A 517,947-nucleotide genomic window follows, 5' to 3' on the forward strand; every position below is an offset into this window, starting at 1 on the left:
TCGCTGTTGTTGTTGTTGTTGTTGTTGTTGTTAAAACATAATGATCCAGATTTTTTTTTCAATTTACCATTTTTTTGAGAAAAAAAATTCTAAAGGTTCTTTTCCTTAATTCTTCCCATTTCTTCATCTGTTGTCCATTATAGTTGAATGAAAATTTCCATATTTGTCATCAATGAATTGATGGATAAAAAATAATATCAACAACGATCTACGAAAATTTCCATATTTGTCATCAATGAATTGATGGATAAAAAATAATATCAACGATCTACGAAGAAGAAGAAGAAAGAAAAAAACCAGGCCATTATGGATTAGTTCTATATATCCTAAAAAAGAATTTTGACAAATTCAAACAATGTTCATTTTCAATGTTTTCTTTTCTTTTCATTGAGATCATCATGACCATTAAGATGATAATTTATTCGAATGTGATCTGAATGATCTAATTATTTTTTTTATATATATCTATAACAACAACAACAACAGGTAGGTTGTGTTATTATTGTACCTACCTGTTGTTGTTGTTCTTGTTACCAATTGTTGATTATAACTGTATTTTCTGTATTTCATTTCATTTTATTTATTTATTTTTGTGATTTCTATTTAGAAAATAGAAATAAATTTTGACCCCAAATGATGATGATGATGATGATGATTGCAAATGAAATAAATGTATATATACAAACGATGACCGAAAAGATTTATTTCATCTACATATCTAATAAGTGTGTGTGTGTGTGTGGTGTGTGCATTTGTGTTCTTATCCATACTATACAGTATACACTTTCACAGTGATAAATTTTTTTTTTGCGTTTATAAATATATATCGATCGATTTCAATTTGAAAACTAGATAACTTTGGTTTTTCACAATTGTGGAATGTGTGTGTGTGTATATTCCTTACATCAAATGAAATGAACTAAAGTAGATTATCGGTGGTCGTAATTTTTTTTTTTTTTTTGCTTTCAAGTCGAAAATATCATTCCACATTTTCTATGGTAGTTTGACCTCAATTTTTTTTTCTATATTACTGTATTTAATACCCTCTAGGCAAATAAAATAAAAAAAAAGCTTTAACAAGTTTGTCGTTGATTTTTGTTTTTTTGTTTTTGTTTTTCTGTTTCTCTGATGGTCAGTCACATATTAGATTCACATTTAACATCATCATGATTTCGTTAACCGGTGGGAATTTTTTTTTTTCATTTTATTTTACTATTTCTCATTCACTCCTTTTTTTTTCTCTCTCTCTCTCTCTCTTTTAAATTTTGTTTTATTTTCATTTCAATATTTTTGGTGTTTGTGTCAAGTGAAAGCTTTTGGGACTTTCACATTTTTTTTTATTACTAGTGATGGTGAGGGAAAAATTGGATACCCGTTATGTATTAAAATAGCATCATTATCAGCATATCGATATTTATATGATATGCTGAATGGCATCATTGAAAGAGGGAAAAAAAATTAAATTTTTTATTTTGGGTGAAAAAAAAATGAAGAAAAAAAAAATTTCTACCTTGTAATTGATGATCTGATCCATATGATGATGATGATGAACTTCAAGATTTTTTTTTTGGTTCGAAATACAGGACAATTTTGTGTATTTAAATGGCCACCAGAAAAAATGTGTTATGATTTTAGAGAAATTAATCTTTTTCATTTGGAAAGCAAGAAAAAAAATCGACAATTTATCATTTGTAACAGAAAAAAAAATCAAGAGCCATCATGCGAAAATCAGATCGACAATATTCGACAAAGAAACAAAAAAAAAGAGAAAAAAAATTGGTTATGCTAAATCACAAATCAAATATTAGGTATTCATTCGTTATGATGATAATAATGGTAGTGGTGGTGGTGGTGATAAAAATCCAATCGATTCAATAAAATGATCCTTTCGGGCAATTTGGCTATGAAAAAATTTTTTGTTTTTTTTTTGTTCAAATCGATTTAATTCGATTGAGAAAGTGAGCATTTGAATCCAAATCATTCAAACAGCTCAAATAAACAGAAAAGCGTGTATAGAAGAGAAACCCAAATGATTATTATTATCAACCAGAAATACAAAACATTTCATATTACAAATAAACAGTGATGTATAATAGAAATCTGTTTGTCATGTCACATTCAACATGATGATGATCATGATTCAGTGTCAAAGCATCAACTTGTACCGGTTGCACCTGTGTCCTGTGTCCATTTTAGGATATAATTCTCGTACCATCCTAATTATAATCTTCTATGTATTTGTCTTGCTATTTTTTCTCTTCACAAATCATCTCACCAAAAAAAAAAAATCTTAATTTTTTTTCATTTCAAAATTTCATGTCTATAAATGTCATTTGGGTGTTGGTTTTTTGATTGAATTTTATTTTTTTTTTCTTATTTTTATTTTTATTCACATTTGACAAATATATTGACCTCGGTCAATGTCTGGTGTTTATGTGTGTGTGTATGTGTGTGGACGTCATTAACTGATGATGATGATGATCATAACTTGCACTCTCGTACTCTTTTTTTCTGCTATCCTTTTATGGCGATTGAGGTTTTTTTTCAAAAAAAAAAAAAAAAACACTGTCACGAAGAAATAAATTGGAGACAAAGTTGTGGAAAAACAACTTGGTTCCAAGCATAGCCGGCTTTTTTCATGATGATGATGATGACCCATTATGAAAAGCAAAAAAAAAAAACACACACACACAGTGAGAGAAAAAAATGAAATTTTATGTTACCAAATATTAGCTATTGTCATGACAATTTTCTTTTAATTTTTTTTTTGTTCATTTAATTCAATAATTTTCAACCGAATATGTGTGAAAGAATTTGATAAATTACTGTACAAAAATGTGATGAAAGACAATAAAAATTGTATGAATCTGAATTGATTGGATTGTGGATAAAATAATCAATCTTGATCATCAAATCCGATCAATCAATTTATCATCTGATTGTTTTTTTACAACACACACACAACAATGAATAAATGGAATCAATAAATAATAATCAGTTGAAATTATCTATTGATTTCTTTTCTGGTTATTATCATTATTCTTATTTGTTATGTCGATTTTTTATCATAAACAATAAAAAAATTATCAATTATAATATAAAACGGTAAAAGATTTTCATCTAATCTTTATCATTGTTTTGTTACAACAACAAAATATGCGAAATTTTTTTTTTCTTTTCTATATATTCTTCGTTTTGTTCTTTTTTTTCTGGTTTTTTTTCATCATTTTGTTCAAATGGTTAAAAGCTATATATGCAGGTCGTTGTTATTTTTTTTTAAGAAACGTCTCTTCTCTGGGTTTTTTTTATAACGAAAAATACATATATATGTACGGATGGATGAGATGAGAGCTTCGAGGTATGATCTCATTCCTTCGTCTGTGTTGTTTTTCATTCGTTCGTTTGTTCATTTGTTCTCTTTTTCTCAATTTACCTCATGTAAACATCTAACATGGCCATTCCGGTCATAGATTTCTTAGACCGACACACACACACACACACATTCACACAGACTGTTTGTTTGTTCATTTCTTATAACAAAATTACTGGCTGACGAGCTTGTTGGCTCATTCATTCACTTTCAATGTTTATTTGATTTGATTCGATATTCATCATTTTTTTTTTACTTTGGTCAAAGATATTTAAGTGTACATTTTTTACTAATTTTCTTTTAGTCTTCATTTGTTGATCTTGTTGTGTATGACACACACACACCACACCACTCAAACGCATTCACTGATATGAAATTGATTTTTTCGTCATCTAATATTTCCATTGATAATTCGACATTGTTTCCACAATAATCATCATCATAATCATCAAATAGCAATAATCATCGGTTTTTTTATGTGTTTTTCAATTTATTTATTCAAAACATTATGAAATGAAATTTTTTTTTCTCCACAATTCTTTGAATATTAACATCGGTCAATTCATCAATGCCATCTATTTTCGCGCACATACACACACACACACACACACACAATAATGATGAATGTGAATATGGTGACTTTAAATTGACAAATTTGTTCCTTGAAAATTAAAGGAATTATATTACAAACATCATCATAAACAACAACAACAACAACAACAATCATTCAGAATCATTTTTATCAACAAAATTCTTCATTTTCATTCAAATAGAAAAAAAGTACAAATCAGCAACATTGACAATATATTTGTTTATTCTGAATTTTTTTTTTGCGTCTGTGCGTGTGTGTGTGTATGTCTGTGCGTTTATTTGTTTAGCGGAGGCGGTAGTAGTACGAAGGAAAAGAAACCCAACCGCTATCATATTTTCGAATTAAAAAAGAAAAAAAATAATTTCAAAAATCATGAAAATAACGACGGTAGGTTTTATTATTTATCCAAAAAATCCATCTTTTTTATTTCTTTTTTGTCGTTGTTGTTGTTGTTGTAAATGTTGAAATAAATTTCATTTTGTCATGTATGTGTAATGAATAAAAAACCACTATATGTTTGTGGTTTGCAAATTATGATGATCATTCATTCTTTGTTTGCTTGTTTGTTTTCTTTTTTGTCATTTATGATCATCCTGATTGAAGATGAACAATCTTTTTTGTAATGAAAATAATAATGGATAGATAGATAAATCAATCCGAAAAAAAAATCTGAACAGGAAAAAAAATGGCAATGGAATGAAATGTGATCCTCCGTTTTTGTTTTGTTTTGTTTTGGTTATCTACTAGTTTCGTTCGGCCACGGGTTGCATGTTATTCTTAAAAAACTCTATTTTGTCGTCATTTTTTGAAACACAATAATAATAATCAAAAATTACATATGATGAATACCTAGATAAATCCTTTAATGTTGGTCAGTCATAATCGAATCATGTCACATCAATATTTTTTTTTTGTTGTTGTTGATGATGCGATGATGATGATGACAATCTAAAATGCTTTGATCCATATATTTATTCAGGAATATATATGAAAAAAAAACGAAATTGTAAAGATAAAAACAAAATAGTATCCATTGTTTTCAAGTTTTGTTTTTGTTGTTTTGTTGTATTTTTTTTTCTTCTTCTTCTTCTTCGATCGTCCATTTATAGCATTAAAATTATGATTTCGATGATGATGATGATGATGATCGATGGACACATAATGGACGATCATGACGATTATGATGATTATGATGATGATGATGATGATAAAATTATTCTTCATCATCATCATCATAACTTTATGTAACATCGAAAAATGCATTTTTTGTTTCTGTTTCATTTTGTTCTTTTTTTTTTTTTTTGCTTAACCGATCAACCGACAAGAATGGTTTATATATTTGTGGTATATATATACAAAATCGAATCATTTTTCTTTTTTTTTCTTTTTTTTTTTTTTTGGTCAGTGCGATAATTTAGTCCTGTCATCATTATATTACATTAGTTTACTCTAACATATGTACAGCGTAATCAGTGAACAAACAACAACAACAACAACAACAACAACGAAAAGAAAATATCAAAAATCATCAAAAAAAAAAAAAAAAATAAATAATAGGTCAAAAATATAGATCCATTTTTCTGGTCCTTCTCATTTTTTTTTCGTTCTCGTTGCTGACCACACACACAAAAAAAAAATGTTTATTTCATTTTGTATCCATATATTCCAATCAAATCATCATCATCATCATCATCATTTATTTCAACAAAGAGTTATGATGATTTAAAATTATGGTTCTCTGTTGTTGTTTGAAGTTGTAGACAATATAACTTTTTATTATTGGCTTGGTTATTGTCTGGTTTTACACACACACACAATGATAACATGATCGAATCTTTGAAATATATTGATTTCATTAAGAAAAAAATTCTTTTTTTATATTTTTTCTCATCAAATCATAATGTTTGAAATCATTTTTTTTCTTTCCCCTGTGACAGAAAAAAAACGATAACGATGACGATGACCACCGTTGATAGATTTTGATGATGATGATGATGATGATGAGAAAGATGAAGAAAGGTGTGTGAAAAAAAAAGTTCACGGCAAATAATTTTTTTTCCATTTCAAGTACATTTTAACACAAGTGGAAAAAAAAGTGGAAAAATTCTTTTTTTTTCTCGATTTTCTGGCTACTGAATTTTATTTTCTCTTTTTATTAATTGATTTCAGCCATGTATGTGTGTGTGTGAGTGTGTGACAGCCATCATCATCATCATCATTTTTATTATGATGATAATTTTGACCATACATTTATTGTGGTCTCATTGCTTTTCAAACTTGTCAACATGATAGTAACGGATAATGTTGTACCTGTTATATAATCAGCATCAGTTATCATCACCATTTAAAAATTTATAAATATAGAAAAAAAAACACTAAAAACATTCGACAAACAATCAAATATTACATTCTTTTAAATAGCTGTTTTTTTTGCCAGACAAGAAAAAAATAATAATTTTAACACCTGTTAACCGATTCTATTTTTTTTCTCAATCATTTCATCTTACTCTCATCATCATCATCATTTCTATAGATAGATGTATTTGTTTGGATGTATTTTTTAAACTTTTTTTTCCTACAATCTACAAGTACCTTTTTATTTATTTATTTTTTATATTTTTTTTTGTTTGATTCTCATCATTCATTCACACGGCCACATTGAACACACACACACACACATACATACACCTGTATAGACAGTAAACGGGGCCATAATAAAATGTTTCGACAATGATCACACACACACACATACATACATACCAGACACATATTCAGCAGCATAGTTTTGGTTTCACACATTTTTTTTCTTCATCTTGTTTATTGTCCAAATTCTAGGAATCCTATTTAGTCAAGAAATACCAAAATTATTACCAATATATTTAGCGATTTTTCATTTTTTTCAAAGAAATTTTTTCCTCTCTTTTTTTTGGAAAAAAATGTGATCTATTCACATCACGATTGATTGATCGATCGATCGATCGATCGATGATGATATATACAATTGAATGACGATGATGAATGAATGAAACTTATATAACCAATTAGAGAAATAAGTAACCGAGAGTCTTGTGTGTGTGAGCGATTGTAATCCTTTTTTTTTGGTTGCTGCTGCTGTTGTTTTCCATTTCCATTTTCATTTTGATAAACATTTCAATTTTGTTTGTCTGTCTGTCGATGTTTTGGTTTCGCCTTGATGAACAGGTGAGATATACCTGTTGTTGTTTGTATGCAGGTTAAAAACAATTGTCTGTTTTTTTTTCACTTCTCTCTCTCCTTCTACAATGAATTCATTCGTTCACAATATTTTTTTTTTTTTTTTTTTTGATTCTCGATTATTATCATTATTTTTGTTCACATTCACACTTTTATAAAGCCGAACAAACAAACAAACAAACACACACCAATAATTCACTTCAATGAAGATTTTTTTTTCACATTTATATCTAATGAAAATGTTCCAAAAAAAAAGTGTTGCGCTTTTATTCACACACTATTCAGACGTGTTTCTCTTTGTTACACTTGATGATGTTTTTTTTTCATACAGGTAAACACACACACACACACACACACACGCAAAATACCGGCTGATGTTTGATGCTGCGAAAGATATCTTAATCTTGATTTTCTTTTTTCTTTCCACTTGATAATTTCTTTATATTGTTTTGTTTTTGTTGTTTGATGATGGACATGGAAAATTCTTTATTTACACCTACTAAAATTTTCAATAATTTTCTTTTCCTTTTTTTTCATCAAATAATAAAGAAAACAAAACAAAACCGAACAAAACATCATAATTTATTCCATGTGTTTCGTGGCCACTATCTATTTTTTTTTGTTTTGTTTTGTTGTCGTTCATTGTTGTTGTTGTTGTTGTTGTTGTTTTTTTATTGTTTCTGATAACAATAATAATGAAGAGAAAGTCTAGATGCAACAAAAACGAATAATAAACGAATTATTAAATGGCACTAAATCTTGAATAAAAAGATTCAGTGTTTATGATAACAGTACATCAGATATGAAGATATGATGGTCATGTTTGATGCCGAAAAACAAAACAAAAAAAAAAGAAAAAAAAATTCAAAATTGGTCAGTTTATTATCATCATACCGATAATAAAGATGGAACAAAAAAACATTGATTGATTGTGAAACAATAGATTGGATGAAGATATATGTTAATTTGTATGGCACGATTTTGTTGTTGTTTTTATCATTATCATTGTTGATAGATACAATTATGGATTATATATGATTATACTATTATTATTACCCTAATATACACTCTTTCATTACATTGATTGGTTCAATAATTTTTATTTTTTTTCTGTTCATTGTCTATTTTATATCGATCGTTTTCATTCTTTTCTTTTCATCATCGTGAATTTTGGTCACGCTGATCAATCGATCGATTATTATTATTCGGTTCAGGTATCTAGCAATTTGTAAATTTTTTTTTTTTTTTTTTTTGATAATTGTTTCAAATTTTTTTCTTTTTCATTTCTTCAATTGTGAAATCAATTTTAACCACCGGATCGTATCATCACTATAGGAAGTATAAGTTCATCATCATCATCATCATGATAAAGTTTGGTAATAAATGAGTGAAATTGAACAAAAAAAAATTTTTTTTTGATTTCCATCACTTTCTCACCGGTGATGTTTTCATCACAATATATTCAGGTTGATTTTAACTTTCCCTCATTGATGCGTTAATATTATCATCATTAAAAAAAAAAAATTTCTCATATAAAAAAAACAAGCCAAATTAGGAAGAGAGAAAAAAAAAATACTGAACCAGAAAGTAACGAAAAACATTTCAGCTTCTGGTCGTAATAATAATAATGGTGGTGGTTGTGTTTTTTTTCATTTTCATTTTCACCATATTCTACCACCATCTCAATCTCCTGTTGCCATTTGGATGTAAAGAGCTAGCTAGTGAACGATTTTTTTTTCATTCGTTTCTTTTAAATTTAGTCATATATGACCTAAATTTGTATTTTTTTCTGGTTGTGGGATAAATGTGAATGAAAAACAAAAAGACAACAACAACAACAACAACAGCAACACAATAATAATCATAATAATGAAAAAAGAAAAAAAAAATTTTTATTTTGTTTTCAATGAAATAATAAATAATCACTATACACAATGGTGAAGATGAGTGAATGGAATCTGTGTATGTTTGTATGAGAAATAAAGAGTGAGAGCGAAAATAATGGTAATGGTGTGGTCAGTCAAAACATTTTAACAGCTTCCCATTATTATAATAATAATAATAATAAAAAGTAAGAGTTTTATGTAGTAAACTTAAACACAAAACATTTTGTAATTTGAAAATCTGTTTTTTTTTTGCAGTTACTTAATAGAACTGATGATTCATTCTGATGGAACAATCATCGTTCCGGTGTTTTTTTTTCATTTATTTTATTGTCATTTTTTTTTTGTTAGTAGAAATGGGAGAGAAAAAAGTGGTAAGAATTTTTTCATCTGCACTATACATTTGTACATTTGCAATAAGGTGATGATAGATAATCAATTGTAAAATTTTAAAAAAAAATGACAAAATTTTTTTCATCAACCATTAAGCTGTTTGGTTGGTTGGCTGGCTGGCTGTATTCTTAGATAATATATACAGACATAGACCATTTATTTTTGTTTTCTCTTTGATCAAGTTTCATTATATCCATAAGTGTTTTACGTTTTGATTTTCGTTTCACTTGTTGATGATAATGATGATGATGATGTGGAATGAAATATATACATGAGCTAGCAAAACAACAACAACAACAACAAAAAAATTTCCTCAATCTATCCAATGTTCGTCTATTACGATGTTTGGCACATTCATTCATTCATTCATTCATTCATTCATTCATTGATCAGAATGGAAACAAACAAACAAAAAAAATTGCTAAAATTAGTCTTTGTTCCTTGTGTGTGTGTGTGTGTATGTTTTATATGTACGAGGTGAATAAACAATCTGTCTATTGGTTAACTATCCTACGGCGGATATAAACACGAAAAACTATCAGACTACGATCAGATCATCATCATCATCATCATCAACTTGCATTAATGGATATTATATATATACGATATATACGGTATATATAACGGGTATAGTTAGATATAACAATATCAACAAGTAAAAAAGAAGAAGAAAAAGGGAAAAAAATTGCCAATCTATTACCAGTTCAGAGAGTAAAAAAAAAAATAGCAATTGCATTTAATTGCCCGATTCATTTTTGTCTAATTTTAGAGTGAAAAAAAAACATTTGAAAAAAAATAATCAATTTTCTACTCTCTCTCTCTCTCACTCTCTTCCTTTCATTCTCTATTGGTCAGCGACCGGACTTATTCATTCATTCATTCATTCGTTAGACGAAAATTAATTTGCATCTGATTATCAACAACAAATAATTATAAAATTTATTTCATTTCATTTTTTTTTCTTTGCTGTTCAAATTTAAATCCATATATACAAATGGATATGAATGTAAAATGTGAATGGTAAAAATTTTCCAATGCATTAATGCTAATGATGGTGCAAATGTATGTACATTAATTTAAATGATGATGATGATGATGATAGACTACAAGATGATTGTAAGACAGGAAAGCAATAATAATAATAATAAAAAAAATGGTAGAAAAAAAAGTAAAATTTTATCATTATCATCAATGTGGATCTTTTGCTCGGCATTTTTTGTTCATGGATGTTTAAACTTGTTGTTGTTGTTGGTGTTGCAATAATAAAAATGAAATAAAACTATTTCATTTTTTGTGAAAAATGAAAAAAAAGTGATGCTTGAAAACAATGGCAATAACCCTTTTTTTTCCTTTTTTTTCGAGATTGTTTTTGATTGATGATGATTGATCAAAAAAAAAAAAAAAAAAAAAAACAAAATATCAAGTAGTGAGGACAATAACACGAGAGATTTTATTACATGGATCTTTTTTTCATGTTTTCTCATAATAACCGAATGATATATATTTGAATCAAATCAGTATGGCCACTCACTCACACACACACACATCATTACAATTACAACAACATCACTTCATCACAAAATACAATCTTTCACCTTTGGTGCTTTTGTTGTATTTTTCATTTTTCATTTTTTTTTGCTGTTGTGAATTAGTATGACATAATTTTGTGTTAAATGTTTTAGCCAGACGTATTGATTCAATTTTTTTTTTGCCAGATATGTCGTAGTTGTTGTTGTTGCCGTTGTTGATGATGATGATCATCATGTATGGAACTGTTTGGCTTTCGTTCCTGTGGTGTATAACAATTTCATTTAATTTAAATTCGAGACGCATAACGAATTCATTCATTTTCAAATTTCCCATCTAAACCTCTCTCTTTTTTTCGTTTTTTTTTCATTTTGATTTTACTTGACTTCATTCAAAATTCATTTCATGAAAAAATAATCAAAAAAAAAAAATCTTTTCATATAATTACAATTGTCAATTGTGTGTGTGTGTGTGTTTGTGTATGTTTAACAATCTTGGTGGTCAAATATATGTTTGCCTCTGATACAATGATTGCGAGAGAGAGAGAGAGGGAAAAAAATGAGATATTAAACCAGAAACGAAAATGAAAATGTGTCCACGACGATGATGATGATGATGATGATGGTGATGGACATCGATCGTTCGATTGATTGATTGGTGTTGCCTGTGAGCAATTTTTTTTTGTTTCTTTTTAGAAACATCATCATTATTATTATAATTCAAGTCTATATATGAGGCACACAATAAGATTATTATTATTATATTGAACACCATACCTATTGATGATGAACATGTGTTCTAAAATCGATGGATCAATCAAATGAGATCATATATCGGTTTCTAATATATCAAAAGTGAAAACTATTGCCTTGTAATAATAAATGAAAAAATAATTTGAGAAAAATTTTTTTTTTTTTTTTTTGACAGCAAAAGTAGTCATTATTATTATTATTATTATTTCATCATTTTTCTTGTCCGGTAAATTTTCTTTTACATTTCTTTGGTTGGTTGATTCAATCCCAAATAATATTTGTGGTCAATATTTTTTTTTTTTTTTTTTTTTTTTTTTTGACAACAACAGATAGTAATTATTGATGAAGTGTACAATCAATATCATTAGATCATATGTCTTGAAAATGTCTAGCCAATATAACTGAGATGATAATGATTATCGTGGTCAATCTCTCTGTGTGTGTGTGTGTGTATGTGGGAGAAAAAAAAAAGAAAGAAAAATTAAAACTCAATAGTACATCAAAATGTTTTTCTTACCTATACCAGATTTTTTGGATATCCATTTTCAGTATTCACTATAGTACAATTCAAATTCATCATTCGAAATCAATAATAATCAAATGAAATGACTAGATGAAATGAATAGTTGCCAGATTTTGTTGTTTTTGTTTTTGTTTTTGTTTTTTGCAGTCGATATTCATTTTCAATTTTTCTTGTGTGGATTTAATAATAACTACCTGACAAAAAGAATATTTGTTTTATATATCTTCAAACCTTAAAGATGAAATGAATGCGAAAAAAAAATCGTTATGATAATCATATCTTTTGGATGTTAATGAAGTTTATTACAATAAATGATTTTTCTTGGTTTGTCTATTTGTTTTTTGTTTTTGGTTTCGGTTGTCCAAATATTCACCGATAATGCATAACAATATTCGATAGATACATCGAAATAGACATTGATCAATTTCATTCATGTCATGTTGATGATGATGATGATGATGATGTTGGTATTCAACATGTAAAAAAATGAACAAATCATCATTTTTAATATATATACATGTTTTACGAAACAAAACTAAAAACATTCAGGTAGCTGACATATAACTTGTCGGATTTGATGTTTTCACCACATGTTTTTTTTATATACATGTAAATATTGTTGGCAATATAGCGAAAGTTAATTTATTATTATTATTATTATTATATACTTTCTTCAATCTGTTTTGTTGTTGGAATTGTTTTGGTCATCATCGTCATCATCGTCATCATCGTCATCATCATCATCATCATCATCAACATCATCATAGTTAATTATTATTCGTTTGTTGTTCAAGTGAAGAGTGAAAAAAAAATCCATTCAAAAAATTCGTGACGACAATTTGGCAATGTTGTTGTTGTTGTTGTTGTCATAGTTGTCATCGTACCTTGTACCGTAAATGATGGTCGTGTCTTCATCAAAACAAAAAAATGATGTTTTTTTCGGGTTTGGTATTTTTTTTTTTTTTTTTGAAAATTTTACAACTGATTATATTTAAACTGGCTCCATTTATTTAACATTTAGAATAATATAAAGGTGGTGGTCCACATTCTGTTCTACAATATATACTTGTCATATTCAGGAATTTCAATTCAACAAAACAAGACAATGCAATACAAGACAGTTTGATGTTTCTTTTTTTTTGTATTGACACCAATAAAATCAAGCCATAATAATAATACAAAATAATCATGAATACTTGGTAATAACAACAACGCAGGAAAAAAACCAGATTCATTTTTTGATACAATTTTTTTTTCTAATGGACTCATTTTCTTATGTTGTGTGTTTGATAGAATAATATACTAATATATATCGGTTTTGGTAAAGAAAAACGAAAAAAATGATCTTAAATTGTGTGTGTGCGTTTGTGTATGCCATCATATTATCTGCGATAAAATATATTGATTGATGGTCGTCGTTGTCTTCTTTTCTTTTACTTTTATCTTTTGTCTATTATTTGATTATTGTATGTTTTCTTTCAATAATTTTTTTTTTCATTTTTCTTTTTTTTTTCTTGAAAACTATAGAAAAGCATCATATTGTTGTTGCTTTATGCAACATTAATGGCCATAACAATACCTATAGTATATTCGAATGAAATGATTGAAGATAATAATGAAGAAAATGGTTCAATACTACAAAAATCAGCATCACAACAATATCCATCGTTTGAATCTTCATCATCTAATTTTGATCAAAGAAATGAAGAATTTGGATTAAGAAAATCTAATCCATTTGAATCACATCAAATGAATATGGATAATAATGATGGTGATTATTCAACACAACAATCTCAACATCAATATGATACATCAATGAATGATGGCCAAAATAATAATAATAATAATAATGGTGATTCATCAATGCAAAGTCCATATCGAGAGTTTGGACCTAGTATTTATAATATGCATACAATGAATGGTGGCGATACTCAATCATATGGACAAAATGATGGTTCAGAATCCAATCAAGAGTCCGGATCATTTACACCTGTTTCATTATCTGTTGATGAAGCATTTAGAAAATATTTTCCAAATGAAAAAGATGCACAAGATGGACCATATTCACAACAATCACAAGGACAATCCATGGATGGCTATTCAAATCAACAGGTATGATTTGAAAAAACAAAAAAAAAATTGAATATGCATTTCTAACACATAACACACTGGACTTGCCCTTTTAAATCAAAATCCCAACACCGTAATGAAAAAACATCACAAGTTAATATTTTTTTTTCCAGGGCTATAAAACTCATACTAAAAATTCACCTATTTATAGCTTATCCAATTGAAAATCTTATCGATTCAGATTAATCGACATTAAAAATGAGCATAACAAGATTATGAGGATGCTTTTAATATAGCAGTAAATCGAAAAAAAATCACATTGAAAGTGATCATATAGAATTATCCTATGTGATTTTTTTTTCATCTTTGCTAAAAATATTTAAAGATTATGAACAACAACAACAAAAAAAAGTTCAGTTTGAATCCGTTCATCATTTTCAATCCAATTTCTAATTATATCGATTGAATCGATGATGATAATGATTGAGTTTCGATTAATAGAAAAAAAAATCCAATAGAAATAGCATTTTTTTCAGATTCATTCATGATTTAATGTGAAAACAAGTGTTGATCATCGATTTCTAACTGGTTAAAAACTATTAAAACGATTATACTACAATATATATATGATTATATATAATATAAAAGTTATAATCAATGAACCATTTTCTTCAAAAAAAAGCATCATCATCACTAATACCAATTTGAATGTGTTTGCTCAAATGTTTTTGGTTTTCTTTCTTTGCTTACCATGAAATTATTCAAATGATGTACTTGGATTAGATTAGCCTTTATCGTTACAATTGTAATACATTATGATGCAGAAATATAACAACTCGAGAACAAGAGAGAGAAAGAGAGATTACCAGAAAACCTATCATTAATTTTTTTTTTTGCATTTGTGTTGTCAACACTATTATTGGATATTCATTTTCATTATCGACTGATTATTCTCTGATCATCATCTATTCTAAATCGATTGATCCATCTATTGGATGATTGGATGCATTGAGAAAATTCAAATTTTTTTTTACCATATGACTTTGAATATGATTTTTAGGTAGTTCGAAATATACGAAATGTTGATGAGATGATAATGATGATGATGATGATGATGATCGTCTTCATCATCTTGTTGTATACCTCGCCCAATGATCAATCATAGATTTAGTCTTGTTTTACTTTTGAATCATTTATGTTTTTTTTTGTCTTAACTTTTGGATAGATACAAACATTCATTCGGCTGGTTTATATATATTAGCAATTAATGTGAAACATTCACCTTTAGTATAGAAAGAAAATGGCTATCTAATCTGTATCGAATAATGGCGATTCAACGTGAAGTATTTTTTAAACATCTTGTCAAATTTAGATCTGGCCATGCCGATGTAATAAGCGTGTTTGTGTATATGTGTCTAGTTAACGATCCCATTGATCCGGTTAGCCATTGATCAGTATGTCGGTCAGCAGTAGTAATGCCAGCCAAATAGTGGTGGTGGTGGTGGTGGTGAAAGTTTATTTTCGTCATCGTTAAAGTTTTTTTTGGAATCAATTTCAATTCGATTTTATTTTATTTTCTTTTTCCACTTTGACCAATTCAGATTGAAAGTTTTTTTTTCAAGATTATTTAAGCTATTTTTCTGTTCCACTGTTTTCGGTTAATTAGTATGCTACACATTTATTTATGGCTACGGTGAATTAGAAATATAATTTAAATCTTTTTTTCGTTTTTCTTTTTGGTCGATGAAAATTAATTTTCTTATTTTTTTTTCTTTTTGCTTATTTTTTTCAGGCGAATGGCGATAAAGGAGTCGTGAATATTGATAGTATAAGGGAAATTGTTGAAAAGCAACCATTAGCACGGCCAGATCCATTTGATCCACCATCACCGCCATTATCGGCATTTTTACCGCCACCACCAAATTCTCAGCTTGTTGAATCATCCGGATCACAACAGCCGGATCAACATCAATATCAACAAGCGATGGCATCACAAACAACATTACCTGAACAGATTGCAGCCAATATGCCACAATCAGATTCTGGTTCATCTCAAGCCTATATGAATCAAGCACATCCACAGATTCCAATACAACCAATTAATACATTCAAAGCACAGGAACCAGATATGCCACAATCAAGTTTCATAAATCCACCTCCAATGATGTCACAACCACCGCCATCAAAGTTTTCATTCTCAAAAGATTCAATCATATCTATTGATAATGGAAATAATGACAATGACAATAATAACGATTCTGGTTTAAGTGATGAAAATGAAGATGAAGGCTATGCATATAATACGGAAAATATTGATGAAAATGGTAAAAAAGTATTAGTCTATCAACGTCCAGTTGATTTACCTGAATTGAATACAGGAAATAAATTCGATATCTATGGACAAAGTGGACATACTGGACAAAGTTCAAATCAAGAAATCAGTTCAATTTATCATAAACAAAATGATCAAAGTTTGTCATCCATGGATCAAGGAATGAATATTCAGGATTCATTAATGAATAATGATAATTATAAATATCAGAATGAAATCACTATTCAACGTGATAAACAATCGATGGATAATGATATGTTTCAAATGAATCCAATTGATATGCGACCACCACCACCACCGCCATCATTTTTTACGGATTTCACTGATTATGAACCATCAGGACATTCATTTCAAAATCAACCTCAACCATCACATCAATCGGAACAACGACATCAACAACAACAACAACATCAACAATCATGGACTCCACAAAATCATAATAATATGCCTTCAATGGATTTTGGTGGCGGTAAAATGACCGAAGGTTTACAACAAATTGAATACGGTGGATTTGTTCCAATCAAAAAGCCACACATATCTAATTCGGATATGAATAATCAACAGCCTTTAAATGGTGGAGATTATATGGTTCAAAATGGTCCACAATCTAAAGCTCCATATGAATACAATGCTAACAATAATGTGGAATATGTTCAACAACCATTGCCTTCGCCACAACCGCAAATGGGAAATATGATCCAAATAACGCCTTCTTCACCACAACAAGGTTCACAATCAATGCCACCGTCACAGCAATCGAAACAAACATTCCGTCAAAATTTAAATTTTGAATCTGAATATCATGGACCTGGATCATTCAATGAACCACCATCAATTTTCGATACACCAAACATTCATCATAACTATTTACCATTATCAGCTCCATCATCACATCAACAACAAATGTCCACACAAAATGGTGGCGGTTATCCACAAGAACATGAACATTTTCATGTGAATAAAATCCATGATATTCATGTGAAACCATTGTATGGAAAAGATGCAACGAAAAAATTACGCGAATTAGGTATCAATGAAGATGAATTCTATGGTACAGTGAATAAAATATTACAAAAATCTCGTCCAATGGGCAAACCAAACAAGCACTTTGAAACATCATCATCTCGTATGCCTTTGTTGCCACCATATCTACCAAAAGTTAATCTTTATAGAGCTCCACCGAAAAATCGACCACGACCTTTTGGCAATAATGGCCGTAAAAAGAATCGATTCTATCACAACAATCTGATTGCTGAAGATATTGAATTGAGTAAGTAAATCAATTTCATTCGGATAGCATGTTTTTAGGCCAGAGATTAATTGATAATTTTCAAACAATTATTAATTAATTAATTGGCATTTTTTGTTATTTATAGAATTTTTAAAAGATGAACTTCCGCCAGGTGCATCATACAATCCTCGTGACGTTGGCCTTGATGAATCAGTATTGGCTCAGCTTCATTTATTGGATAGTGGTATTGGCGGATATCGTTTTCCTGGACCAATGTCTAATGGCCAACATTCTCATCATCGACCATTGTTTCGTAAACCATCAGTGCCATATAAAAAATCTAATGCAGCAGCATCATCATCAGGTAGTAGTGGTGGTAGTGGACCACATGCAATGAACAGTATGATCATGCCATTCATTTATCAATCACCAAATGCTCAACATAACACTAATCGTTCACCACATTCAACATCATCAATAACACGTAACAAAGGATTCTATCCAGCTTATGGTTATCGTGCTGCAGCATCCGAATTGAAACCACAATTTATATTGCCAAAAGGAAAACATTTTAAATTTCTTCATCAAAAACAACAGCAAAAAATCACGCCCACTGATTCAAGTAATCTAAATCTTTTCTTGTCACCATCATCATCGACATCATCATCATCGGCTACAACGATTGATGGTGGCCAACGGCCATTAGCAAATATATTCGGTATACGATCGATCAAAGGAATTCGATCACTAGTCTCCTATCTGACAGGCGGAGTATCTGGTTGATTCGTTTCTCTCAATTTGATCTTGTAATCATTGGAAAAAAATGTTTGTTTTTTTGGCAACTTTCGACAAAAAACAACAACAACAACAACAACAATGCCCAAATAAACACAGAAAAACAACAACAATCATCATCATCCGAGTCAAATATTTTATACATTTTTTTTTCTCCTCATAATTTCATCATCATCATCATTATTATTTAACATTTATTATGAATTTATGGCGAATTTTTTTTCAAATTTTTTTTTTCACGGCAAATGATTCATCAATATATGATAATTGTTTTTTCCAACAAATTTTTTCTCACCAATTATTTATTCAATTGTATGAAACTGATCCAAAAAATTTTTTTTTTTCTATAAAACAAACCAGAATCCGAAATCAATCAGATCGTCACTCACACACACACAAACACAGACAAACATACACACAGAAAAAGACTGAATCAATCAAGTGATAATAATTTTTTTCTTGAAAAAAAATTCCATTTTTCTATCTCTCTCTCTCTCTCACTCATTATGTCTCTCTTTTCAATCATTTTGCATTTTTTTTCTACTTTCTATCCTCATCATTTTTTTCGTTTTTTTTTCTTGTAAATATAATTTTTTTTTCTCATTTATTCATTCAATAACCATATATATATAAAAAAAAAGAATTTAATAATGTGAAAAATCGAAATTTTTTCTGTTTTAAACATTTTTTTTTTGATTTTGATTTTGATTTTCTCCACCAAAAAGCAATGACGAGAAACGATGAAAGAAAACTCAAATTTTCCCTTCATATATAATTCTTGTGTAAATTTTGAGTTTTTTTTTCTTTTCTCTTTTTTTTTTGTCTACGATTTTTTTTTCATCTATTTGAATAAATCTCAACAAAGTTTTTTCTTTATGAAATTATATTCCGAGTTTTTTTTCCTCCACCAAACAAACAAACAAACAAAAAAACCGTGACTTCACGAACAGAAATTATATTGGTTTCGATGGAAAAGTGTTTTGATTTTCATCATCATTAAATTTATTTCTTTCTAGCTATATTTATTTATATATATGGATTTGAAACAAATTATTACAAATTTAATTTCAATTTCCAATTTTGTTTTCTGATTACAACTATTGCATTATTGATTTTGTTGGTTTTTGTTTGTTTTTCCGGTCCATAATTTTTTTTTATATTGATAAACATCCGATTTGGTAGAAAGAAAATATTTACTACAATTACCGATAACGAGAATTGTTTCATTGTTCTTTTGTTTTTTTTTTCATTCATTCATTCATTTCAATCATTTGTATTCGAAGATAATTAAAAAAAAAAAATAAACGTTAAATGAACTAGATAAATAAAAAGAGAAAAAATTTCAAATAGTAAAATAAAGTGATCAATCTTCTATTCTTTAATGTTAACATTGAAAAATAGAAACAATTTGAAACCTGGATCCAGTTGATTGATATTTATTGAATCAAGTTGAATTTGAAATGGTCGTTTAGAATTTCCTATTGTTCTATCTATCTGTCTATGTGTATGTGCAAAAGAAATTTTTTTTTTCAGTACCTTAAAATCGCGACTACGAAACGCGTCTTATACAAAAAAAAATGTTGATAAATAGTCCTAGTTTTTAATAGCTAGTTCACGGTGAAAAATATCTACGTTTCGGTAGTTGTTGTAGTCGCGATTTTCGGGTAAATTCTATTTTGTCAATGGTAATCATTATTATTATCAATTATGTATCCATTTTGATGTATGTGGTAACCATTACGCGATATGCTTCAATTCATTTCAATGCATTCAATTCAATGCCATTCATTACATGTTTCTAAACCTAATAAACAGACAAAATGGAAACAAAATGCCAGTTTGCATGTCTTTTATCTTTTATATATTTTATTTAGTTTGGTTGGTTATTCAAGAAAACTAACTACATTTTTTTCACAGTAAACATTATGACATAATTGTTTAGACTAAATTTATTAATATGAATAAACAGAACCATTTTAAATGGATTTAATTACAATTTGTATAATAGAATTTTCATTGATATTCGATGATGTAAATTATTATTAACCTTTGACCACTTTTTTGCCTACACCACCTTTTTTGAATGCAGCCTTTGCACCGGCTGCAGCTCCTTTTTTGAAACCAGCTTTGCCACCCGCAAAGAATTTTTTACCACCTTTAGCGCCACCAGCTGCAGCAAAACCTTTTTTGAATTTTTTGCCACCTTTTTTGCCTGATTTTTTTTTATAAAATAGAATTAGGAAAATGATGGCAAAATAAAAATTAAAAAACAAACATACCAGCAGCCACACCTCCGGCAGCAAATTTTTTGCCTTTTTTACCAAAAGCACCAGCCATTCCACCGGCAGCAAATGCACCACCAACTTTACCAAATTTAAATCTATACATATCGATTACATGAGAGAATCAGGAATTGAATCAAAAATAATTTATCATTCTATTCATTACCCTTGTGCCATCCCAAAGGTTTTGATAGTACCGAATTTTTTGTTGAAACCAGCGCCAGCAACTTTTTTGAATACACCTTTTTTACCAAATTTGGCGAATTTTCCACCCACTGCACCGGCAGCACCTGCTTTTCCACCTATATACCGTGAATCAAATTTAACTCGATAAATTTCCTGGTTATTTGAGAATTTTACCTTTCTTAAAACCAGCCGCTCCTCCGGCAGCACCAGCAGCGAATGCACCTATTTTAATGTATTTAAAAAATAGATCATCAATATACACAATGAATTCCCATCATTAGATTACCTTTTTTTCCCCCTTTAACACCACCAATGGCAAATCCAGCTTTACCAGCTTTTATTCCAGCAGCACCACCTTTTTTAAAGCCTGCTTTGGCTCCAGCAACACCAGCTTTACCTACACCTGCTGCGGCCGTTTCGGCCACCATCATTGGATCGGATTCTGATTCGCTTTGTTCAATTTGTGCCGATACCACACAAAATAAAACACAGCCAAGAATAATCTGAAGGAAAAATTTTTTAATAATCATCATTCATATTACCATTATTGAAGAAGTGAACTTACTATTTTCATAAACATTTTGTATATGTCTTGGTTTAATACAACAATTAACTATCACAGATTAATGATGATTTTCTTTTCATGTAGAAATTATTGTCGTATAGCTGGTCACTTTATTTTATTTTTCACTTATCAATAAACACTTTGTGTGTGTGTGTGCATATAATTCAAAATGAATGAATGAATATTGTCAACCAGAAAAAAATATTTTGCTTTTATATTTGAATCGCCAAAGATAAATTTGTTGGCCATTTCTTTCTGGAACAATATGATATATTACATTATGGTCGTAGTGGCAAATGAAAAAAAAATAGCGACCGAATGACAATGAGAAAAAATCATAATTCATACAACAACAACAAAAAACAACAAAAAAATAAAGAAAAAAAAAGTTCAGCAACATTGGTAAATCGATTTGTTTGTTTTTCTTTATATTTTTGCATTGATTACGACATTCAAATCGAAGGAAGGTTAAACCGTTGAAGACAAAACAAAAAATGAAAAAAAAATCCATTGGACAATCAACTAAACAAACAAACGGAAATAATACTTTTGTTAATTACACATGCACACACACACAAGACCGGAATAGAATTATTATGAAAAGAAAACAAAAAAAAAAAGATTTGGATTTTGATACTTGAATAAAAATGCTACTTTTTTTCTCTGCAAATTTCCATTATTTTTTTCCGGAATTAACATCTTTGGAAGAAACAACAAAAAAAATTTAAACAATGAAAAAGCTGGACGGAAAATCCAAATTTTGTTGAAATTGGGGAAAACATTGATATTGAAATTTTTTTCTTAAATTGACACAAAATGGAAAGAAATTCCAGTGTTTTTTTTTAATTTTTTTCTGTTGCAACCGTTTATTGAGAAAAAAAATCCATGATGGGCGTATACACCGAAAAAGACACACGCACAAAAAAAAATGAAATATTTTATTTTTTACCATGATCCGAGTGTTTAACTCAACCTACAATGAAGCCTTAAAAAAAAGAGTTGAATTTTAATGGAATCTCCCACCTTTCAAGTAACCAAAGAATGTACAAGGTAATAATCTATCTGATTAAAATTTGTAATAAGAATCATGAGAAAAATTGGGGGCGAAAATAAATATTCCAACCGGAAATTTTATGATTGTCATCAGAAATAATAATGAAGACAAGCAATAAAAAAAATAATAAATCATAAATTCTGCAATCGTAACCAAAAAAAAAAAATGTACTCCATATATACAAATTGACGATTTTAATGGAAATTGGATAAAATGAGGGGAAAGAAAAAAAAATTCCGGTATTGAATTTCGAATACATGGTGGTTTCATCGTCATGTATATGTCATATAATTCTAAATAACATCCGATAATATGTTTTCATGAAAATCATTGACAGAATCTTCAAATTTGTGTGTAGAGTGTGTTATTTATATATATATGCTGGATTGCATAAATAAATGTTTCAAATTGTTAATAATAAATAAATAAATCAAATCAATGAATGTGAATGTGAAAGTGAATAAATGAATAGGTAGACAAAAATTACAAATGATTGATAATCATTGACCATCAATGAATTCACGTTATAATAAAATAATGAATATCAATGTGAAACAGTGGATTCTCTCTTTTCTTTTTTCCATATTTTTATCGCATGTTTTTCCATATCAAATACCGTATATCAAACATAATCATATTGTCACTTGTGAAATACATTTTTCTTCAGAATCATATCATGATCTAATTTGGCTGTAGTTGTTGTAAAAATGTTTTATGATTCAATGATCATGATGATGATAATTACATTTCAGCAATTCTCATCTATAATTCTTAGCCAAAAACAACAACAACAACAAAAACAACAAAAAATTGTGCATATTTATTACAACCAAATTCAGAAAATACACAAGGGAATACATAAAAACATTACATTGCCTTTATATTATTAGTGGCCAATGCGGAATTTATGTCTTTCATTCCTTTTGACTTATCATCAATCATTTTTGTGAATAAGATTTTTGTGACAAAAATATTCTACAAGAATTTTTTATTTTCATTTTTATTCAGATTTTTTTTATTTTAATTAAAAAAAAATTTGTCCGTTGTTGATATCTTTGTTCAACCTGATGACTATTTCATTCATTCATTCATTCATTCATTCATTTGAAATAAAAACATTGATTGATTTTAAAAATGATCATCAATCGTGAAAAATTATGTAAATGAATTTTAGTTTGTATTTGAATGAGAAAAGAAAATGAAATGAAATGTCTATATATGTGATGGATAGGTTTTTTTTTGAATCAATATGATGATGTTGAGATCGATGAAGACTGCATGATGAAGAATGATGATGATGATCATAAAAAATTTTGGAAATCAGCCACGTTTTCTGAAGCGAATTCGATCATTAATTAATTGACAATTGTGATGAAGTAGTATATAATTTGCCATTTTACCAGTTTCAGCATTATTTTTTGACATACGGTGACGATTTTCAATCAAAGCTATCGATTAAAATAAATAATCATTATTATGACAATTATTCCATATAATCAAACAATATTCAATAACAACTTACAACGACCTAAACGATTTGTGACCATATTTTTCATTACCAAACATTTTAATGGTGTTTTAACAACTGGTATTTTACCAATGGTAGACATGGTTGTTATTGTTGGATTTATATTTGAAAGCAATAAAAATATCAAACAAAAATAATTGATTAACAACATTTTCGATCTGATTGTATTCGTTGTTGTTGCCATTAAGTTGAGAGAAATTTTTTGACTTGTTGAATGGTCCATTTTAATGTCAAATGTTTGTATGATTATTGTGGTGTGTATTACACATTAAGAATGTTGGATGTTCAATCAGTGATTAACAATAATAACGCTGATGATGATGATGATGATGATTTGTAATGACAATCATTCTATGTTCATGATACTCAAAAACATTAAAACATAACTGGCCCGAATTTACTGTTATAGTAGACTTTTTATATTGACTTTTCTTTTGCATTTACCAAACCAAAAAAAAAAAAACAAGATGTTGACAAGTTGTTTATGTTGATTCACTATGTTGTACTATTTATTTTTTTTTTGTATACATCAACAAAACCGTCATCGTCCACTATCTTTTTATTTTTTTCTGGTTCATTTTTTTTTCTTCTTTCTTTTTCTTTCATCTATTCTTGATCATACTTTGAAAATATCCTAGAATATCGAGAATGGATATGAACAACGCCTCCACATAGAAATTCGTCTACATAATCATGTATACGAAGGATAAACAAAAAACGAATCGAATGACATTCTATGATTCAAATGAATATTTTATAACCATAGCTTTACGTTATTTACTTGATTTATATCTTTTTATTTATTTTTTTTTTTGATTTTGGTCCAACAACGGATTTGCTATGATCAACATTCGATATCTAATTATTGTTCTGTCCACATCTATCTATCTATATATATAATCTATACGATTTAGAATCAAAAATTTAAATTAATTTCAACTAGATATCAAGAATTTATGAAAAAAAAACATTGTAAGCTTGAGCAAAAAATAAACGTACAATAGACAAATATTACGTTATATTTCCGTATTCAATATTATGATAAATTCTTGTAGGAAATTTTAAAATTCTAAAATCGATTATCATCCATTGTTGAAGATTATTGTTGACCAAAAAAAAAAAGTTATCGTATTGGAGATAGACAATAAATTATTGAGCCATTTTATTGATCACATCAGTGGTCGTCAACCTTCAAATGATAATACACAAAAATTTCATGTACATCGAGTGTGGGCTAAAAATTCTTCTTGCTAACCGGGTTACTAAAGTTGGAGATGACTGCAAATATACGAGAATGAGAATTACGCAATTCGAAAACTTTTATGGACAACAAAAACAAAAAATTTGTCAATTACAAAATTTTTTTCCGTTTTTTTAATCATTATTATTGCATATCGATGATGGTAATGGAAACTAATTGAAGACTAATGAAAACTTTATAATGTTGATGATTAGTTGGTTTGTTTTTTCAAATCATTACAGATCCAATTCAATTCTGATATGATTATTTTACATACGACGATTATTATTATTATTATTCTCAAAATGACTGTGAAATTGATTATTTTTGCCCATCTTATTACGTTTACGACGACCAAACGATGAGCAAACCATTGAACGAAAATTCGATGACATAAAACCATAAACAAATGGATTCAATGCTGAATGTATGAATGATAATAGATTGCACATAACGCGAGTATTATAAATCCATGATGAAAAAGTACTTAGTCCAGATTTAACCAATACATTCATAATGAGTCTTGGTCCCCAACATAATAGAAATAAAATTATGATCAAAACCAACATTTTGATTACCTTGAATGAATAAAAAGAAAAGAATTAGATGGAAGAACAAAAAAATAATAATAATAATAATAATGATAATTAAACCAGTTCATTAGTCAATAAATATTGGGACGGGAAAAGCATAGCTTAATTGTTTCCATAACAAAATGTGGCCAAAATTCAAGCTAATAATGATGTTTGATCATTATTATGACGATGGTTGATTTAATTGAATTCATACATTTTACATACGATTTATCCTAATTATAATTTTTTTGAACAGTCGAAAATTTCACAGCATTTCATGTGAATGAAGACAATTCTTTTTTTTTATCATCTAAAAATAATTAATTTCGTTTCATTCAAAATTATGACCAAAAGCCAAACAACACAATGATGATGAAGAAAATTAATTAGACAAAAATCATTGGAATTGAAGCAGAAATATGAATAAAAAATATTCACAGTGCGTGAATTTTTTGCTTAAAGCGATGAGAGAATTGTAGATTTTTTTTAACATTTTGAAAAAAAATTTGAAATTGGATCATGAATTTTTTTTTTCGTTTTCGAATTCATCCAATTCAGATGGGCACGAATTTTTTTTTTGTTGCAAAGCGACAATGCCATCTTGTGGCATTCATCGATACTTACTTGAATTCGACTTTTTGTAATTTCCATTACATTACTGGATAAAGTTCTTGAACAGGATTTATAACATAACGATGATGATGATGTTCGATGATTCGTTTGAATCGAATTATTATTTTTATTATTTGACCGCATTGAATTATCATTTATTTGATCATGTGAATTGTTTTTTATTGATTGTAATGTATCCGAATGATCATCGTTATGATTTTTATCATCATCAATTGATTGTTGTTTTTGATCATCGTTATCCATATCATCATTATTTTTTAATAAACCAGATTCTACATGATTATGATGTTTTTGTTTTAACATATTTTCATTGTTGCCTGGGTTACCCATAGATGATTCGGAAATTTTTGGCAAACAATCAATAAAACTTGTCATTGAATAGTTTTCATTATCATCATCATTGTGTATGTCGTGTTTTTCAATATTTTTGCCAACTTCACCATTATCAATATTTATTATTGAATTTTGTTGCCATTGACTTGTAGCCAATGTTTTGATATTATTCTGTTTATAAATATTCGCCGTTACTATTATTTTTCTGTTCATCATTTATTCGATTTGGTTGTTGAGACGAAATTCTTGATAAATTTGACTCATTCATTTCATTTATATTTTGATGACAAGATTGTTTTTGTTGATAATTTGATAAAATTTGAGTGAAATCTGTAGAAAAACTTTTTTCATTATCATAAAATTGTGAATTATTATTGTTGTTATTATTACGATTTGTTGATTTATTTTGATAGAATAATGTAGAAGAAGCATCATTTTTTCTTGACACAATCACTTGCCGTGCTTTATTCTCTGCTTGTGTCATCATATTAACTGAACGTGTACTTGACCATAATTGTCTTATGACAACATAATAACAAACAACCATAAACAATGCAGGCAATATAAACATGACTAATAATTGATAAATGGCAACAATAAATGTTAAATCATTTTCAACATCAAAACAATAATATAATGTCAATGATGTAGTCATATTATAATATGTTATTTGACTTGTATGCTAAGAAATGGATAAAATGAGAAAAAAAAATAAAAATGAAAGATTTGTTATTATTCAAACATCTTTGATTATCATTATCATCATCATATCTGTTTATTATAATAATGATGATTACCCTGGTTAATAAAACTGGTGTCGATAATACAAATGCAAAGCTCCATATGATGATTAAACCTTTACGTGTTGAACTCATTGTACACCAGGAACGAGCCCGCATTTATTATTCTATTATTAATTTGACCGCATTGAATTATCATTTATTTGATCATGTGAATTGTTTTTTATTGATTGTAATGTATCCAAAAATAAATGATCATGATTTTTCTCATCATCAAAAAATTTTTTTTGTGATTTAATTTTTGTAACATTCACAATTTATAAACTTTATTTCTGGAATTGAATTATTGAATAATAAATTATAATTACAATGATTAAAAATAGATTACGTACCATATGTTGGTATCGTTTGTAAATTCAAAAAAAAATCAAAAAAATCAATCAATATAATTTAATATCATAAAGAGATGACAAACACTCAAAACTCTCTGACAAAAGTTCGATACATGTGTTTTTTATATTTTATCTTCATTCATATATGACGTTCCGCTACAATTCTCCCGCCGAGAATGCGTTATCCAAATCAAACGATTCGTTGGTCTCCACAATTCTGTTCCATTAATTCGTATTTTTACAGTACGACATATGCCATCAGATCCACTCTTGACTTCCATTACTTGTCCAATAGGCCAATTAGAACGTTTAGTCAGAAATTCAGGCAACATTAACCAATCACCAATTTGCACATCTGTCGATTTGTTAGTTGACATTCGAGCCAATTTCTTCAGGTATTGGGACATCCACAATTTGGCAACTTCTTTAACAAATTTTGATCTCTCAATTTTCATTTCCCATACGTCGTCTATATTATTTTCTTGTTTTAAATTCATGGTACGACCCATCCATAGTTCAAAAGCAGAGAAAAAACGACCATCATTTTGTATTATCGGTCGTTGGTTAATCACATATTCCACGTAATTAAAATTTCTTTGTAAAGAAAAAAGAGAACGAGCCCTTTTTGGCAACATTTTCAAGCATTCCTTTACCAATCTAATCATTCGTTCGGCTGCACCATTCATCCATGGGGCCAATGGTGTTGACGTTTTCCAATTAATAGCATTTGTTTGACCAGAACGGGCCAATTTATTCAATTTTTCACGAACAGCCATAAAATTGGTTCCGTTATCCGACCACACTTCCGTCGGGTATCCAATCTGATTCCACACGGTTCTCAAAGTATCATATAACGAATTTTCGGACAAATTTTCGAGAACACTAACTTTTACCGCTTTTGTTGTTCGACACATAATAACAATTCCATAGCATTTTTTACCATTAGCAATAGTTAGTGGACCAAACGCATCCATCATTATGCATTCAAACGGCTTCATAAATCGTTTTTGGACTTCATGTAGAGGACCAAGCGGCTGTTTGATTGCCTTGCCTCTTATCATTCGGCATAAAGTACATTCATTAATTATCTTTTTCATGTGCCGATTGGCATTTGCAACTCGAACTTCGTCCATGACCATAGCTAATGACATACCACATCCTCGATGCAAGGATTTTCGATGGGCAATTTTTAGCATCTCGTTGGCTAATACAGAGTTCTTCGGAATCCAAATAGGTTGATTTTCTAAGTCTCTTGACCAAAAATGCAATAATCCATTCTTATCGATCAAATTATCAGAGCGTTTCAATTCGCTACGTTGGTAAATCATATATAAGATATGTATAGCGCTAAAATGTGGTTTTCGATTGGTAGCAATTTCCATCCAATTCATACATCGTTGTATCCATTTTGTCATTTTTAAAATCACACCACATTTGTCCATCCAGTTCCGCAATGTTTGATCAGGAATCAATGTTTCTCGAATGGCACAAATCAATTTCGTTACAATAGGTTCACTGCTATCATTGATCAATTTATCAATATCGATTTCATAAGGTTTGGCGGCAATATAACGTTCAGCATTACAACCTCTTGAAAATAGGTCAGCTGGATTATGTTTACCACTTATATGCCGAAAACTTGCACGAATTTCAAATCCGATCATTAGAATCGATAACAATCGGCGCGCAATAGCAATTGGATATTCATTCGGTGACGATTTCAACCGATCAATGTTTATTTGCGAATCGGTAAAAATTTCAATTTTTCCATTATATTTCAAATAATTCACAATACGCGACGTGGCTTTGACACCTTCATATAATGCCAATAATTCCAAATCGACAATAGTTCGACCACGAGGAGATATCTTCGATTTTCCAAAAATTAAATCTTTTTCCAAATAAATGGCGTATCCATAACCACCAATACTTGCGTCCACGAAGCACGACAATTGATTTTGATCTTCAACATAACGAACAAATTTGATTTTATTCAATTCGTTTAATCCAATTGTGAGATCATTGATTTTGGATACAATATCTTCATTTAGATCATCATCCCAATCCTTATCCTGGATCATAGCAAATTCTTTTCGAAACAATAATTTTACAGGTTCACAGAATCCTAAAGGATCAAATAATTGACCAATAAATCGTAATAATTTTCGTTTAGTATCAATTTTATCAGGAATCTTCCAATTAATATTCAAATAATCATTGATACAATTCCATACCAGACCAAGCAATTTACAGCTTGACGATTCGATTCCAAAACAATCACGAATAAATGTAGAATTCGATACCATTTTATGTAAAACAAAACCAGACGATTCAAACGATGATTTTGCTTCATTCATTACGTTCATCAACAAAGATTCTGAATGGGATACGGCGAGCAAATCGTCCATATACATAGAATTTTCCAAAACATTTCGTGAATTCGACGACATGTTGTTAATAATGATTGACACAACTTGTGTTAATATTGCTGGAGCACTAATAACACCAAATGGCAATACGATCATTTGCATTATCATCAGTTGATCATTGCGATCTTTCCATAAAAATCGTAGATATTGGCGATCAGATTCATCAATAACGATTTGTAGAAACGCTTTCTGTAAATCACCAATGCATAGAAACGGTGCCATTCTAATTCTCACAAGATGAGGCAATGTATTCAAATTCAATGATTCACCTTTCCAAAGCAAATCGTTCAATGAATTCCAACCAAATGACGCGTTCAATACAATTCGGAACTTGGTAGTCGCGGCATCAGGTCGTTCAACTTCATGATGTGGAATAAAATATCCATCTGTTTCATTAATAATTTCGGCATGGTTATTTTCAACGTATTTCATTAATTCTGATTCATATTGTTCCAAAAGACCTTTTTTGTTCAAACGAGATTGCAAACGATCAAGATGTTCTATTGCTTTGTTGAAATTATTCGGTGGTCTTTTGCTTGAGAAAAACGGTAGGCTGACTTTGAATCTACCATTATCCAATTTCTCCATTCGTAAATTCATTTTGCCATCATCAACTTCTTCAGGACAATCATTTTCATTCCAATGTACAATACGTTTTTCACTTCGTTGTTCAATGACGTTAATCACTTTCATTGATGCAAGGTCTATATCACCGAATACAGTATGCCATACACGGTGACCTTCACGAAATAATTTAACCATATGATCACGACCAACAATAATGTTATTGGATGGTACACGATCAGATACATATGCTTCCAAGTTAGATTCACCATTTGGATGCGATAATACAATATCGGCAATTTGATCCACAATACGGGACATGGATTTTTCGAATCCACATAGCATAATCGGTGTAACTTTACGACGACATTTCAATGGTGCTAAATCACTACTGACAACAGATACGTCTGCACCAGAATCAATCAACACATCACATTCCATTCGGCCAATACGTCCACGGAATTTGCCAATGTTAGTTCCAGTTGCTTCACGAACAACCTTCATATCCGCGGTAGCCACTGTTTTTACTTCCGTCTCGTCAAAATTTATACCATGTAATGATGATGGATGGTTGTCATTGCATGATGTACACTTTATAACATCCTTTCGACGGCAATCCGATGATTTGTGTCCAGGCCATAGACATATACGACACAAACCTTTATCAAATACAATCTTCTTTTTATCGAGGCTGGACAATTCACTTTTACATGCAGTTGCCATGTGTCCAGGTTTATCACACAAAAAACATTTTTTCATTGGTTTTGTCACTACAGTTCGAATCGACGATGTTTTGGATCTCGGATCAACATTTTTCACAGATTTAATCGACAATTTATGCTCAGCACTGCGTTGTGCCCACGTTATGGCATGACGATGAGCTTTTTTGACTCGTTCCACAAGATCGTCCAACGATCGACATTCAGCAGAAATTATTTCCGATTCTTTCTTCCAAAACTTATCAGCAATTTTCCAAACCATTTGGGACGTATTATCGATATAACGAGGACCCAAGTTTGACACGGCATTTCGAAATTCTTCAATTTGAGATTTAATTCTCTCGAGGCCATCAACATCATATTTGTCTTTCACATTTGACATTTTCAATATCATTGATTGAATATGCAGATTAATGTGATCAGGATTTTCAAATTCATTCGACAATGCTTTCCAGCTCTTTTTTAGATTCATTCGTTTCGTCTCGCAATGGTCCCAAATTGACGAAGCTTTTCCTTTGACAATTCCGGATATGAATGCTCGTTTTGAACACTCCGATTCGTTTTTACGATCAATTATCAGCGATTCAACACGACGTTTGAATGCTGGCCATTCAGCAACGTTATCCTTAAATGGCTTGATTGAATTAATGATTCTGTAAATTGGTGTACCATTATTCACATCTGATTTCGAGCGACTTTTACGTTTATTCTTCTTTTTCAAAGACAAGTCTTTTAATTTACGACGCAATTTTTCCATTTCATTCTCAATTTCTGCATCGGATTCACTAGACGAATCGTGGCTATCATCATCATCATCATCGAGTTGACTACTATGAACACTATCATCATCGTCATCAGCATCAGATTCATTTCGATCCATATCGTCATCGCCATTATTATCATCAAACAATTCATTCACATTAATATCATTGATCATGGCTTTCAATGCGTCATCATATTTTTTCCATAATTTCATTTCATTTTCATCAAGACCATCCGTACGATTTTCGAATTCCATATCCAATTCGGACACCAGTTTTCGATCAAACTTTTTTGATTTGAACGTTTTCATGATCTTTGTTTTAAAAACTCGATCGGTCAATTTATCCATGATTCAGGTTCAATAAATCCAAAATTCAAATGATCAATTCAATAATTTCGATTTAAATCAATTCAGCAATCAATAAATCGATTCATATAAATCCAGGCCAATTCGTATGAAATAAAAGAAATTGTAACATTCACAATTTATAAACTTTATTTCTGGAATTGAATTATTGAATAATAAATTATAATTACAATGATTAAAAATAGATTACGTACCATATGTTGGTATCGTTTGTAAATTCAAAAAAAAATCAAAAAAATCAATCAATATAATTTAATATCATAAAGAGATGACAAACACTCAAAACTCTCTGACAAAAGTTCGATACATGTGTTTTTTATATTTTATCTTCATTCATATATGACGTTCCGCTACAAATTTTTGTTTTCGTTTTCTGTATTTTTGTTTTCTGTCTTTTTTTTTTGTTCCAACATCATTAAAAAAAATTACCTTTCAATACTGACGGCAAGTAAATTCATTACAGTAGACATTGCTGAAATCGCTTCAACATAGGCAATCATTTTACAAATGGAACTTAATCCTGTCCATGTTATCATAAAATATTCCAACGTTTCTAATGGTACAAATACCAATAATAATAATAGATCAGCTATTGCTAAACTGACTAAAAATACGGCCGTTGGTGAACGAAATTTTCCATGCATTGACCATGTTGCAATGACCACACCATTACCAATAACGCCAATCAAAAATGTCAATGTATGAGTGATGATAATCGGCATAAAAGCTATAAATAGAAGTAAATTATTAATTTACATTTTTCATCATCATCATAATCATTATGAAACACACACATACACATACACATATTTAATAGTAAATTGAATGAAATTAAAATATAATGTACGTACATGGATTCATGGATGGATGCAACATATCATGTGGATATTCAATGTAAAATTGATCCGATCTGGCTTGATTAATACTGAATGATGATGATGATGATGATGTTGATGGTAAAATTGAAGACGTATCATTCATGGATTCATCCAAAATTTGATGATCACTTGCATTGATTAAATAATCCAATTGTTTTATGATTGAACCAATATCAGACATAAGTTTTGGATCACACGGTCCAATATTTCCATTGTTTCCAATAATATGGCTGATTTCGACACCACCACCACCACTGCCAACATTATTATTACTATTATTACTAATGATTGTGCCATTGTTTAGATCATCATCAAAATCAATTCTACCATCGTAAACAGCTGCATTTGTTGTATTAACAATATGTTGTTTATTCAGATCAAATAATGAACAATTATTCAATATTGATTTATGCTGTTGATATGCTTTCCAGAGAAGATTCTGTTCAACTATTGAAGACATAATCAAATATATTCGTTTCGCATAGAATCGATTCTTGATTTTCAATATATAATAACGATGATGATTGTTTGAATTGAAGAAAATTATTTTTTTTATATGATGGAAATAAATGAAAAATTGATTTAGAATAGCAAAATGAAATGAGATTTTTTCTTTTGTATTAACCCGTTTCAACCCATGTTCCCCATTTGGAGAGCTGGGTCTGATTTTTTTTTTGTTTTGGAAAAAACTATCAATCTTTTCTACTTTCACAAGATGCCTTTGGTGACAGGAAATCAATAGTTATTTTTCATGTACTTTGTACTGAACACACACGAGATGATGATTTTCAAAAAAAATAGATTACTCAGGTTAAATGATAAAAATGATGATGAAAAAAAATCATCATAAACAAAAAAAAATTGGATAGAAACGGGTTAATACAGTTAATCGATGTCAAAAGATCTTTCAACAACAACATAAATTCTCTATTCAAATATCAATATGATCCACTTTTCAATTAGAACTATTGTGACAAGATGATAAATGATAATTTTCACGCAAACACACAAACATCATATTATTTGAACAAACTTGTATCAATTGTATAACCAATAATAATAGATTCGAATATTTGATAAAATGGGACCAAATTAATTTCACTGAATTATTTGTCGATTTGAACCATTTTGGATGGCAAAGTATAAGGAAAAACACAACAGCAACAAAAAAAAATCCTGACAAACGATTCATTTGATCTGTAATGAAAAAAAATAGAGAAAAAAAAGTTTATTTGTTCATTGTCGGCAAAAAAAAAAAGTTTTAATGAATTTCCGAATTTTTTTTTAAATTACCACTAGGGTAGTAAGGGAATATCTATAGGGCTATTTTTTTTGTTTTCTGTCATACATGTTACATCATTGTCATTGTCGTTATTATTATCATCATCAACAACAACAACAACAACAATAACTAATGACAACGGAAATAAAAAAAAATAACGAGTTCGAAGAAATCTATCACGCGTAAAAAGCATTTATATATTTTTTTTTCAATGTTAATCGCACACTTGATGTGGAATTCAAAGTCTACTGATTGAAAAACAACGACAACATGATGAAGAATTTTTCTGGACAATAATAATTCTTGGAATACTATAGATGGATAATATTTAATAGAATAGAAATTCCTTTTTCAACAAATAACATAACATATTATTTTTTTTCTTTCGTCACTTTTCTGTTACACACATAATTTTGATTATTCAATTTAATGAACAATAAATATTGTACACATTGTATTCCATGTATGTATGATGTGCATAATTTAATTCTTTACTGCCACAATGATTTTTTTTCCTATTTCAAATTTGCATTTTAGCATTTAGTGATGGCATTATTTTTCATTACATTTCGGACTAGATAAAGAAAGCGGAAATAATCATGATGATGATGATGATGATGATGATGATGATGCCATAGGATATAATTCAATCGAAAATTCATTCATTGATTATTTATGATCCATTTTTGTTTCCCTCTCCATTGTTGCATGAAATTGTTTATAAAAAAAAACAATGAATTCAGGAAACACAGTGCTGAAGAATCAATTATTTCACGCCTATTTAATGAGAAAAAAGCATATCATCATCATCAGCATTTTACCAGAGCAAAAAAAAATGGAAAAATTTCTCTCAAATAAATCAATTCAATATCCGTTGAATAAATATGCTTCTTATTATTGTCAAAATGATTGATGAAAATTAAGTTTGGAAAAAATTTGTCAAAATGTTGAAATGGGATTTTTTCCATTCATAATATAATATATAATATATAGCAACAAGCAACATCAAATTATGCGAAAAAAATGAAAAAAAAATAAAATAAAAAGTGCAACAAAAGCTAAATTATTCAATCAAAAAAAAAAAAAACGAAAACAAAAAATTCTAAAAGAATCTTCATATGATTCTTAACTCTATCCATATACATATCCATTTAATTCTGAATAAATTTTCTTTTTTTTTTTAGTTATTATATGAATTTATTTTTCAATCTTGCATTTTGATTGTTCAAATTCAACAAACTGTGATGAATCTTTTGTTTGGAATGTTGGAAACAAAAAAAAAAGAAAAAAATAAGAAAGACGACATTGTCTCATACATGGATTACTTTATTGATTATAATACAAAACAGTGGAACCGGATAGACACAAAAAAAATGGAAATAAAGAATGAATAAATACAAAAGAATTTTGATATAGGGATTTTCAACAAGGACCTACAACATGTTTGCATGTGTAAATTTTTTTTTTTTTTGCGAAAAGTTCTGTTTTTTCCGTTGTTGTTGTTGTTGTTGTTGTTGTTGTTTCTTTTTTCAATTCTTTGCCATTCAAGCTCGATAGTAGTATCATTAGACAAGAATGTTGAGAATTTAGCCTATTATTATAATCATCATCATCTGTAATGATGAGCTGACAATGACAAAATAAAAGAATAAAAGTAAGATGAAAAGAGGTTTAACTTCTTATCAATCTATTATTTTATATTCTAGATTGAATTTGACTGTTGTATTCATTCAATCTTTTAGCATTGTATTATATAAATTATATTGAAAATCTAATTTGAATCAATGTGGTGATATCTATGTTGATTCAGAATTCTATTATTAATGTGTTTTTAAAAATAAGAATCAAATCAGATTTCATAATGACTTTTATTCTGCTTTTTTTCCCCTCCTACGCCATATTTCCTGCGATCATAAGATTAAAAGTATTTAGACAAAACTAAATAAAAATTTAATTAAATCCATCCAAAATGATTATATTATCATTATCATGATTATTGAAATTGAAATCGATACGTCATGTTGTTGTTGCGTCACGATTAAATGATGATGAAATTATATTAGCTTTTTTTTTGATCATACGATAAATTTTTTGTTTACTTGTTTAATCCTGTAAAATCATCATCATCATCGTCTGTTTGATTCACATTTATCGATTTCCTTTCAATATCAATTACATCAATGTGTTTCATTGATTTCCTGTTGGCCATATATCAATGTCTAGTGATTGATTCAATTTGGACATTTTTGTACATTCACTTGGGACTTGATATTTACTTATTGATCGACCACATGAATAGCATGCTGAGTGAACATTGAATCGCACACATTTCAATTGAATCATTGTTACTATTTTTATTTTTTTCTGTTCCATTCAGACCTTTTATAAAAAGATTTGACCAAATAAAAAATTTCCAATGAAAAAAAAGCAAAAAAAATAAACAAGATTCCTGGTCATTATTTTTGCTTTGTTGTATTCGTGGATAGACATTTTTAAAATAAAATCAGAATTGATAGTTAATTTACTCACAAGGCATAAAATCAAAAATTGCCATTATCGATCATAGAATTTAATGAATTTTTTTTCTCATTGCTGCATCAATGTTTGCATTCTGGAATACACAATCCTTTTTTTTATCTGCTTTGCTTTTGGCCATAAATTAGCTGTACGAATAACGAATAACGAATGTGTGTAAATTTTTCCACGTTCCAAAAACGAAAAACAATTCGAATTTGCCATTTAGACCAAAAAAAAAACACATCAGCTGCAGTTTAATAGTGTTGAAATTGAGTTCATCATCATATAGACAATTATACATTCAACAGCCGATAAAGTAATCAGAAAAATTTGTTGGATTTTTTTAGAAAATTAAAATTAATGTCCATCAACTTAACCAAATGTTATTATTACTATAAATAAATTTCAAACGAGTAAAAATCAAAAACAAACGCATATGTTGATGAACATATTGTTTTGATTCCACAAGAATTTACTAAATCTTGTTTCTAATATATTTCACAGGAAAAAAATATTCCAATAAATGAATCTCATACATAATAAAAGTGATCAAGCAATATGTAGAATATAAAGACTGATAGAGAAAAGATTACTATAGATTCAATCTAATTCCCAAATGGAACAGAAATTCCAAAAATAAGAAGTTGAATTCATTTTTTTTCCTCTTCTTTTGAATGATTATTTTCATCATTTTCTTGTTTCATTTCAAAAAAAAAAAAATTTTTTTGTTCGGAATTTTCTTGTCAACACACAGAATATATATGGGAACATCATCATCATCATGTGTGCTATGGTTTTAATCAGAAAAAAATCAGTTTTGACAATGTAATGATGATGATGATGATGATGATGATATAGTATATGCTGAATAAGATATAGAATTTCATGTAATAATTTAATTAGTGGAAAAAATTGATTGAATTTCTAATTTTAAAGTTCAAAATTCTACCTCAACAACAACGATAAAAACATAATGATGATGATGATGATGATGATTTCATTTTGTTTGCACGATTTATGATTATTTCAAAGAAAAAAAAAGAAAAACATGATGCGAGAGATTCATTGAATAGCTTCTTAGTGTGTGTGTGTGTGTGTTTGTATAAAATTTCCATTAAAATCAATTCAATCTTGTTTTTTGTCAAAAATTCGATTACGTATCATCGTGACAACAACATCAACAACAACAACAACAACTCATTTCAATATTCAATTAAATTGAATTTTCTTTTTTTTTCTTCACATAAACAATCTTTCAATCTCCAAATATTTTCATTTCATTCGTGTGACGCGTTACCTGTATTTTTTTTATTTATTTTTTTTTGCGTTACGTAACATAAATGAATCCGTCAAAAACATTTGTCAGAGAATTGAAAACTTTTCTTTTTTCTCTATTCTGTGGAAATGAAAAATTATTCAACAAAAAAACAAAACAGAAAAAAATAAACAAATACGATTGGGAATACTTGTGTGTTATTATTTTTGTTGAAAGACGATTTACCATTGCAAACATTTATTCATTCATTCATTCATCATTCATTTTCTTGAATATCGTATTTTTTTTTATCTCTCTCAAAACACATCACACACGTATGCAAACATAAACATGGACATGGAATCAATAATAAATATGTGTGTGTGATGTAAAAAAAAATCGAAAACTGTACACGTAAAAGAATCTAAATAAATTTAATGGCCTAAAGCAAATCAAACCGCTTATAGAGATAAAGGTAGCTTATTTTTAATAAGGCAAGCAATTTTTTTTCTCACTGAAATTGTCACTACTATCGCATCATAACATATTGGATAATATTTTGACGGAAATAGAATGAAAAAAAAAATTCTGGCTGTTTTTTTTCACCATGAACAATATGAACATATATATTATTAACAATTATTATACAAAATGAATATTCTGAAAAATTTTGATAAAAATGAATTTATTAGGCAAATAAGAAAAAAAAATCAATAATTATCAAAATGAATTTGAAAGAAAAAATTCTTACCCAAATAGAATGATGAATTCAATGATGATGATGGCGAAGATTTTTTTTTTTTTTTTTAGCCGCAAACAGAATTTTGTTCAAGTTTTTTTTTCGATTGAATGCAATCACAGATTTAGATTTTTGTTTGTGTGATTAAAAAAAAAGAAGAAGAATATTGAACAAAATGTTAATAGGATTTTGTAAAGCGAGAAAAAAAAATTCAAATCCATGAATTGAAAATTTTAATTCAAATTTCAAATATGCTGGCAATCAGAACAAGAAACACAAACACTGGTTTGATTTTGGATCATCATTGAAATTACGATGAAAAAAAAACGAATTTCGTAACATCTCTATATTAGAATTTTTATTTTCACCACACTCATTGGATGTCGATTCTGTAAATGTGGGAATTATTTTGATGTTTGTACATCGTCATATAGGCAAAAACATTTGTAACGCAATTGCGCATCGTCGTCATATCAAAAAAAAAAAAAAAAAAACGAACCCTCTCAGTTTATCTATGTTTGCAATGATTCTGTGTCTGTATAGTTTATACACAATCCAAACATAACTAAGCCATTATCATCATATCAGAGCGCGCGTTTCACATTTCTTTTTTTCTGTTTGTAAAGTAAACGGAAAAGGAATGGAAAAAAAAAATTTCAGCATACAATTCACGATTCATATGGTGTTGATGATAATGTGAGAAGAAGAAAGAGAAGAAATTTGTATTGTCATCGAAAATATTGAAAGTTAATATTTCTGCATATATGTAGATGTAGTAGATGAAAAAAACAAGAATAAGAATCAAATGATTCTGTAGATGTGTACACACACACACACACACACATGTGATACAATCAATAAAATTCCAATCCAAATGGATTGATGATGATGATGAAGATGGTTGGTTGGTTTGCTTTGGCCAACCAACGATTTTTTTTCTGTAATTTATATCCACACATTCTGTACGAAAATATTTTTACCTGAACTTTAAAACTAAAAAAAAAAATTCCAATGCTCAAAATTTAGTTTGACCAAAGAGAATTTATTTTTCCTTTCCACAAAAAAATCAATCAATCATCATCAAGATATTATTATTTTAAGAATTTTTATTTTCTGTTTGTTTCTATAGGTGAGTGTGCAGTGTGTGGTTGTACAGTCTGTATTCTGGGATTGGCGATTGCCAACAAATATTTGTAGCCATTCTATAACGTAAATGTGTAGAAATTATAACTTTACATCGGAATTTCAGAAGTTGTTTATGTTGACCAAACAAGCATATAGACACATTGATAATGGAAACAGGGAAAAAGAATTTTGTTGTTGTTGTTGTTGTTGTTGTTGATATTTTTTGCACCAAATAAGCAAAAATAAAATTGAATTGAAAATGTTGAATCCAAAAAAAATATTCGAATGAAAATTATCAACAACAATAACAAAATGATGTACAAGTGGTTTGACAGAAATGTTTTAGAATAGTTTGTGCATAAGGCAAATAGGATAAAGCATACCAAATGAATGATAAGAATTGTATTGAACTGAATATAATTGCCAATACGGCTTTTTTCCACTTCAATGCTGATAATAATGTTAAAAGTATGGATAATATTAAAATCATTGAGGCGATTATTCTTGTCATGATGAACATTGATTGTAATTGTTCCATTGGTCCAACTAGAAACATGATGCTATATATATATTGGATTTAAGATACAAATAGGGATGCGATTGGATAGAATGATGAAGAACGAAAAAAAAAATAGAGAGAAAAATTAAGATTATCATTATAAATCATATCAAAATGTGTAAATTTGTGACATGAATTTCTCATTATTCTAAAATAAATAAATGAATAAATAAAGTTCAAAACTAAAGTTGTTTACATCATTTTATATGATGATGATGATGATGATTTGAAATATTTTTTTTTTTACCTAAATAAACATAATACAGTGGCGAATGTATAAATTGTTGCAAATGATTTTAGTGAAATTAAAATCATTGTCCATGCTAAGAATGTCAACAATAGGCTTAGTAATAAGCATCCAAGAAATAATTTTATTCGTGTGTAAAATGATATCTCCGGGAATAGTGATTTATGCTATTTTATCGTTGTCATAATACACATAGTCGGCCAATTGACAAACATTTAAACGTACCAAAGAACCGTCCCCAGCCACATACACCATCAATCCACACCATCGTTCATAGTGGAAATAAAGATAACCGATGACAACCAAACCATATTATGATAAGGCAAAAAAAAGAAAGAGAAAGAAAGAAAGAAAAAAAATGGTAGTAAAAATGTGAATAAAAATAGCATTAGAATAATTCTTGTATTTTGAAGTATTATATAAGGGGAATACGATGAAAAAAAAATGGTCAGATAAAAACAACAACAAGAATATAACGATAAACATCATTTGGAATAGTATAAGCGAATAATAATAAAAAGAAAATGGAAAAAATATCCAAAAGAATTGGCCGTTTTTGGAATCGTAGATGATGATGATGATGATGATGTTTATATACAACTTGAATGTCATAAATGGTTCATATATAAGCAGATTCGTTCAATGGCCGAATTCTCTTTCTATTTTTTTTCTGTCTAATTCCATGATAATTACGCAATCCTTTTGGCGAAAACATTGAAATGTATGATGAAAAACAAAAAAGAGTTAATCATCATGGTCATTGCCGTATCATCAAAACATTTTGTTCAGGCCATTGTCTCTTTTTTTTGTTCTTATTCTTTTTTTTACGAATAAAACGATAAATAATAATGTGACTAATTCGACTAAAGTATACTATTTCAAATTCGATTTTTTACTTAAAGTCTTACGTTTTTTCCGGCTATGTTTTTATTTAAAAAAAAAACAAAAACTTTTTTTCACTTTCTTCATCTGCAGATCATACGAAACACAAACAAAACGAAAAAGAAAAAGATTCTCTTTTTAAACATTTTCTCACATGACAAATTGATCAATTTTTATGGTGTACGACAAAAATTTCTTTTTTTTTTGTAGAGAAAAAAAACAAATATGAACATTTTCTATTTTTTTTTTTTTTGTTGAAAAATAATTGGGATGATGATTGAAACCATGATGATGATGATGATGACGGTGAAAAAAAAGATGCTGAAAAGCAGTTTTTTTTAGTTCATTATTTTTAGTGGTCAAGAGAGAGAACGAGACAGTGGATAGAAAGATTCGTTTCTTTAAAAAAAAACGCACACACACACACACAGACCAAAATATGGACACATGATAAATTTAATTAAAATAGTATCATGGTGACGTTAGAAAAATGGAATCCATTTTTTTGTTTTGTTTTGTTTTGTTTCAGATTCTTTTCAAATATACAGACAGGTATGATAGGGCAAAAAATGAAAATTAAAAATTACAAAAACATATATAGAAATTAATTACGGGTATTTCGATGTTGTCCAAAGTTGTGGAATCCATTTTTTTTTTAGTTCGTTAGTATTAACCAAAGAAAACGGAAATAAAACCAAAAAAATAGAAGAAGAAAATAACGATATTTCGAAAATTTGATCAAATGACAAAAACAATTTTCGAAAAAAAACTCCCCAACAAAAAAATATTAATCAATTTCATCATGATCCGTCATCATTATTGATTAAACGATAAAAGAATGAAAGAAGGATAGATAATGATAGTATGAATTGATCATTATGTGTGTCCATTGTTAAATTCTAATCAATCAATGTTTGATTGATAATATTTTATGTGTTCACATTATATAGCCGAATCCATCGTTATTGTGTACTGTAAATGGCTTCAAAATCCAAGATCTGCTGCCATCTATTGATAGGATCCTAATTTCGAATGGATACCAAAAACAATATACGCAACAAAAACAACAACAACAACAACAACAAAAAGAATCTCATCATGCGTTTTTCAATCGTCTGTGTATCCAATAAAAATCAGGCCATTGATGATATTCCTCGTGTTTGTGTTCAATTTCACCTGAATTCATTTTCAACCAGAATTTTACAGCATGGATTCTTTTGTATGATATATTCCACCATATGGATTTTTAATTATTTGATTTGTTTTGATTTGATTTTGATTTTATCAAACAAATTTTGGATTGTTTATTTCGATGTTTGTTTGTTTGTGTTTACACAATGATCATGACGATTATTATTATCATTAATATAATCAAAAAAATAAATTGTGTATATGCAAACCAGAATAATAATGACCTCCAAGATAAATATTGGTTCAAATAATAAAACTGATGATGATAATGATAACAACAACAATATAAATCAACAACAATATGACGATAGCATTGATGGCGATTTTAAAGGAAAACTATTACATCTTTCATGTCTTTGGAATAATCCTGAATTGCTTAGCGATTTACTTTTGGGTGATGAGGTTTGTTTCGTTGTAATCAATGTTAACAACAATAGATTTATCCGTCTAATAATTTTTTCCGCATTAATTTATTAGGCAGAAAATATTAATTCACAAGATTCAAAAGGTCGTACAGCTTTACATGAAGCTGTCATATCGGATAGCATGGAATGTGCAAGACTTTTGTTGATGAATGGAGCTGATCCTAACGTTCGATCTTATTTCCAATCTGAATCGACAACTTCATCATCATCAAAGAGTTGTTTACATCTAGCAGTACAAAGAGGAAATCTAGATATGGTACGTTTATTGATTGAATTCAATGCTGATATATTTCTACGTGATAATGATGGCAGGACTGCAATCGATTTGGCACAAAATGAAAACCATGAAAATATTGTAGATGAATTAAAAGCAGCGATTATCGAACATGAAACCAATCTTTATAAATCGTTAGCCATTGCTGTGCACAAAGGCGATGTTAAATTGATGTCGGAGCTCATTTCCGATAAAAGTTTAAAAATTGATGCCAATAATCAATTTGATCGGGAACGAATTCGTTCTATAATGAATTACTCATTAAATGGCTCAAATACGTTATTGTTCAAGGCATGTCAAGAAGGTCATTTAGAGATTGTTAAAAAATTGATACAAGCTGGTGCTGATGGCCGCACACATCCAACAACAAAATATTCTCCACTTTATATTGCATCCTATCACGGAAGACTTCATATATGTCAGATATTATTGGAACATTTTCCGGAATTATCCGCCATTTATACTGTTGAACATTGGCTTCCGATACATGCAGCCGCAATTAACAATCATCAGGAAATTGTACAACTTTTACTTGGTTATCCTTATCCAATCAAAGTTATGAAGCCATTTCTTACCAATCCAGCTCCAACAATTTCATCAAGACAAACGACTTATTCTTCGAATGAATTATCCCAAACAATTGGAACAAATGTTTCTAAATCTTCAAAGAATTCTTCAAATGAAGATAATTGTGATAGCCAATATGTATATTGTATGCCTTTCGATTTAAATGCTCAAGATGTAGCTGGCCAATCCGTTCTATATATGGCTACATTAGCTGGTAATCATTCATTAGTGGATTATTTGCTCAATTTACGATTAAAAGCTGTCATTTATGATGAAATGATAATGATAAATTCAAATGATTCTTCATTCGATGAAGATGATTTTTATGAAGATTGTGTTAGTCGTAATAGTACCAGTGGTAGTAGCAGTCCGGATATAACTGTGATCAGTTCTCTTGATTCAAATAAATCTAGTCAACGAAAAGATACTCAACTCAGCAATGAAATTAAGAAGATTTCCGATGATCAATTGGATAAAGACAAAAATTCATTTCGAAAACTAATGGGACATTTGATTGATAATTCCAGTTTAGATAAAAATAAAACTATAAAAGATTTTGGTCTAAAAATTTATCTAATAAATCCAATAAAGATAGATATGTATTGCAATCATAATAGAGAAACATCTTTACATTGTGCAGTACAAAAAAGACATTATTCAATTGCATCATTATTGTTGGAAAACGGTGCTTATCCAAACAATCCAATAAATGGATTGACAGCCAACACATCATCCATTATAACTCGTGTTTCGCATTTTAATCACAACCTATTCAATCCAAGATCATCCATTTCGGAATCTGTGAAAGATTTAAAAATTATAAGCAATCAATTGATTGGTAAAGATTCGAATAAATGTGCTGAAAATCTGGCCCATAATAAAGAGAGAAAATTTGAACCAAATGAATGTCGAAATCGTTCAACGGCACTTCGTGAAGCTATAAGAAATCGTGATAGAGCTATGGTTGACTTATTGCTTCGTTTTGGAGCTTGTGATCATATTGATTCTGGTAGAGATTGTGAACAAGAAGAATGTGATTCTTTGTCAGCATTAGAGATTGCATTTTCTAATCATGACTATCATTTTGTTTCAAAATTATTATCGCTAAAAGCATATCCAGATTCTGAATTTAAAGTGAACAAAAAATCATTCGATATAATCGGATCTAATTGTATGAATGCATTGAATCGTTTTCATATGATCAACAATTTTACTGTTAGTTCAATGTTTCCGACCAATCCGGTAATGGTCGATTGGCATTGTTTGAAAATTAATTCATTAGATGACTCATTTCATCACAATCTAACACAATGGTTGATTGATTCGGCATTAGTTTATAATGTTAAACTTAAATTGAGCCATATCCAAGATTCCGGTTCCTGGAACACTGCTTTGGCTGCCATTACAAGAATTGATCTATCGGAAAATGGTCTCATATCAGTGCCATTGATTTTATTTACCGATCTGCCATCATTAAAGATATTAAATCTGTCTAAAAATAAACTACAGACTTTACCGGAAATAAAAACCCATTCAAAAGAAAAAGCAATCGATGATGAAAGTGTTTCAAACATTTTTCGCAATAATGATGAATCAATTTCTCCTAGTCAATCATCGCCGAAAACTTCAAAAACATTCCTATCAAGGATGCGTAAATCGCAAAGCGTTACCAGTGCACTGTCAACTACATCAAGCAACAGTATGAAACAACATAATAAATATGCTAACAAATATAACAAAACCCGTTCAATCGATGGTTCAGAATGTTTATGGAATATGCCATGTCTTGAAGAGTTATATTTACAAGACAATCAGCTTGAATGTTTACCTTCATCATTGTTTCAGCAACCTGAATTGAAAATACTCGATCTTTCGAATAATAAATTACGTACTCTGCCACCATTGTTTTGGTTTAGTCCAAAATTGAGTGAATTAAATCTCTCATTGAATCTTTTGTGTGATTTACCATCGCCTGTGAATTGCTTGAATCAAATAACATTCGATCCACCATCAAGAAATTCTATTGTTGGTACAATGTCAAAAAGTATTTCAACATCAAGTATTTCAAGTAATTTGTCCATTTCTGATCTTAAATTGGATGTTGATAGCTCTGGTTGCTCATCGCCTATGATAACAACAGCAGCAGCTAAAATTTCTCAAACAAATCTCATACCTTTTGAATTGAACATTTTTAAACCATGGTCCGGCTCTGTTACCGTTTTGAGCGATTCATTCCATGATCAATTTGATGTAGTTCAGAATGCAACAAACAATAAAGAGTCATTACTTTCAATAGATGAAAATAAACATCATCCATATCATTTTCCATCATCAAGGCAAGAATCCTTAAACAGCAGTAATTTGATAAAACAACATTCTAGTTGTTCATTAATTCAACTTAATTTATCACATAATGGTTTTGATCGGATACCATTTTTTCTTTCTTGTTTGGCCACAAGACTTACCCATCTAAATATAAGCTATAATCGTTTGAAAACTGTTTTCGATCCAAACTATATTCTCGGTCATCTGCCACTCAGCTTGAGACATTTGGATTTGTCCCATAATCAAATTGATAATTGGTATAATATTGATGATGATATTGACCTGGATTCCGAATCTTCAGATGATTTATCCAATGGTGAAACGCGAACACTTTGTTTTCATAATTTTTTACGACAACAAAAATCATGTTTTTCACCAACGCTTCCATCTACATCGGTCGATAAGTTTATTGGTTGCCCATATAAACTGCATACAAAACTAGATAATCTTAAAACATTGATTTTATCGAATAATCATTTAAAAGAAATAATTGTCACACGTGAAGAATTGATCGAATGGATTGATTTTGAATTTGTTATCCAACAACAAGTGCAACAAAAATCCAAGAATATATTCACTTTCAATTTATCATCAAGTTTCGGTGATTCCAATCGCCAATCATCCAATTTATCATCATCAAATTTTGCGGCTCGATTGTTCTCCAATTTCGGTAGCCAAGATGATCTTCATAAATCGGCTAGTATGGAAGATATCAATTTGAATTATAAGGCTTCAAGATATGCAAAATTATTCTTTCCAAATCTTTCAATGTTAGACATAGCTAATAATCATGTATCACGTGTACCAAAAACCATATCTTACTACTCACAATTATCGGTTTTAAATCTCAGCGGAAACACTGAATTATCTTCATTGCCACCAGAAATGGGATTACTGGCTAAATTATGGAATCTTAATACTCGTGGTTGTATCAATCTTGAAGAACCTATTCGTTCAATGATCAATAGTAAATCGTATAAAACCTGTGATGTAATTAGCTACCTTAATTCAATCTTAGAAAATTCTAAACCTTACACAAGACTGAAATTAATGTTGGTCGGTTATCAAAACATTGGCAAAACATCATTACTAGAACAACTTCGTCATGAAGGCACTGCCAGAAGAAGTCGTGCCCCACCTGATCATTGGGGCAAACGTATTGGAAACAAATCGATGCATATGAAAACGACAAGAGGTTCAACTTTATCCACTGTTGGTGTTGATCTTTGTGAATGGACTTATGAACGAAAACCATTGAAAGGTTCAAATGTGCGTGATCGAAGTTTATCGCGTTCACGAATTGTTCAAGTTAACAATATCAGTAATAAAAATTCATTATTGAGTAATAATAATATTGGACCAATCACATTTCGAACTTGGGATTTTGGTGGTCAACGCGAATATTATGCTACACATCAATATTTTCTATCAAAACGTGCCATTTACTTGGTTGTTTGGAAAATAACCGATGGAGAGAAAGGAGTCATTGGAATGCATAATTGGTTGGTGAATATCCAAAGTCGTGCACCAAATTCCCCAGTAATAATTGTTGGAACTCATTATGATTTGGTTAAAGAATTCTATCCACCTTTTTATGCCAATGAACTTCAAAATATGATTCGTGATCGTTACATGTCCGATGCAGTTGATGCCGATAAACGTGGACTACCAAAGGTTGTTGCATCAGTCGAAGTGAGCATCAAAACCAGACATAATATTCGATTATTGGCTAATATTATCTATGAAACTGCAAGTGAAATGCGTTCTCCTGGTGGAAAAGATCGAATTCTTGAACAAAAAGTTCCGGCTACTTATTTGGCATTGGAAGAAATTGTAAGCATCTTAGCATTGGAAAGGAAATCGGAAAATTTAGAACCAGTTTTACATGCCGAACAATATCGACAAGAAGTTGCCCGTATGATGAAAGAAAGATATGATTTAGCTTTTAGAGATTATTCAGAGTTACAGCAAGCTACTCGCTTTTTACATGAAAATGGTGTTCTTTTACATTATGAAGATGCACATCTTAAAGATCTCTATTTTTTGGATCCTCAATGGTTATGTGATATATTAGCACATGTTGTTACTATAAGAGAAATTAATCCATTCGTTAAAAACGGTATGTAAAATCAATGAGCTATATAGTAATATGATAGATAATGAATTGATCGATAATTTTCTTACCATCCAATTTCAGGTATAATGAAAACGGAACATTTGTTACAACTTTTCAAAAATACCCACAATGCACCAATGGATGTACAGAGTTATCTACTTAGCCTTCTTAATAAATTCGAATTGGCCATCACTTGGGATAATAGAACATTGTTAATACCATCACTTCTTCCCACTGAGGAACAATTACGAGCCGGATATCTTGGATGGGACATTTCCGTATGTTTAATTAGCTTATATTTCAAAGTTTAATTGAATTCTTTTTACGATGCACACTATTTAGATTCCATTACGATCACGACTGAAAATTCGAAATCATCTAGCCAATGATTCTGGAAAAAATTCCACAAAGTTTCATTTTAAAAATCAATTATTTTTTCAAGAATTTACTGATTCACTAGATAATCAATTCAAATCTAATGATGATAAATTGAAAACAATTCCTTTATGTACAGTCACCGCAACAGCCCGTCATAATCAATCAATTCATCGTATTCTTATTCTTTCTTACGTACCTTGCGGATTCTGGTCACGTTTGATCGCTAGAGTTTTAGCTGATGAATCTGTAATCGATATTGTTCGTTCCTTTTATTCACTACCACCATACGCACACAACGATCCATTACTTATTGACTTTTTGAATAATGTCAAAACTTTCTGGCATTGTTGGCAGACTGGTTTTGGCTTACGCTATTTAGATACATTTTTATTACGAGTAAAAGAATTCTCATTAATTAATAATACGAATATAGAATCAAAGTTTGCTTTGAGTTCGACTTGGAAAAATTATTGCTATCCATATGACTATAATCGTATCAAGTTTTATCTTAGACAAAAAAAAGAATCGATCATCAATGACGATAAACAAACTTCAAAATCATCGGAATGGGGTGAAATTGACATATCTTCACAAAGTTCATCATTGATTGAAATTTATCTGCCAAATCAAGCATTACAAGTTGAAACTTGTTATTATCAAGAGATGAAAATTGAAAATGAAAATCGTTTAATTAAAAACAGCTATACATTGGAACCGAACATGGAGATGCTGACAAAATTATTGGTCATTATTGTCGAACATATCGATACTTTGCTGGAAGATTGGTATCCTTCTTTAGGCACTCGATTTATTCATACTTCTGATGGTCGATTTTTAATCACTCGTGTTGTTCCTTGCATTTCGTGTTTGCAAGCATTTTTAAACAATAAAAACGAAACAAACAATTCTGATGAAGCTAAAGACTCGAACAAAAATAAAGAAATTTTATCACCAGACACCAGTGAAATTGATTCGAATTTGGTCGATTTTTACAAGCTTGAAGTTAAAAAAGCAGCTTTACAAGCCACAAATGTATCAGATCAGCAAAATTCTTCTATTTTTTCTACAATCAAAGCCAATACTGACAGTTCATCACACAATGCTTCATCCGAACTGAAATCAGAAAACAAAATTCGTTATCATCGTGTGAATGCATTCATGGTTGAAGAATGCATACTATCAGTTTATGAAGATACACGCCTTGAATGTTTTAATCATGGACGAATTCGTATGGATAAGATTGCGCCAGATTTTGTATTTCGAGATTTGAAAGACAATTACCGAATTGAGAGTGATCAATTGAAATTTGGAAAACTCCTTGGAAGAGGATCGTTTGGTTTCGTGTTTCGTGCTCACTATCAACCGATTCAAAAGATTGTTCAAACAAAAAAAGAAAACATGATTCCTTCTACGGTTTCCAATTCAACATTTTATTTACAAAAAAATGATCAAAATTCTTACAATAAAAACTATGAAGTAGCATTGAAATTATTACAGCCAATCAAAATTGAACTATGTTCAAAAGGAATTCGAAAAGCAGATGTGGAAGCATATACGGCAATGAAATCTAAATGGGAACGTGATCCTCTTCAATATTCTTGCAAAGCTTATTGCACTGCACGAACTGAATTGAATATATTACTCAATCTAAAACATTCGAATATTGCATCTATAATTGGTATTTGTCCTAAACCTCTTGCTTTGGTCCTAACATTAGCTCCACATGGTTCATTAGACATTCATACAAAAGCTTATCGTCGTTCGGGAGCTCGTATTTCGGCCATTATTCTACAGAAAGCATTTCTTCAAATTTCAAAAGCTTTAGAATATCTACACCAACAACATATTATATACAGGGATCTGAAATCTGAGAATGTACTAGTATGGTCATTTCCTCATCCCTATGCAAATCATCCACATTCTTCTTCATATCGAATCGTTAATCAATCTAATCATTTTGGAAATGATGAAGTTCTCCTTAAATTGGCCGATTATGGTATTTCACGATCGGCATTACCAACTGGAACCAAAGGGTTTGGAGGCACTGAAGGTTTTATGGTATGTGACAAAACTTTTAATATCATAAAATATTCATGACGATTTTTATTTCTCCTTTATCATCATTAGGCACCTGAAATAATGCTATTCAATGGTGAAGAAGAATATACAGAAAAAGTTGATTGTTTTTCTTTCGCAATGTTTATGTATGAATTGTCTACATTACGATTTCCATTTGAAGGACAAGAATTTGCAATACGTGAAAGTATTTTAGATGGAATACGCCCTGCGATCACTCAAAAAGATCTTGAACATCTTCCTGAATCATTTATTGATTTGATGACCCGTGCCTGGGCTCATGAACCAAGTGAAAGGCCTAACATGTCACAAATTGTTTCGATAATTTCAGCTCCTGAATTTTGTTCACTTCGTGATGTTGCCACGTTGTCAGATAATAGTGCATTGATTTGTGCTACTGGATTTCAAAAAAGTGATTCATTTGAAAATAATAACAGGAAAAAATTCGGCCTTTTCCTGAGCAAAATTGGCAAGCAAATTGATTTTCTTGAAGTTGATGGAAGCAAATGGAATCCAAATGGACAGCGACTTGTTTGCGAAAATTTAAACAAGCGTACAATAACTAGTTCTTGTATTGTAAATAGTAATCAACTTTGGCTTGGCGATTCTACCGCTTGTATCAATATATATTGTTTCAATGATGATTCTAATTATCATCAAGATAATGCATTTCAATTGCTTTGTATGGTAAAACTTGAATTTGAAAATCCTGCTTCGGTCATTGCAATTAAATCAATTTGTTGGATAGAAAAAGTTGAACTAGTCATCATCTGCTCAAATAATGGCGAAGTATGGTTACTGAATTTCAAAAACATAATGAACAAATTAGAAACTACTATTGATTTAGATGTCACTTTAACATCAAGTTCATTGGGAATCAAAAAGATTGATAATAATAACCTTCCTACTTTTTGCGTTGCTAACGTAGCTATTGATTCATCAAACAAAACTGTAAATAATAATAATAATGATACCCAAACTGGAATATATTTCGATATCTGGTGCGGTCAAATTGAAGGCCAGATTGTAATATTAACATTTAAACGTTCGACATTGGAAATTGTGAGACAAACTACAATTGATCATTATATTGATCGACATTTTAATCAATTCAATGTTCCTATTGCTGAACGAAATGATGTATTCCTATTGGTCGGTACGAATAATCAACCATTTGTCTTTTCTGTTTTATATTCAGGTTTGAAACGAATTATCTCATTTTCAATATTTTCATTTGAATCTAATTATTACTCTTATATACAGGCTATATAATTTATCAATGGGATGCTCAAAAGAAAATTATTACTCACAAGTTGGATTGCTCAAAACTTGCTCCTTGTTCGGAAAGTCTTATGTCGATTAGTATTGAAGATCATCTCAAACGTATGTGCATTTAAATTTTTTTTTAAATTATTGATTTATTCCATAATTTTTTTTTCTTATTTTCGCAATCATATAAATAGCTGGAAATTGTCGAATCAGTGAAATAGCTATCAATGAAGATAATGATGAGATCTATGTTGGTACTAATTTTGGTTGCATTATTGTTGCCGAACTAAAATCACTTAAACCAATCACTGTATTTCGGCCATATCAACGTGAAGTAAAATTTATAATTACATTGAATAATTACGGCAATAAAATTCACCATACAATGATAAATTCAACCAATGACGATGAATCTCATCATGAACAACGTTTGGATAATAACGAAACGAATGATAACAACAAAGAAATTCGAAATAAAGATTTCTCATTATCATCTATTAGAAATATTTGGCCATTTAATAAATCAACGAATAATAACGTTACGAGTCCAACAGTTGATAGTAAAAAGACATCAATGAAGCCACCGTTAAATAATGATAACAAATTGAAAAATATTCTACCGAAAAAGAAAAACATTAAACCATTCGTTACAATTGGAAGAGGTTATCGAAATTTACTGGACAGATTTACTTGTTCTTCAAATCATCATGAATCATCGCCAAGGAATAACGACATTTACAGTGATTCCAATAAAAATATCAAACTAAAATATGCCAGTCAATTTCATGCCATTATCTGGGATTCTGGTTTTTGGAATTTTTCATAATTTTTCAACATTTTTTTCTATTGTTCAACAAAACAAAAAAAAAACTTTTCCAATACAAACAAATATTTTTCTCTCATACAAACATACCTATCCACCGATTCACATTACTTTGTTATTTACTTCATTGTTTTTATTGTTTTTAGTTTTTATGAAAAATTTAATTTTCTCTAAATTAAATATAAAAAAAATCACTATTATATTTACAAAAGAAAAAAAAAATGAAAACATTATAACAGTTTTTTTCAGAAAAATTACCACCATAATGGACTGGTCAATTATTTCGAAGAATATTCATATTTATGAGAAGTTTGATTACAAAAATTGCATTTTTTTCGAACAAATAATAAAAACAAAATATACAAGTTTTGATCATTGTCAATTATCATTCAAAGAACAAATCATTAGTCGCACTATATATATATAGTTTTAATGCGATTTGATTAGACAGACTGAGAAGAAAAATTAACATTTTTTTTCATTTTTCTTTCAGGATTCTTTCGGAAAATAAATAAAATGAGAAAAAAAATAAATAAAAATAAAAATTTCATATATATGACTTATAAAATCAAAAGAAATAGAAAATTATTACTTTTCTAAATCATTTTATGAATGACTGGAAGTCTATAGTTGAATTTTGTAGTGGCGATAATTTCATTTCACATTGGTTTCATTATTGAAAGTTACTATTATCAGTTTTGTTTTGGTTTGCAGGAACGGTTCCAGACCACCTACTATCCCAATGAAGATTATAATCAAAATAATGATATGAAGATGTATTCATTTCATTTCGATTCAATATTATATCTGGATCCTGTTGTATTCTGTGTGTCGTTCTATTTGGTTTTAAACTACCAATCCGATATGATTGAAGCCGTTGTCTAGTAGATGGATATTCTTCCAAATATCTATTATAAGACATTGGTATGAATCGATTTAGATTATGATGATTGTTTTGCTGTTGATGATTGAATAATGATGGTGGTAAAATATTTCTATTCATACGTTCTTCGTGGCCATTCGTTGGACCTATTCTCGATTGGCGATTATTTTTAAAATTTCTTCTCGGTTCAACCATTTCAGTATCATTACTTTTACTTCTTGTGACAAACATTTTCGATGCATCTGTCGATTGTTCCAAACTATCGCTTAAATAGCCATCATTAACATGATGATTTTCGATTATTCTTTGTGGCTGTTTTTTCACTATCATATCGACATGATGATCAATTTTTGATTCAGCAGCTTTCCAACTACTTTCACTACATTCTTCAGCACTTGTACCAAGTCCAAGATCTTTTTCAGCTACTACACTACTGTCAGATACCGAAAGACTTTTTGATCCTTCCACACTAACTTCGTCCACAATTCGTGGTCGTCGATTTTGTTTGATATTATCAACAACAGTATGATTTTCACTGTTGCATGCAAGATTTATGTAAGAAGGTCGTGGAATGTATATCGGGCCACCATTTTTATGAACAATAGTTTTTCCATCGAAAAATTTTTCTGCCGTAAAAAACGGTAACTCTTTCTGCATTGTTTGTAAATTTGTTGTTTTAAAATGATAAGGCTGTGGAAGTTTGCTTGATAAATGTAATGATTTGTTGTCTGATGATTGACCTTCTGACAATAATTTCGGTGGTTGGCGACAAATGTCGGTTAATGAAAGTAGGACTGGTAGTAAAAGGATACCATGTGTTGCACCGAATAACATCACAAGAAAAACAGTTTTGAAAAAAGTCACAAATACATAAGACGGTGCAAATGCTAATGCTATTATACCAAGAACTGTTGAAACACTGCCTTGAAAAATTGGTAATCCTAATGAATAAAGAGCCGATTTTACTCGTTCACCGGGAGTACGTTCATTACAAGAAATATATGCATAGGAAATGTGTGCAGAAAAATCTACAGAAAAACCTATACACATGATCAAATTGATCATCGATATTGAATCCAAATTTACATTCCATAATGTCATATAACCGATGACGCCAATTTCAATCGATATGATTGAAAATGCTACCCAAATAGCACATGATGGTGATGGAATGAATATTAACGAAATGGCCATCATTACGATTGCAGCAACAGTTATGGTCTGAATCGATATGCTACGAACCAGAACAAATTGATCAAAAAATATGAAATAATGATGATAAATAGTAACATGGAATGGAAAACTATCAGCAATTCCACGCAATGAAATCAGCATTTCTTTTTCCATATTTGCATCAAGAATGTTTTTTGCTTGAATTATATATCTAGATGCAATGACTTCGGAACCATCTTCATTGAAAACGACATCAAAACGAAATTGTTCAGTTAATGGAAAATGGAGAAAAATATCACGTAATCCACGATAAAAATCCAATGGATCGGATACATTTAAAGCCTATAATAGTTTTTAAAAAAGTTTTAGAATTATTCTCAAAACTGCTATATAATGATAGTACCTGGAGGAAAAGAAAACTATCGTCTTGGCCGAGAAATGTCAAATATGATCGAAGCCATGATTCAGTCATTGATTTATCAGCCACATAAGGACTTTCTTCGAATTTTCGTAACATATCTTCAATTTGTTGTTGAATTTTCGGATCTGCATAGTTCATCGTTTCATTGACGACCACTTGTATCCGATAAGGATATTCACGAAAATATTTATCCTCAAAATCATAGAATTGTATCGAATATGAATCATCTCGTGATAATTTTCTTCTATCCAATCCTTCTTTTATTACACTGCAGCCATAAATACCGATGAATAAATAGATGAGAAATACACTTATGACCAATAGCTTGACCAATGGCCGATTCAATGATTCTGCCAATACATCACGAAAAAATATCATCATCATATGTTCTTTGTTATCTTTTGGATTATCCGGATCATTTGGATTACGTCCTCCAGTACAAAGTAAACGGAAGAAAAAGCCCTTATCCTCTGAAAATTGAAAAAAGTTGATTATAAGTTTTATTTATGAAATTGATAGATAATTATAATCATATAATATAGATAGATAACCATTTAAATACTAAAATTTCCTATCAATTAGTAGATGATCAATCTATTGATGAATGATCAAAAAACGAAATTAAGTAGAGAAAAAATAAATAAATAAATAAATGAAAAAAAATATGTCATACCCGCAAGCGATTTAGGCAACACCGGTATACAAATTAGACCATGAAGATTACGTCGTTCAACTTCACCAAAATAAGCCATAAGACCGCCAAAAAATGTTATATGATAAGCATAAGTGAATAGTACAGCAACCGATGTATAGATGCAAAAGATTCGAACCTGTAACAATACAAAAAAAAGGGTCAACCATTATTATAATCGATGAATAGTGTTAGTGAATATATATTATCTATTTGAAATGATTGAAAGACTGTCAAATTTAAATGGATTATCGCTTTCACTATAATATATCTCAAAGAATGACGAAAATAATATTCAAACTATCGGATTTTCTTTGCTTTTCATATTGTTTCTCTATTTGTGTTTTTTTTTCTTGCAAACAAAAGTAGCATGAAAAATTGAAAATGAATGAACTTTAACAAACTAGTATATAAAACAAAAAAAAACTTGTATGAATCAAATCGATGAACTAATAGGTGATTAACATGGATACTATTACATATATAACAAGTGTATTTAGATGTAATAGAAATGATTGGATAAATTGGATGAATAGAATGATTTGGAGAAAAACAAAAAAAAAAAAAAAAACAGTGAAGTCAAAATCCAAATGGAAAAATCAAATAAAATCAATGTATATATGAAAGGGGATATAATATTACCGATGGAAAAGGCGTGATGATGCCGATCATAAATGAAATAAAATTGGTCAATGATGTAATTGTAATGGAGACAGCTGCTTCCGCATATGTATGACTTAATCGTTTTGGTACACTCATTGTTGGATTGGTTCGTCGCCATGCAGCCAACAATACGAATGCATCATCCATACCGACACCTGTTGTAATGAAAATCATTAAATTATCATCATGAAATCATTATGAAATTGAATATTTTAGTGGTAAACAAATAAGTAAAAATTTACATTAATCATTATTTTTAGAAGAAAAAAGAATGAATTAAATGTCAAATATGATGACCAGTCACAGATTTCTGGGTCATTTATTTTATCATATTTTTTTTGGGGAGAAAATTTCCACTTGTTTATACATTTGTCTGTGTGTTAATATTTAACCCAAATAACTTTTTTTCAAATTCATTTTAGATTTTATGGAGAATGTGTGTATTGCGGTTAAACAAACAAGGTCAAAAACGGTGTTTAGTTTTTTTTGCTATATCTCAAACAGACAATGTTTGTATGTTGTTTGACTTTGAGTATTTATTTTATCTTCAATTAATAGCCAAACAAAATGAATGTTATTTCTACAAAAATAGCCTATGCATCTATCCATCCATCCATCCATCCATCAATGATGGAATCATTTTCCGTGAAAATGGCAGAAATAAAGATTATTCAATTGGAAAAAAAATTTGGAATAAAAATAGAAATTTCAATGATCAGATTATGGTCATCATGGAATCAAACCATTTACGATGACCATCATCAACTGTAGATGTTGAATTTATATACTCTCTCTCTTTCTCTCTCTCTCTCTTACGCACACATACACACACATCTATCTAAATTGAAATCGAAAAGTTTTTACCATTCAATTTCAAAATCTGGAAAACCTATCAATTATTTAAATGAGAAACAAAAACAAAAATAAAAATTATCAATGTTGTTGTCGATTAATGTGGCTTAAGTCTTCATTCATTCATTTGACTTTGACTTTCGATTCAACATACATTTTTTTATCTGATTATCTATTTATCTGTTTAAATATACTCTTATTATTACAAATAAATAATCACAAGATCGATGGACCGAATTGAATTTATATTCATTCATCGTTTTAGTTTACATTTTAGTCTAAAATGATTTTTAGATTTTCAAATTGTATATACAGGTTAGCAGTAAAAATTTTTTCTTCTTCTTTAACTCTTAAATTTAGCATTCATATGGCCATATATCATTTTCTCAACAAAAAAAAAACAACATCCGACAATTAGTGAAAGGGAATTATTTATTTTTTTATTGAAAAATTTTTTCAAACAAAAAATTTTCTATTCAAAAACAAAACCAGCTATGTGAATGGTGGAAATAAAAAGTCAGCAACAAGTTTCTCCAACTTTTCATACAAAAGTATTTAAAAACTTCACGATCACTTATTTGACACACAATGATGATGATGATGATATCGGTCAATGATAGTTATCATTCATGACATATTGATATACATTTTGGCGAAAAAAAAGTCATATAGATTGATAAATAGATAGCAATTTCATCATCATCAACATCACAACATTGACAACGGAAAAAAAAGCAAAACATTCGGGTCATTTAACATTGCATACAATTGGCCGTTTTTCATTTATTGTCTAAATTTATTATTATTATTATTGATTTATTTACAAACACTTTGAATCAAATAATGGACATTGAATTTTGAAAAAAAAATTTTGAGTGATATCATTCACATTCAAATGTGATGATGACCAAAATTGTTTTGTATATACGTGTTTGGTTGTTGAATTTTTTTTCTGTTTTTTTTTTGAATGACCATCTTCATTAACCTTGACCTTATGTCCGAATGCGTGTTTCATATACTTTTATTATGTACCGAATATTTTCGATTATTTAGGATGTTTAAAATAATACACAAATGAAAGAAAAAAACAAAATTTTCACATGTTTTTTTTGTAATTTTACTTGATTCAATGACACAATTGAATTTATTGAATATTTTTACTTTTTTGAATCTTGTTGTACTATTGTGATTAACCTAAATTGTAAAAATTATTTTTGAACACGAATTTTTCAATCGTTAAAACTGGTTATGATGATGTCAGATGTTGAATGTTTTGAATTGTTCATTGAATAAACAAATGAACCATGAAATTTTTTCTGGTTCAAATTGTGTTACCTATTATGCAGCATGTGTGATAAAATCTGATGAACATAATTATTATTGTATATGAATAGAAGACAAAAAAAATCATATAATCAAGCTAATTCATATCATTCACGCCACCACTATTTACGAATATGACTAATTAGATTTTTGTCATTGTCATTTGTGTGAAACATGTTTGTAAGGTAGTGAAAATCAAAAAAAAAAAAAATGGAATATATTAGGCGGTACATATGGATTAGCCAATTTACATTTGATAATTGAATTTCTCTATCATTTGAAATATGTCGCAAACAAACACAATTAAATCTATGTATAACTAAAATAACCAAAATACTGGTAATGGAGGAGAAAAAAGGGATATTTCTCATTTCATTTTTTTCTCCTTTTTTTTCAATCAAGTTTTATGTTCAAAAAAGAAATTTTATATAACAATAAAAATTTTCATCTACTGGACTGTAATTTTTCAATTGTTAACCGGATTTTCAACTGTTCCTGTTCAAAAAAAAATTTGGAAAACGGATGTGAATGATGACAGAAAAAAAAGAATGAGAGAAAAAAACATTCATTTTGCTAGATGTTGAATATTGAAATTGTTTGGTCATATGGACAATTGTATATATCGCCTTGTATGTGTGATAAATGTATTGCAGCATTTCATGGTTAACTGATAAATTGTCGTCATTGTTTTTTTTTTGTCGCAGTTGAAATGATCTAAAACAAACTGGCCAACAACAACAACAACAACAACAATGAATAAAATTTTTGTTTCCATCATCAACATTTGTTTTTGTTTTGTTTTTTGTTTTTTTGGAACATGATTACAATTTCCCTGAGGAAAGTAACACATACATTCAATCAGATACATATATAGAAGAGGCATTGATCCTAGGTCTTAAGCGAAAACATATGCAGACATTTAATTATACCAGTCTTGTGTTTATATGACAGATACAGGTACAGGTAGCAATGTGACAATTTATTTCATTTCATTTTTTTTTTTACTAATAAACAGAAAAACAATTTATATGACACACATATTACATTGAATGTTTTTTCATGCATAAAAATGGATCTATTTTTTTTCTCCATAGAAATAGGTAGAAAAAAAGATCATTGATATATATTGAATAAAGTAATCACAAACACACACACACACCATTATCATCTCTAATAATCAATGATAATAATAATCACTTTACTTTCAGAAGCAAAAAAACAAAAAAAAATGGATATCCGAAATTGGATTCAGTAACATACAAATAAAAAATCAATCAGACAAATAACGGAAATGATAATACAAAAGGTGAAATAAAAGTAATAATTATATATTTGTCAAATGTAAACACTTACCTAACATTAAGAATGGAGCTGCTAGATTGATGCCAATCATTTCGATACCACAATAAACACAAAGACCGAATGCACCAATAACGGCAATACCGGCCGATAAACAACCCATTAGACCTAGCCATGGTTTGGATCTAACCCAATCAAACATCATACAGGTGCCAATACTAAACACAAGCATAATGGCTATTGTAATACTGAAGAATGGCACCAAACTATGTGTATTACTATCAAGCTCTTTTTGTAATGTAGTCGATATAAAACGTGAAACAATAATGTTCTCATATTGAACTGATGCAGCAAAATCAAGAAATCGTTGTTCCCATAATTGGCCACGAATATCACCATTTTTGATTGTTGTATCAGCGAAATACATTAAATTTACACCTTTAGCCGATTCGATGATGTTATTAGCATCACGTTGAACACCACCAAGATAAGCGGGAAAAAAATATGCTTTATATGTTTCATGATTAACCCAAATAGGATATTTAAGAAAATATCTATTCGCTTCAATATCATCGATTTTGTTATCAAAATCAAGTATATCATTGTTGAAACATTTAAATTCATGTTTGGCGCACATATCTTGATATCGATAAATTTTATCATCCCATTCAATTGTTAGATTTTTGATGGCACTATCTAGTTGCATTAATTCATTCCAAACGGATCTTCTTAATACAGAACCACCATCACGAGCCGTTATAATTAATCGTCCAAAACGGCCTTTATGAGTGATTCGGCCAAGATTAAAATTCTGTGTATAATTGATGGGAAAATATTCATCAATAATGGCACGTTCAAGCTTAGAACGGCCATCGGTTGGTGAGAACAGATATTCAGGATCATCCTCATAACGTAACCGTTGTAGACCGGTAGCTAGTATACATGCAATGAAAAAAGGCACAAGCACAAAATAACCAGGATATTTGCCTACGATGTATCCCAACTTTTGGAAAACAATCGATAGGGCCGTATCGATGCACATACAAGTCATGATTATTATTAATTGATGCCTGTTGATTTAATTGGTAATTGGATGAGCTGATGAGTTTATTGTTGGTTATTTTCAAGGACCAGATTTGGTCCTTTATGATGAAAAAACAAACTAACTGTTGATGAAATGATGATGATGTTAATGATGAAATGTAAAATGATTTACAAATAATAAAAAAAAAGAAAAGAAAAAACCGATTGACCGACAAAGACAAAACAAAAAAAATACCAAAAACAATCACGATCTATGTCTTCTTTCAATGATCCAGAAGCTTATAATTGCACACTTTTCAATCGATTTCTTCTTCTTTCACTATCTTCTTTTTTTCGAATATTTCTCTCTTCGGTTCGTTCTTTCTTTTTCGTTTGATTTTGACTGACTTCTCGTTTTCTGTTACTGCCATTCATATATATTAACAAGAAAATAAAAAAAAACGTTATCGTTGGTCTAATGTGTTGATGATAACTCGAATCATGCCCATGCCATCATTGTCGTTGTCGTCGTCGTCGTCGTCGTTGTTGTTGTTGTTGAAGTGTATAGAAAATAAAGACAGTGATGACCGTTATAGTGGAATGCGAACAAACCGTTATCCCGTTTGAAATAAATGATTCAAATGTTTGAGAAAAGAAAATCTTCTTTTACGAATAAGTATAAAAGAGATCGGTGACCAATGCATCAAGATATGGCTACTGTCGATATCGATGTCGAATGATGTTGTCTCTGTCAATGTATGATGATGTTCATTACTACCACCATCATCATCATCACCACGAATTATATATTAAAATACGAACACGACCAAACTGAGATCCAAAGTAGCCAACAACAAACAGACACACACACACACACAAGATTTTTAATGATGGATTAAATCGAGCAAATTGAGTTAAGTTGAATGAATTGCCTATTTTTTTTTGTCTAATTCCCCGGACAATTCGAAATCGATCCGAAATTTTCGACGTTTAGCCTAGAAACATATCTACATTCACTGAAAACATTAACAACTACAAACACAGTGCACACAAATTGAAAATCGATCAGATTTATTTAGTTGAATAATAATAATGGTCATAGAACGGAAATTAAAATTTCAACTAAAAACCATAATATAAATGAATGAATGAATGAATGTAAACTTTTCCGATGCCATTGATGATATGATGGTCAGTGTCGAGTAAAAAAAAAGAAAATGAAAAAAACAACCGGTTTTTCTTCACTAAATATCCGGTGATAATCACAAAATCACAGATTTAGATTGGTAAAAATTTTCACTTTTTAACATTTTCAAATTTCAAATTTTTTTCATATAATCACAGAATTGAATAAAGTTCACAATCACAATTTGTAAAAAAATGCATAGATGAAATAAAATGGTTGTTTTGACATTCGAACAACACACACACACACACACACACACACACAAACCAACCATATAGACAATGAATGTCGAATGAATTTGAATGAAATGATTTGGTTTAGTTTTTTTTACCCATTTTTTTGTTATTAACGCAATGAAATTCACTTTATTTCTGCTACAAAATTGTGTGTTGTTGGAACGACATGTTTCTATTGCTGTTCTTAAGATTGAAATTTATGTATCACAAAGAAAAAGAAAAGGAACTGCACACACACACACACACACATTGTTGCAAACATCGACAATTTGAAATTGAATGAAAATTTAAACGACATTGTAAAAGGAAATCATGCATTCATGCATGATATATTTTGAATCACAGAAAAAAAATATTGAAAAAAAATTATAAATCAAACACAAATATGAAAGTGGAATCAAATTTTTTCCCCGTTGTTGTTTTATCTATAATTCAATGATTATTTTGATGTGTTGGACATTAAAAATGAACAATTAGAATCGGTGAAACACGTGCACGTGTTTCAAAATAAAAAAAAACGAATTTTACCACAATTTGGCACAACGATAAATTTATTGTTTGAATGTAAAAATCTCTGTTAATTCTAATGGAAAAGAAAAAAAACATCAACCACGATGAGCAATGATATTTGTGATCATTCATGTCAACGTGGAATATTTTACAATCACAGGAACGAAAAAAATTTTTTTTTTCATTTTCTCATTCAATTATACGAAAACTTTTTTTGCATTGTTTGTGTGTGTGTGTGTGTATGGTGATGATTTTCGTTTGCATCCGCTATTTTATTTTTTTTCCATTCATTCATTCTTTTTTCTTTTTGATGATGATCATATTGTATTGTTTGATTCGATAAATCTATCGATGATAATAATCATTGTCGAATTACGGATATGCGGATATATATCGAAGAAACAAATACATACGGACACATACACATACACACACACACACAACATAATGAAGATGATGACAAAATAAAGATGATGATGAATAATCTTGACATTTCAATTCATTCTCAATATGAAACGTCATTATCGATTTTGACTGCTTTCCATCATCATCATCATCATCATCATTATGGCATCAAATTTTCATTTCTTTTTTTTTCGCTGTTTTGTTTTGGAACAAATATGTAATTGTCCTTGCCTGTATCCTGTCAATTACCATTATTATTTACTATATAGTGAATGATGGATTAAGAAGGGGATAAGGGGGGAGACAAACGAATGGGCCGTTATCGAACAAATCATCCCGACAAAATTACCGATGTAATAAATTATATGAATGGATAAAATTATCATTATTTTATCGATTTGATAAATAACGTTGTTGCCTGAAACCTTTTTTTTTACTGTTTTCCTCATCAAAATCAATAATGTTTTCTAACCAATGATGAAAGAATCAATTCGATTCTTAAATTTTATTTTTCAAATAAATCATATTGAATAATGAAAAAATTTTAAATTTAGTAAAAACATTAAATTGATTTGTTGCTGTGTAGTTGTTGTTAAAATTCGAATAATAATGTTATTATCACGAACAAACGAAAAAAAAATCGATTGATTGATTGATTGATTTTTTTTAACCTTTTTCGTTCTCTGGAACAAACAAAGGTGGCAGAAACAGAAAAAACTATAAAGTTTTTGATGTCCATATATATATATTGTGATTCTCCCTTTCTCTCTTCTATCGTTTTCCCAGTTTTATCTATCACCTTACCTTATGACAACACGGAAGTGTGCGATAAATGTAGTGAAATACAAAAAAAAAATTTAATTTTCTGTTAGATGATAATGTTTGCTTAATAATGATATTGATGCTTTTCTTTTGTTTATAACTAATATTTTTTTTTTTTTTTTTTTTTGGTTTGGTTTGGTTCCAAAGCAAACAAAAAAAATTCAAAATTGAACTTTTATTGAATTCAAAAAAAAAACAAAAATACAACTCAAGATAAAAACGCCATCTTTTGTCGATCAATAAACATTATTTATTTGAAAAAAAACATTTATAAATTCCGCATTTAAAAATCATTGCATTTGATAATTTTGGATTATTGTTGAGACAGTTGTTGTTGTTGTTGTTGTTTATGACTAGAATGATCGATTAATATCCATTCACCATCTAAACGTTGTGGAACTGTATCTTTTTTTCTCATCAATTCAATCATTTGTTTAGCAAATGATGAACGAGTTTTTTGTAGATTCATTTTCTCTGTTGTCAGATGAATATAATGGGCTGATGAATCTTCAATCAGATGTGGATTGTTTCGTTTCTCCTCCAATTCTTTTATTCTATTCATCCAAAATTCACATTCAGATTTCATTCGATATAATTTTAATGCTGATTTGCGATGATTTTCAAATACAATCATTGATTGACTATTCTGAACGTTTGGTGGCGGTGGTACAAAATGTGGCGGTAGAAACAAATGAGCATTAAAATATTGGAATAATTCTTGAATTTTTTCTTCTGAAATTTCTTGATTTTCATTCACATTTTCCTGAGCTAATATGATTTGAGCATCACTTGAATTGGATCGTTTATGACCGACATTTGGTTTCGGTATTCTTGGCATTAGACAATCGTCAGAAAATATGGTATTATTGGTGGAATTCTAATAATAAACAAAATGGTCACATTTAACAACAATAATAATTAATAGAAATTTAAACATAACTTACAGTGCCAGTATTAACATTGGAAATGTTGGCTATTCTGATATATTCAAAATTTTCTTGTTTTATCGGATTGATCTCATCGTTTGCTTCATTAGGACATAAGCTCAAGATTTTTTCCATAATTATAACAACTTTTTCCATTGAAGGACGTTTGGAATGATCATAATCCCAACAATCGGTTATTAATCGTCGCAAAATTTCTGGACAATCACGCATCATTGGCGGTCTTGTACCATTTTGTATAGCCCATAATGTGGCATAATTATTATCAAAATTCTGAAAAGGAGCTTTTCGTGACAATACTTCCCAAAGGATTATTCCCCAGCTAAATACGTCACATTTTTCGGTATATTTTTTCGAACGAAATACTTCTGGTGCCATCCAACGAGGTGTTCCCAGATTTATTGACATTGTTGTTTGTTTTTCTCGAGCCGTACCAAAATCACAAATTTTTAATGTACGACATTTGTTTGTCAAAAGTAAACTATATATATATTTAGGACAACAAAATAATGCATTAGAACACCTGTCTGTGTAGGACACATGCACATACTTTAATGGTTTAAGATCACGATGAAGAATATTTAATGAATGTAGATAATGGACAGCACGAGCACATTGTAGGCACCAGGAAATGGAATGAGCCAATGTATATTTCACTGTACGCATATTTGTTGCATGTAAAACTAAATATAATGACAAAATCATATAGATAGATTATAATATTATTATAGATTATGAAACATTCATAATTACAATTAAAAAGATTGCCACCATCAGCGAATTCTAGAATAAGGCCAAAATCATTTTTTTCAACATTCAATGTAGTTCCATAAACACCAATAATATTTTCATGTTTGACACGTGACAATTGTTCGGCTTCTTTGAAAAAATCTTTTTTATTATAAATATATTTGATGGCAACTTTTTGTCCTTTCCATGATGCTTCTTTTACATAGCCAAAAGTACCATAACCGAGCATCTAAATGAGAATTTAAAAAAAAATAGTAAAAACAATTCATAACAGGTTGAATAAATAAATAAAATATACATTAGCAGCGATAAATTCTCCTGGATCAATATATGGAAGATTTATATGATTTAATGATAAATCTTCAAATTGATTATCAACCGAATCATTCATAATTGGGCAGCAATTTATATATAATGTAAATGTAAAATATAATGAAAATGGAATGATTAAAAATTTTTGATTTAGATTCAGGTAAGTATGATCAGGTTAAATTCATATAGACCATCATCATCATCATCAATATAAACCACCACCTCATCATCATCATCATCAGCATGATCGAGCTATCAAAAAAAAAAAAAAAAAAAATATCCAAGAGACAAAAATAAAATGAATGAAAACAAACAAAAAAACAAAGAAAAAGATGCGGACAAAAACATAGATTAATGCGACATCTATCGAATAAAAGAATTAATTGAATTGACACTTGTTGAAATTTTTTTTTTGTTTGTTTGGAATGTTTATTGCTGAAAATTAATACTTTATTCGATTTGATTTTTTTTTTAAATCTGGTCCAGTTTTTTTTAGAATTTCATCTAGCCACATGACAATGAAATTGACATATTTTAAGGAAAAGAACACAAAATTATTTTGATTGAATTTTGATAACGGAAAAGGTTAATTGGAAATCATCGGTATTAATCATACTACAAAAAAAAATGCCTCACATGTTATTTTTCTTGAATATGGTAAATGCAATCATGGAATGGATTTTGTTTAAAACTAATCAAGTGTTTCATTTTTTTTTTAGAAAAAAATAGCAATCAATTAGAAAAATGTATTTTGAATGAATGTAGAAAAAAAATTGTCATTACTGTTATTCGGAATATAGTTTGGAAATGTGATTTTTGCCATTTCGGAAATGTTTTGGATTTTTTTTTGTTTTTTTTTTCACCAAGCTATCTTCTTCTGTCAATTTTAAAAGCATTTACGGTGAACAATTGATGGTCCTGATTCATCGTATTCTTGTTTCGAAATCCACATCTGTTGGAAGGTTGATAATGAAGCCAAAATTGAACCACCAATCCAGACGGAATATTTTCGCTCTGGTGGAGCAATGATTTTGATTTTCATTGTTGATGGTGCCAATGCAGTGATCTCTCTTTGCATACGATCAGCAATACCTGGATACATGGTTGTACCACCAGATAAAACTGTATTGGCATACAAATCTTTACGAATGTCGACATCGCATTTCATGATCGAATTGTAGGTAGTCTCGTGGATGCCATTGGCTTCCATTCCGAGGAATGATGGTTGAAACAGAGCCTCTGGGCAACGGAATCGCTCGTTACCGATTGTGATGACTTGACCGTCAGGCAATTCGTAGGATTTTTCCAATGATGAAGAGCTAGCAGCAGTAGCCATTTCCTGTTCAAACTCCAAAGCTACATAGCAAAGCTTTTCTTTGATGTCACGAACAATTTCTCTTTCAGCTGTGGTGGTGAATGAATAACCACGTTCGGTCAAAATCTTCATAAGGTAATCGGTGAGATCACGACCGGCAAGGTCAAGACGAAGAATAGCATGTGGGAGAGCGTAACCTTCGTAGATTGGAACAGTGTGCGATACACCATCACCTGAATCAAGAACGATTCCGGTGGTACGACCAGAAGCGTACAACGATAGCACAGCTTGAATGGCAACATACATGGCCGGTGTGTTGAATGTTTCAAACATGATTTGGGTCATCTTTTCACGGTTAGCTTTCGGGTTCAATGGGGCTTCGGTCAAGAGAACAGGGTGTTCTTCTGGAGCAACACGAAGTTCATTGTAGAATGTATGATGCCAGATTTTTTCCATGTCATCCCAGTTAGTGACAATACCGTGTTCAATGGGGTATTTCAAGGTCAAAATACCACGTTTTGATTGAGCTTCATCACCTACATACGAATCTTTTTGGCCCATACCAACCATGACGCCCTAGAAAATTTAATGAATCATTTATTAGATAAAAAAGTAAAAATAATGGAAAAGACGACCAAAATTTACATACCTGATGACGTGGTCGTCCAACAATGGACGGAAATACTGCTCGTGGAGCATCATCACCGGCAAATCCGGCTTTACACATACCGGATCCATTATCAATAACTAAAGCGGCAACATCATCGTCACACATTTTCAATGATTTTTATCGGTGAATTTAATAATGAAGAAAAATAAATATATTCGATAATTAACACTTTCTCAAGAAAAAAAATTGAAAGATTATATGATTCAATAGTTTTGCTTTTGGCCGTTTGATGATCACACACAGACAAAAAAAAAGACAAATTAAGTCCAATAACGATAAAAAAAACAAAGTGAATGAAACAAGAGAGAAAAGCTGACGTCAAATAAATAGCAATTGTTTAAAACTGCCATGAAGTAGCAGCCATGAAATATGAGTATCTTTGTGTGTGTGTGTGTGTGTGTCTATGTCTGTGTTTGAGATTCTTGATGTGTAAGAAAAATGACCGCCGCTGAGTGTCACTACTGACCCGGTCGTCCCACCCAATTTATATATTAAAATTATAGCCGCAGACGCTGTTTGCTTTTTACAATTGAAATTGTGGGTGCATGTTCAAATGTTTGCAAAATAAATATAAAAAAAAAATAAAATCTTTATAAGATACGGATGCCGCAATATTTGCTGTTTGGTTGTTGTTGGCCGATAAATGTCATGATAATACGCATGACAACATTGCCAATATATTGGCTAAAAAGAGGTTCCCTATTGTAATAGCGATAATGATAATGTTGGTAATAAACAATAGCGCCACCGTTGTAGATTTTTTTTTTTGGAAAATATAAAATCCTTTTCAATTTGAAATTACCGCCATAATTATCCAAAAAAAATTATAATCGGATAATACTGTATATATTAGTTCTATAGTGACTACATTACTTACATACACTTTTATATAACAATGTAAAGGGGATAGACCAAAAAAAATTAATAGAATCAAATTTTTCATCATCATCATCATCAAACAAATCCATAATCGTTGTTATATTGATTGAATCACGTTAAAATTCAATTGAATTTTTTTTTTAGAACAAATTTTTTTCAATTTTAACAAGAAAATCCCGGAAAATAATAATGATGTGTAATTATTTTGTGCCATCAAAATTTATTTAAATTTTTTTTTATATATTTAAAATGACAAAAAATTTTTTTTTTAAATAGAAAATCCATCAATGTGTTATTGTGTGTGTGTTGTGTGTGTATCAATGTATTAAAATGACATGCAAAGAAATTAAGCAAACATTTTTTTTTACTGGAATATATTTCTCAATATAAACACACAAACGCAGAGAAAAAGAGATACAGATGACATGAAAACTTTCTGTTAATAATAAAATAAGAAACTTTTAACAATCTTAAATATGGATGTTGTTCAAGATGGTGTTTGTAAATGTGTGTGTGTGTCTGTATGGTTTGTATTTGTGTGAGGGATGTAGGTTGTGTGTGTGGCTTCTGGCAGACAATTTGTTAGTTGATTTAGAAACATTTACGATGAACAATTGATGGTCCTGATTCATCATATTCTTGTTTAGAAATCCACATCTGTTGGAAGGTTGACAATGATGCCAAAATTGAACCACCAATCCATACGGAATATTTTCGTTCTGGTGGAGCGATGATTTTGATTTTCATGGTCGATGGTGCCAATGCAGTGATTTCCTTTTGCATACGATCGGCAATACCTGGATACATGGTTGTACCACCAGACAAAACAGTGTTCGAATACAAATCTTTACGAATGTCGACATCGCATTTCATGATCGAATTATAAGTAGTTTCGTGGATGCCATTAGCTTCCATGCCAAGGAATGATGGTTGGAACAATGCTTCTGGGCAACGGAATCGTTCGTTACCGATGGTGATAACTTGACCGTCAGGCAATTCGTAGGATTTTTCCAATGATGACGAACTAGCAGCAGTTCCCATTTCTTGCTCGAAATCCAAAGCTACATAGCAGAGTTTTTCTTTGATGTCACGAACAATTTCTCTTTCAGCCGTGGTGGTGAATGAATAACCACGTTCGGTCAAAATCTTCATAAGGTAATCGGTGAGATCACGACCGGCAAGGTCAAGACGAAGAATGGCATGTGGAAGAGCGTAACCTTCGTAGATCGGAACAGTGTGTGATACACCATCACCTGAATCAAGAACGATGCCGGTGGTACGACCGGAAGCGTACAATGATAGCACGGCTTGAATGGCAACATACATGGCCGGTGTATTGAATGTTTCAAACATGATTTGCGTCATCTTTTCACGGTTAGCTTTCGGGTTCAATGGGGCTTCGGTCAAGAGAACAGGGTGTTCTTCTGGAGCAACACGAAGTTCATTGTAGAATGTGTGATGCCAGATTTTTTCCATGTCATCCCAATTAGTGACAATACCGTGTTCAATGGGGTATTTCAAGGTCAAAATACCACGTTTTGATTGAGCTTCATCACCTACGTACGAATCTTTTTGGCCCATACCAACCATCACACCCTAATTTTATCATAAGCATCATCAATCAATAATTTAAGGTATTATATTATGGGTACATACCTGATGACGTGGTCGTCCAACGATGGAAGGGAAGACAGCTCGGGGAGCATCGTCTCCAGCAAATCCGGCTTTGCACATACCAGATCCATTATCAATAACAAGAGCGGCAACATCATCGTCACACATTTTGGCAGATCTATATAAAGAAAAATGTAACCAAATAAGTTTTTTGAATGCAAGACAAAAAGATGACAAATTTCGAATTTGAAAAATCAACAGGATCCAATAAAAAAAAATCAAACTTTACTAATCAAAAGGAAACGCCCTTCTTTTGCTTATATTCCCTCCACAACAAAGAAAAAACATTAGAACTTACCAAAAATTTAGAATTTGGTTTTTCTTTACAACAAAAAAAATGATTCAAAAATAAATTGGTCGGTAAATTAATTTCAATTGATGAAAATCGTAAAGGAATGTGTTTGTTTTTTTTTTAAAATAATTTTGTCGGAATGCTGATAAAACACACAGAAATGAGCACAAAAAACACACCGTTGAAATTTTTTTCGAAAAAAAAAGTAAACGAACGAAACAAAAGCCAATAATGAAATGATGAGGAATACGATCAGCTTTAAAAAAAATCAAATGATCAATGGCTGTATATGAATTAGGGGCGAACCGGCTTGCTTATAATAAGTATCGTTGCAGTTTTTTTTTTTTTTTAGTTAAGGTGGTGATGTCGTAGTGGTATTGAATAATGGAATGTAGTATAGATATGATTAATACATACAAGGTGGTTGTGTTGTTTTATGTATCAAACAAATCCGACAGTGGTTGTGTTTGTAATAAAAAAAAAACAGGACATTTTTACGGGCAACAAACGAAAAAAATTTTTTGCCCATCACTCACTCTCTTTCACATACACACAAACACATACTCATAGACCAAACAGGCGTGGCCATTTGATTCAAAAACTCAAAAACATGACCATATTTGGAAATTTCTCGATCACAAATATCGATCCAAGGCGGAGTTTTTTTTTACAATCACTCACACACACACACACTCAGTGTATCAATGAGAGTATACCTCTACAAAAACCACCATTATGATGATGATGATGGCCGAACAGTGGTAAAACAATGAAATCTCATCCGCCATGACTCATGTATTCATGTTTTTTTTTCAACGAAAAAAAAAATAAAAAAAAATACAACTCCACCGCATTGCGCCGGCTGGTTTTTTTTTCAGCAAATTCTTTTTTTTCTGTTTGTTTGTCTGTTTGATAATTTTCATTTCATTTTTTTTTTTTTTTTAGATTTCGAATCTGATATTATGATGATGATGATGATAATGACCATGATGATGATTGTCGAGAAAAAAGAAAACAAGATTCTTTCTCTTCATCATTTATTTCGTTTTTCTTTTGATGATGATGATGATGATTCTTACCCTTCACCCCCAACCATGGTATCATCATCATCATCATCATCGTCACTATCAATGTATTTCTATTTGTTGATCATAGCTATAGAAAGAGAGAGAGAGAGAGAGAGAGAGAGTAGTAGTAGTAGATGTGTGTATATCTTATTCGTCCACATCATAAACATGGACAATCAAAAACTCTAAAATGTTTTGAATGTTTCTGGATGTTTTTGTTTTCGCTTTTAGTTTTTTTTTTTTGGTTATACATAAATATGAATCTTGATGATATTGATGATACCAGAAATTAAACATTATGTATGAATCAAAAAAAATAAAAAAATTCATTGCCAATGATCAGTGCAATGTTGTTATTCAATGTCAATGTTTAATATACACACACACCCAAACCAGAAAAAAATTGATGATGATGATGCATACGGATCCCAATCGATCTTAATCATCATCATCATCATACCTCAATCCTTGTTATATTGATCTAATTTATAATCGAAATATACAATCAAATCCTATGCAATAATCTTATCAAGTGACCAAGGAAGTTTTATTTCAATTTTTTTTTGTTATTTTGAAATTTCAATTTCAATTGGGAGTTTTATCCATCATCCAAAAAAAAAAAAAAAAAATAAACGGAATCAATTTCATCATTTCTATACAATCAATGTAACTATTTGACTTAAATCAATTATTAATTATTTTTGTCACCTAGACATTTTAAACATAGTCAACACATAAAATGATGTTGTTGGATTATTACCACACACACACACACACACACATATCACACATCATTGATGTTATGATTTTACTATTATATGGGCATAATTCGGTAATAACAACAAAATCTTTTTTCATTGCCTACACACATAGTGGCCAGCAAAAGCCTACACACACACACACACTGAAGTTTATATGATTAGAAATGAAAATGGAGAAAGTGAAAACAAATAAAAAAACCGTTTTTTATTCAATTTTGATTGAAATTAGGATACAATTTGGAATTGGAACAATTATTTATCAGTTGTTGTTGTTGTTGATGCTGTTGCTGTTATCATCCCTTGACACCGAAAGTAAAGTTTGAATAAAATAAAATAAAAAACAACCGCGCCAATCTTTTTGTGCGTGTGTGTGTGTGTGTATTCTCGTTGTAATGAATTATAAATGAAAAATCATGCCGAATTTTGTTGTCGCCCACCTAAATTTTCTGTTTCTCTCACTCTCTCTCTTTTCCTTTTTTTTTTACTAATTCGGTTGTTGATCATGAACCTTGAACTGGAAAAAAAAGATTTAAATAATGGAAAATAATGGAATGATGATGAAAAATAATAAAAAAATCATACCGAATGATTCGAATGGAATTAATAATAAAAAAAAAATGCTGTTATTCGTGGAAAAAAAACTCTTTTACAGATGTGAACAAAAAAAAATTCTCAGAATCATCAGAACCATATAATAAATCTAAACATAGTGACATGCACATTTATTCAAATCGAAAAACGAGACAAATAAAAAAATGTTTTTCGTGTCTACAATCATAAACAGCAAATTTGTCCCATTCATCATATCATCATCGGAAAACTGATCAAATGTGAATGCTTGAATTCAAACAGACATAACGATCAAATGTTGAATGAAATAAATCGACACCATGTGTCATGTGTATCGTTCTTTTCGTTGTAGTTAAATGTTTGTATGTTGTTATCTTATGATGATTGTCGCGTGTCTGGTATGTGGTCAGATTATTTTAATCACAGAATAGCTGCTGATTGATATGAATAACTGGCCAGATGTATACCCTGTTTGTGTTTGTGTTTGTATGTGTGTGTTTATGTCTGTGTGGCCATACTAAATACACCATGTGTTGACCATATTATTATTCTCTCGACAATATGTTTGAAAATCTTTCAATCAGTATACAATTGAATAACAAATAAAAATGAATGAATGAATAAATCTATAACCGTAAATCTATCATGTTAAATGCTAAAAATAGATTCAATTTAAACGTTCATCATCACATTCTTTTTGTTCATTCATAAATTTTAAATAAAATAATTTTGAATTGACAAATGAGGAATTTAGACAAGCTCAAACAAAATAAAGTTCAAGAAAAAAAAACGTGAACAAACAAAAAAAAAATATGCAGTTGATTAATTTTTATTTTTATTTTTCTTCTTCATATATATTGAATTTAATTTGATTCGAACGATCAGTATCATCATCATGATTTTAATGATGATGATCATCATAATTATTGCCTCTTTATATACAATATAATAGATTAAACGTGAACGATGAACATATCGATTGTTTTGTATTGGATTATATTATAAACCATCGGGACTAATCAAAATCATTGATTTGTTCATTTATATTTTAATTACCTCGAATATAAATGCTTTTTTCGGTACAATACAATATGTACAAGATTGAAATGATTGATCTGTTTCAAAAATAAATAATCAAACATCTGAACAACAACAACAACAATATTTACATACATCATTCATATATATATTTTGTTGTGTTTCGATGAATTAGTTTGAAATAACGGAAAATGAAATTTCTTTTGATAAAATTGAAGAAAAATATTTCGATCCAAAGGATAAATTTTCATTTCATCATTCCATATGATCACAGTGTAAAAAGTTTAAGCATTTCAAACCAAAAAAAAAACGGTTATTCGACCCATTTTTGGCATCAAAAAAAAATTTTTTTTCATTTAAAGATAAACACATTCATTGATACGGTAAAAATTGCATAAATTATAATTATTATTTCCTATCTTCAGATAATAACAATCGTGTCTTATGTATTAACGCAAGAAGCTATATTACTGACAACACTGTATTTTACTGAATGAAAAAAGTCAAAAAAAAAAAAAATAAAAATCACCATTTCATAATGATTTCGGTGATTGTTGATTATTATCTGCAAATGAGAAATAATTAGAAAGAAAAAAATCTCATCAAAAAAAAATAGTGAGATTCATTTGGCCACTTGCAATATGATCAACTTGGTGTTGTGTGTGTCTGTCCGTTTTTATTTATTTATTTTTTGATGATGATTTCCTTTCATTTTCATTTCATTTTTATCTCTCGTTTTTTATTCGCTGCTATTTTTACCCGTTCATCATCATCATCATCATAATATGTGGTCAATTATCAATAACAAATATGTAAAGAAAAAAAAAATCTTAGCCTTTTGTATGATGAAAGCTAACTAGCTAGCTATAGCTAGCTATGGCAACAAAAAAAAAAAAGAAGATGGATTGATCCGGACATATTGGATTGTATCCATTGCTTTGCGATTTAGATACTTTCATTGGAAACGATGATTGCATACATCTCAACAAGAAGGTGGATAAATTGTATTTGCATACGCTCGACATACACTCACATACCTTTATCAATCAATTCTATTTGACATAATATGATGGTTATTATTATTATTACTTACACCCAATGAATGAGAGATGAAAAATGGCCACATTTTTTTTATTTTACCTGTGACATATAAAAATCATATATCTTTTGGCTCAAGTAACAAATATTTTTTTTTATTGTTTGTTTTTTGCTTTCAAGTGTTTTTGTCTTGTGTGTGTGGGTGTGTGTTTTTTGATCATAGAATTTTCGAGGTTATTGAATAAGAAAATCCAAAAAAAAAAACAAATTGCAAATAAATTCATTCAATACTAACACGTCACCAAAACCAAATTATTACGGTATATTCAACAATGACAAAAAAAAATCCTGACAACATTGCCTTTTCTTATTTTCTAACTTGTTGTTGTTGCACTGTTTGTTATACCTGTTGATTCGATATATATATATCATTATGCACATAACATACACATTTTTTCTTTTCTTTTTTTACGACATTTATCTATAGTTTCAATCGGAAAAAAAATCATCAAAAAAAAGTTAATTAATTTGATCCAGATAAAAATGATGATGATGATGACAATGAGGACATCAAATAATGATGATAAAAAAAATGATAATCTTGTTAATGATGAAAAAAAAGAAATTTTTTTCTTAAGAAGACTATAATCGTGTAATAGACACCCAAACAACATTTGTAATTGAAATTATGTTTCTGAAATTTTATGATGATGATGATGACGATGATGATCACTTATCATCATCATTATTTGACAATGATTATAGAGATATATATAGTCGATGAACAAATGATGAAATACGGGGTGTCATATATAATGAAATGAAATCGCCCCCCCCAAAAAAAAATGAAAAAGTGAAAAATTCAGGTATATTTCAGGTTCTTTTGCTTCATTGGATCCAAGATTATCATCATCATTATTGCCATCATAAATGTCTTTTTTTTTGTATTGTTTTTGTTTTCAAATAATCATCAGTTTAGATTTATGTTCGATGATGAACAAACAAATAGAAAAATGGTTGATGATCAATTATATTGATTGGATGGATTTCACTATCTAAGCTAGATCTTGATTATCGAGGGAAATTTTTTTTTTTCTTCATTATTCACAAAATCGCTGTGTGTGAGTGTGAATGTTCGCTTCAATCGATCAATTGTTTTCGACTTTGACATTCAATATCCAATTTGATAATCCATGATACATTTGGGATGAATATCGATTATCAGGATAAAATGAAATTTTCTGAATGAAGAAAACAAAATTATTTCGACTATAAATAGTGTAATAATGATACAATCAATGAGGATCATTAATCATTGAATTGGAAAAATTCAAACGAATTTTTTTTCTGATAAACAAAGAAAATTTATTCGATTTGAAATAAAAGAGAATCCATAAACAAAATGTCAACAAACTATCCATTTATTTTAATCATGTATAATTTGATTGATTCTTATGAAAAATAAAACCACCGCCACCACAAACATTTCATTTCATATTCATATTCATTTTTTTTTTGTTGCTGCACCGGAAAACTAAATGGAAAACAGGATGGAATTTTGCTTTTTTTGTTTGTTTGTTTGTCAATTTGAAATTTATCATTCTCAATAGCCAAATGACAAAAAATTTACACCGAATTTTTTTTCCGCTTTGATAACAGATTTACAGATTCTTCAGAATGGCTTCGCCCATTTATTAACTCTTTTTTTTTGTCAACAGGATTCAGTTGAAAATTTTTTTTTGTTTTGTTTGAATTTCAAACGAAACAGAAAAAAAATCATTTAACCGTTTAAAATTGTCGAGTATTTTTAATTTTGATTCCCCTCTGGTTCTTTCTGGTTAATTGTAGACAAATTTTTTCAAGTCCCCATTTATCTTGTGGTGATGAATGAAATCGAAAATAAAAATATTCAAAATTTGTTGCATTATGATTGCCATCAGCTAATAATAATAATTGTCTGGTGTCTATTTTTTTAAAAAGAAAACAAAAATTAGCCTCATTAATAGTAGAAGAAAAAAAAAGTATTATTAGTACCGGTTGCCGATATACGATATCTTCATTCAATCCATTGAAGATTTCTTATCATTCTTTCTATATAGATTTGGTGTTCCAAATATGTAAAAAAAGCATTTACACAGATGAAAAAAAACTAGACAAAAGCGTCAATCATCATTATCATCATCAACGAAAAAAAAGTCATCTTGATATATTATAATAACAACATTTAAGATAGAAATCTATGAAGGAGAGAGAAAAAAAGAATTAAACAGACAAAAACATTGTTGGATAGAAATGGTCATCATCATTATCATCAAAAATGTGTGAATGTTTACCGTTTTAGTCATATATCATCATCATTTGTTTCCATTTTTTTGTTCTTTCACCGGTTGATTTAAATCATTTGTAATTTAAGCCTACCAATGAAAAAAAAAATGAAAATCTTCAAGTTACAGTTAAATATCATATGTAGCAATCAACGAGAAAATAAATCTAATAGTATCAGTATTCACAACTGGTGCATAATTGCTCCAATTTAAGCCTACCAATGAAAAAAAAAATGAAAATCTTCAAGTTAAATATACCTTTGTTGGGATTAGGATTTGTAGTCTTTATTTTCTCATAATTATCATTAATATCGTTTGCATTTTTTTCACATTTGATTTTGTCATCGTCGTCGTTGTTGTTTTTGATAATGATGATGATGATGATCGCCATTGAAATTCATGTGAAAAACAAAAACCAACGATAATGTCAATTTTGCAGTCAGCTAATAAATGGATCGAATGTGTTTGGATAATCGAAAAAAAAAATTTCAGCGACATGTACGACATCTTTCGGATGGAGTTTGAAACAAAAATCGATACAAATGATTTTATTTTTCACAGTTGTCACGAATTTTATTATTATTTTCATATTTGAAAACAAATGTCATCATATCAAAGTTTATCTCAATCTTATCGATTGATGCTGCAACCATAGATTTGTTTTTATATGACAAATGAAAATGATGTAAACAAATGTTATTGATTATTTTTTCACTTTTGGATACATCATGGAAATAATTAATGATGAATATCCCAAATGAATTCATGTTTGATTGATAAAGATAGTGTTTTTTTTTCTTTATTCTCAGATAAATTACTAATTGAAATCACATAATGTCTAGGTCAGCATGTATACATTTGTGAAATTATTTGATCAAAATAAAAAATCAATTAATATTAGCATACGCCATAAATGTTAATATGAATTCTGTTCGGTCTAATGGTCATCACTGTCATCATCATCATCATCATCATCAAGGTTAGTGTTTGAAATAGAATTTAATAAAAAAAAACTACTGCATTTCTTATATTCCAACAGATATATCTCGATGATGATAATGAGATTGATATGTACACTCATCATAACAATTCCCTTGATGTTTTCTTCTTTTTTTTCGGCTATCGATAAAAGTGATTGTCAAACATCGTCATCATTATGATACTATTCATATATATCAAACTAAATTTTAGATTGATTTTCAATTTCCGACAAAAAAAACCAGACTAAACACGCATGTACGGATAAAGATTTATGAATCACATATATAAAAATGGATTCGATTCTGAAAATGAAAATATTTTTTTTTATACATTCTGATGATACTGATTTGGTGACCGATATAATTTAAATTTGGGTAATCATCAATTGATTCAAAAAAAAAAAAAAATAGAAAAAAATGCTTTCTACACACACATTGATTCTATGTTTGGTAATAATCCTACCATTTCTAGATGGTACAATTCAAGTGATGACCAAAAATCAATTGGTACAAGATTGTAATTCGACACCAAGTCTTGAAAATGGTAAGTAACGTAGAAATGGTGTGCTTTTCAATTGACGAATTATATGAAATTTATTAATTAACATATTAAATTGATAGCAAAAAAAAACTTGCATGTCATGATGAATGTCAAATCAAAAACAATTAACCAACTAATCAAACCTTCCCATTCTAATTAACAATGTATATGCTTTACAACAACAACAACAACAACGAAAACCCGCCTTTAACTAACATATTGCCAAATATGGAACTTGGATTAATTCAAAGTGAATGCTCAATTTTTAGTGAATGAAGTACGAAAATTCGTTGATAATTGTATCAAAACTAAAGATGGTATTCGATTCCGTAAACGATATCCACATCTGAACAAAATGATGAATTCAAATGAGATGAGTCCGGTATTATGGCTAAAAGATCCATTCCTTTTATCCACACCATCGACAACATCATTGCCATGCGATCCTTCTCATACATCATCATGTATGATTCAACCAACGCAACAACAACAACAATCACAATCACCATTCGAAGGAATGGATGAAAAATTGATCAAAAAAATTATTCTATTAGAATTTTTGAATCAATTTCAACCACCAAAAGATACAAGCATTTTCTGATGCATAATCTTTTTCATGTTTTGCTTCATTAATTTTGATTCCATATCATTTTCAATCAAATTATGAAATCATACAAATTTTTTTTTATCATTCAACCATAATGTAGATGTCATGATATTGACAAATTGAATCATATCAAGTCAAAAAAAATGAACAGATTAAATAATCTTAAAAATGGAAATTTTTTTATGATTAAGAACCTCAACGTTATTTCAACACTAATTGTTACAATGATCAATCCAAGTTGTTAAAATTATTATATGATGATAAAATTAAATAAAATAAGAAATGACAAACATTGGAGTAAATCATATCATTGTGGTTGTTTGTAGAGTACATTTCGTACATGATTTTTTGTTGTTTATGTTGTTGTGAAAAGATGAATTCGTTTTTGTACCAAGTAATAACATTATTGTTGGTTATTATAGAGACTATCAATGGTGATCGAGTAGAAATACTTGTTCCAAAAGGATCGATTGCTGGTGAAAAGTATTCGTTGAATGATGGCCATTCTGTGACTAGATTTCTTGGCATCCCATATGCAAAACCACCGTTGGGAAAACTTCGTTATCGACGACCAGTTCTTATTGAAAAATGGAATCAAACTATTGAAGCATTACACTGGCCAAATAGTTGTTATCAGAAGCCAGAGTTTCTACATCGATATAATAATAAAAATTTTGTTGAAGATTGTTTATATCTGAATATTTGGTCACCGGATGTCAATGTCAATGAACAAAATCTGAAGCCAGTTTTGATATGGATACATGGTGGTGCTTTTACTAAAGGTGGAACAAGTGATAGTTTATTTGATTTAGAAAGATTAGCAGTAATGGCCGATGCGATTATGGTCAGCATTAATTATCGTCTATCTGGTCTTGGATTTTTCTATTCCGATCAAGTTGATGAAATCAAAGGCAATCAAGGTCTTTGGGATCAAGTTATGGCATTAAAATGGGTGAATGAGAATATACGTTATTTTGGTGGCAATGCAAATGCCATTACATTGATGGGCAATAGTGCTGGATCTTGGGCTGTCAGTTTACATATTCTTTCACCTGTTTCTAGAGATTTGTTCAATAACGCCATGATGTTGTCTGGAGCAGCAAATTATTATGCTGTGAGAAAAGCTGAAGATATAGTTCCAAAAACTTTAAATGTAATCCGTTCGATTGGTTGCGCCACCGAAGACGATACTGTTATCAATGAATCGATTGTAGAATGTATGGAACAAGCAGATGTTGAAAAAGTTGAAAACCTATCAAGTAAGAAATTGATTTAATATTGAATTGAATAAAAAATTAGTCTTCTTACTTTTTTTTCCAAAGGTATAAGATCATTAGTTGTGATAGATAATGAATTTCTTCCAGACAATCCAATCAGTATGATTAAATCGGGAAATCATAAAAAAAATTTCAATCTTTTAGTCAGTACGGTCGAAGATGAAGGTTCATTCATATTTGCACGAACAAACGACAGTTTTGGAAAAGAAGAATTGTCATTGAATGATGCAAAATCAATTTTGATCAAAAATATTGAATTCGTCAATCAAGATGATAAATCATACGATACGGACGCAATGTTGAAAACCTATTTTGGACGATTCAATGAATTTTATGATGATACAGATTTATTTAAAAAACAAGTCGGTATTGCTTTTGGTGATCTGATTATCGCATGTCCAACATTGAATTTTGCTAAACAATTGTACAAATCGGATCCATCCACAATAAATGTTTATCAATGGTTTTATAAAGCTAAATTAGGTCGGGTAAAAGATTTATGTTCCAAATGGGGTGGTACATGTCATACTGATGAATTATATCCGATGTTCGGAAAACCATTTGAACAACGACAATATTTTCATAATCGAGAACGTGAAATTTCTGCAGAAATTATAGATTTTATCAAATCTTTCATAAGAACAGGGTAAGAAATTTTAATTGATAGTGAAAATTAATTATCCATGAATGTATGAATACAGGAAACCGGGGCAATCGCATATGGAATGGCAAAAATATTTTATGACAAATACAGGCATCAATGATGATAACAAAATGGTCATTACACCATATTATGAAATTGCCAACAATTATCGGACATATGAAAGTTTTAAATTTAATCTTAAACAGACCGAATGTGAAATTGTATGGAATGCATTGTACCAATGATGATCAAATGATGTGCATGAATAAATTTTTTTTTTTTTTTTGAAATATTCTATTATATCAGATCATTATATGGAATTTATATTCATACAAGTGAAGTCTGTATGAATATAATCATATATTGAAAAATGAATATGCAAATATGTCCAAGTGATCCAAGACACATTGGTAAAATTTCATAGAAATAATAAGACTTAAAATGACGACGATAGACGGCAAGTTCATGTATTTTAAAAGCGTTTGATAATGAGATAGCTTTTGAATGTTTTTGATATTTTGAATAATAATTATGTGATGTTTCGATCGATTTATCCAATAATTCATAATAAATGTCATCGAATCGATTAATAACATTCTGTGAGGTCCATGATAGAATACAAATAAATATTGATCGTAAAATATTCATGAAGAAATGAAAAAAAAATATTTCATTGCCATGAAATTTTGTTTGGCCAAAGAAAAAGACAATATTATTCAGGTAAGAAAAAACGGTGTCGATTACGCTGCAGAACAATGTCATTGAACACATCCGATTGAATTCATATAGTGTTTTACCTAAGGCTTTTATATCGTTGATCAATTCGAATGAATCATCTTTAGTTAGATTATTATCTAATTGATTGAAATAACATTAACAATAGTTAGTATCATCAGAATAGCTTACCATCAATTTCACTGAGCTTTCGTATCAATATGTCAAATGTTCTCTTGGATAGAGAAAACATTAAAAAATGAAGATCATAAAAGAATGCCATATAGGTATAGCCGAAATACATATGTGAAACAACTAATAGATGTAAAAAATTAATTTGATGAAATTGTTTGTAAATAAACCATACAATGAACGCAAACATTGACATATAGCCTAATAGACGAATTGATATTGATTTCGATATTTTTATATGATGATCATATTTAAATAAAATTGGACTATTGAAACATTTCAAGATTTTTGTTCCATTGAAAATAAATAAAATAATCAATACGAAATTGAATAGATTCTTAATCCGCCAAGACCAAACGAATGAAAATTTCAATAATGGCTGTGTTTTGATTGATTTGATGAATTGTGAATAGAATTCGATAAACATTTGTCCATGTGAATACAAGACAAATGATGTGGTTATAATGAAATATGTACGCCATATTGCCGTTAAAATGAAAGAAAATGACAGAATCCAAGACTTTTTCGATTGTTCGTATCCATATAAGGAAATACCTAATAGACTTTGATCGATTTTTTAAACAAATAATTAATTTTTTATTATATTTTTTATATTTATAATACCTGTAAAAACGGAAAAATAAATCAATGTTTTCATTTTCATTTTCATTTAACATAACGTTGTCTTTTGATGGATCACAATTCTTATTGCGCCTCATTTTGACACAAGGTGGCATTATTGTCGTCATGTTTTCCTATTTCCGAGTTTGAGCTTTGTCCAATTCGATTTTTTTTTGTTCTCAACGCAATTGTATTTCATCATCATCAATAGCTTATTGTGAATTGTGAATTGTTTTTTTTTTTTGATCAAACCAGAAAAAATGTCGTTTGAAATGCAAGGATATTTAAAAATTATCCAAGATGAAGCAGAAAAACTTAGTAAATGATTAATTTTGTAGCAATTTGATAAATTAATTAATATGTTGTTAAATTAGGAGAAGTAAAAGGGGTTCCACGTGGCAGATCAAATGGTGATCGAAATCGCAACACCAAAAGTAAGTTAAAGTCAACAAAATGATTATTTTTTCTATTGTTATTGTTATATTTTTCTAGACTATTCGAATCGTAATGGGGATGATCGCTTTAAACGAAATGATTCAAGTAAGCATTGTTTTTAGCTTTTCAATATATTGAACTTATTTTGTATATTTAATGTCATTCAGAATATTCATATCGTGATGATGATTTTGCAAATAAATGGACTTCTAATTCAAGTGAGTTTTAATATGTTTGATTATAATCTCCATTTCAAACATTAAATTCTGTTTTCAAAGGTGGTCAAGGCCGAAATGATTACTATAATCATTGTGATCGTAATAATGAAGATTCTGATTACAAATCAAGTAAATTCCTATAATAAAGTATTAATCGATAATAAATGAAAATTATATTTCAGACAATCGTTATCGAGGCAATGATGATGATGATAACGACCGCCGAGGAAAGGCTAACCGTATGTTTACTTGTTCAGTTTAAAATGAATCCATTTATATATTGATGTCCATCTAGCTTATGCCCTTCCACCATCTGATAGCCGTGACAATGACAAAATAGATTCTGATCGTTACAGTGGCCGGGAAAACAGTGAGTTTTTTTTTAATTTTTTCAATGTAACTTGCAAATTTTGTATATCAACAGAATACTCGAGTCGTCAAAATGAAGACTCGAATTGCAAATGGACTGGCAGATCAAGTAAGTTCGCCCATTAAAGGATTATTCATTAATCATGAATCATTTTAATTCAGACGAACGTAATCAAGATTATACTGATGATTCTTACGGCCGTAGCGATCGAAGGGAAAAGTTCAATCGTAAGTTTCTTTATTCACTTTTTCATAAATTCATGTCAATTTATTTCCATCTAGCTTATGCCCTTCCACCATCTGATAGCCGTGACAATGACAAAAGAGATTCTGATCGTTACAGTGGCCGAGAAAACAGTGAGTTTTTTTTAATTTTTTCAATGTAACTTGCAAATTTTGTATATCAACAGAATACTCGAGTCGTCAAAATGAAGACTCGAATTGCAAATGGACTGGCAGATCAAGTAAGTTCGCCCATTAAAGGATTATTCATTGATCATTAATCATGAATCATTTTAATTCAGACGTACGTAATCAAGATTATAATGATGATTCTTACGGCCGTAGCGACCGCAAGGAAAAGTTCAATCGTAAGTTTCTTGATTCACTTTTTCATAAATTCATTTCAATTTATTTCCATCTAGCTTATGCCCTTCCACCATCCGATGAAAGAGATAATGAGGATAAAGACACTCGAAATGACAACAGTAAATGATACGAATATATTGTGATGTGCTCTAATGTTTGGTTTTTTGAATATAGAATATTCGGGTCGTTTCAATGATGAGTCAAGTCTTGGCAAATCAAGTAAGTTATCATTAAACTCACAGATAAATCATTTAACAATGGAAATTTAGAGTACTCAAGCCCTTCTACTGGTTGTTATGAAAATCGGGATGATGACAGTCGTTATAATAGTCGCCGAGATAATGGTTAGTTTGTTATATCACGAATTTTTAATCTGTCTAAACTTATTCTGATTTAAAGATGAATTTAAAAAAGACCAGAGAGAAGTAGGTCGTCAATCTATAGAATCTTCCAGAAATTCTTATGGTCGTGACAATGATGAACCAGCCCGTAACACTTGGAAAAGTTCACAAGTATCCTTAACAAAAGATTCTTTTCGTGATTTCGATCGTTTGCTTGTTGAATTCAAACCCCCAAGGAACTTGCGGTTGCAACACATAATCTTGGAAATCGAGAGCCGACAAATTTATGAGAAAATGGAAACTATTCTTAAAAGTTCATCGTCTAAGAAAATTGTTGTGATCATTCAACGTACTCACGAATTTTCTGATTTAACTGGTAAAGTTTTGAGTGGTAAAGGATGTTCTGTTAAAAGTTTAAATGAACAAAATATGGATAATATCGAACACAATGAAGTTCAAGCATTTTCCACAACGTTCGAATTTTTGGCTGATCATCCCAATGTTCAATTAGAATTGCCTGATGTTGTCATCAATTGTGACTTGGCTTTCAAACGGGTCAAGTTTTTAGAACGTTTTCTTGTTTCTAAAAGCACTGATAAAAAAGAGGTGGAAATTTATCACCTTGGCTTATCAAACTCCCCATTTGTTCACACATTGCGAGAAATTTTTGAATAGCTGAAACATTTAAAAATTAAACTAAACTTTCATTGTAACAATTTCGAATCGAAATAAAATATTTAGTATACACTGTTCATTAATTATCCGTTTGAATTGAATGAATATCTGATAACCACGGTTTGCGCCTATTGGGTTCTCAATTTTTTTTTTCGTAGATCATACAACTGTCTCTTGTGCATGCGTGATTATCTAACTCCCGAACGAACCACTACTTTATTCACGTTTCTGGAACAGAACCAGAACCGAAAAATCATTGCGAGCAGAAGCGTTGACAATGTTTTTTTTTGTCGTCGTTGTCAATTTTTACAATTTATCGGTGAAATTCTGTTTTTTAACGAACAGAACAAAAAAAATCAATTACTTATCCAAATGTAGTTATTATTTTTGTCTTGGTGGCATTTTCACTCAATTGATATTCATATTAATTAATCTGAATCAATAATCGATAAAACATATTTTGTCAATATTTTTTTTTTTTGACATACGTCCAAAAAAACCCGGTTTAATCAACACAATGAGTTTTTTATACAAAGCTCGTCTTCAAGTGAACGATATGTTTTCCCAATTTAATCGTTTCATAGCACCAATGTATTATCATGATCGATGCGAAAGGTAAATTATAACCACTATAGTGTAGTCATTTAATTTGCAGACTTTCTAATTCTATACATATACAAATTATTAATTTACAGAACGTTACAAATGTACGTCTATGTGATGCATAAACGTGAAGTATTGTTATCATTATCCGCCCTATTATCGGCTTATATTCTTCTTCTTTTCATTGGATTGGCCGGTCCAAATGTCGATAAAATAAACTCGGTTATGGCCAAAGAAATGATAAGCGAATCAAATATTCAAGAAAATTATACAGCCCAATTGTTATCATACGGTCCATTTGTGGTGATCACACCAGCCTTATCAACTTATTCACAGCAATTATCGCTCCATCTAACGTTTTCATTGAAAAATGAAGAATCATCTGAAGCATTTCATAAAGAATTTGATATTCTGATCGATTTGGATGGCATCAGTTCCAATAACAATAAAACACTACTTTGTAAGATGATTTTTCTTTGAGCAAACGATTTTATTTTGACACTAATTTGTTTTTTTTAGCACGTGGTCGTTTAAAATCATCATTGTATTGTGGTGGTCGAAAATGTGAACCGATTAGAGTGATTCGATTGATCGAGATACAATTCCAACATTATAGAATAAACCTGACATTTAATCGGCTACAATCAGTCAACGAAAAATACACTATTGATGATATTCTATTTGAATTTCGTTCGGTGAATATTTCTTTCACAAAATTGTCGATCTGGTTTCGATTCTTCTTCCTGATGGTAACATTCATGGTTATGTGCTTCTATATGCATCATTTATATCGTTTTTCAATCATCGATTGGTCGCTTGAACAAAAATGGACCGCTGCTCAGTTATTGTTATTGATTCTGTCCAACAATCCATTTTATCCGATACAATTCTTGTTGGGTTCTGAATTTCCTTATTTATTAGAAGTTTGGCTACATACTTCACTACAAACACTGATCATGTTTTTCTGGCTCTGTTTCTTCCATGGTATTCGACAAAATAATCGATCCTTATCTCGATTCTATGGCGGCAAATTGGTTATTATCGGCACCATATGGTTCACTGTCATCTATACAATGTCCTGGTCATTACGTAATCAAATATCGAACCCAATATTAGATGAACTTTACGTTTTTAATCATTCAATATTTTTACAAGTAAGTTCATTTGAATAAATATATTCCAAATTAAACTAATTCCTAATGAATGATTTTGTACACAGCTGTTAAGCGTCTTTTTTCATATTGCATTCGTTCTATATTTTTTGTATCTAATCATACTGGTAATGGCTGCATTCTCCGAATTACGATTGATGCCATATTTTGATGTACGACTAAAATTGCAAACATTTTTAATGCTTTTTGTAATCACTATTTCAATGTTAACAATATTAATATCGACTACATCGAATCCATCAACAACAAATATGATTAGTTCTATACCGTTTCTTCGACTATTACCATTTACACATTTTTCATCATCATCAGCTACATTTTTATCAATATTCTCATTGGTCAACATTTATATTTGTTCTTGTGCATATTATTATAGGCCTTCATTGAATCAATCAAATGGTAAGAAATTGTTTATTGAATGAATGATGTATGCGCTAATATTTTTTTTTTTTGTATTGTTTGAAACAGAATGTCACATTGTCCGTGATAATCCAACATTGTCAATGATAAACGATTCAGATGAAGAAGTACTTTATGGCAGTGATACTGAAGAATTATTAAGCATTCAAGCTAATAATCATCAACAGAATGATCATTCAAATTGTAACAATTTAAATAATATCGTTCCCAATCTGATAGATACTAGAACGGATGAAGAAAGTGATTGAACAAATAAATCAGTTCAAAACAAACGACAAATCGTATACCGGTGATCATGAATTCTACTTCTGATACATTGATGATCTTTTTTTTTTATTTATTTGAATAGATCAGTGATTCCCAACCGGTGGTTCGCGAACCCCTGGGGGTTCGTGGGATATGCAAAAGGGTAACTTTGTATGTACTCGAATTTTTGAAAGGGGTTCGCGAAGAAAAAATGGTTGGGAATCACTGGAATAGATGATTTGTACATGTTTTTTTGTTAAACACATTGGTACAAATCATTTGATTGATCTTGAATCAATATTTCGAATTTTTTTTTTTTTAAATAAAATTCAAAAATTATTGTTACAACAATCAAGACACCAATTCTTATTATCGATTATTGTCATTTTCTTTCTTTGTTTTTTTTTTTTTTTAATTAGTAAAGCAAGTAATTTCACATATATAGATTATATAATTTATATATAAAAAAAGAGGAAATTTTTTTTTTAATCTTATAAAATCGGTGGTTCAATATTTTGATGGTTTGTTTGGGAAAAATTTTTATGTATGTATGTGTGGGTGTGTGTGTGGGAGATTTATTTAGCTAGCCGATTTCTTTTATTTGGATTTTATTGTCGTCGTCGTGTGATGATGATGAATGTCATAAATATTTTTTTCTCACTGTATTTTGTATAATTATTTTGAAAATTGTATTTCATGTAAATTTTAACACATTCAATTCATTTATGGTCTTCTATTCGAATAGGAAAACAAACTTGAAGAAAAAAAATGTTGTCGGTGTATGTATGGTATGTATGTATGAATAAAATCAAAGAGCAACAACAACAACAACAACAACAAAAAAATGATTGAATCATTTAGATCCATTAAATTGTATATATGGATTTTTTTCTTTTCCATTTTGAAATGATGGTTGAAAATTTACTTTGTGATTGATGATGATGAATGGACCGCAATTTTTTTCTCTATTTTTTTTTGTTTCACATCAAAAGAATATAATTACAAAAAAAAAATCTTTTGACATTGTCTGGGCGGACAATCTGGTAATTGGGTATGTTGGTGTTATATGGGTGGCGATGTTGGTGGTGATGATGATGATGATGATGATGGTGGTGAAAAAAGTATTCAGACGACAAAAATACATAGCCAACCAACGAAAAAAAAAATGATGATGATTATGTTGATGATAATCAAACATGACATTTTATCGAGAGAGAGAGAAAAAAAAATCAGAATTTCTGTTGTTTACAACAATTTGTTTGTCAATTGGTTTTTCTCTTTCTAACAACAATATGTAGTGGTTACAATTTCTAATTTTTTGTTTTCACAAATAAAAATTCTTTTTCATCCACACACACACTAAACCATTTTATCAACAACATTTTAGATAATAATAATAATGATGAATTCTATGACCAAAAAGAAAACAAACAAACAAACAATAATAACAATAAACAAACTTGGTTGATAACTTATTCTTCTTTTCATTGATGATATATGATGGTGTATGTAACATATTTTTGGCATAAAATTTATAGCAACCTATTCAACAGATCAATAAATTTAAGAATTTTTTTTTCTTTTTTTTTTGTTCGTATGATAACTATGTTGATTTGTTGTTTTTGTCATTGCACTGTGTATTTGCATGCAGGTGTGTGTGTGTGTGTGTTATGTGTGTGTTTTGGGTCACTTTCCTGTCAATGTGTTGTATATATTTGATTGAGATTAATAAACAACTTTTGTATATATAAAAAAAAATTACATACAAAAAAAAAAGAAAAAGAAAATCAAAAAATCAAATTAGTTTGTGTCTGCATGTGTATGTTTGGTGTATATATACCGACGGCGAAGAAATATATTATGATTTGTTCACATCATTGTAATTGGTAAGATGTGTTGCAAATCAATGATAATAATAATGATGATGATGGTCCATGAGTTTAATTTGTTCATAAAGTTTGATTGCTATATCAGAGAATAATATATATAAATAGCGATTGATTTGATAAGAATTTCTTTTCCTCATTTTTTTCTTAAAGTAGAATCAAATAGAATCGAATCGAGAACAAAAAAAAAAGACTATCCAAAGATTCCGATTTTTTCAAAATGTAAATAAATGTGAATGGGGCTTGTAAATGTGTTTGATATTCATCATGGTAATGTATGTATGGCGAAAAAAAATATCTCATTTCTTATTGACTATTCTGGACGTTAGATATTCGTTTTTATTCCACTACCACTCAATCCAATTCAAATGAATGAATACGAAAAAGAAAAAAAATATAACGAAAACTTTGCTGTTATCCTTGTGTTCCAAAGAATTTTTCATTTCCTCGTACGTGTGTGTGTGTTCGTATTTTTTTCCGAATTTCATTTAGTTTCAAATTTTTTTTTTATTTGTTCCTCAAAATCTAATTGATTTCGATCGGTTGAATTGGAAAAAAATCCTAATTTGTGTCTGTGTGTGTGTGTGTGTGGGCGATAAAACAAGAACAACATCATTAACAATAACTTAAATAAGAAACGGAAATGAATAAAAGTAAAATTAACAACAACAGAAGATGAAAAAAAATGATGAGAAACATAAATGTATCACATTACGTTACTATTTTTTTTTGTATAATAGAAAAAGCAGAATTAGACTAGATACTGTTGTTGGTTTTGATTGGCTTTTTGGAACGGTTGACCAAATAAAAAGAATAATTTGTTTTCGTTGTTGTTTTTTGTTTTTTTTTTTTTTTGGTGGGCAGATTTTTTTTCCTATATTACAAGTGATCTATAATGGAGTGTGTGTGTGTGTGTAGTATTGGAATATTCGTGCTTATTGTAATACTGTATTTTATATATTGTAAAGAATCATGATAATAATGATTAATTTGCAGGTATTAAATCTTCAATCATTTGGCTTGAGATGTGTAAATAAATGACCCAATACATTAAATTGAAACAGACAAAACAAACAGGAAACACTACTCTTGAGTATTTATCAATATCACTTGGGCTAACACCAAATAATTTATTTGGATTTTTTGGCCCAAAATGTTGTCCACCGGTTTGTTGTTGACCACTCATACTTGCATTATCACCTTCTGGACCCATTGTTGATTCATTTGTATGTTGATGTCGTTTATGTAAGTTAATTGGCGATGATGAGCTTGTTTGGCTACAATGTGGACCTAATAATCCAGTTGAGGCGGCAGGAATTGGAGGCGGTGGTGGCACCATTGCTGTACATGGTGCCGATATTGTTAAACTTGGCGTTCCATTGATTGGACTATCGGGAGGAAGATGAGCAGAATATGATGATTTGGCTGAAAAACTTTTTCTTGCGGCACATTCTGGTCCAGATAAAATGGGTGTCGCTCGATTTAAACGAATATCTTGGCGTCCATATGCCTTTAAAATAAATTATATTAGCATTTTTAAAAAAAGAATTTATAACAAAATGAACAACATACTTGTGGACATGACGGTGGACAATTCATGGATGGATGATGTACAATACGAGGCGTACCAATCGTTGCATAACGATCTAATCTATCTAATGTTTGATGTATCTGTAACAAAAAAAAATGGTGAATAAAATCATCAGTTAATAAAGATATCGATTCATATTATAAATCTACATTGTTGAATATTGCATTTTGTGTTGCTATAAATAATGGAAAAACTAACAAACAAACAAAAAAAGAAATTCAAAATAGAGAAATGAAATAAAATTTCTCTATTTTCCCAAAATCATCAACATTTGTAACAAGTAAAAAAATATGAATGATCACCATTTTTTTTTTAGTTTGCATTTTGTCGTTTGTCTTTCACTCTAATTCTCTGTTTTGTTTTTTTGTTTTTTTTTTTGATTATTCTACATTTCACTAGTACACTGTACTGAATATCATCGTAAATTGAATTTGCATTCATTTAATTTAAAAGAAAATAAAAAGGATAAAGAAAAATATATAACAAAACTGAAAGATAGTTGATTTGTTTACTACTTATAGTCATATATATTACATAATACAACACACATTTTATTCATTCATTCAACATTTGAATGTAACAAACAAACACGCCACACACACACATCAGATTCTAAAGTAACAAAATGTATCGTTGTCATAATGCTTTTAAAGTTTTTGTTTTTGTTTTTGTTTTTTTTTTTTTTGTTTTTTATATGTATTTTTTTCAACATTTAATCGAACGAATCTCTTGTTTTGTTTTCCAACATTAAAAGTATGGTCTATTTGGGTGTGGATTGAGACATATACCCAAAGAACCATAGAATGTATTTGGTGTTGTCGTTGTTGTTGTTGTTGTTGTTGACTAATGTAATATCACAGCAATACTTTTGAATAATTGTATTTCCATTTTCGTTTTTATTTTTCTTCATATTAAGAGGCTATATATATGTTATTATTACCCCATCGAAAGAGATGTGAATATACATTATTATCAAATACAAAACTTGCTTGGAAGCTCTGTATGTGAAAGGTTTATGACGATAGTATGGTATTCTGAAAAGTAGAAAAAGAAGTAAAAAAAAATTCAAAACCCCAACACGATTTGTTGTTGTTGTTTGAAAAAAAAGAATAAAATTAAAATTTCCTAATTTTCATAAGATGGTGGGCACAAAAAAACTGAAAAAAAATCCACAGAGAATATTCTGTGTGTGTATGTGTGCTTGTAATAGTGGTTATTTCTAATTAATGCTGCTGTTTTTTTTTTCGTTTTGTTTATCTTATTTAATGCTTGAATAATAATAATAATAATAACGATGATGATAATGATGAAAAAAAGTGTAAATGTATGGATTATGCCTAAATTCTGATTGTCAATGATTATGGTGATGATGATGATGATGATGGTAGCCAACCACATATGTGAATTTTCGATTTTTTTTTTAACCAACAACAACAAATTATTATTATAATCAAATATATACATGAATCACCAAAAACAAAACAACAACGAAAACAAAAATTCAAAACAGATTCATGCACGAATGCTTTACGTAATTAATCTTCAAATAATAATAATAATAATAAACTACATACGATTAGCTTGAAGCAAATAATTTTTTTTTGTTCTTTGTCTCACTATTCGTTTTTTTTCATTGAATTTTTCTTTTTTTTTATCAATATCAATGGATAGCTGTGTGGCCGAATAGATTAGTCTCGATTGGTTTTGTTTAGTTTAGTTTTGTTGTTGTTGTGTTTGATCATCATCTTTCGTAATATAACAATTAATTATTCAAATTAGCTTCGTAAAGTTATGGAATGATTTTTATTATTATTATTTATTCTTTATTGTTCCATTTTGTAGACACACACACAAACACATTTAGCCATCATCATAGCATATGGCACATTTTATTTATACAGCGATGAATTCATTTATTTGTATATATACAAACAAACAATAAATGCTATATGAAAATAAAGAAAAAGATTTTTCTTTTCACCATTTTCATTTCGGTTGGTTTGACATATCTAAATTCAAACACACAAAAAAGAATTTGATACCTGGAATTTCTTTCTGTTTTGTTTAGCACTCAACCTCATCAATTTTGTCTACACACGCACACACACACACATACACATTTTATCGATATATATTCAATTTCCAATATCGAAAAATGGTGTTATTTTTATCCCTTTTAAAATTTTGTTTTGTTTTTTTTCTCGGTTCTTTTGAAATTGTCAAAGTATATAACGATCAACGAGAATCTTTTTTTCAGAGAATGGAATTTTTTTTTTGTTCATTCATTCCTTTTGTTTCGAATGAAATGAAAGAAATGGGGAAAAAAACAAAATTCTTCTTTTTTTCTGTGTCATCATCCGGTACTATTGTATGTTGATGTGTATGTTGTCGAGAGACAAACAAAAAAAACTAGGTACTTGTGTGTGTGAGTTGAATTCTTGAAATTGAGTAGGAAACAAAAACAACAACAACAACAAAAGAGAAAACGAATCAGATTCATTTTGATCCATTTTTTTTTATTTTGCAACCATAAGTGGCATTGTTGTTGTTGTTTGTTCGATGGTATATTGTCATAAATTGACATTTCGATCGCGATTCTTTCATTTCTGTTTTTTTTTCTATTTTGTTCATTTTTCTCAAATGTATGTATCTGTAATGGAAATTCTTATGCATAATATAAATTCACTGAAACTACTTATTTTTTTCTATTTGTTTGTTTGTTTGTTTATAAAAAACAGAATATTTATAAAATAGTAATCAAAAATAAAATGTACCTATACCGAAAATGGCAATGAAGATAGGAACAAAAAAAATAGATAGCAAGCGATCATTTTGGTAAAATGTATAATGTACATTTGGGTTTTGTGTATAGAATCGAATTATTCGATACTCATGATGATGATGATGGTTGCAACTTGCCAAATAAAAGTCAACTTTTAAGAATTAAATGAAAAAAAAATTCAAATAAACTTTTAATCGATTCCCTTTCTGCTATTTATTATCATTGTGTGTGTGTGTATGTGTATGTGCGAGTTAGCGAATATGTCAACACATCTAATTCCATTTACATAAAAAAAGTTTATTTGATTTTTTTTTTTTTTGAATCATTAATTCAAACAACATTCGTAAAAAGCTGTTTGTTTACACATGATATGAAAAGAAATCACATACTATGAATGTATATATATGTCCATTATGGAATAGAAAGGTTGAAAGATTATTCTTTATTTTTTTTTTTTTTTTTTTGAAATAAAAAATAAGATTGGTTAACTTTAATAAACCAATGATCACTCTATATTATATATATGATTTAATACGGTCCTTTTTTTATGAAATTCTTTTTCACCACTCCAAAATCGTCCATAATATTGTTTCAAAAAAAAATGTATACGCGTAAAAAGTAAGCGGAAAAAAATATATAATATATGTATGAGACAAGGAATAGAATGTGAGAGAGAGAGAGAGAAAAAAAAGATGTAAAACCGATGATAAACCGATGATAAATGAACCAAACAATGGTAGTATACAAGTTTCACTCCCTCACTCTCTTTTTCTCTCAACATCATCTTACAGAAATACAAATGAATTCTAGTTGTAATACCAGTACATAATATTCTACTATTATTACCATTGTCTATTCTATTTTATTATTCTTTTTTATTCTCATTCAAACGAGAAGAGAATAAAATAGAATAAAAAAAGTATGTATGTGATATATATATAGTGGAATGAATCAAATCTTGCAAGTAATCTTTTTGATTGTTGATGTTGTCGGTAGTGTGATAGTCATGTTGATGATGATGATGATGCCATTTTTCTCTAGTGATCATGGAATTGTGAGTAAAACTAAAACTGGAACATAATTCGCGTGTATTTGAATTTTTTTTTTCTTTTTTTTTTTTTTTACTGGAAAAGAATTTTTAGGCACATTATATATTGAAAATATTTTTCCATGTAAGTCTGTATATGTAAATTTTTGTGAAAATTTTCCGTGTTTTGTATTTGAATGGATTCAAAAAAAAACAAACATACACACACATATACAGTATATTGGCATTTTGAAATTTAGAAAATTGTTTAGCATTTCACAATGATATTTTTTGGTTCAAAATAGACAAGCAATTTAGGTCTCCAATGGTTTAATGATAATCATTAATGTTTGTGATTCAATCAAATTGATGTGCATGATTAAATTTTGGAAATTTAAAAAATAAAAATGGAAACCACTATGTATAAAATCAGCATAAATTGAAATTAGTGCTAATGAAAATTGATATTTAAATAATAAGAAAACCATTTGATGAGTGGGGGAGGGGGAAGGGGTAGGAGGCAAAAACTAGAAACCAGAAACCGAAACTGAATTGCGAAATAGAGCCACCATTGATTCTATAATACTAACTGGTAGATTTTTATTAATATACAATTTTTTTTTTTTTTTGAATGTGACAGGTCGAGTGCATCAGCGATTCTATTCAAAATATAAATAGAATAGAATCGTATATATCCGAAACAAAATATCGAAAAGCTAAAAAGATTACTAAAGTGAAAATAGAAAAAGAATAGTAATGATGAAGAAAAGGAAAGGAAAATTTTTTTTTTTTTACTAGGCCGAGGTCGTTGTGCCTAAAAATAGCATCCAAATGGTGATAAACGAACAAAAGTATTTCTATTTTCTATTCAAAAAAGCAAAAAAAAAAAATTCTTCGACATTCAACTAACCAACCAATATCGACGATGATAATAATAACAACAGCAACCTTATTCCACGGTCAAATTCTGCTTCTGTCTTTACATATAAACAGACACACACACACACACACAGACAACCGAATATAAACGATTCTATCATTCGACAATACCGCTAGAATAGGGTATTATTGCAATGAAAGAAAAAAATTGGTCCAAATGGAACGGCATATAAAAATGTATAAAATCAGTATGATGACGTTTGTATAACACACATAGTTCTGTAATATGTGCATTTATATACTGTAGTTTATGGACATTATATAGATCATCATCATCATCGTCATCATCATCATCATTGAACAAAAAATTCCCTGAACACGCTGCTGCTAATTTACTTATTGAAAATGAGAAAAAAAAACATATAAAGAGGTAGTAGTCGGATATAGTCGGTTATTATCATCATCATTTATTATTATTGGTCATACGATAACAATAATGAAACCATTTTTTTTCTCTATCCTTTCTATTCAGTCTCATTTTACTTTCTTTTTGTATTTTCATATTATTTTGACTAACTAATTTCCAAAAAAAAAGAATAGTTTTTTTTCATTTCTACTTCTATAAATAGATATCATCAATCAATAATTAGCAATAATATTGATGATGATAAATTAACAGCAAAAAAAACGACGGCGACAAAGATTATCCATCATCATTTTCATTCAATTCATAATTCAATCAATTCCATGAGAATTTCTTCTTTTTTTTCGTTCTCATTTTAATCACTTTGGAACAGTGTAATCAGTATATAGTATGAATAGAAAGAGAGACAAAAAAACCATTGAAGAACAATTAAAACTGTCTTTTTTGATTTTTCTTTGATTATTATTATTATTATGAAAAAGAAACCGGTAAATGTAAATTTTTTTTTGTTCTGACAAGCAAAAAAAAAATATGATCCGATTCTTGATGTTATTCATGCTCGTTTTTATTTTTTTTCTTGTGTGATACACAACATTAAGATATAATAACGATGCCAATACACATAAATCGCATTGCTGAGCATGAGTTTCTTGTTTTTTATATTCATATCATCATCATCATCATTTGTTTTAGTTGTTGTATGAAAAATTTTTCATTTTTTTCCCCAGTTATTTAAAGCTTTCTTATCTTTCTTTCTTATGCAGATTATATCGAAAAGTTTGACATTAGAGAATAAAAAAGAAAAGAAATTTGAGATGATAATTCTTTTTATGGTCATTTACATACAGAATACATTGAAAACGACCAACAACAACAACAACAATAAGATATGAGAAATATTTTATTCTCTCTTTCTCTCTCTAGATTGTAGTTTTTTTTACATCATAATCATCATAAGGTGTTATAAGAATAAATCAAATATAATTCACATGCATGACTGTTTTCCATATATTTTATGATAAATTGTGATTTATATTTCATGGAAAAATTGAACAAAAAAAAAATTCATATGAAACAAGACAAGACAACATAAGCGCTTCAACAGATAATAATTGCATTAATGTCTCGATTAGATAATATGCGTATGTGTGCCATAGATTCATAAGTGAAAAAAGTAAAATGTAAATGTAGATTGAATACATATATTTAGATAAATTCATCTGGGAACAACAACAACAACAACAACAACAACAACGGCAAAAAACAAAAAAACACGTGAACCTGATTCGTAGAAAAAAAAAATTCGAAAGGCTATAATTTTCTCGTTGATCTCATCATTATTACCATACTATTATATCATTATATACAGTACAGAAATCGAATAACACACACACACACACATACAAACGAGTGAACGAAACAGTATAATTATCACATGGAAAATAGAAATATGCATAGGATTCGCAAACAAGACAAGAAAAAAAAGAGCTAAATCAAAACCAGTAACAGACCTAACAGTAAAAAAAACAGACAAAATTGATCAAAGTCAAAGCAAGAAAAAAACAAAAAAAAATAAAATGAAATCATTGCCAAAAAAAAAAGATTGTAATCAAATGATGAAAGATTGTATGGCTATAATTATTAATAATTGTAAATATATCAAAAAAAATGATGATAATGATATCAAATAAACCAAAAAAATGATTCAATATAAATGATAAATGCCAAAACAAACAATAGGAAAAAAATATATTCTGATCATCATCATCATGGATTTATTTATCATTACAATGACATTATGATGAAATAATAATGTCCATGTCACCACAAACAGATTGGTCATCATTGATCATCGATTCTATATATCATTCACATTCATTAATATTATCATTTGATTTTAGTTTGATCGGTCATTTTTTTTCTGTTTGTTTTGTTTCATTGTAATACAATTTATACAATTTTCATTATCACCATCTCATCTTATCATCTTGATAGAATTTGTTCACCATTCACGTCCGTTATTTCTAATACAATATTCATTTTTCTTCAGAATAGATTATTTCTTATTTTTTATGGCAAATTTAGCTGAAAAAAAATGATTTTTTAAAATAAGATTGGTGTCACACATTGTCTTTCAAATGCTTGATATTAACTTTTTTTTCGTAAAAGTTTTTTCCGTTCACTACTTTTGGTAACATACCCTAGCATACATTTGAAAGTTTAAGGGAAAAAAAATTTAAAATTGATTGTTTCATTTTCAATATCATATTCTTGAAACTCATGGAACAAATTAGAACTAAAATTGAAACAGTTAGCTATAAAGAGGAAAAAATTGAATTTACTTTTTTTTTGACAACTAGACTAACTCAATAGATACAATTTATGATGGATGAAAACAAATTAATCAACTATTGATCATGTTTGGTCGAGTCAAAACTGAATTATGTAATGATTAAAATCATAATGGACTTGTTTTGTTTCATTAGAATATTTCCACTTACCGGTATTGGCTTCACTGATCGATGTAATGTTGAATTTAGATCAGGTTGACATAACATTCCGTGTCCTGTTTGCATAGGCATTGGTGGTGGTATGGTTAGTTCGTTTGGTTCATTGCCATCATCATCTATGTGGCTTTGGCCGGATACATTCATTTGATTAGACATGACACTGGCACCAGGACCAGACATATTGAGATTTATGCTACCGCTTCGTGTATTAGTACCAGTAGCAGCTGCCGCAGCAGCAGCTGCTGCTGCTGCACATCTATTACGGTGTTCTTGAGCAAGTTTAGCTAATTGTTGTGAACGAGTTTTACGCATTGCAATACGTTTACCAAGGTAACCAACAGTGGCGTATTCTAGTAATGAGGCAAAAACCATTACGAAACAAGTACCAAGGAAGACATCGATCGACTTAATATAGGAGATTTTAGGCAGTGCTGCATTTGTCGAGGACATCAGAGTTGTCATAGTGAGCACAGTGGTAACACCCAATGCTACTCTTGCTGGTGTTGCATTACGATGTAACCAAAATGAAACCCAAGATATAATTACAATCAACGAGGCCGGAATGTATATTTGAATGAGGTAGTAACCCATTGATCGTTCGAATTGAATTTCACAAACTAAACGAGAATAGTTTCCTGTTGATTGAGTGAAAAAAAATAATATTGTAAAATTCGAAAATTAACAAAAAAAATCAATTCATACCTGTGCTCAATGTTTCAATTTTCATTGATTGTCTATAGCCGACTACTTTGAATTGAGGTAATTCTAATCCTTTCGACATACCGATCGATTCTTTTCCTTTTGACCATATATAAACAATATCAGCCATCGAATAGCCATCTGTATAAAAAAAATAACAAAAATAAATAAATACAGATTTTATACATACATAATATATATAAATGTGGATAATTTATTTTCCATTTCAAAAATGATGATCATGATCATCATCATCATCTTCATAAATGAGATAACATTTTTTTTTATATGTTTAATAGTACTTAGACATTTTTCTTGATCATCATCATCATCATCATAATCGAATAGATTGGAATCTCGAAAAAAAATGCCGTAAAATTTTCATTGAAATATCAATAATTTATCAGCATTGCTTGTGTGTGTCTGTGTATGATGGCCAGGAGAAAAAATATTTGTACCGAAACATTATACCAAATGCTTGCTTGTGTATGTGTATAGATGTGATTTATAGTGAAAAAATTCTTTTTTTCCAGATATAAACAAATCATCATTGATCGTGCCGGGACATGACAGGCAAATGGAAAATGATTTTTTTTTTTTTTTTTTTTGCTTTTTTGATTTCAGCGTTTAAGGGTCCGTTTCACTATAGTCAATTCGATCCAAAATGATGATGATGATGAAAAACATTGTGAGAAGTTGCTATTCATATATAGATATAATGACGATAATAATAATGAAAATAGAATCATATGTATGATGATGATGATGATGAAATATTTAAAATCAACAAAAAAAAAGTAGAAGAAGAAAAAAAAAACATTATGTATCGTCGAAACAAAACAAAAAAAAATCAAAAACCATTAGACAATGAAAAAAAAATCACGATAAGATAATATTATTATTTTGACTTTATTAAATTTTAATTTTTGATCTTCTTATTGACAACATTATGAAAACCTTGAATGAATAAAATGAATGAATCAAAAATGCGAAATCTTCACTACACAAAAAAAATAATAAGGAAATTTATAAGATTTTTTTTTTTTTTTTTTTTGGTTTATATCAAGTGTATCAACTGGGTGTGTTCAACTTTTTGCAACGATTTGTTTTTTACTTGTTTGTTTGTCGAACGGAATTTATTCATTCAATTATGGTTATTATTATATTGCCAGTGTGTGTGTGTGTGTTCTAGAAGAAAAAAAAGTAATTTTCCAATGTATGGATAATTTGATCGTAGAATTCCTAAGATAATAAATGGAATTTTTAATGCTTTCTTGTCTGTGTTTGTATGTGTGTGTGATTTGAGTTCAATGTGCACACACACACACACACACACACACAGACAAAGTTTATTTGCAAGAAAAAAAAATTATGAAGCCAATATATCTCTAGTATCTCTCTCTCTCCAACACTATACACTTGTTGTTTTGTTGGACGAAATAAGAATTATACAAAACAAACACATAATGTTTAGTTTGAGTCAATAAAAGTTTTTCGGAAAAAAAACCATATATAGAATATATCAGTAAAAAAAAAAAATATTGAGCATTATAAAAAAAACGGAAGAATCATATGACGAGGATATGCAGTTTTTTTTCGATTCAAATTTAATTTTCAATGAAAAAAAAATGCAGACGATAATCCATAACAATTTCTTCTAACAACTGAAACTTAATCGAAAATAAATTCTAAATAAATGTACAAGAAAGAAAGAAAGAAAGAAGGGAAAATTTATAGAGAATAGAATAATCCACTCAGTATTAAATAAAAGGCCATCAATTCTTTTTTTTCTTTACACTCTTTTCAAACAAATTACCAAATCAATATGCAATGAATAGCAGCTGGTTATTTTTTTTCAATATATATTGCGCAATGAAAAAATTTATGGCGTATCGTTTTGTTTCTTTATCATGGGTGTCAGACGAACGTGTGGTGGTAGTTGTTTTATAAAGAGAAAAAAGTATGAATTAGTTAAAAAAAAGCAAAATCGGAATAACTGTAACATGAATCTTGCAACAACAACAAAAAATAGGAAAAAATGATGATAAAGTTAACCATTTAAGAATCGTAGTATCCAATGAATTGAGAATAAAAAGGAAAAATTCATCATCAAACAAGTTTGCCATTTGTTCAAGTGTGCAGGGGTGGTGGTGGCGGTGATTTTTCCACACCCGTTTCCTCCGTTTTTATTCATACTCAAATTTTGAATATTAACAAAAAAAAAATTCAAATCGATTCTTCATTTCTTAATTTAATATTAATGTTATGAATAATTTTTCTTGTGAAAAAAAACAAATTCAACAGAAATTGAGATGAATATATGCAAAAAAAAAATATTTTATAAAAAAATGGCAACTATTGTCATGATGAATATTATTAAGGAAATAGAAGAAAAAAAAACGAAACATCACCGTCATCATCACCAAATAAATTCGGAAGGGTTATTTTTAAATGGAATTTGTCATATATACAACAACAAATTGTCAGGAAAAATTCTTTTTTTTCCCAGTGAAAACTAAAAAAGAAAATGTCAAAATTGGCATGTTTATTTAGAGTACATTTTCGAAACTACCAAATTTTTTTTTCTTTTACAGATTTCATCATTGTTTCATATGATCTATACATTATTTTTTTCCAGTATTCAATTGCTCAATAGTTCAATTATTGTATTGATCAACTCTTGAAAAGAAAAAAAACAACAAGCTCTCATAAGATCATCAGATCAAATTAAATCAAGTGTTTTATCATCAAGTAATGGTGTCAAGATATTGTTGTTTTTTTTTTTTTTTTTTTTTTTGTTGGCTAAAGAATTAACGCACACTTGAACATATATTATGTTTTTAGGCGTAATTTTGAAAATAATTTTACAATGTCAATAGGAATGAGATATAATGTTTATATTTATCTGATGACCAACTTAGTTTGTCAACAGTAACAACAACCACAACGACAACGACAACGACAACGAAACATGAAAATAAAAATGGATGAAAAAGTTTGTTTTTTTTGTGATTTAATTTTTCTGTTTATAAAGTTTTTATTAAATGTCAATTTTTTGCTTTTTCAAAAAAAATTGCAAGTGGGTGTTGGTGTTGGCCAATGGTCAGATAACAGAAATTATAATTTCATTTTGAAAAGTTCAAGTCCCTTGGAGGGGCTGCCAGTGAGAGAGAGAGAGAAATGACAATCCATTTGATTCGATTATTTTTCCTTTTATTTATTTTTCATTTTCACACATACAAGCACGTATACATCATGATTTTTTTTTTCTTCAACTATGGTCTACTACTTTTATTCTTTTCACAAACACACACACACAGACAAACCCATTCAAAAATAAAAATAGCGATCGTTTCAGTTTTCACATTTCATTTCTGCGAAAAGCGAAACAAAAAAAAATTGACCAAACAAAAAATTTCACAGAGGGCATAAATAATGAAAAAAAAATTGAATGGCCAATTTTGAGAATAAAAAAAAACAGAGAGAATAAAAAAGCAAAAAAAAAAGAAAAATTTTAACATTTTCATCTGTGATATATGTGAAAAAAATGGCAAAGAATTTTCAATGAGCAAAATAATGTTGTTATCATCATGTGATCATACTGAGAATCGTGATTGAAAAAATAAAAATGAATGTAATTGAAACTTGATCACACACACACACACACACACACACACACACAATTCTTTGTTATATTTGTGTGTGTGTGTGTGTCTGTATGAAGTCATTGTATTGTATATTTGAAAAATGAAAAATTTTTCAAAATAACGCTTGTTTTTTCCTTCTTATTTTTACAAAAAGAATCATATATATTCTTATGACCTTTTAGAATTCAATTATATATTAGTTTTATATTCGAAAAAAAAGTGAAAAGCAAAAAGAATCAAAAAAAAAAATTCATTAAAAAAATAAAGCACAGAATTGATGCAAACAAAAAAAATTTAGTTTGAATTTTTTTTTTTTTTTTGTTCTTTTATCATCATTTGTTCAGTGCCATTAATTTCTACTATTCAGAATTCATCTGATTAGATTGGTAAGAAAAAAAAATTAGATAAATTGATTGAACCACCAGTTTTTTTTTGTCCATCATTAAAACGTATATACTTACAGCTTTCAATTTCAATTGTACATAGTTGACTATCCATTGGAAAATATTGTAGATTCATTGGACAGCTAGCCGTCACAGTTAATCTATATAATCAGAATTAAAAACAAAACAAAAAAGAGAGAAAAACAAAATCAAATCAGATTTTATTAGAAATCAATAAAGTGATACATAATTTTTGTTTTTTTTTTTTGTTGTTGATTCAATTAGTTTGATATTTGTGTGTGTTTGTGTGTGTGTATTATTGCACTTTCAATATTTTTTCCGTTCACACATCATTCGTTGCAATGACATTTCACATTCATTTCGTTCATTCATTAATAGGATGTGAATACAAACAAAATATATTTATATTGATTGGAATCAATATCAAAGACGTTCTCATTTGTCGTTATTATTTCGATTACGAATTGAGTGGAACTTACACATACAAACAGAGAGAAAGAATCGGTATAGAATTCAATTATAATGGTCTTGATAGGACACATAAGAATGGGGAATATTATTTTTTTTTCATATATTTATTTATTTGACTTAACGTTTCATTTACATTCACTATATATTTATTGTCAGCATAACATCACACACACAGGCACATATGATCCGTATTTGATATATCCTATTACGAACAAATACCAATTCATTTCGTTTGTTCTTGTTGTTGTTGTTGTTGTTGTTGTTTGTCGCCTTCCGTTTCAATTTCATTGAACACACACACACATACACACAGGGGCAGAACGATATTTCACAGATTCGTTAGTGTAAAAAAAATTGTGTTTGAGTGAACAAAAAAAAAAATGAGAAATGAAGTGATATTATTATTGTTGCTGGTTGAAATTGGCACTATTGAAGGGGGTATCCCACATATATATAAGCAATGTGGCTACAACTATTAATTTCTCGCTCTATGTGTATGTGTGTGTGTGTGTTTTTGTTCCATTAAACCTTCATTTTCAATGATCAATCTTGTCGTCATAGTTGTTGTTGTTGTTGTTATTTTTGCTGTTGTTGGTGGAATTGTTTTTTTTTGGGGGGGTGTTTGCTCATTTTCTCTCTCTCTCTCTCTTTCTGGATTGTGTGTTTTGTTTTTTTTCTCTCTTCGTTATATGAAATACCCTAGAATAAATTCTATTCACATTCATTATCATTATACATTCATTCATACTAGTTATAATCAATGTTTGCATTGATCTTATAATGTTAATCCTGATGTATTATTATACAAACAAACAAACAAACAAACATACATTTGTTTGTAATTCTAATGATCCAAATATTTTATATATGATGATATAGAAAATCAAGTGAGAATCAAAAAAAAAAAATTCTCTATGCAATACAATTGTATATTGGATCACAAGAAAGAAACATACAGAACGGCAAAAGATGACAATAATAATAATAACGGTCAAACGGTCATAGAATATTTTTTCATTGTGTATGTATGTAGAATATTTCGAATCGATCGATATAATGACGACGATAATGATGATGATGATGATGGCGACGATGATGGTGGAGAATATAACAAATAATAATAATAATAATAACAGAATAAACTTGATTCTAAACCAGATTCAAATTGGCATCATTTTTATTTGGAATTTATTCAGCCTTTTTCTTTCTTTTTTTTATCGTTATACTTTTTACTTTATTGGTCAGATCTATATCTAGATTGTCGATATTTGTCCAACGACCATGATAATGAATGTATATGAAAATGAATGAATGAATGAATGAATGAATGGATGGATAGATCACAAAACATATAAAATGACATAGATGGATAGATAGTGTTTGTTGTTGTTGTTGTTGCATTTTTTATCTCGTTACTTGATTTTTTTTTTTTGTTCTGTATGTGTCAAACGGTCATCTCATCTAATCAAGACAAACATAGGAACAATTTGTAGATGGGTAGAGAGAAAAAAAAGATTCAAGCGCCCTTGTTTAAGATTGTATTGTGTGTGCTGTTATAAGAATCGGCCTTTTTTTGCATCTATTTTTTTCTGGTAAAATCAAATTCATGTGTACAAGTGAATGAATGAATGAATGAATGATTGAAAAGATGAGATAAGAAAGAATTCATGATTATCATCAACATCAACATCAAATGGAATGAAAAATTCGTTTTTTTTTTCGTTTCGGATTAGATTAGATTTTTTTTTCCATTTCATTCCATCATTGAAATTCCGTTGTATCATTCACTTTATTTTTTGTTTTCTTTCGTCAACATCATCTTTTTTTTGTCGAGCTGGAAATGAACTTTTTTTATTTTATTATTATTTTGCCTAGATATTTTTTTTTATTTTATTCGAGCCAATTACCGTCGTCGTCGTCGTCGATGTCGTTGTCACACTATCATAGTGAAACGACCACAACGGCCGGCATTCAAAAGTACCAAATTTTCACCCAAAGAAAGAATATCCAAAAATAAAAAGAGAAAAAGTAATTTTTTTTTTCACTCTTCATCACGGGACGGAAAAAAAACTCGGCTCTCATTCTTCTTTTTTTTTTTTGCACTTATAACACAACTCACACATTCACTTTTTTTTATACTTTTATTCTTCATTTCGTTTGTCTCATTTGTTCATTTTTCATTGTCACGTTATATATAATACACACACAATACTTTGTTGAACTGTGACTTTTATATAATGTTGTTGTTGATGATGATGATGATGGTCACAAACAAAACAACAGAAAAAAAATTTTTCTCTTCACATCATTACAATTGCAATTGAATAAAATAATTTCAATTACGACAAATATCACGTAAGACAAAAAAAAGGGTGGTTAAATGTCATTCTAGAATCTAGATTCTGGAGAAGGAAATCTGTTTTTTTTCAACTCAACTCAACTCAACTCATCATCATCAAATATTACGTGTGAAATTGAAATGAAATTGAAATTCCAACTCTTTATTTTGTTTAATTGCTCCACTATGATAATTAATTTTTTTTTTGTTCTTGTCGTTGACATTATTCATTATACGTAGTTTTTTCCATTCTTCTCTCTGATGATGATGATGATGATGATGACTTAGTTGGAAATTCTATCATCATTTGATTTTTGGTAGTTGTCGTTTGTATGGTACCTACTTTTTTTTCTTGGGAATGAAACTTGATTTTTATTTTATTTTTTCTTTGAAAATTTTACATCCACATTATTAATGTAACATCTGTTTTTTTTTCAATGAAATAAAAGTTTTTTTTTTGTCAGTTCCATTTATTTCAATGTGTGTGTGTGTGTGCGTGTGTATGCGTGATGTGGTACTGTTCAACGATACGATAAAGACATTTTAAATATGTCTAAAAACCGCTTTTGATTTGCCTGTAGGCCAATTTCAACTATTATCTAATTCCATAGAGATAGGAAAAACGGCAAATAAAAAAAATTGTCAACTTGAAAGACTTTTTTTTTGTTGAAATTGTGACAGGAGATGAAAATTTCATATATCAATCATATTTCATTCAGTTTGTTCCACACAAATACACACAGTGACAGCCATTTATATTTGTGATGATGATTGCCATGTAAAAAAAATGAAAGCAACAACAACAACAACAACCATGAAAAAAAATGAAATTGAAACGATAAAAGGATTATGATCCCGATTTGAATTGATCATCAATTTCTTTCTTTTTTTTTTCTTTTGAAAAAAACCATTTTCAGTGGACAGTTTTGTCATGCTAGTTCCAGATTTTTATTTTCGTCAACTACACACACACACACAAAAACACTACAATAGAACTATCATTCTTTGGAATTTTAAAATGGTTTTATTCTTGGATTATTTATGGTGATTTTTTTTTTTTATTTCCTTCGGGTTGTCCAACAACATCGAAAACAAGCTTTACTTATTTGTCGTTATTATCATTTTAAATTTTTAAAGTTTAAAGCTTAAAATTGACAAATGTTCATGCTCGATTTATTCATTCAATTTAATGATGAGGCATAGCATGGTCAAGGGGTGTGATTTTTCTTTTTCACCACAATAGTATCCTCGGTAATGAGGTAAATTTTTTAAGAATTGAAAATCAAAGTTGACTCCATTTCGATCTTTATGTCGTTTTTCATTTTTTTCATAGTTTTGAATAGAATTTTTTTTTTGTTGAATGAAAAGATTTTATCAAATGTGTGTGTGTGTGTGGTTTTTTTTTTGATTGAAATTATTATCATCATGATCATCAAGAATCTGAATCAAATTTCGAATTTGATGAATATCGAAAATACAATCGATACTTTTTTCGAATGCAAAGTGTGATTTTTTTTTTTTTTGTTATAAAAGTGAACAGGAAAAATGATATTCAGCATATTACTCTAAATGGAATTTCGTTGTTTCAATATAGAATTTTCTTGTCTTTTTTTATACTTGATATTTTTTTTGAATTTCATTTCTCTTTGTGTGTGTGTGTGTGTGTGTGTGTGTGTGTGTGTGTGTGTGTGTGTGTGTGTGTGTATGCGCCTTATGAATTACTTTGAGCACCACATTCATCCATCCGTCCGGTATGAAGAAACAAAAAAAAAGAAACAAAAGACAACAGAAAAAAACATATCCAATGAATCTTGTCTTTTGTTCTTATGTTCATTTCATATCTGGTAACTTTCATTTTTTGTCTTTCTCTCTCTGAGATAATATTGTTGTTGTAGTATTCACATTGAAGCTCCCTACATTGATGATGATGTTGATGTTGATCTTGTATAATGAATCCTTTAAGACTTTTTTCCGCTCAACAATTTGGCCATTTCCCTTTGTACAATTTCTACGTTCACTTATTCATTCATTTATTTCTTTTATATTATATTATTTCTTCTACTATTTTTTTTGTTGGAATTTAGGAGCCATGATTTGAAATGACATGAAATTAAAGAGAGAAAGAGAGATTGAAAAAATGATAGTAATAATAATAATGATGTTGATGATGATGATGATGATAAAAAAAATGGTCAATATTTTCCAACAGTATCAACAAACACAAACATTAAATAAAATTACGGAAAAAAAGTGTGTCGATTATTATTATTATTTTTTTTTCTTAGAAAATGTCATTCCAATGGTCTAGTCATTGGACAATTCAGTAAAAGCAGTTAGACCGTTATTGTTACCATTATTATTATCATTATCATCATCATCATCGTTATCATCGACAAGTTGAAAGCGAAAAAAAGTAGAAGAAAGAAAAAAAAACATCATGAATACACCCTCAACATTATATAGTGTACATATATATAGTCACGATTGATTGATATGGTTGTCTTTTTCTTTTCTTTATTTTTTTTTTTTAATTCTTGATTATCATAAACAACAGCAGCAACAACAATAATAACAAGCTCGATTGTTCTACATTTATCACTTTTTTTTTGTTCTTTTATTTTTTACGGAAATATTCGTTAGGATTCTTTCATTCTCTGTGTGTGTGTGTATGTGTTGGATATGTAGAAATGATGATGATGTTTTTTTTTTGCCTTCACATATATTTATACAGAGGAAATAAACAAACATTAACGGTCTTTGTGTGTGTGTGTGTGTGTACAGACATAGCTGTAGCCGATGATTTATCACATTACTTTGTGTCGACTAGACTAGATTTTTTATTTTTTATTTTCTCATATATATCTTGTCTATTTTTTTATTATTATTTTTCTAGTCACTGCCTACTGCGTTGTTGTTGCTGTTTTCGTTGTCGTTGTTGTTGTCGTTGTTGTTCCAAGACAATATTAGCAACAACAAGGAATGAGAAAAAAACACAGGTATTTCTTGTAATTTAGGTTGTCCAGCGAACGAATAACGATTATGTTTTTTGTTCGCGTACAAACAAACAAAAAAAAACATAATGGCTAACTATATATATATATATTGAAAAAATTTTCGTAACCATCATCATCTATACATTCATACATTATACGCCCATTGCAAACAAAATAACACCTGCAACATACACATATACATTATGGTATGGTTGAAAATTAATCAATGTTTTTTGTTGTTGTTGTTGTTGACCAAAAAAAAAAGTAGTAAAGAGAAGAAAAAACGGGAAATTAGAACTTGAAAAACAATAAAATTCATCATCATTGGGATCATCATCATCATAAAAACAGTTTCTATTATACAGAAGCAAATACAGAACCAAAAAAAAAAAGTTTGTATCAAAGAAATTCTAGTGAATCACTGTGCACTAATTAACAATAACATTGTTTCAAATCATCATCATTATCATCATCATCATCATCATCGTGATCAAATAATAAAGTTGGAATCGAACGAATATGTTTTCATACATTCATTCATTCATCATACACACGAAAAAAAAACAAGTAAAAAATTCTATACCATAATGATGAAAAACAAAATTAGACAAAAAAATAAAAGTAAATGATGATATAATCGTCTTGGAGAAGATTATTCAATGACTATTAACAACATATAGCATAGTGTAGTTTTTGGGTCATTTTTGGATCAACAGTACAAAAAGTTTTTTTTTCTCCTCATTGATATTCTTTCCTATTTGCTGATTTTTGTTGTTGTTGTTGTTTCGATTATTTTTTTGGTTCCAATGAATTAAAGACTCAACTTGTCCAAAATAAAAAGATTATTACTACTTACTATAGTGGATAATAAACATTTTTTGGTTTTTTCCATTTACAAGCTTCTGGAAAAAAGATCAAAAGTCAATAGTCAAGTTATTTTTTTTCCGGATAAAATAATCGGCAGAACAAAAATCAATGATTAAAACAAAAGTCATGTTTATCATGTATTAGAGACAAAATTAGAGATTAGATTTAATCGATTTTTTTCTTTTCGTTGTCTATTTTCAAAAACACAATAATCAATGTGAATATGCGAGAATTTTTTTTTTTTCATCTGAACATATTGTCCATCAATGATGATGAACACTAGTAACGGTAACACTAATTGATCTATATTATACACATTAGGGTGGAAACTATAACTGAAATTAACATATAAATTAATGCAATGATGCATACCGAATAAACTGGTCATCATCATCATCATCATATATAAATAGGCTAATTTTGATTTATTCACAAATGATGGAGACAAATTATTTGAATTTTTTTTTCTTTTTTTACTAATCAGCCAGCAACAAAAAAAAACGATTGTAAATGTTAATAATAGACAATGGACAGATAAAAAAAAAATGAATATCTCATAATAACACCTACACTTATGCTCACGCATAAAAATGAATGCTCAACGGTCATCATCATAATGATAATATTACATATATATACTATTTTCATTCATTGATCCAGATTAGCTTAATTATTCTCATGAAATCGGTATTTTGTATGATGATAATTATAATTTTCAATTCATATGTTTTGATTCATTTTTTTTTTCGCGATTATCGCTATATCATGAAACGTGTATGGAAGTGTTTTTTGTATGAAAATGATCAATAATAAAAGTAGTGATCATAAGGATGAGATTTTTTGGTTGTTGTTGTTGTTGTTGTTTTTCATGGAAAAAAAGAAAGAATTTTGACATCTTAAGTGCCAGGAAATTTCAGAAATCTGTTTCAAATGAAAAAATGGCCAATTTTTTTTCTTTTTTTTTTGCTAGACATGTAATGACATTTTATTGCGAGTTTTTTTTTGTTGTTTTTTTTCTTCAATGGTTCTCCTATTCATTCTATTCATCACATCATTCAAGTTGGATTTGTTCATCATTTTCTTGAATGTTGATAGTAAAATGATCGATTGAATTCGGCGTTCTTTTGAGCAACAAACACACACATATGAAACATGGATGTTATGTGAAATAAAAATTTGTATAGCCAATCTATTCTCAAACTAATTGATCACAAGTTGAAGAAAAAAGTTTCGTTTGTCTAAAGTGTGTGCGTGTTGTTTCAAAATGAAAGAAAGATTGAAAATAATAAGAATTTCAAAATCGAAATGAAAAGACTATGAAAGACCAGCAAAAAAAAAATAAAATAAAATAAAAGACCAAGTAAAGCCACAAATTGTTAATTCTTATTCTGTGTATGTATTTCTGAACATGTGATTTTTCTTTCTTTCTTTTTTTTCTGTTTGGTTACAAATAAAACATGAAAAGAAAAAGACTTAAGAGAATTTGATTGATGACAAAAAATTCTCTCTCTCTCTCATTTCATTCTCTCTTTTACTCTCATCTTTATGCCTATTATGATAGAATCGATGTAATTGACTAATGTCTGCATTCTACATTTTCTACTATCACTTCCTACTCCTCGTTCGTTCATTCATTCATTCATTTACTATCAGCCGAATCTGTAGGCCAAATTCCAGAAACTCAAAAAAAAAATGGTGATGAACCAAAAAAAAAAAAAAAAAAAAAAAAGAAAAACGAATGAACAACGCAAATGTCTATGATGTGCAAAAAACAACAACAACAACAATAAAGAACGACATAAAACGATATAATAATGATGATGCATAAATATTTAGGCAAGAAAAAAAAATTGATTCATTGTGTGGATAAAATGATCCAATGATAATATTTTTTACAGGCAAAAATACACACACACACACACACTTGATGTGTAACCATGAATCCATTTAAAATAATCAAAGATAATGATGATGATGATGATAATAATAATAAAAAAGTTTTCCCTACTCTTAAATGATACAATCACAAACAGACATTTATTCCTTTCCCTTCGCCAAAAAAAAAAAAATAATTAGATTAGCATCAGCCGGGTTTCGATGAAAGACATACATACACAAAAACACAGTTTAAAAAAAAATTCCAAAATGGTCGTCATTCATTTTGTATTTCAGGCATAGTGAGAATCTTCTTTTTTTTTGTAATATCCATTATGGAAAATATTTTGGCAAAAAAAAAGAAAGAAAGAAAGAAAAAGAAAAATGATTGCATTTTAAATGAATCAAATTGATTATCATGAAACGACGCATAAAATAAATGATAAAAAAATTTTCTGTTTCCGAACAACAACAACAACAACAAATAATTCAATCCGAAAACAATCAATATCTATCTATCGATACGAATAGTTATTTTTTTCTGTTGTCTAATGGAAAATAATGATTTAATGATGATGTGGTTTTGTATCAATATGTGTCACGTGAACTTTTAGTCGTTTTCAATTTGCCTATATATGTGATTGCTATTGTATAATAATGGATAAAGTTCTCTGAATGAATGTATTTATTTAGAGTTAAAAAAAAATTTCTGTTTTGAAACAAAACCAAGCGGTATATTATCGCGGTTTTCTGGTCTTTTTCTCATTTCTCTTGTCGATTCTGATACATGAACAGACACACACTGTAAAAAACAACAACAACAACAATAGAAACAAACACAACATGGACAAAGAAGACATTATCATTGATGATTATATAGTGTCAATGACTTGGTGGTTGTTGATGAATTTCCGATGGAGTAAATGAAAATATTTGAAAGAAAAAGAATCGTTTTGTTCTGTTATTATTATTATTATTTTTAGTCTCTGAATTCTATCAGCCAAAACAAACGATGTAAACGGTTTTTTTCCTTTGCTAATAATAGTTTCATGGAATATTCTCGCTTTTTGGTTTATCGTCGTTAGTATATGGTACTATTTTTTTTTACCACATAATCGATTGACTTTTTTCTCTCTTTGCCAAAGATCTAGAATGTCAATATAAAGAATATCTTTGGATAGCGCGATTTATTCTTTCCCACTCTTTCTTTCTGGCTGATATTAATACACTCCACATTTTTTTTTTTTTTTTTTTTTTTGGATTCTATAACATATACAGAAATGAATAGACAAAATGAATGTTTATATGTGTATTGTGAAACAAAGGCCTTGTATGTTTTAGAATAACGAAAACAACAACAACAACAACAATGTTGACGACGATTAGGATGAAATGGAAGAAAAAAAATCATCATCGTATTTTGTAAACTTTTTTATTCGGATTCTTGTTGTTGTTGTTGTTTTTCAACCAACATACAGTCATCGGTATAGCTGACTCATTTATCTTAATGAAGCACATAGAAAAAGAATGGTGAACGATTCCGATACATTATTGGTTTCAAAGAGTCTTTTGCTTTGGATAGATTCTTTTTTTTAAACTGAAGAAACCCAAAAAGATATACAACAACATATACAAGAGAAAATTACACATTATATAGTCAAAATACCATAGTGACTCTATCTTTATAATGAGTGATGTTATTTTTGTTTTGTTGTTTGCTAGGCCGCATCAAAAAAAAAATCATTTTTTTCGGTTGGCATCCAAAATGTGCACCATTTTTCCATTGTTTGATGCTTGTACACAATATCTATGGATATATTAGTGTACCATGGACACAAAGATAACACACAGACACACACACACACAAAACGATTCGGCTAGTTACCGAATACAACGAACAGTGAACAAAAAAAAACACCAGAAAACTTGATGTCAATGATGAATTTTAATTTTTTTTTCCATTTTTTTTCTGGAAAAAAAAAATTATCGCTTAAAGTTTTTTTTCATTCTTTTTCAACGGGTATATATTTATAGTTCCACTCATGATGATCCAAGTTGATCATATATAAATATATATGTGATTGTAAAAAAAACCACAAACAGGAAAAAAAATTGAATGAAAAAAAAACGCTTGAATAGAATTGAATGCCTGAAAAGCATGCATATCAATTATACAAGAATGAGTATATGGAAAAGGAAAGAAAAAAAATTTTGTTTTGTATGTATGACACACAAACTAAATGGGCGATTCTAATATTTATTCTCATTTAAAATTCGTGTCATCTGTAAATGAAAAAAAAAATTTGGGAAAAAAATGTAAGGGAGGAAAGCCAACTTTACCAACAACAAGACTTCTATGATGATGAGGAATTATAATAATAGTTTTTTTTGTTGTTGTTCTTGTTCATCATTTTATTACGTGTGTTATTGTGTATGTGCTTGTAGTAGCTTTTAAATAAAAAAAAATTACATATCAAATATGAAAGAATAATGAAGTGACCATAAAGTAATTAAGCTTAAAAATTATGATGATGATGGTCATCGTCATAATATTGACCATGTGTACCGTGTGTGTGTGTATTGTAAATGGACATGTAATATTTGTTGTCGTTATTTGTACAATGTATTCAGTTTGTTTTTTTTTTTTTTTTTTTTTTTGGAAAAAAGTATTTGATTGAAAAATATTTAACGTCATCAGTTTGAATTTATTCGATATATGATGATCAAAATTGATCATCATATACAAACAATGATGAGTGAATGGCATGAATGATGAAGTAAAAGTGAAAAAAAAACTTTGTTGTTTGCTAGATCAAAACAAACAAACACAATGAACACAGAGTAAATAAATGTTGATCAGTGAATTCATTCATTCATTTTTATATATTGAGTGACAAAACTGTCATATTGTTTGACATGCGGTTGTGTTTTGTTTGTTGATTGGTCGATTGGTCACTCGTTTATTGGTTGATTGGTCACTTGAAACTTGTGCAACAACAAATAACAATGTTGGTGGTTCGGGTTTTTTTTTCATTTGTTATTGAGAATGATATGTTTCAATAAAAAAAAATCATCATCATCATCATCATCATCATCAACTATAACCAACAAATGATCGCGTCATCATTTTCGTATTAATGACATGATTATGGTGTGTTGTGAAATGGAAAAAAAAGAAATTTGTTCAAATGATAATAATGATAATGATGATGATTCAAATTTGATGGGAATTTCTTTTTTTTCCACAAAACATTTACACACACACACACATACACAATCAGATAATAATAATACTATGTGTGTATAATGATTAAATAATTTGAGCTCAATTTTTGTAGTCTGTGCGTGTGTGTATTTGTGATTGTGTGAATGTGTGAAAATGTAACAAATAAAAGAAAAAATGTAAAGAAAAAAGTTGAACAGCTACTACTTACCGAATACTTCTATAGACTTCACCACTGGACGATATACGTAAGAATGTATTAGGCGTTGTAGCACTATGGAATGAGGCCACTTTTTCATTGGCAAAAAATGTATCAGGTACCCATATTTTTTGGGCAACTTCAGCACCGACAACCAATTTATCGATTTCGCCAACAGGCGTAAATGCTAATCGATTATCTTTCCACAATTGACGAAAATAGAAATCAGATGTAAAATCCTACAATGATATAATGAAACATGAAAGTATAATATATATAGATTTACAATCATTGTATACTTACCATCTGTACTTCAGAAACTGAACTAATGCCAATAATGTGCATCGATACACCAACTTGTACGGGTGGACCTAAATACAAACAAATAGACAAAATAAAGATACAGGATATATACATTAATTATAAAAATAAAACAAAAACAACGTAAATTCAAGTAAAATACAACCCGTACAAAAATAACAAGAAAAAAAAGTATAAAAATGACCGGAATTTTTTTTTGTTTTCTTTCCATACTCAATGATTCGGACACGCAAAGCAACAACAACAACTTTATATATAAAACAGAATAACAGAGTAACATTTGCAAACATTGAACAAACATGCATCATAATTTAATTGAAACAAAAAAAAAATAGAAATAGAAATAGATAAATATCTCGCCAAAAACATGGATTTTCAATTCGATTCGTTCTTATTTTTTTTTCTCATTAATTTCCAATATCTTAGTGTTTGTCAATTTGTTTTCTCATTGAATGAATATTTTCTCTTTTTTTTTTGTTCCGGATCTTGTGATCACATTCATGCAAACATACACACACTTAACACACAAACAAGAATTCAACCGAACACGAACATGGAAAAAAGAAATGAACATGAAACAAAAAAAAAAGAAGAAGAAGAATAGTCATGTTAATTTATCCGATGCATCTAATTCAATTTGTCCATTGTATATTTCTTTTTCTTTCTTCCGTTCATTTCAGGTATTCGATTGTGTGTGTGTGTGTGCGTGTTGAGTGGGTGTTTGTTCAAGTATGTTTGCCAAAGCAGTAGCTTTGTTTGTTCATTAATTTTTTTTTTGTTTTGTTTCGAATAAACTAACAAACAAACAAACAAACAGATAGACCGTAAACAATAGTGAAAATGATTTCTATTTTTCTCACACAGGTAAATGAATAAAGAATTTGAAACATATAGAATGTTGTGCAATTCGTATGTGAATGGAAATTTTGAATTCATAAATCGGTCAGACAATTAAAGAAAGAAAGAATACAATTGTTATTCGAATGGAAATACAGAATAGGGCAACACATTTACTAGAATTGGAAATGAATGCGAAACTTCCATGCGAAAAGATTCAAAGGAAAAAAACTTTTTTTTAAAAAAAAGAAAGAATAAAATGAAACAAATAATAAGGAAATATATGACGATTGAATGGGAAAAAAAATGAAAGCGAAAATCTTCGAAAAAAAAACCCATCCAATTCATCATACACACACTAGAATTACTACTATGTCAAGAAAGACGAATTTAATTTAAATGCAAATCGTCTCAAACAGAATCTTTGTGATGTCATGAGGCCATATCTCACTCACAATTTTTCTTTTCTTTTTTTGTTGTTGTTGTTGTTGCTCTTGTTTTAGATAGAGTTTTCATTCGCAGAAACTTCTTATTCTTCGTTTGTTCATAACTGTGTATATTACATACACACACACACACACACACATAATAACATTCACATTGTGTCTGTGTATCCATCCATTTTTTTTCTTGCTTTTGTTCATCACCATCATCATCATCATCATAACGTATACGTATGTGTCACACAGAACGCTTTTAACGTTCATTAATTATAAAAAAAAACTATGGGTATTATGAACTATATATGTATGTGTGAAACGAAACAAAACAAAATGCTTGCAATGATTACACATTTTAATACAATTGTGTGTGTGTATGTTTCTTCATCTTTATTTTTATTCTTGCCCATTTTTTTATTCTTTGCATCATCATCAGAATTGTTTCCAAGATATAATTCTGTTTTTGTTTTTCATTATCACGAAATTCTACTATTGAACAGGGAAGAAAAATGAATGATCAAAAATCTAACCAATTTTTAAAACTAAACTAAAAAAAAAATTAAATTATCATATACATTTGTCATTTTAATATTAGATTAGATTAGTTATTTTCATCAAAAAAAAAATGAGAAAAAAAATGAATGAAAATCCTACAAATTCAAAAACTCAAAAATTGAATTTTTTTTTCATATCCAATCTTCATGAATGAATTACGAATTTTTTTTTACTTTATTTTATCATCATAAAAGTATATATATGCCATTAGTTTGATTACAATTCAATCGAATATATATTGAATATATTGATGAATGAATATTCTTTATATTTTTTTTTTAATGTTTATTTAAACAATAAAAGCTCTCTCACTACCATTTGTGCACTTGCGCTACATTATTATCAGATGAATATTGAAATATTGAAATCACAATGATGATGATGATTGAATATGAGTTCATATATGAATATAATGATGATGCTATATATAACCATGATGATGTCACCTGTCATATATCATATATCATATATTATGTATATATGTAAAAATTATAATGAATTCTCGATTGAATTATTTCATTTTTTTTTTGTTTTGTTTGTTTTGTTTTGTTTGCTGGTTCAAGTTTTTATTTTTCATTCTTCGTCATTCTATATGTCAGGTTGTTATTGTTCTATTTTTATTGATGATGGAGGCGTTTTAATGTTTGTTTGTTTGTTTGTTACGCATCGTATCAACGAATGAGAATATGTGTATGGAAAAAAAAGACTCTTAAAGAATCTTCTTTTTCTTTCCATTCATGAATGATGCAATAATAATATTATTGATGATGATAGAGAAATATTGAGTGAGTACATATAAAAAATATTCTCCATGATGTGGAACGATATTATTTTTTGGTCAACATACAAGAAAAATCAATTGTCATGAATGATCATATAAAAAAAACATGAAACTTGGTGATAATTTTATGTGTTTGTGAGTGTGTGCGTGGGTTTTTTTCCTGTTCCAAGTAAATAAGCTTATCTATGGGTATGCAAAAAAAAATTCAATGTCACTAAACAATTCTGCAACAAATAAAACAAAATGAGAAACAAAAAATTACGAGTTCTTTTATCATATCAACAAACCATCAATAACATTTCATTCCATTTCATTATTGACAGATGGTGATAACAAAATGGTCCATAGACACCAATTATCTGCTTTTTCTTTAAAAAACTAAGATTGAAATCCTGTCCATAATTCCTGAAAATTTCATCAAACTCTGAGCTACGGTTCTTAAGATATCACGACGACCATGCTTTTTGAAAATTACCCAGCTTAAATAAGATATTGATAGCTTAAAAAGGAATCCTAAATAATTTAATAGATAAATTTCAAAAATTTCGGAAGTTTCATTAAAGAGCAATCAACAACAACAACAACCGATTAACGCAAAAAGTAGTGGATAATTCGAATGTTTTTTCCTTTTGGTTATGAATGTCTATATGGATAAATCTGATGGATGAAAGAATTTTTCATGAGTTTATATGTTGCGTTTAACGAGTAGAGAAAAAAATCGAAGCAATTAGATGTCTAAACATTATTTTTTTGGTGGTGGTCATCTATTTTCACCATTTAATAGCCATCAAATGAGGTTATATATATTTTTTTTTTTTTGCTTCAACGGGGATATACGATTTTTGTGTATGTATTAGAGGAATGAAAATTATTTTTACTATATTTCTGATAATGTCATTGTCATCATTAACAGTAAGTCAAAAAAAAAAAATGTTCAATGATCATATTGATGATGATGATGATGGTTATTTGGCTATTGGTAAATGAAAGAAAATCAAACTGCAATCAATTCTTAAACTACAAAAAAATATATATCCTAGTATCATTAGACGATTCCATTTACCAGTTTGTTCTTCTTCTTCTTCCTGTATAATAAAATTTTTATACAAAAATAGACAGAACGAGAGAGAATAAACCTATTTTTGTTTTTGTTGTTTTTTTTCAAAATTCTTAGCACGATTTTTCGCGGCTCTTTTTCACATGTTATGTCTACACACAGTATATAATAACAACAACTACAACTACAACTACAACAACAACGACAACAAGGTTTTTTTCCTGGCCATTTTTATTCAATCGGAAAGCAAAAATTCAAAAAAGCTTCATTCTTTTCATTTTACAGTGACCAAAAATCAAAAAAAAAAAAAAAATTACCCTGATATATAATGAATACGGAAAACAAGCTTTCATTCAGTGTTTGAACATTTTAATGTTTTGTTTTCAGGTTCCATCATCATTTGTGTAATCCAAAAAAAAAAAATGAAAATATATACGCAAGCGCTTTATATTATCATTTTAATCAATCTTTAGTGGTGTTAATTATGACGAGTGAATCATATCATATCATCATAACTCAAGTTTCAATATATTAATATTCAATGGCTATTTCCAAATACTTCCGGTTAAAGTTGTTAATTTATTAATATCAACCAAACATAATACGATAATATCCTGGGGTTATTCACCAAACACAAACATTTGGGACAAAGAAAACCTTTTGCTATTTACATTCATTCTCATTGAATTAGAACACATCACAATGTATTTTTGATATTCAGAATTTTTTCCACAGAATCATCATGTTGTGTTTGTTTGTTTGTTTTTTTTTTCTTGTTCATTTATTGTATGTGTAGTGTATTGAATCATCAAATTTAACAAGAAACGAAAAAAAAAATATTATCATCATCATCATAATGAGTAATAAAGTGATAGTAAAAAGTAATTACCATTGTTAATCATTTTGGATGTGAAATAATAATGAAGAAATTACTTGCAAAGAAAAACTTAAAAAAATTACGACCACTTTTATCCAACAAACAGAATGGATGAAAAATTTACATACAGTGATGATATCCACTGTGTGTGTGTGTGAGTATATTATGGAACCAAAGAAATTTTTCTTTCATATCATTTCCAGACAATTTCTTTTCCATATCAAGATTATTTTCACATCTTTTATATGATACATTAACTATACACACACACACACACAAAATATCTTTGTTTGATTGTAAGTTTCTTTATCTTTTTTTGTAGTATCTGATAAAAAGGGATCACTTTTCTTATCAGCTGTAGCCAATTTAAATGTCAATTTTTGTGTTTCTGTGTGTGTGTGTGTGTGTGTGTGGGTGTCGCAAATAATTTTCATACCAATACAACAAGAGCTTGGAACAATTTATATGTATAAGTCTACAATTAAAATTATTTCCGTTTGAAATGATCATTCTCTTCTTTCTCTCTCTCTCTCTCTCTCTCTCTCTCTCTCTTTGTGTGTGCGTGTATGTCTGACGTTTTTGCACATGAAAATGATAATCATATCATTTGTTCTTGGATGCATTAACTTTTTATTATTTTTATTCACTAAAATCACAAGGGACCACCTGATACCTGATATAGTGGAATAAACATAAATATATTTGCTACTACTATTCCATTATTGGCGTCAATGATTATTTTGCAAACTTCAATCTATCTATCTTTATTATTCAGTACTAGATTTGTTTATTTATTTGTTCAAGAATCGAGCATTAATCATATACAGATTCAAGCTGTTGTTGCTATTGTTGTTGTTGTTGTCGTTATTGTTATTATTGTTATGGCTGTATTGTGTTTTGTCAAATGGAAAAAAATCACGTCCATATATATGGGGAAAACACTTGAAATACAATGGACAAAAAAAAGGAACATCAAGTTTCATAGAATATTCTACTATAGAATTGTATTGCTATATCAGGTTGTTATTCTCATCTTTTCAATTATTGATCAAAAGTTTTAAGTTTTAAATCATCGTCCAATGCATTATAGTTATTGCGTGATTCTAATCATTTTTTTACACAGACACCACACACACACACAAACACACATGTACACATTTTATCCATAACAAAAGTTCATGGAACGATGGTCTATCACGATAAACCGTGTTGGCCAATTCAATCATTCATTCATTCATTCATATTTATTCTAATCGATGAACGAAAAACTTTTTTTTTTTTTTTTTTTTTTTTTTTTGTTCATTTTTCTCAACAAATAACAAAAATAAAATTAAGCATCATATATACATATAAAAGACCGTTACACGCACACATGATTTCCGTTCACTGATATAGAATGTAATAATATTTCTATTATTATAAATATACTATGAGATTGTATACATCTTTTTCGTCTGTGTGCGTGTTTGTCTAATCTAATCCAATGATAAAAATGTTATTTGGGGTTTTGTTTATGTCAACATTGAACAACAACAACGACGACGACAACAGAAAATAAAACTTTGTTAATGTCAATCAATGGAGTCTCGAATATATATATATATTGTATAACGAACAAAAACAATTTCAAATTGATTCATATTCCAAAATCATTCAGCAACCAAAATTGACAGCTTGAAACAGCTTGTAATACCGAAACAAAAAAAAATGAAAATCTCAAGTTTTTTCTCTGTATTTTGTTGTCAAATGTTCAATGTATACAACAACAACTATTCATGAACAAAAACAAATCGCAAAATATTTGTCTGTCGGTGTGAATTTTTCGAAATCACAATATATAAATCATCAATATCAATTTTATTATTTTATTATTGAAAATTTGAGAATTGAGAAAAATAAATTTTCAATATATAATCACAATAACTTGGCCTGAATTATTGTGGTAGAATTTCCAAAAAAAAAAAAAAAAATAAAAGAATTACAAATTCAAATCATTCATGTTCACCATCAATTATGTAATGAGATTCATAAACGACATTAATTACTATTGTCATCAGTGTCGATATGATGAAATTGTATAATTTCAATTTTAATAGTTTAATTATACCAAATCAAAATCAATTAGGCTTGATTTATCTTTGTGTGTGATGAAGCTTGAATAAGATTTGTCGTTAAATTAAAACGCTAGTTTGAAATAATTGTCATTTTTTGGTGATGTTAACATTGAAACAAAGCGATTTCTTTGAATTTTCAATTGAAAATAGACAATCCATACATTGATTGTCTACAGATCAATGATAAATAAATGCAGATTGCATTCTGTACTCTCTATTGCTATCTCTGATTATGGCTGATGACTTTCATTTGGCTGATGACATTATATGATGTCGATGGTGACTACTAATACAATTTCCTGTCGCGTGACAATGTATGATAATTCATTGATTATTGAAATAACAATGATTTTTTTTCTCTTCTCTTTGTTATTCTTGTGAAAATGTGGTTTGTGATAATACAGGTGGATGTATTAATTTTTTTTCGAATTCGTCGACACCATCATCACACATATATACAAAAAACACACACACACAGACACAAAACACACAGATTCATCAATTATTATTCGCTGTTTTTTTTCTAGAATATATGAAACTCAAACACAAACATGAACAAAGGTAAGCTATAGAATTTTTTTTTAATTTACTCAAACTAATTAGATTTTTTTACCATCATCATTTTCACTATACATATTTGCACGGAAAAAATAGATCAATCTAATCAAAAATGAAATGAAATTGGAAAAAAATAATAATAATAATAAAAAAAGAAAAAAAAACTTACCTCCATATTCGGGCCGTACACGTTTATCATAGCCACTATCGAAAAAGGCATTCAAAATTTTTGTAATATTACTACCGGCGTCACTATAGGCGTCAGATCTATAAATTGAAATTGATTTGAATTTGAATGTTTTTTTTCATTCATTCATTCATTCATTTTTGGAAAAGGAAAGGAAAAATAGAAATAAAGAAAAAAAAATGAAAATGAAAATAGAATTTATTTTTGAATCACATTCTCATTTTTTTATAACACCAACACCAACATCGACGTTTTTTTTTGGATCTTGATGGTGATGAAAATAATGTTTAGAAATGTTTGACTATATTTTCAAATTTGTTTTTCTTTCCTTCCTTTATTTTCTTTTTCTTTTTTTTCATTCTTATTCGTATTTTTAGTCTTGTGTTCATCTATTTTCCTGTGATTGAATTCAATAATAATGTTAACAATTGGTTTTTTCTGCTTCGATGATTGCTATTTGTTCAATGTATGTGTGTGTGTATTCAAACAACATTCATTGAGAATAATGTTTTTTACATTGAAAAATAATTCCCATATATATATATATATAAACCATCAAGAATTCATTAAAGAGAGAAAGAGAAAAGAATGAAAGAGTGAAAAAAAGAAGATAATAATTTTTGTCCCTTTTTTTTCTTCCATGATAAACATATTTGTCGTTTTTTTTTCGATTATGCAAATCGCTATGTCGAATGTATTCGTTGTAAGTTTGTTGGGTTTAAATCCATGTTCACAATTGATTTCGTATGAAAAGAATAGAATAAAAAAAAAACCAAACTTACTTATTCTCAGGCTCATGTTCGCTAATTTCTTTATCATTTTTAGCTTGAGCACCAAAATTCATAAATAAAATCAATATAATGATGATCTGAAGCAATAATGATGTATGATGATTTTTATTTAAAAGTAAATTCTTCAATGAAGATAATAATAATAATAATAATAAGGTCACTGACGATATTGGAACTATAGCTCTTGTCATCTTGGCCCTTGACTTGAGCAATAGACTCGATGAAGAGCCTTGATGATGATGATGATGATGATGGTGAAGAAGGGCACCAGACGTAGATGTATAATATGATAATGATGATGCTGATGATGATGATGATAACGATGATTTGGTTGAACAACAATGATGAGATTCGTTACTATCAATGGTTGAATAAACCGGATCAATGATGATGGTTCTCAACAATTTATGATTATTATTATTATTATTACTATCATTCTCATGATGATCATCATCATTCTCATCACCATCATCATCATGGCCATTGTTTTTGTCATGTTGATAATGATGTTTGTTTCTATTTTTGTTGTTGATGTTTATATTTTGAAATTGTTTGAATTCGCCATCGCTTTCGTTGAAAATATGGATACCACATTTTCCACTATTGCCACCTTCTTCTTTTTCTTCATTTTCTTCTTCTTCTAATAGATCACAATCATTATAATCGTCATTGTCGCTAACAACTATGATATTATTATTATCATTTTCTCGAATAAAAGAATCATAATTCAAATCATGGTCGATTGATAGTGCTGATGATGATGATGATGATGATCCAAGAAACGTTTTCGTTCGATGACGTTGTCGTATTTGTAGCCGTCGTCGTTTTAGTTGTTCTTGATGTTGTTGTTGTTGTTGTTGTTTTCGATGATGGCGTTCCAATTTAATGAAGCGCATTATAGATGATGAGAATGATTGCAATGATTTGGATTCTGTTGATGATGTGGATGAGTAGTGAAATTGTTGTTGTTGTTGTAATGAGCAACTAGAGAAAGAAAAAAATGTCGATGATTGTGATGATGATGATGATGATGATGACCAGAATGAAGCTGAAATTGATTGGTCTTTTTCAATAGCTGCCGTCATTTTTATTGCTATTTATTGATTAATAGCCATCTATGTCCATTTTGTTGTTGTTGTTGTTGTTGTTGTTTGTAGGCCGTTTTGGATTTTTCTTGCATTTGGCTTGTAGTATTGATGTTTATTCTTTCACTATTGTGATTTTCATTCCATTTTGATTTCAATATTTTCATTGTTGTTGTTGTTGTTGTTACTGTCGTTCCATTTATCCATGATGATGATGATGATGGTAATGATGGTGATAATCGTTTTATCGTACACGACATTCTGTTTAGAGCAAAGAATGAGTAGATATAATTCTGTTTATTAAATATGATGAAAAGAAAGAAAAATGAAAAAACAAAAAAACAATTTAGAAAAAACATTTCTTTACGAATGGAAGAATTCATAAAAATTATTGTAATTCAATAAGGTCAATGTAATATCGATGTTGACCTTGTGATTCAATTTTTTTTTCAAAAATCATTTTCAAGAATTTCATCAATCTAAATACGTCATCATGATCAAGAATCAGATGAACAAAATATTTCTGAGCCAATATATTCAAGGAATAGTGTCTATTCATATAGAATGTAAAGAAAAACTATACAGGGTTGAATTGAATGAAATTTTTTTTTTTTTGGTATTTGTAGCCTTTGGTTGGTTACTTTCATTATTTACTCTACCCATTCCCGCATTGTGGTACAGAATTAATTTTTTTTCATATTTTTTTTTTGTAAAATTATGTTTGTTTTTTTTTGTTATTTTTCATTTATTTTTAACATTTCACTTTTTATCCTGAAGGCGTGTAAATAGTGGCATTCTGTTCATCATCATATGTGTACAATATATTGTCCGATTCTAAATGAGAAAAGACAAAAAAAGTGGAAAAATTTCATTTTTTTTTATCCAATGTTGAAATCGAGAAAAGCCAATTTCTCGGTGATACTACTACCATGGTGATCCTACAATCCAATTTGGAATTTCATCCAATAATTTCCACCAGATGAAATGGTATGTTTCATATATAACCAATTTAGCAGTATTTTTCTTTTCTTTTCTTTTTTATTTTTTCTGGTATATTTATTTATATAATCATCATTATTTTTTTCTTATTATACTTTGTTTTGTTTTGTTTTTTTTTTAATTTCTTCTGGTAACTATGAATGATGATCATAGTAGTGAGCTAGTAGTGAGTATTATCATCCACCTAAATTCGAATGTGTGGATTGATGGTAACAACAACAACAACAAAAAAATTGACCGGCAATTTTCCGAACAAAAAAAAAGGTTACAAAATTAATGAAAACTTGTAGAGAAATTTTTCATTTCTGTGAAAATATCTCATTGGGCAAAATAAAAAAAAATACTAAAACTAGGAGGAGTGTATGGGCAAAAAAAAATCAATTTTCATTTGATTATCTTGCTTGTTTGGCTGATTCGTTTCGAATCTCTTTCTTCTTTTTTTTTCATTTGTGTGCCTAGTTTACTTTTATGTTGAAACTGCCAATTGGTTATTATTTTTAGTTGCCAAAAGTTTGATGACCAAAAAAAAAAAGTTTTTTTTTGCTGGAAATTATTATTATCATTATTATTTGTCGATTGGTCCTAAGTGTATCATCATCATCATCATCATCATGGATCAAATTTGGAACCTATTAACACAAACGATTTATACTTTTTTTTCATGTTATACATGTGTAATATATATAGATGATTTCGATATAAAAATAAATTTGTATGTTCAACAGAATTAAATGTTATATATATATTGATTGCTGTTGAAATTTTGTGTTTTTTTTTCTCTCCTAAATTTTCTCTTTCACATTTCATGAATTTCTAGTTTTGAGTCGACATTTATTTTCACAAATAATGAGATGAAAACTTACAATGACGACAAATAAAATGATGATGATGATGATGGTGTTGATGTTTTGGAGAGAGAAATTGAATGATTCAGAATCGATAATCAAGTTTTTTTTTACACGATTCTTCTTCATTCAGTCAATATTTTTTTTTGTTCACCGTAAAATATTAAAACAAGCAAATAAGATGCAAAAAAAACTACAACAACAACAACAATTTCTATTCAATAATCAGAAATCAATAATGCACATTCACACACTCTCACTCACACACACGCAAACATTATTTTTGTGTGTGTAGGAAAGTAAAATATTTGTATATTGTTTGTATGTGAGAAAAACAAAAAAAGAAATGTTATGGTAATTGTTCTAACTTCCTCACTTTATTTCATTCTCAATATGTGATTCCTGAATATATCTGCAGGATACGATACATAAAAAATATGCCGATGTTGATGATGATGATTGGGGTTTCTTATTTTTTTTTTTTTCATTCGCCCACTCACCCACATACCCACACACACACACACACTCAACTTCTTTACAACACAACGGGATCCTTGTTTCTGGTCTGTTTGTGTGTGTATATTCTTGGTTTATGGTTCTTTCAATTCATTCATTTTTTTTTTTTTTTTTTTTGAAATGGAAAAATTTTCCGCTGACCTAAGCACACTATACACCATGAGATGTTGATATAGCACAGTATAAAGAATTTCGTTGTCGTCGTCGTCGTTGTTTTTCTGTCTCTTCTCTTTGTGTGTGTGTGTGAACTATACATTTTTTTAGATGTAATCTAATATTACTTATAAGACATCTCTCAACATCTATTTCTTGGCCATCCATTCGTTTTATTTGAAAGAGAAAAAAAAATCTTTGACAGGCTATGACCGAATTGGTTATATATATATAATATATAATGCTAACCAAACCAAAAAAAAAAAGAAAAGATTTTTCTGTTTTGTTTTGTTTTCTTCTTATTTATGATTCAGGTTTTTTTTTCTTTTTCCCATTCTTTGTTCGTTCGTTTGTTCAATCGTAACAAATCGATGAAACATCCACCAAAATGAATCAACCGTAACAAAACAAAAAACGAAAAAGATGAACATTGTAGCATGTTGTGTGTGTGTGGTGTATCATATACCCAAACATCAATATACAAAACGATAATATATATATATATATTGAAACAAAAAAAATGGTGATCAAAAAACGTGTTTATCATCATCATTTTGATATAAAAATAATTGTTTGAGACAAGTAGTGGTCTAAAAATGGATAAAAATCTGGTCCATTTTAACAACAACAACAAATAAGATTTTATAAATTTGTACCAATCATCAACTCTGTGTAAAAAAAAAATTACCATTAAATTGACATTTCATCGAGATAATCAACAACAAACATCCATCTGGTGTTTTTTGATTTATTTTAGTGTATTTTTTTTTTGCTAATTTCTGTAAAGACAAAAAATTTAATTGAAACATGAAAATGATTGACTGAAAACAAAATAGATAATAAAATCAAAAAAAAAAACACGAACAGAATATTATTATATCATTTATAATGTAACTATTTATATGAATGAACAAGGTAATTTACCACACCAACACCAAAAAAAAAATTCCATGTCCATGTTCCTGGATCATAAAACAGGAGCCAAACAAAACAAAACAAAAAAAAACGAGTAGCCACATAATGAATAGCAATCAAACTCGGTTATTATTGTTCAATTTTATTGTTTTGGTTGTTATTATTATTGAACTTTTGTTATGTTCTTTTTTTTCGCATAACTAAATATATATATATTCAGATTTTTTTTTCTGGTTCATATTTTATTTCATAACAATTTTTTTTCTGCTTCAAATTCTATTTGACATGATCAACCACTGACCAAAATGAACTGACCGATTATTTTAAAATATGTATGAAGCCTTTAGAAAAAAAAAATCAAACGCCATATCCAAGCCGAACATCATCATTTTTCATCCCTGGACAACAATAACGAAGATGATGATGATGATGATGATGATGACGGTATCAGCGACAGCATTACAACAAACATTTGAACCATAGAGCAGAAAATTTAACCAAAAAGATAGAAAAAAAAAACATAGAATAACAAAAAAGAGAGAAAAAACAAACAAATTTTGAATTCCGGACGACAAACTTTTACCCGCACACACACGCACACACAAACACACAAACACAAATGCTCATGAACATGGACAAGTCACAATAAGTTAATTCTCTTTCTCTTTTTCTCTATATTCTCTACATTCTCTATTCACATGAAAATAATAATACCATTCATTCCAAAATGTATGTGGAACAATCAACAAAAAAAAAACAGTTTAGCTGAATAATTTCTTTTTTTTTCGTTCATCTTGTGTTCACTAATACTCTGCCATTTTTTTTTTGTTTCGGTTTTGTTGTTGTTGTTGTTGTTGTTGTTTTTTCTGGTTCATTTTCTGGTTGCAAGTTATCAAAACTAATACAAAACAAACATGAGAATGAAGATAGAGAGGGAGAGAGAGAGAGCGAGAGAAAGAAAGAGAAAAAAAAACAACAACAACAACAAATTTCTATCATCTTTTGTCTTTTTTTTTCACCCTAAACGCCATTGGGCACTATTTTTATTATTATTATTATTATTATTCCCGACATTCAAAGAAGCACAAAATGAATGAGAAATAAAATAAAAAAAAGCCGAAACATTTTGAATTTGAAATTTTCTATTTTCACCAGTTGTCATCGTCATTGTACGTTTTTTTTTTTACTTTACTGAAATTCTGGTCATATCTTGAATTCAAAATCATCATTGTACTACTACTACTAGTAGTGAGAGATCCAAGGCTCATTTTATGTCCACTCTTCATTCATTGTCTGAATTCATACCATATTAGTGTAAATGTATGTGTGTGTGCGTTTTTTTATCTATCAATTTCATTTCAAATCATTCAGGCAAACCTCTGCAGAAAAAAAGGGAACCGGAAAAAAATGTTTGGATGAATAATTTAATGATCGGTGACAAGTTTGTCTTTTTTTTCCTTTTTCTTTTTCGTCCTTTTTTTTGGGTTTTCGTTGTCCATTTTTTTTCAATTGTATTCATAAAATGGCAAACATACACAAACACAGCATACAGGGAGAGTTTGCATTTGTCCATTCATTCATTTATATTTATTCATCATGTCAATAAGTTTGTATTCATTTTCTATGATATATGAGGGATTTTGGATTTTGTTTTTTTTTTCATATTTTTTTTCACTCGTGAAACAAATGTAAAATTTCACATACATGTCAGAATATTATTATGTTTGTGTATGTGCGTAAATTGATTAATCCAATATGATGACGATAATGATGCAAATTCTAACGCCTACATTCTAATTTAAACCTGATTACACACATACACACACCATACATGCACAAAAACGTATAGTACAAAAACAAACTTATGATTTAAATGCGATTATAGATTATAGACTAACTTTTTTTTCATTATTATTATTCAAATTATAATGAGATCATGATGAATGAATTGTTGATTTTTTTCTTTTTGGATTCTCTGATGAAGAACGATCAATATCAATAATCGGTAGTAATAACAACGACAACAGTAACAACAGATTGATGACGATGGGTAATGATCAATAATAATAATAATGATGATGATGACTATGATTGAGCAATTTAATTTGATGAGATGATATTCAAGATAATGATTTAATGATTATAATGATGATTGATTTTAGTTTTTTATTTTGTTTTTTTTTGGGCTGTTTTGGTTGTTAATATAGAAATTATATAATAAAATGAAATTCAAATGGACAAAATCAGATGAAATGTTTTAGAATAGAATAGCAATTAAACCATATGAATCGAATTGAAATTGAAATCACAGAATATTTCTGATGGACATTTATTATTATTTTTCTTTTGATTGAATGAAATTGTTTGATTGTTGAATAGAAAAAGATTCAAGCACTTGCACATACACATATGCACAAATTTATAGAATAATTTTAAAACACTAAAAGCAAAAAAAATTCTTTATTCATTTTTTTTACAATTCTTTTCTCCCACTTTTTTACTTTCATTTTCGTTTTTTTTTCTCTCTCTTTCTCTTTCTCTAACGCACACACACACACATAAATCAAACGTTCCAGAAATCCTTTTTTTTCCTTGAATATTTTAAAAAATGAAAAGTTTTTTTCTCTCTTTTTTTTGTTTTTGGCTTAATTCAAATATATGAACAAAGTAATCAAGAAGATTTTCTAGCCTATAAAAAATTCAAAATGATGATTATATGAAGGAGAAAAATTGAAATCTAAAGTTTGCATGTTTGCATGGATCACAAAAATATATTTAACAGACATGCAAACATACGGATTTTATTTTTTTTTTTTTTTTTTTGCAAATTTTTTTTTTCACCAGAATTCACAATTCACATTTATTTTTTATAGGATAATATATCCAGGAAAACGAGATGAGTGTGTGTGTGTGTGAAAAACAAACAATCGAAAGTGGTAAAAATTTTTTTCTGTTGTTTTTGTAACGAATCAAATTTGTCGAAATCGTGACTGTGTGTGTGTGTGTGTGTGTGTGTGTGTGTGTGTAGATTGGTGAATGATGATGATGATGATTATGATGAATTTCACGAATAAAGAAAAAAGAAGAAGAAATGAAATGTATGGAAAAAAATGATGTATTGATAGTAGAATTTAAGAAAAGAAAAGTACACAACAACAACAACAAACTAGCCGTCTTGGAACACGTTGAAATATAATATTCAAGTCATTTCACAGTCACAGAAAACACATACGCACACAAAAAAAATGAAATAGAATAGAATTTATTTCATTCATTTTGATGATGACCAAGTCAGGCAAAAAAAATGAATAAATGAATGAAAACATTTAAATTGAACAATAAAAAAAATGAAAACTTTAAAACAAAGCACGCCCCTCATTTCACTCATACAGACAACTTTTCCAGATTTTCTGGTTCTGGTTTTTTATTCTATCACTTTTTTTTCTAGTTGGTTCACAAATACACAGAGTGATCCAAAAAAACAATGTGAAAACTACTGATATTCTTTCGTAATGAAAAAATATATCACTATTCAAGCATATACAGTCGATTTATGTACACTGTGCAATGAGCTGGTTCATTCTTGGATGTTCTTGTATTATTGATGCTGCTGCTTGATGATGATGATGATGAGGGTACCCGTTATTTTTTCCAATTCTAGGTCTTTGGTCCTAGAGTTTGTTCGGATGATGTTCACTGTTTATCGTGTGTGTGTGTGTGTGTGTGTGTGTGTGTATGTGTGTATTGTTGGTGGTGGTGGTGGTTGAATTAGATATCTTTACTTCTTGAGGTTTTTTCCTGATTCTGGTAGCCCTCATCATGTATTACCGGAATGATTTAACAGAAACGAAATATTGAGAAAAAAAAACAACAACAATAACTGAAACCAATTCAAGAATTTATCCTATGGACAGACGCAAACAGAAATATTTGGTTGTACGTCAAATGTATACACATGCTTCTCCTATTTTTGAAAGAGGAGGATGGAAATGGGGTTCTGATTTTTGCTGCTGTTCATGTAATTCGGTTTCTTCATCCGTTTGTCCATTCTTATTATTTATCCATTCATACATACATCCATCCATCCCTTTGTTCGTGGCATGTGTGGGAATTTTATTTTTCTCTTTTGGATCACTGAAGAATATTCTTCTTTTTTTTGGAAAAGCACAGAATTATAAAGAATAAATGAAGGAAAAACTGAATAATAGATAGAGGTATGCATTTGTGTTTGTGTGTGTGTGTGTGTGTGTTGGAACAATGTTTTGCTCTTATATATAGAACATTCCGTTGACATTTGTATTGGAATTTTATTTTTTTCCGCTAGACCATGAATTGAATGAGGAGGAATTTTTTTTTCTCTGGCTTCTTCCTCATCCTCCTCGAAAGTTATTATACTTTTTTGTGGAGCATTTTTTTTGTTGAGTATATGATGTCCACATGTTCCATCGTTTTATAATTCCTGTATATAAGTACACTGTCTGTTTATATAAGTGAAAGCGATTAATTCAAAGTTCACTCACAGCCCCTTTCAAAAAAAAACTGAATTCTTTGGGATCAGTCGAAAAAAAATATAGTTTCCATATATAATTATATCAGCACTACAACCACTATCATCATCATCATCATCAATATATATTCTGTGTGTGAGGCATACAAATAAACTAAATAGACCGACTAAAACATCCAAGGATTCTGGATAGAACGAAGCCGACAGAAAATTATCATCATTATTGAGAATGCGTCATTACATCCATCCAAAATGTCCCTTTTTCATTGAATATCATCGAATGCTCGTCATCATCATCATCATCATCCTCATCGTCGTCGTCGTCATCTTTGTTGTCGTCGGCTGAAAAAGAATATCTAGAATAACTTGCAAAACATTGAAATATCCACATTATATGAGTTAACCATCCAGTTCAGGGTATTACAGACAGACACACATACACAAACACATAAATTTGTACTGCTATTGACGTTGGTTTTGCCCGAATTTTTCTTTTCTATCAATTCTCTCTCTCTCTCTCTCTTTCTCTCTCTTGCTCGAATGAAATTGGAAGACAAGAAACACAAGAAATCTGTTCTGAGAAGAATGAAAAAAAAGAGAGAGGGAGAGAGAAAAAAAAGAGAAAAGAGGTTTAGTTAGTCTGATAGTTTTAACAATAAATAACCAATACTACAAATAATATTATGCAACTTTCTATTAGTTTGGTTGATTTTCTATTAATACAAACAAACTTTCTTCTATTACAGAATTTTTGTATTAACGAAGAATTTAAAAAACTATTTCCTATTAGTTGTTTTCTTTTTTTTTATTTTTTTGGATTGTTTTGTTGCTAAATTCAGTTTTTTTTTATTTTATCTCAATTTGTTTGTCTGTGCGTGTGTGTGTATTTCATTAGCTTACTTTGTATATAAAAACCAAAGATCAATCGAGATGGACTTTTTTTTTGGTTTTGAATGCTTCAAGAGAATCTCCATTTTTTTTTGTTTGACAATATTTTTTTTGTCCGAAGAACAAAATCGGATTGTCAAATGATTAGAAATAGAATAAAAAAAAACAAATGAAATAAAAGAATAGAATCCAAGAATGAGAAATAGAGAGACAGAGTAAAAATAAACAGAATCTTCAAGTTAAATTGAGAATTCAATTTAATAGTAGTAATTTTCTTTTTATGTATGACAGTTTTTATTTCTTTCTTTTTTTGTTTTGTTTTGTTTTGATTTGACATTACTAAATTGATGAATCAGTCAGATTTATTTTTTTTTTTTTTGCCCTAAAATGGAGATTTGAAATTCCGATTCCTAGCTGATGAATAATAAAATAATAAAATGGACATTGAATTACTTATAATAGATTGGTTTTGGAATCAATTTTTTTCCATTTTTGGTTTTTAAGGATGCAAAATTTGGTATATAAAACCAAAAAAAAAAAGAAATATGAAAGACCACACACAATATCGATATATCGACGAAATCAAAAGAAATTCTGAAACGATAATCTTGTTGGATAAACATACATAAAGTATGAATTCTATGGAAAAACTGGAACAAAAAAGAGCATGTAAAAGAATTGAGATAAAATCACGTTCCAAGAATCTATGTATTTGTCCATTGTAATGAAAGAGTTGAAAGCGGTCTGTAACGGCAAACAAACAATGAGCCAAATAGTGTAGAAAAAAAATGTTTATTCGTGTGTATATGAATGGGGAGGAGTGAAGAAAAACTTTCTAATATGACCGATAGATATACTTTTTTATGTGTGACTTCGATCGTATGGTTTTATTGTGAATAGATGACCAAAACATGAAACAATTCATTTTGATGCCAAAGAAAATATAAAACAAACAAACAAACAAAAAAAAATAACGAGAGGCCAGTGAAAAAAACCAAAAAAAAAAAATTATTATTGTCGATTTTGAAACTATAATGACTTATGTACGGCTCAACACTATGACCAAAATGTTGATGATAATGATGGCGGAAACAGCGACAGCATCAGCATCAGCAACAGCAGGGATGCCATTTTCACTTTTTTTTTTTTTGCTCATTGCACATTTTTAAGCTTACTTGATCTTAAAAATTATTATGTTTTTTTTTTCTTCTTTCATTTGCTTTCAAGATTCTTTTTGGGGCCAACATTTTGCTTATTTGTGTCTGCGTGTGGTTCTTGTTCAATTTTTGTTGTTGTTGTTGTCGTTGTTGTTATTCTTTATACTCATTTTCTTTTCATAATATTTTTATGGTATTTTTTTTTTGGGTGAAAAATAAAGAAAAAAAATGACCGTTGAGTATATCACACACACACACACACACACATGATAAATTAACATTCATTGGAACATAAGAAATCATTACATTGACAACAGTGTCCAATAATAAAATTTCGATACACACACACACACACACACACAAACGCAATGTGTACATCAACCCGAAAATAAAGAATTTCTAATCAGCAATTCATAATTATGATGATTATGAAAAACAAACAAACAAACCGAAAAAAACATGCAAACTCAAGCATGAAGATTATAAAGAAAAAAAATTTCCTTCGAATATTTTCGTTATCAATGACAATAAAAAAAAATCCCATGATTATCATAATCACAATAATAATAATAATGAAAAATTCATAAAATAAACAAACAAAAACTAACAGGTAAACAGTACATGTTCACATACATGGAATTGAATTTTGTTTTTGTTTTTCAAATGACGACGAAAAAAAAATCATGATGATGGTTTTCCAATTCATACGTGATTATTGTACATAAAAGTGGGCTTAACTACATTGCTTTTTTTTGAAAAAAAATTCTTTAGCCTGCTATGGTTATATGATAATCAATCAATAAATGAAAATCAGTATAAATAAATAAATTTTGTAATTAAATCTAGAATATGCAAATATTTTCATATGAATGAATCGTATTTATTCATTACATTATTTAATACATATCATTTTTCATATCCTATCGATTTATGATGTGTGTGTGTGTGTATGTCTATCGCAGGTGTGTTTACATTATATCATTAATTCTACTGGCAATGAATCTTTTTTTTTCTTTTTCTTTTTTTTCTGATTGAAAAAAAGAAAAAATGCCATTCCGAAGAAATTATAATTATGATGTATATATATAAACTTTGCCATATCGAATTTCGGAAATTGGATCCTTTATGTGGATATATAGAAACAGAAGAAAAAAAATCAACAGAATTTTGTCATATCCACCATCTAGTGGTAATGGATCGAATAATTGAAAAAAAATTTTCATGTTGAAAAATTTTTTACATAGATAGCAGCATAAGACTTGATATTGAAATAATTTAAAAAAAAATTTTTGAGAATCCAGGACATACAAAAAAAAATAAAAAATAAAATAACGCTAACACGCCCTGTGATATCATGATAAGACAGGCAGACAATCAATCAATCAATCAATTGTTTTTTTTCTTTTATTCGATCGTACATACACTTGAATCGATCGATAATTAATCATTTTTTTGTGGTAAAACATTTTTTTTCGATTATAGTTCAATGATGATGATGATGACGACAATTCATGATTTGAATTTGATGACAAATTTTTTTGTTTTGTTTTATAATGTTCTTTATTCTTTTACAAGAGCTAGAGAGAGAGAGAGAGAAAGTACAAGAAAACATTAAAATACATTTTTTATATTTTATTATTCACTCCACTCCCAAACAGTTATTGCTTAGTGTTGCCAATCGTTCTGTGTACACTCACACATATAAAGACTGTGGTTTCGAAAGTCATTTGAACCAATTTTGCCTATCGATAATAATAATCGATTAAATTCTCGTCATTATTATTCAAGAATATTTTCATTATAATATTCATGTATATATATGGATGATTCTTATATAATATTCATTGTTGTTGTTGTTGTTGTTGTTGATTCGTTGTTAAAGTAAAGAAGAAGCAAAATGCAAAAAAAGACGGTGAACAAGAATATATACATGAAATAAAAGTAAAAAAAAGAATGCAGCTGAAAATTAGACTTGATTTTTTCTAATTCTTTATTCGCCGAAATAATCGTTTGTTGTTGTTGTTGTTGTTCATGGAACAATCTTCTTCTCTTCTCTTCTCTTTTTTTTCCTATTCCAAATTGCTGTACTCGATTATGAGGTATATAATAATAGATTTTATGTTTTCATACCACACATCATCATCATCATCATAATCAAGCCGTTTTTTTTCTTGATTCTTATCTTCTATGATTCTTTTTTTTATCATTCATTGTTACTGGTGAATATGAGATTGAAAAAACCAAAATAACAGGATAGTGAATGAATATTTTTTTTTGTGTGTATGTTTTCTCTGTTCGATTCTGTTCATTTAGGATATCTATTATGGTGGGTATCCACCATTTGTAGGTATACGAGAGAAAGAAAAAACCTCATAGAATATAATGGTAAAAAAAAGTAGGAAAAAAAATAACATAAACGTTGAAATCATCACCAGGAATGGACATACCGTATAATGTATTATACATGTGTTTTTGTCTGTGTATGAGTGTGTGTGTATTATCGAATGTAACAACTAATTAGAATTACTATAAATTATAATTAACAGTAATTAGAGCACAGACTTTCTATCTAGTTTCTTTTTTTTCTCTCTCTCCATCCCTCTCTTGTACGGTCAAAAAAAAAACATTAGCTCAACTTTAATAATAGCAACTTGAGAAGAAAAACGTAGTGATCAAAATGGATCAAGCGATCAAGAGTAAAAAAAAAGTCATTGAGTCATCATCATTATGATTATCATCTTTGTTTGTATATTTATATATAAATGTGACCAGGGTACGGGGGTGGAGGTTGTTCGATGGCAAACAATCACATTTTTTTATACAATTCAGCCATCATCATCATCATTGTTGTTGTTGTTTGCCGTTGTCAATGACAATTTCTAACTATCGTCATATTTCTTTTTTTTTCGAGATTTACAACTTGTCTTCTTCCTCCGCCTTCATTTTGTTTTGTGTTTTTCATAATAAATTAGGCTGATGAAGAAAAAAATCTGTGTGTTCACATTTTTAACAAGGGAATAGTAATTCTGTGATCACCACCATTATCATGATTGTTGAATTTGATGATGAAATCATAAATAAATATTTATTATTATTATTATTACATTTAGAATATTATATCATTAAATCGAGTAAATCTTATTGATGATTGAATGAAATATATCATATATGATCAATATCATCAGATGAATGTATATTCCAATTTGAGAATAAAACAAAAAAAAAATGTTCCAATCAAATAAAATGTGTCGAAATTGCTTTCATTTTTATTCAGAAAACTTTTTTTTTCATTTTTTTATTTTCATTGCATTTTGTATTCATTGAATAAACCGGACAAACCTAATTATTTATCATGCTATTAAATGACAATGTTCATTTGATCATCATCATTATTATTCGTTATTCGTTATTCCAATGGATTCCAATTTTCATTTTATTGTTAGTTTTGTTAATTACCAACTTTATTCAATTTTTTTTTTTCTCTTCTTCTTCCATATGTGGCTATAATTTTTTTCTTCTGCATAGAAATGAGATTTCTATTTTCTGGTTTCCGGATACAATTTTCATTTATTCATTTTCTTTGCATTGTTTTCATTTTATTATTACATAATTTTTTCATTTTGCTTCCCTTTTTTCAGATGCTAACGGCATGTTTTATTTTTATTTACTGTCTGGATTCGTTTATCATTCTATAGTTAGCTTGTTGTTGTTGCTGTTGTTCAGTATGATCTTTTGCTGTTGAATTTTGGATTCAAATCAAATCATTATATTTTATATTCATCAGTCTAATATTGAATATCTGTAGACATAGACAGTAAAATACCATTAGATTATCCTTTGCGACTGATCAATCGATTTTTTTTTATACACATAGAATATGAGAATTTCAACACACGACAATGATAGAATAGCAGAATAATAAGAATATATAAGAATAAGAAATATTGATTTTTATTTCATTAGAATGACGCTAGAGAAAAAGAAAATTTCCATACACTTAGGAATATTGTACATTGATTTTTGCACTCACTCTCATTCTCACTTTTGTTTCATTAAGATCATCATATATTCACTTCATTTTTTTGTGTGTGTGTGTGTATGTGTAGACTTGAAATTTGAAATTAAGAAACACAAAAAGATTCGTGTCATAATGATGAACAACTGATAATTGAATCATTCATCCTATGAATTTAAAAACAATCGGCACATTTTTTTTTCTCTCTCTCAACTGCAACTCAGTTGATTCAGTGGATCGAAATTTTTTTTTTCAACGATTGACATACATACTAACTTTATGATTCTTGGAAGAATTCGATTTGTCATATTTTTTTCAAAAAACAAGAAAAAATTTTTTCATAATTTGAAATTTCAATTTTTTTTTACATTTCATTATTCAATGAATCTAAAATGTCAGTAACACAGACAATATAATGTGGTAGAAATATGGAGCTAGCGCAAGCGTGGGTGGATCCGAATAGTGTTGAAGGAAGCTATTCGAAAAAAAAAATTTTTTTTTCATTTTCTGCTTCACCGGAAATCCAAATAACTAGAGGAAAAAAAGAACAACTTTTCATTTGTTTATTCGTTCTTCATCTTGTGTGATTTACTCATTCTCAGTGTATGCGATTTAAGCCAATTTTTTTTCCAACAACTAATTTCATATCTCTGTCTGCGGAAGAAAAAAAAACGTTTTCCATAGAAATGAAAATTTATAAAAATTCAGCCAAGTGTATGGTAATCAAGTTTTCTGTTTATTTATCCGATGTTGTTGTTGTTGTTGTTGTTGCTGGTATTGAAATCTGGTACTTTACCATAAGGAATATGACATTCTTGCCGTTGGATTCATAATTCTTCCCTTATTGCCGTTACTGCTGCTGTTGTTGTTATTTATTTGATGGCACAGATATTCTTTGGTTGGCTGTCCAAATCCATCTATTCTAACGACTAGTAGTAGTCATCAAAAATAAAAATATTGATGGTGATGATGATGATGATGTTGTTGACGGCAAAGTGTATAAGTTATATTTTTTTTTTTTTTTTTTTTGATGAATAATTTATCATTTCGTCTATAGAAATGTCGATTGTGTCGAATATTAAATTCAGCTTCAGGGGTGATGATGATCGTCGTCATAGTCGTTATGATAGTTATAATCACAACAGTAATAGTAGTAGTAGTAGTTGTTGTTGTAGTACTTTACTAGTCATCAAAATGGTAACAGAATTTCTATCATGGAACATTAGTAAACAAATTCCAGCAAACAGAAAAAAAAATTGGAATATATCAGCAACATCAACATTTTTATTCTAATGCTTCGAACATACACACACACACATTAACCAATAGTGTTGAGTATATTAAAGTAACCATTTTCTTTTCTATAGATACCGTTATTTTTATTATCATTTTTATATTTGACCATTGAGAGAGAGAGAAAAACTAGGTTAAATTTTTATTGAATATTTAGCTTTTGAAATTCATTTTCCATATTGTATTTTTTTTCTCATTTTTGATGATGATCATGGATCTTTTAACAAAAAAAATGGATTATAATTCTTCATTAATCAACATCATTGATGATGGTTTTGTCATTGTTGAGAATTTACATTATAAAATCATCATCATTCAATATATTGAGCATCTTGTTTTCATATGAAAAACGTATATATAGATTGATGTATAAAAAGAGGAAGAACAGAATTGAATCATCATCATCATCATCGATATATTTTCAATATGACGACAAAATATATGTCTTGATCAAATATGAATGTAAATAATGAATAATAGAACAGCATATTGATTATTATTATAATCATGATGATGATGATTATGTGATATGGGTCAAATATTGATACATTTTTGATGATGATGATCATATGGTAATTTTCTAATGCTTTTAGATTTTTTTTTTCATTTGAGAATATTTGTCAAATTATTCGATTCTTTTTGAGAAAAAAAAACAAGAAAAAGATGAAAAAAAGATGTATATTGTTCCTATAGAACCTATCTATATCTATAGCAGAACTGTTTTTTTTTCTTTATTTTTATTCTATTTTTCATAATTACACACTTTATTTATTCAAAATTCTTCTTCTCAGTAGCAGTATTGTTGGTCCATTTGTTCAATTTACTTTTTCGTTTTTTGTTTGTCATTCCAAATAGAATGAATATATTTTTTCCATACACACACACACATACACACATACACATATTCTTAACCAATTTTGCTGGGATTATTTTGATGGCAACAAAATTGTCTGTTTTGTTTGCACAGAATTATATATGAATTGCGGCAACGAATTATTGTTGGATAAGCATGGTTTTGTTGTCACGGACAAACAAAATATTATCGACATACATATACATTAAAAACTAGGGCTTCATTATTATCAAATCTACCATAATATTTTGCTATTTTGTCCTAGATTGATTTTGGCGTCGTCGTTGTCGAGTCGGCACAATCCAATATATTGGAAGCAAAGCAAACAACACACACACACACATGTGAAAATAAAAACACTCTGACATATAGACCATATAAATGAATAAAATGGTACAGTATTTGCCGGTGAAGCTTTAGTTTATGCTTTGAATCACATATAATCGTACACACACATAAAAACCAATGAAACGTCCAAAAAAACCTAGCCAAAAATCAAACACAGACCCGCTATAGAAGCTATCCTCTTTTACACAATCATTCAAGATTGTAATCAGATTTTGTTAGTTGAAGCATTCAGTATTTTGTTTTTATAAATAAGTATTCTGTTTTGTTGTGCTATGCATCTTATATGGTGGTCCCAAAAAAAAACAACAATAACAACAACTTATTTTCAGTACTTTTACTATAACATAAAATTCAACAGCCATTGTCAATGGACAGCGACGACGTCAACAGCCAAAAAAAAATTTTTTTTTCTCCCAGTCATTCTTTCACTTCTGTTTCATTTTATGTTTTGGCGCTTATTTTTCTACTTGATTCATTGTGTTTTTCGATCCTTTTTTTTCTCTTTCTTGAAAATTCCATGCATTTTTCCATTCTAATCACTTGATCATGATTTTGTGCATTTATTTTCTAAGCTTAGTGAGTTTTTTTTTGTTGTTGTTTAGTTTTATGTGTGAATAATATTCATGTGAATATTATATGAATGTGTGTGTGTATATTTTCACTAACCAAGAATATATTGCACCTATTTTATTCAACAGAAAAAAAACTTCAATATATCATTGGTCGATTTTTTGTTGTTGTTGTTGTTGTTGGTTGGTGGTTACAATTTTTTCATTCCTTTGAATAAATATCTGTGAATTTTTGTTCTATTTCATGAAAATTCTATTATTAAATTTTTTTTCCATATTAAAACTGTGTTTGTGTCCATGAATGCGTGTTATTTTTTTCGGTCTTTTTTTTTGTTCAAATATTTGAATTCATCATCAGTATTTCAATTTCATCAATTCTATTTTCAATTTGTGTTTGTGTAAGTGTAATTCTTGTGATTGTGCTCCATGTCATTGTTATCTGTCATGTGTGTGTGTGTGTGTGTGTGTGTATATTCAATGGTGAATGAGAAAAAATAGAATCATTCAAAATCTACAAAAAAAAAATATTTTTGACCTTTTCCACTTTAATATTGTGTTATGATTGTGTTTGTGGTCAAATTGTTCATTAGAAAAAACTCATCACATATAATTGATCATCATCATCACGAAAAAAAAATTGTGGCAGAAATTCGAGCATCATTACCACACCATTGCACAGGTAATTTTATTTTTATTCATTTCAATGATGAATAAATCTTTCATCCATTAATTCCTGGGAATTTTTTTTTTCTTGAAAATTTTTGACTCTCTAATTTTGAATGACAAACATCAGGTACAGCCATAAAATTATCATCATCATCATCATCATCATCAAAGAAGATGATTATAAAATGATAGCAAGAGAGAGAGAGAGAGAGAAAGGTAGTAAAATAGAAACATCATCAAACCATTAACGGAACAATGATTTTATTTTTTTCATTTTTATGGAATTTTTTTTCGCCTGATATATTGATGTCAACAATGATGATGAATGAAACTTGGAATGGAATTTTTAGTCAAAGCACTCGTGCATACATGCATGTGTGTGTGTGTGTGTCTGGTACAAATATTCCATCATTTAATCATTGCATTTTCCAATGGTATATTTTGTGAAGTGAAAATAAAAATGCTTCAAAAAAAAAATCATTTCCATTGTATTCTTTTTTTTCTGTATGTTTGTTTATCTAAATATATTTGCCTATTTTTTTTTAATGTTGTCTGTTGTGAAATATCATTGATTTCCATTATTGTGAATGATTCTGAGATTTTGATTCCGGTGAATAGAAACAAAAAAAAAGAGATGAAGATATGAAACAAACATGAAAATCTCAGCCTTCAAAGGTATCTCTCACTACAGTAGAATGATAATGTTTGTTTGTGTAATATGTGTGTGTGTGTGAAAATATTTGTAAAAAGGAATGGAATAATTATCCTTCATTCATTTTTTTTTCTAATTGGAATTAAATTATTGCATCACATGTCAACAGAATAATATGGTGGGCGTATTTTTCACTTCTATTTATATAAAAATATTCCGTTCAAATAAATAAAAAGCTCAATCACCAAGAATATATATATTGACGTATTATTCTGTTCATGGTTTGGTCGTCTTCTATACTTCCGTATATTTTTTGTACATTACAATTCAATTAATGTCATGAACTTTTTTTTTTTCTCTCTCTCTCTCTCTTACATATGATGATCATATCTGAAATTCATATAAAATGAATGAATGAAAGTGTAAAAAAGTTTGTTTGTTTTCCCTCTTTTCACTATTCTATGGGTTTCAATTTCGTATGTCAATTTTTTGATCTTAGAATCTGATGATTCACTTTATACACATTGTGTGTTTGTGTGAAAAAAAAACTAAGAAATGGAAACTTTTCCGTTTGTACATTAAATTCATTATATTTGTTTGTTCAATGGTTGTATATGTGATGATTGTAAGTTTTTTTTTCACTGGTTGAAATCGATCTGTTTATAGCGGGAACATTTTCATTTTTTTTTCTTGACAATTCTCTTTCAAATCCATTATATCTTCATTTGTCATGGAAATCAACTTTAACGCTTTCATTATATGTTGTTATTAACGCCCATCTTGTCATTTTTTTTATGCGATTGATTGTTTGATAGATCGTGAAAAGTTATTATTTTCAGAATCTTTTGTTCAAAAAAAAAAAAAAAAAAAAGAAATGAGAATCAGATTCATCTTCATCATGATTGGTAATCATGACAATGTTTTTTTTATTTGTTTTTTATTTTTTATCATTAGATTGATTGAATACCCCATCATACAAAACAATTGGGTGTAAAGTTCGTTTTTTGTTCATCTCTTATTTTAATCAAATCAATTCAAATATTCTGGATGCTACTTGTCGTTGTTTGTTTGTTTTTTTTTGTCTGTTGCTAACCGTTGCAATTTTTTATATCTCTCTTTGTCTGGAATTGCAGAAAATTGTAGAAAAATTTTCATGCTGTCATCATTGATTAGAGCCATGTTGGAAAATGATTCAAATAGACAAAATGTCTCTGCAAATTTTTCTTTTTTTGGGCCCCTATTTTTTTGGGTATTTTATTTCTTTCCATCTCTCTCTCTCTCTATTGCGTGTATTCGTCTAATCGTTCATTGTGGGGTTGTTCTTGTCATTCACCACCATTATATAATGCTCTTTTTCTATGACCCCTGAAGACAAGTATCAGAAAATAACAAAAAAGATTAGCGACCAATAACTTTAAACGCTGAAATGAAAATTCTGTGGCTGATGATCAACATTTTCGTAATCAATTTCCGTCCACACAATCAATTTATAGTCAATTGAAATTTTGTCATGCAATTTTTTTTTCTTTTTTTTCATTCGTTTAGTAATAATGATTAATTTTGTCTGATCGAAATGGAAAAATTCTTGATTATTGACAAATTATTTACATCCTTTTCTATCCCCTTAGTTTTGTTGTTGTTGTTCATGATGACAATATTTAGTGTGAAGAAACAAAAAAATTTTTTTTTTGTTTTCTCCCTCATTGATTTCTTCGATCCGAATCGGGATTATCATCTCTATAGTTTCATTTACTTAATGTACAAACACAAACAAATGTCATGGTGACAGTTTTTTTCTATTTCGGTTGCCATTATCACATAGAAACACACACACATCGAAAAGGTCCACAGGGTCTAAACTTTTTTCCTCTTTCTATTTTTTTTTTTACACCCACTGTGATGACAACATGGACATCTAACTATGTGTATGTAGTTTTTTTTTTGCTTTTGATCACTTTAACTCTAATACATTGGTTCACACATTTCTAGTCGTATGAAGATTAATTTACCAGAAAATTTGTTCTATCACGAATTGGCATTTTTTTTTGCTTTTGCTTTTACCCTAGATCATCATCATAGTCATTTTCATTGATGATGATGATGATGATGATGATGTTTTTTTTTTGTTGGCCATCTGAATCTATTTTATTCTATGGCCAGAATTATTTTTTTTCCATAATATTAAATCGACTGAATAGTTTTTACAATTCTAATTCACTGATGATTTTATTGTGGAGAAGAATGAAAATTTTTTTGACTATCGAATGATGTGAAAAAAATGAAATTTTTTTCTTGCCACCATTGTCGATTGTTGTTGATTGTTGTCACTACTCAAATTATATATGATTATATCTGATAATGATAATAATATGGATCATCAATAATGAAAAAAAATGAACAATTTAAATGTAAAAAAAACAAATTTCTTCCATGTCAAAATCAATGTAGCATGACCAAGAAAAAAAAAGTGGACAGAAAAAAAAATGGGTTCACCATCGACCATCACATTCGGCCATTCACAATTTTATTTGAAATAATAAATAATAATGTACTTATGATGTTGAAAATGATGGTGATGACAGACAAACAATTTCAATTCAATCTTGTAATCATCATCATCATCATCACTATTTTATAATGGCAATAATAATAATTCACACAGATCACATCAAATCCAACAACAAATCTAGAATCTGAGATTACATCAACGGGCTTTTTGCATTTTTTTGTCTACTACTTCATTCTGCACTGATGATGAGAAATAATGATCCAAGATTTTTTTTTTTTGTTCATTTTAAGCTGTTAAGCACCAACTAGAAAATCTGTGTAAGCCTTTCATTCTCTCTGATTTTTTTTCTTGTTGTTGTTGTTGTTCAGAATTGTAAGAAAAGGAAAAAAAACTGAAAATTATTTCAAGATGGAAAAAAGTTTTCTGCTTTCATAGATAAATAAACATCATTTTTCATTATTTGTTCACCACTGTTTTAGTATTCCATATAAAGCCGCCATTTTTTAATTCTCTATTCTTTTTTTTTGTAGTTGAAAAGAATTTTCAGCTTTGTAAATGTTTTCATTCATTCATCCATTCACATTCTCATTATTTCTTTTTTCCAAGTGTTGGTGGGTGTATTGTAAACAACAACATTTTGACATATTGTTCCAGAAAATTCTTTCTTAACTTGAAAAATTTTCTGTTGTCTAGCCAAATTCTTTGAATCAATGTGCACATACAAAAAAAAGATGAATTTTCCAAAAAAAAAATCGGAATAACAAAGAACTTTTTTCTTCTGTAGATCATTCTTGATCAATTCCATGGTAATAAAATTTCATTTATACCACATTTAAAAAAATTTTGATTCAAATTTTATACATAAAACTGAAACAAAAAAAAAATCATTTCAACGCCATTTGGTTTTTTTCCTATCAATGAATAAACATTCTGTGGCAATCCTTTGGAATGTATCAAGATTTTTTTTTTTTTTTTGACTATCTATCCATCTATTACATTCGCTGGATTCAATTTTTGACGTTTATTTTTCATGTTTATTGTGGCAGTTATTTTTCAATGATTTTTTTTTTGTTTGTCTTGCATTCAATGTTGTAAATGTTGTTGTTGTTATCGTTGTTGTTGTTGTTGTTGTTGTTGTTGTTGTTGTTGTTGTTGTTGTTTTAGTTTTCAATATCAAAGGAAAAAAAATCCACCCATCACATAATATGGTTTGTACATTTTTTTTCCTCTAGTTGTTTGACTGATGCTATCATGAACATACATTTCATCTCATCTCATTTTCTGTTAGAATTCTGTTTGGTAAATGATACTTTGTTCTAAACATTCACGCCACTCAGATCAATTTACCATCATCACTATTTCACTATTCTCTTTCTATCTGTCTATCTATCTATCTATCTATCTCTCTCTCTCTTTTTCCACATTGAATAAACGACAACAACAACAACAATCAAGTTATGTTACATAACAAACATGCAACACTCCCCTTTATGAGTGTGTGTGTGTGTTTCTGTAGTACCAGATAATTAACTTTTGTGTAATTTGGATTTGTACAATCATTCTGCCCGTGTTTTTTTGTTTTGTTTTTTATCCTGTTCTTTTGATGTAGGCTTCCTCTCTTTATTTTTGGTCTTTACTAAAAAAAAAATCTATCCTGTATCTATATGTAGACATTTTATACTCTCTTTTTTTCCATTTTATTTTACATTCTAGTTCATTTGTTCGAAGAATTTATTTTCATTGCTAACAAAATGAATTATTTTCTCTTTTTTTCGTAATTCTATAATGCTGTTGTCTAACAAGTTTATCTATCTATCTATCTATTCAGTCTATCCATTCATTTATCCAAGTTTCTTGTTATCTTATTATTCGTAATCACTTAGCTATTGGATGTAGCACACACATTATACACTTAGTATTCAATTTGAAATATATGAATTCAGAATGAAAAAAAAATCACAATGATAATCACAATGAATTCATTGTGTGATAGATTTTTTTTTCACTTATAATCTTCCAATATCACATCACACTTTGTTATCAATGTTCAATTTATTTTATTTTCAATTTCAATACCATGTGTTTATTAATTTGTTTCACATTTAACCTACGGTTATATGTGGAAAATATCTTTATACTTACCAAATGGACCGATTCAATTTGAAACACATCAACCATCGTCAATACTTTGGAAATCATTTAAAAATGAGAATTTGTAAGAGAAAGAATGGGAAAAAAAATTGTGTTTGTGATCATCATTGCGTGAATGACAGTTTCTTACATCATTCTCATTAAAATGAGAGAGAGAGAGAAAAATACAATAACAAGGAATGAGAAAAAAAAATCAAGCAACGATAGCAGCATATTCCAATGAATAGATAAAAGAAAATTCTCATTGATGATCTTGAGACAAAAAAAAAGCCTTCAAACATTGAATGATGATTATTCTGTTTGATTGATTCGATACAACATTCGATGTTTATTGTGTGTGTGTGTGTGTGTGTGCGCTGCTGTTTTTTTTTCATCGATGCTGATATTTCTTGGAAAATACTTGAGAATCCTTCGAAAGATGCTTGGTAACATTTTATTTGAATTGAATTTTGTCGTAACGATTTTTAGAATTATACACAAACACAAACTTCTTGATCCAATGGATATTGGGAGATGAGGAAAAAAAACAAGAACGTGTCTTAACCACTCAATTTATGCTCGACTTATTTGCATCTTATTATTTTTTCTCCTCCTTAGTACTTGTTAACTGTGTGTGTGTGAGTTTGTAAGTTTGTTTCAAATTCTTTACGAAAAAGTTTGTGTGTGTGTATGATGTAGCAAAGCGATAGATTATGTTCGTTTATTTTTTATTTATCAAAAAAAAAGAAAGAAAAAATTCAATTCTTATCAAATTACGATATTTCACACGTCTTATCAATTTTCGCAAACAAATTTCGATTCTTTGTTTTTTTTTGTTCAAGAAAAAACTAAAAAAAATAAATACGACAAATCCATTTATGTTTTTTGTTCTACTCTCTCTCTCATTCTAACCTAAATTACACATACATTTCCATTTCGTTTGTTTAACCTTAACGTGCCAAACATTTGGTTCCATTATCGTCATCATCATCATCATTGTCAATTTATTTCTTTTTTTTCGCGTTGATTTTCATGAAAAAACAAATTTTTAAGTTTGTTTTATCCATATACAAACAAACAAACATTTATTCATTGTCTTATTGATGTGAGAATGGAAGAAAAAAAAAGCAACAAAATAATAGTGTCATTATGGATCTCCACCTACTTTCTACTATCGTTAAATGATGATTACAATGTTGATGTTGATGATGATGATGATGATGGTCGTGTGGTCGTGGTTTATTGGCTGTTTTCTTGAAAGTGGTTTTTTTTTCTCTACCGAAGATATAAATGATATAATAAACACATATTAAATGATTTGATAACCATTTGTAGTTGTTATTATTTGAAAATTGAAATCCTAGAATTTTGTCGTCGTTTTTTTTTTTGCTACAATTTTGATTGATAAATTCTTTTTTTTTGTGAATTGTCTATTTCCATCGTAATGATAGTGTTGCAATCGGTTTTTTTCTTTTTTAGTTGAATAGTGAATGCATTTTTTTCTTCATTTCAACCACAGTCATTTTTTATTTATTTTTCTTCACCATTTTCAATGATTAATGATTCTTTAAAGTTTGTTTGTTTGAATGTAGTGGTCGATTTTTTTTCTTCTTCCTCGTTATTGGTTGTATAATGTTCAGTTTTTGTTTGTGGTTTGTTTTTTAACCATCGCCATAGTAGTTTATTCATTTGGGGCTATTTTATTGATCGAATTTTCCATTGCATTCATTCATTCATTTGAATGTTGGCTTCACCTCCATTATTACCTGTTTTTTTTCATATACAGGCTATCAATTCTTTTGTTCTGGGTTGTTTTTTTTTGAAAATGGTGAATGCGTAATAATCATAAAAATTTTGACCAATAAAAAAAATAAAAATTTCTTTTTTTCCAAGAAAAAAAAACAAAACTAACCATGCACTTTTTGGTAATTTTACTTCTTATACACACACTGGGATACAGCTAGTGAATGAGAACGATCATTTGTCTTGATTTTCGTATGCCTATCACAAACTTTTGGTTTTATGATTTAGTTTTTTTTCCGTTTCGGTAAACATGTTTTTTTTCAAGGGGGAAAAAAATTTTAAATTTCAAATATGAAAATTGTTGCTGCTGAATCAAATTTCAAACAAACAAACAAAGAAATTTTCTCCAATGATTTTTTTTCTGTTAGCATTCTTTCCAGGTAATTTGAAATGGTAATATTTTTTTACAGTCATTTTATTCTGGATAGGAATAATTTTCGTTGAAATTCATTTAAGAATTCTTTGTTTTGTTCGTTTATTTGTCATATTATATTATATTTGTTTATGAAGCTAATATTTCAGTAAAGTCCACCGAATTTTGATTATAATGAGGTTAATTTTTTTTTAATCACTCATCACATACAATTGTTATTTGATTTCCACGAATTTGAAAATATTTTTGTGTGTGTTTTGAATTGTCGTCCAAATTGAATAACAAAAACAAGACGAATACAATTCCAGAAACCAAAAAAAAAAAAAAAAAAAAAAAAAAAAACACTACACATATAGTGATCGACAGACATTATCCTTAATGTCAATTTTATATTGTAAGTTATTGTTTTTTATAGCTTTGTTTTTGTTTTTTGTCTTTTTTTTCTATAAAATTCTGTTCAACATGATCATCATCATTGTGGATTCACACACACACACACACACACACACACACACACAGAATCGGTATCACATTGATATGTTTTTGTTGTTGTTGTTGTATACTTTACATTTTTTTTTCTTCATCGATCAATTTTATGTACTGCCATAAATACTAATGATGATGATGATGATGATGATATCGGTTTTTTTTGTTTTGGTTCAAATTTTCATTTTTGCATTATATCAAAATAACATATTATATACCTTTTATTTTGTTTCGATTTTATGTTGTCAATTGAATATTGTTTGTGTTCCCCATTCCCTCACCCCCACAAAAAAACCTTGAGTTCTAAACATCAATATTTTTATTTCCATTCCACTCATTTCATGTTATATAAATGTAATGTCAAAATGATTCATTCGGCAACAATACCGTATTGGCAGATATTGATTTTTTTTTTTGGTTCTCTTCAATTTTTCCATGAGTATTCTTACATTTGTTTGAACTATATTTTCATTACACATTTTTTTCCAATTTCATTTATTGTACTTTTTTTTGTTTGTTTTTCTTTTATTCTTCTGAATAGAATTTTATGTGAATGACATGTTTTTTGTTTTGTTTTGTTTGACTCGTTTTATTTCATCGATGACGTTGAAGATCTTGTTATTCTTCTCATTATTATTGTTATTAGTGTAGCTTCATAAGTTTTTTGCGCTCAGAATCTGACAACAGAATTTTGATTTCATTTCAAATTTATGAACCCTTTTTTTGTAATAATCTATAGACTGGAATTTTTTTTTCACATAACGAAAAAAAGGTGATAGAAAACAAAACAAAAAAAAGCTTGGAAATTCTGAAAAGACCTATTTATTTTGTCAATATTCTTGTTCACATAAGATTGAAAGATGTCTTGTTTCTTTTCTACCATTCTGTTGCCATATCATCATCATCATCATCATCATTCAGATTCCCATCATTGATTGAAACATTTTTTTTCCATTCTCAAATTCATATTTTGCTTATTTGTTACAATTCTTTACGGTTGTTTGGATTCTTTTTTTTCATTTTGTTTCAAGATTTTCTTTCAAATTCTTGGCATTTTGTTTTTTTTTCTCATTGATTCAATAGCAGTCAGTTTATAGTTTCATCATCATCACTTGAAACTCTTTTCATGCTTTTGATTTCGATATTTTTTTTCAATTTATTATTATTATTTTCATGTGATTTCAATTATTTTTGTCAGTGTTTTTTTTTCCAATTTTTCTGGATGAAAATTTATAAGCTTCATCTTATATGCTGTTGTTGTTGTTGATGATGATGTTTGTGTATACTTCAAATTCAATCTTTACATTGCATTTGTGAATGAATCAGTTTTTTCTCTTTTTTTTCTAAACATTGTTTTGTTCACAAGTTTGTTTTCGTTTAAATCCTTGTCTATTTTGTTTTTGTTTTGTTTTTGTTTTTGTTTTTTTTTTGTCATTGAAACAAAATTCAATTTCCATTATTCAGTATTGAATTTTTGTTTTCTCTTGGTTACGTTATCCCGAAGGAATCGATAAAAATAATAGACCAAACCTTGATGATGAACAATGATTGGACATGAATTAATTCATTTCAATATACAATCGAATAACAATCATGATTCTCAGGAATATACAAAACTAATATTTTATCAAGAAAATAGAAATTGAAAAAAACAACAACAACAAAATTGGCAAAAAAACATGTAAATGAACTTGAAAATAGAACTTTTTTTGAGGGAACAAAATTCTGTGAAACAAATTTCCCAGCAGCACACACACACATATATAAAGAGAATTTCGTTTTTATTTTTTTTTCAATTCGAAAATGCCCGAAAATGTGGTCGTTCCCATTTGAACTTCGAATTTCGAATAAAAAAAATATTTTTCGATTTCAAACTTTAGCGTTTTTTCCACAGAAAAGAAAAAAGTTTTCATTTGCCTTGTCGAATCTTTTGGCTGCTGCTACTGCTGTTGTTGTTGTTATTGTTATTATTGAAACAATTCTAGGAATCACAGTCCAGTGTTGATTCAAGATTTTTTTTCATGTTTTTTTTCCTGAATCCATATTATTGCCATTTTTTCCATTGATAAATAACGATCACATTGGTCTATTCAAATCAATTTTTAGCTCTCTTTTATTCAAAAGAATTTCTATTCATTTCTATTCATAGAGTCTATGATGATAGAAAAGCACATAGACAAAAAAAAATACGATGCATCTGTATTTGACTTGACATTATTATCTACGTTTGCTATTTTTCTTTTTGTTCTGATTTCTAAGGAATTAATAGAATTATTATATTATCAGAATTATGAATAGTTTGTCTGAAAAGTCATTTTTTTGTTGTTTTTTTAAAAAAAAAACTTTATGCTTTTGAATCGTATTTCAATTATGATAAACGTGGTTTCTTACCTATACACGAAAAATATTTGAAAACTTTACACCATCCAACATGCATTGCAGAAATGGCGATAGAATAAAATGGATGCCTTGCAGTTATTTTTTTAAATCGTGAAAAAAGTAGCAAAAAAAAAATTTGTACAAATGTGACCAACATTCCATATGTCTGGTTATTTTTATCGATAGAATAATCTGTGTGGGTGTGTGTTTTTTATCATTAAATTCTAATCTAACAAATAAATCAGAATTGATGAAAAAAATACATTTTTTTCCCAAGAATCATCATAATGATTATCAAATAAAACTCAATTGATATTCCACATTCTGTAATGAAAAAAATTACATCCAAATTACTCTAAAAATAGATCATGGAAAAAAACGAAAGAATTTCATGGGAAAAAATCAAAATCAAAATGATCAAATAATTAAATTCCTCATGTTTTTTCCAATGATGATGATTGGTAATATAAAATTTATTCCATTTAGTCGTACAAACAAACGATGAAGGTAATGCCAAAAAAAAAAACCTTCAGCTACCGTTAATTCCTCATTTCATAGTTGTCATCACAATTGGATAATGTAATTAGATGGCAACAAACGTTGAGGTGAACAAAAGAAAATAAAATTAACACAAAACGTCTTGGAGATATACAAAACGAGAAAAAATTCAACATTTTAACCTGCCACTTGCATTTTCTTGTGTGTGTGTGTGTTTGTGTTTGTTTTCAATATTCTTTTTTTTATTTAAGTAAAAAATAATTTCTTTTTCTAGTTTTACGTATTCTTTTCAATACTTTTTTTTCACCAGAATTGTCTTTGCCATTATTTTAATTTTATATATTGAGTTAATGTATCTAACCTACAACCCATTTCTTTTTCATCAACACACACACACACACAAAGAATGTCGAGATGATTTATGATAGTGTTAGATCCGTTATACCTTTGTTAAATCTACCTTTTCCTAGAGTTTTAGACTATTATTCCTATGTGCGTGTCTATCTTTTTTTACCATTTTTTTCCTGGTACAACGTTGATCATTGATATCATGATCGTGATGTTTGAAATGAGCAGCAAGAAAACAAAAATATTCATGCACACCAACTGGAACGACCAAAAAAAAAAAAAAACAAAGCCAAAAAAAGTTGAATCAAACTTTTTTTCTTTTTGCTTTAGTCAAAGTAAATTCAACTTGTCGAGATCTTTTTGTTGTTGTTGTTGTTTATTTATTATTTACTTTTTTTCAGGTATTCTTTGTTTTTTTTTGTTCGTTCCGTGAATGGAAAAAAATCTATCCGGTGCATATACTGAACTGATGATAATCATATGCTGATATTGTAGCCATATCATTTGATCTAGGCTTGGCTTTATGCTTTTCTACTATACTCTGGACACATATTGAACACATTGATTACAAGATTGTCAATTATTATTGTCATTATGGTTGTTATTGTTTTGTTGTTCTATTATCTATCTCGTTTTTTTTTTGGCTTGTCAAATATTGTCGCTTATATAATAAATGTGTACATGATCGAAAGATCTAAAACCCAATCAATTATCGTTATTAATATTGATTTCTTTTTTTGTGATTTTTTTTTACTTCTCTTCTTGTTCATTCTTTTTTTTCTGTTCCAAATTATTTTCCATTGCTTGATATATTGAATTAAACCTAATGAATAAAATGCAGATTTATGAATATCGATTGAGATGAAAATTTTTTATTTTTTTTTTTTTTTTTTTGATAAAAACAAATAACTTTATTTTAACTACATCAAAAGTGGATCCATTTCTTGAATTTAAAATCCATAGGCAAAGATCAATTTTTATGTCCATGTAAAATTCGTGTGTGTCTTGTTTTGCTGTTGCATTATCTGGAAATTAATGAATGAATTGGATTTTTTCATTAATCATTTCTTCATTTTTTTTTTTTGGATTTGGAGCTATAAAGAAATTCTCTAGATTCCAATACATTCTTCTTAACATTTATTCGTCTTTGATGAACGATGGTATTTCTTTTTTTTTACATCAGCTATAGAATCATAAGATTTCGCTGTTCACTCTGTTCCTCAAACTAATAAAGATTCCATAACTATTTTTCTCGATTTGGGTTTCGAGTTTGATGTTGTTGTTGTCGTTGCTGTTTGCCTATACCTTTATTGTACCATATTTATGTTCGTGTGTATGTGGGTGTAAAGATCAGATTAAATTTATTATACCTGATCAAAGAGAATCATAATAATATTTTTTACGCACACACACACACACACAAACACATAAATATTCTGTATATACAGGCGTAACAAGAATCAAAGTCGTTACATTGTCGTCGTTGTAACCAAAAAAAAAAAAAGAAAAAAAATATCAATGTACAACATACAATGTCATGTACATCGATATCATCATATATATATATATATCTCGTTATATTAGATTCATTCAGTCATTGATTTTCATTAAGTTAACTTGAAAGAATTTGTAAAGAATTTTTCTTTTTTTGTTCAATAAGAATTTCAATAGCTTATATATTATTATTATATAATAGAGAACCATTGTCTATGGTTGTTTATGTTTGATTTTGATTGTATCATCATTATCATTTTTTGTATAAAAAAAAATTTTTCATTGTTGTCATATGACACATAACGTTACATTCTTCAACAACAAAAACAACAACAACAACAAAAATACATCATTATCAACTTTGTTTATGTGAATTTGATGTGTTTGGTTGTATTAGTGAATGAATGAAAAAAAATGAAAAAAAATTGGATGATTTATGAATAACGGAAATTATACGGGAGTTTTCATCTTTTTCGCTATTTTGATGTACAATATATTTTTATATTGAAATATAACATATGTGTTTTTTTTATCTATTTTGAATAAAGAATTTATCCATCCCCAATAGACCATCATCATCATCATCATCATCATTATTTTCCTTTGGACATTGTCCATCCACAGAATGATGCATGCATGATTTTGTTGTTCAGAAGAAAAAAAATCATAATTGATTTGTACCGTGAGCCTGGATGGATGAATATAGAAACCAAGTGGACATTTTGATTTATTTTCGCATTTTCAATTTATTAAATATTGTCAGAAATTTTTTTTTTCACCAATGATGTATGACTATGGAACTTTTCATGTTCCGGAATTTATACGTTTTTTTTTCTCATAACGAACTTTGTTACCGGTGTGCATATAATAATAATAGTTTGAATGAAATGATTGATTTTACCTTTGTATGATTTGTTATAACAGTCACGATGTCGCTCACCTTTTTTTTGTTGTCATTGAAAATACTCTGTTCCTGTGAACTGAAATCCATTTCGAATGTCAAATGAACCAGATTTTTTAGGTTCTTCATTAGCATCATTTAGCATCATTGCAGATCATAAATTATTTGAATAAATTGTTGTTATGAGAACGATGTTCTGGGAAATTTTAGAATTTGCATGAATATTTTGTTGATGAGTTGAAAAAAAAAGTTTTGACTGAATATGAAATTTTTTTTTTTTTTTGGTATACCGGAAATCCATATTGTCAGAAAACTTTTTCTCATTCTAAATAATTTATTCTAATCTTTTTTTTCGCTTCTGTTTTGTTGTTGTTGTTGTTCAATTGTACCTGTAAAACTTTGGATTTGATGAATTTTTTTTTATATTCGTTTTTATACCACATTCTATTTTCAAAAAGTTTTCTTTGCTTTTCTTGGATGAAAATTAATTCATATCCCAAGATATCTTTTTTCATCATCATCATCATCAGAATATATGACGATTGTTTTCACCATTTGTTGACATAAATGTGTGTTTGTGCAAGTTTAATTTGTTTGTTTGTGAAGAAGAATAAAAAAAATAATTTAAAGATGGAAAAATAATTACATCGATGCAATCCTGTAATCATGACGATGGCGATGACGATAATGACGATGAGATTTGAATGAATAAATGAAATTCACAGCCAAATTGAGCCAGGCAAATAGTAGTAGTAGAATTGAAAAAAAAGACTAATTAAAACTGGATTAAACACACTGTTTGTTGATATATTTTAGAAGATAAAGAAAAAAAAATAGATTGCTCAAATATTATCTATTCTGTAATAATGCAATACACACACACGCACACACACACACACACAGATACTAAATTTAGTTTTATAAACATTTATTATTATTATTATTATTATTTGTAATTGCATTCGAGCATCAACGTTATCGGTTAGTATCAAATCATCATCAGTGCAAACAAAAAAAAAGATGAGCATATTATCACCATACAAACACTGTTGAACTCAAATTAGAACCATCAGATATATTGGCTGGTTGGTTGCTTGGTTGATTTTCAATCTAATTCATCAAGGCCACATGATGATGATGATGATGATGATGGAAAAGCTCGTGAGGCTAAATCTTTTGACGCGTGCCATCATAGTTATTATTAACAAACTTTTTTGTTGTTGTTTTTTTTTCTCGATTCAATTTCTTTTGTTTTGTTTTTTTCCATCATCATTTCATCAGTCTAGGGAGAAAAAATGTTAATTCCAAATCAACGAATCATACACATACACCATCTTGGTTATAATCATCTTCATGAGTAGAAATCCTTCATAAGTATAAGTTCAACTTTTGCCTTTTTTTTCTCACTCGTTTTAGCTTCATTATGCTTAACGAAGCGAGATAATTTAAATTATCACCATTCTTTTTTTTTATTTTCGTTTTTATTTCTATGTTGTTTCACTACAGTTGGTCTATACTACACGCATCATATACAGGTTTTATTGATGCTCAAAATTTCTTTCCACTAACCAACCATCATCATCATCATCTTTAAATGAAAAAAATTAAGCATGTGAAAAAAAATAAATATTTATCCATAAAGAGAAAAAAATAAAATCAGAACCAAAAATATAAAGAATCGACCTTTGTCATTTTCATTTTCATTCATTACGTTAACATTTATGAAATATTACTCATCTACATCTAATTACTTGGCTTGTCTATTCGTTTTTTTTCTGAAACTTTGTCTGACTTTTTTTTGGATTCATAATAAACCGGTTGTGTATATGCATTTTTTCTTCTTGTCATTAATGATGATTATAATGAGGATGAAGGCAATTTTTTTTTTGGTTGAAAAGATGAATATCAGACACTGTTTATCATTTTTTATCATCATCATCATCTTACATTCATAATATTCAAGACAGAATTCATTGAAAAACAATAAAAAAAAGTATGATAACATCTTTTTTTTCCGAAGCTGATATATTCCAATTCATTTCAATTAACGTTTGTGATTTCAGTAATCAATTGAAATTAATTTTAAATTTCATTGATTGATTTTTTCCCAATATTTTACTATTTTATTTGAAATTTTAATTCAATTTTCATCAAGAGCATTTTATCCACTGTTCAAGTTTTGTTTTTATTCCATAAAAATAATAAAAAGATTGTGATAACGATAACAATGACAATGACAATATAAATTCTGTTTAAATTCATTACGATAATTATTTTCATAGAGAATTTCATTTTCAAAACACATCATAAACACATAATAATGATCAACATTCAACAACAACAACAACAACAATAACAATCGACAACGATGAAAAGTTTCAAGTATTCTATTCTAATTTAAAGCATTATCATCATCATCACGATGATGATTATGATGATGATGATGATGATCATTATCATCATTTCACATATTTTCATTTGCATTACACTATATATATTTTACTACTAAGCTTTCATTTCAACTATATTCATTCATTTTTCAGCTTTTTATCTAGACTATATGAAAAGCTTATCTCTATGCAAATTTGTTTTCAACCAAAGCAAAAACAAAAAAAAAAAAACAAAAACAAAAAAAAATCCCTAAACAATGCTCATACTCATTGATATACAAGTTTCAAAATTCTAGAATTATCATTTTCATTTGCTTTTGTAATTTTTCCCATTCTTTCTTCTGTTATTGTTTTTTTTTGTTGTTGTCGTTGTTATCGTCATTATCATCATCATCATCATTGTTTTAAGTCACTTGCTCCTCTGCATTTATACATCCACTAATGTGATGGCAACTCTTTTTTTTTCTTTATTTTCACAAGTTTTTTTTTCTTTATTTTCACAAGTTTTTTTTTCTCATTTCCATCTTTTTTTTTCTTTTGATGTGAATGAATATTCTTGTCTCGTCTTTTTTTTTTTTGGTTCTTATTTTTTTTGTCATCATTCTCATTCATATATTTGCAACTAATTTCTTTTTTTTTTGTTTATTTATTCATTCATTCATTCATTCATTCATTTATTCATTTTTTTCATCATATTTTGTTCACCTTAGATTGTCTATTAATATTGAAAATCCTAAATCATCTTATCCATTCATTCATCCATGATTAGAATAAACTATGCAGGATTTTTTTTCTTTATTCAGAATCCTGATAAACAAATACGATTCTGGAAAAAAAAGAAAGAAAAAATATTCTTATTTTCTCCATGAATAAACTTTGAATCCCACGTGAAAAAAAACAAGATTTTGGCAGATCAGTACAGATGATGATGATTGAAACCATAATCACATGTTAATCCTTTTATTCTATTTTCTCTTTTCTCTTTACTGTAGTTATTTGTTTGTTTTTTTTGGTCGTATTTCCGTATTTCCGTATAGCCAAAATCATAGCCATCACATTTTGTTCCTTATGGCAAATTACTTGATAGACAACACACATTGCAAACATTGTGAAAGTTTTTTTTCTACACTTCAGATGATTACAATAGAAAAATGGTCAAGCTTCATGAACAATTATTTGATTCTAGTGGAACAAACAAAAAAGTTTATCAAGTATCCTAAAGTTTTGAACTGGATTTTTCTTCAAATTTTTTGTTTTGAATTTTTTTTTGTTTTTTTTAGTGAAAGTTTATCATCATTATCATATGATTATTTACTGAACATAAAAGTTTTGTCGTAAAATTAAATTTTCTTTGATTTTTTTCCCACTTGCTACTTGAAGCATAAGTTGTGAAATTTGATTTTAAATCCACATGTCATATACCGATTGTTACAATTCAATTATTATTATTGATGGTGAAGAAAACGAAAATTGTCCGTTTTTGAATTTAAATTTTGAAATCGGTCAGTGACCATAGGTCGATGAAAATGGCAAATATATTTTTTCTGGCACTAAAAAAAAAAAATCAGGCTTCAAATCTCAAGCGATTTGATTGTTGATTTCTTTCAGATTTTTTTTTTGTTTGTGCAATTTTCGACCTACATAAAACACATGTAGGAAGAGACGGGAAAAAATGAATGAATGGATTCTATTTTGTTTTTCTATCGGCGCAGAATTTTTTGTTTTGTTTTGTTTTGTTTCGTTTCGTTCCTAATTCAATGCTAAGAGCCAAGTGTAATCGATTTTGTTTTCTCAATCATTTGTGATTTGGATTTTTTTTCTCTTTATTGTTTGTTTTGTCGGCAACTGAAATATCTAACCCTTAATGAAAGAAAAGTCAATTTTTGTTGTTGTTGTCAGAAAATTTCATTTATTTTTTTTTTTTTTGCTCGAGCCCAAAATACAATGAAAATTGAAATCTCATTTTTTCCGTGTGTGGTAGTGTTTTTCATGTCTGTCCGTATTTCTTATCGGATATATTGATAGACTATTGTCGCTTTTTTGGAATGGATTGGATTGGATTTTAGAACGATCACACATCAAAATGGATTGCCAACAATCAACCATGGTATTTTTTTTTTACCAAGATTTGGTGTTTCAGTTTCAATATAAATTGTGATATTTTGATTCTCATACAAGATTCTTGTAGATTATTTTCGTATGTTCCATATAATAATAATAATAATAATCTGATACAATCAAGCCATCAACCAAATAAATAAATAAAAAAAAACTTCAATTTATCATCATCATCTTGAAATTCATTCTTTCAATTTTTTTTTATTTCAAGTCTTTTGAATATATTATATGAGTAAATTTAGAAAATGAGAATGCTGTATATGAACCCATCTCGCCACATGCATTGAAATTGAATTGGACCAATTTTTTTTCCTATTTTTTCTTGGATTCTGGTGTCAGTTTCATTCACTTTATGTTTATATATATATGGTACTGGAATTGAATGAGTATGAAACAGAATTCTATATTTGATGTATGTTTTTTTTTTTTTAAACTTTATTTGATGTATGTGTGTGTGTGTATGAGGATATCAAGTTGACTGAATTTAAAATTGTAGTGAATTTTAAATTTTTTTTTTCATTGTATACAATGAAAACTACTTTTTTCGAAGCGAATTCGTTCAGCCGTCACCCAAAATTATTGTTATTTCTTCGAACATTCACAATATTTTTTTTCTGTATTCTAGAATTGTTTCTGTGTTTCAATATTCTCTCCATTTTTTTTGCTATTGTTGGTCTTTAATATTTAATATATCTCGAATCACTATTTTTCTTGCTAGTTTCATTTTGATAATTAGGAAGTGAAACTTTGTTTTGTACAAAATTATTTTCATATCCACCATGAAATATTTTCTTTCCTTGATATTGGAATTCACATCATCATCATCATCATCATGGATGCTTCATCCATCAAAAAAAAGAAAACACTAGAAATCATTACTTATAATAACGTCTGTGTGTGTATGTTTGATCCTAATTCTGTTTTCAGCCTTTCTCCCAGAATATTCTTTAATTGACATTTAATATGTTCAATTATAACACTTTTTTTCTCCTGTTTTCTGGTACAACAAGCTATTTTTATTTTAGATGTGATGGTAACATTCAAGCATTTGTGATTGTGAATGATTATGACAAAAAAAAGTTGGGAAAAAAAGTATAAATGAAAACGAGATCAAGAGTTTTAGTTGGTTCTCCTACTCATCCTTTACTGTCCCCTTCCCCTTTCCCCCCCCCCCCGAAAAAAAACTGACCGAACGAAAATGTCAAAATCATTGCTAGATCCACAATAATGTGAATATATGTGTGTGGATCACAGAAAAATACAGGCCAATAATAAGCATCAGAAAAATAAAAACAAAAACAAAAAACATCTGTCGCCTTTTCTGTCATCTATACTAATTCGTCGTTCATGAGTATTTGTCACTATTTGTTTCCTATCTCACTAGCTAATTTTCTATTGCTAAAGCTTTTTCTAGAAATCTGAATCAAAAAAAAAAAAAAAAAAAGTTTCATCCATCGAATCCCAACAAAAAAAAAGGCAGCCAGAAAATTTTTTTTCCTTTCTCTCGGTCATTTCTATACTCACATCTGCTCGATTGTCTTTTAATTGATTGTAACGCATTGGAAAATAAAGGTCAAATCAGTAGCCCAAAATAGTCAATATAGAAATCGATTCGGGTATATATCATGTGTATGTTACTTGAAAACCTTAACGTTCATTATTATGAGGATTGATTCCATAATTTTCTTGATTTGATTTTAATTAATTGATTTTCATACAAATCTTATTCGATCAATTTGCGTTGTATTTCGTGTACAGTAGTCAATTTTATAGTAGCCTTTTTTGAATTATATTCATTCATATTTGAATGTTTGTGCAAGTCTTTTTTTTCAATTTTGCATGAATTTATCTAACAAAGAAACGTCTAAGAAGTAAAAAATTGTTTGTTCATGTTGTGTTGTTGTTGATTATGGCCGACCATGATATCCGATATATCATGAAATTTTATAAGATAAATTTTATTCACACAAACACACACACACAAGATAATGATGATTCATCGTTAACTTTTCAAAATTTGTTGAAATTTTTTTTTTGTTCAAAATCTCGGCAAAGAAAGAAAATTTTCCGCCCTTTTTCACATTTTGTTAAAACCATACACACCGGCATCATTGGTTATGGTGGTGCAGAAAAAAAAACTTTGGTACAATTTTTCAGTTTTTAAATTTTATTCGTGAATAAAATTCTAATCTTTTTTCTTTTTGCTTGTTATTTTATTTAAAATCGCTTTTGCTTTTCCCGATGATCGAGCTCTTTCTATGATTCGGAAATGATGCAAATTTGAACAAAAAAAAAGTTTTCATCATTTTTTATGTGTTATAATCTTATGCAGAAAAAAAATTTCATGTAGAAAAAAAACTATTGCTGTATTTAAATTAGAATTCAAATTTTTTTTTTTTGGCAAATAAAAATAAAATTATAAATATGTGGCGTTCAATTCACTTTGATTCTGTTCAGACGCATTTAATCATCATTGAATAGTGGAAAAAATTTGTAATTTTTTGATGAGAATATGAGAAAAATTTCCAGAAAGTTTCATTTTCGTCAATGTCCATCCATTTCGGTGATATCATCAATGAAATATCACCACTTTTTTTTGGATAAACCAAAGAATGTTCTTCAGTTATTGATATTTTATAATGTTTTTTTTTCTCGAGAAAATAAAACAACATCATATTTATCTAATAGCCATTACAAACATTGTCCGAATTTGATAAAAACTTTTTATCAAATTAATTTAGATGAATAGAATCATATGAAATGCAAGTTTCTTTAGAATCTATTTATTTTCCTGTATGTTATTCAAGATAAACACAACCTAATTATGAGTATATCATTTGTGTTCAATTATGATCCATAAACATGTACATATTCGAATGAAATTACCGTACCGTTGGATAATTATAATGATGATAATGATGATGATGATGATGTAGATTTACATCAACTTACTACCTAATAGAATAGAATATTTTTATTAGGTCATCCAAGGTTACCAAATGGATTTTAGTTTTTTTGTTTTTGTTTTCCACTTCAATGTTTGCTGTCTGTATTTATTCTTATATACTTGTTTCATTGTATTAAAAAAAACCTATGTTTATTAGAATTCTCTGGCGTCGCATTAAAATTCCTAGCAAGCTAAAAAAAGATAGATAAAACGAATATTACTCATAACAGCGTATGATTTAAGTATATCATGTGTTTTTTTTTCTATTCGCCTGAAACCATAACAACTTTTAGTTTCTATATATGGTTAAAGTTTTTTTTTCTGAAAATGATTTTTTCTTTTTTTGTTTAGTTTTCGATTGCAGAATCAAAACAAAACAAAACAAAATTCTAGCATCTATGGATGGATAAATCAAATTATAATTTTTTTTTCTCATTTCATTTCGCTTTAAATTGAAATTTATTAGCCATGTACTCTATGAATCTTTGAAGCTCTAATTTTTTTGATTTTTTTTTTTTGCTTTTGTTTTTGCTTTTAATACAAATAAATTTCATGTGCATGGCGAAAATAATGTCCCTAATGGACATCATATGCTACATACACACACACCCAAATGTGTTACCTATATATATTCTTCATACACTTTTAATTCAGTGTTTAAAATACATTTGATTATGGGTAGTATATGTGTTTTTTTTCATTTTTTTTTCATTCTAATTTAATTTGATTTTTTTTCACTTCATCATCACCACCACTATCATTATATTCACTTTCCGTATAATGAAACAAGAAATGAACATTTACATTAAACACACACACGCACACACACACTGTTTCTGTTTTTTGGATTAGCTAAAATACAAAAAACAAGAAGTCAAGAAAATCCAAACTAACTAAACAGAATCAAATAACTGCAATTTATAGATGATGAACAAAGAGAAAAAGAAAACAAAAATGTACACAAACATAGAAGCAGCAACAGAATTCCATTCAATTGAATACCAAAAATTTGATAGAAAATGTGTGCGTGTGTGTGTGTGGGTGTTGGAGAGAGAGAGAGATAGAAAAATCGGTAATTACCATTGCATTCCATTCAGTGTTGTCTTTAGTCGATACAGTTCATTGTCTAATCGACATATTAGGTCCCTTGTCACTATTTAACATTGACAACCACCATAGTTTGTAGGATTCCTTTTCCTTTCTTTCATTTGGACATTTTATTTTATTTTATTTCATTGCATCCGAGCAACAAACAAATAGCAAAAAAAAAAACCAACAACCATTATGAAGAATTATGTGTGTATAACTATAAGCTGTTCAAAACAGAATGAAGCATGTTTTCGGGTATATCCGATATACGAATGAATGAACCAAAACGTTTCTAGCTTCATTTGGTCAGTTTTTTTTCCTTTTTTTTTTATTCTTTCACGAGAAGATAGAAAATAAAAACCATAGAGAAATAGAATGGACAACGCCATACACATGTGTATTGAAAGTTTATCTAGTAATAGTTCAAGTTGTTTATGGTTATCCTGGCCCCATTGACATTCATCATTTGAAATAAATAATAATCGGCTTAACAATTAGTTTGATCTACCGATTGATAGATTTCTTTTTCTTCTCCCATATCGATGTTTTTTTTTGTTTTTCTTTTTCATGTACATTTGTCGGTACAGCATTTAATTTAGAATATATCATGTACAGAATAGATATATCACGGTGAAGAGAAAAAAATTTTTTTTGCAATTACAACGATGATATTAATAATAATAATAATAAATATTGCAATCAAACAGAAAAATAGACACGAAATAGAGAAAAAAAAACCTGAAAGTTTTCCTAATAATAATATCATGGACAGCAATTAGTTGAAGGAAAAAAAATCTATCGAACAATGTAATAATGGTGGAATGAAAAGGATATGATGAAATTTTCGTTGTTGTTGTTGTTGTTATTATTATTATTGCTGTAGATATAAAGATGAAAATAACAACAACAACAACAACAAGAACCATGATGAGTATAAATGAAGATGACAAAACTCTTAGGATTAATTGGTTCTTATTTATCTTCAATTTTTTTTCTCTCTTGTTCACCATTCATCTATTCGATTTTTTCTGGATCTAATTGTTGTTGTTTTTTCCAGAAGATGGGATGAGCCATGTAAAGTTTGTGTGTGTGTGTGTGTTCATGAGAAAAGAATCTTAACATTTTCTGATGGAATGACAACATCTTACAAGACAGAAAAAAATAGTGCAACTTTTTCTTACAAGATTCATCACAGAATGTCATTGAACAATTGAATGTATGGAATGGCAAAAAAAAGGAAATGAATGATGAAAATCAATTGAATATTTATTGATTTGAGGTATTCTTCTCCAATATATGTCCATAATTGAATAGATTTTTATGTTGGGCAATTTTTTTTTGTCGACCAGAATCTTGATTCCACCAGATTCATTTTTATTGGTTATTCAATAATTTTTTTTTGTTCTCTCTAAATTCTTTAATCAAATAAAAATAATGAGAATTATTCTATAGTAATATTTAGAAACTCATCACGATGATGATGGTGATGATTATTATTATAAAATGAATGATGAGTGTATGAACAAACAATAAATACAACACATCCATAATAATAGCTTTCAAAGAATGAAAAGAAATTTTTCTTTTTATTCTGGAAATTCCAAAAAAAAAAAATTCTGTCTATTATATTATATATGTACATGACAGATGAATTATGATTGATTCGAATAAAATTGATGATGATGATGACGTAATCATTATTGTTCCAAAGAAATTACAACAATTTATAAGAAGAAAAATAATTGGCTTCATTCATTCATCGGAAAAACCTAAATTCTCTATTGAAAATTATTGTTTGAATGAAGAATTCTGAAGATTTAGATTCCGAAGATTTATTTATTCAACAACAAAAGTTTTTCTTTTCTCTCGAGATAATTATTGGATTTAGATAATAGAGAAAACTAAAATTAAAAGAATTCTGAACAATTGAACAATTGTTTCCATTTTCAAAAATGAATCTTTATGATGATGATTGGTACAATAATCGATATATCGAAATACAAACACATTTTTGTACATAGAATTTATTTATAATTTATATATTTGAATCAATGAGATTCTTTTTTTCTTTATCATCATTATTGTCTTGTCTTGTTTTGTCTTGTTTTTTTTTGCTTTGTTTTATTTTTATTCCATCATTCACAAACAAAAAAAAACAAATACACATTTAATGGTAAAACATTGCTCGTATATATTATTATCAATGTTTCCGTTGTTGTCATTATTGACTTGTCACCGTCAATGTTTAATTCGTTCCATATATAAATGTATGTTGACAAAGATGATTTTTTTTTGCTGGTTATTCTAGAAATAACAACGATGATGATGACAATCTTGTATTTTTCTCTGTTCTATCTATGTGATTGTTGTTGTTGTTGTTGCTGCTGCTATATTTTATCAAGAAGAAAAAGTTTTCTTTTCTGTATTCGAATTTATTTTGCATTTTCAATTCTTTAGCTAGGATTTTTGTTCCAGAAACAAAAGAGATTGCATGTTGCATTGCACGTTCATTATTGTGGCCAATCTACTGTGGATTTTTCATTGTTTATCTTTAGCTTGAACTTTTTGATTCAGATTCGATGAAAAAAAAATTACGGAGCTAAAATAAAATAAAACCTAAATATGTGAATGACAACAAATTAGTTATTAGTCAAAATAGAAACCAATGAAAATAATAGGAAAAAATAACGAAAAAATAACGAAAAACAAAAAAAAGGACAAATATCCGTTGAAAAAGGAAATGGAAAACACCAATGAATGGTAACCACCATCACTACTAAAAATAAAATGAGAAGAGAAAAAAAACAACAGTAAAAAACAACATCAACAACCAAAAAAGCTTTTATTCCAATTCTATACGTGCCTAGAGGAACTCATTGGCCATCATCATCATCGTATAAAAAGGATGCCGAATGTCAATCGGGATCATTAGATGTTTGTCTTGAGATCCAGAATCTCACTTTTTTCTTTCTCTCTCTCTTTATTTTTTTCTCAGCATTTATTCTTTTAGTTTGAAGATTCTTTTATTCTTGATTCACTATCCCAGATGATTGTACAATTTGATTCCTTTTTTTTATTCTACTGGGTCTTTGTTTTCTTCTTGTTTCTATCTATTAATATCTTTTTCAGTTTTTTGGTTCACCGTTTCATTTGGAGTCGGATTCTTAATAATAATTTTGGTTTTTTTCTTTTACGAGAGCCATGAAGTGATGATGATGATGATGACAGAATCATAAGAAAATTCACTTTTCCCCTAATTTATTGTTCACACTCAGTCACAAAATCACGTTTCATTTCGATTTTTTTTACCGGTTCACAAACAAACACACACAGACACTCACAATTTTGTTATTGATTGGATTCATTTCATTTCCATATCTATTCATATATCCATGTTTATTATTATTGCTTGTATGTGTTCCTTTTTCCTGTTTCCTTTTCATTTCTTTTTATTGAAAAATTTTTCATTTTTATCCCAGAAAATTTGATTATTTTTCTTCGAGAGATTGACTGATGTATGTGATCATGAATTGTTATTTCTATTAGATTCTTAGCTATTTTTTGTCCTTGGTCTATGATCTGAAGCCAATAATGCGTAATAGTGAATAATAAAACAGAGTTTAATTAGTTTCCTTAATGATTTTTTTTTCATCATCATCATTATTATTATAAGTGTGTTGGCCACAAATCAATTACTTGCATACCGACATCTACACACACACACACATGCATTGGAACCCAATTGGGTTCGTTTTCATTATGAACAAATTCAAATGGTTGACTGGCCTTGATTAGTTTGACTAACTGAATGTGAATTGATTCTAAATAGAATTCTTTCAGGAATTTTATTCTAACTCTTTTGTTCTACTAGAAATTTTTTTTCCTTCATCAAAAAAAACTAGTGAATCGAACACACACACACACACACACACGAAACGAGTATAAATATACGATTCATTAATGTTTGTTATAGTGGAAACCCTTTTTGGTTCTTTTTTTTCCATTCAATGATCGACCCATAAACGATGGCGACAATGATGATGATGATGATGATGATCATGAGAAACGAAAATGTTCATCGCCTCATTTCATACCATGTATGTTATTTATATTGATGTTTTCGAGTGGGTGTGTGTGTGTATGTGTGTCTTTGTTTACTTCCAACATTTTTAATACGTTTCATCAATTTGATGTTGTTGATTCTGTGTTGTTGGATTTTTTGCTTATATTGTTGTTGTTTTTTTTTGTTGTTTTGTTGTTGAAATTGTGTTTGTTCTTCAATCTTGAACACTTCTCTTTTTTTACTATAGTGAATACTTATGTTAATTATTTTAATTTAACCCAGTGTTGTGTATATTGAAACATTCCATCCAAAGCTAGTGTTTAGCTATTCTCTCTCTCTCTTTCTTTCTTTAAAAGAGATCTTTAGATCAATTTTCAATATCAACACACTACTATGTGGATTTTTTTGCAGTCAATTCTTTGTGAATAACATGACAAAGAATTCAACATTCAACATTATATTGTAGCAAAACATGCTCAAAAGAAAAACAAACGATCGCTGATCAACAAAATGAAAACTTTATTTCATATAATTTATTAATACGATGTCTTTACCGATATAAATCATAAACATAATAAATAAGAAAAATCAATACAGCATAAAAATAAACGACGAAGAAGAAACTCTATTCATCTTCATCACGGTCAATACTCAATTTCTTGTTAGTTAATTATCGCCACCTATCGACCGATATTTTTTCAACATTCCTCCCCCGTTTTTTGGCGATTTCCAAGATAGCCAATTATCAATATTCACAGACACGGGCTTGGTTCTCCATTGACGACATCTGTCATTCATTGACTTAATTCGAAACATTATTTTTGTCATTAACATTGGAATTCGATTGCTCATCTCCTCATTGATACTTCGCTTCCACGGATCTGGGGGCACATCAATTTGTTGAAGCCATTCGTTATAACATTTTCTTTCCAGGTCGATATCGGTTACTTTCGATTTGATAGTATACAGACGTACAGCCACAGGACACTGAAATTGGTTGATATTGCGTTCAGAACGTTTTACATTGTTCGTCACATTGGAATACAATATAAGATGTTTAGGTCGAATCATTCCTTCAATCGATTTGGCTCTAATAGCTCCATATGATAATGCGATTAATTCACCAATAACAATTTTTCGTTGGATTAAGTTTGATTTTTCATAAATTAGCGACATTATTTCGTCATCCGATACGTTTACGGCAATTCCAATCGTAACAAACGGGCTAGACGATATTCTAAATGGCCGACGGATAAAACGATAGCACATCGAATTGTCTTCTAGATTCAACCACAAAAACTGTACGTAATCCCGATGTTCCTTGTTGATTTCGATATTATGAAAAACAGATTGTATACCATTGATTATACCGATTGGTTTCATGCAAAACTTCAATAATGGTCGAACGATATCCCACAATATGATTTCTTTAAAAATCGCTTTATTCCATGGTTGTTTTTCATCATCTCGACTAATCACAAAATGCGGTATACGATAGCTGATGTTCGGTGCTATTTTCGTCGGTTCGATTACTTCTTTTGTTTCCATATCATTCATCATTGAGCGATACTGTTTTCGCCGGTCAACGTTCATTTGCATCAACATATGATTCATCACTTCTTTAATTTCATTGACATTTGGATCGATTTTTTCGTTGATAATAAACGGTACTTTGATTGAATATTGTTTGCTCGAATCGTCGTATTTAACATCTTCAGTTTTACAATAGTTTGTCATAACTTTATTCATAATCAGTTTGGATTCTTTATCGACATTGTGTTCTGGACCAATTTCGTTACCGATGTTCTTGCATGATGACAATACTCCGTTCAAATTTCTTGACAATCCAAACACTGTCCAACCTAATGTTGTTCGTTTGGCCACGAGATCGATCGATAATCGTTTTTCATCTTCCAACTGTATCTTGTTGATGTTGTCCAGACCAATCAAAATATCTACCATCTTTGGTTCATCATAAAACGGAATATTTTGTTGTCGTATCAATAATTGTTGTTCATGATTTACACAATCGAATCGTAATGTATTTATTTTATCGTTGATGCGGAATTTCAAATGTTCGTTGCTTCCATCACAGATTGGGATCGATAATGAAACTACTTTACTTCCGGTAATAGTAGGCGTTGATTGACTTAGCGTTTCCATACAAATCGGTTCAACTTCATCGGTTCGCAATTTCCATAATTCGGCTAATCGTCGTGAAATGAATGATGATCCTGATCCATCGTCGAACAACACTCTTACGTTACGTCCGTTAATCGTAGCCATCGTTGTCTTGTATAGACTCGTGCTGTTTTGTGTCAACAAATTGTTTGTTACGGATTGTTTCGATGATTGATTCACATTTGACGCCGATGATTCAGCAATTTGTTTCGGTACTGTTTGATCATTACTAGCATTATTCGTTGATTCAATTTCGTTTGTCGTGGTTGGTGGAAATGATTTGGGTTTCAAATCGTTGCACAAATACGTTATATGATTCTTGTTACAGATGTCACATTTGAATCGTCGATCACAATCTTTACTGTTATGTCGGAAACCACCACACCTGAAACACATTCGTTTATCGATAGCAATTTGTCGTCGTTCTTGTATCGTCAATGGACAATTCTCTGTTTTATGATTACCGTCGGCGAACATGCACGTGTTTGTCGATGTAGTCATCATTACATTATTCGTCGTTCGATTTGCAACCATGCTTGGTCGATTAGTCGATTTTACATTCAGATCACTGGACGCGATCTGCGATATAGCCGTTCGTTCTCGATCGAGGCCTGTTTTAAAGTACTGTAAGATTTGCTCCAGTGTGATAGCACGTTTATCGCCGATATGCATGAAATGTGCTCGATCGATTTTCTGTAGTAGCACGCCCACTAACGATCTCTCTTCTGAAGCGAGATTTGCGCTTGATAATGTATTTCTTATCAGTATGGTAACTTCCACTAATGCCTCCCAGTCTCGTTCTGATGGTCGCAATGATAAGAACGGCGCCTTCCGAAGTCGGTCCACTAGCGCGGGAATTATCCGATTGGGACTGGCATAATGTTCGTCGAGTTCAGCCATTATTGAAACCATTGTGCATGTATTTGGATTAAAGCACTCGATGATGTAGCGATCTTTGTGCGGCAGCAAATCAATGATTTCCATGATTCTATTAGCATTTCCTCTGATTTGTGGATTGTCGACGACGTAATGTTGAATCGTTTTCCGAAAAGTATGATATGCTAAAGGATCACCGTTGAATTTTTCAAGCTTCTTCGCGGCCACTTTGGCTCCGCCCGACCAGTTCATCTGATATTGATTATAATCCCACCAATAAGCTTGATCGTTGTAATAATAATATTGACCGTTATAATAATATGGAACGTTTGGATGTCGATAACTGTTATACGATGATGACGATGGTTGAGGATTATTTACGTACGGTGCATTCGGCTGCTGTTGTTTTTGATTATCGTTCGATGTTGATTGTTGCTGTTGTTCACTTTCGCTATTCGATGTCGATTGCTTTTGATGATGATAAATCGTATACAACGGTTGATTGTTTTCGTTACTTGACGTCGATGGTTGTGGCATTAATATTGGTGTTGCATCAGGTGGCGTGACATCGATAGTATCGTATGATTGATTGTTTTGGGTAGCGCCCTCTCGTGATGGATTCGTTTCGATTGTTTTCGTTCGATTTTTCGTTACATTCAACTCGTGGAATCGATTGACGACTTTGATTACATGATCCGCGATACATGGATATTGTTCAGCGATTCGGCTGATTTCGTTACATTTATCTTCGGTTAATTGTCGTTCAAATTTCGTTAAATCATTCCTTTCGGAATTTCGTTCGATAACATCCATACTTTGTGCGTATTTAAACGCTAAATCCACCATCGATTTCATTTCATCAAACGGTTTCTCTTCTTCGGATGTGAACTTTCCATCCTCGATAATCAACTTACTATATTTGTAGTATTCATCGTATAATACTTTTCCCGTTTTGATTGCAGCCTTTACTCCTTGGTGAAATATCGATATATTGTTTATACGTATCCGTTTAACCAGATCCTTTACTTCGTTCCTCAGCATTTCCGGATTTATATCGTCACCGTATTCGGTACCCGCCCTCGTAAGAACCATCTTCGTTCTCGTTTCGTCGTTGCGGTTTTCGATTATTCGAACTTTTAATTTCGTAGCTCGTTGATTATCGTTATTCGTTCTCGTGCTGAATCGTTCGTCGTTGTTTACGTTCGTCGTGGTCGTCGTTCATTCGTCGTCGTCGTTATCGTTCGTCGTCGTTAATTTCGTTCGCTATCGTTAATTTCGTTTGATCGTTATCGTTCGCCGTCATTCGTCGTTGATCGTTCGTCGTCATAGATCGTCGTCGTTACCGTCGTTTGTTATTCTCGTCGTTCGTTACTTTCGTTCGTTCATTCGTTCGTACGTTTGTCGTTCGTTTGTCGTTCGTTCGTTCGTTCGTTCGTCGTTCGTTCGTTCGTTCGTTCGTTCGTTTGTCGTTCGTTCGTTCGTCGAAAACCAATATGTTGCTTAGCGAGGCAATCATATGGTGCTGATAACGTAAATGTAGCAAAACATGCTCAAAAGAAAAACAAACGATCGCTGATCAACAAAATGAAAACTTTATTTCATATAATTTATTAATACGATGTCTTTACCGATATAAATCATAAACATAATAAATAAGAAAAATCAATACAGCATAAAAATAAACGACGAAGAAGAAACTCTATTCATCTTCATCACGGTCAATACTCAATTTCTTGTTAGTTAATTATCGCCACCTATCGACCGATATTTTTTCAACAATATATATCACAAGCGCATTAAATTCTAACAATTATCTGATCCGTTATACGTTCAATTTATTAAGGTCATTAAAATGATGATGCCGCTTTTTTTGTTGTAATAACAATAATATAATACCACTGTTTAAAGATGCCGAAATAAATTCTTTTTTCACTTTTTTTTGCCATTTATGTGTGTATGTGTGTGTGTGTTAAGTTATTTTAATACGCCGCACACATAATACAAACATTCATTTATTCAGTTTCTCATCTCATCTCATTTTTCTCTCATAGATCTCTCGTCTTTGCAATGATCGTTTATGCAAATCTTTTCGCTTCTTCTTCTTTTTTTTTGCTCTTTTAATTCTCATGAAATTGCGCCCAGTTTTTTTTTTGCTGTCTTTTGATACGATGAGGACGATCGTTTATGGAAAGCACAAATACAGGAATGGATATTTGTTATGCAATAGTACATGTATGTGTGTGTGTGTGTGCGGATTCCGATTTTCTATTTTTTTCCTCATTAATGTACATACACACACACACGCATATATAAGCACACTTGAACCAAATCTCAATTGCTTGATCGACTTTTTATTTCTTATTAATTCGAAATTCATTGATTCCATTTTTTTTCTTTATTTATTCCTATGATTATGATGATGAGTATATATGGTTATTTTGAATGTTTGTTATGTAATATTTAAACGTATGACATGAGATCATGGAGAGAAGAAAAAAAGAAAGTAAGAAAAATTAATGAAAAACCGGGCTAAGTATTTTTTTCTGAAAAATGTGAATGACGTGCATATACCCTAAAGATTTTGCTGTTTTTTTTTGCTGTTTCTGATCAAGAACAACATGAACAACAACAAAGACACAGAAGCAACTTTTTTTTCAATCCATTTTAGAACAATGAAAAAAAAATTGTACCAAAATTTCATGTTTTAGTAGTAGTGAAAAAAAAATATTCTTACCCACCCATCCACTCATCCATCCATTCACACTCGTCTAGGCGCTAAATTTCTCGGCAACGAAAAAAAAAATTGCCTAGGCAAAAAAAAGTATTATTATTTATGAATTTCATTGGAATATTCTGATAGTGATTCTGAATCTGTCGTTCGTTCATTCACTAACTTTTTTTTTCTATTCTATCACGGGAATAATTGAAAATAGCGGCTTAAATCGCTTCGTTGAACTTTATTTTGTCATGTGCAAGTGTGTTTGTGTGTGTGTGTGTGTGTGTGTATTCGATATAGATAGATGGATTATTGCAACCTTTTATCTTTCTATCTCATTCACTTTTTGCAAACTGTTTTCATTATTCAAATTTTTTCATTTTTTATTTTTCTTTCAAATCATTGAATTATATATTAATGATTGAATTTTTTTTTCTCGTCCATCATTATAAATTTTTCATTCATTCATTCATTCATTTTGCAAACACAAATGTTTTGACAAGATTTTTTTTCAATTTCAACACTATCATTAAAAATTTTCCATTGGTTGCAATTATTTTAAAAAATGATGCATCCTTTTGATATGATCATCATCATCATGATGATGATGATGATGATAAATGAATCAAATGAAATTTTCCATCCATTCATTCATTTTATTGGCCAAAGTTATCACGTGTGTCAATGTGCAAATGATGAATGCGAATTGAGAATGTTTTACACTTAATTGGATGAATGAATTTTTTTCCCAACATATCTTATTGATCAGATCAAACGATTGACGATTAATTATCATTTTTTTTCAATTTTTTATTCATTACTATAGCATTATTATATCTGTTACATATAAAAAAAATTGCATTACGTATATGGCCGTACAACACTTTGGATTTTTTTCATGTAAGTACTGAAGCAGTTTTTTTTCTTGAATGATAATTTACATTTAAAAATATTTACTCGCCATATATGATGATGAAAATATTATCATTATTATTGAAAAGAATCACTTTTATTAATTTAAAAACAAAATTATGAACGTAATACGATATGTTTTTAACTGTAAATAATATGATAATGATAAGATTATATATATATGTAACCTAAGAATTTGTCATCAAGTGGTTGATGGGCCAATTGGACCTAAAGTAAAATATATATAAACGATCCATTTTTCTTTTCATTATTTTATTCTTTCATCGTCATATATATTTTTTTCAATATTTTTTTTTCTATTTGTTTGTCGGAATTTATCGTTTGTCATCATGTCGGCCTGAATTATTTTTTTTTCACTGTTCCCACCATTTTAAGGATGCTCAAAAAATTCCGATAGTATCTGTTTCATTTATTTCATTGCATTATATATTCGTAGTTCTTAGAATTTTCGGCAATATTTACATACGAAAAAAAAGTATCGTTATCCTGATGATTTATTATTCTGCTTGTTTTTGAAATAACACACACATACAAACCATCATGACCAATCATTGAATTCACTAATGTAAACCAACAATTTTGGAAACCATTACCAGTGATCACTATCATCATCATCATCATCGTTGATTTTTTTCTGTTTTTTCGTCCATATGTAAATTCTTTGGTCCCATCAGTAAACGATACAAAAGAATTTTTTTTGGAACCGAATAAATTCTTTGATCCACTAATACTACTACTACTACTACTACAGCTCGTTCTACTATTCTGGCCAATTCTTAAATTCCAGGTTTCAAAATTGAAATATACAACAATCTCTTTTATTAGGATGATATCAAAATTTGGATAATTAATTATTTTGACAATTTTCTATCAACTTTTTTTTTGTCTTGTTCATTATCTAACAAATTCTGACGCGTGTCGTATGGTTGAATTGATTTCCATTTTCCATTATGTTATTAATCAATTCTTCTCTCAGGCACACACACACATATGAGTGTGAAAGAGAAAAATTTTACCAATCAAAATATATGCATCGAAAAAATATGATGTCCCCGAATTAAATATGTAAATTTGACCAAAAGGCAAAGAAAAAGATGAATAATCATTATATTGAACCACATTGCTATATATGAATGTGTGTATGTTTTTGTACTGGTAATCTCCACCTAGTATAAAGTAATCTAATTAACAATTCGTTTTGAAACAAAACAAAAAAAATTTCTCTCCACATTTTTTTATTTTGGTCTGCTAGAAAAAAAAATAATGTTGATAATAATTTAATGATTAAAGTTATATTCATTTTTTTGTTGTCTGTTTAATTTGTCCATGTTGTGTACATTTTTTTCCCCATTCGTTTTTTTATTTGGTCCGGTCTGTATTTATGATATGATGACCAAATATAATCTCATATAATCATTCAATATGGCTATACACACACACACATACACACTGGTATTCGTAACTGTGCTTGGCCATGGCAGTTTTTTTTTGTTGTCACCATCATCAACAAACAGCAACAACAATAACAAAAAAAAAGTGGAAAAGAAATGAACATTGTATGAATGTTTATAACTAACGGTAGTTGTATGGAAAAAAAGAAGAAGATATATTCTTTATACAGAAAAATGAGTGAAAATTATTATTATTATTATTATCATTCTGAACATGATCCAAAATATTGTGTCATTTGTTTTACTTCATTCGTTGTGTGTGTGTGTTTATTTTCAATATAATGACCAATAGATAGTTGCGTGTTTCGATTACTTGATGGTTCTAATATCACTATAAACACACCGACAAACTATCTATATCCAAAATATACCATCATCCATATTTCTATTTATTTTTTTTTTAACCATGACGTTTTAAAATAAGCTCTCGATTAATGAAACAAACACAAAATACACCCACCACCGATATAATACACACACACACCATTTTGATTAATAATGCAAGTAGCCATGTAGTGTGTCTTGTGTATTGAATTGGTTTTTATTTTGTTATCATTGGTGATGAGTGATGTTACGATAGATATATGATAGCTGTATGGTATACGATGATGAATGATATGTTTGGTCAAGCTATTTCTCTTGATCAAATCATTTAATCCATGTTTCATTATAATTTTGTTGACTTGAAAAAAAATCATTTCATGTCATTTTAAATTGAAATTTCAATTGCATTTTGGTTTGGCACTCAATTTTCATGAGGTGAAAAAAAAACATTTTTTAATCATAAAAATCAGAGTCTTTTTCAGTACATTCTTTCTGATTGTCTTTTTTCTTCTTGAATTTTTTTCCCAATCCATATGAATAAAATCGATAGCAACTGAAAGAAAATGTGGAATTTCATCTATTTTGTTTGAATTATAAATGCAAAATTGAATACCATTTTAATTAATAGACAAAATTCTTTGGAACAAAAAAAAATTTCACTAACTGAGCGAATTATCATAACTTTGATAATAATAACCATCAACGATGATGGTGGTTTTTTTCCCCTCGTCATTATAAAGAATTTAAATTAGTCATATATCCATGGAAACGTCGAATTCTCGTTTTTGGTTTTTAATTTTCAAACAAAATGGAACAAATTTTTTTTTGCTGGTAGAATATGATTAAATTTTTTTTCAATTATAAATTCTTTATGTTTAGAAATCGCGACTAAATGATCAAAATTAAATCGTTGTATTCAGTGAATTTCATCATCATCAAACATAACGACATTTAAACACCCAGACTTCCATTGACACACCCCATTTGCTTCTCATGACAAACGATAACATTAGATTTATTATTTACATTTCCAATATAATGCTGTTAATGGTTAGTGTAGTAAGCGAGAAAAAAAATTTTGAATTCATCGATCATTGACAATATATGATATAATATTATTAATATCAATTATTGTTTCATTTTAGGTCATACAATATATCCAAATAATTTTGTTTGTTTCTAACAAAAAAACCATTAAGACTATCCATCCATCCATCCATCCATCCATTCACACATCCATCCATTTATTCATCTGATTCGTATGTATGTTTGTTTGGCCAAAAAAAAAAAAAAAATGATTCAACCCAAACTATATAAATGTAACCAATTCTTCTGGTTCATTCATTCTATATTCCTGATACTTTTGTTGCTTGAATGTTTTATTTTTGGTGTATGATTATGATTAATTTAATTACCAAAAACAACAAGTTTGTTAATTGTTGTTGTTGTTTTGCAGTAATGCTATCTTTCTTTCTCTGTTTCTCTTTGATTATTTTATTTTTTTGTTTCTCTCTCTCTCTCTCTTCTGGTCACACTCCCTCGATTCTGATTCTATATTTGTATTTACAATAAAAATATTTTTCAAACACGAATACACTATAGCAACAAAAAAAAAGAAAAAAAGAATGATGAAATTAGTCTTAATGACCCACAAACACCAACAACAACAACAACAACAACAGCAACTACAAAACTTTTATTCCAAATAGTAAAAACGACAGAACTAAAAACAAAGAAAAAAAATTATGAAATGAACACAATGGGACCGTTTTTTCATCTGCTTGATTTATTGTTTGATGTCTTCTCTCTCTGTATTTGTAAATGGGTAATGTTAAGATTCTTTTTTTTTTGCTTGTATGGAATCTTGTATAGTTGCTACATCATCATTTATATCGTCATCGTTGTCGTCGTCGTCCGTGTTCTGTGTGGACAATGATGACGACATTGTTGTTGTTGTTGTTGTTGATGATGATGATGATGATCATGATGATAATGGGTCTGATTTATCTTCAAGGGATACAGAAAATACAAGATTTTTTTTCATATTTCTTCTGGATTTTTTATTATTCTTGTATGATTCTCATTGATGCTGCTGCTATGACTGTTGTTGTTGTTGTTGTTGTTTATTATTCTATACAAGTTGTTGTTGTTGTTATGGTACTTTCATTGTAATATTGTCCGGTTAACATATCTTAAGGATGTTTTTTTTATTCACATTTTTTTCCAGCATCACTCACATACACCACACACTCACTTGAGATATAACAAGCAAAAATCAAGAAACTTTTGTGTGTTTATATGGTGGTATGTTTTTCTTGGTGAACCTCTAAACTTTTCATTGTTCAATGAACAAAATGAACGAAAAAAAAGAGGAATGAATTCCGCTACTTTTTTCAGCATTTTTTTTTCTATATCCGTTAGAAGAAACAAGAATTTCTTCGATTTTTCTCAAAAACAGACAATTTTGTTGTAGTGTAAGCGAAGTAAAGTAAATGTTTAATAACCGTATACGAATTTTCTTTTTTTTTTTTGGTTGTCAATGACATTATCAAAAACATACGAAGCCTGTGGCTGGCTATTCCATTTATAGAGAAAAAAAAAGAAACAATATCCATGTGACACAATATGTGTGTGTGTGAATCAGTAAGTAAGTGTTTGAGTTTCATCTCTGCATGGTCTCTATACCATTACATCATCATCATCATCATCATCATCTTAATAATGATCAAAGCAACGAATGGTAGTATTATAGTCACAAAATGGGATTCTGGTTCCATGTTGGAATCTAGGACCTTGGAAAAGAATTATGAAAAAATAGAGAAAAGAAGAAAAAAAAATGTTGCATGAAATATATAAATAATGAAAAATGTCTTTCACGCTCAATATCATTCTCTTTTTTTTCCTCATCATCATCATCATCATCATCAACATTGTCGTTGTCGTTGTTGGTTGGTAGTTGTTTTTTAACGTTTTACCACCGCCAACATCGTACCATATTGTCATCGCTGAATTTTTGATCTTTTTTTTCGGTTCCATTTTTTTTTTTTTTTTTTTGGTCTCTCTCATTGTTCGATTTTTGTTTCCATTGCTCATTACTTTTTGAGGCAAGTTTTTTTCTTTAAGATATTGTCATCCGGATCATTATTCTTCTTCTTCTTATTTTGGGTTTTCACGCATTCTTTTTCTTTTCATTACATTATTGTTTCCATATAGATTTTATATTATCATTTCAATATGTTTATATATATAATATTCATCGATATATCATTGTTCTGGTTCAGTTGCCATTGGTCAAAAGATTTAATTACCTTAAAGGTGTGTTGTCATTTTGAAAAATGATTACAAAAAAAAAAAAAATTTCAACTACATTCCACATACACAGAATTTAAGATTTTTTTATGGGATATACAAGAAAAAAGAGAATATATGATGATGATGATGATGATGATACTGTTGTGCAAGAATGAATGACACAAGAATCCCATCATCATCATTTGTTTTTTCTTTGGATTCTTCTTCAATCTTTTTTTTTCATTATTAAAATTTAGACATTCCATACACACACACACACACACACACACACGCACAATAGATGTCCACCCATGTGGATAATGATAAATTTTCTCTTGCTTTTACATTCATCATGCTTGGTTATTCTTTTTTTTTTTTTTTTTTTTATTTTGACTCGGTCGTCGGTAGTGATTCATACATTCATTCATCTCACATACTCATACCGAGATCCATATTATATCGTGTATATTTATATCATCATGGATCTAATTCCCATTTCTCAAGTTTAATAGTGTTTATCTCCTCATAATAAAAAAAAAACACTAATAATAACGTATAGACATACACACACACAATTGTCTTTTTGTCCTTGGCCATAGAAATACACAGTTCCATAAATTCATTCAGTTTTGGTTTACTTTGTTGTGATATTATTATTGTCGCTGTTATTATTGTTGTCTAATAGTTTTGTTGATATATTCCATAAGCATACACGCACACACACACACACACACATGAACAAACAAATCAGACCAAAATATAACAAAAAAATAAAAAAATTCAAGACAAAATAAAAGTTTTCCCTTTTTCTAAAATCCGTTTCGATTCGTCATTCTGGGTGGATGAATGGATGATGGGAAATATATCCAAGATAGAATTCAGTGCATCGGTGAAAAGTAATTGTTTTTGATGATAAATTTTTTGTTTTTGTCTTTTTTTTTTGGCCAGAATTTAGATCATGATCATTGAAATGTCAGCTTTTTGAAACGGCTTTGAAACAATGGATGATGTGGCATAAAGCCATTTATTTTTGTTTTCTGTCTTATATTATTCGATTTGATCATTTTAAAGATTTTTATATATATGTTTTTATGCTCATCCAACTATATTAAAGTTTGAGTTTATTTTCATTTTTTTTGATTTATTGAAAATTTGAATTGTGGATTTTTTTTGTGTTCCATCGTTTTATTTATATACAGTAATACCCCGCTTAACGCGGGGGTTACGTTCCAAAAATTCTGAGCGTTAAGCGAAACAGCGCTAAGCGGGGCTATCTTTACATAATGCATTTTTACCCTTCATATACAATGTAACAATGTAATGCAATGTAGGGTAATTATACAGCGTTATATCGAATCAGCGCTAAGCGGGGCAGCGTTAAGCGGGGTATGAGTGTATTTGTTTTATTTGCCATTATAAACAGTTGCATCATTCGATGATATGATCAGTGGACATTAATGATGTTTTATATTGTTGATTTCATTTTTTTTTTCTTCAATGGATTTATACAGACTTTATTGGCTACGCTATAAAAACATAAAGATTTCCTTTCTATCTATAAAAAATACTGGAAAATCGTTACCATTAGTTGAACCACAACCAACAAAAAAAACTGTAATTCAATTTTTTATTTTTTTTCTCATGAACGGAAAACTTTATGATGATTATCACGATTTAGTTTACTCTTTAAATTCAATTGCATTATGGTTTATATACAGTGGAATTGAGGATTCAATTTAAAAAAAAACAAAATTAAATGACACAATAACAGCCAGAAAAAAATGTTCATTTTTTCTCGTTAAACAATCAATTTCAAACAGTTGAGCCACTCATATTGTGTTTATTTTGCTTTTTAATTATTCGCAATTCTTCAAAACTTCTAATATTTTTTTTCTCTACTTTTCCTTTTCATTTAGAATCAATCATTGATATGGCCAAAAAAAACGAGTCAAAAACGAATGAATTCAAATCAATGGCCAATGCACAAAAATAATCACAAATGAATCGATCAGATAAAATCATAAGCAAACAATAAAACAACGACGACAACAACAAAGATTGAACAAGATGTTGTTACTATCGTCAAATCGTGTTCATTCATTAAGATCACATCAACAACAACAATTTCGACAATGTATGATGCCCAATACGATTGTATTATTACAAAGATGGACTAGATTGTTGGATTGTGTTAATCGTTTGAAAATCTATTACAATGAAATGATGTCTTATAAAAGTAGTTTGACAATACGACCATGTGATTTTTATTCTTTTTGTTATTGGTGTTGGTGTTTTATATTATTTCTGCCATTAAAATTCTTTATTATGACCATAGTGATTCCATTTCTTATATTATTGTTGTTGTCAAACAAATCAAGGACAAATCGTTATACATTTATAAATTGTTCATTGTTAATCATTTTCATATTGCTCAGCATCTTCTTTAACAGTGTTAAAGTGAATAATTTTCAAATAACAAGATCTTCGTCCAAACATTTGAATTATTTATTATCAAATAATAAACATCGTTACAATGAAGAATATAAATCCTTTCGATCATCATCATCACCATTGCTTGCGGCACATATTGGACAGCCATTTTCATCAACATCATCAAGCATTGAACTGATAGACAAAAATAATCATCATAATTACAATAATCATCAACATAAACATAAAAACAATCATCACTATATGATTACCTCGAATATACATGTGAATCGACCTTATGAACTTGCCCAAACCAAATGTATAGCTCGTTGTAATTGTAAATGGCGTTCGGGTAAGATGTGGGTCGAATGTCCCGAAGCAAATCTACATCACGTACCGAAAGGAATTGATTCCGGTACACAAGTGCTATATTTATCGGGAAATCCGCTCAGTAAACTTGAGGCACGTGCATTTGAGCGAGTCGAACTTCGAAATATACAACGTCTTTATTTAGAGAATTGTCGATTGAATGATATACACATTGATGCATTTCAACAACTAACCAATCTAATCGAGCTTGACTTGGCTCACAATGAGCTTGTAAATCTGCCTACAAATTCATTGGTCCATTGTCCAATATTGAGGAAATTGAGTTTAGCTCACAATCATATACGAATCGTGCCCAATGCCGCCTTCAATAATCTAATACATTTACAATCAATCGATTTCAGCGCAAACGGAATTGAAATAATCGAAGAAAATGCATTCTATGGATTGAAGAATTTAAAACAGCTGTACCTCCATGAAAACAAATTGAGGTAAGTTCACTCTCATTTTCTTTTTCTCTACTTTCATTCCATTTCCTTTGCACACACACACCCACATAAAATTCAATATAAAAAAACAATATCTAACTGAAAGGAATCGAATAAGAAAGTAACATCCGTGATGCAATTTTCACTTTATTTGAATTTAAAATTACACACACACGCTAAATCCATTCCATGATGATGATCATGGATTTCATTTTGTTCTCGTAAGAATTGATATTGTATGAACAAAAAGAAAGCAAAAAATAATAATAAAAAACTCACACACGCATTCGAAACATATGACACTGACTAAAAGACGAAAAAAAAACAATCCTGGCTTGTCCAGAAGTTGGAATTTTTCATCTTATATTCTTCATTGTTTTTGCTTGCTTGCGTAAGAATTTTGCCGATTACCCAGCAAAAAAAAAGTGGCAAGGAAACGAAAAACTTTTAATGGAATTTTAACTACTTTGATTCTTTTTTTTGTGTGTGTGGGTGAAGTTTTTTTTCGTTATTACGCCAACTTGGTCCTCGGCGAGTGTGTGTGTGTAATATATAAAACTAATGTTACAATAAACATTGAGAGTAAAATTTCATTCTTTTTCTTTTTTTTTTTTGATCGTTTTGAATTGCTTAATTGCCATCCGATCAATCAATGATAAAACAAACATTAAATGAAAACAAAAAATCCAGCATTCATCATTATCACTATATAATGGTGATGATGATGATCATATCTGAAAACAAACAAACATACAAAGAATTTAATGAAATCCAAAATAATTTTTCTTGAAATAGTGAACAAAAGAAAAAAAAAGTTGTTTGCGTGAGCAAAATGCATCACCATCATCATTATTATTGTCATCATAAGCAATTGGTGATAGTGGAAAAAAAACAATCATTATTCCGGTGACCGGATATAACAGAGACAAAAAAAAACAAAATAAAAAAATCTTTGAATCTAAATGATTGCCAATTTGTCATTTCCGACGGCATATTTTCATTGTTTTTGTTTTGTTTCAAGTTATCCTATTCTATTCTATTCTGTTTATCTGTTTGCATGTTTGATTTTGTTTTTGTTTTTGTTTTTTATCAACATGACAGCATAATGGTGATGATGATGATGATCATTGAATCGTTTTTTTTAATCGTTTGAAAGGATTTAAATCCATTCTATGGTGGATACGAATATTTGTTTGGATTTAGATGATAATAATAATTTTTTTTTTCGTCAAACAAACACCCTAGAAAAAAAATGGCTTTTATTTTTCTTTTTCTGTTTAGTTTAAATGTTGAATTTAAATTGTTCACAGTATGAATGGATGAATGGATTTTTTTTTTATTCTCTCATAAAATGTGTGGAATTTTTTTTTCTTTTGCTTCGTTTGGTTTCGTTGAAGTAGTCGAATAATTGATTGCCTAAAGGCATCCATCAATCCATTCTTTTTTTTTCTCTCTCTCTCCCTTTCACTCTTTACTATGTTTCCACAACCACACACACACACATTTGTTTATGTGTGTGTGTGTGTGTGTTTATAGAAAAAATATTTGAAAATTCATTCACTGAAAAGCAAAAAAAAAATTGTCTAAAAATTTGGGTTCACTAAAAAATGAGTGAATTTTTTTTTATTTTGCTTTTTGGTATGTATGCGTGGATATAAAATGAATGAATGCAAGTGAAAAACGGAGAAAAAAAAAGAAAAATCGTTTCAGAACCAACTATGTAATACCGAATAACAATCAACAACAACAACGACAACTACGACGACGACGAAAATAGCGATACGGAAAAAAAAGAATCTGCAATCCTAATGATCATAGCTTTAGTCATTGCATTCATTTGTGTTTGTATACGCGTGCAACTAGCTCATAAGTCAAAAAAAAAAAATGGGAATGAATGGAAAAAATGCACTTAAAGTGACTTGGAATATTCTTTATTCTATTCTATTTTTTATTTATATAAATATCCATTCAAACTATTGAATTTGTTAGCAAATTCATGATGATGATTATATGCGGTCGTATTCTGTTCATTAGTTGTCCATATTGTGTACATAAATGTGTGTTTGTGTGTATTGTAACTAATCTACCAATTTTCCATTTGAAAATTTCAAATTGAAATTTTTATAATTTGTCGATAAACGGTGGTTTTTGCAGTTTTTTAGTGTAAAATTTTGAAAATTTATTTAAATCGAATCGAATATTTATTTATAAATTTCATTTTTTTTTTTTTTTGAAAAACATTTCCCATATCTCCAATATTTTGTTGTCGTTATTGTTGTTGGATATACACAATTTGTAGTTGTAATTTTTTTCTACTTTTGTATTCTCTCTCTCAATTTGATCTCAAATTCCAATTCGATTTCATTTTTGGCTACTTTTCTTTAAGCTACTATATAGCCAAAATGATTGCGATCAAACATACCGGTTGAATGATTTGCTTGTTTTATATTATGATACAACTAGACTAGAATCCAATTTCATAAATGGCAAAAGTTTCTTGAAGCGAAATTTAATCTTCATCTTCATTTGGTATCGACAATTTTTAGTCGTTGCTGTTATTATTGCTGCTGTCATCATCGTTGTCATCATTTTGTCAGGAAATTATATTGGATCGATTATATATTATATTGATTATGAAATTTCACTTTTTTTCCCATTGATCTAATGATTTGTTGTGATGATTTTATCATCTCTGCCTATGGTCAAATGTTTATGAAGTTTGTTTGTGTGTGTGGATGTGTCTTGATTATTTGTTTTGATAAATTAAATTTCATTTCATATGAAATTTATTTATAGACACAATTTTTTTTGTATTTGTCTACTTTAGCTTATCTGAAAAAATTTTCTAATTTTGATTTTTCACATTTCTCACCATTGAATGAATGTGAAATTGCAAGTTTCATATCAGATGCACACAATTAATTAAATTTAATAACATTTTTTTTCCTAGATAATTATCGATTATTTGATTCAAGTTTTAATACTCGATTGTTTTGTTTAGTGAACAAAAAAATTTATCCAATACTAAGATGATTAGATGTTCTTATTTTCTCTAGAAAAAAGGATTCTGGATTTTTATTACTCGATCACAATTTCATTCGTTTTCTGGTGCATGATTTCCAAAAAAATCGTCGTTTATAAACAGACCGATCGACCAACCAGAAAGAAAAAATTTCCAAAAACAACCCACACACACACACATTCATTTATCGAACTTTTTTTTGTTCCAGACAACTTACGATGTTTTCGTTTTCATCACTTTCATCCACTTTCACTTTATAGCAACATAACTACCATACCATGTCACATCGACACACCTAGCCTTTTTTATAATTTTTTCTTTTAAATTTTTAAAAAATGCCTTGAGGTGACTTGTGTATTCCGGAAAGAAAAGCTTTTTTTATGAATCAAATAATAAATGAACGAAATAAAAAAAAAATTCCGTCATCATACCCATGTTATATTTACTTTATTTTATCATTCATGTTTGAAAACATAGCACCGAAAGAAAGAAGAAGAAAATTTTTTCATTCCAAATAGTCCGGGCATCGGCGTTGATACGGTAAATTTAGCTAATTTGATGGCCGTTGCTGTTTAACTTGACGGTGGCTGCAATATCAAGAGTGACGAAACAAAGTACGAATGAAATAACGGTTTCCAACCATTTCATGCTATGATGATTCGGTTTTTAGATTTATTGTTTTTGTTTTCTTCTACCATTGTTTTTGGCCAAGAAACCGTTTCTAGTACACTTTTCAGATGCCTTTTTAATGTATGCTACAGTTTCTAGTTGATAGTGGTTTGCCAATCAATGTAAAAAGCTTTTTTTTGTATTTTGTCCCACCATTTCATGGAATGAAATTAAATAAAATTTAATTTTAGCCATTTTGTATTACATAGTGATTAGAGACTTGAAATGGCTAAGATAAAATCAAAAAAAATGCGAAAGAATAAAAAAAGCAATGACAGGATTGAAGAGGATGACCGAATGATTTTCAAGATAATTGAATCGAAACATTTGTATTTATGTGCAATACATGTCAATGAATTTTTTTTCCCAATTTATATTCATTGATGACATATACTTATCGAATTTTTTTTTTGTTATTGTATGAATGAAATGAAAGAATTATGATGCTACAATCATACAACATTCTAGAACAGTAATATGATTGAACAGGAACAAAAAATATTTACAAGAAGCAATCCTGAAACAAATCAACACACGCAACATTCATTGAAAATTTATGACAATATACATTTACGATAATAAGAATACTAATACTTATAATAATAATAATATCCGTAACAACCGAAAAACTAAACCAAACCCTAAATTAAGTGGTTTAGATGTGATTCTTTGTGTGTGTGTGTGTGTGTGTGGGTTTCTGTGTACATTATCAATATACCAAAACACACACACACACACATCATTTAGAAATGGAGATGAGAATTGTCGATTCCGGCAATTGTTGTCATTGTTTGTTTGTTTGTTTTTTCTATTTTTATTTTTTTTCAACATTACAGATTTGATGACAATTTTTGTTTCGTTTGATCGTTATTCTTTAGATGACATCCTATGATGTCATCTGTCTTTATGAAATTATGATGAACGAAAAAAAAATCTCGTACATACAGCGATAGGGTTAATCAAATTTTTTTTTTTTTTTGGTCTGCCGCCATCATCATCATCGAGTGTCACCTAAAATATTGTGTATGATGATGGGTTTTTTTTTGTTTTTTTTTCGGGCCTGATATTTCAAATGTCTCCCTGTTCGTGTGCGTGTATGTTCGTGTTTGTTTGGATTCTAAATTTTTTTTCTCTTCCAAAATCATTTCACAATGTTGATGATGATGATGATAATGTCGTTGGTATGCATTAATTAGATTTCTATTTTGTTCCATCCATATCTCTTCACTGGTCCCAAAAAAAAAATTTTTTTTTATTACCATTTCCAAGGAACAAGATATGAAAATTGAAGCAAAAAAAAAACGAAATTCACAGAAAAAATAAATAAAAATTCTTCACACATATGGTTCATACATAAATTTCACTTTTATTTATGACATAATATAGATCCTGCAAGTGAGTAAAAAATAAAAAAATGAAAAGATTTCAGCAAAACATTATTATGAAAATAGAATTGAACATCATCATCATCATCGTTGTCCTCGTTGGTTTATTGAACTGATGCTAGCACATTCTGTCATTTTACCTTAAAATCACGACTATGAGTCGCAACTACCGAAACGCAGATATTTTTTTCCATAAAGTAACCATTATTTATCAACATTTTTTTTATGTACAAGACGCATCTTATAGCCGAGATTTTAGGGTATATTTTAATATATTGATGTTTTTTTTTGTTGATTTATTGATTGATGATGACAAACGGTACCCACGCACAAAAACAAATACAGAAAAAAATTGTCAACAATCTAGAGAGGTAAAGCATATTGAAATTCTTATCCATTCTTATTCGTTTGGAATATTACTTTCATTTTCTATATCAATAATAACAATAATGATCATCATATATGAGTAAGTAATATGAATGACCAATGAATGATCTTGTTTAAATAAATGATGAATTTTTTTTTTTTTTTGGTCATCTGATTTATGTTTGGAAACTTTCCAGAATTTATTTTTTCCCATATTTTTTTATTCCTTCTATTCTGTTCCAACGGTGGTGAATATTCTTTTTGTTGTGGTTTCACAGTTTGTTTGTTTACACTTAGCAATCGTTATGATTGTGATATGATGGTGATTGGATAATGAAAATGATCATGATCCATCCAATTTGATCACATCATAATGATCATACTACATTTACTCAATAATTTATTGACGTTTGATATAATTATTGATTCAAAATGTCATAACATCAATGACCACACAGACAAATGGGTGGAATACACACACACACGCACAAACTTACATTGAAAATGAGGCTAGAAGAAAAAAAAATGTCAAATCAACATCATTGACACATTTTTATTGGAATATTCTTTCATACTTACCATACATACTGTCACATTATTGCGTGTGATATATGAAATTCAAATTCATTTAGTTAATAGGATTCTATCTATTTACTCATTGTTGATGTTGATGATGGGTTGACCAAAGTATTACAAAAAAAAATGGATATCAACATCTTATCATCAACGTCATTTTTATATTCGAAAAAAAATTAATGATCATCATATTGCTGTTGAAAAGTTAATTAGAAGAAGAAAAAATAAAAAAAATGTTGAATATGGCCACTATACGAAATAAATGAAGCGATATATAGGATAAAATGAAATGAATTCAATTGAAATGAAATGAATGGCGTTAATGGACAACCATATAAGAATCATTATTGGGCAATTATTTTATTTTCTTTTTTATTATTAGTTTTTTCACATTCTGGATGTGCAAACATTCTAGTATCCAAAATAATAATAATAATCATGACATTCATATAGTATAGAATATGTCATCATTATAACTTTTATGACAAAAAAAAGAGTAATATCATTGAATTGGTTTCATGTTTCACTATGAGATTTTTTTTTCTTCTTTCTGTAATTCAATGAATGAATCTGGAATTTTTTTTCTTTCTTTCTCGTTTGATTTCATTTTTATTTTCTCTTTGTATACTGTATATTTGTTGACCAAAAAAAAAAATTCTTGTATTCATTTGATGATGAACTAATTCTCATTTTGTAAGCGAGAGAAAGAGAGGTGAATGAATTTGAATCTCGTAACCACCAAGTTATGTCTAGTGTTATGGTGTAACATTGCTTCTTCTTTGATTTGGAACAAAAATTATTTTCATTTTTATCCTTATAATTGTCCATCTGGGAAAGCAAATGAATGAATGGATAACCTAGATTTTCTCATGTGTGGATAATTTTTTTTTATTCTGGAGTTATAATGATCGTAGAAATAAGATCACCAATAACAACAACAACAACGATGATAATAATAAAAAATTATTTGATTTAATATCGTATATAACGAAGCAATAATGAAAAAAAAGAAAGAAAGAAAAATTTCTTCTCTCTGATCAATGTAAGATTTCATAATGACCAATGTTTCAATGAGCTAGAATTCGTTCACAACAAAAAAAAACCATTGATGTAGTAGTAGTAGTAGTGGTGGTTGTTGTCTGGTGCAAATGGATTTTCGTGATGTGATCAAGAATTTTTCAATACCAAACATTTTGATACAGAATATTCTTTCTCTTCAACTAGATATTTACGATAATGATGAAATTGAAAGAAAAATCATCATAAATGTTGTTATGAACACACTTACACACACACACGCTATTCTTAATCAAGATTCATGTGTGCTTTTCACATAATTCAGTTATGAAAATGTTTTACGATACGATGAATATTATCCCGTTGAGTATTATCATCATCATCATCTTTGTCATCATGTTTTGTATCATTCTTGATTTTTTTTTTCTTTCGGAAATTTTGTTTCTTGTGCCCAAAAATGCTGATCAACGATCGTTATTGGTTATGTTGATGTATCCTATATTTCAATATGATGCCCCAGGTGAGAGGTTTGCAATTGATGATGATAATAATGATGTGTACTGTTTTACTTTCATTTCATTCATATTTGGATGTCACTATCACATATATATTAACTTTGATTCTAATTTATCACATTGATTTTTTTTCTTCTAGTTTTCTATTTTCTTTTTATTTTCCTCTGTCATTTGGTGACAAGAATTCTTGATGTTACATTATTAAAATTAGAATCAAATGCATATGTTGTTGTTGTTGTTGAACATCCATTTATGTATGTACAGTGCTATCTCGATTATCGATAATTGATTATGGAATTTTTCATTCATGAATCGAAGCATCACTGTGTGTGTGTGTGTGTGTGTTACAAATCGATTTTTATGCAATTTTTTTTTCTTTTCACCATATTTGCTTGCAGCATTTTACGATTATTATATCAATGAATCATAGTATCGTACATTGTCAATAATTTTCATCATCATCAAAAATAACTAGCAATCAATGCTGTATTTATACTTTTAAATTGCTATTTTTTTCTTGTTGTTTTAGTTTTGTTTACCAATATCGATAGTATCGATGTATCGTTCCATATCATGTGTCTATAATTGTTTTTATTATTAGTTTCAATTTAAAGAATTTCATTTTTTTTATATAATAATATGAATGTATCAGAATTCACACGTTGAATGAATTTTCAACTCAAACTTCAAACAATTTACCAACAATTTTGATGATGATTTATTCGTTTTGTTTTTTTTTATCTGTTCCTGTTATTTGTTCTATTTTAATGGAATTCATTTCGTTTCATGTTAGATGTTTGGATGCTGGTATTTATTGATAATAACAACAAAATAACGATAATAATAAAAGACAATGACAATGAATCAACAACAATAACAAATGACAATGAATTTGATATTGATTTATAATCACGTGATATTTTTTGTTGTTGTTGTTGTTGTTGTGAAGAAGAAGTATCCAATTGATATGAATCTTCATTTTGTGTGTTTGTTACCATTCATTGTAAATACTGTCGATTTGTCTACTTTTTTTTCACGTATTTTACTTGAAACTGTTGTTGTTGAATTTATTTTTCATTTTTTTTCCTACTGTTTTGGAGAATTGAAATGCCTGATGCCACAGTTATTCCATTTTTGTTCAATCAATTCGTTATTGTTTTTGTTGTTGTTTAGAATGTTTGAAAATTGTAGATGGTGGTAGAGAGGGTGTTTGCAGAAAAAAAAGAAAAAGAAAAAATAAATAAAATGAAAAAATAGAAAAACAAAACAAAACAAACGAACCAAACTATGGTGAACAAAAAAAAAAAAAAAAAAAATTTCTCAACCAAACCAAAAAGAGTGGTATAAAAAACGACGAGAATGAAGAGAATGTATTTTTGCTCTTCTTTCTTTTCTATTCTTTCCAAGAATTATTTTTTTTTTGATGCTTTATCTTAATTTGATCCTGGAATTTATACGACGAACGAACAACATCGATGAGCAATGAAAAACGGTCTATCTTCGATTTTACTTTCATTGGCTTTTTTTTTATTTCACTGTTTTGGGCTGTTTGTCTTAGTATTTTTTTCTCATTCTCTTATACACAAGTTGCCCATTTATCAATTCTTTGAAATTTCCAATGAAAATCGAGTGTCGAAAGCGAATTTTATTTTTATTTTGGCTTTTTTTCATCTTTTTTTTGTCTCTTATTATTTGGCCGTTTGTTCGTTCATTGATTGGTTGTGTTCTATTTTCCAATGTGAAAAATATTCTCTAAGACTGTTATTTCGTTTTTCAAAGTTATCATTGGGTAAAAAAAAATTGGCGAGAAATTTTAGCTTTTTTTTCGTTTGTTTGTTATTATGTAATGAGGGATATCTTTTCTCGATTCGTAATAATTTGATTTAAGATCAACACACAAATGAATACAAAACATTTTAAACCATTTAGAATTTCATTCATTTATTTGTTTGTTTTAAAAATCGAGAATCAAATCTCAGTAACAAAACTTTGATGAATAAACATTCCTTCCAATTCATGTTGGAATGAAATGAAAAGAAAAAAGAAAAATCAAAATTGACAACAGGAGAAATTCAAGTTGAAAAATATATTTCAATACTTCTGGCTGTCTGGGCTACTGTGTAAAAAAAAATATAAACTTTTAAATCGATTTTTTTTACTTGGCTCAACGTTTCCTGCCACACACAAATCGAGAAAGACCAATAATAACAACAACAACAACAATGAAGAAATGACAACAAAACGAAAGAATCCAACTTTGTTAAAAGATTGCAGTGTGCGTGTTTTTTTTCTGTATTCTCTGTCGTTTTTTTTTCATAAAAAACGAAAAATTCCAATTTGATTCTTCGATATTTTATCCATTCATCCATTCCCTTTCGTTTCGTTTCATTTTAGTTTTGTGTATTATTTGAACAAAAAAAAAGTTTCTCGAATATTCCATATTAGAACGTGAATCCGTTTTTTTTTTACTCTCAATCTCTCTCTCTGTGCTTTTTTTTCTCATTATTTTTTCTTCTTCGTTTCTAATTCAATCCAATCTTTTCAATGGACAATTTTTGATTTACTTTCTTTTGTAGTTGGAATTTTTCCATCTATATATATGTTTGTATGTATTATTCTGGTCATCATATGAATAAAATTGAATCGAAATGAATGTATATTTGAATTATTTTGGATCGATATCATCTTACATTGACAACAGTGCATAGATGATGTCATTTTTTTACACACACACACACAAAACTAGCTCATGCAGAATGTCCATTCATGATCTGTTTATTTGCTAAATTTCATTTTCATTTCATAGAATAACAAACGAATTTCTATAGAGAGAACAGAACAGAATTCAAATGTAAACTTGAAGTATTTTCTCTATATTTGCATAATAGTGTAAACGTTATGGAAATATATATAATTAACACATTTAATTGAAAATTATTCTTCTTGCCACATTATTTGGATTAATTCTTTTTCATTTGTTCGTCTACAACCAGTCGATTCGAAATAATCTCATAGTAATTTTAATAATGTTTTTTTTTAGCTGGCAACATTGACATTTTCGATCCATGAGATTATCGGTTGAATACCGGGCTTGTGAATACACGCACACACTAATTTACAAAGTTAAAGATAAAAAAAAATAAAAAGGGATGGACATTTTTTCCAACAAAAAAAAATTCAAGATATCAACTGACCTTGACAACTTAAACACACATACACACACACACACATCAACCTAGTAACAAACAAACAAAACAAAAAAACTGGCAGCTGCCCATCATCATTATCATTATCTTTATTATTATATCAACAACAAATGATATAGTTGATGATAATTTCATTCCTTCTCATTAGAGATTCTCTTGGTTGAGAAAAAAAATTCCACTCAACTAGTCAATTTGATATTCATATGACCACACTCTAATACTAATATATACTACGTTCAATAACAACAAAAGAAATACCGGGAACGGGTACCGTGTGTGTGTGTCTGTGTATATTGGATTCAAGATGAACTAAGTCAGTTTTGTTTTCCATTTTCAATATAAACACACACACACACACAAGTGCATTGCCATACATTTTATATTTTAATCAATAGTTATTGAAAAGTTTGTTTTTTATATTTCATTTTTTTTCTCTTCTTTGAATCATAGAATAATATAAACCAGATTTGGTAAAAATAAAAGAAAAAAAAGAACATAACTTTGTATATGACAATATGGTGTTTGTATATGAGAAAAAAAAATTCACCAAAAACTCTGGGCTTGCCCATTTATTTTTTTATTTTTTTTTTTGCCACAATTGTGATTCAGAACCACCAACACCACTTTTTTTTATTTCAAGTACAAAAATTCTGTATAATGATATCATGAAATCAGAAAAAAATTCCAGTTACTATTCGTCCATGATCATGAAATCTTGATTCACCTTGAAATATAGGATAGATAAATGAGTAATAGCCGGAGATTCTACACACACACACACACACACATATCCGGAATAATTCAATTGAATTGAATTGTGTGTGTGTGTGTGTGTGCGTCCGACCCAATCAAAATAAAAAAAGAACGATAAAGAATTCTCAATCACAATAAGACATTATTTTTATTCTATGATTCAATGTTTTAATTTAAATAACGATGGCAGGAAAAAAAGTTTTTTTCTCTTTCTCTCTCTCTCTCTTTCTTTTTTTTCGTATGTGATGAGAGATCCTAACTACTACTACTTCTACTATTATCATGCCGAGTAATGAAAGTTCAAAGAAAATGAAATCGAAACCGATCGCCGATATACAATGTGTACTCTTATTCATGAATTCATTTTGTTGATGATGATGATGATGATAGAGACGATAACTATGCGAAATTCGGAATCTTTCTTTCTTCATTACTATGTCACATACACACACACACACACATTGTAAACACTTATATACATTTTTATTGCTTTTGTACACACACACACGACATATTTGTGAACAAAAATTCTATGTTTAAGAAATAGAAATAGAAATGAAAATGAAAATGAAAACGAAAACGAAAAAAAAGAGTTTTAGGCACCGATTCCAGATGTTACGTGTTTGGAATTTATGAAATTGATTGAAATGTATAGTCTAGGCTATGATAACAATAACAACAACAACGGTCATATGATGATGGCTGAATTTTTTTCTTTTTTCGGTTTTATCTCTGTACGATGAATAAGAAAAGAAGAGAAAAATTTTCCAGAATTGCCGTTATTCACAACAGTGAATCTTTGATTCGTATTTTTTTTAATAATATTATTATTTGGTCAAAGTGTAGTATTTATTTTCATAATTTTATTTCATTTTTTTTTCACTGATTTTTATTTTATAAAATTTTCACCGGTTTAATAAACATTCAAAAACCTAACCTAACCTTTTTGAATTCATGATGATTTATCTGACTCATATTCTTTTTTTTTTTTTGTTTGCATTTTTCGTTGTAGATACATTGATGGACAGATAATGAAAAGTTTACCCGCTGTTTATGAGCTAACATTACATCATAATCCATGGCATTGTGATTGTGGCCTACGAACATTTCGTAAATGGATGATTGAACATCGTATACCATTATCATATTCACCTAATTGTACATTACCGGAACGTTTATTCGGTAAAAGTTGGAATCAATTGGAATTGGATGAATTTGCCTGTCCACCTATTGTTGTTTCAATCGATACCGAAGTTGTTGTTTATGAAGGTAGGTCAAAAAAAATTTTTTTTTTCTTTCAAAAAATGACAACTAAAAGTTGATGAACGGGAAATTCTGTAGCAAGAAATTTGCCAAAAAAAAATTAATTTCTTTATTCATCCCATTGATGTTGTTATTATTATTGTTATATTCATGCTAGAATAATGTAATAATGATGATGATGATTAATTCTTTCATCAAAATTGATGAAAATCTAATTTCTAATCATAATAAGGTATTTATAACTTTTTATTTGTGTTCTTTTCTTTTTTTTTTTGTTGGATGAAAAGTTTTCTTTCTTTCCCCTTTTTGCCATCATTCTAAGAATATTTCATATATATATAGAAAAGATTTATGTTGCTCGTTATCGTTTTTTCCTTTCGTTATTGCTTTTTTTTCTATGCTGTTTAATGAATGAATGTTGGTTGTAGTTGAAACTTAAATAAGTTATTAAGTTTTTTTTTCAATTTTCTTAATTTTCCTTTCTCACTATCTGAATTCTGTGTTGATGTTTATAGTGGATGGGCCAAATTTTTCGTTATTTTTTTTTGGCTCGTCTCACTAAAAGCAACCATACCAATCATCAACGATAACAGTATCAATAATCTAATGATGACAAGTAATCTATATTGGACAAGAATTTTATTGATTCATTTTTTCAATTAATCGTCTAAATATAATGAAATAAAATGGGAATCGATGTGTGTATGTGTGTGTGTGCTAAAATTCTCATTGACATTTTGAAAAATTCTCTTCACAAACATCCGATGAAAAGAAAAGAAAAAATTAAGTTTGAATCAAATGATTGATTATTATTTTTCTTTTTTTCCCTTCATATACACACACATAGACACAGAGAGGAAATTTATTTTTCGTGTGATAAAATAAATTGGATATAAAAAAAAAAAATTTTATCCAAAATTGAATACATGGATGAATGATTTTATTCAACAGAATCGCAAATTCATTGTTGTTATTTGTAATTACATCATTAATAAATATATATATTATGACTGATACTTATTGGATTGATTGATGAATGAATGAATGAAAGAAAAAAATGAATCAAGAATCAATGAATGAATTTTGTGCTCATTTTATTTCCAGTTATTAAATCCTTCACCATATAATAATAATGATGATGATGATGATAAGTATTATATGGGATATTTGCAACACAACGAAAAAAAAACCGAGTTTGCATCACTGCCTAACCTAATTAATTGATTTGAATTTATTTTTATTATTGTTTTATTTCTGGGAAAAAAATCTACTAAATCTTAATAAGTGTGTGTGTGTGGTTATGATTCTTCACATCATCATCATCATCATCACCATAATCGTCATAATGTTAATGGCTGATGATAATAATGATGATGATGAAATTATCAATCTTTTTTTTTGTTTCTCGTTTTTTTTTTTGGTTTTTTTCTGCCTGAATATATGAAAATAAATTAATGAATGTGGAAAAAAAATGAACAATGAAAACAATTTTCATTTTTTATGCATAAAATTTTTTTTTCATTCATTTTATTTACCAGGAAGAACGAGAGAGAGGGAAAAAAGTCAAATAATTTACAGTTGATATATATTGTGGTACAACTGCAGAAAAAAAAAGAATCTGCCACTGGAAATTTGAAAATTATTGTCATTATCAACCACGCAATCATTATCATCATCATCATCATCATCATCATTATTTTTGATGATTATTAATAATCATCAAAAAAAAAAAAAAACATAAATAAATTACCTTAACTAAAGTGTAGCTACTGGTTTGGTTTATATAATGATGATGCTCAACAAAATCGACAAAAATTTTTCCATTTCTCATTTCAATTTTATTTATTCATTTGCACCAAACAAAATAAAACAAAAAAAAAATGAATTCAATGATTCATTAATATGGACTTCTATATAATGGCGAAAAAAAAAAGTTTCATGAATGCTGAATCGAAAACGCGAATGAATGAAAACTTTTCTTAGCAACTACTACTACTACTATCTGAACTGAAGATAGAAAAAAAAGTTTCAAACATTCAAACCGGACTGTGATTTTTTTTTGACTTTCTTCCATTGTGTATGGGTTTTTTCTTATTTTTGATTTATCACAACCAAAAAAAAAAGATGATCTACGACAACAACAACAACAAAAGAATTGAATTGAATTTTGAATCAAAAAAAAAAAAAAAAAGAAAGACAAGCAAAGACAGACCAAACCGACAACAAACTCATATATATGTCGTCTCTGATGATAATGATAATTCAATTTGAGAATGATGAAATTTTTTTTCCTTTTTTTTTATTTCCTTTTGTGTATTTTCAATTCGTTGCAACAATCATTTTTTTTTTGTTCGTTTATTATTGTTTAGCTTTGATTTCAATACTAGATGTTGATGGTGGTGATTTGCTTTTGATGTTCTCTTTGTTATTATTATTATTGCCGATGTTGTTGTTGTTGTTGTTGTCGTTGTTGTTGTTTGCGGTTGTTGTAATCATTATCATTGTGTGACCATTCTTTTACGATCAAGAATAAGAATCGAGAATAAATATCAAGAACAACAACAACAACAGCGAAAAAAAAATCCGATTGTCATTTTATAACACAGCCAAGTCGACATTATATTCAGTCAATCATTCTGAATAAGAAACATAGTTGCAACCAATTGTTCCCAAACATACACACACAAAGACACATTTGGAATGTTTCAAATTGAATGGAACCCTAACATTCGTTATTTCTTTGTTTCCATGTTTTTTTTATATATATTAACGCTTGAGTTGTTTCTTTTCTACTTTTTTTTTGCTCGATTTGTATATGGAGAGGTACATTTTTTTTTTTTGAATTCAATTGGACATCATCATCATTTCATTCACTCATTCGTTCATTCATCCACCCACAAGTTCCTAAGTTACATAACATCATCACACATTGACCAACATAATCATCATCAACAACAACAACAAACTTCCAAACGACAATCATCATCATCAGAATTTTGTTTTTCTGTTTATGTGTAGCATCAAGCTAGGAATGACTATCCTTCATTGACTTTTGATTGTTTGGGTTGTATAATGTGTGTAATATAACTTTTTTTGTTGTTGTTGTTGTTGTTGTTGTTATTGTTGGCTCATTTTCATCATCAATTAGTTGAATTATATATGTTGTTATTGTTATTATTATGTTGTGGTATACCAAAGTTTCATCGAGTTTTTTTTCTCTTTTCATAAAGATGATAATTTGTGTCTGTGGAACACTTGTTTAAATGTCGTCATTGTCATCATCATTGGTCGTGTTTCACCAAGCCCTTTTTTTTCTTGCTTATTTTGTTGTCGTTGTCACTGTTGTTCCAAATCGGAACAATCCAACAAACAGTCAAAATAATAAAAATTACACAAACCTAGTACCTGGATATACATGTATTGGATGTATGGAACCTATCAATTTACCTTAATTAGCTCTCAAAGGTCGTTACAACATTGTTGTTTTCACTAGAATCGTTGTTGCTTCTTTTGATAATGACATAGGGTTCCATTATATATGATTACAATTTTGTTTGCTCATCCATTTTTTCTTGGCTCTTTTTTTCCATGTTTCGATCAAACTTTTTGTTTTCATTTCAACATTTGTCATTCTGTGTGTTTCTTGTGTGATTGATTTGTGCATTGTTGTTGTTGTTGTCCCATAAGACAACAGAAAAAAACATTTAATTCCAAATAAGTTCCAAATTATTATGAATCTGTGCAATCATGATTTTTTTTTGATTTACAGAGAAATAATGATCCAACAAACAAACAAGAGAAACTCTATTTCATTTTTTTTCATCATCGTTTTGCATGAGATAGTTTACCGGTAAATCCATGAAATAACTACAATGATCATTTTGTTGTTGTTGTTTTTGCTGCTGTTGACTTCATTTGCAAGGAATCGCCTAAAAATATATTCAAAAAAATGAAGAAAAATTCGAATATGAATGCAATTCAATCTGAATCCCGAATATAAATAACCATAGAACCAAAAAAAAAAAAAGATTTAAAATCGATTTTCCATCTGAATATTCCGTGTTGTTATTTTTTTTTTTTTTTGTTTTTTTTGTATTCAGGCTGTATCGATGTCATCGATATACAGAGTATATTCGACTATCATCAATCTAAATTTTCTTGGCAGCAGCAACAATATCCACAACATACGCACAGCTTGCAATCGTATGCTATGTGTTTTCTATTCATGAATTTTGTTGTTGTTGTCGTTGCTTGTTTTTTTTTTTTTTTTTTTTTGATTCTCATCTCCTATTTACTGAAAACATCACCAATATATCTGCTTTCATTTTTGCTTTGGTACACACATATTCATCTACATTTATTACAAAAATGATTGGATTTGACCATCATGATCAATGCATCACTTTTTTTTCCTGTTATTATTAAAGTTGTTGACTACCTTTATTTTATATACCAACCACCAAAATACTCACTAAACAACATCATATTGGAGGAAAAAAGTTTGTTCGGGAAGAAAATCATGTTGTATGATGTTTGTTATGCCATGATGTTGTCGTTGTTGTTGTTCAGTTATTTTTTTTTCATTCTTAGTTTACAATTTTATTTTATTTAGATTAATCGATAAGGGAAAGCTGACCGAACCTAGCTGCTGCTACTGTTTTTTTTTTTTTTTTTTTTTGTTTGGTTCGTGTTTTTTCTTGTTTCATCAATTGGTTTCATCATATCTATTCTCTATTTTCCTCTGGTCTTTGATGATTGTCTTGATTTTTTTTATGTTATCTGGATCATATATATGCACCAAAATTCTAATAAATTTTTTTTCTATTATTATTCATTCAGAATCTATTATCATATGAACAACGATGATGATTTTTTTCTACTGCTTGCTTGAATAGTTTTTTTTTCATTTGGATCACTTGGAATTTAAGCCAATTATATATCATATACACATATGCTTCTTTCTTGGAAGTGTGTGCTTGTGGTGAAGGAATTAGTGAATATCTATATCGACATTAACCACAATCACACACACACATACACACTATTCAACATTAAAAAAGATACATAGAGAATAAGAGAGAATTTATATTCTTAGTTATTTGTGTTAATAGTAACTTGGTGATGATGATAGAGTTACTATAAGTCCGGATTTAGTACAAACATGTTCGGACTATCAGTAGTAATCATCTAGTATTGATTGTCTATGATGACCATATGGTTAAGAAACACTGATCAATGAATTGTATGGACTTTTGTTTGGAAAAATATATGGATGATGATGATGATAATGATGCTAAATGCTCAATAGCTGATCATAAAAGTGGTAATATAAGTAGTAAAGATAAATGATTGGCAATGGCCAGTTGGCTATCTCTTTTTCTTTCTAATTATAGTCATATAATAAAGATGAGTTTTTTTTTCATTACTTCATATATTATGTTGAAGAAAATAGTTATTAAACCTTTATACGTTTTTTCTTTTTCTTATTATTATCATTATAATCTTCAGCCATTTTTTTTCACTATTAGTCTGACCGACAAAACAATAACAATAACCGAAAAACCGATCAACTAACCGATGAAAAGAATCTGATGAGTAGAAAGAAAAATAATGTTTTCAAATCTTTCATATGATCACAATCACTATAGTGACTATTATGTACAATGTTCCATTCTATTTTTTTTGCCATTCAAATTCTGGATTTTTTTTTAAACAATATGCAATTTGTTTTGCTTATCACATATAATTAGTATCAACATTATGTATTCTGAAGAATTTGATTCAAAAATGAAAACAATTGATTCGTGACATAAATGATCCAACAAATCCATCATCAAATTCTATCATTCTATTCATTCAATTGTATTGATCAATCACGTTATTCTCTTCGTTTTTTTTTTTTTTTTTGGTTTTCCATTCATATCTACCATCAAGAAGGTTCATTAATGGCGATCATCATTGATCATGATTTGGATTGTTCATTTTTGAATGTTAAAAAAGAAAAAGATTCTTTGATTAAATTTATTACTTTTTTTTTTGTTTCAAGTAATCAAAAAAATCACCTGATTGAATTGAAATTTTTTTCGTTTCCATTCTGTTTTCACAAACACACGCACACACACACACAGAACGGTAGTCCAATTTCCTATTATTATTGTTTCGCATATACTCAAATTTAAATTTGTATCTCATTGTTTTTTTTTATTATCATGTACTTTTATGATATACGACCGAATTTTTTTTTTTTTTTTTTTTTGAGAAACTACTTTGCCATACCAATGATTGAAAATTATATTTTTTTTTTGTTTCCCATTGTTCTTCATTCTTTATTATTACCATATATCACATTGTACAAGATATTTTCATGCGATTTTTTTTCTGATCCACTCAGATTGGTCAAACTGTCTGTAAATTTTCCAGGATTTTTTTTTTATTTCCTACCATTATGCAGCAAAAAAAAAAATATGTATCACAATCAATTTAACGATAGTGGCCAGGCAAATAACAACAACAACAGCAACAAAAAGTGGAAAAAAATTAAATAATAAATTCAGAATAATCACATTCGAATAACCATAAGGCTAACGATATGATGATGCTCTGGTTTTTTTTTCGCTAGTTTATTCGTTTTGTGCTTATACGACCATGGACCAGACAACAACAGAAAAAAAATGAAAATAAATAAAACTTTGCTGAATCTTGCTCATGTATACACACACACACACACACAATGTAAACTAATGTTAATAATAAAAAAAAATGAAAAAGATATGAGTTTTTCTATGTCCTCCTCCTATTTCTTCTTCTTCTCCTTGTCCTGGATCAATGTTTCTTCAACAATATTCGATGCTGTATCGTTGATGGTCGGCATCGAAATCAGTCGATCCTGAAGTTTTTTTTGCATTGTTTTGTATTGTTTTCATTATTATTATTGCTATATCGTTATATTATATTTGGTGGATGCGGCTGCTTATCGTTATATCGATATTATTACCCATGGCCTTTCGCATATTTATATATACGCACGCACACACAGAAGTAAATAATCACAATTATTGATTATTAATCGTCACTAAATGCTGAGATGGCAAGAATTTTTTTCGTTCTTCTCTTTCTCTTTTTTTTTGACGATCCATGTAATATTTCGAACATACAATAGAAAGTATGTGTTGTCATGATATCAATGAAAAACATTTCGGTCAAGAGAGGGCAGAATCGAAAAGAGGAACAAAAAAAAATTTCAAACAAAACCAAAACCAACAAATACGCGTTCCATTTTTTTTTTTTTTTTTTGGTTTTCATCGAAATGCACATACAAACAGAATAGACAGAATAATATGGCCATCATCATCATCATTATCACAATGTGTCCATGTAATGTTTGGATTCTATTTGAAATCAACACGCACATTTATAAGTTTTTCAAGAAAATAATGTTCGTTTGTTGAATCAGATATTTATGGATGATGATGATGATGATGAGCCATAGCAAAAGCAAAGACCAAACGTAAAGATTCATTGAATCATTGAATTTATTGTTGTGATGAAGGCCAAGAAATGAAAATGAAAAATTTATACTGGTTTTTATCGTTTGTTTTGTGCTAAATATATTGGTAATCGATAATTTACCCATTCGACGATTATCAATTTATTTATACACAAAAAAAGTGTTATAATATTACATACATTTGACAATATATATAGAATGTGTGTGTGTGTGCTTATGAATGGTTGAAAATTTATTTATTTTTGGATTCTATTCGCATGGAAAAAGTTTTTTTTTCATTTTGTTTGTTTGTTTATTTTTTGCTTTGCTTTTTTTTCTCTATTTTTCCTGATTCGATCGGTTTTTTTTCATAATGTGCATGAATATTCTGGTATATACGAGAAAATATTTTTAACTAAAATCAACATAAACACACACACACACACACACAAACGCACACAGAATTGACGTTTGTTTATTTCCAAAAGTTTTCCGTTTTTGATTCTATTTCATAAACATTAACACCTACGTACACAAAATTTGTCAAAAAAAAATATGAAGAAATTTTTCAAACACTCCATTTTTTTGAGAATTTAATGGGTAAACCGATAACGTAAAAAAAAGGTTGAATAATGGTTAATGGATGACGCAAACCATATAAACCAAACAACAACAACAACAACAACAACACATCACATTGACAACAATAGTTGATGATTGGTTAATGTTGACAACAACAACAACAACAACCGAAAAAAAAAACACAAAAGAATAATATCTAGACCTCAATGATGATGATGATGAAATGGTTTCAACATCTAGCAAAAAAAAAAAAAAAAAAAAAAATGAATGAGAAAAAAATCGAATGTGATGAAAAAAACTTTGTTTTTTTTTCACCACCACCATTCACGACCATTATCATCAACAACATCATCATCAACAACAAAACTACCGTTAGTTGAATTATTTATCATGAATTTTTTTTTTATTTCCATAAAATTCATTGAACGTCGTCATCGTTTTCCATTCTATTCAATTTGTGTGTATGCGTGTGTGCAGTAGTAGTATATAAATGGTATATATTCGTGAATGTAACCGACAATAGAAAATTGTATTGAATGAATAAATGAAAAAAAAATGAAGAAACTCATCATACCGTATGTTCTAGCCCCCCTTTCTTCCTTTTAAATGTGAATAGAATCGAATAAGAATAAAATAGATTTTTTATTTCACGAAAAAGAAGAAAAAGAAATTGAAAGAAAATATTGTATATATGTGTGCATGTTTTTATTTTATTTATGATTGAATGAATAAAAAGCAACAGTGAAAGAAAAAGAAAAGAAATTTTTTTTTTTAAAGAAATTGTAATTATGTCCTCCCCATTCATAATATACTTGAAGAGAATGAATGGATGGATGAATGAATCAAAAAAAGAAAGAAAGAATGCAATGTATGTAATAATTGCATTCACCAATTCAAAATTCATTTTCAGTTTTAGATTGCATAACTATTCATTCTTTCTTTTTTTTGTTGTTCTTATTCTTCAATCACGAATGCGATACTATGATAATAATGATGATGATGATGATGATGATGAGTGGAAATGAAATGAAATTTTTCTGTTTTTGTCGCTTGTCTATTCATTGAGAAAAAAGAATTTTGTTTATATTTTAAATAATAATAATCACCATTATCATATTGATAATCAATAAAATTTAGAATGAAATTCTGTTTCAAATTTTCAAAATTCAAATTCACAATATTCAACTGTCTGATCTATTATCATCTGTAATAATAAAAATAAGTGGTAAAAATTTTCTTAGATCCAATTCATGATGGAATAATTTCATCTGTCATATACAATTTGATGTGTAGTAATCGATAGGTACAATGTAATGATACCAAATGACATTTATTTTGGCCATCATTTTTTTTTCTTCTCACTGTATTCGATTATTTATAATTATTATCATCATCATAATCATTATTACTTCAGCTGTAATGGTGGTGATGATGATGATGATTCAATCATCACTATTTCATTTCATATTTAATTTTATTTTATTTTTTTTGCTTTTTGATATAATTAAATTATTTTTTTTTCTTGCTTTGATGTTGATGAAAAGAATCTTTTTTCGTGTTCATTTATTCTGATGCAATTTTATTCTTTCTGTGCTCATGAATTTATTCATTTCCAATATTTGCTTTTTTTGACAGTTTCAAATTTTTTTTTCTTCTACTTAAATGAATCCGTATGAATGTCACGATTGATGATGATGATGGTGATGATGATGATGATAATGACAATGATTACAGTGGAAAGACTAATCATTATTATCATCATTAATTTTGATTCTTTGCCATTTTTTTTTTCGTAGCAATTCTTTCAGAATCAAATGGAATGATGACCAATCGAAATGGATAAAGTTTAATTAAATTCAATTGATAGCGATTTTAATCTATTTAATTTTTTTTTCATTTAATTAATTTATTTCATTATATTTCATTGAAATGATCTACTATCGTCGTAAAAAAAATAGTAAAGAGACTAATGCATCATTAAAGATGATGATGATGATGTCAAATTTTGAATGGTCAATCATGAATTTAGTTTCTTGTTGTCGGATGATGACTTTGTCCATCTGCAGACACTGATATATATTACAATTTGTTTCCTTGTCTTTGTGATGATGATGATGATGATGATTGTCTCAATTGAACCGAAACGAAATAGATTCATTGATGTCCGGCTTTCATTCATGACCATAATAATAATGATAATGATGATGACATTGGTTCAACAGAGAAAAAAAATAGCTAATATAGCTGACGAGACGAATTGAGTTTGAAAGGAAAAAAAAACTTTTTTATTTTATTTTTTGAATTTCTCAGGAATTCGTTAGTAAAAAACTTGATATATTTCAGTATATTTGAGGACATCAACAAGAACATCATAAATATTATGCCAACTTTTTTTTCCAACAGTAAATAATGTCCTTTTTTTTCTTGCTGCTCTGGTCAGCGACAAAATGAGTTCTTTATTTTGTCATCAATTCCATTTGGCTCATACGATTGATGTTGTTGTGTGTGTGTGTGTGATCATTTATGATGATGTTGATGATCATGATGGTTGAACAAAATGGTAAAGAAGATAAAAAGATGGAAAAGATTCAAAGAAAAAGGGAGAGATTCTTTGAATTGTAAATGCAGCTGGTGTATACAAGTCAAACTCTCTCTCTCGCTCTTGCTTCATATCTATCTAATTGTTCTTGTTTGAATCCGAATGAATGAATTTCTATGGACTAGAATAGAAATAGAAATAACGGTCAACTTGTCAAGTTCATCATTTATGGATGACTGAACAACACGGAATCTGCAACATTGAATGAAATAATAATATTCAGAGCAAAAAAAAAAAAAAAGAAAAGAAAGAGAAAGGGAGACGATTTTCTTTACATGACTATTTTGTCTCTCACGCTCAAACTGTACCCGTATCCGTATTAAATTCTTTCAATGTGAAATCTTCACTTACATAACAATGTCTTCGTAATCGTCTTTGGCATTGTTATCCAGATATTTAACTGCATGTTTCATACAGATTAATTCAAACTATTTAGAAATTTTTATCATATTTTGATCATTTTCATCATGATACATCATAATTTTTATATATTGCCAGAATCTGGCCAAAAGAAAAAAAAATTAAGCTCAATTTAATTTATCCAATCAAATAGACTAAACTAGACAAACATGACATATGTACACACACACCAAAAACAACATGTACGATGATTTGTTGAAACAATCTAATTGATATAATGATTAAATTGTGATATAATGTTACGATCATTTTTTTTTTATTTTTGCTGTCTGTTTTTTTTCTGTCATGTTATTTTTTTTTTGTTTCTCGCTAAGATTACTCGAATTAGTATACTAAACAATCCGATCATCATCATCATCATTGTTATCTTTCATGTTGTTTGATTCTGTTCTGTTCTGTTTTTTTTTGGGGTGTTATATGTTTGATTGAGAAAAAATAAACATCAATTGAGATGTTGTCGTCGTCGTCGTTTTTTTTTTTTTTTGGTTTTTGGTTGATGTGTGTGTGTTTACACATGAAACTACAATCCAATTATTGTTGCCGAAATCAACCGAATACATTGGATGACAATCCCAAAAAATACAAGATCGATTCGTTTATATCGTCAGTTTTATTGTTCCATTTAATTAAGATGATGATCTAGATTTAGTTTGCGTTAAAGTTGAACATTTTCACGATGATCATCATCAAATGATCAATTTATCACAGTGAAAATTTATAACTATTGAGTGATGACAAAAAAAAATGCAAAGGGAAAAAATTTAGTAGACAAAACCAGAAAAAAAGAGTTAATTAAATCGATTCTTGTATTTTTTTTTGTACACATTTGATTAACAACATGCTAATTATTCTGAAAGAGAAGGCATGAAAAAAAAATTTCCCTAATTTCAATTATAAATGGTCATTAGTGATGATGGTTAGAGAAAGAAAAGCTCTGTAAATTAAACTGGATTTAATATTATATATATATTGCCATCATCGCTCGTTCACTCTGTCCCCTTGTATCGTTCCCCTTGTGATTCTAATTCTTTTTGTGGCTGTTTCATTTAATGAGAATGAAAAAACGAGAGAGAGAGAGAGAGAGAGAGACGATGCATTAAAATCAATGTTGATGGATGACCGAATGCATTTCGTGTCTGTCTATGTAATTTGAAAATTCCATTCACTAAACTGGTACCATGCTTGTTTTCAAATCAAAGGGAATAAAAAAAAGGGAGAAAAAAAATTTTTTTTTGACTATATAGTCAACGAACAATCTATGAATCAGAAAAAAAGTGGAAAATGAAAATGAAAAAAAATAACGGCAATCCAATTTAGTTCCATGATTGATATTACTGTTATTAGCTTTTTTTTCTCAGTTTTAAAAGTTGTATTTGAGCAAATGATTCAATTTTTTTTTGTCTACACTCTCTTTCTCTTTCTGGGTACCAAAATAATCAAAATGAAATAGAATGAGTGTAAAAAAATAGAGAAAAAAAGAAACTTTAATATGAAAAATTTTTTTATTTTATTTTATTCTCATTCCGATTGTTGTCTCTCTCTCTCTCACTCTCTCTTTATCTTCTTCGCCACTAGTTCAACTACATCCCCCATTATTCTACGAGTTTTTTTTGTCGTCATTATTCCTGGAATTTATAATACTGGCCTCGATCATTCTTGCATTCTTCACAACTTTCCATCAAATTCTTTATTTTACTTTTTTTTCTTGTTATAACTGAATTTGACCAAATGGCGTTTTTTTTCTTCATTGGTTGCAATTTAACCAATGCATAACTATTGACCACGAGTGAAAAAAAACGAAATAAACAAACAAAAAAAATCAAACAACTCTCCAGCTAGGCTAAATTTCAATAGAGTGAAATGAAAATTCAACTGAGCTTTTTTTTTAAAAAAAAATGCAATCTTTATGAAAAAAAACCAATGCAAACACAACGCATACACACACACAACACGAAGTCTCATAGGAAATAAAAAAAAAATTCATTCACTGTCCAAGAATAATATTTGAAGTGAAAAAAATATACACAAATATGCAAAAATATTTGGTGAATGCAATGAAAAACATTTTTTGTTATCATCACAGCACAAACAACAACAACAACAACTACGTCTCACATTCCATCATTTTTACATGCAATTTTTTTTCCTACCATTTAGTTCACATCATCAAATATTTCAACAGCCAAATCAGCATCAGTAGCACATTAAACATGGAACAATGGAATTTTTTTCCCAACCACTTTCTCAACAATGCATAAAAAAAATGAATCATTGATTCATTAATGAATTGGCCTACATTTGTGTATTTGAAATGAATAAAAATGAACGAATAAATGAAGCAATGGCAGAAAAATCATTGTTAAATATGAATACGAAAAAAAAGAATGACGAACAAACGAACGAACGAAAAAAAAAATTTTATTATTTTATTAGTCAACTGATAAGCTTATTTTTTTTTGGATGATGTTCGTTAAAAGTCTGTTGCCATTTTGTTTGTAATTTATATATATATTCAAATGTATATGTGTCAGTGTGTGTGTGTGTGTGTGTGTGTGTGTGTGTTTTCAAATTCGATTTATTCCGTACAATCCGTTTTACATTTGTTTCACATTGTGTTCATATTTATAAATGAATAGAAATGTGGAAAAAAAATTGTAGATTGTATATAATAATCAAAAAGTGAATGGAAACAAAAAAAAACTGGAATCGGAAATGTCTTTTGTATAGCTGGTAGGCTAAAAAAAAAAAAAATCAAGCCATATATTTATGACCAATGAATCAACACTGTATTACCCATTTTTACCCATTTTTTAAGAGAGAATATTGAAAGGGAAAAAAATTAATTTATATGTGTGTAGTTAAATTTTTTTTTGTGTGTTCATATATATGCAGTTGTTACTAATTATTGTCCATTAAAAAAAATGGACACAATGATATTACCAGATGAGTTTTTTTTTTTTTTTTTTTTGGTTATAAATAATAATCATTTTTTTTCATTTTTTCGTTTCATCTTTTCAAATATTCATAGGTGAAAATGCTTCAATTGGTTGTGTAATGGAAGCCATACCAAATGTACAAATCGAATGGGAATGGCGTGGCCGTACAATACGTAATATGTCATTAATGACATTTGGTCGTCAAATGTATCTAATACGTGAAAGTTATAGCCCATCCGGTGTTATGATGTCATTATTACCGGTTGGTGATGGTGATAATTCACAATTAGATCTTATTACCGATGATGATGATATCAATTATAATGATAATAAATAATAATAATAATAATCATAATCATCATCATCAACAACAACAACAATCGAATATTAAAGAATCAAATGAAAATTCATTACTTTATTCATCATATTCTGTACAACAGCATCAGCATCAACAACAACAACAACAACAGCAACAGCAACAAAAGTTATTATTAACATCTGGTGATCATCATCATGAATCTATCATGATACCATCAACAGAATCTACTAGTTTTGATCGACAACATCATCATCGAGTTCATCGATCCAATTTGAATTCAAACGTTGATCCAATGTCTACATTTTTATCATCAACAACATCAGAATCATCATCATCATCATCATCGAAAACGTCCATAACATCAGAGACCACTTATAAACGCACAAGTACTTTATACATAATGAACGCTTTGGAAAAGGACAGTGGAAGGTTAGTTCTTTTTTTTATGAATAGAATATTTTTCCTTTCTTCTTGCTTTCATAATCTATTCTATCGCGAAAAAAAAATCTTTTTTTTTCATCATCTTCTTGTTTCTGGAACATGTTGTTGTTGTAGTTTTCATCATTGTTAAAGCTTTTGCTTTTAGTATCTATGCAATGGCCGAATAATTTTTGTCAGTGAAAAAAATAAAATAAAATAAAATGCATGTTTGTCTGGCATTATGTCGTTTCAATCGCCAGACTTTTTTTCATCATCATCATCATCATACTGTTTTTATTCCAGGGACAGATGTTGTGAATGTTGAAAGTTTTTTTTTTTTGGTCTTTTACATTTTTATTTTTTGACACTATACTAGCAACAATTCTGGTTTTGTTGGCTGTTGTTTGTTGTTTATTTTTTTTCCCATTCATTCATTGTATTCTATTCAAGGTTTTTTTTCTTCTGTACTAAACTTGGATCCGATTATTGTTGTTTTTGTTGTTGTTGTTGTTGTCGACGACAGAATTTCAGACTTGTTTGATTGATTAACTGAATATGGTGAATAGATTCGATTGGATACATGTCACTTGATAATATTATGTAGGTGGATATGCATTTTTTGTTGTTGTTGTTGTTGTTGGTTTTGATGTTTTTTGATCGATATCAAAATACATAATAGTACAAACGTATAACAATGGTATATTGTCAATGTTTTTTTTTTTTTTGATTCTTGCCTTATTTGTTTGTCATTATTATATATAGTTTACTTATGATGGACAATGACTTTGTGTATGAACAAAAAAAGTATAATGAACTCAATGAATCATAGCGAAATAAAATTTGCTGATTATATCATTCCGTTAGGAATCTTTATACTTGATTTGGATGTTATTTCCATTAGAATCATATACATGCCCACACACACACACACACACGCACATAAACACTGTAATGAGATATTGAAAAGAATGTCATTATATAAGTTTCATTCATTGTCTCGAAGGAATTAGGATTTTTCTTTTGTTTTGTTTTCTGGACTTTTCTGGATTCGATTTATTTATTTATTCGTAACGTATTTCATTTTTATATATCAATGTGTGGGTGAATGAAACTGAAGAGAATAAATGTGTGTTTGTTGGAAAAAAAAAATTTTGATGCATTTCCTAATCTAGTTTGTATTGGTAATTCCACCAGAAAATACGATCGATGATGAATTCAGTGTATAACCTGGTTGCCATTTTCATTTTCATTTCGTATTTTTGTTTTTCTGTTGGATCGAAAAATTCCATTGCAAAAAAAGAGAGTCAAGTTAGATAAGAACAATGAGAATCAAATCGATAGCAATGATGGTTGAATGTAGAATATACGAATGTGAAACAAAAAAAAAATATTCATACAAAAATGTGACCAATAAAATTGTCTTCGGTAAATGTCACCAATGGATCCGGTCGATCCAATGGTTTATATTCTGTATTCATAAAAATTGTAAACTGTAATCGATACTTGAGCTAGCAACAATAATGATGATAATGATGATGACGGCTAGTGGATCGAATTATCAAAAAAGAAGAAGAAAAAAAAAAGAAATTGAAAAAATATCGTTGACTCTTCATGTTCATTTCAATCTCTGGTTGAATAATTGTCATTTGTTTTACATGTACCATTTTATTGTTGGCTTTTTGTTCGATATAATGATGATCCATAATTATGATTAGTGGCAAAAAAAAAACAAAACAAAACAAAACCGAAAATAAGGTTTCATAATTTGAGATAATGAAAAGTTGCCGCTAGTAATCAACAATTTGTTGATTTATTTGTACAACACACACACACTTATTACACTTGTATATACAGAATTGATAATGATATTTGACACGATGAATAATTTAATGATCACTACTACTACTATTGTTCATCGTTTATTGTTTATCATTTCAAATTGTTGTTGTTGTCGAAAGAAGAATCTGGGACCTGAAAATAAAAAAAATAAATATCAATTTCAGAATCATGATTATATTGCCTAATACATTTTTTTATCGTATCGGTTTTTTTTCTATTTATTCCTACTTATAGTTATCACCATAATCATCATCATCATCATCATTATTATTATTGATGCTAAGCTCTATATTTGTGTTTATGAATGTATGATGAATCCATCCCGCGGGTGTCATCCTTGTTTTTTTTTCTTCTATATATTTGTCTCCATTCTTATCGAATGAACATTAGATTCACACACACACACACACACACATGCACACACAATGATATTCGATGCCAGTGATAACATAGAGAAAGAGAGAATCATCGATTTCGATGATCTCATAATAAATAAAATATATCTATCTACCAATTTTTATTTGTAAATAGATGAATTGTGTGTGAAGAGAAAAAGAAAACCAATATAATTTATTTATATGGCCATTATGTGTATTCTTTTGTTTTGTTTTGTTTTTTTTGTTTGTTTCGAAAATTTGAGGATTCGATTTTTTCTCTCTCTCTCTCTCTCTCTCTCTCTCTCTCTCTCTCTCTCTCTCTCTCTCTCTCTCTCTCTCTCTCTCTCTCTCTCTCTCTCTCTCTCTCTCTCTCTCTCTCTCTCTCTCTCTCTCTCTCTCTCTCTCTCTCTCTCTCTCTCTCTCTCTCTCTCTCTCTCTCTCTCTCTCTCTCTCTCTCTCTCTCTCTCTCTCTCTCTCTCTCTCTCTCTCATTCTTATTGTGTTAAGCTCTAATTAATTCGATACATTTTCCTTTTTTTTATTTGTCCACTCACCATTGATGATGACAAAAATGAATGCATTTATTCATTCATCCCATACATACATTGAAAAATAGATAGATTTTTTTTTTAAATTGAATTTGTATCATCGTTAAGTGCTATTTGGTGTTTTGGCCTCAATTTTCTTCAGATCATGACCAATACAGAATGATCATTTTTTTTCTTAATGTCGACCACCAAAAAAAAAAAAAAAAAAATCTCCAGAATATAGAAAAAAAAACTCAAATTCCACATATAAAACAATTTTTTTTTTCGTTCTAATCATTGATGATGTTTTCAAGTTTCAATCTCTTGTTTGGTTGATGTCGTTCGTTCTGATTTTTTTTTCATTCCATTATTTTCTACTTTGATGTACATAAATTTACTTTCTTAATTTACATAATTGAAACGTACTGTTACAATTTTTTTTTCTTTTCATCGGAATGTTTCTCCTTTCATTTTGCTGACATGCATACATACTTTGGTTGGTTAACATATAACAATAATAATAATAATAATAATAACTGGAATTAGATGAGAAGAAAAAAAAGTTTCATTCATTTATCTATCCAAACCATAGTACATACATACATTCATATAATCAACGACATTTGCTTGCCATAAAAACAGAATTTACTTGTTCACTTGTCACACAATGTCATCATCATTGTTGTTGTTGTTTTTTTTTAACCAGGGAAAGAAAAAAAAATTCTTTCATATATTCTTATGGTTTTCATTACAACAATCAGGAATCAACGGAGAAAAAAAAATTCTTCTGATCTCTTGTATGAATTTCGTTTTCATTTACACAGCTGTATACACGATTTTGATGCATTTTTAATGCTTCTTCAATTCATCATACAATTAACGTTGATGAACATTTGATGATGATGATGATGATCGACCGATCACTTGTACCAGGAAAAAAACTTGTAATTAAAATTAAAAGAATTATAGTGAAAACATTCCATTAATATTGATTGCAGTTCATAATGTAAGAAAACCTGAAAGTTTCATTAGAAACTTTTTCCTTTTAGTTTTCTTGGATCACTATTATTTTAAGAAATAAAACTAGAATCATAAATGAGCTTGGTTTGTGAATTTTGTTCATCAAGAAATAAAAAAATAAAAAAATGACTGATGACAGCATTTGAATTGAATTGTGTTTTGTTTTCTCGTTATCATTGTTGTTGTTGTTTTTTTTTTGGATTCCTACCATTTTTTTTTTTGAATTCAACTTTCTGTTAATTTTTTTTCTTTTTCTTATCTTTCGGTTGACATTCATGACAAAAAAAAAATTGACATTTTTTTTCCCATAGAAATCTTTTTCGTTTCTTATAATTCTTTTTCTAATGATTCAATATCATCAAATATTGGTAAACAGAAACGAAAGAAAAAAAAATTTTTTTTCTTCATCACAATCATTAAAAAAAAATGTTAGATGTGAGTGAAAAGAAAAACACACACACACACACAATTCGACATTTGATTCTTTTGTTCATCAATAATGACAATCAATAGATAAACAAATAAATCGTGAACAAATATAAAAACAAATAGAATTGTCATTTATAGTGAAAACGTAAAAATCAATTGATTACGATTTTTTTGTATATATTTGTATTCTGTAAAGAAAATTAACAATCTTGTCAATTTGTTTTTGTTGTATGATGTCATTGTCTTCCGGTTTGTTGTTGTTGTTGTTATTGTTTGCTTTGCATATATACGTAATGTATGTGTGTGTTCTGCCAATCCAAAACCTAAAAACAAGAGGAGGATGAAAAAAAAAACTTTGGACATCTTCATGTACCAGATCAAATTGCTGTTGTCATTGTAAAATGATACTGTCATTGGTCATTGAAATATGCAGCAGTATGGTGGTGGAGATGAGAAAGGAAAAGAATTATAGAGAGATGGTGAAAAAAAAAATTTATTCGTTCGTTTGATTCTTGATTAATTTCATAAAAATCTTTTAGTTTGATTCTTTTAATGGACAATGCCATTTTATGTTTGTTGGTAGTGTGGATGAATTGGTCAGTCCATTTTTTAGTAGAAATTCTCATTGGCTATAAATGGCAAATGACAATGACTGATAGACCGGCTAAATGAATAACCGATTTTTTTCTACTATCTTCGTTCATTCATTTTCTGCAACAATGTCCATTATCGATATAAAAAAAATCAATAAAATTATTTATTCGTTTTCATTATCTATTTATCTCTTTATTGGTTTCTTATTCTGTTCATATTAAACAGAAAAGAATAGTAGCAATGAAATAAGAGGGGATGAGAAAAACAAAACAATGCAACCATAATAAACAAATATAGAATGATAATTTTAGCCAATTTAATCTCACAAACAGTATAGTCATGTGTGTGTGTGTGTATGTATGTTTGCAAGCTTTTTACGATTCCATTGATGACTATATGTTGTAAGACCAAGTACAGTTATTTTTTTTTCTTTTCCTGTCAACGTTCCAATTTCATCGTTCTGGAACCACACACATACACACACACACACTTTTTTTCTCTTTTCCTGATCCGATGATATATATATTTGCCCACACAAACAAGATTAATAATTAATCATAAATTTAATTTCAAACATTGACATTAAAACATTAACCATATGGTTCACCCACACACACACACACACACACACACACACACGCATATACAAATACATGCTACCATTACCATCATCATTGATGGTTCCAATTGATCAATGTATTTTTTTTTGTACTGAGAAGAATTCAAAAAAAAAAATGTTTCCGTTTCTTTCATTTGTTCACATTTCATTAGTACGATGTGTGTTTGTGTAGATAACCACAGAATTTTTTTTTTGAAAATTCTCACAATAATAACGACAACAACTGAAAAAAAATTCTTGCATTAATTCTTGCGGACTATGTTTTTCTTTATCCAAAGTTTCATTTTTCTCTATTCATTCATTATATGAAAAAAGAAATATTTGGATGTCATTTCAAAATGTTTTCATACATGAATGTTAGATTCATTCAAGAGAAAATTCACACATATAAGATTATGATGATGATGATGATGTTGATGATGATCAATCACCAATAATTCTGCTTTTTTTTTTGATGTTACTTGTTCATTTGGGTTCCATTTTCAGCTAATTGACATTTCCCAGATGTAGATTTTCATCTTTCTTTGCTTTCACTGCTTTATAGCTCATTGTATGGATCATTCATTCATTCATTCATTCATTCGTTGTTGGTCTTTTTATGATACTCATGAATGTTATGTTATTCATTATTTTCATCATCTGCATTTTATTTCTTTCATAGTTGGCTATATGGCTAGTGTTTTTTTTTCTTCTTCATTCTGGTTGGCCTATTCGATGAACTGTTCCATTTGAGATGAATTTGTTTCTCTTCTTTCATCTTCCGTTGTTAGCTCTTATTATGTATATATATTATTATAGCTAGAAAAAGAAAACTTTGCTTCTTCCTTGATTATGACTTTTTTACGCTTCGATCGTTTGCATTTTCATTTTCCAATCATTTCAAGATCCGATACTGATCTATATTCTGATGATCAAAGAGAGATTGCCAGATCTATTCAAATTTCATTTCATCTCATTCGATGATTATACAGGAAAAAAAAACAAAAGGCTCATTTTTTACTTCATCAAATAGAATGGAGAAAATAAGAAAAAAACTTTTTTTTTTACATACTTTGTTCTTGTGTTTTATCTTTTTCTGATTTCATTCATTTCAATCTATCAAGCCAATGTCAAATGATTATCTCTTGATTAGTTATTCAATATATAACTTTTTCATTCAGATATTTTTTTTTATATTTACAATGAAGATTCTGGATGATTACTAAAATCAGAATACACCCACATACATATACATGCACACGCCCACGATCAAATAATGATTATGTCTGATTTGAGAAAAGTAATATTGTTTATTCTGTGTTATCATTCAATCGAACATACATGAACATCATAAGTAACTCTATAAGTCCATATGTAATGGATTCTTGTTTTTTTTTTGCTCAACAACAAACTAGCTACTAGTCGTTTGCACACTATTAGCATTATTATTTGTCACTTTTTTGTCGTTATTGTTTTTTGTTTTTGTTTTTGTTACCATTTACCATAAGTATAAACCTGAGAATAAAGAAGAATGATGATTGAAATAAAATGGTAAAAAAAAACTCAATGATTTCTGATGATGATCATAGTTTTTTGTTTTCACTTGAATAGGATGTTTCTGACAATTTGGTGGCTAAAGATGCATCGATAGGATTCAATGGAATTTTTTTTCTTCTTCATCTCTTCTTTTTTTTTGTTCGGTTGAATTTTTAGCTGATAATGGACATCTAAATGCTTTTTTCATCGTCGTTGTCGTCAGCATACGTGTATAAGTGTGTGTGTGTGGCAGCTGTGCATTGATGTAATTTTATTTTTTACTGTTACCAGAAAAAAAACCAAAGAAAAAAAAATTACCGTTTCCAGTTTTTATTATTGATAATGAAACCATTTTACCATCATCATCATCATCAGCAGCAGCAGCATCATCGGTATTCCGAATAACGGCAGCCGTTCATTGTTTCTGTTTCTAATGAGAAAAAACTAAGCCGTATACGAAAAAAAAACTGAAAAAAATGAAATAAAACGGTACAAAAAAAAAATAGAAAAAAGAAAACTTCAAGTCTAAAGAAAAATTCAGATCAGCAACACTTGCACTTTTTACCATTCATCTAATCACTTATATACCTGCTGAAAGTTTTCACCTGATGTTGTTAATTGAAGTGTGTGTGTGTGTATGTGTCTGTGTCTGTCGGTGGTTCTTAGAATCTCTGTATATATAATTTTTATCTGGAAATCGACTGTACTATTTCCATAATCATTTTATATATTGCATACAAACTTGTATGTAAAAAATTTTTTCTTCTCATTTCAACTAATTATGATTAATGTCAATGACATGTTTATACATTGTATTACATTATTCTTCTTCTTCTTATTATTATTATTTTCTGGTTTTTTATTCTGTTCAAACAATTTTTTTTACAGAGAATTCAATTTTTCAATTTTGTCGTTAATTGGAATTGATTGTTGAACTAGCAGCGCTCTCTGGTGTTGGTTGCAAGAGTTTTCAACCAAAAAAAAACAGAATAATTTTATTGCCAAATAAGAAGATGATTAAACAATGACAAAAAGAATTATTCTAATGAATGAATGATTGAATGATTTAACAATCGGAAATAGAAATAGAAAAAGATGTTGAACAGGAATAAATTTAATTTATTGTTGACCTTTTTTTTTATTTCACGTTTCATCATTTTGTATTTTATTTTTTTTTATATCCCAATTGGGCTTTTCTTTCTTGTGTGATCTCATTAACCGCAAAGAAAATTTTTTTTTTCATCTAAGATCCATCCGAAAGCCGATACCAAATGAGAAAAAGAGAGAGAGAGAGAGAGAGAGAGAGAGAGAGAGAGGGAGAGGGAGAGGGAGAAAGTTTCATTGGTAAACAATCGAATTCAGATTACAATTTGTTGTTTTCTGCCATTTTTACATTGATGATGATTATGATGGAAAGCGAATAATTTATATTTGCCTTTGGCTATTATTCGTCGATCTATATGATGATTACGATGATGATGATCATCAAACGCAGACTAGAATCTTTTTCAGTTTCTAAATCCTATAGACAATCGAAATTTTGCTTGTGATAAAGTTTGCTATATTTCTACAATATTGTACAATATTGATCATTCAAAGAAAAAAAAATTCTATCATTTTCTTAAAGGCGATCATCATAATTTGGTTGGTAAATTCTTGCTTTTTTTTGAATCATTCTTTCCACACAACAAAACATCCACATTTATTTCTTTGAGATGATCTTTGAAAAAATTATTCTTATCATCATCATCATCATTGTGTGTGTGTGTATAAATGTTTTCACATCGCATTGCACACACACACACACACGCACACATTCGATCGGCTTCAAGAATCCGAATAAGCTTTTTTTTTATTTCATTTGGCTGGTCTCTGTTTTTTTTCTATGGCAATACTTGTTGTTTTTTCTTTCTCTCTCTCTCTCACTCTCACTCTCACTCTATCATTTCTGGTTATTTGGTTTGAATTCGAAATGAATTTCAAAACAAGAAAGAAAGAAAAAAAAAACTTTGGCATTTCATTCATTCATACTTTGTCTATATTTGTTCATTTTATTCTTGTCTCTTATTGTCTTATTTTTGTTTTCAAAAAAAAAAAAAAAAAATATCGTTTTCATTTCATTTCATTTCATCATCTGGGGACATCAATCCATTCGAACGGCCACGAGATCATTGTACATTTTTTATTTTTATTCTCATTTTTATTCTTCACAAGTGAAGTTTTTATTTCACATTTTTTTTCATCTTTTTCTACCCCTAGTTTCACTATCATATTCTTCACATATATCCATCCTTACTATAGTCAAGTGTTTTCTTTTCAACGGCCAAATTTTCGATCATCATGATCACCATACATTTTCAATGGAAAAATGAAACTTTTTTTATTTTTTTTTTCATTTATACGAACGGCAGCAGAATGTCTCTAGTGTCTGTGTGTGTGTGCTTTGGTATCAGTTCAATTCCGATTAGATTTGATTGCGTAAATTTTTTTTTGCAAAAAAAAGTGTTCAATCATCTTTCACAGACATATTATACACACAAAGTAGAGTATCCACATTAGTGTTTCAAGAAGAAAACGAAATTGATGTCAACCAATGTGTTTAGAGATAGATGTCGGTGGTATGAATGAATGAATGAATAAATCTTTGAATGAGTAATAATTCTGTCGATCATCGTCATCATCATCATCATCATCATCATTGACGATCTTTTGATACTTCAGCTGCTGGATTCATTTTTTTTTCCTCTCGTTTTGTTTTTGTTCATTGAATTGGTTTCTTTTTTTTACTAAATATATTCCATGAACGATTAGATTCATTCGTTCCATCGTTGAACATGAATGAATCCAATCTATTTGATATATAATAAAAAAAATCTCCTTGTTGTTGTTCACCATTCACTTGAATTTTTAGTTTCATTTTTTTTGTACGGATTCCATTTTATATGAACTTTAAAATGAACCATTTCATTCAATGATGAATTGATGAATGAGTCGAAAATGATTTCGTGATTATGATCATGAAGAAAAATAAATGCTACTGCTACTTATATTTTGTATTCAATGTTTTCGATGGATGAGATAGATTGCTTGAATAGAAAGAAATGGAATCTTGCCTATGAGAGTTTTTTTGCCCAAATAATTGTGGTCTTTATCATCAAGATGATGATAGGGCTTTGTTTGTTGGAATTCTAGTTGAATTCTACGATTGAAATAATAAAATTATTTATAATTCTTAACTGTCATTTAAATCATTTTTACCGCTGTTTTGCTTGCATATCTGGTTTTTTTTCTGCCAGAATCAGAAAAATTCCTTTTTTTTCTCTGAATAAAAAATGAACTTTATTTTTAATTTCTTTGAAATTATTTTTCAACCAAGTCCACACACATTGTTCATGTGTTGTATAAGCAACTTACAAACGCACAATGAAACACTGATGATGAGGCAAAAAAAAAATAATCAGAGTAAATGATAAAGTTTAACGTAGTTTTTTTTATTAGTTCTGATCCTGGGTTCCAGAATTGGTTCTGGTTTTGTTTCCGGAAAGTTTTTTTTAAAATGAACACCAGACACACAGTTGTTTTACAAAAAAAACACTGGTATTTTTTTTTGTTTTTGTTTCAAATTCCAAGAACATTCTTGTTTTCTTTTGTCCATTTGTATGTATGCGTGTATATGTGTGTAGAAATAATTTTTCATTGTTTGAATTCATTTTCTATTATTTTTGCAATTGCCATGGTTTTTTTTTCAAAACATTACAAATTGGATAATTGATAAAAAGGATTTTTTTTTTCATTGAACAGAATTTACTATAGTAACATTTGACAAACAAACAAAACAACGAATTTATCTTGATTTCAACATTCAATGATTTGATTTAATGAATTGAAATTGAATATTTTTTCCTCCATTCATTCACACAAACGATGAATGTGTGTGTGTGTGCATGTGTCCTAGGTTCGGTATATACAGAATTTCCATTTGATTCTAGCTTTCTTATTCGATTGTTTTTGTTCTCACTCACGAATTTTTGGAATTGATCCAAAACTTTTTTTTTGCTGTATGTGTACATATTCAATCATGACTAATTGTATTTTGTGTATGTCAAAATACTCGAAACATTTGCACATAACTATTTTTTCTCTAGTCATAATATAGAATTGTGGAAAATGTAGAAAAAATTTTTTTTCCAAAATCATTCGTTAACATTTAATTTTCTTTGCCCACATTTTGTCTGCTGCAGACACTTTTATTGATCCATGGTAAATTATATTCCGTTTGCGTTTGTTTGTGTTTGTGTGTGTGTTCGTTTCTGTCAATTATATTCACTTCCTCATCATCTTCATTGTTCATTTTTTTTTCTCTCGGTGTTTGAATTAAAAATTAAAATCAAATCTGACAACAAACAAAGTATAAAATCGGAAATCACCAGTGAAATGTGTGTGGTGAAAAATAAAATTAAATGACATTAACGTTGATTCAATTTTCAAATTTATGGCCAAGACAAACATTAACAGTCTCGCGTATTGTTCTTCTCTGTTTATGTTGTGGAAGAATTTTGAAAAAAATTGCCCAAAAAATACCCAGAACTCAACCGTTTATACGTTCCATTCACACTTGGATCAATTTTCAACACATTATTGAAAGCAAAACTAAAATGAATGTATTCGATGACAAAATGAACAAACATGATGGAAAAAAAATTTCATTGATGTGATGAACCAACTATATGTCCGCAGTAATGCAGTATTTTCTTGTTGTTTTTTCTGTTCGTTCCTTTATTTTGTTTGTTTGTTTTCTTTGTTAGTCACAGCAATCGTGTAACGTCGATTGATTGATTCCTGTTTTTTTTTCTTCTGGTTCAATTAGATTAAAATGATTGCGATTGGGTTAACATTGAATATGTGGGTCTTGCTTGTTGTTGTCGATGATGTTGTTTTGTATTTATTCTCACCAAGATTCTATAGAAAATGACCATAAAAAAAATTCTAGATTCTTTTTTTTCGAGAAAAATTGTTAATTGCATTTAAACAATCTAATTCAATATATTCTATATGGAATGTTCCATGTTGTTTGACATGTTTATATATCGTTATTGTATATAATTTTTTTTTCTCTTTTTCTATCTTCACTATACACATCTATTTTTTTTTTTTTTGTTGTTGTTGTTTTCCACATTTATTCATTCATTCATTCATTCATTTTTTTATCTTGTCGGCATGATTATTATTATTTACGATCTTGGCTTTCGCTTTAATTGAATTATATGTAAATATTTGTTTCGCGGATTCTCTTTTATTCTCTTCATCTTCGTATATATTTTTCGTCATCACCATCATCATCAACAACGTCTAAATGGGTGTTTGTTGTATGTTTGTTGTACAATAATAATCTTTATAGAGATTATTACAGACAGACAAACAAACAAATTTTTTTTTGTTCAGTCTTACATGTTGATGTTTCTGGAATTTTCGTTGTTATTAGAAAAAATGACCATAATGTACATATGATGATGATGATGATGATATACTTGCATTTATGTATAAACAAAGATTCAAGAGCAAATGATTGAAGAAATGAATAAATGAAAATGTTGATGATGATTGAACCAAAAACAAATGGGTCAAAAAAAAAATATACACGAAACACACACACACACACAGACATGAATGCATTTATTTGATTCTGAAATTCTTTCACAAACATTGGCCGATTTTTTTTTGTTGCTCTGAATGCTTGTTCATTTTAGTTTTGAATCTCGAGTACTGTTATGTAGGATTCATTTTTCCATTCGTTTGTTCATTGATGTTGATTGATGTACAATACATACATGGTGTACAAAATGAAAAAAAAGTGGAAACGATTTGTGTGTGATAGTAAAATTGAATCCCACAATCACGATGTTGTTGTTGTTGTTGTTTATTTATGAAATTCAATTTGCTGTTAAAGTTTTTGTTTTTCTTTTCATAAGAGTTGGCCAATGTGTGAATGTGTCATACACCGTGGCGTAAGCGAATGTGATTTTTTTTTTTTTTTTTTTGGTTAATGGGAACTTTTTTTTTTGTCTTTGTTATCCAATGCATGCCATCCACGTACAATTTTGTTTAAAATTTTTAAACGTGTGTGTGTGTGTGTGTGTGTGTGTGTGTAACATGGTTTTTTAAAAAAAAATTCCAAGAATCCATTTTATATAGAAAATGGAAGAAAAAAAAGAGGTTCTTTTGAAACAAAACAAAACAAAACAAAAAAAATTTTTTTGATTCAAATTAATTTTTTTTTACTACCATTCTGCTAATATACACAGCATCATCCTTCAGTCAATTCATACTATTCATCTATATATCACTATCTTTGTTGTTTGTTTTGTTGCATAAAACCCAGTGAGTCAAGTGTTTTGACAAATAAACAAGAATAAAAAAAAATTTCTGTGAATGATTGCATTTGGTAGTGTGTATAGTGTGTATTAGTCGGTTTTTATCCCGCTGATTCTTTGGATAATGGAAATGGTTACCCACCATCAAAGAAAAAAAATGAAATATATGGCTTCTATGAAAAAAAATTTGAGTGAAAATCTAAAGATAAAATCGTTGACTATTTGTCAAGCTGTTTTGTTTGTCTGTTCATGTAAATTTTTCTATATTTCATAGTTTATATTTGTTAGATGAAAAAAATAATGATGAAAAGTATCATTTGAATAAAATAAATGTGGCCATAACACCGATTGAATACAAGACGATGTTGATGACATCTTATTCATTTTTTTTTTTTTTTTTTTTGATTTTTAGGCCATAATCATAACCATAAAATTTATGAATCCATAAATATATAAGCACGACCAGTTTAGTTTTAGTCAATAAGCAATGTTCATTCATTCATTTTTTAATGCAAAAGCAAATCGATTTGAATCAAGCTGAAAATCGAGAAAACAAAAATGGTCTAATCTAATCTAATATAATTAGATTGAGAAACTACAAACAGCACACACACACAGACAATATATAATTTTTTCTATCATCATTTTTTTTTTGGTTTGAAACATAAATTGGATGAGTCAAATTGTTCATTGTATTTGTGTGTGGGCGCCGATGGTATTTTTTTTTTATTAAAGGTTTTTTTTTGTTGAAAATTATGTTGAACATGAAGACGTGAAAACAACAACAACAACGACGACAAAACCCTTTTTTGCATATTTTTTTTTTCATTATTCATACGATGATGATGATGATAATAATAATTATTCGTCACGCATCTAATTCTTCTTATTCGGTTCCATTTTTTTTTTTTTTTGTTACTATTTTGCTTCAATGATTTCTATGTGAATATATGTGTGGTTAACTTGAGTAGATTGGATAGCGGAAATTGTTTTTGATTCACATAATATACACTGTTTAGAATGTTTTCTTTTTTTGTTGGGCTAATCTAATTTTCTTTTTTCTCTATTCTCGTTTTTTTTTTGAATCTATAGTTATGTATGCACTGGTTACAATAAAGCTGGTACCGTTTCGGCTAATGTCACATTGACTGTCCTAAGACGATTAGAGGTTACCGCTGCTGCTTATTCAGGCCAAGAAGTTGCTGGAATTGTTATTGGTGCATTATTCATTTTTCTACTCATTTTAATATCAATATTTTCTGTTGTATTACGGTCAAGAAAATTATTACATTTTCGTACAACAACCACCACCAACAATGGTCAATCAACAAATAGTAATGCTAATAGTAATCAAACAATACTCGGTTCAACAACGGTCACATCCAACAATAATAATTCATATCATAATGGCGCAAATGGTAGAATTCTCAATGGACATATACAAACAACAACAACAACAACACCAACAACAGTATCTATACCGAATGGTACATTGAAAAGAAATTCCAGCGGCAATGCAAACAACAACCACATCGACAATAACAGCAGCAATCACATTTTATCAACAGCCACAAATAAAAATATGACCAATAATGAATCGAATAAAATGAATAAAGCCAACTTGATAGTGGCTATGAATCATAATGATGATTCAATGAAAACGAATAATAATAACTCTTTGGTTCATCATCAATACGTTGTGATGCCTGATAATAATCAAATTAAGAATAGTAATAATGATAAGATAAACATCATAAACAATCAGCTAGCTGAACAAATTGAAATGTGTGATTATTCTTCGGTCAATACGGCAGAAAACGTTAACAACAATAATAATCAATTCATAAATCAACAACAACTACCAATGTCCATGTCGATTGATATGAAAAATTTAACACAAGCATCTTGTACAGGAGGAGGAATTCGAACCGCAATGTATGGCAATCATAACAATGTTAAATTTTCGCCACAAGAACGCTTTTTTCATAGTGGCCATAAAAGTCCAGTTATATTCAACCAACAATATGATGATGCTATTATTTCCAAAAGAAATATCAATCCAAATTCACCATTTAATGTTAAAATTGGAACTATGTGTAATATGCGTTCGACGAATCCATACAATACATTGGATTCTCATTATAATCACATACAAACTGCTACTCTTGGTCATCATAATCCTAGCCATTCCATGAATAATAATAGTGCCAATATTCATTTTAATCCATATACAGCCGATGCCAACGGTCATCATCATGAAATAGCATTTTTTGAATCAACCATAGCCAATGCCCATTCCGGTGGTTCATTGTTGACGACGACAGCGAAAAACCCTTATGGACAAATACAACCGACAACTCGTTTTTCGTATGATGTCAGAAATAATGAACAAATGTTGATGAATCGACGTATCGATAGTTCTAGTCCATATAGTGAATTGATACTGCAGAACATGATAAATCAAAATAATCATTCACTATTCGACCATCAACGACATGTGGCTGCTTCTGTGGCCGTCGTTGAAGAATTACAAACACGATTTGCTACAACTGCTACAAATGAGGCTGTAGTTTGCCAAATGAAGCGTAACAATAGTATGGATTCATCGCCATCACAAGGAACTGTAGCAACAACAATGGCACCATCATCATCATCATCGACAACATCATCGGGTCAAGTTGTTCGATTTGCCAATACACCAATTGTATACAATTATTCTACATCATCTAGTACAATCAATAAACAGGCAAGCCCATTGAATCGTATCAAAAATGATGGCTTGAATCCATTGATGGCCAGAGATTCACCTGATGAAGGATTGGGCGAAGAGACCGAATGATGAATCTCTTTTCCATCCATCTTTTTTTTATCGATTTGTGTCTAAAAAATTATTCTGTAAATAACACTTTTATTTTCAATGTTGATTGGTTTTTTTTCTTCTTTATTTTGTTCAATTTGAAATGTTTTTTTTTTGTAAAAATTTTTTATTACTACAATTTTAATGAATAAATTTTCATTTCTCAAAACAAACGATTTGAATCATTCCAATTTATATGGCAATCAGGCCATTTAGTTTGAATAACACATTCCAATGGTGATCGATGTTTATCATCGTGAATAGCGCATGACTGTGTGTCTGAAAATTAATTTCCGAGTTTTGTGAAAATTATTCGCAAAAAAAATAATAAATGAATAAATTTCTAATAATAATACAATACCTACCAATCGTCAAATGTATTTCATTCTCTTGATTCATTAAACCATCATAATAATAGAGTTCGATTTGATGATGATTGTCGTCATTGATTTTATCTTTGGCAAATAATACCGTAAAATGGTCTTCACTAAGAATGACAAAAATTGGCAGTTTTGGTGATTTATAACATGAACCAACCTGCACATTGAGTATAATGGGTCAATTATTGTAAAAAAAAAATATTTTATCGAGTCTCATGAACGTCATCACCTTAGCACCGCCACCATATTCATAGAGTGTTAGAAATCCAATTTTAGATTGTTTTTTCACACCTTGAAGAACTAATTCATCGCATTTCAGATTATTATCGAAAACATTCGATACAGCACAGCCAATCAGACAAAGATTGACCAATTCTTGGCTACAGAGCAATGTTTCTGGTGTTAATAATGCCTGTATAGAACCTGGATCATAATCATGTTGGATTTCTTCAATGCCTCTTGTAAGTATACATGAATAAACGAATGAAACACAGCCAATATTTTTATTTGAATGTTTGAATATTTGGCATAAAAAATCAATGAGTTTTTTCTTGGATTCAAATCGTCCAATACGTAGGCGTTCTGTAATATTATCGAAACGAAAATCTTTTGTTTCATCAAGAATTTTTTGTTGACTTTCGCTATGAATTTGAATTCAATCAAATTAATTTCGATTACAATTCATTGATTAACATACATTGCAATGATGACTGATTGATCTTTACGTTTGATTTGCCATAGAATATTGCCAATAGCTTTACTTAAACATTCGTTCCTATATCTATGTAAATCTTTGACATTTTGAATATTTTCCACACGATTCCAATGAAAAAACTCGGCACATAGAAACGCTTGAATCGATGCTAGAACACCACAAGGTCCACCCTAATGATGTGAATATAATACATACATCAATGGGTAGAAAACACTTTTAAATTTGATCATATTACCTTATGTTGAACTAATCCATACCAAAGTTGTGAATTTATTGCATCAAACTCGAAATATTGATGAAGCCATTCTTGGCCAATGGACAATGCTGCATTACCAAATAGTATCCGTTTCAAATTCTGACCAAAGAAAAAAAAGAGAGAAAATATATCATTTATGATATATTGAGTTGAATTCATTTATTTTACAACCACTGCAGTATCATGATCAATTGGTATGGTTTCGAATTCCATGCAATCAATAAAGTTATTTTGATTGATTGATCTGCATTGAATGTCGTCTAGTACTTCAGCATCATCATCATCATCATTCTTGTCTTCATTGTGGATATCGGTGATTTCAAGATCAATTTTATTGTTTATGAATTGCTGTTTGAATTGATTACCATGTCTGTCATCGATACTATTTTCAATAAATGATTTGTTTGTTCGAACAAATAAAGTTTCATTGTTGCTTTCATCCATTTATATATATGATTCACTATTAATCGAATGTATATCGAATTCATCTATTCAGCTGTTTGTTTTGATTTTTGTTTGACATTAACCAACCGTATATGAGTAACTAAGGAAAAACCTAAAGTTTCTAATGGCAACGGCTACTATAACAGAATCAAAATTGAAAAAATAAACGCTGTAGTCATTAGATTTTTCAGTTTAATCATATAAAAGGTTTATTTATTTATTTTGAAAAAAAATAACAAGCTTTTAGAGATATATAAAAATTCCTTTTTTATTATTATTTCCAAATGAACGCTTTTCAAACAATGGTAATGGTGAGCTAGTTTCATTTAATCACGAATTTTGGCCAATACAATGGCCACACGAGATGGAATATAGACCGTCAATGAATTTTGACGGCCAGAATAACCAAAAGGTTGAGTAAAATATTCAACATTTGAATCAAGTAAACTATGACCTCCGAATTCTGGTTCATCCGTATTGAGAATTAGCCGATAGACACCGGGTTTGTCAACACCAACACGATAATCGGAAAAACTTTTAGTGGGATGAAAATTGAATACAAACAATAGGCCACATCGTTCAAACACAATGATTTTATTATCTTCGTGTTTGCATGAAACATATCCACCTATAAAATGGGAACAAACATTATTAATCAAAAATAATTTCGATAATAAAATTGATCGACTTACTGTCCTCGATACTTAGCCAATGATATTTATCTTCAAATTCATTCATTGCACGATCAAAATTATTCAAAAATGAATAACGTAATAGGTCATCATCGGCCAAATTAAATTGACGTCTAGCATAATGATAACTATCGCCATTACCTTCACGAGGAAAGTCTAACCATTCTGGATGGCCAAATTCATTGCCCATAAAGTTTAGCCAAGCTTCGCCTCCTTTATGATTGGATATGGGAGAAAATTAGTAAAAAAAAACAAGAACCATAACAAAAAAAACTTGCCTAATGCATTTGTTATCAGGCGAATCAATTTATGAAGAGCAATGCCTCGATCAATGATAGGAGTGCTTGGAGTTAATTTGGACATGAAACTATACATTTCGGCATCCATTAACCAAAAAGCAATAGTCTTATCACCAACCAAAGCTTGATCATGAGATTCAGCGTATGCTACGGTTCCTTCTTGCCATCTACGATTAGTTAACGTATGGACAATATGACCCATATTCCATTCATCGTCTTTGAATTCTTTCAATAATTTGATCCACATATCTGGTATGGCCATGCCCAAACGATAATCGAAACCACCGCCACCGTGTATGGTAGGTCTACATAAAGCTGGCATTCCTGAGACATCTTCGGCTATTGTTATTGAGTTTGGATGAAATTCATGTACTACATAATTAGCTAATTGTAAATAATTGAAAGCTTCGGTATCGGTATTTAGTCCAAAATATTCATTATAATCGCCACTAAATCCATGGCCTAAGCCATGTGAATGATAAAGCATTGAAGTGACGCCATCAAATCGAAAACCATCGAATCCATATTCTTCTAGATACCACATTAGATTTGACAATAAGAAACGAAGAACTTCCCAGTTTGTATAATCAAATAGCCGAGAGTCCCAAAGATCGTGATTTCCACGTCCATTTCCATGGAAGAAACATGAATTGGTCCCATCAAATTGATTCAATCCGTCAAGAACATTTTTGGAAGCATGTGAATGTACCACATCAAGAAGAACATAGATATTGTTTTTATGTGCTACATCCATCAAATATTTGAGATCATCTGGAGTTCCATAACGACTTGAAGCAGCAAAAAAAGAAGTAACCTGATATCCAAATGAAGCATAATAAGCATGTTCCATGATAGCCATCAATTGTATAGCATTATAACCTAATAATATATAAAATGCAGTTAACATTAAAATAAAATATGAATCTTATGAATAGTTATCGAACCTTGTTTTTTAATTCGAGGAATCAAGTTGTCAGCAAATTCCCGATAACTGGCAACTTTATATTCTGAAGATGCAATGCCGATATGTGATTCATATATTCGCAATGCTCGAGGCTTGTCCGGTTTTTTCTCTTTTAAGACATATTTATCGGATGGATTCCAGAATACGTGATCATAAGTGAATAAACCAGATGATTTGGGCGGTTGAACTACATAACTAGCCCATGGATCTAAACGGTCAACCAATTCTCCGGAAGGAGTTTTGATAACCAATTTAATTTTACTCAAATGTTTTATAACAGGTGATCCATCGGATGTGGGCGGAATGACAAGTTCCCATTTTCCGAAATCTAATTTCTTGAATGGATGACTAGTCTGTTGCCAATTATTAAAATCACCGCGTAGATAAACAGCCTGAGCACCTGGTGCCCATTCTAAACATCTTATTGAATTGTCAGGTAAAACGTGGATGCCAAATTCTCGATATGAATGTATGAATTTTTCAATGTCTAAATAAATAAATAAAAATAACTTTAAAAATTGAACTGTCTAAAAAATTTTATTTCAACATACCTTCAGCTTTATGAATATTGATGAGCAATTTTTGAAATTCATCATATCGACGTCGAATTTCTAATTCATGTGCACGAAGATTCGGATCAAGGGTGAATAATTTTTCAAAGTCAGGAACTTTGATTTGAAGGTCATTTGAAGTGTTTCCGTTTTCTGCCATTCTGCAAGCTCATAATAACGTTATATTTTGATCAATTAATATTTTTAACTTTGTTTCTTATTCATCCATACACACACACATGTGGTCGTCATTCACAATAGAAATGGACGCTGAATGCTGTTATTTCAATTCTTTTTGCATCTTGTCATTATCAACATTTTTACATTTATGTTGAATGTGAATCAAAGATTTTCTTCATTCAAATTGACAATAAAAAAAATTGATTATATCGATATCTAGCGGATAAAAATGTCAAATAATCGACCGATAAATGTCATTGCATTCATTGATATAAAACACAAATCAACAAGTGAACATATTTTCTTTTTTCTTCAAGACAATATATAGATGATATATTCATAAATGATGAACCGAATTCTAATTAAAATAATGAACAACAATAATAATAAATTAAAAATGCCAAAACTCATAATAAACACACATACCGTTTGCAAAAAAAAAATTAATAAATGAATTAGATATTGGTGAAAAAACCGAAAACAATTATAGAAATTTATTATTAGCGGAAATTTTTCTTTTTCAATCTCTTTTAAAATATAATAATAAAATTGCAATGTGGCAAAAAATTTTTTTTTTCCAAGAAAAATTTTGAACAAGAAAAATTATGATGAAAAACAAGACGTGACAAATAATATATGGAACATAAAATAATCAATCAATCAATAGCTATAAGTTCATGTGACGGTATAAAATCATAAACGTTGGTTGATAATTGTTATCATCATACTAATTATGGTGAACAAGGGAATAGAAATACTTGGTCGTAATTGAACTGAATAACGAAAAAAAAAAATAATGAAACAAGAAAGACCAAGAATAATGATAATATATGTGTAGATGAATGAATGATATTGGCATATTTTTCAAGTTAATTGATTACCCAATACATTTTTTTTGGAGGATTGATTGAAACCAACTCAAACAAAAAAATCAATTCCATGCAACAATAATATTGATTATGCAAATATAAGCCATACGATAAATATGATTGCTAGCCACATGAATAATTTGGATACAAATTGATCTTGAGCTAGATCCATTCCGTCCATCATTGGACCGGGACGAAAATCTCCAATATTAAAAGTACTGGCAAAAAATCCAAATGGAACGGCACCAATACCGAATGACATGTGAAAACCATCACCAAAGCCGAAATTCGGAAATCCCATCTAAAGAATGGATGAAATGGTGTTATATGAAATGAATGTCGAATATATATGCAGCAATAACATACCGAACTATAATCTTGTTCAGACCTTTGGCCTTGTGGACGTGGTGGAATTTTCTTTTCACGTGGGTCCTTTTTCGAACTACCACGACCATACAGAGGTATCACTTGATCACGGGAGATAGGATTTTTACATACTGGACATGTTGGACGAACTGGTTTCGTTTCGAACCATTGATGTAAACAAGGCCAACTATAAATTGGAAATGAATCATTCAATTAAAATAAAGAGATAAAATTCACATGAATAAACTTACCAAAACAAATGACCACATATACTTACGACGGCATCTTTGGCCGTATCGAGGCAAATATTGCAATCAAAATTTGATTCTGTTCCACTAGCACCACCACTACCGGATTGATTTGATGATGGGCCATTATTACGGTCATTCGATGATGATTTCGATGCTTTTGTTGACGATTGTGATTGATGATCCATTATATTTTATAATATTTGATACTTTGAAAATGATATTAAGGCAATGTAAAAATTATATGTCGACCACTATAGCTCCTCTTTTGTTCAAATCGTTTATTGTTGTTGTTCATTAAATCAATTAAGATGATGATGAAATCGATACATTCTTTATTTAAATTTCAAAAAAAAAAATTCTATGATTAAAAAAATGAAACAAAAGAAAAAAAAATTACTTATAAACACAAGTATAAAATGACGACGAAAAAATTCAAGTAAATTTCATCATAGTAATTTTGTTAGAGGAAGATACCATTGATTTTAGGATATCCCACGATATTCTTACATCATCCTCATTGATAAACTTGAAACAAAAATAAAATTCAGGTAATAATATTCCAACAAGATACGTACGATTTAATCGAATGAAAAAATGTTTCTATTATCTTTATAACTCATCAAAACATTACTCGTTCTGTTTGATCGTCATCGATACTTTTATTCAAAAAAAAAACGATAAAACAAGCACTAGAGTAAATGCATATATTCAAGTGTTTATCAATTGAATAGTTTCTCGTATTTGAGAGCTGTTTTTTCTAATATTTCTGGTTTTCAAAAAAGTGAAGGAAAATTTTTGATTAAAAAATCAAAAAAAAATCGACTTATGACGAATGATTTCGTTGTGAATTTATGCCGCGTAATCAATTTTTTTTAAATTTTGATTTCTTATTGCATTTTATAGATTATCGATTTGTACGAACAAAAAACATAGTACAAACAAAAAAAAAAATCAAATCACAAATAAAGTCGTCGATGATCGAATCTGTTGTTGTTTTTTGTTATTGTTCATGTTATTTGTTCAACTCGCCAAAATATGATGGTTATGATTTCGTTTCGTGGAAAGTTTCTTTAAATGAGTACAATAAAGTTTTTTTCGGAAAGTTTTTCTTTCCATCATCATTATCATCATCTAATTTAAATTTGATGATAATTATCATGTTTAATACAAGGTCTTCATTCATTATTAAGTATGATGATGGATCAATACATTTGAAAATTGGCTTTATCGATCCATGGATCGATATATTAACATTGGCCAAAAAAAAGAGAGAGAATTTTAGAATCATTTTCTTTGTTACAAATTACACCTGAGCGTGTTTAAAATGTAGCCCAAAAAAAACCATTTTTTTTATGAAACAATGAATTAAAGAATTGCAATGTTATCACAATAACAATTTATATTTTAAAGATTAACCATTAAATTCAAAGAAAATGTTTAGCCAATTATACAAATGAAAGAAAAATTTCACCATCCAATTTTTGAAATGGTTGAATGATTGTCATTGCACGCAAATTGAGCATTATTAATTGTATGACTTTTTTTTAAATAGAATAATGATGATGATGATAATTATTGATCTAAAAATCGATTAAATTAATGCATATATGCAATAAAAAAAAACAATAGTTATTGATTCAACCTTGATTTCAATATTTTTGAATCATTATTTTTTAGTTACATCCACTCTGGTCAAAAACATTTTGACAACAGAAAATATTGAAAATTTTTGCTCATCAGCATATGTCATATTCACTTGTGCTATTTGTTCATCAAATGTTGGTAATGAAGTACAGGTCTCCGATTCTGGATTAAATATGTCCTGATAGCAAAGAAAATTGGTTACACCACCAAGTAATTTAGATATAACATTCTGTAATATATCTTCTGAATCAATTTCACAATTTTCACGAATCTTTGGCATTGTACATAGTTCCCATTGTCTATATGCACAACATCCGGCATCCACTGCATAATCAATTGGTGAACGTTCACGCTGTTTTGAATGTGCTTTCATCTCTCCCCAGGCGACTGTTGTGAAAAATGGATTATTACATTCTTTTTGATAATCTGGTTGTGATAATATCTTCTCATGAATACATGGAGATTTTTCCAATAAATCTAAAAATAATGATATGTTTTTTTTATATATTAAATAATGTTATGAATTTATGAAAATTAATGATAAAAACTTACCATTTCTGAATTCAGAATTTGAATCACAAATCTTGTTCATATGTTCAAGGATAGCATCGGAAATAACTTTACTCAATTCTTTATGTAATGGTGTGCCACATTTTTTAAGATAAGCCAGAATGCATTCAGTGAAATCTTGTTTTAAAACTCTAAATTTTAGTTTTTTTGTTGTTGTTGTTGTTGTTGAAAAAATCAATTTTAGAATTTAATTTCAAAATTAATCTTCATTCATCAGTTACCTGCAAATTTTGTCCAAACCATCGTGTGATGTTAATAAAAACGATGGATCATGTTGTGAATCTTTCAATTGATGTAGTTTATCGAAACATTTTTCCATTTCAATTAGATGACATTTTGGATAATGACGAGCATAACAAATTCGAACGTATTCCACACAAACAATGATGAATAATAATAATGAAACATTGGTGGGCTTCATGATCTTTATTTATCAAAATTCGCGATGTCAACACACAAAACAAAATTGACAAATGAAAACCGAATTTCTTTTCACTTTAGACTTTATATATTGATGATTGATCATTGTCTTGAAAACTTGAAAAACCGATCGTAATGCAATTATCGATAAATTACTTGAATGAAAAGGTAATTATAGTTTTCTTATAGAAATTTCTACATTTTTTTTTGTTGATTAAAATCATTTTCAAAACAGGTATTGTTCATTAACAAATCCATTTAATTTTTGTTGACAAACTTGAATCACAAACAATGGATGTAGAAAGAAAACAATATTTTTCATCAACTCATCAATTTTTTTTCACTTTCAATTTTCTCTTTATTCAATTAATGAGCAAAAAACAAAGACAGACATAATTATTAAATCGTATAATTACGTTGTTGTCATTCATTTGAATGCACCAATATTATTGGACATTATCATTACGAAAGATGAAATTATTTAGAAATGATTGTTAGAATTTTACCAATCATTGACGTCATCATTGAAATAACGATTTGTTCCAATGGTTATTTATCCGATTTGATAATTTCTATTCGGAGATAAAAACATCATTGAGATTAATATTTAACAAATTTTTGGAAAAAGGATACAATCTTTCTTTTACTTTGTATCTGTTGTTGAACTTGAATTGGTGAAGTAAGGAAAAATATTCTTGAACCAGGTTGTTGTACATAAACAGTCTAAATGATAAATTTTTTAAAAAATTGGATTAAATCAGTGTCAAATTTTCATTTTTATATCCATTACCATTTGTTTAGGATCCTTGGTTTTGAGCATCTTGTCGATCTATATAATGATGTTAGTTTATCATTAAATATTTCGTCAAACAATTTAAAAATTGTAACACTAACCTTTTCTGCATCAATTTTAGATAATGTTGGAAATGGATCCATGGATTTTTTTTTTTGGACTTGAAGGATTCATGAATCAAAACTGTTTCAGTACGTTGTTTTTGAATTGCTTGCGTATTGAAAATTTCGAATATATATAAATAGTACCACTACCATTGTGTATATTTACAAAAATCACACACACGTTTGTTGTAGCGGCTATATAATTCAAACATTTTCCTTTTCCTTTCCATGTGGCTGAAGCTCAATTGAATGATTGTTTTTGGTGTTTGAGTTTTTTTTTGAATTTGATTTGATTTTTCAGCTTAAAAATGGTAAGAATTTATCGAAAATTTTTGAGAAAAATTATTTCAATTAACATCAAATTATTTTTTCTTTGTAGGCTGCACATAAAACTTTCCGTATAAAAAAAGTATTGGCTAAAAAGAAGAAACAAAATCGGCCAGTACCACAATGGATTCGAATGAAAACTGGTAACAAAATTCGTTACAGTTCAAAACGTCGTCATTGGCGTCGTACCAAACTCAAGTTGTAAACCACTGGACAAACTACCCGAGATTCTGGGGGAACGATGGTGATGATTCGAAAAGAAATCTTTCGAAAGACATTTTTGTATTTTGTAAGCTTTTTTTTTGTTCATCGATTATCATCCCAATGTTCTTTTGAAATAAATTTTTTTTAAACTTGAAAAATTAATTTTTAAGAAAATTTTATTTTATTTTAATTTTAATTTATTTTATTATTTTACGAAAAAAAAACAATCTAACAAATTGCATAGATGATAATTTACAAAATCATGTTTTACCCATTCATGATTATCATGCTTTTTTCTTTGATTTAGATTTATTTTTCGTTCTTTTATCTTCGATTTTGATTTTAATTTCTACTTTGTTCGGTTCCGATGATGATGATGATGATGAACCATCATTCACTTCGGTAGCATTGTCATCTTGGAATGTTTTATCATCAAGAATTTTTTGCAAATGTTCCATTTTCAATTGATGATTCGAATTAATGGTTGTGTTTGTATTGTTGTTGATTTGTGATTCATTTTTAATTTCAATATTATCTAATGAAAATATTTTATTACTACCAGGTACTTGTTGTAAATGTTCAATTTTTAAATCCACAATTGGAACAGCTATTGTAGTCGTGCTAGCTGTTGTTGTTGTTGTTGTTGTTGTCAAATATGTGGATGTTTGTCGTGTTGATGAATCCAATGTCGTTGCAATGGTCGTCGTTGATGAACGATGTCTTCGACGAAAATAAATAGTTGCACCATCTTTGCTTTTTTTAAATGATCCAATCATTCCCCAATTATGCCAGCCACGAGCACCATGATTTTCAAATTTTCCATGTTCAAATACCCAGATACCGAAACGGGTACCATCGGTAAAGGCAACACTTCCATAAAAATTTACTCCATATAATTGTTGTTGATGTTCTTCAGCTAAATTGAATACAATAACATTATATTCTTGTCCACTTCGATAGAATGCCGTATACAATAGATCACGAACAAATGCACCACGATTCCGTTTATGATGTGAAGCATCACGAATATATTTGGCAATATGAAGTGTATCAATTTGTATTTGAAATAGACCGACTGCCGAAGCCGCTAATGCTGTCAATATCGGTACAATTGGTGCATTATCAATGATGATAATATATTGAGATAATAATATCCATAATGAAATCAATGATGATATCGAAATTAGTTTACATTTTTGCATCTTTTTTCTTCTTTATTTATTCGTTTTTTGTACTTTTTTTCGTTGCGTATATATTCTATATTCACTATTGATATGCATTCATTACGAATGAATATCAATAGCAATTCGTCGTTATAAATGATGTTTTGATCGATTCACCGTATGTGTCTGTTTTGATGAACTTACCCCACCAGTTGATAACGATTAAATGTGGATGCAATCATCTCTTGATGTATATTATTATACATTAACCTTCTAACACCAATGACCAATAGTATATAGTACCATACAACAACAACAACAAAAAAACTAGTTTATATATCTTCAAACATTATTGATGTGATGCATTTTTTTATTTTATTTTGGCCACCATTTTATTTTCACACCATTATTTTCAATGTATGTAATCATTCGTTGTCATTTTCTTCGTAAATCATTTTCCAAGTACAATGAACCGTAACGAAATGTATTGCCTAAATTTGTCATTTGAAAACTTCCATGCGGAAAATCCGATAAAAATTTTTTGATTTTTTTTTGATGATCATCATTAATTCATTAGAATTAATAAATGATTGTTTCTTTTGTTGTTGTTCATATTGTTGCAATTTTTTAGTCAAACATCATACTAAATATACAGCCGTTTCAGATAATGGATGCATTTTACTTGTTCGTTGTTGCAACGAATCATCATATGAACCGGATGGATCACTAGGTGTTAATGTAGGTGTTGCCACATATCCATAACCATATCGTTGCATCATTGAAGGTTCAATTCGATAAACTCTACCCGTTAATTGACTAGCCAATGATTGTTGTTCAGAATTTCTTTTCGATTTTGTTGTTGTTGTTGTTGGATATTGATAAACACCTCTTGCTGGTATTCTACCATGTCCAGGATATACCCCATGACCTGGATAGCGGCGAAGTTGTTCAACTCGTTTATGTCGTTTTGTCAACATAACATTCGATTGTTGCTGTTTCTTTTTCGGTTGTTTTTTCTCTTCACTTAATTTTACCAAATGTCTGAATATATTATATGAACGCATTGTAGACATTATTGATGTTAATAATAAAAATATTGCAAAAACAAATATTATCAATGAATCGATTGCTACAAAACAGATTAATGTTAACAATGCAAAATTGGTCAATTTTTCTCTGATCAACATCGTACCAATATGACGAGCAATGGCTACATATACGATTGGAAAGAAAAATACAATAATAAAACTGATGATAAATAGATAAAAATTATAATTGGCACGTATACGAAGATTGGCAATACTAAGAATATGATCACCAATTTTAAAACAAATGATCAATATAATACAAATAACAAGTGTGCCAAAAAATACATTAAATCCTTTGACAACAGCATATAAGCTTGGATGATGCCATAATTGTATACGAGGTAATTCAGTAGTCCATATGGCCGTATTCATTAATGCCAACAATAATATTATTAAATGATATGCAAGGAATAATAAAACTCCTGAACAAAATTTAATGCACGACATTTTTGCATTGGCAAACGATTGCTGCTGGTCTTTTGTGAAAATGATGGTCTATTCCTTATTGGCAATGTTGTTGTTTAGAGGTTATGGTTGATGATTAATAAACACATCGATTATCTTCAAAATGAAACATCGTTGTCGTTTCTCTCGTTTTGAAATGATTAAAGAAAACAAAAAAAAAATCATCATTATGATGAATACATTTTTCCATTGACTGTACTTGGCTGTTTTGGCTCTTTTCCCAATGATTCTACTTATTACATATGTCAAGTATGAATATTTCTGGCTTCAATATCAACATACACACACACACACACAGTGACATTCTCTGGCTTTTTTTCTACTGTTTTCTATGAATTTCAATGATATTTAATTAAAAATAAAGAATTTTCATCTGCTTCAGAAATTCTTCTTTCTGGTTATTTGATTACGTTTTTGCAATCTACCAGACATTTTTTCATTTTTATTTTGTTCCATATTTGTGTGATAAAAACAGAGATCCTCAAAAATTATTGGAAACACAAAAAATTTTTTTTTGTTAACTTTAAAAATCATTTATTTGTAATAATGATTAATTATGAATGAATGATAAAGAAACATTGTGAATGATGAATTACAAACAATAATAATTCACATATATAATGAAAACAGTACCATTTATTTAGTACTGTTTTCTATACAGGTATTCATACTTGCCTTTTTTATGTTTATATTCCATATGTGGAATTTTCTGCACATCCGGTGTTTGATTAATACCAGTTTGTAATGGCCGATGCATTGTACATTCAGTATCATGTTGTCCTTCTAGTCGTTTTTTACGCATTGTCATATCGATTAACATTTCACGTAAATCACCATGATTTAATTTTGCACGTCGTAAATACCAGCCATCAGCATAATCATGAACATTTTTAGCTGAATCATTATAATAATGTCCAGCAGCATGGCCACCTCTCATCGAATTGATTAGATCAAATGATGGATTGTATATGTTGGACATTTTGTTGATGATGATGATAATAATAATGAATCAAATGAAGAACAACGAGGATGTGAGCAAGAATTTTTTTCTTTTTGTTTGTATTCGTGATCGAAATTCGTATAAGATTCAACATCAAATGAATATTCTGGTGAATGAATGACAAAATTTTTGTTGGTAAAAAATGACATTCTTGGTAGATGAAAATACAACAACAACAACAACAACCGATGACGACGATGATGACGATTTATGGTATGTGTGTGTGTGTGTGTGTGTGTGTGTGTGTGTGTGTGTGTAGATCAATGGTTAATAGCTTTGTATGTTCGAGAAAAAAAAAGCGAGGGACGATACTTTGATTCAGAAGAATTTTCATTTTATTACTAAAAATATATATAAATATCTAGATGGGAGATTTTTTCCCAACATTTTTTTTTTGTTTTGTTTCTCCTATTACACATCAATTATTACCATCATTATTACTACTGAATGAAGAAATAAAGATGATAGTTGGTATACAATATGGTTAAATATATGTGTATACGTCATTGTGAAGATTATTGTTGTCAAAAGATTTTGGCATCTGTATGAATTGAATAAAAACAACGGCATTGATTGCCTTGATATAATCCGGTATATATGGGAAAAAACAATTTTCATCAACAATTATCAATATTGCACCAACCTTGAATCATAAGAAAACATGATTCTTGACGATGATCATTTAATCGTATTATTATTCAATTAATATGATTAAAAAGAAAACAAAAAAAAACAAACAAACAAAAATTACCACAAGGTTAAATTTGAAAAAAAATTGAAAAATTTTAATTCATCATTTATTCAATCAAATAATAATTTTTGAAAAAAATTCTCGAAAGAACATTATTTTTATTTTAAAATGCCTTTATTATTCAAATGAATACAAACACCACCTACGCATATATAATTTTTACCGTATTTAAGACAATCAGCGTTGAACATACAGTCTTGACATCTGCCCATAAAACAGCGTTTATTGTATCCACAATCAAAATCATATTTACAAGTCTGAATGGGTACGATACCAAACAAGACGATAAATGCAAACGAAATTAAAATGATTTTGTTCATCGTTAGATAAATGTTGTCGTGGTTGTTGTTAATGTTGTTTGTTGATAATTTTGCTGTGATGATGAGATATAGCATTTATATCCATTTTTCCATTGCTATAATTGCAATCAGAAATAAAAAAAATCACCAAATTCTATTGCTTAATTTGACATTGTCGATAATTTATTACATACGATGCCATTTTTTTACGCAGAAAAAATATTAGAAAAATAAAATCACAAGACAGATTTTGGCATTTATAAATTAAATTTATTTTATTTATTATTATACTCGATGAAATCAATAAGTCATTATTAAATCGATCAAACAAACAAAAATCATTTTTTAAGTGCATCTATAATTGACACAATGTTTATGGACCCAATTCTTCTTACAATCGGCATCACTACGGCAAATTTTATGTTTGCTTGGAATACAACGACCTGCTGAACATTCATAATAGATACCGTATTTAAGACAATCTACGCTGGTAATACAGTCGGATACACCTTGACAGACACCATTAATGCAACGGGCATTGGCTCCACAATCAGAATCATAAACACAAGCCTGAATGGATACGATACCAAACAAGACGATAAATGCAAACGAAATTGAAATGATTTTGTTCATTGTTGAATAATTGACGATATTGTTGTTGCTCGTTGATGATTCAAATGAATGATGATTTCGTTGAGATACCTAGTATTTATATTCATTTTTTCAAGTGCTCTAATTTCAATCGTCAAAAAAAAAATTTACCTATACTATTGCTTAATTGGATATTAATATTGATAATCAAGTACATATGGGATTAATGTTCAAGAAGAAAAGAAATTTTTACGATTGCATCAAATTGCAATAAATACGAAACAGTTTTAGAAATGATCAATTATCCCAAATTGCAATATCAATTGTCATTTGACTCTTGAAAATCGTTTTATTGTATTTTTTTTGTTTTAATTATCAATCAACAAGTGGATATCGTATCCAATGATAATTTTTACGAGCGTGTATGTCATTATTCTTTTTTACACAGGAAAAAATAGAATAATGAAATTACAAAACAGATTTTGGCATTTACAAGTTAAATTAGTTTAATATTCAATGAAATCAATAAATCATCATGAAATCGATCAAACAGAAAAAAAATAATTTTTTTAAGTGCATCGATACTTGACACATTGTTTATGGATCCAATTCTTTTTACAATCGGCATCACTGCGACAAATTTTATGTTTGCTTGGAATACAACGACCTGATGAACATTCATAATAGATACCGTATTTAAGACAATCTACGCTGGTAATACAGTCGGATACATTTTGACAAGCGCTGTTAATGCAACGGGCACTGGGTCCACAATCAGAATCATAAACACAAGCCTGAATGGATACGATACCAAACAAGACGATAAATGCAAACGAAATTGAAATGAATTTGTTCATTGTTGAATAATTGTCGATATTGTTGTTGCTCATTAATGATTCAAATGAATGATGATTTCGTTGATATATCTAGTATTTATATTCATTTTTCAGTGTTCTGAATAAAAATATTGATAATCAATGGGACATATGGGATTAATGTTCAAATAGATAAGAAAAAACTTTACGATTGCATCGAATCGCAATAGATAGGAAACAATTTTCAAAGAAAAAATAATCATCAATTGATTTTCAATGAAAAATTGGCAATAATTTTATTGCATATTTTTTTTTATTAATATTTCAAACATTTCAAAAAATAAATTAACCATAATCAACAGGTGAATATCGTATCCATGATAATATTTATGTCATTATTTTTTCTTACAACAAAAACAAATATTAGAAAAAAATAAAACTACAAGACAACCAGTGTATATACAATGATGAGTTTATTTCATTTATAACACATCAAAAATAATTTTTGATAAGGCCATATCGCATATTAAAAATTAATGATTGTGTATTGGTAGGAGTTTTTTTTTTGTTTTGTTTATGACGATACAACGATGTGTAGTGGAGATATTGCATTTAACATTATCAACAATGACAATAAATGAATGAATGAACAAATAAACAAATGGCCAACTAGAGCAAAAAAAAGAGGAAAACAAAAATACTATTTTACTATGAATTCCAATCGTTGTTGTCCATTGAATTTTCTCGTATAATCATTGTTTTGGACAAAAAAAAATAGCAATAATCATGATTCATTCGGTATTGATATTCAATACACAAGGAAAACCAAGATTGATTAAATTCTATGAATATAATTATGTAAGTAATCATTATGAAACTAACTAAATTGAAAAAAATTCTACAATTTTCATTTTTCATTTTTTTTTGAAAATCATCATATTAGCCACCAGACATTACCAAAGAAATTATACGCTGTGCATATGATCTAATACATTATCGTGATTATTCGGAATGTCAATTTATTGAAACTGATATGTAAATTAAGAAATTTTTTTTGCAAACAAAAAAAAAATAAAAATAAAAATTGAATCAATTTTTGTTCCATAGTTTCGATATGGCAAACACTCGCTGTCAAAGGCCAAAATTGGATGAACAATTATTGCTAATGTATCGTCAATATGCAACATTATACATTATATTCATTGTTGATAATGGTGAAAATGAATTGGCCATATTGGATCTTATACAAGTGTTTGTTGAAGCAATGGATCGATGTTTCAATGCTGTCTGTGAATTAGATCTCATTTTTAATATGCATAAAATTCATTATATTTTAAATGAAATTATTGTCGGTGGAATGGTCATCGAGACCAATTTGGATGATATTTTATCACGTTATAAAGAACAATGTAAATTGGAAAATGAATCGGTATGTCAATATTTTTTTTTTTGTTCAAAATTTTATGTACGGACGGTGTTGAAAGAATCTTGTGCAAAAAAAAAAACAAAATTATTTGGATCTAGAAACAAAAAAATTGCAAATAATTTCATCTATATTGTATAGGATCAACAAATTCAAGGAATAAAAGCAATGGCTAAATTACGACATCAAATCAATTTGGAAGGACATATCAAGACATTGCAAAAAAATTTAAAACAAGGATTAAAAACTGCTACTAAAACATAAAATTGTATAAATAATCAGTTGAAAATAACAAAAAAAATAAATTTATTTTTCTTCTTTTTTTTGGACCCTATAATCATAAATCAAAATAATTCATGGTTACATAAATGAATAGAATAAACAAAACAAAGAATAAAAATGAACCAAAAAATCCTAAAGTGGCTGTTGTAATGAGAATAAAAAGAAAAAATTAATTTCAATAATAATTTTTACAAATAATAATCATTTTTATTTACCTCGTTTGGGAATTTTATGCAAAACAATTCGATTGTCAACCGAAACAGATACTAAAGCTGCATCAACATCACCACCAACAAGTTCTAATGATGCCTGTGTGGTTGAAAGAAATTCAATACCAGTAACAAATATGTTATGAGCTTGACTGAATTGATAACATCGTTGAAGACTGAATGCAATGAATACATCAATGTCACCGGTTTGTTTTCCGACAGCTAAAAATCTACCATCATCACTAGAATAATGAATGAATTATTAATTTGAATTGTAATTTAAACAATCAAATACCTGATTGCCATGGCAAAAAGTGGAACATCACCGGCTGAAATAATTTTTTGCATATAATATTGATCTTTCTGTATGGTCCATTTACAAATGTATGAATCTAATTTGGCTCGACTGTTGAGCGCTACAAAAAGGCGTACATTATTTTCATCACCTTCAACTATTGAGTAACGACATAATCGAGGTAAATATTTTGCATTGGTAAATATTGAAAGCTTTTCTTTATTCGTTGGTTTTGGTATCACTTGACTATGTTCCAATGATGTGACCAATTTGTAATTGTTAATATTCCAGATTAAACTACGGCCATCTCTGGATACGCTAGCTAGATGACGACCAGATGGATGAATATCTATATCATCGATTTCATTTTCATGAGCTTTGAGTCTAGTTAAAAGTTTATAATTCGGAAGCTGCCAGAATCCAATATGACCATCGGCTCCGGCACTAAAAACCATATTGGCATTCAATGAATATTTAATCAATTTTTGATAAGGTTCATCCGAATGAAAATCTGTTTGAAAACTTTCTTTAAGATCAAAATCAAAAATATAATCAGGAATGGTATTTGGAACGGAATTTTTCTTATCACCGTCTTGGTTATCATTATGATGAATATCACTATCTGTTTTAAGTTTATTCTTAATTTCGACCGTCGGACCATGATATTCTTCGATATTCTCTTCAATATCTTCGATAGAGTTCTGTGAACTTAGGCTCATATGTCGACGACGAAGATAATTGCTTGAAGAATTATTTTGATCATTTGAATGATCATCATGATGATTAGTAGTCAGACCGTTTTTGAATCTAAATTTTACATCATAAATATGGCACATTCCTTGCATTCCACCGCAAGCCAATTCAAATAAATATTTCGATGATGGAATCACACACATATTCATGATTGCATTTGCACCTGTAGAAAATTCCAACAAATAGTGATTGGTAATTTAGTAATAATCATTTTCTACTCACCAACATCAAAATGTGTTGCCAACGTTGCTCTGGCCGTATTTGTTACAGGATCATAAGTTAATTCATAAATTTCAAAAGGATTTGATATCCCAGTTTTAGCCATACCTCCACCACCACCGATCAGAATATGACGTTCAGAAATTGATTTAATACAATAGATTGGAAAATTGACTCGAGCCAATAGACTAGCCCTTTGTATATCTTGTTCGGACATTTTTTTACTCGGTTAAATTGCTGATTCAAACAATAAAAACAACGAAAAAAAGGTGATGAATAGCGAAAAAATCATCAAAATTCGGTGTATGCATGCATAACACGTAAACATTAAATCACCGCTTCACAAATATATTTCCATGGTGATATAAATCGTATGGTAGGATCGTTCATAAACACTAGTTCATAGAAATTCAAATTTTATACGAAATATATTTACAGAAAAATCAATCTTTATTTTCATTAATATTTCATCGATTCAGATTATGAATAAAAAAATCATTTGAGTAAATTTCAATCAATCAAAAACAAATAATTATTTCTGTATGATGATTCTGATCTGTCCATATGTTAATTCATATTTATCGGGTATTCCATTTGCTTCGATAATTTCGCGCGAATAAAGTCGTAGAAAAGCATTCTTGACATAATCACTTAATCCTGAAGCCATTATAGAGTTTCTTTTGATTGGATCTTTTTCGATCAAATATTTTTTCGTCAAATTAGGAAAATATGGCAGAACATCTGTTTGAAAAGAAAATGAAATATGAAAAAAATGGATAAACAATTCTTTTAAAGAATCTACTTACTTGATCGAAATTCATCTTTAGGATAAAGTTGCTGAAGATGAAGTAATTCAATCCAATGAATATTGAATTTATTTTTCTCAAATAAAGTTCTCAATTGTTCTTTCTGTTCATTTTCACTTGGAATGACGATCAATTCAGAGAATTTATCACGTTCATCTTGTGTTAAATCGGTGAATAAATCTAATAATGTGGTTACATTTGAATAACACATGCCACCTGGTTTCAATAATCTGTAAATATTTTGAACAGCAAGATTTTTATCCTCAATCCAATGGAGTACACGATTCGAAATGATTAGATCAACTTGATTTTCGTATTTACGAATCACTGGATCCAATTTATCCCATGGTAATGATATATCTAAAACCTGATAACGAATACGTGGTGATGGATAATTTTTCTGTGCAAATTTAATTGCTCTCATATCAATATCAATGGCCATAATTTGTTCACATCGAAGTCGACAATCGATTAAACTTGTTACACGGCCACTACCGCAGCCAATATCCATAACAATGTCATAGCTAGAATAATTTCAATGCAAATTAATTATTTGGTTATTCGACAAAAACAAACAAGTAAATACTTACTTATAGCCATTATCATCAATAATATTGTCTAGAAGATTATTAGCATCACGAAGATGGGCATGATTTGAATAATCAAATTCTGCAATATCGATTTCCATTTTTGACCATTCACTACAACAATTTTTAAAATATTACTTCAACAATAATAATAATAATAACAATGAAGACGATTGGAAAGAAATAAAAAAATTTGAAGATTTAATTCCAATTTGGTAGTATAATGTTGTATTATATACTAGATCAAACTAGAACATTTGATATAAACACACAAAGACAATGTTCATTCGTTTGTCCGTATGTTCATATGTTTGAATACAAATAAATAATCAATCGATGGTGTCATCAATGCGTTCTCTCTCTCTCTCTCTTTGCCAATATGGGTAAACATAATAATAATCATCAACATTATATATTGGATTTAGCATTGAAAACATTGCTGAACATCATCATCATGTCGGGGTGATTTCCTAATAAGGATTTACCATCATCATGATGATGATGATGATGATGATGATTGGGTTGTTTACAATCAATTCAATCATCGAAAATTTTATTTTTTGAACCCAAATCTTATCGGCAAAAATTTTTTTTTTTTTTTGTTCAATAAATACCAAGAAGTATATATTCAGTATCATTGTACAATATTTTATCATTGAAAAGATTAGACAGATTTTTTTTTCGTTGTCATTTATTTGATTGAAAGCATAATAATGTATGTATATATTGGATGGCCAAAACAAAAACAAAGTACCAAAATATCATATTGTTTATCTATATCTCAAATGAGTGTGTGTATGTGTGTGTACAATGCATAAAATTGATGATTTTTTTTGTTAATTCTAAAATAAACGCTCAAATGATGATCACATGATGATAATTGTGTTGATGATGATGATGAGAAAAATTACTTTCAAAAATCATCATAATAATAATAATTATTATTGTTATTATGAAAAAAAATGAATCCAAGAAATCGCGAAAAAAAAGTACACTTGCATGTGTTGACATGTTGATGATCATGTAAACATAATAATAATAATAATAATAATTCCAATGTGTTATGAAAACTGTTATTTTTTTTCATTTAAAATTCCATTTGAAATTCTTATTTCAACAATAGCAAAAAAAAAAAAAAAAAAAATGCATCGACCACCATCACCACCACCACCACCACCATCATGCTGCCATTGAACATTGACAGAAATTGAATATAAAAAAAACAAGAAAAGAAAAAAAAATGGAACAAAAAGTGTGTTTGTATGTTATGCGGTTTTTTTTTCATGGATCGACCTTGACACTTATATATATAATTTATATATATATTATATTTAGGAGGGATAACATTTACTTCGTTATGTTTTTTTTTAGGTCACTTTCTTTTGGGCATCAAACAACATTTTTTTTCTGTTTTGTTTTGTTTCATATAGCAATTGTTTTCGTTGTTTTGTGTTTGTATTACCGTATTATTTTTCATTTGTATACGTGTGTGTTTTGTGTGTGTGTGTGTGTGTGTAATTAAATTTCAAATTCAATTCATCATACACATACACACACGCACACAAATAAACAAACAAACAAACAAAGAAAACACAAACGAAACATAAAAATTGGTTTGTTAAATTCAAATGAACAAAAGAACAAAAAAAAAATCTGATCATAATGATTTATTCAATTGATTTTCTTTTCACTCGTATCGATTACTATTTGAATGATAATGATTGAATGAATGCAAAATGCACATTTTGGAATTCAATTTTGATGAATTTCAATAATTGATGATGATGATGATGATAATAATAATTTGTTCGCTGCTATAATCGGATTCATATGAAATTTTTCAAAATTTTCTAAAAAAAAAAATATATTCGACCTTAGATACGGCCATTGCACTTGATTTGATTGAACATTGTGTGAATGGACTGACTGAATGAAAGAATGGTGAGCCAGAAATTCATCATTACGGTATTATAAATATCAACAGAGAAAGAGAGAGAATTTTCAAAAATCAAAAAAAAAAAATTTTTTTTTTTAATTTAAATTTAAATTTTGTCATCATTTTGTAAGGGAATTTATTTTTATTTTGGAACAAACAGCCAATATACACACTATAGTCCATTTGGATGCAAAAAAAAAGTAATAATAAAGAGAGACAGGAGACGATGGTGATGGATACAAGAGACGATTTTGTAAATTTGCCAAAAGTAAACTAAACAAACACAATATAATAAGAAGATATATAATATGCAAGCTACCTTGACCTATAGCGTGTAGTTTGATAAACAACAACCGGTCCGTTGTTGTCACCGTTATTTATTCATTCATTCATTCATTCATTTTTCATTTTCATACATTCAATTCGTACAATTTTCTACAAAAAAAAAAAAAAAATTTTTTTCTTGACGGTGATCTGTGATCATATTTTTTTTTCTTCTTCAATTTGACGATTGATTTGTGCTATGTCGTTGTTGTTGTTGTTGTTGTTTGCATTATCAGTGACAACAACAACAACAACAACGTTTCTGTGTGTGTGTGTGTGTGTGTGTGTGTATATGTCACAATCCATTTATGGATACCAGAAAAAAAATGTGGGAAAAAAAATCTTTTTTTTTTAATATTTCATTTCATTCAAGAAAAAAACAATGATTTTTTTTTCTCCTTTGTATACAATCAAAATAAGTTAATCCATCATACGCAATTTATAAACTGATGCAACAATTTCGTTTACATTATCCATTTGTGAACAAGAAAAAAGAAACAACGAATGAATCCAATCCAATTTTTTTTTTTGCACACTCGATTCAAGAAGAAATAATGCACATCAAACCGTTTTTGATTACAAATCAATCATTTTCCACAAGCTCATTCACTTGTTTTACCTGATTTTATTATTATTTATTTATTTTTTTTGGCGACAAATCAATGAACCAAACGTCAATTTTTTTTTACTTTTTTCTGGAAAAAAAATTTTAAAAGTTTAATGTCCGTTATATGATTTGATTACATCAACAAATATATATATATACTGAATGTTTAAAACATTTGATTTCTAGAAAAAAAAATGGAATGAAATGAAATGAAACAACTAAACAAAAACGACAACACATTATCATCATCATAATGATATATAAATTTGGAAGTTATGACATTAAAAAAAAAAACATAAAGTGGATATATATTTGATTTTGGATGACAAATTTTCTTTCTTTTTTTTTTTGCTTTCTCTTTCTACTTCCCAAAAGGTGCAACGCACACGTACATAAACATAAATAGAAAGACATCATTTTCTAGTTAATAAATTAATTAAACCAAAACAGGAATAGGGTGAACAGAAACAAAAATTTATCATCGTGTTTTTTTTTTTTTTTAGTTATCATCGTAATCGTAATATATATCAAGATTCATCATGTGAAACAGAAAGGAATGAAAAAAAAATCAATTAAGTATTTGAATGGTAAAAATTTCAGAATAAATATGATTCATTGAATTGGATTTAATTGAATTTTGAATTCAACGTGTATTTTTTTTTTAACTTTGGTCATTTTCAGAGTTTGTTCGGAATGTGTTTTTTGTTTCTAATATTTAGACAATTGTTGAGTGGTAGCCGCCAATGGATGTGTAATAACAGCAATACGTGAATATTTTTCTTCCCAAAAATCATTTGAATTTAATGAATGTCGTGATAAATTATGATGATGATGATGATTATAATGACCATGGCTATTATTAAAATATTTATCATTTGTTGTATTTCCAAATGGTGAACGATTCATTGATGATGATGTTGATGAAAAATGATTGGAATTATAACGAGAATTTGTTGTTGTTGATGATGATGATAATGATGAATTTAAACTTAGGCTACTTGATTGATGATGATGTGAACGTATTGGTGATGATGAACCAGATGATGATGATCCTGGCGATGATGATGTTGATGATGACGAAGATGATGATGATGATGATGATGTTGCCATGAATGATCCACGTCTTGGAGATCGATCAATATCAGGAACAATTTGATCTCCATCATTGCCAGGGTAGTTATTATTATGATAATTATTATTCCAACAACTTTTCCAACTCATTTTTGAAATTCTTGATAAATATCATTGATTGAATTGAACGAAACAAAAAAAAAAAAAATAATGATCAAATTCAAATCATTCCACTATGAATGATAGGATTTGATCTCAAGAATAATTTAAGTAGTTATTGGATTGAATTGATGAAATCATTATCATCATCATTCAACAATAATCATCTAATTTAACCAATGCCAATTGTTGAAAAATGAATGATGATCAAATGATGATTCAATCGAATTTGTTGCAGATTGTTGCTTTTCTTGTAGTTGTCGTTGTCGTCTGTTACATGGAATTCGTTGATAATATCTATCCGTATCATTAATGTTATCATATGAAATAATTTGATTGTTTTTACGATTTTTGTTGTTGTCTTCGTTACAGGCAGATAATGATTTGATACTGTTTGTTAATAATGATTAGAAAAATTAAAACAAAACAAAAAAGAATATGGAAAAAAATAGAGAGAAAAGATATACTATGGTGTGGATAGGTTTGGATCAATTAATATCTCCTTTCTCAATACACACACACACACAAATATTCTATAGTTGGGTAGTATCATCTTTTGTTTTTTTTTCTCTATATTTGTGTGCATGTATGTCTTATGGATAAAAATTTTTTTGTTTGGGTTTTAATCATTATGATGATGATGATGATGATGATGATGGCAAGTTGATGCGCGCTCGAGCAATACATACGTACATAATAATTGGTAGCATTATTTTTTGCCGTTATTATTGTCAAATTGTCTGATGATGATGATGATGATGGTGATGATGATGATAATTGGATTGTGTCACAATCGATATATAGATGTGTTTTAAAATTTTGATGGTGATTTTTTTTATTGAAAAAAAAAATTTTAGGAAATCCGATTCGAAAAAATTATTTTTTTACGTTCTTTCAAACATACACACACACATAAATTACTATCATTTCTCATCAATCATCGTTGAATTGCAAAGAATTTCACCAAAAAAAACAACGAATGACAACACCCACAACGTAATTTCAATATATAACAAAATTTTTAATTTAAAAATGGCTGAAAGTGAACACATAACACGCGCACAATTTTATACCTGCGTGTTTAAGTGTGTGACTGTGTGTGTGTGTGTGTGTGTTTAAAAATAACAACAAAGTTTTTGGATCATTTTTGGAACAAAATATAGCAACAGGAGATTTGAACTAAAAAAAAAAAAAAAAATGATTCAACAATAGCGACCAACAATCTCTCTCTCTCTCTCTCGCACTCTGTAAAGTTGCTGGCTCTTCATCATCGTTATCCATTCATTCATTCATCCATCACAAAATCATTCCAAAATGGTTTTTTTTTGTTGTTGTTGTTGTTGTTTTGCTACCAATGTGTATAATTGATGATGATGGTTGGTTTGTGTTTTTTTTATGAGTACAACTTGAATTATCAGCATCACACACACACACACGCAGACAATTATAGATAGAAAAACAAGCGCGTGTAAATAGATTTTTGTAAATGGACCACATGGATGATTCAAATTCGGTAAAAGTAAAATGAAAGAGAAAATTAAAATTGAATGAAAGAAAAAACAAAAATAGAGAAAAAAAGCAAAGAGACGAAAAGTAAGCAAAGTATCAAAATGATAAATATAGAGTGAAACGTTTGATTCAAATGTAATGTTTCTGTTGGGTTGTTGTTATGACCCACCGGTAATTCGTTTTGGAAATCATTACCTTATCGATATTCAGATGAAATAATTTTATGAATTCAAACAAGAATCGAAATAGAACTATCAAACACCATAATTTAACATTAAGTAGAATTTCATAATGATCACATCAAGTTGTGATGATTAAACTTTATGAGAAGTGTATATAAAGCCAAATGATGACCAATTTCAATGGGTGAAAAAAATCTTGAAATGTGATTTAGAATTAGTTATGGCCTAATAGTGTGTTATGCCCACCTTTCAATTTCAAATTTATATTAAAATCATTAAACTACCCCCGAAAAATAAAAATTACAACAAAAAGTAGACATCAGACACATATATTGAGAAAAAAAAAGATTAATGAAGAGTGAAAGTGAAAGAGAAAGTAAAAAAACTAGAAAAATAAAGTGAGAGAGAGAGAGAGAGAAAAGTAGAATCTCAACATTTCATTAGTAGGATGTGTCATGTCTGTGTCTGTGTGTTCATGATGTTGTGAATGTTGTACATTCATCATCATCAGCAATAGTTTACTCATAATGATGTGATCGATTCTTGCATTATATAATTGTAGTATGAATAATAAATAAAGATGCAAGATGCAACAAGTGTCTAGTCTTTATAAACGTGTGTGTGGATGAGTGTGGATGTAAACAAGTGTTGATTACCAATTTATTGTATTTTATTTATTAAAAAACAAGGTAGAACGGAAATTGTGAATATCAATTTTTGTTGTTGATGTTGCTTTTGTTGTTTCAACTATTTTTCAAGGGTTTTTTTTGGTTACGGCTAGATTGGTTGGTAGTGGTGGTGGTGATGGTGGTGTTGTTGTTTGTCAGGAAAGAAACGCATTAAAAATAAACAAATTAAATGAAAAGAAAACAACAGGTAGCAAATGTTTATGGATCGATATTCAATTTTTCTTCAGATGTAAATTTCCCCATAAATTATGATGAATCATCAAAATCATTGTTGCATATCGATTGTATTGCTTTCGTATTCATTTCAATGGAATCAAATCGATTTATCTTTTTTTCTGGTTTTTCTATTTTTTTTTTGTTTTGTTTTTGTTCTTGTGTATCTATCCATTTCAAAAATTTCAATCTGAATTGAAAAAAAATAAAACAAAATCAAAAATAATAATGACAATATCCATCTTTTACCTGTATCGAAACGAGGGTGTTTTCATCATCGATGTCATTTCAAAACACACAAACCACAAATTGCATTTTAAAAAAACATCACTAACGTTTGAGAAAAATGATCAAAAAAGATGAAAAAAAATAATGATAAGTTATAGGTCTACAATTTAGTGACAAAATTTTAAATTGTTTGTCTGTTTGTCATTTCACGGGAAAAACATACAAATACGATTGATTTGATCATTTGATTCAATCATAGTTCTCACGAATTTCCTGAGAAATTTGGTTCTTTTTTAGTACAATCTTCATTTATTGCAACATTTGGAATCATATTTTAGCTGATAAATTGATAAAATAATCTGATAATCATCATCATTTTTGATAAATGAAATATACAATTTTGCAATTTTCAAATTTAACCATGTATATCACATTGCTTATGAACGGATAGAGGCTGTCACGTGACCTTGAACAAATTTTTTTTTCAGCTGAAATTATTCTCGAGCTTTTGTTGATTTTTTTTTTAATGTTCTGACGATTTTATAGGGGTGGTGATTGACGTATTCGTAAATTTTTTTAATTTCTTGTTTGTTTTTTCTTGGTGAATTTGTTATCACACGAATTATCATAATCATAATAAATAATTCATTTAATCATTCTTCTCTGTAGTTACGTAATTTTAGCTTAGTTCATTTTTCAATTGTAGATTCTCTTTTCAAATCGATTGCAATATAAGATTCTTTCATCATCATAAAAACTAAATAAAATGTCAAAACTAATCTCGACTGCTTTTCAACAATTGAAAAGTAAAGAATTTCGCACATATTTGATGAGGTATTGGTCTCTTTTTTTGCATAAATCGTTTATAATATTAATTTTTCGAATTTATTTTTTTTTCATTCAACTTGTTGGCGGATTTCGCGTGCCCAATAACACTTATTCTAATGAAGCACGGTAATTATTCAATTCTATTTAGATCATTTTATCAGTAAATGTTAATTTTTATCTTTTTTCTCTATTTATTCGTTATTGATTGAACGTTTTGAATTTCAAAGCATTTCTGGGGACCTGGTAAGTGTTTCATGAAAATTAAATGCAAAGCTGTATTATCCGATTTTTGTTTGTTTGTTTGTCTGTAGTTGCCAATTGGGGAATTCCTATAGCAGCGTTAGCTGATATCCAAAAAGAGCCAAGCATTATAAGTCCAACAATGACTTGTGGTTTGTATATCAATATTGATTATATATTATCAACGGTTTTGATGAGAATTTTTTTTCCAATTTTAGCATTGATCATTTATTCGGCTACATTTATGCGTTTTGCCATTCGTGTACAACCACGCAATATGTTATTGTTTGCCTGTCATATAACAAATTTTACTGCACAAACAGTTCAAGGTGTTCGTTATATAAACTATCGGTAATTATTGATTATTTTTTTATTGATAAAATTATTTTGTAATGAATTTGGTTATTTATTTTCAGAATGAAATCTTAAATTGAAAGTTTTTTCCGATGAATTCGTATTATTATTGTTGATCATTACATAATTTAGTTTTAGTTGATAATTAAGGCAATGCCAAAAAATAGAATTTATTTATTTGGAATTGAAGCCAAAAAAATATGATGAAATTATTATTGTTGTTGTTGACTGTTTTTTATTTTCAAAATTTAATTTGTCATAATGTAATCTGAATATTCCAGAATTAAATTTCAATATATTAACTCTTCTCTATAAATTTCAGCGTTTTTTTCAATTTCTAAAAGTTTAATTATTTGAATGATCCGCTATTGAAAATGTTTGTCATATCTTTATATCAAATTTGGATCATATTTTTTGCATCATCAATCTTTTTGTTTATTTTCAAATGTGTTACAAATGAAAAACAAAAACAATATAAAACAGAATACGATAACGAACAAAAAGCAAAAAAATCGGCAACAGTTGTCGATCCGAAAAAGGAACAACAGCCACAGACGAAAAACAAAAGTCCGGATAATCTTAATCTTACAACATTGGAGAGCATGGATTCAGCATTTCGACCTAGAAGTACACAAGAAGAATTTTTATCAAAAAATCTTATGAGTGTTATACCGGCGCCAGGTGATGAAACCATAGTGACTAAAACATATAAATAAATCATTATTCCCGCCATTTGGATTCGAAAATTTCATCATTACCGTAATTTACGTATTTTATGAACAGTACATCTTTAAAGGTCAAGAATTCAGTTTTTCATATAAACTCGATCAAAATATTCTTTGAGCTGCCAATTATTTTGAAAATTGTTGTTTAATTTTTTTTTTGTAATAAAAATTTAATGTCTAAAACTTTATCAATATTTTCTTTCATAATACGTCGTAGTATAAATTTGTCTTCCACGATGTCTGCCGATCTTAGTGGTTAGTTTCTTGAATATCTAATGTTTTTAACATTAATTTTTTTTTTAAATTTTGTTTTAAATTCCACCAGATATGCGAAAACCTTATTGTGATAAATCTCAAGCTCTTACAGATGAAAATATCTTATCAGATCCATTCGAGCTTTTCCATCAATGGTTTGAAAATGCCAAACAAAATGCTGGTAAACATACTGAAATCAATGCTGTATGTTTGTCGACTTCATATCAGAACAAACCATCTTCCAGAATGGTACTTTTGAAAGGATATGATCCTGATCATGGATTTCGAATATTCACCAATTATGAAAGTCGAAAAGGAAGTGAAATTGTGTGTATCATTTCGTCTTATCAACTCAAATTATCAAATCAAAAAAACTGATTGTTCTTTTTATTTTAGGAACAAAATTCAAATGTTGCTTTGCTGTTTTATTGGGAATATCCACAACGCCAAATTCGTATTGAAGGACAAGCTCGTAGAGTTCCCGAGAGTATATCCGATCAATATTTCAATGCTCGACCAAAGCTATCTCGAATCAGTGCCATTGTTAGCCAACAATCAAAGAAAGTGGATTCCAGAGAAACACTGCTAAAAAGACAAGAAGAAGAGGAAAAACGATGGACTGATTGTGATGTGATTCCTAGACCGAATTTTTGGGGTGGTTATTTCATTAGTCCCGAACGATTTGAATTTTGGCAAGGACAAAGTGATCGATTACATGATCGTTTTATTTTCGAAAAATCTGATCAAAAAACATGGTTTCATTATCGAATTCAACCATAATCATCATATTTTAGCACTAAACAAAATACTCGTTTTTATTTGAACATTGATTTTTATTGAACAAAATGACAGCTCTTTCCATTTATTATTGTGTTCCATAAAGAAATTAACATTTTTTTTTCTTTATTCATTTCCAATCGATAAGATAAATTTTACGTGTAACTGGTGGTGCCAAATAAATTCTCATTCCATTATACATGAAACTGATGATTCCTTTGTAAGCGGTTCGTGGAACACCACATTTAAAATCATTCATCAAACCAAACATTGATGAATAATCGATAAATTCATTTTTCGTAAAATATGTTATACGATATGTGGAATTTGTTCCATGTACATAAATTGGATCCATTGTTTTCAATGCTATTGGATGAATATCTTGACTTTTATTATAAACTTGATATAAAAATTTTTGATCATAATTTTTTGAATACAATTGATCAAGAATAATTTTTCGATTTTCATAGAATGAATAATAGCCTTTTGAATGATGAATAAATGAAAGATGTTGTTTAAAGTATTGGCCACGACTAACACCTTTCATTCCTGATGTGCTTGTACGTGGTACTTCTGGCCGTACACATAGACGATTTTTTCTTTGTTCTGGCTGTCTAAGCCAATCATCCCAGAAAGCAATTGGCCATCTATCTTTGATTTCATACCATAAAGATCTTTTTAGCATCCAGCCAAGACCTGGGAAAAAATCTGTCAAATATAGTAACGATGTTGATGATTGATCGATCAGATGATCTTTTCCATTATCATTCCAGGCAGAAATACAAAAGATTGAATCATCATTATCGAGCAGTGTGGACATGGTTAAGAAATATTCGAAAAAATCTGGTGAAAAATTAAGATCATCTTCAATAATAATTAATTTATCAATCATTGGATAGGTTTGAAATGTTTTCTCAATAGCCCATCTATAATGGCGACTTATTTTAACATAGCCTTGGAATCTTTTTAATTTGGTATCAATATGTTCATTATGAAATGGAAAATAATAATGTTTCTGTACGATACTATCATTGACGAATTTTTCAATCATTTTATATACTGATTTTTTGTTACAATCTTGACTAACTACGATCGGCATGTTGATCATCATTTGAAGAATGTCATGACCAACATTTCTTTTTCTAAATGAAACAATCGTCTTGTTTCTAATCGATTTCAATTGATTCAAAGTTGATTGGATTAATGATAAACGATCACAAACAATCAATAGTACACAAATGTTTGTGTTTACTTTATTATTATCATCAACATCTTTATTGTTATTGTTTTCGGTTTGATTGAAAATCTTGTTCTTTTTGAATTTTTCATTCATCATCATCATATTGGACAATGGTCGTGATGATTTTTTCAGATAACCAGATTGATAGAAAAGATAGAATGGTACGGAAATTATTAGAAAAAAGAAATATTTTCTCAATCTAGCCATTTTTTTTTCTCACTGTTGTTTCAAACGATTGAACGTATGTTATGGTTCGACTTGTGCACAAAAACTCAAAAAAAAATATTTGAGAAACGAATTTCGAATTATTATTTCGAATAACTGAGTGGCTGTGTCTGGAGAATCAGCATCTGGAGGAAACAATAATTTTCTAATATTAAAAAAAAAACGTCAAATCATGTATATATTTGATTTATGTTTGTGAATGACCGGAAATGTTACAACTAAAAAAAAGATGCTTGTTACGCTTGTTGTTGTTGTTGATTCAAATTTTCTTTTCTTTTCTTTTCAAATCATGTCTCATCTTACCATAATAATAATGGTCCACAATGAATGTCTCCCATGTATATATGTGCGTGAATCATATATGATTTTTTTTCCCTTCTATTGTTCTCGTATTGTCGATTGTAAAAAAAAATGATGATGATTGGTTGTCGAAATTTTCCATTTCATTTTCCATTTCATATTCGTTATTGTCACTATTATTTTTTTTTTTTTTTTTTTTGATTTCATTCAATCTTGCTTCATGTTTATATTTTATAAAAGCTTTTTATAGACAAAAAAAAATTCACATATCTTTTTCAATTTTTTTTTCTTCATAACTCGAGTTCTTTGTATAACTGAACAACCATTCATCATGCAGACTAGCGAGATAGCATCAACAAAAAAGTATACTACAGGCCAATAAATTCTTGTTGTATTTAAAAAAAAAAAAATTCGTTTATTAAAAATGAATGAGAATGAATTGTTAGATAATCAAGAATAAAGTAAAAAAATTTGCGATTATATACAGTTTCATGGCATGTATGTGTGTGTGTGTGGTTGTAAATCATAATCAGTCATTCATAGCAGAATAGTTGTCATTGTCATTATCATCACTTCATTATGATTGTTTGTATGTGGTGACATTGTTTCCATCTTTATCATCTGGCTTGAATAATATAAATGTTTAAAGAGGGAATGCTTGGAAGAAAAAAATTAATGAAAAAATGAATTTGATGTGCAAAAATTCATATGGATTCATTCAACAAAAAAAAGAAGAAAATTTCAAAAAAAAATAATTCGAGATAATGAAATCTATGGTAATTAAATGCATGCATGCATGTGTGTGTTGTTGTTGTTGTTGTTGTAAGATGAGGTCGTCATCGCGGTCATCATCACTTTGAAGAACTTGAAACAAACAAAAAAAAACGTCCATTATTATCATCATCATTACTATGATGTGTATGATTTACCATTTGGTTGAGATTATGACAATAATAACAATATATATATCTATGTGCTACTACTATATCGTGTAGCATCTTTTCGTAATCTACGATTCAATGTTGATGTTGATGGATTGATAAATATGGCCTTATTATCATCATCAAGACTTATTGTGTTTGTACCATCTAGATTTGTGGCGATAGCACGTCTAGTACTACCATATGGTAATAGACTAAAATCGACACCATTCTCCGTTACTTTATTATTGCTGGTAATTTGTTTATTTTTTTGTTGATAATCTTGTGTGAAATTCGGTATCGTTAATTTCAATATATATGGATTATTATAAGAACCAATATATAGTACACGTTCATAAGGATTTTCTGTTGGTCCTTCGACAACTTCTGATAGTCGAAAATTACTGCCATCAATTGAATGCAATGATCCTAATAAACGGCCATTCGAATCTAACTCTAGAACCATACCATAATCATTTGATATTGCTTCATCATAGAAAAAATGTAAATTTTTCAATCGAAAACCTAATCTTTCAAGATTAGAATTTGACCATTTTGATCCAAGCATTTCAATCTTTTGGCCAAGTGCCGTGAAATTTTGCATAATTTCTTCACGTATCCATGGCTTATCGCTTAGCCAATCAATCATTGATGGTGATGATACATTGCGTGCATTCACTACAGGGAGCCAATATGTTTCTTGATATTTATCTAAACTTCTAATCAGATGTTCACCTTCACCGGGTAAGTTTTGTATCCATGTTTCGGTTTTACCACGTTGAGGACCTGTGAACAAAAAATTGTTTCGAATGTTGATTGATTGATTAAATGAAAATATAAAATCATTACCTCTAATATAATGTCGTACAACACGTCTGGCAGTGAATTCTACCACCAGGATAGATGTTCGATCATCCGATAATTGAACACTTGATGGATACCATAATCCTTGCATTAAAACTTCTGTTTGATTTAGATCCATATCAAAACGAACAACACGACCAGAACGATCAGGTTCCAGAATCATTCTTGGCCATTCATTTAAATCATGACGAGTACTGGCAATAGTTATATAGAAAACAATACCACCATTTGTTCCACCACCTTCATCTAAAGCTAGATGTGTCATATATCTTGAACCAACTTGATCAGGTGAAAGTAAACGTTTAACACGTAATCGTTGTTGATTAGCACCATAGAAGCTAATCTGATGTAAACCAAGATATGCATCGATAAAATAAAGATTGCCTGAACGATCAACACGTATTCCAAGTGGTCGTCCACACAATGATGCATCCCAATATTTTGTACGACATAATTCATTGGCCACTTTCACAATCCTTGTTGCATTACCGGTCTCTAGATTACAGCGATATATTCCACCGCCAATGGTTCCAGTATAAAGATAATGTTGATATACAACAAGTGAACTGGGACCCATCAATGCACCTTCACATAAATGTGTAGCCTGTGAAAGCATATTGTTGGGCGTTAATTCACCACGAAATGCTTTGATCAATGGAAAGCTAATTATCAACAAAACAAAAAAATAAAAATAAAATTAAAATTTTTTTATAAAACCATCATTTGATTGTATAATAATAATGATGATGATGATGATGATGATTGTGATCTTGTAACACCAATCCTAAATGTTCAAAAGAAATTATCATATTATAATATTCGATAATCTTGCTTTACAACTTTTTTTTCATTTTGTTTTTCTAGGAAATAATAATTCTGAATGAATACAGAAAAAAAATTGTATATGGGCTTGGATATCTAATTCTTTTTTTCTGTATTATGTATGAATATGTGTGTTCATTATTATTTTCATTTGACCCAAGTGGACGAAAAAAAACACGTGCCAATTTGGATATATAGATGATGACCATAGCACGTTTACAATGATGATGATGATTATGATTGCTTTAATTCACTGTCTATCGTTGGAAATTTCAATCTCAGGTCATTGTTGTTGTTGTTATTGTTGTTACGATTCTTATTTTTCTTTGCTAACAAAACAAACAATCAAAAAAAAGAAAAATTTGATCACGCATGAGTAGTTTTTTTTTGTTCATCTTGAATAGTTTTTACATAGAATTTTAGAACGGACGAATAAAGCAATTAGTAGAAAAAAACAATTAATCGATAAACCTGTTGATTGTTGCTAGTTAATTCGATAATGCGATTATGATTGTCGATTATAAGTGGTTATTATCCACACACGTATTTTTAATGGCGATAAATTTTTCAGATTGAAATTATATCAAGACAAGTCATTCGTGTGTGTAATTATGTATGACAACAAACAAACAAAAAAACTTACTTGTATGATAATGGTCCGGTTTCAGGATATTGATGCGGTGCATAATAATTGTATGGACGAAAACATTGTACAAAATTTTTCGTTGTAAATAATGATGAAATCACTATTAATAATATCGATAGATATTTCATGATTAAATTTAAAAGATTTTTTAATTGATCCATTTTGAATAGATTTGATCGATAATGATGATGATGATGATGATGGTGATGGTGATGGTGATGATGATAGTACATTTTGTAAGCAAAAGGAAAAAAAATTGTCCAATTCGATTCGATTCAAACAAAATGATTTATTACAACATATGAAGAGAATTTTGTTTATTGTTTGTTTGTTTTTTTTCACTGAAATATAAAGTAGTAGTGAATCAAAATAGAAAACAAAACAAAAAAAAATTAGAATTTTATTGCCTCAATAAAAATCATTATCATGCATGAAATAAAATCCATGTTTCACGATTCAAAAAAAAAAAAATTAACCCTTGATTCTCGATGAGAATGATGTCAAAAAAACACACACACGAACAAATGATGAACAAAATGGAAAAACAATATGATGGTAAGATCACTGAAACAAAAAAAATGTTGAAATTTAAAAACAAACAAATTTTTTTTCTTTTAAACAAAAAAAAAAAAAGATGAACGAGATATGAATTTTTAAAACAGAAAAACAAAATCCATTTTTTGATCCAAAATGTTTACATTACTGTTCATTTGGATCATGAATGGCATACTGACTGAATTATTCAATGAATGAATGAATGAATGATGGTTATTCATATTCACAGCCATCCATCCGTATTTGACAAGAAAAAACATCCATAGTACATCACTATATACTACATGGTTCATTCAAAAGAAAAAAAAATTTATCATTTTTATATTTCTTCTTTTTCTTTTTCATTTATTTGTTTCTACGATCTTACTATATATTCTATCTATATCATTGTTGTTATAAACATCGTTTTGGTTTTTATTGTATTATTGTTTTTAACTCTTTATGTGATGATGTTCGTCTGTGTGTGTGTGTGTGTATGCGTATGTGTCTGTATTTGGGTGTTTCATGTATACAATCAAAATCTAAAACTTGTCCATTTTCTCTTTCTCTCTCTCTCACTTTAATATGAACAATGTTGAACAACAAAATAAAATATTGGTCAAATATGAAAATGAAAAATAGAAAACAAAAATGTCTTTCTCTCTCTCTCTCGCTCGCTGCTTTTCGCTTTTTGTTTCTCTTTTTTTATATCTAAAATTCAAAAATTTTAACCATGTGAGTGAATGATGATGATGATGATTATGATGATGAATCCAATTGATAATGGATGCTTGGTAATAATATTCAGCCAGTCAGTCAGTCAGAACTACCGGCTGGTCCTGGTATGTGTGTGTGTGTGTGTGTGTAATGGTGGCCAGATAAGAAAAATAATTTTTAGTGAAAATATTTGGAGGGAAAAAAAATTTATTCCACAAAACACACTGACACATATATTAGGCGTACAATTAAACGGGTAAAATTTTGATAATGATGATGATGATGATGATGTGATGATAGTAAATGATAATTCACTTTGCTATGTTTTGTGTGTGTGTGTGTTAAAAGAAAAGTCTATTTTTTCGGTATCAACAACAACAAAAAAAACAATCTTCCTTTAAATTGAGATGAATGTTTTTTCCCATCTTTCTTTCACTGTTCATTTATTCACATTTTGGTTGATTTCAACGTTGTTGGTCTTTTGTTGTTGTTTTTTTGTCCATTTTTGGATGTTGATGGTAAGTATTATAATAATATAATCATCATAATAATGACGATGACGATGATGATGATAATAATATTCAACGCACACGCATACACACACACACACAAAAAAAAAATAGGGAAATAGTCAAATTAATCCAAGTCATCCACACTGTCCACATACACACACACACACACATCAAAAGAATTATGGACACGAATTGAATAGAAAAATTTTTTTTTTTGCTTTGACAATTTATTCGGTTTTGTATTGTTGTTGTTGTCGTTGTTGTTGGTTTGTATACACAGAGAAAAAAGCATGTAGTGTACTATTCGATTTGGTAGTGTACAAATGGTAGTGCACACTACCAAATGTATAAGTACTTAACAATTAGGTAGTGTACATTACTAGTTGGTAGTGTACAAATGGTAGTGCACACTACCAAATGTATAAGTACTTAACAATTAGGTAGTGTACATTACTAGTTGGTAGTGTGCAAATGGTAGTGCACACTACCAAATGAATAAGTACTTAACAACTAGGTAGTGTGCAAATGGTAGTGCACACTACCAAATGAATAAGTACTTAACAACTAGGTAGTGTACACGACCTCAGCTAGGTAGTGTACACGACCTCAACTAGGTAGTGTACACTATCATTTTTGAAAGTAGTTTACAACAATTTAAAAAATTACAACATTATAACATATGAACGGATGTAATATAATTTATTCCATCATACTCTGTTTCTTTCAACACATGTTCGAAATGTTTAACTTTGATATTTTTTCTATTTTTTTGCCATGGTAAATAGTAAGTAGCTGATTGATTTTTGGAGCAAATATGTAACAATGTTTTGTTGTTATTAAACATATTGTAAAATATTGGGGCATTTATTCATTTATTTATTAAAATAATAAGATGCGAAGTGTCATGCACTATTGCATCATTTTTTTTTATAAAAAATCAATTAATATTTTTACAAATATCTCTAATCTCTAATATACGTAGATTAATATTGTTTTTTGGAAAAAGATAAAATATTTGAACAAGTTCTGGTTTCCTAAAAACGAAATGAATATTTTATCGTTTTTGATTTCATATATGTTGAAATTAAAGACGTTGTATGTTAATGATAACGACAAATGTCTTTTCGTTTTATTTGAGTCCATTTTTGGATGTCAATCAAAGAGAACCAGGTAAGTATGTTTTTAAATAATGCTAACAATATAGAATTGTTCATCATACGTGTTAAGTATAATATAACTATTTTTATTTTACTATTAAAAATTCTTCCTATTTTCAAGTCATAATCAGATTCAGATTTCCGTCGATGTTGATGCATTGAATCTCAACCAATTTCAATTTATCAATGACCACGGAAATCAAATCACGTTTGAATCATCGATACAAACACAGGTATTTTTATTTATATTTTTTTCACTTATTGTAATTGTTGTTGTTTATTTTTTTTTCTTTTTCTTTCTCTTTTTTTTGTAATATTTACAAAAATAGGGAAATAGAAATCAAATAGAATAATCCAAGTATTTTTATTTATATTTTTTTCTAATATTTTTAACTTGTAATTGTTGTTGTTTATCTCTTTTTTTGTAATATTTACATGTTTTTCCCCCTTTTTTTGTTAAGATATAGGGGTAAATGTTTATTTAAAAAAAACAAACAGGTATGTAATTGAATTGAAAATCCACGGTTACAACTAATCCTTTTCAATTATTTAGTATAATGCCATGTAGTCAAATCTCTCAATGCCGCTGATATGATTCGAATTGCCATATTAACATATTTTTGGGATTTGTAAACTCGGACATTGTGTTGAAAACATTTAGAACTTGGAGAACGGAACAATATATCTTTTCTATTGGACAACAAAAATTCATACCATAAAATGTTGGAATCAGCATAATACAAGTGCATTATCATGATATTTTGTTTTTAAAAATAATTTATACTTCATTTATTATTCATTTAATTTTGCAATAAAATTTAAATTCAATACAAATAATGAAGAGGAGGTCGAAAGGATTAAAAAGGGGGAGAGGTCAAAAATCAAAGTAGTGTACTATTCGATTTGGTAGTGTACTATTCGATTTGGTAGTGTACTATTCGATTTGGTAGTGTGCACTATTTTGGTAGTGTACTATCGATTTTGGTAGTGTACTATTCGATTTGGTAGTGTACTATCGATTTTGGTAGTGTACTATCGTTTTTGGTAGTGTACTAGCTGATTTGGTAGTGTACTAGCTGATTTGGTAGTTTCGCCACTCCACTACGATTTAGTAGTGTACACACAGGGCTATTTTTTTTTGTGTGTACACGGACGTGTGTGTGTGTGTGTGTGTTGTGTATCGGAAAGTAAATTTCACTTACACACAAAAATAATTCATGCCTTCAACACAGTAATTTTGTTTTTTTGACTGTTAATTCAAAAGAGTCAGCAATAGAGAGTGAGACAATTTATTAGATCAATGGCTATCCTTAATGCACATTTTTGGTCATTACATAAATTCCTGGATTATATATACATATGACAAAAGTGGTGATTGTACACAATAACCTGTGAGAAAATAGCTATGCTGTTCATCATCATCATCATCATCAATTGATCAGAAATCCATTAGAAGTATGCAAAAAAAAGATCTTTTTTTTTAGCCATCAAACACAATAGGATTAATGAATGATGATGAATTCCTTATTGATGATGATCATTTGAAAATCGAAAAAATCACATATGAAAATCATCATCATTTTCATTATATTGTGTTCATGTAATATTTTTTTTTTCAATGATGAAAAAATTCAATGGAGTAATTTAACTTGATTTTTATTGGCAAAAATGAATGAAATTTTTTTTTCTTTTCTTCTTAACGCCCCCTTCTCTTAAGAATACCTTGATTTTGATTTTGTTTTGTTTTTTGTTTTTGTTTTTTGTTTCTTGATTTGGAAATTTTTTTTCATATATTTCTTTCCTATACAAAATCAACGACAATTTTGTTCATTTATTCATTCATTCAGATGATAAATTGAAAAGGAATAAATGAAATAAGATGAATGATCGCAACTGGAGCAAAACGTTTAAAATGAACATTAACCGCGATACGTTGTTGTTGTTTGGCTATTGTCGATTTCAGATATTTCATTATTTTTACTTTTCAACTATCAAGGACGGATACATACACATGAATGTATGTAGCATGTTTTTTTTTCTTTTTTTGATCAAAAAAAAAAAGAACCAGATGAAAACAAAACAAAAACAATGTAAGCAAGTTGCCGATGAGGATATCAGCATCCGTAGCTAGCATAAACATAAAATGTACAAACAGTAAATCATATGTCGGTTGTTGTTGAGCCATTTATGGTACAAATGATATGGTCATTGTCCATTTTGTTTATGTAATAGATCTTTTTTTTCACATTTTTCTGCTCTTTTTTTATATATGTCTGTGTGTGACAAGGTCGATCAAAAAAAATAAAATAAAACCACACTAATATATTACGTGATTATTTTACAGGTTGATTTGTAAATTTTTTCAAGTGTGTTTATGTCTACATTTGATTGTGTCATTGTGTATTTTTTTTTTTTTTTTTTTTTTTTTTAATTCTAAAATTGCTACTGGTTTTTTTTCATATTGTTCTGTTTCCTCCTGTTCGTGTTCATCATCATCATCATCTTTATTGTCGTCATTGTAATCCGTTATATTGCACCGGATTTAGGTTGGGAAAAAAAAAAAAAAGAAATTCTCTGGCCATAATGATGTTGAGAATTGTATTTATGATCAAAATCATTGTCATGGCTGATGATTGTGGTATATTAAGAAAAAAAAATGTGGAATGTTTATTTTTATTTGACAAAAAAAAGAGAGTCAGAAAAAATTTCTTTTTTTCTTCTTCCTAAACGTGAAATTTTTTTTTAAAAAAAAGCTTAAATGATCATGATAATGATAATGATGATGATGATGGTTAACTGAGAAACAAAAAAAAAACGTACAGTATTTGCAATTAAAATTCTTCGCTTCTGATGTTGGCCAGAAAAAAACAACAACAACAACAAAGAGAAAAAAAGAAGTGAAGAAACAAAAAAAAAACAACGATATCGCGATCATCGAATATAGATAAATTTTTTGCTATCATTCCACATTTTTCTTTTTCTTTTTTATTTTCAATTTGCCTGTTGGATTGTTAAACATCAAGTACACATTATCATCTTCATCAATTTTCGTTTAATTTAGAAGAAAAAAATGAATTTACTAATTATCACGAAGATGAATGTGCATGAAAAAAAAATCCATGTATCTGTGTTGATGAAATAATTATTTTTTTTTTCATTTGGCCCTTTTTTATTTACATTTGTTGTATTGATCCAAAACGAATGGATCATCGTTTCTTGGAAATTTTCCTTGCGAAAAAAGAAATGATGATAAAAAAAATTTGAAAAATTAATTAAGGATTCTATAATGTTTTTGAATCGATAAAATCGATTTAAAATCGTTTATGATGATGATGAAGATGATGAATTGTATGCAAACAACATTTCATTTTTTTGTTCAAGGCATTCATCATCAGGCAGTAGTGTTTAGAAGAAACGCGTGGATCATAGCATGTGTTAGGATTTTCATCAACAGGTTAAATTTGCAAACATTGAAAATTTACATTTCTCATCCATCAAGCATCAAAATGATTGCATTGTTGTTATCATAACGATACAGAAAAAAAATATGATAAGCTAGATGTTGTTGAACATTGAAAATTTCATGAACAAATTGGAAATACAAATGAATTTTTGTGTACTTGTGTGGTGAATTTTCTCTTTTTTTTCTATATAGATGAACCAATTAATAAAGATCATACAAACACATACACAAAAAAAAACTTAAAACGTTACGTAATTTTTTTTCTATGAAAAATGCATCGATGACAGGTAACATTTGTGTCTGATTTAAACAGCTAAAAATGATGATTATGATGATGATGATGATGATGATGATGACAAGCCCATCAAAACTAATCTAATCACGAAAATGATCCATCCATTTTCATATATTCTACATTAAATTCAATACTGATTTATAATATGTTCACACATACGAAAAACATAACCATAATTCATTCATTTAGCTATCCAATCTGAATAAACGATGATGATGTATTCAATCATCATCATCATCATCAACAACAACAACAACAACGAATTCATAACAAAATGAAACATTTCAATAAAGACTAGCTTTTATTTGTTAAACTTTTATATTCTAAAAAAAAAAATTCACACAATTTCATTTTGTTTCAAACCATAAAGATGTTCATCATGATGATATTATCATCATCATCATGTGGTATATATAACTATATGAATGATCACCGTATGATATTAATCAGAAAAAAAATTTATCGTTTAAAATGTGCAATTAATAATTTAGATATGGAAAAAAAATGCTCATCATCATTGTAAATAATCAAGCCATTGGATTTGCCAATTGCCATTCCAAATGTTGGAACCTTCACACATGTTTAGTAGAAAGAGAGACATCCTTCTGTGATTGTTTTGCTTAGAATCTATCTATCCATCATTATAGCTGTCTTTTTTTTTTGTTCTCCTTGCACATCCATGAAGAATTTATTCGTGGCACACGTGTACACTTTCTTGCTGGACAGTGAACTTTATTCAAGATTTTTATTTTTATTTTTTTTTCGCGCTTATTAATTTATGGCTTTGTTGATCTGTTAGGAATCATCTAAACAAATGAATGATATGTCATGAACAAAGAAAAAAAATGTTCAAGGAGAACCATTGCTAGAAATCAAGATGATCATAATAATTAAGTGAATGGCCCCACACATATACATACTTCATTATAATAATCATAACCGATGATGAATAAAGCGGATTGTTTCCAAAATAAGCAGATTTCACATAGATGATGATGAATTTCTATTCTTGTAAAAAAAGGATGCCGTTTTTTTTCGAATGTTATTCCAACATTATCATCATCATAATCATCATAATCATCAGTGATACAAAAAAAAAATTAGAATGCTGATTGTTTGTATAAACAGTCACACTTACAATTCTAGATGCAATGAAGGTTCAGCAAATAAACAGAAAAACTGGCCAGAAAAAATGGTAAAAAATTTTGCTTCCAACAAAAAAAAAAAGGATTTTCCATTTATTATATTGCCATCATCATCATCGTCATCTGAGTAACTGGCATTTTTGATTGAAGAATTAGATTGATAATTAGCATCATTCAGAATTATATACATTTACTCATCATATCATATCATATATTTGACATATCAATAATCTTTTGTTGTTATTATTATGTCCAGAAATTTTTTTTTCGGTTCATTTTCAATAAAAAAAAAATAATAAACAAAACAAAACAAAAAAAAGAAAAGAAAAGAAATAATCATTCAAATATTGCAAAAATAGAAATTGAAAAAAAAAATGATGAAAACAACATAACATATGATTGGATGAAAATACTTGATACTATGTTCACAAATGTAGTGACAACTGATGTTCATCAATTTATCATGATGATGATGATGAACAGAATGTCAAATTATCACACACACACACACAGGTTAATCATTATTCAATGAGGATCGAATAAAAATGATTGAAAAAAAAATCGATCAATCGTTGATCCTTTACATTTTATCATTATAGTAATCTATATTTGTACATCCGTATTCAGGTAAGAAGAGAGTATTATATATATTCAAATGAGACCAGAAAAAAAATTCGTATTTTTTCTTTCTCAAATATAATTCGGTAGCAGCTGGAAAAAAAAATTTGATCTGAAAGTGATTACTATGCATATTCGTAACATATATTATTCAGTGTGTGTGTTTGTCGTGTATAACGGGTCAGGTCAGTCATCATTGTGGATGAGTGTGTGTGTGTATGTCGTCGACAATGTCTTTGTATTTCTATTTTTGGAACATTTTCTTTTTTTTTCTGTTTATATTTCCCTTCTAACCGTAAGCTTTGTTGAATTTTGCTTGAAAATTTTTTCTTTGCTTTATTCCTCATCATGATGATGATTACGGTGATCAACGTATCATCATCATCATTATCATCATTATTTTACATCTTGAATTCTGAATTCAATTTCCATCATTGATGGGCCTGAATGTCTACCTATCTACACAAATTGACAACTGAGAAAATAAAATAGTGGATACCAAAAAAGACGAAAAAAAAAACATTGACAAGTTCACTGGATGTCACGTTAAAGAGTACAACAGAAAAAAAATATACGAACAGTGCATAACATCATTAACCAACAAAAAAAAAGCCGTGAGAAGAAATTAATATTAACTCTCCATCATCATCATCATCATCAACAACGCCTTAAAGAGAAATAAAAATAAAATCACCGGTCCACAAACACGCCATGTAGACTATTATCACTTGAAAAATTTTCATTTTTTTTTTCAGTTGTATTTCTATGGAATGATGGCGATCGAACACACCCAAAAGGTATTCTAAATATTACATTCAAAATGTGCAAGAGTGTTTTTTTTCATTCATTTTTTTTTTTTTTTTTTTTTGATAATCTACAGAACATATTGTCTGAAAATATATATTATTATATGATTATAATGACTAAATTGTCTCGATTGTTTTATTCTATTCTACTATTTTTGCATTATAATGATAATGATGATGATGGCTATGAATTCGTAGCAATGTCAATGTGAAAAAAAAATGAAAAAAATTTCCAATTATGAAATTGAATTGTATGCAGTTGTTTTTTTTGTGTGTGTGTGTGTATGGATCGATTTTCCAATGTAAACTTGTTTGAAAATGGAGATTTTTTTTCTAATGACTGAATTGAAAGATGCATTCGTCGTTTGTCCATTTAGGTGTTTGTATTTCATGCAAATTTTTTTTTTGACTTTTTTTCTGGTTAATTAGCTGATTATATTTAGACATCGTTAAATTGTTATCGTACTCGATAACGTTATTGTATTCAAAATACTTAATGTCGTTTGTCATTGTCTTGAATACATCATTAAAAAAAAGAGAAAAGATAATCTTTCATCTTGTATATTCACATGAAATTATCAACCATTACTGAAGATGAAAATAAAAAATCTTGATTTTATCTGTGTTTGTGTGTGTGTGTGTGTGTGTGTGTGTTGGTCGTTTGTTATGACAATGTTCATCTCGTTCCGCGATTCCAGATTTTATTTTTCATTGTGGTTTTTTTTTTGGTTCAACTTGCACCATTCACTCAATAGCCTGTTGATGATGATGATGATGATGGTGGTAATAATTAAGAAACATAAATCAAAAATGAAATTTTATTGTTGAAAAAATGAATACTTTTCCAGTACTGTCGGAAATGTTATTTTTTTTTCATTTATTCAATCATTCAATAGGAATGGTTTCCCTGGTAGTAGTGGTGATGAAGTAGTACTTTCGCTTGGAGCATGATAATTTTGTTTTCATTGTAATGATAATGATGAATAAAATTTAAATGATGGGAACCAGTTGATTGTCGCAATCCATACCAACATCTCCAAGTGTGTGTGTGTGTGTGTGTGTGTGTGTGTGTGTGATCGTAACTGAGAAACATGATGTACATTTTTGATTTGTGTATGTGTGTGTGTGTGTGTTTGCATATGAAGACGTATTCAAATTATCAAGGAAAAAAACTTTCTAATTTCTTCAGTGGCACCCGTTTTTCGTTTAAGAATGAAAATATATTTTTATAAATCAGTTATACAGGTTGTCATGTGTATGAGTACCATCATCATCATCATCATGTGATCATGGTGTGTGTGTGTTTTGGAACTTTCATCTTTATTAATTTCCATTTATCATTATGTTTTTTTTCCCAGTTGACAGTCATAAACAAAATTATAATTGTGGACAACAAACATTAATTTCATTTTTTTCCATATGAAAAGTGAAATAATGTTTGCAGCCATGAATGGATTCTAACCACTGTCCAATTGATAGATAATTAAGGATTTTTTTTTGGTTGAAAAGTCTTTCGAAAAAAAAATAAAATTTTTGTTTTGTCATCAAATGGTGTGGATTGGTATAAAAATTTTCGTTTTGTTTTCATTTTACTCATCTAGTGGCAATTGCATTTTATTATTATTTTCAATTGTAAATGGTAAAATTAACCATTGTATAATGTATCCACCCGTATTAACGAAGAAGAAGAAAAAAAAAATTCACTCACCCAAATCTTATTTTAGCATCAGTTTTATTTCATTTCATTTTAGATTCATTCATCATTGTCATTCTGTTTCATTTATGTTTTGTTGTTGTTGTTGTTGTTGTTGTCAATATCTGAATTAGAAATAAATAAATGGCTAAAAGCACAAACGAATCGTATTTGTATGATATCCACTCTATTTTATCGGAATTTTTGTATACTATGAGAATCAGAACAACAACAACAACAACAGCGATTTCTGTCTTATTCAGGTAATGTAATGTATGCTCGTCAGTTATAAAGATGAGAAATGAAAATGATGAAGATTTTTTTTTGTCTGTCTGTCGTTTTTTTTCCATTCATTTCATTCGTCAACTTTATTATTAAATTTAAACAAACAAACAAACATTATGAATCTTTGTTGAATTGGATAATTTTGTACTCCCAAACACACATACACACACACACACACACAAAAGAGGAAAAATGATTTAATTTTGTTCCTAATAAATTGTTCAAAAGTAAAGTAACATCACCATTAATTGTATGTGAAATTTTACAATAATGAAATAAAAGTGGATATATATAATGTGCTGAAACTCATTGTTGATGTGTGACAATTTTCTTTCTTTATTTTATTTTTTTTGACTTCTTAAATCCTAACTGCTATATTTATGACATATTTAGATCATCATAATAATAATAATAAAATCAGCACAAATGTCAAAAAAAAACAGGTAAACAGGAGAAAAGAAAAATTTTAAAGTAAACAAACAATTGTTGCATATATATATCAAAGATGGTAGCAAAAAAAAAAAAATATAATCCACAATGTACGAATGAAATTTTAAAAAAAAAATCATTTGACAGGATATATTATATTATTCCGTTTTTTTTTCATAATTCATTTATTCAGTCATTCTTTGTGAAAAAAAAGAATGAAAAATTATTTGTTTGACATATCCAACAATCAAATTCTATGAATGAATTGAGTTGAATTGTTATTGTTATCATTGTTGTTGTTGTTGTTGTCATTTTTTTTGTTGTGTATCGATAATTATTTTATTCTTTATAAATTCATATATAAAACACATATGATAAGTTATTAATAGAATGAATAAAAAAATTTTTTTTTCTTCTAATGATAATGATAATGATGATGATGATCAAATCAACATTGTCTTCATGGTTAATGGCCACAACAATAATGGATATGACACATCTATATTTGAAAAAAAAGCTGGTTTGATGGAGATACAACAGAAACCATGATAATAATAACAAATGCAACAAAAAAAAAAGAATCAGATTTTTTTTCTATGATAAGCGAGTGTGTGTGTTTGTTTGTTTTTCCAGCAACAAACGGTTGCTATCATTTCAAGATACAAAAGATCATTTAGCGTTTTTTTTTTTTGCTCTTTTTTCCATTCATTATCTATTATAGAGAAAATATATATAAAGACCATTATCATCATCATTAGATCATCATTGAATTGAATTTTAATGATTTTTGATGGTGTCTGAATGTCCATTTGGTATTTGTTTTGTTGATGCTTAAAATGGTAACGACAATAATGATTTGATTTCCAAAATTGACATCCTAATGGATTAGATGAATGAATTGATTAATGTGTCGGTGTGTGTGTGTGTGTGTGTATGTGCGTGTGAATAATAAATTCAGACATTAAAAAAAAACAATTTTAATGGTAGCCAGGTAATGGGGACAATTTCAAGAAGAAAAAAAAATCATGTTTGTAACTTCTATATATTCTTATTATTCAAATGTCAAAATTGATATCAATTCATTGTATTACAAGGTCAGGTTTTGTTTCATTAAATGCTTATTGATAATGATGAATGATAATGAAACTAACTAGTGCTACTGTGATACTTTCGGAAATCAAAATCATCTATCAATCAAAATACATCACTATTTTTTTTTACTATCGTTTCAAATGTCGATTTTGATCTTCATCGTTATTCTTGATATTTTGTTATTTGAATTACTTTTTTTTAAACAAACAAAAGCGAAAAAAAACCACGTTCAAATCCATTAATTTTTTGTCGTGAAAAGGAAAATAAACTGTATTCATGTAACACGTGTTTGAATAATTGTAAATACATGAATTTCGATTGCATTCATTCATTCATTATTATTATCATTATTAAACATAGTCAATCGATCAATCAGCTCTTTTGTTACACATCGTTTCAATACAAATACATAATGATGATGATGGTGATCAAATTTGTTCATCATTTTTTATTATGTCTCGGCTACTACTATGGTGATCAGAAAAAAAATTGAACAAAACTAAATCATATATATTGTACCAGTTAGTGAAGTAACAATCATTCAAAAGGCGTACATTCATTATATTTGTTTCGTATACAATGATGGAATGAAGTAGAAAAAAAAAATGGAAAAAAATTTATCCTGTATTCAAATCCATTATTTTGGGATGATTTTGTGCATCAGTAATCATCGATGTGATTTCGATGATTTTTTTTTCTCTCGCCCAAACTGTTATAATTAAATTTCCACGAATATAGGTAATTTCAGGCAGGATTATTGTCTCTGTATATGTGTATGTGTGTGTGTTGTATTTGTGCGTGCAAGTTTGATTTTGATTTTTTTTCCATTTGGATTATAATCACGATGATGATAAAGGTTTTTGAATTCAAAATTATCAGACTGATTATGATTATTGTTGTAGCCATTTTTTTTCGGGTGATGTGTGATTTCATCGAATTTTATTGATTCTAATAGTTGAATACGGTTGAATGAATCTAATTTGAAACGAAAAATTACTAAATAGTCATTATTTGTAACAAATGGCTGATTAATGAATGATTCAAAAAATAAATATGGAAAAAAATCAATAAGGGCCAGGTGATCTACAATATAAAGTTTTTTCCAGTGAACAAAACTGATGACGCGGCGGGTGATGATGATGATGATTTGGATAGTTTCGGCCTTTTACAGACAAATCGATTTTGAATCGATTAAAATCTGATCAGACTAATCAAGTTGAACTATATACAAACAAACACACGTACACACACTCATAAATACACTTGAAACATCCATTTATTTAGACACTTGATGATGATGATGATGATGGTGGTGGTGATGGTGGTGATTATTGAACATCACAGCAGCCAGCAGCAGGCAATTTCCGTGTTTGATCTGATTTTGATTTTTTTTTCACCATTCATACCATGCAGTGGCAATGTTTTTTTTCAAGAAAAAAACAAAAAACGTGCTTAGTATGATATACACAAAAAAATAAGATTTAATCGTATTGGATCATTTATTCATCTCCACTAGTTAGATGATGTTATCTGTTTGATTCATATAGATATTATTTGGCCAACAGAATTTAAGATTGTATCGTAAAGATAAAAAAATGTCATAAAAATTCATTCGAATCAAATCGATTGATATTATACACTCACTGTTGTAGGATAAGGTCAAAATAATGTTAATAAATCACATTTAAACTATCAATAGGAAATTGAATGGATTTGTTTTTTGCAATTTGACATATATATGATGATGTCGTGTATATTTAGTACATCGATCAATCTTAAATTAATTTATGATGAAACAAATATCACTGTTAACCGTTGTTATTATTGACAGGAAGAAGAGTTACAGTTGTCCGACAGGTCCTTATAGAGTAGCATTGGTTTGTTTGTTTGTTTTACATCAAGATATTTGTTTCCTTCTATGGTCAAAAAGATCTTGATTTTGTTCCATGACATTTAGACAGTCATGACCGCACATATGATTTGGCAATATAATTTTTCAAAAAAAAAAAAATAAAAAAATAAAAAGTAAATCCGTGTCCGCGTATCTCTATGTTCATCATCATCATCAACATCATCATTCGGATTATTTAATGTATTCAACTTCCCTTTCAATCGGTAAAAAAAAATCGAAAATTTTTCGTTTCCATTGCTTCGATGTCTTCGGTCACTACCCGAAAAAAATAAACAAAAATATTTACAATATAAATACACGTAAGTCTCTTATTATTTTGAAAAAACAAGTAAATTTGTATCATCATTATCACTATATAGTGGAAAGAAAAGAAAAATTTCAAGCTACTCGACTCTGAAAATGAAAAAAAAATTGATTAATTCAATTTCCGTTCAGTTTAGTTGAACACTTTTTCTTTTTTTTTTTTAATTTAACTTTTCCACTCATTTCGATTATTACCACTATCTGTTTTCCTTATATGATCAGCTGGTCATATAAAAGTTCAACGTTTGAAAGTAAATTTTGATTCATTTTTGAAATTTTTTTTTGTTTCGCGTCTTATAGCACGAGACAATTTGAATCAAAAAAAAAAATAAACAACATATATTTGAATTTGAATTTGTTTTCAAAATCAACAACTTCTTGACAACCAAGCATATATAGATTATTATTAATGAATTAACATTCACATGCCATCACAATGTCGTCATCATCATCATCAAAATGGTTCATTGTTTCATTTGTTGTTGGATCTTGTTGTTTAATCAATACCATAAATGCTAATCCATATGGTTATGGTTACAGTGGTTAGTGTTGTCTCTGTTGTTGTGCATATACATACATCAAATAATAATAATGCAAATACAATGTTTCATTTGATGTCTTTATTGTTTTAATTTTTTTTTTCTTTTTTTCTCGTTTCATTTTCGTTTTCGTTTTCCAATTTATTTATTTATTCAAAATATAAATAATAATAGCTCCAACCATAAAACAAAGTAAGTCACGCCTAATTCATTATTATTCTGTTTATTGACATCCAATCATTATGTTTATAGCTGCTTTACAACTTGAAGCAAGTGTTGAAATTGAAAAACCAGCTGGCCCACCAAAACCACCTGATTATGAAGGTAAACATCAATTTTTTGTCTATTTTGATTTATTCAATAAATAAATTTCAAATAATTTCAGGTGGACCAAGAATTGAATTAAATGTTCCGAAACCAATGTACGCACCAATGCCAATGTACCCACCAAAGCCAATGTACGCACCAAAGCCAATGTATCCAATGAAACCAAGTGGTTATGGTCCGAAAAAATATGCTGCACCAAGCTATTATAAACTTCCTTCGACCGGTGTTCCCTATTATGAAACAACAACAAAAAAAGCTCCATACAAAAGTTCTTCAAGTAATAAATTAATGTATGCCCCAAATGGAAACATTGCTGAAACTCATTATCATGGATCGTCGGATTATGATCAACAACAATATTCATATCCACAAGATTATTATGGTTATAATCATGATCAATATGATCATTCAGCCGAATATCATCCATATTCATCACCAAATGAACGAGAAACTTACACACAAAGTGTTCAGGAACCACAACAACATGTTAATCATCGAGTTATTTATCTACCTGCCGATGCTGATTCTGAATCAGTATATCAAGCACCACCAGCACCATCAACTGATTACTCTGAATATTCATCATCTGGAAAATTACCAGAAAGTTCTTCTGAACCAGTATACGATCCTCGAACATCAATGTATCATAAAATTTCACAAATTTCTTCTGATACTAATCGACCAATAGGTAAAGATCTTTCCGTTTCTCGACATGAAAATTATGGCACTGTCATTAATATTCCTGCTGCCTCGGAACACATGATGACATTTATGAAACCGGATACTGATGGATACCATATGATGGAAAGCCATCGGTACAGCCAATCTGCTGCCCCGGAAATTGAACTGAGTAAGATCGTGACTGTTAATAAACCAATGTTTAAAAATCTATTGTCAAAACAGTATGAACAGCCAAGGATAAAGCAACAACAATCGAAAAAGACGACCAGAACACCATACGAAATACAAATTGGAACTATGGCAGGAACGAATAATCTATTGCAGATGCCCATTACAACTTTATCCCTTGATAACATGATGATGAGCTATCCATCGAGTGTTGAACCAGAATATTTTAAAAACTATCAATTTCCATTGGACTATTTGAACGATTCATCATCATTCGATACAAATGAAGACGTTCAATATGTTTTAGTACCAATCAATAATGATCTATTCAATACTAAAGCCAATTATTAATTCACAATTGATCATTCTATTGTATTTTTTATCTCATCTTATATATCAACATAATTTTCATATTTCATAATTTTTTTTTCATATACTCATTTAGTTTGTGTTATTAGCATTTGTTTTTTTTGTAATAAAAATAGTGAAAAAATATTAGATTTCAAAAAGAAAAAAAAATCAATAGTGCCATTTGTAAACAATAGTGCCATCTATTGCATAAAAAATTAAGAATTAATTTATGATTCTTGTACATAGATGGCAATAGTGCATTCATGACGTATAATTTTTTTGAAAGTTTTTTTTTCACATGATGATCCGTATCAATTGTTGATAATTTCGTTACATTCTATTATTCGAACACATAAGATCTTCTTCAACTTCACTTTTACCGGTACGTACGAGTAAAGGAATATTCAATTTTTGTTTTTTTTAAAGAAAGAAAATCAACTTTTATTTTTATTATTCAATTGATTTTTGTTGATACATTGATTGTTTGTTTCACTAGAAAAAAAAATTTGATGAATAAAAAGAAAGCTAGTATTACAAAAAAAAATGACGAAAAAAAAAGATGAAAATGATTTATAAATTCGTATCAATCAATAATCAATAGACAATTCAATTATCGTATCGATTATTGTTGTTGTTGTTGAATGGTTTTGCATTTTTTTTTTTTTTTTGGCAATTTCGAATTATAATTATATATTATTATACACAAGAATGAAAGATATAGATTTGGCGCGTGATACTGTTTCTGTTATGCATTTGTTATGTGTTTCTTCTATGATATAAAAAAAATTGTGAATTTTTGCATTTATTATTATTCCATTATTACATTATATAAATGGTTATTGTAGTGAAAACAAATGATTTGTCATTGTTTTTTGTTGTTTTTGGCACAAATTAATAATCAATCAATCAATCAATTAATGAGAAATGATTTGATTGATTTTGGTATATTGATAAATTATGCAATTATCTTCATGAATTGTACTTTTGTGTATTTGTGTTTTGTCATTTGAATTTGTACGATCTATTTGTTTGTTCATTTCATTTCATTTTTTTTATATATTACAGAATATTTTGTCCATTTTTTTTCTTGTGTATATGATTGTTGATCGAATGATTTTTTTGTTTTGTTTTGTTTGGTCTCTCATGTATGTTTCATCATGATGATGAAAAGATGGAACAAAAATCTATGTTACACGTATCGGATCTAGTCAACATAAATTTCATATATACATAGATTCATGTGTGTGTTTGTGTCTGTGTGTAAATTTTTCTATCGATGATTGAATGGATAGAAGAGGAAATAAAAATCAGAAAAAAAAGAATAAATAAATTACATAATGATTAATATGAAGAAAGGTATATTATGTATTATGTCGAATGAATTGAATATGACGATAGAGATAGAGATGATACTGTATGAATTATAGTAAACGAGAGAGCGAAAAAAAAATTCCTTTATTAATGTTGAATGGATATATTATTATTAATATATGCAGGAGACAAAGAGTGGAGGGGCGAAACAAAAAACACATGGGTAGAATTTTGTCATCCTAAATTAGTATCATCTCCATATCATCATCATTACCACCAATTACAATCATAAAAAAAACAGTCATCATGACTGGTAATTGACTACAGCTAATGGAAAAAAAGGATGAAAAAAAAGAAGAAGAAAATCCTGAGATTGACACAAACAAATGCACACACAGGTACAAAATAAGATAGAAATGGATTTTTTTTTCTCCTATAAATCTCTTATCGTAAATGAGTGAATAAATGTGGCTTGATTTGAGAAAAAAAAGCAATGAGCCAGAAAAAAAGAGATAAAGCCGAATGATGAGAGAAAAGGAGAACGGAACAAGAAATAAATGATTGATTGTGAATTATATAAAAACGATTAAAAACCACAAACGATAATATGAAATTTTTCAAGAAAAAAAAACACGAAGAGATTCGAAAAAAGATTTGTGTCCAATAATAATAATAATAATAATAATTAGATGTGTCACCATCACACAAAAAAAATATATATATAAACTACAGATTTATAAAAATGGTGGATGTTTGACATACATGATGATGATGATGATGATGAAAAAAAAAATGCAAAATGATTTAGATGGTTCAATTGGTTTTTCTAATTTGAATTCTCTAGTTATTTGTGTTTTAGTATCACTAAGATGCTTGTCCATGAGTGTGTGTGTGTGTGTGTGTGTGCGAAAAGATTTGTGTTTTTAATATTCGTCAAGAAAGAAAAAAAAAACAAATGTTCTGGATTTCGATTTATCTATCCATATATTATATATTGTCGTTTGTCCAGTAGTTTTATATGTGATGATTCTTTTCTCAGGTGGCCGTCAATATACATACATACATATACAAAATGATGAATGTGAATTTTGTATTATGAACACTTATGAACATAATCGAATGGCACTGTATATACGATGATGATAATGGACGCCATAATGTCATGTCAATTCAATGAACTTTTTATTTTTATTTTTTTTGTACCCATTTCGAAAGAGGATCGATCAAAGTGAAAAAAAATTTTTTTTTTTGATAACTTGTTTGTACGCATAGATAATTTCTGTGATTGTGTGTTTATGATTATGCTCGGCGAATGAATTTTTATTTTAGAGAAAATTAAAATGAAATTTCTTCTTAATGAGAAGCCAATGGAGAATAATTGATGATGATGATGATGATGATGATGACGATGATGTCGTACTATTTAAGCTCATTGGTATGTGTATGATGATCAATGGTGATGTGATAATGATTTTTTCTTTGTTGGATGATGAATAATAAATGAAAATGAGAGAGAGAAAGATAGAATTCTTCATAGTTTTTTTCTGATAGATTAATTTGTGATTATGGAATCAAATGATGATGAGATTAATAATTAGTGGAAAGTAACGATGATATTGTTGTTGTATTAATGGTGAAAAAGATATGTTTAGACAAAAAGAAGAAACGTTGGCCATCTATACAAAATGGTAATAATGATTTTATGTACATAAAAATCATTCTGATTGTTATAAAAGTTTCCAAACTAGATTTTATCGATTTATTTTTATCATTATTATACAGTAATACCCCGCTTAACGCTGCCCCGTTTAGCGCTGATTCGATATAACGCTGTACAATTACCCTACATTACATTACATTGTTACGTTGTATATGAAGGGTAAAAATGCATTATGTAAAAATAGCCCCGCTTAACGCTGTTTCGCTTAACGCTCAGAATTTTTGGAACGTAACCCCGCGTTAAGCGGGGTATTACTGTATTATATTCTTAGTCATCAACATTGGCCATTTGATTGGATGAAGTGGAACGTCCTGATTCTGAATCCAAATCAAAATCTTCATCTCTTCCCATATTGCTTGAATCATCTGAATGGTATGAATCCGATTGGAAAGACATTTGTGATGTGTTGACATTTTGAGGATCATTTAATATTGAATGCATTACAGCTGCGGCTGCAGATGCAACTGCACTTGAATCAACATTTTCCAAACCGGACATTAAATTAGGATTCATTTCTTGATTATCATTTGAATCTTTGTACCTGTCATATAAAATAGAGTGGATAAATATCATGACATTACACAAATTAGATTGATTTTTTTTAAAAAAAAAGGTTAAATGGATTTTGGTGGAGATAAATTAATATGATATGATATATATTACATACCATATTCCACGCATTTCGGCTCGACGATTTTTCATCAACTGTTTATATTCAGAAATACGAAGTTTTTTACCATCAACTATACATGTACGTTTCGGTCTAGGCCTGTACCTATAATCCGGATGTTGTTCCATATGTACTTTGGAAAGACGTGATTGTTCTTCATAGTATGGTTGTTTTTCCGAATTGGTCATTGCTTTCCATCGTGCACCTGAATGATTAATGAATAATATTCAATTAATAAAAAAAATTATCAGCAAAAAAAAAATAATTTTATAGAAAAATGTTATCGGATAATCAACTTACCCAAAATTTTTGAGATATTTGAATTATGCATATCTGGACATGCTTTTAAAATTTTTCTTCTTTCATCTTTTGCCCACACCATGAATGCATTCATTGGCCGTTTCACATGAGGTTTGCCTTCACCATCTTTTTTAACTTGTCGAATAATTTTGGCTCCAAGTAATTTACCTGTTTGATTTTGGAAAAAAAATGAGTACAAAAACACAACAAAAGATTAAAAAATTGTCTGTGTTGTGTTTTTTTGAAAACTTACTTTGACATGTTACAATTGATTCGTTTTTATTAGAATTATTGACTGAACTATTTGAATGGGATGCTTTCGTACGAATACTGGTTGGACTGAATGTCGGATCGTTTGAATCTTTTTTATTAGAATGACGATTTGTTGTTGAGTGGTGATCTTTTGTTTGGAAATTATCCGAATGATTAGCCGCATTGTTTTGAGCACCGGGAAGATAGAGATTGATTGCATCATTTATGGACGATGGATTTGGAGAACTGGAAGTGTTACGGCTATTTGTTACTGGATTGACTGAACAATGTAATTGATTGTTGAACATTGATTCCATTGAACCAGTGGGTGAAAATGGAAGCTGTCCAAACGTTGATGGATTAAGCAGACCAGGCAAAAGATTTTTGTCTCGTAAATGTTGAACAAATGATGATGATGGAAGTAATGATGAGAGATTCGGTTGATTTGTAATGATTTGAGCATTTTGTTGTGATTGATTATTTGATGACGAAGATTGTTGTTGTTGTTGTTGTTGTTGCTGTTGATGACTTGAAAATTGTGCTAAAGCATTCCAATAATTTCCAGTGATGAAAGCCTGTAATGATTGCTGATCGGTATGAGGTAGTGATGGAAACGCCGATATCGGTGATGATGGTGTATGTGTCGTTGAATTTGTTGTTGATGATGGAGAGCTAATCACTGGCCTACATGATGCATTATTGCCCGATCCTCCACCAAATGATCCTCGATGATGTATGTCTAAATGATGTTTGATGTGAGAAACAATCATCAATCAATAAATCATATCAAATAATCATTAATAATATTGTCGTTACCATGTTTGAAAGTTTCATTTGAGCCATTATTGGATGACGATTTAGGTTTACTTAAATTCAAGGGAGTTGATGTTGTCTCATTGTTCGTTGATGTTTCGTCTCCTTTTGGTTAATCTATATAATCATTCAAATGTAATGTATATGAAGAGTTAGTTATTGAAAAAAAAATCATATGATAATAAACTCACTTGTTGCTATTGCTATTTGTACTTTTCATTGGAGGACTATTGGCCGCTGGAACAGAAGATTGAGTCATTGAAAATATTGGATTATCTGATTCATTAGTATTGGATACTTGAGCCGCTGCAGCAGCAGCTAATGCAGCGGCGGCTAATGGATTTGTTGAATTTGCCAATGAATTTCCATTTAGGAATGGCGTATTGTTGATGAATGGTGATAAACCATTAAGATTGAATAACATTAATTGAGCAGCAGCCGCTGATGGTGGTAATGCTGCTGCGGAAGCGGCTGCCATAGCAGCTGTTGCCTGACAAATGTTTGGTAATGCTGCCGATTGAAGATAATGACTATTGATACGTTGCTATACAAAAGAATTTTCAAATAAAAAAAATGGAAAAGGAGAAAAAAAATTAATTACTATATTTATAGCAAAGGAAAAAATGTAGTCGAATAAAATACCTGAAGATCGGTTATTTTTTGTTGTTGAGTTTCCAGGATATTGTTGTTGATTTGTTCCTTTTGTTTTTTATTATCACCACCACTGTTATTAGCCATATCATCTTCAGGTGTCTGTGGTCAAATGATAATGAAAAAAGATTAGTTTCATCTCAAAAAAAAAAATCCAATATGAACAGTGGCAACTACATTACACTATAGAGAATCTACTTGCTCAAACAATAATCATAATTTAAAGGATCAATGAATTCTAGAGAAGAAAAAAAATTAGAATTCTTGATTGTCGGCATATTAATTGTCAGTGTATGAATTTTTTTTCAATTTAAATGAACGAGTCTTTGCTTTTTTTTCACTGAAATATAATAATAATTTATTTTACAGGAAAAGCATTCGACTTTTTTCTTTTTTTTTTTTTTTTTTTGGTTGATCAACATCATCAGTAGCAACAACTGACAAAGATATCAAATAAATTATCAGAATAACGAGGCTAAAATTTTTTTTTATGTTTAGCTTCGTTTCATTCATTCATTCATTCATTCATTCATTCATTTATTCATTCATTCATATATTTTATTCATTAAAGCTCGTATATGATCGTACTTTCTTATGGAAAACACTTTAGCAGTGATTTAAGTCGATTTGTCACAGAAAAAAATCACACCACCAATGGGGATTTAGTTTTAGGCCATATATATATTCATCAGATAGATAGATGTTGTGTAGCTGTAAAAGACAGTTTAATTTTGTTGAAAAATAAAGTTTATTCATTTTACTATAATTCAACATACAAACACACACACACACACACACACACACACACACGCCTGCAGAGTTTGAATGGAAAAGAACAAAGTGTCAAGCAGTAAATTACAACCAACTTAACGATTATGATGATTTTGGATTTTATTTAGCAAAATAGAGAGAGAGAGAGAGAGAGAGAGAAGAATATCAAATAAATGTCGAAAAAGAACATGACAGTTTTGTTCGATACAATTCAAATGGATCTCTAAAAATTGTCTTCATGATGTCTTGAGTCTCACCCATTTTCACTGGAAATTTAATAATTCTTTATTATTATTTCGGGTAAAAATTTGAATTGAATTTGTAGTAAATTTTAATAGTGATCGTCACACCATTATGATCGACAATGAAAAGAGGTTTCTTTAGATCGTATTTTTTTCTCTCTCTCTCTCTTTTCAAGAATGTGTACAGAACAAAACTCATATATATTCACAGACACAGGCAGGCTCAATAATTAGGCATGATGCCACACAATTTTTTCTTTTCTCATATATATGAAACATTCAATGAATTTGTAGCTTTATTCATAACAATGTGAGCAAATGTGTGTGTTTGTTTGATTCGCATTATTCGGTTTTGTTTTAAATGTGAAAAAAAAGCAAAGGCAAAAAAAATTATTATTATTTTTTTTCTTGCTTTTAAAAATCGACCAACCCAAATTTTTCAATTCTTAACAAACGACATGTACATTTGTGTACAGACTGACAAATGAGAATGAATAAACAAATAAACAAACAGGCAAGAATAACAAAAAAAAGAAGAAGAAGAAGAATACAGAATACATATTCTCTTCATTATTATTATTATTATTATTAGAAAGAATGAAAATGGCATGAAAGAATAAAATGCAAAACAAAACAAAGAATGAAAAAAAATAACACTATTCTTGATTGACTAATATATTCTGAAGACGAAAAAAAAAAAATACTATAGCAGGATTCATATAATGGAAATTCTAACGTTTGACTGGTATATGGCTATATGGGCTCCATAAATCAGTCAACATATATACTATATATAATGTACTCAGCTAAAACAAAATTCAAAAAAAGCATTATGAAATGATAAAAAAAAAATCTAAATTGAACACAGCACATACAATTAGCATTTTTTTTTTTTTTTTGGAAATGTATCGATGATTCTTGTCAGAATCGTCAAGAAACAAAAAAAAATGGAGAAAAGAATCCGTTTAATTAGAATTAATTCTTTCAATTATGAATGAATCGCAGTGTGTGTGTGTGTGTTTTTCAAATATTTTTTTTTTTTTTTACTTTAGAATTTCAATGATGAAGATAGAGTATAGAGTATTTAAAACAAGGAAATCAATCTAGAATGGGCGCGGATATCCTTCTCACTAGTGTGTTTTGTTAATTTCATCATATGAACAAAATGGTGGTGGTCGTGTATTGTTGTTGTTGTTGTTGTTGTTAACAATAACAATAATAATAAAAAAATGTGAAAGGCGGCACATTTTTTTCTTTTCTATTTGGGCCAGCCAAACTAAACATTATTATATTTTCAACACATTCAATGTGGTCGTGGCATGGCGTTGGTTGGTTGGTTGGTTGATTGCTTGATTGTCTGTGTGTGTGTGTGCGTTTTTTTTTCTCGCTATTGTATTATCATCATTATTCATTCAATTCAATGGGGCTATATAACAATGGACTAACCATATACAATACACAATAGAATTTTTTTTTTTCGAGGATGTGTAAAGAAACAAGTTTGATGATGATGATATATGTGTATACTGTATCTGCGCGCACATATTTGGATTCACAATAGATTTTGGAGTTGGTTGACTGTATAACACATTTGATGTGTGTGTATTGTATTGAATGTAAAAAAAGGCGTGATGATGGCGACAAATAATAAAAAGCTAACCTAACAACAATCGACAAAATACACAATAGGCAAAAAAAAACTATCACTATAAATAAATGATAAATGATAATAATCAACTTACCAATGGTTGTTGATGTTGTTGTTGATTAACTAATTTTGATCGAAACATTTTCAATTGATCAATTAATGAAGATAATTGTTGTTCAGCTTCCATTACATTTAGATTTCCATCATTATTCGATGCTGTTAAACCGGGTATTAGATTAAGGTTAATAGCGAATGGAAAATCTGTCGCAGATCCTTGCTGTTGTTGTTGTTGTTGTGAAATCGATCTAGATGAAGATTTGACATTACTAGTTGGGGTGGTTGAAATATCGTTACGTGTACCACAACTACTACCACCATTTATTGATAATAAACGTTGCTGTTGTTGCTGTCTTTGTTGAAGATCAATCACTGAATCACCATCTTCACTTTTAACTGATTTAGAATCTGAATCATTTTGATTATTCACTTTATTCAAACGTTTTAACACTTCATCCATAGTTGATCTTTTATTTGCACGATCTTTATTCTCATTACGTCTTGATAGATTGCCATTGCCCATCTTACGATTATGATGTGAATGATGATGATGATGATGATGATGATGATGATGTGGATAATTATGATGATGACTTATATTAGTTGATTTACTATATTGTGTTGAAGGTATTTGGTCCGTTAGACTGTTTTTGAGATCGTCGCTTGATAGATTTCCATTATGTTGTATTGATGAAGATGATTTAAATCGTTTACGGGATGATGTTGATGATGATGATGATTTGGTTGATGTTAATTTTGTCATATTTTCATTCATTTCCTCTTCATCATCGCCTTCATTACTATCGGTATCCTGTACCGAATCATTTCCATTATTGCCCATAGTATCATTACCATCAGTAAGGGCATTATTATCATCTCCATCACCACGTCCACTACTACCACCACCATCACGATCATTAACAATATCATCATCATCATCATCATCATCATCGTCAACATCACCATCATCATCATCAGCATCAAATTCTTCATCACTACGAAAACGTTTCCGTCGTGAAACATATGTCAAATCTTCCATCGTAGCTTTATATGTATTTGTTGAATTTGATGATTTGCTGATATTTGATTCACGATTATGATGATGGTGATGATTGTGATGTTGAGATGTTTGTGAATGTTGAGTGATTGGTTGTTCAGAATCGGAATCGCCTTCAACGCCTTCGTCACTTAATGTGGTTACATTGGCCAATGCCATTCTGTTTGATGTTGTGGATAATGCTCGTCGATGTGTCGATACGTCGGCAAATAAATGATGATGATGATGATGTGGTGGTGGTATTGGTGGCTGTATGTTCATGCCAAATATCATTAGGAATTTTTCTTTTGAAAATTTGAGGCAAATTTGACTACTACAAATTGAATAAAGACACACACTGATTAATACACTGAGATAAAAACGCAGAATGAGATGATGATGAACCAGAATCACTAGAAAATTGTTCAGCTATCGTTATTATATATTTATTTGTGAATTATGATGAATCAGTGAAACAGAAATCAGGATGGTGCGTTGTATTGTTTGTTGTCAAAATTCTGCATTTGTAGTTCTTGAATTCGTCAAAATTAATAATTAATAATGGAAAGTGAATAAAATAGAAAAAAAAATAAATTTGTTAGCTATATATTATCATTAAATGACTATATAAATTCATATATATATTATGAGTATAAAAAGATGTCACTGTGTAAAATGACGTCAAATTTGAAAGGAACATTGAATGTTATCATTAGATATCACTCACACACACACACACACACAGATATATAAACACCATTATTCAATGATCAAATCAATAATGTTGGTGTATCGATAATCAATCCAAGTGTTGATGTTGATAATGATGGCGATAAATGATGATGATGATGATGAATATAATGATAATTAATAAACTTCGCATACCAGTTTTGATAAACAAAAAAACAAAAAAAAAATGAACGAAAGACAATAACGAAATACCTAGGCCATTAAAATTCAAGTTGACAAATGGTTGATGGTACATGTACAACTTCAGAAATCATCATCAACATCATCATTATTCGATGACTGTGTGTCGTTCGTCGAAGCTAATATGTTCATGCAACGACGATTCGATTCATTACAATGAATTAAATGATTAGCATCATTTTTTTTGATCGATCAAATTGAATGTTTTTATTATAGCAGCAGATAAACTATGATCATGTCAGGAGTGGTAATAAGTAGAAGTAAGTAATTTTTTTTTCTTTTTCCAACATTTTATGATTCCAACAACAAAATTTCATTACTATATAGTCAACTTATTGTGTTTAGCTTTCATTTTCATTTTCAATTCCTTAATCATTCATTTTATCATCATCATCATCATCATTATCATCCATTCGTCATTTTTTTTTCGTTGTTAATTGCAAGTTAATAGCAATGATGATGATGATGATGATGATGATAACCAATAACAATAATTTAACCAAAATAGATAAATAGATGGATGGATGGTCACATACTGAGAAGGTTTCATAACCATCATCATCATTATCTTTATATCAACATTGAACATTGTTTTTGGCTGATGAGACATCGATATTGTAGGCATTCCACAATTCAAGAACAAATGTTAATGTCAATATCAATCAAACATTGAACATTAAATATAAAAAATACAGACATACCAGAAAAAAAAATTTTAACCCTTCATTCTTCTAACCAAAAAAAAAAAAAAAAATCAACATGATGAAATTGATGGAATTTTTTTCTATCTATAATAGATTCATGAATAATTAAAATTGCATCATCACTGAGAATACATACAGATGTTAGAAAAATGATCTGCATCTGGCTTTGAATGAAAACAACAGTGGTGGAAAAAATGATGATGATGATGATGATCAATGATCATCACCATCATTGACATTATTGTTTCATTTTATTCATTCAATTTTTTTTCTTCTTATTTGTTTTTGTTCATCAGTTCATATTATCATTATCATTTTTTTTTTTTTTTGAAAAATAAATGAAAATGTCCTCGTAAACAATTCGATACAGTAAATAATGATAATCAATTGATTGTGAACAAAGAAAAAAAAATTCACAAACAACAAACACACCACGTTATCATCGTTGAAAAATAATTTTCCCTTGAATAAAAATTGATTCAAATATATTGATGATAAAGGAAAAATTGTTGATGGAAATCATAAATGAAGAAAAAAAATGATGAATAACAAACGAAAAAAAAAATAAAAGGCGGAATGAATGGTATTTGTCTCGTGTTTTCATTGTCAATCATTATCCATCCATTCATCGGATCAAGTCATCATTTTCCGAAAAAAGCGTTATGATGATGAAAACAAATGTGGCACATACACACACACACATATATATATATGAGTAACAATACAATCGATTAATTTGCAATCTAAATACAATCCGAATTGATTTTTAGGTACAAATGTGAATACTCATCGATGAATCAACAAGTGTTCCAATTTTTTTTTTTTTTTTTTGCTGGCTGAACTATGAAACTACATGGTTTCGTTTTTCATTGTGTGAAATTTATAATGAATGATGATGATGATGATGATGATGATTTTTTTTTCGGAATGATTGATTTGAAAAATAATAATGGTGACACACATATATGAAAAAAAAACAAAAAATTTTGTTTTTTTTTCCATTTACTTCATCATTTCTGGTTGTATGGATAAAAATAGATTGTTTTCAACAACAGAAAAAAAACTGTCAAATATGAATGACAAGAAGAAAAAGAAAAAATCCACATAAAATGTGACTTACACCAATTATGATTATTAATAATATATAATATCGGTTGGTTTCATGAAATGATACAAGCGGTAGGTTAACTTATCAAAATAAAAGAAAAAACATGAATGTTTTGTTTTTTATATGGAATTGAAACAATGAAAAATTTGATGATTACAACAATAACCACTACAACAATAACAGCAACAACAACAACAACAACAACAAAATCGACGACGACGACAATAACACTAAGAAACAAACGCATATTATTCAAACAATAATTATTCAAATGCACAAAGTTTTGTATGGAAAAAAAAGTCATCATCATCATCAACATGGCAACAACAGAAGCCAGGCTCAATATATAATGATAATCAACATCATAAAATGAATCTAATTAACCATTGTAACATGATGAAGCAGCAGCAGATGTAAAAAAAAAGAAACAAAAAGAATGATGATTTCAAATACTACAAAAAAAAATTTATTGTGAATGTAAAATAATTTTTTGTTTTTGTTTTTGTTGTTGTTGTTGTAGCTGCTGATGCTGCTGCTGTTTTTTTTTTCGTTTGTTCACAAAACCACAATGAACACTATAAATACAAATGATGATGATGATGATGATCGGCATTTTTTTCCATCATTTCGATTCGGTTTTTCATTTTTTTTTCAATGAAATGAAATGAAATCCAGAAGATGCGTAAATGATGATGATGATCTTATTTCCTTTAAATTTTTTTTTTTGCTCTTCTTTTTTAAAACTTCAAAAGTGATGATGCTAATGGTGATTGAATCCACACACACACACACACACACACACAGACATCAAGAAAAAGAAAAGAAGAATGAACCGTAATGAATGAATCAATGCAGCAAATCAAGAAAAAAACCAACAAACAAACAAATATGCAAGCAAACAAACAAACAAACAAACAAACAAACAAACAAAATGAAGAAAAAAAACACTGATAAATCTATAAATAGACAATAATTTATCTTGAAAGATTTATGAGTGAAAGGCGATGAAGATGATGTGGAAGAAAAAAAAATCAAAGAGAAAAATAAAATAAAAAAATTTTCCAAGATTTTTTTTTCGTTCAAGTTTTCCCTTTTTCATCTGTTTTCTTCGACAACAGCTCATTTTAACACTTACAACAACACTGTAAAACACAAAAGAAACACTAACTAAATCTCAACTAACCCAACGAATGCCTACAAACACACACAGTTCAAAAATGCTTCTATTTCATTTAAAAACAACAGCAAGCCGAGAAAATTAAAAAAAAACCATGTGTATAAGGCTATAATCGAAAAAAAATTGGTTCATTTAATCAAAGTTCCCACAAAACCATCGAAAAAGAAAAACCATGATGATGACCAATACAGTAAACATCGTTCAATCTAAACTCATTATTATTGTTCATCATGTGTGTGTGTGTGTGTGTGTGTGTGTGTGTGTCAATGATTTTCAAGTTTTTTTTTGGTGGATAAAAAAAAATGTCCAATTAAACCAACGAACAAGAAGCTATGGATAATTGCTATGCAATACAAGATTGATAATACCACGGAGAATGGTTATATGGTATGGTATAGATATAATCAAGAAAGAACTTTATACACACACACACACACACAAAGTTATAATAATAAAAGATGTGATCGAATCGGTTTTTTTTTGTTATGGCTACTGCTGTTTGTATAAATGAAACACACACACACACACACACACACATTTCTCATTGTCCGACAAATATCTCTTCCTCTATCTAGAATCTATCCATTTCAGTAATATCAGTAACCGTAAATCATTGTAAAGATTACAGAAAAAAAAACAGAACGATTATTTTCCATCATGACAAACATTTGTATTTGTATTTGTATATATAGATAGATAAAATTTATACGTCTAAAAATGTTGATGATGATGATGACCAGTGGACAATTCCCGAAAAAATTTTTTTTTTCATCACTATAGCTCTTCCTCCCGGTGTAATACACACATACACACACAAAATGATGATGACGATAATGAATGTTGACGAGCAAAAAAAAAAAAATTTTATGAAACATTCATTTATATAGGCATAAATTTCTGTCAATGATGATGATTTTTTTTTTGTTTGTTTGTTTGTTTCCATGGAAAACATTATTTTTTGGGTGTCCATGATATGTATGTGTGACTAGAGATTGGTAATCAATTTTTTTGTTGTTATTTTTGAAAAGTAATTTTAACCACATTAAAAACAAAAAAAAAATCTTCTTAATCTTCCCCATACACATAAATACTGTTGTAACATGTATAGGAAGCTGAATTATTATTTTTTTTCTAGAAAAAAAAATAAAATAATAAAGAAGAAGAATGCATCTAAATTTTCCAAAATGTAAATTCGCAACCTGTATGACATTTCATATGGATACACATATGTGTATATGATGAAACAGAAAATCAGTGGGATAGAATGTTTGTGTGTGTGTGTGTGTGTATGTATGTTATATTGTGGCATTCATATCCATACATCCAAATCAGACATTTTCATATCAAACTGAATGGTAAATTAAATTGTCATAAATTCATTGAAAATCTAGATTGAAAAAAAAACTATTTTTCTCTCTCTCTCTCTCTCTCTCTCTCTCTCTCTCTCTCTCTCTCTTCAAATGATAATGTCGATTGTGGAATGTATCGCAATTGATTATTTTGCGATAATGTGGTGTGTGTGTGTGTGTGTGTGTGTGTGTGCAAAGTTATTTTCCAAGAACAAAAAATAATAAACGATGACACCTTGATCATCATTTATTCTCTCGATATTTAGACACACACACACACACACATTAGGTTATAAACTTTATGTGATCATTTCACACCAAGGGAGCATCGAAAAAAAAGGAATAAAAATAAAAAATCTAAGGTGAACATATATATAGAGATATATATAGATAAATTAAGACAACTAGACAAATTGCAACAATAAACACACACACACACAAGACAAGTTGAATATAGACAGATATAGATAGATATATTTTATATAAAGTTCATTGAATCGTGCCACACAATGGTGTTCAATATGCAACCAAAAAAAAAAAAAAAAAACAGCCATTATAATGATGATGAACAATACAAAAGATTTCAAGCAGAGTGATCTATTTTTTTCCATTCACAGTGTTAATATAATAATAATAATTCAAGATTGAAATAATGATGATCATTGAAAATGACGATGATTTTATTCATTTGTATTCTAATCAATATCTATTCGATTATTCGATTCAAAAAAAAAGACGAAATGTAACGATAAATCCAAAATACTATCGACTGAATAATGATATGGTGATTGAATTTTTTTTTTTTTTGAAATCCAGTTCAACAACAACAACAAAAATCATTTGATGGACATTGAATGAATAAACTTGATTTATCATTCAATGTATATGGGTATAATGAACCTATTGATGATATGAAAAACAGAGCGAAAGATTATGAAATAAATGTATTGTTGTTGTTGTTGTCATCTTTCGATGAGAAGATAATAAATTCTACATACACATAACATAAAGCATTGATTCATAGATTGACCAGATTGAAGTTTACTAAAAGCTAAATAACAACAACAACAACAACAACAAGAACAACAAAAAAGCACAAGACAAAGACCTCTCTCTCTCATCATCATCATCATCGATCGATGATCAGATGATTTGTATCGATTGAAACAATCATCAATGAAGATAAAGGCAAAGATGAAGACTATGTTGTTGATGTATACGGAATTATTAATCAATATATCGATGTTAAAGAATGAAAAATATGAAAACAAAGAAGAAGATAGAAACATCCAATCAACTTATCAATAATAATAACAACAAGTTATCATCAACATGGTAATCATCATCATCATCATCATCATCGGATAATATGCATACAAAAAAAAATGAACAAGAACAATATTTTATTATTATACAATACAACTTGGCTACTGTCGACACCGATTAACAACGAAAACAACAACAACAACAACAACAACAAAAAAGAAAGAAAGAAAATATTAAATATGAAAGATTATTAATTCGTTTAATTATCTGTAACATTATGTTAATCACAATTTGTCTGAAAGACTGATCTCAATTCTTTGATACGTACATATATATATACCTAACTGGCTGTTGTATGGAAAAATTATCGTAGAATGAAGCAAAAAAATCGAATTTGGATCAATCAATTTTTTTTTGTTTTTGTTTTCTCGATTATAAACTACAATAACAACAACAACATGATGATGATGATGATGAATAGAAGTAAACAATAAAAATGGAAATTCTGAATTTTTATTTTTTTTTCCATTGAACAAGTAGAAAAAAAAACACAGACAAGCCAATGATCTTATAATGATGATCATAATAAAGATAACAAAGAAAAAAAAACATCATTTTAATGATCTTAAATGGCATGAATAAAACAAAAATCGAGTAAAAAACAATGGAATAAAAACAAAAAACAAAAAAAATAAAGGGTTGAAGAATTTAAAATACACACACACACACACAATTTTCAATGTTTTTTGGATCTGTTTTTTTTTGCATTCAAATCGATTTGATTATGAGATTTATTTTTTCCCGTTGATGATCAATTAAGATGTTGTGAGTGGCTACATGAATTTCGACAAAACAAATGAATGAATATACATGTATATGAATCGAATTTGAGCGCTATTATTATCTTTCATTCGATGAAACAACAACAACGACGACAATAAAAACAAAGACTATGATGATGATGATGATGATAATAGTGATGTTAATGATCAAAGAAGAAAAAAAAATCAAGGGAAATTATTCTCTTTTTTATAATGAACATATATATATTATTATTATGGCAATTCTTTCATCGTATTACAATATATGACAATAGATTAAAAATTTGGATGGATATATTAAAAGAAAAACAATGAATACAATCTCTATACTACTGATCGTTACTAATTAAAGCTTCGAAAGTTGCAATCATTATTTCTAATATATTGATGATGATGATGATGACGACGACGACGATGATGATGATGATGTTCGATAATCAGGAATTGTTGAAAGAAAAACACTGAGTAAAAAAAAAATACTAGACAATAGAAATAAGCCATAACAATCTAAATGTACACAACAAAAACGATGATGATGATGATGATGATGATGGTCATGATCATCATCATCATCATGTCCATCAATCTTTAGGTTTTTTTTTGATCAATGATCAAGCTATCAATATATATATAATATATGAACAAATGAAACAAAACAAAATGTGTTCGGAAAACAATGAGAATAATAATATAATCGAAAATGAAAAGAAACGAAAGAAAAAAAAAATATATATACATACAAAACTATAAGTTTGCCTGAAGCTGGGTGGACGACCTGGATCAATCAATCGATGGATGAATGGATGGATGGATAGTCTTGTTATAGATGGATAACCAACTACTATATCATATACCAAGATACAAATATCATCACCGTATATGATATCAACATATATACACTTGTTGTTGTTGTTTGTTGGTTGTTGTTGTTGTTGGTTGTTGTTTTACCATTATATCTCATTGCTACTATGGTTTATTATTAATTTCACAAACGCCTTCATAATACAATGAACAAATTTTTTTTGTTTTTGTTTTTGTTTCTTTCCTTCTTGTTTCTACTTTTGTTGTTGTTATCCTCAAAATCCTCACTATGTGTATGAAAAAAAAATTTTCTACACCACACACACACACACACACGTTAATAGTGATGGTCCTCAATCATCAATTTATTTGTTTCCATCAAAGCTTTAAGCATTGAGTTTGGATTTTTTTTTTTGTTATATAACAATCGATCGATGATAATTTCAAATTATCGGCCAATTATTTTTTTTCTGGATAAAATGATCTCTACTTAATTCAGCGTCATCATCATCATCATCGCCATCACCATCGGCGTATTCACACAAACACAAACACACACACACACACGATACATTCCAAGTTATAATTATTCCAGTACTTTTTTTCCTGTATTATGGATTTCTTCATCATCATCATCATCATTTTTAATGGAATAAAAATTTCCATCGACTCATCTTTTTTCATAACTTCGACAATTATTATATATCAAAATTCACTATTATTAGTTGAATATTAAATATTGAAAATAAAATGCATTGAAAAGGTGTCAATCTAGGCCAAACGTTCTATGAAAACATTGAAATTTTTTTTTTATTTTTTGATAACAACAACAGCCAAAAAAAAATCAATTAATCGATTCAATAAACGAATATATTGTTGATAATGGCAGTATATGATAATCAATGAATGTCCACAAAGATGATAATAAATAATTTCTCGTGAGTATACACATACTGTGAGTGTGTGTGTGTGTGTGTGAAACCAATACATGAATTGATTGATAATCTATCGATCAAAGAAAAAATAGATGCATCATCAGATTATTGTAGCGACAATCTATTGATCGTTTCTCTCTCTCTCTCTTTACTTGTTGATCAATAGACAATCGTCGCCAATTTGTCGACATCATTATCATCATTGGATAAAGAAAAAAAAACTGAGCGAAAGAAAAAATAGAGATACCTGAATTTTCAATGATGGTAAATGATTGAAAACTATTTAGTAAATCAATCATAAATTTTTCTTTCCTCTCCATTATCATCATCAATAGCATCATTATCATCATTGAAACTATACGAAACTAGTCATTTTTTTTGACGGTTTTGTTCCAAAACGCGAAAAAAATAAACGTTTTATGATTCGCCTACACACACAATGGGAAAGTATACAAAGATATTGACCATGTTTGATCATAGGAAACAAAAACAAATTGAGCCGAACACAACTTTGCAAGAATTTAGCGAAAAAAATGAGCAAAAAAAAGATTATTTATTACCTTAAAATATCGATAATTCGATGGCTAAATTTTTTTTCCACTTTTTTCTTCATTTAGTTACCGACAAAACATTATTATAAAAACATGATGATCATGGTTCATGATTATCATGGAAGACAAAAGAAAATGACGACATATCATTATAATGATTATCATCATCATCATCGTCGTCGTCGTCATGAGCTTAATGGAAAAAACACGCCGGTAATAATCTATTGATAATCAATAAATGATTCGGATCCAATATGAATCAATAGTTTCATTATTATGATGATGATGATGATGATAGGTAAATCATCAAGAGGCTAGACAATTTCTGCTGTTCTGTTATTGATTCTCTCTGTTCTCTGTCTCTCAATTTTTCTTTCACACACACACACACACACAATTTAATTCTTGTTCATTCATAATTTTTCTATTTTAAACCAAAAATGGAAGAGAAAAAAAATTCTTCCATCCAAATTGACTGACCACATCACTGTTCAATCATTTCAAATACATTTGGCCAGAAAAAAATAGACATTTTCTTTTGTAAGAGAAAGGGTCTAATCGAATCCATTACTATGATCACCGCATATATACAATTCATTAATAATAACAAATGATTAATGAATCATCAATCGATTTTTTTTTACCAATTTTGAAGAAAACATGTTACCATACATCAATATAATAATTGTGTGTGTGTGTATGATGAATGAATGAACGGATGTTCATGAACAAAAAAAAAAAAAGACAATGTCAATTGTTGTTGCCATTTCAACGATAATAGGTTGTCATTCTTATTAGAAAACGTGTGTCTTTTGTAAATGTGTGTGTGTGTGTGTGTGTTCGAGTAACAAAAACAAAAAAAAACCGACCAAAGAAAAATGAATGATGCAAATGTTACAACAATTTACAATACAATAAATAAATGTGTTATATACAGACACACATTTTTTTTCCATACATCATTCATCATCATCCACATCTATGGTAATAATAAATGGAAAAGAGAAAAAAAAACCTACGAAAAAATAATTATCGACAAATTTGTTTTTTTTTTCTTTCAGGATAATAATAAAACAATCATCAATATTATAATAGACTGATGATATGATGAAATGGCGACATCAATTATTATCGACCAAAAAAAAAAAAAAAAAAAAAAAAAACAATGATAATGATGATTGATCAATAAATGGAGAATGAAAATTAGCTTATCATTATCATCATTATATATAGGAAAATGTAATGGAAAAAAAAATTTATCAAATTGAAGAAAAAAAAACTTTTCCCATTTTTTGTCGACAATAATAATGGCTATTATTATTATGGACAACAACAACATGATCAGTAAATTATGTCTTGAAGCGACTAGAAATTGAAAATTTTTCTACGAATTGATTTCGATACAAATTCATTTTTTTCATTTTTTTTTGTTATGTTTACGGAAGAAACAACAACAGTTATCTTAACAAAAAAAAAATTGAAATCGACTTGTGAACATTGTGGATAGATGAAAATAATGATGTGAGTTATAAATATGATGATAATCAAACATACCTTATATTGCATATTTTATTTTTTCGTTGTTGATGAAATTTCGTTGATAATCATTCGAAATTCTGTGGAAAAAAAACAAATAAAAAAAAAGAAAAAACAATTAATTAGTATATGAATATCAAAAAAAAAACAATATGTCAAAATTCAAAAATGAAATGTTCATCATACATCAAATCAAATCGAGAAAACACACACACACATACACATAAAATCTAAATGGCAACGACATTGTCAAAAAAAAAAACATCAGCACATATCACACACAAGTTGGATGAATTAGCCAACATGATATGAAAAGCAATGAAAATGACATTTTTAATTCAAAATAACAAACTTCGTATATATTTCAACGGTGTATAGAGTTTTTTTTTTTGGTTGTTTGAAGATTTTTTTTCCGAAAGAAAAAAAAATGGTTATAAAATTTTTTTTTTCAAATTTTATTTATTCTTTCTGATTTTCAAACAACAACAGCAAGAAACTTTTCTTTCAAAATGATGATGGATCTTCTTCTTCTCATCTGCTGTACTGTTGTATTATGGCCTAAATTTTTTTTCTGTTGTTGTTGTTGCTTAGAATAACACTAAAAATATCCATATAAAATTTTGGCTCATTGAATTTTTCATTATTTGTATTTTTTTTGTGTGTGTGTGTGAATGGAATTAACCATCAAAAAAGGACAAAAAAAAATTATGACAATCATCTCATCGTATAATGATCATGATGATGACGATTGTCATTTGTCACACACATGTATGCACAGAAAATTCATTTGCTTGTTTGTTTCACTGCGCAATAATTTCAGAATTTGAGTGTTCATGGTGGAAACAAATACCGCCGAGACAAACAAATAAAAAAAAAATTTTTTTAGCAATGAAAGCAAAAAAAAAAGACAATTACAATCACATATGGAATATATTTTCCAACCAAAAAAAAAAAAAAAAAACATAATACAGAATCAAATGAAAAACTGAAAGAGAATTTCATTGTTCCTATTTCCCAAAAAATGCAGCATTCACGTACATCATTATCATCATCATACATTAAACCGGCGGATCTTAAATCTGTACATACATACATTTGATAAAATATTCTATTGTGCTGGTATAAAAAAAAAATTTGCTGATTATCACAGAATACACAACATACAAAGGAATTGGATGAGGTGAATTCTGAATTAGAATTATGGATAATGATGATGATGATGAAAGTGATTAAGTTTCGTAAAATTACGATATTAATATTATAATGGGTTGTAAAGTATGGTGATGATGGTAATGATGATGATGATGATGATGATGATGATGATGATGATGATGAAAACAACTGTAATTGAATAACACACAAATACACAAAGAATTTCAATGAATAAATCAAGAATTTAAGAATTTTGATTGAATAATTCACACAGCCATCATTATAATGATGAATATCAATCAGCCAATAAGTTTGTGTGTGTGTGCGATGACACGAACAAAGTAATGAAATGAAATAAACAAACAAAAATGGAAAAAAAATACAATTATTATTTGCTATAGCTTGTATTGTTTGACTAAACACATTCTGACGAAACAATCAGTCAAATTTGAACAACAAACCGAATTATTATTAGTAACAGCTGCTGAAGGTGGCCCCGGCTCAACAACAACAACAACAATTATAATAAGACACCGACAAAAAAATCAATGATAAAAAAAATGAATAAATAAATACGACAACAACAATCAACAACATAAGACAATGAAGAATCGGCAGTATGTTAGTCATGGTAAATTTTTTTGTTTGTTTGTTTGTTTGCCATATCTATCAGCAATAGCTATACATGACTGGCGATAATAATTCTTTTTTGTTTCATTTTCTGTGATCCAAGTATGATTGTGTTCAAAAGTGTCCGTTGTCAAGTTTTTCAAGTGTGTGTGTGTGTGTGTGTGTATGTTTGTAATCTTCACCGTCATCGATATATATGTTCACTATGGTGTTCTGTGTATATGTTTGTGTTGATGATAATCAGTAAATTTTTTTTATGGCCCATGACCACCACCACCACCACAACGGGATTTTATATTTGAATTGTTTTTTTTTTGTTCTAAGGCCGCGAATTGTCTATGTGAATACCGTAAAAAAAAAATATTTGAATAATAATTTTTCTTTTGTCTATCGAATGATAATGAGTCAAAATAGTTTGATCATCCAGGTTCACCGACCGACCGACCGAATAAATCAAATCAATTTATCAATTTTCAAAGCGGCTTTAATTGTCATAAATATTGGCTATTTGGTCAATTGTTAATTGAATGTGGAAAAAAAATGGACACCAACATGAAAAAACTGTGTGAAGAAACAATCGTTATATATACACTGGTAAATAATCAATTTGGCTAGTAACAAAAATTCAATTTGAATTTACAAATAATCTTTTTTTTTCTTGGTTTGTGTGTGTGTGTGTGTGTGTGTGTGTGTGTGTGTGTGTGTGTGAACATCACCATCATCAAATTCGAACGATTTAATATATGTTGATCAAAATCATGAAAAGAACAAAAAGAAAAATCAATTCAATTCGTGATTTGACTTTATTATTCAATGATTTTTTTTGTGTATAAGATATGTGATCGCTTGAATATATATGGAAAAAAAATTTCTACCTGTTGAAGTGTGTGTGTGTGTGTGTGTACAATGAATGTTTCATTTTGAATTAATCGTTCAATCGATCATTGATCGATCAATCGATGGATTGATTGATCGGAAAAAAACAACAAACGATTAGTAATCACAATGTATTTGGTTGGTCGTGTGCCAGTATTATACAAAAAAAAAACACAAACAGATAGAAAATTAAAAAAAAAATTCAATTCTCTCCTCTTATTATTCTGCATTTAATAAATGAATGAATGAATGAAAAAAAAATTAATCCAATAAACATGATCAAAACAAAAGAATGAATACAATAAAAACAACAACGACAACAACAACAACAACTAACTGACTATTCATCGCAAAAAAACATTCATATATTCTTCAACATCGATGAAAACAAACAAAAAACAACAACAACCAATCGAACAGATTGATTGATTGTTAATACATCCAAATGATTGAACAATGAATGAATGGATACAAGTTATATAACAATTTTGACAGGTAGATTTTTTTTAGCAAAGAAAAGTAAGTAAAAAAAAAATAAAATCCTATAGACAGGCAACAAAGATTATTTCCTACCTATTTAAATTGTTAGTTAATCAATACATACCAATCAATCGGTTAAAGACAATAGATAAATATAAATAAATAAATAAATAAATTCATATGAATTGTACAATGCAAATCAAATGAATATTAATGAAACTAAACAAAAAAAAAATTCGAATGACAGATTATCATCAATGAATATGGCCAGAATTTTGATTTGATAAAACAACAATCGAACAGCAACCAAACAAATAAAAAGGTGACAACAACAACAACAATAATAAGCAGAAAAGTTTGTTCATTCATCATTGATTGACAGGTAGATTGATCAAATAGATTGTTGCTGTCATTGATCATGAAAAAAAAAATAAGAAAGAAGGGAAAAAAATTCAACTCAATTGGATAAAGAATATGGGAAAAACTACAACAAACATATCATAATAACAATAATAATGATGATGATGATGATGATATGGTATGGATTGTGAATGATTCAAATGCTCACACAAAAACATACAACCAAAGACGACTTTGCCCATCTTTTCATCGTTATCATTCGAATCAAAATCCAAATGGAATGTAATTTTTTTTTGTATTGAACATAATTTACAAAGAACAAAAAATAAATAAATAAAAACAACAAAGAAAACGAAAAAAAATTCACATGATTCATGAACCATGCAATCATCATCATCATAATCATAATATTTAATCTTTGAATCTTATTGAGTCTTATGTCAGATTTTTCTTCTGGTTTTTATTTCGTATATGGACAAATACGAAAAAAAAAATAATTATAACTAAACTACCGAAATGTAATGAGAAATTTAATCTTTTTTAATTAAAAGCAGTTTAACATCAAACATGTTCGATAAAAGCTCATCATCATCAACAATAAACAAAATATATATAATTGTAACAACTAACAAACTGATAAATAAACCTCTTTCTCTCTCTCTCTATTTTTTTTTCTTTTTGGATTTTTGGTCGGAAAAACGATCGACTGTTTTTCAAAGATTCAAATTCACAAGCTAAAATTATAATGAAAATTGTGAGAGAAATTAAAAAAAAACAACAAGAGAAAAATTAAAACATCCAATTTAGATCATCATTTGATGTCATTCCATCATTTTCAATGGTTAATTATATATAAATAATAATCCTTGCCCATTTTTTTTTATTGGTTCATTGTCCGATGGCAAGAAAAAAAAAGAATTCTTTTTTGGATCAATACGAAAAAAAGAGAAATTTTTCATTTTCTCCAACATCTAAAAAGTTCAACAAAAACACGATTCTCATGTTTTTTTTTTGTTCAACACAACAAAAAAAACATTTTTTCAAACAAAAAAATAGCCATATATTGAAATGATAAATGGGTGATCAACCAAACAGACAGACCAAACTAAATATGATTCATTCATTCATTCATTCATTCATTTTTTTTTGAAAAATTTTCTTCTTGTGCTTCTTGATTTTTTTTTCTTGAATTGTTTTCGATTTTTGTTTCCATCTTCATGCATGTTATATACCGATAGGTGCATATCCGAAACAAAAAAAACGAAAAAAAAAATCGTGCCATGAACACGATAATGTTGATGACCACACATACATATATATATCATCTATGCACGAATTGGTAAATCTTTTTTTTTATCTTCATATATATTTTTTTTCATTTTGATTAATTAAATACAATATTCAAAGTATTGTGAGGTTGTTTGTTTGGGAAAATCAAGTCAACAACAACAACAACAACCATAACACCGGTGAATACTGTATATGTAATATACACAAGCAAAAAATAGCACAGAAAAAAATCTATATTTCTATGTTATTTTTTAATAATAATGATGATAATCCATTGCAGAAAAAAAAATGAAATAAAATGGTAACGAAAAGATTAACCAATGATGATGATATACAGTCCTTGTATTTTGTTCTTATATTTTAACGATAATCATCATCGTTGAGTATTGTCATCATTTGATTGTTTGATTTGATTTTAAACAAGTCAATAAATGATACGATGAAATTGAATTTCAAATGATGAATAATTTTTTCTATGCAGATTTTTTTTTTCTTTTTGATTCTAACAAGGATTCATTCAATCATCGATAAAAATGATACTTTTTTTATCAGCGGGGGGAGGGAAAAAATCAATCAATTAATTTATTCTTTTATTATTGCAAATAATGTTGATTTTTTTCTTTTATCTTCAATGAATAAAGGTGTGTGTGTGTGTGTTTTATCCAAATACATAAAACATATATATATATATCGTGATCCAATCGTGACATGATTTTGGCTGCTGGATGTTACAACTACTACTACTACTACTACAACTACCATGCAAAATGTTAATGATGATAATGATGTACCAGAAAAAAATGAATGAATGAACGAATGAATGAATGGGCGATTAAGAAATGACTGGGCGCCACACACATACACATACACACACACACACACAAACAGATTAACAATTTTCATAATAACTGGACAAAGAAAGAATTAAAAAAAAAATTAGATCCAGCACAAATTAAAAAAAAAACCGGAAAAACAACAACAACAACAACAACATGGTTTTTGTTCAATAATAATAAGGTAATTAATATTAATTATTGTTGTGCAAATTGATTCTCATCAACATTTTCTATTTTCTTTTTTTTTGTATATTATCAGTGCAAATTATTGCATATTAGATTATAGTTGAGGCACAAACACAAAAGATTGATTTAAACATTGATGATAATGGACAAAAGATTGGACACACACACACACAGATAAACACAAATGAACATCGCAGCCTGATCGAGACTATCCTAATGGCTGTTTGTTATATTGTTATGTTCAGTTTTTTGATGTGATAGACGTACGAATAATAAATGAAAAAATTTCACGTTCGTGATTCATATTTCTCAAAACAAAAATTATTGTTGATAATGGACACAAATATGAATATGATGATGAGCTATTGTATGTATGAAATATTTTGGTCAAAAATTTAGACAATAATAATCATCATCATGATAATAATTGGTGGAAACAAATTTTTTTTTTTTTTTTTGGTAATAATAATTATAAAGTCTGACCGATTCAAATCTGAAAATTAATTATCATCATCATCATCAACACAATATCGAGTACAATTGTAGCCGAAAATGAAGGAAAAAATTCCACCAAAAAAAATTTTTCAATATTATGGATTCAATGGATTCTGATTTATATATTGTCTACAAGAAACTGATGATTGTGCTTACATAATAATAAATAGATGATCACCGATCGAACCGATCATTGTGCTGACTATAAGAAGAACAAGAAAAAAAAACAGAAAGTAATCAATAAATCATCATTGGAATGATTTTAATTTTAATAATATTATCATGATTTTTGCATTGATCATTTTTGATTTTTTTTTCTCTTTTCATGCATTTGATTATATTCATCATCATTATATCATTATTGGATAAATATAATCGATCATTATTGATTTGTTCGTTGACTGTATATAAAGAAAGTGTGGCATTTTGTTTTTTTTTTTTTGTTTCGACTAATAAAATAAAACAGAATTATGGGCGCTAAAATGATTTTCATGTGAATTTTGTTGGTGGACATGTGTGTGTGTGTGTGTGCGTTTGCATATATAATTATCATTAGGAAGGAAAGAAAAAAAAACATGTATGTAAATGATGTTCAGTTCATAGGGAAAGATTGTGTGTTAGTGTATATATATGTGAACATGGGTGTGAAATTAGTGAAAATGATATTGATTTTCGACCAAAAAAAAAAAGAATTCTTCTCCTTTCATTCTATCTATGGATACATTGTTTCCAATCTAATGATTACACTAAAATCAATATTGATAATAAATGAAAAAAAATCGATTGATTATACCACGACAACGTCAACGTTAATAATGATAATAATGATTACGAATGCAATGATCCTCATCCAAAAATCATCAGTTAACTATAACCACACTCACGCCAACAAAAAAAAACAGACAGACAGACATACACATTGAAAATGTCATTAAGACCAAAAGGTTTATTTAAGTAGAAGGTTATTGTTCGATAGAATTGTTACTGTGGTCATCAATAATCAGACAAAAAAATTCATTCCAGAAAAAAATATACGAATTTCATAATGAGAAAAAAAAATAATGTAATGTATAACAGGGCGCGAAAGCTATCGAATAAAAACATCAATCAATGGCCATTAAAAAACAAAAGATGGATTGATAAATTTTTTTTAAAAAGAATGAAACGAATATAAATGAAACACTGTGGTGATTGAATTCGGTTTTTTTTACATTGGATTAATGGGAGATGAAAGAAAGAAAGAAAGAAAAAATAGAATGATAGCAAAGTATTATAATCACCATCATCATCATCATCATCATCATAGATGTTCAATTATAATTGAAAAGACAGGTAGTTTTACTGTGTTTTTTGGCCTTTTGTATAAATTCTCTGATCAATGGGAGAGTATTTGAAAATAATAATAATGATAATAATAAATCGAATACATAAAGAGAGTTTTTTTTGATTATATCAATTTGTATTATTTATAAGAATTGGCCATTATTGTTATGATGATGATGATATTTCGAATCGGTTCACAATTCGATCACATTTAACGAATTGCTAATGAGAAACATATACAGCCAAGCCAAGCCAAATAACAACAGAAAAAAAATGATAACATTCAGACAAATGTGAGTGTGTGTGGGGGGGGAGGTGAATATCTATTTTTTTTCTTGATGTCTACAAATGATGATGATGATGATATGTCGGATTAGGCTTGGCTTTGATTTTTATTCCAATTTTCTCCATGTTCTTTTATCTCAACACATTATATGTAATACTTGAAATTATCATTCACAAATTCCGAATTCAATGGCAGCCAATTGTATTTATCAATAATACCTAAAAAGTCATCATCAGTAATATTAAACTACAAAAAAAAAAATTTTTGTATTCAGTTTAATAATCATCATCATCATCATAATGGATGCGAAAAAATGTATATAATGAATGAATGTGAATGTATAAGAAACATCATTTATTCGTATGTTTAAATTCATGATGACCAAAAGAAGAAAAAAAAAAAGATTTGATGTTTTCACCCCCTTTTATTGAAGCGCTACTGTGTATCGTTTAATTTGAACAATAATAATAAGAGTCGGGCCCAAATGATAAATGATTAATTTTTTTTTTGTTTCTCTTAAATCACTCCAATTCACTATTGAATATATATGTATCAAAAATATATTCTGATGAATTTGGTGCACAATTCCTTTTTAATTCGGCCAATTTTGTTGTTGTTGTTGTTGTTTTATTTCATTGAATTTTATATGGAAAATTTTCTGATAGTAAACAATGACAAAGTTAAAACCTATTTATTTATTTTATTTCACATTCATCTCTATGTCTGGTGATATTATCATGATATGATGATATGATGATGATCAAAATAAAGGGAGTTGGAGAAAGAAACAAAATGAAAATAAAGAAAGAAAAAAAATCCTATTTCAGCAAACAAAAACGTTTTTTAGGATCTTTTTTTTGTGTGTGTGTCCGTTACTGTGTTTGGAATTTTTTTTCTATGTGTTTGTTTGTGCTGTAGCATCATCAACAACAATAATAATTTTTTTTTTTGGGAAACAAAAAAAATTTGCTGTATCCAAGCATCCATTGCTTATGAAATGATCGTATTTTGTTTGTTTGTTTGTTTCATTTGTGGACTATAATTAGACACATGAGAAAACAACGAACAACGAAGACGATGAAGAAGAAGAAAAAGAAGAAAACGACGACGACGACGATGACAAAAACAACAACAACAACAACAAAAAATGATAATAGTTTCTAAGAGTAAAAAAACACACACACACACAAACACATAGCTTTTATAATGAGAATTAAAAAGAATATAAAGCAATATAGTGATAGATATGGGATAAAAGATTTCAAATTGAAAATAATAAAAATGAACAAAAAAAAAGACAAATATCAATCAACAACAGACACAGACATTCAATCAAACAAACAAAAAAAAACTATTTGATATCAATTTGACAATCGCACACACAAATGACTAATTGAAATAAGAACAAAAATAAATGATGATGATCATGATGATATGGGAAAAAAGTGATTTGATTTGTTTCGATTTTTTCGTTTCTCCATGCTCAACAATCATCATTATCAGCAAAAAATAGACGAGGGAAAAAAATTTGATTCAAAACAATTCTCACCGTTTAAAATTTCCGTTTGTTCATCAATGGTATTTTTATTTTTGCTTGATCCAGAAGAAAAATTGAAAAATTTTTTAAGAAACAAAAACAAACACTGAAAAAAATATGAATCATTTAAAAATCACAAACACACACGAACGGGTCCATTATTTATTGATCAATATTTGATTGAAATTTCCATTAATCATATTAATGTATGTTGTGTTGTTGCGATGATCAAGAATTGTCGCTAATAATACATACATTCATACACGAGGCGAAAAGTTTGTCGTTTGCATGTGTTTTTTTTTCTTGTATAAATTGAATGATAATATTCAATGACAATTTGATGAAGATGAATCAAAAATTAATTAACATTTTTATCAAATGAAATGTCCTCATCTCATTGATCATATATGGATTGCACACACACACACAAACAAACAAACAAAAAAAATGACAATGATGACAGGCGACAGGTATTATTGATTTCAACATAAAAAAAAGGGACAGCCAGAAATAACCGAATTATTAATTTCATTTACATCACATGATTACGATGATGATGATGATGATTATTATTAATAATAAAATAACAATTTACGTAGTATTCAAGAATCTTACGAAAACATCAACATCAACAACAACAAAAATCATCATTGAAAATCAGCAAAAAAAAATTGGCGCGCGCACAAATTAACGGGGCAAACTTTGAATTCAACCACAATAATAAACAATTATTATTATTATATAATCAAACAGATTTGGGCTGAATAAAGAAAAAAAAACACTATAGACAAAGTCCAGAAGATAAATTGAGGTTGCGCAATATGAATGTGGTTATTATTTTCGAAAATCTTATGAAGAATAATAGCTTTCAGGAGTAAAAAAAAAGAGTGAGAGAAAAAAAAATTCAGAAAAGCCAGAAGAAATTGGAACGGATAAAATAACCAGAAGAAGAAGAAGAAAAAAAAATCAAAGTGAATAATAACGATGCACACAACACGAATGGTAATCATCGACTGACACAAACAATATACACACTAAACATATAAACACCCAAACAAACAACACAACATACACAGACACTGGTTCAACCATCATTGGATCACAACAAAAGGCAACGAAACGACAAAGAAGACAACGACGAATACGACGACAACACAGAACAGCCGAAATAAACAATAACAAAATGCAATATTATTTTTTTTTCGAAGTGGAAAAAGAAGAAGATTCACCAATGTTTGTACATATATAATACATAATACATATAATACACTACTACAATCATGAACCAAAAAAAAAAAAAAAAAAACGGTGAACAGCATCAACAACAATTAAACAACACAACAGGCCACAGAGAGAATTGAATTGAATGGAATGTATGAAAGAAGAAAAAAAAATGTAATACAATTTGAAATTCAATTGAGATGGAGAAAGCGCGCGCGCTTATTGAAGAATGGATGTTTTATTGAAAGAGTGTATTATGTGTGTGTTTGTGTGTGTGTGGTAGCCAATGCTGCTGCTTCTGCATTTTTTTTTCTTCTTCTATCCATTCAATCCTCTCTACAGTTTGGTTATTTCTTATTTTATTTTTTTTGGTATTCCTTTGCTCTCTTTCTTTCTTTCTTTCTCTCTCTCTCTCTCTCTCTCTCACTCGAACTTCATTCATGTATGTGATTATTAATCGATAGAAAAAAAAATGATGATGATGATGATGATGAGGAAGGAAGGAAGCAAAAGCCTAAGTATCAACATCATCATCATCATAAACATCCCCCAATTTGATATATCAATATCGCATTTGTATAAATTGTGTATACCACTACCCAAAATAGTAAATATATATAAGAGAATGAATATGATCAGGAAAGCACCATCTCAGTTGATTACACATTTTCAAATTTTCGCCTATATGAAATTTTTTTCTATTTTTTTTTGTTTGATATCCAAATGAAAAAAAAGAGGATACCCGCCTTCATCATCATCATCAATATCAAATGAAAAAAGTGGTAGTAGTAGTATTTGAAACAATTCCTCACACACACACCATCACATAAACAAACATCATCATCATCATCATGATGATCTTCATCTCTTTTTCTCACTCTTTTATCGTTCTTCATCATAGCTTTATGACAGTATTAAGAATGTTTTACAATAAAATACATTTCGATTTGATTTTTTTTCCTGGTCATTTTGACGATAAATACTCTTTTTTCTGTTGTCGCCCGTTGCCCGGTATATTTCCCTTCAAGTTTGTCTGGTTTTTTCTTTCAACCGGTAGTGGTAGTGGACCAAATTTCAAATTTCTCTCATCGATAAAATTTGAATTTTTTTTTTTTTTTTTTGGTACCAAATTATTAAAATGGATCAAAATATTCGATCCATTATTACAGTCAAAAAAATTCAAATGAATGTCATTTGTTTTTTCTATTGTATATCTATCGATTGATATCGTTCATGTGTGTGTGTGTGTGTGTGGTGGGTGTGGGTGTTGATGATAAAAAACCAAAATATATTATGAAAAATAATCAAATCAAATCCAATGACAAAAAAAAATGCATTTTAATCAACAATAATCATCATCATCATCAATTCTCAATCCATTTGATTACCATCAAAATAACAAAAACAAAATTTTTTTTTTTTGGTTTTGTTTTGTTCATCACACACATTGTTGTTGATAAATGTTTCTAGGCAACCCTTGATGTGATGATTCTATTCAATGAATGAATTGTATGAAATGGATGGATTGGAAAACACACACACACACACACATGAATTAGATACATGTGAAATAGAGATCACATTTTTTTCCCATTCAAAGTTACAGAAAAATTGTGAAATTCGTTTTTTAATGATAATAAAAAAAATGTCATTCATAATATATATGAATACATTTGTGTTAATCATCAAAAATAATAACAAAACGGAAATAAAATCTTAGAAATAAAAAAAAAACTCGATCAATAGGACAAAAAAAAAATTTTGTTTTTCAAATCGACGATGCGTTATTGTGTGTTATATGGATTTTTTCTCTTCTTCTTCTTTATCATTGATAAAAGCATGATCATCTTAAATCATTGATTATTGATCGATCAATTCGAAATTATTGATTATTGTTTGTCTCTTTTTTATTTGTGTATATGTTTTTCATTTCAATCCTGAATTGTCACAATAATCGTAGTTTTTGATGATAAAACTTTTACAAAAAAAAAACGCACAAAAGATGTGAAGAGAGAGAAAAAAATAAAATCAAAATTGTCACACACACACACACACACACAAACAACAATAACAACAACGACATCAAGGAAAACAACAACAACAACAAAAAAAATCAATGAAATGAAAATCTTGTGATTTATCCTGATAATTTTTGGTTAATAACAAATAAATGACAAACGAACCAACAAAAAAAAAATAAATAAATATCAAGAAATGAAAAACAATTTTAATCGCTTCTCGTTTTTTTTTCTTACTGGTTGTTGTTGATATATTATTAATATAACAAACAAAAGAATGAAATAGTAGTTATATAGCCAAAAAAAAAATCCCTTGAATCAATTGGATTCCTTGGATTTTTTTTTCTTTATTTTGTTTTATATATATAAATTAATAGCGAGGGTGTAATGTGATGAACAAAACAAATCATAATGCGTCAACAATAACATCACATGTGTACTGTGTGTGTGTGTGTTTTTATTTGGTATTTGGGTATTTCCACATACATACACAAGTATGCTATACAATATTATTTTTCAAAACTACTACTACCATCATCATTGTTGTGTGTGGATACAATAGAAATAAATGATAATAATGTATATGGTATATATGGATAACAATAGAGTAGGATGACTCCTTGTCTTCCATTGGTGGTGGCCTTTCTGTTAGTATTTGTAAACCCAAAATCAAGGCGTATTATTACACAATGTTGGAAGAAGACAAAAAAAAACGGTACATAACAATAGATATATACGGACATCATGTATTGTGTGTGTGTGTGTGTCTTCTATACCATGAGATATAGCAATATAAAATTTTTTTTTTTTTTGAAAAATTCAAATTTAAATTAAATTCAATCATCATTGAATTATATGAATTTTATAAATGATTTAAATCATTATATTGTCGTTGTGTAATCATAATACATTATCGATGATGATGATGATGATGATGATTATATAATTGCCATCATCAAAATGTTATATCATAACGAATCAGTACATGGTGTCAATTCATATGTGTGTGTGTGTGTGGTTGTAAAAAAAAAACCAAAGCCACTGGAATGAAAAAAACAACCAAACATACGATTATCATTCTCTTTCTTTTTTTTTTTTTTTTTTGTTTGTTGCTCATCATGACCAAGAGAACCCTAAGGGCGACTTTGTTCTCAATTGTTTTACCACCAAAAGTGCATCTCAATCTGAATTCATCTCATAATCATCATCATCATCATCATCAAGCACCAAGAAAAAAGACATAAAAAAAAATCAAAGGACAGAGGTGAGGAGTGGCAGCAATGAATGTAATCATCGTCAATAGAGAGAGAGAGAGAGAAAAAAAAACTAAAACCTAGCGGATGATAATATAATTAACATAATCAAACAATAAAATAAAATGAATTTTTTTTTTTTTTTTTGGAGACACGCATAGTGTGTTTGTGTATATAGCTTGCAGGTGTAATCTCTCGTTATTATTATTTTTTTTCTTTTTCGAGGTTTTTTTTCTGGTATTGTAATTTTTTTTTTTGTTTTTGCTGCTCATATAAACCACCAAAAAGAAAAATGCTTGAAAATGGCCTTGTTTGATGATGTTGTTCAACAGCAAAATAACAACAACAAAAAATTAAATACAATGATATGCCCAATGGGCAATATATAAAATATAAATTTATCGTCAATTCAAGAGATAAATAAGACAATTGAAATTTTAATTGTCATTTTCAGGAAAAATTTTCAAATAATCATCCATTAGTTGTGCGAGTTTGTATGCCAGTGAAATACCAAAAAAAAAAAAAAAAAATTCTAAATCGAAATATTTTTAAATCCAACCAGAACAAAACCAAAATGATGAAAGAAATGAATGAAATTGTATGCTGTAAATAAATTAAGTGTTGTGTGTGTATGTGGTGATATTAGTTTGTTATTTTTTTTCCTGTTATTCCATTTTATTTTGAAAATGAATGAATTCAACTTTATTATTATCATTATTATTGTTGCAACAATTTTGTGTGTGTGTTTTTTTTAACAAAATAAAATTTATTGTCTTTGGCAAATACGTTAAAATTCTTTTTCATCATTGAAAATTTTCACATCATATATCCCAATGTATTGAATTTGTATGGTGTATGATGAACATGAATATATATTGAAAGTCAAGACAAAAAACAAAATATACTAAACTAAATATATATATACAAAGTCACAATTTGACGAATGAATTTGTTATTATCATTCAAGTTTGAATTATTTTTTTGCCTGTTGTTGATGTTTTTTTTAAACCTAGCAACAAACGAAAAAAAATAACAATCGATATATATATAGTGGCTGGAAAAAAGTGAAAAAAAAACAAACAATCAAGCCACATAATAAGATAAATTGTAATGACAAGAATGTAAAGAATGAATCAATGATTTTTTTCTGTTAATTTTTTTTTGTTTTGTTTTGTTTTTGGATATTTATCATTGTGAATAGAAAAACAATGGGCGACTATAAATCGTTGTAATGAACACAATGAATGGATATTGGGCTCAATTTTTTTTCTCTCTTTTTATCTATCCATCTGTACAATGTGACAAGTGTTATGGCAACATTTCATTTGTCGGCCAACGAATAAAACAATGTGAGTAATTTTTCTTTTTTTTTCGTTTGAATGTTTTGAATGTTTAATTTTTATTTTTTTTTCTCACATTCAAACAGTTATATTCTGGCGTTGACATCATATCATATCACGTATCCACTATACCACTATATTATATATATAAAAATGAAAAGACAAAAACATCATCAATTTGCGCCTTCAACAACAACAACAACAACTGTATCTTGGAGATGACATTGAATCGAATTTCATTTTCTTTTCAATATTTATAAACAACAAACAAAAAACGAATCGATTAATCAAAATGTGTATATAGCAATATAGACAGACACACACACAGAAAGTGGAAAATTTGGCCAAATCAAAAAAAATGCATCTTATTATTATTATTATAACTGCAATTCTTATTCATCCGCATTATCATCAACAGAACCATAATGATGATGAAACTGAATTGACTGTCACAAAGCAATTTTTTTTCAAATTCAATATTCATCTTTGCACTGTACTTATAATGTTTCTCTGTGTGTGTGTCAATTTCATTTTTGTTTCGGTTCAAATTGCAAAATCCATCTTTCATCCATTTTGTTTGGCTAAGATATTCAGAGGTAAACGAATATATATCCATGAATAAGATAATCCTCATAATGATTCTTTTTTTTCTTCTTCTTTCTAGATTGAATTCCCATCCATTCTTTGTCATGTGTCGCCAAAATTGTCTTCAAAATCATTCAAGTGATAAATTATTTCAATAATCATCATCTATACCAGATAGAGATAGAGATAGAGAGAGAAAATAAAACAACACTGAAGAGAAAGAAATCGTATCATAACAGAATATCATTTGAAGAAAAAATACTGAAAAAGAGGAACTCAAAAACAGACACACACACACACACACACACAGAGAAGAGATGAATATTGAGTATCGAGAAAAAAAAATAAAACCAGTGAAAACAATCGAACCAAATAAAGCTTTAAAACGATTGTCGACAATTCTTTTTTTTTTTGAATATTTTATATTTTAAGAAAAAAAAAATTTTTGTTGGTTCTTTGCCCAATCATTATATATGAGTAAAGAAAAGAAAAAGATTCACCACAATGTGAGAACAAAATAAAAATTATATGAAGAAAAAAAAAAGACAAGAGACATTCATACAAAACAAACATATATATAATAAGTTCAATTGGGGGCTCGCACCAGCACCAAGATGATTTATGTCGATCGAAGAACAAAGTCAATCTATCACGTTTACAATAATCATGATGATGATGATCATCATCATCATTTTCATTTGCACAAAAAATAAGAATGATAATATTGTGTATATAAAATATACATCGGGGCCCAGTCTGATCAGTCTGGCAACGTCATTGTCAATCTATTTCGAAAGGAAAAAATCTTTGTGAGAGAGAAAAAAAAATAACGTCTCAAATATCGTTCTCAACGGCGACGTCGACTACTGTGGCAATGACAACGACGACAACACTTAATGTTTGTTCCTTATATTGTTTGGTCCCGTAAAAAGTGAAAAATATCTTTTAAACATCGAAAAAAAAATTCTAAAGCCAAAATCAATCACTATATATATATATATCAATGACAGACACAGTCATATTGGATGAATCATTGTCATTGGTTAGATGATGTTATTGAAGCCAGGATAAAGAAAAAAAATTGTCGAAATTTTAATCAACATCATCGCAAGGATAATCTGCAAAAAAAAATAAAATAAATTCAAATTCGATAAAGTGTTGAAAGATATACAGTGTATAAATTTAATTCTACACACACCAGGCACCAAACCTTAAATCTGATTGAAAAGTTGAATGAATTGAGCCAATGATCTTGATGATGGTCAATCACAATGTGTTTGTCATGACGAATTTAGCCAAAAAGAATTAAAAACATTTTTATTATTGATTTTTAATTAAAACAACAAAAAAAAATATATAAATTAATACATCCGGAAATAAAGTCAGCCAGACAAATTGGAATTTTTCTATGGATCAAAACTAAATATCCGGATAGCAACAACAAACCAAGAAAAGAATAATGATTCGTATTTGTGTGTGTGTGTGTGTGTGTGTGTGCAAGTGTGTAAGTGTGTGCGTGGGGCGGCTGATTACAAACATACATTATTATCATTAGGATTAAAAATCATCATCATCATGCGATATTTGTTGTTGATCCGATTGTTGTTGTCAAGAACAAACAAAACGAAATGAACTAAAAAAAAAATAATACAAGAAATAAGGCCATAATAATAATGGTAATTATGTATCAATTTACACACACACAAATATGTGACAGTTATAGATAAGAAAAAAGAAAGAATGAAAACTTACTTGTTCAATGTCATGGACACGCATTTATTTATGTTTATGCATATTATATACGTATATATCAATACTGATCATTTGGTGGATGGATGGATGGATTTTTTTTCATTTGTCATTCTTATTCTTATAACAAACAGTTGATACAATGTAACAAAGAAAGAAAAATCCAAATAAAATGAACGTATGTGGTCTGTGTGTGTGTGTGTGGTCAAACCGATTGGAATTGAAAACAACAATAATTCTGGAATTTTTTGAGATATAATAGAAAAAAAATACGACAGACACGAAGAGAAAGAGAAAATGGAAAAAAGATTAGCAAATTGATTATATATTATGATTTTGTTAATGACAGAATTTTTATTTTCATTCACATTTTGGCTGTCGTGTCAAAAATTCTGCCATTTTTATTCTGCTATGGTTTCTAGTGCATTGTGATTACAAAATCCTAAAGATTATGAACTCGAATTCTTTGTGATTCTTTATGCTGATGATGATGTATGTGATATGTGGCAATAATTGCGGAACATAATTCTAAACAAACAAAAAAAAATTTTGTTTGTTTTTTTTCACGTGACAACAGCGATGATTTAAGTGAATGGAATCAGATTTTCATGTTTAATTTACTAAACGTATAGATTCTATATATAATAAAACAATAATTCCACAAAAGTGCAAACAGCTAATCATTTTTATTTCTTGAAAAACAATCTTTTTTATCAGAAATCTGATTGAATTTGATTCATTCACATAAAAATTGTAGATAATCTATTATTGATGATTTTTTTAGGATAATAATGGAAATTCGAAAAAAAAACAACAATCGAAATTCAATTTATGAGCATGTGTGTGTGTAAGTGTGTGTTTTTTCACTTCTGTGTGAATTGTTTATCGTAATCATCATCATCATGATCAACAACATTAAAAAAAACGACAAGAATAATACCTATGATATGATATGATATGCTCGCGTATTTACATCACGAAATGGCATTTTATTGCAATGGTTTTTTTTTTGTCTCAAAAGAGAGGATTACGCGTCTTGGGGAAGAAATGATTATGTATGCATCTTTGTAATGAAAGAAAAAAAAACTTTATTGAAATCAAAGACGAAAACAACAACAACAACAACAGTAATAATAATTGAATAGATCAAATCATGAAGATGAAACCGTAAAGATGACCAAAGAGAGAGAGAGAGAGGTACAATCATCGCCATGATGATTGGCCGAAACGATTGTTAAAAAAAAAAATAAAACAAAATCAATGAAAAGAGGGAGAGAAACAAACAAACAAACAAAAAAAAAAAGAATTACGATTATGGCTACACCGATGATCGTTGTAGCTATGATGATGATTTTTTACGAATTGATTGTGTGTGTGTGATGGCATTTTTGGGCTGTAATTTGATGTGATATGTTTACTTTTTTTTTATTGACGATGATGATGACATGATGTAATCAAAAAAAAAAAATCTGGGTTCGACTAATAATTGTCATCATCATCATCATCAACATCATTCGACAACATAACTTTATTTGTGGTCATCTATTTTTTTGTTGTTGTTGTTGTTGTTGTTGCTGATATTCATTCATTTATTCATTTCAATTCAAACAGTTATCATTATCAACGTTGTTTAATGACCATCGTTTCGGTATCATACATTCTTGATTTTTTGTTCCCATTGATGATACAAGATTGTAATAATAATAATAATGATCCTCCTCATCATCCAAGATGATGATGATGATGAGGAGGATCGATCCAATAGGTTCAAAATACGATCATCATCATTTCCAATTAAATTCAAAACTGTCTGTGTGTGTGTGTGTGTGTGTATTAACAAAGTGATAATTGTCTCTGGTATTTGCTGGTTGTTTCTCTCAATCAATGTTGTTTACGTTTATTTCTTGTTTATTCATTTTTTTTCTCTTGCTCTTGGGTTGCATCAACAACAAACACCGAACAACAACAACAACAACAAAAAAATTTCAATCAAAGCAGAAAAAAAATCAAGAAAAAATAACATTTGAATCTTATGGTCATCATGATTATCATCAAACGTATTGGACAATAATAAATTGTCAAGCTTTCCTCACTCTCTTGCTATTCAGAAATGTAGATTTTCTAATGCTGATAAAATGATACACACACACACACACACGCCGATTTGGAATATGCACCAACATTAATGATATAAAAAGAGGAAAAAAAATCAGTAAAAAAAATAAAATTAAATTAGTTACAAAAATTATGTTCACTATATAGTCAGTCACATAAATTTGATGACAAAAAAAAGATATCATAAAATTGATGATCAACTGATGTGATCGGTTTGATCATCATCATCATTATCATCATTTCAAATAACAACACAGTATATCTATTTTGAAAACACGAGTCGAATGTTCAAATGTTTTGTGTGTGTGTGTATCATTATTTTCAATCAAAAAACAAGAATTGAGAGAATTGAAAAATTTCAAGCATGAAAAAATTAACTTTATTGTAACAGTGAGGTTGGAAATTCTTTCAACACAAAAAAAATCAATATAGATTGATAATGAACTTGAGTTATTTCTTTTTCTTTTTTTTTTGGTTATATTTTTCATTGGGTCATAGGTAAATAATGAGATGATGATGTTCATGATATCATCATCGATATATGGTGAAAACATTTTGTATGAAGATCATTGAATATTTGACAATTATCATCAGCATAATTAAGATTTAAATCTTTTTTTTTTAGTTACTTACTTACTTAATTAACATTGGCATTTCTGAATGATGACGGTGATGATGATAAGACTTTTACAATTGAAAAAAAATATTGAAATATCCAAATGAATGCAAATGACAATCACCTGCTAATGAAGATAAAAAAACAAATGAAACATTATGGTACTATAGTATAGAATAATGATGTTAATAATAATAAAATAAAAAAATAGCAATGATCAGACAAAGTCTGAAAGGGAGCATTTAAAAAATAAATTTGATTTCAAAAAAAAAATCCACAGAATGTATGAATGTAAAATTTTGCATCAGGCAACCATGACGCCGTTAACAAACATAAATGACTAAAGATATCATCAGATAAAAAAAAAGAATAAAAATCATTCAAATCATTGAGGGTCATATACATCCTGAATGATTCGGTCATTCATGATGTTACGAAAACCAAAAAAAAAAAAAAAAAAAATGCCTTGAAATATCCAATGATTCTCCGATGGAATAATCAGAATACAAATCAAATTGAATGATGAACAATTTAAAAATTGTATTCAATCAGATATAATTTATTAGCGTGTTAATTAGTTGAATTTGATTTTCGATAGAATCAACTTAATCAATGTTGTTTAGCATCATTTTTTTCTTTAATGAACAAAAAAAAATGCAACATAGTATATGAAATATTGAAAATGATTATGAATGAATAGAAGAGAAAAGGAAAAAAAATCCCACTCAATCATCATCAATGGGCGGCATACAGAAGCTAATGTTAGATAGTATCACACATCATCATCATCATCATGATCATCATCATTGGTTTGTCGTGCAAATCCATCTATAGAGATGATCATCATCATCATCTGTGAATCGCAGGCTATGATCAACAAACACACACATACGGATAAGAACTTGAATTCTAATCATCATTTTACACTACCCTATGACATTCATGTCCATTGCAATTCCAAAGCACCAATGTAATGTATCATATATGTTATATAAATTATAAAAAAACTACATTTATACAGGGACCACCAACATACGTCACACATTTATTTTTATAAATGTGAAGGATAATTATCATTATTTTTTTTCTGGAAAGGGAATAAAAATAAAATCCATGAAAATACAATGATGATCGGACATGAGTATATTTACCTGTTTTGAAATAAACAATTCCATCATTCGTATTATGAAAACGAAAAGAGAAAAAAAATTATCAAAAAAAAAATTCATTAAAATAATCAGTCATAATATAATATATAAACATGGAGGGAATGGTTAAGAGATTTTTTATTTGCCCCCAAAAATGAAAAATATGAAAAATGTTTGCAACGGGTGCAATCATTCATTCAACTTGTTTACGGTTTGGATCAATATTTTTTTTTAAATACATATTCAACATTCAACAACAACAACAACAACAACAACAACAACGTCAACAACTCGGCAACAATGAATCAAAAAAAAAAGTTCACGATTTTAATTTTCTTTTTTTTGTTTCGTTTTTATATCAATTATAATTGAAAACAATAGATTAATTAGCCAGTTGCTAATGAATGAAATATCGAATGAAAGAAAATAAAATTTTCAAACTTCAATCACTTGGACAATTGTTGAACATTGGAAAAAAATCAATTTACGACAAATTAGTTAAATGCTGTTTCAATGTTGGTAAAAAAAAACATCACTATCGTTACACCACACATGTTGATTTCAAATTTGAAAAATACAATTTTTTCCAATAAAGTAAATACGAAAAGAAAAAAATAAATAAAGAGAAATGAGAATTTTGATCGCCCGTTGTTGTCAGATTCGATGATGCTGATGATGATGAATAGGCTCTTGATTCGAATGGAAAAAAAAGATGAATCTTTCTGATGGATCATCCGAATCATCGACAATAACAACAACAACAACAACAGCAACAACAGCAAAAAAACGACAACAGAAACAGTAACTACAACGGCAGCAACCGATCACGATCACCGTGTGTGTGTATGTGTGTTGATGTTAGTGAAAATTTGAGAAATTATGCTGCCTATTTCTATCATCATATCTTATCAAGATCATCTATTCGCTAATCGTTTACATCATATCATATCAACATCATCATACATCTGGATTGCAAAGCAAATGAAACAAAGATTTATACCCAAAAGCATATAAATAAATAAAATCAAAAAATAAAACAAACGAAGATGTTTTTTGGATTCGTTACGTTTGTTTCGGATTTGGATCGACTGTGTGTGTGTATGACTGTCTTTCTCATCTATCGGTCAATGTCTAACCAAAAAAGAAGAGAAACAAAAAAATGATCTACACGAGCATTTATTATCCGGTCAAGATATATAGTCGGTTTTGTTGATTTTTTTTTCGCTATTATTCATCAACATTTAAGATGAACATTTTTTTTTACAGGTATCGGTCAAATCAAGCCATCCATTTGGACAATAATACAAACAACAACAACAACATCGTATCAATCAATAACAAGCTTTCTAAAGGAAAATTTTCGATACGAAAAAAAAACAAAAAAAAATTCCAAACAATCAAGTTAAAAAATGAAATACAAAGCGATTTGTCATATATACATCATCATACACAACCAACAACGAGTATAATCAACAATCCAAAAAAATAAAGATTTTTCACCACTATAATAACGAGATGGATAAGCTAAACAAAACAAAACTAAACAAAACAAAAATGGCTTCCAAATTTTTGTGTGTGTGGCTTTATTCATTCAAAGATTAGAATCGTCATTATCTTGTGATCGACGATTGCAAATATAAAAACCAATATGGAGCGTGTGTGTGTGTGTGTTCACAATACTGCTAATTGCATTTGCACAGCATGTTGTGCAAATGCAGCATCCATACGAAAAAAAAAGAAAGCAATGAAAAAAAAGGTAAAAAGATAAATCGGACCAAAACAACAACACCGATCAAAATGTAGAGAGCAAAAAAAAAAAAAAAAAATACCTGGCACACAATTCATTTTCAAATGAAAAAAAAAAAATTTTTTTTTCGATTTAATGATAATCCACACACATACATAATAATGATGATGATGATAATAATAAATACACTGTCAGTCAAGACACACAGTCAACTCCGTCATCATACAGAATTTCAATCAGAATCAAATATCTAATTTTTTTTTCTTTTTCGTTAGATTTCTCATTTTTCAGCAAAAAAAAAAAAGCAAAAAAAAAATATATAAAGATTGAAAAAAATAAATAAATGAACCTGTCCCATTAATTATTGAAAAACTAAAGTAAACAACAACAACAACGACAACCAGTAAATCAACGAAATTCAAACCAATACACACATCCATGATGCACTGTGTGGTTCATGTCACCAAAATAGCAAATATACCACTGATAACAATGGACATTAGACATGAAAGCTAAAAAGAGAGAGAAAAAGAGAAGAAAAAAATATCTTTTCCAAGATAAAGTCAATTGTAGATTGAAGTTAAAATTGAAAAAAAATTCCATACTTGAATCAGAACCATACCCGAAAAAAAATGGTAAAAAAAAGAAAACACAAAATGACAATCTACCTGGCTATAAACGAATGACAACCAAAAAACAAAACCTTGGGTAATGGCAATAATGAAGGCCATCGATAGATGGTTGTTGTTTTATGTTGTTGTTGTTGTTGTTGTTACTGTTTTCATTTGTTGCCATGTGTGTCCAATGGAATAATTTATGGGTACCATTAACTGGTTTTATCTGTTTTTTGTTGTTGTTGTTGCTTATTCTTATGTTCGAAAAATTTTTTTTTTTTTTTGGCGACATTGACAGACAATTCGGATGAGGTCTTCACCATCATAGTAGTCGTCGTCACCGCCGCCATCGACATTGTTGATACCGACGGACAATTTAAAGATTTGATTTTTTTTTATTTTGACAATAACAAAGCAAAAAAAAGACATCCAAAATAATAATAAGATCTATGTGGATCGTTTCAATGAAAATTGAATTTTTTTTTCGTAATAATCAATATTCAATAAAAGTAATTTCATTGATTGTTGTTGATTATTAGTTAGCAATATAATCATTGTAAAAATAAAATGAAATACGTAATACGATCAATTAGGTAATACGATCATCATATGTTGAACAAACAAATGTTTTCATTTCTTTTGTTTTTTTTTCATATACTTGAAATTAATTGTCAAAATATTGCCTGCATTGTGGCTACCTCAATAATACTATAGTAAATCTTAAAAAAAATGACTTGAAAGATGTAAAAAAAAATCTATCATTAGTGTATTAGTGTAAAAAAAGTCCACGGATCATCATCATTATTTCAGGTGTGGACCTGTTTCTTATCGATGTAATGAAACAAAAAAAAAAGAAAATGGGAAATATAAATCGGTTTCATCAGGTATTAACAAACAAAATGAATGAACAACAACAACAAAAAGAAAATTTTTTTAAATTCAATGTTGATGTACAGATGATCAGAGAATATATGGCCATAATCACCATGATGATTAAACCCGTTGACTACCAATTTTTATTAAAAAAAACAGTATTTAAACCTGATGATCATAATAATGATGTTCGTGTGTGTGTGTGTGTTTGTGTATTTGTGTGACATCATTGAGACAAATATAAACATCAGGGTGCAGAAACACCATGATGAAAATATTGGAAAAAAAATCTGTAATTTTTTTTTCTGGGACAAATTTTTTTTTCAAGAAAAAAAAGTAGCTATCATTTATATTTATATGATATAATGATGATAATGTTTCAAGTTAGTTCATAAATAATGATGATGATAATACAGCAATAGCAAAATGTAGAATTAGCTACATAGCCGCAGTTTAGTCAAAATGAACGGTTCGTGCAAAAACGAAATATAGCAAATGATTATATTACGATAAAAAGGATAAGTCTTTTTTCTTATTAGAGCATATACAATATATATATATATTTGAATTTACTTATATGTTAAATTTGAAGGGATTGTCCGATTTCATAACATTTCTCATTGATTATTATTATGGATTGTCTGTGTGCATCTCATATATATGAGATTTATGGAAAAATAAAATTATTATTATCAATATTTTTCATTTAGTGGTGAATATTGATAAATACGATAGTAATTGGACACGATGGCTAAGGGAAAAAAAATTCGGTCGACATTGTCGGTCATCAAATTTACATTCATCATACAAATGGACAGACCAAACACACACACAACTGAAACAACCGGGTGATGATGATGATGATGAAGTTTACACCATTTGCTGTGGCTGCTGTTTGTTACTAATGTTACTGATTGATAATAATTAATGCTGTAAAGGTATATTCATAGGTAAATCAAGAAAAAAAAATGAAATATTGAAAAAAAATGATTAAAAATACAATTTATATACACCAGAGTAAGTAAGAAGAAAAAAACCTATTTATTTTTCTCATTTTTTGAAAAAAAGTAAATAAATAAATAAATAAAACAGAACAAGAAGCCAGAAAAATGTAGACCACCACCAATCAATGTTTAGCATCATAAAAAATAAATGAAAAAATCCATCATTGAATTTCAGATACATTTTTTTCTTTTTGTTATCAATTATCATTTAGACACAACGACAAGGAAAAAAAATGAGCCGAAAAAAATTGATTTTGACTTTTGTTGCTACTGTTGTTGAATAATATCCAATGGCGCAGTGGATAATAATATTCATTAAATCGGGTTTGATTAGAAATGGAAAAAAAATCATATTCAATGTTACCAGTTTTTTTACGAGAAAATTTTTGTTTTTGTTTTTTTTTTGTAATTATCATTTATTCCTTTCAAACAAAAATTTTCGCATTTTATTCGATTTTTTTTTCATTTGTTTTGGTTATTTTTCATCATTGGATTCATAAGATAGTGAATAGCAACCAATATTACCTGAATATATATCATTGAGAAGAGTGAAAAAAAAACGAATGGATGAAAAAATCATTCCAATTAAAAAAAAAGAAATAAAAATGATTAACGAAACGGCGGCCACTTTGACCGGAATGATGATCTTCAAAAAAAAAAAAAACGTTGAAACCCGTAACGATATTGATCATTCAAAGTGACCATCGTCAATATCATTTTTTTTTCCAAATTTTGTCTCTAAAGCTAACTGTTGTTGTTGTTGTTGTTGTTTTCTTTTATTTTTTGTTTACATTTTCTCTTATCCATTTTGTTATGAATAACCGAATTTTTTTTTTACCAAGATAGTAAATGAAGGATGGGGAGGGGGTCATATCATTTTCACAATGATCTTATGCATTGATAAATGGACTAAATTAACTAACAAAATAAATGGAAAAAATCATCATTAGAATATCGAATGAATTTCATTTGATTTCATTTCGTTGTCGTCGTCGTCGTCGCCATCTTCGTTGTCATTATTATTACATTTCTTCATTTTTGTTTTTGATAAGTTTTTAAATTCCCAGTAACAGTGTCATCATCATCATCAAAAAAAGGCTCGAACTTAATTTTTTTTTCTTCATTCGATAATGGATATAATATTCACAATTTGATTTGAAAATTAAAATGAGAAAAAAAATAAATGGTAAAACAAACCCGTCGCCGGTATGATTTTAATCATAACCAAAAAGTCGACAACGACGACGACGACGACGACAAAAAATTATTTATTTATTTAATTTTGTTTTTTTCTATTTTTCATTTTGTCATTGATTAAATATTCAATCGGACAAAGATTTTATCAATCCAATAATCAATTGTACACATATGAAAATAAAATAATCAAGGTATAGGCCACCGTTCATCATATATGCATCATTATCATCATCAACAACATTATTATTCACACTATTGACTGAAAATTTTTTTTTTCTTCAAATGGGGATAAGGGGAAGAGAGAGAGAGAGAGAGAGAGAGAAAGAGCAAAAAAGATGAAATAGAAAAAGAGATTTGTTATTGGTAGATTTGTATGTATAGAAAAAGTCAGTTGATTTAGTTAATTTTTCTTCTTTTTTTTCTCTTCTTATTTTGTTGTTTCTGATAATGAAAATTTTTCTGGGTTTTTCTTGTCCTTTTTTTCTGCTTGTCGTTTCTCCATCATCATATTCATTATTATTCGAGATTTCAAAAAAAAAAAAAAAAAATATTGCAGAGATTGAAAATGGTGATGCGCTGGTAAAATGACCACCACTGTTGTTGTCGTTGTTTTTTTTTTCTCATTCTTGTTGTTGTTGTTGTTGATTAAAAAAATAAATGGACAAAAAAAAATTTTTTTTTTCAAAAATGAAATACATATTAGATTGAAAAAAATAATTTTTTTTCTCTCTCCGCTTAATTTATCACACATCATGATGATGATGATGATGATGATGATTATCATTTAGTGTTTCTTTTTTTTTATATATTTCATCATCATTATATACATCGATATTGTTCAAAGAAAAAATATTCTCCAATGATACATCGAATACGATGAAGATGATGATGATGATGATGATGATAATTGGTAAAGATGACTGACTGACTGACTGACTGCCTAGTTGGTTGGATAATGAATTGAGAAAAAAAAATCCAATCATAAAAAAACAATTACCAATTCTGATTCATATCATATCAGAATTTTTCAATTGAAATAAATTGATAAAACAAAGTGAAATAAAAAAAATGAAAAAGAGATGCATTGAGATTAATAGATAGATAAACGAAAATTTTCGAAAAAAACAAATGACAAAAAAAATTTTTTTTTTCGGTATTTGTCATCGTCATAGCCGTTGTTTTTTTCTCGGATTATTATTATTCGTTATTATAATCATCATTCATTCATTCACCCATGTTGTATATATACAAATGTATCAGAACCATTTAATTTGCATCATTATTCAATCTGAGCGCGAAAAAAAAATCAAATCAAATCAAATCAAGATCCAAACACACAAACAAAATTGAAAATTGAATTTCATCAATCAAAAAGAAAAGAAAAAAAAACCTTAAACTTGTTGGTTGAACAAACTACCTGTTTTTTTTTCTATTTTGAATGTCAAAACTTAACAAGATCGGTCACCGAAATCGATTTCATCAACATGAAATATATCAAACATCTATCTATCTATTTGTGTTCGTGTGCGTAGAAGAAAAAAAAGGCTTGGCAATAGTTTGCCATACATTTAGATGCAATATATGTTGAATATGATCAAGGTGTAAATTTGATTAACGTGAAAATTCATGACTAAAAAAGAAACTATCATCATTTCATATATTGAATGAAAACAAACAAGAAATACCCTTCAATTGATTCGAATATCAAATATAATAATAATAATAATAATAGAATATTGAAAAAAAATCAATCAACAACGAATGATGATGAATTCGATACTTAAGTAAGAAGAAAAATAAAACGAAAAAAAGATTGATCGATGATCAAGAGAAAAAAAAATCGATCAATGCAAATGCTATTTGTATTGTCTATCTATCTATCTATTATCTATTTATTATTGTAAATGGCTAGCCCAATAACAATTCGATAATGTCACGAAGGTTTTTTTTCATTGGTTTTATTTTCAGTGCATCGATACACACACACACACGAGAAAGATAGATAAAGATAGATATGACTAATGAACGTTTAATGCATTGTTGTTGGCTACGACAATTCATCGTAATCATTTCAATTGAATTTATTTTCTATTTTTTTCTGTTTTGGTTTCGCACAAAAAAAAATAAATTAACAATAATAATAATAAAAATGAAAATTCGTAATAAATTTTTTATCATCATCATCATCATCATGAACGATGATGATAATGATGATAAAAAATAAAACAGAAAAAGAAAATAGAAATTCAATGATTATGATGATGATGATGATGATTGTTGCATTAATCAGAAAAGAAAAAAAATCATTTACTAAAAAAGGACAAACATTGATTGGTAAATGTCAGAAATGAAGATTTTGATGATGATGATGATGATGATGACAACAACGACAACGGTCAAAGGACAACCATAGGAGTAGAATGTAATACCGAGAAATACCTTGAATGAATAACCAGAACAACAACAACAACAACAACAACAATATGACGACATTGGATTGATCGAGGCCACTCTACTATACTGGTGTTATATATTCGAATAATGATGATGATGAAGAAGAAAAAAAACGAAAAAACTAAGATAAGATTAATTCAGTAGGAACGAAATTTAAAAAAAAAATCAGTGGGCATCAATATGTGTGTGTGTGTGTGTGTGTGTGTGGCTACCTGTTGAATGTGGCAAAATCTTTATAGAGAAAAAAAGCCAAAAAAAAAATACTAAATCTAACCTGAAATGAACTGAATATATATCCATCCATTTATCCATCGGTTCGAACCCAAAAAGATCCACATTATGATGATGACGACAAATAAATTTCATTTGTAACTAAATAACTAAATTGAGTTCAAAGATTTTTTTATTTTATTTTACTTAATTTTTTTTTCTTCTTATTTCTACATCATCATCATCATCATCACGAGATGATCATGAAGAAAAAAAAATCAACTTGAAAAAAAACGAAAAAAAAGACGACGCTGATGATGATGGTGATAAAGATTTTTTTTTTCATTTGTTTTATCTGTTTTTTTTCTGTTCTTTCTATCTCTCTCAGGAAAATAATTGAAAACCAAATCCAAATAGAATGTTTACCTTACTACACATATGATATGTATATTTATCATTGATGTGACAACAAAAGAAGCCACACAATGATAATGGATGATGATGATGATGATGTTGGACAAAGAAAAACAACGACGATGACGATGACGACAACGACGACGACGACTATGACGATGGTAGCTGATGATAATGGACAAAATTTGATCAAAATGTCCTAAAGAATGATTCAACTAAACTGATCGTTTTATATTGATCTATTTGGCGCCAAGATTTTTCTTTTTCTTTTTTTTGTTTTTGTTTTATTTTCACTAATCAATGTATAATTTATTAGATAGATTGTAGAAATAAGGAAAAAAACCGTCAAGATTAAGATTTTTTGATCGATTTTTTTTCTGTTGGTTTGTTTTATTCATCATCTATCTAGCAGAAAATTACTTTAATTTCTAAAACTAAAGAAAAATTAGGCAACATACAAGGCGAGATTCAATAGATTAATTAGATTTCATTAGAGATGAAAGAAAAAAACAAACAAACGAAAAAAAACTGAGAAAAATGCCGACAAATTTTTTTTTTTTTTTTGGTTTCAATTCAAATTGATTTCAATCAACAAATGAAAATAAAGATAAAATTGATAAAAATAAAAACAATATATGTGCGCGTATGAATTGTAATTGAATTGTCATTACGACTAATGATTAAAACAGTGTAGGGAAAAAATTGAATATTTTTACACCTGAAATCAACCATACAGATAATGTACAAAAAAGTAACAAGAAGAAACAATCAAGTTAATAATAATCTACTAATAATTTGTTTCATCGATTCAGACAGACAAAAAATTGATTGATTGGTTAATACAATGTTATCAATTCGAAAAATTTTGCGCGAAATATAATAATAATAATAATAATCAACTGAATATAACAACAAGTTAATGCATATTGCGTGCAAACAATTTATTTGTACGTCAACATCAACTTTTCTGTTCATCATACCGGGGGGAAAAAAACAGATGAAAATAATGACTTCTAATGTGCCATTATAAACCAGAATGGTCACTATTTGATACAACAACACTGGGTTTCGCAAATTTAGAAAAATGTGTAAAAAAAACACAATTGACCAGATTGTGGTCAAACATGATCATCATTATTATTGAGTAGAATTAGTTTTGTTTTTCTTTTCCTTTTTTTTTTTTTTTTTTTTTTGATTAAATTCAATTATCTATTTTCTCCGTCATCATTATCAACAACAACAACAACAACAAAAATAGCGAAAAAAAAACATTTACCACATAATTCATTTTTAATCGATCATCATCTAACGCACACACACAAAGAAATCCTGAAATTTTTTTTTGTTTTCACTAATTAAATCTATTGTATTTTATGTGCGCGTGAATGATTTTATAATGTAGTATTAGATGCGGTTTTTTTCCTTTGTTTAGATTTTTTTTTTTTTTGACGATCATGATGATGATGATGATGATAGATAAACAACAAGAATTTTGATAAAGAAGAGAAAGAGTAGAGATTTTTTTTCGTTTTGTTTTGTTTTGTTTCCATTTTATCATCATCATCATCATCATCATCATCATTTTCAAAAGATAATTGATTAAAAGAAGAAGAAACTGCAATCATTTTTTTTTGTATACAACATACAACCACATTGTACAATGTGAAATATTAATCATCATCATCATCATCATGGAACCAATATCATAAAGAACAATGAATACACACACACACACACACACACACACACACACACACACACACACAAACACAAACAATTCATTGGCCGGCTACGGATCAACATCATTATCATCGACAACAACAACAACAACAACAAGAAAAACATAACATCTTTGTATTATTATCGACGATATTGTGCACAATTATTATTATTATTATTACATTATAATTTTCTACATATGATGATGATGAAAAAAAATAATAATAATAATCATTTCAAACATTGTTCACATCACGCTCCCGAAAAAAAAAATAATTTTATTAACAATAAACAACAGCAACAACAATTGATTGAAGCAATACACTTAACATACACGCACACACACACACACACACACACACACACACGGCTGGTATTATTGTTTTCATTATATTTCGTCGCTATGATTAAATAATTTGTGATTATTATATTTTGATGATGATGATGATGATCATGTTGTTGTTGAATATTGGCGAAAAACAAAAAAAAAACTTGTTCGATGATGAAAATAATGATTAGCAATGGATTTTGTATATATTGAAGAGAAAAAAAAATCCGGATATTATTTTTTTTTCTTGTTTTGTTTTGTTTTGTTTCTGGTTATCCGGTGAAAAAAAAAATCTTTGTGCCACTAATATTGATGATGATACTTGAGTATATGTGAAAAAAAAACAACAACGAATCCATAATTATCCTATCAAATAATAAATTGATTAAAGTTTGAACAATTTTGTAATATATTGTTGTTGTTGTTGTTGTTGTTTGTTTTTTTTTGTTGTCAGTAATAAACATGTTCGTCAACGAATAAACCGATCAGATAATAATAATTTTCAATCAAGTGCAATCCTGAACAATCAAATTCTGATTTATTGATCGATTATTAATCAATCAATTATATTCATAAAAAAAACATGAATCATTAAATTCATATATCGAAACCAATAATTATTTTAATTCAATATATTTAGCAAGAAAAAACAAAACAAAAACAAAAAAAAAGCACAAAGGATGATTATATTCATTAAACATGAAATGGGTTTGAACCAAAAAAAAAAAAAAAAAAAAAAAAACAACAACAAAACACTTTATCATAGCACAAATTTGCAAATGAACAACAACAAAAAAATAATTTTTTTCGGTCATTGAACACGAGTAAATTTTTCTTGATCATCATTTTGATTATATGAAAAAAACGTGCTATACAGATAAATGTAATAATTTCCCCCAATGAAAAACATCACCAATTTTTCGCCTATCAAATTATTGTAATGATATAACAGGTAGGAGAAAACCTGAACACGTTTGATTATGCTAATTATATAGGCAGCATTAATAATAATAATAGATCAATATCAGAAAAAGAAAATTATAACGAAATTGTAGAAAAAAGACAAAAGAATCTTAATCGTAATCATTATTATTATGTAACATCAATGAACTGGAATCATTAATCGACCATGATCAACATCATTATCATTATTGATCGAAAAAAAGGGAAAATGTACAAATTAAGAATAGGTGACGATAATTGTGCTATGAAAATCACGTCGTTTGTTCGTGGACACATATATACAGGTAGGTAATTGCAAGACAGAAGCATCAAAAAAAAAATTCTCTTGGCAACAGTCCATACCAGAACAATACAATGATGATGATCCATTTAATAACCATGGATATTGATCCATATAATAAAATTACAACAACAAGAATTGGCTTGATAGAACACACACAGAAAAAAGCATGTGTTGTTGTTGTTGAACACATAATGATAATCAAACGATCATGAAGATGTTTTTTTTTCTCTATCTCTCTCACTCTTATCCTCTCATTCCTATAGGGAAAGATTATCCGAAAATTATACTTGAAATTATAATGTATAACGCCCGAAACAACAACGAAAACAAGAAAAAAAAACAAAACAAAACAAAAAAAAGAAGAAAAGAATAGAATCGCATGATATTGAAAGTGAAAATTGTTGCTGATTATGATGAACATGTTGTTTTTGTTGTTGTTATTGTTGTTGTCGTTATTATTATTCACCCGTATATCCAGGTGTTATAATTTTCATTGATATATGCCCTATACAAATCATCAGATAGATATTCGATCGGTGAATTGATAATTGTGAACGGCATTCACGTCAAAAAAAAAATTTTTTTTTAATGATTTTCATCTATTATTATCATCATGATGATGTTCGAACCAATATTAATTGCCATTGGCGATATATTCTTTACCTTATTCTCTCTCTCTCTCTTCCAGTATATGGAAAAAAAACACGAGCTCATCCCCAGATACATGGCAATTATAGCCAATTGTATCAGAGTAAGAATGTGCGTATTTGGATCATTGAACGAAACATTATCATCATCATAATAATAAGAAGAAAGAGAGAAAGAAAGAAAAAAAATCTCTTGTCAATCCACAAGCTAAGATGGCTTCATAATAAACAACAAAACATCGACAACAACAAGGTAACAATTATCGTATCAAACAACAACAACAAAAACGAAGATAAAAATTCTGAAAAACAGAAAGAAAAATAAAACTATTCATCAAACTATAGATAGAATTTCATTTGAAACATTCATAGTGAGACAATGAACCGCAATGTAGAATGAGGGGAATTTTAAAGAAAAAGGTGAAAAGAAATAGTAATAAGAAATTATTTAGATGTCATGATAATATTGTTTGAAACAAAAAATAAATGCTTCAATTTAATGACAACAACGACAACAATTCGATTGTGTTGATAGACACATCGAATAAAAAAAAATAAACAAACAAAAAAAATGCATACATAAATTTTCTGAATATTCATTTCATTTCAAATTGAAATATTTGTAGGAGTCAAATTTTCTGGCTCGCACACACACACACACACATGCACAGAGTCGAGCTTCCGTCCACCAAACCAACAAACAACAAACACAAAAAACACCACCCAGATAAAAAAAAACCACACACACACACACACAAACCAAGAAAAAATTTTTTTGTGTTTCGTTAAAAAACAATTCAACAAAACGATATGATATAAAACCACACAACAACGAGTGGGAGTAAAAATGAAAATGAAAAAAAAACAAATGAATGAATGAATGTCGAATGAAAAAAGGGCGAAGGGAGGAAAAAAATGGCACCACAGTTACGAATGGTAAGAATCCCACGGATTCGTTAATAGACACAATACAAAACAAAATACAACAAATATCATATCATATCATATCTCTCGGTGGTCTATGATGGGCTATCCCAGTTTTTTTCCATCATCATCATCATCATCATTATTATTATCAGCATCATTGTTTTTTGCCCAAAACTGAACAGAAAAAAATCATGCATTTTTTGTCTTTTATAAGATAAAAAGAATCAAAAAAAAAAATAATTGCAAATAATAGTGATGCACAATTTTTTTTAATGAATTATCAGAAAGAAAATCCAATAATAAGTGAACCTAGATGATGATTGAACACAAAGCATTTGTGTGTCTGTGTGTGTGTGTGTAGATAACATGTTCATTCAAATGCAGAGAGATCGAGCACGAACCTGTAATAATTTCTACAACAACAACAACAATAACAACCAAAAAAAAAAAAAAAAAAACAAAAACAACAAGCAACAAGCTCTAAATATGAATTCACCAGCAGCAGCAGCAATGATTTCTTCTTTTTCCAAATGTGAATTCTATGCAAATTTTATTTTTTTGTTTTCAAAAGCAAAGTTCTTGGAGGAATGTAGATATAAATTGCATCCATTATTTGTGTGTGTGTGTGTGTGTTGGTATGTGCATAAAAATTCGTTTTGTAATCAAAATTGTTCAGTTGGAAAAATTCAATTCATTTTATTTGAAAAAGTAAAATTTTCATTACAAATACAATATGAAGTGATACAGTTTTTTTTTCTTGTATTCGATAGACAACAAGATCAAAGTATAAACGATGATCAAAATCAATTGCCATAGAAAAATGGAAAACATGGAAAATATAAGTTGATCTATTGAACATGATCAATAAATATGCTATCATCATCATCATCATAGATCGATCGATCAATTGAAAATGATCAACCAAATCATAATGAAAAGTAGCTAAATAAAAAAAACGAATGTAAATGAAAAGAACACGATCCATAATGATAATTATCATTTATTTCATCAAATATTCAATGATTATCAATCGTTTTTCGACTAATTGAATTAGTGCATAACATCATCATTGACAGCATAACCAAATAATCATCATGATCATCATCATGATCATCAATACACCTTGATTGATTGTATAGATATTGTATACAAAACACCCTGAACAACAAAAATGAATATAATGTCTCAGATTCAAATGAAATAAACAAAACAAAACAAAACAAAAAAAACACTGACAAGAAATGAAATTCATTAGAACTCGATTAAATAATAATAAGCAATAATCAAATTGAAATTGATTATCATCATCAATGGATACAAGTTTCAATGTTCCAAAGTTCTTTCCACTGTTTTAAATAAACCACGAAACAAAATGAAGAAAATGAAAAAACTATCAACAACTACAAACAAACAAACAAACAAAAAATGATGATGATTTCAACAATAACAACAACAACAACAACAACAACAAAAACAAAAACAAAATAAAACTTGATTGAAAAAAAAATAAAAACAAAATAACTTTGAGGATGTATATACGCGATATATATAAAATGTTTATAACACAAAACGAGAGCGAGAAGATAAAAGAAAAAAAAATAAAACAGAGAAAAAAAAGGAAAAAAACCAAAAAAGCATGCATGAACCAAATTTGGCATTTTGTTTTTTTTTTTTTTTGTTTCACGCCACAATTATTGCTGTTGCTGTTGTTGTTGTTGTCGTTGTTGCTGTTGCTGTTGTTGTTGTTGTTGTTGTTGTTGATCATCATCGATGTTTTCGACGATAATGTTGATGATAATGATGATGATGATGATGATAGTGATGACGATAATGATAATTGATAGGACACACATAAAATTGAATACAATTGAATTTCTTTTCTTTCCTTTTATTATTATTATTATTATTCACACAGCTATGATGTATAATAATAATAATAATGATGATCATCATCATCATCAATGTATAAGCCAAAATAAGTGTGTATGTTATGTATGGAATAAAAAAAAGGTAGATATTTACGAAAAGGTTATTCGTTACGAAAATGATTATATTGTTTTTTGCGCTGTGTGTTCGTGTGGTGTTGTGTTGGAGAGAAAGCATTTAAATTCAATTTGAGCTTCTAAATAGGTGCATTTTTTTTGCTGTTGTTACTGTTATCTAATTTCCTATCCAATTTTTTTTTTTTTTGGTTGATGATAATCATCAAGCACAAATAATCAGAGATCAAACTCATCTTATAATAGGAAAAAAAAACAAAGATAATGGATCACCAATGTTCAGGTGCAACAACAACAACAACAACAAAAATCACTTAGATGTTTTTTTTTCGCACCAAACACTGCCGCACACATACACAGGTAGCATTAGATTTGTTCAAAAATCGAATCAAGTATTATAAAGAAGAAAATAAAAAAAAATAAATAAAAAACATTGAACTAACTAGTCATCGAATGATAATGACGGATAGCTATGATCATCATCATCATCTTCTTCATTGATTATCATGATCATCATCAGCTATGAAATTGTTGAACCTGGTACACAATAGTTTCAATAATAATAATAATAACAACAACAACAACAAAAAACCAGAACAAAGTAATGATGACACCGATGATGATGATGATGATGATGATGATGATGGTTACGATGGCAATGGATGATGATAATGTGATGATAGGTATGATATATATATAGAATGAACAGGTATATTTTACATTTATCCATTTTTATTCACGGGTCCCCGATGATGATCATGATGATGATCATGATGAACACAAATCATCTTGTTACAGAAATACAATATGTTGGTTAAAAGAATATATAGAAACTATGCTATTATTTCGGCATTCATCATCATCATCATCATCATCATTATACATAGCAATCGACAGCAAATCAAACTAACAGAGGAACATGAAAATAAAAATAGGTGCGAACAAAACAAAACAATTGTAGATTCGAAAATATATTGAAAAAATATTGGCAGCCAATTATTGTTTTGTCATGTGTGTGTGTGTGTGTGTGTGTGTATTATCTATATGTGGTATGTCTCATATCCAAGTTGGTTTACGATATTGATATGGTCGTCATCATCATCATCATCACCATAATAATCATCACCACCACTGTTCATCAAAATAATGAACCATGTCCATCGATAAAAAATCTATTATGATTTTGTACATATGTTTATTATTCATTTATTGAGAAATCAATTATAACAAAAAAAAAATATTCATTGAGAAAACATTATTATTATACAATACAAGTTATAAAAACATTTTAGTTGGAAAAAAAAGGTTAAAGGTGAACACATGTTTACATGTGTCTCTCTCACTATCTCGACAATAGATCTAATCATCATGAATTGAGTCATTGATTATATTGATGAATACATCAGTTATATGAATGACAGGCAAAACAAAAACAACAATGAATCGATTCAGACATAACAAAGAATAAAACGACTGAAATGAACAAAACAAAAAAACAAAACAACACAATAATCAATCGACAGGCACAATATGCCCAGGTTGTTTTTTTTTCATTTTTTTTTTGTTGTTATTTATTATCGTTCACAGTGGTTATGTGTGTTTGGTTGCAAATATTTTGCGTGATATACAAATGTTTCAATATACATCAAATAAAAACGGCAAAAAGAATGTGAATATGATGTGATGGTGATGAGTTTTGAAATTTTTATTTCTACAGTGGGTGATCAACATCAACAACAATATCTATGTAAATGATCACGAATCTAATTTGATTCATTCATTCATGATAATAATAGAATGAAAGGATTTTTTGAAAAGAATTAAAATCTCATCAATTGATAATGGATGTTAATGTAACTACCAATTGCATTGCATGTCGAAACATACAGCAGCGAAGATTTCCAGATCCGGAATTCCTATTATAAAATGTGTCTGTGTGTGATATGGGGAAACAATTGTTTCGGCATTCCTTTTTTTTACCTGTTCAATCTGGTATCTTTCTTCTCTCTCTCTCTCTCTCTCTTGCCCTCAAACACACAAAAATAAATATAATTCTCATTTGCATATAATGATGAAAAGAATATTATTACTATTCCTATAGGTACGTGAGTGTGTTTGGTGTGTGTGTGTGTGTTATGATTATGATTATGGCGCGCGAACAACGCGTGAATTTTTTTTCAATATATATAAATCATCATTTGAATATTTTTTTTTGTAGCTACGACCAAATATTCATACCACATAAGCATCGTTTTTTTCAAGAATTCAGTCAAAAAAAAAATATGATGATTATGATTACCCACAAAGCATTATCATCGTTTGTTTCGTGTTTTTTTTTGTTGTTGTTTTTGTTGTTTTTTTTTAATTCACATTTGTTGCACTTGTTTTATTTTATTTTTTTCGTTGTTATTGTTGATGGCTATTTCTGTTTTAAGTGTTCACCTGCACGGAATTGTTGTTGTTATTGCCAATGGTGGTGATGATTATTTCAATTCACGTGAACATTTTTTTTTCGTTGTTGTTGTTTGTTTTTTTCTTTTGGTTCGTCATTTTATTGTTGTTTATGAGCATTTTGTATATATTATTTTCAATGACATTCATATTATTACATACACACACACACACAGACACACATATTCATATACTATTAGTAGTAACAGGATGTGTCTGTTGTTTGTTTGTGAATTGTGGAATCCAAAAAAAAAAAAAAAAAAAAAAAAAAATAAAGAGAAAAAAATCCAATAAAAACAAAAATGAAATGAAACCAACAAAAATTGAATTCAAAACTCGACAACAACATTTTTCCAATATTTATAGCCGCCAATATTTTTTTTTCTATTTGAATTTAAATTCAACCAATAATAATGATGAGTAAATTAAAAAATTGGAAAAAAAATTTGTGAAATTTTAATTAAATTTTAATTCATCCAACAAGTCACCAGTCTATTTTTCAGTGAAAAGCAAAGAGGGACAATGGTAAATAATGTCCAGTATATTATGTGTGACACTCACACACACACACACATACACACAATAACCATTGACTCCCTGCCAGGCATATCATTTTTGTTTTACAACAAAATTGTCCTATAACAACAACAACAACAACAACAATGAAAAAAAAAAGAAAATTCCCTTTTCCAGTGTGTGTGTGTGTGTGTATGTGCCTGTATCTAAGGGCACGAGCTTTTTTTAATTCAATTCAAAAGGTGGTGACAATAAACAACATAGTGAAAGTGGAAAACAAAAAGTAAAAAAAAAGGAGACAATTTTTGAATGAAATGGATGAAGATTGAGTGTGGATGAGCAAATAGCACCATTGAAAAAAAATGGTGATCATTGTGGCGACAATTATTACAAAACGTACAAATATTTTTTTCCGCACAGAATAAATGCCGAAAAAAAGTGTTGGTTGCAATTATTATCATTCAACGACACCGACAACGACAATGATAATGATGATGATGATGATGAAGATGATCAGAATGATGAACAAGGAGATGATGATGATGATGAAAATACGATTAAAATATAATCAACAAACAAAAAAAAAACCAAAATGGATGAGCTAAAAGAAGAATGATGAAGATGAATATATGTTGACAGGTCTATGTTAGTCTCGACGCATTATATAACGATGTTGATATATATTATATAAAGATTCAAAGACATTATCATATTAACCAAAAAATTCATTTCCAATTCAATTAAAAAACAATGATCATTGTCATTAACAATGACAATCTTATCATCATCATCATCATCATGATAAATTAATTTATTCCATAATTAATGATTGGAAATAAGTTCTATGATTTCCACCAAAAAAAAAACATTGGGAAAAAATGAGCAATTTATGTAGGATGCAGATATATGGTTAGTATCATTATTATTATCATGAACATAGTGGAAAATTTTCATGACAATCACAGGATTTCAGATTCGGTCTATTTTTTTTTTTTTTTTTGCCAAATTCACCAACAATAACGTAATCAATAGCAGCCGTACAGAAAATACACACGCGTGGATGATTGTTTAGAATATATTCAAGAGTATATCGATATATTACTACTTTAATTAAAACTTTTTCAAAAAAAGAATTTTTCTTTTCACAAATAATTCAGTTATTTTCAAACAACAATATTCCTCTTGATGAACAAAAATCCGATTGCATTTTGTGTCACGTGTTTGGCTTATGATGATTATATATATATGTTCAAATGGAAAAAGTGGAAAACTAGCCATTGGATAGTGTGTAGTGTGTGTATTGTATGTGTATGAACATTACTACAAGTGTAATCATCATTATGTGCTTATTTACCATTGGACACATGTATAAATTGATCCGGTAGATGTGATCAAACGATGGATAGATGGATGGACCAACCAAAAAAAATGAAATAATCATATAAGAGTAATATGAGAGTTATTGTAATGATCAAAAGAATAACAAAAAAAAAACAACAACAACAACAAAAGCTTTCAATCGTAGTCAAAACAAAATTTACTCACATAAAAGCTTAGATTAGCCAATAGACTACTTCAACACACACACATACACACACAAAATGGCCATTGTTTTGATTTGATCAATGCAATAATATATGCCGGTGAGTGTGTCTCGACATTATTATCATCATCATCATTGTTAATATTTGCCATTGACATTGATACAAAGTTTCTTTGAGTGTCTTTCATGTTATATCGGATCGAATCAAACTATCTAGAATGTTTTTTGGACATTAGAAATAAAAATCGATAAACATACTGAAAAAAAATATGCAGCAGCAGTGAGAAAGATTGTTGGATGAATTATTTGATCCAAAAATTATTGTTGTTATTGTTGTTGTATAATAAAGTAATCAAAACAACTCACAATCATAGAAACATACTTGAAAAAAATGGGACCAAAGTCTAATTGATCTTTGGTCAGACGAAGCACGTGTTACAAAAAAAATGACGAGTGTTGGATCACAAACAACACAACTGGTATCAAGTATCAAATTAAGTTTAGTTGATAGATTCATAAATTAAAATAGCATTGGGCAACAGAAAAAAAATACCTAAAACTTGTAAAAAAACAAACAAACAAACAAAAGTAGAAGAGAGAGATAGACAAAAAAGAATTTGTAAGACATTTTTCCAAAGAATAACAAATCAGTGATTCTAAATGCACAAAAAAAGTCTGCATGTTGAATGTTGTGCCAAAAGGAATTTAGTGAACAAAAAATACACGAAAGACATTCATATAATGACATTATGATGAGATGTTTGTAAACATTTCAAACAAAACAAAGCAAAACAAAACAAAACAAAACAAAAATTCACTAAAACAATTCATGCTGATCTAGTCATAATTTACGAAGATAAGATTGTTATTTTCTTTTTTTTCTTCTTGTTTTGTCTGTCGGAAATTAAACTCTCTCTCTCTCTCTTACTCTCACAATGATGATGATAACAATGAACAAGGAATAAAGATGAGAAGAAATGAATAAAAAAAAAGAATGTCGTCAAGATTAAGATGAAAAAAACCATATATGAAATATATGGATATAACAATAAAATTTGATTGAAATGCACTGAAAAAGCACAGAAAACAAACAAATAAACAAGAATAAGAATTTTAAACACACACAAATCAACTTACAAGACAAGACAATAGACAAGAAGAGAGAGAGAGAAGAAAAGAATTTTTTTTTACAGAATTGATAATATTACACGGATGATGATCATCAAAGATGATGATGATGATGACGAGATGCGATGCGATGTTTAAATAAAAAAAAAATTCAAATCAAAACAATGCTACAAATGAACTACTGGAATAAACCGTAAACACAAACACACAAAGAAGGATTAAAACATTGACAACGAAAAAAAACAATACTGATCATAACTAAAGAATGAAACACAAAAAAAAGAATGGATATGAATGGAAAAACAAAAATCCGATATGAAAAACAAACGAATGTGAATGAATGAATGAATGAATGACTGGATGTATGAATAAATAACTGACTAACTGAATAAAATGTGAATGAATTGAATTGAATTGAATTAAATGAATGACTGACTAACAGACATACAGACGAAGGATGTTGTTTGATACACAACGTGCGATATCAACAACAGCAACAACAACAACGAAACTACGAAATAAAAAGAGAGAAATCAAAAAAAAAAGTATCCACATTATCTGAACACATACACAAACATAAGCATCATTCCGTTGTTCATAAGTTTATTGAAACAATAAAAACATGAAAGAAAAAAACATACATGAAACTGATGATCATCAAAAAAAAAAAAAAAAAATTTAAGAAGAGAAAAAGATTATCCACAACACACTTGCACACAAGTAACAAATAAACAAAAAAAAAGTAAAGGAGAAAAAAAATAATAAAATAAAATTAATATATACAACGACCACACGATTGTCGATCATAATCATCATCATCATCATCATCATGAACTTAAAACAAAAAAAAATCTATTTAACCATTCAATTAACACACTCATATATAACAATGGTATTTTTACCTGGATGCATTGTGTTTGTGTGTGTGTGTGTGTGTGTGTGTTTTACACACACGACAAGAACACACAACAGAAATCCAACACACACACACACACACACGAGTCGACAAATTATCATGTGAATAATAATAAACAATTAACACAAGCAAACATACACACACACACACGAATACGATGATCACGGATGGTTCAACAACAACAACAAAATTAATAGATGTATCGATTTTTTTTATGAATTTTGATTGATTGATCCGAACAAAATATTTGATCAATCAAAGATCTAAAGATAACAATAGACAAAGATGACCAAACCAACGAAAAAAAAATGGATGGATCGATGAAAAATGAAGAAAAAAAAATTCCTTGCATTCAAAACAATTAACGGGAAATTTTTTTTTATTTATTTCATAAATACAGATCATCATCATCATCATCATATGATAATTGTTATTGGACAGGTAAAACCATTGATCAATAACAATTTCTACACACGAAATCTATTGTTATTAATTAATAAATCAAAAAAAAAACGTACAGGCATGAAAAAATATAATTAACAATAATATGAAAAAAAAATTTAACAACAACCATAAAGGTATTTGTGTGTGTGTGTGTAATTCGAATGGTGCCCATGATGATGATAATCACAATGTTGTAAATTTTTTTTTTAATTCAACAACAAATCTTCATCACAAATTTAAATGGAAATTAATATAGACAATCGATTAATCAATCAATCATTCAATCAAACAATCGATTCGTTTATCAATCGAATCGATTAGTCAAACCATTGCGGATTGAGAGAGTTAGAAAAAAAGTTGATTGTAATGTATTGTTGTGAAAATATATTCAATCGAACAATGGACATAATGAATGGTCCATTAGATCATTGCAAATAATGACCAAAAAAAAAACAAACAAATTTTTATGAAATTAATTTCAAAATTACAAACCTCAATGGAATTATGGACAAAAAATGTCATAATGGATTCAGGTAACACATATGGATGATTCAATTCCGATTATGATGATTGTGTTAATCATATCTAAATTAAAACAAAAATGAAAAACAAAACAAAACAAAATGGTTATTCAATGAAAATTATTGTAATGGCTACTACACAAGGTCATCAACATCAATTGTTCTCGGAAAAATTTTTCTTTCTTCTTTTTTTTTTTGCTTTTACTATACATACTACTCATACATTTTAATGGTAAAGATTTTTTTTGAAATTTGTATTCAATAATAAATCACCGGACAATCGGAAATGTCTTGATGGTTTGCAAAAAAAAAAAGAAAAACCAGTGAGAGAAAGATGGTTGGCTATTTTTCAATTTTAAATTCTTTTTCCCATTTTTTTGTGTGTTTGTGTTAGCAAATGTTCAATTGTTTGTTTCTGTTCACAGAACAAGATAAAGACTGAAAAATAATGATATAACATCAACAACCAAAAAAAAAAACAACAACAAGAATTTGTATGACAACAAGAAGTAACATAAAATTTAAGCTTAAATTTTTCTCTTCGAAAAAAAAATTTCAATAAAAATAAAACTCTTTGGACATCATCGTTGTCTGAATACCTAATAATGTATTATACTTGAAAGTTTATTAGACAACACAAACTAAAAAATATAAAAAGCACGTTTGTAGTGAATACAAATAATGATTAATATGAAATGTTCCATCATCATCATCATCATCATCATCATCATCGAAATGGTCAAAACCAAAAGATTAAGATCAAGATGCGAAATAAAATGACCATGGCAGATAAACAAACAAATTCTCCAAAAAAAAAATGAATAAATACTGTAAAAAAAAGAGGAAAATCAAACCAAAAATCATCATCATCATCAACAACACACAAACAACAAAAGGATCAGGATACACCAATAAGCAACAAATGATTTGTGATCATCACGTTGAATAAAGAAAAAAACAACAACATTACTATTGGCTATATATAAACGTAAACTTGAAAAAAAATTAATGCCAAAAATATTGAAAGATGCAATATTTTAAGCAACAGAAAAAAAAATTAAGAATTGAATAAAAAAAAAACACAAAACAAAACACAACTTTTGGTAAACATTAAGTCCATCCATTCATTCATTCAGCCATGGCTGTCGGTTTTGTATAATTGAAAAAAAATCCCAAACAAAAAAAAAACAAGAATTTCAACGTTTTGAAAAGACAAAAATGTTTGAATGAAAATGAACAAGAATTCATATTTTCTATTTTCTTTTTTTGTTGTTGTTGTTGTTGTTGTTGGTTGTTCAAATGTAGTTTTCCACGGTTCAAAATGGATAAGAAACAAAGCAAAAACAAAAAACACGACTAATAAATCAAACTGGGAAAAAAAAGAAAGAAAAATTGCCAACAACCATACCAACCGACAATAAAAAAAAAATTCAACCGGATAATCCAAGGTGGCAATCTGGTTTCGGATCAATTGTTTCTACGAAAAAAACAAACAAATAATAATCATATGACCCAAGAATTCGAATTCCGGCATACCTGATTAGTCATAGATGTTGTGTCACGGGAAAAAATTTACAAAAAAAAAAATTTCTGTCTCCCATCCCATATCATTCTCTGTGTGTGTGTGTGTTTCCATTTGTTTGAATTCGTTTCGATTTCAATTACAAACTCAACGTGGCGCCATCGAATTCATTTTTTTGTCTATTAACACACACTAAATTTATACCCAGATAATTAATAACACATATACTCGAGAGACGATTCTTATTCAACAAATCGACAAAAGGCAACAATCTATAAATGACAACCAACGACGATTTATGGATCGATTCATTTACGAAAACGAAAGAAAATTCATCACTCGAAGAAAAAAAAATAATAATGATGATGGACAAGGTGTCTGGTTATTTGATTATGAACACATTTTATTATCATTATGGTCAGAATATATTCTCATATATGAAATGAGAAATAAAATGAAAAAAATAAACAAAAAAAATTTGAAAAAAGCCAAAGATCATCATCATTGATGATAAATAATAATGAAATGATAAACAGCAGAGAAAAAACTATGATGGCGACCAAAAAAAAAAACAGAAAAAAATTAAGAACCGTCGTGAATACACACACGACACGTGTCCATATGATTGATGATGATCATTGGCACCACACACACACACATACATACACAGGTAGAGATATGAATTCATCTTTAGGAATCGTCAGATATAAATGATACTGGCTCGCGCAAGCTCCTTTTTAAGTTTTGTTAGAAAAAAAAAATTTGAATCAAATTATTAAAGGATCTGAGTGTCTGTGTGTGTGTGTTTATGTGAAAAAGGTATTATTCAAGATAAAATAGTGATAATTCAAATGAATAAAATGGATTTTTTTTTGTTTCTTTTAACAATTATTTCTGATGAAGAAAAATGAGTTGATCATCATCATCATCATTTTCATCTATGGCTATTAATCACACATACAAAACACATTTGTGAATATTTTTTCTGTCATTTTTTTTGCGTGAGCCAAATAATCAAAAAAACAAAACAAAGAATAGATTATTATTATAACGAATGGTCACAAGTCATTGTTTCATCAACATTGAAATGATCATCAAATAATCCTCTGAAAACGATAAAATCATTGTGTGTCTGTGTGTGTGTGTGTGTGTGTAGGTAGGCCGATAATGCTCAAGATGTGCAGCGCACATCAGGTAGAGAATCATCATTAATTTTGTTTTGCAACAAAAAAAAAAATTATTAGAAATCAAGAAAAAACCTATCGATATATCGACATTTGTGAAACATTCGAATAGAATTTGATTTGTTTTGTTTTGTTTTGTTTTTTTTCTCACATAACAAATGATCCAACAACAATCGATGATGATGATATCGACAACGATTCTCTTCAAAAAAATATTCTTGAGAAATGTAATTTGTCGGCTTAAAGAAATGTGTGTGTGTGTGTGTGTGTGTATTGTGCAAATGATCGAAATGATAAAAAAATAGAAAAAGAGAAAAAAATTATCGAAAACGGATAATAAATCGATTTTTCACATCGTTATATCATATCATACACCGGCTTTTTTTTGGGGGGGGGGAGCCGGAGGAATCACTTTGGATCCCAATTGTATATATTATATACAATATGAGTGGAAAACAAAAACAAAAAAAAAGAAAAATTTATCGCACATCAATTTAGATTTCATTGTCAGCAAGAAAAAAAAATTCATTCGATTCTATCTTTTTATATTTTTTTCAGTTTATCATTTTGGCAAACAACACAATGATGATGATGATGATGATTTTGATTCACTTGATCATCATCATAACGATTAGTGTTTGTACTGAATTTCTTTTTTGGGCTAGGTAAGTTATAAAGAATGAACAAAAACAAAAAAAAAGACCTGCTGCTGATAATGGCAACAAGTCCAATTCATCAGTGTTGTTGGTGAGAGTGGAAAGATCATCATCAAGGATCGAATGGACAAAACAACAACAACAAAAAGAAAAGAAAAATAAAACAACAAAAAAAATAAGATAAAATACCGCAAAAAAATGAATTGAATCGAAATGAAATGAAATGAATAAAAAACGAGAAAGAGAGAGAGAGACAAAGGTCTATAAATCAATATCTGAATTTTTTGTTTTTTTTTCTGGTGGTTGTGATTTTTTTTTCTGGCTTACTAGTGGATGATCAAGAACAAATGAAAAGTTCAACTATGATTATATCATCGTTACACATACAGACACGCTTACAAATGAACAAAAAAAAAATCTCACATCGTTCCATCATCATTGCCAATTGTATATGACGTTTGTTATTAATTGAAAAATTTTCTCGTTTTCAAGTTTTTTTTTCAGTGAATACTGATATACACATAGTACATAATAGTGGAAAACAACAAGAAAAAAAATGTGTGAATATAACGCATTTGACACGTTTGACTATAGCCGAAATAATAATAATAGAATTCAGTTGACTATGACGAGGTACCTTAGTTACTTTTGCCAATGAATGAATGGATGGATAGATGGACCCAAGGTCGATATAAAACTTCAACACAGAAGCGTAGAACACACGCCGATTCGATGATTTATTTTCTACATTTTTTTTCCACATTTTCAATCTATATATCCATCTATTATATACATCAAATATATATCCATCCATATAAATATAATGAACACAAACATAACTCATTAGTCAAATGGAAAAAACAACAACAAATCTGAAAAAAAGATTTGGTTTTTTTTTCATAGATAGAGAATGAGAAATAAAGATAAAAAAAAATAGAAAATTAAATTCGTGTTCCATTATCAGATATGAAAGATTCCAACACACACGAAGCAAAGACAAGAACAAAGTACAATAAAAATCAATTTTCCTATGATCATATCCATCATCATAGACAATGAAAATAAACTGCTGCAATGCGTTTCCAATCTAGATCAGACTCAGACTTGGTCATTCTACCAATAGAAAAAAAAGAAAGAAAATAAGCAAAGACAAATCATAATAATAATCTTTCGATTTATCTGGTCAATAATTTTTTGTTTTTTTTTCAAATCAAAAAAAAAAAAATCCATTGGTCGATATAATAAAAAAAACACTAATTGCAAGTAATAAATCTTACATTCACAGACACCAGGAAAACAAATTTCGGTGACCAAGATAATTAGAAAATTTTTTTTACTTTGTTTTTTTTTTTTGGTGTTACATTTATCATCAGTAGAAAAAAACTAATTCATATTAAACAACATCATCATTTGATTCACAACGAAATTAACAGGACCCGAAAAAAAACACAATATCAATGAAAACAAAAGAAACGAAAAAATAGATTCATTCAAATGGCCATCATATAATGATATATCATTTGAGCTTTTACATTGCTGTTTCTCTTCACCATCATCATCATTATCGTTCAGCCATAACTTTTTGCTTCAAGAGAATTTTCGACATTATATTGTTGATGGAATCAATGAATATCCAACAGTAGCCACCACATCGTTTCGTTTTTTTTTGCCATTTATAGCTTTTACACACAATGTAAAAGAAAGAGAAAGAGAAAAGAAAAATCTTTCAGTAAACGCAAATCTTAATTAAATTTCATTTCATAAATGACAACTTGGTAATAAATGAGCCAATTTGAATCATCATCCTCTCTATCTTTCTTACCTTCCCCATCCTCCGCCCCAATGTACAGCAACTACCAACACCATTATCAATTGCACTTTCACTTTGCCTTTTTTTTCATCTCATCTATAGTGAAACAATTTAAGATGATGAACAATGAAGAAAAAAAAATCACTGAATCATACTGATACAAATACAATAATGAATAATAGCACAGATCATCATCATCGTTTTCATACAACAAAAAAAACGAAAAATATTCAAGCAATGCCTGAATATTATTACATTCTGTCACAATGAAGAATCATGATCATCATCATCATCACCAGAATAGAAATAGAAAGAGAGAAGAAAAAAGAGATTAATGGTGCCATCCCCCCATCAATAACTACCACGCACCATAAAAGCAAATAGCAAAATGAGAAAAACAAATGCATGGTAATAATAATGGATCCAAAAACAAAACAAAAAAAAAGAGAAAAGATGACTGAAAGAAAAAAACCAGAAGAAAATTTTCTTTCTTGTTTTGTTTTTGTTTTTATTCGCTCTGACAAATGGCAAAACAGGCCATTTAAATGAAATGAAAGAAATTCTTCTACATAATGTGTCATAGTATTTGAATGTGTAAGTGGATGGTGGTAACAATAAATAAATAAGCCAAAAAGGAGAAGAAGAAGAAAAACGATCATGAAAAGATTTATTCTAATTGGTTCGTGGAACTTGGCTCTTTGTTTGTGTGTTTGTGTGTGGACATCAATAAGAAATCATTTCCGAGTAAAGAATGATGAAGAGAGAAACAAAAAACCATTCATTCATACTTTAGATATTTTGTTGTTGATGCTTTAAAACTAATTTTTTTTCTGAGACACAATGGGACATTTTGTGTATGCATTATTATCATCATCATCATCCAAACATAAAATGTGTTCAATGTGTATGGCTATTTTTGAAGGATTGAGTCATTAAATAAAAATGGCAGTTCAATGTCAGGCCAATGTTTTGTGGTGATGGTCATGTGGCAAACGATTGCACAAACCCAAATGAACAACGAGAAAAAAAAAGAATCAATTTCAAATCTTCTCTTGTCAATGAATAACAAAACAAATTCAATTGTCTTGAAAATTGTAACAAACAGACGAATAATCATTTACACTGTGATATGATGATGGAATTCATTTTCCAAAAAAAAAAAAAACAAAGTGCTGAACAAAAAAAAACACCTTAGCCAATTGTTTTTTTCTGGTTTTAGTAATACAATTCAAATGTAATGCTTAGAAATGAATAACAAGAATCATTATATTTTCTTTTAACGCGTAAAATTGAAAATGTGAAAAGAACAAATGTGAACGAACCAATTTTTTTTGTTGTTTTTTCATTTTTATTTTTTTTGGCGACCAAAGTCACGATTTCGATTTAATTCAAAACGTTTTGTCTTTGTCTTGTTGTTTTTCTTCTTCTTCTTCATCTTCTGTTGTCTGTCTGTGTGTGTGTATTTTAAACCACAACGAAATCAACAATACGACCCAGACCAATTGGTGGTTGCATTGAGAATTAATCGTATTTAAAAGCAACAAAAAAAATACTGTTTCGCATAACCTAAATGAATCGTAACGAAAAGCAACAGATAGCCAACAAACAAAACAAAACAAAAAAAAAATCTAAAAAGACTCGATTACAATGAGGATAGATAGGATGTAATACAACAACAACAACAACAACCACAACTACAATTAAAAAAAACAACTGCAACAGGGAAAAAAAACAATGATGATGAAAACATAATCGAATTTGTTAAAACAACAACAGCAACAAGAATTTGTGGATGAAAGAACAAAAAAAAAATGCTAAACAAATGAATACAAATGAATCAACAACAACAACAACAACAACAAAAAGAAAAGAAAAAGACATGATAATAAATGTGGAATGAGAAAAAAAAATTACATTTAATAGACAAGAAATGTTTTGCCGATTCAAATTCAATTCAACGATTCAAACAAAGATGATGATGATGATGATGATGATTTGCACGAAAAATTATTATTAGGATTATTATTATCATTTGTATCATGGTAAAAGAAAAAACAAAAATAAATCCATTTTTTTTTTTTTTTTTTTTTGGAAAACAACAAATGAAATATGACGATGAAAAAAAAACCATGAGAACAGATTCACCAAATGGAACCAGTTGGGAGAAAATAATTTGTGTGTTTGTGTGTGTGTGTGTGTGAATTCAATTGAAGTTGAAAAATCAATTTTTTTCAAACATATATCTAAAACGAATATTTGCTAAATTTCAAACATCATCATCATCATAAGTTAATTAATTTAATTAACAACAGTGCAACATATACACACAAGCAGGCAGACAACAACAACAACAACAACAACAACAAAAGTTATGCAATCAGAACACCATCATCAAATATTGAGAAGGGGGGACTATATAGCTATTATCTTCTCACTTTATCATCATCATCGTCATCATTATTATCAGTATAATGTGGTTCTATCCGTTATGTTCAAGATCCAAATCGTGTTCATTTCATTTGAGATCAGCAAAAAAAAAAAAACGTGTACATAGATAGATATAAAGCCGACAACAACAACAACAACAAAAACAAAAACAAAACGAAAAAAAGTAATTTTTTATGATGATTTTTCCAATTTTTTTTCTAGTTGTAAAACTTCACAAATCAAAAAAAAAAAAAATTCGGCATGAAAAAAAAATAATGTATCTGATCTGATCTGATCTCTCTCTCTCTCTCTCTCTCACACACACACAAACAGACAATGCAATGAATATCATCAATTCCATTATTTTTTCCAATGGAGAGAGCTCTGTATACCCTAACCTGTTGCTATGTTCTTTTTATTTTATAATATTCTTCTTTTGTTTCGTTTGCGTGATGAATGATTTTTGCTCTTTATAAACACATACACACACACACACACACACTCACAACAATTAAGCCGTGTATTGTTAATTGTCTATTGTAATGTAATTAGAACAATGATTATGATGATGATGATGATGATGATCATGATGATCATCATAATGAAGAAACTATGAGAAAAAAAACGCTAGATTCGTGGCAAAGATTAGATCGATTTGTGTGTGTGTGTGTGTGTGTGTGTGTGCGTGTGTAGATATGAAACGAAAATATAAAAAAAAAAAAAAATAATAATAGAAAACACATGAAGTAATAAAGTGTGTGATGCATGCATTGCACACAACTAATGATGATCAAATAAATTTTTCATCATCATCATCATCAACGAGTGTTTTTTTTTGTTGTTGTTGTTGATCCGTAAGATCGAGATAATAATAATAATAATTCGTTTTAATGAGATATGGCCACTGTAAATTTTTTTTTTCTTTCCATTTGTTACTGTTTTTTTTTCTTCGTTTTGTTACAAATATCTCATAGCAGACAATTTTATAATTTCATTTCCTTTTTGTCACCATTTGTAGAGAAAACAAAATTTATGGACCGTAACTTGTACATTTTGTGTTGTTGAATAGTTTCGAACATCATCATTATGAGATAAAATGAATGCAACACGTGTAAAATTTTTTTTTTTTTTTCATTCAAACATAAGGCAACAGAAATGTTTTATTTTTCCTTTAGTTTAAATACAATTGAATGTTTTTTTTTTTTTTTTCCTAACTGTAACTTTTATGTAGCTAAGAATAGCATCCAATAATGGTGAATGGTAAATGACAACGACAATCATACCGTGACATAAAATGAACACAAATTCATGCAAACATACAAACAATCAGATCAGGCTAACAAGCATTGAATAAATGTATCTGAAAGATGACAGTTTTAGAGGTTTTATCTAATGCAGAAAAACTATTATTACTCGTGGTTGATAACTAATGATAAACAGCATTTGAATTTGCATTGGAATGATAATAATAAGATACCTTTAAAGAAGACAAAAAACGTTGACGTACATTATTCATGAAAGCCTGTTCAAAAAGGTCAGCGTGCTCGTGTTTTTTTTTCACTTGTGAACAATAAAAACGAGAAGAATGATTATAAATTTTTTGAAAATTGATTAAAAGCCACACACACACCCACCCATCACATGGGTGAAATGAAAATATCATCAACAAATGTAAGACATCATTCATCATATAAGGATCCATTTTGATTTTCATGTTTTTTTTTGTTTCGTTACCACTAGACAAATGTGTATTAACAATAAGCTTAGAAACATTTCAAAGTGAATTCTATTATGATGATATTCGTGTGTGTGTGTGTGTGTTAAATATTAATATCAGAAAAAAACAATGTAAGAAAAAGATAGGGATTCTTATTGGAGAATACCCCAATCTAACCATAATAATAACGAGGAAAAAACAAAACAATGTCCATTTGAAAGGGACAACACCTTTTTTTCGTCTAACAAGCAAATGATGATAATGATTTTTAGACACACACTAGTAGTAAAACAAAAAAGATCAATGTGTCAAAAGTATTTGATACAGACAACCGAATAATAAACGATTTTAATAGTGCCAAAAATGGTGAATAAATAAAAAATATATGGCCAATATATAGAAAGGGAGAACGAGAGAGAGAGAGAGAGAGAGAGAGAGAGAGAGAGAGAGAAGCGAAAAGAACAGAGAAACAATCACAATCATGGCACTGACATTGGAACATAGATAAATGGATAGATAGTTTGGGGTAAAGAATAATGAGAAATGATGACGAAAACCATAGGTGTTATAATTGACAGTTTTCACTACAAGATTTGGCGTTTATTATTCAAAAAAAATACACACAAAAAAATTATACACACGCCAATCGTATGGCCAGAGATTTACCGGCAATAAACAATTGAGAATGCAACAATAACAACAACAACAACAACAACCAAAACTAAAACCAAGCCAAAAAAAATGATGATGATGATCGAAAATAATGATGAAATTGATGGAAAAAAACAGCATGTCTTCTGTATATTATATGTTTTTTATTTCTATAACACACACATACATTTTTCAAAGACAATCGACACCTCATTTCACCTGAGAAATCACCTGTACATGATGGCCAATTATTAACATCATCAATTAACGGGAAAAAAATGGCGACGAATTATTATTATTATTAATCCATTCTCTTTATGAGATACAATGGATAATAAAAAATCAAAAAAAAAGAGAATAATTTCAATCGATGAACACTAATAATAATAATAATAGTTGAGACAGACAATAACTAGATTGAAAAATGAATCAAAAAAAAAAGATCAATAAATTCATGGTCACACACGAAACAAACGAATTAATTTTTGATGATCGGTGATTATTATTGAACACATGTAAAAAAGTTGGTAGTTTTTCTTTTCATGTAGAATGATCTTCTTTATGGTTGGCAAATCATTTCATTCCATTTATCTTATTTTTTTTTCATTGCACACCTTCACAATTCGACAACAATACACAATGAATGAATGAATGAATGAATGAACTGGATGGATGGATGGACAAAACAATGAAAATAAGAGCAAATAATGGATTTATATGAAAAAAAAATAATAGCAATTGACAGGATTTATCATCATCATCATGATTATAAATATTGGCCAACAATAAATGTTGAACAGAAAAAAACGACATTATAAATATAAATGAATAGTGTGAAAAAAAAACAACAACAACAACAACAAAAAAGGAAAGATTTAACACAAACAAGAATGGTATGTATTAAATGATTTGATTGATTGATCCAATCCATCACAGACAATGAAAACAACAAGGTGAACAATTGAATACAAGAACAGAGACGAAATAATGACAAACGAAAAAAAGAGAATGAGAAAAAACAATAATTATTCGATAATGTTAATATCATTATCATCGTCATCGTTATATTGTTATGATCCTAATAATAATAATAATAATAATAATAAGAGAGTAGCAGCATTAATTTCAAATTGAATTTATAAAGCGAGATGAATGGCAAAAAAAAATCGAACGAGGATCTCATCACTCAAAACGTTAATAAGCTGATTTATTGAAAAAAAATGAAATGAAATGAATTGAACAATAATAAATGAGATAGAGAGAGGATAACAAGAAGGAAGTTATTTGATTGACACAATAGACGAATGGAACGAAATGAACAAAACAAAATAAAACAAAACAAAACAAAACAAAAAAGTTTACAATACAATAGGTATGTCTGATAGGTAGGTAGATAGTGGTTTCGATATAAGTAGGTGCAGTGTCTGCGTGTGTATGTAGCGGGGGGTGGTGATTATTAGTCCCCTCTTGTCTCTTGAAAATTATATTAGCAAATCAATTAAGGCCAAATATACTTTTCATTCACATTGATGATAATAATGATGATGATGAGCTAAACGGATTATTTCCATACAATATCTTTGTGATTTGTGATCCTCTAACAAACAGACAAAAAGAAAAAAAAAATTCATCATCATCATCAGATTGATGTTCGCGGTGTGCGGCTTTGTATTTTTTTTTCTTTGTTTTCGTTCTTGCTACAAATCCTGTTCATTATTATTATTCTTGAATGAAAAAAAAAAATTTTTTTTTCATTGAAATTTTTGTTTCTATTACACAAGCCAAGACACAAACAGAACAAAACAAAACAATATAAAAAAGAATACGACAAAAAGGATGATGATGATTCAGAAAAAATTTTTTGAAGCTGCTCCCAGCTAAAAAAAAAATAAAAATCACTTCAATCATCATCACTATGACGTGTGCGTGTGTGTGTTAATCACAGCCATCATCATCATCATTATTCTTTTTGTTGTTTGTTGGATTTTCATTTCAATTTTTTTTCGATTATTGGATCCGCGATTATAACAACAACAACAATAACAAGAATACAATTGAATAGGAAACAACAAAGCAACAACAATTGCGACTAGAAGAATGAAGAAATAAAAACGCCTACGACAAAAAAAAACATCACCAATTTTGATACATTTGATTGTATTTTTGTTTTTCTTGGTTTGTGGTTATTAGAAAATTTTTCTTTTCTTTTTTTTGCGGGGGAAATTATGCAAATTTATTTGTTGTTGTTGTTGTTATTTTCTGTTTTTGGTATGCAAAAAAAAACAATGGGCAATATGTGTTTGTAAGAAACAATACCTTTGACGATGATAATAATCAACTGACAAGCATGCTAATCATTATGATTTCTATACAAACATTGGATACAATCGGTTTTGGATATTTTTAATCATCATCATGGTCACAGAGGTGTACAAGTATTATTGCAACAAGACAATGAAATAATCTTTGCATTTTCCGCTACCGGATGAAAATGAAAATACGATTCATTGAGAAAAAAAATAAAATTCTTTGCATTTCTGAACAAGATTTGTTTCTTTATTTCGGTCGGCAAACAAAAACAAAAAAACAAACAAGACCCTGTGTGTGTGTTTCATGTCAAGAAAAGAAAATTCTTTAAAAAAAAAAGAATTTCCATTTCATTTCTCGATACATATAATTCTGCATATTGAATATGCAAACAAACATATATTGATCGAGAAAAAAAAATGAAATGAAGAAATAGGACAAGACAAAAACAAACCCCTGAAAACTAAAAATTGAACTCATTATTCTTGGGAGGTTCTTGTTATTGTTGTTGTTGTTGTTGTTGTCTTGTTGTTAAATCATGTTGAATTCTTTGATCTCACAACGATCATGATGTTTGCTTGTTGTTTTTGTTGTTGTTGCTATTGTGGCCCAATACGATATTGTATACGATGGGCGAAACAAATATATTCTAGGGAAAAAAAATACCAAAGATAAACAAACAAGCCAATGAACAAATACACAAACTTTCATTGTCATTGATTCAATGAATAATTGTAATGGTTTTTTTTCCATGCATTCATACACCAGACTCTTCCTATTTTCAATTCATTTAAATTTGAAAAAAAAATTTTCTTAAGAATTGAATAATATTTCCATTCATAATTTACTTTTACATTTTACAAATACAAATATGGGTAACAAACAAACAAACAAACAAAAGAAATGAAATGAAAAATGGAAAATGAAAAACTCAACAACAACGGCAACAACAACAACGACAACCTACACAAGGACATTAACAGCATTTTTTTTGTTGTTTTTTTCAGTTGTTAAAAATAAAGAATTCATCATCATCATCATCATCGTCGAAACAACAACAACAAAAAAAGACAACCCGAAATTCCAGCCAGGGTAGTGTATTGTCATCATCATCATCATCATCATTATGAAATCAGACATTTGAACGTATGTATTGTCTATGTATGTGTGTGTGTGTGTGGATGTAAGACGCATTGTGTACACATATGAATGATATTTATTAATTATGATAATCATCCATCCATCATTTTATATTGTTATCGCGAATTGGAATTTTAATCGATTCACTACTCGATTGCAATCGATGGTAATGGATTTTGATGATTGCTAATTAAGGTGTAATCGACTCATGATGATAATGATGGAAGACAAATATAATAGTTTTGGCGAGAATACAATTGAACTAATGATAATGTATATCCATGGTAAATAAATTTCTATTTATAATGATATTCAATACAAAATAAAAAGCTAAAACAAAAAAAAAACATATTTTCCAAAAAAAAAGTTGTCGAGATTTATTTATTTATATATTCTCATCATCATCATCATCATCATCATCATATGGAAACAATTGAAATATTTGAAATTTTACAGAAACACACTACGATATTGATGATGTTAATCCATACTGATGGAATTCAATACTTTGTATGTAATCATCATCATCATCATTATTGATAATTGCACAATAATGATGATGATGAGTATGATGATGACAATCAGTAATAAACTAAACGGGATTGGTTTTCCGTTCCATCATCATCATCATCATAGAATGACAAAACTGTCAATTATCATGTGAGTGGTTTTGGTGTTTTGTTTGTTTGTTTGTTTTTCTGCAAACAATCTTGTCATATGAAGCAGAAAATGATTTGTATCTTGTCCAATGTTGAATTGGAAATGTTCCAGAACTAACCCAAATGTTGAAGGGCCAAACAACAGATTGTTTTTTCTTTGTCAAATATTCAATATGGAAAATTCATCGGTCAACGAATAACAAAAAAAAAAAATCCTTCTTTCAAACAAGCACACAATGCAACAGATGTAAAACTAATCCCATCTGGTCGATAAAATGGGCAACAAATACTCACACACACACAGACACACAAACAATAATCAATGCCAACAAACAGCGTATAAAGCTACAGCAACCAACATATGATGATGATGAAAAATGAAATAATTGATGTGAACCACAAACAAAATATGATACCTGATCAATTTAACATTTAAATTTCTGTGAAGAAATGAAAATCTATTCTTATACATGCAAAAAAAAAATTCATCGCACAACACACAAAAAGAGTGATGAATGATTTTTAGTTTAATTGTCCGTAAAAAAATTTTGTTTATTATACATGTGTAAAATACATCAAAAAAAAACAAACCAGAGCAGAAATCCCGTATATGAATAAATGACGAGAAAAGTGAATTATGGAAATTCTTTGTTTTTTCTTTTTTTTTGTTTGTTTTCGGGCTACAAATTCTTTTCATTCTCCATTGTTTTTTTTTTTTGTTCATTTTTTCATACCATTCAACACAGTACACAATATGCATTGACAATGATGATGACAACAAAACGAAATAGAAAAATTTTCCATTTTCAATTCTGAAGTATAAATACAATTCTTTGTACTTGTTTTGTCTTGTCCTCGATGTATGGATGGATGGATGACTATCATCATCATCATCATCATTATCATCATATATGCATCAAAATGGTGGTGGATTAATTTCATGAATTTTGAATTTTTCTATTCGACAACAATTTATATGTTAATAAAATATGGAATGAAGAGAGTAAATAATGGGGGGATAAAATTTACGAATGAATGAAACCCAAGAAAGAAAGAAAAGAAGAATATTCTGGCTTGTATTCGTTTTGCTATCAATGTTTTGTTGTTGTTGATATGTTTTGTATTTGAATTTGAATTTTATATATCTAACCAACCAAATTCGTCTAGTCATAAATTTGAAAATTCTGTCACAATATATCGTATTCTTTTATGTGGATGTATATATATGTTATCTAAATGTGAAATGAAATGTGGAAAAAAAATGTGTGCAACAAGCAAATGAATATCTATGTGTGCATTTGATGTCGGAACAAGAATTTAAGAATCATTATCATCATTATTATTATTATGTTGATGAAATGTGAAACAAAGCAAGACAATCAAACAAACGAAAAACAACAAAACGAGAAAAAAAAGAATCAAAAAAATGGATGAATATGACAATGGGCCAATTTTTTTTTCTTCATCATTGAGAGATAAATTTAGTGAAATTCTAAAATGCTAAATATGCATTTTTTTCCAGAAGAAAAATAGAATCATCTAATGAATTCTCACACATGCATAATGGTAATCCATGGAACCAAGAGAAAAAGACAAAGAATCTCATTAGTTGTTATGCAAAAAGTTTTTTCTTTTTTTTTTTTTTTTTTGGTGAAAAATACGCCAACTTTTCTTTTGTTTAAATATTGCTAACAAGTGTAATTTTATGCTATGAATTTGAAGAAAAAAAAATTCAAACTGAACGTGAAATATGAAATGGGTATGTGATTATCATATCTTGATCGAGGAAAACAACAACGACAACAACAAAAAAAAACAATGAATTGAAATCATGATAAAATCAACTGTATAAATCAAATCAAATCAATGATTAAAATCGATTCTTAATTACGTAAACAAACAACACAATGCAATGAAAAAAAAATACAATGGAAACGTTAACGAGAATGTAGAATAATATAAAAGTGGATCAAATTCTGTAGCTTAGAATATTTTTTTCGTTTGAAATTTATAAAAAGATTGTGAATGACTGATTGTTCTCGTTTTTTTTCTGCCATAAAATCCTAGTAATAACAACAATTTACGGAATTATGATGACAGAAACAAACAAACAAACAAACATATACAACAAACATGAACAATATTTGCAGAATAATTGAAAACAATGATGATGATCATCACATGATGATACTGATCATTGTGATGTGATAATAATAAAAAAAAATAATCCAAGGCAAAAGACATAAATGTTTTGTTGTTGTTGTTGTTGTAATTTACAAACAATTCAACAACAACAATACCAACAATAGCTACAGAAAAACATTCAACTGTGGAGAGAGAGAGAGAAAAACAATTGAAGCCGCCGACAATAAGAACAATGTTGAAAAAAAACGAAAACGGCAACCATTTTGGAAAACAGTAAATGAGAACTACAAAAAAAATTACAACTGTAAATGGGCCGAATAATTTAGTCATCATCATCATCAAACAATTGGCCAAGCTTGTGATTATCACACACAATGGTACAGACAAACACATTGTACATTTGTATCAAAAGAAAAATAGAACGTTTTTTTTCTTGTATCTGTTTCTTTCAGATGATGTTTATAACATAATGATAATGATGATAATATAATAATAAAGATATTCAATTGTTGAAAATTGCCAAACACAAAAAGACCATTATGTCATTCATTCTATAGAAATTCTATTGGATTCTGGTGCGGAGGATATGTGTGGGGGTGATGGTGGGCATAGAGCTACAATTATATATTATTAGAATCGAAATGAAATATAAAAAGAAATTATCATCATTGAAGAATCTTTGTATTGTATTTCAAGACAAAAAAAATTTTTTTTTTTTTTTTGATTTAAACAATGGAAACATATATAGAATTGAAAAGAAAAGCAGATTCAGTGTTCAGTGTGTGTGTGTGTACATGTGGAAAAATCGATTTCAACGGATTGATATTGTCAAACACACACACACACAAACAACAATAAACATGCCATTTGGTGCAAACTTTTTACCAGTGATGATGATGATGATGATGATGATTGAAATGAGAGAAAAAGTTTTATGCTTTAATTCTCAACAATTTCTGCTGCGATTGATATAATCAAAAAAAAAAAAAAAAACAATCAAATTACAAAGGGATTCTCTCTCAATCTTTGAGCGCGTTTGATTTACAACAATAATGACAATGAACGGTGAGCATACAGAATTTCTAAATTTAGGTTATGAATATTTTAATAATAAACATTGGTAACTCTGTAGAATATCGGCAACCGACTAGTTACTCGCATGTTGTTGTTTTTTTTGAAGAATTTAAAGAATATTCTTTATCAAAATGGAATGAAAATAAATATGTTAAGCATAATTTTGTGGAGAGAGAGAGAGAGAGAAAATCTTTTTTTCAACGACATGTTGAACGAATTTTTTATTTCTATTTCTCATTATAATCATTAATATATACTGTATATATACTATACAATCATTATCAATTTTAGCCGATCCAAATCTCCTCAAAAAAAACAGCAGTCGAAAATTTTATTGTTTTTCGTTTTATTTTTTTTTTTTTTTGTTTTTTGTTTTCATTCTTTTTGCTCTTTCAATCATCTTCTTCATCATTATTATTATCAAGAAATCTACATTCTTAACAACAAAAAAAGCAACAAAAAAAAATCAAGGCGACAGAAATGAATTAGCAGACAAAAATCTCATAAAAAAAATACAAGAAAATCGACGACTTTTTTTTCTCGGTTGTTTCTTGGTTCGTCCAAAGTGGAAATGTATGTGTGGGGGGGGAGGAAGGGAGAGAGAAAAACACAAAAATTCACAAACAAACGAATGGTGTAAACCTAAAAGTGATGATGAGAATTTTATTTTCAATAGGAAAAATATCCAAAACAAACAGACATTGAAAGAAATAACAAAAAAAAAAGACAATAAAAGGGTTTTTTTCTATTCATTGATCATGATTAGTCAAGAATAAAAAGATGGTCCGCGAATAATGGTAATAGATATTCACATTGATTGAAAAAATTAAGATCGATAAATTATGGATACCTGAAAAAACTATATATATTGGTGACAAGAAATTGAAGAGAAAAAGAAAAAGATTGAAAATTCAGAAATAATAAAATTGACCGGAAAATTCTATTTTCCATTTGATATGACATCATTTACAAAGACAAAAAAAAATAACAAACCATAATCGGTAATATAATCATTATGAATGGTTGGAAAAAAATTTTCAATTTTTTAATGATTATCAAATTGATCGGATTCGATCGAGCTCTTGCTGTGTGTGTGTGTGTGCATTAAAACAAAAGATTTGTCTGAAGAAACAAACAAACAAAAAAAATTGTAATTTTTATAGCTACAATATACGAACATTAAAATGCAAGAAAATGGTCATCATTTTATTCTGATCTGGGTAAAAAGTAAAATAATCATTTTTTTTTTGGTTTGAAAATCAATACCGGCACAACAGGTTGCGTGTTGTCCAATGATTACTTTGTAATAAAAATAATAAATTCGGCAGCATAGAAAAGACACATTTTCTGTTTTGACCATCAATATGATTATCGGTTTTGATCATCATCATCATCATCATCATCAAGTTGATGGCGATTAAAATGATGTCAATCCGATATGATTATTGATCTAGCAAGTATATAAGATGTTTTTCATTCAATGACATATACACACATATGAAAAAAAAGACAAAAATAAGAAGATTTTCATCATTTTGAATCTGATATGATAAAATTTTTTTCCATAAAATAACAAAGTATAAAATATATGATGTAATTTTAAAAGAAACAAAAAAGAAATCAATAAAAAATTTCTCCTTTTTTGATTGATTCAAACATTGATTTGTTCAAAGAGTAAGATGGTGATAATTCCATTCGAAATGTTATTCCTGATGGATTGTATTGACATTCAATTCATGACAATAATACTAATGATTATCACTATACAGGTGGGAGGGAAATATGATCCAATGATGATGATCAACATCATCAATTAACATTGACATTTTCAATCATTTTATTTTTAATTTCATTATTATTTCACGTGATAATAGTTTGAAATATTCCAATAAAAAGCATTTACATTTTTTTTTTTGATAAAGTTGATTCGTGTTGTTTTTCTCAAATAACCAAACAATGATGATGTGGATGATGATAATTTGAACAGATTATCATGTTGTTGACAAAAACAAACAAACAAACAAATGAACAAAAATATTCGAAAAACAGAAATTGACATAAACACAGACACATACACACACACACAAAAAAAACAATAAGTAGATTTAATATTGCAAATTTGAATTTCGGTCAAAGGTCATCATCATCATCATCGTCATCATCATTCAAACAAAGGTCATTAAGTTGCAAATATAAATGTGAACATAACATTGTTTTATCATTTTAAAACAAAAAAGATAACGTCAAAAAAAAACGTTCATATACTGTGGACAAAAAAAAACAACAAGAAAAACAATGGATGGAATGTTCAAAATATCCACACACACACAAAAACAACAGATAGACAATTGTCTGGTCGTAAAAAAAATAAGTTTATCTATTTGTCGGTCGATTGGTAGTTGTGTGGTTGTTGTTGTTGTTGTTGTTGTTGTTGTTGTTCATTTCATTTCATTTCACATTATTGTCGTCATTATTATCATCACACATCATAGTCTATTTTTTAAAAAATATTATCCAAATGGAATTTTTTTTTCTGTTTTTGTTCGTTGTTTTTCAAAATGGTCAATACATTTCACATCGTACAATGTATGTGTGTTTTTGTGTGTGTGTGTGTTATTCAGAATGATATGATATGATAAAAAAAAATAAAAATAGAAAAAAACAAAAGCAAACGATGACAATAGTACAGAAACAAAACAAAACAAAAAAAAAATTAATGGAAAATTTGTCAAAAGTGGGAAAAAAAAGCTTTTAAAAATTTTGTTTCCACATGTGTGTGTGTGTGTGTATTAAATAACAAATTCATGGATATAACAAACTAAAACCAAAACCAAAACAACAACAACAACAACTGAAGAAGTAAACAGCAGCCATTGTCATTGTCATCAAAAATTCTATCGATTATCAAAATGTAGAATGGAAAAAAAAACAAACAACACAAAAAAAACACAATTAGACACCTCAAAAAGTGATGAATAAAAATGATGATAATAATGTTGATGATGCATAGAAGGTAATGGAAACAAAACAAATGTGAAACAATAAAATAACAACAACAACAACAATAGTTATCCAAGTAAACAATCAAAATGCAAAAAAAAAAAAAAAATTTTAGAAAAATTAAAAACAAAATCGACAACAAACACACATGCACACACGCATGAACACTTAAAATTCTGAGCAAATGAACCTTGATTTTATTAATCAAAACAAAAAAAAGAGAAAAATACAAAAAAAAACCAAGAGAGTGATTTGAATCGATGAACGATACCGATGGTACTTATTTTTTTTTATTGTTAAGAGAAGGGGGTCTTTAACGAAAATTTAACCAACAATTTCCTGGATAGGTCTAATGTGTGTGACAATACAGTGAAATCTGAAATTTGAAATCATTTACCATCAACAATAAATGAAGTATAAATAATTTGACAATATATGATCTATGATGATTGACAACTTTTCCCTCAAAAAAAACACACACACATGAACAAATAATGAAAAAAACTTTATATTACAATCATACACACACACACACACACATTAAAATACATCTCGAAACAATTCAAGGTGAATTGGTACAGGTATTTTTTTTGGGAGAAAAAAAATATCAAATTTTTTTTGTTGTTGTTTTTATTTTTCTTTTTTGTTTTGTTTATATTTCATTTACTCATTTTGACAAATGTGTTTGTCTCTTTTCCTCTTTGTGTGTGTGTGTGTGTGTCTTCCAAATTTGATTGCAAAAATTGAAACACACACACAAAAAAATTATAATACACAATACACACACACTCAAACACATATGGAAATGGTCTCCAAAAATCAAATATTGAATTGTCTTTAAAAGAAAATTGATAATAGAATTTTTTCTCTGTGTGTGTGTGTGTGAGTGAGTGTTTGATTTTTTGTTGTTGCATTTTTCAACGACAAGGTGTTAGTTATGCAGTTATGCGTAATTTTTTTTTTATTTCACCTTAATTTTACACTTTCACACATTTGATGAACAAATGAACAAGAAAAAAAAAATCAATAGTATTAATCGATTCATCATTATCGAACGTTGTTATTACCAGAAAAAAACATCATGAAGAATGATGATGGGAAAAAAAATCAATGAATTATCGAAGAAATCTGATAACGGAAAATCAATCACTAAATCTGATGTAACAAAAAGAATGATTAACACTTTTGTTGTTTTTAAATTGTTGTTCATTTTGTACATGATAATGTGAAGGATGTTTAGCAGCAACATTTTTTTTTTACTTTATTAACACAATTATTTCAATTTATTCAAACAATTTTTTTTCTTCATTTTCACACACACACACACACACACTTTCACAAATAAACAGCTATAGCAGCCTTCAGGCCATCTAAAGACCATCATCATTATCATCATCTCAATCAATGAATCTTAAATGCATTTGAAATTGAGCCAAATAAAAACAACAACAACAACAACAACAAAAAAGTATCGAATAATTAATTTAAAAAAAAATCTGGCATATGATATTTCGGATCAAAGAAAAAAAATTTTTGGCCAATAAGAGAAAAAATCTGGAAAACAAGTGGAAAAAATCAGATGATGATGATGATGAAAAGAATCAAAATGAAAATTCAAATTGGCCAAACAACAACAACAACAACAAGAGCATGATAAATCAACGACAAATATTAATAAAACGTTGAGCATTTATTAGAAGAAAAAAAAAAAAGAAAAATCAATATTAATTATAGCCTTTATATTTCATTATGTCTAAATAAATGATCATTTCCGATCAAATGATGTCAAAAAAAGAAAGAAAAGTTATATATTCAAAATGGCCATTTATATATCGTTGTTGTTGTATACGCAACAATCAACACAATCCGGGTGTTTTTTTGGAGCTTTTGCCATTTTTTCTTCATGATGATGATGATTATAAATCAAATGTTGAAAACCAAAAAGAAAAAAAAGGGTGAATAAAGATGGAAGTAAGCAAGAAAAAAAATGGGAAAATTAATTGAATAAGGCAAAAACAAAAATTTTTTTTTGTCTGTCCATCTAAACTGATTACGTTTGAAATGATTGTCATCATTATTGTCAAAATTGTCCACACACACACAATATGACATGAACTAGAAATGAAATTTTCTTTTCTTCTATATAAAGAAATCTTAAATCAATAATAGGTTAATCTGTCTGAATAAATTTTTATCATCAATGAATTTATTCATTTGAAATCAACATATCGGACATTGACACAATAACAAGATTTTAGGTTATTATTGTACACCAAAATGATGAATGCATTTCAATTTCAATATGATTAATCTATCAACGTTTTTTTATTGCCGCCACTGATATTCATTGATATCGCCAAATAATCGACAGAATACAGTGGATCAAAAGTGACAATTTAAAATGAAAATGAAAACAGGAACGAAATTTTTCATACGAGAAAAAAAATATCGGTTTCATTTCATTCGAATCAATCAATCACTCAATCTATCTATCTATCTAACCAACATATATCTATATGATGATGGACTGAAAGTAAAAAGCAAAAAATAAAAATAAAATAAATGAAACACAAAACTTTTCACAAGATAAATGATAATGGCTGTCGTTTTGGCAACAACAACAACAACAAAAAAAAGTTGATATTCAACTATGATCACAACGAAAAAAAAGCAACAAGCCGAAACCAAAAAAAAAACGAAAGAAAATCAAATAATCAACATATGGTTAGGTTTTTGTTCATTTGTTGAAACAATAGAATCAATCATTATCATTGAAAATACTACTTAATTCATGTGCAAAGTCCACACACAAACACATTTTTTTTTGCCTATCCAAAGTCCGATAAAACAATATGGCCTCTTGCCATTATTGTTGTTGTAACCCTGACATCAACAGAATTGGATTTAACACACACACACACACACATACAGCCCATGGGTGAAACAAAAAAAAAACATTTCGAAACCTAATGACCAAAATGAATGAATGAATGAAAATAAAAAACCAAGAAAAAAAATGTGTGTTTGTGTGCAAATATATGTCCAGATGTATGTCGTTTTTTGTATCTCGTATTTTGAAACAAAAGAACAAGAAGAAAAGAAAAATAAACCAAATGGCTAATTAAATTCATTCACAAAGACATTCTATATATTAGATCACCATTGATACAAAGTATACTAAGTTTCTAAAGAACAAACGAGAAAAGCAAAAAAAAAAAAACGTAAATCCATCAAGGCCAGATTGACCTAGAACTAAATGTAAAAGAAGAAGTAAGCAAAAAATCTCATTGAAAAACAACAACAACAAAAGTCATCATGAATGTCATTTCATTCGTTGTGTGATCGATGACTTGATGATTTCTAATACTTTCGACTATGGTATCGGCGATATGCCATTGAGCATTCCATAATTCGACCTAGTTGAGCTTTCAGAATTTTAATATCATGAGATAGCGGGATCATTTTGAAAGAAATACTCTCTAACCTACTAGCTTCTTTTGCTACATGGTCTTTAACCAAACAAATGTGGATTGTAGAAGCATTCGTATTTCTATGGCCAGAACATTTGATGAATCACGATACTCGATATCTTGTGAATCGCTGGCTATGATCGCAATATGCCGTTAGCTTAAGACCCATTCATCAACAGCAGAAACATATATACCAATAGGTCTCGATGTATAAATAAGAATGACATTTGACCAAAAAAGGGAACGAAATGAAACGTTTTATATGGTTGTAAAATTGTTTAAATCATTTTCATTTTTTAAAGTATAAAAATTGTTCTGAATTTGATAATCGATTGCGAACGGAAAATACAAAAAACAAAAAACAAAAAAAAAGTGAAATGCCCTCAAATGGAATCAGTGGATAATTAATAATAATAATAATGTCTCATGAATGATTAAAGTGAATGAAAATTTTTGAAAAAAAACAATTTAAAATGATAATAAGAATTCTTACCAGTGTTTATTCAATGGGTCATTTGTTGATGAAAATAATGATGAATGCACCAAGACAACAAAATAACCGAAAAACAACGAATAAATTTCTTTCGGAAATAACAATGATTCATGTGAAAAAAATAGACCACACACACACACACACACACACCAATACAACAGAAAGGATGAATTGTCAATGTAAATGGTCTATGAAATACAGGTTTTGATGAAGATGATGATGATGAATAACAGTCACATTTATTCGATGTATAAAGAAAATAGGTTAAATCCAGGTGCATTCATCAGAAAAAAAGTGAAGAGACAACAACAACGCAGTTTATTTTCCGGTAGATAAATAACACACCTACACATTCAGTCACAAAGAAACCACATGAGAATTAATCGTTGATGCTGACGTTAACGATGAAAGTCAACGGAAATCGGAACAATAAATTGGAACGGAAAAAACTTGAAATTTTTTTTGTTTTCTTTTTTTCGATTGGATTATGTTTTAATGTTTTTTTCGTTCATTGAATTCGAATTTTAATTTGTAATCACCACTACAACAAAAAAAATTTATCCTCGATCAAATGATGATTGTATATTTGTCCAACAAATCACTGTATGATGAATCGAAGATAAACATTGTTTGATGTTGAATATTAAACAATGGAAACTTTCTATTCGAAATCGAATGAAGGTCGATGAAAAAAAAAATCCAACATTACGGAACTTTACATACAATTTCGAAGTTAAACTGTATGATGATGAGATGATACAAATATGTCTTTTTTTGTAATGGAACAACTCTCTATCACTTTTTTTTCCACTTCCCTCTCCCACATTTTTTCTCCATGTGATATGATGTGTGTGTGTCTCCAACTGCTGAATTCGTCATTCTTTTCGTTGACCACTACTACATTCATAGACATATATATACATATATCGTGGGCGGGAAGGTTTCTATTTCGTTTTTTGTTTTCATTTGTATTATTTTTTTTTTTTTGGCGCGCTTATCGTCTTTATCATCTTCTTACTTATTATCATCATTATCATGATGATTTTATCATCTTATACAAAACGTATATGACAATGTCTGTGTGTGTGTGTGTGCGTGTGTGCTTATGCGCGCCTGTTTTCTTTTCATTTTCCATTGTTTTTTTTTTTGTTTCCTTCGTTTGTTTTTGTTCATTTCCATTGATCATGATTTCCAGTAAACATGCATCAAGGTTCACGCCATTCGGGCGTCATTTAGTGGACACAAACACACAATACATTGATTTTATCCATTGAAGATGAGGAGCCATTGTGGGCGCTACCTTTTTTTTATTACCATTGTGTTTGAGTATTTTTTTTTATTATATTACGCCATCCCCTAAAATACTTTTATCAGTGAAATGTGTTTTTTTTTTGTTTCATTTCATTTAAAATAATCAAAACAATGATGATGGCTGGATGTTGTATGAGGCATTGCACCAATCATAAAATGATGATGATGACGTGATTATTATGATAGGAAGACATTTGCTTTTTAATAATAATGATGATGATAATGATAATGTTATAATAACAATGGAAATGGGCAGGCGCCATCACGCCGTTTCATTGTTGTTGTTGTTGTTATTTTTTTTTCTAATATTAATCCAGACAAAATAGGCGTGTTCATCTTGAATGATTTCAATTGAAAAACAACAACAACAACAACAACAACAAAAATCAGATTTAACAAAACTGATAATTGAACACCTATTTGGTGTAGTGATTTTAGTGATGATTTATAACAAACAAGTAAAAAAAAATCAACATTACAAAATAGAGGTCAAAGGTTGTTGTTGTTGTTGTTGTTAATTTTATTTAAACAAATAGATAACCAAATAATAATCATCATCATCATTATTATTATTATCGAGAATTCAAATCATTGATCATTTGATACAATGGCTATAATTATCAATACAAATAGATACATATCATCTTTATATCATTTGATTATGACATCAATATGATGATGATGACATTATGTGATGACCATTGATCCATCCATTATCTATTTATTTTCCAATTCATTCATTTAATTGTAATGTAAATCATTTTTTTTTGTCTTCCATAGAAGAATCTGTCAAATTTAAACAGCATATTGATGATGATGATGATGAAAAATTTATTTTTTCATTCTATGCACCTAAATTATTGTGTCAATCAAACAATAATAATGTTTGATTTGTTGAATTAAAATTTTAGAATCGACATCAAATCGTTGAATGACCAATCACCAATCAAATGTTGTTTTTTCTTCTGCGGATCTTGCAATGAATTGTAATTGATCTGAATATGATCTGTCAATAACAATTCTATACAATGCTACTATGTTTGCATTCCAACGCGTGTCTAGCTTGTGAAAGAAAAACAATGATAAAAATTAGACCAATCATCATCATCAACATAAACAAAGTTGTCAAACCGAAAAAAAAATTGAATGAAAAAGAAAAAAAATAATAAAAAAAAATATCTCCGAAAAGATGATCAAAATGTGGAAAAAAAACATCATTCATCATTATCAGTGAATAAAAATCGTCGTCGGCAAGTTAGAAAATCAAAATCCTTACAAATTGAAATCTTCTTTTTTTCCCCACCACCACCACCACCACACAGACACACACACACACAAAAAAAAAATTTGTATCACAAAATGGATATAAATGATGATCAAATATTAAAAAAAAAGAAAATTACCAATTTTCTTCCCCATAACCACTTCATTCATCAATATCACACACACACACACACACACACACACACACACACAGCACGAGTAATTAATTCGAATTTGAATCATCAAAAAAAAAAATCAATGATGTTTATCATTGGTGATGGCTTATTACATACACACACACACACAAGTGCACATCCGATTGCCGGTTAGCACCACAGGAGAACTAAAAAAAATAAAAAAAACTCGTTCGTTAGTTTGTCTAAAATTGTTTGTTGTTGTGTTGTTTTTTTTTTTTTTTTTTTTTGATCACTGATTGCTTATAGAATCAGAGCAATATATAAATTGAACATGTAAAAAAAAGATGATCACTAACACACACACACACACACACACACACACCACAACAAAATTGCAAAAGATTTATTGTATACACACTGGCTGGACAGTTGTTTATTATTATCGATAGGGATGAGACAAACGACAACAACAACAACAAAAATAATAATGAAACACAAAATTTCAGACCACTTGAGATTTGATGATTATGATGATGATGATTTTTGTGTTTCATTTCATTGAATTAAGCAAAACTTCAATCATAATCATCATCATCATCATCTTGGTTGAGAGCAATTTTTGTTTTTTTTTCGAATCCCCAGTAAATCCAGCCAATCACTTCTACTCTTTTCATCATTCATTCATTTATCAATTCATAAAATTGTATTATGAAAAAAAAATAAAAAAAAATTTTTTTTTATCCAAATTGGATGGATTATAATGTCATTTATGTTCTATGTCTTTACTATAGTAGTATTTATCCGGTTAAAAACACTGCCACCATCGTCGATTATGATGATGATGATGATGATGATAATGATGATGAGTTTGAATCGATCGATCGATCAGTTGTAACCGAAAATGACCATTATCAGATGAATCAGACAAACAAACAAAAAAAAAACATTTAATTTTTGTTCATAAGGAGATTTGAGTGGCAAAAAAAACTAAAAAAAAAAAAATAAATAAATCCATTTTGGACAAAATGTTCTCATTAAATCGAACAAAAAATGAATCTCAATGTTTCAATCCACAAAATTCCGATGATTTGATCGGATTCGAACTCTCATCTTCTTGATGATGATGATGATGATGTTAATCAACAATGACAAGTGTCATCCAGTGCCAAAAGGATTGAATTTTGAATTAGATTTTCAATCATCATCATCATCATCAAAAAGCAAAATATTACTGCCAAAAAAAAAATCATTATTATTATAATTATGAAATGGAAAAAAAAAGAATTCTCTTTTTACAATAATAATAATAATCATTATTCAACTAAAAAGAAAAAATCCCAAATCTATAATGATAATGATGTTGGCCATACGAAACAAACAAACGTTGACATATTCTATAAATGATAATAATAAAAATAATAATAATAATGATGATGACCTGTCCTCAATGAGGTTCTATATGTCTTATTTTTCTCCAAATAGTTAATCTATATAATCTCTAATCAGTTTTTTTTTCTTCTTCTCTCATTTTCTAATTCTAAATATCTTCATGATGACCATTTTTTTCATCTGTTCTGTTGTTGTTTGTGTCTGGTTTTTTTTTGTTGTATTTTTCCCTCTATAAAAAAATTCATCGTTCTCATTTTTTTTTCTTCTTTTTCTTCACTGATTTCTTGTGAATAATGATGATGACAAAATAAATAACCAATTTATTTTTTTTTCAGTGGACAATATTTTATCATCATCATCATAATCAACAACAACAACAACAACAACGACGACGACGTTGTCATCATCATATGCCGTTTCGGTTGTCTTTCAATAATTTTTTTTTATTTCATCTCTGCTCTCTATCCATTCATATCATGAATTGAAGAAATGGATTTTTTATTTTACCAACAAATTATCATCCATAGTCATCATTCATTCGTTCATTTCATATAGTGAAAGATTTACGTTTTTTAATGTACATTTTTTTTCGATTCATTTTAATCACGATTATTTGATCTTTTTATTTCAATGAATATCATTTTTATTATTTGAAATTGATAGAATTCAAAGAATTTTTTTTTCATAGTTTTAATGCTGGTTTTTGTGAACAAAAATCATAATGATTATATGATGATAATGATATTATTATCAGCAGAAAAAATAATAAAATTTGACAAAAAAAAAATAAAACATTTTATGAACAATGAATTGAAACATGATTTTTTTTTGTTGTTTTTCAAAATTTTTCCAGATAAGATTTTATAGAAAGAAAATTCATACTACCCAAATGGTCTGATTGAAACAAAGAAAAAAAAACAACAACGATAAACTAATGACAGATTGATTAAACAATCCGAAATGATCAATCTATTTTAGTTTCGGTTAATGGTAAAAATCTGATAAAGATAGCAGAGGAATTTTTTATTTTTTTGGTTTTGGTTTTGTTTGTTTTGTTGTGGAGAAAATTTTTTGTTTTTATCATCCGCATCTTTATCATGGTAAATAGATTGAATTTTTGTTTTTTGTCAAACTCATTAATTTTAGCTGATGTATGATGATGAAAAATTTAAATAAATTTTTTTTTCTTTTTCATCAAAATCTTATTACACAAGTGTGAGAAACTATACCAGTATATGGGGATTCATTAATATTCATCTTCATTATAAATTTGAATCAAATTGAAATAAACAAACAAACCAAAAAAAAAAAAAAATCTTTGCACTTTGTCAACCCCATTTGTTCAGAGGTCAGATGACAAAATGAAAAGAAAAAATTCTTTCAATAAGAAAGAATTGTAACTGTACACTCCATAATGTCAACCTTGAATTTTTTTTACATTTTTTTTTTTTTTTTGATTAATTTAATTAATTGAGAAAATTTTCATCATAATCCAGAAGATTGATAAGAAGAGAAAAAAAAATTTATCTTGACATATCGAAAAACCCATCATCCGGTTGTGATGAAAAAAATGATTGCTGGATACAGTGCATATACATAGAGCCAATCCTACCACATATATTCCAACCAAGATAAAACAATTTGATTAAATTCATATCAATCGAAATCGATTTATTCAATTGGAATAAAAAAAAAAAAAATTTTCCTTTGTTTGTTTACACATTGTGGTTACAGCATGAACAAACATACAGCTAATTAGGACAATGAGGTTGGGTTCTTGTGCATGTGTTCCCTAATGGCTGACCTAATGAAATTCTCAAACCATGAATACTGAAAATAAATTCTTTTATTGTTACGATAAATGGATGGATGGATGGCCAATCCTCCAAAGTGCATATTCATGTATATCAATATCCAAATTTTGTGTACGTGTGTATTGATGACGATGATCATTGTTTCAATTTTTTTTTCTTCGCTCTCAAACAATTGTCAATTTTAAACAATCTTTTTTTTGGGCTATCTATTTTAAATTTTAAAACATCTGAATGTTTAAAATACCTGTGCTGTTGTTGTTGTTGTTGTTTTTATCTTGATTATCACTCCTGTTTTTTTTAAAAAGAGAAAAAAAAACAAATTAAGATCATTGTCTAGACAGTCTTTCATTATTATTATTATTATTATGGGCAACAAATTATAATTGTCGTGCAATAAATGTGTAAACGCTTAACAGTGAAAAACAACAATAATCATTCGTCAATCAATTGGACAAAGACTGTGTCGGTCACTGACCAATAATATTGTGGAATTTTTTTTATTTTATTTTCAACCTTCAGGGCGTTCATTGTTTTTGTTCATTTATGGTTTGTCGTCCTAGATTAGCTATACAGAATTTGGCAATATTGCCACCAAAAATTCACTAAGCAATCAATGATGATAATCATGATGATGATCTAAGATTCGATGGTGGTCTTTGATCATTGTTTTTGTTTGTTTGTTTGTTTGTTTGCAATTATAATTTAGAATGCAAATATTTAAGCCGATAAAATGAAACTGTCATAAATTACTTTCAGTAAAGTTTTTTTTTTGTTTTAATACGCTAAGAATCGTAGCAATCATTGCAAATTTTAGGGCAATAAAATCAACTAAATGCAGCAAGTAAATAGAAATTTTCTATTTTCTTTGATAGTTTGTCTGTGATTCAAGATATTTTGATAACAAATTAACAAATATAGATACTGGAAAAAAAACATTGATTAACAATTGGGAGGCAGCCAACAATAATAATAACAAGCAAATGGGCTATAATGATGCGTCAATGGTGTACACAGTGACTAAAGGTATATTTAATTAGCAAAATCAGACACACGTAAAAATGTTAGATGCACGTGCTACAAAATGAACATTAATTAACAATTTATCCATTCATTTTAGCTTATTAATTGATTAAAAAAAAGTGGCAATAATCAATTCCTGTTGTTGCTTGCTAATGAATATACATTCTTGTCCTATATATAGCAAGATTTACTGATAATATCTGCAAATGAAAAAGCTACGAAAAACATCATCAGATCCAGGAAATGAATGATAACCAAAAACAACAAAAACAAAAACAACAACAAAAATAAAATCAATCATGATGGCATCATTTTCGTGGCCATGGCTTTGAAAAAAAAAAACAAATTTTGTCACACAGAAGCAATTTTGAAAGTTGGAAAGAAAAAAATTAAAATTTCAAATCTCAACAAATAAATGAATGATGGCCATTGCTAGATTTTCATTTCATGAATATCACTGAAAAAAATAGTAAAAAAAAACTTGGCTTATGGTTTTCATCTTTGTTGGCCAACCAAAAAAAAAAAAATTCAAAACCAACTGCAACAAAAACAAAACTGAAGCCACAAACTAATTGAAAATTCAAATTCAACCTGAATTCACTTGATTGCTTGCTGTTATTGTTGTTGTTGTTGTTGTTGTTCAACATGATAACAACAATAACAACAAAAATCATAATTATGATCATTATCATCATCATCATCATTATAATAATAATCATTATACAGTAGCCAGAAAGATTTATTAGATTTTCGCTTCATCTATAGTTTAGATTCATGTAATGTTTTCATGTGTGTGTATTCATTTTGGTTGGTTCAATTTTTCATTTTTTTTTCTTTGCAATATGAAAAAAAAAGAAAAAACACCACAGAGGATAACCAAAATGTTAAATTATCACCTAATAGAACAATCTATTATTTTTAAAACCAAAAAAATAAAAAAAATAAAAATGAAAATCCAGCTACCATTATCATTAATTGAAGGTGTAAATTTGATGATGATGATCATCATCATCATCATAACTACCTTGTGTATACATTTGTATAGACTACATATGTTATAGTGTACTACGTAAACAATTTTTTTCCGCATACGATAAAAAAAAACATTTCACACTTTGTTTTTTGTTATGGCTCGTGGGCAATCATCATCATCAACATCATCATCGAACAAATCGACCTAACTCGCGTCTCGAATGAATCAAAATGGATGGAAAAATTGTTTGAAATGATAATTTCTTCTTACTGCTGCTGCTGCTGCTGTTATTGCGGTTCATGTTGTTTTTGTTTTCAACAAATAATAACCAGATTTTATGTTTTTGTTTCGTTTGTATTAAACATCAACATTATTATCGGCAGCAGAAACATTATTTTTTTATTTTTTTTGTTCAGGATGCTTGATTTCACCATTATTATCATGTATTGAGCTGTGTTGTGTGTTGAATTCAATTGAAATGAAATAAAGAAAAAATTTTATTCAATTTTTTTTATCAATGATAATTTGCAGAAAGAAAAAAAGAAAGATATGATAGAAATGATAATTGAAAATCAGAAATTGTAAATGAAATTTTAGTAATTGAAAGAATGAGAAAAAAAAATAATGATAAAAGCCATAGGACATGTAATGTGGGAATAAAGTTATGTTTAAAGATTCAATTATCTGGTTCACACCTTTTTTTTTGGCAAACCATCAGCCATTAACCATTATCATTATCAATATCATTATTATCAATGCCACACAAAAAAAAATTCGAAAGATTCATTCATACATTTGGCCGTAAAAAAATATTAGATCAAAAAGAAGAAAAAAATTTTGATCGATCCATCATAGGTCCATTTGATTTTGGTGTTGATGATGATGATGATGATGATAGTGAATAAAAACTTGAAAAAGATTGAACAACATATGAATTTGATAAAAATAAAATGATCGATAATCACCCAGAACATAAATTCATCTTGTTTTCTCACAAATCCATTATATTTTATTGATGATAATCGATTTTTTTCCATGTTGAAAAATACTCCATTCAACAATAAAATGTATACAATTGAAGGAAGTGAGAAAGATGTTGAAAAAATACTTGTAAAAATAAATTTCCACACACTGATTTAATTATGGAAATAACAGTGGTTGTTAATATTGTTTTATCATCATCATCATCATCATCAAAAGTCGGTTGACCAATAGTCATGTTTTATCCATTATTATTCATTCATATCAAATGCCTCAATTTTTTTCTTCTGTTTCCAAAGTCATGTGTTTAGATTTTTTTTTTTTGTTTTCAGATTGGTTTGAATATTCATAAATCTTCAACTTGAAGCCCATCAAAAGAAAAATGGAATCAACCCCGGAACGACATTGGATTGTTGTCGATGTTGTTGTTTTTTTTGTGTTTTTTGTTTGTTGATTTGAAAATTTTTGGATCATAAAATTTTTTTTCGTCTCTCTTTCTCTTCACATCGCTTAATAGCCAAAATATCAGCAAAAAATGTATTTAATGAATGTGTAATAATTAAATTAATAGTTTCAAACATCATCAACAACTAAACTAAACTAAACTATGGATGATGGTGCAAAAAAAAACAAGAAGAAGCTAGTAATTCAAACAGTTTAACCTAATTCAATATATAATGGCCTATAGGTTTTATTATTCGAGAAACAGTTAGTTATTTTTTTTATTAAATATTTTCAAATACCATTATCATCATTATCATCATCATAGACAACCTTATAATTATAATCATCAGCCACATATTTACACATTTTATATTTACAAATCACCGCCATCATCGTCATTGTTGTTGTTGTTGTTGTTTCTGCATCAACAAACGTTTTTTTCTTTTGCTTTCAAATAATGATTGTGTTGAATTAAATTTAAATTTTCAATCAAATATTCAGAATTGACAATCAAAAGAATATAGCCATCAATTATCATCGAAATTGATTGAAAGTATTATTTCTGTTCATTCATGAAAACAACAACAACAACAAAAAAAAATTTGACTTGAATCCATTCATCGTTAGTAAGTTTTAATTCAGTTTAACAACAAACAGGCAAATTCATGATTTATTTAGTTTATCTCAAATCATCAAATTGAATAGAACAAAATTGCGAACAGGAAAAAAAATGTTTCAAATAAATGAATGAATCTATGAGTGGTAACGGCAAAAAATCTGTAACCTTTTTTTTATTGAAAAATGAAAGAAAAATCTCTAGTATCATCATCATCATCAGATGATTCAAGTAATCTCATTCATCGGATCAATATGGACGCCTTCATATATATAAATATTAGCCATGAATAAATGAATGAATGAATGAATGAAGAGGGAGAGAAAAAAAATCAAGATCATTAAATTGATACAGATCAATCCAGTACGATGAAAATGATCAAGAAATGAAAAGAAGAAAAAAAAGACATTCATTGTAGCAAAAAAAAAAACGATTGATTTAAGTTGTAAAAAATTTTGTTTTTTTCTTCGTCTGGTTTGTGACATGTTCATCTTTCCATCGACAAATTCTTATTTTTTTTTCATTATAATTTCATTTAGCATATATAGTTTCACACTTTTGGATTAAGATCTTTCAAAAAGATTTAGATTTTTTTTCCTTATTTTTAAAAAATACTGAATTGAAAGATTTACAAAATTTCTTATACATGCAAAAAAAACCACCGGCAGAAAAAAGATTATGTAAATTTTTTTCTTTTCATTTCATTTCATTTTGTTTCGGTTCAATTGCCAAAATTGTACCACAGAAAAAAAAATAATATCACAAGAATGGCTGATTATATCAGCCAACATTTATTTATTTTATCGGTTAAATATGATTTTGTTGTTGTTGTTGTTGTTGTTCAAATATTCATCTTCGTTATTATTATTATTATCATCGTTATGAAGATGTTTTCAATGTGATTAACCTTTGGATATTTATTATCCGTTTTTTTTTCTTTGCTTTCATTGCTTGCTTTATGGATGTTATTTCGATTAACCCGTCTGTGGCCACCGATAATGAGGATCCTGATGATGATGATTGTGATGATGTTGATAACGCCGATAGAAACAAAAACAAATTTTTGGAAAAAAAAAAAAAAAAAAAAAAAAAATACCGTGGCAATAACAATTCAATTCGATGATAATGGCCAATATATGCAACATTTACCTGTACATTCTGTTCTGGATATATGAAATAAAAACAAATGAAAAAAAAACAGTGAAAAAAAATGATTTATGCATGATTATAATGGTGTTGAAACGACAACGACAACAACAACAACAACAACAAAAAAAAAACAAAACAAACAACAATAACAATAATAATAAAGCTATCTTGAAAGTTTCAGTTGAAAACATGGTAAAATGGTAAAAAAAAATTTTTACGTTGTTACGGATGTGCTGTACACATTGAAATGTATCTTGTTGTTACCTGATTTCGTTGTTATTGTGTCTATATGCGTGTTTCGATTTGAAATGTGTTTTTTTTCACCTGTTATTCTCGATATTATTGATAACAAAACAAAAAAAAATCTATGAATAGTCAAATAATGTGTAATATGTGATGAATTTTTTTTTTTTTTGGTTTTTTCTCCATTTGTATGAGTGTGTGTGTGTGTTTGTGTATTATTTTGTATCGACTGTAATCACTTTGCCAACGATGTGTTTAGCATGCCAAATTATTATTATTATCATTATCATCAAATTCAGAGATACAAACGTGAAGAAAAAAAACGTTATAACAACAGCAACAACAAAAAAAAATTCCTATTTCTTTCCATGCACATGATATATGAATTATCTGGTTGTCAAACATTTGAAACAATTTTTTTTGCTGTTGTTTTGTGGATTCGGGTTTATCATTCAATAAAACAACAACGGAAAAAAATATAGAAGCTGATTATTATTATTATTTTTGGTGGAAAAAAAAATAAAAGAAACTAGGATATTCATGATCATGGTCATGGTAATGGATTTTTTTTTTACATAAATGTGATAACCGATTAGCAATTATTTGTATCAGTTTTTGTGTGTTAAGAATAGATGTTTTACAAATAAACAAACAAACAATCGATTGATCGTTAGATCGATCGATCGATAATACAATGATTGATTGATCTTGGTCATGATTGTTGAATTGTCTATTTTTTAAAATGAAAGTCAAAAAAAAAACAACTTAAATTGAAATGGACACACACACATATATTGATGAAATTGCATTGAATAACAATTAAATCGAAACATCCAAAAATATTTGAATTCAACAACAAATTGATGATTGATGATGATGATGATGATTGGATTACATGGCATAATATACAAATCAATGAAACAATAATCAATGTAAATAACAATCATATTTTTCTCCATTCCATCATCATGGTAACACGCTAACGATTTTTCAAACAAATAGCGAATATAACGAAGACCACCCAATTCAGGGTGATCATGATGATGATGATGATGATCATGAAACACACATATTCATGATTGCATGATGAATTTTAAAAAATAAAAACAAAGAAAAAATTCCAAATGACGATGAACTATTCAAAATGATAGATAAGATGATGAATGTTTGAAGGAACAAAACAAAATCAAAATCTAAGTGATGATGAGAATGAATGATGATGTTGATGAAAGGTAATCGACAATCGATCAATCATTTGACCAATTGGCATTGTTCATAATCGTCTTCATTGTATGTGTGTGGTTTCATTTTGGATTCGATTATTCAGTGCAAACTAAACACCAAAATACAATTATAATCATCATTATTCTATTGTTAACAATTTGATATAAAAAATGATTGTTTATTTCAACAGTTAGAAGTAAGCATGTGTGTGTGGTTGTAAATTGAATGAATCAATTGAACGATCGATTGATCGAGAATTGATCGTTTTTATCAAGTTTGAATAAAATCCATGTATACATCTTTAACTTGTTCTTCGAAATTACGACATATGAATTGAATTGTTCTATTTTTTTAGGAAATGAATTTTTAAAAAAAAAACGAGAAAAAATTAATTATCTCGATGATGATGCTGATGATGATTATCTACAACAATGTTATTGTCGATTATTTTTTTTCCATAATTTTTCTACATGTCGGAATAAGAAAGATGAGAGAAAAAAAAACAATTGGAAAATTACTTATGTTGGTAGCCGTAAACGTGAAAATATTTTTGCCGCCATTGAATTCGTTGATGAACAACAGCACCAAAAAAAAAAAAAAAAAAAAAATGTACAACAACAACAAGATCATAGACCTGTCGACAGATTTTATGGAAAGCAAACATTGTATGATGATCGATCGATCAATCATCGTCGTTATCAAAAAAGAAGAATTTTTAAGCCTATTATTAAAGCTTACACATAACAATTGATAATCCACTTGTTGTTGTTGTTGTTGTTGTTATACAACCATGAATGATTAGGATAATAGGAGAAAGAAATGGAAAAAAATGAAATAATAAAGATGATCCATGATCCATCTTGCAATCGATCGATCCTCTTTTTTTTTATTTTCAGTAGGTTTTTCTTTTCTTCATCGAAAAAAAACAACAAAATTTCATATTTGACTGCTCTAATCTTATTTGATCATTTTAATTTTGATATTCAGATACTTGTTGTTGTTACATCATTAAATCTGCGAAAGAAAGAAAGAAAAGTCTGGATTCTTTTTTGTTCGGAATTCTTAAAATCACCTTTTTTTCTTAATTTTTTTCAACAAAATTTTTTGTTTATAATCAACACGTTAAACATATTTTCAAATAATTATGCATCATGTTCACACACACACACACACTACACACAATTAATTAACCTGATTAACCTGTTGAATGAAATAAACATTTTACAAGAAGCCAACTAACAATAATCAAACACAGAATTAACATGAACAAAGAAATTTTGCGAAAATTTCGGAGCTTCCCAAATTAGGTGCTATGAATTTTTTAGTTTTTTTTTCTTTGTTCATGTTTAGTTTTTCTAAATTGTAATGCCAACCATAATTACCTGCGCTAGTATAAATAGGTTCGTTTTCTTTCTAACATGGCTATCCATTAGAAAACGATTAGCATCCATCAGCACAGAGAACAGGGAACGAGAAAAAAAATTTTCTTTTTAAACCTCCAGATTGTTAAATGATAATGATTATCATCACAGAGTTGTGTTTGAATTTTTTTTTTTTTTGAAAATAAAAAACTATCAGAAACAACTAATAAATGATAATTGATCAATATTTTTGTCTGGATTTGATTTGTTTTATGAAATAAGACTGATAGTATATGAATTAATGCTGATTGAGCTGAAATGATTCTATCTACAGCATACACACACACACACACACAAGAACAAAATTTGAAATTAATATTGACCATATCATTATTATCGAAATAATAATCAATCAAATTGTCTTTTTTGAGTTAATTTCTGCATCATTTGATGTGATTCAACTGAAAGATAATGAAATGGAGAATATTTGTCATTTTTTATTTATTAATCTACAACATTATGTTTGTCAATTTAACAATAAAGTAGTCATCAATATTCCTAATAATAATAACTTATTCTTGAATGTATGAATTCAATGATCATATCTGTGTAGTTCATCTTAACATTTGTATATTATTTGGTTTTTTTTTGATGATTAGATCATCACGATCATCATGGTTTCTTTCTCTTAAACATAAACACATGAGCTTGTTATGGATTGATGGTGGCAACATTATCATATGCAACGAATGAATTGGATGAAAACAATTGTTATAATAATGGTCGCGTGTATAAAACATTCACGCCTATCTTGTTTTTGTTTACCTGAAAAAAATTATTACCATCCATTACAAATCTTCAAACTTTAATCATTTTTCTTTTATGCTACAGAATTGATAGTCTATCATCAATAGCAGCATCAGGTAACACATTTGTTTTTTTCTTTTCATCATAGGTTCAGGTCATTAGATGATATCATCTACATCTTTGAAAATAATGTTGATGTATCTCTTCACTTTGAATCTTATTGAATTTCTTTTCTATTTCTTTTTTTTATTTCAAAAAATAAAATAAAGTTGTTGAAAATGAAACGTTGTTGGTGCTGTACGGAAGAAATAGGAAAACCGAAAATTGATTGCATCTAAAATTTTGATTCAATCGTAACGATTTGTGAAATTGAAAAGTGAGATATCCCAAAATCGTGAATTTTTCTTTTTTTTTCTCCTTCTTCTCTTGATTTTATTCATCGTTTATAAATCTCGAAAAATAAATAACAATTCAAAATGTCAGTAGTCGATGAGATTTATACTAGATGCTTGTCTTCACTTGTTTAACATTTTCATTAAGTTCATTTTTCCACTAAAGCTAATTAATTAATTCCATTTGTTATCATTTTTTTGGAGTTCAACTTCATGGTGCACGTTTCGTTGGTAGTGGTTTCGGTTTGAATTTAAGAAAATGGTCGAAACCATAATCAATTTTTGTTGTTAATTTATTTATTGTTAAAAAAAAAATTTCATTTCACCATTTTAATACATTGATGAATACAATGGCATAGATCATCATCCCACACAAATGTAGTGGAGATATCTAAGGAAAAAAAATTCTTAGCCAGAATAGTGTTGATGCACATCGACAAAAAAGTTGTTGTTCATGCATGAAATAAGAATTGTATGGAATGATGTATAATGATGATGACAAATATATTCAAACAACATCAAAACAAGAATAACAACAACAACAACAACAACAAAAAATTCTATTGATTCAATCCAAAATAGTTGTGGTAAATTCTGGTGCATATCTATATTTATATTATTGTTGTAAAATTCTCTATTATGATTCAAATTCAATTCATACATTTGTCATTATAATTCTTTGTCGATCGATTTATATAAACAACATGAAAAAAGAAAAAAAAACATAACTCATATTAATAATAATGATGATGATGATGATGATGGTGAAATGATAATAAACTTACCTTAGAATTTCAATATGATAATGCATTGGTTGTTTTTCATTTACAAATGATGATGATGATGATGAAACGTCAATAGGAAAAAATTACAATGACAATAAAATCATTGTCAATGGTGATGATTTGATTTTGGATTTTTTTCTCTTAATAACAACAACAACAACGACAACAACAACAAAAGATGGCTTGTTCATAAAAAGAATTTTTTTTTGTGTTACATCTTTTTTTGGAATGGACATCACATGTTGTTATTCACTAGAATGAATTCATTTGAATGCCATTGTTTGTTGTTCTTTGTTGTTGTTGTTGTTGTTGTGAATCAAAATCGTGCTGATTTTTTTCCTCTTTTTTTTCCCGTTCCAAACTATAGATGAACAAAGAAAAACAAAACTTTTGTCATCGTTTTTTTTCCAATTGATTCTATATGATTCAAAATGTTATTGTGATTCTACTATGTATGTTTGTTTGCTTGTTTATAGTTGGTTTCCTCATTCATCATCAATGCCCATCATCAAGAATCAGATCATCATCATCATCATCATAGAATCGAATACAATAATAAAAAAAAGTTGATGTTTGATTTAATTAATTCCGAATACCGTCATATCGTTCATTTTTTCAAAGATTGAATCTAAAAGAAATGAGAAAGAATTTTGTTGTGATAGTTCATCATCGTAGAATTGTATCTGTCTAAGGTTCCTTGCAATCATCATTTATTTTTATTCTGATAAGTTGCACATACACACACACACACATTGCATTCACATCAATTCAATATTTTTGTTCCTATTGTTCCAGTACAGTTTTGTGACAGGAATTTCATATAAACATCTACAATTCTTTTATGTTTGTATGTTTTTGTCTGTTTTTTTTTGTTCACTGTTGGACCTTTGTGTTATCGCTTTGTCGCACGATTGGATTCCAAATGATGCCGAACAATGATGATGATGATGATGATGATAATGATGAAAGCCATACAAAATGAAATTAATTGAATCGAATTTTCTTCGCTACTTTCTTTTATTTCTATCATTTCATTCTTTTTGAAATGTATTTTCTGGAACAACAACAACAACAACAACAACAACAGCAGCAGCAGCAGCAGTGTTTGTATAAGTGTGTAGTAGTTTTTTTTATATTCTCATTTTGTCTTTAAATTGATTCACTGATTTATTTGAATCAATCGTTAATATACTATTTGGTCACCAATACGGTGGTTGTCCCCCCTATTTCTCTCTCTCATTTCGAGATTCACTTGCCCTGATCTAATTTAATTTATTTTCGATCCGTATAACTTCAATTTTGTCGCATCATCATCATCATCAATTTTATTTTTCGATTTCGATTCTTTCATTCCATCATCTTTTGTCCATCATTTTTGACTCACTTGAATTGATTTAATACAATCACTCACTGGCCAGTGGCCACCCACACAATATGTGCTATTATTAATTGTTTTTTTTTTGCAATTCTCATACAGAAGCAGTAAATATTGATACTGTAATTTTTTTTCATAATTATTTTTCGATAACCTTCATTATCGTCACGAGAAATTCTTTTTGAAAGCTTATGGAATTTTAATTTATTTTTTTCCATGTCATAGCTAATAATTGTTGTTTTTTTTTCATTTACACCATAACAAGAATTCTAAATATTTTACCGATCGAATGATTCATTTAGATTCATTCAATTTTGATTGGGGTAATGTAAAACTTTTTTTCGTCACTCTTGTCAATTGATAAGTGTGGTTTTTTTTCTAATTTGTTTGATTTTTGTTGTTTTTTGAATGTACTTTTTTTTGATTTGACATCATTTTCTCATCTCAAAAATTTCAAACTAAAATGATTTTTTTTTCGTAATAGACAACAACAACAACAAAAAATTCATATAAAAAAATAAACCTCATCTTTTGTCACATGTTTTCACCATCCATAATCAAGTTTGTCATCTACATACACACACACACACACACATAGAGAAAAAACTTACAGATGAAAAAAGGGATAAAATTTAGGTTAAAACATCAAAAAAAACTTGTGTAAAAGAAGAAGAAGAAAAAAAATTTTCACTCATTTTTTTCCAAACAGTTTAATCCATGATATATATCGTTTGAAATTTTTTTTTCTTTCATCATTTTGACCATCATCTTTTGCATTATAATAATTATCATTTTGTCCTCCTTTTTTTTCCACTTGCACAAAAAACCTAGTTTTTGTATATGTGAGCAAAATTTTAGAAAAAAAATGAAAAATAAAAAATTCATCCATAATACCTACACACACACACACACACACACTCAATAGATTTTAATCTTTATTTAAATTCAATCCGATTCATATGTTCGTTTTTGTCATCGTTGTTGTTGATGTTGATCAAATTTGGATTGAATATAGTAGATATATAATGATGGTATATGATATGGATAATATATCCGGCCAATGATGATAAACAATCATACAGATAATAAAGAGATCATAAATAGAATAATCCAACTATCATTTTCCATACATTAGCATTGTTTTTAGCTAAAAATGTTTGTTCATTTCATCTTTAATTTTGGATTGTTTGTATGTATTGATCTTATGGTTATAAAATAAATAAAATGTTTTTTCACGTTCTATCTTTATCGATTTGTTCCATGTTTATTTATCCATTTTTATCGTATTTTTCTATTTTTTCATCATCATCATCATTTTTGTTTCATTTTGCTCATCTTAATGTCTTGAAAATATTGCCAACACCACACAATGAAATGTGTGTGTACTGTGTAATTTATTTATTCACATTGTGAATGATATTATTTATTATTATTAACAAGAAAAAAAATATTTTTTTCTATATCAAGATTGAATAAAATGAAAAACAATTAATTAGCTAAATGGATTTTCATTTCATTTCACTTCATTTTTGTTTTGTTTTGTTTGTTTGTAGTTTTACTCAATCCTACTTTATCGTTTATGAATGTCCGACAAAATATCCAATTTTTTTTTCGTTGTTGTTTGATTAGTGAAGATTTTCCAATGTCTGTTTTTTCTTCTTCTTCTTCTTCTTTTTTTTTGCCTTTTTTATCCTGATCGATGCCAATGATGCATCTTTCTCTTAGTGCATATATATGCATAGTGATTGTCCATTGCTATTGGTTCGATCATGCTCGATTAAAATTGTTTCGTTTCACAATTATAGAATCAATCTTATTTAATTCATTTCATTTGTCCATTTTCTTTCTAAATCTTAAATGATTTTCTTATTTTTTTTTCTTTCTCTAACTTTTTGTGTGTGTGTGTGTCTGTGTGTGTACGTTAACTTATCGTTATTTTTTTTCACCATTTTGACTGACCAATTGATGATAATGATGATGATGATCACATTGAATATCTAATTTTTTTTTCTTGTCGGTAAAATTTCTTTCATTTGTTGTTGTTATTGTTGTCGTCTTTATCGTTTGTATATTTTAATTACGGCGATCAATGTTTAAAGTGGAAAAATTGACGAAAAAAAAATCAGACAAAATCAATACAAAAAAAAGAATGAATTTTAAATGCAACGACTACAACTACAACAACAACAACAACAACAAGTTGCATTATCTTTATTTGTTTGTTTTTTCTTAATTTTATTCATGGATGATGGAAAACAATTCCAATATAAAAACATAGCATAGTTGAGTGGAAAAGATGATGAAAAAAAAGATTATCATTCAACTATGATAATGATGATGATGTTTAACCACAAGAATCAAAAAGGAATCAATAGGCCCACCATCAATGAAAATTTAAAGTTATAATTATTATCAATTAGTAAAATTAAACACATATATATCTGCTGAAATTTAAAATTCACATGATGTTCTGGCTGATGAAATAATGAATACAAAAACCTACGCAAGTTACAAAATGACAATGAATAATTAATTCAATTGATTTTGTTCCCAATGTAAATGGTTTGTGTTTGAATGTATAGCTGTTGATATGCAGCACCAATCCCTTTTAGAGAGATGTTAAAATTCACATCGACATTTGATAGAAAAATTGATCTGCAAAAAACAACAAAAAAATAAAGAATTGTCCGTATCCAATTTGACATTAACAACTGACATTTTTTTTCAGACAAAAATTTTCTACCTATGATTTCAATTGATTTGAATTGATGGATGATTGGTTATAATGTTGATTTTTTCTTCTCTTCAAATTCTCGAAATATAATTATTTCTCATTTGTGAAGTAATGTGAGTAGAATCGAGAAAAAAATGGGGAAAAAATTATTAGTTTTTTTCCACTCTTCTGATAGATTTGTGATCATCATCATCACCATCAAAGGACAATCAAATCCAGACCATTGTGGTTAATTGCAATATCATTTCATTTATAAAAAGAAAAAACACCAAAAAAATAAATATAAAACTGATTAGAAAAGGTAACCAATTTTTTTTCTTTTTTCTTCTTCGCTGAAGTCACCATCACCATCATCATCAGTCTTAGTTCATCATGATCAATTTTGAATTGGTTACGCTTTTCTTTTGTCATCATCATCATGAATCGGATTGAATGCGCAAGAAAAAATAATTTTTTTTTGTACAAATCATTTGGATTTTTTCTTGTTGGCCATTTTTTTCCGATGTTATGCTACTCAGTGGTATTTGATATTTGTGATTTCATTTTCTCTGTGAATTTTGTTGATTTGTTTTTTTTCTGCTGTTCTTGTTGTTGTTATGCTTTTACTCGTACAATTTTTTTCCACTTCAATTTCTTTCTCTCCATGTTTGTTATGAATAGATAAAAGATAATTATTTTTTGTTTTTTCATGTCCGAAAAAAAAGTTTATTTTCTCTTTTTCTAATCTCTAAAATTCCATTCTACGACGACGACAACGACAGAAATTTATCTAGATTTTTTTTTGCAAATGAATCTGTACATTTTTTTTCTCATATTAATTCTGTTTTTATTCGTTGAATTTAATGAACAATTTGGATTATAGAATGACCAACTTGGAAAGGAATATGATAACAAAATTTTTTTCCACCAAAAAGAGAAATGATAAATTTTACTTTTTCAATATTAATTTTTATATATATCGTCGTTTGTCATTATGGTTTTTCTTCCTCTATATCAATTATGAAAATAATTAATATTTATTGATCCGATTCATATCCATCAATGATGGTGATGAGAAATTTTTTACAATTATCAATCCTATTATGAACATATTTGATCACTATATGTGTGTTCATCAACCAATAATCATCATCACCATCATCATTCTATTTATGGCCAATAATGTTATCAATATATATATATCCTTTTTATGATTGATGCAACTATCATCATCAACATAAACAAATGAAAATGTGTGAAAAAAAAACATTTTCAATCTCTATATAGTTTGAATTTTTCTCTTGAAAAAAAACTTTATAAATATTCTTATCTTTTTTTTGTTAATATGGTATTATCATATTCTTTTCAATTTTTTTCATTTATTTGCTTAGTTCTAGATGAAAAAAACAGTAAAATTACAAAGCATACACAAACATCCATTTGATGATGATGATCATTATATCTTAATGGCAACAAACAAATAAACAAACAAACAAAAAAAAAACATAATTCTCTACTAGATATAATGGACATTCTGAATCATAAATCCAATGATGATAGTTTATTCTTAATTCTTTTAAATTAATTTTTTTTTGAATCAATATAGAAAATATGATTGCCATTTCATGCAATTTTTTTTTCATTATCTTACGAATGTTTTTGTGTGTTTGTGTGTGTGTGTGTATGGAAAAAACTGTTTCTGTTTCTGTACATTAACATCATTGAAAATTATTATTATTTTTCTATGTAGACAAACAACATTATCATTTATATATATAGATAAGACTCAAAGATTTAAAAATAAAAATAAACAAAACGAAATAATCAAGTAGAAAATCTCTTCGATTGATCCCCATCATCATCATCATCATCGTCGTCGTTTTTTTATTTTCTTTTTCAACGAAAAAAAAATAGAAAAAAAGCCTTTTCTTTATTTTCAAAATGATTCGTTAATGTTCAAATAATAATGAGATGACCAATGTGTTTCTACATTCTATTGCTAAACAGACAAAATAGATTGAAAAAAAAGAGCCACCATCACTTTGAACAGCCAATTCGAAACGATGACGATGATGATGATCATCATCATCATTATCATCAAAAGTAATAAAGCTTTTGCTATAGAATAAATTTTCTTTCGTTTTTTTTTTGTTTCTGGTGGCTACTTTTTGGAATTTATTTACAATTAATTCTTTTCCATCAGTGTTGGTTCAGCGGAACGAAAATGAAGAGATCCAGTTATTGCTATTCTGATTATCAACAATTCTTACCATTCGATTCGTTCATCAAACACAACAAATGTTGAAAAAAGAATTGAAGTGAAAAAAAAATCTTTCAACTTTTTTCTTCTTAATTTTTGTTTTTTTTTCTAAAGAATAACAAGCGAAAGAATCGAATCAATTGAACGGAATTTCAATTCATTACTATTGCCGAGAAAAAATAGCTAAATTCTAGCAATTCTTCAATAGAATTCTTTTTGTTGTTGTTCTAGTTTCAATTGAACACTCATGTAGATTCGTCATTTTCTTTTCTACCCTCCCCAAATTTCCCCTTTCTCATCAATAGTTTTTCATTGAATTTCTTCGGGGTAAAATTCTTTCCATACGATGTACCACTATTGGAATAGAGAAAAAAACTTTTCTAATGATAATGATGGATAATACCCGAGAAAAAAAAGGATTGTATGATTGTACTGGATTTTTGATTTGTTGATAATGATTATAATGAAGAACAACTTTGTTTGTATTTTTCTGCCTGTCTATGTGTGTTTTAGTGTGTCCCGTCGAGAATTTTGATTGTTAGTATGATTATAAGTAGTAGTATAGTCATTCATTTCATAATGAAAGAGATAAATCCATAGTGTGGGAGATTTTTTTTCATCCCTTTTTTTTGTTTTCTTTCTCTTTGTGTGTGTGTGTGTATGCATGTACGTTTGTTGTTCATTTTTATATATAAAATGAGATGTTTTGTACTATATCATACGCACACACACATATATAGTAAAACAAAAGAGGAATTTAATTTGAAAACTTAAAGAAGATAGAGAGAGAGAGAGATAGAGAGAAAGAATAAAGTTTCGAAAGAGTCAGCGCATCACATTCGTTTGTTTTTTATATTTGTTTTGTTCATGTCTTATTCATCATTACTATATATATCGGAGATTGGTTTCGCCCTTTTTTCCATTGTTTTTTTTATCATCATCATTTGTTTTTTATCTATCTTTTGTTTTATAGGTTTCATTTTATTTTTGTTTTCATTTCATATAATTTACACAGAATCTAATGATGAAATAATTCTACATATAATAAAAAAAATGGACAATAAAGAATAACGAATTGAATATGACTATCGGCTACAACTAGTTATTGTTTGTAAATTGTTCACATTGTGAAAAAAATTAGACATTTATATCCCATCGGAATGAAGATGAAAGATTTTTTTTTCTCTCTTTTTTCATTTTTTCCATGTTTATTCTTTCTATTCCTTTCATTTCATATAATAGAAAATGAAAGGCGTTGAAGCGTGATGCTTTTGTGTTCTGTTTGTTTATTCACCATCCACATAAGAGACTGATGAAATACAAACACAACGAATTTGTGAAATCAACAATGGATACTGGCCAGTAATATTCCAATCCATAACATAATAACAACTACTATGAGGGAAAACATTCATTCATTCATTGCATTTTAATTCATACTGAACAATTTCATTTGAGAAAAAAAAGAATAAGAATAAAAACTATTTCGCTATTCATACAAACTATATTTTTACCTCATTTATCTTTCTATGGTCATGATGATGATGACCATTAATAATCTCAGTATTATACTACAATTGCAAATGTACATGGACATTGTGCTATTTTCTATTCTGTTAGCTTTTTTTGTTATATCATCATCGTCTTTATCATTGTCCCATTTGTGCAAGTTGTCATTGTTCGTTACAATTCTTTATGAAAAAAAAGAAAATAGAAAAGAATACTGTATACATTCTGGGTCATGATATACAAAATAGAATAAAAAGAATGAAAAGAAACGATGATGATGACAATCGAACAAGTGCATACATTTCGGATATCTTCTTTTTTTCTGTTCTCAATTCTATTTTTTCTTGTTTCATCATTATCATCATTGGCCATCATTTTTTTTTTACTTGGAAAATGAAACTTTGAATAAATAAAATATCAACATACAATGATATAAGTATAATACGGATTCTTTTCTTCTTGACGGTCGTCTTCTTTATTTCTTTTTTTTTCATTCTATTTCTATTTGTTTTCTGTTGATGCGTATATATCGTTTTTCATCAACAGAATATAAAGCACATTTGTTGTTTAGGTACATACAATACATATATACTCAATATAATCATATATTCTGAAGTTTTTGGTTCTAGTTGTTGTTGTTGTTGTTGTTTTTGGGAAAATTATCTATTTCAATTTCAATAATATACTATGGTCGATCGGTCATGCTTGAAATAAGAAAATTTGAAACATTATTTTCAACAATAGTAGCCCTACTGTTGGATGTTTTGTGTGTGTGTGTGTGTGTGTGTGTCCATCTACATCCATGACACATTCACGGATATAATAGCATTTGAATAGAGAATTTGTGTCTTTTATCATTTCATTTTTTTTTTTTTTGGTTGCTGTTGTCACTATATAAACAAATCAACATGGAAATTAAAATTGTATTGGATTCTAGTTTTAAAAATGAAATAAATTTTTTTCATTTCACCAAACAACCGTCTTAGCTATAAAAAAAATCGGTAACCCAACCGTATGGATATAGACATCTATTTTTTTTGCAGGACAGATTTTTTTCGGAAAAATTCAGATGCTTTATGTGTGTGTGTGTGTGTGTAGTGTGCAACAATAAATTCTTTTGGGATGGACATTTGAGTCGTTTGAATTTTGTTTCTTCTTTTCTCTGGATTTTCTTTTGTAGATGTCCATGTTGTATTCGTTTTGAATTTTAAATTTTTCTTTTCAAATTCATTTTGTTTTTCTATGAAAAAAAATGATTGGAAGAGGAAAAAAACCTGATGGACATTGGTTTGTTGCAAAAAAAAACGGTAGACAGCGAAAAAAAATTGTTTTTGATCACAAATGATAACGATCTAAAGATAGAGTATCCATTTAGATAAAATTCATGAATTTGTCATCATTTGGTTGTTTGATTTCTCTCTCTCTTTCGGTTTATGATTGACTGATCCAGCTAAATAGACAATTTTTTTTTTGGAAACCAAAATTTAAAATGTTTGTCGTTGTCATCAAATCAAATTATATTGGCCATCTTGTAAATGTTTTTTTTTTCTTTCTATTTCATTTTCCCTTTTTGTTAATGTTGAATTTTGTGTTTACAATTTTATTCTGCCTATTTTGACTGTCGACTTGTATATTTGTTTGTTTGTTTGTATGTACAAAAAAAAACATGAAATGAAAACCTTATGAATTAACTTTATACAATTGAATGAAAAACAAGAATCATTCATTCTATTGGCTATCCATTCATCAGTAATCATCAGAAAAAAAAGTGGAGTAGGGAGAGAGAGAGAGAGTAAAAAAAATCACATTCTATTCCATTTATTGTAACATTGATATTTTGTTGAATTTAAATTTTAAATTTTTTTTTCTTCTAAAAATTTGAAATGTCCATCTCAATGTCTATTTGGTTGATCGTAGGTTGTTGTAACATTTTTATTTTTTTACTCTCGTCATGTTCTTTATTGGTCGGTTTATTTTGTGATTTAGTTAAATTGCTTTGTTGATTTCCATCCATTCATTCATTCATTTGAAATTATATTTTCATTTTGTGTCCTTGTGTCAGTCAAAGTGTGTCCCGTTAATGTATTCGTTTCGGTTATATAATGGCCACTAATGCATTTTGTGGACTGCATACACAGATTGATGTTTGAGATTGTATGTATTTGATACCAAAAAAAAAAAAAAACGATATCAACAAACAAGATCTATTTTTGTTTTGTTTTGTTTTTTTTTTGTTCATCAATTTTTGAAATTGATTTTTGTTCACAAGTATATTTTAAAATTAAATTTTTCCTTTTTTTTTACTCTTTTTTATTTATTTATTCAGGTGAATCATGAATTTTATTACATAATAATTCCAGCGCCATTACTCATACACACATACAAACAAACAAACAAAAAAATATCAATTACTCATTGTCAACATTTTCTGATCATTGATCTAAAAATCATTGTGGCAACCAACCCCAATGACCGATGACTTTTTTTTGTTCTATTCAGAAAAAAAAATCACAAGTTCAATGATGAAAAATGATGATGATGATTCATTAATTTCATTTATATATAAATCCGTAACCGTTCTGACGAATGAGCAATTGATTATTTTTTTTTTTTTTTTTGGTTCGCTTCAAATCATCAATGATAATAATGGGGGAACTGCAGTTGTTTTCATTGCTAATGTTTCAAATAGCAAGCGATCACATATGTATTATAGAATATAATTTCTTTTTGATTTATTCTATCATTCCACTGTTTTTCCTATCTTGAACTATAAAAATGTTGAAGATGGTACACGATTTTTTTTTGTCTGAGAACAACAGCAACAACAACAACAACACTTTCAATAATAAGCAATAACAAGCAATCGGCCCATAATGAAAATGAAAATTAAATTGTACATCTGAGACATACATATGCTTCTTCTAGTTTGTGTGTGTGTGTGTGTGGATGTCCATTCTGGATTTTTCATCCCACTTTTTATTTCGATTACGATAATTTTGTTGTGATTCCACAACAATTTCCACGCAAAGCACAATTGATGATGAATCCATAAAATCCATGAGTTTAGAAATATAAAAGAGAGGGAACGAGAGAGAGAGAAAACAAAAACAAATTTGTCATTAAAGGATTGATCATCAAATAGCATTGATAAAAATAGTGGATGGTGGTATTTCTCTTGCAAACCCCCTTTGCAAATCGAAAAGCCATTAACAGCATGTGTATAACATTCACAAACACAAAACTATTTCATATTGTCGACATTTTGTGTGTGTGTGTGTGATCAATGGATCAACATTTGTCTTTACTTTGTTTCTTTTTTTTTCATTTTTGTTCATATATACACTAATATCGACTATTGGGAAAAAACCAATTTGAAAAATTGGTCATCAGAGAATACCATATATATATCCCCTACCATTTGAAGATTTTATTTTGCAATTTTGAAATGAAATAAAATAATCCATTCTTTTATTATTTATATATATAATTGTCATCGAATGTTTCTGTTTGTGATTTCGTACAGATTTCTTTTGAAATACGTGGAAATTATTTGTTAAATTTGTCAATTTTGATTAGATAATGGACACGTGTTTGCTTGTGTTTTTTTTTCTTGAAAGGAAAAAAAAATCTATAACCACTTGAATAATTAACAATTGAAAAATTGTTGAAATCACTTTTTTATTCATATTATGTAATTCTTTTTTGTTGTTGTTGTTGTTGTTATAAATCAGTTGGATGCCGGCAAAATTTGTATCTTTTCCTGCTAAATTGATTCCAACAATCATTTCTCTGATAATCAAACAAAAAATTGATACACAAAAAAAATCGTGTGTCATCATCATCATCATCATCATATTATCAGGTTCACAAATCGTTGAATTGATGAACTCACAAATAAATAGATAATAGAAATTTGAAAATAGTGACAAAAAAAAACCGTCTTCACATTGATGAATAACAAACAAACAAACAAACAAGCAAAGTAACCAGCCATTGTACGAATACTAGGCCACTACCGACATTGAATTGGTGAAAAAAAAACTTGCATTTAGTCAGAGAAAAAGCGAGAAGCGCGACAAAAAAAAATTTATTTCTTTTTCTTTTGTGTTCCATTCATTGTTGGAACATTGTCAATTATGGACAATAGGAACGCTGTATGTATGTATACTGTTTGATGATTTGTACATTCATTGTGTGTATGTGTGTCTGTGTGTTTGTGTATGCGACAAATGAATGATAAAAATAAAAGATGTGTCACATACAGACAGGACAAAAAAAAATTACAAAGAATAATAAATAAGAAAATAGAATAGACAACGGAACGGAGAGAAAAAAAATTGTTTGATAAAATAATAAATGAATGAAAATTGCAATGAATGAGTAGTCATTTGCTATACCATCCATTCTATCGTTATGGTTCAATTTTTTTTTTATTTTTATATATTTATATTGTATCCGTCCGTTTGTCGAGACCGTAGTTAAATAACCAACATGTATAGATAGATAGACAAACAAACAAACAAATTGAAATTGATGAATAGATCCAACAGCAACAATAACAGAAAAAAAACATCATCATCATCATCAAATGAAGATGTTACTCATTCTTATTTCAATGATGAAACATTCATATATTGCGTACAATGGTTCTTGGTTTTTCGTTGTCATCATCATCATTGTCGTCGACAATGACTTTATTAGATCAGCCACACTGTGAACAATGTGGCTGAATTTTGGTTTTTATTTTATTTTATTTTTTTTGCCGTTCATAATTTTTTGTTGTTCATTTCATTTCAAACCTAATTCGTTCATTTTCAAAATCATATAATAGAATTTCAACCATTTTCTTTCTCTCTCTATCTCTCTGGTTCCGCTCGTTGTACATGTTTGAGAGATTCTAAAGGTTTTGGCCTAATTTCATCTTGTAAGGATTCTTGCTTTGAAATTTCGATTTTTATTTGTTACAAAACAACACTGTTTATTTGTGTTCACTCCATAATCATCATGGTGATCAATTGATTGTATGACAAATAATGATATCTTTTGATATTTATTCATTCAATCGGATTCATCTTTATTCAAGTCTTTGTTTGAAGCCCACCAAAAAAAAAAAACAACAACAACAACGACAACAAAAACCAGACACAATTTGTCTATTATTAATCAACAATAATATTTCTTTTGGTTGTCTTATTGTCAATATTCTCTTTTCGTGTCTTTTTTGTTGTTGTTGTTGTTGTTATTATTATTGAATGGCTGTTGATAATGCATGTTATTCAAACAAATGACATCATGATAATGATGATGATGATGATGATGATTGAGTGTACAATTCATTTTATATTGTATCCGAATATCCGTTCGGGTCATCGGTTCAATTCAATTCTTATTTTTATTTTTATTTTATCTATTTAGTTTTTTTTTTGGTTTTATCTTTGAAATGATTAATTATATTCTTCCTACACTATTACACTAACCCGATTCCATCGAAACAACAATCCACTCCATCTTCAATTATGTTTATATATCATTGCTTTTGTTGCTGTGTTGTTTTCTGTTTTTTTTTTATTTTTCGTTTGGTTCCTGTTTTTGTTATGGTTGTTATTATTGTATCAAATTCTTTTTAATATACAGACTCTTGAATGTTCTATGATGTTGAAATTCAAATTTTTTTATTTGGGTAAAATGAAAGCAAAAAAAAAAAAAAAATTTGCCAAACACAAATAACAATTCTCATATTTCGATGGTATTTTGTCATTGTCGTCATTGTTTGTTTGGGTCAATTCAGCAGAAAAATTCTTTTTGTCTCTCTTTTCCAAAAATAATGATGAATTATTCTCGTAGGAAGACAGAGTTTGGAATTTTATGAATAAATGAAGAAAACAAATGAATGTAGGGTCCATATGATTTTTGTTAGATTTGCATATTTTTTTTCCCATTATCAACAATTCTTTTATTTTCATATTTCATATATGTAACACATCTTTTTTTGTTGTCATCTACAGAATTGAAAGCATCGTTGTTCATAAAAAATTTACAAATTTTTAAAATTCAAAAACAAACAAATAAATTTTTAAAGAATTTTTCTACCATTTTTTTTTCTTGTATTTTTTATTTCTTTTTTCCATCATATACGGCCCAACTTTGTATAATTAATCAACTGACACTTTTTTTTCGGGTCACCACAATGAATGTGTGTTGTCCATCGGCCATAATAATTTCAGGTACAATCCATAAAAGTATTTTATTTTTAAAAATTTTGATGACAATTCTCTTGATTTGCAAATGTGTTTGTATGTTTGTGTGTGCGTGTGTTCCAGACTCCTACTGTGTTTGAATAACTGATTGTGAATTATATTTGTTCCGTTTGTTATGCAAAAAACAGTGTAAACTGTAGTCTTCTCTTGTGATTGTCGTCATCATTATTGTGGTTTTTCTCTGGTAAAAATGTTCGGTTTTCAGTCATTTTATATTCACACATTTTATCTTTGTCAAAAAAAAACATCATTTACTTTTACAACAATTATTCAATCACACACACATACACACATTTGATTCACGCAGTGCTATTCAAAGGATTGTGATTTTGTCATCATTTGTGTAAATTGATTTGAATGGTGTCTAAATGGATATATGTGTGTGTGTGTGTGTGTGTGTGTGTGGTAAATGACAATGAAATCATTCATGTTGATTTGAAGCTTTTTCTTTTAGTATTCATTTGCTCTTTCTGACCTTTGATCTGAAGTATATTTTTAATCCAAATTTCATTATCTCTTATGAATGTGTAGTAAAAAAAAGGTAAAAAAAAAGATGTGACACTAATGCACATAAACATTGATATATTGAATTCAATATTCAAAAAAAAATAAATTTTTTCAAAAGATAAAGTTATATGGGATATTTTTATTCATAAAGATTCAAAAAATGTGACTTGATCTGATATCTCATTTATCTGAGCTTTTATAATTTTGATATGATATGGATGTTGATGATGTAAAATGTTTGTTAACATTAACATTATTATTATTATTATACACATAAATTCGTGTTGATTAATTTTTCGTTTCTTTACTCGACAATTTATTTTTATTTTTGTTTTTTTTTTGATTATTAATTGAATCAAACTTATCATTTTTTGATCTGTAGAAAAAAAAATTTTATGAATATAGCTAAAAATTTTGTGATTGGATTTAATTTTCAAAATGATCAAGATCAACAATTGATCTTTTTTTCGGTTATTTAGCCATAGATTTGACCATATCAAATAAAAAAAAATATTACTTTTGATAAATGTTACATTTCATTCATTCATTCATTACTAACTGGCAACACTATGAATGAATTGAATTTTTTTTTTCTTTGCATACAAATGGATGTCATCATCAACTCAACCAACATGAATATGATGATCATGATCATAATAACTAATGTTAGGTTCGATGGAGAGAAAAAAAGTTTCATTTCATTTCAATACCAAGATCATTCAGATTTTCAATATACGATTAATGATTCAATGATGATAATAATAACTATGATGATGATGATGATGATAAATAAAGAAATACAAAATTCATCCATCTTATACAATCGTATGGGTATAGGTAAAGAAAAAAAACGCATATAATCGTTTCGCAACATTAAAACGATTGGTTGACATTAATTGGTGTTACATCTTAATTTGTTTCATTCTCATTTTGGTATATGAAGATGATTCTCTCTTTTTTTTTTGATTTTTTTTACCAGACAAATCATTTTGAACATTTTCTCGATAAATCTACATTTTTTTTTGTTGTCATATTATCATTAATCGACTCGGACCGATTCATTTGATGGTGATAATGAATAAATCGAAATTGAGATTAGAAAAAAAATGATTGAACTGTAATCAAATCCGTAACGAATAAATTTCTTTTTTTTTTGAATGTGTGAAATAAAGAAATAGAAAACGATGATACGAGTAATGAATATTTCAGGAAATCAAGATTATGGTCAACAAATCTTGAACAACAGTGAAGGGAATCAAATCACTAAGCAAAAAAAAATAAGTGACAATCGAATTCCAATCAAGATTTTCACTCGAATCACACCTGCAGCTTCTACTTTTGTATGGTTAATTCGTATTATTTTTTCTTTTCACCTCAATTTTTCTTATTTGAGCAACAACAACAACGACAACAACAACAATCTACCCAAAAATATATTGCAATTTAATATCAAATACCGTATATGGTAATCATTATCAAGATGACGATTATCGTTCGTTCATGTTGAATATCCGTAAATATTCTCGATGATAATGTGTGGAGACAAAAAAAAAGAAAAAAAATTCAAAATGATCAATGATGATGCGCGATATATTGAGTTTAGTTAATGTCATTTGATGATGATGATGATGATGATCAATTTTAGATTAGTCAAGAAAAAAAATTTGTGTTATCGTTTTGACCACAGAAAAAAATTATCACTTATTCACTGGATGGTTTTATTTTTTTTCATCCTTCTACTTGTTGTATATAACGATAATTGATTTTCAGTTGTTTGTCATTGGATTTGTGTGTTTTTTTTAAAAAAGAAAAAAAAATGGTTAAACAGAAATGATAATGTTGATCACCGTTTATCATACGGTCTAGATTTTATCCGTTTATGACGAGCCCATTCGTATGTGTTAAAACTTAATAAATTATCCAACAACATACATACATTTATCGATTAAGACATGATAAACAACAACAACAACAAAAACGGAAAAACAACAGCATTAAAAATTTACTAAGTGAATAATAATAATGTTATATATCCTCTTTCCATTGGAAAAAATGATAATAATAATAATAATATCCAGATTAATCACAAAGATAATGGTTATAATTTACAATGGAATTAACAACAGTTAATTTTTCTTCATTTTACCTCAACCAGTTTTTTTTCTTACTTATTTTTCTTTAATCAAGACCTGTTCATTATGATTATGATGACATTCATGGTCAATAATCTCTTCTTTTTTTTGTGCCCAAATCATTTAAATCACAGGAATCATCATCATCATCATCATCAACGTGAATGCTATTAATCGATGATTACTTTCTAAGGTATTCAGGATGTACCGGTTATTGTTTATAGTTGTTAATCATGATATTTATTTTAAAATTTTCATAAGAATTTTAATTCAAAGTATAATTTGTATCAAATGTTTTATGTTATTCTATTGAAAATGTTTCAAATGTTTTTTTTAAACTTTAGTTTAGCTTGTATGAAAATCTTATCATTTTCTGGATTTTTTTTCTCATTCACTTCCACGATGATTACGATCATTATTGAATCAACCTACGGTTGAAAACTAATTTATGGGATATATTCTATCATAATCAGGTCATCAATTGGTTGTCATCTTAGAATTTTTTTTTTTGAATAATACACGACGATAATGATAATGATTCTTTTTTTTTTGTTTGATGATTTGTATGAACGCCCATTCTGTCATCGACAATAATAACAACAACAACAACAACAAATATTGATGATTTTCTTATTCAAATTTGATTGTTTTTTCTTTGCTCATGTTTTAAACAATAATCAACGAAATTTTTTTTTTTGTCGTTTCAATAACATAAAGCATGACTATGTTCTATTTGATTTGATTTGATTTGGTCGGTATTTTTATTGAGGTGTGGAGATATCTACAAACCACAACACAAAATGAAGAAAAAAGAAAACAGCCCTGTCAATCAAACTGGAAATATAAACGAATATTCGATTTGAACATTTTGAAAATAAAAAAAAAAGACAAAGAAAATTAAGAAGGCGAAATGCAAAAAAAAAAACAAACGCCAATTTGGATTGAGAAGAGAGAGAGAGAGAGAATCTCCTACCTATCTTTTTTTTTCTCCCTTAATGATCTTTTAATGTTTGTCGATGACATTATGCTACTGTATAATATTATACACATTACACATTACATTATCTTGATGATTAAAGCTCGCGCCAAAATTTCATTTGTATGTCTGTCAAAAGATTATATTTTTTTTTTTTTTTTGATTTCCGCCGATATCATCATCATCATCATTGATGATGAACTGTGTGTAATACGATTTTATCTATCTTTGGTATCTATTTGTATGTCGATCCCAATTCCAATTGGGAATTTGCTAACAATTGTATATACACACATAGACAAAAGCTCGATAAATGTCTTTCTCCTGTCTTGTGTATTATATATAATAATGTCTACATGGCGATAATTGTCTTTAGGTTGATGTCCATGTCCATATTCATGTCGATGATGATGATGATGATGATGGTATCTTTTGTTGCTTATCATCAATATGATCATCATCATATAACAAAATAAATGAATGAAAATAGTGGCCATACCTACGCGCGTATCATTTAGGGCTACCTATGTTTTTTTTCGATATAAAGATTTTTCTTTTTTACTTAGGCTTGTCTTGTCTATGTTTTTACTTGTGTTCTATTTGGTTGTTGTTGTTGTTTTTTTTTCTTCACTATTCTTCTTTATTATTATCATTTTTGATGATGTTGATGATGATTCGATCCAACCTGACTGGCCTCTTGTTTGGATTATTATTATTATTATACGAATGGATGATGATCATCATCATAATCGTCATTGATATATATCAATAATAATGATCATAGTTTGCCCAAATATACTATTGATGATAACTGAATTTTTGATTTTTTTTTCTGTTGTTGTTCGTTTGTGTATTTGTTATCATTAATGATTTTTAGTTTGGTTTGGTTGTTATTATTATTCTGTCGATTGTTGTTGTTGTTGTTGTTGTTAAAAATGATCATATAGAATTATAATGATCAAAAAGTCGTCAATAATAATCAATGCAATACAGTTTTTAATCGAAATGATGATGATCTTCATGGGCAGCAGATATATATTACATTCAGCTATTTGGGAGAGAAAGAAAGAAAAATGACAAGAGGATTGCAACTTTTTTTTCGAAAACAAAAAAAAAAAAAAAAAATACACAAACCGATTTCGATGCGTCGGCGAAATACATTGATCAACAATATAATCATCAGCAACGAACAAACGAATCATTTCCATTATTCACTTTTAATAAAGGTCAAAATAAATGAAAGATGAATTATTATCATCATCATTAATTCTTTAAATCAAGCACAGAAGCAAATCAAATTTTTTTTTTGTAATTTAATTGTTTCGAATGTAATTTTATTCTTCTTTAAAATTTGAAAATAAATTCTATTGAATGAGCATACAAATCTGATTTGCAAAAAATTAAAAAAAAAATAGCTATAATCAAATATAACATCTGATGATTTAGGCTATTTTAACACACTGAATTCGTTTTATCCTGTGAGCGCGTTTGTTGTTATCCAATTTTTTTTGCATTAAAATGAAAAAAAGGATAATTATGCAAATTTCAACAACAACAACAACATAAAATTGGCAATAAACAATCAACAATGATTTTGAAATTCATTTTCTTTGCTACTGGTATTCAATGATTTTTTTTCTCGGTCGATTGCAAATGATGATGATGATGATGATACATATATAAATATAATGTAATTACAATGATTTATCTGTTTTTATCTATATATAAAATTACTATTTCAAATGAAATAGAAGCACAAGTTTATCATAAATAACATAATAATTTAAAACTGTGTGAATTCTAAATTTGCAACAATAAAATTGAAAAAAAAAAAAAACAACGTATCATTTAAGATTGGTAGACCAAGAACGAGAACTAATTTATTTATGTTTTTTTTTCCATTCGGTAAAATTGTGGTCAATATCAATCAATCAATTCGATTTGATAATAATTGTAATCAATACTCATCTATTATTTTTATGTAATTGTATGGTAAATAAACATCATTTTAATTTATCGAAATTTGTATTAAATTCTTTTTTTTCATTTCATTTCAGTGAATTCATTCATTCTTGTCTTTGAGGCAAATTTTATATTCAATAGAAATGGATTTTTTTTTTTCATTATTGACAATCAACATGAATAAATCACGTCTGAAACATTTTTGTTTCATGCAATCATCATCCAAATCGATTGGAATAAATGAATGAAACGCTTTGCACACACAATTGTTATTTGTTTTTTTTCTTCTTTCTATAATTAATCGATTAAAATTGGTAAATAGTTGATACGATAATCATCGGTCATAATCATCATCATGATCATCATCATCATCATCTGTAAATTTAGTCAATTTTTCTTCATTATATAAAAAAATTGATGATGTCTATCTTGATCCAATAATCTCTCTTGTGTAATAATAATGATAATGATAATGATGACTAGAAAATGTTTTTTTTTCTAAAAGTTTAAAAAAAAGTTTAAAATCCACATTGTTAAATCGATAAAAATTTTTGTTATTGTTAGTTGTTGTTGTTGTTGTTGATAGCCGCCAACCATTTTTTTTTTTGTTCATCAATCTCATGATGATAATGATTATGATCAACGGATATTTTATTCAAATGAATATATTGACCAAAATGGTGGCGTTAATTTATTACTATAGCAAATTGCATTGCACCACCGACACAAACATTTGATGATATTTTTTTCAACTAGAAGATTCAATGATAGTGTGATATTAGTGTTCATTTAAACATATACAAGTAGTAGGCGGTTTTATGTTGTGTTTATGTTGTTTTGTTGATAGTAAATTTTAATATATATTGCATTGCATAATCTATCATTCATGATTCAGATAAGAATAACTGTAACTTATTATTGAATATCAAATCAAAAAATTGTATCTGATTTTCACTCTTCTTCTTCTTTTTTCGTTTGTTTGTTATGGACTTGATTAAAAATGATTTATTTTGAATTAAATTCTCATCATTTGTATTATGATGTTTTTTTTACACTCTGGTGATGGTAGTAGTAGTGGTGGTGTTGTGGTCATTGGTCATCAGTTTATCTTTGAATGTTTCACGATAATACGACATTTTTCCATTAATCCAGATTAGTTGTTGTAGTTAAGGCCGGCCGGCTGGCTGGCTTACCATCATCATTTGATTTATATGTTCAATTTGTTCTGTATTTCTTTTTTCTTTTTTTTTTGTTTGTTTGTTATGCCCCTTTTGTTTCTCTCGTCATCCTTTTCCACAATTTTTCATTTACTTTTTTTTCCAATTTTCTCATGTCATTCTCTCTTGCGATTGTGATCATTAGCTCAATTTTTTTTGTCTGTTACTATTTCGGATTATTTTGACATAATCCAAGTTCAGGTGAATGATTTTCGCCGTTTTATTATTATACATTTATTTATTTACAACAACTATGGAGTGTATGTATATAAATGTTTATTCATCATGAAAGATTATTTAAAACTAGCCTCTGATTAGATTGCTTTTGACGTTTTTTTGTATTTGGTTTTTTTCTTTGCTTTCTTTACACAATAATGATGAAACACACACACACACACACACAAAGTGTTACAAAGATTTGAACACCCACATGTACGTGAATATTGCCAAATATGGTAACCATTTGTGTGTTGATTATCACAATTATGATAACGATTGTTTTATTCATCAAATATATATATATTTTTCTATTATTCCAAATTCATTGTACAATGAACTTTGACACCTGTCGATATATTTGATTTAAAACAATCATCTATTGTCTATGTTATAATCATATTAGATAATCACATATATAAAGACCATTGATTAATATTGATAGGCAATTGAAAAGCAAGACAAAAAGAAGAAAAATTGTCTCTTTCTTTGTGTTTAATATCGATAAAAATATCAGGTATTCAAGCGTAAAAATGTATCAAAAATAACAATAAGAAAACAATAGGTTTTATTCTCAATGGAATCATAAAATTCTCTTATATACACACACACACACACACAACGACTTTGACAATTGATGTGAATATGTGTGTGTGTGTGAAAGAGAAGCGAGCTAACTTGATTATATATGAAAATAGGTGACAATAGCAGTCAATCTATTTTTATTTTTTCTTTTCTTTGTTACTCCCTACCTTTCATCACTATTATTATAATCATCATCATATCTTGTTATAGTCATTGTTTCGATCATCTACCATCAACATATCATATAACGTTAATATCATGTTTATTGACACCTATGTCATTGTTGATCGATTCTTGTTGTTGTTGTTGTTGTTATTGTTTATTGTTGTTGTTGTTGTGGTTACTGATTGAATGACTGACTGGCTAATTTTATTGTATTCAATGTCCAACAACAACAACAACAAAAATAACAATGATCATATCATAGTCTTTATATAAACTTAACGTAAAAAAAGATAACGACAAAATTATCACTTTTCAATCGTAAGAATATCATAATATTATTTTTTGTTGTTGTTGTTATTATTTCTTGAATACAATCATTTCTTGTTGTTGTTGTTGTTATTGTTATCAAATACCGAAAAAAATGAATCTTTTTTCCAATCATTTCCTGCGACAGGTCTTTTGATGTTTATTGCCACACATTAATTTTCATTTTACTTCTCTTTTATATTTCATTCTATCCATCACTATTATCATCATTATTTGCATGGAAATCGTTGACAACAACAACAACAACAACAATGAGAACAACAATCCCAAATGTATATTCACCAGAAAAAAATAACGAATCACAAATCACAATCAATTTTTCGCCATTTTTTTTTCTCCAATTCTCATTTTTGTTGTCGTTGTTGTTGTTTTCTGCATTGGCTACAAACACACTTCGGACACAATGATTGTTTTGATATGTGAGCGGAATTTTTTTCATTCATTCATTTAGAAATCAAATACATAAATCGATTCGATCGAATGGATAATAGTATAGGATGAACGCAATGATGATGATGATTAGTTTTGCAAAGTAAATGAAATGGAAAACGATGATAATATTTAGTGTCAACAATGAATATACAAAATCAATACAATGGATTTTTCTTTTTTTTTTTTTTTTGATTGTCTCAATTTTTGTTTTTGTATAAAATTTTATTCAACTTTGATTTTGGGTTATATACTGTAAAAGTGGAAAAATGAAATTGGAATAAAAATGTCGAAATGGATCAAATTCAAATGATCATAATAATCATCACCATCATCATCATCTTATAATATTTTCAAAACAGAAAAATCACCTATGAAAATCATTATGTTCATTCATGAATCATTTGGTTTTGATTTTGATTTTGTTTTCAATCTCGTTTCAATGAATCCAAATCATCATCAACAAGGATTATATTTCCAAGGGACCTTAATTTTTGTTTTGTTCTGTCTATTGATGGGCTGAATTTGTTTCGACTGTATTTCATTATTTGTTGATGACTTTTTTTTCAATATGTGTGCCCGTAATAAAGAATTTTTTTTCCTAATTTGAATCTAGAGATCAATATACCGTGAAATATGATGGATCTTCATATTTTTTTCCATATTGATTGGCCATGACCATCATCATGAGCTATGAAAGTGATTCAATTCTATTCTATTCTACTCTACCCATCAAAGAGTTGATTCAGTCGAATGAATTCGCTATAATACAAACAAATGTGTGTGTGTGTCATACTGAAAACATTTGGTTATGGAAGAATTTGCCTCTCTCCATGTCTAAATTTGAATACAACTGCATTTCAGTGAAGAATAAATTAGTTTTTTTTTGAAATGAAAAGAAATGTTTACTTTGCTAATTTTGTTTGTTTAAAAATTTTTTTTTATTCCATTTGATGATCACGATGCGACATCTTGTAGGTATGTTGTACATTACATTTTTTTTCCTGATTAATAGCATCATCATCATAACATATATGCATTTGCTGTTGCATAGAGAAAATTTTAACGAATGATGATAATGGCAATCATACCTCACGGATAATACTCACAACAGGCAGTGTGATATATAAAAAACAATTTGATAGAAATACGTGTTCTGTTTTATGTCGAATCAATCAATCAAAATCCAAAGCCATGACATATATTGATATACGCATCACTTGTTTTTTTTTTTGTTTTTTCAATGACAGATGACAAATAATCAATAAAAACAAAATATGCAACAAAAAAAAAATCGAAATTCCCAAATCGAATCATCAATTCGATTTAATCAATCAATCAATCAATAGAAATGATTGCTTTCATTTTGTTTTGGTTACAATGCTGTTTGAATGAATGGTATTTAAACATTTGTCATTTCATATCCAAATCATTTTGTTTTCTGTTTTGTTTTGCTGATCAAACATTTTTTTTTCATATTCAAATTTTTAATTTTCATAAAATAAAATGAAACTTATCATCATTACAATTGTTTTAATTGCGACGCCATTATTGGCCCAAGAATTAGCAACTACTGGCACATCTTCGGACAACGAAGGTATTGTTTTTGTATTTTTTTGCAATCAATTATTATTCATGTTTTTTATATTCACAGATAATATGAATTGTGGCTCGAATGAAGAATTTCTAACATGTGGTTCTCCATGCGTAGATACTTGTTTCAATAAAGATTCAACAAGACCTTGTATTCTGATTTGTAAGTCCGGATGTTATTGCCAAAAAGGATTTGTACGTACCGGTAAAGGTGAGGCTGAAGGTGATCTTGGACCATGTGTTCCGATTAGTGAATGTGACAAAATTATCAACAATTGATACGTAACATCATCGTCATCATCATCATCATTACCATTTATTCTGAATGAACAATGTGTTAATTTAAAAAAAAATTAAGTTGAATTTTATCGATTAAAAACGTTGAGAATTTGGAAAATTAAATCAATTTTTAAGAATTCGTTTATTTTATTTGGCTATCTAGCCAATGAGATAACATTAATGATAATCGAATGGCAATCTCTCTTTTTTTTAATTAAAATAATGAAAATTCAGTTTATTCGTAATGTTTTCTCATTAAAAATCCATTTCATCATAATGAGATAAAATAGAATTGTGGAAAAAAATTGAACTTAAATCACAATCATTTTTATCAATTTTTTTTTTGCTTTGATTCATTCCGCTCTATTTGGTGTTTGTTTTTTTTCTTTGATGATTGTCGGAAAAATAATGATGATGATACACAAATGTTTTTTTTTGTCCAAATAAATGGGTTGATGTTATCAATTTCGCCAATCTATTGATTGATGTCACCATCATTATAATCATCATCATCATCATATCTACCGGTTTATCAATTCTTTCATTCATTTTTTTTCATTTTGTTGTTTCTGCATTTCCATATGGATATAGAGTAAAATTTGATTAAAATTGAATTTGAATTTTTTTTTTGGTTCAATCCGATATCAATCTTGGTTGGTCAAGCTAGATGTGACATTTGTAGTTTATTTTTAATGGTGTGGCCATCATCTTACAAAAGGCTTTACAGCCGACTTGTTAGCTAATTTTTTTTTCATTTATTTCGATTAATATCTAATCATCGTCTTAATCATTTCGATTTTGTATATATTAAATTTTCAAAAAGAAAAAAAAATTATTTACTAGACTGTGCTTTTCTCTCTCTCCCTTGTTTTTTTTCAGGTATGGAAAACTTTTTTTTTCCATTAAATCAATTTACTGTAATTGAAATTGAATATCACTGTCACCCAGGAAATAAAATCATCCATCTATTGAACAATTTATTAAAATGGTGAAAAAAAAATTTTTTTTTTCATACAAATAATAAGAAATTTGAATTAATCTATTTAATTGATATCAATTTCACAGTTATCTAGTGTGTGAGAGTATTTTTTCAATTATCTAGTAATCATCATCGGCTTTTACTTGAAACGATCATTCAACTATTGATCGATTCAATAATGTCACTAATAATTTTTCTTTTTGTTTTTTTTCCTATAGGAAATTACTTTTCAAAATGATTAAATTACTTTGGTTTTTTTCCTACTCTAGTGGTCAGTTATTGATCGAATGAATTTAAAGTTTCGATCATCAAATTTGCATTAAATATATATTTTGAATGTGATACAAAGTTTCAAGAATAAAATAAAATTTAATTAATTGTTTAATTTTTTTTATTTGGAGAAAATACCATCATACTGGAAGAAAAAGATTTATAGATCCGATACTGTTTCGACTATCAATTTTGATTTTGGCGCAATCTTTGTCGATTGTATGAAGAGAAAAGATTGATGAATGTGTCGCCTGGGATAAGATAATTCAAATCTTTGGACAATTTTTTTCTGCTGCAGCTTCTTCTTGTTAAATGGACACTATTAGCAAGAAAAAAAAATATATTTGTTCTGTTTTTTTTTCTGCACTGACTGTGTTATCATCTAATATCTATTTCAAATGAACTAAAATTCATTCCATTTTTACAAAATCTTTCATTTGTTTTAACTAAAATGTTTGTTATGTATATAGCAGCAGCAGCAGCAGTATTCATAATCATGGATTGTGGCGTGATGTTACTGATGATGATGATGATGAGCATGGTTTTTTCCCAAGTTGTGTTTAATACATACAAAAAAATTCATTGGAATAATATTGTCTGTCTAGTAAATCTATAGTATGGATGAATATTAAACCATGCAATGCAATATATATGTTTGTCTTCGAAAAAAAAGTCAATAAAAGATAGAAAATTTTTGAAAGAAAAAAAAGTTTAAAAATTGTGACTTGTTGTTATTATGGATGTTAAAATAATAATAATAATAATAACTACTATTATATCTCGTTGTCGTCGTATATCGTTCAATGCCATGTTGTAGTTGCCAACATTGACTATTGGCCTAAGAAAAAAGAATTTTTGTTTTTCGTTTCGGTATTGGAAAAAATAAAGAAAAAAGACATTCAATAATGAAAATGATGTTATGCTTCATACAAAACTATATAATATATATATATACGATTTATAATGATGATAAATCGAACACATTAAGATGATAGTCATCGTCTTCAAGACAGTATTAGTATGATTACAAAGAAGGGGAATGGAATATACTGATATATATCCAATCAATATATATGACCATAATGAAAGATAGTGAGTGAGTGAGTCAGTGGATGAATGAATGAATGGATATTTGATGGACATGGATGAATGAAGAAAACAGAGAGCAAAAAAAAAAATTCATGAGATAGTGAGAAATGAGAATGACATAAGATTATTGTCTAACAAAAAAAAATGACTTTTCGTGCAAAATCCGAATAGTGGATTTTTTTAAAAAAAATCGACCAAAATACACGATGTACTTAAGAAGAATATGATGTCGATTATCATTATTATCCTATATATATATTCTTTTAATGCTCGTTTCTTGTCATCATCATAAAGGATGCAGCGACAAAAAAAAATTGTGAAATGCAATATTGCAAAAAAAAAAAACGAAAGAAAAGTTAGCCACAGGCTAACTAGCCTTTCAATCATGGATGACAAATAAGCATACAAAAGAAGATCAGTGACCAATTAAAAATATATATACATAAAGAAAAAGATATAGAATCAAAATAAATAAATAAATGTCATTTCGCATTTAATTTAGCTGTGAAGGTTAAATTGAAATTTTTTTTCTTTTTCACAATCATTTTGTACATTTATTTGAATTTTGAATTCTTTTGAGCATCAATGGAATGATAAAAAAAAATTCCTTTCAAATGGTATTTTCCATTATTATCATTCATGTGGATCATATGTTGACAGTCGTTATTTGAAGAACAAAAAAAAAAACAAATGATAAAACCTTTGAATAGAATGAACAAGATTCTGAAGATTTAAAAAGAAGAAAATGTTGAACTTTAAAATCGTCATCGATATCATCATTATTCGACTACATAGAAGATCTCATTTTGTTAACGGCGAACCTAACTATGCTGATGATCCTCATCATCATAAAGAACAAAAAATCATTGAAAGGAAAAAAAACAATATTTATAAAGATTAATTCTTAAGGTTATCATACCAAGCAAGTCAGATCATCATCATCATTATACAGATAGTTTATTATCCAAAATCTAACAAGCCTCAATCTTTTTCATCATCATCGTGGTCATCATCTTTGTTTTTCTGTGATTCAGGAGGTATAACAAGCAATAATAAGGATGGAAAAAAACAAGTCAATAAAAGAGACATTTATTATCATTATTATTATCAACATCATTTCTCTGTTTGATATACCTGTCTGCAAAACAATTTAATCATATATATAGAAAATGAATATTCACACAGAGAAATAAATCGATTTTGTTGTTGTTGTCGTTGTTGTTGTTGTTGTTGTTGCTTTTGCAATCATATTTTCGATTATTTATTATTATTACTGTTAATCTTTTGCCATCCATCCATCCTTCTTTTCCTCATTCTTTACTTTGTTTCGTGTAATCTGTTGATTCGTTGAGAACATGAATGAATGAAAATATTTTAAGCATTTAGATTCTTAATTTTTTTCCATGTAGATGTATAATCCTGGCTGAATTTATATATTCAGATTAAATGAACGCTATCTGCCATCTGGGGATTGATGTGGTTAAATTTTGAAAAACACAAAAAATTCAATATTCAAAAATTCAAATTCAAACCAGGACACCTGAATCGTCGTTAATTTTTTTTTATTAGAAAAATAAATTATAAAAAAAATGAGAATCCACCATGAATATGTTTGTTTATATATATAGAAAATCAGAGATTGATAGTTTACAATGATTGGTCAAATGATAGACAATTTTTGGACAAAAGAATTATATGAATGATGATAATATTACAAAATTATAATTGAAAAAATAATTCTAAAAATAACAATTGCGATTTTTTTTGCTCCTATTTTATATTATGTAAAAAAAAGAACAATTTTCAGCATAAAATTCGTTATATCGAAAAAAAAACATAATAGCTATCTCTATATACACAGAGATGTTTAATTTTTTCATTTTATTGTCATTGTATTTGTATTGGCAAACTTTTTTTTTGTAATTATTAATTAATTGCAATCATATATTGTTATATAAATTTTTTTTCTATTATTTACATTTATACAAATATATACGTAAATATATGAATCGTTAAGCTGTATCAATTGATTGCTTGAAATGAATGATATGCATGAAAAATTTTCAAGATGAATGACCATTATTCAATTTTGATAGCTTTATCATTGCTCATTTTGCCATTATTCTTATTTCTTGTACATTCAAATTGATGACCAGCTTTCCAATGTTTCAGTTGACATTCTGGAGAACAATAATCTGTTTTGAAACAACTAAAATAAAGACAAAAAATTAGATATTAGAAAATCAAAACAAGAATATTGAACATACCAGAAATAATTTGCTTCAGCTTCACACAATGCACACTATTTTTTTATTAAACAAAAAGAAAAACAAAATCAATTCGAATAGGATCATCATATGGCCATAAAGATACATACCCATTGTTTTCGTTTTACTTCGGATATTTCACGTTTGTATCGTTCCTCCATTTGACTGATGACAGCTGGATTATATCGTTTATTGAGATCACGTTCATTTTTAACAATCATTTCTAATTCAGTCGTTTTATTCGTTAAACGATATACTTGTTGTTTGGATTCTTCAAGTTCTCGTTTGAGCTAAAAATTGTGTAAATCGAAAGGAAAAGAAAATGGTAATTGCAATTGTTTTTAAATATAAAACGACTAACCTTTGAAATTTCATTTTTATTTTGTGTTTCGAGAAATTCTCTGAATTTTTTAAATGCTTTAACATTATTTGTCAAACAGGCACGATTACAAGCACTATCTTGAAGATAACTTTTTTCCAGTAAACAACGTGCCTTTTGTGAATGTTCAAATGAAGAATGTTCAACATTTTTTGATGGTCTACCACGTTTTCGTGGGCTAATCTGCATTTCTTCGGGTTCAAATTCATCCTTTTGCAGAATGTATTGTGCAAGATAATCACCACGATAATGAGGTATTTTTTGATTGTTCGTTTCTACATGATAAAGATATGAATTAACGAGATTTTGATTCTTTTTTGTTGGTACATAGATTTGAGCTTGTGAGTAATCAATATATTTTTTGGATGGTTCGGAAAATGGTGATTCATTCACAAATCCATTGGTTTTGTGCGAGAAACTTTCTTCAAATTTAGATCGATCGACCAGCAAATTATTGGGCATTATCATTCTTGGTGGAAAATGATTCACTTGATGATAGTGATCAGACAAAATTTGTTGTTGTTGTTGCTGCTGTTGTTGATGGTAAAGATTTAATCGCTGCTGGTGATCTTGTCTTGCCTTTTCTTTTTCGTATGCTAGATAATAGTTTATATGCTCTTCTAATTGTTCATCATCATATAGATATGGTTCTTCATCGTCATCATCATCATCATCAATTGCAGCAGAATTATTTTGTTTCACATTTTTGTCATCATTATTATGTACATTCTCATTTTTAGGTTCCTTTGATTTCTCATCTATTTGGGTATTACTTTGGTCATTACTAACATCGTTATCTGTGACACGATCTTCATCAGTTTCGCCTTCACTATTCAAAGGTTTAAGAAAACTACTAGGAGGCTTATGTTCCTGTTGAAAGCTTGTTGTGTAATCAGTGGATTTTCGAATCAAATCAGCTTTATCATTGTTATCAGTCGTTTCTGATTTGATCATAGAACCATCCGAAACTAGAACGTAGTCATGTTGTAACTGATGATGTTTATCATTATTACCGTAATATTGACCACAACCGTTGATAGGTTCATGAATTGCATTTTGTGAATAAAGAGAATTGGAAGAATCGAAGTTTATTGATTTATAGTTGTTAGCATTAAGAATCTAAGTAAATAGAATGATAGAAAATTCATTACAAAAAAAAAGAAAAAGACAAACCTTATTTAAGATAGATGATGATGGTTTTGCTATTGTGGACGATAAAATCGAATTCGTTGGAATTGATTTAGTTGCCACTACCGGTGGTATATGCTTGGGCGTCTCCATTTCATTCATTAACAATTTTCTACGTGCTTTGATCAACTGGCGTTCACGTTCAATTTCACGTTGTTTTTTTGAATATTTCGGTGAATGTAAATTAGATTTAGATGACGTCGATGATGGTGATGATGAATGTAATTTTGCTTTTTTATTCAATGGTGAGGTAGTTGTTAGGCAACGAAGTTCATTTTTGTTTCGTTTGGCTATTGATGCTGATTTTTGTATCCATTTTTTAGCTGATAAACGTTGCGATGGTTTTACTGTTTTGACCGATTTTGAGGAAGACGGAATTTGATGATAAACAGGTGAATGAAAGAGTTTAGGTTTACGCCCACGTTTTGATGATGTATCAAGACTAGTATTTATGGATAAACAATCATTGTCATTATTGTCGGACGGACGAAAATTGTAGTTTGGCGAATATATTATTTTTTTCCTTCGGATTCGATTTTTTGACAATAGTGATGATAATTTATTTTTAGGAGATTTAAGTTGCTTTTTTCCAGTTGTTGCTGAGCTTGATGATGATGGATATTTTCTAGGTCTGCCACGACCTTTCCCCTTGGGTGGAGATTTTGAATTACTCTTCTCATTAGTTCCAGTGGAATCTTCAGGTTCACTATTTGCAGTATAAGTATCAATATCTGTAGCATCATCTTCATCTGATTTTATTTTTGTATCATTTGATTGAGAATTATCCTGTTCATCATCATTTTCAGCCTGTTTATCCTCTTCATCAACATCATCTTCTTCCATCACACTGCTGCTTTCTTCAGTCATTAGATCTTCAAAACAACCATCATCATTTTGTCTACGAAACTTTGATTTTGATTTCCGTTTTGTTCGTCTAAGCGATTGATCTTCATTTTTAAAATTGCACTTGTCACTTTTAGAATTATTAGTTGTGCTATTAATTTCACCTTCTTTATTATCATATTTCGAAACCGATGACGGTGCTTTATTCATACATTTTTTAAAACTTTTGAATTCATCTGTTGATATAGGGTCTTTTGATTCCAATAATTCCCTATATGTGCGTAATTCTTGCAGTGCTTTATCCAACGATTGAATTGGTTTCAATATGTTCAATTCAGCCAATGATGAATTAATATCTTTGATATTTGACTTGTCAATTAATGAACGTTCATGATTCGAACCAAAAAATCTAACATCCAATTGATTACAACAATCAATCTCATCACTGTTCCGTGGATAGATGACTTTGGCTGGCCAAAATGGATAGCCTTTCTGTTTAGCAAAAACCAACACATGTGGTGGATCACAAGGCCAACAAAACCATAACTTATTATTTTGTCGATTAGAATTACGATAACAATCAACACAACCAATCATTTCTTTCAATTCATATCTGGTGGCTTCAATCATACGTGATAAAGCATCGCTTATTCTTCGTTGTACGGTTGGTGATTGTTCTGATTGAGAACAAACAACCACCTCTAACATATGGCGAACAGTAAGACAATCACCGAAAAATTCTGCAATGGTTTTATATTGATTATTTTCTAAATATTTTTCCATATCATCAAGTTCGATATATTTGTATGAAAGATAATTGATTGCCAATTGATTGAACAAATCTCTTGGATTCAGAATTGCTTTTTTGAACTTGTTCGATTCTGATGATAGTTCACCATTCATTTCATGAGTTGGAACTGATAAAGAAGTGGATGACAAAGAAGATACTATTTTTGATGATATCAATGATGACATAGAGGTTGTATTGTACAATGATTGTTTCATATTAAGTAAGGAATGTGATATTTGATGCGATGCTTTTGCTTTGAATCGCGTGTATGTATAGCTCAATATCTGATTAAATTCACTTTGATCAAAAAGACGAGATCCAACCGAAAAAGATGAATATTTCTTAGTTAACATACAAATAGGACAGATAAATGTTTCACTCGAAAAACTACTAGAAGTTATTCGATCATTTTCGGGAATTATTTGATCAATAAATTCCATTGCCTGTTGAACACATTTTTGGTGATAAACACGCCAACAATGTTGACATTCCTTTAGTATCAAAGATGATGAACAAGTTTCATCACTGTTATCATCATCAGTATCGTTGTTGGTTTTATTACTTTTGTAATTAATACGATGACATTCAAAACAATACCAATCGTGTGATGGAAATTTCATCGTTTCATGAGGCAAGCTGATTAAATACTCTTTCTGTTTGTTGTCGACATTGTGATCATCATTATCACTTACATTTCCATTCATCATCAACTGCCCATCTTCAGCTGTTTTTTTCTCTTGTTTTCGAATTAAACCTTCATGAACGGCTTGTTCGATTGACAATGAAACATTTTTGGAATTCTCTAGCCGGGAAAAATGTTCGACCATATATTCCACCAAAAGTTTTTGTTCAACAAATACTTGGTCGTAATCAAATCCAATAACATTGCTGCCATAATCATCATGTTGTTTGAGTGAAAGTTGAATGATTGCTGACCAAATTCCATGGACAATTTCCGGGTCTAATTTACGTTTCAATTCAACGGTGTCAACGTTGTCGATTAGCATTTTTGTTTTTACATATAAAAAAATGAAGTTTGTTGTTTTTTTGTTGATTGATCGATTTCAAGTTCACGAAAGTGATAAGAAAACAGCAATCACTAATTAAATTATAACATTATGCCGGCAGATTTGAATCTGTAAAATTATAAAAAAAAACATATCAATAATAATCATGTTTGAATTTATTTTTTTTTAAAAATAAAAATTTCGAATGTAATACAACAAAGCCATAGAATATTTAAACTTTTTTTTTAATAATTACATCATTATGAGCTATTATAGCAATAGCAACAGTAAATAAATAAAGATATATTATTATTATTGATGATGAATATATTGATAGATTACACAACAGACATGCGGATAAACTTATGGCGCCAAATAGAAAATCACATACACTCACATGTAAAAACATATGGTCAATTTTCATTTTTCAAATAAGAATTTTTTAAATGTTCATTTTTTCATCAATTATAATAAGCAGATAATCGGAAAAAAACATTAATATTTTTAGTTTTTTCATATAATTTTGCTCGTAATAGCAAAAAAATGGCCGACCAATTAATACCATAAGCACTACTCATCATAACACAGAAACAGAAGAAGAAAGCTAATGGAAAAGCATGCATGTTTCAAAAAAACATGCACATACCACATACATACGTAATATAAATGCATGCAGAGTAAAGAGAGATAGAGAGTAAAAATACAAGCAGCAAGCAAAACCAACGAAAACATTGAGCCAATGCGCGTTTTTTTTGTTGTTGTTGTTGGATACTTTTACATACGCTACACAAACATACACAGACACACACACGGCTAAGCAAACGTCCACACATCTATCTCATATACATTCGCACACAATCCAACAATATTCCAACATCAAATTTTTTTTTTATATTGAAAGAAGAGTGCTGTTTATTGGTTACTATGTGCGTTTGCAATGGTGCATTTATTTTCAGAATGAAAATTGAGCCATGTTGACTTTCTCTCTCTCTCTTACTCTTTTACGAAAAAAAATGATGTATAACGGGTGGCTCATTATTATGATGATGATTAAGGTTTTATTATTACAAATAGAAAGGTATAATGCACTTTGACACGACATATGACCAGATATATCCAAAGAAAGTACATTAAAAAAAGGTTATTGTAAAGATATATTTGTGTCAGGTGCCACAAATACAACATATACATTGCGCGCCAAATAGAAAATGATTGAGACAGAAAACCGGATAAAACTACCATCTCTACTATTCGTCATTTATTCATGCATGATATACTGGTTCAAGGTAGTATTTTATTGACAGATGAAAATGAGGCTACTCGATTTTTGTTGTTTATGTTTTTACCTAAAAAAGTAAAGAAATTCGAGTAGATCAAAAAGCAACAAATAATATTGAGATCCTACAATTAAAAAATCAGAAAAAAAATTGAAAACTATGTTCATTGAATAAACTATGCTATCAATTGATAAGTAGAAGGAAAAAAATTGATCAAAATTAAAGTTACATCATCACCGATTGTTGCTAAACATATTTACACACAAACTATAACTGCTAATCAGCTGTTTACTGTGATTGTAATAATCAAAACAAATAACAAATGTATTTTACCTTTAAATAAACCAAATTTAGATTGATGAAATATTCATTTAAATTTTAAATGTTTGGTTTTTTTTGTACAAATCACCAAAAAAATTAAAACTTATCAAAAACAAAACATAGATTTTGATGATGAAACTCAAAGCATATACAAACATTTAAAGCAATAATGATGACACAAAATTGTTCAGAACTATGTGTAACGGACATATTCGAAGCGGCGTTCGGGATTTGGCAGTGATGGTGCTCGAGCTAGATCCAACAGCTACAAATTATAAAGGTAGTAGCATTGTCGTAGCATTATTGCTACTACAATTGCTATTTTTTTCCCCTTGAATTGTAATAACTTTAATCGATTGTATCGATACAATCGATTTCATCGAATAATCGATCATGTGTGTAGGAAAATTTGAAAAAAAAATTAAAATTCACGATGAAAGAATCAACAAGTTTATTTACAAATTAAAATGAAATTATTTCTGATCATTAAATTTATTATTATCATCAGACGCTGATGATTGCGCTTGTTGTTGTTTTTTCCACTGTAATTTATAATCGAAATCTCGTTGGAAATCATTTTCATTCGAGGATTGTTCTTGGTCGGGATTATTCTGCGTAACGACAATAGGTACGGAACGTAATCGAGGATTATGTTGTTCGAATTTACGAAGCCATAGTAATAAGGACTGTTGACTAGATGTACCGGTAGCTACAATGGCCAATATTGTTCCATCATCTTGTTGATGTACTTTACATTTTGGATTGGCTCCTTCATCATAATCTAGGTGGCCGAAATTAGATAAGGGTATATTCGAGACATCTGTTAGAAATAGAATAGAGAGAATCATTATCATTGACCATTGGGAATTATATTAGATAATACTGACCATCAATTTCTTGTTCGGCCTTTAGAAATTCTTCGACCAGGTCACGATTTTCTTTGACTCTTGTTTCTCGAGCATAAAAAACAAAATATGTAAGAGAATTATTTGCAGCCCATACTTGAAATGGCCCATCAACAGATAAACGATATTTTTCCAAATCTAATCCGTCAATCAATTTACATTGACTATCACTTTGTGCAAAACATATCCAAGTATCTTCGTCCGATTCCTCGATTTGAGTTGTCTACAAAATGTAATATTTTTTAAAAATTTTAATTACAGTGCAAATTAAATAAAATGATGAATTACTTACACGATAAACATAGATTTCTGTTTGTGGATCAATATAAAATGTCATACGTCGAAGAGCTATAATTGCCAACTCCAGTGGATCAGTAGGTATTTTTTCGGGAAATGGAAACGGATTTGCATTCTTAAACTTTGTCATCCAATAAATCATTCGAGCACAACGTTCCCAAACTATCGAATATTTAGAAAAGGCGTCGATTATGATCGATTCAAGCTCCTTATCAGGCATAACACCATTCTCTTCCATTTGTATGAGAATTTTGATGGCTGTTTGTTGTTGAACGTAATGAGGGAAGAATCCGGCAGCCAATTTACTGGATGGAATAAATGCACCTTTTGGAAAGACTCGCATCAATGCTTTATATGAATCAATATCTTTATGTACGCCAAATTCTTTCATTGCCGGTAAAGAAGCAGCGATAAATTCCGTATATCCAAAACGTTTCATTTTACGGATATTATTGAAATCTTCAATCGTGTTAACAAAATGTTTTTTATCATAATCTGATTTGAGACCTTCTTCATTGAAAAAATCTCGAATTCGTACCAATTCTTTCGTACGAATTCCTGGTGATTCTTCGTCATCTTTCTTTTTTGGTGGAAACAATGCCATAGTACGGATAGTATTTTGATTCAACAATGTACTAATACGTGGATTATGTAAAAAATGGTGAACATTTGATGAAATCTTGTATAAAATCCGTGGAGACATATTGGAATTTGGGTTTCAGATCGATTCTAAACATGTGTACAATTTTAATGCAAACATTGTTGTGGATACCATCGATTCATCATTTAATCATCGATAGTATCGAATTAATCTTTGGAAAATCATTTCTATTCCATTTCCTTTAATAATTTAAACACAACAATTCTACTATCATTATTTAATGATTTATTCATTGTTTAATAAACATTGCCATTTTATTATCAAAACTGAATGGCAAAACAAATTCCATAAATGGTAATTGCCATAGAAATAGTGTTTATTGATTTTGTTTGATCCATCATCCTTGTATGCAATCATCATTTTGTTTCAACGTTATATATACAAGGAAATCATTATGTATGTTTGAAATGGATGTTTTCCATGTCCAAAGTATATATCTAAATATATTTCATCTAAGGTTTGTCAACATTCATCGTTTGTAATTGATTTGATCCAATTCTTGGCTATAGTGGCTGGTTTTCATTCGTAAACAATACAGAAGTCATTATTCACGATATTTTGTTGTTATAACATGGAAATTTTGGATAAACATGAATTTTGTTTTTTTTAATGGCATACGATGAACTGCTTTATGGATTTTCATTGCTTGATGCTCATCGTTTGAATTTTGTTTTCGATGAAACATGGCAATTATTTTTTATAATAATGTTTGAAAATAACAAAAACATCAACCATGTCAACGATGTGGATGATGATGATGATGATCGCCCGATTTATCGATGCCAATATTATAATACATAGAACAGTGAAACATGAAAACATTGAATTGTTGAATCATAATGTTTAGACTAATTATATCAAATGATGATGGCATTCTGATGATGATCGAAATTTCGATAGTAGTTTTTTTTTTTGCTGTCTATAGTTAATGTCACCATAATACAAATTCGATGCTAATGATCATCATAATCCATTACAGTGCAATGTTTGATTGAAATAATATTCGATTGGAAATTTCCAACATTTGAATAATTATGGCGGTGGCAGAAAATGTTTCTTGGAAAAAAAAACAAAAAAAAATTTCTATTTCATCTATCAAATCTAATTGAATGATCAGTGGCCAATCTGAATCTGAATCTATATCTATTGATGATCTACATTTTGTAAACAAACATGAAAATTATTAGCTTGTTATTTAGATTCTTTACCATTGGATGAATATCGATCATCATTATGATCAACAAACATTGTGTATGCAACTAGTGTCAGCCAGTCATTTCAAGTATGTTGTGTGTGTGTGTGTGTATATATTATGAAATCCGTTATGTGCAAAAACAATTTAGTTTTTTTTAATGTTTATTCATAATTGACAAATAGAGAATAGATCCAATATATATGATATTATGGGCTTTGTCATCCAAATCCATCGATGATGATGATGATCAACTAAATTCGATATAATAATGACTTTGATCATCATCAATAAAGCTACCGAAACTTTGTACAAGAGACATTTTTTTCGATTATAAAAACTCGACCACAATTCTCAATAGTGATCATTTCAATTTCAATGTTTCATCAATCAACAACAACAATTCTGATGGTGTGAAATGGATGAAAACTTTACTTTCTACTTACATCATTCAAAAAAAAAAAATCCATACGGTTTTAATCATTCATAACTACTCCATTGCTATGAATTGATTGTTTTTCCGAGAATATATACACAACTATAACCGTTCATATACATCAAACCATCAATCCATTTACGTGAAAATAAAATTTGGAAACTTGTCAGCTAAATTGAGAAAGATTACATGCACTGAAAATTTTTTTCTTTCATCCAAATCAATAGAGATCTTGAGAAAAAAAAAGATTGCTCTCTATCCGAAAAAAAATTGATATTATTATTTTCAGTCATGTTTAATTTTTCTGAATTTGGCAAGTACAATTTTCGGCTTTATAACCTGAAAATCATACATGATATGAGATAATTTATTAATTTGATCGCAAAAAAAACTTATTTTTTTTGTCCCTCATTCAATAACAACTTTTCTTGGACTTGTATATCCCGATATATAGATGGAAATGTCAATCAAATTTGTAATCAAACGTAAGTCGATATATGTATGTGTGTATGTATGTTTTTTTCCAATAAATTTTCATTTACACAACTTGTTTGTCGGATTACGAAAGGATAGTCATGACTGATGTTTAGTTTAACAACAACAACAACATTATTTTATGATGATTATCATCAGTCTGTCAATCCTTTCTACATCCGATTTCATACATATTATCATCATCTCAATTTTTTTTCTAAAAAAATGTTCCATTTCATCATTAATTGAATTTGTCTAGATACAGAAGAATAGTAACACACTTGATGTTTGAAACGAATTAAATCGAATCGAATATAAATAAATTTAAAAATCATCAGTGTAACTATTTCTTCTGAATCTATTCAAAAATTATAATCAGCAAATATGATGATAAATTTCATTTATACATAATACAGGCGACGAAAAGAGACAAATTCTGAAATTCAAGATTTATTTTTATTTTTGAACAAAAAAAAATTTGTCGATTATGCAAAAGGAACAAAAGGATGGGTAGTGTATGTTCAACACAAAAAAAAGGGAATCAGCATTTCATTTCGTCATTATTCAGCCATGTTGAATGAACATCGTTGTTTGCCAATATTTATGCATCGAAAACATCATCATTGAATATATCATCCATTTCTTGTACCTGTATAACTTCTGGTTGATAAATATCTTCATGATGTGCCAATATACGTAATAATGGACGTAATTTTTTATACCAATGTGAATATGGTATACGATGTCTATACAATTGTTTTAAAATATATTTATTATAAATGGACGAACAAGAGATATGATTCTATTGTTAGTGATTTTGTTTCAATTGAATTTCGATTTTATGTATTGTTTTATTGTACTGTAGTGATTGAAATAAAAATAATTTTCTGACTAATAACCAAAAAAAAAAACGAAAAAAAATCGTTCATTGAGAATTGATATCCTCATTCCTGAATGCTAACAACAAACAAACAAATAAAGAAAAAAAAGAACACGAAGGACAAAAAAAAAATAATAATAATAAAGGGACAAATACACTTGTTATCTTTTTTTTTGGTAACGATCAATTTTTTGATTGAACAAAAAAAACATTGATTGAATTCGATGGTCAAATCGTCGATCAAATTATTCTTTGTCCAATAATTCAACAAAATGATGTACGGTTACGTCAACATCTTTCAATTCTAATTGTTCTGGACTAGCTAATGCTCGTAATAATGGACGAAGACGGATCCACCATTGTACTTTGCCTAGACGATTTCTACGCTCACCACATACAACATTATATACATAGAGATACATAGATGGGTAAATATTGGCAAAAGAAAAAAAAAACATTTCAACAAGAAAATGATGATAGTTATTATAAACACAAAGATATGGACAAATAATTTGTTGTAAAAAAGGGAGTAGGAATGGAAAAATAGAGAGAGAGAGATGAGAAAAAAAAATTTTATCAATGAATTATAAATAATGAAATTAACTAAAGAAATAGATTGGTTTGAAACAAATCAAACGAATAACCTAAACGAAAAGCTTGCATGCATTGCGTGCATTCCTTAAATCTTTCAAACACATGCCAACCCATCATCATAGATAATGATAATTATTTAACAAAAGAAGAAAAAATAATTAATTTGATCACAATGTTAATTGGTAATTGGAAAAATGGTCTTTATGGTAATAATAATAATAATAATATTAATATTGATGATAATGATGATTACATACTTGAAATCAGTCTGTGTTTTCAATGTTTGTACCGGAGTAAAGCGATATTGTCGACCAATAAGTCCCAACAAAACTGCTGTATCCGGTGAGGTTGAATTATATACCAATTCATTATAATCTTCTGTTAGTGGCCTTGAATGATGTTCTAATTGTCTTGTAAGCCATTCGGCTGCTTTAGCTGCCAATTTTGTACCAAAATTTCTATCAAACGGAGATGGTGAAGCTCCTTGTTGCATATGGCCAAGAATATTCATTCGTGTGGAAAAATTATCTTTTCCTTCTTCACTATAAAGCTTGAACATGAAATCTGTTGTGTAATTTGAATTGGCCTTTTCATTTCTATCGGTAAATAATAATTATAATTGGTAATAGAACCAAAGACATTTAATGACTAACCTAAGAACCAAACCACGGGTAACACCTTCTTCCATTTTGACATGCATCAATCGAATATCACCAATCAGATCATTGATGCTGAATGGTTCTTCAAATATATAGGCTGCATCGGCTCCTCCTGCAAGACCGGCCAACGTAGCCAAATATCCACAAAAGCCGCCCATTGTTTCGATAATGAAAACACGACGTTTAGTACCTTGAGCTGATTGTCGTATTCGGTCACAAATTTCCGTTATTTCATTAAGGGCAGTATCAGCTCCCAATGAAAAATCAGTACCAGGAACGTTATTGCTAATAGTGGCAGGGACACAACACATTGGCATGCGAAGTTCGACATATTGATGTCGTCGTTCGGCAAGATATAAGACTGATTGAAAAGCTTCAAAACCACCAATGACTAGTAATGCTTGTACACGATAGAGACGTAAATTGGCAATTATTTTTTCAATATTTTGATCATCTGGCAATGTTCTCCGAGTTCCAAGATTAGCCCCACCTTGTCCGACCCAGCCACGAACCTCTGACCATGTGATCGGTCGGATATCGCCATCGATTAGACCATCGAAACCATCATGAATGGATAGAACGGTATCACCACGGAAAATTACATTACGAACAAATGATCGAACAGCTGAATTCATTCCACAACATGGTGCACCACAATTCATTACGGCTAATCGAAAGCCTTTATGATCAATGGTTTTGGGTGGATCATGTTTGGTTAACATTCGATAAGTTTCTAAATTTCGTTTAAAACTAATGCCACGTAATTTAACAGCCTCTTCCCATTGTTTATTCTTCATGGCTGTGGCAACAGATTTAGTCTAATGTTGGAATAAAAATCAATAAATAAATATCGATTTTTAATTAAAATTGAAAAAAAAATTAAAATCTTACCCGTTCAACACATTGCATTAAGGGTACGCGAACAGCTTGATTTCCGTCCAATGAAACGACACAAGCTTGTGATTCAGGAGTCGCTTCTAGTAATGCTAAAACAGCTTCGGCACCCATTCGTGAACCGAGAACACGATCAAATGCACTAGGACTACCACCACGCTGTACATGACCAAGTACAGTGATACGAGTATCTTGACCAGTATTCTTAACGATCACATCTTTGACTGTTTCAGCTTGAATTGGATTACCATTCATATCTATGGCACCTTCAGCAACGATTACAATGCTTAATCGTTTTCCAAGTCGTCGTTCCTAGCAAACAAAATTCCAAATATTACAAATAAAACAAAAACAATTTTGTCTTATACTTGTTCAATTTTTCGACATAATCGTTGACTCCAATCAGCTTCAGGTGGCCATTCTGGTATGAATACAAAATCGGCTTCACTTGCTAAAGCAGCGACTAGGGCTAGATAACCACAATGACGGCCCATGACTTCGAGTATAAAAGTACGCTGATGAGAAGAAGCAGTTGTTACTATAGCATCGATTGATTCGATGATACGATGTAATGCTGAATCAGTGCCAATGGTCATATCAGTCCCACAAAAATCATTATCAATAGATCCGACCATTCCGACAATGTGCAAATGTTCGACTGTTGAAGCCTTTTGAGGTGTAATTTTACCTGTTGATTAATAAATCAATTAATTTATTATTAAAATAATTTTAAAAATGTTTCACCTACCTGTATTGACTAATTCCTCTACTAAAGATTGCCATTCTTGACGAAATAGATTGGCACCAGTTAGACTACCATCACCACCAATGACGACTAGATTAGTTATTTCATATTGAATTAAATTATATGCTGCTTTAAGACGGCCTTGACGTTCACGAAATTCTGCACATCGTGCACTACCAATAACCGTACCACCTTTATGAATAATACCAGATACGGATACCCATGAAGCTTCAATAATATGATCACCACCATCGACCATTCCTTGATAGCCTTCTTTGATAAAATAGACACGGCAACCAAGATAAAGACCCATACGAACAACAGCACGAACAGCAGCATTCATGCCTTGTGAATCACCACCACTAGTGAATACACCAATAATTTTTCCTTTTTGAACCGATTCTGGAATATTTCCTTCAGTTGATATGGGAAAATCTCGTTCATCAATCGTCGACATTGTACGTAGACGATAAAGATGTTGTAATTGTGGTGCTTGCATACTGGGCGACCGAAGTGGTGGTAACACATCTTCTACTTCCATTCTATTATAAATAATTATTAAAATAAAAGAATATCATCATCAGTATTATTATTATGCGTGTATAAAATGTTTATGAGGAACGAAATATTTATAAAAAAAATCATGATAAAATTATGATTATTATCATTATTCGATTAGACAATAATGTTCATATAATTAACCATGGCCATGGCCAGGAAATTATTATTATTGCCATTATATAACCGAAAATCAAGGACAACGTTTTTTTCTGAGGAATGAGGTTACTCGGTATCGGTGAATCATTAATTTATCCATGATTCCAACAGTAGAAGAACCTAGGAAAATAAACCCGATTTCCGTTCCACGGATATTACCGACATGACAAGTAAAAGTATATATTATAACCATAAGAAACAAGAGAGAGAGAGAGAGAGAGAGAGAGAGAGAGAGATTAAATAGGCGTTTATCGTAATTCATTTTTACCCAAAAAAAAAAATATATTTTGTTTCTGGATTTTTTTTTTGGTTATAATTACAAAAAAAGTTGCCAAGGGATTCAAGAAAAAATTTTCCATTTGGTTTAGTTTATGATCATGATTATCATTTATAACAACATGATATAAACATTTACACATACACACAACACACACACACAACTCAAACACACCAAATGAAACATAAGTATAATCGTGTTTTGCGTTCTAAATATATAATAATAAAAATAGTGGACCATATTATAACAATGTACATCATTACCAACATATCAGGAATGATGACTAGAATCCTTGTTTATAAATTGGCTAATAATTCACTTAGATAAACGAGAGGCAGAGAGAGAGAGAGAGAGAGAGAGAGAGAGAGAGAACAATCAGTACATGGAAAAGAAAAAAAAATTCGTTAGTTAATCTTTCTGTCCATGGATGCATTATATTAAGATAATCTTGTGCATGATTTGTTTTTTTTTGCTATTATTATTATCATCATCATTTAGTTTTTGGTTTTGGTAAAATGAATAACAAAAAAAATAATAGAATTCCTATAAAATTAAATTAAAAAAATTCTATATAGAGAAACATTGAAATTGAGTGAAAAGGGAAAAAAACAGCAATATGAATGGATTGAATAACTGAATGAAAAATCACCATTTAACTCTTATCTATAGAATTTTTCATTTTAGCTTCATCAGATCAAATGATGGTGATTTAATATTGGTTTGTTTAACTACGGAAATTGTGATACTGTTGATGATGATGATGATAACAATGAAATGTTTCCATTTCTGAATCGGTTGATATGGAATCGTTGTGTGTGGGGGAAAAAAGGGGAAGAAAAAAACAAATGAATTGATGTAATTCATGGATATCCTTTTCATTTCACTTAGTTTTTATTCGTATCCGTGGAATGAAATTGTTATAATGAAAAAAAAATGTAAAAAAAGTGATAAATAATGAAACTACACACATCAGTAAGTGAATTCCAATGAGGGGAAAAAATATTCGGACAACAACAACAGGAGAGGAGAAGGAATGAGATATAATCAAATCAAATTAAATCAAAAACATGACCTATGGATACATACACACAGACACAGAAAAACGAGAATATTCTAGTAATTTGATTCACATTTAGCTGTGTGTATGTTTTGTCCGTTGTTGTTCGTATTCATTCAGTATCATCATCATAATCATTAAACATCAATAGTATAGTATAATAATGATGATCCTAGCACCCTGGTGATTCAAACATCAAAATTTTGATTCAATTTCACATATGTTATGGATAATTGAAAGGAATTATTTTTTTTGTTGTTGTTGTTGTTGCTGCTGCTGCTGTTTTCTGGTATTTTGGGATTTATTTTTCTGATGAATATATTTTGTTTTGTTTTTCCCTTTTTGTTTATCATCATTAAGGTCATATGAATATAACCAAAAACATCCACACACACACACACAGATTCTTTTCAATAAAAATATAATTGGATTTTTTTGTTGTTGTTATTGACATTCAATGTGGTATTTGAATTTTGTTGTTGTTTTCACAATTTTGTACCTATTTTTTTCATGAAAATGATGAACAATCAATATTTGATGTATTTTGATAAATAGTGATGATATTCAAAAAAAAAAACCAAACGAAACGAAACGAAATGAAATTCTGGTTGGACAAACAAATAAAACAAATGATATATATATTTGTAACGGTATAAATTTGGAAACAAAACAAAAAAATGTCAAATAACTACCTTTGTCAACTAGAAAAAAAAATTGATGTTTCAACACACAAACACATCCACATAAACAAACTAATAATAATGACAAATGACAAATATACAAGCTAGCAAGCAACAAGAACAAAGAAAGGTCGTCAACGTAAATGAATATATTGAATTCGTCGTCGTCTGCTTATTTTTTTTTGCTTGCTTGCTTGCTTGACTGAAAAATTTTTACGAAGATGAAAATATTTTTTTCATTTATAGAATATCTATCTATCTATCTGGAAAATAAAGAGGGAAACCTATCAAGAGAAATGAAAAACAAATACATATTCGGTACATCTGTTTTTTTTTGTTGTCTTTATCTCGTATAATAATGATAAAAATATAAATGTTGGAAACATATATATGAAGGGGACCAGCCAAGGCCATCATGAAAAAGCTCATTCATTTGGTTGGGTTTATTTATCAGGCATGCAAATCGATCGAGAATCAATTCAAATTGTACAAACATAAATGATTATCTGAAATTGATTATTGTCCTTTTATGGAACTGACCATGGTTTTCGTTTGGTCAGGCTTGTTAAGACGAACCAAGGACCAAAGAAATGAGCCATCGGTTTGGAATTAAGAACGAACATGTCATAAAACAGGGTTGTATGGACAATCGAGCAACGATACCCCGCGTAGAAAGCAGGAGAGGACATTGCACAAAATGCAAATGAAAAATTAATATGAAAAAGAATTGGTGTTCCAACAACCGCGTGGGAATTAGATAGAAGACAAAGATCCCATTGCAAGCAGCATCCGTAAGACAGAAAGCGGATGAAGAAGTTCGTTGCCGACACAGTCATAGATTTGACCTGTTGTCAAAGAAGAAGTGTGTGGAGTAAGAAGAACCTCCACTATCGATAAAGAGGTAGAAACCCGATCGGTAGACAGTTGGAATAAAACCACCAATTAAATCATCATCATCATTATTGCAGTAACAACGTCTTATAATTTTATTATAAGTGCTAAACGTCGTGTATTAATATAATTTGTGTGTGCTTACTAAATTGTGTAAATAAAATCCTTTTCTTTTCGTTGTTGAGTTGATTATTTTCGGAAGGCCAGATATCATTTGGGCTTCCGGTCTACTATTTCCATCCAGTGGATCGGTCTAGGCGGCGGCTCAAAGTCAACCATAGTTTCGCACATGACATATATATATATATGGCCATCATTCATTCATTCGTTTATTTATCAGCTCATCATATGTTCAAAACAAAATGATTATCAATTGGTTTTTTTTTGTCGGTTTCTTTCTCAACATGTTGTAGTTTTGCACAAAATGCAAATGTAAAATTAATATAAAAATTTTGAGTGACAGCGAACAACAAGATTCAATAGAATCGAATAAAATATTGATTAATCAATTGCTTAATAATCAAATAAATATTGATAAAGTTAGATAGATTACCTTGCGGATTTCGGTGGTCTTATTCCTACATTCAAATAATTACCAGGTGAAGTCAGTTTTGGTTGATTAATTTCTCCAAAAAAAAAAAAAAAAAACAGCACACACTCGAATATATAGAATGCTTATAAGCTTTTTTTTCAATTTTTAATGCTATTGGATTATCCTTCTTATGCTTATTCCGGTTGGTTATGTGATGATAATGACGACCTTGAGAAAATATGAAAGAACAAGAATGGTGAAAAAAAACCGAAATTCAAGGCATTTTTACAGATACAACAAAACACACCAGACGAATAAAAACAGAGAGCATATATTTGGTTTGTTTGTCTCTTCTTGTGTATGTTTGTTTACAAGACACCGGAATGTGTGCCGTACAAAAACAATGTATTATTATTTGGTATATTCGTGATTCAAATATTATGGCGCCGTTATTTATTATCATTTGTTGGTTAAAATAACGATACCATGATGATGAGAGAACATATTTACCTCGTTCATTCATTCATTCATTGAATTTAATGAATTTTATTCCATTATTATCAATTGAATAACAAACCAACAAAAAAAAAAAAAAAAAAATACAATAAAAAAAATAAATTCAATTGTTCATGAAATTTTAGAATTTTTCCATTCTTTTTCTGGCTTCATCAAATACATCATTTTATGTTTATGTGTTCAAGAATTCTATATGTTTACCACTGCCAAATAGATTCTTACCAACCACATCGTTCTATATATATATTCGTTATGTTCATTGTGTGCGTGTATTGCAAACCAACTTATTTTGTTGCATCAGAATCAAAATAAATGATAATATTTCTAGAAAATTCGACAAGATGACAGCACTTGCCTATTTTCGAAATTGATTTTCAATGAATGAATTCTATTAAATTCATTTCAAAGTAATCATTATTCTTGAATATGAACCACCGTAAACACACGCATAACAACCAAATGGTTCAAAGCAAAAAAAAGAAAAAGAATTTGATTCGTGGAATAACAGAATTCAAATTCGTTTTATTATTATTGTTACTGTAATCATTAAATAATTTATCAGATAATTTGTCTTTTATCTCTCTCTCTCTCTCTCTATCTTTTTCTTGTTTTCAACATCATCTTTCAATGTTCCATTGTGAAATCGAGTGGACAACAATAACAAAAATCATTCGGGAAACATAAAACCAATTGGAAATGACGAAATTCAATATTTGTTTTTTGATTTTGTTCCATAAAATAATCGAATGATTCAAGGTTCATGTTTTTATTGTGAAAATAAAATTTCTGAAAAAGAAATTTACATGAAACTTTTCTTTTCTTATGGACAAAAGTCAAATAGATGAATATTTTCTTCAATTTCAAAAAAATGATCCGGTTTCAGTTGTATTTTTTTTTCACAATCATTATTCCTATTATTCTGTTGCTTTGTCTGATAATTTTGTTTACATATCAAAAATATTGAATTAAACATGAATGAACGAATGGCTTTGAAAAGATGTTTATTTGAATATACAGAAAGTGAAAAGTGAAAGAAAGATATGTTAAGAAAAATAAAAATGAACGAAAATCACAGAATTGTGAAATTCTTACTCAATCGAATGGGATTTTATTCATCCAATTTTTTTTTGTCGATTCAATTCATGTATGTTTAATTTGAATTTTGAATAATGATGATTCATTTTTTTGTTTGTTTTCGGTTTTGGTTTTTTCAATTTTTTAAAAAATTTGAAATTCAAAACTATTTTTCACCATTTTTTTTTCTAACCCACCGATTATAATGATTGTGGTAATGGTAGTTTTCTTACAATGAACCATGAAAAAAAAATTGAATGTCTACTGTCTGTTTTTGTTGTTGTTGTTGTTGTTGCTGTTAACAATAAATGGTTTCATCATCATCATTGAGAAATGATACTAACTTTCTTTTTTTTCGTTTTGTGTTCATGATGAATGACATGACATGAAAATGAAAACCAAACGAAAAATATCATCCACAGAATTTCTGATATCGATATTGATTTTTCGTCGTTTTCTTATTTTCATATTCGATTTATTTATTTATTTTTTTTTCTCTCGTTCACCCACATCACAGTGATCACACACACACACACACATATAGAATTGATAATTTAATTTTCTCATCATTAACACACATAAACACAAGAATCGATATGAAGAATTGTTAATAACTGAAATGGAAAAAAAAGTGACAAGAATATTTACATTGAAAATGATTGAACTTATATAAACACACACACACACACACAGAGACAATTTTGCTGCCTGAATTCTGTTGGTGTGTGTGTGTGTGTGTGTGTGAGTAAAAAAAAATGCGATAACTTTTCTTTGGCTCAATAAATTATCATCATCATTATTATTATTATTTATAACAAAATTTCGATAAAGATCGTGATAATGATCATTATTATATAACGTATATATATACCAGAATGTAAACGTTAACAACCAAGAAAAAAAAACAACATTTCTCTTTTCCACAATTCAAAATCATACATGATTAGACTTTCAATTGATGAGATCTGAAAGAAAACAAAAATGTAAATAAACAAACCGATATGAAATGTTTTTTTTTCTTGCGATGAGTTTCTTTTTCGTTCTTTTTTTTCGTTATATGGATTATAATTTATATATAACATACCAATTTTTATCTATCCTATGACCCGTCGTTGTTTAGTTAATGACAATTTGAAATTGTCTGGATACTTTATTTCTATAGAAAAAAATCTAGACAAAAACATATGATGAAAATTTGGATTTAATTGAGAGAAAATGTTCATACCTCTACATCCTTTTTTTTATTTGCTTGTTGGAATCATCAATTTTTGGCTAGATAATTTTTTTTTCTTTCTTTCGATACCTATGATTGATCTTGTTGGCAATTGGACCAACTGAAACATTGAATTAACAGTTCCTTAGAGAGTCGATAATAAATGAACATGTTGTTCGTTGCAGACAAACAATAGAATAGAAATTCTTATATTATTGAATCAATTGTTTCTTTTTCAATTTATAAATGAAAAAGCAGATGGATAATAGAAATTTGCTATATATGGAAAAATTTTTATCATTTTTCATTCATCATGAAAAGCAAAATAGTCCTGAAATGAAAAATAGCCAAATATATAATAAGTATATATTAGATACAATTGAATGTAATAAACAGAAAATTGTCTGGGATTATTTTTGTTCACTTTTACCTCCAACATTATAGTGAATTAATAATGTATAAAAGTTCAATGAATGTGGACATATATATGGATGAAAAATTAGAATTCAGAAAAAAAATTAATTCAAATTGTTCGTGATTTTTTCAATTAAAATGGATTATTATTGAAATTTGTGAATCACGTGCAATCACTTAGTCAACACAAAGACTGGTATCAATTAGTCTGTAAAATAACCAAATGTCAACACAAAGATATTAACACAAAACGAATAAAACAACAACAACAACAACAACAAAAAGTTTCAAAAGTAAGAAACAACAACAATAAAGCAAAAAAATGTTTCATTCTTCATTTGTTTTAGGATTTTTATTTTTGTTTTTCTTGTTTTGTTCACAACTTTTTGTTTCGTGAATCAAATCATAATAATTGCCACCAAATACAATATATCTATCTAATGTGTGTGTGTGTGGTAGATAAAATTTGATTTCATTTTCTTTCGATTTTCTTTTTTCTTTTTTTTTCTTTCTTTTCTCTGCTAGATTGATTTTGGTTTGATCGAATGAACGAATCAAATATTGTATGAACTAAATTCCATCTGTTTGTGTTTGTGTGTGTGTGTATGTGTCTATCTGTCTGAATGGTGTGGTTATTGAAAGAACAAAAAAAACAGGAAAAAAATATTCGATTGTGTCGCCACCGGAAATTGATTAAAATTGGAATGCAATTTTTTTTTGGTTCCTGTATGCGTGTGTTTGATACTATCTATGTTTGTATATCTGGAAGATAAAGTGAATAATAGAAAGAGAGAGAGAGAGAGATAGCGAGTGAAACAAATGATAATGAAAATAAAAAAAAAAAAAATACGAGATGCAATACAACAAAATCATATCAGAATCTAATTGAGTGTATATAAACAAAGACAAACAAACAAACGAATGAATGAATGAAATCAAAACAATAAAAACAAAAATCCAATCATTGACTTCTATGGAATGTCAAAACAGAAAACAAAACACACACACACACATACACAATTGTTTGGTATTGTTATAATTCAGATCTAGGAATAGAAAAAAAAATCCTTCACATGTATAATGATTCGATTTTTATTCATTCATCAAACTGTGAGAATAAAGTGAAATTTTTTTTCTTCCTATGTGTTTTTGTAAGAAATTCTGTACACAATATATTCTGTATATATATAGCATAATACAACATTTTTTTGTTATCCATCTCTTTAGGGTTTGTATAAATCCATTTTTTTCGATCAACATATTCACAAATCGACCAAAAAAAAAAAAAAATAAATATTTGTCATACTGATTACATTGATCACATGAGATTGGAATGAAATTGGATGATAATTCTTAGAATTTTTTTTTTATTTTCTTGTGAAAAGCATAAAATACATTCATCTATCATGAATCGGAATGGAAAAAAAGTGAGAAAAAATAATAGCACGTAACACATTTAAATCTCATGTGATTGTATAATTTCGTTCATGTTCGTGATATGACAAACTTAATTTGAATAAAATTTAAAAAAAAATAAATAAAACAACAAAAAAAAATTTGAAAACATTTTAATAATTGTGTCGATTTTTTTCTGCTTGTTTGTTTGAGAATTTACTTGATACATCGACATACCAAACAACAATTTTTTATATCGAATATCAGATTTCATTTCATTTGTTTATGTGATTATTGGGAAAAGAAATATACCGTGTTATCCATCTTTGTTGTCGATCAGTGGGGGGAAAAAAATCCGACCGAATGACAAAAAAGAAAAAAAAAGGTTTCTTGTCAAAAGGTCGCCAATCCAGATTGTACCATGTGTCTTGGTTTTTTTTTCTATTTTGTCTGTTCCTGTATGTATGTGTATAATATACAAGTGCAAATGATTGACTTTGAAATGGAAATCAATCAAATATATCGAACAAAATCTTTTTGTCTATGTGTGTGTGTGTGATTGTATTGTTTTGTTGTCGTTGTCATTCAATTCATTCTCTCTCATCTCTGGTTCTCTTTTTTTTCATCTATCGATTGATTTTATTTTCTTGTTTGCGAACAAAAAAAATTTATTGGTTTCAAATCAAATCAAATAGAGAAAGTGTATTGATGATGAAAATCCAAGACATATAAATACCAAACATCCGTTTAATATTGAGCAACAGTTAAGTTTATCGTTTTGTAACGATCAAAACAGATAGATTTTTGTTTTGTGTTTTTGTTTTGTGGTTGATCAATTTTTTTCTGCTTCTTCATCTTCTTCTTGTTTTCCTTTTTTGCCTGATACAATTTGTTTTTATTTAAAAAAACCGACAATGAAAAAGGTATTTACATCCACGTTTTTTTTTATTTTAAAAATTAATTCAAATTCCGATTTTTTTCAACAATAATCATTTCATAGTTTGCATCATTAACAATTATTGGTTCAATATTGGCATTATTATCATTAATTATGATGATTGAACCTGGTAAATGTAGTTATCATGGTGGTGGTCATCATGGTGATCATCATGATGGTTATCATAAACATAAAGTAAGTAAAATTATGAATCCGTTCATCATCAAAGTTTTGTAAATACAAAAATTCTATGTCGGCAATTTGTATGTGCGTGTTTGTCAAACACTCTGAAATGATATAATTTTTTTTTTGCAAATTAATTTTCTTCTTCATATATTTCATGTCTATTGGCCATGATGTTGATGATGATGATGAGAATGACAACGAATGTTGTCGACAAGACATTGATAAAGAAATAATGAGAAAAAAAAGAACAAGAAGCAAAAATTGAGAAACGACAACCGAACAATTTGACAACAATGACCAAAATAAAAACGATGTTGACAACGACAATTGATAATGATAATAAGGATGATAAGAATACTAAACAAAGATCAAATTTGTTGATGTGTGTGCGAATGAATGAGTGACGAAAGTGATTGTGTGTGAGAGAGAGAGAGAGAAAAAAAGAATATGAAATTTTCTAAATCAAGATTCGTTCCGGTTGTTGGGTTGTTGATATGAATTCAACAATCCATGTAACATGTCATGCTCATGTTTGGTGTGTGTGTGTTGTCATTTTGCTTACAGAATCGTTTTGCTTGTTGCCAATATTAATTTTGATATATTTTGATTTTGTTTTCCTTTTTTCTTATCCATTTTTAATCGGAAAAAAGCCTCATCCATATAAATTTGGTTATGAAATTGAAGATGGTTATGGTGGAAAAAATTCACGCCATGAATCTGGTGATGATTATGGCAATGTGGTATGTTTACTATTTGAAATTTTTTTTTTCATATTTAATCATTTGCCTTGATTATTTATCATTTAATTGCATAGCATGGAACATATTCCTTACATGATAAAGATGGCCGTAAACGTATCGTTGAATATGTTGCTGATAAAAAAGGTTTTCGTGCTAAAATACATTCAAATGAACCTGGATTACAATCACATCATGCAGCACATGCACATTATGATGTTGAACATCATGGCTATCATGGTGAATATGATGATCATCATGGTGGTTATGGAAAAGGTGGTGGCGGCGATGGTGGTGATGGATATGGTTATCATCATGAAGAGAAACATTATAAATGAATAAAAAAAAAAATAGAAAATTCATAAAAAAGCGAAACACAAACATTAAATTTATTGAATGAATGAATGAATAGGAATATAATAATAATGATATATTGATGATGATGATGATGATGATAATGATAATAATGACGATGATAATGTTGACAATGTTGAAATATTGTGAACATGATTAATTAATTATTTATTTATATTTATATTTATTTCAATGTTGAATATATAGCACAGAAAAAAAATTCCTCATAATTCCAATACATGTCTTTTATCTTTTTTCTTTTCTCTTTTTTGTTGTTGTTGTCATGAAAATCGATTGTCTTTAGAAAATAATAAAATTAACAAAAAACAAAAGAAATTTTTTTCTCTGTTGATCAAGAATAATAATGTGTGCCTGATATGATAATACAAAAGTTTGCTGTATTTCATTGTTTATAGTTTTTGTTCAAGTTTGAGTTTTTTTTTTCTTGCTTTGTAAATTTTCTTACTGAAAATTGTCGTAAGATGCAAAAGAATAATTGTTAAATTTTTAATCTTGTCCACCATGTACATGATTATGCTGATTATTTGTGTTTGTGTAGCAAATTAAACCTAATGAGTTAATAATTTAAATTATAATTACTTGTAGAAACAAACAAAATTTATTTCTATGAAGAAAAATAAACTAATATACATGACGGTGGTAATTAAGAAAAACTTTTGTCTTTAAACATTGTCGACAGTGGTACAATTCTGTTGTTGATTCATCACTCGATCTGGATGTTATTTTGTTGTTGTTTTGCAAAATATATGCACAAATAATTTTCATACAAACAAAAATACCGTGTTATGATAATCATTTTTCTCATACATGTTGACTATGGTTTGTTTATTCTAACAATTTAAATGTGTTGAGTTATTCCAGAATTTTGATAACAATCTTGATAACCGTTTTCAAGTGAATGCAACCAAAAAAAAAAAACTTTTACATTATAATATCTACTGACATTTGACTGTTCATTCAATAAACTAGAATAACTAACATATAACAATGATGATGGATCGATTTCTTCTCTGTTTCATATCTTTGATTACATTTTTTTTTCACGTTGATCAAATCATAAAATAAAGGGTTTCTCATTCAAGGGTCATATTTTTGATCGTTTTTAATTCAACAGAAATCCAAAAAAAAAACATAGTAAAGTTAATCAACTGAAAATGTTAACGATGAAAAAAAGCTTAAAATCAACCGGAAGCTATTTATTGACAGAAGCAATTTAATGAAGTCAAGACAAATTGATAAATGGATAAATAATTCATGAAAACATACATTTACAAACACAATTCATATATATGCATGATGAAACTAAACAACAAAATGAAATGATCTATAATCAAGAAAACAAAATTTAAAGTGGATATAAAAAAAGTGAAAGCAATCAGCCACACATATTCATATACCATTTTTGAAGGATATTATGGATTCCATCATCAATGAAAAAAAAAACCAAAATCTAAAATCTAAAATCTAGTTGCCACAACAAATCGATACCAATATTTATTTATTATTGTGTAATTTTGTTCAATTTTCATTTCATTCACAATGATTCTGTAATCAAAAATAAATCAATGAAAATAATGGCCATCCGAATAATTTGAGCCAAAAGTTTTCTTTTTTTACTTGACTTGAAAAAAAATGAAAACAAAAATAGCTGAAATACTTCTTTTACAATTTAACTTTTCTTTTTTTTTTGATGAAACTTTTTCCTTCGAAAAGAATTTATTAAATCCCTGTTGTTGATAAAGACAAAACATTAGATTAAGGTATCGATATCAGTAAAAGTATTGTATCATCAATCTTGATTTTCTGTCTATTGATCTTTTTCTTTTTTGATAGAAAAATTGTATTTATGTTATACAACAACGAAAGCGAAAAAAAATGAAAAAAGTTTTTTTTCGATTTTCTTTTTTTTTTTTGTTTGCTTCACTCGATCGCCATATCATAAAATCATTTTGTAACTAATATTAATTGATCATTTTAAAGCTTCATTGATCCGATTAATTACATATTTCTATTGCACATTTTATTCTATTCTGAAACATTGTTGAAGCTATATGATGTATGTGCATGTATATGGTGTAATAATTATCACCATTATAATTATAATTGGAAATATTATGTAATAAAATCCACTATGTGTGAATGTGTGGATCAGATTTGTGTTTATTAACGCCTTGAACACCATGATGCAGAAGAAGAGAAAGAAAAAATTCATGAAAGCGTAAAAAAAACACATACAAAACACAAACAACAAACACACACACACACACACACACACACCCACACATTGGAAAGTTAATGTTTTGGAAAAAATTTGAAAGTTTTTAAAAAAATGAAAGCAAATAGAGAGAAAATATGTATGAAAAAAAAACAAGAAAGATAGGGAAAAGCAATACATTGGGTTTATTTTTCAAATATCATATATGCCATTACCCCATTTTACATTCGTATTCACGATCGTTTCTCGTTCATTTCATCCAAATGACCCCCAAAAAAAAATGTATTCAAGAAAAAAAAATATCATTCAACCAAAACAAATCTTTCATGATAAAGAAGAAAAAAATTACGGTACCCTCTTATTATTATTCCTGTTCATAATGGCAAAATTTTTTTTTTGTTTCATCCTTTCGATTTATTTTCTTGAATTTTGAAATTGTTGATTTTTTTCCAATGAAACAATCGGAATCATCATTATTATCATCAGGAAAGATTTTGAACAAAACCAAAAAAAAAAAAAAAAAAAACAAACAAACATTCAAATTATGATTATTCTTATTTTCATTCAATTATTCCTGTGAACGGGGAGATTAATCATCATCATCATCTTCATCATTTCTGAAAGAAGAACAAAATCAAAGAAAAGATTTTCGTGAAAACATGATAAATGACAATGAATGAGAGAGAGAGAGAGAAAAATTTGAATAATTCTAAAAATTACGACGATATTCAATATACGTATTTATGCATCTATGAAAATGATTATCAATCAATATTTACCATTGGATTTATTCCATAATAATATTGTGATATAAATATTTGTATTAGATCAAAAAAATATTTTGATCATGGTTATCATCATTATTTTGCCATTGCTATGTGATATATCAAATATAAATAGAGATATATTCTGTCATGCAAAATACAATTCAATTGTCAAAAAAAAGAGAAAAAATTCTTGAAAGAGAAAAAAAAATTCAAATTCATGATTGTTGAATTTCAATCAAACTTGAATTTGAATTTTTTATTTCTTTCCACTATTTTGTTAACTAATCATTTTCTTTTGAATTCATCGATCCTTGATTATCCTTATATATTGTACCATCTGTGTTTTTTTTCCTCTTACAAGAATCAATATCATGATGATGATGATGATGAATTTGGTTGGTGGTTTTTTTTATTCATTTCTAACCTGCGTGTATTTTCTACCAGAATAGTATAAGAAATTCTAATTCAAAATTCTTTTTCTTGTTTTGAATACCACCAAATCGACCAATATTAAAAATACATATGGGTCATAGAAATGAAGAGTAAAAAAATTATCGATCATAATAACATGGTTCATGCATTTTCATTTTGCTTGGCTTTATATTTTCACCGTTTTTAATTTTATTCCACTATATATCTATATACGTTTATTTGTTTGAATGAAAAAAAAAATCAATTTTCTTCCAATCAAGTACAAATTTTACCTTTAGTTATAGTTATTTATAGTTATCTAATATGGTGGTATAAAATATGTGGAATTTTTTTTTCTTAATTTCTTCACAAGCTAATTATATTCAAAAAATTTGTGTGTCTGTGTCAAGTGTTCGTTTTTTTATCTTCATTTTTTAATTCATTTTTTACCATCTTTTTTTTCAATAATCGATGGCAAAAGGAAATATATATAAGTAGCTTAAGAGCTGCAAAAAAAAAATTTTTTTTTTTCCATTCTTCATATTCAAATTGAATATGAGTATATATCAATCTTGACATTAACATTGATTTTATATATAGGGTGGAAAATGGAAAAAAAATTCTTTCTTTCTGTATGTTTCATGAAAAAAATGGATGCCATTTGTAAGATGGAAAAAAATTGCAGAGCAAGTCAAATGATGATGATGATGATGATGATGAGAAACAGACAAAGATTTATATCGTTTTATCTAATTTCCAATATTATTTATGATAAAAATATCCCACGAAATATTATGAGTATGATAGAATCTGAAACTGACTTTTTTCCGGAACTATTCTAGAATTGGTTGTTTTTTCCAACAACAACAAAAACAACAACAACAACAAAAAATCATAGAAGATAATTGCAAAGATCGATTTATATGTTGTTCTTGTTGTTGTTGTTTTTCGGAATTCATTTTACTTATCATTCCACTAATAATATTAATAATAACAACAACAACAACAACAACTAAAAACAAGTTCCATAAGATAGTTATTAGCTTTTCTCATTACATTAAATATGAAAAGGAAAACATTTATAAATAAAAAAAAAATATGGCACGTCATTTCAGCATTTTTTTTTCACTCGCATTGCTTCATTAGTTAACAATTTTTTTTTGTTGTCCAATATATTTAACGAAAAAGGAAAAAAAATCTTGAATACATTCTTATATGGAAAATCTTCTTTTTTTTTGATGATGATGATGATCACTTTTTTTTAATATTTTTATTATTATTATTGCCATAGATTATGTCGCTATAATCATAATCATATTCGTTAACAAATAATAACAAACGATTTTTTTTTATTGCAATGACGAATAATGATGATGATGATGATGATGATGGAATATTATTACAAGAATAAGTTGTAGATGAAGAAGAAGAAAAAGTTATAAATGTTTTGTATATTGCAATGTACATAATAATAATAATAATGTTCTTCATGAACATCATCATGTTGATGATTATGATGATAAAAAAGGATCCTGATGATGATGATGATATTTTTTTTTTTTTTTTTGGATAATATAATTTGATTGCAAATCATTCATTCATTTTTCATGGCATAAATATCGTACATGTACACATAGAATAAAATTGTTTGACCCTTATATTTTTGTTTTGTACTTTTCGGTACAAACTGTGATTACTATCACTGTACTACTAAACTAAAAATATGATACCACAGACACACACTTATTCGATGTAATGATCAAAAACAAAAACAAAAAAAAAAGTTATCCTTTTTTTCGGAACAAAGTTTCCGTTTTTTTTTATTCTTCTTCATCATCTTTATATAATGAGATGATTTGTTCATTTCATTTCATTGGCTCTCATTTGTTCATGTTTCTGTGTGTGTTTATTATATAAGATTATTATCATTTTTTTTTTTTGTTTATATCTGATGAATAAGAAATTTGTTGACAAACATTTGTTTTTTCATCATTTTCAATCAAGATTAGTGTTATATAATTCTCAGATTCTTACTAATAACTAGCCAAAATCTCTTATTTATTATTCTGGTTAAACAAGAGTACAGAGAATTGGAAAAAATTAAAAGTCAAGAATTTTTTCTTTTCTTAATCTTCTGTTGCATTTTTTTTTGTCTGATGAAAAACGTGTTGCTGCTGCCGCCATAATGAGCCACAGCAGTGCATAATGTTCTCTGCCGGCAGTGTAGAGTTTTATGAGATTTTTAATTGACTAGTAGTTTTTTTTATAATTAAAATACAGCTCTTACGTCAAACATGAATGACAATATTAGAACTTTCTTGAATTTTTTTTTATTCCGCTACAATTAATAATGATGATGACATATAAAATTTGTGTGAAACAAATGTTTTCTTTTGATTCTTTTTTCATTATTCTCAACAATCAGCAGCACAGTGACAATGCCGGCGTAAAATTTTCATTTTGGTTCCATTGCACCATCAATTTTATCATGAAATAGTTAATTTAATACTTGATAATATGAAAATTGTACTAGAAAAAAAACTAATCATCATTATCATCTGTTCCAGAAAAAAACTAAGATGAATATTAAAGATAAATAACTGGCATTTGTTTTTTTTGTGTCTTTATTTTTACCAATTTTTTTGTGCTGATGTTAATCAAAAACAAAAATGAAATATATATAGGATTGGTGATGATGAAAAAAGTCAAGTTTCATTTATCTGATAATGATGTTTTTTTTTCTCAAATGTACATTTCAACAATATTGCAACAAGATTTGTGATTGCTTCAATATTCTTTGATTCTGAATTTTTTTTTTTTTTTTTTTTTTTTTTGATCATAAAATTTTGTCATAAGCGATAAAAACATTGATTTGATATCGAAAAAAAAAGATTTTTTTTTATTTTTAAAAGACACAAAATTTCAATGCATTTTATCGATACATTATACTTTGACTTGAATTTTGTTTTTTTTTTCGTTTTTTTTTTGCTATTCTTCATCCATTAAAATTGTTCAAGAATTTTGCAACATTGTTTGATCTAATGATAACCACGACTACACTACTACTGCTGCTGCTGCTGCTGTTGCTGTTCATTATCTTTTATTTGAATGGCAATAAAAGCTATGTATTTATATTATTTATATATATATTTTTTATAGTCATAACAATGAAAATTTGCCGAATACAAAATGAATACAGTAAAAGTTGTTCGGTCCATCGGGAATAATACACTCAAAATGATGATAAAAAAACAAAAGTCAATGTAAATGGGCAAACAAAAGAAATATAGAAAAAAAATATATATACTTTTTATATGACATTGGAATATTTGAACATCATGATCATCATGAGAAAAAAAAATAAAGAAAAAAAAGATCATCATCATCATCATCATCATCATCATGGTCATATTGATGATGATGATCATAGTGATACACATACTGTCACCCAAACATACACACAATTGAATAAATGAAGAAATTTTCATCTGTAGAATAAAATACATTGAATATTGTTTGTATAACGTTCAACAATTTCAGTCATTATATTGTTGGTAGACAGAAAACCAAAAACGCTACTAGAATAAAGTCAAATAAAGGCGTATAAATAGATAGACAGATGAAGAGATGGGCGTGTGAACAAAAAAAAAACAAAGATCATTTCGAATAACCAGAAGCATAAACGCCTACACAGAAACACGATGCAAAAAAAAACAAAAAATCAAAAACAAAGAATAGAAATTTATACTATCAAATAGAAATACATACATAGTGAGTTTCTTTTCTATACAAGAAACATTATACATTAAGATCAAATCTCTAAAGACGAATACAAATATTGACACAAGTTGAATAACATTCATGTTGTTCATAGGTCTTGATCATCATCATTGGAAAAACTGTTTCAGTATTTTTTCCTATACACACAATGACAACAACTATGAAAATAAAACTAAAAAAAAAAAAAAAAAGAATCGACAAACGACAATCATAACCATTAACATTTATTATATGATAAACTAAGTAATGGGCGAAAAATTTTTTTTTATTTGTATCAATTAACCTAAATGTTTGATTTTATAAAAGTCAAATTTATGTACTGTCTAGTCATAAATTGTTTCAATGTTTCAAACAATATTCATTAAAAGTAGTAGAAATGTGATTTTTTTATTTGTTTTTTTGTTTCATATAAATTAGAGTTATCACTACATCCGGATTTAGTCCAGACATGTCCGGAATTTCAGTAATCATCTTGTATTGATTTTCTATGGCTGACCGTATGGCTGAAAAAAAAACACAGATCAATTGATTGTCTGAACTTTTGTTTGAAAAAATATGGTAGCTAGTCCTAATATAAATGGATATTATATGATGATACAAAGACATTTTTATAATGATCATGATCATTGTCGACACGAGTTTTTTTTTCCTATTCCCCAAACTTACCAATCAATATGATTATTGGAAATTCGCTGTTATTTTCATGGTGACTTTTTTTTGACCAATTCAAGTAAATTGTCTTTTATTTTTTTTTCTACAACCATTTAGATTTTCTATCTAAATCAAAATTGTCAATTTAATGAAAAAAAAAATTGATGTGAATCAATTTCCTTTGAACGTTAAAACTTGTATAATGATGGTGACTACTATTAGAATATTCCTTTGAAATGTTTGAGTGTCAATTTAAAATTATCCATCTAAATGACGATAAATATTGGAATAAATTGATGAGGATAATTATATTGGAAAAAATCGACAGAATTCCAAACTAAGAAAAAAACAAAAATAAAAATAACCATCATTATCATCAACATTATCATGATGGTTTTTTATTTGGCCACAATTTCCATCTGAGATGATGTGGTGCCTAAGTGTTCAGCTATGTCAAGATTCTTCAAAAAAAAAAAGTTTATACAATTTTCAACAATTGATTGTTTTCCAAGAATATTGACAAACTAAAATTCTTTATGATGAATTTCATGACTAAATTAAAACTAATCTGCTTGATTACTGCTGCATATAAGATTGGAAAAAAAGTTTGTCATTTTTTTTTGGTTCCATTCCATGGTTTTTTCTTTCCCAATTTGTAAGAAAAAAAACCAATTAAATCTTTTTTCCATTTCTATAACTTTTATAATCATTATTTCCATACATCATTACTAATAACTTGATGAATTCATTAATGATAATGATCGAATTGTTAATTCTGTTTTCAACAATATATTATAGTCAATGTTGAAAAAATTTTTAGACTGCAAAATCAAAATCAAAATAAAAGAAATTGGTGCAATTTCTTAACTTGAACACATTTCATACCATTCTAAATTCTGATTTGCTAATAGCTCGAGAGAAAAAAGAAAAAACCAAAAAAAAAAAAAAAAAAAAAAAATAATAATTTCACCACTGAAAAAGGAACCATCTGGATGCAAAAAAAAACGACGACAATATAACCCACTCACACAAACTGCTGCAGTGATGCACACATAGGCAAAAAAAAAAGAATGAAACAAAAACAATACCTTTAATTTGATGAAGATAGTGTGATAACGTGTGGTAATGATAATTACTTTATATTTTTTAAACTTTTTTTCTGTTTTACAGCAAGCAGCAGCAGTGTTTTTTTATACAACTTTTTTTTTAGAATATCGACATTTCAAATGAATGTGTTACCATCAAGGTATGACCATACAAATATATCACACACCATTTTACGTATAATAGAAAAGTACATAGACAAATAAAAAATAGAAAGCCAAAAGAAGAACGAGTTCAGTATTCTTAAATAATTAATTCGATTCGTTTTTCTCTTTACTTAGGTTTTTTTTGTGGTGCCCTTTTTTCTCCCACTCATTCTTCTATCTACAGTTTTTTTTTTGTTTCGAAAAAATTCTTCCCAAAAAAGTAAATTATCGGCATTTTCAACGGCCAAACATCATCATAAGCAAACACACATACACACACACACACACACAGATACGCATTGCAAATGGAATCATCTACTATAGATGCTGGTTATCGATGAAAGAAAAAAAAAGAAAAAAAAACTAATAATTCTAATAGGACTTTGGCATTCCGGAAAATTTTTATTCGATGATGGTGGTTGTGGGAGTGGAAATAAAAACGATAGAAAATTATGTTCTGCTGTCCTTTGGAAAAAGAGAAAAATATTTCTTTCAATCATTACTGTTGTTGTTATATTTATGGCCCAGAATGATGATGATGATGATAATGTATGTAATAGCGGCAACAAACATAGTAATCTTTATTCTTATTCTTTTTCTGGTCTTTTATTCTAATCTTTGAATTTGATTATTGGAAATGAATGATTGAAAATCCTAAAAACATTAACACATACAATTAAAGATTTTGTTGTTGTTGTTGTTGTTGTTTTTATAAAGTTATTGATGATATTACATTATTATGGCCATTGATAATGACTCACACATACACACACCCACACACACACACACACACGAAACCATGAAAATGAATCAGTTAACCATGAAAAATATTAGTGACTTTTTATTCTTGTTTTTTTTCCTTGAGGATGTTTCAAATGAATGAAATATATTATTTGATTGATGTATCCATACTTGGTATTTTTTTTTTTTTGCTTATTTTCATTTGATTTCATTTCATTTAATTTCGTTATGAGATAATAGTAATGTTGGTTTCCGATAATCATAATCGCTTATTTAATTTATTATTGTTTGATTATTCAACCGGAATGTCAAGAGAAAAAAAAGAATGGATGAAGATGAAACAAAACACGAGAAAATAAATCATCATTTATAATAATGACGATATGACATGTACAGACAATCCTTTTTCCAATGTCCATTATTTGGTTCATTCATGGATTATGGCCATTCATAATTTGAATTACTTGAATAATTTTTTTTGTTTACATTCAAAATTAATCAAGTTTTTCTTTGTTTCATCATTGAAAAAAAACATTCATTTTCCACATTTTATCATTTAATCATCGAATAAAATGACCATATAGAAAATAGATAATTTTATTTTGATCAGTTTTTTGATCAGTCCGAAAAAAATTCCGCCAATGTACACAATCAACGATTAACGTTTTTATCGAATAAATGTTCTAGAAAAGCAAAAAAAGATTCAGGATTGAATTATTAACGTTCGAAACAAAAATTTGTTTCTTTTTTATACTTATTTAACCATTTTCATCCATGATAATGATTTTGATGGCCAAAAATTGCTTGCACACACACACACAAACACACATTAACTGATGATGATGATGATGATGATGATGATGATGATGATGATGGCAGCATTTATCGTTGTTGTAGGCGACAATAATTTGTAAAGAATTTATTTTTTCTCTCATTTTCGTTTACATTCCATAACATGTACCAAACGTGTGTTTGTCTAATTGTATGAATAAAAACTACTTTCATTGATGATGAAGATGATGATGATGATGATAAAAAATGTGTATGATGTAATTCTTTTTATCACATTCACATTGATCAAATTCTTTTGCTTCATTTGATTTGGAAAACTAAATAGATTAAGTATAAAGTTGTGTATTATAGAATAAAATGCTTTTGAAATAGGTTTTTTTTTATTTATTCATAATCAAATAAAATGTCTGTACATGATACAAAGATAACACTGGCATTAAAATTTCGTTATTGATAACAACAGAATTTACTGAATAGAAAAAAACGCATAAACGATATAATTTGTGTGTGTGTGTGTGTCTGTGTGTTTATTAGGAAATCACTTTTCAACTTTTATTCATTCTTCGTTTCTTCATTATTGGTTGATTTACGTTTTTATTCTGTTCGATTTTTTGGTGGTGATTGAATGACGACGATGATGATGTTCCATATTTGATGATTGTCGTTGATATTATATTTCGTTCCAATTCCAGTCTTGTGATTTTCCCAATTTTCTATTTACATTTTCTGTATGAAATGAAATAAGAGATAAAAACGATATAAAAAAAACATTTGTAGGAATATAATAATAATAATAATGAAATTGAAGAATTTGAAAAAAAATTAAAATGAAATATTCATGTGTTATTTAAAAAAAAAAATTCTTCATTTTTTTCCCATTATTTATAAATCAAAATGAGGGCGATAAAGTTTATGTAAAGAATTGAGAATCAATCATATGACACGGATATCATTGACTATATAAAAACATTGATGAAAATGGATATTTTTTCCATCATGCATACAATGCAACCAAAAACAAAAAGACAGAATATAGAATAGAATCATATCATTTAGAAAAAAAAATTTCCCATTCACTAGACTAAAACTATTGACATAAGTAAAAAAAAATACCATTATTATCAAAAAGAAATGAAACAAAAATTTAATTTAAGAATTCTGAAGAATTGATGTGATGATTGAAGAATAACGAAACAAAAAAAAAATTGGAGAAATTAATTCAAACAAAACTCAATTCAATTTATCATTTTTTTTTTTGTTCATCTCGTTATAATTTCATCTGGTCCATTGTTTCATCTCTATTTTATTACCATTAACATTTTTTTTCTTGTTTCGAAAAAAAATCTAGCCAAATTATTAAAAACAATCAGACTGCAGGAAAAAAATGAGACAGATTTGACAATTTTTTTTTCCAATTCAAAGTGAAAAGTGAGAAAAACATTTCAATTCTTTTTCTACAGAATTAGAAAAACATTACTTTTTTTTCATTATGATGATATAATAATGAAAAAGAAATTATAACAATCAAATTTTGTCCAATGTATGAGAATTCACACACACACACACGTACACACGTTTGTTTGGACGGAAATAATTTTTTTCTTCATTTCATTTCTTTAAAAAATATTGATTATTTTTCAAGGCAAAATGATGATGATGATGATGAAAAAAAAGAAAAACAAAATTTCAAAATACACTCTAATTGACTGTGTTCCAGAAATGACAAGATAAAGTATTTTGTTTTTTCGAATAGATTTTTTTTTCTTGTCTAGTGTTCCGTTCCGTTTATCTCTTGCTCTTAGTCGTTTTTCTTCTAACATTTTTTTTTTGCTTGTTGCTTCTGCCACTCATTCCTGTAATAATTTATTGTCATCCAAAACAAACATGTGATGTAGACCGATTTGGAGAAAATAATAGAGAATAATGACGAAAACAAAAAAAAAAAAAAAAACAAACGAACGAACGACCGAATAAATTGCATCCAGAATACTTGAAATGAATGCACTCAACCTCATCGATGAAAAATAGTTCAAGATATTGCCATTAATGGCTGAGGATGTGTGTGTGTGTGTGTGTGGTAAAAAACCAATATATAAACACAAACACTTTGATGAGGCCAAGTAAAAAAAAATGAATGAATGAATGAACAAATCAATTAAAAGATTCATTCAAAAGATTAGTCCTATGCTACTGTCAAGTTTAATTTTGTTTTTTTTTTTATTCTTCCACTATCCAATTCTGTATAAACCAAACAACAATTTTTATTATTGATTGAATAAAGAGAAACTATGCGTATTGTTCGGTTGTTGTTGTTGTAATCATTTTCAACATTCTGATTATTCTTGACTTTCTACAAACAATTTGGTAGCCATTTGAACGAAAAAAAAATAGTTTGTATTAATCGTACAAACAATTGACCGAACACAATCATTGATTCTTTGTCATCCTTTCCACCGATTGTATGATGATGATGATGATGACATTTGATCCTATTCAAGTATCATCTATGATTCGTGATACGATATCATATCAGTTAAATTTTTTTTGTTGTTGTCCTTGCTGCTGCTGATGCTGCTGAAATGATATATTCTTTTGCGCCGTTCTGTCCATATCATTGATGTGCGATAATGATGGTGATGATAGGAGAAAGAAAAATTTGAATTCCAAATTAATTCACTATATATGGAAAAATTTAAATTCAAAAGTTTTTTTTTTGTCATATAACATTTACACATTATCAATTTTAAATATTAAAAAAAAAAATTTTTCTCACATTCTTTTATTATGATAAATAGCAGTCATCTAAACAGTTGATCAGTTTGCACGAATAAATTCCATACAAACTCAATATATCATCATGATATAAGATAACAGATGACAGAAAAAAAATCAAATAATTTCATTATCAGTCAACAAAGTTGATAAAATTTGTGTTTTTAAAACCAAAAAAAAACCAGAAAAAACAATTATCACCATCCATACATCAATATTTGGTTACAATATTGATGTTTTGACGAGAGAAAAAAAAAGATACAAGCAAGCCAAACATTTTAGTGATTGAAATTAAATTGAAAAATTTTTTTTGTAACCAAAAAAAAAAAAAAAAAAATCCATCATTAAATACAGATCTGAAGACGGTAGAAAAAATTGATTTCATCATCAATTTTTTTCCAAAGTTATTTGCCAGTGTTAAATTTGTAAAACATTCACATATGATGATAACGATTTTGTGTCAATTTTCAGAGGCAAAAAAAAATGAAATTTAATAATAATGGAATGAACAAAAAAAAAACAGAAAAACAAAAATGAAAAAGTAAATCAAAATTCTATAACATTAAGTTGTTTTTTTGATCTTGTTATGGCCACGGTTTTCATTCGGATATAGAATAAGTTTCTGGACACATGAAACAAAATGAACAAAAAAAAGGGGGAAAAGACCTTCGAATAGCCAACTATGTAATGATAAAATAGTCAACATAAAAGAATCAAAGGGATTAGCTTTGAAAATGGATTCGGAAAAAAAGGAAAACAGACCAAAATAATAATAATGACGAAGAAGACATTATAGATAGAAGACTGTTATATATTTCAATAAAAAATAAAGAGAGAAAAAATATGATATAAATGAATGAAAATATAGTTTATTCTCTCGATGAATCACACCCACACACACACACACATTTATTTATAATCAAAGAATTTATTCAATTTGATCCTGTTCATTGGAAATTTTCATTCTTTTAATATGTAGTGATTCAACTGACTCTTTTCATTTTTCCATTAAATAAGTGAAAGAATTCAACTATATAAACTTTAAATTTTTCTTTTTTTGCAAAGATTTGTTTTTCTCGGTTAGAGATAATATAGCGTCTAGCCATACGAAAAAAAACTAGTAACATTCTTTAACGCGTATTTGTTGCTAAATTTTCGAGACTAAACTATCCATTGAATTTCTATTGAAATTTGGATTTTCACCAGTAGAAAATAATACATAAATAGCTATCTATATTACGACAACAATAAATAGATTATAATGGACTTTGTAAACGGAAAATTACGATCGAATAAAGAATAAAATCGAGATTTTTTCTAAATTTCGGTTTCCCAAACCAACAGAATGCAAGATTTCATTTTTTGTTTTGTTATTGTATTCATATTGCAATTCAAATTCAATTCGTCGACTACAATGTTATTTGTATTCAATCAATATGAATGACAGGAGCTTTGGAAAAAAACATCTAGATGATTTAAACAAAAAAAACCGACTAATTCAAACCTTTTTAACAGAGAAGGATAAATCAAATAAAAATTTGTACAGGAAAAACTAAGCAAAGAAATACGAAAATCATGATAATAAGGATTTATAAAAAAAAGACAGAAGAAAGCTGTTTCGTTTTTTTTTTCGTTCAAGAGAAAAAAATCAGTTCATTATCTCAAAAACCGTTGTTGTACCAGCAAAAATATTTCACAATTTTTCATCATTTCACAAACAGAATATAACGAATTTAAAAAAACGAGAAAAAAATTCGTAAGATTTAACCAACTACTATTGAGGTGTGCAAAGTGAGAAAAAAAATTCAACTCATATATGGTACATTTTGAATATTTAATGTTGGTTATACATGTGCGTACTTATGAATGTTGGGTTGAATTTCTTATTTTTTTTTTCATTTTTGGCTGGTTCAACAACGACCACTAATGGACCATGATGATGTTAACAAGAATAAAAAAAAATTCTATACATATAAACAATTTTTTTTTTCGTTTCGGAAATACACATACAAACTTTGTGTAAATTATTCCATTCAAATAAGTTTTAATAAACACTTTTTTCATAGCAAGTTTTTTTTTTCTTTCCAAATCATGATTATTATTCCAGATCGACTCAATCAAGATGGATGGAAAATTCTTAGCAATGAAGTTGATTGGAAGGAATTGAAGTTGAAAATTGTTTTCACGAATTTTTTCATGAAATTAGTAAAATAGTCACATACACACATCTTGATCCGGATCTTAATTGAACAAGAATTCTAGATTGTATTTGGAACTTGTATATTTTTTTTAAATAATAAAATGAGAACTAAGCATCACAAAAGATAAAAAAAATAAAAAAAAATGATGACATCAACAATGTAAAATCGACAAAAAATTGCCATGGTCAGCGTTTGATTGTAAAATTTCGGTTTTCGATACCAAAATTGATGGACAACAATTTCCGGTCAAATATGGTTAACAAGAAGGAAAATTCTTGCTGCCGATTAATATGTGTTTGCCATTTGAGTGTGTTTTACACACGCAGACAATGATAATTATCAACACTATTTAGTTTGACATTTGTTTATTATTTCAATTATTTTTCTGTTATAATATATAAAATTATAAGTGCTTTGAAAGCAAAAAAAAACGAAGAAGAAAACAAAGACATCAAAATACCGGAAATCGATCGATAATTGTGCCAATGAAACACGCACACACACACACACATACAAAGACAAAGAACATTGAAATGTTTCATTTCATAATGGTCAACATGATTTTGTATTGCGTATCATTACACTAAACTTATAATATTTATATACTATGTATGAGTAATGACGGCCTAAACTGATTAAGTGATTTATTGCCAAATAGATTCATTGATGCTAGTTTACATTTTGCCATTGTATGTTTTATGTTCCTATTATACACATGGGTCATACAAATATATTTATTATTATCTAATATTGGAAGCCGTCAACATGAATGTACAATATTTTTGGCATTGAAATGAAACATTGAATGTATAGATGTTTCCGAAAAAAAATGGATCACATACAACTAGAGTATTACAATAAAAGAAACTTTTGAAGAATATCGACAGGAAAAAAAATGGTATAGAGGAGAAAAAAAACGACCAACAATCAATATAGAATGATGAATCGACTTGGAATAATGGATAATTCATCAAACTCACCATCGCTTATCTTACGATCAACATTCGAACATATAACAACGACAACAACAACAACAACAACAAAAATACACATCAGATACATCAAATACATATGTGAAAAGAAATAAAATAAAATTGTATCACAATAAATAACTGTAGAAGATGAATATACTTGGATTAAATCAGTTGGAAGTACCATTTTTTTTTTTTTATCTCTCAATATTATTGAATTTAAATACAATCGATGAAATAGATAGATGGATAGATAGTTTGATTGATTGATTGATTGATTAACACATTTTAAATGGTATGGGTAAAAAAAATGTCTTCATTAATTACAATAATCTTGAGCATTAATGCAGTTTTTTTGTTGTTTATTTTTGTTATATTTTGATTTTCATTATTCCAATAATACTTTTCCTCTCTTAACTTTAATATCATCATTACCATTTTATTATTATAAACATCCGAAATCAATGATGTTTCAATACAAATGGAAAAAATTTATCATTATAGCCACCTAGTGATGAATTCAGTTCAATATTAAAATTCTTTCGAGAAAGAATAGCCAAAAAACCGTTTTATTTGTGATCTACACAAATTTCTTTGTAGAAGTAGACAACATCTATTTGATTTTCATCATTGGCATCAACAATAGCAAGATACTAGAGTTTTTTTCCATTCTCATCACAAACGTTTAAAGATAATTTTCTATGAAGGCGAAAAAAAAAATCTTTTTCCGCGTTATCATCATTGTGAATGTGAATGTCTTAAGAATGATGAAGAAAAGACAAAATCGGTCATCTAAAGCCTGAATAACCACCCACCCATCCACCCACAAACACATATATATATGAAATAGAAGAAAGAAAAAAAGAAAATATTCGGGTAACGAGAAAAAATTATTTGAGATAAGAATTTTATGCACATAGCCATTGTGTGTCTGAGTGTGTGTGTGTGTGATATAGCTTTGTTGTAAAGAAAAACTGATTTATTCATTCAGAACGGGCAGAATATTGAATATCGATGATAGAATAGCTATCATTATTATAAACCAGAAGAGAGAAAAAAATCCATATAAAATACAATAATATGGCCATGAAATTATTTGACAATGACAACAATAAAAAAACAATGAATTAATGATGATGATGATGATGATGATATGGTCGATTTTTTCTGCTCAAAAAAAAAATTCACTTCATTGTCATACACACACACACGCATATACACAGGATTCATCATCGAAAAATAAAAAAAAAATCTGCATTTGAAATATTCGATCGAACAACAGCACACAGTCAGATGAATGAATCAATCTTTTGGCTTTGTTAAAGCGAAACAGAACAAAAAATTGAAACAAAAGAGTGAAATTTATATCCACCACTCGAAAAAAACAAAATAAAATATCGACATTATTATAATGATGAATTTTTTATTTCATCACTATCATAATTTTTTTGAATCATTCAATGAGCAACAGAATTCAGGTTATACAGGAATTCAATCATCATCATCATCATCATCATAAAATAGAATAAAAAATCGTGGCACGATAATTTTTACTCGATCGAATTCACATACTATGGTATATAATTGTTGCCGTTACCAAATACTTTGGTATACATTTCTGTGTATATGTATGAGATAAATATATGTCGAAGCTCTAGGCCCATTTCAACCATTTTTTTTTCGTATTTGTCTTTTCATTTCATATAAAATATTCTCCGGTCTGAACAAAGCCAATAATAATAATAATAATAAGACGAAAACGACACACAGAGATAAGAATGGAATAAAATGGATGGGTTTTGATCAAACAAGAAAAAAAAATTGGCAAAATATTAGAATATAAAAAAAACCACGGCAACAACATCAATCTTTGAGTGAGATAGAGTGAGAGAGAGAGAAAGAGAGAAATAGCAAAAGAATGTAATAGTTTGCATCAATTTTTTTATTCTGTGTTATGTCGATGATAATGAGAAAATTTTTTTTTTCTCGTAACTAAGTTTGTTAGTATTCTAACACACGCACAGATCATACCAAAGATGAAATGATATAATAAATGATAGATAACATCAAATTTCGATACAAATAATCGATTCAAGTATCAAATAACCGAATTTTCATTTTTGTCTTCTTTCATTGCATTACCAGAAGAATTTTTTCCCTTTATTTTTTTTTATCTAAAAACAAACGTCAATCGAAATTCATTGGGGAGTTATCTATGAAATGAAAGCACAGAAAAAAATGGAATTTGATTGCGATTATAAATTGGTATATAATGTTCGATTGTAGAGAGACCATTGCTGAAAAAAATGTCCATTTTTTAATTGCCCAATTTTGGATTGTTCATTTGGCTCACACACAGTACATGAACATAATTAACAAAAATTTTTTTGTCTGACCTTTAATTCATTCTTAATGATGGTGATTGAAAAATATGGATAATCGATTCTATTTCAGAAAAAAATAATCAAAAATCCATTAAACTTGTTATTATTGAAAAAAAATGAAATAATTTTTTCTTTTGATTGAAAATTCATTTAAAAAAATACAAAAAAATTCTTCTATTGCAGAAATTTTTCTATTTCAAATGATGAGATTCTCAATTGCATTTAATTACGACGATAAAAGCATTGAAATTGACAAAAAAAAATTTGTTTTTCTTCTTCGTTGATGAATTCAATTCATTTGGGAAACTGTAAAAATACGAAGAATTTAAATGTGTTTGTTTGTGTCATCAACAGAAAAACGATAAAGTTTATTGAATTAGTATGAAGAAAAAATATTGACACATTTGACGACATTGTTAATCGATTTGTCATTCGAGACACACACATGATTTGAATGGAAGACTGAGAAATCAGGTAAAAAAAACGTATGCAAACATTCGTGCATAAATGTTTACATTTTTGCTACATCGTATGTGATTGTAACATTGAAAATTAATCGTCATGTTATCAAGATTAATTAGCCATGAAGTGATGAATAGAAAAAGATTTAGTACTGCCAATGATACAGTGTATTGTGCAAGAATTTTATTTTTTATTGATTGATAGTCTGAATCTGTAAACACGAACATATATATGGTAGAAGAATAAAAAACCTAGTGAATCAATTTTAAACTTGACAAAAAACAAAATCTGAGTTCTTTCTCCATATAATCATCGGACCTCATCAATCATAAGTTAGTGACAGGTAACAACATATATAGTCAATTTCAATCTTTTTCTTTTCTTTTTGGTTAATCGGAAAAAAACTTACTCATTTTTTTTTTGGTTTGTTTAACGACGATGATGATGTTGAATTTTGGATATACAAAGTTAATTTTGGTTGTCATCATGAATAGGTGTGTTTTTGTTTTTTTTTTTCATATTAATATTAAACTCTAGCCGCTTTTGCAGACCAACCAGCTTTATTAGTACGTTTTTTACCCAATAACATTCGTTTAAATGCTGTACGAAAATCCGGGCTAAATATCGTATCTGTTTTTTTTGTTATAGGAGAGAAAAAAAATAGAGAATTGATGGATTAATTTTTTTTTTTGAAAATTTATAATAGGAATCAATTTAAATCAATATTTGAGAGAGAGAAAAAAAAATTGCTAGAAAATGAACATCTGGTTTTACATTGATTTCAATCATAATTTACATTGGTGGTGATGAAAGTGGTTTTTACTACTACCAAAAAAAAAAAGTTTTTGTTTCCTACAAGAATTAATGTTTTTCAGTAAAAAAAAAATTTATTTTCAAAAATCAATTGCTGAATATTTAATTTTTTACTTTTAAATAGAAAAAAAAAGAAAAAACTGTTATGATTTGTTTCGATTTATATCAATTTAAAAAAAAATAAAGTTCAAGAAAAAAGAATGTTCAGTGTGTGTGTGTGTATGTATGTTTAATGTGGTTGTGAAATTCTCGATGAATACACATTTATAGAATAACTTTATATATTGGAGGAAAAAAGAATTTTTTCCAGTTTTTCTCATATTTTATGATGCATTCTTCCGTTTCACTGCTCAAGCTCCGTAAATCTAAGGTTATTTTTTGCAAATTTTGTATTCTGCATAAAAAAAAACATTACAAATAAATCATGATGCCTTCTTTTTTATAGACATTATTCATTGAAAATGTATGAGAAAAAAAATAACATAACAAAAATCCAATAAAGAATTTGATACAAAAATAAAAATAATAAATATTTCTGTGTGTGAATACATATATATATTGTATACATTGAAAAGACAAGTAAACAAACTGATGACAATCATTATTGAAAAATATTGTTAATATTACATTGAATCTATAACTATTGAATCATTTGACAAAAATTCAATCCATGTGTATGAGTGTAGGTGTGTGTGTGTGTGTGTGAATAAATAGTAAAAATTAAATGCAGAAGGAAAAACAAAACAAAAAAAAATCTGAAAGATGTATTTCAACCAAATATATTATAATTTATCAAGAAAAAAAAAGTTTCTGAATAAAATTCAAATGAATGACGTATTTTTCCATCGAAATAATTTGTAATGATAATTATATAATAATATTCATCAGTAGCTAATAAATGTCATCATAACATATATACAGAAAAAAGAATATATGATGACGATCATATTCATTGGAATTGGTAATCAATCATGATGATGATGATGATGATGACCATAATGATGACCATAATGATAGTCCTACACACATTTTTTTCATAATTATCATTGACATTAAACATTTTAAATTTAAACGAAAAGTTTAAAGCGAAAAAGAAAAATTTAATTCATGCTAATGACAAAAACATTCTATTTTTGCATGTGCGTGTGTGTGTGTGTGTTTAATGATTTAAATCATTTGAAATGAAACATTAACACACAACAGACAGACATTTCATGATGCAGTCAAATCTAAATGCATGGAATGTAGTAAAAAAAAGTTGACATAATAATTCTGACAAGTTGATTATTTATAATAGAATCCATCCATTCATTTTATTTTGTTTTTTCACGACAAAATAATATTTTAATTAATATGATGTTCGAGATAAATTAATTTATTGCATTATCATTATGATTCTCGTGAAAAATAGAAAAAAAATACTGAATTGAATTTGACTTTCATTGAATTTTACCTCTTTGAAACCTTCATTATTTTATGAAATATCAACATGAAAAACTTCAAAAAAACATCATCATCAAATAATGAACATTATCATTGTCATAAACAACAAAAACTTTGGTTTTAGAGAGCAGAATAAACTGAATATGAATATGAAAAAATATGAATTGAAATGAAATTTGAATATACATGAATTTGCCTGTGTGTGTTTTTTTGTGAAAAATTATTAAATTTAAACGCATAAACACTGATATAAATACTCAACTGAATTGCATTTTCAAATTCAATGGCATTTATTTTTCATTTTATATTCACATACATCATGATGATTTGGTTCCAATTTCAAGTATTCAGTCATTTTTGTTTGAATAAACTTTTCGGAATCCTGGCTTGCGTACTTGATTCAGTGACAAAAAACAAATTTCCCTTTTGAGAATAAATTTGGTTATCACCGGGTGAGTAGACGAATGAGGAAACTATTTTTTCCTTGACACTTACTTATACAGGCACAATTTGAACTAAACGCATTTATAGAAATATCTAATAGGAAACGAACAATAAAAAAAACAGACACACAAACAAATGGAGAGAGAAAAATATTTTTTTTTTGCCATTCGTAACGGAATTATGATTTTTTTCCATATTCTGTTTTTCAATAAAATCTAATATTGTATGTTATGTTATTATAATGGCCATTTGTTGTTGTAGGATAGGATGACACCAGACTGTGTTTGGTCAGTTAGTATTTTTTTTGGTCAATTCATATTTATGTTATTAGTGTGGTTCACATGTATGTGTGTGTGTGTGTGAATTCGGTAAATTCAACAACAATTTGTTTAACATAAAAAAAGGCAAAAGTAACCGTCAAATTTAAAAGCATTTCATCACCATTATCATCATCATCATTGTGAATAATCAGGATAATAAAGGCAAAAAATGAAAAAATATCAGTAAATAAGTGAAAAAAAGAAGAGAAAAATAAAAAATTAATAATTGTATATAGATGTAAGTGGCATACAAACTGAATTTTTTTTTAGTTCAATTTCGTTTCAACGCTATCATTCTATTTGAAAACAAAGTCAAATACTGCATCATTAGTATGGAAAAAGTATAAAAACAAAAAAGTATACTTTTTTTGTTGTTCGCAATATGTTTACACACACAAACAAAAAAAAAACGGAAAAAATTTGTAAAAAAAATAAAAACGGGCAAGCGTTGGTGTTGAAAAATGCAAACAAAACAAAGCACACCGAATACAAGCAATGGATTCATTCTCTCTCTACCTATGGCTTGTTGTATGGCGGTGGTAGTGGCGGTGGCAATTTGTTAAGAATCAATTTCAAAATGAAATTCTATCACACACCTGAGCTTTATATTTCATATTATATTCACACAGTTTAAGTGATGATTGAGAAAAAAAAAGATATTTTTCACTTCCTTGTTGAGATAAATAATTACTGGTAAAAGTGGCGAAAAAAAAATCACTAATTGATACCTTATGAAATAATGGAAGTGAAGCCAACTTTTTTTTTATTTCATTTCCATCGTTATTATATACAGTTCATTATGTTTGATGGATAGGTATTGAAAATTAACATTGTGTATGTAACATAACATTAACGGTACATTTTTCTGCTTTTTTCACCATCATCATCATCATTTTTACAAAAATGTTCCATTGATTCACTTTGAAAGATAGAGAAAAAGATGAATAGATAGAGGAGTAGAGGGAGGTGAAAAAGAAAAAAAAGTTTTTTCGCATTCCGAATACAATTTTCCTTCCACACATAACTATCGAACTAAAGATGAGCAAAAAAAAAAAAAATTATTCTCCATTGTGGACACAAACTTACAATAACAGTGTGTTGATGTTTTGTTTGGTTAGTAAAAACTAACTTATCTCTGGCTCTTGTATGTCTGGATTAAATTTATACCGGTCAGAATAACGGCATTTGTTTAGCCTGCCTGGTTTTTTTTGAGAATAGAATGCAATTCACAATTCACAACAGGGAATTCATTTGGCAGAATAATTGAAAATAGAACTTTTCTCATTTTATTTCATATACAATCGCTTTTGAATTATTATTATGATTAATAATAAAACAGGAAAAAAAGTCCGATAAACTTTCTTTATACCTTCACATCATCAACATTATTTTCACCTTTTATTGCCGATATATCGATAATGGTTCAGACATTAATATAACTTTCCAACTTTTCAAGAATATAAGAATATACTCAATGAATGTAATATCGTACCAATTCTTATTTAGCTGAGTTTTCCTTTTTTTTTCTATCGTTGTTCATATTTTATCGGATAATAATAATAATAACATTTAAAAGGAAGAAAATTCAAGCATAATAAAAAATTATGTCCATGTCTGTCAACGATTATTTGATAGAAAACAAAAATATTTAATACTACTATATTGGCTATAAATGTTAAATCTTATTACTATTTTGACCATAAAATTTACCTGATCTAAACATTTGTTAAATAAAGTGTATAATAATAGTATATAATACTTTAAATCAGTATCATATTAAAAAAAACTTTGATCCCTTACAAAATAAATGAATGAATGAATGAATATAATATACTTACAAATAATGGGATTAACGCAACTGTTTATATAGCCAAGCCATAGAAAAAAATCGGTAACAAAATTCGGTACAAATTCTTGATATGAACGAGATAATGGTGACAATAATGCATTGATAAAAAATGGTAGCCAACAAATCACGAATACTCCTGGTATTTTTGTGGTATAAGTGATATAATCATCAATTTAATTTTTTTGTTTTGTTTGTTCCATATTCAATAGAAAGGATATATATGTTGTAAAGTTGATGGTGACGATGTATGTATTTTTTTTTTTTTTTTTTTTTTTTTTTTTTTTTTTTTTTTTGGTGAATGCCAATCCCGATTATGCAGCAAAGTGCATGGTGGAAAAACGAATAATGGAATCAAGAAAATAAAATAAAAAATGAGCAAAAAAAAAATATAGAAAAGAAAATTAGCATTTAATTAGCTCTAGAGATATATATGTAAAAAAGAAGAAGAAGGAGATGGAAAAAAACGAAGCAGAAAAATATACAAATTTGTTTAATATATAAATTTCATTCAAGTCAAAGTGTGTGTGTGTGTGTTCATTCTTTACATGTAGAATATTCTATACATTGGTGCCATTTTATTCATAAGAATGAAATGGATGGATGAATGAATAAATAGATATACTGGTACTTAGTAAATGAATAGCAGCAATGATAATAATAATAATATTAATCAGTCACGTTTTTCGTTGTTGTTGTTGTTGTTGTTGTTTATCTAACCTTGTGTAATGCCAATATTTTTGTATGTATGTGAGATAGAAAATTGAATAAAGTTTTTTTTTTGGATAATTGAAAATGTCGGATGTGTAGCATGTGAATGAATAAATGATATAATAGTAAGGTAAGGTGTGATTTTTTCCTATTTTTTTTTTATATTAAACATCACCAATGTTTTTTTTTGTTAAATCAATATATGGACAATACACGATGACAAGCAATTTTTTTTTGTCTTTTCTGGTGTTTTTTTTTTCATTACTGTCAATGAATTCAAGAAAAACTTTTCAGATAAACAAATCCTTCATTTAATCCAATCAATGACATTTTTATCATTCGAAATATATAAACATCACACAAGTATTAATACCAATATATATAATATATATCAAAACTTGATAGTCATCATTATCATCATCAGATAAATAGATAGATAAATAAACAAATAAATTGATTGATAATACAATTTGTCTTTATATAAATTGTCCTAAAGCTAAGTGTATGTGTATGTTTTCTCTTCCGATAATTCACACATATAAGAACTTGAAAATAAATGGCTATCAAAATATAACAACAACAACAACAACAATAACAAAAGTTTTGTGGAAAAAAAAGATAAGAAGCTAGCGGCAAAACAAAATCAATAAATATCAGATCAGATTCATTTCTTTATTATTGTTCTTTTTTTTCGTCTATGATCAAAATCTTTGTTTAAGGCAGATGAAAATACCAATCCATATCGATATCGTACTGTCAATACGATGCCAACCGATAAAGACAAACATCTGTCAAAATGATGGCCATATTGGAGACATTGGACACATATGCTACAAACCTTATAGTTTGATGATGGACAAAACAATATTTATTATGTCAATGTCAAATATTATGATCAATAAATTTTCTTTTGATTTTGTTTTTTTTTTCTATCAACAAAAATTAGACCGATATTAGGCCAAACACACAATATCATTTGATGTTTAAAAACATAAATAAAGCGTTCAGATTCTTATTTATAAACGTAATATATCTATCTGATAGGTATTTTGATTTTTGTTTTTTTTTCTATCGACAAATAGAGGGATAGAATCATCAATAGAATTTTCAAAGTCGTATACAAGAGAAAAAAACGCTTACCAGTAATGATCGCTAATGTTTTAGCTGCTTTACGTTCACGTTTAGATTCAACGGATTCTTTTTGATGTGATTTATTTGTCTGTTGATATTGTTGTTGTTGTTGATGATTTTTATGATTTTCATGATGACAATGATGATGATGATCATGATTATAATTTAGTTGATTCAATGTTGTTGATATTGATGATGGCATTTTTGTGAAATTTGATATTAAATTCTGTAATAATTGTTGTTGTTGTTGTTGTGAATGGTGATGATGATTACTAGACATTGTCACTTCACTTTGTGTAGATGGTTTTGTCGTTGTTGGTGAATTATTACTTGGCACAGTTTGATTGGAAACTGAAAAATTTTCATTACCATCATCAATATCATCATTAGTTCTACGATGAATGGCTATTACATGGTCACCAATACGAAAATCATTGATAGGGTTATTATTATTTGCTAAATTATCATTAATAATAATAGTTTTTTCATCATTATTATCATTATCATTATTGACGATTAAAGTATTATTCAATTGTCGTTGTTGAAATTGATCGATTGATGATAAATCTTGCAAACCAGAATCTATTTCTCTATATGAACTATTTTGTTCTGGTTGTTGTTGTTGTTGTTGTTGGCACTTGTTTACTTGAACATACAAATTATCACCATCATCATTATCATCATTTTTATTACTATTATAATCATCATTATCACTTGAAACATTTCTGTTAATAACAATAACATTATGAAAATTTTCATGATGACGATCATTTACATTAGAATTATGATTATAATGATGTTGTTGTTGTTGTTGTTGTTGATGATGATGAGTATCTAAAATTTTGATAACATTGTTGTTGGTGTTCAATTCTATTTGTTGAATATTATTTATGTCTACAACAACGACAGCATTAGCATCGGAATCATTATCATCAACGGCTACATCATTATTTTTGTTACTGATCTTATTACAAATACTATCATCACCATCACTATTATTATCGGCTTTAGTTCCATCCAAAATAGTAGTTGAGCCCACAGAACAATCGTTAATTTTTTGTTCTTTTTGTCGCCGCCGTTTGCTTTTTTCTAGATCAAAATCGACCACAAGCGAATCATCATCATTCTTATCGTATTTGTCATCATCATCATCATCATAATAGGGTGATATCAATTTATTGGATTTTTCACGATCAATATTGGCACACTTATGGTTGTTCGATTTATTATTTGTAAATATAATATTATTGTCATGTCCAGAATCATTCATGACCATTATTTGGTCGGCTATTCTAATGTCATTATTATTTATAATAATTTGATTGCTTTCAATCTTAACATCATCATGACTATTATCATGATGATCATGATCCCCATTTGATGATGATATGGATAAATTCTTCGGAATATTTGTCCGTTGATTCTGACAATGATTAGCATCGTCATTGTGTTTCAACAACCTCATCATCATCATTGTATCATTATTATTTTTATACACATTCAACACAGATTTCGAAGTTTTATTGATCATCGTTTCTGTTATTATTTGTTGAGAATTATTGTATGATGATGTTAGTGGACGTCGATCATCATCATTATTATTATCATCATCACGAACAACAACAAGATCATCATGATTTTTATTGCTCGTATATTTAAGCGTATGTAATAATGGCTGTGTAGCAGAATTTGTTGAACTTGAACTTTCTTCAGCTATAATTGAGCAATCAGGATTTTGTATGATTGGATGATCTTTTTTGTTTATCATATTTCCATCACTAAAATAATGATGATGATGATGAGATGGACTTATGGATACATCAGGATCCGTTGATGATTCATAGCTGGTCATTGTTAGATGCGTTGTTGTTGTTGTTGTTGTTTTGGCTGTAGATGCATCAATTGATAACTTTTTATTATGATTAAAATTCTCTTCAGTAGGTGTTGATGATGATGATCTATTACTGTTATCATTGACATCTTGATTAGTGTTTGGATATTTAATGGACGGAGGTAGTTTAGGTTGTGAATTTTTTCGATGTTGAACAGTTGTTGATGTATTGGCACAATTATTTGATTCATGGCTATCAATCGATTCATCAATACATAGTTCAACATTATGTGAAACAATATCAGAAGTTGGATGGTTATGTTCCTGTAAATATTCGGCTGCACTATATTTTGCTAATTTTTTTCGTAAATTAAATCGTGTTTTCAATCCTTTGGCACTTGATGGTGATGGATAATTATTATCATTATTAACTGTATCCAATGGTACATTAGTAATATCGGATGTTTGTCCAGATTTTGTTGCTGCTGTTGTTTTCATTGCAATCAATGAAACTTTATTACCAGGTTTGTGACGAATTCTTTTTCGGGCAACCTAATACAAATTACAAAGATGAACAGAAAGGAAAGTAAAAAAAAAAAATTAAAAACATTAGTTCACAGGATAAAAAGCTTTTATTATGAAAGATTCTTCTTGGAAAAAACAAGATAATGATTTTTTTTCACTCTCAATTTAATTACAAAAAAAAACTTAATCACAAACAATTAATGAACAAAAAAGCTAGCAAAAAAAAATGACAAATAATTTCAATGTTATTCATTAAAATTATGCAACTAATTACTACGTCGTATACGAAAACATTGATGGCGGTGGTTGAAATGGCTGTTTTTCTGTTTCATTTGCTTTTTTTTTGTTCACATTAAAACATTTCTACTATTCATAAATTAAATAGCAAATGAAATATATGATGAAATTCACTGTTTTCTTTTTGCATTTGTTTGTTTGTTTGTTTATCATTTGTCATGATTGTCATCAACAATATAATGATATAAATTATCATTAAATGTAATCATTGTAATGGGAAAAAAATTGAATAACTTTAAATGAACTATATATATATATATATATTCTATTCACAAATACTTTGTTGTTTTTAATTTAAAACAACAAATCTTCATTCCATTCATCATGATGATGGTGATAATGATGATGATGAAGATGGATGACAAACTGTATGAAGATTTTGTTGATTCCTAAAAAATATTATGGGAAATCAAAATCATTTTTCTTATATAACTTGAAATCAAACAAAAATCTGAAACATACAATGAAAAAAAAATTTGAATTTTATTTGCTTTCTGAGGTCTTTACAGTGTGAAATTATTGATTTTCAATTTATAAATACTTTTTTTTTGAACATTCAATACAGACACAAAGAAAAATTTCTAAAAGTTTTTTACATTTTTTTTCATTCAATTCCGATACTAGAATTGTATCGAAAAAAGACTGAATTCTGTATTCTGTCTGTATGAAAATTTTTTTGCCATGTTTTCTTTTCCAAGAATAGCAAATTGTTCAACCGAAAAAGTTATTGTTTGTTCATTTCAATCATGAATGAGAAAAAAAAGGGTTGACAAATATCGAAATTTTTTTTTGTTCAAATTCAAAAGTGAATTTAACAATCAAATTTCCAAAAAATATACAAACACAACTTTATGAATTGAAATGATGAAATCACAACGGAAAGAACTTTTCATTTGTGATATTTGATGTGGGAGATTATTATTGTAATTGTTATTATCATCATCATTGAATGATATCATTATCATCGTCTGTATTGTCAAAATGGATAAAAAGTTTTTCGTAAATTAATTTATGTTGAGCAGAAAAGAAAAAGAAAAATAAAAATTTGTAATTATTATCATTAATACATGAGTAAAATGAACGAGAAAAAAACTACTGCATGCTACAAAAACAAACAAATATAAACACAATCATTTCATTCGGTGAGTATTTTATTTTATTATTTTTTTTTTTGGTTGGTTTTCGAACGACAATGAAACGTTGAAAAAAAATCAATAATTAAGCAGCTAAAAGTAAATTACAAAAAAAACGATAATTCTATTTCTATATTTGCTCATTTGACAACAACAACTACAACTTTTGTCTATGATGAAAATGATTGACAAATTTTTTTTTTTGAAAATTTTACGAAAAAAACGAACAATGTTTGGACAAATTAAATAAATTAAAATAAAAAATGCATACAAAACACAAACACACACGCACACACATTACACTATAACTGAATACAAAAAGTGAAGCAACAACAACAAAAAAGTTTCACATCCTTGTGCATTGAATCGGATAAACCACTTTAAGCAACAACAACAACAACAACAAAAAAACTGACATAAAACTATTGGAAAAATGGGGTGGAAAATGTTTTTTTTTTTTACTACAAACTAATTTAAATATCAATTGGCAAAGAATCATTCTCGTCAATAACATTTCTGTTCACATTGATTGGCATATAAAATTCTCTATTTTTTTTTTAAATTTAACAAAAAAAAGTAGTAAATTCATGGAAAAACAACTGCAACTTTTTTTTTCACTTGCTGTTTCTTTTGTAACAGAATTCATGAATACATTGAATGTAAATTTGAAAACGACATGACCAAACTATAAATGCCTTCTAGACATATAATATATACAACACATTGTTATCGTCATCATTACAAGCAACAACAACAACAACAAAAAAATTGTCCGAATATTTTATTCGTTTGATTATTCACATTTTTCTTTACCATTTTATTTCATCATCAATATTTTACGATGTTTCAACGGAATTTTTTTTCTTCTCTCTGTCTATCTATACATTTCATTCTTTTCCCGGTTTCTTATACAAAAAAAAACTATCAAGAAAAAAAATTCAATTTTCAAATCCAACGAAAAAAAAAGAATTCTATACTTTAAAAAAATGTAACTCAAAAAAACGGAACTGAAAACTAGACTGGAATCGAATCGCGAAAAGAAAATCACAACAATAACAATGATAATAATAATAACAAAGAATCAATGGGAACATTTACTTACGAAAAATGAGACAAAATACAAAAGAGAAGAAAAAATAACGAAAACAAAATTGAATTAAATCAACAACAAAAGTGATTCTTATTAGCATAAATTTTGATAGCAAAAAAAAAAAAAAAAAAAATTCTATTACTTATACATAAAAACCAAACTGACCTATCAACCACCAAAGACTGGACGAGAATAATATACATATGAAAATACTGGCCACGAACCATGAAACAAATAAATTTCTATACAAAAAAAAAAAAAAAACAAAAAAACAAACGCATGTAATTAAACACACACACACACATGCATACAATTTATATGCAAACATGTTCCAAAAGATAAGAATAAAAAAAAGTACAACCATACATCTTGGGGTTAAATAATTCTGCATTTCAAATCTTGTTTACAACATGAATTTCTCTTTCTTTCTCACACACACACACACACACAAACAGTGATCGTTTATTGTTTTATTCTAATTCAAAGATTTTTCAAGTTTCAATGAATAATCTTGATGTACTTTCCAAAAATAAAATTTCAAGCATCACAATAATGTCTAATCTGATATCATTTAGTACGGTTATCACATTAACATTCAAAACAATTGAGACAAAAGGACAAAACATTTGTTTTGATGATGATTACAAATAGAAAAATAAAATCCCCCTTAATAAAATTATTATGTGATAAGAGAATATCGTTACTAACACCCAAATGGTGAAATGAAGATAAAAACACTGATTATTATGAAATCTACAGACTATTTCTTTTTTCATAGTTTCATTCTCATTTTGTAACAAACAAAAACAAAATATTTCCAGTGCAAATCTCATCATCATCTACACATTGTTGGCCTCAATATCATTATTATAGAATTTCGAAACATTCCATTTTATCACTTTTTTCTTTTTCTGGTTCATTTTAGTTTGGTTACACATTTCCAATGAAAAAATGATTTACACTGTGGCCCAACTAACGGTGATGATGATGATGATGATGATGATAACGACGAATGATAGATCGAGAATCATAATAGTTTTTGATGAAGAAATCAAATTACATTTAAGCAGTAGTGGAAAAAAAAATAAAACAAACTTTGTTAAATTGAAGAAACGATAAAATAACAAACAAACAGAAGAAAAAAAAATTAAACTTAAAGCCAAACAAAATGAAATTCTTTTATTTTGTTGTTGACTAGATGTTTGTTAACATGCTTCGTTTAAGAGAAAAAAAAATTGAAGAAAACGTTTATCCTGTGAAAGAATTTTTTCTCCACAAAATAATAATGATGATGATTCAATCAATCTATTCCATTTATGATACAAGTTGCTGTTTTAGTTAGTTGTCAATGTTGGATTTAGGATTTAATTCCGAAATCCGTATGCTCTACACACATTTTTTTTTGTTAGTTTGGTTTTTTTTTCTCTGGAACGACATTGTGTGTCTGTAGATTTTTGTTGAGAAAAAAAATGGCAAAAGATTTTCTTTTCTATTTTAAAATTGCATCAACATTGATTAATTAACTAAATATATGATGATATAAAAGTCTTTGGGAGAAAAATCATTCAAAGAGGATTTCTCTTTATTTTAAGGATAAATTCATTCAAAAGATGATGACGTGGAGTATATATATACACACACACACCCATCATCATCATCATCATCATCAGTTTTCTCAAAGATCATTAAACAAAACAACAAAAACGAATAATAATGAGAATGATATAAAAATAGCGAAACAAATTACACAACAAAAGGATAAATTAAGAAATTTCAATACTTTTTCCAATTGAATTGTACATCATCATCATCATCAGGGAATGAATGAATCATAAGTTTTTTTTCTTGCTTTTTTTTATTCATACCAACAAACGCACTTGCTTGTTTTTTTTGCCATTCAGAATTGACTAAATTAAAACGAAATGAAAATGGAATAAATAAAAAAAAAAAATTTTTTTTTTGTTTCTTCATCATTCAAATAAGAGTAAAAAAGCATGTCTACCGTCTTTATAATATTTGTTGGAATAAATATAAGAAAAATTTAATTTGATATTGGCATGGTTTTATTGTTGTTGTCGAATTTATTTATTTATTTATAGTGGAAATCCATCAACACACAATCGGAAAAAAATGATTCTGTTCATGGATGGTGATAAAAACAATGACGATCAGTAAAGAGAAAAAAACTTTTCGTTAGAATTCCTTCATATAAAGAACTCATCCCTCTTTATTTCTCACCATCATCCAAATAGGCGTAGAAAATGATGACAACAAAATTGATGGGAAATAAAAATTCCAGAAACAAAAAAAAAAGCATCACACAAGTGACCGTAACAATATTGAAATCATCGCTATTTTCAACGGTAAATAAATGAAAAGAGAAAAATGATTTGTTAACGGTCATTTTTATTTGATCATAGAAAAAAAATATTTGAAAATTGAAAAAAAATAATAACGATGAACCCATTGAAATAATATTAATCAGAAAAAAAACAGACTCACAAACAAAATGGCCCAAAAAAAGCGAGAGCAAGAGAGAAAAAAGAATGTTTTGTTCCGATTCATCAATGCAGAAAAAAATTTTGATTTGAAAAAAAACGATAATGATTGTTACAAGTGAATAAAAATTCAATTCAATTCAATTCAAGAGAGACGGTTGTTTGATTTATTTCGATTTTTTGGATTTTAGTGGTATACTCTCGCTATGTTGAATCAAATGATATTTGTTTCAATGCAGCAGCAGCAACAACAACAACAACAGAATTGAAATCTTTTTATGAAATCTATGGTATTTTTTTCCCAGTTTTTGATTGCCTCTAGTAATAGTTGCTAACGTAATGACGGTAAATTCAGTGTTATTATATTATATGGATTGTATTTTTATATTTAGAACATTTTATGCACACAAAAAACTCATTTATAATCAATTAGCTTGTAACAAAATTTGTAGCAATCATCATCGTATATATATATGTAAAGAGCACACACAATCCAGACCACTATCACCACCAATAATAATAATAATAATAATCGATTAGAGTAATGTTCGTTTCTTTCGACAACCTAGGCAACTAAATTCAATTGAAGGATAACAAATAAAAAATGAGAGAGAAGGAATTCTGTATTCAACATAATATAATATATTTAATTTTGTCGTTTCATCACCATATACTAACTGATGATTGTATATAATTTACTATTTGCATTCGAATTTTTTTTTTTTTTTCTGAATGAAAACTACAATGCATAACATGAGATATCTATTTCGATAAAATCTAAAGATAATAAAAGAACAAAAATCTCTAAAAATCAACTAACCTTGAATATTCTCCAATATAATAATAGAATGAACAATAATGGTAGATAAAAACTGGCGCATGTTGCAAATATTTGATAGGTAACATCTTGCGATATAAGGCACTGTTTGTGCTTGATACGGTGATGAAATTCTTGATCACGCCAACCAAGTATCGGTGCAACTGATATGATTAATGAGACAAACCAAATTAAAAATATCATTACACCAATACGACGACCATTACGACGTTGATGAATATAATCGACATTGGTAACAGCCCAATAACGATCCTATTAAAAATATGAATATTGAAAAGATTTGTTAAATTAATTTTTTTTCCAAAAGAAAGAAATAAAATAAACAAAACCAATGGTTATGGTTGAATTTGATTGATTCAATTGTTTTTTCATATATATATGTAACATATAATTTTATATATTACATATAAAACATTAAAATCATCAATCTTTAAATGTAAATGTTTCATTTTTTTTTTGCTAACAATGATGATGATAAGTTTGAACAAGAAATACGTAAACAGATGATTATGAATTTAATCCAATGTGTGGTTTAAATAGACAAACAAACACACACACACACACATGTTTTTTTCCATAAGATTTATTACATACTTTTTTTTGTCATTATCAACAAAACAAAATGTATGTATATTCAGGAGAAAAAGAATTCTTATCTTATTTTTCATGCATTCAAACTTTGAGACAATATACGATTGATGCATGATGTGAATCAATCAAATTACGTATACACGACGTTTTGAACCAATGATTCATTTTGTTAACATCATTTTTTTTTACATGAAAAAATGACAAAAAAAACACAAGAGTATATTCTTCCATTCACTAACCCTAAATCGTCTAGAATTTTTTTTTTGCAGACGTTCAATTCATAGGTTTTTTTCAATGTTTATCAAGATTTTAGCAAAAAAAAAAAAAAAAAAAAAACTATATTTGATCGTTGGAAGTGAATTGGTATTTTTAAATCTATTAACTGGTTCTTGATGATGATGATGATGATGATAATTTTAAATTATTCACATCATCATTGATCATCATTGTAAGGTCAAAATGTTGGCATAGAACCAATGTGGCAATATGGAATGAAGAACATTTGATTTCTTTTTTTTTCGATCCAGAATGAATGATTTCTTTTTTTCGAGAAATATGTGTGTGTGTGTGTTGGTATATTCACGTTTGAATCGTTGTTGATATTTGTTGATTTAAGCAGATTTTCTTTTTTTTTTGCTTATTAGTTGCCCTTATATTATTTGGGTAACTGTTTTTTTTCTTCATTTTGATTGTTCTCTAATATACTGGATATGTGGGTGATTGTATACAGAAATAATATTTTGTTTATATATATAAAAAAATAACATACCAATGCAATGGCAAGTAAATGTAGAATAGAAGCTGTACAACAAAGTACATCGGCAACTGTCCATAAATCGCATAGATTTGCACCAAGTGTCCATTTACCGGTGACAACAATGATGGCACCAAATGGCATTACTAAACAAGCAACCATCAGATCAGCAAATGCTAATGAAAATACCAGATAATTGCCAACTGAACGTAAATGTCGTTCACATAGAATAGCCGCTATCACCAATAGATTTCCTATCACAGTGGCTAAAATGACTAAAGCCAAAATGATGGCAATTATAAAATGGCCCAGATATAATTTGTCAACAAGTGTTGTTGAATCACCATCAACAATATGGCTATCGCCAACATCATTATCTATATTATCAAATATATTGTTAGTGTTGTTAGATGTATCACTAGTTTCGAAAAAATCTGATAATCTATCATTTTCGGCAACATTATAATCATATCCACTATCGGACATTTGAGCGAAAAAATTAGACAAAAATTTCGTCGTTGAATTTGATAATGATTGATATTGTTGATGTTGTTGTTGTTGTTGTTGCAACGTTTCACGAAAATATGCGGCTGTTGGCATTGTTTCGACAAATAGGCGATCATTATTTTCAAAATGATGATGATGATTATTATTATTATTATTATTATCAACAAAAATTGTGGCCAGTGTTGACGTTTTTGAGGACGAATTATTTTGTTGCTCATTATTCAGAATGCTAGCATTTCGTAAAAAATTTATCAATAAATTTTGAGCCAAAATGTCAAAATTGGACGATAGCGACATGGCTTGTAACTCGATATCGATGTCCACACATATATTGAGCTTCTTTTTCTATATTCCACAATTATTCGTGTATGACTTTCTATTCTTATAATACTTTATTATGATGATTTGAAATTAAACAAAATTTTTTCTGATAATAATGCTGATTTTTGTATGTTGGACATTTTTCACGGAAAAAAAATATATGAATATTGTTCATTTTACAAATTTCTATTATTTACATTTGATATTCAATTCAATGAAATAAATTGAGTTGATCAATAAATTATTTGCAATACCCATTCAACAATAATCACTGGATCGAACATGATATTCACAACCCAAAAGGCTTACAAAATTTCAATAATGGATAAAAAAAAAATTTTAGATTTTTTTTTTGCTTGTGTCAAATCGATATTTTGTTTTCATTATCTTGTTTCAGGAACTTTTCTATATTGATTCGATGATGATAGAACCATTTTTTTCATGGTAATAATGACGAAGAAAAAAAAATCAAAACAACTTATTAAAAAAAAATAAACCAGTTTCACAGAATATCGACTCATGTGACAGAATAGCAGGCAAACATACAATAAGCACGCATAAAAACATTTGTTTGAATAATAATCATTATCATAATATTGCATTTCGTATGTCATTTTGAAAATTATTGTCCATCGATTAATTTCGATCGATTGGCTGACATTTTACGTTATTGAATAAAAAAAATACCACAAAGAAAATGTTTTGTTATTTGGAGAATATGAATGAAGATTGGCGCCTAGAATAAAACTTATTTTAGTTCAAATTATGTATCAAACATTGTTTAAAAATACTCAGTTTGAGATCATGTATGGTACATGTGTGTGTGTGTGTGTGTGTCAGGATTCACTACCAGAATAAAAAAAAACCGTGAATAAAAAGAGGCAAATGTTGAATTTTTTTTAGGACGTCTTTCATGTCGAAAAACTGACGACAAAATGAAATCATAGTATTCATTCCAAAACGTTATGTTGGTTAGTTGATTGTCGGTGCGCGCAACCAATATTCTGATTTTGAACCATAATTTGATAGCAAAAATGGTGTTGGTATTGGTGGTGGTGGTGGTATTCGGAAATAGAGTTTATGTTTGGCATTGGTGGCCGTCGATTATGGTCGTGCGCAAACCGCTGTCATTTCTATCATCATCATCATGGCATCATTCTTATCAATGATGATCCGATGATGATGATGATGATGATGACTACCATCATAGCCCATATATATCAGCCATTATCATAAATTCGATTCGATTCGATTCTTCATGATGTTTTTTTTAAGTGTTTATATATACGAATAAATGTGTACATGAATGAAGTTTTTTTTTCAATTTTATTCAATATTATTATTAATGATGATTTTCAAGTGTATTCCACATTGATATATACTAAAAATAAAAAGAATCTAGAAGATAAAGATGAGAGAAAAAAAAGAATAATATTAACGATAATAGAAAACAAACATCAAATCGAATAAGATAGAGAGATGGTGAAAAATAAAAAAAATAAAGAATAATAATAAAAAAAAATTTCGATCATTCTAATGATAAGCAATTGAAAATTGGCAAATGATTATGCTATTATTATATGATTTTCATCCGTTTTTGTGTGTGTGTGTGTGTGTGTGTGTAAAAATATATAATGTATATTCTCATATCATCAGTAAATAGATTTTTTTTCTTTGTTCATCACATACAGATTCGAATGAAAAAAAAACGATTGATAATGCAAAATATTTTTTTTTGTCGAAATGGTCAACAAACAAATGGCCAAATTCTTTGTTTTATTCCGCTATATATATTATGAAAATAAAACGGTAAATATTCGAACAACAACAAATGGGCGGATTGTCTGATTTTTTTTGTGTGTGTGTTGAAGTATGTAATTGATTGCTGTTTTTTTTCATGGTTAGAAATAATGTTTCCTATCGTTATATTTCGACAAAAACATTTTTCTCCACTCACAAATATTCTATTTACTGTTTTTTTTTTGACTGAATCTGAATCTTCCTATTTCAAAACAAAAATTCAAATTTTGATTCAATTTTACATTTTATTTTATTATTGCTATTATCACCATATCAGCTAATGGAACTATCTTATGATGATGATGAGTAGAATAAAGAATTTTTTTATCCAAACGATTTTAGATCATAAAAAATTTAGTTAGCCATCAAATAAATTTGCAACTTGTTGCTCATTTATTATACATCATTTTGACTCTTTAGTAGTAGAAGAATCGAATGTCAATAATTGAAATATTCACAAATTATATGGAATGATTGATGATTACTGATTCTGTACTTTTTTTTCCCATTTACTCTTTCAATGTATGTTTGTGTTGTGTGTATTTGCTTCGGGTAAATGAAAAACTTTAATATTTCAATACAAATCCAACCATTGACCGACCGACAACATATATTAAATCAATGAACGTTTTCAATGAAAACTTATTAAATATTTTCGGGTTGTACTATTGGATATATTCAATTACATTATTCGTTTCTCTTTTTTTTTCTCTTCCTGTTTGATGCTTGAATAATGATGAATCAGTATAGTTAGCATTGGTATTATAGTCATCTTAAGATGGAAAATGAAAGAAATTATTATTATCAACTTTATTATTGATTTCAATGAAATGGAAAATTGACTTTTTACATAGTAAAGGTTTCCTTTTCATTTGCAGATGAATACACACACACACACACACACACATTGACTTACCGTTTGGTTATGCAATAATATATATGGTTTCCGATCAGTTTCCTTTTTTTTTGATACCAAAATTTGTATCAATACACATTAATGTACAATATCTATATATACAGATGATGTCAAAATTAAGATTTTCATTTATAATAAATATATAAGAAACAAAAAAAAAATAAAAAGAGAAAATTCGAAATCACTTACATATATATACAATACAGCTATAGCTGTATAGTTGAATGGCCAAATGTTTTTATTTTTAGTTTCTTTTTTTTTCTATTACACAAAGCGTTGTTTACTTTTACCACACATCTTTTTTTGTTTTGTTTTGTTCACACATATATAAAATTACAAGTGAGATATGTGTAAGATCATTACCATCATTTTAATCTTGACACACACAAACACAATGAAACAACCTTGATTATAAAAGTAAGTATATACAAACATTGAGAAACAATCACCATTGTTGGTGATGATGATAATAATAATAATAATAATGACAGGCAAGATTCTTTCATTTAAAAAGATAACTAAACATGATAAAGAATAATAGATAATTTTTCTTCTTATAATTTCTGTTGTGGTGTAACAAAAAAAAAAAAAAAAAAAATCTGAAAAACACTATGTGCATAAAGCATTGAAAGACTAATGACTCGAGTTGTCATTTATATATCATCATCATCATATATACTCGGTAAATAACGATATCTATTAACAAACACGAATTGGTGGGTGGATAAAAAAAAAAAACAGAATATAAATTATACTATCGACCAAACAATTTTCTTACATAAATATAATAGTGATGATGATGATGATGAGCAAGAATAGAAAAGAAAAGTAATAAAAAACAGAACAGTAATAAAGAATAAAATAAAATAAAAAAATAACTACATACAGATGGCACTGTGTGTATGATGATGTTTTTTTTGTGTTATGATCATCATCATATACAATGTGTATAAACGTAATGTGTCTGTGTGTGTATGTTTATAATGATTGTTTTTTTTTTCTTCTTCGAAACGGATAATCCGAAATGATAATGATATGGTTTTTTTTTGTGAAATAAAGAAGAAGAAAAAAAAAATTCAAAAGTATCATTTCCACTCCATGATGATCATTATGAAATAATCGAGAAAAAAAAATCATTGAGTTTATGAAATTAAAATCCATGATGATGATGATCATTTCATTTTAAGTATAAATTGTTGTTTCTTTGTTTTTCTTGTTCATGCTGATGTCATCAGAATTTTTTTTTTCTGATCACAATGAGACCCCAATAATAGTAGTGTAGTTGATAATTGGTTTATAATCTTTTCCGCCGTATGTTGAATAATTGAAATTAGAATATTCGTTATATATATATCGATCATTTATAGCCATAATAAATTCTTATTTATCAGCGAAAAATTTTTTTTTTTTTTTAAAAACATCAACAATTTATATATTTCATGTTTGACAAAAATCGAACTTAATGATCTGTCCAAACATATTGTTTTTCTTATTCTATCACCAAAAAAATAATAAATGCGATCATTTGTAACAATAAAATGATGGATGGAAACAACAACAAAAACTAAAACTGAAAAAAATATTGATAATAATCATTAAAAAAAGAGTCGAATTTTTTTTTCACAAATTGTTATTTCATAGGAATTTCAATCGTTTCTCGTTTCTCTTTTATTTTTCAAAATTATTTGATTTTGTTGGTGTTTAAAAAAAAAATGAAATGTAATTCTACTTGGTATTTGTCCATTCTTGGAACAGTACACATTTGCATTTATTGCATTTTTTCATTCGAAAAAAAACACTAATGGTTACCCCAAAAGAAACTTTTTAATGTCAATGTTTGTGTTATTGATTTTACAATCTTCATGTGTCAGATTATCATCACATACATAATCACCATCAAATATTTAGCAATTCAGATACCTTTTGGGATAGCAAAAAAAAAAAAAAAAAAAAAAAAAATTCATGAAAATAGATTCAAAAAAAAAAAAAAAAATTGATTCAAAACTAAAAATTTCATTTTCCTTTTCAAATGTGCAATGAATTTCAATTTCAATTTAGGAAAAAAAAAATTTTTTTTTGACCAAACAAAGTTTGTATGGGACTTGATTTTTTTTTTTTGCTTGACTCCATCTTTGTTTATTATTTTTTCATGGCAATGCTGAAACCTTTCCATTCTATTAAAGTAAATTCCTTTTTTTCACTGTAATAATGTGGGAAATGCTTGTGTGTGTGGGAGATTGCAAAACAAGAAAAGTAAAGTCATTTTTTTTTTTTTTTTGGTTCATTCCTTCCGTCTTCCTACGGAATGAAATAAGAAAATTTGATTTTTTTATGGCCATGAAAGCAAAAAAGTAATCAGAAATCATTAATTATTCAAATTTCACTTTATTTTCACACTCTTGTGGCTCTATAACAGTCAACGACAACAAACAAACTTTTGGATAATTTTAAATTTCTTCGTTTTTTTTATATATAGATGACGAAAAAAAAGTTGATTTACAAATTATTTTGAAATTAAAAGAAAAAAAATTTCATGTAGAAAATAAAATTGTTGTCGTTTGGATTTTACATTATTTTCATTTTTTCGAAAACTTTGTGAAAAATTCAGTCTTTTGTTTTCATTCTCTAGGAAATCAGTGACGAAAAAAAATGTCGGGCAGTGAAAAAATTTATCAAAGCAATGATGAAATTGTTGAATTTCATTAATCACAAATGAAAAACAAAAAAAAAATTGAAGACAAAATTCATTCCTCCCACTAAAACATTCCCATTCCACTCAATCAATCTATTTAATCTTGGAGCGCCGTTCCAACAAATTTTTTTTTCTTTTTTCTTTGTTTTCACCAAAGATTAATAGTTCTTTTCTCTCTATTTTGAGTATAGAACAGAAAAAAATTTGATGGCTATTTTTTTTGTCCGAAAAATTGCATTAAAACTTCAAGTGTCATAATTACGGTTCATCATCATCATCATCATACCCTTTAATTTTACATGATGATATATTTGTCTGTACAGTAATAAACATGAGATCATTTCATTTTTGATATTTAAACAGCCAAAAATAAATGAAATAAAATTGGTGTGACAAAAAAAAAAAACAAACGAAATGACCAGAGAAAAAAAACAATAAATGACGTACAAAAGCATTTATAACGAGAATTTATTCAAAACACACACAAACACGAATGTGAAATATAAATTTTATTTTTTCAAATTACAGCTGATAGACAAAAAAAAATTGTTTTATATGTCATTTACAAACATGCTTGTGATTTATCATCATCATCATCACAAAATATTATATCCTAGAAAAAAAAAACAATTCGGGAAAAAAAGGAGAGAAAAATAAAGATTAATCATTTGATTTTCTGGACCACCAACCAATATGTACATATGATTTGTTGACAATTTTTGTTCCATTTTTTAAATGGTAATTGTGATGATCACTAATGACAAACAATAAATTTGTAAATTATTTTGCCAAATGACCATCTTTTTCTTGTTGTTTTTTCATGAAGAAAAATTTCAAAAATTCAATCTTAAATCCTGTATATAATTCATATGCATGTGTACAAAACAAAACAATCAATTTGGTGGAGCAAAATTCATTTTCGATTATAAAATGATATATACATGTATAATCATTTGTTGTCATTTGTGATATTGAAGATTTTTGATGATATGTGATCGAATTGAATAAAATAGAAAAAAAGTGCTATCAACTGAAAATTCAATTTATGGATAGTGGATAGTGAATTATGGATAAAAGTTTGGAATTGAATTTCAAATCAGTAGAGTTCCTTTCTCACATATACGCTATATATGCTATGTGATGATGATGAAAAACTGTATAAATGCTTGAATTTATTTATATATTTTTTTTTCGCACTCAAATTCGATTGAATGGACATTGAATCGTTTCGTTTTGTTGTTCATTTGTGAACATTCAAAACATATTGACAATATGACAACCCATCCATCAAATAATTTTCCTCTTTCTTTCTTTCTTTTTTTTTTGGATGCTACTCTTTTTATAAATTCCAGAAATAAATATTCGATATTTGATCGTTTGATCGATTTTTTTTTTGATGGCCTTTCAAAGTGCAAATCGTGAGCCGTATTAAAATCCTGCATGTTTATGTGTGTGAGTTATCTTCTTTTTTTCTATGGATTTTTTTGTCATTCTTTCTCGCTCTCTCTTTCTATCTCTCTGGATGGTTGATCGGACCTCATTCGTCAATTCTATTTAGTTTTTACAAGAGAATTTGGTGACAATTTTTTTTTTCAAAACATTCTTGCTTTTGTGAATGCTCACATAATGCATCATTTTTTCAAAATCATCATCATCATCATCATCATCTGGATATGACATTTTTTTCTGGTAGCTTTATTCTTGTCAAATTCTGTTTTTTTTTTCTTTACGTTAGTTTGTTAATATATGGTAGTTTCTCAAGTCATGTTTTTTTTCTTGCTCATTTATATTCCAATAGATAGATGAGCAATACATTTGAGAAAAAAAAATGTAAATCAAACAAATTCGGATTAACTAAGTCAATATTTTTGAATTGATAAGCAGAAAAATTTTCAATCATTTTAAATGAAATAGATAAATATATTCGTGTTATCTTTATAGATCAATTTTTAACAGCTGATTTTCAATGATAATTGTCATTGTTTTTTTCTCCTACCATATCTAATACAATTTTTTTTCTAGTTTAAATATTTATTCATTTGATCTTTTCACCAATCTAATGATGTACGACCAAATCTTTTGTTGTTTGTTGGCTATATTTTTTCTACCAAAAACAAAACTCAAAATGTTCAAACATTAGAATACGAGATTCATTATTATTCAGTGGATGAAAAAAAAAGTTAACTTTCGATTCCATATATATGTATACGAAATAATTATTCGCCGAGAAAAAAAGAATGTAGAATTTTTTTTTTGCCCAGAAATAAAGAATTCTATTGGGAATGATGTTGATGATGATGATGATGCAACATCTGATTATGACAAGTGTGTGTGTGTGTGTGTGTGTGTGTGTGTGCAAGTTTAATTTGAAAAAAAATTCTACGTGTATCAAAATTAGTTTTTGAGCACTCTTCTCATCATTTTTACTAACTAAAAAGAAGAAAAAAATAATGGTGGATTTCGTTTTCTGTAAATTGAAAAAAAACTATTATCAATTTGCTCCTAGATTTTTTTTTTCCTTTTTTCTTCTCATTCTTATTCTTATTTCTCATTTTACATTCGTTTACATTATGATATTTCTTAAAGAAATGCAGTACCATTTATTGTTGTTATATTTCACATATGAATGAAATGGCAATGTTTTTTTTTCATTTTTTTTCATGAATAGTTTTCTTTCGTTTTTTAAAATGATCAATTTTTTTTTGTAAGATTCTTTTTTTTTTACTCAGAGAAACTCTAACACAAAAACTCTATTCATTTTATCGGATTGTCAAATTATTTTTTTCTGTGAAAAAAAAAATCTGATTATTGTGTAAATACTTGAAATTTTTTTTTTTTGAATACTTTTATTCTGAGACCAGAAAATCCAGTTAATATTCATACCCGACAAAAACAACATGGAGAGAAAAATATCAAAGACTTTGCGTCATTGATGAAATTTCTTTCTGATGACCAGAACTCATGATGGATGGATAAAGTTATTTTTCACACTTGCAATTGCTCTTTTTCTCTCTTGTTTATTAAAGCACAAAATAAACACACACACACAGACACATAAACATAGAAAGAATCAATCAATACATTAAGCCAGAAATCTGATTGAATATGGATATTTACCATATTTCATGAACAATGAATGAAAATTGAAAAATAATAATCATTTCTTTTGGATACATTTTCTTTTCCAGTTCAATAAACAAACATTTGAGGATTTTGCATTTCAATCACCAAATATGTTGAAACATATAAATTGAAGTGCTAATTTATGGCAATTTATTATTATTTACATTAATATTTATTTATTTTTTTTTCTCTCTGGAATAAATAAATGAAAAAAAAGTGCAAATTCATTATTTACGCTTGATGAACTGTCTGTCTGGATCTAATCAGAAGGCTTAATCTCATTTTATTCATAAGAATTTGATGATGATGGTGATCATAGTGAATTGAGTAAGTTGAGTGTGTCCATAGAGAAAAAAAATCTTCACTTTTTTTATATTATAAAAACAACAACTTACAAAAATTAACCACCAAAACTTGCCATTATCATTAGTGGGATTATTATGATTATGAATTTATTGAATAATTTGATTAACGACACACACACGCACACACATACAGTAATATAATGCATGACAAGTTTTTTTCCCATAATAATTATCAAAAGAAGAAAGCAAGAAAAAAAAGCGTAACCACAAATAATAATATAAATGGCTCTAAAACTAACCGTTATAAATTGGATTTTACTATCAACGAAAAAAAAAATAAAATAAAGTAAAATAAAATCTCTAGATTAATATATTATATGTGCTTGTTTTTCATGAATTTTGGTTTTTTTCTGATGAAAATTAATTTCTGTTGATAATAAAGTTATAATCGACCAAATATTTGAGACAATATTACATAGTGTATCGTATATAATGATGAAAATAATAGAGAAATATACTGCATCCGTGTATATGCATCTACAATAGCAATATATTCTATATGCAATTGATTTTTTTTCTCATTTTCATTTTCATTTAGCGTTTCACGAATCTTTTCTTTTCTTCATCATATACATTAGTTAGGCCATTATAATCATCATGTAAAATATTTCCATAAATTATGTTTTTTTTTGCCCACTAAAAATCGATTGTATTTGTGCAAGGTGGTGGTATACCTACCAAAATTGGAAGCAATTCATTATGTTTGTTTTTCATATTGTACATAATCAGGATTTTATTCCATCCGAGTCCAAAATTTCTTTTCTTGAATTTTTTTTCTATGTTTTATACCATAGTTACAATAGTATCCCTTATTGCCATTCAGATACTTATAAAATTGGACATGATCATTTATTCATAAAATAATGATTTTATCACGGACATACTGAACCATTATTTTTTTCAGATTTTTATTATTTTATTCAATTTATTATATTAATAGCCATTATTAAAATTATCCAAGCTGTTTTTCAAAATTATTTAATGCCATATCTTCATCAGTGATAGCCATATTATTTGATGTTATTTTTGATGGCTTAATAGCAGTCAATTTTTCTAGACATTTAGCTACAAAACAATCACCCATAACATTAGTAATGGTACGTAAACGTTCACTATTGTTGATGGAAAATAATTATATTTTTTTTGCCGGAATTCCATTGATTGAAACAATAAACGATAGGAAAAAAAATTATAACTATATAATATGGAGAGAAATGCATATATACTTACAAAATCCAATCGAAAGTTAACACTAAGATAATAATTTCTTGTGGGTTATCGATGCCTAACACTGATGCAAAGGCCAAATGTGAAACTAATGTCGTACCACCAGCTGGAACACCAGGAAATCCCATCGACATAACCAATGAAAAGACGCTTAATGATGATGATGATGATGAATAATGAAAGTGAATGAAATTCGAAATTGAAAAATTTCCGTTCCCCACGAAAAAAATGCATGAATAATGATTATGATGATGATCAAGTGTTAATGATTCAATTTACATTATATTTATTCTTACCATAGTATACTCAATGTTAGAAAATTTTGTGGCACTTGTTTCACTTGCGAAATAAATACGGCAACCATTGGATAATACATGGAAGATCCATTCATATGGATCGTCATTCCAAGTGGTAAAACCATTTTAGATATAATTTTTGGTAATTTCAAATGATTCTCCATACATTCCATTGTAACCGGCAATGCAAGTGCACTTGAACATGATGCAGCTGCAACTAATAATGAAGAGAAAACGCCTCGATGTATCCGATATGGATTGTTTCGTGTAATGACAAAATGAATTGTTGGATAAAAGATGAACCAGATGAATAAAAACAAACAAATGGCAATCAAATAAAAGTAAAATAATTGGCTGACCATCTTGTTCAATGATTTCATTTTCAAACTCTCGGTAAACATCCAGCAAAACATTCCGATAGGCATAATACTGTCATAATTAAATGAATTCAAAAAATTTGTTTTTATGAAAAAAAATTTAATACAATGCAATACATACCGTATCATAATATCGAGCAAACATTTTACAACCACATCTAATTCATTTAATAATGCTCGTATATTTTCAGTTTTATATGATGGAAGTTTTGACAGGATAAAACCCAACGAAATAGACAAGACACAAATTCCCAACATATTTGGATCAAATGAATATAGAGTTTTTATCTTGTTTTTTGGCACAAAATTTGGGTCATTGATTTCACTGAAATTTTGTGGCCAAATAAATTCCGTTTGTTCATATGATTTCATAAAGAATGGTGTCAATGGATTATCGGGGAAGATATTTCTAAATTTATTTTTCAAGAAATCAAATAAAAAAAATTTAAATCGATTAATCATTTCAAATTTGAGCACAATACCTACAGTATAATGTTATAAACAGAATCCATCTGATAATGGCTTTTTCGAAATTTTTCCTGTTTCTGTTTGATAGGATCATAGTTTGTATTATTCAATGTTTCCAATAATGATTCAGTTTCAATGGTTGATGATCCTGGTTCCAATATACTGACCGCTGTTATGCCAAGAATTGCAGTGAATATTGAAAATGAAATAAAAAATAAAAATGACATGGCAGTCACTTTTTGAAGATCATATTTTGTTCCTGGCCTTTGTTGAAAATCGTTTGATTCATTGTTGTCGATTTTGTCACAGAAAAAACCTAATACAAATATAATTCAAATCAGTTATATTAGTGATTGGAAAATCATAAATCAAAAAAAAAAAAAAAAAAAAACTAACTTGTTGTTAATGATGTAATTAGTACTGGCGCCAACAATAGTTGAAATGATCGTAAAAATATTAATCCCGGTAGCTCAAGATAACGTATCTTTTGCTTATCAATAGAATGTTCATCTGGCCAAACATGATTTCTGAATACGAATCCTAAACTAAGACCAAATATGATTGCGATTATGGTTGTCAACGAATGTTTATTTGTTCGTATCAATTCCTAACAATAATGATTACAATTGATTAATAGTTATAATTTTTTGATTGAAAATTAAAATATTGAAAAGAATATTTACTCTTAATTTTGTTCCAAACATTTTTGTTTTTTTTATAAGAATTCTTATTATCGCAGATGGATGAGTATTATTTGTTTTTTAATTTTAATTTTAGAATCCGCGAAACAAATTAAGAAATCGGCTGATTTCTTCTCTTATGATGATTGAGCCAACATTATTAATGATGATTTAATCACATTCCATAATCTGGCATGGTTTGATTGTTGATTGATTGATATATCACATGTATCAATTGATTGCTTGCAAAAAAAATGAATAGCTTTTTATCAAGCCTGATGGATGATGTGAAATACTTCAGTTATTTGATCCATTCGATTGATAAGTTATACGAATGTTTACATTAATAGACAATTCCTATCTTCATATATTTCAATCATCATTTATATATCATGACAGCAATTTTCAATTCAATTTCATCGACTTTTTTTTCATCGCTCATCAATACTTCTGATTTTGTTAATAATTTGCCGAAAATGTCGGATTTTTTTTGCAGACAAAATTATTGGTACTAATCAACACAAGAACAAAACTTGATCGTTTTAATCATATCTAGGTCAAACTTTATTTTGGCGGTAATCAACATTTTACTACGATTTGTCCATCTATTATTTGTCAATTTGATGATGATGATAATAATAACAAAATGAAAGGGATTTCATATAATACGTTCTTTAGTTAATTTGTAACTAATAAATTCAAATAATCATGTTAAAACATCTTTATGTTGGTGGATTTTTAAATCATAAATTCTTTGAAATTCTAGTCATCTTTTCATTGTCAACCGACTGATCATTCCGATTGCTGTTTCATTGGACTGAGGGGAAATTTTTTTTATTTTTTTCCTCACTGATTTGAGACTAATTGAGCATGATTTGATTTTCTCTGACTTTTGTAATTATCACGAGAATTTCATTGTTTTTTTTTTTTTGGTTATTGATCAACACGAGATACTCTAGTGGACACTCTACTTACGAACAAAATTCGTTCCATAAGAATGTAATGTACAGAGGAAGCGCTTCTATTCCCACTGTACCCATTGTTTCATATAATCATACACTTACGATAATGAGACCGAACTAATCGTATTATATAATCGAATAAAATAAAGCGTTAAAATATTAGGCAAATGATACACTAATTTCATCTATATCATTGTACACCATGTTTGTTTCAACATTGTTGTCTGGTTTTGAATTCCAATTAAGGTTAATTAAAATTCTGTATGAGAATCATGGAACAATCATTTTTCCACGCTGAAGATGATAATGATGAAGGTTGGTGTTTTGATCCTTGAATGCTGAACAATAATAATTATGATGATGAGAAAATGAAATGATGATCATCATCATCATTAATATATTATTTTCATTCATTTTTATGCACTTGAATTAAAAACCATATGATGATCAGATGAAAGCAAGTAAAAATTTTAAACTATTCTTTCTTAGAGATATTTGTTGAAATTTTTATCCCGTCTCTTGAAATCATACAAATAATCAATCTAGAATCTAGAATCTAGATGTATTTGGTTTTTTCAATCTTGTTTACAATTTCAATTGTTTTCATAAATGTAATGACAATCATAACGAAAAAAATGATGATAATAATCATTTATCAGTTTCCAATAATAATAATAATAACGACAATAACAATAATTTCCGTAACATTAGACATGAAGAAAAAGTTTGTGGTTTTTTTCCAGACAATTTTCCATTATAAAAATGAAAATGAAAAAAAAAAAATTTTTTTTTTTTGTTATTGAAAAATCAAATGTCAGCTCAAGCTGTAAATCTATTGATATTGCTATTGTTACTGGAATTTGTTTGAATCAATTTATATAACATTATTATATTAGTATTATACGTCTTTGGAACACATGAATTCATGTATATATTTGAATTAAATCACACACACACACACACACATACAAATAATGTGAAAGAAAAAAAAATTGTGAAATACAAAATTGAATTTTTTTTTCTGATTTCTCGTGTATAGAAGAATTGGACAGAATGTCGATTCGATTCTATTCAAAGTGAATATTGATCAAACTGAGTCGATCACCAAATCGATCAACCACCAACCGCCAATTCCATAATAATATTCTATAATATTAATAATAATCATCATCATTGAATCCTTGAATAATATTACCAAATTTTTTATTATTATTATCGTCGTTTATTTTCATGTGTTTTCATTGTATATAAATGTGTGTGTGTGTGTGTTCGTGTGTATTCATGTTTCACGAATGTTTTTTTTTTGTCGATAAACGAAAAAAAAAAAATTTATTTTGTAATATAAACCATATATATTTGGTAATAATATATTTTGTGGAAATAAAATGGTTAAAAAAAAAAAATCTTTTCTTGTTCCAAACACATCATCGTAAAACGATATTTGTAGTTGGAGATTTATTAGTTTTTTTTCTGATGAAATACGAAAATAATAATAATTTAATTTAATTATTATACATATAAAAAACAGATTCACATCAGATTTGAATACAATGACAAAATATATTGTTCAATAGAATCAAAATTTTTCCTTACTAAAATCATACATTCTATTGATCAATGATCTTTTTCACTTTGAATGCACCACCTTTTCTCAATTGTAATTTGCTATAATCTTGTTGTTCCATATGTATACGTCCTAATGTTGTACCAAAAGCATCAACGGATATATTTTTCTCTTCAGGTTTTCTCTTTTGGCCTTGTTGTCGTAATACAGCATCTGGTTGTTTCAATGCCTTTTTGAACAAATCATCATGTGCAAATTGATTTCGTCGTAATGTGAAATCCACTCGTGGTCCAATCTCTTCCAATTCGACACGAGGTAAACGTGAACCAGATTTTTTCAATAATATTCTATAAGAACGCATACAAATTATACCATCAATTTCGATGAAATGAATTACATGTTCTAAACCATGAAGATTTATCTGTTCCACATTTGGGCCAATGAAGAAATCTAATAATAATGATTTTAATCGTTGATGATTGGGCATTGTTTCGAACATTTGACCACTGAATAAAATTATTGGTTTAGTGCCCAAAGTGATTTTTGGTTTCTGAAACTCAGACAATGAAAGGTAATTATTGAATTCAAATTCAGCCATATCAAGAACATTTCCATCATAGGTACGTCCAATTACAATATTATTTGGTCGTTTTTTCGAATTCGATACATATGCAAAAAGTGCACTATCATTTTTTTTGGCCACAAATTCCAATGATGAAACATCGTTAAATGGCTGCCAGGATTCTTTGCGATTCAGAAACACTGCATTTGGTTTTTTTATTGCATAAAAATCTTTTAGCATTTGAACACCTTTTTGATTGGCAGTTGAACAGCGACACAGTACAGCACGTTTGACATCTTCAATCAATTGTGGTTCACGTTTTTCGAGAATTCGTTTACCACGACGTGTTTTAGGTTTTTGAATTTTTTTTATTAAATTTTGATCAGCAATAGTTTTAGCCATTTGAAATTTTTTAAACAAAACCACAAACAATATCAAAAACAGTTTACGATTTTGAATGAGCAAGTAAAACACGTGTTTCACTTTTGAATGATCACGCCATCTAGTAATGAATCGTGAAAATGTTACACATTTAAATTTTTTTTTTTTATAATTTAAGATTTTATACATACAAAAACAAAAACAAAAAAAAACAAATAATAAATAAACAGCAAAATCGCATTAAAATATTCTTGTTTACCAAGTTTTTGTTTTTTTTTGTCAAAAATTATTTTCTTTATTCTCATCATTCTGTTCATTTTGAATAATGTCTCAATGTATGTTTGTATTAGAACGAAAAAAAAATTGAATGCAGTATTTTATTGGTCTTGAAGGTATATTATAGCAGTAGTTTATATGAAATGATTTTGCATAATTTATCAGTTTTTACGAATCACTTTTTTTTGTTTTTTTTTTTGCTAAATGATAGAAAAGCAAAATGTTCCTTGTTTTTTATATTCAAACAAGAAGAAAAAAAATGAAAAAGCTGCTAGACAAAAAATTTCACACCACTATGGTTCGTTTTTCAAAACTTTGATAATTTATTTATTTATTAAACGACCTCAATCATCATGACACAATATACAAGATGAAAACTAAAGCATGTTCTGTCGCACGTCGACTTAACCCCTTGTTTTTATAAGATGTCTGCACAAATTGTGCTCATGTCGATCATGACTATTGTTGAGCCTTTTCTGCTCATGTATGATTTTTGACTCAGCGTCACTTTCTGTCCATTCCTCCCCTCTCCAATAGTTTACTTCGATCCGATCGTTCAGCAGAATAATTACCAAGGAATTCGTTCAATGATTTGTAAACAATAAGATATTTTCCAACGTAAATAAAATTATTTTCATAAATTCGGTTATCATCGTAAAATCTTGATAAATTTTTCAAATCGTAGTTCAAAAATTTTTGTTGAATTAATTTAATTAAAATCAATAATTTATCTCGATACGGATCAATAAGTCTCATCCAATTATTCAGTTGTCGGTCAATTAATTCAACCCATACGTCGTAATACCATTTCCAAATGAGATCAATATTCGATAAGTCATAATTTAAGAACAATAAAAATAAACCAGTGATTAAGATCAATACATTTGTTTTGATAACAGTAAAAACTTCGTTAATTTCGAATCGATGAAGCTTCGGCGATATTATTTGATCAGAAACATTACTTGCAATACCAATTTCATTATCGTTCACGTTGATAGACATCCATACATTAAAATGATCGGTAAATTGTTTAAAAAAGAAACGATAGAACGTGAATGATTTCGATACAATGGATTCGTATTTAGAAGAGAAAAATTCCTTTGATGTTTGTTTGATGAATGATTCATTAGCATTAAATTTCGATATGGATATTCGTAGATGGTCATTATTACATCGTCGATTTAAATCGTAATCAGATTTCGGTGAACGCACAAATACTTCGATAAATTTTGATTGACATAGACGCTTCATCATTTGCTGGCTACTTTCGTGATTTACTCGTTGAACAATATTCGTATTGATTGTTTTTGCAGCTACATAATTAGAATCGATATTTTCTTCTACAATTGACGGGGAATTGGTTGAACATCGTCGATTATCCACATTATTTCGATCATCTTCGTTGGTACAATAAGTTGTCACAGATTTGTTCGTTGTTGGTTTCATGTCGTCATCAATATCGTGGTCATGTACATTTACCGTTACGTGGCTTTGAGGAATCGATAATACCACATCAGACATTGTAGATGAGCCAAATACAATCCATCCGAGCGTGGTTTTCTTTGCGATAATTTCGTCTGATAGACGCTTTTCATGTTCCAATTGAATTCGGTTGATATTATCAAGCCCTACCAAGATATCAACTGCCACTGGCTCGTCATAATAATCAATACCAACATTACGGAGTTTTTCTTGCTCATCAATCGGAATACCACCAAATTGCAACTTTCTCAACTTATCGTTTACCCGGAAACATAAATCTTCTTCGTATCCGTTCCAAGTCGGTAATTTTAACATTGCACATTTGTCACTTGATGTTGATGTTTCATCATATAACGTCTTCACCCGAATCGGTTCTACCTTGACCACGTCCAAATTCAATTGTTCAACCAGACGATTCGATATAAACGAAATTCCAGCACCGCCATCAAATAATATTCGTACCTTTTTACCGTTGATCATGGTCGTCATTGTTTTGTGGATACTTCCTTCGTTCGTTGTAAGCAATGCCGTTGTTTCATTTGTCGATGATTCAATTCGATTCGATGATGTCTGTGGATCGTCATTCGTAGATTTTGTTTCTCGTGAACCAGATGATTTCGATGATTGTTTATAATCTTGGCATAAAAATGTTAAATGATTTCTGCCACATGTTGTACATCGCAATTTCTTGTTACATTCACGACTTTGATGATTAGATTCACCACATCTGAAGCATAGTCGATATTCAATAACAGCTTCTTTACGTTGTTCGACATTCAATACACAATCATCTGTACGATGATCACCATCTCGAAACATACATGTGGATTTCGATGTTGCAGCCATAACATTACTTCTCATTCTACCGCTCGTGGCGTTCGATACTCGTGTTTGATTCGTGGATGCAATATCGTCTGGATCGATTTGCGATCCAATCGTACGTTCTCGATTCCAGCCATGTTTGAGATAGTTCTCAATTTGAGCCAACGTCACTTCTTCATCATCGCCAATATTCGTAAAATGGATTCGATCGATTTTCGCCATGATTGGACTTATCAAACTGAATTCTTCGGCTTCCAATCCTGTAGTTTTGAGCGTGTTTCGAATCAATATCACTGTTTCGGTCATGCTTTCCCATTCTCGTTCGGATGGGCGTAATGGAAGCTTCGATGTTGATCGGATACGTGCTTTCAAAGCTGGAATGATTCGGCTTCGACCACCGTAATGCTTGTCCAACGTAACTAATACTTCATTCATATCCGGATTAAATTGATCTACACGGTCCAGTATGTATCGATGCTTGTCGGGCAGTAGATCCCGTATTTCCATCATTTTATTCAAGTTTCCTCGAATCTGTGGATTATCAATCAGGTAATGTTTGATCATTTGCCGAAAAACTGGATATCCAATTGGATCACCGTCATAATGTTTTAGACGTTTAGCTTCGATTTTTGGACCACCAGAACGTGAATAATAATTACTGTAATCCCACCAATATTGTTGATATGGATTATAATAAGTCGTACCTGTTTGAGTCGTGTCGTTTGCTTCTTGTCGACCGTTGTTCATATCGTGATGACTCGTGGATTGTTCCTCGTTTCGTGTATCATTGAGTTGTTCATCACGTGGTATCGAATCATCTGTTGTATCATCTTTGTTGTTACCGCTAGACGTCGCTCCTTGTTGCTTTGTTGTCGAACTGGATGATGATGTTGATTCGTTGTTTGCATCTTTAGTTGTCAATCTTTCAAATTGTCGTTCCATTTCAATCAACGAATCTTCAATACTTGGATTATCACTAGCCATCATTCTCATATCGTCGAGCTTTCGATTGATTAAATTTTTATCGTATTCTGTGGCTTCGTGACGTTCTAGGCGTTCCAATCCTTTTCGTAATATCGTGATGGTGTTACCGATTCTTGCCAATTTATCAATCGTATGCTTCCAATTGTCGAAATTCGTTTCTTCGTCCTTGGTCAATGATCCCTTTTCGATGATGACGTTGCTTAACCGATAATACTGATTTTTCAGCTGCTTAATTTCCTGTGGATTGATTTCGTCGCCTAATCCGATCATCATCGTGTTGTTCGCGATATGTATTTCGTTACATACTTTTTTGACTTCCGTGCGTAATTCATCATCAGTCATTGCTGTTATCGTGTGTTTTGAAACCATCGTGAATCGTATTTCGTCCGTGTTTGATCAATCGTAATCGTGAATCGTAAATCGTAAGTCGTACCTCGTACGCTGTCGTGAACGTGAATCGTAGACCAAACCTCGTACGTCGTCGTGAATCGTGAATCGTAAATCGTAAACGTGAACCGTACCTCGTATTAATCGTGGTTTCCGTAATACGTGATTGAATCGTTCCTTACATCCGTGAATCGTCGTCGTAGCATTCGTAATCGTGGCGTGATCGTGAAATTCGTAACGTAAACATCAGAAATTATTCGGTAGCTTTCGTCGTTGACATATTTGGTGCTGATAACGAAATAGACAAAAAATTTCACACCACTATGGTTCGTTTTTCAAAACTTTGATAATTTATTTATTTATTAAACGACCTCAATCATCATGACACAATATACAAGATGAAAACTAAAGCATGTTCTGTCGCACGTCGACTTAACCCCTTGTTTTTATAAGATGTCTGCACAAATTGTGCTCATGTCGATCATGACTATTGTTGAGCCTTTTCTGCTCATGTATGATTTTTGACTCAGCGTCACTTTCTGTCCACTGCTGAAATTAACCCGTTTTATTTTCTTTTTCAACACACAAACACACAGACCATAAAAATAATCAGAACAAAGTCATGTTGTTGATCTGATGGAATATTTAATCACATTCATTCGAAAGACCCTTTTTTTTGTCTTAACCCTGGAAAAAATAGAGGCGTTATTTGCACAAAAAAAAATTTTGTTACCGATTTCATCATCTTTTTTTTATCAACATTTTTTCTTCCTTTCTTCTTGAATTTGATCATTATAATTTGGTTCCATTTACAATTTTAACGTTCATAGATAGTCATTTTGTAAACGAGAAAATATTTCCAAATATCAGATTTCATAATTACCAAAAAAAATGGCAAAAAAAATTTCCATATTTTTTGTCATTTTCCGTTGTTGTTTTTTTATTTGTTTTTTTCCGCTTTTATAACACCAAATAAAAAACCACGTTCATTCGTTTCATCATTTCAATGGCTAATGAAATAAATTACCGAACATTTGACACAATTAATAGACAAGTTCATTAATAATAGTCATCAAAATTAGCCATTATCTGATACACGGAAATCCGATAAACATCTAAAAATTCTACAATTCTAAAAAGGAATCATTTCATATTATAAATAGGGCTACCATAGGGCTACCATTTAGTCCTGACATGACGTATTTTTCCATCGAATCATTATGGTTGATGATGATGACGTATTGATCTTTTTTTTGGTATTCAATTTTCGTAAATTTTTGATTCTACTGTCATCGAGAACATATAATTATGAAAATGAATTATTAAATTATTGAATAAAAATAAATAATTAAAGTAGAATCCCAGTCGATTTCAATACATTTTGATATAGTGATGACTATCAAAACAAATCTGTTGAATATTCTTGTTTTGTTTGTTTGTTCATCATCACACGAAAAAAAAAACAAAAAGGGCATCAGAATTTATTTCTTTTGTCTCTCTCTCTCTCTCTCTCTCTCTCTCTCTCTCTCTCTCTCTCTCTCTTGAACAAATCATTCAATCAAAATGATGTCTGTCTGTTTTTCTGTATTTGACATTCAGAATTGGTAATTTCGTTTTGTTTTTAAATTTCATTTTTCATAGCATACGATAAACGATGATGGTTGACGTTGAAATCTCGAAAGAGACATTCATTCGAGACAAACAAAAAAATTGATCGATGATCTGAATTTTTTTTTTTTTTTTGGTATCCTGGAATAGGATGGAAGAAATGAAAATATTTTTCATTTTTCATTGATGTAATAAATTTCAAAATACATTTTGTTGTTCGTTCTTATTCTATTTTTTTTTCTTTACCGTTTGTTATATGTCTTGAGGAAATTAAATGAAAATTTTTCTTTCTTCTCTTATTCGCTATTTCGTTCGTATTTACTAGAGCAAAAAAAAAAATTGAATGAAAAATTTTAATCAAAATTTCACTTGAAGTTTTTCCTCCATTAATGTTGGCTTTTTTTCCCTCCGGTTGCTTCTCTGTTTATGTTGTTTGCGTCTGTATTTTTTATTCTATAATTGGTACGCTGGTTTTACAATATAGAAAATATGTAATATCTGAACGGAAAATAAAAATTTTTTTTGTTTTTTTCAATTTTTCAGTCTCATTTCTATCCGTGTATTGGTGACATTAATGTTCACGTGTGTGTGTGTGTGCACTACCATTTCCCCCATATATGATTTCGATGAAAAACAATAATTAATTTATGGGTTGGGAATTTCTTTTCCCCTTCTCATTGGATTCCTTCGATAGATCTGGACGAAATCAATTTTTTTTTCATACCTGCAAGGCATTTCATCAATGTAATATTTTGTTGGAATAAATGAATTTTATTTCATCAGTTTTTCAATTGTCCTACATCCCTGTTCTAGGCAATCATCCATAGTCAAGGTGGTATACGTTATGGTGAATTTGAAATTTAAACCAGAATTTATGACAATACAGATGGATTGAACAAAAAAAAAACATTCTGAATGTTTTTTTCCACCTCCTTTCCAAAATTCTTTATTACCCTTGACATTTTGTTATAAAGCGCTCTCATAATCAAATGAAAAAAAGTTTGGTTAATTTTCATTTACAAACGGAATGTAGAATGGCGAACAAAAAGCTGAATAGAATTCGGAATGCATTGAATCCATAGCAATTCATTTTGAAAACTATTCTTTCACATAGGTTGATTTTGTTTCGTTTTCCATTCATTCAAATGAAATGAATAACGAACACACACACCCTCACACATATGTATCATGTGATTACCAAAAGAAAAGAACAAAAAAAAATTCAGTTAACCAAGCATAAAAATTGTGCTAATCTCACCAAATGGATATACCAAGTGAAATGAAAAAACGGAACTTGAAAAGATCGAGGAATTATTACTAGATAAAAAGTAGAAAGATTCAAAACATGGAGAAAAAAAAACGAAACAAAAACAAAAATTCCAAAGCGAATAATGAATGATCATCTGTACTGAAATCCAATTCTAACTCTTAAAATAACTACAAATAAATAGCTTATACTGGATTTCATGTCTGCGTGTGTTCACTGAATGAACGACGACCAAGTTCACAATTGTTTTTAGTCGTCAACACTTGTATCGATGGATTCTAGCTAATGATCATCCATTTAAGCTAATTTGTTTCTTCTTCTGGGTTTCACCACATACATACACAAACAAGCAGACAAAATTCTTGATGTAACAAAAAAGATGCAATGTACATTTTGTGAGTGGTCATTGTATGAAGTTCAAATTTTGAATCAAAGTTTCATTCAGATTGATTAAAAAAAATTGAAATTTGTTTAAACTATGTAAATCAATTGAATAACATAACATTATTCATTCCTGATAGAATTAAAAAAAAATCTAATCTAGTCTTTTTTATTTATTCTTTGGAAATGGAATTTTTTTCCTGTTTTGCATGATGATGATGGTGACGTTAGTTTTTTTTTGTTCTCGTTATTATATGCTATATCAATAAATTGAAATTAAAATTCTTAAGAATTCAAGGAAAAAAGAGAAAGAATAAAAGAAAAACTGAGAAGCAGAATGAAATTCTGGCCAGCAAAGAAGTCTTTTATATGAAGCTATTTATTATTCGGAAAATCTATTTTTATATAAACATTCATTGGGTTTTTTTTGGTCCATTGTTGTCGCCATTTTTTTCGTTGAACTTGTATGCATGTGTGTTCTTCAATAGATTTTCTATTGATTTATTTTACCACGTAACTTGTCAAGCGAACAAAAAGTAAAAAAAAAATGAATACAAATGATTCTTCAAGAAGCAAATAGCAAATTCTAGTTACTAAAAAAAACTAAGAATAAATCAATGAAAATAAATGGTAATGACAATGATGATTATGTGATGGAACTATATAGAAAGAAAATCAATCAAATATCTGCGAATCACTTTGACTCATTTTTAGCATTGCCAATTTAGATATGAAAAAAAAAATATAAAAAACAAACAAACAAACAAAACATTGTTGTTGTTTAAAAGATTTAAAAATTCGATTATCATTGAATATATTTGCTTGGTTATATGATAAACACAAAATAACTGAATAAACAATTGAAAAGTACAAATGTTTTTTGTGCACAGTTTTTTCCTGAATCCAATTATAGGTCTTTTAAAATTCGGTCATGTTCAACATTGAACAACAAATAAATATTTTGAACATACATATAATTCTAAACACATTCCTACATTTTACTGTCAGCAAACATAATAGCAAGTATATATAAATCAAGAGAAACAAATCGAAATAATTAATGCTTTTTTTCCGAATTTTTTAATGAATTTCTGAATGTATATTTTTTTTTTCTTTCAAATATTCTGGATGTATATACTTACTGAATTTTCTCTTCTTTCCTACTATATATGATGATGGTGATGATGATGATGATGACTATAATGATTCACGAAGTATAAAAAAAATTGAAAAATTTTAATTGGCTGTCTGATTCTTTAAAAGAATTTTTCTCCTTCTTCTTAATTTTTACTTATTATTGTACGAAATAGAAAGAAAAAAAAGAAAAGCATCCCAAATGTTTCCAATTAAACATATATATATAAAAAAAGCTTTTTCTGTTGTTTCTGCTTCATTTTTGTTATAAAAAAAACAAACTAGAAAAAAATCGAATGAGTCATTTGAAGATAAAAACAAAGAGAGAGAGAGAGAGAGAGAGAGAGAGGATTGAATATAATAGGCCAGTAAATATCTGTAATTGGAAATGCCAAGATGCCAAGAAAGAAGAATAAAGAGAATGGAAATGTAGTGCAAAAAAAACGTTTTTCACTCTCTAAACTCCCCCTCATTCCATCCCTATACAATTTCCCTCTTTATATTTTCAATTTTAAAGTTTTTGATTTTTTCACTCACTGAATTCATTCATTGTGTTTGTTTCTGTTTCGTTTGAAACAAAAGAGATATTTTAGAATTTCTTAATTTTACTGTATATTTGTTCTGTGCTTTGGGGAAATGAACGGAAAAGTAGTAGATCTTAGATGATTGAAAAAAAAATTTCCAAATAAAAGTCAAAAGATTTTCCTTATTATGTGGTAGCATTCATTCAGACATCATAAAGAATCATCGTTAGTGAAATCAAAATCAAAAATAATTACACACACAAACACACACACACAGAAAGAGAGAATCCACATCTATCTTACTCTCCATTACCAACTAAATAAGACTTTATATATCCTCTAAATATCCAATATATCAAAAATCTACAATAGGATTAATCACATTGGGACTAAATGGAAAGATGTTTTTTTTTCATTTTCTTATTTTTTTTCTCGTTCATTTTATTTTGTGCAAAAAAAAAATGAAATAAAAAGATGAACTGCCACGGATTTTTCTGTTAAATAAACTATTGAAATGAAAATTGTTGCACACACACATACACACATAAATCAACCATAATACAATGTCAAGAGAAAAAAAAGACACTCGATATTGAGATAGTGAAACGAATACATCTCATTCATTTACAGATTAATAAGTAAAGTAAAAGTTGCCACATTGAATGAATATGATTTTTTTCCAGTAGAGAGAGAGAGAGAGAAAAAAAAGATAAAAATGGAATAATTGTATATTCAAACAAAATTAGAGACATTTTGAAAAGTCAAATTTTTTTATGCAAGATACATGTTTTTTTTTGTTCAATACCATTATTTTGTGACAAAGATTTTAATTCTATATATATGAAGAATTCAATTTGAAATTTTCATTTCTTTTTATTTTGCAGTCGGTGTCATTGAAGATCATGAATCCTCTAGAGATGATGGAGAGAGAATTCCATTTTATTTTTCGAAAAAAATCAAAATGTAATGAAAAAATATTATCTTTTCATTCGATTGTCGAGAATCTCTTTAGTCAGTCGAAAAAGGAGTGAAAAAAAACTGTATCTAAAATCTTTAATAACATGTCATACCGAGGATTTTTCTTTTGTTCAAAAGTGGCCATCAATCATTATATATAACGGTTTAATAAAGAATTCAGTAAACAGAATTTTAACAGAATTCAAACGAAAAATATTGAATATTGAATTAGGTTAAAAATTAAAATTTTCATGTTATTTTAAACTCAATATTTATGAAATTTAATCAACAAAAAAAATTCCATATCCAATATTCAAGGCTATTGAGAATTTGAATATTATCATACAGACCAATGAAAAAATGGTTCACATGATTCTACACAATTCTATTGTACTGTTTCAATAAAATAATTTCAAAAAAAAAAATGTTTGACAAAAGTAGGAAAAAAAAATTTTTTGTGAGAACAAAAAAAAAATATATGTAAATAGAATATTCTATTGACATTATTATGAATATTCATGGATATTGAATTACAAATCTGTTTAGTGTATTTTTCAAAGAAAAAATATTTTTTTTTTTTGTAAAAAAAGCCGATTGATTGTAATACTACGAATACATTTCAATTATTAGTTAAAAAATAATCAATTATTCTGATCATCATCATCATTTTATATTTAAAAAATTTATTCTCATTCAATATTAACGTTGGACTTTTTTTTGTTTGTCATTTACGTCAAAAGATATATATATGATTAATAATCCGTTTATGTTTCAATGTTTGTATATAATAGGTAAATGTCAATAATAATATGTTTCGAAATCGAATAGTTTTGTATCATAGTTGCCAAATATTCATTATCTTTCGTCATTCATGCAAATCAAATATTTAAATTCTTTTCATTTTTACCGCCATCGGGCTTAGACTGCAGAATTTTTTTTGTTCGTCTCACTCATCTTCTTTTCATTCATAAAATGATCAGATGAAAAAACAATTATTAATGAATATATTCTCTCATGATGAAAAGGGCCAATGTTACGAAATTCCGTCATGTTTGGAATTCCGCTTGAAGACAGGGAAAAAAATAACGATTTTCTTTTACAAACTTTGTAATCATTGCAATGTTTTTTTTTATGAATCTATTCTTCTTATGGATGGTATTTGTTTCTTTATAATTTTCTTTTTTTTTCTTTCAAAGATTTTTTTTCCACAAATGATGCCAATAATAAATTCGATATATTAGCGATATTGAAATCATGATAGATTCAAATCTAATGATGATAAATACAAATAATATATTCTTATTTAAATCGGTACAAAATTTTATTCAAAATTTTAAACAAACAAATGTTTGTTGAAAATTGAAAAGCCAGTATTACAAATTGTAAATCTAGTGAACATATACATTATACAAAACAAAAAATATCATAATTTTTTTTTAGGTATTACTACATAAATTTTTCATCTGTTGGGAAATAAATGCAGATAAAAAAGAATTTTTTTTTTAATTAACAAAATCCTCACTCATTTAACTGAACTGATGTGATTCATTCTGGACACGACTTCCATATGCCATCGATACGATATTATAAGAATCGAAAAATCGATCCACACAATGATTCAAACATTTCGTTTCTGAACTATCCAAACTTGTACCAGGTTTGTTGATACATTTTTCAAAACATTTGTTCGTAATTTTGGATAAAAGCTCCTGTATGGTTGCAACGGCTATCTGCTCCTTTACATTATCGATCAATTCGGCTTTTTGTGTCGATGTTAAATTGTTTGAGTCCATTATTGATTTAAATAAATTAGAAAATCAGGTAAAATGATGAAATATATTTCGGTATACAAAAAAAACCTGCAAATCACGTGTTGGTAAGTCGGATTTCGTTCGTGACCTAGGGCCATCTAATGACAATTATATGGAACTAAACATCGATACCATCGATAAAATTAAAGTATCATATGTTTGATTTGGCGGATCATTTTTGATGAAAAATAATTTACTTTGACCCGATTATTAATTAATAATGAATAATCTACGTTTATTAATAAATTCATCATCACAATTGTTCTCCCAAATCAATAATGTAATTGTTCCAACATTGATTCCAATAAGATTTCGTCGTGTTTTTCCCATAATTCGGGGTGCACCAAGACCACTACCACCAAATATAGTTCGACCAGAATCTTCGAAATATAATTGGCAACCAATCTATCCACCAGACAATAAATATACGATTATGCCACTCAAAATTAAGAAACTTGGTGGTCGTCATCCGGAAACTGGACGAGTGGTAGTCAAAACCATAGGCGGAGGAAATAAAAAATACTTTCGCTGGATAGATTATGAACGTAAAGCTAATACCGATGGATCACCACGGGAGGAAAAAGTTTTTAACATACGATATGATCCATTAAGATCGACAAAATTAGCATTAGTAGCTGGAGGTATTATAAGAATTTAATCATGATCATTGATTATTAACTTTTGAATTTTTTTTATTCAGGCGATCGAATCCGTTGGATAGTAGCCACAGAAAAAATGCAAATCGGTGATATTATACGTACTTATTCGGACATACCACGTAATCCTGTACGACCACGTGAAGCTGATTCTCATCCTATTGGTGCATTACCTATCGGTACTAAAGTTCATAATGTTCAAATAATACCAAATGAACCCAAAACAACCATACTTTATGCTGGTCAATATGCCGAATTAATTCGACGTGTTGGTCGTCGTAATTATCTGGTTGAAAGCAAAGGAAAACGAGAATTTTGTATTGATCAAACATGTATGGTTACTGTCGGTTGTTGCTCGAATCCATATCATGATCAAATCGATCTTATGTGTCCTCAACGAAGACGTTGGTTAGGCAAACGACCAAAATCAGGTGCCTGGCATAAAAAAGATGGATATTGTGGCAGAAAAATTCATCCACCGAAACCAGTACGTGATCATTTCACTACGGCAATGATGATGCAAAAATCTGGTCAAACAATGTCGGAAGTGACGAAAGACGAACAAAAGGAATTTTATGTTATTGAATGAAAATTGTTGCCTCTTTTTCTTATCATTATTAATACCATTGTTGTTGCACTAATCATCAATCGTGTGTTTATATACAAACTAGTTTGATTGCCAATCCATATATTTAAATTCAAAAAATTTTATATTGTATTAATAGAAATGCAATTCAACATTTGTCATTTGATGAAGAAACAAAATTCGAAATTACCACATAGTTTTGTGGTGGTAATCATTCGATTACAGTATGGATAACATATGTGGTGACATTGACGATAAAAACAAATTTATTATTGTTGAAATAAAATTTTCTCTTTTTGATTCGAAAATAATTTAGTGTTTTTGAAACAAAAGAGATTGTTTTTTTCTGCAAATTTGATGAATGTCACACATTGGCAACAATTTTATGATGATGATTATACTACGAGGATAATGTTTGGATGGATGGATGGTATGACTATAACAAAATGAAATAATTGCCATGATTTCGATAATGAGATGCGTCGTCCATCGTAGAATATCTATTTGTATATATCTCTTTTTTGTTGTCATTCATGCGTTTAAATTATGATGTCCATTATCATGTTGAAGACTTTGTCGCTATTTTAAGTGCTAATGTAAAAAAACAATGGCTATTCTTATACTCATCATCACAATTAGACAAAACATTTGCTTGTTTGTCGTAGCATCATCATCAATACAAAGAAACATCAATTCTTCTTCGAAAAAATCAACTCTTATGATCATTGCATAGAATCATTGCATTCAAGATTATCAACTAGATAGATCGAATTAAATATAATAAACATTTAATTTGTGACAAATAATGACAATTATTTCATGACGAAAATGTCTATATATTGTTTCATGTTTTTATCTTTGACATTCTTCAACATTGGTTCATCATTTTTGAATCCATTGAATAGAGATTTTCTTTTTCTTCCTAAACTGTCCAACCATGGTCGTTTACAATTGGAAGCTAGCCGACCTGAATTAGCACGTGCGGTTATCTATAATCGTGATAGACTGGATCCGGCCAATCAAAATGTCTATCAAGATTCAGCTACATTAAAAATCAAAAATCGTTCTGGAAATTCTGAAGATGAACTGATCTTGAGTGATGATGATTCTAAAATCCCAAGGTAATGATTTTTAATGGAAAAATTGATAGATTTAAGGCAATTTTTTTTATTATTAATTAGTGATTCATCAAATCATTATGTACCAGTAACGGTGAAAAAACAAGAATCAAGATCAAATCCAAGTACATCGCCCGATGTCTCCGTGCATAGTAATAATTTTCAGAATGAAAAACGTCATCCTAAAGATCGTTTTGTCGATGCCGATGAATTTTTGAAATCAAAGCCAGATGGCGAAGCCAATTCGAAAAATCGTCAAGATGACCCTTTCATTCAATTCGAGAAAGAATTCGAAAACATTTTCAAACTTGATGATTTCAAAGATTTTTTCAATACTCGTATTTTAATTTGATTAAATTCAAAATTTTTTTCTTTCGTAAATAATCAATTTTGATTGAAATATAAATGAAATAAAAAACTTTTTACTGCAGATATTTTTAGCTTATTATTTTATTAATTATGCCTCAATTACGTTTGCCAAAACCAAGAGCTATCATCTTTGATATTACGGGAACTGCTAGTAATACGACATTCGTTAATAGATTTTTGGTCCATTATCTTCGGATTAGCGTTAAAAGTTTTATCGGTATCAATTGGGGCCATGTCCAAATAAATCGCGATATAAACATGCTACGAAAAGCTGCCAAAAGTAATCCAAGCTGGCCACAGATTCCTGAGACTGATTCATTGGAATTAATTCAACAAGCAGTGAGCGATTTGATTAATTTTCTCATTGATAATAATCTTGATTGTTTGGCCTTCGCGCAATTAAGGTAAATTATTTTTATATATAAAAACATAATTAGATGACGACAACTTCACACGTAAACTTTTTTCACGTCTTCTTCATCGTGCGATTAGATTTCATGTTTGGTTTGATGGCTATGATAAAGGTCTTTTAAAGACTCCCATTTATTCTGATGTTGCTATTCAGATGAAAAAATGGCGATGTGATTATAATATACCATTGTATGTTTATAGCCAGGGTTGGGCCGAAGCAAATCGTGTATTCATGTCCCGTACAAACAATGGTGATATGTCATTATTGATTGATGATTATTTTGATACATCAATCGGTATGCCAACGGATCCGGCAACATTTAGAAAAATTTTAGAACAAATTCATCAATCACCAAGTGATGTTGTCTATTTGACAAAATCTTCAGCAGCAGCCAAATGTGCAAAAAATGTTGGCATTTTTTCCGTACTAGTACTCACTCATAAAAAAATGCAAGATATGATTAGTGAAGATGAGAAAAAAGAATTGATCATCATTCGTACTATGAATGAAATTGAATTTGAATCAATCTTGCAACAGCAACAAAAACAATAAATAAAATTTTATTTATTTTAAATTAAGAATATATATAAAAATTATTGTTTAAAAACCAATTAAATCACTGATACTTTTAATCATATGACTTGTAAACGTTGTAGTACGATATAAGGACATATATAAAGAGCTTGGTACGGCAAACAGTCGATTAATCAAACGATCGCATAATTCAAGCCTATTATAGATTGCTACGGTAGATGTCTTGGTTGGTAGATCATGGTTGTTTGACGTCATTTGTAATAATGGCCACGATGAATATTTAATCTGATTCAATGATTTACCAGATTCAAAATCACTAATGATTTTTGGGATATCTTTTACATAGATAAGTTTGACAAGGTCAGTGTGAAAATAACGAGATACAAGACCAAGATTGCGACAATGATTGTTGGTCATGTTTCGTGATTTCAATTTTCCAAAGGAATGATGTCCAATTGTAGTGTAAATGATGGCCGTTTCGATTGTAAGTACAGCAATACTGTCATCAATCAATTCGACATTTAATGAACGTTTTCGATTAGTTACAATTTGTATATGTTCACGATATGATCGTAATTTCAACTTAGAATTTTCACGATTTGATAATCGTCGTAACGTTTTATTACGGTAAGTGTGGTGGCCACAATGTAAAACTTTAAGTTTCATTTTCATTATCTATAAAAATCAATGACAATAATTGAAACATGAAATAAACTATATTCATCATTATAATAGCAAGAATTACCTGTCACATTTTTTTAAAAAAGGTATACCATAAATAATTCGGTCGACTAGGCTTCACAGAATACTTATTGTTGATTAGAATGAGTGGAGGTATATGTGCAAAGGATGATGAATCATGAATTTTTTTTCAGCTCAAAATGACTCGTCGATTTGGGCCATGTAAACAAAACAAAAATGACTACTAATAATCAATAAACACATATGGCACACATGTGGAGCTATGGAGACGACTCTTGTTGGAACCAGTTTGCAACGATTTTTGTTGATTGTGAGATAATGTCCCTGCCGGAACAGTTCAATCTGAACATTTCCAAATAATCTACAAATAGATGGCGCAAGATGACTTTTTTAATTGATAGTAAGCTCGTTGGTTTAAAATTCTGATTTTGTGCTAAAATTTGAATCATATTCTGATCCAAATTGAAATAATAAAATAAATAAAAAAATTAGTCAACAACAAATTCAAAATAAAAACAAAAACAACAGGAAAATTTTTCACTCAATCAAAATGAAGAATATGCCAAAACTACATCATCGCACTAGGTCATGGTAATAATAAATAAATGGTATAATAATAATAAAAAACAAAATTGTTGCTGCGTAGGAGAAAAATATTTCTTTCAAGAAAGAGACATAAATCTCTCCATATGTCTCTCTCTCTCTCCATAATTTTTTTTCTATTCACCAATTATGGTCCTAGAAAAGTCAAAACACCAATAAACAACATACTTGTTGTGTACATGTTTGTTTACTGAGAATTGTAATTGAATGGATGTCAATAATGCATCTAGCCGCATCAAAATGTGTTTGTGTGTGTGTGTGTATCAACACAGATGTAATAGCAGTGTTGTAATAAAAGAATGTAGCACGATGTTAGTTTCTCTTTTTTTTCAAAACAATGAAAATGAGTGTTATTATTTGACAGTTTTTTTTAATGACATATGAAGCAATCGAGGAAGTAATCGAATCAATGGAATAAAATAATTTTAATCAACTATATAGAATCGATCAATTTCAAAGAATGATTCTTTGTTTTTTTTTCGCTGTGTTGTCTGTTGTATGAGTATGTATTCAAATTGATAAAATGATTGTACGTAAAAAAAATTTTGTAATATTGTTAATTGTGAATTTGAAACATTTATGAAACGCTAGAAATGGCATTTGCTGGTGATCCCATTTGTGTTAATACTTTATCCAGCCACAATAGTGCCCCATTAAGATGGATTTCGATCCAACATGGTGTTGAAGTAACATCCTGACGATGATATTCGGCTCCCCAACCTTTAACAAAAGACATACGAATTGTACACATTTTTACCAATTCGAATACGGATTCAAATCCTTCATTAACGGCGTGGTTCAACAGACTAGCGAATTCTTGATTGTCAAAAATTTTCAATGTACAATTGCTCGGTATTTTGCATACGGTAGTCGGATGGAAACCATTCGAACGATTACAGTTACGTGATTGTACAAATATTGGAGAATCGGATAAGCATTCGGCAAAAACTTCCCCACCAACATACCATAATTGAACGCCTTTTCCAATATGTCTACGGGTGTTTTCGATTGTTGAATTTCTATTCACATTTGACAATAATCCTAAACAGTAACGATTATTATTATTATTTGGATCAGTAAAACCATCAATCACAATCTGGTTGGATGTAGCATGAAAAATTTCGCCAACTCTTGTATTAAGTTCATAATAAGCTATCGAACACCAATGAGCTGGTTCATGATATTCTACGGGTTGTAATCGTGAATGTTCCATCACTCGATAAGGTGTATATGGTGGTGGTGAATCAGCTTGAACTAGTGAAATATAATCATCAGTATATTAACATATATTATTGATAAATAACTTACGATTATAATTAGGTGATGTTTGTCCATTTGATGTTGGTGACGGTGCATTCACTGGATAATTTGATGGTGGTGATGGAGACATCAGTGAATTATATGATGATGGCGGAGATGGAGATGACATCATCGAATTAGGGGATGGAGATGACATCATCGAATTGGGCGATGGAGATGATACCATTGAAATGGGGCTGCTACCGTTATTCATCGAAACGTATTTATCATTTTCATATGTCCCATTTGGAGACATTGTAGAATCTTGAAGCTGCTATAAAATGTTTAATTTTTTATTCAATCATTTTAATTACATTGTATTTAGGTAAACTTACATTTCGATAATTTGACAATGGTGAATTGCCTGATTGAATTATATTACCGTTCATATTACCATTCATGTTATCATAATATCTTGGCACGAGTACAGGTGGCAAAACTAAATTGAATAAATTTGAAAAATAATAGAATGAATTATGAATTCGACATTAACAACAACAAAAAATTACTTGGTGATTCCACACGACGATAATGATAAGGATTGATGCAAACATCCTTTTGTTTTGATGAAAATGGATATTGACAACGTTCATCAGGTTTAAGCTCATGATGTGATTGTAGATCGGGCCAACGCCACACACGACAATAGATTACATGTGGTAAACCTTTTCTATGTGATACTTGTAAACGGCCATCCAATGATCTTGGTATCGTAACACATTTAGATGGCATTCCTGGATGTGAAAGAGCATATTCAAGATCTTCAAGTGCACCTTTGCTTTTTTTCAATCGTTTCACCAGTGAATCAACAGCCTTTTCGGCCCATTTTTCTTCTTCATCACCTTGTTTCCAGCCCAATAAACGTTTTACATATGGTGATGATATATTGAATAATGAATTGAAAGTCATATTGAAAGTTTCACTATTGATTCCAACGTTGACAACCACTTAAAGAAATTTGGGATTATGATTATCCAAATAATTGGAAGATATGAAAAAATAATCAGTCGAACAGCGAGATAAAAACCTAAAAACAGGAAATTAAATGTACAAAAAAAAAATTAAATTCAAATCAAATCTTATAGCAGTTATCAGAAATTCTGTTGTAACAAAATAGCTAGAATTTTATTATTGAAAACACAAACACGGGATCTAATTTTGTGAATCATCATCAAGGTAATATTATATATTGCGTTTAATGTTTGTGTGCAATATTAAATCGATCTAATCAAATAATCATACAAATAAAGAACGAAAGCTTTAAAACTCATAATGTGGATGAGACCAATGGTATACATGCAACCATTTTTTTCCTTTAGTTATCATTACATTGCTCTTCTCCGGATGACAACAACAACCAAGACCAATCAGAAAGAAAAAGAAATAGATAAGATTTGTGACAATAATAACAGCTTCTATAAGACCAAAAGAATTAGCATTTCTGCGTGTGTGCGTATATAAATACGACTATACGATTGACGGTTATAAAGATAAATAATATATATCCGCCGAGTTGATTGTACAAATATACGAAAAAAAAGATTTCTTACCACCTGTCGGTTGTGTTTATGCGTGTGTGTATATAAAATGCACCTGTTGAACAAGGCAAAGGGCAAATGAGATCAAACAACAATAAAAGGGATATATATAGGTGGGTGTGTTTACATATGGATCAATTGTTAGTAGTGTAGCGACATATATGAAAAAAATAAGGATAAGGATAATTGATTAAGAAAGATTTAAGGAAATTTTATCATCGGGTAACCAATGGTGATGTATATTTTAGAAGAAAAAAAAATACCTTCTATTTCGATGTTGTTTTGTTGTATTATAAGATCAATAAAAAAATTTTTTTTTGTACGTTTATAATGATGATGATGATGAAATGCAAATGAAACAATTACACGTATACACAACACACAGACATACGCACTACAATAATAATAATGAAAAATAATGAATTGATGATCTTAAAAATTTGGATTTCCATATAAATATATTAGAATGAATATATAAGATGATTTTGATTCTGGTTGGTTGGTTGGATTTTTATTGAATTGTGATTATTTAATAATAACAATAATTTGTAGAGATCAAGATCACAGTCGTATTTCAATTATTATAAAATATGAACACAAAGTATTTAAACAATATAATGATGATGATGAAATAATTTTTTTTTATACATTCAAAGATGCTATTATTTGTACTTGATAAAATGTCAATTTCGAATTCGAATTTGATGAATATAAAGAGAGACAATTTCCAAAGTAATCAAAATCGAATGGCACTTGTTTACAGTGGTTTTTTTTTGTTTTGTTTTGGATGAAAGGGTTTATGTTTTTATTATCAGAGATTATCAGAGAGATGTTTAACAATTGGCGGCAAAATAAACCTTAGGTTAAATCATGATTGATTTTTTTTTTGGCACATATACATTCCAATCTACATATGATATTTCGTCTACACGCACACACACACATACACTGATTTTATTTTTCATTCACTTTTTTTTCGAGGATTAATTTCTATAATAGAATTAACCAAACAAATAAAAAAAAATTTAAATTTTTTCTTCATAACTACAACAAGTGGTTACAGAATATATTATAATAACACACAAACATGATTAGTTTTTTTTCCCATTTAGATGAAGAGACGAATGATGATGATCTCAACTAAAACGAATGAAAATTCTAAATGGCTCTTAGTGATCGGACTTGTTTTTCGTCATTTTGGATGATCAAAAAAAATCACCACCACCACCACATTCGGTCATTGTCAGCAGTGGCAAGTTAGATTTTAGAATACTTGTTGTTGCTATATTTTTTTTCAACATGATTCTCGTACATGCTATTCCATTAAGGGAAAAAAGGGGGAGTATGGAAAAGAAAATGCCATATATATTGAAGCCGTGTAGTATGTGTTATGTATATTATGTTGTGAATATGTCTTGTCCTATCACATTGAAACATACACACACACACACACACACAACTACTTGGCTTATGTTTATCATCATCAAAAACGAATACTGTCCATAGTCGTTAAACGTCGTCGTGGTCTTCGACAACGATGACGACGACGACGACGACGACGTTGTCTTCATATATTCAACGAACCGACCCATCTACCGTCTACCAACCAACTGAGCGATCATCAAGAAAAAAGAACGTCTTTTACTTTGAGAATTATCTTTCATTGTTGTATTGTGGTATTTGAATTGTTGAATGTAAAATTAACGTAGGGAAACAATTTCGATATATTTGTCCCTTAAGGCAAATGTTATTTTTTTCTGAGTATGTGTGTTAGTGAATCACACGCTGGTCACTTTTTTTTTCCTAAAGCTGTGTATAAAGCTATATAGTTTTATAACAAAAAATTGAAATGCCTAAGAAAAGAATCTTAGCAACGAAAAAGACAAGCATTGAATTGTGTGTGTGTGTGTGTGTTGTATATGGTATGGCAATCATCAATCGTTTTTCTTTCATTCGAATCGAATGGCCACATTTTGGCCAATATATCTATGGTCGTCTCGACATGATGGAAAAAAAAACTTTTAAGTTTCATTTCGTTTTTTCTTTCTTTTCTTTGTTTCTGTAGCAATGAAAAACTGATATATGAAAATGGTAGCTAAGATCGAATGAACAAGATTTTTTTTTTTTGAACAGAAAAAGAACAACAAAACAAATTTCAACTTTTTTTAGTTCATATTTGTTGTTGTTATTGTTGATGATGATGATGATGATGACCTTGTCCTGTTGTTTAATGTTTACTATACTGATGATAATAAAATTGGATGATGAAGGGTAAAACAAAAAAAAATTTATCGTTGGTCAATGATGATCATTTCTAGTTGAGTTGTTGGTATTTATTTATTTTTTTTTCGTTATTTCGTTTCTCGTCCAGATCTGGCCATCGAGTTTTAATCATAAAACAAACATTCATATGTGTATTGAATAAGAGGAATAAATTCAAATGATGATGATGAAAATAATGAGAATCGATGATGGTTCAAGATGGTAAAAAAAACAAACATAACTATTCAAAACTGAAAAAAAACATCCATGTTATGTGTATGTTATTTTATTTCTCTATTTAAAATGATTAAAATCTTTCACATATATAAACAAACATTTTGTGTGTGTGTGTATATGGGGACACAATTGGGCCTCTTGGATGGTCTCCCCCCACTCTATAAAGATGAATTCTCTAATTCATCCAAAATAAATTTTATGTTTTTTTTTTGCTATAAACATAACACATGAATTGCTATTGAAACGAAAGAAAAAAGATCGAAAGCCGCACCAATCACATGAGAGATTGTTGTTGTTGTTGTTTTTTTTTTGGTGTTGTTGGTCAAAGTCAAAATTTTTTCATCAAACAAAAATTTCTTCTTCTTTTTTTTTGTTTTAGCTTCATTTTGATGGATTGATGGTCCGATTTAATTATCCATGTGCGTGTGTTGTCTGATGATTTTTTTTTTGTTCGATGATTAGTCCTGAATGATGATGAATAAACATAAAACAACACACCAACCAAGATAATATTAATTTTAACCGACAACGGAACTACTGTCTAGTATTTGCATCAGATGTTGCTGCTGTCTTCGTCATTCGATATGATACTATTCAAATTCAATGGTTCATGTGCCATAGACAAATGTTTATCATTACGAAAAAAAAAACAAAAAATTCTGGAGATCTCATATTACCAACAAGAGAAAATATGGGGCAAATGTCAAGAAAAACAATGTTAAATGTTGTTGTTATTGTTAATAATGATGATGATGATGATGATGATAATGATCAACAAAAGAAAAAAAATTCTAAATGATCGTTTTTTTTGGAAACGAATTTGAATTGTTTATACCGATTCCTTGTGAGCTGTTTAACTGCAAACCAAAAAAAAAAAAAAAAAATCTCAATTCAAAACGATATAATTGCCTTCCTTCTGAACAACAACAAATGTTGACAAAACCTATCATTATCTGTAGATATAAATTCGTTCAAATCATCATCATCATCATCATCGTTATAATTAAATATGTTTTGAAAACCTTGAAAATGAATGAATTTTTTTTTTTTGGTATGATAAACAATCATTTACATCATTTTTGAATGGCGATTCTTTGAATATTCGATTCGAATTCACAACACCAACGTTTTATTCATATACCATAATTATCATTTTAACTATTTTTTTTGCCATTTTGTAACTAAAAAGAAAAATATTTTTTTTCGTACATTAAAAGATCTATATTATTATGAACTTCCTTTCGTCTGTTTTTTTTTGCCATTTTGTAATTGTATGGCTTTTTTTATATTATTATTACGCATCAACAACAAATCTAAATAAAGTATAGAGATTCTAAATTATCTTTGCTTGTCAATATTTTGAATTTTTATTTTCTCTCGTTCTTTCGTTTCTTTATAATATAAAAATTCATTACTTTTCTTGAATTATTAAATTGAAAAATATTTTTGGCTAGGAATGTGATGATCGATTCAATCAATCAAAAAAAAAAAAAGAAAAAGAAAAATCATCAACTACTATTTAAATAATCATGATTGCCATAAATTTTTCTTTCAGAATAAATAGAAAAAAAATACACACCACGATCATAATGATGTTGGTGATGACGGCATACAAGATGATGACGACGTATGAAATCGTTAAAATCGTCTTGATCAATTGATTAATTGAGATCAAATCGACAAAATAAAAACGAAATGCTTTATTCATGTAGCCATATTATATATGTACCATCGAAATTCAATGAACTCTAACTTTCCTATACCATGGCTAATGAATGATGTCTGTGTGCCGTATGTACTACACACACACACACACATCGAACAGGTTCTTTTTTTAATTGGTTATGCAAGTTTTTTTTTTAGTCAAAGTGATAGTTATGTGCGAAAATTCCCTCTCCCCGGTACAAATTTCGATCCAACATAGTTCTCATTAGATTGATTTTAATTTTTTTTTCTACTTCTCTCATCCCACATTTTACCATTCAGACCGGATAGGTAAACAATATTGTTTTCTTTTTCTCGTTTCGACAAGATTTACCTTGATTTCAAAATTCCAAGGTCTAGACAACAGGTTTTTGTTGTTGTTGTTTCTATTCTGCCATTTCAAATGGGTATTTGAACAACAATAAAGACGACGACAGTCGTCATTTGATCAAGCTAGGTTAACACAATGTTTTTTTACAATCCATAAAAGCCATTTTCAATTGAGAACAAAGCGAAAAGCCGTAAAATGGTGGTTATCGTTGACAACGACAATTTTGAATAATGCTTTCTAAAAAGGGTTTAGATTGTTTTTCATTCACATTCGTATTTCACATAGGTAATTTTTGCACGTCGTCGACGACAATGATTATTGTGATCGATAACGATAATCAATAAAAAAAACGCGGTACTTATTGCAATCACGACAAAATCTTTGTTTTTCATATGTAAAATACCTTATCGCCAGGAAATGAAAGAAAATAAAATCCATTTATGTTGTTGTTTACACACTTATATTCTCTCTTCTGGAACAAACTAAATTGATAATGAGTGGCTAATTATCCAAACAGCTCCAGGC

The 517,947-nt window shown here is 28.5% G+C and overlaps 50 protein-coding genes and 5 long non-coding RNA genes across 86 annotated transcripts; 18 read left to right on the forward strand and 37 right to left on the reverse strand.

Moving 5' to 3' along the window:
- Window positions 1–3,466: 3,466 nt before the first annotated feature.
- LOC124499965 (uncharacterized) lies at window positions 3,467–19,562 on the forward strand. Of its 2 annotated transcripts, none has more exons than XM_075728631.1 (4): window positions 3,467–4,349; window positions 13,781–14,365; window positions 16,116–17,925; window positions 18,032–19,562. In XM_075728631.1, exons 1-4 carry the CDS (start codon window positions 4,335–4,337, stop codon window positions 18,667–18,669), a joined length of 3,048 nt encoding a protein of 1,015 aa, XP_075584746.1. In that variant the 5' UTR covers window positions 3,467–4,334; the 3' UTR covers window positions 18,670–19,562. The 2 variants fall into 2 exon arrangements, with proteins under 2 accessions (XP_075584746.1, XP_075584747.1); XM_075728632.1 differs by having other exon boundaries at window positions 3,496–4,349; window positions 18,059–19,562.
- LOC142597333 (uncharacterized) lies at window positions 11,093–12,963 on the reverse strand. Its single transcript, XR_012832082.1, has 3 exons — window positions 12,248–12,963; window positions 11,755–12,164; window positions 11,093–11,703 (listed from the first exon to the last, which is right to left on the reverse strand). It is a non-coding gene; the product is annotated as an uncharacterized LOC142597333 (long non-coding RNA).
- Window positions 19,563–20,529: 967 nt separating the features above from the next.
- Window positions 20,530–21,903, reverse strand: LOC124493699 (uncharacterized). The gene is made up of 6 exons (XM_047056838.2): window positions 21,715–21,903; window positions 21,436–21,652; window positions 21,324–21,371; window positions 21,130–21,265; window positions 20,961–21,061; window positions 20,530–20,893 (listed from the first exon to the last, which is right to left on the reverse strand). Exons 1-6 carry the CDS (start codon window positions 21,727–21,729, stop codon window positions 20,724–20,726), a joined length of 687 nt encoding a protein of 228 aa, XP_046912794.1. The 5' UTR covers window positions 21,730–21,903; the 3' UTR covers window positions 20,530–20,723.
- Window positions 21,904–23,819: 1,916 nt separating this feature from the next.
- Window positions 23,820–25,169, reverse strand: LOC124492407 (uncharacterized). The gene is made up of 2 exons (XM_047055282.2): window positions 24,291–25,169; window positions 23,820–24,216 (listed from the first exon to the last, which is right to left on the reverse strand). The coding sequence occupies exons 1-2, from the start codon at window positions 24,517–24,519 to the stop codon at window positions 24,089–24,091; spliced, it is 357 nt and encodes a 118-aa protein (XP_046911238.2). The 5' UTR covers window positions 24,520–25,169; the 3' UTR covers window positions 23,820–24,088.
- Window positions 25,170–25,433: 264 nt separating this feature from the next.
- LOC124500107 (uncharacterized) lies at window positions 25,434–27,433 on the reverse strand. The gene is made up of 2 exons (XM_075728666.1): window positions 26,736–27,433; window positions 25,434–26,114 (listed from the first exon to the last, which is right to left on the reverse strand). The coding sequence occupies exons 1-2, from the start codon at window positions 27,291–27,293 to the stop codon at window positions 25,806–25,808; spliced, it is 867 nt and encodes a 288-aa protein (XP_075584781.1). The 5' UTR covers window positions 27,294–27,433; the 3' UTR covers window positions 25,434–25,805.
- A 693-nt stretch (window positions 27,434–28,126) lies between these two features.
- On the reverse strand, window positions 28,127–33,355 carry LOC124493655 (uncharacterized). The gene is made up of 2 exons (XM_075728665.1): window positions 33,245–33,355; window positions 28,127–33,184 (listed from the first exon to the last, which is right to left on the reverse strand). The coding sequence occupies exon 2, from the start codon at window positions 33,030–33,032 to the stop codon at window positions 28,332–28,334; it is 4,701 nt and encodes a 1,566-aa protein (XP_075584780.1). The 5' UTR covers window positions 33,033–33,184; window positions 33,245–33,355; the 3' UTR covers window positions 28,127–28,331.
- A 7,501-nt stretch (window positions 33,356–40,856) lies between these two features.
- LOC124499837 (vesicle transport protein SFT2A) lies at window positions 40,857–47,535 on the reverse strand. Of its 3 annotated transcripts, none has more exons than XM_075736106.1 (3): window positions 47,457–47,535; window positions 41,653–41,819; window positions 40,857–41,406 (listed from the first exon to the last, which is right to left on the reverse strand). In XM_075736106.1, exons 2-3 carry the CDS (start codon window positions 41,718–41,720, stop codon window positions 41,142–41,144), a joined length of 333 nt encoding a protein of 110 aa, XP_075592221.1. In that variant the 5' UTR covers window positions 41,721–41,819; window positions 47,457–47,535; the 3' UTR covers window positions 40,857–41,141. The 3 variants fall into 3 exon arrangements, with proteins under 3 accessions (XP_075592221.1, XP_046919774.1, XP_075592220.1); XM_047063818.2 differs by lacking the exon at window positions 47,457–47,535 and adding an exon at window positions 43,147–43,325; XM_075736105.1 differs by lacking the exon at window positions 47,457–47,535 and adding an exon at window positions 42,561–42,618.
- On the forward strand, window positions 43,641–54,347 carry Lrrk (Leucine-rich repeat kinase). Its single transcript, XM_047056939.2, has 7 exons — window positions 43,641–44,127; window positions 44,203–49,435; window positions 49,514–49,710; window positions 49,775–51,868; window positions 51,938–53,084; window positions 53,150–53,269; window positions 53,350–54,347. Exons 1-7 carry the CDS (start codon window positions 43,927–43,929, stop codon window positions 53,979–53,981), a joined length of 9,624 nt encoding a protein of 3,207 aa, XP_046912895.2. The 5' UTR covers window positions 43,641–43,926; the 3' UTR covers window positions 53,982–54,347.
- On the reverse strand, window positions 54,090–63,786 carry Ptr (patched domain-containing protein). Its single transcript, XM_047063747.2, has 5 exons — window positions 61,338–63,786; window positions 57,789–57,964; window positions 57,129–57,285; window positions 56,438–56,925; window positions 54,090–56,376 (listed from the first exon to the last, which is right to left on the reverse strand). Exons 1-5 carry the CDS (start codon window positions 62,332–62,334, stop codon window positions 54,652–54,654), a joined length of 3,543 nt encoding a protein of 1,180 aa, XP_046919703.2. The 5' UTR covers window positions 62,335–63,786; the 3' UTR covers window positions 54,090–54,651.
- A 1,906-nt stretch (window positions 63,787–65,692) lies between these two features.
- LOC124498658 (mitogen-activated protein kinase kinase kinase 7) lies at window positions 65,693–67,800 on the reverse strand. The gene is made up of 5 exons (XM_047062443.2): window positions 67,458–67,800; window positions 67,163–67,388; window positions 66,960–67,092; window positions 66,410–66,890; window positions 65,693–66,342 (listed from the first exon to the last, which is right to left on the reverse strand). The coding sequence occupies exons 1-5, from the start codon at window positions 67,548–67,550 to the stop codon at window positions 65,779–65,781; spliced, it is 1,497 nt and encodes a 498-aa protein (XP_046918399.2). The 5' UTR covers window positions 67,551–67,800; the 3' UTR covers window positions 65,693–65,778.
- A 75-nt stretch (window positions 67,801–67,875) lies between these two features.
- On the reverse strand, window positions 67,876–69,568 carry LOC124498660 (actin, cytoplasmic A3a). Its single transcript, XM_047062445.2, is given in 3 exon segments — window positions 67,876–68,438; window positions 68,441–69,362; window positions 69,436–69,568. Coding segments are annotated over 3 exon segments (1,092 nt in total). The 5' UTR covers window positions 69,562–69,568; the 3' UTR covers window positions 67,876–68,394.
- A 1,188-nt stretch (window positions 69,569–70,756) lies between these two features.
- Window positions 70,757–73,004, reverse strand: LOC124498659 (actin, cytoplasmic A3a). Its single transcript, XM_047062444.2, has 3 exons — window positions 72,308–73,004; window positions 71,992–72,127; window positions 70,757–71,931 (listed from the first exon to the last, which is right to left on the reverse strand). The coding sequence occupies exons 2-3, from the start codon at window positions 72,115–72,117 to the stop codon at window positions 70,927–70,929; spliced, it is 1,131 nt and encodes a 376-aa protein (XP_046918400.1). The 5' UTR covers window positions 72,118–72,127; window positions 72,308–73,004; the 3' UTR covers window positions 70,757–70,926.
- A 5,261-nt stretch (window positions 73,005–78,265) lies between these two features.
- LOC124499156 (uncharacterized) lies at window positions 78,266–79,425 on the reverse strand. Of its 2 annotated transcripts, none has more exons than XR_012832075.1 (3): window positions 79,358–79,425; window positions 78,810–79,012; window positions 78,266–78,739 (listed from the first exon to the last, which is right to left on the reverse strand). It is a non-coding gene; the product is annotated as an uncharacterized LOC124499156 (long non-coding RNA). The 2 variants fall into 2 exon arrangements; XR_006959537.2 differs by lacking the exon at window positions 79,358–79,425 and adding an exon at window positions 79,109–79,225.
- On the forward strand, window positions 79,077–80,389 carry LOC142597329 (uncharacterized). The gene is made up of 3 exons (XR_012832076.1): window positions 79,077–79,221; window positions 79,348–80,078; window positions 80,139–80,389. It is a non-coding gene; the product is annotated as an uncharacterized LOC142597329 (long non-coding RNA).
- A 60-nt stretch (window positions 80,390–80,449) lies between these two features.
- Window positions 80,450–81,444, forward strand: LOC124499154 (uncharacterized). 2 transcript variants are annotated; one of them, XM_047063030.2, is made up of 2 exons: window positions 80,450–80,623; window positions 80,872–81,444. In XM_047063030.2, the coding sequence occupies exons 1-2, from the start codon at window positions 80,497–80,499 to the stop codon at window positions 81,219–81,221; spliced, it is 477 nt and encodes a 158-aa protein (XP_046918986.2). In that variant the 5' UTR covers window positions 80,450–80,496; the 3' UTR covers window positions 81,222–81,444. The 2 variants fall into 2 exon arrangements, with proteins under 2 accessions (XP_046918986.2, XP_046918987.2); XM_047063031.2 differs by having other exon boundaries at window positions 80,890–81,444.
- Window positions 81,445–81,519: 75 nt separating this feature from the next.
- LOC124499151 (cholinesterase) lies at window positions 81,520–83,428 on the forward strand. The gene is made up of 3 exons (XM_047063027.2): window positions 81,520–82,486; window positions 82,550–83,150; window positions 83,206–83,428. Exons 1-3 carry the CDS (start codon window positions 81,568–81,570, stop codon window positions 83,390–83,392), a joined length of 1,707 nt encoding a protein of 568 aa, XP_046918983.2. The 5' UTR covers window positions 81,520–81,567; the 3' UTR covers window positions 83,393–83,428.
- A 46-nt stretch (window positions 83,429–83,474) lies between these two features.
- LOC124499153 (uncharacterized) lies at window positions 83,475–84,792 on the reverse strand. Its single transcript, XM_047063029.2, has 3 exons — window positions 84,678–84,792; window positions 84,054–84,616; window positions 83,475–84,001 (listed from the first exon to the last, which is right to left on the reverse strand). The coding sequence occupies exons 1-3, from the start codon at window positions 84,788–84,790 to the stop codon at window positions 83,475–83,477; spliced, it is 1,203 nt and encodes a 400-aa protein (XP_046918985.2). The 5' UTR covers window positions 84,791–84,792.
- A 7-nt stretch (window positions 84,793–84,799) lies between these two features.
- On the forward strand, window positions 84,800–89,075 carry LOC124499150 (uncharacterized). The gene is given in 18 exon segments (XM_075728668.1): window positions 84,800–84,992; window positions 85,049–85,108; window positions 85,167–85,214; window positions 85,277–85,327; window positions 85,388–85,456; window positions 85,510–85,566; window positions 85,623–85,697; window positions 85,752–85,805; window positions 85,859–85,924; window positions 85,979–86,053; window positions 86,107–86,160; window positions 86,221–86,286; window positions 86,341–86,403; window positions 86,554–86,628; window positions 86,684–87,250; window positions 87,849–87,915; window positions 87,996–88,414; window positions 88,417–89,075. Coding segments are annotated over 18 exon segments (2,583 nt in total). The 5' UTR covers window positions 84,800–84,934.
- A 1,062-nt stretch (window positions 89,076–90,137) lies between these two features.
- On the reverse strand, window positions 90,138–134,129 carry LOC124499280 (gamma-aminobutyric acid receptor subunit beta). Its single transcript, XM_075728667.1, has 10 exons — window positions 132,486–134,129; window positions 126,066–127,452; window positions 125,266–125,363; window positions 117,860–117,927; window positions 117,569–117,795; window positions 105,648–105,730; window positions 101,543–101,680; window positions 100,832–101,475; window positions 93,200–93,298; window positions 90,138–93,137 (listed from the first exon to the last, which is right to left on the reverse strand). The coding sequence occupies exons 2-10, from the start codon at window positions 127,157–127,159 to the stop codon at window positions 92,613–92,615; spliced, it is 2,976 nt and encodes a 991-aa protein (XP_075584782.1). The 5' UTR covers window positions 127,160–127,452; window positions 132,486–134,129; the 3' UTR covers window positions 90,138–92,612.
- Window positions 134,130–143,725: 9,596 nt separating this feature from the next.
- LOC124493998 (uncharacterized) lies at window positions 143,726–229,771 on the forward strand. Its single transcript, XM_075735921.1, is given in 7 exon segments — window positions 143,726–144,896; window positions 177,663–177,736; window positions 184,752–186,083; window positions 198,602–198,858; window positions 212,968–213,206; window positions 213,208–213,623; window positions 227,997–229,771. Coding segments are annotated over 5 exon segments (3,840 nt in total). The 5' UTR covers window positions 143,726–144,896; window positions 177,663–177,736; window positions 184,752–184,902; the 3' UTR covers window positions 229,744–229,771.
- Window positions 171,566–175,893, reverse strand: LOC142598223 (uncharacterized). Its single transcript, XM_075735914.1, has one exon. The coding sequence runs from the start codon at window positions 175,210–175,212 to the stop codon at window positions 171,730–171,732; it is 3,483 nt and encodes a 1,160-aa protein (XP_075592029.1). The 5' UTR covers window positions 175,213–175,893; the 3' UTR covers window positions 171,566–171,729.
- LOC124494095 (guanine nucleotide-exchange factor SEC12) lies at window positions 198,947–249,511 on the reverse strand. 3 transcript variants are annotated; one of them, XM_075735917.1, is made up of 4 exons: window positions 249,147–249,510; window positions 248,172–249,087; window positions 247,860–248,118; window positions 198,947–198,959 (listed from the first exon to the last, which is right to left on the reverse strand). In XM_075735917.1, exons 1-3 carry the CDS (start codon window positions 249,358–249,360, stop codon window positions 247,875–247,877), a joined length of 1,374 nt encoding a protein of 457 aa, XP_075592032.1. In that variant the 5' UTR covers window positions 249,361–249,510; the 3' UTR covers window positions 198,947–198,959; window positions 247,860–247,874. The 3 variants fall into 3 exon arrangements, with proteins under 3 accessions (XP_075592032.1, XP_046913240.1, XP_075592031.1); XM_047057284.2 differs by lacking the exon at window positions 198,947–198,959 and adding an exon at window positions 245,477–247,808 and having other exon boundaries at window positions 247,883–248,118; window positions 249,147–249,509; XM_075735916.1 differs by lacking the exon at window positions 198,947–198,959 and adding an exon at window positions 247,668–247,799 and having other exon boundaries at window positions 247,883–248,118; window positions 249,147–249,511.
- On the reverse strand, window positions 229,834–231,610 carry LOC124499399 (putative ubiquitin carboxyl-terminal hydrolase MINDY-4). 2 transcript variants are annotated; one of them, XM_047063300.2, is made up of 6 exons: window positions 231,284–231,610; window positions 231,092–231,211; window positions 230,839–231,026; window positions 230,371–230,782; window positions 230,127–230,298; window positions 229,834–230,040 (listed from the first exon to the last, which is right to left on the reverse strand). In XM_047063300.2, the coding sequence occupies exons 1-6, from the start codon at window positions 231,554–231,556 to the stop codon at window positions 229,925–229,927; spliced, it is 1,281 nt and encodes a 426-aa protein (XP_046919256.2). In that variant the 5' UTR covers window positions 231,557–231,610; the 3' UTR covers window positions 229,834–229,924. The 2 variants fall into 2 exon arrangements, with proteins under 2 accessions (XP_046919256.2, XP_046919255.2); XM_047063299.2 differs by having other exon boundaries at window positions 231,281–231,610.
- AGBE (1,4-alpha-glucan-branching enzyme) lies at window positions 231,740–234,831 on the reverse strand. The gene is made up of 6 exons (XM_075735915.1): window positions 234,669–234,831; window positions 234,063–234,600; window positions 233,492–233,998; window positions 232,527–233,426; window positions 232,249–232,461; window positions 231,740–232,184 (listed from the first exon to the last, which is right to left on the reverse strand). Exons 2-6 carry the CDS (start codon window positions 234,220–234,222, stop codon window positions 231,883–231,885), a joined length of 2,082 nt encoding a protein of 693 aa, XP_075592030.1. The 5' UTR covers window positions 234,223–234,600; window positions 234,669–234,831; the 3' UTR covers window positions 231,740–231,882.
- Window positions 234,711–236,760, reverse strand: LOC124499400 (E3 ubiquitin-protein ligase RNF185). 4 transcript variants are annotated; one of them, XM_075735919.1, is made up of 5 exons: window positions 236,304–236,752; window positions 236,203–236,253; window positions 235,729–236,086; window positions 235,478–235,664; window positions 234,711–235,412 (listed from the first exon to the last, which is right to left on the reverse strand). In XM_075735919.1, exons 3-5 carry the CDS (start codon window positions 235,911–235,913, stop codon window positions 235,200–235,202), a joined length of 585 nt encoding a protein of 194 aa, XP_075592034.1. In that variant the 5' UTR covers window positions 235,914–236,086; window positions 236,203–236,253; window positions 236,304–236,752; the 3' UTR covers window positions 234,711–235,199. The 4 variants fall into 4 exon arrangements, with proteins under 4 accessions (XP_075592034.1, XP_075592035.1, XP_046919259.1 ...); XM_075735920.1 differs by having other exon boundaries at window positions 235,729–236,058; window positions 236,126–236,253; XM_047063303.2 differs by lacking the exon at window positions 236,203–236,253 and having other exon boundaries at window positions 235,729–236,058; window positions 236,304–236,760.
- On the reverse strand, window positions 237,094–238,570 carry LOC124499563 (uncharacterized). Its single transcript, XM_047063488.2, has 3 exons — window positions 238,164–238,570; window positions 237,925–238,073; window positions 237,094–237,849 (listed from the first exon to the last, which is right to left on the reverse strand). The coding sequence occupies exons 1-3, from the start codon at window positions 238,361–238,363 to the stop codon at window positions 237,395–237,397; spliced, it is 804 nt and encodes a 267-aa protein (XP_046919444.2). The 5' UTR covers window positions 238,364–238,570; the 3' UTR covers window positions 237,094–237,394.
- LOC124499560 (uncharacterized) lies at window positions 239,949–241,510 on the reverse strand. Its single transcript, XM_047063486.2, has one exon. The coding sequence runs from the start codon at window positions 240,990–240,992 to the stop codon at window positions 240,075–240,077; it is 918 nt and encodes a 305-aa protein (XP_046919442.2). The 5' UTR covers window positions 240,993–241,510; the 3' UTR covers window positions 239,949–240,074.
- On the reverse strand, window positions 241,391–242,877 carry LOC124499561 (uncharacterized). The gene has a single exon (XM_047063487.2). The coding sequence runs from the start codon at window positions 242,486–242,488 to the stop codon at window positions 241,592–241,594; it is 897 nt and encodes a 298-aa protein (XP_046919443.2). The 5' UTR covers window positions 242,489–242,877; the 3' UTR covers window positions 241,391–241,591.
- LOC124491089 (uncharacterized) lies at window positions 243,014–244,055 on the reverse strand. The gene has a single exon (XM_047053703.2). The coding sequence runs from the start codon at window positions 243,483–243,485 to the stop codon at window positions 243,147–243,149; it is 339 nt and encodes a 112-aa protein (XP_046909659.1). The 5' UTR covers window positions 243,486–244,055; the 3' UTR covers window positions 243,014–243,146.
- LOC124492269 (AP-3 complex subunit sigma) lies at window positions 246,634–247,785 on the forward strand. Its single transcript, XM_047055155.2, has 4 exons — window positions 246,634–246,820; window positions 246,906–246,997; window positions 247,070–247,391; window positions 247,527–247,785. Exons 1-4 carry the CDS (start codon window positions 246,749–246,751, stop codon window positions 247,647–247,649), a joined length of 609 nt encoding a protein of 202 aa, XP_046911111.1. The 5' UTR covers window positions 246,634–246,748; the 3' UTR covers window positions 247,650–247,785.
- Window positions 249,512–249,574: 63 nt separating the features above from the next.
- LOC124492175 (putative polyketide synthase 42) lies at window positions 249,575–251,110 on the reverse strand. Its single transcript, XM_047055037.2, has 3 exons — window positions 250,540–251,110; window positions 249,950–250,473; window positions 249,575–249,884 (listed from the first exon to the last, which is right to left on the reverse strand). Exons 1-3 carry the CDS (start codon window positions 250,635–250,637, stop codon window positions 249,676–249,678), a joined length of 831 nt encoding a protein of 276 aa, XP_046910993.2. The 5' UTR covers window positions 250,638–251,110; the 3' UTR covers window positions 249,575–249,675.
- A 2,370-nt stretch (window positions 251,111–253,480) lies between these two features.
- LOC142598224 (uncharacterized) lies at window positions 253,481–256,557 on the reverse strand. Of its 2 annotated transcripts, XM_075735931.1 has the most exons (3): window positions 255,327–255,736; window positions 254,980–255,023; window positions 253,481–254,634 (listed from the first exon to the last, which is right to left on the reverse strand). In XM_075735931.1, exon 3 carries the CDS (start codon window positions 254,622–254,624, stop codon window positions 254,112–254,114), a length of 513 nt encoding a protein of 170 aa, XP_075592046.1. In that variant the 5' UTR covers window positions 254,625–254,634; window positions 254,980–255,023; window positions 255,327–255,736; the 3' UTR covers window positions 253,481–254,111. The 2 variants fall into 2 exon arrangements, with proteins under 2 accessions (XP_075592046.1, XP_075592045.1); XM_075735930.1 differs by lacking the exon at window positions 255,327–255,736 and adding an exon at window positions 256,338–256,557 and having other exon boundaries at window positions 253,481–255,023.
- A 1,519-nt stretch (window positions 256,558–258,076) lies between these two features.
- Window positions 258,077–259,784, forward strand: Mpc1 (mitochondrial pyruvate carrier). Its single transcript, XM_047062577.2, has 6 exons — window positions 258,077–258,288; window positions 258,405–258,408; window positions 258,510–258,525; window positions 258,594–258,674; window positions 258,741–258,873; window positions 258,939–259,784. Exons 1-6 carry the CDS (start codon window positions 258,221–258,223, stop codon window positions 258,949–258,951), a joined length of 315 nt encoding a protein of 104 aa, XP_046918533.1. The 5' UTR covers window positions 258,077–258,220; the 3' UTR covers window positions 258,952–259,784.
- Window positions 259,684–260,828, forward strand: LOC124498641 (pyridoxine/pyridoxamine 5'-phosphate oxidase). The gene is made up of 3 exons (XM_047062464.2): window positions 259,684–259,856; window positions 259,927–260,183; window positions 260,253–260,828. The coding sequence occupies exons 1-3, from the start codon at window positions 259,775–259,777 to the stop codon at window positions 260,634–260,636; spliced, it is 723 nt and encodes a 240-aa protein (XP_046918420.1). The 5' UTR covers window positions 259,684–259,774; the 3' UTR covers window positions 260,637–260,828.
- LOC124494193 (alpha-1,3-mannosyl-glycoprotein 2-beta-N-acetylglucosaminyltransferase) lies at window positions 260,764–261,997 on the reverse strand. Its single transcript, XM_047057395.2, has one exon. The coding sequence runs from the start codon at window positions 261,973–261,975 to the stop codon at window positions 260,764–260,766; it is 1,212 nt and encodes a 403-aa protein (XP_046913351.2). The 5' UTR covers window positions 261,976–261,997.
- A 784-nt stretch (window positions 261,998–262,781) lies between these two features.
- LOC124497811 (adipocyte plasma membrane-associated protein-like) lies at window positions 262,782–270,587 on the reverse strand. Of its 6 annotated transcripts, none has more exons than XM_075735924.1 (6): window positions 266,573–266,691; window positions 266,385–266,485; window positions 266,127–266,214; window positions 265,648–265,991; window positions 264,168–264,844; window positions 262,782–264,104 (listed from the first exon to the last, which is right to left on the reverse strand). In XM_075735924.1, exons 4-6 carry the CDS (start codon window positions 265,881–265,883, stop codon window positions 263,368–263,370), a joined length of 1,650 nt encoding a protein of 549 aa, XP_075592039.1. In that variant the 5' UTR covers window positions 265,884–265,991; window positions 266,127–266,214; window positions 266,385–266,485; window positions 266,573–266,691; the 3' UTR covers window positions 262,782–263,367. The 6 variants fall into 6 exon arrangements, with proteins under 6 accessions (XP_075592039.1, XP_075592040.1, XP_075592041.1 ...); XM_075735925.1 differs by having other exon boundaries at window positions 266,565–266,670; XM_075735926.1 differs by lacking the exon at window positions 266,385–266,485 and having other exon boundaries at window positions 266,573–266,679.
- A 10,284-nt stretch (window positions 270,588–280,871) lies between these two features.
- Window positions 280,872–282,808, forward strand: LOC124500186 (uncharacterized). 3 transcript variants are annotated; one of them, XM_047064229.2, is made up of 5 exons: window positions 280,874–281,153; window positions 281,325–281,342; window positions 281,403–281,474; window positions 281,536–282,327; window positions 282,381–282,808. In XM_047064229.2, the coding sequence occupies exons 1-5, from the start codon at window positions 281,048–281,050 to the stop codon at window positions 282,383–282,385; spliced, it is 993 nt and encodes a 330-aa protein (XP_046920185.1). In that variant the 5' UTR covers window positions 280,874–281,047; the 3' UTR covers window positions 282,386–282,808. The 3 variants fall into 3 exon arrangements, with proteins under 3 accessions (XP_075592047.1, XP_046920185.1, XP_075592048.1); XM_075735933.1 differs by having other exon boundaries at window positions 281,536–282,165; XM_075735932.1 differs by lacking the exon at window positions 281,325–281,342 and having other exon boundaries at window positions 280,872–281,157.
- A 3,115-nt stretch (window positions 282,809–285,923) lies between these two features.
- LOC124493667 (uncharacterized) lies at window positions 285,924–313,916 on the reverse strand. Its single transcript, XM_075728516.1, is given in 9 exon segments — window positions 285,924–286,249; window positions 286,376–286,583; window positions 286,679–286,846; window positions 286,932–287,669; window positions 287,747–288,287; window positions 288,386–288,496; window positions 291,150–292,680; window positions 303,345–303,406; window positions 312,790–313,916. Coding segments are annotated over 7 exon segments (3,333 nt in total). The 5' UTR covers window positions 292,443–292,680; window positions 303,345–303,406; window positions 312,790–313,916; the 3' UTR covers window positions 285,924–285,975.
- A 4,349-nt stretch (window positions 313,917–318,265) lies between these two features.
- Window positions 318,266–319,125, forward strand: LOC142598201 (uncharacterized). Its single transcript, XR_012832504.1, has 3 exons — window positions 318,266–318,376; window positions 318,471–318,618; window positions 318,696–319,125. It is a non-coding gene; the product is annotated as an uncharacterized LOC142598201 (long non-coding RNA).
- Window positions 319,126–411,774: 92,649 nt separating this feature from the next.
- On the forward strand, window positions 411,775–412,510 carry LOC124491428 (chymotrypsin-elastase inhibitor ixodidin-like). The gene is made up of 2 exons (XM_075728633.1): window positions 411,775–412,112; window positions 412,170–412,510. Exons 1-2 carry the CDS (start codon window positions 412,022–412,024, stop codon window positions 412,385–412,387), a joined length of 309 nt encoding a protein of 102 aa, XP_075584748.1. The 5' UTR covers window positions 411,775–412,021; the 3' UTR covers window positions 412,388–412,510.
- Window positions 412,511–416,270: 3,760 nt separating this feature from the next.
- On the reverse strand, window positions 416,271–423,066 carry LOC124494457 (uncharacterized). 3 transcript variants are annotated; one of them, XM_047057627.2, is made up of 6 exons: window positions 422,810–423,066; window positions 418,545–421,328; window positions 417,354–418,490; window positions 417,103–417,282; window positions 416,993–417,027; window positions 416,271–416,934 (listed from the first exon to the last, which is right to left on the reverse strand). In XM_047057627.2, the coding sequence occupies exons 2-6, from the start codon at window positions 421,197–421,199 to the stop codon at window positions 416,805–416,807; spliced, it is 4,137 nt and encodes a 1,378-aa protein (XP_046913583.2). In that variant the 5' UTR covers window positions 421,200–421,328; window positions 422,810–423,066; the 3' UTR covers window positions 416,271–416,804. The 3 variants fall into 3 exon arrangements, with proteins under 3 accessions (XP_046913583.2, XP_046913592.2, XP_075592196.1); XM_047057636.2 differs by lacking the exon at window positions 422,810–423,066 and adding an exon at window positions 421,456–421,863; XM_075736081.1 differs by lacking the exon at window positions 422,810–423,066 and adding an exon at window positions 421,597–421,662.
- A 158-nt stretch (window positions 423,067–423,224) lies between these two features.
- Window positions 423,225–424,769, reverse strand: ECSIT (evolutionarily conserved signaling intermediate in Toll pathway, mitochondrial). Its single transcript, XM_047054759.2, has 3 exons — window positions 423,995–424,769; window positions 423,685–423,925; window positions 423,225–423,617 (listed from the first exon to the last, which is right to left on the reverse strand). Exons 1-3 carry the CDS (start codon window positions 424,700–424,702, stop codon window positions 423,271–423,273), a joined length of 1,296 nt encoding a protein of 431 aa, XP_046910715.1. The 5' UTR covers window positions 424,703–424,769; the 3' UTR covers window positions 423,225–423,270.
- Window positions 424,770–427,196: 2,427 nt separating this feature from the next.
- On the reverse strand, window positions 427,197–435,110 carry Pfk (ATP-dependent 6-phosphofructokinase). 6 transcript variants are annotated; one of them, XM_075736094.1, is made up of 8 exons: window positions 434,984–435,110; window positions 434,710–434,916; window positions 430,538–431,076; window positions 430,158–430,477; window positions 429,787–430,101; window positions 428,890–429,713; window positions 428,494–428,832; window positions 427,197–428,023 (listed from the first exon to the last, which is right to left on the reverse strand). In XM_075736094.1, exons 3-8 carry the CDS (start codon window positions 431,073–431,075, stop codon window positions 427,888–427,890), a joined length of 2,472 nt encoding a protein of 823 aa, XP_075592209.1. In that variant the 5' UTR covers window position 431,076; window positions 434,710–434,916; window positions 434,984–435,110; the 3' UTR covers window positions 427,197–427,887. The 6 variants fall into 6 exon arrangements, with proteins under 6 accessions (XP_075592209.1, XP_075592207.1, XP_075592208.1 ...); XM_075736092.1 differs by having other exon boundaries at window positions 427,197–427,508; window positions 434,984–435,109; XM_075736093.1 differs by lacking the exons at window positions 434,710–434,916; window positions 434,984–435,110 and adding exons at window positions 433,085–433,189; window positions 433,278–433,615 and having other exon boundaries at window positions 427,197–427,508.
- Window positions 435,111–440,059: 4,949 nt separating this feature from the next.
- Window positions 440,060–441,850, forward strand: LOC124500421 (uncharacterized). The gene is made up of 4 exons (XM_047064496.2): window positions 440,060–440,223; window positions 440,301–440,432; window positions 441,074–441,163; window positions 441,238–441,850. The coding sequence occupies exons 1-4, from the start codon at window positions 440,215–440,217 to the stop codon at window positions 441,496–441,498; spliced, it is 492 nt and encodes a 163-aa protein (XP_046920452.2). The 5' UTR covers window positions 440,060–440,214; the 3' UTR covers window positions 441,499–441,850.
- A 10,653-nt stretch (window positions 441,851–452,503) lies between these two features.
- On the reverse strand, window positions 452,504–481,231 carry LOC124494299 (uncharacterized). Its single transcript, XM_075736096.1, has 9 exons — window positions 480,931–481,231; window positions 480,742–480,833; window positions 478,817–479,423; window positions 477,213–478,761; window positions 475,835–476,104; window positions 467,650–470,023; window positions 465,791–465,937; window positions 461,342–461,562; window positions 452,504–452,868 (listed from the first exon to the last, which is right to left on the reverse strand). Exons 4-8 carry the CDS (start codon window positions 477,999–478,001, stop codon window positions 461,459–461,461), a joined length of 3,684 nt encoding a protein of 1,227 aa, XP_075592211.1. The 5' UTR covers window positions 478,002–478,761; window positions 478,817–479,423; window positions 480,742–480,833; window positions 480,931–481,231; the 3' UTR covers window positions 452,504–452,868; window positions 461,342–461,458.
- Window positions 481,232–487,804: 6,573 nt separating this feature from the next.
- LOC124490788 (excitatory amino acid transporter 1) lies at window positions 487,805–490,132 on the reverse strand. Its single transcript, XM_047053379.2, has 7 exons — window positions 489,973–490,132; window positions 489,686–489,896; window positions 489,308–489,605; window positions 488,943–489,230; window positions 488,445–488,873; window positions 488,152–488,298; window positions 487,805–488,033 (listed from the first exon to the last, which is right to left on the reverse strand). The coding sequence occupies exons 1-7, from the start codon at window positions 489,991–489,993 to the stop codon at window positions 487,874–487,876; spliced, it is 1,554 nt and encodes a 517-aa protein (XP_046909335.2). The 5' UTR covers window positions 489,994–490,132; the 3' UTR covers window positions 487,805–487,873.
- Window positions 490,133–492,417: 2,285 nt separating this feature from the next.
- Non3 (Ribosome production factor 2-like protein Non3) lies at window positions 492,418–493,537 on the reverse strand. Its single transcript, XM_047063959.2, has one exon. The coding sequence runs from the start codon at window positions 493,457–493,459 to the stop codon at window positions 492,539–492,541; it is 921 nt and encodes a 306-aa protein (XP_046919915.2). The 5' UTR covers window positions 493,460–493,537; the 3' UTR covers window positions 492,418–492,538.
- A 480-nt stretch (window positions 493,538–494,017) lies between these two features.
- LOC142597354 (uncharacterized) lies at window positions 494,018–497,935 on the reverse strand. 2 transcript variants are annotated; one of them, XM_075728891.1, is made up of 2 exons: window positions 496,723–497,935; window positions 494,018–496,638 (listed from the first exon to the last, which is right to left on the reverse strand). In XM_075728891.1, exons 1-2 carry the CDS (start codon window positions 497,369–497,371, stop codon window positions 494,219–494,221), a joined length of 3,069 nt encoding a protein of 1,022 aa, XP_075585006.1. In that variant the 5' UTR covers window positions 497,372–497,935; the 3' UTR covers window positions 494,018–494,218. The 2 variants fall into 2 exon arrangements, with proteins under 2 accessions (XP_075585006.1, XP_075585005.1); XM_075728890.1 differs by having other exon boundaries at window positions 494,018–497,464.
- Window positions 497,936–504,554: 6,619 nt separating this feature from the next.
- On the reverse strand, window positions 504,555–505,145 carry LOC142597336 (mitochondrial import inner membrane translocase subunit Tim13). Its single transcript, XM_075728642.1, has one exon. It carries the CDS (start codon window positions 505,051–505,053, stop codon window positions 504,787–504,789), a length of 267 nt encoding a protein of 88 aa, XP_075584757.1. The 5' UTR covers window positions 505,054–505,145; the 3' UTR covers window positions 504,555–504,786.
- A 57-nt stretch (window positions 505,146–505,202) lies between these two features.
- mRpL2 (mitochondrial ribosomal protein L2) lies at window positions 505,203–506,660 on the forward strand. The gene is made up of 2 exons (XM_047063265.2): window positions 505,203–505,712; window positions 505,772–506,660. The coding sequence occupies exons 1-2, from the start codon at window positions 505,292–505,294 to the stop codon at window positions 506,314–506,316; spliced, it is 966 nt and encodes a 321-aa protein (XP_046919221.1). The 5' UTR covers window positions 505,203–505,291; the 3' UTR covers window positions 506,317–506,660.
- LOC124491952 (uncharacterized) lies at window positions 506,624–507,859 on the forward strand. Its single transcript, XM_047054693.2, has 2 exons — window positions 506,624–507,434; window positions 507,495–507,859. Exons 1-2 carry the CDS (start codon window positions 507,133–507,135, stop codon window positions 507,781–507,783), a joined length of 591 nt encoding a protein of 196 aa, XP_046910649.1. The 5' UTR covers window positions 506,624–507,132; the 3' UTR covers window positions 507,784–507,859.
- Window positions 507,860–507,890: 31 nt separating this feature from the next.
- On the forward strand, window positions 507,891–508,845 carry LOC124500262 (enolase-phosphatase E1). The gene is made up of 2 exons (XM_047064355.2): window positions 507,891–508,204; window positions 508,293–508,845. The coding sequence occupies exons 1-2, from the start codon at window positions 507,891–507,893 to the stop codon at window positions 508,762–508,764; spliced, it is 786 nt and encodes a 261-aa protein (XP_046920311.1). The 3' UTR covers window positions 508,765–508,845.
- Window positions 508,754–510,208, reverse strand: LOC124500363 (uncharacterized). 4 transcript variants are annotated; one of them, XM_047064612.2, is made up of 3 exons: window positions 510,176–510,208; window positions 509,492–509,900; window positions 508,754–509,421 (listed from the first exon to the last, which is right to left on the reverse strand). In XM_047064612.2, exon 3 carries the CDS (start codon window positions 509,416–509,418, stop codon window positions 508,813–508,815), a length of 606 nt encoding a protein of 201 aa, XP_046920568.1. In that variant the 5' UTR covers window positions 509,419–509,421; window positions 509,492–509,900; window positions 510,176–510,208; the 3' UTR covers window positions 508,754–508,812. The 4 variants fall into 4 exon arrangements, with proteins under 4 accessions (XP_046920568.1, XP_046920493.1, XP_075584654.1 ...); XM_047064537.2 differs by lacking the exon at window positions 510,176–510,208 and adding an exon at window positions 509,975–510,169; XM_075728539.1 differs by lacking the exon at window positions 510,176–510,208 and adding an exon at window positions 510,021–510,161.
- A 207-nt stretch (window positions 510,209–510,415) lies between these two features.
- Window positions 510,416–512,623, forward strand: LOC142597321 (uncharacterized). Its single transcript, XR_012832064.1, has 2 exons — window positions 510,416–510,553; window positions 510,643–512,623. It is a non-coding gene; the product is annotated as an uncharacterized LOC142597321 (long non-coding RNA).
- Window positions 510,458–512,259, reverse strand: Mad (mothers against decapentaplegic homolog 1). 2 transcript variants are annotated; one of them, XM_075728538.1, is made up of 4 exons: window positions 511,860–512,259; window positions 511,686–511,789; window positions 511,360–511,621; window positions 510,458–511,305 (listed from the first exon to the last, which is right to left on the reverse strand). In XM_075728538.1, the coding sequence occupies exons 1-4, from the start codon at window positions 512,257–512,259 to the stop codon at window positions 510,629–510,631; spliced, it is 1,443 nt and encodes a 480-aa protein (XP_075584653.1). In that variant the 3' UTR covers window positions 510,458–510,628. The 2 variants fall into 2 exon arrangements, with proteins under 2 accessions (XP_075584653.1, XP_046920196.1); XM_047064240.2 differs by having other exon boundaries at window positions 511,360–511,624.
- Window positions 512,624–517,947: the final 5,324 nt, after the last annotated feature.

Source organism: Dermatophagoides farinae, chromosome 2 (genome assembly GCF_024713945.1).
Source record: "Dermatophagoides farinae isolate YC_2012a chromosome 2, ASM2471394v1, whole genome shotgun sequence".
Classification (NCBI taxonomy): domain Eukaryota; kingdom Metazoa; phylum Arthropoda; class Arachnida; order Sarcoptiformes; family Pyroglyphidae; genus Dermatophagoides; species Dermatophagoides farinae.

Excerpts from the sequence above, each read along its gene's own strand:
- LOC124499280 (XM_075728667.1), bottom strand. The coding sequence starts at position 127,159 with ATGACGGCAGCTATTGAAAAAGACCAATCAATTTCAGCTTCATTCTGG. Across the intron at positions 125,364-126,065 it reads GAACATGAGCCTGAGAATAA|ATCTGACGCCTATAGTGACG; the intron begins GTAAGTTTGGTT and ends TTCAATTTATAG. Across the intron at positions 93,138-93,199 it reads GTCCACCGTCATGTCCACAA|GCATATGGACGCCAAGATAT; the intron begins GTATGTTGTTCA and ends TTTATTTTAAAG.
- LOC124498641 (XM_047062464.2), top strand. The coding sequence starts at position 259,775 with ATGTCTAAAACTTTATCAATATTTTCTTTCATAATACGTCGTAGTATA. Across the intron at positions 259,857-259,926 it reads GATGTCTGCCGATCTTAGTG|ATATGCGAAAACCTTATTGT; the intron begins GTTAGTTTCTTG and ends AAATTCCACCAG. Across the intron at positions 260,184-260,252 it reads GTCGAAAAGGAAGTGAAATT|GAACAAAATTCAAATGTTGC; the intron begins GTGTGTATCATT and ends TTTTTATTTTAG.
- LOC124499399 (XM_047063299.2), bottom strand. The coding sequence starts at position 231,556 with ATGGATGAAAGCAACAATGAAACTTTATTTGTTCGAACAAACAAATCA. Across the intron at positions 231,027-231,091 it reads ATGGATTAGTTCAACATAAG|GGTGGACCTTGTGGTGTTCT; the intron begins GTAATATGATCA and ends TCACATCATTAG. Across the intron at positions 230,783-230,838 it reads CAATCAGTCATCATTGCAAT|CGAAAGTCAACAAAAAATTC; the intron begins GTATGTTAATCA and ends TCAAATTCATAG.
- Lrrk (XM_047056939.2), top strand. The coding sequence starts at position 43,927 with ATGCAAACCAGAATAATAATGACCTCCAAGATAAATATTGGTTCAAAT. Across the intron at positions 53,085-53,149 it reads CTTTTCTGTTTTATATTCAG|GCTATATAATTTATCAATGG; the intron begins GTTTGAAACGAA and ends TCTTATATACAG. Across the intron at positions 53,270-53,349 it reads TATTGAAGATCATCTCAAAC|CTGGAAATTGTCGAATCAGT; the intron begins GTATGTGCATTT and ends TCATATAAATAG.
- LOC124491089 (XM_047053703.2), bottom strand. The coding sequence starts at position 243,485 with ATGTCCAACATATACAATCCATCATTTGATCTAATCAATTCGATGAGA.
- LOC124494457 (XM_047057627.2), bottom strand. The coding sequence starts at position 421,199 with ATGCTAATCGACAACGTTGACACCGTTGAATTGAAACGTAAATTAGAC. Across the intron at positions 418,491-418,544 it reads CATCATCTATCTTAAATAAG|ATTCTTAATGCTAACAACTA; the intron begins GTTTGTCTTTTT and ends CTATTTACTTAG. Across the intron at positions 416,935-416,992 it reads GCTGAAGCAAATTATTTCTG|TTGTTTCAAAACAGATTATT; the intron begins GTATGTTCAATA and ends TCTTTATTTTAG.
- LOC124490788 (XM_047053379.2), bottom strand. The coding sequence starts at position 489,993 with ATGTTTGGAACAAAATTAAGA. Across the intron at positions 489,231-489,307 it reads TCTGTTTATAACATTATACT|AAATATCTTCCCCGATAATC; the intron begins GTAGGTATTGTG and ends AAATAAATTTAG. Across the intron at positions 488,034-488,151 it reads TTAACTTTCGATTGGATTTT|TGAACGTTTACGTACCATTA; the intron begins GTAAGTATATAT and ends CATCAACAATAG.
- LOC142598223 (XM_075735914.1), bottom strand. The coding sequence starts at position 175,212 with ATGGTTCTTACGAGGGCGGGTACCGAATACGGTGACGATATAAATCCG.
- LOC124492269 (XM_047055155.2), top strand. The coding sequence starts at position 246,749 with ATGATTCATTCGGTATTGATATTCAATACACAAGGAAAACCAAGATTG. Across the intron at positions 246,998-247,069 it reads CAATTTATTGAAACTGATAT|TTTCGATATGGCAAACACTC; the intron begins GTAAATTAAGAA and ends TTTGTTCCATAG. Across the intron at positions 247,392-247,526 it reads GTAAATTGGAAAATGAATCG|GATCAACAAATTCAAGGAAT; the intron begins GTATGTCAATAT and ends TATATTGTATAG.
- LOC124497811 (XM_075735927.1), bottom strand. The coding sequence starts at position 265,883 with ATGTACTATCATCATCACCATCACCATCACCATCATCATCATCATCAT. Across the intron at positions 264,845-265,647 it reads ACCGGACCATTATCATACAA|CTTTCCATTGATCAAAGCAT; the intron begins GTAAGTTTTTTT and ends GTTGATAATTAG. Across the intron at positions 264,105-264,167 it reads TGTACGACATTATATTAGAG|GTCCTCAACGTGGTAAAACC; the intron begins GTAATGATTTTA and ends TTTTGTTCACAG.
- Mad (XM_047064240.2), bottom strand. The coding sequence starts at position 512,259 with ATGACTTTCAATTCATTATTCAATATATCATCACCATATGTAAAACGT. Across the intron at positions 511,790-511,859 it reads TCGTCGTGTGGAATCACCAA|TTTTGCCACCTGTACTCGTG; the intron begins GTAATTTTTTGT and ends TATTCAATTTAG. Across the intron at positions 511,306-511,359 it reads AACATCACCTAATTATAATC|TTCAAGCTGATTCACCACCA; the intron begins GTAAGTTATTTA and ends ATATTTCACTAG.
- LOC124491428 (XM_075728633.1), top strand. The coding sequence starts at position 412,022 with ATGAAACTTATCATCATTACAATTGTTTTAATTGCGACGCCATTATTG. Across the intron at positions 412,113-412,169 it reads CACATCTTCGGACAACGAAG|ATAATATGAATTGTGGCTCG; the intron begins GTATTGTTTTTG and ends TTATATTCACAG.
- LOC124500107 (XM_075728666.1), bottom strand. The coding sequence starts at position 27,293 with ATGATGAACAGAAAAATAATAGTAACGGCGAATATTTATAAACAGAAT. Across the intron at positions 26,115-26,735 it reads TTACAAAAAGTCGAATTCAA|GTAATCAAAATGTTGGTTTT; the intron begins GTAAGTATCGAT and ends TATTCATTCAAG.
- Non3 (XM_047063959.2), bottom strand. The coding sequence starts at position 493,459 with ATGGCTAAAACTATTGCTGATCAAAATTTAATAAAAAAAATTCAAAAA.
- LOC124492175 (XM_047055037.2), bottom strand. The coding sequence starts at position 250,637 with ATGGAAATCGATATTGCAGAATTTGATTATTCAAATCATGCCCATCTT. Across the intron at positions 250,474-250,539 it reads ATTGATGATAATGGCTATAA|CTATGACATTGTTATGGATA; the intron begins GTAAGTATTTAC and ends AAATTATTCTAG. Across the intron at positions 249,885-249,949 it reads TAAAGATGAATTTCGATCAA|ATGTTCTGCCATATTTTCCT; the intron begins GTAAGTAGATTC and ends CTTTTCAAACAG.
- LOC124500262 (XM_047064355.2), top strand. The coding sequence starts at position 507,891 with ATGCCTCAATTACGTTTGCCAAAACCAAGAGCTATCATCTTTGATATT. Across the intron at positions 508,205-508,292 it reads TTGGCCTTCGCGCAATTAAG|ATTTCATGTTTGGTTTGATG; the intron begins GTAAATTATTTT and ends TCGTGCGATTAG.
- LOC124493699 (XM_047056838.2), bottom strand. Across the intron at positions 21,266-21,323 it reads AGCGGCTGGTTTTAAGAAAG|GTGGAAAAGCAGGTGCTGCC; the intron begins GTAAAATTCTCA and ends CACGGTATATAG. Across the intron at positions 21,062-21,129 it reads ACCTTTGGGATGGCACAAGG|ATTTAAATTTGGTAAAGTTG; the intron begins GTAATGAATAGA and ends CGATATGTATAG.
- mRpL2 (XM_047063265.2), top strand. The coding sequence starts at position 505,292 with ATGAATAATCTACGTTTATTAATAAATTCATCATCACAATTGTTCTCC. Across the intron at positions 505,713-505,771 it reads ATTAGCATTAGTAGCTGGAG|GCGATCGAATCCGTTGGATA; the intron begins GTATTATAAGAA and ends TTTTTTATTCAG.
- LOC142597336 (XM_075728642.1), bottom strand. The coding sequence starts at position 505,053 with ATGGACTCAAACAATTTAACATCGACACAAAAAGCCGAATTGATCGAT.
- LOC124499561 (XM_047063487.2), bottom strand. The coding sequence starts at position 242,488 with ATGTCGTGCATTAAATTTTGTTCAGGAGTTTTATTATTCCTTGCATAT.
- LOC124498658 (XM_047062443.2), bottom strand. The coding sequence starts at position 67,550 with ATGAATGATTCGGTTGATAATCAATTTGAAGATTTATCATTAAATCAT. Across the intron at positions 67,389-67,457 it reads GAGAATTTATCGCTGCTAAT|ATGCTCGGTTATGGTACTTT; the intron begins GTATATTTTATT and ends ATTCTCATTTAG. Across the intron at positions 66,343-66,409 it reads CCAATGTTAATACTGGCACT|AATTCCACCAATAATACCAT; the intron begins GTAAGTTATGTT and ends GTTTATTATTAG.
- LOC124499400 (XM_047063303.2), bottom strand. The coding sequence starts at position 235,913 with ATGGATCATCAATCACAATCGTCAACAAAAGCATCGAAATCATCATCG. Across the intron at positions 235,665-235,728 it reads ATATGTGGTCATTTGTTTTG|TTGGCCTTGTTTACATCAAT; the intron begins GTAAGTTTATTC and ends TCCAATTTATAG. Across the intron at positions 235,413-235,477 it reads CTGAACAAGATTATAGTTCG|ATGGGATTTCCGAATTTCGG; the intron begins GTATGTTATTGC and ends TCCATTCTTTAG.
- LOC124494299 (XM_075736096.1), bottom strand. The coding sequence starts at position 478,001 with ATGTCGCTATCGTCCAATTTTGACATTTTGGCTCAAAATTTATTGATA. Across the intron at positions 476,105-477,212 it reads ATTTACTTGCCATTGCATTG|GATCGTTATTGGGCTGTTAC; the intron begins GTATGTTATTTT and ends TATTTTTAATAG. Across the intron at positions 470,024-475,834 it reads TATATTGGAGAATATTCAAG|GTTGCCCGAAAAAGAATTCG; the intron begins GTTAGTTGATTT and ends AATTTGTATTAG.
- LOC124492407 (XM_047055282.2), bottom strand. The coding sequence starts at position 24,519 with ATGGACCATTCAACAAGTCAAAAAATTTCTCTCAACTTAATGGCAACA. Across the intron at positions 24,217-24,290 it reads CACAAATCGTTTAGGTCGTT|CTTTGATTGAAAATCGTCAC; the intron begins GTAAGTTGTTAT and ends TTTAATCGATAG.
- LOC124499965 (XM_075728631.1), top strand. Across the intron at positions 14,366-16,115 it reads ATGGCTATTCAAATCAACAG|GCGAATGGCGATAAAGGAGT; the intron begins GTATGATTTGAA and ends TATTTTTTTCAG. Across the intron at positions 17,926-18,031 it reads TGCTGAAGATATTGAATTGA|AATTTTTAAAAGATGAACTT; the intron begins GTAAGTAAATCA and ends TGTTATTTATAG.
- LOC124491952 (XM_047054693.2), top strand. The coding sequence starts at position 507,133 with ATGACGAAAATGTCTATATATTGTTTCATGTTTTTATCTTTGACATTC. Across the intron at positions 507,435-507,494 it reads GATGATTCTAAAATCCCAAG|TGATTCATCAAATCATTATG; the intron begins GTAATGATTTTT and ends ATTATTAATTAG.
- LOC124500363 (XM_047064612.2), bottom strand. The coding sequence starts at position 509,418 with ATGAAAATGAAACTTAAAGTTTTACATTGTGGCCACCACACTTACCGT.
- LOC124498659 (XM_047062444.2), bottom strand. The coding sequence starts at position 72,117 with ATGTGTGACGATGATGTTGCCGCTCTTGTTATTGATAATGGATCTGGT. Across the intron at positions 71,932-71,991 it reads TTGGACGACCACGTCATCAG|GGTGTGATGGTTGGTATGGG; the intron begins GTATGTACCCAT and ends TGATAAAATTAG.
- Ptr (XM_047063747.2), bottom strand. The coding sequence starts at position 62,334 with ATGACTTGTATGTGCATCGATACGGCCCTATCGATTGTTTTCCAAAAG. Across the intron at positions 57,965-61,337 it reads AGCTCCATTCTTAATGTTAG|GTGTCGGTATGGATGATGCA; the intron begins GTAAGTGTTTAC and ends TCATTACAACAG. Across the intron at positions 56,377-56,437 it reads ATAGTTTTCTTTTCCTCCAG|GCTTTAAATGTATCCGATCC; the intron begins GTACTATCATTA and ends AAACTATTATAG.
- LOC124499154 (XM_047063030.2), top strand. The coding sequence starts at position 80,497 with ATGCTTTCTACACACACATTGATTCTATGTTTGGTAATAATCCTACCA. Across the intron at positions 80,624-80,871 it reads GACACCAAGTCTTGAAAATG|TGAATGCTCAATTTTTAGTG; the intron begins GTAAGTAACGTA and ends ATTAATTCAAAG.
- LOC142598224 (XM_075735930.1), bottom strand. The coding sequence starts at position 254,624 with ATGAGTTGGAAAAGTTGTTGGAATAATAATTATCATAATAATAACTAC.
- LOC124500186 (XM_047064229.2), top strand. The coding sequence starts at position 281,048 with ATGTCGTCATCATCATCATCAAAATGGTTCATTGTTTCATTTGTTGTT. Across the intron at positions 281,475-281,535 it reads AAAACCACCTGATTATGAAG|GTGGACCAAGAATTGAATTA; the intron begins GTAAACATCAAT and ends AAATAATTTCAG.
- LOC124500421 (XM_047064496.2), top strand. Across the intron at positions 440,433-441,073 it reads ATGGTTATCATAAACATAAA|CCTCATCCATATAAATTTGG; the intron begins GTAAGTAAAATT and ends ATCGGAAAAAAG. Across the intron at positions 441,164-441,237 it reads GTGATGATTATGGCAATGTG|CATGGAACATATTCCTTACA; the intron begins GTATGTTTACTA and ends TTAATTGCATAG.
- LOC124494095 (XM_047057284.2), bottom strand. The coding sequence starts at position 249,360 with ATGTCCGAACAAGATATACAAAGGGCTAGTCTATTGGCTCGAGTCAAT. Across the intron at positions 248,119-248,171 it reads CTTTTTGCCATGGCAATCAG|TGATGATGGTAGATTTTTAG; the intron begins GTATTTGATTGT and ends TCATTATTCTAG. Across the intron at positions 247,809-247,882 it reads GCATAAAATTCCCAAACGAG|CCACTTTAGGATTTTTTGGT; the intron begins GTAAATAAAAAT and ends TCATTACAACAG.
- LOC124499560 (XM_047063486.2), bottom strand. The coding sequence starts at position 240,992 with ATGCAAAAATGTAAACTAATTTCGATATCATCATTGATTTCATTATGG.
- LOC124499153 (XM_047063029.2), bottom strand. The coding sequence starts at position 84,790 with ATGCCACCTTGTGTCAAAATGAGGCGCAATAAGAATTGTGATCCATCA. Across the intron at positions 84,617-84,677 it reads TTATTTTTCCGTTTTTACAG|TCTATTAGGTATTTCCTTAT; the intron begins GTATTATAAATA and ends AATCGATCAAAG. Across the intron at positions 84,002-84,053 it reads AAAGCTCAGTGAAATTGATG|ATAATAATCTAACTAAAGAT; the intron begins GTAAGCTATTCT and ends TCAATCAATTAG.
- LOC124493655 (XM_075728665.1), bottom strand. The coding sequence starts at position 33,032 with ATGGATAAATTGACCGATCGAGTTTTTAAAACAAAGATCATGAAAACG.
- LOC124499563 (XM_047063488.2), bottom strand. The coding sequence starts at position 238,363 with ATGAAGCCCACCAATGTTTCATTATTATTATTCATCATTGTTTGTGTG. Across the intron at positions 238,074-238,163 it reads GGTTTGGACAAAATTTGCAG|AGTTTTAAAACAAGATTTCA; the intron begins GTAACTGATGAA and ends ACTAAAATTTAG. Across the intron at positions 237,850-237,924 it reads AAATTCTGAATTCAGAAATG|ATTTATTGGAAAAATCTCCA; the intron begins GTAAGTTTTTAT and ends CATTATTTTTAG.
- LOC124499151 (XM_047063027.2), top strand. The coding sequence starts at position 81,568 with ATGATTTTTTGTTGTTTATGTTGTTGTGAAAAGATGAATTCGTTTTTG. Across the intron at positions 82,487-82,549 it reads AAAAGTTGAAAACCTATCAA|GTATAAGATCATTAGTTGTG; the intron begins GTAAGAAATTGA and ends TTTTTTCCAAAG. Across the intron at positions 83,151-83,205 it reads AAATCTTTCATAAGAACAGG|GAAACCGGGGCAATCGCATA; the intron begins GTAAGAAATTTT and ends GTATGAATACAG.
- LOC124494193 (XM_047057395.2), bottom strand. The coding sequence starts at position 261,975 with ATGATGATGATGAATGAAAAATTCAAAAAGAACAAGATTTTCAATCAA.
- Pfk (XM_075736092.1), bottom strand. The coding sequence starts at position 431,075 with ATGGAAGTAGAAGATGTGTTACCACCACTTCGGTCGCCCAGTATGCAA. Across the intron at positions 429,714-429,786 it reads TAATGCAATGTGTTGAACGG|ACTAAATCTGTTGCCACAGC; the intron begins GTAAGATTTTAA and ends TTCCAACATTAG. Across the intron at positions 427,509-428,493 it reads AAAACACAGACTGATTTCAA|ACATCGTATACCATATTCAC; the intron begins GTATGTAATCAT and ends ACAATTGTATAG.
- LOC142597354 (XM_075728890.1), bottom strand. The coding sequence starts at position 497,371 with ATGGTTTCAAAACACACGATAACAGCAATGACTGATGATGAATTACGC.
- Mpc1 (XM_047062577.2), top strand. The coding sequence starts at position 258,221 with ATGTCAAAACTAATCTCGACTGCTTTTCAACAATTGAAAAGTAAAGAA. Across the intron at positions 258,675-258,740 it reads AAGTCCAACAATGACTTGTG|CATTGATCATTTATTCGGCT; the intron begins GTTTGTATATCA and ends TTCCAATTTTAG.
- ECSIT (XM_047054759.2), bottom strand. The coding sequence starts at position 424,702 with ATGTCTCCACGGATTTTATACAAGATTTCATCAAATGTTCACCATTTT. Across the intron at positions 423,926-423,994 it reads CAGAAATCTATGTTTATCGT|ACAACTCAAATCGAGGAATC; the intron begins GTAAGTAATTCA and ends TACATTTTGTAG. Across the intron at positions 423,618-423,684 it reads GGCCGAACAAGAAATTGATG|ATGTCTCGAATATACCCTTA; the intron begins GTCAGTATTATC and ends TATTTCTAACAG.
- LOC124499837 (XM_047063818.2), bottom strand. The coding sequence starts at position 43,182 with ATGGATTCCACAACTTTGGACAACATCGAAATACCC. Across the intron at positions 41,820-43,146 it reads TGGACAACATCGAAATACCC|CATAAATCACTATTCCCGGA; the intron begins GTAATTAATTTC and ends ACGATAAAATAG. Across the intron at positions 41,407-41,652 it reads ACTGTATTATGTTTATTTAG|CATCATGTTTCTAGTTGGAC; the intron begins GTAAAAAAAAAA and ends ATATATATATAG.
- AGBE (XM_075735915.1), bottom strand. The coding sequence starts at position 234,222 with ATGGCAGAAAACGGAAACACTTCAAATGACCTTCAAATCAAAGTTCCT. Across the intron at positions 233,999-234,062 it reads CAATATTCATAAAGCTGAAG|ACATTGAAAAATTCATACAT; the intron begins GTATGTTGAAAT and ends TTATTTATTTAG. Across the intron at positions 233,427-233,491 it reads TCCTCGAATTAAAAAACAAG|GTTATAATGCTATACAATTG; the intron begins GTTCGATAACTA and ends ATATATTATTAG.